General features: G+C 35.6%; 2 protein-coding genes, 1 long non-coding RNA gene, 1 other non-coding gene and 2 pseudogenes across 8 annotated transcripts in view; 2 read left to right on the forward strand and 4 right to left on the reverse strand.

The window, feature by feature from the left end:
• Nucleotides 1–21,404: 21,404 nt before the first annotated feature.
• LOC116589346 lies at nucleotides 21,405–23,186 on the reverse strand (annotated as a pseudogene).
• Nucleotides 23,187–72,718: 49,532 nt separating this feature from the next.
• GJA1 (gap junction protein alpha 1) lies at nucleotides 72,719–86,170 on the reverse strand. Its single transcript, XM_032339667.1, has 2 exons — nucleotides 85,968–86,170; nucleotides 72,719–75,636 (listed from the first exon to the last, which is right to left on the reverse strand). The coding sequence occupies exon 2, from the start codon at nucleotides 75,618–75,620 to the stop codon at nucleotides 74,472–74,474; it is 1,149 nt and encodes a 382-aa protein (XP_032195558.1). The 5' UTR covers nucleotides 75,621–75,636; nucleotides 85,968–86,170; the 3' UTR covers nucleotides 72,719–74,471.
• Nucleotides 86,171–154,481: 68,311 nt separating this feature from the next.
• On the forward strand, nucleotides 154,482–391,829 carry TBC1D32 (TBC1 domain family member 32). 5 transcript variants are annotated; one of them, XM_032339668.1, is made up of 34 exons: nucleotides 154,482–154,590; nucleotides 154,772–154,929; nucleotides 163,845–164,006; nucleotides 167,630–167,807; nucleotides 178,618–178,686; nucleotides 181,133–181,258; nucleotides 183,772–183,850; nucleotides 183,956–184,059; nucleotides 184,151–184,212; nucleotides 184,796–184,940; nucleotides 187,442–187,501; nucleotides 190,412–190,502; nucleotides 193,955–194,095; nucleotides 196,752–196,844; nucleotides 199,211–199,353; nucleotides 202,930–203,057; nucleotides 218,738–218,939; nucleotides 219,505–219,587; nucleotides 231,907–232,045; nucleotides 235,447–235,534; nucleotides 237,459–237,577; nucleotides 246,568–246,684; nucleotides 256,905–256,993; nucleotides 310,239–310,361; nucleotides 311,420–311,528; nucleotides 312,198–312,291; nucleotides 330,210–330,335; nucleotides 336,255–336,338; nucleotides 350,461–350,530; nucleotides 352,208–352,323; nucleotides 353,465–353,619; nucleotides 366,447–366,587; nucleotides 377,133–377,321; nucleotides 390,851–391,829. In XM_032339668.1, the coding sequence occupies exons 2-34, from the start codon at nucleotides 154,775–154,777 to the stop codon at nucleotides 390,968–390,970; spliced, it is 3,900 nt and encodes a 1,299-aa protein (XP_032195559.1). In that variant the 5' UTR covers nucleotides 154,482–154,590; nucleotides 154,772–154,774; the 3' UTR covers nucleotides 390,971–391,829. The 5 variants fall into 5 exon arrangements, with proteins under 5 accessions (XP_032195559.1, XP_032195561.1, XP_032195563.1 ...); XM_032339669.1 differs by having other exon boundaries at nucleotides 154,511–154,595; XM_032339670.1 differs by lacking the exons at nucleotides 218,738–218,939; nucleotides 219,505–219,587.
• Nucleotides 391,830–442,680: 50,851 nt separating this feature from the next.
• Nucleotides 442,681–442,787, reverse strand: LOC116589586. The gene has a single exon (XR_004285354.1). It is a non-coding gene; the product is annotated as a U6 spliceosomal RNA (small nuclear RNA).
• Nucleotides 442,788–458,424: 15,637 nt separating this feature from the next.
• LOC116589347 lies at nucleotides 458,425–464,139 on the reverse strand (annotated as a pseudogene).
• A 92,939-nt stretch (nucleotides 464,140–557,078) lies between these two features.
• Nucleotides 557,079–576,716, forward strand: part of LOC116587792 — a 21,857-nt gene continuing 2,219 nt past the window's right edge. The window contains exons 1-2 of the long non-coding RNA XR_004284644.1: nucleotides 557,079–557,153; nucleotides 567,139–567,145. This is a non-coding gene — a long non-coding RNA (uncharacterized LOC116587792). The remainder of the gene's footprint in view (nucleotides 557,154–567,138; nucleotides 567,146–576,716) is intronic.

The raw sequence follows: 576,716 nt of genomic DNA on the forward strand, positions 1-576,716 counted from the left end.
TGATCTCAAGGTATTGGGATCAAGTCCTACCTCAGGCTCCTTGGGCTGCAAGGAGCCTGCTTCTCCCTCTGCCTGCCACTCCCCCTGCTTGTGCTCTCTTTCTCTGACAGATAAATAAATAAAATCTTTAAGAAAAGAAAAGAAAGAAAGAAAATTAGAACTCAAGCTATGTTCGGGCCAGTAAGACGAGTTGGAAAGAACTGGGCAACAGTTCTATAGAGAGCATTTCTTCAGTAAAAAATGAATCTCCTTGTCTGCAATGCCAGCACCTATTTTCATATGTGGTTAGACAACATTTCCCAGACTTTTTCATTATACACTACTGGCTATTATGCTGGTTATGTTTCATCCAAAGAAAACTGCATCAAAGACTGTCTGTCTTATTTGGCAGTTACACATGTCTTCTAGCTAATTATCATTTTTTAATCTTGAAATTCAAATGAATTCTGTGTGCAAGTTCATTATTCAGTGCATTTATGTGCCAGACTTAAATTTAACGAAATTTTAGCATGTGTTCCCCTTAATATAATCTCAGTCTTCTCCCCCCAAATTTAAGTAGTTCAATACCCCAATTCAATTATTTACTAAGTACAAAGACAAAGGTTTTAGATGATTGTAAAGTTATCGTAATAATAAAAAGTACCACATTTTTAGGCAAAAGAAAAATTGAAGGCAAAAGAAAAATTGATAAAGATTTGGCACATTGAAGGCAAAAGAAAAATTGATAAAGATTTGCCACTCATATTTTTATTTTTATTCTCTCCAGGAATGAAAAGTTGTCCTCGGCAAATTATAGATTTCTGGTTATTGCAATCAGTTCTCTCTGTTTTCAAGGGCTATATGAATAACTTAAAATTGTCCAACGATGCTGCTTCCATATGTACTCAAGTCGTGGCTACTGAAACTTCTGAGAAAAGGTTTTTACACGCCAAAAGTATGATATTGCTGGCAACTCATAGTGATGTACAAACTCCGTTCTGTTCCAGAGGAATACCCATTACTACCAGGCAGGCTGTCTTCATCCATTCAGACTGCTACAATAGTAGACTATAGACTGGGTAGCTTATAAACAACAGAAAGTTATTTCCCAGAATTCTGGAGGCTGGAAGACCAGGGTCAAGGCACCAACAGATTCAGTGTCTGGTGAGGAGTCACTTACTGGTTCATAGACAGCTGTCTTTTTGCTCTGCCCTCAGATGACCAAATTGGGGGGCGGGGGGTTCTCTGAAGTCTCTTTTATAAGGACGCTAATATCATTTGGGAGGGCTCCAGCCTCATGACCTAATCACCTTCCAGTCCCCACCTCCTAAGACCATCACACTGGGGGTTAGGCTTCAACGTGTGAGGTTGGGGGGCAGGGTGACACAAAGTAACCTGTGCCCTACAAGATTTTCCTGCTCTACAGGAAGGAGAGGAAGACGAAAAAGACTAAGAAGAAGAAGGGGGAGGAGAAGGTGAAGAAAGAGAAGGAGGGAGAGAGGACCAAGAAGGGGACAGAGAGGAGAAGGGAGAGGGGGAGGAGAGGGCAGGGGGGAAGAAGAGAGCACAGTTAGAGCTACATTGTGGCTGAGGCCCAGGAAAGAGAAAGGAAAGTGTACTATCACGGTCATCTACTTACCTCTTGTTTTTCCCAAATAAGAGTCATGATCACATTGAGTCCAGCTTTCCAATAACACACTCCCCCTAGGTATATAAACACTATGTGAGTTTATTCCTAAGAAATAGTCACAGGAAAACACTTCTCTATCTCCCACACAATTACTTTTTGATTGTTTGTGTGTAGTTTTTTCCAAACCAGGAGCTCCCACATGTTCCCCGTAAGACCGCTCTGTTCAACAAGTCCTTAGAAATTATAGACTCTCTAAATGAAGTCTTCAATAAGTTGCTTCTGTCTGTGTTCAATGTTCATGTGTCATTATTATAACTGTATAGCAAAGTACAGTTTGTAAGTTACTTGTATGTACATTATCTTGTTTGGTATATTCAATGATCTTTTAGGGTTATCAGAGACATTTATTAATTTTTCCTATTTCTAAATGCCAAAACAAGCCAGCTACTGCTAAAGTCACAATTAAAGCATAGCCAGACCTAATTCCTGCTCCAGTGTTCTTTCTGCTACTGTGCTGGTCTTTCTCTTTCTCTTTTTCTCTCTCTCTCTCTTTGTTTTAATCTACTTGTTAGCAGAGAGAGAGAGAGCACAACAGGGGGAGTGGCAGGCAGAGGGAGAAGCAGGCTCCCTGCATCAAGGAGCCCGATATGTGGCTTGATCCCAAGACTCTGGGATCGTGACTTGAGGCGAAGACAGATGCTTAACCGACTGAGCCACCCAGTCATCACACCATGTTGGCTTAACAGAGGGATGCTCTTAAACTATCTTCCATAAATGACAAACTGGAGGTTTCATGGGCACAAAACAGAGACTGACCACGGTGTGGATCTGCTGCACTGGGAAATTTTCACCACCTGTTCAAACTTACAACCTCCAAGCATTTGACAAATAATAAATTTCTATCCTATGGAAACAAAGTAAACCAAAGCTTAACATAGTAAGTTCCAGGAAATCATAAAGTAAAGAAATAAATCCAATCATTCTTCTTCATCTGGGACTGTCATTCGATTAGGGTTAAGCGAGATGCTGTGTGTGAGCCACCTGTGTCAGGTTCACCCAGGGTATGTGTGAGAAGTACCATTTCCTGGGTCCCCACACAGATGTACTGAATTAGCATAGAGGGCCCTGGAATCCGCATTTTGACACATTCCTCAGGCAATTCTTATGAACACTACTGTTTGAGAATCACTGCACTGACCAAGTTTTACTCCCATGAGACAAAAAAGAAGCTACTGAAGAGATACCAAAAGCATTAAAGATTCAAAAATCTGTCCAGAAACACATAAACTATTAGGATATTGTTTATATCTTATAGGATGTAGAACCACAAACACCTACGAAGAGGTCAGTTAAAAACAAAGTAGTTTATGTCACTGAAGTAGTTGTGTTCAGATGATGCCCTTTGATTTAGTAGTATCTTGTTCAACTCATCTAAAAAATGCAAATAATATTGAATATTCTTGAAATGCAAGGATTACCTCAGTGACAGTAATAAATGTGTTGACAGATGCAACTAGATGATAATATAAGAAAGGATTATAGGGGAAAGCTCATGAATATCATTTCCCATCCCTGAGAATGTTGTTGCCTGTGTTTCAATTAACAGCATTTATTCAAACAGAGAAATAATAGCACTGACTCTCAAAACTGGCAATAGTTAGAATAACTCAGCATATTTAATGATAAATAGGTCACATTGTCTACAAAACTCTTGACTTTGATTTGGAACTCTGCAACAGGAGCGGTCTCAACCTGCCTGGTTCTGTAAATCTTTGTCCCAGCTATTAGATAATTAGCGAGAACATTGCAACTGTGTGAGAACCACAGTTTCACTAGCTGATCTTAGCAGAGGAAAACGTGTATTACTACCTTTCTCTTAATAGTAGCTGTGATTAACCATAATAAAATATATGCCTAGTAATTTCAACAGTACATGAATCCCTAAAATTATTTCTTGCGAGGACTAAAAGGATCGTAGATTAAGAGCTCTCAATTCAAGCTTGTAATTTGGGTTTAAACTATTCATTATAAAAATCAAGTCAAAGCTGAAAGAAATTATCCAGGGTCTAGGGAAAACAGATCCCTCTTTCATGATCAAACCCTTTTTTTCCCTCAAGTGAAAAACCACGTGAGTCCCTACACTTTCCCTTTTTGCTTTCTACTTCTAGATCTATGAAAACAAACACCTCTGTCTTGCCCCTGACAGTAATTTTGAAAAGCAGCTGTGTTTTGTGAGATCCATATTGAACAGTCAGAAAGGACTTTTTGAAGTTGAAAAATTCCTTTTGAAGAGAGCAAAGTAATTTTCTTTCTTTTTTTTTTTTTTGGTATGCCATTACACTAAATTTTGAGGAGTCAAATTACTCTTCTAATGTATTTATGTTATCTGAATTCTATATAGTTTTTTTTTTTTTCTCCATACTAAGAATCTAAGCTAGTAAACACTTTCCCTTAGAACAAGTCCTCCGGTTTGCTGTCTTCTCTAGAAGTCCAGATATTGCCCAGAAAGGAGGAGACATTGACTTCAGTTTTTGAGTTCTACTAATCTGATTAATTAGCCTGCTGCCCAAGGAATATACATCCGTTATTCTTTCAGTTTATGTGAGGAGAAACTGCCATTTGCTCTTAGACTCTTCAGTAACAAAAGCACTGGGAAGATCAAGTCACTCCATATATCCATTCTCTTCCAGAAGCGAGAGACTCTATGAGGATACCAACACCTGTCTTTGGGGAAGAGATCACAGATCTCAGCCTGTCTTCTTCTACAGTGTTACTTTGTGGAATATACAGTCAGAGATGTATTTAGTGTAAACCAGCCTTATGTTGTTATTTTTATCATATTTTATAGTAACATAAAAACTTCGTGAAAAAAACTTGCGATGAGTTTATCTGGAAACTGGCATAGATTCAGGTTTTTACAAAAGCATGTGAACTACCTGGATGATCTGATGAATCAAGAAAACCCTGTTTGTTGGGTACTTCAAACAAGGGCTTTAACAAAAAGAGCACTGATATGCAGCTGCTTTTCGACAAGAGCCATGAATCACTGATAGAGAAGCATGAGAACAGTCGGCAGACTTAATTATATATCATTACCCAAAATAATGGCAACGTTTTAGGTATGAATTAAACCTTTAGTGGTGGAGACTTGCATCATTTGGGAATGTTAGTGAATCCAGTGATTTTAAAAATCCATAGACAAAACACTCAAGGTTCATTGTCCATGTAGGAGGAGTTGCAAAGTTTCTTTGTATTCAGTTTTTGAGGCTTTGTGGGGGAGGTAAGTAATTCTTTTTTGAAGCCAGAAGAGAAGGTTTTTTAAGGGTAGGAGAGAATACTTAAAATGACAGAAAGTAAGACCCACCATCAGAAACAGCTCAGAACTGTGCAATCATAGCTTGCAATGGAATCCAGAAAGCCACAAACCCAACCTCCTGAAGGCAGTCAGGACTTTGTCCACGGATTTTTCTAAGGTAGAACCAAATTTACTCCCTGTTGTTATGACCCCAGCTGCTTACCCTCCCCATAGAATTTATCTTCTGGCCCCCGAAAATCAGCTCAGCTCTAAGGAAGCTGGTATCAAACTTCTCTTCCCCTTCTCCTCCAACAGAATTCAATCGTGAAAGGGATAAAAGCTAGTGCTGATGACTTGTCAAGATTCAGAAGGCTTTGGAAGAGTCACAGGCTGTGGAAATGTATCTGGCTGCAAATCCCTATGAGGGGTCATGTACTCAATCCTCCCACTTCAAAACAGAAATGAGTCTAAACCAGAAATCACAAATGGGTACCCCCACGAACCAGACTTGGCCCCAGCAAACATTTTTATTGTGGCCCACATTGTGTTTTTATTTTAACTTGAAATTTTTTCAAGTCCGCTTTCAAATAGAAATTCAGACCTTCAGGTTTCAGATTTACTCTCCTGCTCAGCCATGGCCAGGCCTCCGTGGTCTGTCCCATCCTTTGGGGGTCTGCTATAAACAAAGGAACCATGTGGACAGGACCACAATTTCATTGTGTCTCTGGAAACACATTGAATCTCTCACTAAACCTCAAATGAGACTGCTCTCCTCACCCTCCACTCCCACATTTCTGTCCTTGGGAAAACTCTGGAACCCGGAATCCTTAAGTCAGTCCGTCTAAATGGATACATCTGCACTCAGGCTAGAACGATTTCATTGTCACTTATATCGTGACAGCCTTGTCACTGGTGGGGAGGAGGGGCCCAATGAGCTGTCCTCTGGTGTGTAGGCTTGAGAACCAAAGTGTAGCTTTGGCACCTGCAGCTGAAACAGTGTTGTTATTTCAGCCTTTTCTCTCAGAACTTTCTCCACTTAAATTTCTCTTGTGCTTCTCCGGTCACCCTTATCTCTCACTCTCAGAACACTCGCCCTAAGGAAGAACACCCATGTCTTCTGCACCCACCTAAAAGAGTTTCTTCTCTGCTCTGATTATATTACAGAGAACGAATTCTTTACTACAAGTTTTCATGTATTTTTAAATTACAGGTATCCGTTGCCCTCATCCTCTATCTAATACAAATAATTTCAATATATATAAGCATTTCTGACCACATAGACTTTCTCATATTTGGATGTACCTATATTTGTTTTTTCTTTATGTCTCATTCAAAATCTTCTAAATCTCCCTTAAGTTGTTAAGCCCAAAACTGGGCTGTCATAAATGCATAATAAAGAACCTCCTACATTGAACATGATGAAGAGTTTATCTCATGAAACAATCACCCCATGGTTTCTTCTAATTGTCCTATTTCCATTTATATTCTGATTCTTTTTTTATCATTATGGCATATTAGCATTTCATGCTTGATTTGTAACACACTATGGCTTTTGGATTTTTGTTCATTGTAAAGTTTCCCTCCTTGCATCTTGATAATGTAATCTTGAGGATAATGTTGTGCACTGGTTGTGCACATGTGTAAGTTGTCACTTTGCCATATGTACCCAATAACTGCCTTCATTAATGTTTGCATGTGTGTGTGTGATTTCTCTCTTGCAGTGCCTTTGTCCCTACCCCTACTCCCCTCCACTTAGATTGAGCTCCACAAGTGTGAAGTCCATGTCATACTGATTTGTTATCTCCAATCACAAGTACTTGCTTGGGAAGAGAAAACGCGATATAGGGAATGAAATACTGATGCTTGTCAACTGAGTAAATGGCAAACTAACTGCATCTTCTTGGGCTAGGAACCTAGAATTTAACAGAACTGCATCTGACAAGATTGTGCTAAAAAAAAAACTTATAAAGCAATTTTTAAAAAATAACAAATATATATATAATGATATAAACAGGGTAAATTTTGCCAGGCCCCAAAAATCAAACAGAAACCTAGATTTTGTTCCATCTATCATTAGGTTAGTCTAGCTCATCATGAGTTCCTGAGAATTGTTTTTATTCTAAGAGACTACCTATGTCTCACATTTATTTATCTCACATTTTTTATCTACAAGAAAAACACAAACATAATCAGAAGGAAAAGTGAGAGTAAAATTGAGAGTGAAAAATGGACAATGAACAAAAGAGGAAATCATGGAGATAATGAGATTTACAATTCCACGAAGTGTTGGAAAACATCTTCAAGAGATACTACCATGAGAGACGTGTTTATAATTTTATGTAGAAAAACAGTGGTGCAAACAAAAGCTACTAGTATATCAAGTTTAGTCTTAGTAGACTAAAGCAATCTTTTGAATGAGGTTATGCTTACACCACTTAAAATATTTATTTGGCTTCATCAGCTTGTTGATAACTGTGCCTTGAAGACTCAATTGCAAATGGTAACCAGTCTTTTTTCTATTTTGTTCATTAAGGAAAACAATTAATTTGTCCTGGTAAGTTGTGTTGTTACAAACTCACATCATTTATTGTTTACTGCTTTGTTTTCAAGTAATTACAAATTAATAAAACTGTGTACTACAAGCTTATCTTCCTTCGCTAAAGTATAATCTTACAAAACAGGTATTTCAAAAGATGATTTTTTACCAGAGTATTGACACCTTTTTTCCTCCAAATAGGAAGCTCTTTGGAAATATTTAAGTTGTGATTTCAGTTTTAAACTGGAAGATTTATTGGGAAGTTTTCAGGAACATCTATATGTATAGTAAAGTCAGCTTTTTTCATCTCTTTATCACAGATGAAAGGGCTTCATGATTTCTAATAAATTCTAAAAGATTGATCTTTATTTTAAGACTAGCTTGCAGAAAGCACCACAAAATTGATAAGACTTTTAAAACTTACGTATTTTAATATACCATAGTTCCTTTAAATGGAAATATTTATTTTTCTACACTGGAACTAAGAAGCAATCTTAAATTACTTTTTTTTTTTTTTAAGATGTTTAATCAGATGGAGACAATCTAAGTCTGATGTATGTTAAGGTATATAATATGGTAGGTGGCACTGGAAATAGACCACAGAAGTTGTTCATAAAATGATTCTTAAACACCCATGGACATTAAATTAGCTCTAGAACAAAGACATGTAAAGTGATCACTCTTTTGTGTTGAGATTCTGTTTTATTAATTTCCGGATTTATGTAGTGCCTATTAGGTATAAATGTCCAACGAAGCTAGCAATAAAATAATAATGATTGAATAAAGAACTAATTCTGAGTAGATACTTGGTACTTCGCTACATCTCCCCAAACATACCTTTATGAAATCTTCCATTCATAAGCATCAGGGTGTTAACTACAAGCCATTAAAAACGGTATTATGGGATTCAGTTTGGCCAGTGGAGAGAGGACTTTCTTAAGATTAGGAGCTGTTTGCTAAAGACGAAATAAACTTAAATATTCTTCAGGCTGGTTAGGCTTCAAGGAGGAACTAAATGTACTTTGATTTTTTTTTTTTTTTTTGAACTTAGGAAATTACAGTGTGGTCATAGTACCCTAACCTAAAGAGTTTACTTTTCATCTAAATCTGATGAATATGACCAGTGAGGGGTGAAGGGGGAGGCATTAAATCACCTTAGCATGGACAACAATTTAAAGGTACTTTAGACATACTCCAGAAAGTGTATTTGAGATCTTTCCCACTACAAGCCTTGCTTTATAAAATATTTCTCCATATCTGCCAAACCTTAGACTAACCCCTGTAAAAGCCATAAATATGGTGCAGATAAACAGTGGCAGTCTTACATAATGAGGCATCTTTGCCAAATGCGAGTAGAAGACAAGAAGCCTGCCTCCCACTAAGCAACACGTTCCAGGCCTCACAAGCCTGAAACACCATCATTCATAGAGTGGCTGGCTCCCAGTAGACGTGAAGGTGCACACAGGGCTACTGTAGGAGAGAGCCCTGTAGGCCTTCCCAGCAAAAGGGCATCAATCTACCTTGCTTCCCTGTGCTAATATCTTCTATTAATATGTGCTAGTAGTATGCACATGGCTCCTGTTATAAATTCCATACTTATCACTGTGCATTTCATCTAATGGGTACTTGATAAATGTTTGTTGATTTGAATTACCTTTTAGTCTCCAGATGAATCTGTTAAGAAGCAGGATGGACACTGCATAGTGCAAGTTACAAGAAATAGCCTTCTCCTAGGAAGTGTCAGTCTGACTCAGTTGATATTTATCAACAAAAGACAAAGAACAAAGCAGTTGGACCAAGAGTAAGTATTTATAACAAATGCATTTGTGTGGGCTAGAAAAGGGCAAGTGTTTAAGTGGAGAGACAACATGATGAGTTAGAGAAACCATCAGCTTCTGTTTAGCACACTTCTTGAACGAAATAAATCTTCATAGGACAAAGCACAGTAACTAAGGATGCCTTGTCTTCCAGCTCCCTTTCTCATGAGATATATAACTTTGGATAAGTTATGTAATCCCTCTATGTTTCAATTTCTTCTCAAATTGAGATAATGATATTATCTATCTTATAGGGTTGTTGTTGATATAAAGTTAATTTTTTCAAATGCTTAGAACAGTGCATGGCACTCTTATGAACAATGCAGTGTTTGTTAAATAACTAAATAAAGCCCTAAGCCCGGGAATGAAATAGCAGCATATGATACCAGAAAAGAGTGGGGAATGGAGATGGACCCACAAAAATAAAAGATATCCACTTTGACCTTTATAAAGTTATTTGTTATTTTTCTTAAAAATTTAAGCTCTTTGCATTGGAACTAACAATATTTAAGTATTATTTTAAAATTCATATTCAGCCTGTATATTATGTTATCTTTTTGCACCTACTTTTTTTTAAGGTTTTATTTATTCATTTGAGACAGAGAGATACAGAGAGAGAGAGAGAGCATAAACAGGGAGGGGCAGAGGAAAAGGGAAAAGTAGACTCCCCACTGAGCCAGGAGCCTAACGTGGGGCTTGATCCCAAGAGCCCGAGATCATGACCTGAGCCAAAGGCAGACACTTAACCATCTGAGTCACCCAGGTGCCCTATGCATCTACTTTTCAAAAGAATTATTAAGGAAGCCAGTAAAGGTTTTCCAGAAAACAAAATTAGAAAAAAAAATAAGGAAATAAAAGCTGTCCATGAACCTTGCCCCTTAAGACCATCTTTTCTTCCAACTTAATTTGACACAAATTTGCTAGGAACTCTCTGTGCCTCAGTCATTTAACCTGGTTGTAGCCTACAGCTTCTCTGAAGAGTCAAAGGTAAGTGGCACTTGTACAGTTTTTGATTCTAATATTGTGTGTGTTTTGAACACCATTTATCAATGAGATACTCCACACATAGCCTAGCTGCTACTTAAACATTTTATATACTGTTAGACCCCAGATAGTTAAGGGTGCTCAGGCAAAGCCCAATTCTTGGGCTTTTGTATACACTATTGAGAAGGACTTTAGGATCCTGTTTCTGATATACATTTGATCCTTTTTTCAATAGCCTTCTTTGAAACATTTATTTTTCCCTTTTATGTTTTAGTTTGTTTAGCTAAACATGAGAAGAACAAAGTTTATTTTTTATTGTAGAGATATAATGAAACCAGACGAGATATACAAGTTAGGTATTAGAGAAGACAGACTGTATAAAACCAAGCAATTGTGATTTTTGAAACATTTTAGATGATTTAGTGCTAAGTGACTTGATAAAATTCAGTATATGAATTCAATTGGAAACTATTTATTAGCAACTCTTGGGTGCACAACGAGAACAGAGAGAAAGAGAGTAAGGAGTAAGGTAAGTCCTTCGGCCTCAAAGAGTTTATCGCCTATTAGGGAAAATCACATACAAACATCGGACTACAAAACAAGTTGAAGAAATGCTATCCCAGAGGGTCAGCGGAAGGCCAAGAAGCACAGAGAAGGGAGTTACTGAAGCAAGGTGAGAAGGTAGTGGACAGCGTGAAGAAAGGACGATCACTGGATCTGGCCTTGAAATAAAAGAGTAAAATTCCTATTTGTTTTACAGCTGACCCTTAAGCAATGCAGGGATTAGAGGTGCCAACGACCCTGTAGTCAAATATCCACATAAAACTTTTGACCCGCCCCAAAACATAACTACTAAGAGCCTACTGTTGAGCTAAAGCCTTACTGATACCATAAGCTCTTGATTAACACACATTTTGTATGTTGTATGAATCTATACTGTATTTGTACAATAAAGTAGGCTAGAGAAAAGAAAATGTTATGGGAAAATCATAAGGAAGAGGAAATACATTGGCAGCATCGTATTCTATTAAAAAAAAAAAATCATGTATAAGTGGATCCACACCATTCAAACCTGTGTACTTGGTTTTAAAACAGATCAGCACGTTCCTTCCTACCAGCAGGTGCTGTTAAAAGCCATCTGTATCCATCATCTCTCTCACAGCTGGTATTTAGATCTATTGCGTTGATCGTTTTGATGGAAATCTCCATCAGAACATTTTTCAGAGCTCTTCTGTTTCTAGGTTGTAAAATATGGCCTAAAATATTAGCCTCCATCTTTCACAATTAATGAAAACATGAAGAATTATACCCTCTTTTGGTGCAGTGTTTCCTTTTTTTTTTTTTTTTTTTTTTTATTTTTCCCCAGTGCTATGCTTCTTGTACGAATGGTTCAGGCTTTCATTTAACTGATCAAAGCCTGGTCTAGAAAACGGATAGACAGATCAATCCCTTGTAATCCACTGAAAGCTTGCCAGCTCTGTTGCATCTGGATATAACTGATCCTGGGCAAAATCATCAGTGGTGTGTCCCCACTGTTCCACCACATCCTCCCACTCGTCTCTTCATACTGGGAGAGCATTGTTTTGTTTCTTTCGTACAGACTCATTTCAAGTTCATTCCAACTCCTCCTAAGTGTGCTCTTCTTCTACTCCCCAGAACCTTACATATTTTAGTTTGTGACCAGCAGACACCAACCAAAATGCCTTCAAGATCACTTCTCTGATTTGGGGTTAGTATGGAAAATATTCATCAGCAAGTACTTGCTGGCATCCTTCAATGAACACCGGCTGACATTCCATGGGACTATCTAACAGTGGAAGCCAGAGTTCTATTCCTGTAGGTTTGTTTCCTTCCCTTTCTTTCTTGGATCTTTGCTGTTTACCTTCATACACCATTAACACAATGTGATTTGTGCCCACAAAGGGGCATGGCCTGTGTCCAAGGCAATAGCAGCTTGTTCTAGAATCTATCTACAATGCGTTCAATGCTTGCCACTGCAAAGAAAATTAGCCTTCCTCACCACGGCTTCCTCCTCCTGGCAACACTCTTAACTCTGACTTCAGTGGGCATCTCTCAACGGAAAGACAGGGACACTAAGCCTCAAAGCCAAATATTTGCTAACAAAGAGAAATTGTGGGAATAACTGTTAAATATTCTCCCACCTTTCTTTATTTACTTCTCTAAATAATAACTATAAGGGGAGCTTAAGAAACCCCTTGGGAGAGAGCATGCCGACACTGGGTGTGTAGCTTGGGAGGGAAAATCATGATGCGACAAGTCCCTTCCTTAAATTTCATAAGCCTGTACCAGTACCATGCTGGCTCAGACCTGCTTACTCCTGACATCTTTTTGGTTGTTAATTTAGGAAAATATTACAGATCACAAGGGAACACTCCCTCATCTTCTACAGTAACCTCAGCCATCTTTCTTCTGAGACCAGCAATTTCTTTTTTAAATCATTGCTGGATATTGTAGCAAGGGAAATGTTAACAGTGCCTGTGATTTACTTAATGGATAATTTTACTCTCTGCAGTCTGGGTAAATGACATTTATGTGAGATCTGGTCTATGTTGCTTAGAAAATGCCTTATTCAGAAAGAAGCCAAGCTAAATGTTCAACTTTTTCAGGCTCTGAAATTTTTACTTTGTTTCGAACTGAAAGGTAATTCATTTCATGTATGGGTTGAGGGCTGCTGAGGAAGTGAAGCCAAGAGGTGTCTTTGGCTCAGACCACGTGGCCCCGTGTCCTTTTTATGTCTATGGTGGCAGAAATTTTCACAGTCACAGAAACATCTCTGTGGCCAAACATCTACAAACTGTCCAGTCTACTGAAGAAAAACCTGCGACGTTATAAAACAAAATTTTTCTTAAACTAAAATGTGTATGGAGTTCCCAAACCATTTTATTTCCACGTTGCAAATTAATAGCAAAATGTCTGAAGGAAAAATCAATGATTCCAACAGATCTAGTCAGAAAGCTGTCTCAGAACGTAGTCTTCCTAAAACTGGGTGTATTTTTCAGAACTGATAGCTCTCCTCAGGGAGGAGATTTGGGCACCAAAAGCCTGTAATTCCTGAACAGCGCTCCAAACAGATCAAATTTCCTTTTATTACTTTGTTTTGAATTATCCTGGGGTGGCACTGCCAATGCTGTGACCATCTCTTTGTTCCTGTCAGGGTTTTATTCTGTGTTCACTTGAGACAGTGCTGCTGAATTTCGGCTGCCCTGCGCTTTACCCAAACCGAAGCAACAACCCCAGGCACTCTCAGAGATCCCATGCTCGCTTGTTTCCATGTGGCAACCAGATCTCCAGCTCTCCGGATGATTCATCTGTACGGGTTTGCAGACAAGTGCCCTGGTGAAGACAGGGCAGGGAGCTCTTTCTTTAATCCTGGTTTTGTCAAAGCTCAGCTGCGGCCTTAGAAGGGCCATTAGAGTTTCTCATCTGTTTCTTCATCAGCAAAATAGGAATCACCCTAGTATTATGGTACTTAATTTTGTTTTCTTTTATGAAGTGCTTTGAAGATGAGAAGAGTTGCATTTATTTTGCTTAGCAATTTAAATTAATGGGGTCAGAAATGTGACACATCCTGTGTTTGGTGACACTTCTTTGATTTTCTTGCTCTGCCTACTCCTTTGCCTACACATTCACATCCATCCCACCTTGTCACTGATGACTATCTCCAGTTGAACTTACTTTTGGCATTTTAACTCAAAATTTTATTATTGAAATAAACAGAATAGTCTTTAAGAAGTTTTTTTCTAGTCATCTACCCCTATGTAGATTGTTGTTTCAGTCATTCAGGAAAGCTGATTACATACCTAATAAATCCATCCAACAATCAGAAATCAAATAAGAAAGCTTAATAAACAGGTAATTTTAAAAACCAGAGAATCAAAATAGCAAAGCCAACTCTTTAGATAATATGACCCCTTCTAGGGTCATTACAATTCAGTGAACTCCAAGGTGTCTCATCTTTAATCAAGGATTGAGACAGTGCTGCTGAATTTCGGCAATTTACCAATGAAGTAAAGCATGAAAGTGCTTACTCTTCTTCCCAATGGTCGCATGAATTCTGTTTTAGGTGCAATCAAATATATATATATCTATATATCTATATATATATATATAGATATATAGATAGATACATGTGCTATATTTAGCTCAAAATGTTTAGTTTGAGTGTGATGAACATAGGAAATATGCAAAATGAAAATTGTATGTTTTATCTTTGCATATTTTTATTCCTTTTTAAGAGTCAGAATAGGGGCACCTGGGTGGCTCAGTGGGTTAAAGCCTCTGCCTTCGGCTCAGGTCATGGTCCCAGGATCCTGGGATCAAGCCCCGAATCGGGCTCTGCTCAGCAGGGAACGGGCTTCCTCCTCTCTCTTTGCCTGCCTCTCTGCCTACTTGTGATCTCTGTCTGTCAAATAAATAAATAAAATCTTTTTTAAAAAAAATAGTCTGAATAAAGAATTTTAGCCATAAAGTGCACCAAAGGGGCATGTGGGTGGCACAGTTAGTTAAGCACCTGACTCTAGGTTTCAGCTCAGGTCATGATCTCAGGGTCGTGAGATTGAACCCCATGTCTGGCTACATGCTCAATATGCAGTCTGCTGGAGTTTCTCTCTCCCTCTTCCTTTGCCCCTCTCTCCTGACCCTCTCTCTCTCTCTTTCTCTCAAATAAATAAGTAAATCTTTTTTTTAAAAAATGCACTAGAAAAAATTATACAAATGACATCAAAGAAAAGTCTAAGAAATTATCCAAAAATGGAATTCAAAGGAGTGGGATAATAGAGTTCATGTTAATTTGCTGGCCTGAGTCCTGCAATTGTCTCAAAACATTGGCTAACATCGTATGCGTTTTTGATGGACTTAAAAATCATTCACAATTATGGCTTTTTTCATTTGTTTATAAAATATACTTTATTCATTAAATTTCAGAACCTAAATGTTCTTTCAATTATTGTAAGCCAATATCCCACCATGATGGTTAATTTTATGTGTCATCTTATATAGGCTATGTTTGATGTTTGATCAAACACCAGTCTAGATGTTGAAATGAAGGTACTTTTTAGTTGTGATTAACATTTAAATCAGTAGGTTTTGAAGACAGCACATTGTCTTCCATAATATGTGGGGCATCATCCAATCAGTTGATAACATTAAGAAAAAAAGACCAAGGTCCCCCAAGAAAGAAGGAAATGTTTCCTGACAACCTCTGGACTCTTAATTGCCATATCAACTCTTTTTGGGTCCCCAACCTGCCAGCTTGTCCTGAATATTTCTAAATTTCCAGCCCACACAATGGTGTGGATCAATTTCTTAAACTCTCTCTCTCTTTCTTTAGATATACATTATAGGTAAGTAGATGAGAGAGAGATATGTATGTTATGCATATTAATTCTGGAAAACCCTGACTAATATACCCACTTTACTATTTCCTTTCCTTTTCTTTCTTTCTTTTTTTTTTTTTAGCTTGAGTTTTTCCTTGGCCTTTACTTCATGAATCCCTCCACACACCTCCTTGGGTGATGCTGACTGAGCCCATCAGTAGTCAAGGAATGCAGACACAGGACAATGAGGGAATAGCAAAACAAAGAGTTGAGGAAATGAAGTAGAACTGTGCTCATGCCCTGGCTGTGTTTATACAAGGGCATTCCATGCATTGCCATCCAAAAAGGAAAGGAAAAAGTGAACTTGACATACTCAGGCAGTGAGGTCTGTGCAATTAAAAACAAAGTTGACTTGAACGCTGGGAAGAAACCGTAGACACTCCTGGAATCATGTTTTTTTAATTTTGTTAGTCATAAACTTAATGTAAGTTACGATGTGATCCTGAATCACAGACGTCACTTATTTCCTGATTAGGCAATGCCAGCTGAGCTTTGGGCCTCCTTACAAGTAGGCTTATATACCAGCAGTCTCCCTCCAGCTGACAGTGTAGCTGTGTCAGCTTGACATAAGCCAATTCCCGTTGTACTGACAATGCTTCAGTCTGGATAACTGATACAAAAACTGTCACACTGAGAAGTCCAAAGTATTAGAAGGCCAGAGACTCAATGCTAACCTTGGTGAAAAACTGTTCAAGAAAACTGTTCCTACCGCATAAACATTTATTTGTGGTTACTCGGGACAGCCACTCTGAGAGACTTAATTTTACAAAAAGCAACACAGCACCATGGATGAACTAGAGGCTGGAGATAAAAAAAAAAAAAATCTAAAAATGTACTGTCTCTATAAGCCTCAGAATAGTGCAGAGAATATTGAATGAGCATCGTGTCTTGACATCGCAAAAATTCCCTCCATTACACAGTTGATATGAACCTTTTACAGCAGGTCAACTAAGGGCCAGCCAATGCCGTCCAAACTGAGGACCAATGTTTGCCTAAGAGAACACCTTTACATCTGTATACACATTTGTGTAAACTTTAACACTAAACTCAACCCTGCTTCTTGGCATATGAGAACAGTGGTATTTAGCTTAGGTTGGATGGGGAATGTTAGTGAAAGAGTCAACAAGCCTGCTCCTAACCATCCTCAATGTTCATTTTGAAAACATACTTTAAATATGTGGGAAAAGGTCTTTAATTCTTGCTATCAAAGTCTTAGTCCTATTTGCCATATGTGAGTTTCCAGGAATGTCTAAATGAAGGATTTGGCCCTTTGGAGAAACCAAAATGGAAACAAAATAAAGCCTACATCATTATAAGAGAAAAGGAAGAGATAGCAACTAGCATATTTGAGTCTATATTACACATTTTTGTCAATTTTTATTATTATCTGTCTATTCTCACAACTTTTTGTTGAATTGATATTGTCTGCATTTTAAGGTGACCAGTCTGAAACCCAAGAGTTTTAATAATTTGCCTGTTCTACACAGTACACAAGTTGACAGAGGCAAGGAGCTGCTTCTTATAAATCCAAAAAAAGAAAAGAAGATAAAATCATTTTTTTGCATCCTGGACTTTTTGATAAATAATTTATGTATCATTTATATATCACATTATGTAGCTCACAATAAGCAAAATATGTTGACTTCCATTCAGTATGTTTTTTATTCCAGCAAAAAATAGAATATTTTCTTACATTATTGTGAATAAAATTGAAATGAGCATGAGACTATTTGGTTTGGATAAAATATAACATATTTTTAAAAGAGCGCACATTTGTTCCAAATGTTTTCTGAGAAGCGTTGCACTGTTAACTGCTTCACATGATGACAGGAGCACCATTTGGAGGAAATGATTTATTAGCACACTGTAGTCATATGTATGTATGAACATTTCATCCATCAGATTCTGACCCACTGTCAGCAGCATGAGTGCTCTGGGCTGTTTCTTCAGAAATGGAGATGAGCTGCCTTGAATCAGCTAAATTTCCATTTAGTTCTGTGATCAATAGAAAATATTTCAAATATGCTTGGGGAGGATTAATTTTCTCTAACCAACACTAACAAGTTACTATGGGGATTATTTGTTGTCTCATATCATAAACAATATTTATAACAATAATAATGATGATGATGATGAACAGTAATAACTACTTAGCAAGGATCGTGCAGCTGGTTAAGTAGTAGAAAATGTATTTTAACCCAGGCTATCATGCCAGAACCTAGGCTCATGACTGCCAGGATACCCCTCTCAGATTTATACTAATTTTTTTTTAGATTTATAATTTTTAAATTGAATATACACTTTACAGAATTAAGAACCATGCTCCTTTCACAACAGGTAAGTCTAAAATGATACATATGTAAATTAAATGAGGGAGACAATATAATTTTTCATATCCCGTCAGTTAAAATAAGATGCACCTTTTTTCAGATGTTAATGTGTCAAATCAGGAAGCATCTTAGCTTCGTGTCCTACTTTAATTGACAATGTTTTTTTCTCTTATACAGGTAACAAATAATGTTGTGACTTAAAACTTAAGGCATCTCAGATTTCATTAAATAGAATTTATTAGATCCCAATTATGTTTATTTCACAGACTTATAATAAGGCTAATATGTTTAACATATTTTATCACTCTTAAAATTTTGGATAATACATATAATATATATTCTCAGGTACATTAATCCATATTATCAGCTATATTTTCATGTCTATCTATCTAGCCAACTATCCTGGTAAAAAAATATCCTGTGCCAGGGCACCTGGGTGGCTCAGAGGGTTAAAGCCTCTGTCTTTGGCTCAGGTCATGACTGGGATTGAGCCCCACATCAGGCTCTCTGCTCAGTGGGGAGCTGCTTCCTCCTCTCTCTCTCTCTGTCGGCCTCTCTGCCCACTTGGGATCTTTGTCTTTCAAAAAAAATAAATAAAAATCTTTAAAAAAAAAAAATCCTGTGCCTTAAACAATACGGGTATTATCATGACCCCTATTTCACAAATGCAAAACTGAGGCTCAGAGTCTCAGTAGTCAGCCCAAGGTTTTACATTTACTAATTATGGTTGCTTCCAAGCTCAGTGTGGTGCTTTTCACAAGTAATCCATAATGGATTCATAATCGATTAGATAATTTTGACCTTACACATTTATAAAAAGCTTTTAAAGAAATTGATAGAATCTACATATTAAGCTCAAAGCCTCACCATGCCATTGTTACACTCTTACAGAGAAGTACAACAGTGGCCTTGGCCCAGTGAGGAGCTATGCTGGTAGCTGTAATCAGAAAGCAGAGAGGTTTATGATTTTTTTTTTAGGTGTTATTTATTTATTTATTTATTTATTTGATAGAGTGAGAGAGAGAGAGGAGGGAGGGTGGGAGTAGAGGGAGAAGAACTAGACTCTGTGCTGAGTTCAGAGCCTGACTTTGGGCTTGATCCCATGACCCTGAGATCATGAACTGAGCTGAAATCAAAAGTTGGACACTTAACCAACTAAGCTACCCAGGCGCCCCTGTGATTTTTGAAATACAAACCAAAGAAAATAATCTTGAGTAAACAAAATATTTAAGAAGTTTTCTTTTCATCCTTCAGGATCAGTGACACTGGTCACCAATAGACTTGATTCTTTCTTAAATTTGGCTGGCTGCTTTGATTAGAAAACTAGGAAAAAAAAGTTGTAGAAGCTGATCATGGGAGGCCTGGTTTCTTACCTTGAGTCTCTGGCCAACTTAGTTTTGAACTTAAGAATCAAAATTCTTATATTTATAAACATGAAAAATTATATTTACCTGGTTCCTCCAAACCAAATAATTTTTAAAGGAAAATGAGATGATATGTATCAAGTGCTTTTATCTACTTAGGGTGTCACAATAAATCCTTTCTCCAATTCTCTCCACCTTTTCTAGAAAAAAAAGCTAGTAATATTTTCCAAAGCCCACTCGTTGTAAATCAAACATTATTCCTTATCTGCTCTGGGAATCCACACCTGAAATTGTCTGTGGTCTTATTGCACCAAGTTTCACCCTGTGGGTTATTATTACCCATCCACTGGAGCTTGCCTTTTTATTTTCTCAAAACCGAATTCTGCCAAATAATTCTCCAAGTTCTGCCAAGACTTGACATTGTGTTTGAGGCTTGTTATAGCTTGAGAGCTAAAGCCCAATAAAATTATTTTACTTTAATTAAAAAAAAAAAAAAAAAAAGAGCCACACTTACATCAGAGTAAAAGAGGAGACAGAGCCCAGCCACCATTCTGGCACTTCTACATAAACTTACCCAGGAAGTTGCATCAGGAGCACAAATAATGTGCTGGATCTCCTAGCTAAATAAATACATCTAAGAACCAGAGATAAATTTTCATCTCTTCCATGAACTCTAAAATATAATGATACTCAACAGAAATAAAAATCTTGGATTTAGAAATTTGACAGTGTGGGCACCCTTAACTAAGTGCCCACTCTAGGTAACAGGAGAGCACTCTACACACATCATCCCATGTGGTCATTACAATGGCCCATTGTACAGATAAAGAAGTTAAGGCTCAGGAGGGCTATACAGCTCACAAACAGACAACAGACAAATCAGTACCCATATTCAGGACACCACCTACACGTTCTCCCGTCCCGAGTCATACCATTCTATCTCTGCTTGACTAGCCATTCTTTTGACATGAGAGATGACTCCTTTTTTTTCTTCTTTCTTTTTAAATACAGCTCAGTCACAAAAGCACAACTTTCCTCTTCCAATGACATTATACCTGAAGGACAAATTGGGCCATGCAGTTCAGCTTACCTCGTTGAGGAAAGGTAAACTCTATCAAGGCAGAGTTTATAATCCACTTGTTTCTCTGATGTATCCTCATATGTTCAAAAGGATACTTTCGAGTACCCTTAGAGGGTACTTTATGTTGCTTAATGTCTTTTATTGCCTTTGCTTTCTCATCAAAATCAAGATCTTCTGAGGACACAGGCTTTTCAGAGATGCCTACAAGTTTGATATATATCCCCAAATAGCATGGTGTAAGCAGTCACCTAAGTGTCTTTCTGAACATTTTTTTCATCTGCATACAAATAAAAAGGTAATAAAGTTACCTTTTAAATTAAACAGTATTTTTCCCTTAAAAAACAGTACACACATAAGTACCTCAATTCTGAAGAAGTGCTGGTGAAGGAGAAACTAAAAGGTCCTGGTTTTCCCTACTTAAAAATTAAGAAATGTTGAATAGAATGGAAGTTCTATATGAGTTAATCACAAAATTAAGTTTGTACCATAGATTATATTTCTACTTAATCTTCTTTTCATTCTTTTATATTTCTACTTAATCTTTCTGTGACTTTTTTATATATTTATAAATAGTCCATATCTCATATATGATGAAGCTGTATATTTGTAATTTTGTTAGATTGAAAACCTCTGAGAGAAAATTTGGAGGTATACTTGTGATTTATATAAAATAATTCTGTATGTGACCCTATTCCACTGAAGCAAAAGCATTCCTCATATCGTCCCCTTGTTTGTTTTTATTTTATTTGTTGGTGTTCTTGAGTTTTTATTTTTATTTGAGTTCTTGAGTTTTTATTTTTATTTCATACTCGTAAACTTAACTTTGCAATCCAACTAAACTTGGAGAGGAGCAAGGAAAATATGGAACCCATAGAACTGCACTGAGAGCACAAAGATTATAGGATATTTGGAGCAGATGGCAGTGAAGGGCTGCTCTCCTGAGCTACAGAAGGGATGGTCTGGTAGTTAAGGTAAAACACAAGTCAAGTTTATTAGATTTGTCCACAGTCAACAATGGCAATCTTCTTTCTGGTCTTGCCATTCCTGGACCCAAGGCACTCTATGGCTTCCAGGGTACCCATGCCCTCTTTCACCTTGCCTAAGACCATAAGCTTGCCACGCAACTACTCAGTCTTGGGAGTACAGATGAAAAACTGGAAACCATTTCTGTTGGGTCCAGCATTTGCACTGGCCAACGTACCACCCTCCCCCTATCCCAGGCTTCAGGATAAAATTCTCATCAAACTTCTCCCCATCAGTGGACTTGCCACCTACACCATTATGTCATTTGAAGTCACCACCCTGGCACAGAAATCCTGGAATAAGGTTGTGAAAGCAGGACGCTGTATAACCAAATCCTTCCTGCCCAGTGTTCAGAGCATAAAAGTTCTCTGCTGTCTTGGGAACTTTGTCTGCAAACAGTTCAAAGGAGATGGGGTCTGAGGGCTAGCAGTCCACTGCCACGCCCAAGAACCTGGGGCTTGGTGGGGGTGGGGCATTGTTGCCTGTGGTTGGGCAGTGTGGGCAACTCCAGGGCAGTAGTGTTTGCAAGGCCACAGTCCCTTGTTTAATTTTAATTATTTTTTTTTTACCAGACCTTTATTAGGCACAAGTTACTTAGGGAGCCAGTGTTTAATCAGTCTGGCGTTTACTAGTTTTGAGCATTCTGGAGATTTTTTTGTTGTTGTTAATTATTAGATATAGCCTCAATGTTCTTAAAACAGTATAATTATTATTTTGGGACAAGACTTATATACATGCAAGGCAACTTAACGCAAAATGTAAACTGTAACATACACTGCTGTTAATATTTCTGTGGTCCATCTCCACAGCAAATTAGGTCTTTCACTGTTCCCAAGTGAGTTTTGATTTGTTTGTGGTTGGTGAGAGTAAGCAATCACACTTTTAGACACAGCCTTGATCTGACATGACACCCTCCAGTATAAGGTTTTCCTAAATCCTTTAATTCAGCTTGTCTTAATTCAGTCATTTTGCAATCTGACCATGGAGGACTGAATCTCATTAGTTAGTCAGACTGAATCTCATTAGTAGCTCCTTATTTTATTCATTTTCTGTGTAATTAATTGACTTCATTTTTAAAGTACCATTTTAGATTAACAGAAAAATGTGGCAGATATTATGAAGAGTTAAATATACCCACCTTCTACCTTCACACTCCAGGCACAGAGCTTTCTCTATTGTCAGTATCTGGCATTAGTGTGGTACATTTGTTACATTAGTGAATGAATATTGACACATATTTAACTAAAATCTACAGTTTTGTTGCTGTTGTTGTTGTTATTCTAACAAATTTTATCACTTGAGTTCAATTCGCTGAACCTATATATTTTTTTTTTCCTTTTTGCAGCCTCTCTTATTGTGCACCAGCCATAATGGTAGATGCTGAGAATAAAATGGTGATAAAACTGCTCTCTCTGTCCTTTAGAGTCTAGCAGGACAGATAGACATTCCTAGATAAACACAAGGGTAGCTAGTATTTCTTAAGATCCAGGCCCAGTTCTGAACACTGAATGCTAACTCATTTAATCCTCAGACTAACCCTGCTTTATAGGTGCTTTTGTTATTGTTGTTTTTTTATTAGGAAACTGAGGCACAGAGAGGTTAAGCACCTTGAGCAGAATCCTGGAACTGGAAAGGGCCTGAGCTTCGCCTGGAGAACACACGCTGTCAATCACTTCCCAGTGCTGCCTTATGGAGTCACAAGACTGCAGATGAGAAACACCAGCTTGGATGAGAATACGACCTACAGCCATTGTGTTTTCTATTTAGCTCCTATTTTATGACTTTATTTGTAGCAACATAAGGAATCACTTTTATAGCAGTGTACTTCATACCCTCAAAAAACATCTAAATGCACAGCATCATTTTTGGAAAACTGGTATTTGAATCGGTCAGTGTTTATTTCTGTTTTTTATCGTCACTTGAAGCTGTCTCTTTTAACCTCCAACTAAAGGAGTCAATATTCAGAGATAAGCCAACTCTGGGTATATACTCATTATTCAAGATTCAGTGAGAGACTCAGAGATTTGAGTGTGATATGGTTCAGAACGTTTCCACGGGTCACATTCTATGTAAGCACAGGTAACGGAGGATGCCTAAAACCATGCCTGCTGCCTAAAGGTCATTTTCCTTCTGTGCTGCTATGGTTCCTCTATTCAGTGTGTAGCTGAAGTAGCCATTTCACTCAGTGTGACCTAAGTCACAAACAATCCTTCTTTATCAAAGTCACTATGCAAAAGTTAAGTACAGTGGGTGCTTTTATCTATCATATCTCCAAAGCAATTTCTCTATTTTATAAGCTTTTACACTATCCTATCATTTTCTTCCCAAGAGAAGTAGTTAAAGCCCCTCTAATTAAACCATTAAAATCTTGATAGACAAAACAATTTAAATCACATCATGAGGAATGAGCAAGATGTTTTGACCATTCCTGTCTCTTTCAATAAACTGCTAAGCTAAGAAAATCCTTTGGAGAAACCAATGGAACAATATTCACCCTGACCCATTCTAGAATAAGGGTGTGGTATATTCTTAGACCCATCAGCCCACAAAAGGACTTTCCTACGTTAGTTAAGTTGATGTACATTTTGTTCCCTCACCACAGCAGTAACTCTAAAGAAAACTTATGAACATCTAAAACTCACAGAATTGCACTGCCTTAGTAACTGTATTACACTCCCTTATATTTGAAAGAAAACAACTTTACCTCTTTTCTTCCTCTTCTTTACAGATGCCTCTTGTTATTGAGCAATTTTCAGAAATTTTTAACTCAGAATAAATGGATATTTCATTGATCACTGAGTTGGTGCCAGGTACCAAGTAGATCCTTTATCTTCAATATCACAGAGGGGGGAAAAAAACAAAAAAAAACAAAAAACAAACTTACATTTCAGAAAAAAAAAAAGCTGATGCTTAGAAAAGCAAAATACCTTATCCAATAAATGATATAAATGGGAATTTGAACACAGATTTAACATCTCACATTCTTCTAACATTTCTATTCTTCCTCAGGTGCTTTGGTTTATATTGTATTACTTTATCTAAGATAGATATTGTAGAAATAAAAATAATAGAAAACAATAGAGGGCACCTGGGTGGCATAGTCGGTTGAGTGTCTGACTTCCATTCAGATCATGATCCTGAGGTTCTGGGATTGAGCATGAGTAGGGCTCCCCACCCAGCCAGGAGCTTGCTTCCCCTCTCCCTCTGCCCCACCCCTACTCATGCTCTTTCTCTCCCTCTCAAATAAACAATATCGTGTAAAAAAAAAAAAATAGAACAGATATAGAAGTAATAGAAAATCATAGACTGAAAATAAAAAAGACTGTCTACAGAAATCAGAGAACTCAACTTAGAAACATCTTAGTCCCAGGATCACTCCTTAGTCCAGGCCAGGAACACGTAGCCTCACTTCTTCTTTTCAGATGCTCTGACTGTCAACTGCAAGGCCCTTCAGGGTTTCCTTCTCAGATGCCAACTGTGGTAGGAAACTATGCTGTTTACCACCACCACCTCAGGTCCAGGTAGGGATAGTTGCCTTGGAAGACAAACACAAAGGCCCTTTTTATTTAGAAGTACATTGTTAATCACTGTAGGAAAACTGAAACAAGTTTTGAACATTGGTTAGTTAGAAACTCTATAAACTTCTAATGGGAATGGTCCAGGCTTTCACAGACTCACTTCAGATAGGAATTAGTTTTGTTTAAGGTGGAACTTCCTTATCACTTCGTTGCCTTCAAGAACACCCTGTAGCTATTTTCCCTGTGAAGAATGAACAAATCTGGATTGGAAATTTCATCAAGGCAAATCTGTAGGCAACTTCTTTCTCCAGGTAGACAGTTTATACCTTTAAGAACCTTCAACTGCATTATGTTTGAAAGGCCTATGCCCTACCCAGCAATGATCTGCTCTGGCCATTCCCTCACAATTCAGTAAAGAAGAAAAAAGTTGAACAAATGATCAAAAGCAAATTTAATATTCAACAGATAAGAAATATTCTTTGCATGTAGAGAAATTAATTTTCTTTTCACCCATTTAAAAAGTTCTTTAATTCTCCCTTGGGAAGCTGACTCTCATTGAGCATTAATAGGTTCACTTCTGAACACAAATAAAAAGCAAAAGCAATACTCCAGAATAAAATATCGGAACCTTTTTTGCCTGAAACAATAAAGTCAAGTTGAGTTGGTTTAAGTTTACAAATTATGACTACTTTAACTAGCAAAAAATTCAAGACCACATTGTTTTAACTATCATTATCTTCATAAAAGGTCAACCACAGATTATATCCTGACTTTTACTGGTAGTGATTTTGGGCCACTTCATGGTGAGATACCCAGTAAATCTTGAGAATGAACTCTGTGCAGCAATAAATAACCAGAGTTCCTTTTGATGGCTTAGCCCTCAGAGGTCTCCCACATTGCTCATTTAATTATACTGTTGCCCTTCATCTTTATCAAGTTTCAAAGTCCTTTAGCATATAAGTATATAATAAAAGGAAATGCTAAGGAGAGTGTAGAAATGTGTAGTAAGTAGAGTATGTGGCTATGGAAAGCTGTGTGATACATTCCTCAAAAATTAAAGTATATAACACTTGACACAGTAGATTTAGAAGACATTTTCAGGGTACAAACTACTTTGCAGTTTTGTCAAAAAAATAAAGGCTTGGACCAGATGATCAATGATGTTCTATGGGCTATAATCTTTGTGTTTCGTAGTGATTAGCTTCAATTCTTGGATTTGGAGCTGGGCGTGAATAAAACTGCTGCTTTACTAGATAAGATTTCATTTTCTTCAGGCACAGTGTTGATGCAGTCATGATATTTTGGCTCTGAAAGGAAAAAAAAAAGTTAGTAATTTGAGCTATCCAAGTTGGTTCTCTTTATTGATCGCCTTGTTCTCCTGTTGCTCATGTATTCATAGGCTTTACAGCCCAGCGCTACTACCAGTTATATCATTAGATTACCTATTAGATTATAATTAAATTATCCATTAGTTCCTTTCCAATACACTGTTTTCAATCTACTAATAAATCACTAAGAACTTTTGCTTTGTTGATGTCATTATTAACACAACATAACCTCAGCAATGATGATAAAAATAAAGTTAATGTCTCTATTACTTATCACAAATACACACACACACACACACACACACACACACACACACACACCCTTAAAGATTAGCTTGGTTAACATGTTGTGTGTCTATTGCTTTGTGTTATAGAGATTTTTTTTTTAATCAATAACTACCATTAAAACAGTCAATTTAAATATAAGGCCAAATGATATGAAATAGGGAATAACAACCATTTCGGCTTTGTTTTCCACTCTAATGTTTTTTCTTTTAACTCTAGGAAAAGCAAATAACTACATGTAGTCCACTTACTTGTGCTAGGCTTTGCACTTACTTCTTTCAGTCTCTTTTCATTAAATGCAATTAAACTTTCCCAATTGTGATAAAAACAATTCACCATTATCTTTAGAGGAATCAATGATCATCTTTTTGGTCTCTTTAAGCCACTTTATTTCCATAAATCTGATTGATTTTGGTAGAGGTAGAAATAAGAGGGAGAAGGAATAAAAGAAGCCAGGAAGGGCCTTCTCAGGTGTTAGAGCTCACAGAGTCACCGGGTGAGAAAAGTAGGGATGATGTGCCTCCACGTCTTAGGGCTGGCGGCCTATGGCCAGGAAGAGGAAGGCCACAGAAAGAAACCCTGGGGCAGGGCACAGAGTCCATGGGGAGTAACAAATCATTAAGCCACTCTCTGTAAAGATCTCCAGAACCAGTCACCCATGTGCCAACTAATGCTTGCATCTTTGCCTCAGCACTGAGGCTCTGAGCAATTAATGTGACTCAGAACTTTCCAGATCTCTTCCAGAAAGTTTTACCTGCTTTTTGGATGTAGCTGCAGGATATGTTACCTCCCCTGGAAAGCCTGCCTCTCTTCAAGTCCTCTGAAATTAAACTAGAACCCACTGCTGTGATACTTTCAAAAAGAATCACTTTTATGTACAAAGTTAACTGCTATATTTGCCCTTTCAGACTTGTTTATGAGGTCAGTTTTCTCTTTACACAATGTTTGCTTCAATTCCTCCCTTGTTTTTCTTGTTCATCTATAAAAAATCCACTTCACAAAGGAGAAGACAAGAATCTTTAAAACTCTTTGTAGGGGTGCCTGGGTGGCTCAGTGGGTTAAAACCTCTGCCTATGGCTCAGGTCATGATCTCAAGGTCCTGGGATCGAGCCCCATATCGGGCTCTCTGCTCAGCGGTGAGCCTGCTTCCCTCTCTCTCTCTCTGTCTACCTGTAATCTCTGTCTGTCAAATAAATAAATAAAATTTTTAAAAAACAAACAAAAAAACAACAAAAAAAAAACCTCTTTGTAAACCACTGGTCTTAATTTTTAGGATTTCTTTCAAAATACTATTTTACATCTTATATTCATTTCCTCTTATGATGTCCGTTCTTTTGCTACCAATACAGGTTTACCTTAAGGGTCAGTTAGCTTGGGTAGATATTCCCATCATACAAATTTCTTATCCTTGTATTCTTCACTAACACACATTAAACCAGGAGGAGTTAGCTACTGGTATTAAACAACATATATGATTGTATCACTTTTCAGTATCCTTAACTCTCAATTTGCATACTGAAGAATTAGTAATTTATACTTCTGGTCCAGTCAAGTGTTTTATCTATGTCTCTGTGACCCAGTGTCTTCTGTCTGGACTTGAATAAATGTGAAGTTGCTCACCATCTACCATCCTAGAGCTGGGCCACAAAGTTACTCTAACTACCTTCTTTTCTTTCTTTATCATTTGCTCTTCTGATTTTAAGTCTTTTATCTCAAGAGGTCAAAAGGCTGAATGTTTAAGAGCAAGTCTTTGTAAGTTTCCTCCACCTTTTTTATTTCTGTCAACATGGTAATAATGATGTGCCATTTCGGAAACAATCATTTTTTTGCTCAAATGATTGGTTTTTTTGTTTTTATTTTTGTTTTCCCCCTAGAGTGGAAGTGTGCACAGTGGGCAGGGCCAACTTTATTATCACTGGTTCCAAGAGGATGCTTTGAGGTCAAGTCACAGAAGAACAGCTGCCCTTGGAATGAAGGAGTCTGTACCTGAGACTATAAGGCCAAAATCAGTCCAATTTTGCCAACTACCACAACATTTAAAAGATAATTGTTTTGGGGGGGGTGGTCTCTGAGTGGCACAGTTGATTAAGTGTCCAGTTCTTAATTTGGGCTGATCATGATCTCAGGGTTATGAGATTGAGCCCCCATCAGGCTCCAAGCTCAGCATGGAGCCTGCTTGAGATTCTCTCTCTCTCTCTCTCTCTCTCTCAAATAAATAAATAAATCTTTTTTAAAAAGATAATTGTTTAGGTCTTTCTAGCCCTTTAGTCACTGAAATGAAGGTGGTTAGATAGTTTAATCAAAAAAAAAAGGAGGGGGAGACATTTATATAATTGACTACTCAGAAACAATCGAACTGGCATTTATCAAGACTTGAATGATATGGGAACATGTTTATGATATAATGAACAAAAAATAAGAGACATATTGAGTACGATCTTAACTAGCTAAAGAAAAAATTCATACAAAAAATGATCAGATATGAATTTGTCAAATTTTTAGCCTCTTTGTATAGGGAATACTTTGTTTTTCTGGTTTTTCAGACTTCTATGTATTTGATGAGCCTTCTATGATAAGCATGTATTCCTTCGGTTGTATGGGGAATAATTTTTATAAAAAGAAAATTAACAATGAGAATTAATGATCATCATCATAATTCATATTTCAAATACTTTTGTGTCATTCAATTTACCTGTATAATCATGAATCTTTATAACAAATATTGTAAGGGAAGCTTCATCTCCACAGTACAGAAGGTAACACAGATTTAGAAGGATCAAACAACTTTCCAAGGCAACACAGGAGGAAATCAGCAAAACTCAGAATCAAATACAAGTTAGTCCTTTTTCAAAGACTGTTCTCTTTCCATTATACTATTAAGGGCAAGAATAATCCATGTAGTTCTCACTTTCATGATACATTTTGAAGAAATACAGAGGAAGAAAAATAGGAACCAGGCAGTTTAAGGATGAAAAGGGATAGCATTTATATAGTTTGGAATGGATCCAAAGTCTCATGGGACCAATATGAATAAGAAACTTGATTCTGGGGGGAAAAAAAATTATAGGATTTGCCTTAGGCAAACCATCATGATTTATTATTAAATTACTTTTTTTTTAACTGTAGGGGAACAAAAATGAACCTTATTTTTAAAAACCCATTATTCAGCATGAACAGATTTAACATATTACTACAGATAGTTATATTTATTTTAAAAAAAAATTTCCTCTGACAGTCCCAAAATTGGTCATTTCTGGAAAAAGTCAAGTCTGTTCCTTCAACTGAAAAAAAAAAAGAAAAAAAAAAAAACTTTGTCAGGGACTGAGTGGAGAAACTTATTTGTCATTGATTAGTGATGTACTGAGTAAATTTCATCTTCAAGTTATTATTCTTTCTAAAGTAGTCTGGTCTTTATCAGTGGTTTGAAACTTTCCAGATAGAGGGCATAACTAGTTTTGTAAGAAACTGCACTTCTTTCTACCCTGTTATTTTAGTATTACTAAGGCAGTGTGTGCATAGTTTTTTTTAGTATCAATTTAAAGCTCTTTGTGTATTGATGAGGGTTTTTCAGGATTTAACCTTGATGTATCCAAAGCAATAGAACGTGGTGACTGAAAAAGAGAGAACTGCCAAAATTAGTCAGCTTGTACATGAACAAGAATGAAATGAAACATAGTACAGAATTTAATCTATTTTCTTTTTTTTAATTTTTTAAATTTTTATTTATTTATTTTTAATCTATTTTCTTACAGCTGACCAGATTTCAGTATTCTGGAACTTTAGGGAGAATGTAGGATTAAAAATAGGAAAATTTGAAATTGATTATTGGAGAAACAATTGGTGTTATAGACCTAAACGCACCTGTATTTCTTTTTTATTTTTTTATTTTTTAATATTTTATTTATTTGACAGACAGACAGAGATCACAAGTAGGCAGAGAGGCAGGCAGAGAGAGAGGAGGAAGCAGGCTCCCTGGTGAGCAGGGAGCCCAATGGGGGTTCGATACCTGGACCCTGGGATCATGACCTGAGCCGAAGGCGGAAGCTTTAACCCACTGAGCCACCCAGGCACCCCTGTATTTCTTAAAGATTTTATTTATTTATTTATTTATTTATTTATTTATTTATTTGACAGATCAAAGTAGGCAGAGAGACAGGCAGAGAGAGAAAGAGAGAGAGAGAGGAAGGGAAGCAGGCTCCCTAATGAACAGAGAGCCTGATGCGGGGCTCGATCCCAGGACCACGGGATCATGACCCGAGCTGAAGGCAGAGGCTTCAACCCACTGAGCCACCCAGGCACCCCTGCATTTCTTTTTTAATGTTCAGAATAAAAGATTTATTCATTTCAAATCCTTGTTCATGAAGTCACTCAGTCAACATGTTCCGCACGCCTGAATGTCCCGGTGGAGGCAGCTTCAGGTGTGTGCCCTTTACCGCCTTGCTTCACGGTCAGGAGGGTCCAGCGCTTGTTTTAATGTTTTACTAGTGTCATCTTGAATTCTTAGAAATATTTGAGCGAGGGATCCCACATTTAAATTTTTCCCTGGGTCCCACAAGTTTTGTGCTAGGTACTAGGTATGTATGAAAAAACAGTGACATAGTTCCTTTCCTCACATCATTTCTAGAAATAATAAAAGCATTATACAATGAACTGACAAGATGTTATTAGTTATTTGATAAGGAAAGTACAGAGTGAATGTTGTGAACTTGGACAGTTCAGAAGATCTATTATGCTCTTTAGAAAAAAAAAAGTGAAACACAAAATCTATTATCAAAATGATAACGGACATATACCTCTACATCTCCCCATTTCTTCAATCTTACCATGATGAGAGTTGAAATCAGTGACTATGTGGTTCTTCACTTTAATTCTGCTGACCTTTATCTTTCAATAGTTAGTATACTTAAGGGAAATCTAGGACATCACAAGTCAGAACCATGTCTGTGGCTTCTTCTGTCCTTGACTCTGCAATTCTTATTCACAGTGCTTGATCTTGTGGTAAAATAAGGTTGTAATCTGGGGTTGCAGTTTTAGTAATGTTCAAAAGATGAGTCAAAAAAAAGCACTATCATTAGTCCTTGTCATGTGAAGTCAAAAAATACCTTGTTCTTCATAGCTCAGAGGAAAGTCTGAGCATATCTGCATTTAGTGCTTAAGCTGTTGGATTTTTAATACTGTGTTGGGTCCTTTCAGGTTGTTAAGGGAAAAAAGATATTCTCAACATGATGGAAGCCATGACTATTTGCTGCAGGAATAAACAAGAAAGCAAGCCCAGAAATCTTTCCAAAAACCTTGGCTTCCTGGTGCCCTGAAAACAACACTAAAGATAGGATCCCGTTTAGAGAATGTTGGTGTCAGGATTCAACTCTGCGTCTGTTGCTTAAGTTCCTTCGCTGCATTTATGCTTCCAACCTATTGCTCTTTCCTGATGACAATCTTCATCTTTGAGTACCACATTGCTCTCTCTGAGGATTTTTGCATATTTTATATTCATAAAATCCACCAGAAGATAACAAATCTGATTAGAAAAGACTCACCAGGAAAGAAAAATCTCCTTTGATTATTTCCTCACTCTATCTGGCATGAACACAGGTTTCTAGAGAAAAATCCCACATTGGATCATCTCACAGGCTGCTGGCCATCACACAGAAAGCTGCCCTCGACTCAAATTCTAATCTCTAGTTCAAGCTAGGTTTCCAGGATCAGCTGGTCATAATGTGACAATCTCTACCCTTTGTTCAAAAGAGTCTCAGGGGTAATCATCCTCAGAATATCATTGATGCCTTAAAAAAAAAAAAATACACACACACACATACACATACATATATCTCCTAATTATTCTATGTGAGTTTTGGGGAGGGCAAAAACACTTGCATGTTTTTAAATTTCCATAGTAGAGCAAAAGGCCATCTCTTACTACTGCTCAATGTGTGGATGTACTTGTACATATGTGAGTATATATTTGGGTTGCAGGGAGTTGGAGGAAGGGGCTAAGGGCATGAATGCCAGGGGAAGGAAAAATCAAAATACTATTTGATTGGAAACAATTGGAAATTGTTTTTGGAAATTGGAAATTCCAATTTAATGTCCAGAAAGAGAATCAGTAAATGTCTCATATTCCTTAGAGACACTAGAAAGAGTAAGTAAAGCAAATACTGAAGATTGGACTTCTGAACTCCACAAGGCTATCTGCTAAGACATGACCTAAACCACTGTATTTGCATGTATTTAGCAATCTAATACCCTCAGGTTGTGGAGGTAAGATTTTTCACCAGAGGAAAGACAGAAAGGTAAAGTGTTTTGTCCCCATAGGTTTCATAAAATCTGAAGATATAAATAAAGGAAGACTATTTTTAAGTCTATGGAATTCAATGGATGAAAAATGAACTTTCACTTACATACTTGTATGCAAGAAGTTAAGAATATATTATCTAAGTGGATCTGAACATAGGAAGGTTAAGAGCTGAAGCAATATTTGAGTCATTCAGGTTATGATGTTTTTCTCCAAGCACATAGCTTATAAAAAAAGATCTTGCTATTTTTTAACTGTCCGGATCTTCATTCTCTCCCAGCCTCAGTTGGTGTTTGTAACCTGCAACTCTCAGAGCTCGTCTTATTTCTTCCAAACAAGCTCATCATCAAAGTATAGAAGACAAACTTTCTGGAAAACACACTAAACCTTTAACCACACAGGCAGCATTTCCACCCCAACCATAACTTTATCAGTTAAACTAAAACGTGGTGACAATTCTATTTAAATAAAAGCTCCAGAGTTTCATCTCAAGTGTCAACAATTCTAACATCAAGGTAAAGCTATATCCTGTGTCGTCATATTTTGTCTTTGTTAGATAAACTATGACTCTTAAGCGTGTTCATGGGACAACTGATATAAACAGACAGTTGACCCAGATGAAATACAGCAAAAGTGGAATAACACATTTTTCATTCACCCTGATCTCCTAGGCTTTAGAGAAAACCATGTACTGTACTACCCATCCATTTTCTCTACTGCCAACTCATTCTCCCACTACCAGACTCACTCTCATGTTACTAAATCCCATGGTTCTCTCTAAAGTATGCATGTAATCCTAATATGGGGGTAGAGAATTGTGCAAGTATAGAAAATCGATCTCTTGTCTGAATATAGGAGCAGGTAAAATGCCTGACACACCCAGAGACAGCTGAAATTTTGGATATCCTTAGTTGACAATTTTCAGGGTAGAAAAGAATACGTTTAACAACCATTGTTAGCTCTTGGCGAGGGAGGCAAATTTTCCACTTGAGCTGGGTTTAATTTTAACAGGAGTCAAATTCTAGAAATGATTTGGAATATGAAGGAGTATTGTCTATGTTTATAGTTACACAAATTTCACTGTTTTACATTAATCAAGTCCTAAAGACAATCAGGTAAACATCTCTAAAGTCAAACATGGAGGCCAAGAGGCCCTTTCTCAGAGTTTGAGGAAATGACAAAGTCAAGATTATTAGTGCTTCCATAACCTAGTATCCTAAGGTCTGTGTTTTAAATGACAATTTGTATGTTAAATTCTAAGTGTACACCAAAGGTTTACATTTAGTAAAATTCACTTTATTTTTAATATCCGTATATGATTTTTTTAAAGATTTTATTTATTTATTTTACAGAGAGAGATCACAAGTAGACAGAGAGGCAGGCAGAGAGAGAGAGAAGGAAGCAGGCTCCTCACTGAGCAGAGAGCCTGATGCGGGGCTGGATCCCAGGACCCTGGGATCATGACCTGAGCCAAAGGCAAAGGCTTAACCCATTGAGCCATCCAGGTGCCATCTTTTGCCTTTTAAAATAGTGTCCACATTTCAGACTAGTTTTACATTCTCTAAACAGATGAGATTTCTTACAAAAGATTTTATTAAGATACACAGTGTTTAATTTAATTATGCACCCAACTACCTCAAGAGAATTTGGCATTAAGATTTTCCACTAAGTAGTTGAAGAGAGTCTCAAGAAATGGTATTTTCTCTGTCATATTATGGCTTTTACTTTAATCATAAATGTGAAAAATTAAGTTAAGAAATTCATAAAGTCTACATGATTAATTTCTATAATCTTAGATTCTATGGTATTAAAAATATGTTTTTAAATTTTCCCTCCCTAATTTTCTTTCTTCTACTAAATAATAATGTTTCCTTTCCATTGACACAGTATGTTTTCTTTATTTGCTGGAAATATTGCATATAATTATCTAATTTCTCTCAAACTGTCAAGAATTACTTTTCTCTATTTCTGAGTATTTTTTAGCCTTAAGTTATAATAAACCTAGAGGATGCCCATGAACTTTTTGGACATGAAATAAAGTCATTACTCCATGAGTTAGTTGAAAGAAGGGGATCTAAGTGGATCCTTCCACCACTGCTGAAAACCGAAGGGCACTTTCAATATTTCTGACAATGAAGTTGTAAATCTGTGGGAAGAAAGTATGGGAGGGTGTGAATGGTGAGTATGGGCAAAGGGCAGCTGGAAGACTGAGGCCAATAACAAGGAATGAATTAAAGCATTGGGGTGGTTTTCTTCACTCATTCATGGTATGTTTGTGGTAGTTAATTTCTGTGGTACAATCAGTACTACGGTAAAGTTAAACTTGATGAAAGTTACCAAGAGCGTTTAACATTGCCATTTGCCATTCTTGTACTTCAGTTCCACAAGAAACTGTCAGTGTGCTTCGTTAATAAACTGACTGGTAAAGTTCGTGACATTATAAGGAAATACTTGTTGAGTGCCTGCTATGGTTGTAGATGCTAGACAAACATCATAGAATAAAAGAGATTTCCTGCCCTCAAGAAGTTGACATTTTTGTGGGACCAGGAGATAATAAACACAAAAACAAAAAGTAAAGAATTTAAAAGAAATAGAGACAAACTTAAAGATAGGTCTTTTTTTTTTTTAAAGATTTTATTTATTTATTTGAGAGAGAGACAGTGAGAGAGAGAGAGCATGAGTGAGGAGAAGGTCAGAGAGAGAAGCAGACTCCCCGTGGAGCTGGGAGCCCGATGCGGGACTCGATTCCGGGACTCCGGGATCATGACCTGAGCCGAAGGCAGTCGTCCAACGAACTGAGCCACCCAGGCGTCCCAAAGATAGGTCTTATAGTTAACATACTCTTGTGTTCTTACGGTTCATTGAACTTATTTTCAAAACAACCTAAATATCCCAAATGAGTTCATTAGTTATGATATGAGTAAAATAAATTACTCAGTTGGAAATAGGGTATAAAGTACAGTCTACTTAGTTTCTGATCCTTTGTAGCATGTTAACAATTTGCTAGAGTTCTAGCCTAACATGTATCTCTAAAAATGTAATAAAAAATGTATGTGAAAATGTTTGATAAGCACCCTTCTTTGGTCAAGAAGTAGATTGGAGTGCCTGGGTGGCTCAATCAGTTAAGTGCCTGCCTTCAGCTCAGGTCATGAACCCCAGATCCTGGAATTGAGCCCCACTGCTTGGTTCTCTGCTCTGCAGGAAGCCTGCTTCTCCCTCTCCCTCTGCCCCTCCTTCTAGCTCCTGCTTCTGTCTCTACTGCCTTCTCTCTCTCTCTCTTAAATAAAAATAAAAAAATTAAACAAAAAGCAATGGATTAAATGATGTGGCAAAAATATGCTTTTACTAACTTGAACAATGGTTCAAATTAGACTAAAAAGGGGAAAAGAAATATAAAATAGAAACTTCAAAAAGTACAAAAATAAAATTTAAATAATTATGAAATGAGAACAGAAAAGGGGAAAAGGCTTAGAAAAACTTTCAAGGGCATGAATTTGGCAATGCTTTAATTGTAAAATATGATTAATGAATATGACAGAATTTGGAGAACTTAAAAGTACAAATTGTTTACAGTCCTAGTCCAGGCATAACTGCTGGCTAAATCTGTAACTGTTGAAGATTTCTCCACTGTTTTCTTACTTAATCTTCAGCCAAGTATCCATTTCCTTTTGCTCTTAAGGCCAGATTAATGACATTTTAATTTTTACATTATCTCTTTTCTCTCCTACCTACAGTTTTAGGAGCAACTTTATCTAGCCACAAATTAGAATTGAAAGTAGTCAATGGGAAAAGAGCGATAAACCAAGGAAGATAATTGCCAATATTACTGCAGATACCCATACTATGTTAAGTATCTGAAGTACTGTCTCTTATCAATATGTGTGCTTATTTCTTCCTTTTCTACCTCACTAGAATGTAAGTTCCATGAGATCCACATCCTCCTCTATTTTGTTCAACACCTTATCCCCCAGGACTGTTCAGAGTGCAGAGCTACACAGTAAATGTTCAAGAAATATTTGTTCAACAAACAAATCCAAAACTGAAACACTGTTTAAAAAATACACTTAAATTCTAACTTAAATTCCTTCTGTGCTACAGCTTAAAATTTTTTCTCTGGTTAGCCTCTACTGGAGAGAGAAACATTAGTTTATCATAATAAAATAAATGATTCCTTAATATTTTGTTAATGGACTTAAAGCCCACATTGAAGATATGTATGGGTCAGTACGTGTATGTTTGTCTGTTAATGTCAACATTATCTCAACCTAGAGATTTTTGATAACCATATCTTTTTTGAGGATATTGTAATGGTCACAGAAGACTGGGGTCCTTGTTTGGTGTATGGTATTTTTTACTTGTTTCCATCTCCACATGTTTTGAAAAGATTTCAGGCAAGTTCATGGATCTAATGGTATGTTTGTTCTTCCTATTATTAAATTCTCAAATTACCTCACCTGTTGCTAGGCCCATCAAAGATCCTGAATACATGGGTGAGATTAGACTGTTACCTCAGAAAAATTTCTCACCTGCTTAATGACAGTCATGGAAAATGATGAGAAAAACTTCTAGGGTTTGGCTGTGGTGCTTCTATTGACTTTATACCTTCTAAAGTCTCTCACATACACTTGTCACTCCTCAATCATCATTAATGGTCTTATGGGGTCCTGTCGTACCTACTGCTTAATTCTGGCTAACATCAGACACTGTGGGAGAAAAAATTGTCCTTCTAAAATATTGCATCATTTCTAAAGCTCCAAAAGAAACATAATAACATTTCATCAAGCATAAAATGTCCAACTAGGGAATGACTTGGTCATTTTAAGCTCACCAAGTATCTCATATGTAGGATTTAAGGTTACATTGTTTGCAAAAAACGTACCTTAACTTCAGAAGCTTTCATGAACATCCCATTGTCAATATTGCAATTTTGCCTGCTTCTGTTATGCTCAGCAACTTACAAGCAAATATATGCATAATGATGGTACGTGGAAATCAACATGACTTTCAGCCAGCTTAGCCAAACCAGTCTCTAGATTAAAATCTGTAGAAATCATAATAATTTGAGACATTATAGAGAATAATAGTTCTAAAATAGAACAGTTATGTGGCAGTTGTGAAAAAGAACTAGGAATTTTTCATTCTAGAGTCTGTATTTTAAAGATGTCGACAGCCAGGATATCAAAACAAACCATTTGTGTTATGTCTCCTGTGTCTATTCAAAATGAAAAGTTCAAGGAAATTTGCCAGGTATTTTAAATAAACACTGCTGGTTAATGTCCTTATACCAGAACAAGCAAAAGCTCAAGACTATTTCTGGTAGGTAGAAAATGCTTTTCATATCCAAAAAGGTAAATTCACATACATAAATTACAACTTTTCTCATTAAAATACTTGAATTAAAAAATCCTCAAGAACAATACATGAGTGGCTATCTGAGAACAAAAGAAACTATTTTTTTTCCTTTGTGTTAAGACACCACTAGCATTATATAATGTTCCAAAAGTAAATCAAGATCTTAAAAATATCAAGCTGCAGTGCACCATGCCCTGTATCTCTGCTATAGAATGAACAGGAAGGGTGTGTGATAAATATATCATGTCCTGACTGAACTCCAAGCACCAATATGTGAAGAGTTATGTGAATATTATTTTATTCCAACAGTATCACAGCCACCTCAGGATCATTCCCACTTTATAGATCTAGACACTGAGGCTTGAGGGACTCCTGGGTGGCTCAGTTGGTTAAGCATCTGCCTTCAGCTCAGGTCATGATCCCAGAGTCCTGGGATTGAGTCCTGCATTGGGCTCCTTGCTCAGTGGGGAGCCTGCTTCCTCCCTCTGCCTGCTGCTTCCCTTGCTTGTGTTCTCTCTCTCTCTCTCTCTGGCAAATAAAAGAATGAAAGAGAGAGGGAGAGAAAGAGAGACAGAAAGGAAGGAAGGAAGGGAGAAAGGAAGAAAGAAAGAAAGAGGAAAAGGAAGGAAGGAAGGAAGAAAGGAAGAACGAAAGAAAGGAAGAAAGAACGAACCTGAAGCTTAAAGAAATCAACCATGCAGCAGTAAGAGGTAATATTTAAGATTTGAGTCTACCGCTGTCTGACGCTGAAGGAGGCTCTTGTCCTCTCTACTTCCTGCCCCTTTCCAAAGTTGTGTGTGGTTAATTATTGGGTTAACAGTTTTCTTATTGAACTCTTTGCTGCTTTGTGGTTCATCATTGTTCACCTCTTAATCTCCTCTTCCAAAATCTGAATTTCCTCAGAGCAAGTTCTGTATCTTATTTATTTCCACAGTCCCGGTACGATTCTTGGTCTCGTCCATCTTGAAAGCAGGTACTCATTGGCAGCTGACATGAACTGAAAGAATCTATTGATCTCAGAGCCTATAACAGTTTTCTGAATTCAAAAGCAGATCAAGTTAATACTTTGTTAAATAACTTTTTATAACTTCCACATGATAGTCTTCAAAATTAGGCAACAAAATTAACCTTTCAAAAGCAGCAAAATAATGAAAGAAGGACAAGTGGGGATTCGATACACACACACATGCATACACATGAGAGGAATCTTTTCCTTTTGATAACAAAGGAATATCTTTAAGCTGGTTGCAAATTTGATAGCATTATTTTCACTAAAAGGTACATTTAAAGCTCCTTGAAGAATAATAGAATATTTTGATAGCTATGCAGCCAAGTGTACAAAGCTGTACTTCATTTCTAGTAAGCTGTTGCTCTCAAGTACAAAACATGAGAGAAACTGGCCATTATTCAGCAATTAATTTTGCCACTCCTGCTGCTTAAGCCAGATGTCTTTTCTGAAGCAGTAATTTTCCTTTAAGAGAGCATTCTCTGAAATTTAATTCAGTATTTCGTAAGCGTGGCCCTTGTCATTACTTGGCTTGCTTGTTAAATGGGACGATTCTTGGGCTCCTCCTCTGGCCTGGTGAATCAGAATCTTAAGCCATACTCAGAAATCTCTTTGACAAGTTGCCTCCGTGATCTTGAGGCCAGGACATTTGAAAATCACTCTGGTCTAACATGATAAAATCTCCTCCTTCCAGGGTTTTCCTGTGTTCTGGGGTCTGCACTCCCCCATCTGCTGCAGAAGGGCTCAACTTTAACAACCTGAATGTAGTCTCAAATTACAACCTAAGGGTGGGCTTTCAAATTACTGCAGGCTGCTGTTGTTTCCATTGGAATGTTTGAAACCATGGAGCAAGTTAATTCCATCTCCAGATACTTGGGTGAAAATTTTACAGAATAATATTCCACTGGCACTGTCTCTGGGATATATATATATATATATCTTACCAACTGCTACCGTATCAAAGCCCTAATACAACCTAGATATTCAGCCTGTTTTAGCCCCAAACTGAAGCTGCTGGACCCCACCATTCTTCTTTTGTCTGTTTTTCTGGGTCACCAAATGATCCTGACATCATGATGTCACTTCTTATCCACTAACTTCACTGCTAATACCCGTTCTGCTAATGTTTTCTCCATAGATCCCTCTGGCCACTTTCCTGCCTTCACTGAAATGCTTCTCCCCTGATGACCTGTCTTCTACCACAGACTACCTAGAGCAGAGGCAGCTCATTCAACCACATTCAGACTCTACAGATCATGTCAACCTTCCCCTCCCTTCTCTATCCTTGGAGGTTCATGTTATCTGGCTCAGGAATATTTTTCTCCTCAAATGCCTCTTATAAGGCATTTGAGTGTTTGTACTCATTCGTACTCATTCATATGAATCATTCATTCATTCATTCATTCAGTAATGTTTATTGAGTGTTTAATGTGTCAGGTGCAGAGGAAAAAAGATAAATAATGGACTGATAAAGGAGATAAATTTTAAAGAAATACTTATATTGTGTTTAAGTGTCATTATAATAATACAGACTATATGAAGAAATACAGAATTCCAAATCTTACCCCTAGTTCAGACGTCTCTTTCAACTTTCTGAAAGCAACTGAAACATCTAAAACCAAAATTGTCAATACTTTCCCCTAAGCTTCTTCCCCTGGATTCCATATCCCTCATCATCACAAGTCATGCAGATCCCTGAATTAGAAAATGCAGTGCAAGGATAGAAAACTCAAATTGTTACAGGAGAGTAGTGGAATCCATAAGTGCATGAAGTGTGGAAATGGTAGAAACCAGAAAACTGAAAGTCACAGCTGCATTTTTAGGAGACAATCACTGCTCCCTTTTCTAACAATTACTGCAACTTAAGAATAAAGGCTCAATGTTGCTACCTCTTCTGAGTTTTAATAAGAACCTGGGAATCCAGATTATTGTGAGCAATGTCTTATGTTTTCTAACATTGTGCAGCCAACGTATGCTAAAAGCTCTGGGTGAAAGGTTGTTAGGAAGCAGTACAGACATAACATGTTAAAGTTACCCACCCCAGGGACCACTTATTAATTATAAAAGGGAAAAGGCAGCTTCACAATGGAGAAGTCTGACGTAGATCACCTTGAGCAAGGGATCAAACTTAACATCACCAACAGTAAGAGGACAAACTGGAACTATGTGCCCCTGTTACAATTCAGTGGGAAGTATACTACAGGTTTAACCTGAGGAAAGCGGGTTTAACCTGAGGAAACAACCCAACAAATTAAGATTGAGGGACAAAATGTAAAACACTTGACTGGAACTCATCGTGAATACCACATGTCACAAAAGACCAAGTTGAGACAACGTTTCACATTAAGAGAGACAAAAGAGTCATGACAACTAAATGCAACTGGCGATCATTACACACATCTTGGATTTAAAACACACACACGACATTGCTGGGCAATTGGGAAGTTCAAATACGGAGAGTGGAGAAGCCAATGTTATGGTATCATATTAAATTTCTTGAGTTGGATAATAATTTGGAGATTTTTCCTGGGAGAACATCCTTTTTCTTAGAACATTTTTGGTGGAGTATTTAGGAGTAAGGTGACCTCATGTTTAAAACTGAGTTCAATTGACTCAGGGGGAAAAAAAAAGAAAGTGAAAATTAAATGTAGCAAAACTAACAGTTGATGAATAGCGGATACATATGGGTCCTTGAACAATTATGTCTTTGAACAATTTTTTTTTCAAATTAAAAAGTACCTAAAATCAAAACAAACAAACAAACAAAATCACTCTTCTGGACCACTCTCCCCGACCCTGAAAAATCTCCAGATTTGTGAGCCTGCTGAGAGGCAGTTAGCCTACAGAGCAACACTAGTCTGCATTTGGTTTAAAAGACATCCCCTCTGCTTTCTCATTCCCAGTCTCATTCTCATACTGAAATTTCTCCATCACCTGCTCACCACTCCCAGTCTTGTAATCCCCACTTTTCAACCCTCTTCTCTGTGCTGATAATTTCTAATTTGCTCTACCACAGCTCTCCATCTCCTGCCGATCCATATTCTGTACCCATGTCTTTTTCTAAAACACAATCTACCTAATCATCTCTTGCTCTCCAGTAACTGGAAGTCTAAGCTTACTAGCATTCAAATAAAAGGACCATCACAGTGTCTCTAGGCTGCACACCTTCTCCCCTCTTTTCCCTAATATTCTCCACTCATGACCCCAAACTGCTTACAAGTCTCAAATACACCACACAATCATACTCCCTTGCTCAAATTACTCCCTTCACTACAGTGATTTGCCTTCCTTTATTAGTCTAGCGAAATCCAATTCAGCTTTCAAGGCCCCAGTTAAAAATCAACTTCCCTGAGTATCACCTGTCTCCTCTGAAAGAATGAAGAGGTTCTTCCTGTGTTCCCATCTATGTGCTACTGTACTGTGGTCCCTAATATGTCTCTGTCTTCCCCCCTCAAACTGTATGTTTCTTGAGAACACACCCAGGCCTAGAATAATGCCCAGTGGTTGGGAAACTGCAAACATTGATGAACTTGATTGACTTCTTAAAATTGCTGTATTCAGCTTGTTTTGATTTCAGGACGTTCTCTGAAAAGGTCGAAGCTGGGTACCCTGTCAGAAGTAACTAAGCATTAGAAGGAAGGTAATCGAAAACCAATTGACAAAGTGTTACATGGAGAATTACTTGCTTCAAAAGCAAAATTAAGTTTCTGGGCCTAGTTTAGATGAGGAGCAGTTAAATTCCAGCACTGAGGCCTTCAAAACACGACAGAAGAGTTCCACTGCCGTGAGGTGTTAAAGGCTTATCTTCCCAGCTTCCAAATGTCTGTGCTCTTGAGAACTCTAAACGTATTACCATAGCCTTTTCAATGTAAGGATCTGTTTCCTGTAACTCTGTGCCTCCTTTCAATTAAGATCAAACGGAATTTAACATTAAGCGGAGCCAACACTCTTTCTCAAGCTAATGTTAATTATAACTTTGGTGGATGCCTCGAAGCTTATTCTCAGCCTATCTGATTTTATGAACAGACAGGGGCAAAGCTTCAAGGAGCCCGAGTATTCTGCCTCTATTATTATCGTGTTTGCCTTTAATAATGCATCGAAATTTTTTCTTCCCAGGAAGCCTTCCTGTGTTTCTGATATTGAAAACATTAATCCATTCTTGAAGCTAGGAATAAGATTCCCTTTATTCACTTCTATTATGTTCTTTGAGGAATTAAAAAAAAAAAAAACCTCGGATATTTTATTTTTACATATCTAATGTGAAATTTGCTACCTTAAAGATAGAATATTGAAAGACTTTACTACTTTGTAAAAGGAGAATAACCATCTCTGGACTGGCCTTCAGAATAAGATGTGATGCCCTAAGTGAAGGTCATTGACACACCTCAAAGGTGGAAACACACAAGAGTCAACATACCTATTATTTCCTTACACTAGAGTTTGCAAAGAGGTGGGTGACTGATGTTAGGTTTGCCTGATAAAGTATAGATAAACGGACATACAAATTCAAATGTAACTAGAGGTCCGGTATTTTTATTTGCTAGACCTGGCAACTGTAACTATAGGCTGGTTTTATGTAGTAAATATACGGTTTTTTAAAAAATCCAGATATCAATTTAAAAATAAAAATAAAAAGAGCAACAGCAGGCTCACATTCCTGTATTATATCAGCTGGAGCTGAGTATGTGTTGCCCCTTTTACAGATGATCATTTAAATTGCTCTCTGGTTCAATGCAGTCACCACCTGCCCCATTGCTGGATCCTGCAGGCATGAGTTTTCAATCCCGGTCTAGTCCACTCTTTATGGTTACAAACTATGTATTTGCATATATTCACCAACAGTGACCCCTGCACAGGGTGGGCAACAGACCATGTCCAAATTCCGATTGAGGAGGAAATTTTATTAGGAGGGTATGTATTTGTACTGACTATACACTGTGGCATCCCACCACTTAAACCTTAAAAATACAAGTTGTTTTTCACATACTCTATAGTTCTTGCTTTTTTTCCAGAACCTCCAATCAGTTCAGTCTCAGCTCTAAGCATTTAAGGTAAGCTAGCATGCCACAGTGGAAAATGTAGTGGATTTTAATGAGAATGGTGAGCCTTTTTGCCCCTGCTCAATACCTGTAACAATCATGTGATTTTGGAAGGTTATTTCATGTCTCAACATCTCAGTTTTTCCATCTGAAAAATACAGATGTTGGACAAAAAAACTACAATGGCTTACAGTCTATATTACTGTTAATAATAGGTAAGTCTATGAAGTTAGTTTACAGGCAAATCTCTCTAAAACCCTAAAATCAGGACATCACCTCCTGAGGTAAATAGTTAAGCAACTTTCCCGTATTACTGTGAAGTTTTATGATATTGGAAAACATTCATCTATTGTCAGACTTGCATAGCATCACTGCAGATTGCTAGGAGACAGTAAATGTTTTTACAAGCAAAAAGCCTTCACTTTTTCCTTCACCAGTAATTTTCCTACTGCTATCTCCTGCAAAAAAAAAAAAAAAAAGTTTTTGCACAGCTACTGGTCCATATTTCTTTTACTGATTCAGAGCAATAGATATACCTTTTAAAGATCTAAGTTGAAGAAAAGGATAAAACTGTTTATAATCATTTAATTCCTTTAGCAGAAGGGAAAGGGACTCTGTAGACAAAGCTCGAAATAAAATAGTGCCGTTGAAGAGTTATCCCTAGCAGAGGTCTGGTTGACCTGGACCTACCTAAAACAGCGGGTTTTCAAAAAGGAGGAAGGTGAAACTGTCCTCCAGACTATAGAGACAAGACCACACCTGAATACACCCACTCTCTCTGAAAGGATTAAACACTTACCTCATTATAAAAACTTCCCTTTATGCAAACTAACCAAATTGCCTCAACCTTAGAGCAACACAATTAACACTTTCTCAATAGATGCACTTATCTCTGCTTACTGCTTCTTTCTCGGTTCCTATAACCATAAATCTTTTCTTCTCAAAAAAGACAATGTTAATCTTATCCTCATTCCCACAATTAACTTCCACATTTAAATTATTCTGCCGTAAAAACTAAAGGGTGAGCTAGACAAGTGGCACCCTGGAGAGAGAATTGTTAGCCATGGGACCAGGAAAACACTTCTAGTTTACTAAATTGCTGTCTTTATATACATAAAAAAAAAAAAGATAGTAATCCACTGTTATACTGGTAATTATACAGAATTAAAAGGCACCAAAGTAATTAAGGTGAAATGGGAGAGCACAATAGAAGATGTGATCAAAATTTACAAAAAAATTCAAGACTTTGCAATGACTTTATTCTGCCTATTATTTAGTTTAAAAAAAAATAGCAGAAAATATAAACTATTCCAACTATTTGGTTCTTAAGGTAGATTATGTGCGCAATATTACTTATTATTTAGCTCTTTAAAAAGTTGCATAGATAAAAATTTAGTTATGATATTATTTTAAACTAATAAAGGGAATAGTGCGATTATGCCTTGCAAATATATAAAATTATTCAGAAACAATGGAGCATTCTAAACTCAACCTCAATCTACCTCACCTCTTTTAATACATGTTTGACCACTTTTCAATGAAATATAATAAGCAAATTAAAAAAATCTATCATCTCAATAGCATAAAGACACCAGGTCAATGCACTGTCATTCCATCATCAGTGTATAAACAAGTCAGTAAATATTAACTTTATATTGTATTTGCATATCTGGTAGTCAACCAAGAAATGCCTTGCAAAAATAACAAAAATTCTAATTAACAAAGGTTAGAAAAAAAAGTGTTTGATTACATTAGAGCAACTCAATTAAGAGAAAAATTTAACAAAGATGCTAGAAGTTCTATTTACCATATATGTTATGGTGGTATAGATCCTCAAAAGGCAATACTAAAGAAAATGACTTTATATAATGTTTTACGAAGACCCTTTCTAACCCATTCTTTTACAGAAAAAAAAAAAAAGAAAAAGAAGAATTTTTTGTATTGTGTAAGAAAGAATTGTGACTGCTTTGAGATAACATATAAGCAATTATACACACACATACACACTCTAAGAACACCGTTTGTCACAGAACAAAAAAATTTTAGGGGTCCCTAGCTGGCTCAGTCAATAGGCATGCAACTCTTGATCTTAGAGTCATGGGACCATGAGTTGGAGTCCCAGGTTGGGTGTGGAGATTACTTAAAAAAATTTTTTTTTAGTGCCACCAGTAATTATTTCAATTTTGGTTTGTACAAAGACATGGCAGGAGGAAAAAGGCAGATGAGAAAATACTTTTTCCATAAAAATCTCTCTCATGAAAGCACAAATAAATGTTCCACGTTATATTGAAACATATTGTCTTTTGGATAATCTAAACAGCAATCCAAATTCTGACCTTTTTAAATTTGATAAAGAAATGTACAAACACCACAAGAATTTAAAATGGCAAAATTGTCAGCTTTTCAAGAGATTTTATAGGCTTTATCTTCATAAGACTATACCACAACATATTATTTTTTGTTAATTGTGAGTAGGAAATTAAAAAAAATAGATATACTTAGTTGTGGGACTCATTCTCATACAATTGTCCAGTTTTAACACCTTTCAAGTCACATAATTATACATTTCAAATACATCTAGAAAGTAAAACATATAGCTTTGTCAATTTTTTATTATTATATTCTTATGAGAAAATGAAGGGGTTTATCCATGACTGAAAATATTTGCCATTGGTTTCCACTTTTTTTTTTTTTTTTTTTAAGATTGTAAGGGCCTATTCAACCAGAGCGTCCCCACCCTGGTTGAACTGCCATTTTGCTATAAAGCTTAAATTGACTTTGCCCCCCTCCCCCCTAGGGGAACTTATTTAAAAGCAAGTCCGGGAAACCAGTCCCAGGTAACAAAAGTCCAAGTACAAGGGTGGGTCAGGCCAGGTGGAGGTATTCCATCAGTGGGGGTGCATACTGTCTCCTAGCTACCAAGGAGTATGGGCCCCCACCCTTTGGGAGCCTTTTGGTGCCAATCCTAACCAAGGTGTGATAGGTTGGTTCAAATGTCTACTAGGGTAAATTGTAATTCAATTGGTCGCCTAGCATCACTGTGGAGTTTCCTGTGTGTGTGTTACAATCTCATTGGCCACCTGTGTGTGGCCAGGCCCAACCACATGGCCTTTATTCTATAAAAGTTAGTCTGGAAAGCAGGGAGGGGTAGTCTTCTCTGTAAGGGTGGCCCCGTCTGGTCTGTTTGAGCTCAGTCTGATTCCTGATGCTTGGCACAAAATAAAGCTTTGCTTGACCTTCGCTTTGTATCAGTCTCACTCCTTTAATCACGAACCCATTACTGGGGTATGCAATTTTGGGGGGACCCAACAAGATTTTATTTATTTATTTTGCAGACAGAGATCACAAGTAGGCAGAGAGGCAGGCAGAGAGGAAGGGAAGCAGGCTCCCTGCTGAGCAGAGAGCTCATGAGGGCTCCCCTCCGCTGTGTTTTAGTGTGTGAAGCACTGAAAATTCGGATACAAGCAGAGTACTTGCCCTCAATTTGATCCTTAATTTACAGAGAAAAAAACTGCCTCTATGAGTCCAAGAGTAATATAGAAATTTCATCTTCAGCAACCAGGATAACATTCATGCTGAATACTGGAGATAACTTGGAAGAGAAGGCAAAACGAAAATTATTTAGAAAAAAAAAATAAAACTACAGAGAAAAAAAGGAGAGGACAAAAAGAGAATCCATGCTGATAGGAATGTTGAGAGCTACTGTTGTAAGAAAAGAAGAATGGTTTTGCTAATGATGCTTTATTAAGGTTAATATGTTTAGAAAGAAAAGGTCAAAATCTTGGTTTTCTAACTATGGAAAAGCAATGAAGATAAATACAAGATGAGATGTCCAGGAAAGTCAAAAGATTAGAATCAGACCAAAGGATGTGTTGTGTTGTAGCAGGTTTAGGCTTCCTTCTCACCCTATAATTCATGTTGAATAGTGAGTGCAGTGAGATCATCTTGGTAATTCACGATGGTGGGGCAAGAAGAATTGGCACAGTTCCCATATGAGTAATGAATGCTAAGTGTGTGAATATAGTTACCAGTCTGTGATACAGTGAGAAAATTTTTAAATTTAAAATTACACATGAAAGAACTATTCTTACAGAAATGGCAAAGAAAAAGTCAATTAACATATAATAGTATATATTTGTTTCTACGGTTTCACCAGCAAAATTCTGGTAAAAATTTTTATCAATTACACAAGCATATAAAAATTTCTCAAATAAGAGTGGTCTCCCTGAAAGTTAGTTGGGGCAGGGGCAATTACTTTAATTAGGCTTCCATATTCTAAAATGTGATCCTAGAAATAAATCCTTAATGAATCTGAAATTGAGGAGCCACAGATGATTGGGTTAGCTGACTCTAAAGAGACTGAGGTATAACCTTGGGGACAATGGATTTGTGTATGTATTTATATTTTGGAACCAGTAAATTCATGTATCATAGCTATAGTATTTTCATGTAGGCTGGTCTCCATGGAAATTCAGTCTATGATTGGATCATTGAACATGAAAAGGGAATCAGTTTTGTGATTGAAATATTTAATGGCACTGAGTCCTGGGTCCTACATGTAGTGAGTCCTTCATTTGTACCAAAGGGATGAGATATTTGACTCAAGACTTTCACCATATTTGCCATGTCAATATCAGACTTACTGAAATTTTGTTTTCTGTTTTCTTGCTAAAAATCTCTTTTCTGCTTGAGCTTTCCATACATTTTACCTTTGATTGGGTTTGAGTTTCCTAAACACTGCAGTGAGAATGTTTACATCAGAATGCTTTGTTGGGGCTCTGGGTTCTTCCAATGTTTTTAGTTAGAAATTTAAACCATCTTTTGGTTCCTCCCACAGATAACTAATCTTATTGAATAATTGTAGATTTTACTAGTTTAACTCTTCCAAGTCACCTTCTTTCCCTAATTTCCAAGGACCTGGAATAGCACAGCTGCTTTCCAGGTTCCACTTACAAACTTTATTTTTGGTCACACAGCAACTTTGCAAGTGTGATTTGATTGGGAAAAAAAAAGTGTACACTTCATATCATTTAATTAACAAAAATATGTAACTTTTTGCACTATGCTACAAAAATATCTGTGTAACTCCTAAACCAATGTATCTATATAATGCAAAGTAATGAAAATGTAAATATTAATAACTAAAAGTATATCAATCCATAAAGCAAATAGTGGTACCATTTTTGACCGGTGGAACTCAAGCTGAGAAGCAGATTTTGGGGAAATATGATTAATTTGATAATTGATCAATTGATAATAATATGAGCATTACTCTGTTTTGCATTCCTGTGAAATATCCAAGTATTTTCCAGAGACAGTTATGAATTCAAAGAAGGGAGTTAATTGATAGTGGCATATACATCTCAAGGATCAAGCAAGAATAGAAAAATGTTTCTTGAGTATAACAGTTTATATCACTGATGACTACATGAGAATGGTTTCTCTTGGACAAGCTGTGGAAACAAGATTTCAGTGGGTAAAAGAGTGAAGTAGGACATGTTTAAACAGATACAGAGGAGATAGTTTCAAGAAGTTTGTCTGTGAAGGGGAGAAAAGAGAGGACCAGGTTGTTGCTAGACAGAAGCTGAGGTAACAGAGGTTTCTTTTTGTGTTGTTTATTTTGTGTTTTTATGGGAGAAACTTGGGCATGTTTAAGTGATGAATGAAAGCCTAAAAAAAAGAAGAGGTGGATATTATAGGCAGTATCTTACAAATATTTACACAGATTAAACACATTGATGTCATTTTATTCATTACCCAAATTTAAAAATTGTGATATTTGCTGAGGATTAGTTTAAAAAGAAAAAAAAAAGTCAGCCGTGAGTGTGATAAACTCAGGAGAGTCACACACAGGGGCTCAAGAGTTATACCTGGTGTTGTTTTATTGTGCCAGCAGCAGATCACTGTGTCATCTGTAGGTGCGACTGTGGGCTTCTCTCAACTTGTGGAGCTTGGTGAGTGCCCAGGGTCAGGAGGAGCTCTGTACTGGCTGTAGAAGCATTCTTTCCTCTCAGTTTGTTCTGTGTGCTAAGATGATTTCCATCCACCTTGGAAAGTTATCCATAAAAGCCTTTGACTTCGTGCCTTTGTTTCTCTAAACAGCTACCCATACTTAAAGCTCCAAACCCAAATATATGAAATGGCTCAAAGGAAACAGAATTCAAGAACAACTAACTCCAAGTCAGATTACAACTTTGGAAGAAGAAGTCATGCAAAAACTTTGAAAAGAAAGTGTTAAAAGAGAGAAAGAGGGAAAGTTAATAATGTGGTAAAACTGCAAAGCCTGTGCTCAGTTCATAACATTTTTGTATTTGAAAGCTTCTGAAAAGCTAAGAATGGTTCATCATAGGTGAAGCTGTGACTGTAAGTGAAAACTGAAAAAAATTCTGTCTAGTTTCAAAAATAAGTATATATTCAACGTGTTAAAGATAATAAAATTTGTTTTAATAAAATGAAATCTTAGGAGGAACAATTGAAGGGGCATGAGTTAAAAAAAGATATCATAGGTCCAAAATGGAGTCACCTGTGCTAGGTCCCATGCCAGCAAACCAAGACTTAATGGTTAACCTAATTGTAGTTTCAGCCTCTCCCGAGTACAGGTTTGATATAAGTGATATCTTTGTGCAGGGTTGCCACAAAACCTCAAAAAAAAAAACAAAAAAAAAAAACAGTTCCTGCAGAGTGCAAAAAAATGAAGCACAATGAAGCAATGAATGGCTTTATGAAAACCATAGTGTTCTATGATTGTATACTTTTTTAAAAACAGCAAGAACTCACCTAGGAAAATTCATTACTTTCTACATGCAAGTCATATTGCTATTCAGAGTTGATGGTTACACATGTAAATGATTCCTAGTTTCAGCTGCAACATTTTATAAAAGGAACTGAGAGATTCATAAATGTTTTTCTCATTGTCTTTTCTTTTTCTAAAGTGAAATTTAAAAGTAATATAGAAATTGTAATCTTTGCTTTAAACAAAAAGAAATAAATCTGGGCACAGTTCTAATATGCCCTTAATTCATTCCTCGTTTAGTTTAGTGAAACAAATTGATAGAGAATATACCTAATACATTTTAAATAAACAACTTACACATAACATCTTGGATCCTATAGGGTACTTTTTGCTTATTGACTATGATTGATTTCACAAATCAGAGATGATGCATGTTCCTTACATAGATCAGATGTGTTTCTAAGATAAGATTATCTATTAAGGAGAAGAAATGTTTAAAGAACAATTGAAAATTTCCAAATAGTTTAGGGGATCCTCCCCCTCTCAAGTTAGATAGTAAAAATGTTAAAATATAGTAAAAATATTAAAAATACTTTAAAGCATAAAAATTATTTCATAAAATTACCTTGCTGATCTTATAAAATTATCTATTTCTAGCCAATTGCAGGTTGATTCATTAACACTATAACCATCAGAAACCAATATTAATATTCATCCCAGGGCGCCTGGGTGGCTCAGTGGGTTAAAGCCTCTGCCTTCGGCTCAGGTCATGATCCCAGCGTCCTGGGATCGAGCCCCACATCGGGCTCTCTGCTCTGCGGGGAGCCTGCTTCCTCCTCTCTCTCTGCCTGCCTCTCTGCCTAATTGTGATCTCTGTCTGTCAAATAAATAAAATCTTTAAAAAATATATATATATATCCATCCCAAATTTCACCTTATTCAAATTGCCTGAGAAGTCAGAGTCACCAGATATGTGTACAAGTTTTTGTATTAGGTTTCATATCTAAGTTCTAAAGGCAGAAAAAAAAAAACTGTATTTCAATGATTACTGTAATTTCATATTACAAGGTAGGTTTGAAATTTCATCATATTTCCACAAGAATCTAATCATATCAGTTATTAAACAGAAAATTTTAAATATTTACTCCATAATGAGATGCTAGAGTTATCATATTAAAATGTGTCTTTGGTTTTCAAATTGACAATGGAAAAGTTTACCTCAGACAATAGTTACAGAATTTTACCGTGTTTTCAAGATTAGCCTAACCGATTGCCTGGTTCAAATATCTATGAAATAAAAAGTGAGAAAACATTTTCCCCCCTTTTTCCAAATTTTCTATTTGTCATTAGCAAATAGTATATCTATCTTGGGAGAAATTTATTGATGAAGCTATTTGAACCTGATGTAAGGTATCATAATTATCTGGAAAACCCCCAATTATAAAATTAGAATATATCTTTGGGATAACATTCCTTCCCTAAGTTAAAATTTTCAGTAGTCTTAAAGTATCACATTTTATGATTTAGTGTATAAAATTCCCTGAATTATAGATGTTCCAAAATTTTCTTTCTAAGTAAGTTTTTTTTAATTAAATGCATTTTTCCATACAATGCTGTAATAACTTATTTTTTTAAGGAAGTTAAAAAATGTAAATAACAATACTGTTTCAGAACCATCAATAAAAAGACAAAAGGGTTGGAAAGAAAATTAATAATTCATTCTGAATAGTAGTTCTGGAAAAATAAAATGTCTCACTCAAAAATGAAAAAGAAGGAACATTTGTGAAGGAGATGGTGTTACATTCCCAAGCAGCTAATTCCTTTAGTTCTCCCTTTATTAACTATTTAATTAACTATTACACACACACACACACACACATACACACACATACACACACACAAAGCCTACGTATATTTATAGGCATATTTCATCAAGTGGTATGTCATTGTGGTTCTGATTTACATTTCTCTGATGATGAGTGATGTTGAGCAAGTTTCCATGTGTCTGTTTGCTATCTGCATGTCTTCTTTGGAAAAGTATCTGTTTTGATCTTCTCCCCATTTTTTAACCAAATTGTTTTTTGGTGTTGAGTTGTGTAAGTTCTTTATATATTGTTCTGGAGTGTCATGAAATGCATCCCTAGAAGATAGAAAACTTAATCAATAAATGTTGTGTGTGTTCTGCCTGCTCCGCCAACCAACCATTCCCCCATGCCTGCCTCTCTTTGGGCCTCCCTATTCCCTGAGATGCAACAATATTAAAATGAGGCCATTTAATAACCCTGTGATGGCCTTTAAGTGTTTAAGTGAAAGGAAGAGTCACACATCTCTCACTCTAAATCAAATGCTAGAAATGACTAAGATTAGTGAGGAAGGCATGACAAAAACCAAAAGAGGCAAAGGGGCACCTGGGTGGCTCAGTCGATTAAGCATCAGACTCTTAGTTTCTGCTCAGATCATGATCTCTGGGTTGTGAAATCAGCCCTGTGTTGGGCTCTCTCCCTCTCCCTCTCCCTCTCTCCCTCTCCTTTCCCCTCACTCCCTCCCTTAAGGAAAAAAAAAAAAAAAAAAAAAGGCCAAGAGAGGCCCAAAGCTAGGTCTCTTATATCCCAAGTAGCCATATTGTTAATGCAAAGGCAAAGTTCTCAAAGGAAATGAAAAAGCGTACTTCAGTGAACATACACTGCAGAGAAAGCAAAACAGTCTTAATACTGATAAGTTTTAGGGGTCTGGAAAGAAGATCAAACCAGCCACAACATTCCCTTAAACCAAAGCTTAGTCCAGATCAAGGCCCTGAATCTTTTCAATTCTATGAATGCTGAGAAGCTGTAGAAAAAACGTTTGAAGCTAGCAGAGGGTGGTTCATGAGGTTTAAGGAATGAAGCCATCTCCAAAACATGAAAGTACAAGGTGAAGCAAGTGCTAATGTAGAAGCTGTGGCAACTTATTCAGAATATCTCGCTACATCAGTAATAAAGGTGGCTACACTGCACAACAGATTTTCAATGAAAACAAAATAGCCTTATATTAGAAGACGGCATCTAGAACTTTCAGAGCTAGAAAGAAGTTAGTGCCTGGCTTCAAGGCTTCAAAGGACAGGCTGACTCTTCTGAGGGGCTAATGTAGCTAGTGAGTTTAAGCTAATGCCAATGCCCATGCCAATGGCCATGCCAATGCCAATGCCCATGCCTTGGCCATGCCAATGCCAAGGTACCAAAATCCTAGGACCCCTAAGAATGATGCTAAATTTACTTTGTTTCTGCTCTATAAACAGAGCAACAAAGCCTGAATGACAGCACATCTATTTACAACATGTTTTACCATATATTTCAGGCCTACTGTTGAGACCTACTGCTCAGAAGAAAAAGGTTCCTTTCAAAATATTATTGTTCATGGACAATGCATCTGGTTATCCAAGGGCTCTGATGGAGATGTGCAAGAAGATTAATGTTGTTTTCATGCCTGCTGACACAGTATCCATTCTGTAGCCCATGGATCGAGGAATAGTTTCACCTTTCACATATTTCATGGGGCTATAGCTGCCATACATAGTGATTCCTCTGATCTGGTAAAAGTAAATCGAAAACCTTCTGGAAAGAATTCACCATTCTAAATGCCGTTGAGAACATTAGTGATACATTGGAAGAGGTCAAAATATCAGTGTTAACAGGAATCTGGAAGAAGTTGATTCTAACCTTCAAGAATGGCTTTGAGGGGTCCAGGACCTCAGGGATAAAATAACCACAGACGTGGTAGAAATAGCAGAAGTAGAATTAGATGTGGAGCCTGATGATGAGACTGAACTGTTGCAATCTTATGATGAAACTTGGAACAGATGAAGAGGTGCTTCCTATGGATGAGCAAAGAAAGTGACTTCTTGAGAGAGGAACCTCTCTTTGGGAAGATGCTATGAAAACTGCTGAAATGACAACAAAGGACTTGGAATATTACATAAATTTAGTTGATAAAGCAGCGTCAGGATATGAGAGGATTGGCTCCAATTTTGTTTTGTTTTGTTTTTTAATCAATTAATTTAAGTAATCTCTACCCCTAACATGGGGCCCAAACCCACAACCCCAAGATCAAGAGTCACACATTCCACTGACTCAGCTACACAGGGGTTCCATCTCAAATTTTGAAAGAAGTTTTACTGTGGGTGAAAAACTATCAAACAACATCACATGCTACAGAAAAATCAGTCATGAAAGGATGAGTCAAGCAATGTGGAAAACTTCCTTGTTGTCTTATTTTAAGAAATTGTTACAAGCACCTCAACCTTCAGCAACCACTACCCTGGTCAGCAGCCATCAACACTGAGGCAAGGCCTTCCACCAGCAAAAGATTAATAATGACTCTGAAAGTTCAGATGATGATTAGCATTTTTAGCAATAAAGTACTTTTAATTAAGGTATGTGTATTAATTTTTTTTGGACACAATGCTATTGCACACTTAATGGATTCCAGTATAGTATAAACAACTTTTATATGCACCAGGAAAATGAAAAATTCATTTGATTTGCTCTACTGCAATATTTGCTTTATTGCAGTGGTCTGGAACTGAACTTGCAGAATCTTTAAGGTACACCTGTATAGATGCACTTATCTTTCCTAAATCTGTCCCTTAAAAGAGACTAAAGCAGTGATACCTCCAGAAAACTTGAAGAAATAACTCATTCTGCAGCTGGGGTAGGCAGAGTTAAATGTGAGTCTTGAACATCTTGTGGTGTCAGAGAATAAAGAATTGCTCAGAAAATAATAGAAATATATAAGGAGGACTCAGCTCTGAAGGGGCATTACAGGCCAAATTTGGGACAGTTTGATTATCAAAATTCACTATGACAAACAAATCTAACTGTATTGCAAATGTAGGATGTAACTATTCTCAAGTAGATGCAAAAAGAGTTGCTGACCTAAGTAACTTTGGAAAACAGTATTTTGATTGGAGATCATCGGGCTAAAATCAAAGGAACTGTGCATATATACTGTACTCTAGTTTGTAAACTTGTTCTTCACTAGAGTATGGTTTAATAATTTTGAAAGTATGTTACTTTTGTCCTAGGGTTGAACAAGTAAGCAAATTAATGTTAGATTAAGGGAGCCAGGTTTCTCACTGCAAAAGAAAGAAATTACAATCAAGTGGAGAAGTCTAGAATGAACCAAATGGTACTAAGTTAGAGTTGAGACGTTAGTATGAACACATATTTAGTTTTATAGACACATGGGTAATAAATAGATATATAGATGATAGATGATGATAGATATTTTATTTATTTATTTGACAAACAGAGATCACAAGTGGGCAGAGAGGCAGGCAGAGAGAGGAATGGAAGCAGGCCCGCCGCTGAGCAGAGAGCCTGATGTGAGGCTTGATCCCAGGACCCTGGGATCATAACCTGAGCCGAAGGCAGAGGCATTAACCCACTGAGCCACCCAGGCACTCCGATAGATGCTAATTTTAGATACATGCATATACATTGATTAATATGCATTCATGTATCCCTCAGTGCTATTCATGAGAAGCAATGATACCCCAATAGCAATGGGGAAATCTGCACCTAGATCTTGGTTTTTAATGCCATTCTCAATTGAAGGAGAAATAGTTTGTCTAGGACTGGGGCATAAAAAATAGAAGATGAGCCTAGAACATCTGAAATACAAGAAAGTAAATCTCAAAAAACATAAAAGAATACAGGCATGTCAAAGATACATGGGAGCCAATGTGAAAGATCTCCCACTGGCAAAAGCTGAACAATTTGACCAACACAATAAATATAATATATTTATGATATATTGTGGATATATTTTTTGGATTATAATCCAAAGTATAAAATAAATATACAGGAGTTCATAATGATAGAAATAAATAATGGAAGGAAGGAAGGAAGGAAGGAAGGAAGGAAGGAAGGAAGGAAGAAAAGAGGAAGGGAAGAAGGAAGAGAGGAAGGAAGGAGGGAGGGAGGGGGAGGGAGGGGGAGGGACGGGGAGGGAGGGGGGAAGGGAGAGAGGAAGGACTAAGGAAGGAAGGAAGGAGGGAAGGGGAGAAGGAGGGAGGAAGAAAGGAAGGAAGGAAAGAGAAGAGAAGAAAGGAAGGAAGGAAGGAAAAAAGAAAGAAAAAGAGAGAGAGAGAAAGAAATAAAGAAAGAAAGGGCAAGCAAATAAAGGAAAAAGAGGAGGAAATAGATAAATAGATAAATAGATAAATTCTCCTTATAGAAGAATTACAAACAATATATGTAGACATTTCCCTCCTGGAAAAGCAGGGTAATTCCCTCTCTCCTTCGGTGTTGGCTGGATTTAATGATACCTCCAAAGAGCATGGAAAGAGGAAACTGGTAACTTTGCACTGGAAAGAACTGATAAAGACTCTATTAATGAGGTGATCAGAGCTAACAGCATGAATGATAAATTCTGCTGATATCATACACTCCCTGATTTAATGTGATATTGTTGCTATGTGAGAAATATTCTTTTTCTTAGGGAATGCACACTGATAATTCAGTGGTAAAGGGGCATGATATTAACTTACATTACATGGTTCAGAAAAAATGTGTACACAATACATAATATGTATATGTGTGCATATATACACACATGGAGAAAATGACAAAGAAAACATGGCAAATATTAACAATTGGTAAACTAGGTTGACAGGTCTATTGAAATTCATTGTAATATTCTTGCAACTTTTCTGAAATTTTAATGTTTTCAAATGAAAAGTTAACATTTAAAAGTGATAATTTTTCTTATTTTCTTTCAACTTTTGTTATTTCTTAATACAGGATCAATATATGGTCATCGTGAAGTACTTTTTAAGAAACAAAACCCAAAATTTTAAAATCAATAGTAAGATGGATTATGAAGGAAATTGGGAACACATCTGCACTATCCATGAAGAATTATAGTGTTACTTGAAGATGGACTTAATTTGCTATAAATGTGTATTGTAAAATCTAGGGGAACCACTAAAAAAGTTTTATGAAGTATTATTGGTATGTTAAGAGAACAGAGAAATGGAATTTTGTTAAATGAATGGAAGACAGAAAAAAGAAAACGAATAAGAAAGCAGTTACAAATATGGTCGCTATTTTTCTCCCATCCTCTGCTGTGGGGGCTTGGCAACAATTGCCTTCTCTTCTGTTTGGATCACTTTGGTCCCCAGCTGCCAAGGATTCTGATACTTAGAATCTGTCTCTGCTCTGCTGCCCTAGTGATCAGAAGAGTAGAAAGAATGTATTATATTGACGTATGTGCCTCTTAAAGCCGAGTTGCTGTGAGCTAGCATCTTGTAGGAGATTTGGTGCAACACTCTTGTCAGTTTTTATGCCCTAACCCTGGGAAAAAGGCAAGGATTCATGGAAACAGGACCAAATGATTGTCTGAATGGCAGAGGTATTATTTTACTCAGAACTACCGTCGCTTCTTTTGCTTTCTGAGATAATGTCCTTAAGCCAAGCTCTATTTATTTATTATGGAAAGTTATTATATGGTGGAAGGCACTGGTGGCCAAGATGAATGTAATCCAGTTCCTGATCTCAATTACTTGTCTTTTCTAGGAGAGAGGCTGGAGAACTGAAATAGACAGGATTACATTATGCTATAATAAATGCTATGACAGACAGGAACATACATTAGAAGCACAGGGTAGAAGTGACCTAGCCTGGAGGGGTTATCTAGACAAGATAAGATGATCAAGATAAGCTCTGAAAGGTGGGAAAGGGTAAGTTAGGTGAAAAAATATGTAGTAGACAACGTAAGCAGCATTGGAAGGAACTTGAAATTGGAAGAGAGACTGACATTTTCAGGGCTGTGCTAGGATTCTTAGGATAAATTCTTCCCAAAAGGTTCTTTGATTCCTTTTACAATGTGACTAGCCTCTGGCCTGCACCTCGATTTACCAGACATCTAGGGACTTTTCTTAAAGCAAGGGTTATTAGTTAAAGTATGAATCATGGCTGAGGAAAAAAAATCGTTGTTAAATCATAGCTAAAAAGAGAATACAGGAAGCAAAGCAGGAGGAAGAAGAGCGACAATACCACACTCCTCTCCTCACCAAATGTCAGGAGTTACCTACCATATTTGAGGTGTTTGGTTCTGAGTCAAGAAGTAGCCTTGGGGGCGCCTGGGTGGCTCAGTGGGTTGGGCCGCTGCCTTCGGCTCGGGTCATGATCTCGGGGTCCTGGGATGGAGTCCCGCGTCGGGCTCTCTGCTCAGCGGGGAGCCTGCTTCCTCTCTCTCTCTCTGCCTGCCTCTCCGCCTACTTGTGATCTCTCTCTGTCAAATAAATAAATAAAATTAAAAAAATAAAAAAAGAAGTAGCCTTGGGAGGCGGTATATAATCAGTCATGCCATGCAGAAGATATTTGTGCTAGGTTATTTATAATCTAAGAGATGACAATACTTGGCAACTGAAAATATGAGAAAATATAAGACTGTCAGCAACTGTTGAAAATGACAGGTGCTAGCTTTTCTAATGTGACCCTAACCCGTGAGTTCTCATCCTTTGCTATGAAAACAACTCCAGAATTTATCTAATGATATGACATCCTGTGTTAGTTAGCCTTGGTCTTTCGGCTGACATAACATGTAGGATGTTTGGCAGTAAGAAGATGGTTAGTTGTGTTTTTAAGGCCCATAATTTGTGATCTTACATTCACAGAAAATATGGCTAATTTTCCTTTAATTTTCTTTTCACCTTAATACATAGTGTCCTACCTTGAGTTGAGAAATCAGCCAGCTATCCTTAAACAGCTTTAGATGTCAAAATAGATCATACATCATCTTTCAAACAAGTTAAACAAGTTGCAAAACCTTGAAATGTCATTTTCACAATATATACCTATGGTAATAAGTTGCAAACTTAGCGTGTCAAGGAGAACACACCAGGGCAGAGCATAGTAAAATTGCCCATCTAAAGTTCTCTCTACAATGGGCCTGGATCTCATAGAACAGGATCTTTTAAAGCATAAATGAAAATGCATGCACTTAACTCCTTGCCTTTCCTTTCTACTCTGCTCATTCTTGATAAAGATTACTAAATCAATAAAGTGGTTTTAAACTTTTACCTTGATTTCATGAACATTATCTCTAGCTTCCCATCTTCTCACTTTTCCCCTGGATTCAATTCAAAAGTCAGCACAGTGTCTTCATCAGCTGCTTAATCCATAGCAATTCCCCTTTATGGCAATTCTTTTCTTTTGCGTTATGTCCTGGCAATTTGGTACAAAATAATTTATTTCCTCACATTAACTTTTGAACTAAATGAAGGTATTGAGTAGATTTGGTTTCAAAATATGTTTTCAGGAAGTTGGAGAAAAAGTGAAAATAATACATTCATCCAGAAATTATTGGTTTGTATAAATCTTTTATGTCTGGTAAGAACCTGTGACCCAAGCCTTTGGATTTAGATATGCCTGCTTTATTTTTAAAGTTAAAAGGATCCAAGGTAGCATCTGGAAAAATAAATAGGTAAGAGTATTTAATAAAAATAGATTTCAAAATCATAGACTGAGCTCTAAAATGCCCTTCTAGATAATGAAATCTACTCTGAAATTAGCATAACTTTTATGAGGCCATTATAACATAATACTAGACACAGTTCAATAAAACAGATTTGATGGGCCAGAACTGACTATTACATATAAATTATAATATGATAAAAGAAACATCACAAATCAATGAGAAACAGTTGGACAATGCAAAAAATTACATTGTCCCCCAAATTCAATATCATAGGAAGGGTGGAAAGAGACAAAGACCTAAGAGACACAACAAAATGCAACATATGGATGTGGGTCTCAGATGCAAGGAAATCAATTATAAATAGACACCTCTGGAGTCTCAGGTAAACCTGGATATGAACTGAGTATTAGTTGATATTAAGGAATTATTATTAATTTTGTTATAGGCACAGCAATTTTGTAAAAACACAACAATTATATATTTTAAAAGGAGATATCTTTCTCAATTAGAGAAACATACTAGATTATTAACAGTGAAATGATCAGGTCGCTGGGATATTTTTTAAAATATTCAAGGTTAAAAAAAAAGTGGGAGGAAAGAGAGCAATGAGATAAGGAATACAAAATGATCATTGGTGAAGAATGGGAATTTGTTACATTATTCTTGCTACCTTCCTGGACTTTTGAAAATTTCTATAACACAAAGTTACTTTATCTTTTTTTTTTTTTTTTTTAAGATTTATTTATTTATTTATTTATTTGACAGACAGAGATCACAAGTAGGCAGAGAGAGAGGGGAAGCAGGCTCCCCCAAGAGCAGAGAGCCCGATGCGGTGCTGGATCCCAGGACCCTGAGATCATGACCTGAGCCGAAAGCAGAGGCTTAACCCACCGAGCCACACAGGTGCCCCCACAAAGTTACTTTAAAAAACACTAGAATCAGTTCTTCAAATAAAACCTCGTATCTTATTAGGGAAAAGGAAAAGAAAAAAAAAAAAAAGCAAAGTATTTTTCTGGAAGAAGAGAGAAGAGAGGGTCACAAACTCCCAGTTCTTCAACCTTTCCCATGAAAGTCCCTGAAATGTCTCCATGGAACATGGTTTAAATACTGCTGCATCTGATCCAACTCCCTAAGCTAACAGCAGAGGATCTCTCCAAGCAGCATAGTTTCAGAGTTGACTAACCATCCCACAGCTAACCTGTTTATAGGAATACACGCTGTACTCACCTCCAGGTAAGCCTACCTCCACCCACCTCCCCAGGTAGTGATCTTCCTGTGTTCACACTGACTTCACAGCTTGCCTTGTTCTTGATGCCTAAGAACTTGGTAAATATGTTCCTCATCTTTTCATTTGGTGGCCTTCCGTGGAATATTTCACCAAAACACTAACCATAATTTTCATATTAATAAAGGACTATTAAATTAGAAAGAAAATACTGTTGAGAAACTATTCAAGAAACTATTCAGAAAAAAATTAGTATATGCCTTAACATGTATTCACTAAAATTTCAAGACAAGTAGTCAAATGTAAAATAAAAATAAAAGCATCAAATGAAGAACTAAGATAAAATTGTAGTTGAATATCAGATCTCTTCATGAGACATAGGATTTTGTAATCTTGGAAGTCAAGATTAAAATTTTTTACTATACAAAGTCTAAGAAATTTCATACATAGCAATGTTTTAAAGTTTAAAATGACATAATAGGGGCGCCTGGGTGGCTCAGTGGGTTAAGCTGCTGCCTTTGGCTCAGGTCATGATCTCAGGGTCCTGGGATCGAGTCCCGCATCGGGCTCTCTGCTCAGCAGGGAGCCTGCTTCCCTCTCTCTCTCTCTGCCTGCCTCTCCAACTACTTGTGATTTCTCTCTGTCAAATAAATAAATAAAATCTTTAAAAATAAATAAATAAATAAAATAAAATGACATAATAAACTAAAAAAAAAAGAGTCACAAAAAAAGAGAGAAGTGGTTGAAATTTTTATTATAAAAAGAGCTCTTAAAAACACTAAGACCTCAAGAGAGCAAATGGCAAATGTCATAAACAGTCATTTCATATAAGAAAAATACCATAAGCATATCCATGGAAACATAGATAGATAGTATTAATGTCTCTATTAATCTAAAAATCTCTCTCTCTCTCTCTCTCTATCTATCTATATATATATTTTTAAGGATTTGTTTACTTATTTTAGAGAGAAAGCACACAAGCTGCTGGAGGAGTAGAGGAGGAGAGAGAAGAGAATCTCAAGCAGAGTCCACATTGAGCATGGAGTCCCCGACACAGGGCTCGATATCACAACTCTAAGATAATTGACCTGAGCCAAAATCAAGAGTTGGTCGCTCAACTGACTGGGCCATCCAGGCGCCCCAAAACCTTTGACTCTAACCCTTAAAATTTATCCTAAAGAAACAAATCTTAAATTTTAAAAAATGAGCAAAGTTGCTCATTAAATGTTACTTGTAATAGCAAAAAAATGAGAAAAATACTACTGTTCAACAGCAGAAGATTAAATAAATAATAGAGCAAATGCTCAATGACATCTAAAAAGATTCTGTTATGAAAAGACAATCTACTGATTGGGAGAAGATATTTGCAAATGATATATTTGATAAGAGGTTACTATCCAAATATATGAAGAAATTACACAGACAAAACCCAAATAATCCAATCAAAGCATGGGCAGAATAGGCATTTTTCCAAAGAAGACAGAAGATAGCAAACAGACAAGTGGACGATGCTAGACATCACTAATCATCATGGGACTGCAAATCCAAATCACCATGAAACATCACCTCACACTTGCTACCAATAAGGATATGGAGTAAAAGGAAGACTCACATACTCTAGAGAGAGAGATCACAAGTAGGCAGAGAGACTGGCAGGGTGGGGGGTGGGCAGCAGGCTCCCCGCTGAGCAGAGAGCTGCACCTAGGGCTAGATCCCAGGACCCTGAGAAGACCTGAGCCAAAGGCAGAGGCTAGCCTCACGTACTTTTGATGGAAATGTCAATTGATACAGCCACTGTGGAAATAATATGGAATTTAACTGTAAATAATTAAGAATAGAAATGCTATTTGATCCAGTAACTCCACTACTGGTACTACTGGTACTTACCCAAAGAAAATGAAAACACTAATTCGATGTTTTTGCAACATTATTTTCAATAGCCAAGATACAGAAGCAACCCAAGCACCCATTGTTAGATGAATGGATAAAGAAGTTATATATATACATATATATATATATATATAACTTATTTCATATATATATGAGTAATACTTCATATATATATGAGTAATATTTCATATATATATATATGAAATGTTACTCAGCCATGAAGTAGAATGATATCTTGTTATTTGTGACAGTGAGATGGACGTAGAGGGTATTATATTAAGTAAAATAAATCAGACAGAAAAGGCAAAAACGAAATAATTTCACTTAAATGAGGAATCTAAAAAAAACAAAGCAAAAGAGTAAACAAATTAGCAGAAACAGACTTGTAAATACAGAAAATAAACTGATGGTTGCCAGACGGCATAAGGGTGGTGGAGGGATGAGCAAAAATGGGTGAAGGAAGTGGGAAATACAGGCTTCCACTTATGGCATGAGTAAGTCACAGGCATGAAAGATATAGATAGGAATATAGTCAATGATAGCGTAATAGTGTTGAATGCTGAGGATGGTAGCTAGAGCTGTAGTGAGCATAACATAATGAATAGACTTGCTGAATCACTATGCGATATACTGAAACAAATGTAGCACCATGTATCAACTATATTTCAATAATAAAAAAACTTAAAAAATTAAGAGATTCTGTTAATGCAAAAATGGTTACATTTTATGATTAAGTAAACAAAACAAAACAAAACAAAACAAAACTGGGGGCATCTGGGTGGTTCAGTCAGTTAAGCATCTGCTTTTGGCTCAGGTCATGTCTCAGGGTCCTGGGATGGAGTCCCGCCTCTGGCTCCCTGCTCAGTGGGTAGTTCACTTCTCCCACTCCCTCTGCTCCTCAATCTCTCTCTCTCTCTCTCTCTCTCAGTCTCTGTCTCAAATAAATAAATAAAATCTTTTAAAAAATTGAAGGATGTAGGTTTCCATATAAAAACTATCACTAATATTTTCAAAATAAAGGTAAACCTATTTATAGATTAAAAATATTAAAATAAAATCTCTATATTTATTCATTGTTCCCTTAGGATATTGAGATTAAATGAGTTTTTTTTTATTATTTTCTGTTAACTTTTAAATTTCTTCTAAATTTTCTTTAATAAATTTTCCTCGCTTTTGTAATTTTGTTGAATATTTTTTGGAAAAGACATAGGCTGTACTTACAGTACAAACAACTAGTGGTCATGAGGAAAGAATGACAAAGAAGTTGGGCAATCTGAAGGTTCCTTGATCTTCATAGTGATAGAGTATGCTGTAATGAAGCTTATCTTGTCCTTTAATTATAGATCTTTGTATCAAGCTGCTAGCTAGGCAGAAAGTGAAAAGGACTTTCTGAGTTCACATGAAATAGAGGTCTCTGGCAGCTTGAATGTCCATTTACTAAGAGCTGATCTATTTGTGAAAGATAAGCCTAAAATTTTCCCCAAATATGAAGCAGTCACAAGAAGTGGGAAACCGCTTCATACGTTTATAATTAGAAAGAGATGGAAACATTGGACCAGAGCCTTGTATTATCGAGCCTAGTCCCCCTCTACAAGGCCATTCGGGACAGCAGAATAGTTAACAGTATGCAGATGTGGTTTCAGATCTTGACTAGGCCACTTACTACTATTGACTCTGGTCAAGTTACATAACCTCAGTTTACTCATTTGTGAAGGGAAGATACTAATAATGATCTCTCAGTTTTGTTGTGCAAAAGAAGGGAATATTAATATGCTGAGGAGGTAATTGGATGAGTATAGAAAAAGAAGGAAGAAGTTTGATATGAATGGTTAACTTCAACTAATGCATGTTTCCCTAGCAGAGATATACGTCTGGTGTAGAATTAGAGAGTCGTGTGTGCTATGATTGTGCTCAGGGATTAGCGGTCAGTAACTTGGAGGAGTTGTGTTTATTACAATGTCAGACAAACATGAGGCGCTGATGGTAACAGCAGAGAAAAAGACAGAAGAGGCTCCTGTTTTCATGAGTACAGTATATGTAGGAAGTCAAACACTGAATCATTCAGTCTATGTTGTGATAAGAGAGCAAGGTGCCATAGGAGTATAAAATGAGTATAAAAAGAGAAAGTTTCCAGGAGGAAGCAAGATTTCAGCTGAGAACTGAAGGATGAGTAGGAGTTAGTTGTGTGAAAGAGGAAGAGGAGTGTGAATTGGGAAGAAGGAACCCCATCTGTGCAAGGACCGCTGCTGGGAAGAAACCGAGAGCTTCGGAGGTGCTGGGAAAAGTCTAGAACAGCTATGGCTCAGAGAGCTATGCAGAGCGATGAGACAAGAGCCCAGGTCCAGCTGATGTAATGTCTGAGAGGCAACCGAAGGACTGCAGTCATTATTTCCATAAAGACAAAGGGAGCCAGTAAAGATTGCTTAACTGGAAATCTATCTTTCCTTCCCTCTCTTCTTCTTCTTCTTCTTCTTTTTTTTTAATGTTAATAATGCTCTAGACATTTAGCAATTCTGTGGTGGGGACACATTCTGACTCAACCTCACAAGTTTATATCATCAAATTCTCGGAGTTCTGAAGGTTACTTACAGTGTGTACCCACCTAGCTACTCCAGGAACTGAATTTATTTGAAGGGCTTCTTACCTTGTTTTCTTTTCATATTTATACTGTTCTTATTTTCAAGTCCTCATCTACATTGTTGAAGTTTGTATAAGACACTAAGACTTGTTTTCTCATGGCCTAGTGATATACAAATTGACATATCACTGTTCCACTTATTACAATTTTTATGGAAGTGGAAAACATGCATACACAAAAGAAAAAGAAAACACAAAGGTAGTGTTTTGACACTCTGAATTTGACTGTACTGGATCTTTTCTTTCCAGCATTCATTTCCCTCGAAAGAAATTGTCATCATTAGTTACTGCTTTCCATTTATCGAGGACTTACTGCATGTCCTATGTTCTTTTTTTCATATCTCATTTAATCATCACAACAACCTTGCAGAAATGAATTTTTATTTTTGTTTATAGTTGGAAGACTGGCGCTTAGCAGTTATACAGATCTTGTTCAAGGTCACACGTGGATAAATGACAAATACTAATCCAAATAGTCTTTTCAGTTAACCTGTGCTGCTGTCAGCTTCAAAAATTCCAAGAGCCATAAATTTAAATTTTTTTAAAAAAGTATTTCTGGATAGACTCTCAAAAAATTCATGTTTGAAATTATGGGCATTTTAAAGTGTGAAAGGAAAAGTATTCTACTCCTCAGACCTCTAGCCCACAAGCAAAATATGCAAAATCTGATCATTGATGAAAAATACATGTTACTTGCTAAAAATGGAAATCAATGGTAAAAATAAAAGTACACCATGTCCAAACCATCAATATAGCTTAACCCTGACATATGGTTCTATTTATGGTTTGGGGAGATACTAAAAATAACAAGAAAGGGTATAAGACTTGTTTAAAGCACCATCTTATAAAAATGTGTAGTATATAAGGATGAATACAAGAACAAATCTTATTTAATGCAGCAAGAATTTTTTTAGACAACCTTTTCTTGAAATTTCCTGTCTAATTCCACTTAAGTCATTTTTGCTTAACATATCATTTCACCACAGAGCACACTTGTATTGATTATCTGAGGTTTGTGAACACTTTTCAAGATGCAACAGAGTTTATGTTCTACAAATATTGGAAATTCCCCAGAAGTCCTGGGATTTTTGGAAAATCTTAAGACATTCATGCTTCTAATTCTTGAAACCATTCGCAGCCTTAATGCAATGTGGCTTTTAAAAACAGCGCTGGCATTTTAAACGTCATCTTGTATTTAGCCACAAATTTAGAAGATTGTTAAAAATACTTTCTAAATGAAAAACAAAATGCAGTCTAAAACCTGAACCAATCATCGGGCTATCTTTGTCACCACAAACTGCAGATTTTCCTTGACTTATGAAGGGGTTAACTCCCAATAAAACCATCTGCAGTTGTAAAGATCATTAAATCGAAAATGCATTAGTCCATCAAACTTATGGAACATTGTAGCTTAGACTAGCCTACCCTAAATGAGCTCCGAACACTTACATTAGCCTACAGTTAGGCAAAATCATCTAACACAACGCCTGTCTTATAATAAAGCATCAACTATCTCATGTAATTTATTGAATACTGTACTGACAGTGAAAAACAGAATCACTGTTATGGGTACAGAATGGCTGAGGGTTTACCTTCCTGATCGCGTGGGTGACTAGGAGTTGCAGCTCTGCCCTGTATCACAAGAGAGCTATCTGAAGTACAGTTTCTACCGAATATTATCACTTTTGCACCATCATAAAGTCAAAAAGTCCTAAGTCGAACCATCATAAACTAGGAACCATCTGTATGGGCTTTGCACATCGAAAGAGTGAAGGTTTTTTTTTTGTCTTAATGATTCATTTCCCAAGCTAAGGTGCTACTGTACACCTGCAAAAGCTGTAAATTCCTGTTAACTAACCACACTTTTTTCTTTCAGAGCGACTCTTTTTTCTTACAGTATTAGTGTATTTTATATGAATAGATTCCCACACCAAAATTTTTCTCTAATTCGGCATCACGTGGAATACATTATAGCTTCTTTATCTCTTTTATCACTCACACATAAAAGCTAATTATCGTGGAGAATCATCAGTTCAGAGCCCAAGCTTGGCTATAATGCTAACTAAAATTGGTCAAATGCCAAGGCACCCTGGTTCCCACATTTGCCACGTTTGGAGTTTTAGATAACCATCACCTACAGCTCTTACACTCTTTAATTATACGTGCTGCAAGTGCTCCAGACAAGTGAGGACCAGAATGAAGATGAAAATCAAACGAGTATTTTGATAGTTTTAAATGATAGTCTTTAATTACAAATGTTAAACACCTGCTAGATTATTCCAGAGTTACTACTGAAATGTTTAACTTGGCACTTGTTTGTTAAAAAGTAAGTATTTGTGGGAGCAAGGAAAAGGTATATAGGATGAAAGGAAGTATTTGGTGCCGTAAATTAACAAACACCTAATTAACAATCTAGCAACAAAACTCTTCTACATATGCATAAGAAATAGAACAGAAGGAGTCTGATGGGAGCTTTGGTCATTTCATCCATTTTATCCTCAATTGCAGATTCAGTATGGAAAAATGACAAAACTGAAACTTCAGCTATGAACAAAACCGGAGTGTGTGTGTGTGTGTACAGCTGTGACAAACCAGAAAACTCTGACAAGAGGTTAGAATGAAGAAATGAAGAATGTGAAAATGGAGAAGAAATATGACTTAAAGTTCTACACTGAAATTCCCACACTCATATCCAATTTATTGTATCTGCTGTCATTTTTCATTTTTAAAATTATGAATTATAAAATTATAAATTATGATATATTTTAAGTATACAGAAAGTAATGTAACAGGCAATTCTCTGTTACAGTTTTAACATTGAATTATAGATGGCAGGATGTTGGATTTAGTTACATTTAATTTCCAAATTACTTTGGTCTCACTGAAATTTGAAACTCATGAATGTAAAGTGGCTCCCCTCCCTGGGGTATTTTTGAATTACCTGCCTCAAAAAGGCAGTCATTGACAAGCTTGGCCAAAATACGGAAAGTTGTCTCAGGACAAACACTGTCTTTAACTAGTTCTCCTGTTGTTCTATCTTTGAATAAACCCTTATACAGTGAGTAGCTTGGACGACTAGAAATTAATATGGTAGAGCACTATGAAGGCCAATGTAATTCCAGTTGCTCTGAGTTGAGGAAAATTTGAACTCGAGCCACAATCACATCCAAGTCTTCAAGGGCAATGACCCATTCAACTTTGGGACTCTGGCTGGAGTTGAGGCTTCAAGTCCTGTGCTAATGAATCGCAACATTTCCCCCTTCATTCCCTGGAGTTCTTTGAGTTAACCTCAACTGTAGTCATTTTCATAGAGTTTAGACTTAAGGTTAGTTTGCATTTTATTTGAGGAAGGTTTTCTAAATTAATTGATTAGAATAAATAAATATGCCTGGATATATGAAATACGTTAACTCTGACCCAAGTTTTTCAAAGCAGAAGAAAGTCTTACACTTTTCTTCACTTATTTTTAAAATAGACTTAAGAGTTTCTGATACTATAGCAACTAAAAACTATTTTAATGTCTATACTAATTCTGATTAAATTTTGTGAAGAGTAACTGACAAGACATTCCAGCATGAATGCCCAAGTAGGCTCTAATTCCATGCTGCAGGAAGGCCGATGGCTCACTGCATTAAATAAAGACTCTGACCCAGGCTTTGCTTTCCAAGTGGGTGCCTTTTCAGTTTTGGTATTCAACAGGAAAGTGTGTAGGCATTGAAATTACTCTATCGTCATAGCCCAAATAAGCATTTGGTTGTTTGGAAGAAACATCCGGACACCAGAAGAAATGATGACTTAAAATTTCGACACTTCTGAAGACCAGGAAACAAATGCAAAATCTTTCCTCCAAATTAGCTTTCTTCTTTACACGATACTCTTTATTCTTGTTGAAGCAATGTTTCTATGGTGTTTGTTCCGTTGTCTGCTCTTGAGTTCTGAAAATTGCCAGCTGCGAATGCTGACATGCCAAGGGCTCAGCTATATTTGCCCAACCAAGAAAAGGTAAAAACAGAATCTCAGAGCCAGTAAAAATTATAAACATGTTTCTACACTGTTGGTGTGCTGTTTATAAAAAGAACTCACTTTAAGACTTTAATAAGCCCCCAAACTTCATTATTTTGTTCTCCCTCCAAGTACAAAGCACAGATGTTTTGGCATGTTGGAATCTGAAGTTTGGAATTTTTAGGAGAGGCGGTGTGTGGGCAGAAAATGAGCATCCTGGGCAGGCTGAGGGTCAGCAATTTTCTCAAAATAAGGTAAAAGAACAGCCCATGGCCTGGAAACTTAATAGAGACTCACAAGGGTGAAGACATTAATGCACTGAACCAAATAAGGACACCGGACTTCTTCCCAATTATCTGAAGACACTGGACAATCATACCACTTTTAAAAACAAGCAGCATAAACTTGCATATAAAATTCTGAAATAAACCAAAGGTAACATAAAATATATGATTATCTAACAAGAGTGGAGAATTTCACATAAAAGTAGAGGCTTTGTTTAAAAATAAGAGTTTCCTAATGTCTATGGTATATGAAATACTGCTATTAAGACTATGAAAAGTAACGGGCTGTTTCAGTTCCCTATTTCCTATTCTAACATGACCATCCACTCCCCATTTCCATTCAATATTAAACTTTTCTCCCCAGCAAACTCTACAACTACCCTACCCAATATGATACTAACCACATGTGGCTCTTTAATTAAAATTTAAATTCATTGGGGCGTCTGGGTGTCTCAGTGGGTTGAAGCCTCTGCCTTCGGCTCAGGTCATGATCCCAGAGTCCTGGGATGGAGCCCCACATCGGGCTCTCTGCTCAGCAGGGAGCCTGCTTCCTCCTCTCTCTCTCTGCCTGCCTCTCTGCCTGCTTGTGATCTGTCAAATAAATAAATAAAATCTTTAAAAAAATTTAAATTCATTCATTTCTTTAGATTCACTAGCCGCCTTTCAAGTGCTCAATAGATGACGTGGCTAGTGACTACCGTAGTGAACAGAATAAAACATTTCCATCACCATATCAAGTTCTACTACTTCTGGAAGATTAAAAATGTTCATTTTTTTAAAGATGGAATTTTATGCAAAAAAGTAAGTAGTATTTACGGAATGAAACCACATAGCTTTCCCGTAATTTTTAAGCACAACTCAAGTTTTAGTTAAGGAAAGCAGACAGCCAATTAAGAGTGGAACATTTTTTTTTTTTAAATTTCAGAAAGGGTTCACTATGTTCAACTTCCTTGGGCGGGAACTGTGGGGGTCATTCTTAAAGTTGCCACTCCTTAACAATGTACCTGATACACAGTTAGTAGTGATTTCTTTTGGGAATGAGAACTTCTCGGATGTATCTATACATTTACCAAACTGTGTATATTTATAATATGCCTATTTTTAATAAATTATGAAAGCTTTTAAGTTTGGAAGTATTTAGAATGAACTGTTTCCAAGAAGTGTAATTTGCCCTTCCTCCCTCCTCCACACAGCTCTCTCAGAAACCTATGTCCTACCTGTGCCCTGCATCTTCAACATTCAGTGGTTTTGTCCATCCATATCCTGTGACCCCAGCATGTGCAGGACATAGAAACATTACACTGAAATAAGTCATTCGTTTCTCTATTCCCTATAGTAACTGCAAACACATACATGCAGAGAAAACCTGCCTCTTCCATTGGTTCCTCAGCCAGCCAAATGGTAATACCTGAAGAAATGCTGACATTACCAATTATAATAATTGACTGGGAAATGGGTTATTAGATAATCCTTTGATTTTAGGTAGAACTTGCAGCTTTTGCTCATTAAAAAACAACTAGCAACTGAACTGGACTTGATTATTTCTAAATTAGTAATTATCTTATACTCTAATAATCATTTGCTTTGTGATAATGGATATGCAGATTTTTAAAAATTAAAGAACTCTCTTGAAATGTGACTTAGGACTATTACAAATACTATTTAAAACTACAGAAATACTACACATTGCCCCAAACTGTTCTACTCCCCCTGAATGTTTCAATTGGAGGGGGGAGGGCACAGGTGTGAGTGGTAATAAGAGTGTTAGGAATTTCTAAAATCTATCTTCTCTATTTTCACAATGTCTTGGAATAACAGACTCACAGATCTACTTCCTTCTTTTGCTGCAGAGCATAACCATACTTATACTGACTTGTTCTTATTCTTTTATCTTCAGGAGGCTCCACAGCTTTAAAATATCAAGCTTATCTTTTTATGCTTACTTCTGTCATGTAAGATCTGCATAAATAATTAACATTACCTTCTTTTAAATTTTATCCCACATCTCATTCATCTTACATTCCAAATTCAACACTTGGTTACTTTATCTTCTTCTCAGCTGAACAAATACCCAAAATGTTAACATCAATGTTGCACTGAACCTACTATTTTTTTGAAGACTCCTGAAACTTGTGAATCTTATATGCCTAAATCACCATCGTCAATGGAAATGTCTTTCGTAATCATGAATAGATGTATCACAAGATTTAAAAATCACACAGGGTATAGAGGCTATCCTTATACTAAATTAAAACTTTATTGAATAAAGAACACTCTCCAGAACACATGATCTGATGGACTAGGTCTACGTTACATGCAATGAAGCTGAAGATGACAGTAGTTTAACATGGAATGTCAAACAAACGAATTAGTGTTTTTCATTGTACAAAATTGTTTATGTAGCTGACATGCAAGGAAAGTATGATCCTCTGCATTTTCACTAATCATCTCTGATGAGTTTTAAAAAGGCATTTGAAGACACTGGTGGATTTCTTTAGGGTATATTTCAAATAAATTAGTTACATGTGTACTACTGAAACTCTTTCAACCTCTCTTGCATTCCAAATAAAATCTTAGTGCAAACATCAAAGTTGCTGGTCACTCCAAAAGACTGTCTAACTCATAACAGAATACAAGTTCTTAAAGTGTATTAAGTAGGACAAAACCAAGAATACCAGTTACTGCAGAATTCATTTAGGCACACTTAAAAGCCCACTCTAAGCATTTCTTCTAAGTGTCTCACATTAATTACTAAAGCCTCTTTACAGTACTAAAATTCTATCATTCAAGCATCCATGATTACATTTCAGAAGAAAATCATCCATTTCAGCAATAGCATTACTGCTATATTCTAAAAAAGAGGAAAAAAAAAGGAAAAATGATAATTAACAAAACCAGTATCCACAATAGGATTCATAGGGGAAAAAACACTTAGGGGAAAAAAAAGAAGTATGCTTTACTCGCACAGCAGGAATTATATAATGTAAACACCATATTGGCCCACACCACAAAAATCCATGAGAAAGGCTCAAATTTGAACACTGTGTGTGCATTATTTTCAAATCTGTGTTTGTTGAGTTTATACTGCTCTGCTTGTACCAATACATGACAAATAAAACACACTCTTCCACACACATACACATACAAGTGATTGTTAAATATTGAGCATGGCTTGCTTCCCTGACTCTAATTCAAAAAATGTTAAGTGATATCCCAACTGTTTTAAAAATGTTTACAGAAACCATTAAATGAATGTGAACAGTAGTTGAGGAATGATGAAAAAGTGATGGCATTAACAGGATGCAAGTAGATGTAAAAGAAAAAAATAGTAATAATGTACATATGACTGGCTGAGATTTGAAAATGCATGGAAAGTCTTCTTCTGTGGGCCTTGTCTGAACCTTTGACTGATACCAAGACTAGAAAATAGTATGACAAGTCCACGGACACCTGGAGGGTCAGGCCTAAAATGCTTACCTTCAAAGTGCAAATTTTAACAATGGAATGTTTTAGCAGGGATATTAAGGACAATCTTCCAACTTTTTCTTGGTAAAATGAAACAAGATGTCCAAGAAGTATTTTTTTTCCTGGCCAAAGTTATTTCAGTTTCATGGTAAAACGTATTTAACCAAAAATATCACCCACTCTTTCACATACACAGAACTATTTGGGGGGGGGGTGTACGGGAGAAAAAGCCCTTACCTATGTATCACCTAATGCAATTTATATTTAGAACTTAAGTTCTTTCAATCAACTACATTAAATACCAACTTGTACCTCCCTTATCCCCTCCCTCTCCACCCACCTATCCCAAACACCCCCAACGAACCCAGGTATTCTAATGTCTTTGTGTTTTCTAAGCCTCATGATGAAGGCTGTTGAGTACCACCTCCACTGGGACAAAATGAACACCTAAGGTGCACTTTCTACAGCACCTTTTCTCTTCTCCACAACTGAGCGGAATTTCAATGCTCTCAAGCCTGGCTCTAGATCTCCAGGTCATCAGGCCGAGGTCGGCTGCTGGCACGGCTGCTGGCTCTGCTGGAAGGCCGCTGGTCCACAATGGCTAGTGGCTGCAGTTCGTGACCAGGAGCTAGTTTTTTAGAATTCTGGTTGTCATCAGTGAAATCAAAAGGCTGTGCATGGGAGTTGGAGATGGTGCTTCCCGCCTGCCCCATTCGATTTTGTTCTGCACTGTAATTAGCCCAGTTCTGCTCACTTGCTTGTTTGTTGTAATTGCGGCAGGAAGAATTGTTTCTGTCTCCAGTAACCAGCTTGTACCCAGGAGGAGACATGGGTGAGAGGGGAGCCGTGGGTGAGGAGCAGCCATTGAAATATGCGTATTTCGGAGAGCCACAGTCTTTGGAGGGGCTCAGTGGGCCAGTGGTAGCATGGTAAGGATCGCTCTTCCCCTTCACACGATCCTTAACACCCTTGAAGAAGACATAGAAGAGCTCGATGATGTTCAAGGCAAGAGACACCAAAGACACTACCAGCATGAAGATGATGAAGATGGTTTTCTCTGTGGGGCGAGAGAGGAAGCAGTCTACCTGATGAGGGCAGGGATCTCTTTTGCAAGTGTAAACGGCACTCAGGCTGAATCCATAGATGTACCACTGGATCAGCAAGAAGGCCACCTCGAAGACAGACTTGAAGAGGATACTGATGATGTAGGTTCGCAGCAGGCCCCCTCGCATTTTCACCTTGCCGTGCTCTTCAATACCATACTTGAACTTCTTTATTTCAATCTGCTTCAAGTGCATCTCCACATTGACACCATCCGTCTGGGCAACTTTGAGTTCCTCCTCTTTCTTGTTCAGTTTCTCTTCCTTACGCATCACGTAGAACACGTGAGCCAGGTACAAGAGGGTGGGAACAGACACAAATATGATCTGTAAGACCCAGAAGCGTACGTGAGAGATCGGGAAGGATTTGTCATAGCAGACGTTTTCACAACCAGGCTGTTGAGTGTTACAACGAAAGGCAGACTGCTCATCACCCCAGGCTGACTCAACCGCGGTCCCCAGTAGCAGAATTCGGAAAATGAAAAGGACAGACAGCCACACCTTCCCTCCAGCAGTGGAGTAGGCTTGAACCTTGTCAAGGAGTTTGCCTAAGGCACTCCAGTCACCCATGTTGCCTGGGTACCACCTGAAAAGAAACAAAAAGACAACATGATCACGGACTACAAATTATCAGTTAAAATGTATAGCTGTTTCCAGTCAATAGTCAAAATATTACAAAAGATCCCATATCTTTCTAACACTTTACAAAAAAAAAAAAAAAAAATTCTAACTCTTCCTGTCCCATTTTCCCCTGCAAATAAGTCTCACGATTTTCCTGAGATACGGTAAGGCTTAGAAGCAGAGCTGACATGCCCAGTAAGCTGCAATCTCAACTTGCAAAGATATGTTACTTGCTCAACCACTGCCCCACCATGTGACTTGAGAAACTGTCTATGCTAAGTACCTCTGCTTATTTTATCCGTCTGATAAATTAGGACAATTCTTGCCAGGTAGGCTTGTGTCTGGATGCATGCCTAAGCAAAATGCTGAAGGATGGTATTCAAAAAGTACAGGTGTTTAAGAACTGGGATAATAACACCCATGAAAACACATACACACACACAACCTGTTTCCAAACCTCAATCTTTTTTTTTTTTTTTTAAAGATTTTATTTATTTATTTGACAGAGAGAGATCACAAGTAGGCAGAGAGGCAGGTAGAGCTCTCTGCTGAGCAGAGAGCCCGATGCGGGACTCGATCCCAGGACCCTGAGATCGTGACCTGAGCCGAAGGCAGTAGCTTAACCCACTGAGCCACCCAGACGCCCCCAAACCTCAATCTTATTTATACAGCATTTTATTCCTAATTGTACTCTAAACTGTTTCCCCTTGCTATTTCAGTTGTATTCTGTGCATATTCTAGATTATGATCATTTATACTTGTTTCTTCTTAAGCAGTGACTTATGTAGTTCAAAAGTCTGTCTTCTGCCCAGAGAAGAAGTATGTTGTACTAAAATACACCATTTTGACATAATGTGTCATTATGTGCAGGAAACTACTTTCAAAAAATTGAAGATTACATGCACATCACTTTTTTTTTAAAAGATCTGTTTATTTTAGAGAGAATGCATACGCATTCGAGTTGGAGGAAGGGCAGAGGGAAACAATTTTGAAGCAGACTCCCATGGAGTGTGGAGCTCCACATGGGGCTCAACTTCCTGACCCATGAGATCCAGACCATAGCTGAAACCAAGAAACAGAGGCCTAACCCACTGGGCCCAGGAACCCCGGCACAACACATTTCAAGTAAAAGTTCAATCTGTCTCAATACTAGTTATAGCCTAAGGGGGGTGGGCATTTTAAAGTGTTATCTCTAGCAAAAATGACTGGCCTTTCATCTTTTGACTGCTATACGCTTTCAATTTCCCTAAGGGGCTTTGGAACCTCACTCTATACATGAGATTTCACTTTGTCAATACCTAAGCCTAGGATTTCCCCATTGCTGGGGATAAGAAATGGACCCATGTCTGTGGAGACCACAGGGATCTCAAAAGTTATTTAGCTAATTCAATTTATGCTAATTGCCAATAGTTCATTTAACTGAAGAAAGTTGAACTCTTCAAGGTATAGGAAATACTCAGCCATCAACAGAGCCACAAGACCTATGACACCAAGGCTAAGGATTTCCAATGCACCACACTGGTTTTAAAATTATAGTAAAGCTGGATTAAGGCTAGAAATGTTTTCATGCTTTGATACAATCTTAGCAAGGGTGGAGAGCTGGGAAAAAATGTGTGACATTACATGTGGCAGCCACAGAGACTATAGTTTAATTTTCAGCAGAGTATTAAGTGGAGAGTAAAAAAAAGGATGAAGTGGTCAAAGATTATTTAATAATCAAAAACAAGCAAAGACTTTCCAGGAGCTCAGTAATAAAATTTTAAGTAGTGCAACTGAAAGTAGGATTACACAGGCTTCTTGGAAATACATTCATTATATGAATACGAAAGTTTCTCATCTGGTACTGAATTATGAGCCACCTTCTCCTTGGAGGAAGTAAATGAAATCCAAGGGAGTCTTCCCCCTCTCCCCCATGCAACATTACTTTGCCATTTAATACCTGCACCTCTGGGTTGCAGAGGCCAGAAAAAGTAGAATGGAAATCTGGCCTGGGATTTCCTGGATGGAACAAAGAAATGGCTGATCCATAAAGCAGAACTACGTACCAGCTATCTAAATTAGCAGCTGATGGGTGTCTCTGATGGCAACCCAAAGACTGGTGCCAAAGAATGCTAAGGGAAGAGTGGGAGGTGGGTGAGCAGGTCACAGAAATACTTTTCCAATGGTCATAAAAAAGGGAGCTTCCCTTCTACTTTTGGGAAGGGCCATTTTATATTCTGAAGTGACATGTTACTGAAACTGATATAAAAAGAGAAGTCAAAAAATCAAAAAAGAACTAAGGGAAAAAAGAACAAAGGCGTATAAGGTTGACAAAGAGAGTCAAGGGAAGGCTCGAAGTGATAGGGAGTAATTGAGCTTTGATGGACAGTTTGATGGTGAGAGGACGTGAAAGAAAAAACCTACAATTTAGTAGAAAATACTACCCTGGGAATGAAGTAGTACAGTCCATGAGGGTCAAACAAACACAACAGAATTTTTGGAGCTTTATCAATAGATAGTTTCTATGTGATGATGTGTAAATTGGCCTTAATTCTGTTTGCAGAGAATTAGAGTATTTTGCCAGTGTCATCTGCTTTTGCTCAGTACTCCAACTGCTGGGAGGGAAGGGGGACCGCAAAAACAATCAACTCTAAAATGATAAACTGTCTGCATACATCTCATCAAATTCACTCAATGATCGAGCTCATGTATTACTGGGCATACTGAGAGGTCATTTTGGTGTTTCATCTTGATTCAAGGTTCAAAGTTAAAATAAGATTATGTAGATACTCATGGCAATTAATTACTAAGCTTCAGTATATTCTATGGAAAATAAAACCTGACTTTCATGTAATTCTGAGATTCCAAAAAATACCCCACAGTGCCACAGTATGTGATTTGGGTCACTGAGCAGTTAGTTCACTAGGTAGTAGTTCTTTCTTAGTATACCAGCAACTTGACTGCAAAGTTGTATTTTCTTTAAGCACCCACACAACTGCCATTTGCATTAGTAAGTTCTACTCTTTCAACTGGATGAGATGAATTATCCAATTAGACATCTAGTATGCTGTAACCAGTCATTACCACTATCACAGAGACCATCAGATAATGTTTAATGTGATGGTTAAATGCTTGTGATTTTCAAGGAGAGGTAACAAAAATAGTTAGTTACCTTTTCTGGTAGGTGTTCCCTTTGTTGTGAGTCAAAAGTTCTATCAACTAGCTGATCTCCCCAACCCCATTCGTATTTTCATTTTTCCAGGTCTTAGTCAATTAATGTCTTTTTATAAATACTAGGCATAATTTTATGTTCACAGAATCCCTGGCATTGATTTACAGACTATATCCTGCATTCATATTCACCAGTGTAACACAGGTGTATTTTTTACATGATACATGAGAAGCGCACAGAAGTGGAGTCAGCTGAATGTTCCCAGGTTGCAACTTTGTAGGTAGAGTCAAGTCTTAGTTAAGTTCTCATTAGAAGCAAGTGCTGAAGCATCCTCCTTCTGTCCTCTGTGCACCGTATTAGGTCACATTTTTCTTTGTTCTTCATAGCCTTCTAAACTAGATGTCAAAAGCCACAGATATGTGAGCACGACCTGTCTGGAGATTCCTGAACCGCATCACAATCACTTGGTAACATTTGTTAACAAACTGGCACTCGCCAGCTTGATGGAATCCGATTTTGCTGAGCGAGAAGTGCTGGGAAATTAGTTCATCTCTTTTCTCTTTTGTAAACAAATGCACCAGGTTATTTCTGAAGTTTCAGGCCAGGAGGCAAGCCAAGGGTTCCTTGACATTTTCGGTGCTTTCTTGTTCAAAATATTTAGGATTGGGGAAATGTCAGAAGAGTAGAAAGAGACAGAGTATCTAAAAAGGGCAAAGGGGTGGCCCCAGATCAGGCGCAGAGGCTGTCTGGGCACCTGGGAATGAAGCTCACCCTTCACCCCTCCACTTCCATCTGATGCTCCCCAAGAGCAGAGGACTCAAACACCATATTTAAAATGAAAATAAAGCTTCAATTTCAAATTACTTTTGACTAAGCACTTCAAGAAGATAAAGAGAAAAAATCTTGAGGGCTAAATGTTTAAGAAAAGGACTATGTAAGTTCCTCATAAAAATCATTATATATGAGCGCCTGGGTGGCTCAGTGGGTTAAGCCTCCGCCTTCAGCTTGGGTCATGATCTCAGGGTCCTGGGATAGAGCCCCACATCAGGCTCTCTGCTCAGCGGGGAGCCTGCTTCCCCATTCTCTCTGCCTGTTCTGCCTACTTGTGATCTTTGTCAAATGAATAAATTAAATCTTTAAAAAAAATCATTAAATAGAGCTATTTGGGGAAAAGGGTAATGCTGTGTGTGTGTTTAATACACTAAAACCAAAAAATTTTAAGCCCCTAAAGTAAAATGTAAACCTCCTAATGTTTTTCTATTAACTTTAACCCCTGTCCCTTGACTGAGGGGGCTCAGTCCTGACCATTCCTCTACAATTACAACAGCCAGATGTTCCTTGGTAATACTTACATCCACACATAATTAACATAACCCATATTCATTCTGTCAGCAAATACTACAGGCTTTATCCTCACCCCAAAACCCAGTCTGACGGAATCTCACCACCACCCCTGCTCCTAGCCTGATCTTGGCCATCATCACCTCCTCAGGTTTCAGGTCACTAGCCTAGTCACCCCTGCTTGCCAAACCATTCTCCTCCAATGGCCAACCTCGAGAACAAACAAGCTGCTCTGTCCTGCTCAGCTCTGTTCGGTCTTTGTGGTTCACCTCCTCACTTCTGTAGGTCTCCACTTTGGTCTCACTTCATCAGCCAGCCCTCCAGTCTGGGCGCTTCCTATTCCCTTTGTCCTGTTTTTTTGTTTTGTTTTGTTTTTTGTTGTAGGTTTTTTTTGGGGGGGGGGTTTATTTGTAATGATCTTTAGCTCTATTTGACATATTATAGATACCTGTTTGTTGTTTATCTCCTCCATGACAAGGACTTAGTACTATCTTGTTTCTCTCAACTGGAATGTGAGCCCCACTAGGGTGTTCCTTTGTCCACTGCTGTCTCCAAAGTACTTAAGAGTCAGAGACTCTAAATATGTACCTATTAATTGAATTCAAGGTGGCCTGTACCAAAAAAAGGGGCGGGGCACCAAATTCCATTCACCAGTGTTGTTTACTAACTCTTTGGGATTTTCTTACATAAATCCAGAATTTCTAAGTTTCAATTTAATTAAATATGAGAATTTCATAGTAAAAGCAAAAGTACTGTCAGCATCTCACGTTATACAGACATTAAATTCCTTTTTTTTTTTTTTTTAAAAAGATTTTGTTTATTTGACAGAGACTACAAGTAGACAGACAAGCAGGCAGAGAGAAAAGGGAAGTAGGCTCCCTGCTGAGCAGAGAGCCTGATGTCGGGCTGGATCCTAAGACCCTGGGGTCCTGACCTGAGCTGAAGGCAGAGGCTTTAACCCACTGAGCCACCCAGGCGCCCCCAGACATTAAATTTCCAAGTGATAATTGCTAAAACTGAAAACTGTCTGTTGAAACAACATGCTTCAGATGATTCCTGAACAGGCAATAAGGACTGATATAAGGAAAAAAGGTTCTTAAACGAAGAGCCTCTTGAATTATGTGACATCACAGTAATTTGGGATTCCTGCTACACTGCGTCAGGTATCACAGATATTTACTCAATCTATTATGTCGTTACAGCTTCAGACTGTAAAACCACCACAACCAGCACCTTGTGCCGCCATCCCCCCATTCTGCCGTATTCTCACTCTGACTGCACTACATGATATAATCATTACCAAGAATAACACCACAATGCCTTGCAACAGAAGAACGGGCCTATTTAAACTTGTTTTTATTTCTAGAACGACAGATCTTGAGGTAGGCCTGGGGCTCTGAAGGGGGAGAGTAACAGCTGAGAGCAACCCTGGGTGACAGGGCATCTCAGTGTAGCCGTCTATGCAGGCAATTAAATTGGGTACCATGCCAAGTATTCCCTATTCATCAAATAATACACAAACTTTGCTTCCTTATACCTGGGCAGTTAGCCTAACTCTGTGCTGTTATCAAAACTACTCCATTCAAACATCTATTCTATTTACAATTCTGCTTCATGGGTCTCTGATTATCCATAGATTCCTCTGTAAAGAATGATACCATTTTATTTCCTCAGGCATGATGCAGGGCACAGAACTGCATGGGGTTTTTTTGGGGGGTGGGGGGAGACAACCTGTCTTTCCTTGGTTCTTACCCCTGTTTATCACATAGTCAATTAACACCAACGTCCACAAACAGTGAGATGACATGGATGTTGGGGGGTGAGGAACTCTAAAGACAGAATGATGCCTACCAAAGAGAGTCAACACCCTGCCCCAATTCAGCAGCTACCACTCAACTACCCACCAAGAGAAGTGCCTCATGGTCACTTCAGAGGTGCTAAAGAAAAACCCTAAGCCAGAAGCCACAGGCAAAAGCTATGTTCTTCTACTGTGATCTGATGGGCTTCAAAGATGTAATTTCTCTCAGTTCTTGGTGTTCCCCTCCACTCACCTCCGAACTATTTCTACTGAACAGCCTGGTTATTTTGTAATCACGTAAACACACCATTAGGGTACTCACAAGTGTACTGATTTATTTTCTTCAGTGAGCACTGAATAAGATAACTCACGCACTTAAGAGCTCTAAGAGCTCAATAAAGTTTAGTTATTATTCTTTAAAAGATCTTTGGATATAGATACAGCTCATTTATTTTCTTTTTTTTTTTTTGCTCATTTATTTTCTTATCTTGAAATATTTTCTTTAGCAAAACAGCAACTAGGAAATTATTAACATTTTCCTAATGGTGATCAAAATCGGTTTTCAAGATGCTCTTTTAATGAGTACAACACTGCAACCTTAGCAATCCCATATAGATCTGTGGGAAGGAAGAATTTACCCTTTATCTGCTGATAAGGAGGGGAAAAAAAACAAAGAATATCTGCCTGTCTTCATTTCTACTTGAAGGCATCTTCCCCAAATCATGGAAAGCGCCCTATCCTTTAGAATGGATCTGGCTCACAGAAATTGCTAAAAACAGACACACACACAATAAAACCCCAAAACACCCCATTCTCTATTACTGTGAATTTTAAGCATTCCATAAACCGTTTTTTTTCTAGAAATTACTTAGAAAACTAGGGAAATTTGGATATAAAATGTACAGAAAAATTTAAGGCTAAAGCCAGTGATACACATTTCTATGATTTGTTTTTTCATTTTCGCAAAAGATAATATGTACACACATAGCCAAATGGCGAATTTAGACAGGCAAAGTGAAGACTTTAGAGAGTTAGCCCAAGGATCAAAATATATATATTCAATTAACCTCCCATGAAGGGGAAACCCTGGGGATTTTTTTTTTTAACTTGATTTACCTATTTTGAGTATTGGCCTTAATGATAAACACTAGATAACTATGCTTCCCTCCAGAGCTGAACTGCTGTCTGTGGATAAGCTTCAACAATCTATTTCAACAACCAAGAGTCTTGGAGAGAAGTCAGAACAACAGGAAAGGTGGAGTAGAAGGTATTAATCACTGGTGACTTTCCTATCATTCCCTTCCCTCCGGTATCATATATAAAAGGCTTCATACCAAGCTACACCTCGGGATATTATAAAAGAAAGGAAGGAATGCACTGTATCATGAGTTTCCATTCTTCTCTATGCAGGAATTGGAAACATCTAAGTAAGAAAACAACTCTCAATATCTGCAAACACACCCTTTCAGATGCTTGCTACAGAGTATCTTTGAAACCTTGTTTCCCAGAGCAGGTCAGCAATGTAGGAATCAATTACATATTAAAGGGTGAAAAACTGAGTGGATGGGACAGCTGTGGTGATAAACTCTGAAAGGCATTAGAAATGTGTGGAACCTGTGAAAGAAGTAGGAGCACAACCCTGCCACTGCCATTTTCCACACAAAGGACAGGTGACAGCTATACTCTGACTTTAGGAAGTACAAAGCATCACACATACACACTGCCATGACAGAAACTACTCCTGCCATTGGTATAATTTTCAGTCAATTTGGCCTACTTAGAAAAATCAATTACACTTCCCGGGAGGTATTTTCTACCTAACCAATTTTTTTTTTCATTATTTGAGATGAAATTAATTTAATGAAATCTTTGCATTAGGACAGGCTTTTATTTTCAACAATCCTCGTACAAAAGTAAAAATTAGGCTTCTTTAAGAAATATCAATCCATTGTTCAAATTCCAACAGGGGACTTGGTGATCAAGTGTGTCTAATTTTCAGAGGGTGAGAGGAAGCATCTTTTTATTACTAACTTGGTTGGTGAAACAGAAATTAAACCCACCTCCAAATAAACCCACATCCACCCTCTTTCCCACCCCCACTTTGCACTTCTAAAGAGAAGCACAGGCACGCCTCAGGGTGAGGATGAGTACCAGGTGGGTCCGGGGAGATTATGATAAACTATCAGAGACGCTCAGCAAACGTTGGGATACTTAAGAAGTTAGTGTGAGCAATCCGCTGCTCGGAACTCAAGATTTGGGTTTCCGAATTCTCTACCGATCTGCCTATGGACACGTCATTAGCTCTTTCCTCATTTCATTACAGGCAGGCACCCCACCCCCCCGGGCTCCCCACCCCCATTCTTGGGAAGTTTCGAGAACTTCTAAGAGAGTTACAAGTGCAATATAAATAAGCACGGTAATTCCCAAAGGACTCAGATTGCCTTACCGAAGTTTACACAGTAGGATACAGCAAGTTTAAGAGAAAAAAAGAGGGGGGAACAGAAGGTAAATTAGATGGACACGTTTAATTTAATTAATCGTTTGCTCTTCTTTAACCATTTGGCACGCAGTCCATCCGCCCCTGCTTCTCTCCCCCTCCCCTTCCTTTCCAGTGGCTCCCGCGGACCTGAGCCCGATTTGGCTGGTAAGGATTTCAGGGAAACGTAGCAAAACCTCAACAAACCCCGGGGCTCGGGCAGCGCAGGAGTCCCCGGCGAGCCCGACAGATGCTAAGATGGCAGAGGCGCCCCGAGCCCCCCCCCCCCCCCGCCTCCGCCTAAGCTTTCATTTTTATTTGCTTTTCAGCATTCGCCGGTGCAAATACTTCAAACCTCAGGCTCGCACCAAGAATTTAAACTAATTACTTTGGCCTGTGAAGTGTGAACAGATACAATCCTTAACGGGCACGAAAATGCACGGTTGCATTTCTGGCTAACAGAATGAGTGTTACCAACAGGAGCATTTAAGAAACTGAACACTTTAAAATAAAAAATCAACGTAATCACTGCCTACAAGCAGCACCCAAGCAACTCCAACCCAAAGTTGCCCTACAGTTCTGAAGTCTGTTACAGGTTCGGACAGGCGTTAGGAGGGGTCGCGGGGCGGATGGGGGCGGGGGGCTAGCTCCCTCTAAGGCTCCGCTTAAGAAATTTTGTTCCATATTCTTTCTAAGAGTTTCAGTCTTAGGAGGCGGTTTTGGAAACGCACCCTGGCATTCACTTTTGTTCTAAACGTCTCTTCTTCCCTTCTAATGCTTTTAAGTAACCGCCACCCATTCAAGGGATTCATCTGCTGGATCGCCAACGTGGTCGAGTAAAAAAGGTGGCTCTCCTGAGGGTCTCGTGTTTCCATAGTGGTTGCTAACAAAATAACTACTTACTGTTGCTTTAAAAACCTCAGTATTACAACTCTGATTTTTTATCTTTTTGTTTACTGGGGGAAAATTCTAGGAAGGAACCACGTGGAAGTCAAGTAACCGCAAGGTCTTAACAAAGCACTTTGTTAAGAAGTTTGCTTGGCCGGGCCATAGAACATCAATCAGGATTTACATATGAAAAAGCAAGAAGTGTAGAATTCTATAGCAAGCAAGCTAAGCAAAATTGCACTTTGATTTTTGTGATGCTGTCCGTCAAATCCCCAACCCAGGCCCCAACCGTACCCCCACCCCAGTCACCAAAACACCTAGGCTGTTATTCATTACCAGAAAAAGTAAAATTATACTCTAAAATGAAGAACCAAATATCCAGTAAACTGGTGCTTTATTCTAATCGGAAAGGTCTGGATCTTATTTTACCTGTTGCATTACTGTTAGAAACTTCTCAACAGTTAAGAAAATACTGAACGTTCAATTTGAAATTTAAAACTAGAGACACATTTTTAAGTACATCATTCTACTTACAGTATCATATCAAAGCTACAGTTAAAACATTTTAAAACTTTAGAAAACTCTTACGTGTAGAAAAAGAAACGGATAGGTAAAGTTTGTTTTGTTCTTTTTTTAACTTACTCTTTCTCTTAAAAGAAGGAGGCACGCCAAGTGATTGAACTCCTTGGAGGATGAAGTAAAATGAAAAAGCAAGTTCAGGCACTCAGACCTGTCTATTTAAAGTTTAAAAGTCTGCTGCTGTTTGGTACTTTCTTCACTCCTTCCCCCTAATGAAAGAAAAGTGCTGATACCTCGTAAAAGCTTTTTTCTAATTGGAGCACAGAGCTTTTAAAAGTTTCAAGCCACTGACTCAACGAGGAGGAGGGGCTGGGGAAGGGGAGGGGCAGAGGAAAGGCGGGGAGGAGAGTGGTGAGGAGGCCGGTGAACGTGGAAAAGTGGGGGAGAAAGGCCACAGAGGAATGGCCAGGCTGAGATCAAGTTGTAGTCGAAATTTGCTGACCAGAAAAGTGGAATAGCATTAGAGACGTGAATGCCATTACTTGTATTTACTCTTTGTAGATAGTAATTACTGGTTTTAGTTAGTGATTGTTTCGCCAAAAGTCCAGGGATAATAAAAAGTTCTGTATTTTATAATATTATAATCTTTTCCTAAATTATATATATTGCATATTTCATGTTGCAGTAAATAAAAATGGTGGAACAGAGTTTAGCCAGTGCAAACTTGTTTCATATTGGCCAACGTGTGTGAAGCTAAAGGTAGGTGTGAGTTATTTGATGATCTAATTCCTTTCCTCTTGATTTAAGTAGGGACAATTAACAAAGGAACCAGTGGGATGGGAGAAAGACATTGCAAAAATGAACTTATGTGATGGTATGCCCATCCCAAACCTACCGTCCAACCCCACTGACTGCTTTGAATTTTTACTCTTTCCTTCAGTTTAGCAAAAACTAGATTTACATTACAAATGTATTATATATAAAAGTTTTGACTTGGAGATCATGGTATCTGACCTCTACCAAATCTTTGAGGACCTAAAAATTTATAGTATCTGTTTCATTCATGGGAATGCATTAAAAAATAATACGTTTGCAGTGAAATATCAGGGTTTCTTTTTGTTTGTTTTTTGTTTTTAATGAAATACCCACATGTATGTTTGCGTTAAGTGGGTCCCAAAAACTATTGACCCTCCTGGTGACTATCTCCATCTCCAAAACCAACTGCAGAGTTTTCTGACCAGTGACAGAACCGTGCATATAAATTTTATTTATGTAATTTTCCTCCACGTCTCTCTTTAGCACTTTGCATTAGGGTTTATAATGGCTTGAGTCATGTTGCCTCCTTCTTAGAGTGGGTAGCTTCTTTGAGGACTCCCTAGATGCCATGCCAGAGGGCTGTGGTCGGGCAATTCCCCATAAAGAGGCTTCAGTGATGCTCCTGACGTTGGGCAGGGAAATGTCTTGGCCCTTATTTTCTGGAAACAAAGCAAGCTCATCTAGCTTGAATATTCCTCACTCTTTTCACACTAATACAAGTACCAAGAAAAAGGAGATGGCAAATATTTCCTGACAGATGGCTTTCCCTAAATATACTTTCATTAAAATGATTATGAAACACCTTTTGAAATGTTGTTATTTTAAGACCAATTTTGCTCTCCGTTGCTCGGCTGTACTATTTCCAAGGGTACATTTCTCTTTAAAGTCAAAGAAGGTGAATAAAGAAATAGAAATTATAATCTGACTTTCATATCTCCAAGCTCAGCAACCCGTGAATATTGTTTTGGTTTTGTATATATATCATCCTATCCTTCACATGAGTCTGTTGTGTTGTCCTACCTAAAAAATATTGTTTTCAGTTTAGAAAACATTCATGAAAATGTGATTTATTCTCTTTATTATAAGAAAATCTGTTTCCCTCCTTTTAAAAAAGAAGTCTGTGCTTCATTTATTTTACATTACTCTGTTTCACTTTAGTAAAATTTATCTAGTACAATTATTATTTAATTTATCCATTTTATTTAAACATTTTCCTAAAATGCTAATTCAGAATTACTTGCATGATGAAAAAGTTGTGATTATTTTATAACAAGCTTTTTTTTTTTTTAAGATTTTATTTATTTATTTATTTGACGGAGAGAGACACAGGAAGAGAAGGAACACAAGCAGGGGGAGAGTGGGAGAGGGAGAAGCAGACTTCCAGTGGAACAGGGAGCCTGATGCTGGGCTCAATCCCAGGACCCTAGATTCATGACCTGAGCTTGATGCTGGGCTCAATCCCAGGACCCTAGATTCATGACCTGAGCTTAAGGCAGATGCTTAAGGACTGAGCCACTCAGGTGCACCAACAGGTTTTTTTAAACAACAAATTGTGTTTGTTTTCAGTTGTGTTTTGTTAGGTGTACAAAAGGATATTAATATTTAAATATTCTGCTACCTTTTCTTTTTAATCTATGCCTACATGACCAACCTGAAATAAAACTAAAGGATATCCTTATACCAAATTAAGTTATTCATGGCTATCACTTGAACCATTTCCTAAGTCAAAGGGATTAGTCAAAGCATGCACCAGTAATTAAATACTCTCTTAACATATAGAATATACTATATCTTTCATTTCTAAAATGATTTTCACACTCTATGTGATTTTCTCTTCTTTTGGAATAATTCTACCAAAATATGATCCTATAAGTAATAATGCTCGAGGGGAGTTGGGTTACTGTGAATGGCTTCCCTGTTAGAACGCTGACAACCAGTTTTCTCTCGTGAATACTTACCAGCTTCTCCAAATGCCTGGTAGAAACTTTTATTTTACTTCTTACTCTAGGCTGATGGGTTACATTTTGACCAGTAATGCACTTTTATTTTATAGTTTAAAAAGATTTTATTCACTTTTGAAAGAGTGAGTGAGAGAGAAAGCACAAAGATGGGTAGAGGCAGAGGAAGAGGGAAAAGCAGACTTCCCGCTGAGTAGTAGGAGTCCAACATGGGGCTCAGGGCTCCATCCCAGGATGCTGGGATCATGGCCCCAGGATCAATACCTGAGCTGAAGGCAGAGGCTTAACTGACAGCCACCCAGGCACCCCAGTCATGTACTTTTATAAAGAATCTCATTTACCTGACCTTAGAAGCTCTTCTCCATTGAAATATTTTGTAAAAATTGTGGGACAGATTCTTTAAAATGTTTTCCTCATATTCTCAGAACACTAATGTCATTTCATCAATGTAAAAACTGACTTCCCAGAACTGTATCTTCTCTGATTGCTAGATCTTGTCTGTGTAGAAGAAATGGATGCAGTCTGATTTGCTAGTCAGGCAATACTGCTCCTGAGGGATGAGGGGACAGTCACTTTGAGTTACCATCATCTGCACAGCTTCTTCAGGCACCACTATGGGCCAGGCTTAGAGTCTGCCATATCTTTGTTGGTATGTGGGTTGAAAAATGCACACTTTTGGCACAGTGGACAGTGGACAGTATACTCTTTTTCAGAACTGTGAGGATTTCTTAATATGAGAACAAACTGCATATTTGGATTTTTACCTTTATTCCAAAATACCAATTTCTGGAATTTTTAAAGAGATCAATGGATGGATTCATTTTTAAGGAATTTAAATGCTTATCTCACATAAACTGTGATAGATAACTCTCGTTTCTTCAAAAATAATTGGTGGCCGTAGTTTGGAGATGAGTAAGGAGAACACTGTACTGGTACAGGAATGAGTTATAGGAACTTGAACTGGGGTACTCGGAGTAAAGGAAAGGAAAATAGAATTATCAGAATTTGATGACAGATTGAATGAGGAGGACAAGGGAGAGAAGGTGTGGAAACAGAGTTTGGAGTGTTGATTGGGAAAATGTTACACAAAAAAGGAAGTCTGGATTACTAACAGATTTGCTGAAAGAGATGTAACAATTTTGATTTGCAGTAGTTTAGTATGAAGAAGTGAAACATCTAGGTAAAGATCTCTCACTGGAAATTTAAAATATTGACTGTGGAATTCAGGTTAAAATTGTTGTAAGATTTGGGATTATACACATAGAACTGATGTTTGAAAACAACAGGTAAAGATGAGATTACTAAGAGATAAGATGATTTAGGCTATATGCCAAAAAGCCACACACACAGCCCGAGTGGATTTCCTCATTTAATGTAAGCAAATAAAAAAGAATGAAAAAAAGAGGCAAGGTAGAATCTCACAAAGAGAAGGGTATTTAAAATGACCACAAGGGCTTATTTCTAAGGAAGTATCACCCAAGTACTGGGAGAGTTTCAACTTTGAAAAATGGAGTTATTCCTTTAAAACAAGAGTGAATGCAGAGCATAAAGAAAAAAAAAATGTTTTGAGGTGAAGAGTATGAACATTAGGAAGCTAGAGTTTGAAGATAACTTCTCAAAGTGGTGAGGTTACCCGCTTACTACAAATGAAGAGTGAGTTGAGTAGAGCTGAAGTTTGCAATACCTCTGGGGGATTCAGAAGACACACATAGATGAATAAAAGGATTATCTAAATCCTCTAGGATGATTGTGTACTGGAGTAAAATAGCATTGTTTTATAGATTTCCTTTCATTAGCATCAGAATAAACCTTTGTTTCCATTTCTTTGTTTCCATACTAAGTGTACATTTTTATCTAATAATTAGTGAATAGTAAGGAAGCAGAAGTTAATTTGGACCTCAATAGTATGCGAGTTCAAAAATACTCTACTTAAATTGGTAAAACCAGCCATAAAATGTGTTCTTAATGTGACTGTTGATCAATCATAACTTCCTTTAGAGTAGTGAAGATTTCCCAACATATTACTGACTTGTGCTAGAATCCTTTTTCAATAGATGTATTTTGGGGTTTGACAATTTGCTTCATAACTCCAGAGAATTCACTTAACTGAGACCAGCTTCCCATTTATTTAGCATTCTACCAAACCTGAGAGAGATTTAAGGATCAAAGGTTGTCTTAACCTGAACTTATTCTGATAGATGGCCCACCTCTATCTGTGAGACTACATACAAAAAATAAAAAAATTTTAAAAAAAGTCAAGGGAAGAACTGTTTTGTTTTGTTTTGTTTTGTTCTGTTTTGTTTTGTTGAAAGGGAGAGTCCCAGCCAGTGGATAAATATGTCTTTGGCTCCACCTTCTGTACAAAGTGAAAATGAACATCATTGGAAGTAACTGGTTAATCATTTAATATTTTCACTTAAAAAAAATTTTCACCTTTTATTTATTTATTTATTTATTTTCAGCATAACAGTATTCATTAAAATTTCACCTTTTAAAAACTAAGCTTGGTTCATTTTTATGATCATTTTTGAATGTCTATATTGCTTCATGAAGGAGTATTTCCTATGTCTGAGGAACTATGTGAAGTGAGGATATTTTAGTTATGTAGTGAAAACAAAAACAGTATGAGGTTGAAATTCATTCAGCTTTAGAGTTTTCTTTAACTGAATTTTGAATAAGCAACCAAATAATTATTGGAAAAATAATCGTTTTTTTTTCTTAAAGGAATATGTGTTGTTTTTTTTTCTACAGTTCTACGGGGGTTGCTATTTTTAAGCATCCTATTAACTGTGTGCCCTCTTAAGAAATTACGAGAAGCAAAACTAGAAGTTTTGGATCTGAAATGATTGATTTTGTGCATATATTAATTTATATTAAGGAGACACAATAAGGCATTTAGACAGACTTGACAGTTGGCTATTTCCTCTTACAATTTAAGTCAGCTAAAGCTCATCTAACAAATAAGAAAATATTGTAATATTTTAGGCAAAGAAAACGAACATTATTTACTTAATTAAAATCATTCAGCAAAGTAGTTGTCTCATCAATGTAATCATTCACTATCATTTTATATTTGGCATTATACTGAATGCAGTACAAATTTGGAGAACAGAGAGAATATTTTATAAGTGCAGGTGATTCCTTAATATGAAAAATGTTTGCAGTCAATCAATGTGAGCAAACATAGTTATAATAACACATGCATGAACAAAATTATTCACATATGAGTTAACGCCAAAGAAAAGGAAAAGCCAACATTGCTTCAGAAGTCAGCCAGATAAAAATTCCCAAATGAAATATTTATATACTTGGTTATAGCACCACTTACTAAAGTCGTTAAAATGCCCTTCTGTTGTATGTCTAAGTCTGCTTTGGTGTACAGGGAAAGGTATCAATGGGCAGCTTTATATTGTACATGTCCTTGGTGGAACATGTCCTTTATGGACATTACCAAATGTAATAGAGTTTTCATTTAGGATAGCATGAAACAACACAATTATTTTTAAGAAATGATGTTTCATTAACACTGACCTCTACCTCTGAAACTAATAATACATTATATGTTAATTATTAATTACATTTAAATTTAAAAATCCCAAAAGAAGAAATTATGTTCCGTAGTAACTATATATTCTGTATGTAGTAAAAATATTACAACCCACACAACTCTAAGAATGACAAAATTAACAAACTTTGTAAGACCTTGAGAGAGCCTCCAGTTTCTTATTAATTAATTATTTGCTGCTAGATATGAGTGGTACTTTAGTGTCAGGTGGTTAGTGATACAAAAACAAGGTCCAAAACTGTTGCAGCAAATTTAATATGTTTGGAAGGAAAATTTAATATGTTTAATATGTTTGGAAGGTGACTTTCTAAACTCTTGAAGATTCATATAGTCACCTACAACAAAACACTAGAGGTCAGAGGCAGACAATATAAAGTCAGGATATTACCACTGGGTAAACTAGAGCTTAAGGATGTTAAAATCTCCTTCAGACTGAAATCATCTCCCCTAGCCATTCACTATGGAGGGTAGATTTTCCACCATTAAAGTTCTACCTGTGGATTAAGACACTGGAATCCTTAAGGAAGTGACAAGGTACCTATGGGCATTTAACAGAAATTAGTTTATCATTGTACTTACAAAGAAAGCTTTAAAAATCTGGGGATATAAATTTGTATAGGAATAAGCAATCAAGGGATCTACAAACTGCACAACTTTTATGTTCTTTTTGGCATATAACTAGTGACCATCACAAAAGACTGAGGTTTATTAAGGCTATTCCCCATGACATTAGTGCCAGATTAAAATACAAGCTTAGACCAAGGTCAGCATCACATTTAGACACTTGCTTGAATCACTTAGTAGTAAGCAGGCACTGAACATTTTGTATAACTTGCTTTGTATTCTCTATGAAGTCCCAGCTTTGTTCTTTGTAGGTGCTGAGACCACCACTTCACATGAAAAGAAGTGACGATATTCCAGAAGCAGTATGCATACTGTAATACAAAGACTTGGCCACTCGGTATTGTCCAAACCAATGACTGCAGAACCAAGGGTCCAGTAACGAGTGTCTCACATCCTTTTCATGTGAAATTATAGTCAATGTACATTTGTTGAATATCACCAAGTTCACCAAGGAGAGCCTATTTCTAACGTTCATTTTGCTGATTAACAAGGCACTAATTTCACCAGTGAAAATCTGTATCTGACATTTGGGATGCTAATTAACAAATGTCTGGTGTGTTTCAAGGACATGGATACAGAAGCACTTGTAGTTCTCCCTGAGGGGCCCTTTCTGATGTGTATTTGCCACCCACCCCTAGACTATGAATTCTTGATCATTATCCAGATTCTACATGTAACTTCAACCAACTAATACACACATTTATAGCACTGTATCTTTGCTGAAATTATAAAAAGTGAATCATAAAACAGGAAAAGTATGCATTCCTTGTAGAGTACAATTTAGTATACTAGAAAATGGATGTAGTTTTTAGATTCCTGATAGTAAAAGGGTAAGAGAAAGCCAGGAATTGAAAGGAGATGCCAGAAGAATTGGAGGATATTATGAACATATAGGGATATTTTAATAATTTTACATTTGAATGGCCCCAGTTATGTATTTACTCCTAAAAAAGGCATGGATATTTTAAATGCTTTTAGTTTAAAGTTAATATGTATTCTTACTACTTCATGATAATTCATATTTACTTTCATAAGTAGTTTGAATCCTACATCATGTAAAGTCCAGATTTACTCATATTCAGTGGGTTTTCCTTCATGTTTCACACTGACCATCTCCACCCCACACCCCTGATATTTTCCCAACCCCAGATCATTTATGTTGAAATACTAGTAGGCAGGTTGTTATCATCTGACTTCTGATCTTACAAGCAGCAGAAACAGCTGGTATTTTGATATTCTCCTGACAATCTTGTTTATAAAATTCCTAGTCAAAATAGCAGACTTGATATGTTTGAAAAGGTCAGGTGACTTTTTAGTCTATTAGAAATTCGTGCAGTATTGGTTGTAATTCATTCTAATAATCAATTTCCCTTCTGTAATTTAAGTAGTTCTTTTATTTTCATTCTTGAATAAAACACTAATGGTTTTTAAATATTGAAATTTAAAATACTAACGTGTGGAAAGTAAAAGAAGTCAAGTTATTATTATAATAGGCAATAGAATATTTTTAAATTCTGAAGCATTAATAGAGACAATAGATATACTCCAGTGATGTAATTCTTGTTTCATGGATTTGTATATAAAAATTTTCAGTAACTTACTTGGCTTCTTTGAAATAGCTTAGCCAAAAATTAACAAGTCAGGAAATGACAGATGCTGGCAAGGATGCGGAGAAAGGGGAACCCTCCTACACTGTTGGTGGGAATGCAAGCTGGTGCAGCCACTCTGGAAAATGACATGGAGATTCCTCAAAAAGCTGAAAATAGAGCTACCCTATGACCCAACAATTGTACTACTGGGTATTTACCCTAAAAATACAAACGTAGTGATCCGAAGGAGCATGTGCACTTGAATGCTTATAGCAGCAATGTCCACAATAGCCGAACTATGGAAAGAACCTAGATGTCCATGAATAGATGAATGGATAAAGAATATGTGGTATATATATACAATGGAATACTATGCAGCCATCAAAAGAAATGAAATCTTGCCATTTGTAACGATGTGGATGGAACTAGAGGGTATTACGCTTAGTGAAGTAAGTCAATCAGAGAAAGACAGCTATCATATGATCTCCCAGATATGAGGAAATGAAGATGCAACGTAGGGGGGGTTGGGGGGCAGAAAAAGAATAAATGAAACAAAATGGGATAGGGAGGGGGACAAACCATAAGAGACTTTTAATCTCACAAAACCTGAGGGTTGCTGGGGGGAGAGGGCTCAGGAGTGGGTGGTCGGGTTATGGACATTGGGAAGGGTATGTGCTATGGTGAGTGCTGTGAAATGTGTAAACCTGGCGATTCACAGACCTGTACCCCTGGGGATAAAAATACATTATATGTTAATAAAAAATTAAAAATTAAAAAAAAATAGCTTAGCCAGTGGGAAAAAGACTACAGTTGTGAATCAGACCTTTAGATTATGCCCATCCATGAAAAGATAGCATATTGTTTGTTTAAATTCTAAAGTATAGCCAACTTTAACAGATATTTTTAATGAATCGACTGCCAAACCAGATAGGACATAAAATAAGCCTTTATTTTAGACCTGAATTAGGCAATGAAAACTGAAGTTTTGGATTCAGATTCAAGAAACAGTTATAGAGGGGCACCTGGGCGGCTCAGTGGGTTAAGCCTCTCCCTTAGGCTCAGGTCATGATCCCAGGGTCCTGGGATGGAGCCCCGCATCAGGCTCTAGGCTCAGCAGGGAGCCTGCTTGCCCCTCTCTCCCTGCCTGCTGCTCTGCCTACTTGTGATCTCTTTGTCAAATAAATAAATAAAATCTTAAAAGAAAAAAAAGAAACAGTTATAGAAAGACCGTTATGTCTTTAGTATTTCTGTGCTTTTATCTAAAGTCAATCCTGGTAAGTCAGATTCATTTGGAAGGGCTTCCAAGGTCCTTAAACATGAAGACATGCTAAAGCCAAATTATAAAATCCTTGGTACACTTTAATATTTAAATTAACTAGTTAATAATTTTAATATAAAACCCCATAAAGCTATATAATTTTACTATTCATATCACAAATTATAAGATATATTTAAAACAATATAAAATTACCTAATAGTTCATCATAAGCCAAGGTGAGCCCATAATATTAAAAGGCTTTTGATTACATTCTTCTTTTCAAATGTCAGTTTATCTAATCATATGTGTAACCTTATTTGGAAATGATATCGAAACTCCACAGTTGAGGTCTTCCCAGGTGAGAAAGCCAGACCAAATGGCCCTTCTGATAACGCTTTCTCTGTTTAGCTCCTCCTCTGTGCCCTGGCCTCTTAGTTAGAGGATCTGGATTCCAGGCCAGAAATTGGAGCTTCTCCTTTGCCATTGACTTGCTAGTTACTTTTGCTTTGGATTATTCCTTGACTTTTTTTTCTACCAACTTTTTGATGTGTAATACATATCCTAAATGTGTAATTTGAAGGATTTTTGCAAATCAGATACATCTATTTAACCAGAAATCCTATCATGAACTGGAAAATTGCGTCAGCATCATCCCCATAGCTTTCCTTGAAGCCCCTTTCTTTCATTAGTTCCCCCATACTGATTACCATAAGGGTAATCACTATCCAGTCTTTCTTATTTTTCCCTCCTCTCTTTAATTAAGTAGTTTTAAAAAATGTGCTTTTTTGTTTGGCTTCTTTCAGTTTCATCTATATCACTATAGACAGTTACAGGTTATTCATAATTATTGATCAGTAATATACTCTTGGATGAAATACCACAGTTTATTTTTTCTACCTTTAATGGACTTTTGGGTAATTTCCAATTTTTGGATTTTACAAATAAAAATCCTCTGAATATTCTAGTACACGTCTTTGGAGTTTTATGTCATTTTTTACTGATTTGTAAGATCTTTTATTTATTTACTGGGTCCTTTGTCAGTCAGTATATTATGAAAATCTTTGCTTCCTCTGTTTGTCTTTTTACTCTCTTAATGGTTTCTCTTGATGAAGAGAAATTTCTAAATTGTCAATTTTTGCTTTCAGTTAGGACCTTTTGTGATTTTTTAAAGAAATCCTTGCCATTCCAACTAAAATCAAGATACTCTCCAATGTTTCCTTCTAAAAGTTTTATTGTTCTATCTTTCACCTTTAGATCTGCAATACCTGTGAAATTGACTTTGTGCATGGCGTAAAGTAGGGGTCAAATTACATTTTTGTCAATATAGAAATTTAGTTTATGCAACATCATTTATTAAAAAGACCATCCTTGGGGCACCTCGGTGGCTTAGTTGGTATTAAATGTCTCCCTTTGGTTCAGGTCATAATACTAGGGTCCTGAGACTGAGCCCCATGTTCGGCTCTCTGCTCAGTGAGAAGGATGCTTCTTTCTTCCCTCTGCCCTTCCCCTTGCTCTCTCTCTTTCCCTCTCAAATAAATAAATAAAATCTTAAAAAAAATAAAAAGACCATTCTTTTTCCAATGTACTTCAGTGTTCTCTCAGTTGTCAATCAGCTGACTCTATATGTCTGGGTCTATTTCTCTAGTCTAGGTCTATTTTTCTTTTCTAGTCATATATTTCTATATGACTGTCTATTCCATTGGTCAGTTTGTCTATCTTTGTACAGGTAACACATTCTCTTAGTTACTAATCTTTTATGAAAGTTCTTGGTATATGACAGTATAAGTCCTGCAGCTTTGTTCTACTTTTTCGGATCATTGTCAGCTGTACTTGGCCCTGCATCTTCATATTACTTTTAAAAAATCATCTTAATTTTCACATACATGCAAAATAAATGATGAATTAAAAAAAAAAAAAAAACCTGCTAGGATTCTTATTGGGATGGGCTTACGATGATTCTGTAGATTTTTCATTCTTTATTTTGCCTTCATTTTCAAGGGTATTTTCACTGAATATAGAATTCGGGGTTGATAATTTTTTTTGTTAAGCACTTGCATGCATAATGCCTCACATCCTAGCCTCATAGTATCTGAGAAGTGAGCTATTAATTGGATTATTATTCTTATATATGTAAAGTGTTATTTTTTTTTTCTTGTTGATCATAAGATTTGCTCTTTGTCTTTGGTTCTCAATTATACAGCTGTTGTAACTGAAAATGTCTGTCTTTCATCAGATTTGGGAACTGGAGACCATTACATCTTCAATTTTAAAAAGTGGGTTTTGGTTTTTTTTGCTTTTTTGGGTTTTTGTTTTGTTTTGTTTTTTTGCTATGCTCTCATTCTCATGTCAGTTTTGGACTATGATATATATAGAACTATATATTATCATCTAACTGGTCCCAGAGGCTTTGTTCAATTTTTTTTCTCCCTATTTTCATATTGAATAATTTCTTTTGATCTATCTTTAAGTTCATTTGCTTTTTCTTTTGTCATGTCCATTCTGTTGAGGTCCACCCATTGATTATGTTTTTTAACATATTATATATTTTTTTGGTTCTAAAATTTTCTTGTCTTTTCCTTTATAATTTTTATTACTCTGCTGAGATTTCATAGTCTTTTATTCAGTTGTGAACATATTTTGTTTTACTTCATTGATGTTAGTTAATAGCCACTTTTAAACTATTAACTTTTAGTACTAACACAGGACATCTTAGGGCTACTGTTAATTTATTTTCTTTTCTATTTTAGTGTGTTCCATTTATCTGGTTTTTCTTATCAGGCAATTTAAAAGTATATCCTAGAAATGGTAAGTGTTAAGTTTTTGAGATTCTGGATTCTGTTATTTTTCTCTGCTATGTGTTATTTCTTTTGTTCTAGCCTGCAATTATCTTATTGGAATTTTTTGTAGGATAAGATTATTTTAGAGCTGAACTAGGACAGCTCTGTGTTTGTCTTAGGGACATCTGAAAATCTGTCACCTAAGCTTGACTAAGAAAAGATCAGTGAGCTAACTGATAATTTATAATATGCTGTTGTAAATTCAAAAGTCCCCTGCAGGTGCCCAGGATTGACTTGTTTGTGGATGAATTATACCTGGCATGACCAGTTAAACTTTTGGCCTTGGCTTTTATACCTAAAAGAACATTAGAGGGCCCACTGAAAATTTCTGGGCAGGCCTCCTGAAACCAAGAGAAATCTTAGCAATTCATTCCCAAGATGAAATACATACTCATTTTGTAAGAATGGCAGAGCCTGGGGAGCTGTGTCTGGAGGTTTCACATACCCTTAGTGTTGTTTTTTGTATTGTTTTGGTTTTTTTGCTTTCCTAACCCCTCTGACCCTTCTCTTAAACCATATATCCTTTGCCTTCCATAAATGTCTTACATGAGTGTGCTCTGTGGAGTCTTGTAAATCCTTTCAATTAATTATCTAACCTGATAACTGCTAAAATTGAACTCTTAACTCTTTTTCTTGGGTGGCAGCATTCAATTACTATTGGCCAGGATCCTTCTAACTGTTCCATACATGTGTGATTAAGGTGTCAGTCAAAGAAAGATATGGGCAGGATAAATTTGAGCAACCCCTTTCTGAGAATTTTTTCCTTCCAAAATGTAGCTACTTTCTTCAATGGTCAAAATTTTCTGAGCTTCAGTCTTTTGATTCACCGGGCTGTTTTCCATCACAGCCTCAGTGCTTCTAGCCTCTGCACTTGGTCTCCAGCTGAAAGTTGCAAAAAATGAGTACTCACTTGATGGAACTCCATTTTTCTAGACAAGTACATAGTACATCTCATTCTGTTTACTCACCAATGCTGTAAGTAGCTCCTATTTGTATTAGGTCTAGATTTTATGGTTTTTTCTGTGGAGAATTCAGGCTGATTTGGTCTTACTCTATCATTATTGGAAGTGGAACTGCTCTCATGAGATTTTTAAACTACCGTCCTTTAAAAAAAAAAAGTTGTTTTAAAATGAAAAAATAGTGCTATATTTTAATTTGTTTGATACACAAGATTTATTCTGGAATGAGCTAATGGAATGTTTGGAATCAGAGAATTTAAAGGAGAGGCTGTCCTATCCTAAGAATAATTATGAATCCATTCGGTCAGAAAAAATATTTTACCAAAAAGTTAAGCTTCCTCAGTTGTCTGCTAATTCTAGCTAAGTGGTCTAATGATGTATTTGACTCACTACAGTCCAAGCATTATTGCATAATGACAAATAGATGCCAGTTACATCTATGGAGGAAAAAGAAGCTTGCTATATGTAATACATGAATATAATCCTTTCTTCCTTTTCACTATGTTATTATACCTTCTCAATTAATCCAATGAAGTAGGTATTGTATATCTGTTTAACAGATGATCGAACATATTCTGGGAAGTTAAGTAACCTTCTCAAAGTCACAGTACTACAATAAAGCCTGATCTATTAGATTTCTAAGTCTGAGCTCTTAGTTATATAATAGATGATTAACTACTGTGAGTTAATTTGTATTTATAAGGATGTGTATGTGTGCACATGTGTGTGTATGTGTGTGTGTGTGTGTGTGTGTGTGTGTATGCTTTTAGTATATTTTTAGTGAATTCCTGGCAGAGGGAAAAAGAGTACTATTGAAGGATAGTACCCTGGAAAATGCTAACAACTTTATAAATTTCTTGTGCATAATGGTATTAAATTTATCAGCAAATGAATATGGTTTTTATGAGGCATATAAACAAGTTTATATTAAACCATAATTGTTCAGTTTTCTTTAGTATTTTTAAAATAACTTTGCCCTATAGTTAATACCTCTGGAAGCACAATTATATTTTGTAGTATTGTAGGAAGACCTGTAAGGCAGACTGGAAAACTATGACCCACAGGCCAAATCCTGCCCACCATTTATTTTTGTAAGTAAAATTTTATGTGGTTATTTTATTGGAATGCAATCATGATTATTTTTGTACTTATTGTCTATGGCTGCTTTTGAGCTATAATGGCAGAAGTAAGTAGTTGTAGCCAATACACAATGACCATCAAACCTAAAATAGTCACACTCTGACTCTTAGCAGAGACAATCTGTCAATGCCTACTCTTAAAGTATCCTTGAGAGTCTCAAATTTTTATTAGTTTCCCATCCTCTGCCTTCCTTTTTTTTTTTTTTAAAGGATTTTATTTATTTAGTCATGAGAGAGACAGAGAGGGGCAGAGGGAGAAGCAGGCTCTCCACAGAGCAGGAAGCCTGATGGGAGACTAGAACCCAGCAGAAGGCAGATGTTCAACCGACTGAGTCACCCAGGTGTCCTAAAACTTTGCATTTTATTAATAAGGTATTTAAGATCCAAAGTGGCCTAGAAAACAAATGAATTATATATCTAGGACTAGAACTTTGAATAATTGTCTTTCTTTTTCTTTTCATTTCTTTCTTCTTCTTCTTTTTTTTTTTTTTCTTTTAGTCTCATGTTTATAGGAAGACATGGTTCTCTGATCTCTGTGTGAATTTTATTCCGGTCTTTCTCTAAATCATTTCCCACATGATGAATTATGTTTATAAGCTGGGGAAGTATTTCCTTCAGGTTCACAAACACAGAATCAAATCACAGAACAATCTGTTTTAAAAGGCTACATTTTTACACAAACAGTACATGATTTGGCAAGCTAATATTTAGAAGACCAATGTCAGTGGGTAGAAATAATTTGTTCACTTTATACCTGCTTTTCTCAAGTTACCTAACCTTCATATTTGGGGAAATTTTCAGTGTGTAATTGACCTATCTAAAGGTGGTTGCTGGTTATCATGCTGATTTCCAAAGCTTTCAGACTGATAGTAAAACATTTCAGAGAGCTAGTAATGATGTATTTAAGAAGAAAAATACTGCTATAAAAGGTGTCCTTATAATGTAGTATGTGCCTGAATTTGCCTTTTATGCTTCCAAACCGTAAGCTCTTATCTTAACATTGATTCCTTATAAAAAAAAACAAATGAAGGGGTGCCTGCGTGGCTTAGTGGGTTAAAGCCTCTGCCTTCAGCTCAGGTCATGATCCCAGGATCAAGCCCTGCATCAGGCTCTCTGCTCAATAAGTAAAATCTTAAAAAAAAAAAAAAAAATGAAGATTTGGATAGAAGACTTCAAGCCTTCTTTTTTTGTGAATATATGCTAAAACTCTATCTTTAGGCACATATCATGATAATGGGACATCAGATGCTGCTGCACAATGAAAAGCATTTTCATCATTAAAATATTATCTGAACATTATTCACAAAGGCTTTTACTTATATTGTTGGAATCCCTCTAACTTTAAATAGGCTCTAGAATTGGGTGCCACATTTGCAGAATATGACATTTTTAATTGGTGAACTTTATTAAATGCAGACGTTTGGGATCTGTGGCAGCAACTGCATGTATCTTAAAGATTTAAGGGTCAAAATTGTTCAGGAGGATAATGATGAGGCAGCAGAAGGCTCTCTGAAGACAAAGAATAAGCGGACACCCTGCAACCCCCCTCCCACCACTCCTGGGTGGGACATGTGTGACATTCTTCCAGGAATCTCCCAACTATCTTAATGTTAATCCCTTGCTAGAGGGGAAAACAACCGTAACTTGACAATGGCACAGCTTCTGGTATCTTGTAGGTCTTCTTTAATCCTTTTAAAACATCACTTTTCCATACTTCCCCCAACCCACAGCAGCTCTTTCTGCCTGTGGATCCTGTCTCCATGATTTAATAAAACCAACATTCTGCACCAAAAAATAAAATAAAATAAAATAAAATAAAATAAATAAATCTGATTGTGAGTCTGAAGCACAGCAAAGTCCCTTAAAGTATTGAAGAAACAGTTTTCATCTGACAATCTAGAAAATTGAGTTCCAATCTTGGCTATCCTGTTAAGGTATAATGTGTCCTTGGATAAGTCACTTCAGTAGCAAACAGGGTAGAAGCCTGCTTTTGAAAGCTCTTGCCTTTCTCCAGAGTTGTCCAATTTCTTGAGTTTTCTAATCTGTGAGACAGGGATGATAATATTGTCCACCTTGGAATTCTTGTGAGAATTAAGATCATGTAGATAAAGTGTTTAATACAGTACGTGGCACATAGTAAGAACTCAGTAAAAGTTAATTTATTAGACTTATTACGATCATTATTAGTACTGCTACCAAAATGACTTAGAACTATAATTCAGGATAATAGACATACAATTTTACCCCTACAAAACCAAGAAAGAGCTGGCCTTTTTCATTTGTTCATTTAATCTTCCATTTATTTTAACAAATTATCATAGTTAGCTGCCAGGATCCAGGCACTGAACTACCCTTGCACTGAGGATACAATGTTGAATATTATGGAGTCTCCCACCTCAGGAGACTTATATCCCACTGGAAGATAAAGACCAAAAAACAAACTCCATATGCCTATAGTTTTCCCTTTGAAGTACAATCACTTCACTAAGAAAATAAACTGACAATACTATGGGACAACTCTAGAATCCTGTTCTTCCATAATGAAACACGAAGTATTGCTCGGGCTCAAGCACTCAACGAGGGAGAGAAATAATGGCTCTTTTCAACAATTTGCTGTATCATTTTGGCATTATCATAGAATTTATATCTACCTTGTGGAAAGAATAGTAATCAAGCAAGCTGCTGCTTTTATTTAAAAAAAAAAAAAAAAGCTTAAACACTTGGTAAAAAGACATTTCACCCACCTCCACAAAGACAATAATAATTTCCATTAGATAGTTTTATCCCTTTTCTTGAGTAGTGTGGTACATACATATTAAACAAGTTTGTACTTTTGGAGAACTTGTTGCTGTGAGAGTAGTTTAGATAAAATGAGCTAGGAGTGTTTAGTTAAACTCCCCTCGGTCTGGTGGCACTCATTGTCTTTGACATCTAGAAGAGGTTTTATAATCCTGTTGCTATAATTTTAAAGACTTAATAAAATTGTTGTTAATAGCTTTTTCATCATTTAAACTGCCTTCCCTTGAGAATTCCATTACTACTTCTGAAAATTCCTTATAACAGTATGGGGAATTGGGAAGGAGGATAAGAAATGTTTAGATGATCATGAACATACACAATATGAAAGCTTATTTTATTACAGATAACACAAAGAATATTGAGAAAGAGCCAGTTAAGAGATGACATGCTTATTGTTCTATACACTAAAACTTATTTTTTCTACAAGGTAAGTTAAATGAAAATTTAGAGTGAACATGCTTGCTTTTCCTATCAGCTCTTTCTTCTTCAAGTTTCAATTAGAGAGATTTCCCTAGGGGGAATATATAGTTCCTACATACACAAAGTGAAGCAATAGATTAATATATATATATATATATATATATATATATATATATATATATATATATATATATTTGTAACATAGAAAATAAAAGTTAGAAAAACCTAGCAAAAGATTAATTTGGATTACATAGAACTGCATCATTAACAGTAATAGATAAATAGGCAAAGTATAGTAACTAAGAAATCAAAATGATTAACACATTTAAAAAATTACCACCACTAGTAGTTTAAGAAATGTAGATTAAAATAAAATAGCATTTTCTCTATAGAATTAGTAGAGATTATAAATAGCATGAAACACTAATAATAGGGTGCGATGACACCACTATTCAGTGCTTCTGTGTGTAAAACTTAGGTTTTGTTTTTTTTTTTAAGATTTTATTTATTTATGACAGAGAAAGATCACAAGTAGACAGAGAGTCAGGCAGAGAGAGAGAGGGAAGCAGGCTCCCCGCTGAGCAGAGAGCCCAATGCGGGACTCGATCCCAGGACCCTGAGACCATGACCTGAGCCGAAGGCAGAGGCTTTAACCCACTGAACCACCCAGGCGCCCCAGGTTTTTTTTTATAGTAACTTATAAGGGACATCTGGGTGGCTCAGTTGTTGAGTGACTGACTCTTGATTTTGGTTCAAAACGATCTCAGGAACCTGAGCTCTGCATTGAACTCCAGAGCTCAGCATAGAGTCTAAGCTCAGCAGGGAGTCCACTTGATAGTCTTTCCCTCTGCCCCTCCCCCAACTCACTCAAGCGCGCGCGCGCGCGCACGCTCTCTCTCTCTCTCTCTCACTCTCTCTCTCAAGTAAAGCTTTAACAAAAAGTAATTTAGAATAAAACATCAATCTTAAACATTTTACATTTTTGTATTAGTGTGGTCTAGGACGGTTGCAAGAAAACCATACTGAAACCATACTATACCTGCTTAGGTCAAAAGGCAAATCATCCTAATTTCAGGATGGAATCTGCTACTAAAATTATGTTCTTAGGAATCTCTAATCTCTTAAAACTAACTTCTGGGTTTTCTCTATCCTTTGTGTTACCTTCATACTAAGGCAAGCTCTCTCCAGTGGTGACTAGAAAATTGGGCTTATCACACCTGGTTAGCAAAATCCCTAATGAAAGGGAGTAACTTTTCCACACTAGTTCCTGGAAGAACCCAAGAGTGAGTCTTCTTGTCTGAGTTGGGCCTGACATTCAGTCTTGAACCAGTCACTGTAGCCAGGGAAGTAGATGCCCTAATTCCCAGCCTGGAGTCCTGTACGCACCTTGGAACTAGGAATGGACTTGGCTTTAACCTAAACATCTTGGGATAGACGGTGATTCTCCAAAGGGAGGTACTGTCACTAAAAGGAGGGGAAATTAAAGCCATTTAGGAAAAACTAAATAGTTATTCTAGGGATGCCTGGGTGGCTCTGTTGGTTTAGCATCTGCTTTCAGCTTGGGTCATAATCCAGGGATCCTGGAATAGAGCCCCATGTCTGGCTCGCCGGCTCAGTGGGGAATCTGCTTCTTCCTCTCCTTCTGCCCTTCCCTCTGCTTGTGCTCTCTTTCTTTCTCTTGCTTTCAATAAATAAAATCTTAAAAAAAAAAAAAGAAAAAAGTTACTCTAGTACAGTTTAGCCCTTTAATAACACTGTGACTCAATGCTATGAAATAATAGATGAAGATTTACCCTTCTTTTTAAATTTTCTTTTAAAGATTTTCTCCATTCATTTGTGGTGGGCAGGAGAGAGCCAGCAACCATAAGCAGCGGGAACAGCAGGCCATAGGAGAAGCAGGCCCCCCGCTGAGCAAGGAGCCTGATGCCCTACTTGATCCCACTGGGATCACAACCTGAGCTGAACGCAGATGCTTAACCTACTGAGCCACTCAGGCATTCCCAGATTTACATTTATTACAGCTTAAGTTCTAAAGCTTTAGCAAAAAAGCAGAGAACAACAACAAAAAAACCTTTGAGCAATCATATTGCCCAACAATAGGGAAATTGTAAGTTAAGAAATATAAAATTTTTGGGGGAGTCATTAAAATGATATTTTCAAATGGTTTTTAGTGCTTATGGGGAAAGGACATTTTTCAATATAAAGCCCTAAAAGCAGAATAGAAGATGATATATACAGTACGATCCCATTTGTAAAAAGTGCACAGGAAAAAAACTTGGGAAAATCTATTAAAATAATAATTAGCCCCCCAAAACCGCTGGAATTCATGTATTCATAAAACAAATTTTTTTTTTAAAGATTTTATTTATTTATTTGACAGAGAGAGAGAGATCACAAGTAGGCAGAGAGGCAGGGGAAAGCAGGCTCCCTGCTGAGCAGAAAGCCTGATGTGGGGCTTGATCCCAGGACCCTGAGACCATGACCCGAGCCGAAGGCAGTGGCTTAACCCACTGAACCACCCAGGTGCCCCAAACAAATATTTTTGAGATGTCTATTTGATGGCATGAATTTTTATTCTGAATACTATCATCTCCATAATTTTCATATTTTTACATATGTTACAACAAGCAACTGAAAGGTATACTGCATTTAAGTTGAAATTCTAATAACCCCACTTAAATCCTTACGATGTTCCAAAAGTCATTGCACAGCACTTTCAGGTACACGGTCTTATTCAATGTGGCTCTCAGGAAATCAGTTGTCAGTTCTAGCTGCTCCATGTGAGTATTGTTCTTCTGCCGAAGCCATAAATAAAATTTGTTGATTGACAGAGTGATTCCTTTGTTCATTCATCCGACCACTTATGAATTGCTAGTGGGATTACAAAATAACCCCTAAAGGAATTTCCTAAAATTGGGTAGGTAAAAAAGCTTATAAATTTTCATGGGTCAGTGAACAGGTTTTTTCAATGATTACAATATATTAATTATACTTTGCTTTAAGTAAATGAAGAACTAAATGAATGTCAGCCTTTCTGTCAGAGCCATTGTGTGTGAAGTGGTTATGCTTGTATACAGTAGCATTCGACTGCAATCATAAAAATCATTTATGTGAACCATCTTTCTGCATAATTTTGGAATTACTGAATCTTATTATGAATGTTTAAATATATTATTGGTGTTAAATATACTATAGATACATTACATATATTCAGAGTTCATTTATTTTCTGCACATTCATTTATGAATGATTTTTATTCATTCTTCTGGCTCAGGTGGAATAAAGGGTTACAAAGTTTTCAGGCCAAAGGATTTTCTGGCAAGAATTCGTGGCTGCCATCCCCTGAAACTTCAGCTCATGAGAGAACACTATGGGGGGAGGTAATGCCTTCAAGGCTCAGAGGGGATTGCTGTGGCCAGCTTTCATGAGGAAAAAAAAAATACGCAGAGGTTTCCAGAGCAAATTCTGCTGGAAGAGAATGCAGAATGGCCTTGAAGGACAGCTGGAGGCAGTAATCTTGATTGTGTAAGGCTGACAGGATTAGTATGTAAGGGTGCTGCTGGGTGATGGTGAAGAGATTCAACAGATGACAAGAGAAACTTTCTCTCAGTTTTACTGTAACCCTTTTTATTAGTACTTATTATTTAATTTATTATTAACTTGGGATGTTGATTTTCCATGTATTGGAATAATTATTTTGGAGTTAGATACATGTTTTTATCATATATCACTTCTAGGCATGTACTCAAAGGAAATATAAGCAAAATATGCTGATTAAAATATTATTAAAACCTCCTCACACTCAGTGTCCAATTCTTTTGAGAGATTCAGAGTCACTGATACCCAGTTTTTCCTTAAAATATCACTCTTTATGCTGTTAAGGTATTTGTGATTTAGCATATTTAACTCTTTAATTGTGAAATATAACATATATAGAAAAGAATATATAACATTTATCAGTACAGTTCAGCAAATAATTAGAAAATGACCCCCTATGTCAAAAGAATGTAATGTGTACCCCGGAAACCTAGCATGTGTTCTGTCCTACTCCTACTCCTTAGAGTAACTACAGTCTGTTTTAATGATAATCATTTCCTTGCTTTTCTTGCATTTTTACCAACTGTATTTGCATCTGCAGCTCCCAAACCCCTACCCACCCCATCCTGCTCCCACCCTTTCTGTATTACAATGGTTTCTGAGTTAGATTTCAAGTACCTGGGTGTCCCCTGGAGTGATAAAGGGGGAGGAAGGACAGTAATTGGTAGATGGTGTTGAATATGGTCCCTGGGAAGTCAAATCCATCCAGAGCTGCAGGGGGATTTAAGGTCACTTTTATATAAATAGGCTCTTCCTAGACTTGAGATCAAGAGCTAGTTAGTCCATTCAGTCTCTTGGTTAAGAGTCTGAACTAAAGGGGTGCCTGGGTGGCTCAGTGGGTTAAAGCCTCTGCCTTCCACTCAGGTCATGATCCCAGGGTCCTGGATGGAGCCCCGCATCAAGCTCTCTGCTCAGCAGGGAGCCTGCTTCCTCCTCTCTCTCTGCCTGCCTCTCTGCCTATTTGTAATCTCTGTCTGTCAAATAAATAAATAAAAAATATTAAAAAAAAAAAAAAGAGTTTGCATTACATAGTCGAGTATGCCACTGGCCTCTGATTTGATTGTCTGTGATAACCGTGGAAGACTGTCTATAAAGGGTCACAAAACAGGCAGATTTGTGCTGCAAAGACCTGGAGTAGTTTTTGATCAGGCCAGAGGGGAGGTACTGCATGCTTCTTACTTTGGCTACGAATGCAAAACAAGAAGGTGACGATGGCTCCCTGTCTAAACCCAGAGCTTAGTGTGTCCAGATAACTTAAGAGTCATTATATCTGCCATTTACTGATGTCAAACACCATTCTTAGTGATTTACATACAATAGATCACTTTGTACTAAACCCTATAGGATAGGTACTATTAAATAGATGAACAGACTTTTTTTTTTTCTTTAACAAATGAAGGAGCTAAGGCTTTGAAAATTTATTTGTACAAGATCTCACAGCTAGTAAATGTCAGTTAGTAAATGTCTGAGCTCAAATTCATGCTTAAACTTTCAGGGATGGTTCCTAAAATGCTGAAGGAACACAGATGAATTACACTTGATAGTGGTAGGTTTTCATTTCCATCTTCATGAAATGTGACCTCATGTGTTTTCTTAAAGTTTGATTATGTTTCCAAAATATGTTTAGTTTTGGCAGTTGAGAGGATGGGGCATAGATAATATGTTCAGTACCGTACTCAAATTCCCATTACCACCCTGCTACTGAAGAATGGGGAACTTTGTCCCTGCAGCTGCATTTACAATATTTACCACGAGAGGGAGGAATCAGACCATGGAGAGTGGCAGCAAGTCCACTAAAGACCACCTTGGCCACTTCTTGCTCTTCATTGGCAGCTGAAGTAGAATGAGTGTGAAATTGGAGAGGGATTTGTTAATAAAAACAGAAGTCTTCTTATTATCTGGAAGAGATGATTTCACAACCCCTGTAAAGAGAAGAGTCAGCTCCTGGAACCTCAAAGTGAGAACGGTTAACATGCTTAGTATCCTAAATTTGAGGATCCCTAGTAGTACTCTAGAAACCAGTAGCTCTCTTCCCCCCCAAAACTGTGATGATCAAAATGTCTCCAGAAATTGCCAAATGTTCCCTGGGGCAAAATTGCTTCTGATTGAGAACCACTATTTTAGGGATCCAAAATGTCCTGAAGACTCCAGGTCTCAAAGATAATAAAAGATCCTCCCTTCCTGGTGAATGGGGAATATGGGTCTCTTGGGTTTCACAATTCAAAGCTATGAATAGAAAGGATAAGGCTAGCCCCAGTTCATAAAAGAAGTAGAGACAAAGGATAACAGCACAATGCCAGGCAAAGTGGTTAAGGAAGCAAGAAACAGCTTGAAACTTTACAATTATTGGGGGAAAAGAGTAAGAAATCAAGCAAAGCAATGAACTAGAGATGATGTTAGCCAAGAAGGAGTTATCACACTCAAGAAACAAAGCATTCCACAAGAGCAGACCTCTTACGAGATAACTGCATGGATGGGGGAAGAGCTATTAAATTCTTAGAGCCAGTTAAAATTCTTCTTTCCAAACCTCCTCTTTGAGTATTTTCTTTCTCACTTACTCATACTCGCATCCTTTGTTCAATCATGCCAGAAACCTTGGAGTTATTCTTTAATTTAAATATTAATTTTTCTATCTGTTAGAGATATCCGGGACCCATGAGACCTTGGTTACATTGAGGGTTGTAGGGAACACGGCAGTAGTCTGGCAACAACTTCTTTACTTGAAAATATGGTGACCACAAACAACTCAAAAGAAATTTAATCAAGAGGAAAGAACCAAACTCATAATATACAACTTACAGAGTACATGAATTTGAAGTGCTATGTGTTCTATAACGCCATAGAGGGGCTCTTATACTTTCAAGAGCTCTGTTTTTGACAAAAGTAATATCATGTCTCCTGGGTCTTGACACGAACCGGTCACTGTTTGGTGGTTCTGGTAGGTTAAGGTCTACTCTCTGGTACAAGTAGCTCTGTCTAAGCTATTCATTCACTTCTTCAGAGGTCTTTTGCTGAAAGGATGATATATAGATCCATCCCGCCTAGTGACGAACTCTTTCTGTTGAAAGTTATGGTTTCCTATACTGAGCCAATAAAAACCATTAGAGGGCATTATTATTATTATTATTTATTATATGCGATTAATATTATAATAATACACACATTATTATTACGTATTATGTTACATTCAAGGGCATCTGACTCAAACACCTTCCAATTGTTTGCTGGAGTGGGTCATAGAAAGCAGGATTTGAGAAATGTTTATTAATTGAATGTATGAAGCTATGAATGAATGCTTACTAATGCATACTATTAGTATGCATGAAAGCCATGCATACTAATATTGCATAATAATGAATGTATTATTATTATTAGTTGAAGCATCCAATCTACAAGGACTCTAAGTATTAACTACTAACAACTCAAAGCTTCCCCTTTCTTTTTCCAGAGAATTGCTTTAGATCAAGTGGTAGCCAGGACCACACCACCTATTTTGGAGACTATATCCTCCCAACCTTGGCCAATGACAAAGAAATCCAAAAGTCAGCCCTCTTATGTCAGGGTGAGTGAAATATGTGGTGTAGCTCATGTTCCAGAGCTTCTCCATGGGATCAGACTGAAACTGTTGCTCAACATCCTTGATAAGCTTCATTTTTCCCCCTGCCTTATTCTTCTGCCTTCACTTTGCTTCTCCAGAGAAGACTCCCCCAATAAAGTGGGAATTTCCAACTCCAGCTCCTCTTCTATGGACCCGAAGTTGTTTTGAAGTCACTACTCTCATCTCACTTTAAACTTTCTTTTAAGCTCAAAGTTAGCCGTGTAACTTTTTGGGTGACAGTAATGTAATGGTCAGATCTCAGGATTGGTATTGGTAGAATGGTAGAATATTACAGCTGAGAAAGAAATTAGCTAGCTTACGTTCTTATTTTATAAATGAGTTCATTGTAGCCCAAAGGCAAGATTTTCTGAAGGTGATACAGTTAATGACTAGCAAAGCTGGAACAGAATCAGATTTCCAGTCTCCCATTTTAGAGCTTTCTCCAAACATCTCTTCCTATTAGTCACTGTGCTCACATGAGGGAATCTTAAGTTGGGTGCTATCCAAGCAAGTTGGAAGAAATGCCTTAAACTCTCAACATCCTTGAAATATTATTTTATATATATGTTAAGAACAATGTGACTGTAGGATGATTACTACCTAGATATTTATAGTTTTTTAACCCTCTATAAAATTTTACTAAATTTTCTCACTAGGGCTAAATAAGTTAATAAGACAAGATTACATCTTCAAGAAGTTTTGTAGGGGAGGCTGTCAAAAAAATAAGGGGGCTACGTTAGTGTTACAGGAAATCTGTGGAGCCAGAAAGGCAATAATTAATCTCATTTGGCAGAGGAGGGGGAAACCTCCAGAGGAGATAACATTTGAGATGGTTTGTGGAGATTAGAATTTTGATACATAGAGAAGAGAAAAGGGCGTTGTAGAAAAATGCAGTGGAATGTGCAACAGCACAGGTAGGAAAGTTTGGGCTGTGGAAAGCCTTTCTGTGTGGCTGAAGTAGGTACTTCTTGAGAAGAGAGGCTAAGAGTTTGTGTGAATGGAATTACTGTGAAGAGTGTGGGATGCCATACCCAATGCTTTGTCTCTTAATTATAATGCCTCTCCATTCCTTCCCCGATTTTCACCTCCATAAATTGTTTATATTTTTCTTTAGTTCTCATGGGAGTATGGCACCATGATGAATGCTTCTGGTATGCGCTTATATTAAATTAGAGAAGGCAGAGAGGAGAAGAAGCCTGCTACTTTCATCTCCATCTCTTTTCTTGGGCATTAATGAAAAGAAATAAGATATACAATTGGGAGATAAAACGGTAGCTTCAACAAAAAGATTAAACTGTCAATCCCTTAGCTAATCAAGAAAAGAAACTAACATATTGAGCATCTAGGATGACTACTAAATTTGTTAAGCACTTTAGAATTGCCTAATTTAATTCCCACAAATTACTACATGAGATCTATAGCTGTAATTACCTCGAATATAAAGATAAGAAACCTCAGGCACCGGCATTCGGTCACATGGCCAAGGTCACAGACTTGATGTGGAATGCTCTGTCATCGTTTCGTCTGTGCCACAGGCTTCCCAGGAAACACTAATGGTGCACACCGAGTGGCTGGAAGTATAGCCTCCGAGAGTTAGCCACTGAAATCCTGGGGGTTCCTTTTATAAAAGAAATAATTGAGAAGTTAAAAGAATTAAAAGACGAAAAGGGGGAGAAAAGACAGGAAGAGTAATAGAGATAGGAAAGGGAGAAAGAAAAAGGGACAATAAAGATATGTTTTAAAAACATTGAGTTGATTATAAATATTCTTTCTACCAAGGTATTAAATATATAAATGCATCACACCTTTCAATATATAATGGGGGAAAAAATCCCCAAAAAACATTTGATAGTTTAAAATATAGATGTACATATATGCATATACCTATTTTGATGTTTGTTTTACATAGACTTAAATTATGAAGTAAAGTTCAACAAAAAGAAGACCTTGAATGGAATAGTCACAACCTTTGGTAATAATGTAAATGCCTTTTAAAAATTCACCAACTAAAATGCTTTAAGACTATTCCCAACAAAATATCATTTACATTTCAAATCCATTAAAATCCTTTATTTTTCTTAAAAGAATATATTGAATCATTTTGAAATGCTCTCATCCATATGTATAATAATGATAAATAATTTATTTCTTAAAACATTAGCTTTTTCCCTGTGGATTAGCATTGCTAAGTTAGACTTGGCTCTGGAATGCAACAGGAAATATTAGATTTCAGACGTTCAGAGGAAATTTTCTGCCCATGCATGGTGGATAAACACACATTATACTATTTACATATATTGTATTTCTTCTCTCTCCCACTAGGGAAAACAAAGCCTATAAATTGTATTTATACTGTTAGCAATGGAGTCTTTGTGTAGTGAACCTTACAGAGCATCAGGTGTTTTTCTCCTTGGGTCCTTAAACTGAAACTTAATTGTCCCATGTCACATCTGTTCACATCAATCACATTACATTATTTTCCTTACAATGTGTTCTTCGAGGTGATATGATTGATGTGACTAAATGTGATGGATCAAAAAGGTCTGTTAGGCACTTCAGAAAATTTCAAAATCTCAAGCCTGCAAGCCAAGGAATCTCTGTCGATGCATAATTCGGTATAAAGTTAAATTTGGAAGGGCAACACAGTTCATCAGATTAAGAATTTTTGACAGTGATTCTTGACAAACTACTTTTTGATGATAAAGAAAAGTATGAATAATTTGCTAGGGCAGAGTCAAGGTTAGGGAGTCATTACCTTGTTGTAAATCACATAAATTCAGGGATGAATCCATGTGGAAAAGTATTTGCAGTTGGAAGACTCTGTTTTGAATCCCAGCTCCTCATGTTCCAGTTACATGACCTTGGAGATATCTCTTTAATTCTATGAACCACAGTTTCTCATCTGTATCATCTATCAAGGGAGAGTATCATGAGAATAACAGGAAAGAATGTACCTAACATAACGCTATAAATTACTAGGTATCATCTCAAGACTCCACAGTTTTGTTAAAGTCTGCACTGAGTAGGAATCAAATTATTTTAAAACACAGAAAGAGTAACAGTTAAAGTAATTAGGTCTTTGATGCCCAGGAGCACCTCTAAGGTAAAAGGAAGTCATGGAGGGGGAGGGGAATGCCTCATGTTCAGAATCCTCATATGTCTAATAACTACTTATCTGTTTGACCACCCATACATTGAAGCAGTTGTCCAAAGTCTGAGGGATCATTCTTGGTGAATATGTTCTCTTGTCAGCTGATGTATTCTCCACTTAAATTTTTACCAGAATTATATGGTCTTTATAAACTTGAAACTGGAAAAGTTGTATCACTATTAATAGAGACTTCCAAGTAGGATTGTGGCTTGGAATTTTCTCTTTCCTACATTCCATTCTTGCCAAAGACATCTGATCAGATTCTGTCAGTGACTTTGGGTTCCTCCTTGACTTATTTTCATACGTAGCCCGTTATAAAATAAACTTTTAGCTATAATTTAGCTGTAACATTTTAGCTGTCTGTAATTTTTTATTATTTTTTAAAAAGATCGTTTATTTATTTATTTGAGAGAGAGAGAGAAAGCATAAGTGGAGGATCAGGGTGAACAGGGACAGAGGGGGAGGGAGAAAAAGACTCCTTGCTCAGGGGGCCCCGATTCTGGTCACAGTCTCAGGAACCCAGGCCTCTGACCTGAGCTGAAGGCAGATGCTTAACAGGCTGAGCCACTCAGGCACCCTGTGTAACTGTAATTTTTTAAAGCAAATTGTATCTGTAATAAACATCAGACACATGGGCCTAGGCCGACTAAGGAGCTGTATACTAACTAGAAGTTGGAGCTGAAGGAGGAAAGGTACTGTCTGGACAGTGAAATGTAGGGATAAGAGTCCTTGCTGAGGAATCAAGACACTTGTATTTGGCAAAGAAGGCCAGCTCTCTGCTAAGGTCAAGTGTGGTTAAAATTGCCCTTCTTTTTTGCAGCTTTAGCTTTGGCAAAGACACTTACCTTGTCTGAGCTTCAGTCCTTCCATGTACGACATCTTCTGCAACGTAACTTCTGTCTTGTGAGGTAGCAAATGGACTCCACTACAACTAGAGTGTGTAGAGTAAGAGCTTTAAGTCTCCTAGATAGGGAGAAAAAAAACCCCAAACACAAAAAAGCCTCTATAAACCAATTTTAACCCACTTCAACTTGAAGCAATAGGGTCCTATAATTTAATTTTTCTCTTTCGGTAAAAACCCAGTTTATCTTGCATTATTCATAATCTTTCAGGATTCTGCTTCATTTTTGGGTTCCTTCCAAGTGATATGTTTCTGGGGAAAGGGGTTACTGGACCTTAGGACATGCAAAGAATTGAGGGAAACAGGATCTCCTCGGCTTCAGCTTGGTCCTTAGGAATGCACTGGCAGTTTATTTCATTTCTGGGCTGTACCCACTTTTGAAATTCAGTGCTGACAATTATGACAATGAGTTCATTCTCTCTTGGTCTTCAACTCAGTGAGGACCTGATGTTCTCTCTATATTGACTTGGTCTCAGCTTGACACTCCTTAGGGCTATCTAAACTTATAAACTCCAGTCAGAGTGCTATGTTCTTCAATCTCTAGCTTTGAGAACACTCATCCTTACACAGTAGCTGCTTTTGACAAGCTCCCAGCTAGAATTCAGAGTTGCCGCCAAGTTTACTTGGCATGGTATGTCTCTGGTTCTGAAAGGTGGGTCTCCTTTCAGAGTTCCAAAGAGAATTAACAGGACTCTTGCATTTGAAATTTACCCTAACTTGCCTTCTCTGGGAAGGAGATTAGAGAAGGTAGATCAGGAGCTACATGTTTTAGTTCCAAGACTTCCTTTCTCTCTCTTCTGTCTCAAAAACCACCCCCCACCACCATACCCAAGGGGAAGGGCTTTCCTTTTACTTCCTCTATATCATATTTTCCTTCTACAGTAGGACTGCAAGACATCCTAGTTATTATAAGTAGAAGAATATTTTTTTTTCTACTCTGTGGGAGAAATCCTATGATCTGGTCTATCAGATTGGATGGATTGGGTTATTAAATGTCCAAATAATATTTGTTAGATTACTATTTGTTATTTGCATTGTTTAGACCATTTAAATAAAAATGAGCTGAGCCAAAAGTGAAATATAAACACCTTATCTTTCCACAGAAATGTTCTTTATGTGCTATTATTTTGCTTTATTGTTTTTCTTAGAGTTCTAGGTACTTCTTTTTAATTCAACCATGTGTCCATCTGAGTTTCATCAGGAAAAGAAGAAATCATTTTCAGTATTCACAATAAAGGGAATTTTATGTATAGAATTGGAATGCAGGCAGAAGCTGAGAAGCTAAAAGAGTGTAGTGCAGTGGAGTAACTAAAAAAAATAGCAAAAAGTCACTGGCACCTCTAGGCTAAAGCGAAAAAAGAAAGTGGTATTGCTGTATACCAGGTTCTGAAGCCACGGCTTCCATGTCCAAATAGAGCTGAAACCAATAAAGAGACACTAATATTTGCTAATGAAGCTCCCCAAGATAGAGAAAGAAGAAAATAAACCACCTGATTTTTCTCCCTTTCCTCTCCTTTAAATGGTCACCAGTGGCTTCAGTCATAAGCTTATTGCAATGGTCTGAGTGTTTGTGTCCCTGTACTACCCTTATGTTAAAATCCTAGTGATCTCTGATAGCACGGGGGAGAGAGCAGCCTTTGGGAGGTGATTGAGTCATGGGGTGAAGCCCTCAAGAATGTAATTAATGCTCTTATAAAAGAAGTCTAAGAGAGTGCCCTTGTCCCTTCGACCATGTAAGGACAGAAAAAGAAATCTGTGACGGCAAAGAGGGCCCTCATGCAACTATGCTGATACTCTGGTCTTGAAGTTCTAGCCTTCAGAACTGTAAGAAATAAATATCTGGTCTTTATAAGCCACCCAGTCTGTTTTCTTGCTATAGCAGCCTGAATAGACAAAGGCACACAGTAACATAGAGGCCTCTAAGAGTCAGTCTTCAGGGGCCATCCCTCTTAAAATACAGAGTAGAGCCGGGGAATGGCAAAGAATGCATCCGATAGCAAGCAGGACCAGGAATGGCACAAACCACTTTTCTAAAATTCCTTTCAGCATTTTCTGATGCACTAGGGGCTGTAGTCATTTCATCTTTGGGAAGTAGTCTCTCCTGGGGGTTTCTGAAGTCTCTTACCAGCTCTAACTGGATTGGACATCTATGAGGCTTGGTTGGCAGTGGTCATCCTGGGATCACCCTGCACCTGAGGATTCCCTTTGTCTTTCTCCTGAGCTGGGTTTTCTATTTTCCTTAACCCCATCTTTGTCCTTCTAGGTTTATCTGTTCAGTTGTTCAAGTATATTTTCTAGTAGCTTTCTGAGAAGTGGTAACCAGAAAGCATGTTTTGAGGAGTTTTATGCTATAAAATATCTAAATATTTTTATTCTTTTCTCATTCTTGATTGATGGTTTGACTACATATAGAATTCTCGGTAATAATTCCATACATACCACAATATGTGCCAACTTTCCATGAGAATTTTGAATGTGTTATTCTGTTGCCTTTTATTTTCCACTGGCTATTGGAAAGGCATTCTTTTTTGGGGGGTGCATGTGATTTTGATTGCTGAAATGGGTAATACATGCATGGTCCAAAGTTCAGAGGCAACAAAACGCTAACTGAGAAAATGAAAGATGACATCAGCTGCCTCCATTTCGACCTTAGTCTGTACTTTCTAATTGATTAAATTCCTTCTTTCCAGCTTATCTTAAGTCAGACAAAAGACCCAGTAGGCAAAGCATCCCCTGATGCAACCAGACCTAGACTTTCAAGCAATGAGGACTTCCCCAAACTATCAAGACCCTGAAGGACTGGGATGACTGGGTGGCTCAGTTAAGTGTTTGCCTTCAGCTCAGGTCATGATCCCAGTGTCCTGGGATCTAGTCCTGTATGGGGCTCCTTGCTCAGTGGGGAGTCTGCTTCTCCCTCTGCCTGCCATTCCCTCTCCTTGTGTGCACATACTTGCTCTCTGACAAAGAAATAAATAGTGACCTTTAGCTTATATTTTCCTTTATAAATCTAAAAGTACTTCCAGCACTTTGGAGACAGTTTTTGAGACATTAGTCTACTATCTTCCTGATGTTGGCTTCACTGAAATAAATCCCTTTCTTGTTTCACTACCACTTGTCTCTCTGCCTTTGGATTTTGTCAGAGGCAAGTGGCTGAAACTTGCCTGTTTGGGAACCCCAGAGCCAGGTGTTTCTGCATTCCTGTGCCCCAATTTCAAAAAAGTAAGTCTTTCTCACATTCCTTTCCCCAAGTCAACTGGTTTCCTATCCTCAGAGTTTCAAGCTCTGTTACCAGCTTCTAATAATCTCCGACTACTGAAGGTATTCTATGTACATGTATATTTACATATCAGTTTATCAACACAAATCTTCTCATTTGTATGTGAGTATGTGTTTTAGGTATCGCACTCTGCAGGAATCAGACATCTTTTGCTAAGATACTGGTTAAAAGTGAGGTGCTTTAATATAATGATTCGTGTTAACCTAGGTCATTTATTCATTGACATATCATTCAGTCTCTGTCATAGATTGTAAGTATTTATAGATTTCTCAACAAAAACAATGGTTCCATTAATTTCAAAATGTTATCTGTTCACTCTGGAGAGAAGAGTTGATACATAGACCTTCATATATTCTTGGTTTCATTTTTTTGAATCTACTGAATGCCTTCTTTCTGGTACATCTTTACTCCCTTCAATATAACCTAGGAATTCTCTTCACTTTTCTTATTTGTTTTGTCCCATGTATTCTTACTGGTTTAACTTCTCTTATGATTTGAACTATATTTTTGATATTCTTCTGTTTCTAGCACAGAGCTTCTAAAACCCTAGGAATTTCCTGGATAGAAAGCCATCAAGGTGTCTTTTTTTATGTCAATGAGCTGACTTTTGGAAAGCTGCTGAGTATGGCCCTGGTTGCCAATGGAGTCAATCACGTGATTAGAGGGTTGGAACTTTCAGTGCCCCTCTCCCCACTAACCCTCCACAAGGGGAGAGGATCTGAAGGTTGAATCAATTATCAGTGTCCAATGATTTGCAGTCAAATGCTCTGCCCCTGAGCTATACTCCTGTGGCCAGTGGTTTGATCAATCATGCCTAGATAGTGAAGCCTCCATAAAGCCCGAAGGACAGAGTTCAGAGAGCTTCCAGGTTGGTGAAGACATGAAGACATGTAAATGCAAGGAGAGCGGCATGCCCAGAGAGATCATGGAAGATTTGCACCCTTTTCCCATACCTTGTACTATACATCTCTTCCATCTAGCTATTCCTGAATTATATTGTTTTTAGATAAAACTGGTAATCTAGTAAGAACAAATGTTTTTTTGAGTTCTCTGAACTGCTCTAGCAAATTAATCAAACCCAAGAAGGGGGTCTTTGGAACCTTCATTCTATAGCCCAGATCCTTGGTCAGAAGCACAGGAGATAACCAGGACTTGTGATTGACATCTGAAGTAGGGGTGGGTGTGCCTGAGGGAGGGTGAGGGCTGAGCCCTTAACTTGGATCTGATGTTATTTCCAAGCAGATAGTGTTAGAACTGAGTTGAACTGTAGAAACCCCTGCTGTTGTTAGAGAATCATTGGTGATCTGGGGGAAAAACCCACATGTTGGAATTGTGAAAACTTTTATTTGACCATTTTTCTAGTAACTTCCTGAAAGGGTGAGTGAGTTAAATTCTTTCTTGGCCATGTATAAAAGTTTATCTTCCTACTCAAATAAGTATAATATGAGAAAAGATTTTCCTTCAAAATTTAAAGACATTGCTCCATTCTTGATGTTTAGAAGTCTAAACCCATTCTTACTTTTTGTGCTTTGTATGTGAACATGTTTTATTTATTTATTTATTTTTAAGATTTTATTTATTTTTGTGACAGAGAGAGAGATCACAAGTAGGCAGAGAGGCAGTCAGAGGGGCAGGAGAAAGCAGGCTCTCTGCTAAGCAGAGAGCCTGATGCAGAGCTCCATCCCAGGACCCTGCGATCACAACCTGAGCCAATGGCAGAGGCTTAACTCACTGAGCCACCCAGGTGCCCCAGAACACGTTTTATTCTTAAGACGCTCTTAGGATCTTCTCTTTTTTTCCAGTGTTGGAAAGGGATGTACCTTGACGTAGTGCCTTCATTTATTTGCTTGGCCAGTGTATGAGCACTTTTAATCTAGAACTCTTCAGTTCTGGGGTTTTTTTCCCTTGAATTATTTAATTTTGATTTTTTTCCCCTTTCTGGTTCTTTTCGCACTTTTTCGAATTTCTTGTTTTCAAATATTGGATTCTCTGGATTAGACTTCTACTTTATTTTTTTAAATATTTCTTCATCAATTAATTTTTTGTTTTATCTTCTAAACATGGATTCAATTTTAATTTTAACCTGTACCCCTGGGGATAAAAATATATGTTTATAAAAAATAAAAAATTAATTAAAAAAACAAACAAACAAACAAAAAAACCACAAAAAACCAAAAAGCCAAAAAAAAAAATTAAAAAACAATATTTTTAAATTTACTGTCATATTTTTAATTCCCAGAGCTCTTTTTGCTGTCTGAATATTTGCCTATAATAGAATCCTGTTTTGTTTTGTATCTGCAATATTATCTCTTTTCTCTCAAATGAGATTTGTGCTAGTATCTGGGGGGATGAATTTTCTCCATTTGCTAAAACTAGTTTTTTGTTTGTTTGGCTTTTTTTTTTTTTGGTTTTTTGTTTTGTTTTGTTTTCTATTTGTTTTAGGTCTTTCCTATTAGGAAACTCCTATTAGAGGCCTTTCCCAAATCCTTGGTTGGGCAAATAAGTGTAGGGGATTAGAAAGCTGACTGGGAACTGGGCACATGGCTGGGCCTATGACCTCTATAAGTCTATAAATGTTGAGAGATTTGTTGTAGGGGTTAGACCTAAATAAGTGCGAGAGGAGCTATAGAAATAGCCTGTAAGGAGGTCCTGGAGGTGAAGGACTGGCTGATCAGTGAAGTCCCTAGCAAGTTCTTCTTCAGGCACTAAGAAACACAGACAAGTTGGAATTTGTAAGGGAACCTAGGAAACCAAGTATGTCCAGGCATCAGAATGGGACTACAAACAGGAGCTCAAGAAGAAGTCTGTGGGAAGCTATTATCTCTGGACTGTTTCTGTAGGTTTGTTGCCTGGTGTCTGGTAGTAAGCCTGGGAATGCTCTTTGTTACCAGGGCCTACAGTTGAGAGAAAGTGCTAGACATGAATTTAAGGAGAGGGGGAGACAAGCTGGAACCTGTAGGCTGCTTTGAGCAATGGAAACTTGAGCAGGGCAAAAGGGCCCCCAAGGATCACCAAGCTGAATGCAAAGAAGCTCACTAAGCAGCCCACTTGGAAATAGCCATAGGCCCCAACTGACCAATTACAACCAGGCACAGGTAATCTTGGGAACTACCAAAAAAAAGGAAATTCCGTATGTCCCCCATTCTCCTTCATTCTGTCTTATAACTGTGGCTCCTCACCACTGCTTCCTGGCAGAGTCTCCACTTTGCTGTCCTGTCTGCTGCTCCTTTGTGATAAATTCAGTAAACTTCAACCTCTTCTCTTCTGCTTTGGGTGAATTCTTTCACCATGCATGCTGCCAGCCCCCACCCAATTGGGATGTCCCACATTTGATGGCACCCCCATCTGGTCAGAGCATCCCACAGATCCTATTAGGAACTTTTCACTCCTGGCACGATATTTAGCTCTGATTATTTAGAGAGTAATGACTAGCTTAACTTTTGTCCTTAAATTTCATGCAAATTTTCTCCTGGCCAGTTCTAACTGAGAATCATACAGAGAAGGGGAAATATAACTCCCAGCTTAGACAAGCTGACAATAGAACAACATAGCATAAGGACTGTGAATTTAATTATAGGATCTGTCTGAAAAGTTTGATCTCTCTTTCGGGGTTGGTCCAGTTCCTAGAGAAGATTCTATTCATTTCTGGCAGAACGGGTGACTTCATAGGTGTCTGTGTCTGATTTCTAAGGGAGAAGGAAATGAAAGGAATGGCCTTATCCTTGAGTGTGCAAGTATTCATGTAACATCTCTGTTTTGAGTATGTTTTTCCTGCCACAACATTGGTTTCCAAGTCTAGAGTCCTCTGTTTGTTTCTTCAGAGAATATATCCCCAAGTCATAGCTGGGATCATCTCCATTTTTAGTGGCCTCTTGATTGCTAATTCATGAACTTTGGGGCAATTCTGTGACTTAAACCAGGTTCTCCTCTTGGCTCTTAGTTTCCTCTTCTGCTAGCTTAAGATTAATTTTTCTCAGGTCTGCTGAGTCATTTCCTGCTTAAATATTTGCCTTCTAACTTATAAAATTATATAGCTGTTAATTTTGCATCTATTCTCCCTTTTGTGAGTTTATACTCTTAAAAATTCTTTATTATCATTTTAGTATGATTTAAAAAAAGGAACAGAAATAGAATCACATGTTCAGTGTGTCATCTTTGACTAGGAGTACACACAAATTTATTTTATCTATTTGGAAGTAAAAGTGATCAGATTAAAAAATTCATGTGGCCCATGGTGGGAGTATTCAGATAGAAAGTGAAAGCTTCAGCACATATTCTGGATTTTTTTTTTCCCCCTCACAACTTACTCTACCTATGGAGTAATAAAATAACCAGATCTGTGAGTTGACCAAGTCAAGAAAATATATCTGAGGCCACTGTTTGTACCAGAATCTCATTTATTTATTCAACATGGATATTTTAAGCAAGTATAATATTTCAGACACTGTTTTGATGATGAAGATACAGCAATAACAATCAGGAAAAATCTTGCTCTTATATAGTTTATATTCTAGTAAACAGAGACAGATAATGTGAAAAATAAGGTGATTGCTACAAAGAAAAATAAAGCAGGTTAAGAGAACAAGGGAATGGGTTTTTGCTATTTTTACATAGAATGAATAGGGCCAACCCTTCTGGGAGGTCACCTTTGAGCAGAAAGCTGAAAAAAGTAGAAGCAGGGAAAGAGATTTCTAGGCCGATGGATCAGGGCTGTAGGACACAAGGATGTTAGATGGATCCAAAGAATTTTACATTGGTAAGGTTGGGACTGTTGGTAGGTTTGAGGGGCGAGGTTTCTTAATAGGATCACTTGTTTGTTCCTTCTTCAGTCACACCTATGCCCTCATATGTGCAGGAATGCCCAGAGCACGAGGATTTTGGAAAAAAATTCATTTTTCTTAGTGCCAGACAAAAGCTGAGTAAAGAAGCAATGGTAGAAGAGATGGCCCATATGTCTCTTCAAGGCTTAGTGTGAAATCCAGTATTTCAAGCAAATTTGTGAGTTCTCTTGAGGAAGGCTATGTTTCCAATGGCCTGTATATAGAAGGAAACAAGCTGAACCCAGCAATCCCAGAAACAAACCACTGAACTGATTAGTTCACTGTCTGTGTGGTAAAACATCTGTAAAAACTGACACTCAACAGAACTACATAGTCTCATATTATATTGGCAATATTTGTAAAAATTGATCATATACTTCATCGAAAAAGGAAACAATGTATTTTTAACAGAAATTTTTATAGACCACATTTTCTAATTATGATTGTAAAATGGTTAGCTATTTTTAAATCAATAAAAACTCTCCAAAACATCCATTTGATAAAAAGAAAAAGGAAATCTTATTGATTCTTTCAAGAAACCAGCTTCTAGTTCCATTGATACGTTCTACTGTATCTCTGGTTTCTACCTCATCGATCTCAGCTCTAATCTTGATTATTTCCCTTCTTATGTGTGGACTTGGTTTGATTTGTTGTTGATTCTCCAGTTCTTTAAGGTGTAGAGACAGCTGCTGTGTTCTGGATTTTTCAATTTTTTTGAGGGAGGCTTGGATGGCTATGTATTTCCCCCTTAGGACCGCCTTTGCTGTATCCCATAGGTTTTGGATCGAAGTGTCTTCATTGTCATTGGTTTCCATGAATTGTTTCAGTTCTTCCTTGATCTCCTGGTTGATCCAAGCATTCTTAAGCAAGGTGGTCTTTAGCTTCCAGGTGTTTGAGTTCCTTCGGAACTTTTCCTTGTGATTGAGCTCCAGTTTCAAAGCATTGTGATCTGGGAATGTGCAGGGAATAATCTCAGTCTTTTGGTATTGGTTGAGTCCTGATTTGTGACCCAGTATGTGGTCTATTCTGGAGAAAGTTCCATGTGCACTTGAGAAGAATGAGTATTCTGTTGTTTTAGGGTGGAATGTTCTGTATATATCTATGAGGTCCATCTGGTCCAATGTGTCATTCAATGCTCTTGTTCCTTTTTGATTTTCTGCTTCGATGATCTGTCTATTTCTGAGAGAGAGGTGTTAAGATCTCCAATGATTAGTATATTCATATCAATATGACCCTTTATCTTGATTAACAGTTTTCTTATGTAATTGGCTGCTCCCATATTGGGGGCATAGATATTTACAATTGTTAGATCATCTTGGTGGATAGTCCCTTTAAGAATTATGTAGTGTAGTCTATTCTTATTTAAAAAAAGAGCACTACTCTTTTTTTTTTTCTGCACTACTGGCTATATACCCCAAAGATACAGATATAGTAAAAAGAAGGGCCATCTGTACCCCAATGTTTATAGCAGCAATGGCCACGGTCAAAGACACTTCAGTTCAAAACCTATGGGATACAGAAAAAGCCATCCTAAGGGGGGAAATACATAGCCATCCAAGCCTCTCTCAAAAAAATTGAAAAATCCAGAACACAGCAGCTGTCTCTACACCTTGAAGAACTGGAGAATCAACAACAAATCAAACCAACACCACACATAAGAAGGGAAATAATCAAGATTAGAGCTGACATCAAACTGTGGAAAGAACCAAGATGCCCTTCAATGGACGAATGGATAAGGAAGATGTGGTCCATATACACTATGGAGTATTATGCCTCCATCAGAAAGGACAAATACCCAACTTTGGTAGCAACATGGACAGGACTGGAAGAGATTATGCTGAGTGAAATAAGTCAAGCAGAGAAAGTCAATTATCATATGGTTTCACTTATTTGTGGAGCATAACAAAAAGTATGGAGGACATGGGGAGTTAGAGAGAAGGGGGTTGGGGTAAATTGGAAGGGGAGGTGAACCATGAGAGACTATGGACTCTGAAAAGCAATCTAAGGGGTTTGAAGTGGCGGCGGGGTGGGAGGTCGGGGTACCAGGTGGTGGGTATTATAGAGGGCACGGATTGCATGGAGCACTGGGTGTGGTGAAAAAATAATGATATTGTTATGCTGAAAATAAATAAATTTAAAAAAATTATATAAAAAAATAAATAAAAATGCAAAAAAAGAGAAGATGACTGTGAGAATAGTGGCACAATTCTGTGAATATATTAAAAATAATTGATTTGTATACTTGATAATAAAAAGAAAAAGGAAATCACATTATCAATCACTGATTACATAGAAGTTATTGAAAGAGATTATACTGTGGGGATCAGCTAGAACTGCTTTCATGAGATGAAGTCATGAAATATTTCTATTCTTATTTAAAAAAAGAGAAAAGTGTCGTAATTTGTGTTCATCCAAAAGCAGAGCTTCAGGCAAGGTGTTGGGGGCAAAGAGTTTATTTGGCAGGAAGTAGGAGTGTGGTAGCGTGGAAAGCAAGAGGAGGAAAGAGGAATAGAAGATAGATATAAATAAGGTATGTGATTATAGTTGCTGCTGTCAGCAATGAGGCTCACCATGGCCTCCTGAAAGACATTTACCCTTCCCTCCCCTGCAGTTCTCAACATACGCAGTTTAATTTAAAAGTCAAGCAGTAGAATAAATAACGAGGAGCAAATAATAAAAATATGAAAAAGAACAATGATGGAGAAATTGCTCCACTAGATATTAAGTTTGGCTATAAAGCCACTGTAACCAAATCAGTAAGGTATTGGTATGAGAAGAAATAACTAGTAAGTGTAACAGAATAAAGCATTCAGAAATAGAGATAAGTATATACAGAAAATTAATATAATAATGATATATCAATTAATGAATAAAGGATTATTTAGTTAATAAGTGGTGTTAATGGGTTATCCACCTGAAAGCAAACAAACAACAGAATAAGACCTCTTTTTCATCCCACATGTAAAACTAAATCAAATATTGATTAAGGTCTAAATGTTAAAACAAAGATAAATGTTAGAAATATTAGATGAAATTACAGAAGAAAATTTATATATAAAGTTGCATTTATATATAAAGTTGCTCAGAGGCTCTAAGTAAGACACAAAGTAAAAGTGGACATGTTTGTCTACTCAAAATTAAAAACACATTTTATAGCAAATAGTACGCCAAGTAAGTTCCAAAAGATAAAATTAAGGAAAATATTAGTAGTAATAATTATAATAGCAACTAACATTTAATTAGCACTCTCCATGGACCAGGCACTGTTCTAATACTTTACATATATTAAATCATTTAATTCTCACAATTACTCTTTGCAATAGGCATGACATTTAATGCCATACTATATGATTTAGAGAAATTATCTTCTTAACACATAAAGATCTCTAAATCTGTTAAGAAAAAATAGACTATCCAATAAGAAAAAAAAATGGGCACCAATTTCGAATAGGAAAACAACCAAGAGGAAATCCAAATGATCAATATATACATGAAAGGATGCTGAATCTCACTATTAGTCAAGGAAATGGAAATTAAAGCAAGAAGGCCATAGCATTTTTCCATTTATCAAACTGGAAAACTCTAAAAGAGAGACATCTAGCTTGGTGAGGATATAAGGAAAGAGTTACTCTCCTACATGCAATCATTTAGTTATTGTCATACATTCAATCATTAGTAAGAATGCTAATTTCCTACTCTTTGGAAAGTAAACCTGGAAACTCTATTTAAATTAGAAACATCCATATACCACAGGGAAGCTACTATATAGAAATAAAGGCACGAGTATAGCAGGCTACCTGTAAGAGATACTTAGTATAGAGAGGGTAAAAACTGGAAAACAACCCAAGTAAGTTCCATAGAGTTTTGATTGAATAAACTCTATTGTTTTCATAATATGGAATTTTGTGACATTATAGGAAGAGCTGACACTGTATATTTATCTGGAAGGATGTTCGTGTGTAATGTGCAATGACGTGATAAATTAAAATTCTAGAGTGATATTGTAATATGATTTATTAAAAAATCCTAAATATGTGTATATATGTTTTTATAACATGAAGAATAGTAGGAAGAATACACACCTTACTGTTAGTAATAGTTACCTGTGGGACAGAGGAGCAGTGTGATAATTAATGCTATCTTTGTTTATGTCTTTATTTATTTATTTATCTTTAAAGATTTTATTTATTTGTTTATTTATTTGTCAGTGGGAGAGAGAGAGAGAGCGCGCGCGCACAAGCAGGCAGAGTGGCAGGCAGAGGCGGAGAGAGAAGCAGGCTCCTTTCCGAGCAAGAAGCCTGATGCAGGACTTGATCCCAGGACCCTGCGATCATGACCTGAGCCGAAGGCAGTGGCTTAACCAACTGAGCCACTCAGGCGTCCCTGTTTATGTCTTTATTAGTTTACCAATCACAACAGGCATGCAGTTCTTCTGTCATTAACTGTTCACATGTTATAATAAAAATTGTTCACAATTTTAAATTATTATTTTGGTAAAAACATTTAAAAATATGTTAAATCAGAGAAGGCTGCCAGTGCTTGCAAAATAAATTCAACTAGACACGCACAGTGAGATGTGTACTTTTTTCCTAACAAATTTCATTTTTCAAGGAGAGTTTAGATTTACGGAAAAATCCCAAAGTTAGTTTAGAGACTTACCATACTTTCATCCAGTTTCCCCTATTATCAACAACTTAAATTAGCATGCTACATTTATTACAATTAATAAACCAATATTGATGCATTACTATTAACCAAAATCTATACAAATATACAAAGTCTTCATTCAGATTTTCTTAGTTTTTACCAAACGTCCTTTAACAGTTGCAAGGTCTCATTCAGAATACCACATTTAGCTGTGACAGTTTTGAAGTGTATTGGTTAGGTATTTTGTAGGATGTCTCTCAGTTGTCGTTTTTCTGATATTTTTCTTACTATTTAAACTGGCATTATGGATTTTGAGAGGAAGACTACAGAGGTGAAGTGATGTTTTCATTGTTTCATATCAAGGGTACATACTGTCAACATGACTTAAACTATTGAGGTTAACCTTGATTGCCTGGCTGAGGTATTTTCGTCAGGTTTCTTAACTGTAAAGTTAGTTTTTTTCTTCTCTCTTTCCGTACTGTAATTTGTGAAAGGAAGTCACTATCTATGCACAGCCCACACTTAACGTAGTAGGCGTTAGACTCTGTCTCCTTGAAGGCAGAGTACAACATAAATTATTTGTAATTCCTTCATACAACAGATTGAGAGATTTGTGTCTTCTCTCCCATTTATTTACTCAATTATTAGTTTATATTAGTATGGATTCTTGGGCATTTATTTTATACTTGGTTTTAATCCAATGCTACTTTGTTTTTTTGTTTCAAATGTCCCAGTTTTGTTGATTGGGAGCTCTTTTGGCTCTTCCATGTCTTCTTGACATATCCCCATCACTGTGAGTTGTTTTATTTGGAGCACTTCCTTACTTTTTGACACTGCAAGATGATCCAGTTCATGTTTTGCCTGCACCAGTCCTAGAATCAGCTATTTATCCAAGGATCCTTTTGTTTTTAACTGGAGAATGACCTTAGAAACCAGATCTATGTGCTAGATATGCTCTTTGCTTTTTAAGTGTCATTGCTTCTTTCCTTGCAACTGATAGAACAAGGAAATATATATGTGTATAGTATATACATAGACTATATGTATATAGTTACAACCAGTGTATACACACATATCTATAAATATTTTTATATTTAGCCATCTATATCCATATTAGACCACATGTGAGTTCATACTGATTCTCCAACTTTAATCCTTGACCAAATGATCCTTCTAGCCTCCTCTACTTGTTTATTTGTAAACCACACTCCAAAAGTGAGACACTTGGCTCCCACTATCTTCTATGTTATTTTTCCAAGTCCGGCATATATGGAAAGCAGTATTAGAATTGTTAACTTACACTTCTGTGGAGAAAAAAAAATTATCAACTAGAGTATTGTGCTTATGTACAGTTTCTTTTGCCTTTAGTCCGATACACTCCAGATAGTTCTAGAGTTATTAGTTATTAGTTCTAGGTCAGCACCTCACCTCTACCTCTACACTTGTTTTTCAATTTGTTAACTTTTGTCTATTTGTTTGTTTATCATATTACTTTTGATCTACACTTGCATGGGGTCAACGTTTGGAGAATTTCAGCCACAATTCATTAGTTTCTGTACAGTTCTAGGACTTTTTAAAAATAGAGATAGTTTCCATTTGGGGGTTGGTCTGCTTATTGAAACTGTTATATCACAAAGAGAAAAATAATAGTAAGTCTTCAAAATACAGGCATCAGCCAAAAAGTCTCATTGTTCCTTTATTCTATCTCAAACATAGTGAAAGCAGTATTGAGATATGACCTGCCCTGTTCCTACCCTCTGCTGGAAGGTAGGATTATTTAATTTTCCATGGTTTGGAGTTCCAGAGAATGGGAGTGAATGACAAAAGGCTTACTGAATCCCTATCACAGAGTCTCTACCAGCAGGACTGGGTTAATGTCAGAAGGGATAAAGGTGTCCCACACTCTTTTACTGCCTCCCCCAGGGAGGAAGGCATAGGCCCATGGTGAGACCTACTCATAATCCTCATTTGGGACATTTAAAGCCAAGCTTCTCCTTATCCTTCAAGAAAAAGAAACAAAACAAAACAAAACTGGACTGACGCCTAAAGAAAGGTGCATTGAGCTGAGGACTTAAACATTGCAAGAAACTCTTCCCCAGCTGAGTTACTACCTTATTTTCTAGGAAGGAGCCGTGAATTTTGACAATTCTTTGAGTAAGAACAACAGATAAAAATCATAGTCCATTAATCTCACCTACTTCTCATATGGAGGGAAAAAAAGCATTACATGGTGGTGGCAGATATTTTGAGTTCCCCAAATTAGATTTTTCTGGTCTCCCATAATGCATTCAATGCTCCACACTAAAAAGACCATTCACTGAAAAATCCCACAAAATATTGTCAGAGCCATAAACAGCTTTGTGGATGAACTCATCCACATGTTGAAAAGCTCCTGGGTTTTAAATTCAACATTTAGGGAGTCCTGTGGAACTGCACAATAGGATGGTTCGGAAATCAGTCTAGCCTATGTAGGTGATTCTGGGAACACTCTCTTAGAAAGGTTACTAATGCTCTCATCAGTCCCAAAATAGTCCTATAAGTACCATACTTTGAAGTGACTTAGATTATTCCATGAGAAAGTCATTTTCTACGCAACTCCCTATGGAAGTGGTCATTTTATTTCAACACCCACAGAGATAATCCTGGTAAAGCCTCAGTGTAAGTCATCCATAGGAGAATTATCTCTTCGGATGATGAGGGAAAGATTTCTCCGTGTGTGGCCCATCAGGGTTGTTACCATGGTGATCATGGATATATTTGTCTACAGACTGACCCTATTAGTGACCTACTGGGACCATTTCTACATTTCCATGACATGCATTTCTCTTTAAGATGACCATGAATTTTAACTGATAATCTGTACTCTAGGGCTTACATCCTTCACCCTATTATGCCTCTAGAGCAACAATGAAGAAGTCTGAAATAACTTTCTCAGAAAGCAACCCAAATTACAGCAATAGGATTTGTATTTATCAGTTTTGTCAAATATATACACTATGTGTTAAAGAAATTACAATATATAATACATAATTTATCTACCATCTCTCTTTGCAGACAGATTTCATCCTTTTGTACTATACATGGGCAGACGCTAGGTTCTCCTAGAAGCTCTTAGCCAAATTTTCCCTTTATAAATCTGAAGCAACCTGACACACTATTTTTTTCCTTCACTTAAGAAAAATATGCAGAAAAAAGTGACTTGCTTTTTTTAATTCTTTAGTAAGTCACACCAAGATTCATGTGTGTATTAGCCAGTAGTGGAAACTGACAGCTCTAGCCAGAAAGCCAGATAAGTACATGGCTTAGGGTAGAACATGAGCAAAATACAGTACAAAACATATTGTTTTTATTATTGAGATTAAGATTGTTTTGAAATTCAGAGTGTGAAAATTGATTTCCGTATATATATTTGTTCTTAATTATCAAATGCTTTCTCATTCCATTTTTTTCCTATGTGGATGATTACCACATAGGTAATATGTTTTAAGGTTTATAGATTAAATATACAAACCTTGATTAAAGAGATAATATAATACAGAGGTTAAGAAGGCAGGTTCTGGAACCATACTGGTTTCGAATCCAGCCCTACTACCCACCAGCTCGTGTTGTGTGACTTTGAGCGTGTTATTTATCTTATTTCTGCTTCAGTTTCCTCTTTGGAAAAGTAGGGGGAAACCAAGTTCTATGTCATTGAATTGTATTATTAATTCATATATGTCAGCTGCTTAGCACAAAGCATGGCACAGAGGAAGCATTTAATAAATGTTAGTTATACATTATTGTGGATCTATCATGTCACAATTTGTTTTAACTTGTGTGGTTTTACACATTTACTTCTACAGTATTTGGTACTTGTAACCACATAGGAGCTACAGAATATATCTCAGCATCCTAATCATCTAGTTTAACGTGTTACAGCTCATAACAAAACTTGGGAGAAATTGAAAAATGACTAATTTTCTTTGAAATTACAGATTAACTATCCACCACTAGTGGAGCAATAATGCATAATCTATATCATAATTCATATAAAGTTGGACCTGATTGCTCTCACTCTGAAATTAACCTGAACATGGTATATAATTAGAAAACAAACACTGAGGGTATTATGCTAAGCAAAATATGACAATCAGAGAAAGACAATTATCATATGATCTCACTGATATGAGGAATTTGAGAAACAAGACAGAGGATCATAGGGGAAGGGAGGGAAAATGAAACACGATGAAACCAGAGAGGGAGACAAACTCTTAAGAGACTCTTAATCTTGGGAAACAAACTGAGGGTTGCTGGAGGGGACGGGGGTTGGAGGGATTGGGGGGTGGATGATGGATATTGGGGACAGTATGTGCTATGGTGAGAAAATAAATAATAATAATAAAAGAAAACACACAGACACAAAATAATGTAACATCCCTAAAAACTTGGAAAGCAATTTTTCTCCCCACAAAATACCAAGTTTCAGCAATAATAGACAACAGAATTTCTTTAAATCCTTTTCCCCACTTATCTTCTTAGAGTCCCGCATCACATGGTAGAGCAGATCACCCTAAACTGTGATCTTCAGAATTCCTCCAAATATCCCCTAAAGCCAGATGGATTGATTTTTAACTTTCTTGTCCTCCTTCTCTTTATTTTTTTATTCCTTGCTGTATTTTTCTTCTTTAAGCAACTCTGTCATTTCTAATTTAAAGCCAGCTAACTAGCTCAAACTCTGTTCAATTCTGGTACTCTGATCTATACTACAAAACCCAGGAATTTAAGAGGCAAAAAAGCATTATTCATAGTGGGCAAGGAAAGAAAGAGGATCTGAAAATATTTTAACCTTTTTTTCCTGCAACAAAAGGAGTTGTAAAAAAGGAAAATTATTAGAATATGTGATAATACAGCCATATGCTTACATAAATTTTTAGAATTTATTTTCCAACCTTTGCTTATGTTTAGTATCTACCTGGCAAAATAAGTATGAAAAAATCGCCGTAAGTACAAATCATGCTTCTTTAGACATATGGGAAGCTTTGTAAGACTTCGGTCTATTTCTAGAAAAAATGAAGATGAATTGATTTTAGTTAAAAAGTAATAATTCATTACACCTTAAAGTAGTTATATGTTAGTGGTGTTGTAATTAAGCATGTGCTTTGGATAGTGTCCTTTGTTTCCAAAGTTAACAAAATAATAATAAAATTCTGTTTCATCAGGATATTTAGTTGAGTTACCCTTTTTGAATCTTTGAATCACTTCTTGAATCTCTGATCATTTTTATATCTCACTTTTTTAAAACAAAAATAAGAGAATGAGGAACTTAAAATGCCTTATCAAATGGGTTTTTAAATTCAGTAAGGAAGAATTTCTGCTAATTCAAAACACGTTATTGGAACCTGGAAGAGAAAAGAGGGTCAGAATAGCAACACTGGATAGTGCTCAGTTTAGTAAATCTTATTTTCCAGTTTCTCTGATATAGCTTATTGCTGTTATGTCCTTTTATTATGACAAAGTAGAATCAGAAGTGGATAATTGGGCACAACATTAAGTTATTACCAAGTGATAAAATATTTTATTGCTTTATACTACTTACTGCCTAAATACACCCTTAAATCAGTTTTTATTTTCATTTTTTTTAATTTTTAAGATTCTATTTATTTATTTGAGAGGCAGAGAGAGCATAAGCAGGGGGAGGAGGAGGGAGAGGGACAAGCAGACTCCCTGCTGAGCAGGAAGCCTAATGTAGGGCTTGATCCCAGGACCCTGAGATCATAACCTGAACTGACGTCAGATGCCTAACTGACTGAGCCACCCAGGCACCCCCCACCCAAATCAGTTTTTAGATTAGGAATAATTTTTGAAATACTATGTTACAGATGGTGTAATCATTGAAAAATGCTTGAAGTTCAGGTGCCTGGGTGGCTCAGTGGGTTAAGCCTCTGCCTTCTGCTCAGGTCATGATCTCAGGGTTCTGGGATCAAGACCCTTATCAGGCCCTCTTCTCAGCAGGGAGCCTGCTTCCCCTCTCTCTCTGCCTGTGTCTCTGCCTACTTGTGATCTCTCTCTCTGTCAAATAAATAAATAAATAAAATCTTAAAAAAAAAAGAAAAATGCTTGAAGTTCAAATGAAGATAAATCAATAGTTGAAAAATGCTTCATGTAAAAAATCTAAAGATTTCATCCTAGGGATGAAACTGATGCTTCTTCGGTTCACATTTACAAAGAATTTATTAAAGAATTAAGTACAGGTCTCTCTGAGCATTCATTTGGATATTTAGAAGAAATTTATGAGCTGTGTTGTTATGTTCTACCACAGGGAGCCTTTTCCTAAATTACATTGATCTTCTGAAATAAAACAGTACACAATCACCAACAGACACATGAAAAGATGCTCATCATCACTGTGAGGGAAATGCAAATAAAAACTATGATGAGATATGACTTCACACCTGTCAGAATGGTTAAAATCAACAACACAAGAAACAACAGGGTTTGATGAGGATGTAGAGAAAGGGGAACCCTTTTTCCCTGTTGGTAGGAAAGCAAACTGTTGAAAAGAGTATGCAGGTTCCTCAAGAAGTTAAAAATAGAACTACCCTATGATCCAGCAATCATACTACTGGGCATCTACCCAAAGAATACAAGAGTACTAATTCAGAGGGATGCACACACTCCTATATTTAGCAGCATTATTTACAATAGCCAAGATATGGAAGCAGCCCAAGTATTCATCAATTGATGAATGGCTAAAGAAGATAGAAATGAATGGCTAAAGAGAATATATCTATACCTATATCTATCTATCTCTCTCACTCTATATATGGAATATTAGCCATTGAAAAGAATGAAATTTTGCCATTTGCAATTACATAGCCAGAGCTAGAGAGTATAATGCTAAGTGAAATAAGTCAGAAAAACACAAATACCATAAGATTTCACTCATACGTGGAATTTAAGAAACAAAACAAAGTGGAAAGAATTAATAGAGAAACTCTTAATTCTAGAGAATAAACTGATGGTTACCAGAGGGGAGGGGAGTGGGATGATAGGTTAAATAGATGATGGGGATTAAGGAGTGCACTTACGATGAGCACCAGGTGATGTACACTAGTGTTGCATCACCATCTTTACACCTGAAATTAACGCTGTATGTCCAACTGGAATTAAAGTAAAAACTTAAAAAAACAATAAGGCATTATACAATCAATAGCAAGAGCTTTTGAACCTGAGCCTCATATTTGACTTTTTGCTGCAGATTATCATACTTTATTCAGAGTGTGATTACACTTAACATTTAGGCATCAAAAAGAATTATAAGTCTACACTTTTATTTTTTAAGATTAATTTATTTAGGGGGCATGAGTGTGAGGGGCAGAGGAAGAGAGACTCTTAAGCAGAGTCCACGCTGAGGGTGTAACCGCATGGGGTCTCAATCTCAGGACCCTGAGGCCACAATCTGAGCTGAAACCAAGAGCCAGATGTTTAACTAGCTGCACCACCCAGGTGCCCTTTGTTCTGGCTTTTTGCTGTAGAAAACAGTTTAAAGTAGACAAAAGGATTAGACATTTGGGAATATAGTAATCATTTAATTATTCACTGCATAACTTACTGTTTCCATAAAAACTGCATATTAGCTTGGCTTTGTGTGTGTGTGTTTTCTGTTTGTTTTGTTTTTAGAGAGGAAGAGGGTGGGGAAGGGACAGAGGGAGAGGGAGAAAGAGAGAGAATCCTAAGCAGACTCCATGTCCAGTGCAGAGCTCAGTGTGGGGCTTGACCCCACAACCCGGAGAGCATGACCTGAGCTGGAATCAAGTGTCAGTCACTTAACTCACTGAGCCACCCAGCTGCCCCTATTAACAATTTTTCATAGTGACTATAAGTAGTGTTTTATGTTTAACTGTGAGGAGTTGGCCCAGAAAAAAAATTAATGTTGTTGAGCGAGAAGATAAGTTCTCATTTAAGCACTTTTAAAATCTAAGTGATTAAGAGAAAATTCTCTTACACTTAGTCTAGTTGTAAGTTAATATTAAGATGCATTCTGCAGGGCTATCCTTAATTCTTGTTAGTGACATTTAGCAACTTCTGAAGACATGCAGCATATAAATTGTTCCATATTATGGTCCTCACCACAAAAATATACGTAGGATACAAGTAAAAACTCTTCTCTTGGTTGTTTTTTTTGCAAAAATGTACGTAGGATACAAGTAAAAACTCTTCTCTTGGTTGTTTTTTGCAAAAATGTACGTAGGATACAAGTAAAAACTCTTCTCTTGGTTGTTTTTTGCAAAAATGTACGTAGGATACAAGTAAAAACTCTTCTCTTGGTTGTTCTTTGCACCCATGTGTATTTATGCTTCGGTAACATTTCAGGCAAAGGGAAATGAAGAGTTCAACATAACGTGGAAGGAAGCAAATTCTCCACTGCCGAGATTAATTATGTGTTTTGTTTCTGTAGAAAAGTAAAGAGCAAGATATGATGCAAGAGCCGGCAGGATCCTGGTTGCCATTTATTGTTTACCCACAACCCCCTGCAATTGTCTGCCCTGTTTTGAACTAGGTATATAGTGAAGTAGCTGATCTGCACACTCTCTTCTTCACTGAGATTCTAATCCTTCCTTTGGGTCTCTCTAATGTTGCTGAAGGAGAAATCACTAGCCTTAAAAAACTTACCCTGAATAAGTACTACCTTGATATCAAAGAAGGACTACAGTTTTGGTAGGCATAGACTAACAGAGGCTAAGCAACAGAAGAACATATAAAATGTGTTTGTTTCATTGGTTTGCTAACTTGGGAAGTGGAATATTTCTAGATGACTGGCTATTGGACAAGGTAGAGAATTTTAAAGGCTTTATCAAAGATATTATGAGTTACTATTATTATTCTTATTTTTGAGATTTTATTTATTCTCAGAAAGAGAGAGAGAGCACAAGCAGGGAGACCAGCAGGTAGAGGGAGAAGCAGGCTCCCCTGTGAGCAGGGAGCCAGATGTAGGACTCAATGCCAGGACCATTGGATCATGACCTGAGCTGAAGGCAGATACTTAACTGACTGAGCCATCCAGGCATCCTGAGGATATTATGAATTGTTAACATTCTTCCCCTACCTCTCTAGCTAAGAAAAACCAATGAAGAACAATAACATAATATTAGGTAGGAGAATTTGAGAGAACAAATTTTATTTTACTTTTTGTTCTTTTTTTTTTAAGCTATTTAAAACTAGTGAGCTCAGCTATTTTTTTTTTTTTAAAGTGCTTTTGTGGGGGTCTTGATTTTTCACTTAGTAAGTGGATAACATCTTGTTTCTTAAAAACCCTTTCTTTCTATTCACATGCCATGCCTTGTAGCTTTTTTTTTAATTCAGGCACTTACAATACCATGCTATCATTCTTTCTCTAGGTCCACTACAGTCAATCAAAGTTATGGTGAGAATCAATGAACATCACTGTTGTATTCTATGTCTTTTTTTGACATTTGAAGTCTAAACATGATTGTGAGAAAACTACATACGAAGCCTGTATGACATCCCTGACCTATTAAAGGTACTGAGATTTTGGATTCTATAAGTATCTTTGTGGTCTGTAAAATCTAAAAGTGCTAGGTTTATCATAATTTTCCTCAAAATACTTCCATGCTCTCCTGGTTGAGGAAAAAAATATGGTTGAGGAAAAAAGACTCAGTAACATTTCACATTTTACTGCTAATTAAAACATTCAGGGTTTATATAGTTTTCTTTGCACAAGTAAAAATATTACTGTAGGCTTTTTATTAAAGATATTTTGTTTGGATAAGCAAATCCATAAATATTATTGACTCGGAATGTTAGTTAAAGTTGGCTGACTGCCAAGAAACCTCATAAGACAGCACTACCTTAAACAATTTACTGCAGTCTGACTTCAGGGTCTGACACAGTGTTTCAGGCTTTTAAAATTTTTAATATTTTTGTCAATGTGCCACAGTTGAAAAACCAGAATTGACTCAATGTGGATCAGCCCTGCGGGTTATAGGGGAATCTCATGGAAAGAATTTTATGATGAGGAACCAAACCTCAAGAATGGAAAGTCAAGGAATTTTCTAGTTCTCTTTCTTTGTCCATACTTCCTATTGAGTATTTTGAAAAATTTTCCTCTTTGAAGACATAGTCTGTATATCTTCTCTCCTTTTGTTTATATTGTTGAAGTTAACTTATTAATTTACAAAGAGGAAAAATAAGTCCCAAAGTCCAGTGCTTTGGTTTCTCCAGTAGGCAAAATTCAGGTAAATCAAATTATTTAGTTTGGTAAGCATGGAATAAGATTGGGTGAATATGTATGTCCATATAACTTTCCAATAGCAGCCCCTTCTTTGAAATTTTATCCCTTTCAGAGCTCTTGTTGAGGTGATGGGCCTGGGTGGACATGTTTGTATCATGTGATACCATGAATGGGTAGACAGTCTATACATAGACGTAATCATTTAGTCTTAGTGTTTAAAGTTTGAACCAAGGGACACAGACACAAACACTGTTTTGGAAAATGTGCTCCTGGATTCTTGTGAAGTCAGTGCCAGAACTGGCTCCTGGAGAGCCTGAACAGCTAGCAAGCAGAAGTTGTAAGGGAAGAAGAGATGTTAAGATTAATCTGCAAGGAGAAAAATGAAGCAAATATATAAATCTATGTAGAGACTAGGATCTTTGTGGTCCTACAGAGAAAACGATTTACAGAGTGATGGCCAGACTTTGAAACCTGGTCTTGGATTCTAAATTTGTTTGCTTCAAATTTTCTTGTTGCCTCTGTGTAGTGTTTTCATTTGATCTACTTTGGGTGAATTTCTGTACTTGTAGTGAATATGGCACACACACACACACACACAGACACACACATCCACCCACACATACCCCTCAGTATTTTTTTATGTTTCAAAGTGAAACATGTACATAATTTAAAAGCCAAATAGTAATACAGGGCTTCTAATGAAAAGTAGCAAGTTGTCTGCAGCTTCATTTCCTCCTCCCTCCCAAATAACTTATCTCCTGAACAAATCATTTTCAGCTCTTAGTTTACTTTAGAATTTACTTCTATATTTCCAAAACTTTTGTTCAAATTTCTATTTCTCACTCTGTAAATTTTAGCATTATAAATTGATTTCCTATTATGAAAGCAGAGGATTTAACTGCCTTTTACCAATTGCCATCCATTTACCTAATATAACATCATCATAATTTTTGGTGAAATCAGCTTTTAATCTTTACATTATTATGACTATAGTCATGTGTTATTACTGTGTACATATTGCTCACTGCTGAGATATGAATTGTACAATAGTTACATTTCCTTTTAGAGTTAGTAACTACCTCGTTTTGGGGAGGTTTAGATTTTTATGTAACTATCATTAGTTTTTCCCCAAACTCTATAACAGAAATCCTAAAAAAACCCTAAAGTTTTGACATAGTTTAAAAATCAGGAAATCTGTCAGCTTCCTTTAGATCTTAGAAAAATTGCTCTAATTTTTTCCAACACCATTTTTGAAGAGACTATTTTTCCCATTGAGTATTCTTGACTCCACTGCCAAATATTAGTTGACTGTATTGTAAGGGCTTATTTACAGGTTCTTGATTCTGTTTCTTTGGTCTATGTTGTCTATTTTTATGCCAATACCATATTGTTTTGATTACTGTATCTTTGTAATATAATTTGAAATCAGGAAGTATTATGCCTTCAGCTTTGTTCTTCTTTTATGAATGCTTTGGCTATTCTTCTGATCCATGATCATAGAATAACTTTCCACTTGCTTGTGCCTTCTTCAGTTTTTTTCATCAAAGTCTAATAGTTTTCAGTGTACAAATCTTTTACCTCTTTGATAAAAATTTATCCCTATTTAATTGTTTTTGATGATATTATGAGTGGGATTTTTTTTTATTTCTTTTTCAGGTGTTTTATTTTAAGTATATGGAAACACAGCTGATTTCTACATAATGATTTTGTAGCTTGCAACTTCACTAAATTTCCTCATTAATTCTAACAGTTGTGTGTGTGAGTGTAGTCTTTAGTATTTTCTATATATAAAAGATCATATCATCAGCAAAAAAGATAATTTTTCTTCTTTCTTTCCAACCTGAATGCCTATTTTTTGGGTGGTATGGTTGCTTCAGCTAGAATTTCCAGTAGTATGTTGAACAGGAGTGGTGAGAATAGGCACTGAAGCACAGTGGTGCAGGCCAGTGACAGAAGACAGGGCCGGGCCGGATCAGGGCCCACAAGCACATGTGGGGACCCTGGCTGTTAGAGTGCTGTCCCATGTCCATACAATCTCCTCCAGGCATGTGCATTACAGTGTATGCTAATGACAGGTGTCAGGCTGGCGATGTGCAAGTGCATGGCTGGATGCGCTAGCCCCAAAAGTGCTCCCAAAAGTAGGAGTCAGCTGCAGGGGTGTAGGCTGTCATTTTGTAGCAGGGCAGCTGTTGAGGCCTGGGCTGGCTGTCGCTGTGGTTTCCAGGCTCTAGTAGGGGGGTGGCATCAGGGAATACAAATGCCTGGAGGACAAAAGCTAATGAAAACTGCAGAGGGTTCTCCATGGCAGCAGTGCTGGCTATTAGTTTCTTCAGTAGTAAAATCTGCTGTGTTAGTCTGCAGAACAGGTCACTATAAACCACGGTCTCTCCAACTGTCTGGCTGCTATTGGTAACCCCTGCTTTTCTTCCTTGTCCCTAGCTGTATCTGTAGTTTCTGTACGTCTTAGTTTTCTGGGTCTGGAAGAGGTGAAACCTAAACAGGACTTTGGTGCTCCCAGAGTCTGGGGAAGCTAGATGCTTACCCTGCTTCTCCTTTCCTGGTAAGGGGGAGCTCTTACTAGCTGGAAAATTGCCTCTTAGCACTGAGCAATACTAGCTTGGGGAATGAGATGGTGCTTGCAAAATGAGACTGTCTTATTTCTCTTTTAGTGCAGTTATTCTCATTTTTTTTTCATTCCTCTATGTTGCTAAAGTGGGTGTCAGAGCTCTCTCACAGCTGTTTTTGTTTGTGGATATCTAATTGGTAATCTCTTAAAGGATGGAGGCTGGGGTCTCAATCCAGTCTATCAATTCTGCCATTCTGATACGTCTCTTTCCCATTATCCATATTACTCCCTCACCTCTCTTATCTGTTCATTCATTCATTCATCCATTGAATAAATATCCTAGAAAGCTATGTGCCAGGCAGTATTAGGGATACGGTAGTTCTTTCGATGAAAAGGAGATAATGTCTCTGACGCTATAGAGCTAAAGTTCTAATGAAAGAATGTAACATAAAAAAATGTAGTAGGATATGAAACTGGAAATTGCTACTGAGACAACTATTTAAAATAGATAAGATATTCCAAAGTGAAGTAAAAAAAAATCATTATTAAAGTTTTTAGAGAGTTGAAAGTTTTTTTTTAAATTTAATTAATTTGTTTATTTGAAAGAGAGAATGCACAAGAGAGAGTAGGAGCAGGGGTGGGGGGAAGGGAAGAGGAAGAGGGAGAAGCAGGCTCCTGCCCGAGCAAGGAGTCCCACGTGGGACTCGATTTGATCCCACGACCCCGCCACCATGACCTGAGCCAAAGGCAGATGTTCAACCAACTGAACTATGCAGGCATTCCAAGGGTTGAAAGTTTTTGCATGATCCCTCACTGCTCAGGAAGTAATCAGACTTTGTAAAGACTGGAAAGAACTTTGCGAAAAATTATTATGAAATGATATTAAGTTTATTTTTTTTAAATATAAGGTAGTCAGTAAAAGATCTCTTTTTGTTTTCCTGATATTTGGGCAGAGAGCTGAAGTGAAAGAATCAGCTACAAGTCTATGTGCAAGCAAGACTATTCAAGCGGGAGGAGCCAAAGCACAAGGGCCTGAAGAGAAGAGAATGCTTACTGTGTTTTAAGAATAGCAAGGAAGACTGTAAGTATGGGAGTGACTAGGGGAGGGTGGAGGAAGACTAGATGGAGATGAAATTGGAGAGGGAATTGATGGTGTCCTGACCTGGAGTGGTGTCACTGGATGTGCTAAGAACTGGAGAAATTCTGGACATGACTGATAGTGGAGCACAGAATTTCCTGATAGCCTGAGTGTGCATTAAGAAAGGAATCAAAGATGATTTCAAAATTTTAGGCTAAGCAATTGGAAACGAGGGTGGGTCCTTTACTTAGATGGGAGAGAGAAGCAGAGTATTTTCAAAAAGTTGGCTTTGGGGGCCCCTGGGTGGCTCAGTGGGTTACGCCTCTGCCTTCGGCTCAGATCATGATCCCAGGGTCGGTCTTGAGATCAAGCCCCACATTGGGCTCTCTGCTCAGCAGGGACCCTGCTTCCACCTTTCGCTCTCTCTCTGCCTGCCTCTCTGACTACTTGTAATCTCTACCTGTCAAATATATAAATAAAATCTTAATAAAAAAGTTGGCTTTGAAAATACTTTAAGGTATTTTCAAAAGTTGCCTTTGGAAATGTTAAACTGTGAGAGTCTTATCATCTATATGAATGGAAATGTTCAACAGGCAGTTTTATATAAGAATCTGCGGTACAAGTGGTATGTTAGGGCTGGTGATAAAAGCTAGAGCGTCATCATAGTATACTTGGTATTTAAAATCATGAATCATTAAGTCTTTGTAGGGTGTAGCTGCTTGAGTTTGGTGAGCTCTATCTTCTGACTCATTTCACCTTCTAAAACAAATAGAGTTTCTCTGTCTCAAGTTAGCTTGCCCTTGACATTTCAGTAAACTCATGTCTATATTCCTTGCACACCAGACTTTCCCTCTGAATTTATCACCTTATGTCTGATGAGGACTGATTTCAGGATGAATCCCCACTTACATTCAGAGGACACAAAAACATTCTTCCTGTCTCTTGCTGCATAAGGAAGACTGACTTATCAAAAATCCATTATTAGTAAAAGTAAACTCACTCAGAACACAAATAAGGCCTCCACCCAACTCTTGTCCTCTTTTATATATAGCTTGACTTCTCGATAATTCTTATCCACATGAGTCATAGTATTCTTAATATATGCTTCCTTGCATAGGATAAGGTGAGATTTCAAGCCAAATCTGTACCCATGCTGGTAACGATTCTTCTCAGAATGGTAGGCTGTCAGAGTAGGTAAACCCTCTCTACAGTCTCCACATTTGAACAGAGCAAATTCTCTGTTATTTCTTCTCAACATTCTCTTTGTTATTGTGAATTTATGGCTCTTACGGCTCTTGTATTTCCTCATCATCATTTTAGTAGGATTTCTGGATAGAGTAGAAATAAATGCATGTGTTCAAGTTGCCATATTTAACAGGCCAAATAATTTTACATAATAAAAATTCATGGGGACACCTGGGTGGCTTCGTGGGTTAAGCCTCTGCCTTTGGCTCAGGTTGTGATCCCGGGGTCCTGGAGTCAAGTCCCGAATCAGCTCTCTGCTCAGCAGGGAGCCTGCTTCCTCTGCTCTCTCTCTGCCTGCCTCTCTGCCTATTTATGATCTCTGTCTTTTAAATAAATAAATAAAATCTTTAAAAAAATTCATAAAATTTTTTCCATAAAATGTTTCTGTATTATAGGATGTTTCTAGTACATGTACAAATGTACATCGTCCAGGTTACCTTGCTTAATAGCAAAATAAGTTTCTTGAAATGATGAAAAAAAAAGGCTTTAAAAATTACTTAGTGCTTAGTGTTGGTAGTCTAACAGCACCTTGGCATTTTACTATAGCTTTGTAATTCACTAGAATATAGTGAGTATTATTGGGTTATATTAACAAATGTTTATATCTATATTAGAAATAAGATTATTAAATTTTCAGAAAATCTCGAGTCATCAAATTCTGTTAAATCGATTACCTCTTGGGACACCTGGGTGGCTCAGTTGGTTAAGTGTCTGCCTTTAGATCAGGTCATGATCTGGGGTCCTGGAATCAAGCCCTGAGTCAGATTCTCCCTCACCCTCTGTCCCTCCACCCTGCTTGTGCTCTCTCTCAGGCTCTCTGTCTCTCTCTCTCAAGTAAATAAATAAAATCTTTAAAAAAATATAGATTATCTCTTTCAATTCAAATTTTATTTAGGATCTTGATATCTTTAAAACACATTTTTCTAATGCTTATATTCCATATCAACAGGAAAATACCTGGGAAATGAAAGAATCTGATCAATTTTATTGTTGAGAGACATATCAATAAATTTGAAAACTGCTACTAAAATATTAAATATTACCGAACACAGAGGCTATTGAAATCTATGTACAAAGAAACTGGCCTAGAAAACAGATTTCAAAAGTAATAAAGGGATTAAAAATAGTAATAAAGGGATAAATACAGGCATGTGAAGAATTTAGACTATTACAGTTTTACTTACATAATGCAAATATTATATGCCAAGATTAAAAGAACATCAACAAAACTGCTATCTTTCTGTGGATAAATAATTGAGGAACTGAAAGATATCCCCAAACACATATTTTTAAAAACTCTTATTTATTTATTTGAGAGAGAGAGAGAGAGAGTGAGAGAGTGAGACAGAGCAGGAGTGGGGTGAGGGGCAGAGGGAGAAGCAGACTCCTGCTGAGCAGGGAGCCTGATGTAGGGCTCCATCTCAGGATTTGATCCCAGAACTTGATCCTGGGACTCCAGGATCATGACCTGAGCCAAAGGCAGACACTTAACCAACTGAGCCACCCAGGCACCCCAAACACAGATTCTTAGAACTGTATGGAATCATTCAAGGTGGTATGTAGCATCTTGTCTAATTATTTGCATACATGTCTCCCTTACATGTTACATGTCTTTCTCACTGATTTTGAGCCGAATATAGTAGTCTTGTCTTACCAATTTTATTGTTTACTGGTCTTAGCATAGCATGTAGCAAAGTACCTCGCACATGGCAGATATATATATATGTTTGATTAGTAGATGGCTGGTGAGTAATTTTATGGAAATGATCAGTGACTCTGAAAGAAGAAACCAAGTGCATTTGCTCAACTACCTTCTTTTTGATTTTTAGTCTTAGCCTATGTGTGGGATGTATGCGCTTTTCTCTCTGGTTTCTTCTGTGGGTGTGGCCTGTTATCTTATAGCTATACAAGTGACTGGGCAGGTAAAGGCAAATTTATGATGTAATATTAGCAAGCCTGTTATGACATATATATGTTACATCTTCAGTTAACATTTTTTTTCCTTAAAGATTTTATTTTTAAGGACTCTTTACACCCAACATGGATTTGAACTCACAACCCAGAGATGCTCCACCAACTGAACTAGCCAGGCGCTCCTTTCAATTAACCTTCTAATGAAGTGGATGTTTATCCCTAGCTATCTGACTCCTATGTTTACCTCTCAGTTCTGATCTTGGGTGGGAAAGCGGGGAGCTATTTATTGGGCCCTGTGTACTATCAACATTTAAAAAGGCATCCTATTTATAAAATGAAACACTTAAGAAATGTTTCCTGGGGATCCCAGGTGGCTCAGCTGGTTAAGCATTTGACTCTTTTTGGCTCAGGTCATCATCTCAGGGTTGAGACTGAGCCCCACATTGGGTCCTGCACTGGGCATGGAGGCTGCTAAAGCTTCTCTCTTTCCCTCTCCTTCTGCCCCTTCTCCCCCACCTCTGCTCACTCTCAGGTGCTCTGTCTCTAAAAACAAATTGGAAAAATAAATAAATAAACTGAAAGTATATACATTAATAAAAATCAAATAGTATAGTACGGCTTATAACAAAAAGCAAGCCCTTCTGCCTCATTGCTGCCCCAACTCCATTGCACTTCAACTTCTTAGAGGCAACCATACTCAAATGTTTGCTTTTAATTATCTTGATAGCTTTCTCATTAGTTCAATATAATACCGCTATGTCATTTTTTTAGTAACTTATCAACTTTAGAAACAGTCCATTGGCTTCTTTCTTCTATGGTGCCTGAGGATTTAATATACTTATACTTCCTGTACTAAGATCTTGTTAGGTCTAGCATTATATATACTAATATCACAATTGTGGTAGAAGAAATTTTCACATGTAATTGTGAAATGTACATGTGTATGTATTGACAAGTACGTAATCATGCCTTTAAGATTATAGACAATAAATACTGAGTGAATATATACATTTTAGGTTAAAAATTTTCCACTTAAAATGTGAATATTTCTAAGTATTGAACACTCACAGGAAGCATTGTTTTTTATTTTTTAAAGATTTTATTTATTTATTTATTTATTTGAGAGAGAGCAGGGGGAGAAGAGAAGTGACAAGCAGACTCCACACTGAGTGTAGAACCTGACACAGGGCCCCACCCTCAACCTGATCCCATGATCTGATCCCACCACCCTGAGATCACCACATAAGCTGGAAACCAAGAGTTGGTTGCTCACCTGACTGAGCCATCCAGGTGCCCCACGAAACATTTTCAAAATGGTTGACATTAATAACATATGGCTGCATCATAATTTTTCCAATTTCTTAAAAATACAAATAACCTGTCTGTAAACATCCTTATAATAAATCCATTTTTGGAGTAGATTCCTAGAAATGGAGTTACTGAATCAAAAGTTCTTGATACATATTGCCAGTTTCCTTTCCAAGAGTTTGCCTATTTGTACAACTAATAACAGAGATTACTATAAAGGAATACTATAGAAGAGTATTCATTTTGTTGCATATTATTCAATGCTAAATATGTACATGCTCTAAAACTATGCTAATTTTATAAATTTAAAATGGTTACCTTGTTTTAGTTTGCATCTTTTTAAAAAAAATATTGCCATTGTGGCTGAAGATTACTTCTTGTGTCCTATTATTAATTATTACATAACATTTTCACTTCTTAATTTTAATATTTCACTAGATCACTAATTTGAATTTTCTAATATTCAGAGAAGTACTTTATAAATTACTTCCTGGTTTTAATATTATTGGCTATTCTTTACACTCTAAAAAATATCCCATGGGAAAGCAATGTTAAGTATTAACAATCTTATTAAAAGTTTACAGTGATATAACATTTAGCTGCATGGCTAGTTATATTTATTTTGCATTTCATTATATACAGTGGGTCATGGAATTTCAGTAAAACTTTTTGTTATTGAGATTTGTGTAATAGTCATTGCATATTACTGCCATCTTTAGGTAAGACGGTTTTTATACGTTAGAAAGCCACTGACAACGTTTATTATGCTTAATGTATTTGATGCTTTATGAGCATTGTTTTAATCTTGCTCTTTCCCATGGTTTTTCCATTTACTTTTTTTCATTTGAGTGGGATGGTGTGGTGTGTGATGTGTGTATTTTGTGTAATTTGAAAAGGAATCCCTGTAGTAAACTTAGGAGAGGTAAGCAGAGGAGACAGCAATCCTTTCCACTGTATTACCAACAAAATTCACATGGTAGCAACTGATAAACTCAGGCTGTGTCAATTGCCTATGTCTGTCTGGGGTTGAGAAAGGGAGCATCTTCCTTACGTGATTCAGAAATGAGAGACACATAAAACAAATAGAGTGTTATATGTCAATTATACATCAATTTTAAAAAGAGGAAAAAATTTTAAAAAATGAGAGGCTATTCCCCCCAAATTTGTGACAAGGTAGAGAGTCCTATAGTAAAGAAAAAAAATAGCAATTACCTTATTTTTTGTTAAAAAATTTTTAGTGGAAAAAAAAATTTTTAGTGGAGCCATTGTCTGCAGGATAAAGTTTTATTCTTGTGATATACTATATAATCTTGGTTTCTAATATTCTAAATGACTATATGTTTTTGAGAATTAACTACCCAAAGATTCTTCAAACTTGTTTCCCTACTGAGTTCTAGTATACTTGGGCTAATCAGTGCATGAGCCTTGAAATTAATTACTAGTTCAAGTCAATTAGTATTTTTTCCTGGTGGGTTGGAGGGAATCCTGGACAAATTAATATCACTTTATAGGCATTCTGATTTAGGTTTTCAGTACACTATATAAACACACCAATTAAACATTACTTGAATTATTCAGAATAGTGTTTGATAAAACAAAAAGCACCTTAGAAATATGTAATAGCTCATTGTTATTCATTATTTTATAACCATAAATAGTACTACGTAGTAATGTTACATTTCACTTGGTTTTGAATATCACTCTTTCTTTTAGGATTATGTATTTGTTTGCAAGAAATGTTTCTATTGACAGAATAGTATCAATCACCACTGGCTGACCTTATTTTCATTCCATTGGCTTAGTATTTCTTGGTTTTGAACATGTCTAGGAATATGAAATTATATGCTGAGCACTAAAGCCAATAAAGGCAAAGGAATGTTAAGAATAACCTATGAATGATATAATTCAATATTAGTTTAGCATACTCTAATTTTTAAAAATTCGTAGTTACATGTATGTCAGAAGATGAGAGATCATGTCAAAGGTGAAAGTTTACAACCAATTGGTGGAATTTGACTAGTTGAATAAGTAAAAAAATATTTAGTCAGTCAGTCATTTGTGGGAGTTTAAATTGTGTTCTTGTAGGGCAGTATTCATGGATGATCAATTTCTTTCCCAGAATATATGGTGCTGCTTGCCACAGTGGTGGGTTTTTGACTTGCTCATCTTCAAATCCACATTCCTACTATGCCTTTCTATTCTATAAAAGTTGTTATATTATCAATGATGTTTTTAGACTCCTTTGCAGCTTGTTCTTGTTGTGCATTAGTTTCTGTAAATTAAGTGCACTTGAATAATTTGGAAGGTAACCCAAATGTTTTATGTCTTTTCTTGGTTGTGTGTATGTTGGTAAACATGGTCATGGAAATGTAACTTTTTCTGTAGTAGCATTTCACAATCTTATCTCCAGTTTCCTATGGTGTTTGAAACAATTTCAGTGGAGATGGTGGCTGTATTTCAGTGCTCAGCAAATGGCTCTGTGGGATTTAATGGGCATTTGTGCTGATCATAATGGCTTCCAGACTTGGGTCTCCTATCCTTGAATTTGGCTGTTGCTCTGTGTTCACAAATGAATAGTTCCATGGTAGCTCAGAAGTAGTATTTTTACTGCAGGATCAGTTCTGTAGTGCTCTAAGAATAATTTCTGGAGTCTCAGTAATTACTGAGTAATAACTCAGTAATTAACTGTCTAATAACTCAGTAATTACTGCCTTCCTAGTAATTTTGTAAATTCCTAAATACCTGTACTTCTTAAAATACCTAGAGTTGTTTCCTGACCTGAATTGTGCCTGATTTAGCCCTTTACTAAAAATGTGTACAACTTGGGAAGTCAGGATAGTATTACCACAGGGATGTGTGGCAGATACTGCTAGCTATCCACCAATATCCATTCTTTCTTCTCTTAGTAATTGAAGCCCTTAGTTTTTCTTAGTGAGTCAAAGACTTCACTTCTTATCTCTGCTGCAGCCACCAGTGTTCATATAACTGCATCTTAGCTAATGAGATGTAAACAGAAGTGATATATGTCACTTTCTGGTGATGCTTTTGCCCATTTCTTTTCTCTATTGGCTGAGAAACAGAGGTAGTCATGGAAGGTGGAAAAGCCATCTTGGACCCAAAGATGAAAAATTCTTGATGATAACAAAGCTGCCCTACCAATCTGGGATTTACTACATTTGGATGGCAATATAAGAGATCAATAAGCTCCTTTCTTGCTTCAACAACTTTATTTTTGCTCCTCCCCCCTTTCTTTTACAGTGGCTTATATTGTAACCTAAACTAATATGGGATGGGGGCGCCTGGGTGGCTCAGTGGGTTAAGCCGCTGCCTTCGGCTCAGGTCATGATCTCAGGGTCCGGGGCTCGAGTCCCGCATCGGACTCTCTGCTCAGCAGGGAGCCTGCTTCCCTCTCTCTCTCTCTCTGCCTGCTTCTCCATCTACTTGTGATTTCTCTCTGTCAAATAAATAAATAAAATCTTTAAAAAAAATAAACTAATATGGGATGTATATGGACTCTGAAATCTGAAGTCAAGTCTGAAAATGACCATATGTTACTCTATTAACAGGTATTATTCCTATGAACATATGCCATTGATTTATAGGAATGACTTAGAGTAGCTCATCTATAATTCTTATGTAAGAAAACTTTGGCTGTGGGCTGGTAATATGCTTTCAAAACACAGAGTTGGGTAGAGTATTTAAAAACTGTGTTAAATCAAATCTTCAAAAGCAAATGTTCAGTTATACTTGAGAGTGAATGTATTATAACCCTGCCCTCAAAGAGAGCTTCTTGTCTTGCTCACATACTGTTAAAAGAATTGGTAGAATTGGACCAGAGCTCAGAGACAAAATCAGAATATTTTTTAGGCCAAATTAGGTCAGATCAGTACATGAACCCTGTATATAAGGAAAAATAGATAACCATACTAATTCAAATTATTTATCCAGATATTAGAGCATACCTTCAATGTTAAACACTTATATTTTGGGTAAATGGCCAAAGGCCACATGAGACTTCTGGAAGAATTTTTCATCAGGAAGACTTGGGTTTTCAAATCACATGACAATATCCCTCTGGGGAAAAAGCAAAGTTCACTTTGAAATGGGAAATCCCAGATATAAAGAAGGCTTTAATAGCAATGTTAGAGATTTATATCATTTCTTTCTGATTATTGTCTAGGAAAAAAGAGCCAATTTCAAAACTTTAAACATTTGAAATGATTTAGTCTTTTATTAGATTATGTAAGATGGACCTGACCAAGTTCTATGAAAACATCCAATTCAAAGCTGTAGAAATGGGCAACAATACTTTCCCCAAATTTAAGGCCTTTGTTAGACTTTTACATTTGTTATCTTATTGCAAGTCCATGAGTCCCAAGCACCTTTTACACTCACAGTATAGTTTTTGTTTTTAGTCAAAGCAAACGTAAAAACCACGTTTTAGGTAATTGACCTTGCTCCTGTGGCCATGCATGTTTGGAACAAAACTCAGTGCCTTGTCAAAAGTCCATGGACATAAGGAAGACCAGCAGTTTATGCCATCATCAGAAACTCATCCTATTAGGAACAGTATGCATTGGAGAATGGCATAGTATCTAATTGATCCAGTCAATTAGATTCTGTAGCTGATAGCATTCCTCTGGAAACAGACTCCAGGAATCTGACCTTTGCATGCAGATATATTAGTGTGTGTTCTTGGAGACAATATCTGGTAGAACTCTGAGAAGTAAAATTAGGAATAAGAAGTTCAACTGTCATGCCCTTGCAACAAAGGCTTCAGGAATCACATGAGGAGTTCTGAAACTGGTATGCTTCGGAGTTGTTCCAATTGAGGCAAAAAGGATGGCTGATTAGGTAACACATTGACCAGTCATCAGACACGAGCCTTCCTCAGGGAGGAAGCATGACTTTGAGTGTGACCGCTTCCTAATTCCGTGGCAATTCCTCAAGAGGGATTCAGTTGTAAAATATCTGCAGCCAACACTCGAGGGATATGCAAGAACAAGTGCTTTGTCCTGAAGGGATATGGCTGTGCATCCAGGCATCCTGTATAGTGTCTTAGGGAGTTATTTATTTATTTATTTATTTATTTTAAATTCAAGTTAGTTAACATACAGTGCATCACTGGTTTCAGGAGCAGAATCCAGTAATTCATCACCCACATATAATTCCCAGTGCTCATTCCAACAAGTGCCCTCCTTAATGACCATCACCCATTTAGTCCATTCCCCCCTCTACCTCCCCTCCTTCAACCCTCAGTTTGTTCTCTGTAATTAAGGGCCTTTTATGGCTTGTGTTAGGGAGTTTTAAATGAAGGTGGCATCCAGAAAAGATGACAAAGAAAGAGACAAATTGAATTATGAAAATGATAGGGTTATTATAATATGGACAACAAGGTAATTAGGTTGCTGTAATAGTTTTGGGCTATCTTGAGGGGTTTTTGTATCTTTAACAATGATAAATGATATTTCAGTTCTTCATAAACACTAACTTTGGTGAGGCATTTTTTTCTGTTTCTTATAATCTGAAAAAGCAAACCTAGAAAGTAGATCTTAGGTATTCAACTTTGAAGTGCATCTTACAGAGAGATTAAGAATTTTGCTTAAAGTTAAAAATTTTATCTTCCTGTTGAATTAAGTAGTATTCTAAAAATTATGAAGTGGCATGCTATGTCCCTAACATATTTTTTTCTTAAGTTTTACTTTTGTTGACACAAATACAACCTTAACAGCTTTCTTTTGGACAATATTCATCTGGTTTATCATCCGCCACCTTTTTGGTCCTAATTTATTTTGATAAATAGCATATAGCTGGTTATCTTATTTATTATTATCTTATTTATTATTTATTTGAGAGAGAGAAAGTGTAAGTGGAGGAAGGGGCAGAGGGAGAGAAACAAAAGCAGACTCCCCGCTGAGCAGGGAGCCTACTGTTCAATCCAACAACAAAGAGCTGGACACTTGACAGAGCCACCCAGGTTCCCCTATAGTTTGTTATTTTAATATCCAGTCTGACCATTCCTTTAAGAGAAGGGCTGAGTTTATTTAAATTTACCAGTATTTTGGATTTTTTCTATCAGGTATCTTTGTATATTTTAATATTTTCCCTTTTTTTATGCTTTTCTTTCTTAACTTTTTTTTCTTTTAGTTGATTGGGACTTTTTACTTTTCTTTCCTTATTTCATTTTTCCTTCCATTTTTTAAATTTAAATTCTTTATTTTTAATTTTGTAATGGTTACATTTTAAATAAAAGAATTACAGAATACTTCAACCTACCATGACTTCCTATTTTACATGATTGTTTATAGTATTTTAGTGCTATGTGTTTTACCTTCACAAATTAGAATATTATAGGTTATTATTATTTTATACAAACAATATTTGTTGAGATTTACTTAATGTATTACCACCTTCACTTGCTATTTGGCCACCTTCTTTTCTTGCATCGCAGGTATTCTATTAAGGTTGTTTTTCTTTTTCCTAAGTTTTATCCTTTAGAACGGTGGTTCTCAATCTCTGTTGTTCAAATCACCCCTGCTTCCCAAGAAGGCATTTTATAAATACATGGGGACATGTTTGTTATCACAATGATTAGATGGCAGTTACTGTCATTTGTAGTGTGAGCTAGAGATGTTGAACATCTTGAATTACACACAGGACAATCTCCCACAGAAAAGAATTGTTCTGCTTCCTATATGACCTTCAGTGATCCTGCAGGACATTCAAGTAAATGAAAAAGCTCTTAGAAAGTATTTGGGTATAGGCAGGAATTCAATTTTATATAAAAATATTCAGTAGGAGAGCCTGGGTGGCTCAGTTGGTTGGGCAGCTGCCTTCGGCTCAGGTCATGATCTCAGGGTCCTGGGGTTGAACCCTGCATCAGGCTCCGTGCTCAGCAGAGAGCCTGGGCTTCTCCCTCTCCCTCTGCCTGCTGCTCTGCCTACTCATGCTCTCTCTCTCTCTGTCAAATAATAAATAAAATCTTTAAAAAAATTTGGCAGTTTTAACATACTGAATTTTCCAGGAATGCAAAAGCTATGTGAATTAAGGAAGGAGTATTATTTTATTTTTTTCTGAATTTTAACAAATAGCTTACTGTTTCAGAAAAATCTCATCATCAACGGCTATGTTAATCTTGATGTTTGAGGTGCCAATACAACTCATCTGTATTAATCTCTCTATATAGCTGTCACATTGCTGGTGATTCGGTGCATGTGCACACACATGCATACACATATATTGGACTTTTTTTAGGTTCACCCACAAATAAGGTTACAAGTGTGCCTACTCTGGTAGTATTTTTTTTTTTTTTAATGTATTAGTGAGACAATCAAGATAAAGCATACTTTTTACCAAGAAACACGCTGCCACAGTTGGCAAGGACATATTATACTTTTACTCTTGGAAATAACAGCATGGACATCAAGGGAATCACTGATTTTGGCTATCATAGAACTGACTCAGATGTTATTGGACCAGAAGTGCAAAATTTAAGATGGGTAAGGGAGAATTCATTGACATTAAACCACTCATCAGTGACTTGGAACTAATCCATAGACACCAGTTAGGTTGGCTCCTTACTTGGATGTGACCATGGTCTGAGGATTTATCTAGACTGGAAACTAGATGATGGTCTATGATTATCCACTGCTGCTTCCTGCACAGGTTCCTCATATACAATATCTCATGGTGTCACCATGGAATCCAATTGCGTCCTGCTACTTTTAAGATTAATCTCTAACCCAGAAATGTGCCAAATATGACCCTTTCAGTTGTGGACTACTTGCTTCTCAGGCTCCTTACCTCCTCCTTCTAACCCTACTAACTCCAGTACTGAGGTATGTTACACCTCTCTTCGCTTCTTTCCTGACTCTTCTTCCGTGAGGTTCAAAGAGGATTCTGGATTTCCACAACACCTGCTTGGTGGACTTCTCTAACACCTAATTGCACTGCTGTGTAAACGCGGATTTCTTTTTGTGTCTGATTATGAGGGCCGTCTTCTTCACAGTTCCTTGCAAGGTGCTTGGTCAGGGGAAGCAATCAATAGATGCCCGCTGTTAAAGAGAAACAGCATTGTAACATTTCAATACCATTCACGTAATTGAAACGTTTCAATCTATTTTCAGTTTCACTTTTATTCAACTCTTTGTCTTCGTACTCCGTTCCCGCCCATCTGCAAGTCCAAGGCTAAGTAAGCACAGCGAGCACCCTGAACCTTCCTCTAGGAGCCCGGCGGGTCCCCAAGCGGCACTCTTTCTCACCTAGGAAGCCCCGTCAAACGTGCTGACGTCACGCGCATCGCTGACGTCCCGCCGTCAGGCCCACCCATCAAAACCTTCCGGGATCTCTCTCTTTTGCGGTTAGCGGGGACAGCCTGAACAGTATTCGCACAGAAGCCGGCAACGACTAGGACCAAAGGCGGGTCCTTGCGCACCCCCGCTTCCCCAAAGTAAGGTGACTGGTGTTCCGGAAAGACGCGCGGGCAGCGGAGGAGCCACGCCCAGGCGCTAGCCGTGGTCTCCCGGGGAACGGCGTAGTGCGCCGGCCTGGGCTGGGTGGGGGCGCGCGTGCGCAGTGCGCGGCGTTTGCGCCGGCCTGGAGTAATGGGCGTCGGCGTTTGATTCTTGCAGAGGATGGCCCATTTCTCAGGCGAGGACGAGGTGATGCTGCAGGCGATGCTGAGGCAGCTGTTCCAGAGCGTGAAGGAGAAGATCACGGGTGCCCCCTCTCTGGAGTGCGCCGAGGAAATCCTCTTACATCTGGAGGAAACTGATGAAAATTTCCACAAGTAAAATAGCTTTTGATGTCTTAAGCAAACAAGCCACCTTTTCCAGAAAAGGTCCAAGTGTGGCTAGAGAAAGAATGTTCGTTTGATTATTGTTAAAAGTAGCACCCAAGTTGGAGGTTCATTTCGTTGGGTTTATTTACACAAGTACCGAATTTTTGTATTATTTATTTTTTACTTTTAAAGCTTCTGCTTCCTCTGTGTTTCTCTTGCCACACCAACATATTCTAATTCTTCATTTTTTTTTTTCCCTTATGGGCAGCACAGTAACAATAATTGTAAGTTGTTCACGTTTTTCTTAGAGTGATTCTGTTCTATCAAGGGATTCCTGTCACAGTGCCTGAAAGCAGGGAGTTCCCAAGATTTCTGTTCCTTTGCTATGTGGTATTTCAGCGGCTGCACCAGTTGCTCATTCTGAGCACTGCAGAAATACTGACGTGAGATTATTAACGTCCTATGGAATAGCTTAAGTTCTTAGAAAAGGATAAGCCACATACTCCGATGCCCGTGATAGATGGCAGAATTTTAAGTGCTACAGAAAGGCTAGAGACTGTGGGCTTGGGAGCCGTAGACATAGTTTTTAACGAGAGAGGTACCATTTGAGACTATTCTGGAAGATTATGTTTCTTGGGGGATTTTTTTTTTTTCTTTGTTCTGGCTCATTTAATCCTCTCCATTGTAAAGGTGTCTTACAGGTATCTCATTTAATTATTATTGGGAGCAGTGTTTTAAATTCAGTGTGTGTATTTCATTTTGATCTCACAGAGATGGTACTGAAAATTTTATCTTCAGTTACCTTTAAACTGATTTGTGGGTGCCTGGAAGTTGTATTTACCATTTCTTAGATGGTCATAAAGGGATCCTTGAGCCCTTTAATGTAAAAGTTTGTTTTTACTTGCAGTTTTATAGGAGTAGTTACAGTTTTCACCAGATTCTCAAGGGAGTTTTCAAAAGTGTGGAATTCTTGTTCTTGTGGAACTCTTGTTAATATGGTTACTAATTTCGTTAATATATCTGGTTATACATATATTTATTTGTATTTCCATGATTTTCTTGTTTATTCATTAAATCCACTGCTAATAGCTGTATACTGTAGAATAATCGCAACTTTCTCAAATTAATATTTAATTAATAGTGTTTGTAAACTCATGTAATACAAATTTATCTCACACAGACACTCTTAAACATTAAGTTTGGGGTTTTATTTCACATGCAAGCGTTGTTTAAGTAATTTGTAAATTACTGTCAGTTTTTGCTAGGATCATATTCTGGGCATTTGTCCATTTCATCTAGATTTTCAAATTTATTGCTATATAGTTTTTCATTAATATACTGTTAACCTTTTTTTTTTCTCAAAGATTTTATTTATTTGACACATCACAAGTAGGCAGAGAAGCAGGCAGAGAGAGAGGAGGAGGCAGGCTCCCTCTGAGCAGAGAGCCTGATGCAGGGTTCTATCCTAGGACTCTGGGATCATGACCTGAGCCGAAGGCAGAGGCCCTAACACACTGAGCCACCCAGGCGACCCTCCTGTTAACTTTTTAATTATTTTTAATATCTGTAGTTATATGCCCCCCTTTTTATTTTTTTATTTTATTTTATTTTTGGGTGCCTTCCCTCTTCTGCTAGAAGCTTATTTTGTTAGTCTTTTAAAAGAATCCGCTATTGGGTTAGTTTTTCCTTTCTATACATGTATACTTTATGCTTTTTACATTCTGTTCCTTATGTTTTCTTTGGAAAATTTTTAAAACTTTTGTGATCAGTGGTTAGCTCATTAATTCTCAGCTTTTCTTCTTTTTAGTGTAAATGTTTAAGGCTACATATTTTCTTGTATTGTTTCAGCTGCTCCAATTTTAAAGTACTTTTCAAATTAAAGTTAGATCATTGTTGTTCTTCTCAGCAATTTAATGACTATTGTAATAAAGTAATTTACTCTTCAGCAGTGCATTGGATTAAATGCCTGCTGATTAACATTTATGGTTAATGTTCACTGTTGACTGAGGAGATTTACTTTTGGCCTACCTAAAAAAAATCCAGACACTCTAAAATTATAACTGATTTGTAGTTTTTAAGACTTATAATCCTGAAAGTATTTTGAGTAGTTTGTAGTCTTAAAAGCATAAATGGCAAAATTTATGTGTTGGTTCACTAACTGGAGATCTGAGTCTTAAGAGGAAGGAACTCTGTATGGGAAAGGAAAAGAGGAGGATATGCTTGTCTTTGGTGTTGCCATAGAATCTTACAGTTCAGAATTGAATGTGATATTAAAGATCAATTAGTCTGGTTGCTCATATTTTAATCTTTGTTTTCACTGACCTAACTCTTCTTGAACATTGTATGTTCTTTCTTTCTTTTTTATTTTTTAAAGATTTTTTTTTATTTACTTGACAGAGGGAGAGAGATCATAAGTAGGCAGAGCAGCAGGCAGAGAGAGGAGGGAAAGCAGTCTCCCCTCTGAGCAGAGAGCCCGATGCGGGGGATCGATCCGAGGACCCTGGGATCATGACCTGAGCTGAAAGCCGAGGCTTGACGCACTGAGCCACCTAGGGGCCCCGCATTCTATGTTATTGAGTCACTTAGATACATTTTGCTTCCCAAAATGTTTCCTACTTCAGAATTATCTATCTTCCCATGTCCACAATCAGAACATTGGTTTCTTAAATCCACCCAACGTTGTCCTAGTATTGGCCAGAACAATTTTATTTTTATTTTATTTATTTTACTTATTTATTTTTGAAGATTTTATTTATTTATTTGACAGAGAGAGAGAGAGAGAGATCACAAGTAGGCAGAGAAGCAGGCAGAGAGAGAGGGGGAAGCAGGCTCCCTGCCAAGCAGAGTGCCTGATGCGGGGCCGATCCCGATCCCAGGACCCTGAGATCATGACCTGAGCTGAAGGCAGAGGCTTAACCCACTGAGCCATCCAGGCGCCGCTACCAGAACAATTTTATTAAACAGACTTGCAGGGGAAACTGGTATCTTTAGACTATTTTTGTAGGAAGATGGTTAGGACAATGAGTCCATACATGATGGAATTTCAGATAGTATAATCAAGTAAAGTGGGGGAAAATACAGTCATTTGGGGAAGAAACCATAGTGTAGGCAGTAGAGCCCTTTCTGGGGTTTGCCCCAATGAGCAGTTTTCCTAAACTATCTCTGCTTTCCAGAACTTCTATTTTTCTGCCTTAAACTGTATATATTTTCTAAATGATCCAAGAGTCGCCTTTGTCTCTGAAAGCGGCAGCAAGGATTTGAGGCCTGTGGGAGGGGAGAAAGGAGGGATGAGGCCATTGCTTTCATTATGTGTTTGTGTTTGTGTAGGTTTTGACACTTAAACTGGCCCCCAGGAAACAGATTAGCCCTGGTTTTTAGTCTTGGCTACACCAGAATCAGTTGGGCCCCATGTCAAAAAAAAAAATATTGATGCTTGGGCCTCTTCATAAATGAATCAAAATTTTGGGATAGGGGGCTTGGCAGAGGTTTACTTTTTGTTTCACAGGAGAATCTACCAGTGAACTCTAGGGTGTTTAAGTGGTAACTTCAAGAAAGCCTCCATTGTGTAAAGTGATATCCATGTATAGTAAAATTACTAAGAATTATATGTGTGCTTTCATAATTAATGCATTTCTAGTAATTGTTTACTAAACATGACTCAGAAACGTATTCTTTGATCTAAAAGGTTGTAGGTGATGTAAAATACTCATTCTTTCTATTATATAACATTTTATATACTAATATTATATATAAAGTTAGGTGGGTCATATAATAAATCTTTTTATTCTGAAATAAGAATTCCAAATACCAGCATTATAATTCATAACTTATTCTAATAAAGTCTCTTTTTAAAGCATATCATTACTATAATTTTTTCTATATATGATTGAAAGTTTTTTGCTTATTTAAATAGCTAAGAGAATGCATTCTTGAAATAAACTTGTATCAGATTTTTTAATGTTTTTCTGTTGTATTAGTACTCTATGTATCAGTGCATACTTTGGTGTATTTTGAACACGTCAGAATTTCATCATGAAAAAATAATTGATTTTCTTGGAAAAATCGAGGTAATAAAACTGGAAAAATTGAAAACAATGACTGTTCTTTTAGCCAACTTTGTAAAGTTTTCCTGTGTAAATGTGAAAAATTTCATATTCATCAGTAGTAAAGCAAAATGATGAAGCATATTGCTGTGTATTTCAATTGAGCCGCTTTTGAAATGTGGTGAGGTGAACACATTTTTCCTTAGCAGCAAACAACTGTACTTTTAGGTTTTAATGTCCCTCTTTGAGGGATATTTGGGAAAAAATATTTTGTATTCATTTGGTAATAGTATCTTTGAAATCAGATTTTAATTTTTTCTCATTAAATTACTTTTAAGGTAACAAATGGTTAGTCAAATATACGTATAGTATATTTGGTTCAAAAAGTGTCAAAGTGTAGATATATGTAATAAATAACAGTTTTTGCATTAGAATTGCTATTACAGTTACATAGCAGGAACCTGAAATTTAGCAAGGTCAGGTGTTTTGTCTAAGGTTACAAGATTGAGCAGTATAAAATTTAGAACTTAAACCCAAAGCAAAGGGATTCATAGATTTCTAAAGGTATAATATTTATTCACTGTATAGATCATGTTCTTTAAAAAAAATAAGAAACTGTTATTAGAAAATTTTAAGATGAACAAGAAGGAAATATTAATAGACTTAAAAATAAATGGAAGTTGTATTTATTGTAGTCCATGGCAAAGCTGTATGATTCCTTATATTTCCAGTGCAATTAGGGTATGTTAATCTGAAAATGTTAACACAGAGGAGTCTGCTAAAAATAAATCTGAAAGGAAAGGACATAAATTGTAGCAGAATTGACTTAAATTAAGCTTCATAAGTATCATCTAAAATAAGTTATTAAAAATGTACATTTTTTTCAAGGAGATTTTACATTTCTTAAATAAAAATTTTAAACACAGAGGTGATTCACCAGTATCTTTAGTGGTAAGGGTTTTATAATTCTTGGAGTGAGTGGACGTTAATGGTCAAACTGAATTCTGAAGGCCATATTTGGTCTGTGGATGTATTTCTTTGGCTTTTTTTTTTTTTTTTAAAGGTTAACATTTAAAAATTGAGAGATGGCATATAAAATAGTTTTCTGGCTTTTCTTAAAACTTGGAAAAATCAACATTATGCTAATATTGCTAAATGGCAAAAAGTGGCTAAAGCCATGTAGAAGGTCTTCCTTTTAGCTGAGACATGTCCTTTTATTTCACCCCTGCCTCTTTTCTCTCTTACACATGGCTGACTTGACTTTACCTGTCTACCCCTGGTAAGATCTTAGTTTGCTATTCCTGGAATAAGTATGGGAACTTTTGAAAGTTTCTTTTGTGCATCCAAGCTTTGCTTTTTTACAAAATAAGAATATTGCTACACCTCCTCGATAACTTCTAAAAATGATGTAAATGGGTTGATTTAAAGAGCTTATCATCAATCTTTTGGATTAGTTGTAGACTTAAGAGCTGCTCAATGGCACCAATACAATGAGGATTACAATGAAGGCAACATAGTACTTAATTATATAGAAGTGTTTCTCCCAGCCCATAGTAACAATAACTTTCTATCATGGGCACCACTATAGAAAACAGCATTCCTTGTAGGATTTTATGGGATATTGCCATGAATTCATATGGTAAAAAAAAAAAAAAAAAACCAACACAAAATGAATTGTCAGAAGAGAATTTGAAGCCTTGGATTTTTTTTTTACCCAAAGAGGAGAAGGAAGGGTCCACTTGCAGAAATTACTGTTTACTAATGCGAATCTTCCAATGATCAGGGAGTCAGTAGAGTATCCAAAGGGCCATAGGCAGCCTGGTAGTCCTCACATGACAGAGGGCCTTATCCTACCTGGAGATCGTTTTTTCTTAAAAGAGCAGTAACCCATTAGGCAAGATTCAATTTTGGGGTTCTTGGGTTCATTTAATTTGGAAGATGAACCAAAACCTTGAAGTATTTTGAATGGTGTCTTCTGGGAACTAATACTACAGTCATAGATAAAAATGATATCATTGGGAAAAAGTATGTGGTTTGTCAGGTTCCCAAAGAGGAGGTTTTAACTTTTTCTCAGCATATTTGTTATTTGCTATTTATAGATGATGCTAAATAGTGGGGAGGTGTTTTTCTTTTTCTTCTTCCTTTTTTTTAATCTGTCTTTTATTTTAGAATGGTATTCTTTTAACTTTTTCTTTTAAAGATTTTTCTTTACTTATTAGAGGGAGAAAGCACAAACGGGGGTAAGGGCAGAGGCAGAGGGAGAAGCAGATTTCTTGCTAGCAGGTAGCCCAACTTGCAGCTCCATCCCAGGACCCTGAAATCATGACCTGAGCTGAGGGCAGTGCTTAACTGACTGAGCCACTCAGGTGCCTCTATTCTCAACTTTTTGAATACATTTTGTTAATGGACTTCTTTCATATGTCCTCACTGCCTTAGTTATAAAAAATATCATTTCTGTTGCTTATAGTTTGGGCTTTAAACAACATGAACACAGGAGTTCTGTTTCTCAGTTAAATATTCATTTCTCATAATTGCTCAAGATTTGTGGCACAGAAATGGGGCTGATCAAACTAAGGAATAATTTGCCTTTTCATAGTAGATGTTGATGATGAGATGTAGAATTAATCTTCAGAGTGGCCCTTCCTTTAGTTTCAGAGAACTAACTCAGGCTTTCCCATGTTTTGTTTTTCACTGAGTATTTCAGAGATGTGAAGGAAAACTGTCTTGTTTGACTAGCCTAGGGCAGGATTGTGAGGAGGATCAAGATTGTTTTTAGGGTCCTTTCATTTTTTTGTACTTCCTTCCAGTTACACTTTTCCTTTACCCAGTGGTGTCATACTGATTGGACTGAAATGATTATCTATTACTAGATCCTTTTTCATTTACAAGGACATTTTTAAAGAAACAATAATACATTTATGGTATTGGAATTTCAGATAATATGATTCTTTATAGGTTTTCTGGTTGTGGTGGGATGGATGTGGCAAACATATTTTTTGGGCTCTTCAGATCTCATCACACACATCTGCCAACTCTAATTTCAGAGCCACTTGTCCCTCTGTGGAGGCAAAACATAGGGTCTGTCAAATATGAAACAATTAGTGTCTTTAAAAGATTCTCTTGAAATCTTAATCTTTGAATTTTTCTTGCTTGTATAAGTTTTTGCCATTTTGTATAGAATATTCAAAGATTTGGTTTATAATTACAAATACACAAATAAAAAAATAAGTTAACATTTAAAATGGGTGGGAAGTTTTGCTTATATAAGGGAAGGTCTTCAAGTAATATAAGGCAATGATGAATCACCAGAAGAAGCAAAAACTACAGAACTGCTTAAATGATGATTAGAGACTGTTTTCTATAATACGTGATTCAGTAAGTTTTTCTTCTAGCATTTCTGAAAATTAGTGTTTGTCATTTTGATCTAATATTGTAGGTCATTAAGTTTACAAAATAATGTTTTCTTCTTCTGCCACTAATAGATCCCGATTTTCTTAAAGCTTAGAAATTACTACTTAAACATTGAATATAAATATTAAATATCTAAAAGTAAATTCAATGAATAACTTAAATTTTTAAGTAAATTACACTTTTAAATTTAATGTGAATTATAATTTTGAGAAAATGAAATATGATAAATTTCCCTCCCTAAAGGCAAGAAATTTAAATAATACAGTTGGTAAAAACATGAATGTTACATTTATTTCCATTTCCAATCTCCATTGATTACTACAGAACATCTTATTTCTTAATATTTTTGAAATTTTTCCATTTTTGAGTGAGTGTTGGATTGTGGGATTGACAAGAGTTTTGGATTAAGGTGGACTTGAATTAATAGCTTGTGAATTTTTTTTAAAGGTTTATTTATTTGAGAGAGAGAGAGTGCGCAGGAGCTGGGGGAGGGGCAGAGGGAGAGAGAAAATCCTTCAACAGATTCCAGCTGAGCATGGAGCCTGATACTTGGCTTCCTGCCAGGACCCAGAAATCATGACCTGAGCAGAAATTCAGAGTGGGCCGCTTAATCAGCTGAGCCACAGGCGCCCTGCAGCTTGTGAATCTGACAAGGCTTTTTAGCTTTTTGTTTGCATCCTCATCTATTTTACCTATTTCATGTGGTAAATAAGACAATATTGATAAAATACTTAGAGCAGTGTCTAATTCATGATAATCACTTAAAAGTCCCTCCTTGTTTATATGCAAATCAAAATCGTGGTTTCTGGAGAAAATTGACTGTGGCTTCATGTAAGTGGAGATACAGTAATTAAGGGGCTTGATTGATTAGGCATTTAAATGCCAAGCCAAGGAAGTTGTATTTGAAGGATAATAGACAGCGAATAATTAGTTTTAAATACAACAACTATTTATTCAGATGTTATGTATGTGATGGGGTATGAGGTATTGGTATGAATAAAGTGGCTCTAACTCAGAAATAATGAAGGCTGTGATTTTTGAGGACCAAGATAACTACAGTATTCAGGATAAGTATGAGAGGGAAGGGGGCAGTGGAAGAAGATGAGCAAGAAGGCCGCAGTAGTAATCTCTGTGTGAGGTGATGTGGTTTTGCACTGACCAACAGAAGTGGAAAAAAAGGAGAGGAGATGAACCCAAAGGTTGTGTAGGCAGTGTTATCAAGTGTTGATGACTGGGTGGACTGATGGAGTGAGTTGGCATGGAATATATGCAGAAATTGCCAATGTCCCAGAAAGAAAGCAATAAAATTCTAGTTAAGCTTGATGATTTGGGATGAAAAGTTTAAGCCTAGTTTAAAGGAAGAAATCTGAGGATTTTTAAAATATTTCTGTGCTAACATTTTTTCCTGGGTATGATTCCTAAGCGAGTTCATGATAGTTACTGCATTTATTTTTTAAATACTTGTTTTAGCTATGAATTTGTGAAATATCTTCGGCAGCATATATGTAACAGTTTGGGGTCTATGATTGAAGAAGAAATGGAAAAATGGACATCTGATCAGAATCAGGATGAGGAATCCGGCTATGACACAGTTGTACAGCATGTTACTAAAAGGATTCAGGAATCTAAAGAGTGAGTATGCCACAATGACATTTCCTTTCTTCCTTTCTTTCTAAGATTTTATTTATTTGTCAGAGAGAGAGAGTGGGAGCACTAAAGTGAGCGCACAAGCAGGGGGAAACGCAGGCGGAGAGAGAAGCAGATTACCCACTAACTGGGGAGCCTAATGTGGGACTCCATCCCAGGACTCTGGGATCATGACCTGAGCTGAGGGCAGATGCTTAATAGACTGAGCCACCCAGGCACCCCAAGATTTCTTATTTTTTGATTTGAAGAAAAATCACAAACTTGAGTCATGTTCATCTTTGGATAATATAATTTCCAGTAATGTATTTCTGGCAGTGCTATTAAATTTATTCTAAAAGGAGTATTAAAATATTTTATTAGTCAGAGAATAAAAGCATTTTCATACTAAGAGAGAGCAAAGTTTTATATGGGAATATTAGGAATTTTTAAAAATCTCTGAATAAGCCATTTAATTTTCTTGTGTTTTAGTTTATCCATGTATAAAATTAAAACAATTATAATTACCTCACAAAGATGTTCTGTGTCTTAATGAGTTTATGTCTTCTGCTTTGTCAGTTGTAGATGAAAGATTTTTAGTTGTGCAGAGTATTATTTTTTTCTTGATATGTGAGATTCAGAAATTATTTAGGATTAATGATGAGGCAGTGGTATCTCTATTAACAGCATTTTTACTGTAATAATTAGAAATTATTTTCTTAATTAAACATTTTGATATTTTTTGAATAGAAGTTTACAGATAGAAGAATTCATTTGTAGGGTCTATCATTTATTCCTCATATGTGTAAGTGCAACTATTCACCATGTAGATTTTCATTATTAACTGATGTGGATTTTATTCACTACCTGTTAGAACTTATTCTTATTTTGACTTTTTGGAGTATTGAATGAGTCTTAATGGTGTTTATAGTCCATACTATATTTGTTTTTCTTTGGCTTTTTCAAAACTGCAGTGGCTACTGTTGAAGACTAGTTCATTTGAGTCTTGATATTAAGAGTCTGGCCTCTAGCTTTTTTTTTTTTTAAACATTTAAAAAAATTTATTATTCTTGGGGTGTCTGGCTGACTAGTCAGAGGAGCATGCAACTCTCAATCTTGGGATTCTGAGTTCAAGTCTCTCATTGGATGGAGAGATTACTTAAAATCTTTAAAAAAGATAAAAATAAAAATTATTATTCTTATCTCTGTGGACAGCTTGCTGGTATTTCTTGCAGATGAATTCATGTTAGTGTTTTCAAAAAGGCCTGGAGGAAACATGTCTAAGATGAAACTTACAGATTTTCTGTGGATTTTAATGACCCTTAGTCCTACCTTACATACATCATTTAGATTCTTACCTTTATATTCATGTATTAAATTACTGTATTATAAATTATAAAGGGAAAAGGCTTTATGTTGTTTACATGGCTATGCCTAACTGCAAAGGAGTCTGGGACTGTAGTTTAGATCTGTGCCCAGCTATAATACAAATACTGTGGAGGGAGAGAGCAGCTTTTGATGGATTGCTCTTGATTGCTACCAAGGCATTGTTAGGCTTCCCTGTTTCTTGCTACTGAGCATGTGTAGAGGAAAGCTGGACCCTTTCATTTCAGTTATCCTAGAGATACTTTGCCAGTTAGTCTGATGAGTGTCCTAGGATTCCTTCTTGCTCTTTATATCCCCTTACCTTAAACTTGGATCTGGACTTTTCCTTACCTCTGTAACAGTTCTCTTCTGTATGTGTTTTCCTCCTGCATTGTTCCTATTCTCATCTTCTATTAATATTTCTGTGTTTTCTCGTAACTTCTGATGCTTTAAAAACACATACATGAATAAACTATGTATTAAATTTGATTCTAGTTATATATTATGTAAATTATCTATTGCTGAACCATAGTAAATATATGAGAATGTATTTTAAGTTATGTATAGAATTATATATAGTTACTAATATGTGATGTATATCATATAATTTAAAATGTATTTTAAAATTCCTTTAAGCTTTAAAATCTTAGCCTCCTATTTATATCAAAAACCCCAGCATGGTTTTATTATTTTTATGAGTAACTTAACCTATCCTTCTTCAGGTTTATGGAATTATAATAACCCATTTACCAGAAGTATAAAGAAAGAGGCATTTCTGTGCTTATTTTCCTAATGTATTTTTATTACAAAATTATAATAAATACACGTTGCATGCTTTATATTTACAAAGAACTTTCAGATACATACTATTATGTCTTGCTGCAGTTATGTGAAATAGGTCAGCTAGATTGTATTCTTTTCATTTCATTTTATCATTGAGGAAAATGAAACTGATTTATGATGACAAAACTGATAGGTAAAGTAGTCAGAATTATAATCCAGGGTTTCTAATTCCAAAATAGTACTTTATTCACTATTGTTTATTTAAATCTTTATGTTTTGTTTTAAGTGTAGCTTTTTCAGTGGTCCAGGTCACATATTCCTCATTTGTAAAATAAAAGGCTAGATAAAAGTTTTAAAAATAGTTTAATCTAGCTCTAAAATTTTATTTCTAGGCTTTTTGGGACCTCAGTCTTTTTTTTTTTTTTTTTTTTAAGATTTTTATTTATTTATGAGAGACAGAAGGAGAAGCAGGCTCCCTGTGGAGCTGGGAGCCCAATGCGGGAGTCTATTGCATGACTCTGGGATCTTGACCTGAGCTGAAGGCAGACATCTTAACTGACTGAGACACACAGGCGCCCTGGGATTTCTATCTAATATTAATATGGGTGCTTGAGAGTTGGCACATAGTAAGTGGAGAACTATATAAGTTCTTTTTGAGGCCTTTATTTATTTATTTATTTAGATTGTATTTATTTTAGAGAGAGAGAGAGAGCATGGGCATGAATTGGGAGGGGCTGAGGGAGAGGGAGAGAGAGAATCTTAAGCAGGTTTGTGGGGCTCGATCTCACGACTCTGAGATTATGACCTGAACTGAAATCAAGAGTTGGCTATAGAAACAACTGAGCTACCAGGCATCCCTCTTTCTAAGACTGGAGCTGAAAGGGATTTAGAAGCTGTCTGGTTCAAACTCTTACCAGTTTCAGGAATCCCTTTCTTAACGTCCCTGACAGTAGGTTCTTTAGCCTCTGTCCTTCAAAGGACCTACTGATAGCTTAGCTCTTATTTAGGTCTTAATGCTCACTATAAGTACCTATAAAGATAGGCAGGGAAGAAGGGAAGGAAAGAAAGTAGAGAAGGGAGGAGGATAGAGAAAGAGATAGAAATAAACAAGGAATAAAAGGAATATGTAAGATAGACTGTTCTGGTAGTATGGTATTAGCAGTTGACTATTGTGGAGTACTTGGTATCCATGCTATTGGAATATCTTGCCTTAGACTGTGTTAGTTTTACTACCTTGGTCTGTGTAATCAGATGAAGAAACTTGGGAAATAACATATGTTTTGGAATTCTTATTAATTTTTATACCTGTTGTGTGAATTCCATTGTGCCACTTGTTCTTTAAAAAAAGCTGACATATTTTTTTCCGTTTTAGAACTGTGCCCGTAGAGGGACTTTACAGAAAAAAATAAGATAGTTTAATTTAGCTGAGTGTTTTAATTTGTGCTAATAGTCTTTCTCTTACCAAGACTATTTTAAATTTAAAGATACAAAGAAATGATGCATTCCCTGAAGAATATCATGATGGTAGTGGTGGAATCTATGATTAACAAGTTTGAAGCAGATGAGATGCGAAGTCAAGAGAGGCAGAAAAAAATCCAGAAAGAGAAGAGCAACAGTTACTGCACAGATAATTGCTCTGATAGTGATTCATCATTCAATCAGGTTTGTTGTTTCCTTTTGCATTTATGTCTTGAAATGATATTTAATAATCAATAACTTCGGTACATTCTTTGTTAGCCAGATTTTTTTTCTGCTTTCCAGTTTTAAGATTCAGAAGAAAAATAATAAAATTACCTAATCTTAAAGATTGAGTACTTGAAATAACATCTTCTAGAATCATAAGTTCAGTGAATGATTGCATTATATCTGACATATCTTAATGAGATATGGAAATAAACTAATTGATTTTGGATTTAAAAAAAAATACCTGAAACAAATCTGCTTAAGCTTTAGTTAAACAAAAACATCTTATTCCTAATTGATTTTTATTAATCAAAGTTTAACTGCATTATAAATGAGATATGGAGATAAAACATTTCCCTTATCTTCTAAGATGAAGGTCACTGTGATTTGTTTTAAAACATGATGAACACTGGGTGTTATATGCAACTGATGAGTCATTGAACACTGCATCAGAAACTGATGATGTACTTGCTGCTTCCTGATGGCACACGGGAGAAGAATAAGGCACAAACAAGTCAGCTGCAAGAGAATGCGAGCAGGGGACAACAGTAGAAAAGTTGTTGCCCCGAACAACTACTCAGTGCTGTTTTTATTAGATATAGACAGTAATCAACAAAGGAGCTGAAGAAGACTACACATTAATCAGATGCCTTATAGATAAATAAGAAGGAAGGCAAAGTATATCTGGTCAAGCAGTATAAAGTTTATAGTTGAGCAAGCACATTCAAAAGGGATTACCTAATTAGCCACAGGAGCTCTCCGGGAAAGGGGAGATAATGGAAAAATGAAGCAGGCAGTGTTCTGCCCTGAGCGGGCTAGGAGTTCCCAGCTGCTTGGCTTCAAGGACGTATATATTGTCCTCTCCCCCAGAGGCCTGTTGCCAGTACGTGTTTTTCTTAAGGATATATCTGAACATGCTTGATGGCTAGTTCAATTCTTTTAAGTTGTATTTTAAGTAATACATTGTTCTGAGGGACAATTAAAGTACTGTATGCTGGCTAATTGAATTTAAATTAAAGGAACCCAAAAAACAAAACAAAAAACCAATAAAATCAGTAAGCCTCTTCTTTTTGACATCAAGAGATTTGAGGTTTTACATTGTCTCTTTCCACATTATTGGAATCTTTGTCATTTGGCTAGGGCAGAGCTAACAGAATGGCCACAGGTTAGGTTAGTTCTAATAGGAGACTAGTTAGACTAGAGCCTTATATATGCATGCACCATCAACTTCCCCACAGAAATTTCCAGGCCAGTTGGAGTCTGTCTGATCTTTGTGTGAATCCTACCTGTTATTTCTTTTCTTTTCTTTCTTTTTTTTAAAAAAGATTTTATTTATTTATTTGTCAGAGAGATAGAGAGAGTACAGGCAGGAAGAGTGGCAGGCAGAGGCAGAGGGAGAAGCAGGCTCCCTGTGGAGCAAGGAGCCCAATGTGGGACTCAATCCCAGGACCCTGGGATCATGACCTGAGCTGAAAGCAGCCGCTTAACTGACTGAGCCACCCAGGCATCCCCCTACCTGTTATTTTTAATGAAACATTTTCACCTATTTAGTGCTGATTTGGGGACATAAGCCATAACAGATCTTAACCATATACCAAAGAGGAATTTGGGGAATTTTGGTGAAATGTGAAAAAGTCACACATACTGGTCACAGTTGAGACTGCATTTATGAAGGAAAAATGTTTAGAAGTCATTAAAGCAGAACTTGAAAGTTGCTCTGCTCAGGAGAAATTGTGCTCAGGTTTATTTTCTGATGTGATGGAGGAAAGGGCAAAGACTGAATTTTCTTCAGCTTGTAGCCCTTAATATGTCTTTATTGATGGACTCTTTGGAAGGAGCTGGGCTATGGAGATTTTAGTTTAGTTTTATTCAGTAGGTTTATCAAACTGCTTCTTCAGATCAAGGAAGGCATAGAAAAACCCAACTTTAGGACTCTGGGTGCTCACAAGATTATACTTTGTTATTTGATGAGCCATCTGTTCACATTGAAATTGAACAATAAGAAGAAAAAAAAATGAAGCATTGTTATTTAAGAAGTCCAGGTATTCAGGCCACATAAGGTTGACCGAATAGCTAGCAGTGAAGAGGTGTTCATGTGAAATGCTAAAGTATTTCCAGTTTTAGAATAATAGGTTTTTTCAGAAATTCAAAGCATTTGTAGAAATGCGGTCATAGTTTCAGAAAATGGTCTTGGTTTTTAAAATTTTTATTATCATTATTATTATTTTATTTTGTTTTGGTTTTATTCTTGAGAAGGAATCAGACTTTAAATTTATATGACTTCTTTTGGGATGCCAAAAGGGTATATCTGCATTTTCAGGTATCTGTCCTATGGGTATGACTTTGTTTCAGAATGCTCTAATTGAGTTGCAAGTGAACTGTGTCCACCAACAAGGCATGGGATCCTTGGACTTTGGGAAAAAAGCATATGAATGCCAGAAGTACTCCCAAAACTCTTCGAGTGTGATCAAACTCCAGCAGATGTCTGGGTGCCTTTGCTTAGTGAAAAGGGACTCTTTTACATGACCAAAGAGCCTGAATTACTATGCTCAAAAGTTGAAAGGGTCTGTGAAGATATGTGTCATTCATTGCATTAAATACTGATGTTGTTGATAATGCTTGCAACATTGTTATTGGGCTTAGAAAAATCTGTCTGAATTGTTGTATGAATAACATTGAATTAACAGTTCTGATGCTGCTGTTTTGATATTGGTAGAAAGCTTGCATTTTGTGAATAAAATAGGCTTCATTTCATTGTTATTATTATTATTTTTTTAAGATTTTTATTTATCTATTTGACAGACAGAGATCACAAGTAGGCTGAGAGGCAGGCAGAGAGAGAGAGAGGAGGAAGCAGGCTCCCTGTTGAGCAGAGAGTCCGATGTGGGGCTCGATCCCAGTACCCTAGGATCATGACCTGAGCCGAAGGCAGAGGCTTTAACCCACTGAGCCACCCAGGCGCCCCCATTGTTATTATTTTAACAATTACAGCCTGATTATATATGGATTTCTGACCCATTATTGAAAAACTTTGCACATGGTTGGCCAATAGTCACTATTGGTGTATGTTTGAGGATATTAAAGAATAAAGAAGACAGATTGGTTTTTACTATAATTGTGAGGAGAGCACTGAAAGGATTTGGTATTGTGATTAAACCTTAAAAAAAAGCAAAATAATGCTGGAAAGGGTCACCTGTGTGGCTTGGTGGGTTAAGCTCTGCCTTTGGCTTAGGTCATGATCTCAGGATTCTGAGATTGTGCCCTGCATTGGGCTCTCTGCTCAGTAGGGAGCCTGCTTCCTCCTCTCTCTCTGCCTGCCTCCCTGCCTACTTGTGATCTCTCTCTCTAACAAATAAATAAATAAAATCTTTAAAAAAAATAATGCTGGAAAGATAGAAATAATAATATTAGCTGTCTGTAATTGAGATTTCTGCCGTATATTTATACTTACAGACTGTACTTGACTTTATATTCACTCTAGATGTTACTGGCCCACTTTACAGAAGAAAAGTGAGCCTTACAATAGTAGTTAAGTAATTTTCCCAAACTTGTATTGCTAATGAATTTAAGCCTGGTTTCTCTCCTTCCAAAGTTTTTGTTCCATACTACATTACCTGAGACTGCTTGGGTTCAGATCTCAGTTCTATCACTTACTAGCCATGTGACCCTGGACAGTGTCTTAACTTCCCTGTGCTGTGCTATTTCTCATTTGTAAAATGGGAATGAAACCATCACTTACCTCATAGAGTTTCTGAGAATATTAACTGGGTTAATGTATATCAAGTCTTTAGAACTGTTGCTGCTGCTTTATACGTGTTACCTTTCATCTCTTAAAGGACGTGCTGGAATGGGTGCCATTCCGGGACAGGCCAAAATAGGAAACTTCTCAGCTGTGGTCCTGTGTGGTTTTTAACTCAGCTTCTCCGGGTTGTTTTCTACAGCTGGGAAGTAAGAGGATTACCCTAATAGACTTCAAGCTTTAAAATTCATAAGCTTTCCTATTGCAGTTTTTCTGTCTTCCTCTTCCTTGACAGTATTTGGTACAGCACAAGCATTAGGCTGTTTTATAGTGTGCAAACTATTTCATTATGTTCCGAAGGAATGCCAAGGTGCACAGTTTATATGGAGGAGATGAGTTTAGGATAGCAGTAACCTGTTACTCTTGCATAATGTTAATTTATTTAAAGCATTTACTGTTTCTTTGCTTTCAAAACAGCCTCTCTTTGAAACCCATCTTTTGGTATCTATAGTCAGCAGAATAATGGACCCCTTGAAGATATCCATGTCTAAATCCTGAAAACCTGTGAACCTGTTAGCATACATGGTGCTAGTGTCTTTGATTTGGTGAGGAATTTTGCTTTTGAGGATATTACACTATAGCTGATAGGTTGTAAGACTCTCCTCTTTTTTAGCAATATCAGCCAGAGAATGGTAGGATAGCCACAGCCCCAACCCCACTTCAGAAGTTCTTCCATCTCTAGCTACCCTCAATTCATCAGATTTTGATTATTCATGTTTTATAGCAGAAAAAACTAGGAGCCTAAAGTCTTAAATGTAGTAATGAGAGGAGAAGGTAGCTGAGACTAGAGAAAATGAAGATCGTGTCATTAATAATTCAGCTTTCTTGTGTGCGACTGGAGGCAGGTGGATTGCTGGGGAGAGTTGGGTAGGTGCAGGTGTGAGCTTTTTTGCTTGCTTGCTTAATAGTTCTCTTTTGAGATAATTTAACACCAGAAAAACTAATTTCTTTGATTAACAGTGATAAATTTCTTCTTAATGAAACCTAAAGTTTCTTTATACTTTAAAATATTAATAGATTTTTGTTATTACCTCTCAATGGTAGCACTTTTAAAGTGAAAGCTGTTTTTGTTGAAACATAATTAAAACATAGGCAATTAAGAAACAATCCATCTTTTGAAAATGTTTTTAAAAGATTGTTTTTATTTTGGATTAGTAACTTTGTTCTATATTTAAGGCATTATGAAAGGCTGGTGCACAATTTAAAAGGTTGTAGATGCACTAAAATTTGAAAAAGCTACTCTATAGGAAGCTAATTCATTCTGAATCTTAGAAACAAACCAGTCTGAAATAAAGTCTGGTTCTGCCATTGATGAGTTGTGGACCTTGGATTTTTTCTCTCAATGCTTCAGTTTTCTTATCTGTTATAGTGGAGATAATAATAGAACCTACCTTAATAGGGTTGTTTTGTGGACTTAGTGACTTAATGTATTTAGAGCATTTTGAACACTACCTGGGACATAGTAAGCACTAAGTGTTTGTTTTTGTCCTGTTCCTCATCAGTGGGTGCTGTTTCTTTCCTCTCTCTCTCTTTTTTTAAGAATAGGAAAGAACTTATGCATTTAGACATTAAAGCCTGAAGTATCATTAGGTTCAATATTTATATATTTCTTATTTTCCATAGCTATGTTTTTTAAGCAACAATAATAGTTGTCTGTCTTTGGTTGTATTTGAATGGTTTATACAGTTTACAAACCAAACATTTGGAGATTTCTAGGGTAAATTAAATCTGAGGGTAGTTTGATTTTGTTTAAGTGTAGTCATTGAATAATGTAAATATTCTTTAGTATATGTTGTGATAAAGTAATTGAGTGTGATATCTGTTATCAAAAAACTACAGGATGTTTTGTTTGCAATCCTTAGTAAACTGCATTTGACAGAAATATATCCCAATCTTATTTTAGCATAAAAATGTCTTTAAATAGGATCTATATAATCCATAGAGGACCAGATACATTTTAGATTATCATTCAGTTCTTGTTCTTGCTCTTTCCTTAGAATGTGTTCAGAAATTATTTGCTTAGCATATGCTTTAACATATGTAAATATGTTTTAAAAAACTCCCTTTTGGAAGTATCTACCTATATTGATATCACCAACAGATCTGTCTTGCATTGCTTTACAAATCAGGTTGGCAGATACTACTTCCCTCAGGAATTTTCAGTTTAAGAAATACCTAAAACTGTTGAAAAATCTTAACAAATCTGTATTACATGGGACACACTGTCTACGTGCTGTAGTTAAAGAACTTATTAGTTGGTTGCTATGGGATTTTATGTCAGTCCACTAATACACTGTAACACACAGACCTTAAAAATAGGTAACCTTTAAGGCAGTCTAGGCACTTTAAGTGCACTTTAAGGCACTACACTGATGTCTTGTATAACAAAAATTTTCATTGATTAAATACCATTTTTAAAGAATAGAATATAGTATATTTAAGGAGATTAAAAGAATTAATAATTAAATGATAAATAATTAAAGGGAAGTAGATAAATTAATGAAGCTGCTCCAATCAGATAACTATTAGAGGCTATGCTTTTTTTTTTTAAGATTTATTTATTTTAGAAAGATTGTACGTACACAATCATGAGTGGGAGGGGCAGAGGAAGAGGGAGAGAGAATTTCAGGCAGACTCCATGCAGAACACAGAACCCAACGTGGGGCACCATCTCCTGACCCTAAAAGCATGACTTGAGCTGAAACCAAGATTTGGACATCCCCAGACTATGCTTTTCTAATATATATTTTAATCTGGGAGAAAAGGCAGATATGGTAGAATTGGAGGATTTGAACTCAATGGTTGTCTGTTCCCCAACATATACTATGTGCAGTATTTTGTGATAGGCACTGCCAAACTGAAAAGATGAATCAAGTATATGTTATTTCTTCAAGGAGCTTACCTGGGATTGTGAGGAGATTATTTACATAAATAACAGAGTCATAAAGTAGAAATAGTGCATCCTGGAAAATCTAAAGGGTCTTTGTAACTAAGACTATCAAAGAAGTATGGAGGAAAGTATTTCAAATAAGGGAATGGACAAAAGCTCTAAATCAACAAAGAATGTGGCCTATTGGGGACCATGAGTAGTTTGTTTATGTGAAGTGTTAGAACAAAGAGTTTGTGGGGAGTAAACTGGAAGGGTAGATGAGGGCCAAATTATGGAGCAGGGTTTAGATATTAATTATTTTTCTTGGCTATGGAATTCTAGTGCCTGATATGTTACGTAATTGGTGTCCGAAACATAGTAGATGTCTAATAAATATATGAGGAATAAATGAATGCATGCAAAAGCTAAATTGGATTATTTTGTACGTAAAGGAAAATCATTTTAGATTGCTGAACAGAAAAGTGTGTTGGTGAGATTTACCCGATAATTGTGTGCAGAAAAGCATGAGCAGGTGAGAAAGATGTAGGGAGAGAAGTTAGAAGGCTATCATGATAGTTGAAGTAAGAAGAAGGCCTGAACTGAGGAGGCTTTTTAGAAGTAAATAGGGACTGATGTGAGAATTATTACAGAGGCATGATCATTAAACTTGATTATTGCAGTGTTTTGGGGAGAGTAGTGCAGAATGGGAAGAGAGTCAAAGTCATTATTGAAGTGTTTGCGGGGGGACTAGTACAGAGTGGGGAAAAGAGTCAAAAGTCTAGTTGTGGTTTCAGGCTGAGGTGGTGAGAAGACCATGGTGTCATAAACCATGCCTGGGATTAGGGAGGAAGGTTACATGTGGAGAAGAATATAGTGATTCTTTTTTTTTTCCCCCGAAGATTCTAAATGTCAAATACCAGTAAGGTAGTCCAGTGGTATAGCAAGTGGTTGAAAATGCAGGATTCACTTTGTAGAAAGGTTGGGTCTACCTAACAGGTGAGACCTTAGGAAACACATTTTCAGAGGGCCAGGAGAGACTAAAGGATGGGTCAGAAAAGAAGGTACCAAACCACAGTTCACTGGGTAGGAACTTAAGGGGCAGTGAATTTCAAGGCGGAAGCCAGTTAATTTCAAGGTTAACTAGCTGTAATGAAGGCTAGAGAGAACATCAATGCTGAGTACTAAGAAAAGCTATATGAATCTCGTTAGGAGTTCACCACAGAATAATACTGGGGGGAAGAGGAGGTAAAGTTGAAGGATCATCATGTTGATTAGCCTTGATCATTTTTGTGAAATGAAAGGCAAAACCATTTTCGGAGAGTAAAGGTTGCTTGCCTAAAGTATTGCACATAAGATTAGAAAGCAAAGCTTTTGTCAAGGGGAACGTTTAAGGAAATGAATTTTGTTAAGATTTATGTATTACATTTTTTGACTGCTTCTTTGATATAATATTAGTTGCTTCACCAAGTATGAACTGGCTATAGTTGAGAATGTTCGAACAATGTCTGGCTCCCCATTTATCAGGGATGTTATAGAATATGCCTCTATATTGGGGGAGGGGCTGGATTAGAATGGGAATCTATGGAAATCAATGAATTATATCTTTAGATTGCTTGATCTTGAATAGGTAGATGGTAGGTAGAGTCAGTTATTTTATATTTTCTCATAGAGAATTTCCTGAGAAACAGGAAATTTACGTCAAAGTTGAAAATTTTATAACAATAAAGCAAAAAAACCTCACAGTTTTCCTAATGTGAAAACTGAGGATGGGGTTCGAGACTTCAGGGTCATGTAAGTAGCTGAAGATTGAGCCGGGTTTTGAAACTTCATCTATCCGATTAAAATTCATGTTCTTGACGTCATACTTATTTTTCAGTAAGTTGGATAGCAAGACATTTCAGACCTAGATAATGGTCTTGTAAAAGTCATGATGGAAGTGTAAGGATCAGAAGAAATCAAGTTTACAAGAGGGGCAAAGAGCCGGCTAACGGGGGAGAAGAAGTTGTCTAGCAATAGTACAGAATGACTAAGTATATAAATATATATTTTACGTGTATTTCGATACACATATGCATGTGTATATATACTTCAGTATGTAAATATATGCATTATGTCTGTATCACAAATCCACATAAGTACATATGCTTATATATACTATTTAAGATATTCTGTATTATGGTTTTTTTTCCCTTTGGCAAGACTGCTGCATTCATATTACTTATATTTATTATTATCATTCATAAATTTTTATATTTTAACTGTAATATAAAAATTCAAAATTAAAGGTCTATTTAATATATGGTACTTTAAATTATGAAAAGTAGCATGTACAGAGTCTTTAGCAGTTCAACTATATACTTTTAGAAAGGAATAAAACTCAATAAAACTTAAGGTTCTTTAAGAAATAGAATATCAGGCTGTTCTGGTTTCTTTATAGAGTGATTATATGTACCCTTTGTTGCTAGGGACAATGTAACATTGTGTAAAGACTCACTTTGTAATTATTTATGTATTAAAGTAATATATATTGAATGAGTACTCTGTATGAGGCACTAATTGAGGTTTTGGGATACTATAGTGAAAAAGACCAAATTCTAAGCGATAATAGGGCAGCTATGCAAAACTCTGGAGGAAGAGCATTGCCAGGCAGGAGGAATGGCAATTGCAAAGGTTCTTAGGTTAGTATGAGCATAGTGTCATCCAGGGATGGGGAAAAAAGTCCAGTGTGGTGGAAGTCTGGATGGCAGAGGCAAGAATTGTAGGAGAATGTGTTAGAAAAGCAAGCACCCAGATCATGTAAGTAAATCTAATTCTGAGTAATGTGGGAAGTCTCTTTCTGGGATTGAAGTAAGGCAGATGAAGAGATTGGATTTTTAAGTTTGAGAAGCTCCATCTGACTGTTGCTGGACAATAAATGGGGGGTAGGGGTGAGTAGGATAGGATTTAAGAGTAGAAGCAAGGAGACCAGTTAGTATGAATTGAAGGACTCTAGGCTAGAGTTGATGGTGCCTTGGTTTAAGCTTTTAGCAAGGAAGTATGGGGTAGTTGGAGTGAAGATGTGTGGAACTTGGAGATTGTCTTAATGGGACTTAATGATATTAGGTATAGAAATTAAGAGAAAGTGAAGAGCCAGAATTGGCACCTATTTTTAATCTCAGTAAAAAATCTGGATGGGTCGTAGTGTCATTTAGGAGGATGGAGAAGTTTGAGGGAGGAACAGGTTTGGAATAAAATCAAGTGTTCTGTCTTGGGCATGTTAAGTTTGAGATGCCTATTAGACATCCAAATGGAAATGTTGAAAGGATAATTATATATAGCTTTGGAAGTTTGAGTCATCACAATGCACCTAAAGAACTGGATGAGAACACCTGAGGGAAGAGTATAGATAGTAAAAATATGGGTGGGAATCTGAGTTATGATAGCTGGGTGACTTAGAGAAGTTATTTAACCTTAATTTTCATATTTCTCATATTTCAGTCATTGTGAATTGGGATCATATAGGGCTTGTTGCATAAAAGGTAATACATGACAACTATTATTTTAATGGCAGTTTAATTTTTAGATGGTTATTTTAGGTTTTAGTCATACTGAAACTGCCTTCAGCAAGAAAAAGACCCTTTCATTTTCCAAAATAACTTATGGTCTACTATTAAACTTTTCTCTAGATAGAAGCTTTTATATTGGGAATTTTTCACCAAAGAGGAGGCATGGAGGGCTAAGGAAAATATAGGAAAGATAAAGGGACAAAAATATTCAAGCAGCATCATAGTTGTGCCTAGGATACCATTAATGGCTTCTTGTTTTATCTTTCTGTTATATTCATCTCCTTTTTCTGTGTACAAAATATCTTGGCTTTGTATCTTTTGAATCTTGTAATGTACTACTTTTTGCAGTTGCTCAACAAAAATAATTTTCATGTACATGAGGTACACTGTTCTCCTGAGACTTGCAGTTCCCATTTAAATGCCTTGGAAAACAAATTCTAAGTTTTCTGCCAGATGAGAATAGATCACTATCTCTTCTTGTTCAGAATGCATTTTGTGCTTGGAGTTATATTAAAAATAATTTATAGCAGTATTTGTAAAAAGTCTACTAAATGAATGTTCTGTCAATTGTTACAGAGTTACAAATTTTGTCAAGGAAAATTGCAATTGATTTTAGACCAGTTGGATCCAGGGCAACCTAAAGAGGTAAGTTTAAAGGATAGCTGTCAAATTCAGTCAGATATATAATATATTTATAATATATTAGATTGTGATCAGTAAGCAGCTGAACTGTTTCTCTTGAAAATAGGCCTTTATTATCATGGTGCTCCTAGACTAATGTCCCTGCTAGACTTTCCAGTCTTGAAATGAAAGGTCACAGAGCAGGGGAGGCTGCCAGAGAATTGTCATGGTTTGTAGGAAGAAATTTTTATGTCTAGTTTCAGTTTTGAAGGGATAAAGTAATAAGCAGTTGTCTTCTAAACTGTTCTTTCATTGTTGCTTTGTATGTGATATTTTAGTGATTTCCTTAAAGAAAAATGATCTTCATTTAATGTTCTTTCTACATCTGGAAAATGTGAGCAACTTCGACACTTTCGTTAATAGAAAAAGGATTTTAAAGAAGCAGTTCTATTGAATTGTACCTGTTTATATTTTAAGGTTTCATAAATTACTGTTTATTAAGTCTTGTTTCATTAAGTCAGTCTGAAATAGAAAATAGTATTTGTATATCTTGCCAGTTGGTTTCAGTTTTTGAAACGTTTTTCAAGTTTTCATTTTATTTTTTAAAGATTTATTTATTTGAGATAGAGCGTGTGCAAGCACCAGCCGGTGGGAGGGGGGAGGGGTCAGAGGGAGAGGCAGAAGCAGGATCTCCACTGAGCAGGGAGCCCAACTTGGGGATCATGACTAGAGCCGAAGGCAGATGGTTAACTGTGCACCCAGGCAAGCCACAAATTTTCATATTAAACTAAATGAACAGTTATGATTTACTCCCACTGATTTTTTTTTTTAATCACAATAATTGTTAGCATTTCACATTCTGATTTATTTTCTAGGTTCTTTTTTTTTTTTAAGATTTTATTTATTTATTTGACAGAGATGACAAGTAGGCAGAGAGGCTGGGAGAGAGAGGAGGAAGCAGGCTCCCTGCTGAGCAGAGAGCCCGATTTGGGGCTCGATTCCAGGACCCTGAGATCATGACCTGAGCCAGAGGCAGAGGCTTTAATCCACTGAGCCACCCAGGCGCCCCTATTTTCTAGGTTCTTAGTAAATGTTTCAAAAGGTATTAGAAATGGAACTTGATTTTATATAATAACAATCTCTCTTTTTTTAAACATTTTATTTATTTATTTGAGAGAGAGGGTAAGCATGAAAAAGAGCATAAGACAGAGTGAAAACACAAGTTGCAGGGAGGGGTAGAGGGAGAAGTGGACTCCCTGCCAAGCAGGGAGCCTGATGTAGGACTCAATTCTAGAACCTTGGGATCATGAACTGAGCCTAAGGCAGATGCTGAACCCACTGAGCCATCTAGGCACCCTATATGATAAGAGTCTTATTGTCTTCCTTTTTAGTGGATTACTTGGAAATCTATACTTAGAAATCTATACTTATTCGGAAACTTTTATAGTACTTCTGCAAGTAGTAAGTTCTCAATGGGATTTTGTCCTAAAAATTAACTGAAAGGGAGAAAATACTTAATGTTTCTAAAATCCCTCCAAAGTCCCCAGTCCTATCACAAATACAGTTGTGTTTAGGAGTTTTTCTTTTATATGAATATATAGACACTTTTAAGTGCATGTGTATTTTTTTCACCTAAAACTTGATACCCCGATTTAGAGGGTTTGGTTTTATAAGGTCTTAGCTTCTCCTGCACCCCAGCTTCTTGCCCCTTTTAAACCACTGTGTTTCAGTTATTTTAGCTGGGGAAACAACCACATTTTGAGAAACAGGTTAGAATCAGTGTGTTATTACTCACTGGTTGGAGAGTGGTGGGGGAGAAGTCTTGCTCCATTCATGACTGGAGTAGAGCTATTTTTTACTGCTTTCCTTTGGGTCATACTGTTTTGGGTGAATTCTGATTTGATTTTGCAAAGAATGATTAAAAAGTAAGTTTTCCCTGAAAATGTAGACAATCAGTTTTATATCACACTGTTGACTTTTCCTACCTCAGTGTCTAGAATGTCAGAAAATATGGTATAGCATCGAAAACTAGTCCAAATTAATTATTTTGTGAAAATTGTTCCTATATTCTGGAATGGGGATGTTTCACCAGGGGCATATTATGCTAATGTTAAAATTAAGGCTCAAACTATAGGACCACCGAGGGGTGCCTACTTAAGTAGGAAAACCTTGCTCTGGTGATTCAGATTTGGCCACTGTCCTTCTTCCTCTTTCACTTAGATATATGACCTAGAATCTCCAAAAGTTAGTTTATAATTTTTGCTTTATGTAAAGTGACAACCTATTTTTTTTCTGTTTAACACTTAGTTTAAAAGAAATGAGTTATCAAAAATTGTTTTATAAAAAGACCTCTGATTTTCATCATTTGGCTCTTTAAAACAATCATCTAGACTGCTTTTCAGTGTTTAATATCTGAAGTATTGGTGGTATCCTAGAGGCTGGGTATTAATAAAAATCTTTTAAATTATAGGTGAGATATGAAGCCTTGCAAACGTTATGTTCAGCTCCACCATCTGATGTTTTGAACTGTGAAAATTGGACGACTCTTTGTGAAAAACTGACAGTGTGTCTTTCAGATCCTGATCCTGTGTTTAGTGTAAGGAGATGCTGATAGAAATATTTTTTTAAAAAATTTGTTTTCCCATCATTCTATAAGCAACTGGAATTATTTTCTTTAATAGTGGCTTTACTATTCATGGAATTTCAATTCCAGCTTTTGAGTTATAAAGACTTTCTTTAAAGACATTAACTTACTATTTCATGATTAGACTCCCAGTGTGATTAATATCACACTTCACTGCCAAATAATAGTAGACTGTAACCTTGCGCATTGTTTTATCTTGTAAAGGGATATCCAAATATTCGTGTTTTGTTTTGAATTAAGAAAAGTACTTAAAAGTCTACTTAAAGCATTTTTGAAAGAATTCATGACCTATGAAACTTTGAACTTAAAATGATTAGAATTTATTCTAACTGAATCATAAGCATTTTCCTTATGCATTTAAATGTTTTTTAGAGATTGCTTAATTGCTTAAAAAGAGGAAGAAAACTAAAGCTAAGTTTAGAAGATAATTGAGATGAATCATAAATATATAAAATTCTAAAAATTATGAAGTCAGTAGAGAAATTATTGAATATAAAAAATGATACTTTTATACCTTCTCAGGAATACTATCATGTGAGTAAAACTATATTAAAAAGTATAGTTGTTGTATTGGTTATATCAGTGATGTAAATTTAAAAAAAAATCCTACCATATCCCATATTCACATTTAAATGCAAATTTAGATTTAGTGGGTCTTTTTCTTAACTGATATGTCAGGAAAGAAAAAGTTGGCTTTAAAATTGTTTTGGTGCTTTCTACAGAATTTAAGATGTTAGCACAAGAGTTAAATTTTGTTAGCTCTTCAGCGAATATGTGTTGATTACCAAAAATGTGCAGCATTCTAGTTTAGATGCTGAAAACACACTGAGCAAGACAGAAGTCTTTGCCTTCATAGAACTTACATTCTAGTAGAGGAGTCAGACAGTAAGCAATTATTAAAGAAAAAAGAATCTCAATACATTTATCTGTTGAAAATCACATTCTTCCATCAATGAAGATAAAATTATACTGGTAAACTGAAGTGGTTTGGAAACAAGTGGTTTGCTGTTTTTATAAGGGGGGAAAATGTGTTCAATTACCTAATACCTGGACACAGTTCAACTTTACTGTCACCAGGTGATGATGCAGACTTCTGTAAAAACTCAGTGATCCAAGAACTTGAAAAAGGAAAAAGATATTTCAGGGTCACTTTTTACATTTCAAGGAAATACAGTTGTAAATTTCTCTGTATTTTTTTTTTAATTTTTTATTTTTTATAAACATATATTTTTATCCCCAGGGGTACTTTCTCCCTGTATTTTTTTTCTTAACAAAGAATAGTGGTCAGATAGTTTTCCTTTTATTATTTAAAAAATTATGTAACAACTTTATAAACAGTAAATATCCTAATGGGTCAATATAAGTGGCTTTGTTTAGCCATTATAGATTATTCAGCAAAAGTGTTATCAGTGTTTAATAAAATTGGAAAAAGTTGTTATGGAGGGGAAAGGTAACAGAACCCATCATATTGGAGTAGAAAAACAAGGCATGGCATTCTTTTGATTTTGAATTTATGCTTGATCCAGATTCTTGATTGATTCTGTTTTTTTCATTTCCTCTTTTAGAGGACTCTTGCTTGTAACTGAATGAAGCCTGTCATGTTTGAAGAATGTGGCAGATACTTATCAATTGCTGCAACTATAAAAATAAGCTTTCTAAAATATTTAATATCCTCTATTCAGTAGGAATTCCTTTGGGTTACTAGAAATTTTTGATCATTTGTGTAACCATTTTTTTTCTGATTTTGCTAACATTTGATATAGGCAAAGTTCCCCCCCCCCCATCCCCCATCCCAGAGTAGAGCACTTGAGGAGATCATATATATTTCCTTAATGGAATATTGAATTTCACAATTAGGGTTAATTTCATCATAATATTAAAGTTGGCAAAATTAAAATGGTAGCTATCATTTGTAAGTATGGACTAGTGCCAAGTACTTTTCTAGCTACATCTATGAACATTTAATTCATTTGTGTTGTGATAGTTTCTACTTTTAGATTTTTTTTTTTCTACTTTGGGTTTTAATAATATAAATTTGGAAAGTGTGTAAAATAATACTTTTCTTGGGAATAGGCAAAATATTAGAGTCTTAAGTGTCAATTTACTGAAACTACCCATGTAAACAATATAAAAAAACAACAAATGTTGAATTTGGAAAGGAGTGGAGTATTTTTTGTTTGTTTGCCTTTTTAACCAGTCAGTACACCTACTTTTCCCTTGATACCCTCTCATTATACCTTACTCTAGCTCTTAAACCTGACTCTCTCTCCCCCCATGTAGTTTTGGTCAATTTTACTTTTTACTGGCCAACATAATTGTGCTCTTGTTTATAAGTACATTTCTACTCAAGTTTCTGAATAGTTATTCTGTTTATTTTCTAAGTTTTTCACTATGTGAAAAATGGTTTTTTCATCTCTATTCTATTTGTGTAAGAATCTCTGATGCAAATCTTTTCACTTCCACAGGACCGGATTTTAAAATTCTATGCACAGACATTTACTCTTTCTCCATTACATATGACCAAGGAGATTTATACAAGCCTAGGTATGTTTATTAAAATTTTTTGTGCTTAAGAAAATGGATAGGAAACAATTTTTCAGATAACACTATAAATGAGTGATAATCATAGTTTTAAATTTTTCTTTTCAGCTAAGTATTTGAAGTTACACTTTCTTTCTAGAGAAAATCATATTCCTACTCTCTCAACTGGTATAGATACAAGTAATCCTAATGTGATCTGCTTACTTAAAAAGGTATTCACTTGCTATATGCTTTTTTAAAAATTTAAGCAGTTCTATATTTAAGATTTCTAATTTTTGAGAACTGTTATGCACTGCTTTTCAGGTTCGTCTTCTAAATGAGTATCAGAAAGAGGCTCCATCTTTCTGGATTCGTCACCCAGAAAAGTAAGTCCTCCAATTTATGCCAATATAAAATATAGGGGTGTTACTGTCCTGCGTACATTACAAGGAGAAAGAATAGAGACAGTCTTAATTGACTTACGTTTTTGGGAAGGGATTCATAAGTTTACTTAGCTTTTCATGTTTTGTGCTTTCCTACATGAATGGCTCTGTGCAGATATCATTTTATACCATTTATTTATCACAAGAAAGCAAAATGAGGTTGTTATAACCTCCAGTTCTTTTACTGTTGGTCTTTGCTACTTTGGACAAGTTCCTTAAGTGTTTTTTAAACTTTTTCCATTCAGTTCTAAAATTTTTTTATAAGGTTGTAAGAGCAACTGTATGTCTAAAGAGGAAAGTTATGTTTGGAGAGCCAATGTTGGAGTAGAAAGAACATATGTTTTATAAAAAGCAGGAGGAAATTGGGTGTGAATCCCACCTCTACCATTAGCTGAAACAAAAAAAAGTTGTTTATAAAAATTTTCACTTTGTTATTCCATAAATATAATATATATCACTGGTACTATGTGTATATGTGTTATAGCATTTGTTGTTTTCTAAAACTGTCTCATTCCCAAACTTCAAGGTATATGGAAGAAATTGTGGAAAATACTTTGTCCTTATTATCAGTTAAACATGATCAGAGCCATCTTGTAACACAAAAGATTTTGGATCCAGTTTACTTTTTTGCATTGGTTGATACCAAGGCTGTGTGGTTCAAAAAGTGGATGGTAAGAAAAAAATGGAATGTTTTTATACTTTTCAGTGCATTGCTGTATTGTTACAAAGAATAGCTAACATTCCAGTTTTTACAGTGTGCTGAGAGTTCTAATCACTTTTGCAAAGGTAACTCATTTAAATCTTACAAAAATCTATGAGATAAATGGTATTATTACCCCATTTTACTGATGTGGCAGCTGAGGCATGGAGAAGTAACTTACTCAAGATTGTTCACCTAGTAAGTGACAGAGCCACAATAGAATTTTAAATGATAATTTATTTGAGTCTAGTAAGCTGAATGATCTATCCAAAATCTAGTCTTTTTTAGTTTAAAAGCTTCAGATTTTTAAAGCGGATATGGTATAACATGAACTCAGTGTTCATTTTTCTCTGACTTAGGATGTATGTCTGAAAATACCCTTTCATTTGCTTCCTCCTGAGCATATAGTTTGGAAAATGTTTAATGTCCGAATGCCAGTGATTTCCAGGGGAGCTCATTACTGTTCTGGAACTCAAACTAATTTAAAAGTAAAAGAGATCCTTATGCTGTTACCTCCCTCATCTGCTGTGGAGTAAGAGTGGTCTGTGTCATAGTAGCTGCAGTGTTGGCTTATTATTCTCCTATGTTTGTCCCTCAAAAACTGGTCTGCTAGGCATTATCTATTTGTTGCTGTGGGGTGGAAAGGGGGGGCGTGACTTGCCATGCAGAGCGGCAACATGTTTATTTACTGCTTGGCACAGTTTGGTCATTACCTGGTTAATGGCTTATTTTTATTTTTATTTTGCCTTTTGTTATCTAAACTGTATAGTAATGCCTAATTAACCAAAACCTAGTTTTGTTCAGGGTTTAGCCCTTACCTGGGCTGTTTATGTTTATGGTTGGTAAGTGTTTGCTCAATTTAATTAACTTGAACCCTTCGTTACATCTGACATTTTGTTTTTAATTTTTAAGTATCAAATCATAATATTTGTAGAAAACATGTGAAATAAGTAAAAGTGCAAATTAAATTTCTACAACACAGATATAACTATTTTGGTTATGTAGTTATATTATATGCACTTACAAATTTACTGGTTTAGATCTTTAATAAATCCTATTAGGTTGGAACACGTGGGTGGCTTAGTTATTTAAGTGTCTGCCTTCAGCTCAGAGTTTTGGGATTGAGCCCCATTTTGGGCTCCTTGCTCAGTGGGGAGCCTACTTCTCCCTCTGCCTGCCACTCCCCCTGCTTGTGTGCTCTCTCTCTGACAAATAAATAAAGTCTTTAAAAGAAAAACAAATCCTATTCTGTTTATAATTTTTTTACTTAATCCTTTTTATTGTTAGTACGTGATTTTCAAGAGTATGCAACAGATCACGTAACCAACAGAAAATTCCTTAAAAAAAAGTTAGCTCCTTAGTGTATTCTAGTATTAATGAAAATTCCTCACATTATCCTATACTCATATAAGTGAGAGGCTGGCTGACTTTCTAAAGGGCCATACAGTAAATTTTTGGTTTTGTGGGCTCTACTGTCTCTGCACCCTCTCAATTCTGTTGTAAGCCCAAAGCATCCATAGATAATATATAAATGATTGGATATGACTGTTGGGTAAAATTTCACGTACCAAGTCAGTTGGCAGCTGAAGTTGGCTTGAGGGATATAGTATAGTGACTGGTCTAACAGTATGCCCTATGAGGATTTCCTTTCAGAACATGGTCAAAAGTTGGATTGTTGGTTAACATTTCTCTTTTAAAGCTGAAAAAAGGATTAATCATTTTTAAAAACATTTTAAGCCACTAGGGTTAAAACACACGGTTTCTGTTAAATCTCAATTAACCACTCCCCATTTAGTTAAACTCTATTTCCCAGAATTCTGATAGTTTTTGTCAACTATAATACTGTTTGATAGTTTTTACTAGGTAAAATGAAGAAGCTGCATTGAAAACACATGATATCTAATATATTCAGTAATATTTATGTATAGTCTCCCCTTTATGCAATGCATAAAAAGCAATTTTTAATTCTATTATGTTTAGCCTTAAGGAGAAAACTATTTTTCGGTACTTTGAATTACTTAAAAATATATGATTGTCAGAAAATGATTAAGATACTGTACTTCAGAGCATTTCATGCTTATATGTAGATATAGCATGAGTTCTACATATGTAGATAGTAGAGTATCCTTTTTATTTGGAGGGATGTGATCTTCCCCACCCCAGCTTTTCTATCTTTCCTTCAGATTTGGGTGTTGATAATGGTTTTAAAATAACTTAGCATAGAAACTGGTTGCAGTTGAGGGATAGAGTATTTTTTCTGCTGGTCTGTCAATAAATGATCCATAGTTTTTTCTTATCATTTGCATTCTTGTGATTACTCTGCTCATAATCTACTGTACATAGAAAAATCTGCTTTGTACTGATTACAGTAATTTAAAACTGTTGTTGGTAATTTATGTTACTAGAAATGATGCAGGAAAAATAGACTGGTATAACTTGAATATTAAATTTATCATTTTCTCCTAATTTTAGCATGCATCTTATAGCAGAACTACAGTACTGAGACTTCTTGAAAAGAAATATAAATCCCTGGTAAGTCTGTTTCTGTCCTCATGTTGAGAAATAATATCACACAAAGATATACGATGTAATAAGTTAAATGTGCAAAGTTGAGTGATAATTAATCTTGGTTGATGAGGCAATCCCCCTTTTATGTGGTTTTTTAAAACTAGCATTCTGTGAAACATAAAAGAATAAAAGTAGAGACTTAAATTATAGTCAGGATAACAATTAGGAAATCCATAGTTACATAGTAAATTGGATGTAATAAGCTAGTTTGAGATGAGCCTTATTTTTAAGTATAGTAACTTAATTCAGGTCAGTTATTTGTAGGGGAGTTAGTTCTATAAAATATACCCATGATTTTGACTGAAAGTTGTATGAAAAACTCAGAATGATAAGTGCTTTTGCATTTACAAAAATTAATTCAAGTTATATTAAATATAAACTAATAGAGTAAAATATATTAGCAAAATTTTCTATGTTTATTGCTATTTGTAGAATAGTGTGTAAAGGCATTGAAAGGAATCAAAAAGCAATCAAATATGATAATAATTGACAAATATAAAATGTGAAATTTATTAAAGTATTTTTCCAACCAATGTGACTTTGAAATAATAAGTATGATTTTTGCAGCTAGAATCTTCAGTTTATATCACTTCTGGGTGAGTGTAGCATATAATGAAAGAACAATTTTTTGTGTTTGTTTGAGAATCAAGAGCATTGAATTTCAGAAAGGAGAAGAGAGGAATGCTGAAGAATAGGGTGGGGATTTATAGCAGAAGTGGTACCTGTTTGGGGGCGCCTGGGTGGCTCAGTCAGTACAGCGAATGACTCTTGGGCTCAGGTCATGCTCTGTAACAGAGGGAAGCTCCAAACTCAGCAAGGAGTCTGTTGGAGATTCTTTCTCTCTCCCCCTCTCCCTTCCCCCTACCTATACAGATGCTCTTTTTCTGTCTCTCAGATAAATCCTAAAAAAGTAGTGTTTAAAAATGTTTAGTGAATTGAAATAAATTCCTTCTACATCCCATTTCCCCCTCCCATTCCTATTTTAAATGAAGATTTTTGCCATATGAATATAGACTGATCTTGTCAAAATAGAGGAAAGGAAGAGAAACATCAATGGTTCACCCTCTCCATGGTTTGTCCTACAACTATTTCACTGTTGCTATTGCAGGGGCCCAGGTGGAAGTATTGCAAAGGTTTCTGATAGATTATTTTTTAAAATAACAGATTTTTAAGAATTAATTATACAATAATCAATCTGAAAATAGTTATTTTATTATAAAGAACTTTATATCAAATATTTCCTGTACGTAATGGGTCAAACTTGCTTGAGATTTCAACTTAAACCTCATTTTCTCTTAAAAAGCTTTCCTAAACTTAAAAAATATGAGTAAGTTCATATCAATAGAGGAGGGATGGCAACTCAGGTACTCTTAATTGCTAACTCCTAAGATGGAGGGAGGGCAGAAGAGGGAAGTTAAAAAAAAAAAAAAAACGGGTATGTGCAAAACCAAGAGGAAAGTTAAATTCTAGTTGTCAGTATTTTTTTAAATGACTTTGAGAGGGCAAGAAAAAGGAAATACACTACATAAAGCCATTTCAGAAGCCATTCCCTTAAGGGTAGATAGGACAAAGAATGAAGTTGTTAGAATAATAATTTAAATATGCTGATAGACAAAATGCTTTTCAGCTACCTCATGACTTTACAATGCTATGAAAATAAAGCTCTCAGCTTTCGCAGCTCTTAAGTTGACCATGCAGGGGGCATGTGGGTGGCTCAGTCAGTTAAGCCTCTGCCTTCAACTCAGGTCATGATCTCAGGGTCCTGGGAATGGAGACCCACATTGGGCTACCTGCTCAGCAGGGAGTCTGCTTCTCCCTCTGCTCCTCCACTCTATGCTTGTGCACAGGCTCTCTCTCAAATACGTTAAGTAAGTAAGTGAGTAAATAAATAAATAAATAAATAAATAAAATCTTAAAAAAAATTGACAGCACATACATACATTGTTTCCCTAATGCTATCCTACTTGAAATTTTGTAAATGTATTATTACATAAACGTAATAGATTGCAGAGTAGCCACTAACCATGTATTAATTTTAAATGACAATGAAAGAAAGTTCAAAAATGCCCACTTCCCACAATTTCCCTAATTACAAGGTTTTAGTAGCCACATAGAGCTAGTAGTCATTCTACAGGACAGTGCAGACATTCAACAGTTGCAGAAAATGCTGAAGGTATGAGGGAGATGATAGAAGAAATGATTTAGCAGATCATTGTGCCAAATATACTGCTGTCATTAAAGTTCTTGTGAGGAACTCTTATAAAGCAAAAGACAGATGCTTGGAATGGTCATAAAATTTCCACTCTACATGCACAGAATCTGATCTTCACTTATGAAAAGTAGGGATAGAGTTTGTATTCATTTTTCCCAATGTTTCTTTTCAAAAGTTGGGCCATGTATACTTTAAAATTTATACACTCACACAGACACAAATCTTTTGATACTTGCCTCTACTGAATATATAAAGGAATGCTCCATAGGGAACAGAAGGCTTGATCTAGTTCATATTCTGTTGGCTAGATAGGAAGAAAAGACTCTAAGGCACGTGAACTGGGGATATTGGCAAGAGTTCCTAAAGTCATGGTCACAGAATTTTTTGCATCTTTCATTATAAAGTAGAAGTATGAATCCATCGACACTGACAATATAGCAATATTGTTGGTCCACATGTTTTTGTGGTGTTTCCCAGAATTATGCCATAATTAAAATATAACTGGGATCCTGAGCTTCAGTGGCCTGGAAAGGTATTATTTTAAATATTTTTGTTAAATATTTTTTCCAGCATATTTTTAGAACCTTAACTTTTTTTTTTTTTTAACTGCTTGACCTTGGGGGCTGTAAATTTCTAGAATTAATAAGTTATTATTTTATTAGATAACTACAGCAGTTCAGCAGTGTGTTCAGTACTTTGAGTTGTGTGAAGCCATGAAAGCTGGTGAGATTTTGGGTCAGTCAAAGCATTGTGGTAAGTATTGTTTTCTCCGTTACGTACTTTTAAAGATGATACCTTTGACTAATAGCTTAGTAACTCACTTTTTAATGTTCAGTAGCATGGTAATTTAGATCACTTCTGCTAATGTAAAATATTTTCACAAATTTTAAAAGACACAGCATGACTTTAATAACAGGTGTACATTTGAAATTAATGCATTAGCATATAGATTCTTACATATGCATCTCTTCAGTTTATACTAGAGTATCTGTCCTAGTCTGTTATATTGCAATACTAAGCTTCTTATTCTTTCCTCTGGTATATTAGTCATTTAATTGTCCTTTTTATGCATTTTAGGAGGAGGAACATTTCTGTAAAATATTGTTTTATTACTGGATACCCCACCCTGTGATTCCTGGCTGCCTGTCCTCTTTCTGAGCTAAAATACCCTAGATGTTTCATAATCTGGCCTTAATCACTTTATTAAATCCTAGGAATAATTAGAGTAGATCTTCTGTTGTAGTCAGATTCTGCTACATCCAAGTGTTTTATACACTTTTGTTAATCTTTTTGAATTCTCTTTTGTAAGTTCTCTGAGAATATGAAGGTCTTATTTTTTTTTATCCTTGGGTAAATTCTTTAACTCAGCAAGAAAAATGGTGAAAGACCAATAATAAGTGAGTTTCAAAAACGAGTGTTGTATAGTAAAGGGCGAAGTACAGAAGCCAGAATTTATTCAAGAGAAGGAGAAGGATAAGTTTACATAAACTATCTCCTTTATAAATTTATGGGTTTTTAAAATTTCTTGATATTAAAATGTTATATATAGTTCTTTTTTTTTTCTGACCACCATTCTACTAGGACATCATGGCTTTGCTCTCTTCCCTATCTAGTGAAGACGTGGCATGCTTCATGCTTTTTATTTATTTTTTCTTCCTTTTTGCTATTTCTTTCAGAATCCTTGCTCTTTCTCTTTCATTTCAGAATTTCCTGTCTGCAGTTTCTTGTCTTTAGATCAGTTCAGTCTTCCATTCTCCCTGGTCTTCAGGAAATTGAGCAGAGAGCATTTGTTATATACTTAATGGGGATATTTACTTTAAAAAAAAAAAGATTTTATTTATTTGAGGGAGAAAGCACAGAGGGAGAGCGAGAGGGAGAGGGAGAAGCAGACTCCCCACTGAGCAGGGAGCCTGAGGTGGGGCTCAGTCCCAGGACCCTGAGATCATGACCTGAGCGGAAGGCAGATGTTTAATCAACTGAGACACCCAGGCATCTAGTGGGCATACATAGTTTTCTAACTATAGCAACTGTGTCCTCTTAGATACTCTTTCTTAGATATTATTTTTTTTCTTTTTTTAAAAGATTTTATTTATTTATTTGACAGACAGAGATCACAGGTAGGCAGAGAGGCAAGCAGAGAGAAAGAGATGAGGAAGCAGGCTCCCTGCTGAGCAGAGAGCCTGACGCGGGGCTCGATCCCAGGATCCTGGGATCATGACCTGAGCCGAAGGCAGAGGTTTTAACCCACTGAGCCACCCAGGCGCCCCTCTTTCTTAGATATTCTTAGATATTCTTTCTTCAGTTTCCACAATAGCTATTAGAAGCTTTCACCAGTCTTATTAAGGGCTCTGCTTTGCCCTGGCCCATTTTTCTCTCAGCGGGAGACTTTGCATCCTACTGTACTAAAAAAAGGGGAACTTGGCAGATACGAATTCCCCCTGCTTCTGAGCATACAAGTGCATGTTTGTATGCCCTTACCAATGTCCCTTTTCTTTGGATTGCACTGAAGAGGTATTACTTTCTAGATTGATAATTTTGTTCTTGTTTCTGTTCCTATATGGCATTCTTTGGGTTTTGTTTCTGTTTTAGAACTAGGATACTGCTTCAGTTGTTACTGTGTCTCCCTTTCTGTTGGTACTTCCCTTGCATCATCTGACCCTCCTTATTATGTACCTTTTAAATAAAGACCTGAGCCAGTTCACATGTATTTTACCTTTTTGCTTCCCTGCAGTGAAAACTCTTCTAAGTATCCTAAATACACCCAGGCCCCATTCCTTAACTTGCTATTTACTTTTCAGCAGTGGAAATGAGGCAATTCCTAGTGCTCCATGAATTTCCTGTTATCAGTTTCCCTCTTTCTTGTCCTAATTTTACAGCCTTTGTCTCTGTTTACTCTTTCTCTCTTCTTCATGGTACCATTCTCTTTTGGATTTCCTCATTCTTGTGAGGAATCCTCATTACACTGGAAAGGCTCTTTTCTTTGTAGTATGTACTCAACAAGGGTTTTGCCCTTTTCTTCTCATCTTAGTCTATCTGTTCTCTCTTGTGGCCGCCCGTTTACTTTCATGGTTTCAAATACTGTCTGGTGACTCTGAAATATTTAAGTCTGCCACTTTAGTGAATTCCAGATCCATATACCCATATCATACTTACTGGGTGCTCCATGGTACTTTAATATTGAAATATCAAGGATTGAAATTACTTTATTCTATATCTAGACTGGTTTCTTCCTCCCTTCTCCTTTAAAATTACTTAAATAGAATAAACATTCACTATGTATCCAGATGCTGAGGTACGAACTTGAGAATTTTCTTATTTTCTCACAGTCCCCATGTAGTCCTGTCTAAGGCCTGTTGACTTAATTTTCTTAAATATTTATCTGTCTGCCCTTTTCTGTTCTTGTTGCTGATGCTTTCGCTCGTGATTTTTTTATTCTCATTTCAGACCTTTACCTTCTCCCATCTACTTTTTATGCTACTCGCAGGGTTTTTCACATGCATATTTGATTACTTTCATGCTTACAATCCTTTAATATCTTTTCAGTCGCCTCTATAATAAAATTCGTTTTCCTTCTGCAGCTTAGTCCTCTGTGATCTGCCCGTTACCCTCTAGCCTCTTGTCTCTTCCACTGGCCTCCTCAAGTTCTGGTCATACACGACTGCCATACTCTGAATTAGAAGCCCAATTTCATGCTGCTTCCTGGTTTTTGACACCAGCAAGTAGTTCAAGGTCTTTAATCAAATAGGTACTCAGTAGATCTTGAGTGTATGGATGAATGATATATATTAGGTGTATGTATTTTACATATTCTAATTTCATTTGCTAACATGGTTATAAATACAGTTTTTATAGCATAAACTTCTAATTGATAGAATTAAACAGTGATATTTTCTATTGACTTCCTCCCTTAACTTGAAGTTTCTCTTGTTAACATGATAATTCTGACAATCTTATGCCATTTTAGAATGAATACTGTATGCATCTTACACTTTATTGAGTCTAAATTTTGTGGTAAATGCTTTTCCCCAGAGATTTAGGTATTATAGGATCTTAAGGAAGCTAATTAACTTTTTTTTCTTTTTAACACCAGCAGAGTCTTCATTATAGACTTCAACCTTGTTTAATGTTCAGAAGGGAATGAAGATAGGTATTATCTAAAATATAATAGCATTAAAATAAATGTATTTGTTTACTTTTCTTTTAAGGGAATAAACAGAAAACCTTCTACTACTCAGGACAAGAATTACAATATATTTATTTCATTCACTCACTATGCCTTTTAGGAAGGTTATTGATCTATACACAAGGCAGACGGCTATTTCCCATAAAGCTGAAGAATAGAAAAGGTAAGTACAATTAGGAAAAACAAATATGTTTATCGTGGTAAGGTTTATGTGCTATGAATTACTAAATTTTGAAGATTTTGCCTGGTTCCTTTTAGGATACATAGTGACAAACCTATTAGTTTACTGATGGCTTATATGCCTTGAAGTATTACATTTGCTTTTATCAGTATGTGCTTTCCCCCCTATATTGCAGTTTTTTTTATTCATCCAGCCTTTAATGCTTTTCTTATTTCTCCCTGTTTTTCAAAATCCTGGACATACTGAATGACCCAGCTCTGGATTCAGAACTAGAAGACCTTGTTTAAATTCTAGTTCCCTTATAAACTGGCTGTGACTTTTGGGCAACTTACTTAACCATTGCTGGCTTTTTTTTTTTGTTGAAATCTACAAAAATAGAATAATATTGGTGATACTGAGATCTCACAGTTTTGTAATGATCAAAGATGAAGTTTCAGAATACTGTTATAAACTGCAAAGCCCTGTACCACTTAATATATTGCTATGTTACCCTAACTCTTATTTTTTTTTTTTAAGATTTTATTTATTTATTTGACACAGAGAGACACAGTGAGAGAGTGAACACAAGTAGGGGGAGTGGGGGAGGGAGAAGCAGGCTTCCTGCTGAGTAGGGAGCCCAATGCCGGCCTTGATCCCAGGACTCTGGAGTCATGCCCAAGAGCAGAAGGCAGAGGCTCAATGACTGAGCCACCCAGGTGCCCCTAACTCTTATTTTTAAAGTTTTCTCCATCCAACTTGAGCACACACTGTTACTTTTTTGCCTCCCTTAAAACTGTAAGGCTATACCAGGAATAGCTGGTCTAGCAGCCAGCAAACTTTTTCTTTAATGTGTCAATAGTATTTTTGGTTTTGTGGGCCACATACTGTCTCTGTTACGTATCCTGTGTTTTTGTGTATTCATGTGCTCATGTGTGTAAAAGAGTTACCACAGCAGGTCTGAGACTGCTATCCTTAGGAAGGCCTGCTTGCAAGGTTTCACTAGCTGGCATCTGGAAACTTGGGTTTCTCTCTCTTCCCAGAACTTATAAGAGTGATTCACTGTGTCTACCTAAATGTTTTATACACGTAGTGTAGTTTATACTGAATACTTGCTTTTCTCCTGGGAGTCTGGAATCCTGGTATGTGCTAGGCAGATGGTGCTTATGTCATCAGCCTCCAGTAAAAAGCTTGAGTACTGAGTCTCTAAGAAGCTTCTTGGTAACCAACATTTTAGATATGTTGGCACAGGTTGTTGCTGGAAGAATTAAGTGTATTTTGTATTTTGTGTGACTCCGCTGGGAGAGGACCCTTGGATGCTTGCAACTGGATCTTATCTCATATGCTTTTGCTTTGTATCTTTTGTTGTGATATATCATAGCTGTGAGTACAACTCTAGGTTGAATCCTCCTAGTGAATCACTGAATTTGGGTATGGTTTGGGGGACCCTTGACACATTTTACACACCTTTAAAAGTGTAAAACAAAACATTTTTAGCTTGTGAGCCTTAGGTAATTAGGCCATAATTGCTGTAGTTTGCCAATCCTGTTATGGAGTATCTTCATTTTGAACACTTTTGTACTGTGTTCTAGTTGTTTTACTTAAGGTTTTCTCCTCATTAATGCTGGTTGTGAGCTAAAAAAAAAAAAAAGAAAGAAAAAGAAAAAAAAAAAAGAACCTTTTTATGTACTTATATATCCTCTGGTGATGTAATTCTAGTCATAATGAGCACTTAGAGAATGGACTTTCCAGAAAAGAGCTTCCATTTTATAGATATTGTTGAACTTTTCAGAAATAGATTAATAAATACTTGTGATGTTATTGCAAGTATTGAACTGAAGTTTACATGTCTATCATCTGTATTTTAGCAGTTTATGTTGACTTTTAGTATCAACCTTTTGGCCTGACAAATGTTACAGATCATCTCAAAACTCTGTTTTGAGAGCTTTGTTCTACTGTATTAGCGGAAGTCAACATTTACCTCTAAGCTTCACCTGTATTTTCACTGGAATCGTAGTGAAAAGATTCTTCAGGAGGGATTGGTAAATTACAACCCAGGGGCAAAATCTGGTACTGTTTTTTATGGCTAGTGAGCTCATTATTGAAAAAAATTACAAGACTGTTTTGTCACATGTGGAATAAAATTAAAATTTGGTGTGTGTAAAGTCTTATTGGAAGACTGCGGTACTTGTTCATTTGCAAGTGAACTGTGGCTCCTTCAGAGCATTATAATTGAGTATTTGTAGCAGAAACAGTTTGGGTATTGAGCCTAAAATATTTCCTAGGGAAAGTTTGATTCCTGTTCTATAGTTCTATATAGATAAGCTGGCTGGAACAGCATATGAAGCTGAATTTTATCGTTTCTAAAAAACTCATGGTCCTGATGAGATTCCTAGATCTTCCTGTCATAGGTTTATATGAAGTGATGGGTCCACCATAGGTGGTGAAGCTGCACGTGTATGTAGCACCTACTGCATTATTGTTCCTGCCACCCTTGAACTCCCCATGTCTAATTTGTTTTCCTGGAGTCTTCTGTCTTGGGTTCCAGCTCCCTTCTCCCTAATTTTACCACAGTCTCCGAAAACTCAGGAGGATGGGAAGCTCAGTTCTAAGTTGTAAATATGTACTAGAAAATAATCTTTTTCTTTTTTCTTTTTCAAAGATTTAGTATCCCTTACAGATCTTCTGGTTCTGTTCACCCAACTTATCTATTACTCACCAAGTTGTCCAAAGATGACATCAGCTGCACATTTAGGTAATTCTGCTTCTATTTTATTTTTTATTTATTTTATTTATTTATTTGACAGACAGAAATCACAAGTAGGCAGAGAGGCAGATCGAGAGAGAGGGAAGCAGGCTCCCTACTGAGCAGAAAGCCTGATGCGTGCCTCGATCCCAGGACCCTGAGATCATGACCTGAGCCGAAGGCAGAGGCTTTAAACCACTGAGCCACCCAGGCGCCCTCTGCTTCTATTTTAAATAGTGTAATAGAAAACATCTAAAAATACTTAATAGTCCATTGTCTAGACATTTTGGGTGACTGACCTATTTGGGTAAAGAGGTTTCCTAAGATGCAGTACTACTCATAACAAATTACATTGGTCCTGGAAGTAATCCATGAAATTTAATTTTGTTCATTGATGTTTTAAGTTGTTCCTAATTTACTACCTTTTTATGTAGAATCAGTTTTGCTGAGAATTTTAATGTTGCTCTTAAGGTCAAGATGTTCTTAAGAAATGCTGTTAAGATAGGTTTGATTGATAGGTACTACTGTGTTCTTTCTTGTGTTTGCTTTATACTTGCCTGATGTTTTGATCAGTCTGCTTGTTTTAGCTCACATCTAAAACTTCAGATCTTCTCTTATTACAGAATAAAGCAAAAACAGAAACAAATCATAATCAGTGTAATAACTTTTAGTCTTTAACTGTTGACTGGATAAAGAGGTTTAAAATATTAACATTTAAAAGATAACTTATACTTTTTCCTTTGAGTATCAGTGAAAGTTTACAAAGTAAAACAATTTAATAACAAAATGCTCCCATAATCTATAAACTCATAGTGTTCTAAACCTGCGTGTTACCATAGGAAAGCTGGAAAAATTCTGAGAAGAATTCAAGTGAGTCAAAGAAAAAAATTAGTTTGGGCCATATATATTAATGCTATATGCATCTATCAACCGGTATGCTTTTTTATGCAGTTATAACAGCTTATTAATCTTAACAATGGCCCTCAAACTTCTTTCTGCCTTTACAGCATTTCCATGTATAAACCTGTAGCTTAGGTCCTCCTGAGATATGCTCCTATAACATACTGTGCTTCCTTTGTTAAAAATGTTCCTCTGTGTAATTATTTGTCAGTGGACTGTTTTTTAATTTTTTTGGTGTGTTAGTTAATTCTGTTTATAGTGCTTAGCACAGTGTCTGTCACATACTAGGCACTCAGTAGTAGATAAAAGAATGAATGAATGAACGAGTGAATGGCCATATGCTCAGCAGTAGTATCTCTCATTGTAAACAGGGTCTGGAACTGGTTGGAAAAACATCACTTAACATTTCTTCTCCATTTTCTTTTTGTCAAGTATTGACTTGAAGTATTAGTGTGCATGGACTATAGAATATTATAACCTAAATTATGAATTTTAATGTTACTTTTACTATTATAGCTTACAACCTTGAGCTGCTAACTTTTGGTTCCTTACTGACTTGTAAAGTACTATTTTGTGTGTAGATTGGGTTAAATAACCTGAAAATATATTGGTTTGTAAAACCAAAAATATTACTTATTTTAGTGACTATTCCCTGTGTTACATGTATTTGTATTTGTGTTTTCCTGTATATATCTTAAAAGAAAGTCTTTACAATGCTCATTCATTTCACCAGTTTTATGGTGATAACCAATAGTGGTGTATTAGAAAAGGAGGTTTCACCTCTTCTGCCTTTTTAGCCATCCTTTTGGTTTGCTTTGATTTTCTACTAGGCTGGACACTTGAATACATATATTTTTTTAAAGATTTATGTATTTATTTGAGAAAGAGTACATTTGTGGGGGAGGGCAGAAGGAGAGAGAGAAAATCTCAAGCAGACTCCCCACTGAGCATGGAGCCTGACACGAGGTCTGTCTCACAACCCTGAGATCATGACCTGAGCAGAAATCAAGAGTCAGATGCCTATTGACTAAGCCCCCTAGGTGCCCCAAATATTTATTCTAAGAAAAAGAAAAAGCAAATACAAGTAAGTGTTTGCTGGGAGTACAAAAGTTGTAAATTTGCTTCAAATCACATCTTCACTGTTAATCAGTGACTTAATGTGAAACAGTGAATGATCTGTTGTTTCTCAGCATTCAGATTTTGTCGTTTACTTTTTAAAAATTAACTTGAGGATATATTGAGCTTAATTGATCTTCCCTTAGGTTTCAAGTAATAATTTGACAATACCTCATCCTTTGGGCATTGAGTTGTGTGATTTTTTTTTTTTTTAAGCTATTTAACCTTGTTGCTCTTTTTATTTGTTTATTTATTTTTTGTTGTTGGATCTTTTTAGAACGGCAATGGCTACTCATAAATAAGATGTATTAAGTTCTTAATGTTTAAAATTTTTATTTCTAAAAATACTTGTTTATCAGATAATTACTCTCCTGCAAGTATGGTGACTGAAGTTCTTCGGATACTGTGTGATCAAAAAGAATGTGCAATCGAATGCTTATATAATAACACTGTGATTGAGGCACTTCTTCAGCCTATTCATAATTTAATGAAAGGAACTAAGGTTGGTATTTACGAAAGAGAGTCTCTTAATTGGGTATTAGGGAATATTCAAAGGGACTTTATTTCTGAATTCAATGTATTTGAAATATTTATTATAACATCTTTCCATGTATGAATGTATTTTATGCTGACATAGATTTTTATTTACTGTTAAATATTAGTTTATGTAGTTAGTTGATTTATTTGTTATTGGCAATGTGGGGGGAAATACATATACCATAATTTTTTTTTCTAGTCAGGCTTAGATATGATTATAAGGATTGGAGAAGTTATTAAGGTAGTTGTCTTGCAAATCTAATAAATCTTGTGAGTTTTATTCTTTGTTTAATAGCAATTTTATAGCCTTTACATTATTTTTCTGAATTCAGCTCTGTTTTATGTGAAGAACTAGTTTTTTAGAAAAAAGAATACATATGTTCAGAATAGGATTTTTTATTTTTTAATTTTTTTAAATTTTTTATTAACATATAATATATTATTAGCTCCAGGGGTACAGGTCTGTGAATTGCCAGGTTTACATACTTCACAGCACTCACCATAGCACATACCTTCCCCAAAGTCCATAACCCAACCACCCTCCCCCGACCCCAGCAACCCTCAGTTTGTTTTGTGAGATTAAGAGTCTTTTATGGTTTGTCTCCCTCCCGATCCCATCTTGTTTCATTTATTCCTTTCCTACCCCCTAAACCCCCCACCAGAATAGGATGTTTATGGTCTGCTCTTTTATCTGTCTATTTATTTATTTGATTTTTTAAAATTAATTTTTTACATTGGCCTGTTCCTTTAATTATATAATGTAATCCTTACAATTGATGCTGAAAGAAGTGGATTGATCAAGGTCAGATATTTAACAGGAGGCAGAGTTGATACCACTAGTAGCATGGCTATTTGTCCATTTCTATGACTTAAGCTTCAGGGGGAATGACTTAAGTCTTAATAGGCTAAAGATTTTGCCTTTCCATGTCTGTGTTTTGTAGTGTTTTTACTGTTTTCATCCCCTAGGCCTGCCCGTCTATGGGCTGGGCAACTGTTCACCCCATCATGTAGTCATTATTCTTTGTTCATTCAGAAAACATTAAGCATTTATGTGAATGTGCTACAAAGTGTGGAATTCTAGGAAATTAAGGGTCTGTAATTTTGATTTTATGGTTAGCCTTGGAAAGATAAGTAGCGAAGAACCAACAGAATTCCTAATACAGTTTAATATAATAGAATGCCATAATGTCAATAGTAACATGAAATATGAACCTTATGCCAGAGTTGAGAAATGTGCTCTTGGATTTTGTTTCCGTGCCATTGTTTGTCTTTGCTTGCATCTTTTATCTTCTTGTAGCTTCTTTCCTTTATCTGTAAATATGCCTGAATCTGTCTCATAGGATGAGAGAAGCTCTTGATCATCCGACGCACATCTCTGGCTACCACCTAATATCCGATCGTTTTAATGATAAGCTTTTAATAATGGAAGACTGCCGTTGTTGTCCTGGTTCCCTCTATTCTGTCATGTTTCAAAACACTGCATTTTGATATTACCTCCAGCACAGTATTTATGCTGCTTTGATTGCTGTTGCTTGTAACTTCCTACACCTATAACTAGTGACCACTTTTCAGACTATTATCTACCTGATTATTAACAAAATAGACAACTTCTAAAATTGTTTATATGGCTTTCCTAAATTCCTATGTATTTTTCACCCTCGTTTTCTAACCATTCTTTCTCTGTCACCTATGAGGGCTCCCTCTTCCAGGTCCATGCTGTCTTCAGTGAGTCACGACCTAGTTCACTCTTTTCTTTCAGAAGGGAGTTTTTCCTAGATGATTTCCTCCAGTTCCGAAGATTAGATGTATAGTTAACTTCTAAATTTAGATCTCTTCAGCTCCAGATTTGTTTTTAGATGCCTGCTAAACACTTTTTGAATTACTCCCTGAGAAAATCAAACTCAGTTTTCAAAACAATAGTTTTTGGTTTGTCAGGTTTTTCTTTTTCTTTTCATTTTCTTTCTTTTCTTTCCTTTTTTTTTTTCCCTCTTCTCCACTTCTTCAAGCTCTCAAATCTAGACTTCTTCCTCGTTTTCTTCATTCCATTTATAATTAAGCCCTGTAGACTTATTCTCCTATGTAGCTCTAAAATCCATGTATGTCTTTTAATCCCTACTGCTGCTTATTTTGTTTAAACTCTGATAATCCCTTGCTTTGAATATTGAAATTATTTTCTTATTTTTTCCAGTATTTTACCTCTCTGGCCTGTCCTCTGCATTGTCATTAAAGCCATCACAATGCTTTCTTGCTTGTTGCTTGCTAGATAAATGTATAGTTAAAAAGTCTGAAATTTATTAACTTTTATATTGTATCTTACCTATTTTTCACATGTATTTCAGTTATAACAGATCATTTGCATTTCTTGATAAGATTATAATATTTTCTTACTTTTACATACTTTGCCCTCACCCTGGGAAGTCTTGGTCTACGTGAAAAATTCAGAGTATAATTTTTTTTTTTCTCCAAAAATTTGTCCTGGTTCTTCCTTGGCAAGTTAGGCATTTATTTCTCTATATTCCCATGAAATAAAGAAGAGATTAAGACTTATACTTTTCTCTGAAAGAACCAATTCTAATAGGAAAGGCAGACTATTAAAATACTAGATGAGGAATAGAAAGGTTTTTAAAAAAGTGAATATATGAGAGAAGGAAAGTATTCCAGGCAAAAGGTTTTTTTTTTTTTTTTTTTTTTTTTAAGAAAGGTATTTAATGTGAAAATAATAGACTATATAATAATGCCTAATATAATAAGGAAATGTTCAGGTGAACAAGCCTGACTCATTAGTTATATTACCCACTGAATTGATTAGGCTGTATTGGTTGCAAAGTATAAGTACTCGGATTTCTTATAGAGAATATGTGTATTAATTGGCCCCAGAAAGAACAGGAACTTTTAGTTGACTTAGGCTTCTAGATGGGCTCCAGCCATCTGTGGATGACTCTAGTTTTTATTATTTGCCTTATACTAATTTGCTATATACTGGCAAAGATATTTTTATATTTTCACTTAAAATAAAGAAATATGATTGGTTTATCCCCCATTAGATGACATCATTGGTTATGGGCCAGCCCATGGAATTGGATGTCCTTCCTCAGACCTATAACTCGTAACCCAACCAATTGTATGAAGGAATGGTGTTCCCTAGAAATGATGACATTGTGTTAGAAACCATGTATAATAAAATTAAGGTAGATATTCAGGAGCCAGTGAGTGGGAAGTAAAGGGCAAAGTGGATTTAGAGGTGCTACTGCATTTGTCAAACAGAATTATATATAAAACTGTTATGAGAACAGCAGTTCTCTCAACTGTCTCAATAAATAATAACTGGTTTGGATAAAAAGTCTATATGTAGTTGTGTCATCAGCTGTCCTGGTAAGTGAATATGACACATTTAATCAGACATACTTCATAGCCAATCATTAATTTTCTTTTTGTTGTGGTAATGTAACTTCATTAGACTACACTACCACACTTAAATTTTAGTCTGTGGATTGTTAGCGCGCCATAACATTATATGATTTGTTATCTTTTTAATGTATAGGCTGCTCCAAATTGCTCTGAAACAGCTTTAATTCATATAGCTGATATTTTGGCAAGAATTGCATCTGTAGAAGAAGGACTTACCTTACTACTTTATGGAGAAAATATGAATTCCTCTGAAGAAAAAAGGTATATGTCTATGTTTTAAGTTTTTGGAATTTTTAGCATATTTTCTCGATCTGATTCAAAGTTTCCAAAATGTCATATAGTATGTTAATAATGAAAATCAGGATAACTATTCTAGATACTATCTAGGTTCCTGATCAGCCACTAACAGTGTATTATATGATCACAGATTGAAGTAGTAACCAGGATTATGGAATATGCAGGCAGAATAGGTCTTGATGTGAGCAACTTCAAAGTAAGAATAGGAGGGTTCACTCTAGATGGGAAGTTTTTGCTGCTTGAACTCTTTCAGACCTCTAAAGCCACCCATGACTGATTCAAGTCAAACCTCACAAAGGTACACAAAGGAAAGGCTAACTTCTCCATCTTCCTTCTCTACCCTCGCTTAGTTCTATCTCCTGGTTAGTCACCAATGGTAACATTTTGGTTATGGTTTTAGACTTTCTCTGAACTTACAATGATCTATCAAACATATATTCATAATCACAGAATTTTTGTTTCCTTTTCATAAAAATAACATCATATACAGTATTCAGTTTTCTTATGTGTAACCATAAGCATCTTCCCAGATGAGTAAAAAATGAAACACTGTTTTTATTAGTTCCATAGTACTTTGATATGGCCTTACCATAATATTTTCAAACTTTTACCTTATTAATATCAGATTATATCTAGGATTTTGCCTCCATAAATAATGCCACAAAAAGTGTTTTTTTTTAAGTCTTGATTGTGATGGATTATATTAATCTTTGAATAATGAACTCAGCATTGCATACCTAAAATAAATCCCATTTTGTTGTGGTATAAAATTCTCTTTATATATTGTTAGATTTGATTTGCTAATCTTTGTTGAGGATTTTTGTGTCTATGCTCATGAGAGATATCAAACTTTATTTTTTCTAATATTATTGTTTGTTCTTGATCTATTCTAATGCTACCCTCATAATGAGTCAGAAACAGAAAGAATGCTTTCTGTTTTCTGGAAGAGATTGTGGAGAATTGGTATAATTTATTCCTTAAATGTCTTATAGACTTCACTAGTGAACCTATTTGGGCCTGGTGTTTTCTGTTTTGAAAGATTATTAATTGATTCAATTTTTATGTTAGATATGTGCTTATTCAGATTGTTATTTCTTATGTGAGTTTTGGCAGATTGCATCTTTCAAAGAATTGATCCACTTTTCTTGTTCATTAAATTTGTGGATATAGATTTTTTATAATATTCCTTTATTACCCTTTTAATGTCCATGTGATCAATATTGGTGGCCCCTCTTTCTCTTCTGATATTAGTAATTTGTTTTATTTTTAACTTAGCCAGAGGCTTATCAATTTTATTGATATTTTAAAAAGACCAACTTTTTTTCATCTGTTGATTTTGGTTTTGTTTTGAACTTCATTGATTTCTGTCTTAATTTTTATTTTTTTCTTCCTTGGGTTTTAGTTCTTTTCCTAATTTCCTGTGGTGGAAGACTTGTTAGATCTATCTTAACATGTACAATTAGTGCTATAAATTTTCCTCTAAGCACTGCTTTTGCTTCATTTTACAGTTTTTGATAAGTTGTATTTTCATTTTCACTTCAAAATATTTTTAAAGTTCTCTAAAGACTTCTTTGAATTATATATTTATGAGTCTGAGAGAGCATTCTTTTTAATTTAAGGTGTCTTATGGCTCTGAATGTGGTCATTCTTGGTGAATGTTTTGTGTGAACTTGAGAAAAATGTATATTCTGCTGTTGTTGGATGAAGTATTCTATAGATGTCAGTCATATTTAGTTGGTTAGTGGTGTTCAGTTCAGCTTTCTCATGCTGAATCTGTCAATTAGTTACATTGTGTTGATCTTCAAATATATAAGTGGATTTATCTATTTCTCCTTGCAGTTCTCTCAGTTTTTGGTTTGTGTATTTTGATCCTGTTGGTTGGATTGTCTATTTGGAAAAATTATCCCTTTATTATATAAAGCCCTGCTCTGATAGTTTTCCATCCTGTGAAATGTGTGTGAAGTTAATATAGCTACTCCAGCTTTCTTTTGTCAGTGTGATGTATCTTTTTCCATTCATTTTAATCTTTGTTCTTATGTTTAAGGTAGGCTTCTGTAAGTAACATAATTAGGTCCTGTTTTTTAATCTACTCTGATAATCTTTTAATTGATGTAATTAGATTGTTGATAGTGATTATTGATAAGGTTGGATTAATATCTACTATGTGTGTGATTGCTTTTTATTTGTTGCCCTTGCTCTTTCCTTTCTTTATGCCACTCTTTATCTGCCTTTTGTCTCCTCCCCCAACCCCATCATATGTGTGTTTTAGTCTGTTTACATCTGGTACATTTTGTCTTAAAATAATCACACAGGACTAAAGTCTTTACATGGGTCACCATTTAATCCTCCCAGTAGCTACGGAGTGGGGGGGCGGGCTTTGTTTTAATTTTAATTTAGTATAATGGGAGTGATTGTTTATTGTATTTACTGTAGACTTAATTCACTTAAAAATTATCTTTCTGCCTGCAAAAGTAACATGTACTGGCAGTGAATTTGGGAAGGAAGAAGGCAGTAATAGTAATTAGGTTGAGAGAGAGCATGGAATGAGGGTTAGGCTCATGAGTCCTGGTTCTAAACCTCATGGGTTCACATCCCAGCTTTATTACTCAGTCACCACACTTCTCTGTGACTGAGGTTTTTTTCATCTGTGAATTAGAGAAAATCACCACCTGCCTCATAGGGATGTTGAAATTTTAAACAAATTACCATATGTGAGGCAATAAGGGTTAGCTTTTAGTGTGTACACATGAAGGGAGTTTGTGCTATGCATGTTTTCTTCAAATACCTGACAAGTATTATAGAAGGTAAGCTTTTTGAATTCCTACCTGTCTTAGATAGGAGAAATCTATTTTTCTACTTGGTTGGTAACTTGACTGGGTAGAGACTGCCTTTTTTGCCTCTAAAAGTTTCTAGAACCTGATGTTTCCTGAGAGTGTAATTTATTCTAGGAACTTTTACTTAGGAATTAGCTAGACAGTTTTTTTATTTTTAAATTTTTTATTTCTTTTCAGTGTAACAGTATTCATTGTTTATGAACCACAACCAGTGCTCCATGCAATCCATGCCCTCTCTAATACCCACCACCTGGTTCCCCCAACCTCCCACCCCCTGCCCCTTCAAAACCCTCAGGTTGTTTTTCAGAGTCCATAGTCTCTCATGGTTCATCTCCCCTTCCAATTTGTCGCAACTCCCTTCTTCTCTCCATCTCCCCTTGTCCTCCATACTATTTGTTATGCTCCACAAATAAGTGAAACCATATGATAATTGACTCTCTCTGCTTGACTGATTTCACTCAGCATAATCTCTTCCAGTGCCGTCCATGTTGCTACAAAAGTTGGGTATTCATCCTTTCTGATGGAGGCATAATACTCCATAGTGTATATGGACCACATCTTCCTTATCCATTCGCCTGTTGAAGGGCATCTTGGTTCTTTCCACAGTTTGGTGACTGTGGCCATTGCCGCTATAAACTTTGGGGTACAGATGGCCCTTCTTTTCACTACATCTGTATCTTTGGGGTAAATACCCAGTAGTGCAATTGCAGGGTCATAGGGAAGCTCTATTTTTAATTTCTTGAGGAATCTCCACACTGTTCTCCAAAGTGGCTGCACCAACTTGCATTCCCACCAAGAGTGTAGGAGGGTTCCCCTTTCTCCACATCCTCTCTAACACATGTTGTTTCCTGTCTTGCTAATTTTGGCCATTCTAACTGGTGTAAGGTGGTATATCAATCCATCAGAATCCTAGAGGAGAACATAGGCAGTAACCTCTTCGATATCAGCCACAACAACTTCTTTCAAGATATGTCTCCAAAGGCAAAGGAAACAAAAGCAAAAATGAACTTTTGGGATTTCATCAAGATCAAAAGCTTCTGCATAGCAAAGGAAACAGTCAACAAAACAAAGAGGCAACCCACAGAATGGGAGAAGATATTTCCAAATGACAGTACAGACAAAAGGTTGATATCCAGGATCTATAAAGAACTCTTCAAACTCAACACACACAAAACAGACAATCATATAAAAAAATGGGCAGAAGATATGAACAGACACTTCTCCAATGAAGACATACAAATGGCTATCAGACACATGAAAAAATGTTCATCATCACTAGCCATCAGGGAGATTCAAATTAAAACCACATTGAGATAGCTAGACAGTTTTATGCTGAAGACTTGCATCCTTTGGCACAGGGTTTTTTTTCTTCTGTTATGTGTTTGATCATTTTTCTGCTTCTGCTTTCTCTTTCTGGTGCATCTGTGAAGGGGATGTTGAATTTCCAAGAGTGACCATCCCTTAGCTTTTCCCGTTTAATCTTTGTTTTGTGCAAAGAAGCTGTTCTTGAATTTATCTTGACAACCACTTTTAATTTCTGAGGATTCTTGGCCTTGCTTTGGTACTTTCTTCCAAACTTGTCAAATGGACAGGGTTTTCCTGCCTAGGGAGTAAGGGCCTGATAGCTAGAGCCTATGGCCCAGTGAGGGAGGGGCCTTTCTGGTCCAGAGTGCTGACTTCAGCCCCTTTGACTACCTGTCTGGATGGATACCACATGGGTGTTCTTAGCCACATCTGACCTGACTCTAGTTGAGTTTGAGCATCTCATTTGTGTTATGGAGATATGGTTTTGGCTGCTTTCATTTTATGATAGCAAGGTTTCTTTCCATACCATTTCTCTGTTTGTTTTATTTTTTTCATTGACCTGAAGTGTTTTATGCACACAGTAAACATATAAGGCTTAGTATCAAAAACAGTAGTTCCCTCTTTGTTCTCCAATGCAACTACTTTTGGCTGCTTTAGATGATCATTAGATAATATCCTTCTAATACTTTTAATCTAATACTAGAAGTTCCTTCTAATACTTTTATCCCTTTTAATTTAAGGGATAATCCATTGTTTTCTTTCTCCCTATTCCTCCCAACCACCTACAGAAACACAGCTGGGTCCCTCCCCCCAACTCCTTGCTGCCCAACAGTAATGGAATACAGTTGAACAGTAACCTTCATTAGGGTCATACTGTATCTATCTGTAATCTTCACAGCCCAGCTGTGTGATTACTTCTTTTTTCCCACAACTTCTTATTTTCTCTGGAATTAATAATTTTCTTTAGCATATTTTTTAAAAATTTACTTCTATTTCTTTGTCAAATCATCTATATGGTCTTTCCTATTAAATCCTTTGTATATTCAAGTACTGGACAAATTCTATTAATTTTAATTTTATTAAAAAATGTTTTTAAAGCTTTCTGACTTTATTTAAGACTGGTGCTGGGAGTGCCTGGATGGCTCAGTCATTATGTGTCTGATTTTTAAAGCTTTCTGACTTTATTTAAGACTGGTGCTGGGAGTGCCTGGATGGCTCAGTCATTATGTGTCTGATTTTGGCTCAGGTCATGATCTCAGGATCCTGGGATCCAGCCCTGCATCAGGCTCAGTGCTCAGCAGGGAGTCTGCTTGTCCCTCTCCTTCTGTCCTGTGCCCTGCTTGTGTGTACTCTCTCTCTCTCTCAAATAAATAAAATCTTACCAAAAAACAAACAAACAAAAACTGGTGCTGTCTTGGTCTGATGAATAGCTTTTATCCTGGTAACAACCTTTATATATTGCTATGTGTTCTATGGAAATTATTTGTTTCCAAACTATTTGCTATTTGTTCTATGGAATCTATTTGTTCTGTGGAAAAATGCCACTGGAATTTTGATAGGAGTTGCCTTGACTCTTTACTGTATGTCATATTAACTTTTTAATAATTTTCCAGTTTATGAGCACAGAATATCTTGCCATTTATTTGTATCTTCAGTATGTTTTATCAGTTTTTGTAGTTTTCAGTATACATGTCTTTACTCTGGGGTTAAATTTATTTCTAGGGTTTTTTTTTTTTAATGTGACTTATTACCTTTTTGATTTTTCTTGTTCATTATTAGTGTTTAGAGGTACACAGTATTTTTGCATATTCTCTATTCTGTAGATTTAATGCATTTATTTATTCTAACAGTTTTTTGGTGGTCTTTAGAGTTTTTAGTATGTAGTGTCATGGTGCCTGTGGATAGTGATAGTTTTAATACTTTTATGATTTGGATATCTTTTATTTCTATTTCTTGTCTAATTGCTGTGGCTGAGACTTCCAATATTATGTTGAATATAAATGATGAGAGTGGACATCCTACTCAGCTTTCTCTGTTGAGTATGATATTTGCTGTGGGTTTGTCGTATATGGCCTTTATTATGTTGAGGTATGGTATCTTTCACCTGCTTAATTGATAGTTTTTATAACATGATGTTGAATTTTATCAGGTGCTTTTACTGCATCTATTGAGATAATCATATGATTCTTATCCTTGATTTTTTTAATATAGTATATCATGTTGATTTGTGGATGTTCAACCATCCTTGCATTCTTGGAATGAATCTCACTTGATCATGATGTATAATACTTGTATTGTTGAATTTGATTTGCTGATACTGAGAGTTTTTGCATCTATGTTCATTAGGGATATTGGCCTGTAATTAATTAATTTATTTTCTTTCTTCCTTCCTTCCTTCCTTCCTTCCTTCCTTCCTTCCTTTCTTTCTTTCTTCCTTTCTTTCTTTCTATCTTTTAAGGTTTTATTTATTTATTTGACAGAGAGAGAGATCACAAGTAGGCAGAGTGGCAGGCAGAGAGAGAGAGGGAAGCAGGCTCCCCACTGAGCAGACAGCCAATGCAGGGCTCGATCCCAGGACCCTGAGCTGAAGGCAGATGCTTTAACCCACTGAGCCACCCAGGCGCCCCTGGCCTGTAATTTTCTTTTTGTGGTGTCTTTGTCTGGTTTTGGTGTCAGGGTAGTGCTGGTTCGTAAAGTGAATTTGGAAGCTTTCCTTTCTCTGCATCTTTTTGGAGGACTTTAGAAAGAATATGTATTAAATCTTTGAATGTTTGGTAGAATTCACCACTGAAAAGCCTTCTGGTCTTGGAAGTTTGTTTGGGAGGTTTTTGATACTAGTTCAGTTTTAGCAATCAGTCTGTTCATTTTTTCTATTTCATGATTCAGACTTGGGAGATTGTTTCTAGGAGTTTTTCCATTTTTTTTTCCTACATTGTCCAATATGTTGGTTTATAATTGTTTGTAGTAGTCACTTATGATCCCATTGTATTACTTTATTTCTGACTATTTGAGCTCTCTTTCTCTTGTTGAGTTTATTTAATAGCTTTTCAATTTTATTTATCTTTTCAAAGAATCAACTCTTAACTTCGTTCATATTTTCTATCACTTTTTTAGTCTTGATTTATTTTTGATCTGATCTTTATTACTTTCTTCTAACTTAGGCCTTCCTTTTTTTCTCCCCTAGTTCCTTTAGGTATAAAGTGAAATTGTTTGGTAGTTCCTATTTCTTGAGAGAGTCGAGTATTGCTATGAATTTCTTCTTAGAACTACATTTATAGTATCCCAGATTTTGGTGTGTTATATTTCTGTTTTCATTTGTCTCTAGGTATTTTTCCACCTTTGATTTCTTCTGTGACATAGTAGTTTGGTGACATGCTAATCTCCACATAATTATAGTTTTTCCAATTCCCTTTTGTAATTGATTTCTAGTTTCATACCTTTAGGGTTGGAAAAGATGCTTGATATTATTTAACTCTTATTCATTGACACTTGCTTTGTGGCCTAACGTGTTATCTGTCTTGGAGGATGCTCCATGTACACTTGAGAAGAAGGTGTATTCTGAATTTTGGATAGAATGTTGTATGTGTGTGCACGTGTGTGTTTATATACATATATATGTATACATATACACATGTATAGAGCTGTTAAGCCCATCTGGTTAAATGTATTATTTAATCCAATTATTTCTTTACTGCTTTTCTGTCTAGATGATCTGTAATAACTGTGATGTTAAAATCCCCTACTATTGTATTACTATTAGTTTCTCTTCTTCGGTCTCTTAATATTTGCTTTATATGCTTTGGTGCTTTTATGTTGGGTTCATATATTTATGTTATATCTTTGTGCTAGACTGACCCCTTTATCATTATGTAGTACCCCCCTGTCATTTATTGCAGACTTTGTGGTTATTGTAAGGTTCACATGTATCATTCTATGTATATAGTTATCTATTTTAAATTGATAGAAACTTCAATTTGAACATATTCCAAAACTCTATATTTTTACTTCTCTACCATATTTTATGTTTTTGATGTCAACTTTTTTTTAAAGCACATATCCTTCTATTTTTCCTTTCTTTCTTTCTTTCTTTTCTTTTTTTTTTTTTTTTGAGTAGGTTCCACGTCCAGCATGGAGCCCAGTGTGGCACTTGAACTCACGACCCTGAGATCAAGACCTAAACTGAAATCAAGAGCCTTATGCTTAACTGAGCCACCCATGCACCCCTTGATTCAACTTTTTACAACTTGTTATTTTATGTATCCTGTAACTAATTATTGTAATTGTAATTAATTTCACTACTTTTGTGTTTTGCCTTTTTAGTAGCTTTAGAAGTAACAATTCTAACTTTATCTATACCTTTCCTAGTGAGATTTTTACTTTCATATATTTTGCAATTAGTGCCATTTTTTTCCCCCCAGCTTTAAAAAGTCCCTTTAAGGTTTCTTGCAAGGCTAGTTTAGTAGTGATGAGCTCCTTTAGTTTTGCCTGTTTGGAAATCCTTTATCTTCAATTCTGAATGATACCTTGCCCAGTAGAGTATTCTTGTTTGGAAGTTTTTTCCTTTCAGGAATTTGGGTATGCTATGTCACTTATAGCATGCCAAGTTTCTGTTGAGAAATCTACGATATCCTTATAGGGTTCCCCTTGTTCATTTATAAAACAAATAACAATTTGTTTTATTCTTGCTGCTTTTAAGATTCTCTCTTTAACTTTGAAACTTTTAACATTTTAATTATGTGTATTGGTCTATCTCTCTTTGGGTTCATCTTGTTTGGAACTCTGGGTTTCCTAGACCTTGATGCCTATTTTCTTTCCTAGGTTGGGGATGTTTTCAGTCATTATTTCTACCAATAAGTTTTCTGCACCTTTTTCTCTTTTCCTTCTAGGACCCTTATAATGTGAATTTGAATTTTATTCTATTTGATGTTGTCCCATGATTCTTTAGGTTATCTTTATTTAATTTTTTTTTCTTACTATATCCTGGTATATTTCATTGCTTTGTCTTTCAGCTTTCTGATCTATTTTCTGTTCTGTCCAGTGTTCTGTTCAACACCTCTAGTATATTTTTCAGTCCAGTTTTTGTGTTTTTTGGGTCTTTGACTTTTGCTTGGTACTTTGTTATGTGTTCTTTCTCTTTATTGAGGTTCTGTGTTTATCCATTCTTCTGATTTCAGTGATCATCTCTATGACCATTAATTTGAATTTTTTTAAATCAGGTACTTATCTCCATATCATTTTCTGAGGTTTTGGTTTTTTGTTTGTTTGTTTGTTTGTTTCTTCTGTTTCCTAATTTGGCTTGTCTCTGTTTTTTTCTATGTATTAGGTGAAGTGCAGGCACTTTTCTCAGTCTTCAAACAGTAGCCTTGAATAGGTGATGGATCACTTGTTCAACCTTGTCCTGGATCTTGGTTGTCTTTCAGACCTTTGTGATTATCTCAGTTGTCTGGTTTATTATAAATATGCCCCCTTTTTGAGGGCTTTCCAAGGCCTATCCATGATCGAAGGGGGTCATAGCACCCAGTTTCAGTCTGATTAAAAGCCAGACCCTCAGGCCAGCTTTGAAAGTGTGCAAATATATTTAGTCCTCTGAGGTCACATTTGTAATCATTGCTGGCCTCCAGGTCAGATATGGAGATTTTCCCTGAGTGTGAGTCACAAAAATCTGAGTTCCAGGTGAATGTATATGATCTTCTCTGGGAAGTCTTATTCAGCTGTAGTGAGGCCAAAGGGGTGTGTGAGGATGGTGTTTCCCTGCTTTTGTTCCCTTGGAGTGCCTCCGTAGCCTCTTGATTGTGGGAAACCTGAAGTCTGTTCCTGAGGCTAGAGCTATAGGCTGAGTAAATGGGCCTTTTTTACAGAAGACTGGGATTGTTTCAGTTTGCTGTTTGTGCAGGGCCCTGGGATTGATGGCCTGCCAAGAAAAGTCTTTCCAGTTGTTATAATCTGGTGGAGCTCTGGAGAGTCAGCCCTCAAGGAGTGTGGATTGTGTCCATCTGCTGGCTTGAGCAAGACAGTTAGAAGGTGTAGAGAACAGGGCACACTTAGCTGCTTTAGAAAGACAACAGGAAAATAGGAATGTATGTTTCCATGGGCTTCTGTAATGGAACAGGAGAGTGCCTTGTCTGTATTCTGGCTTTAGGATGGGAATAGGAGACTGGCCTGACAGTTCATGCTCATGTTCCAGCTGGGAAGTTGGGGAGTACTACAACTCTCCACCTGGACTCAGCAAGTACCACAAAAGCTTATGCCTGCTGTACCAACAAGGTGGTGGTAGCCCTGCTAGTAGGCCACGTGGAGAGTGCATCTGTGGCATCTACCATCCTCATTTGTCTCTGTCTCCTGCCCCTCTGGCCAGTGCCCCCACATTAGCAAATGAATCTCTTTTACATACAGTCTAGGGGCCTTTCCAGACTACTGTTTCTTTACTAGGTCTTGGAGGAGACCACAATCCCTCTAAGAGGGGAGTCTGTTTCTTTATAGCACTTGTAGACTCTCTGGTGTTAGTTTTTTTGTTTTTTTCAAGCCAGGTGTTCTGTGGGTTTATTTCTCTGGTGTACATCCTAAGAGTGGGGTCCCCAATGTGGGGGACCAACCTTTTTCTCCTCTGGGAGATGCATCTGTGTGGTGAGATCCCTTCTTGTTGTGTGTTGCCATGTCATGAATGGGTGTTTTTTGGGAGACTGTCTCTACTTCTCCTGTTTTGATATGATCCTTTTATCCTTTGTTGTGAGAATCAGTTCATTTAGTTTTTAGATCTCTCTGCACAGGTAAATGATCTTAGGTAGCTGTAGATTGGGTGTGTTGATGGGAGGAGGACTTTTCCTACTACTACCTTGGATCACCCCTCGGGAGCTTGCTTTTTAAGTTTCTTACCATCTAAGAAATTTCCTCAGCTTTATTTTCTAGCCCTTAGATTCAGATTGAGATTTGCATTTCTTAAGTTATATTTTTTCTATAAGAGAACATTCTTATTCTACTATCTTATTCTTTCTTGCTTCATGAGTTTAAATTCTTTTACAAGCATGAAGATACAAATTTCTCATTTTTCATTTTCTTTTTTCCTTGCACATTGATTTTTCTATTTGTTTTCTTAACTTCAGATTTTAGATGAGAGATTTCTTCAGATACTTAAAAGTTGGTAAATAGCTGTTTGAAAACTGTGTAGGAACCTCATTACTGTGGGAAAACTGGGGGACCTCATTACTTGTGGCCTTTGCGGTCAGGGAATTTTGTCATGGATTTGTTTGGGGAACCTCTCATATCAGCCTCTGTAGTCTTTGTTCTTGTCATATTCCATAGAGAAGGCTCCTATAGCTGGCTGTCTACAGAGAGTAAAAGCCTAACAGAAAAAGATGACTGAGTGGAGAAAATGGTTTTCAAGTTTTACTGTATAAGTTTTGATTTAACCCTGTGGTATTCTAAACTGTTCGTGATCTTTGCCTACTTTCCAAAAGATACAATGGGGTGGCTACATGGAATGTGGAAGGGAGGCTTGTCAGACTTCTTTTTAAGTTGACTTTTAGGTGTCAGCTCTTCTATTTTCAGTCCCACGTCTACCCCTAATTCCAGAGATAGTTGCTACCACCAATTGGACTTTTTTGAGAGGTTCTGTGAAATAAATTGTGTTGTGTTTTCTATATTGTGGCTGATCATTCAGTTTTTCCAGGTTCTGAGTTACTTCTTTCTTTCTACTTTCTAGATTCCAAAACATTGTTACTGTCACATCCTTTCTTTTTTCCTTGACAACTGTAAAAGCCTTCTAAAAATTCCCTTCACTTTTGCATTTTAGTATGTCAAGAGGGTGTAGATGTGAACATATGTCAATCTACCATATTCAAACTGAAAGTCTTTTTCTATATAGATAACAATTCTTTTGTAAATGAAGAAGACTAACTTTGTGTTTTGAGTTTTAAGGTTTCTTTTTATTGTTTATCACTTCCCTATTTCAGTGGGTTTTTTTTTTTTTTGCTATATAGATATGCAGTTATGAAGTGAATTTTTCCCCAATTATTAGTATTTCTGTTTTTAATTTTTAAAAATTTAAAAAATTTTTTTATTATGTTCAGTTAGCCAACTTATAGTACATTATTAGTTTTTGATGTGTTCAATGATTCATTAGTTTCCCTTACCTTGAGCAGATTGGACAGATTACATTAAACAGATAAGACATTAACTATCAGTTTTTTTGGAATCACCATTGTGCTATGGTTGTTTCTGATAAATTATTTATATTGGTAAAAGACAGGAATCATCAAAAATTTCCAATAATGAGAGGCTGATTGATTAAATTGTGTTTGCACAAAGGAGCACTTAGCAGCTGTGCAATGGGAACATGGAATTTTTATATGTATTGCTGCGGAGTTATCTTCAGGATATCCAAGTGAACAAATGAAACACTAAAGGATGTTTTAGAATGCTACCTTTTATATAATGGAAGGGAATATGAATAAATAAAATACTGATATTTTTCAAAAGGAGTGGTAAAGGGTAAACTGAAAAGGAAGTTTTAGAGGAAGAGAGAAGAACATGTGGATAGGGAAGTAGAGATGGAAGATATATGGGTTATACTTCCATCGTACCTAAATTTGACTTCAGAATCATGTAGCTGTTTTACATGCTAAATGTAATAGTTAAATAAAAAAGAAAAATTTGCATTTCAAAGGAATTCAGACAAATAGGAATAATTGAATTTAACCACCAAACAAGTTAGTGACCTACCCATGCAGTGGAAAGAATTACCTTAAGTGACCTGATTTGAACATTTCTAGTGGAATACATCATAAGGTTGAAAGAAAAAATTCTTAAAGTAATCTTAAACTGCTATCAGTATGTTTTGAAACTATTATGAACATACTCTAAAATAAAGCAAATAAATAATGAGCATCATAAGGAATTAGAATAGAGAATTAAAGAAGTTAAACTTGAATTTTAAATTCATAATGGAAATATAAGTATTAATTTATTTTTCTTATGCTTTTCTCAGAAGTACCAGTGAAGAGACCTACAAATAATGACAACCCCTTAGCAATGAGTTGGCACCGAGGTTGTGGTCTCTAAATATCTAAATTTTTGTTATTGTTGTTTTATCTTGCAAGAGGAGGAAGGGATCCTTGAAGATAGTTGTTTCTGGATTGGGCTGGGAAATATGCAAGGTGATCCCGAGATATCTTACCATTCTAGAAAGTAAGGAAATTATCTAAGACTAAAGACATATGGTCAAAAGTACCCCCAGGCTACCAGAAGGGGCCTCCTACTGGTTTAAGGTGGATAATTTGAGGATTAAAAAAGTGACTTTAGAGCGCCTGGGTGGCTCAGAGGGTTAAGCCTCTGCCTTTGGCTCAGGTCATGATCTCAGGGTCCTGGGATTGAGCCCCACATTGGGCTCTCTGCTCAGCAGGGAGCCTGCTTCCCTCTCTCTCTGCCTGCCTCTCTGCCTACTTGTGATCTCTGTCTGTCAAATAAATCAATAAAATCTTTAAAAATAAATGACTTTAGGGGCACCTGGGTGGCTCAGTCTTTGGCTCAGATCATGATTCCAGAGTCCTAAGATTGAGCCCTGCATCGTGCTCCCCGCTTGGCAGGAAGTCTGCTTCTTCCTCTTGCACTCCCGCTTCCTGTGTTCTCTCTTTTGCTGTGTCTCTCTGTCAAATAAATAAGTAAATCTTAAAGGAAAAAAAAAAAAAAGACTTTAATGTTGACATACATAAAGCATACAAAAATAATTTAAAAAATACACTAAAATTAAAAAAAAAAAACATTGTCAGTTATCCATTAAGGTTGTGAAGACACTGACTCATGATTTTCCAAATTGATTAGAAATGTTCAGATTCTTTTTTTCAATTTCCTGTCAAACTCTATTTTTTTTTTAAAGTTTTTTTGTTGATTACAGTGAGTGTGCAACATGAGTATGAGTGGGAGGAGCAAAGAGAGTGAGAGAGAATCTCAGGCTGAGTCTGTGCTGAGCTTGGAGCACAATGCAGGGCTCCATCTCCTGACCTGAGCTAAAACCAAGAGTTGGACACAACTGACTATGCCACGCAGGTGCCCCTGTACAAACTGTATTTAATATAACTCTTAAGTTACTGAGGATAAAGTTCTTTATAGAAAAAATTAAAAATCATCATTTGGTAACTCCTAATGAAATAGTTGATTTAGGAAGTTATCATGAATTGGTGCTAAAACCATTAGGTGAAAGGCTTGATGTGGGGAGAACTTCCCACTGGAGAGTTCAGGCTCATACCATCTGACTAGTTGATTTTTTAGTACTATTAAAAATGGGACAACCAAAAAAAAAAAAAATGGGACAACCAGATCTGTATCTAATGAAGTGATGCAGTAGGAGGTACACAGTAGCAACCAGTTATGAAGTTGTTCGGCCAAGAAAAAAGAAATTGAACTTTAAACCTCTAGATATAATTATCAATTATGGAAATATGGAAAAGTAGAGGAACACATTAAGTGACAGCATGGTGAAGCAATTATGCAAATAAAGAATGGATAGGAAAAATACGTCACTTCTCCAAATTAATGGCATGGTTATGAAAGAAAATAGGGGGCCTAAATGGTCACAGTAACTTAATGTACTCTGTGAAACTTGTTTGAATTTTGATTTATACAAATCTGTTATAAGGAGTACCTAATCAGGAGAATCTTGATATAGGTGAATTATTAGATAATATTAAAAATTATAGTTTTGTTAGTTGGGGTATTAGCGTATAACATAGAAACCTTAATCACTGTTTGACATTTAACCTATAATATTCCAGTAGAGGTGGGTAGAGGCAAAGGTCAGGGAATAGATAAAACAAGATTGGTAAAATGTAGGAACTATGGAAGATGGGTGGAGGTACATGGAGAGTCAGAATCCTGTCCTATCCGCAGCTGACTGTAACGTGTGCTGCTCTGGAGCTAGATACGCTGGGTTTGAGTCCAGGCTCCACTTCTTATTAGCTATATGATATTTTTAAAGTTATTGAACTCCTGTAAGCTTTAACTATATTACCTGTTTAAAAAATGAAGAATATATTTACTTCATAGGGTTAGTGTAAGCATTAAATGAGTTAATACATTTAAAATACTTAGAACAATGCCTGGAATATTAAGTATTTACTATGATTTTCTTATTATTACTGTTAAAGTGTCCCAGCCTCTGAAATAAAGGAGCTATGTCCTATTAATGACATGGGAGCTCAGAATTATGTTTTTACTACAATCAAGTGAAGTTACATATGGCCCTGGGCCCATGATGTCTGTAGCTTTTTAAGTGTATAATTTTGCTTTTTTCAATCTGTGTATTCCTTCCTCTTGTCTCCTGAAACGCTCTCCTTATTAGACAGTTATCTGTACATGTGTGGGAACGGTAATGTTGACATGTTAGAGAACAGCTAGAGAACTAAAGAGGAGCCAAGCAAATGCAAAGTTTGTGATATGGCTAGACTTTTTGGTAGCACTTTAAGAGGTTATGATTTATAACCTTGGAATCACTTTTAGTCTGTTGTGTTTTAGCCCTACAGGTGCTCATATAATTGCCCAATTTTCGAAAAAACTTCTTGATGAAGATATTTCTATTTTTTCTGGATCGGAAATGTTGCCTGTGGTTAAAGGAGCTTTTATTTCTGTGTGTCGTCAAATATATGGTACATGTGAAGGCTTACAGGTGTTAATTCCTTATTGTTTGCATGAGTCTATAGCAAAGGCATGGAAGAAGGTAAGAAATTTCAATCTTTTTGTCCTCTCTGCAAATCTTTATTTCAAATATAGTCACTATTGTAATGCAGTTTTAATCTTTTACTGGAGCAAATATAATTTTCTTAGCATCACAGTACTCTAGGGAACATAATGCTTTTTAATTTGGTACAGGATGACTTCTCCTCATTTCCTGTGAGGGCAAAGTTCTAGGACCAAACTGGGCACTTCAAAGTCTTTTCTCCTGGTAGGAGAAACGTTAGATAATTATCTTTGTATAAACTGACATTCTTTTTCGGAAGCTATTTCTGAGCGATTTTTATGTACAGCTGGGGCTTTGTTATGGACACTGGAGATTATAATGTAGCAAGAGTCAAATGTAGTATGTTTCAGTACTAAGTCTTTTTTCCCACATTTATATACTTCATTTAAAAATAATTTTAGATGATATATAATTAAAAACCAAATAACTTAAAATTTGAAGGTAATTTAATTTTAATTATATTAAGGATCAACTGTCCAGATGTATCATGAGATCATATGAATAATGCTGTCAATAAAAAATAATGTAATCTGTTGTATTTTAGACAAGTTTGCTATCAGAAAGAATTCCTACTCCAGTAAAGGGTTTGGATTCTGTTTCTTCGGTAAACCAGGAATCCCAAAACATGTAAGCACAATTGACTAAACTTACCTGTTTTTCTACATTTGCTGAAATAATTTAAATGAGAGTGTAATTAAATAGTGTAGCAAAAATGCACCTGAAACTAATATCACACTGTATGTTAATTAATTGGATTGAAATAAAAACTAAAAAAAAAAAATACAGGAAGGAAAATGTATATGTATAGGATTAAGGAAAATTACATGTGGGGAACTTTAAAGATCATGTCATACTTGTACCTTCCATCTAGCATTACTTAATACTTGCTTTAAGGGATATTCTTAAGAAAAATTAAAAAATAGCATTTCAGGTAGATATAGTTTAAAGAAGTCAAACAAAAAGTCTTTTTCATTTCCTTAACAGTATAATGGTTTAACAAATAGTTAATTCTTCTGTAAAAATCAGCTAAAATTTTACTGATAGTTGTCACAAAATTAAAACCATTGCCATTTCGTATGTGTGTGGGAGAGAGGAGAGGAGAACATTTCTGCAATTTTTGAGGTAATTGTTAGATGTTTTCTTTTCTTTTCTTTTTTTGAAAAGATTTTATTTATGTATTTAAGAGAGAGATAGAACAGAGGAATGGGGATGGGTGGTGGGAGTGGCAGAGGGAGAAGCAGACTCCCCACTAAGCAGGGAGCCTGACGTGGGCTCCGTGACAAGACCTGAAACCATGATCTGAGGCTAAGGCCCCTGCTTAACTGACTAAGCCACCTGGGCACCCCAGATCTGCTTTCTTTGAAATCTTCTGTGATTTGTCATTTTTCATTTCATTTATGCATTCATTTTCTAATTCATTCCACTATATATTGGACCAAGTGCTTTCATTTCTTGGGAATACCTGTATGCCTTAAGAGCTTACTGTGTCCTGTAGAATAAATAAATACAACATGGCAATATAGTATGCTAAATTTATATTGTGGGGCCATGTGGGATCCATTGGGAGGCACCTTGTGGGGGAATCTTTCCATAAGAAGTTGTGGGGAAATCTTTCCATAAGAACTCACTTTCCATAGAAGTTAAAGAGAATAGATGTTAATTGACTAAATACTGAACATTATTTCAGATGGAAGAAATAGTATGGTCAATAGACTAGAAGAGGGAACATGATTAATGTAGTTAATACATTTTACTCTCAGTGATATTTTTAGATTCTGAAGTTAAAATGTGAAGGAGCTAATAAATTATATGTCACTCCTTCCCTCCTAAGTTGTGCACTGAGTAATAATGATAAAGAAGTCAAACAAATCAAAACACTGAATAACAGAGGGTTCCTAAAATCTGAAGAATTAGATTACCCTTCTGTCACATTGGCCGTGGACAGCTGTAGGCTTCCCTCTAAAGCAGAGCTTACAAAGATCAAACTTAACTACATAGTAGAACAGAGCAGAATGTGTGTTTCCTCCAGGTAGCTGGATCACAAACAAGTAGACTGAGAGAGAGTCATTGCTTAGCTAGGCATTCTGATGTTATTCCACAAATCTCCTGAGTCCCTTCTAGAGGAGGAGTTAATGATTAGGAGGGTCAAGCAGTGTTAAACTGGGGAATGTGCTTCGTGTAGAAACTTGATTCTGGGGGAAAGGGAGGATCTCTCAAAATATGATATTAAAGTCTTAGAAATAAAAGATTTTATAGAGTTTTTGATACTATATAGAGTCAGAACTATTAATTTCATTTTCATCATCAGAGTTCAGTTAGCTCATAGAGTTGAATGTCTCCTGTTCTTTTGTGTTAATTGAGAAGTCAGTATGACATAGACATTATTTGTTCCTTCATAATTTGGTTAAACTTGAGTGTAAAACCATCTGTGTTAGTTAACTAGAGTATCCTAATGCCAGTACATAGCAGATTCCTAATATGTTTCTTTTCCTTTGAAAAAAAAAATTCCAGTTTAATTAACATATAGTGAGTGTTATATTAGCTTAAGGTATTCAGTATAGTGATTTACCAGTTCTATACATTACTCAGTACTCATCATGGTAAGTGTACTCTTAAATCCCTTCAGCTATTTCACCCATCACCCCACCCACCTCCCCTCTGGTAACCATCTGTTTGTTCTCTAGAGTTAAGAGTCTGCTTTTTGGTTTGTCCTTTTTCATTTGTTTTGTTTCTTAAATTCCACATATGAGCAAAATTACATGGTATTTGTCTTTTTCCAGCTGTCATATTTCACTTAGCATTGTACTTTGTAGCTCCATCCATGTTATTGAAAATAGCATGATTTCATTCTCTTTTATGGCTAAGTACTATTCCATTATGTGTGTGTGTGTGCACACATATATATATACACACACACCACACACATGCACACTTATATACAAACCATTCTTCTTTCGTCTAATGATAGACACTTTAACTGCTTCTGTGTTTAGCTATTGTAAATAATGCTGCTATAAACATAGGGTATATATCTTTTTAAATTAGTTTTTTTGTATTTTTTTGGGTAAATACCTAGTAGTGGAATTAAGAGAATCTTTTTTTGTTTGTTTCCTTCCCTACTTTTCTCCTCTTCCTTTACTGTTTCTCCCTACTTAAGTTTTTCTGTTCATTTCTTCCTGTCCAGTTTAATTTTTTTTTTCTTTTTATGGTCATATTTTAAATAAATATTGTGTTGGAATTTTGAGACTCCTGTCAGTGATGATGTAAATATCACAGATAGAACTAAAGAACTAAAAAATAAATTGATCATGTGTTCATTTCTAGAAATGAGGCTGTGTCTGTGACTTCCTTTTGCCCTAGGCTTATGGCTTGCCAAAGCCCCACTTTTAGAGCCTGTGTTATACATACAGAAGTATTTCATTATATGTAATACTATTTTATTTTATTTTAATTAACATATACTACTTGTTTCAAGGATATAGGTCTGTGATTCATCAATTTTACATAATTCACAGTGCTCACCATAGCACGTACCCTCCTCAGTGTCCATCACCATAGCACACACCCTCCCCAGTGTCCATCACCCGCCACCCCATCCCTCCTGCCCTCCTCCACTCCAGAAACCCTCAGTTTGTTTCTGGAGATTAAGGGTCTCTAATGGTTTGTCTCCCTCTCTGGTTTCATCTTGTTTCATTTTCCCCTCCCTTTCCCTGTGATCTTCTTTTTTCTCAAATTCCTCATATCAGTGAGATCATCTGATAACTGTCTTTCTCAGATTGACTTACTTCACTTAGCATAATACCCTCTTGTTCCATCCATATCGTCGCAAATGGCAAGATTTCAGTTTTTGATGGCTACATAATATTCCACTGTATGTATATGTGTGTGTGTGTGTGTATATATATATATATATATATATACACATATATATGTGATATATATATATCACATCTTCTTTATCCATTCATCTTTTGATGGACATCTAGGCTCTTTCCATAGATTGGCTATTGTAGACATTGCTGCTATAAACATTGGGGTGCATGTGCCACTTCATATCACTACCTTTGTATCTTTGGGGTAAATGCCCAATAGTGCAATTACTGGGTTATAGGGTAGTTCTATTTTCAACTTTTTGAGAAACCTCCATATTGTTTTCCAGAGTGGGCACACTAGCTTGCATTCCCACCAACAGTGTAGGAGGGTTCCCTTTCTCTTCCCCTTTCTCTGCATCCTTATCACACCTGTCGTTTCCTGACTTGTTAATTTTAGCCATTCTGACTGGTGGTATCTCATTGAGGTCTTGATTTGTATTTCCTTGATGCCAAGAGATGTTGAGCACTTTTTCATGTGTCATTTGGTCATTTGGATGTCTTCTTTGCAGAAATGTCTGTTCATGTCCTCTTCCCATTTCTTGATTGGATTATTTGTTCTTTGGCTGTTGAGTTTGATAAGTTCCTTATAGATTTGGATACTTTGGATACTATTCCATTATCTGATATGTCATTTGCTAATGTCTTCTCCCATTCTGTCAGTTGTCTTTTGGTTTTGTTGATTGTTTCCTTTTCTGTGCAAAAGCTTTTTATCTTGATGAAGTCCCAGTTGTTCATTTTTGCCCTTGCTTACCTTGTCTTTAGCAATGTGTCTAGGAAAAAGTTGTTGGAGCTGAGGTCAAAGAGGTTGTTGCCTGTGTTCTCCTCAAGGATTTTGATGAATCCCTGTCTCATGTTCAGGTCTTTCATTCACTTTGAGTCTGTTTTTTGTATGGTATAAGGAAGTGGTCCAGTTTCATTCTTCTGCGTGTGGCTGTCCCAATTTCTGCAACATCATTTGTTGAAGAGACTGTCTTTTTTCCATTGGACATTCTTTACTGCTTTGTTGAAGTTTGGTTTACCATAGATTTGACGGTCCATTTCTGGGCTCTCTAGTCTGTTCCATTGATCTGTGTGTCTGTTTTTGTGCCAGTACCATACTGTTTTGATGGTGACAGCTTTGTAATAGAACTTGAAGTCTAGAATTGTGATGCTGCCAGCTTTGGTTTTCTTTTTCAACATTCTTCTGGATATTTGGGGTCTTTTCTGGTTCTATTTAAATTTTAAGATTATTTGTTCCATTTCCTTGAAAAAAGTTGATGGTATTTTGGTAGGGATTGCATTAAACATGTAGATTGCTCTAGGTAGCATGGACATTGTCACAATATTTATTCTTCCAATCCATGAACATGGAACATTTTCCTGTTTCTTTGTGTCTTCCTCAATTATTCTATAGTTTTCTGACTACAGATTCTTTGCCTCTTTGGTTAGATTTATTCCTAGGTATATTACAGTTTTGGGTGCAGTTGTAAATGAAATCGACTTCTTAATTTCTCTTTTTTCTGTTTTGTTGTTGTATAGAAATACAACTGATTTCTTTGCATTGATTTTATATTTACATAATTTTATATAATACTTTACTGAATTCCTGAATTCCTGTATGAGTTCTAGTGTTTTGGAGTGGAGTCTTTTGGATTTTCCATGTAAAGTATCATATCATCTACAAAGAGTGAGAGTTTGACTTCTTCTTTGCTGATTTGGATGCCTTTTGTTTCTTTTTGCTGTGTGATTGCTGAGGCTAGGATTTCTAGTACTATGTTGAATAGCAGTGGTGAAAGTGGACATTCCCACCGTGTTCCTGACCTTAGGGGAAAATCTCTGTTTTTCCCCATTGAGAGTGATATTTGCTTAGGTTTTTCATAGATGACTTTTGTGATATTAAGGTACGTACCCACTATCCCTACACTCTTTCATCAAGAAAGAGTGCTATAATTCGTCAAATGTTTTCTCAGCATCTATTGAGGGTATCATGTGGTTCTTGTCCTTTCTTTTATTAGTATATTGTATAACATTGATTGATTTGTGGATGTTGAACCATCCTTGCAGCCCAGGAATAAATCCCATTTGGTTGTGGTGAGTAATCCTTTTAATGTACTGTTGGATCCTATTAGCTAGTATTTTGGTGAGAATTTTTGCATCTGTGTTCATCAGGGATATTGATCTGTAATTCTCCTTTTTGATGGGGTCTTTGTCTGGTTTTGGGATCAAAGTCATGTAGGCCTCATAAAATGAGTTTGGAAGTTTTCCTTACATTTCTGTTTTTTTTTTGGAACAGTTTCAAGATAAAATAGGTATTAATTCTTCTTTAAATGTTCGTTAGAATTTCCCTGGGAAGCCATCTGGCCCTGAGCTCTTGTTTCTTGGGAGATTTTTAAAGACTGCTTCGATTTCCTTACTGGTTTTGGGTTTGTTCAGGTTTTCTATTTCTTCCTGATTCAGTTTTGGTAGTTTGTATGTCTTTAGGAATGCATCCATTTCTTCCATATTGTCGAATACGCTGGCATATACTTGCTCATAATATGTTTTTATTATTGTTTGTATTTCTTTAGTGTTGGTTGTGATCTTTCCTCTTTCATTCATGATTTTGACAATTTGGGTCCTTTTCTTTTTGATAAGTCTGGCCATGGGTTTATCAGTCTTATTAATTCTCTCAAAGAACCAGTTCCTACTTTCGTTGATCTGTTCTACTGTTCTTTTGGTTTCCATTTCATTGGTATCTGCTGCAATCTTTATTACTTCTCTTGTCCTGCTGGGGTTAGGCTTTATTTGTTGTTCTTTCTCCAGCTTCTTTAGGTGCAGACTTAGGTTGTGTAATTGAGACCTTTCTTGTTTCTTGAGAAAGGCTTGTATTGCTGTATATTTTCCTCTTAGGATTGCCTTTGCTGCATCCCAAAGATTTTGGACAGTTGTGTTTGCATTTTCATTTGTTTCCGTGAATTTTTAAAAATTCTTCTTTAATTTCCTGGTTGACCCATTCATTCTTTAGTAGGATGCTCTTTGTCCTCCATTTATTTGAATTCTTTCCAATTTTCCTCTTGTGTTTATGTTCTAGTTTGAAAGCATTGTGGTCCAAAAATATTCAGGGAATGATCCCAATGTTTTGGTACCAGTTGAGACCTGATTTGTGACCTAGGATGTGATCTATTCTGGAGAATTTTCCATGTACACTAGTGAAGGATGTGTATTCTGTAGCTTTGAGATGGAATGTTCTGAATATATCTGTGACTTCCATTTGGTCCAATGTGTCATTTAAAGTCTTATTTCCTTGTTGATCTTTTGCTTAGATGATCTGTCTCTATTTCATTGAGGGGGTGTTAAATTCCCCTAGTATTATTTTATTATTGTTGATGTGTTTCTTTGATTGTGTTATTAACGGGCTTATTTAATTGGCTACTCCCATGTTAGGGGCATAGATATTTAAAATTGTAAGATCTTGTTGGATAGACTCCTTAAATATGATAATAGTGTTCTTCCTCATCTCTTACTATAGTTTTGGTTTAAAATCTAATGTGTCTGATATAAGGATTGCTACCCCATCTTTCTTTTGATGTCTATTAGTGTGGTAAATGGTTTATGACCCCCTCACTTTCAATCCTGAGGTGTCTTTGGATCTAAAATGAGTCTCTTGCAGATAGTGTATTGATGGGTCTTGTTTTTTAATCCAATCTGATACCCTGTGTCTTTTGATTGGGACATTTATCCCATTTACATTCAGGGTAACTATTGAAATATATGAATTTAGTGCTCTTGCATTCCCTGTAAGGTGACTGTTAGTGTTAGTGTATATTATCTCTGTTCCTTTATGATCTGTGTTACTTTTGGTCTCTCTCTTTGTTTAGAGGACCCCTTTCAGTATTTCCTATAGGGCTGTATAAGGCTGACTTGGTGTTCGCAAATCTTTTAGGTGGTTTTTTTTTTTTTTTTTTTTTTTGGTTTTGGAAGATTTTTTTCTCTCCCCATTTTTGTTCTCCTTTTCTCTCCCCATTTTTGTTCTCTTTTTTTCTCTCCATTTTTGTTCTCTTTTTTTCTCTCCTACTATAATCAGCCTAGCTGGATATAGTATTCTTGGATGCATATTTTTCTCATTTAGTGCCCTGAATATATCATGCCGGTTCATTCTGGCCTACCAGGTGTCTGTGGACTGCTGTGAATCTAATGTTTCTACCATTGTAGGTTGCAGACTTCTTGTCCTGAGGGGCTTTAGGATTTTCTCTTTGTCTCTGAGACTTTTAAGTTTTACTATTATATGACGGGGTGTTGATCTATTTTTATTGATTTTGAGAGGGGTTCTCTGTACCTTTTGGGTTTTGATGTCTGCTTCCTTCCCCAAATTAGGGAAGTTTTCCGCTATAATTTGCTCTAGTATTCCTTCTGCCCCCTCTCTCTTTTTCTTCTTCTTGGATCCCAAATATTCTAATACTGTTTTGTCTTATGGTGTCACTTATCTCTTGAATCTCCCCTCATGATCCACTTCTCTTTTATCTCAGCTTCTATTCTCCATCATTTGTTGTTCTGTATCCCTAATTCTCTCTTCTGCCTCATTTATCCTAGCAGTTAGTGCCTCCATTTTTTATTGCATGTTGTTAATAGCCTTTTTAATTTCAACTTGGTTAGATTTTAGTTCTTTTATATCTTCAGAAGGGGATTCTTTAGTATCTTTTATGCTTTTTTCAAGCCCAACTATTATCTTTATAATTGTCATTATGAACTCTAGTTCCTACATCTTATTAATATCCATATTGATCAGGTCCCTGCCAGTTGGTCCTGCCTCTTATTCTATTTTTTTTTGAGGTGAACTTTTTCATTTTGTCACTTTGTCCAAAGAAGAATAGATAAATGAGAGAATAAAATGCTAAAAGGGTAACAACAGCCCCATAAAAATACACACTAAACAAGAGACCCAAAATCGGGGCAAAAAGAAAGGAAAAGAAAAAAAAAAGAATATGATCATACTGGGGAATAGAATGGAGCCACATACTAGATTTTGGGCATATGTTACTCTGTTAGAAAAAAGTGCCTCCCAAAAGTTTAAAGAAAGAAAAACATCTATATATACAAAAAATAAGGGGAGATATGATGAAGGGATGGAGTATTGCTATAAAGATGGAAATTAAAAAAGATTTTAGAAAAGGAATTGATAAAATATGTTGGTTGAAAAAGGAACAAAAAAAATATAAAAATAATAGAGAATGTGATCAGCTGGGAAACTTGAACAAATCCATACACTAGATTTAAGGTATATTTTGGTCTGTTAGAGGAAACTGTATCCCAGATCCTTAAAGCAAGAAAAACTTATGTATATACAAAAAATAAGGTTAAATACAGTAAAGAAATAAAATATGACTGTAACAATGAAAAATTAAAAAGATTCAAAAAAAGGAATTGGTAAGATGTTGGTTGAAAAAGGAAAGAAGAAAAATGAAACCAAGAAAAAGATAAAATATGGACCCTCAACTCTATGGGCAAATAATCTTCGACAAAACAGGAAAAAAATACAGTGGAAAAAAGACAGTCTCTTCAATAAATGGTGCTGGGAAAACTGGGCAGCTATATGTAGAAGAATGAAACTCGACCATTCTCTTACACCATACACAAAGATAAACTCAAAATGGATAAAAGACCTCAATGTGAGACAGGACTCCATCAGAATCCTAGAGGAGAGCATAGGCAGTAATCTCTTCGATATCAGCCACAGCAATTTCTTTCAAGATATGTCTCCAAAGGTAAAGGAAACAAAGGCAGAGATGAACTTTTGGGACTTCATCAAAATCAAAAGCTTCTGCACAGCAAAGGAAACAGTCAACAAAACAAAGAGGCAACCCACGGAATGGGAGAAGATATTTGCAAATGACAGTACAGACAAAAGGTTGATATCCAGGCTCTATAAAGAACTCCTCAAACTCAACACACACAAAACAGACAATCATATCAAAAAATGGGCAGAAGATATGGACAGACACTTCTCCAATAAAGACATACAGATGGCTATCAGACACATGAAAACATGTTCATCATCACTAGCCCTGAAGGAGATTCAAATTAAAACTACATTGAGATATCACCTTACACCAGTTAGAATGGCCAAAATTAGCAAGACAGGAAACAACACGTGTTGGAGGGGATGTGGAGAAAGGGGAACCCTCTTACACTGTTGGTGGGAATGCAAGTTGGTGCAGCCTCTTTGGAGAACAGTGTGGAGATTCCTCAAGAAATTAAAAATAGAACTTCCCTATGACCCTGCAATTGCACTCCTGGGTATTTATCCCAAAGATACAGATGTAGTGAAAAGAAGGGTCATCTGTACCCCAATGTTTATAGCAGCAATGGCCACAGTCGCCAAACTGTGGAAAGAACCAAGATGCCCTTCAACGGATAAATGGATAAGGAAGATGTAGTCCATATACCCTATGGAGTATTATGCCTCCATCAGAAAGGACGAATACCCAACTTTTGTAGCAACATGGACGGGACTGGAAGAGATTATGCTGAGTGAAATCAGTCAAGCAGAGAGAGTCAATTATCATATGGTTTCATTTATTTGTGGAGCATAGCAAAAAGCATGGAGGACATAGGGAGTTAGAGGAAGGAGGTTGGGGTAAATTGGAAGTGGAGGTGAACCATGAGAGACTATGGACTCTGAAAAACAATCTGAGGGTTTTGAAGGGGCGGGGGGTGGGAGGTTGGGGTACCGGGTGGTGGGTATTATAGAGGGCACAGATTGCATGAAGCACTGGGTGTGGTGAAAAAAATAATGATACTGTTATGCTGAAAATAAATAAATGAAAAAAAAAATAAAAGTCTGCATTTTTTGCTTTAAAAAAAAATTTAAAAAATTAACTTCAAAAGACTAAAGGATCATAGGAAAAAAGCCATGAAATCTATATTCTGTATTCCCCTAGTGCTGAAGTTTTGCAGTTGTCATTGATGGGTAAACTTGGTCTTGGCTGCATTTTCTTGCTGATTTTCTGGGGAGGGGCCTGTTGCATTGATTCTAAATGTCTGCCCGAGGTGAAATTGCACTGCCCTTGGTTGGGGCCAGGTTGAGTAATCTGCTTGGGGTTGCTCTTGGTAGCTTCTGTTTCCAGGAAGCTTTCCGTATAGCTTTGGTGGATGAGAATGAAAATAGCGGCCTCCCTATCTCTGGCCCAGCTGTCAATCTAATGTTTTTACCATTTTAGGTTGCACACTTCTTGTCCTGAGGGGCTTTCAGGATTTTCACTTTGTCTCTGAGACTTGTAAGTTTTACTATTATCTCTGGCCCTGGAGGAGACAAGAACTTGGACCCCACTCCTTGCTGAACCCTTTGAGAGAAGCAGTCAGTCATTCCTGTCTCCTTGATCTCTTGCCTCACTGTGTGCTCACCTGGCCTGTGACCAAGCGTTTCTGTCTCTGGCACATGCCACAGTTTGGAGTTTCCAAATCAAGCAGATTCTGTAGTGTGCTCCTATGCTGATCCTCCCCAGGGAGGAAAGGGACTCTCCCCAGATCTGCTGCTTGTTGTGTCCCTGCTCGAATAGTAGTGGCCCAGCTGTTGTGCCGATCACAGTTTAAGGCATCCCCAAGCTGAGAGCCCATTACTTGGCTCTGTCTTTGCAGCCGGCTTCCCCACTCTGATACTTGAGAACTCTACCACACTTAGGCACCCATGGTCTTTCTGTGACCTTTAGGATCCTGAGACCACAGTGTCCCAGCAACGGTTCCACTCCCTGCTTAGCTCCTGCCTCCCCCTGTGGTCTGTCTTCCCATATATCACCTTGGATTTACTTCTCTGCAAGTCCTACCCTCCAGAAAGTGGTTACTTTTCTGTTCATGGAATTGCTGCTATTCTTTTCTTACGGTCTCCTGTTGAGTTTATAGGTGTTCAGAATGGTTTGATAACTATCTAGCTGAATTCCTGGGACCAGATGAAATTTAGGTCTCTTACTTCTCTGCCATCTTGCTCCTCCCTTCTTTCACATTTTCTCTGTATGTAGTATTTTTTAAGTATATAAATTTTATTTTAATACAGTTAAATATATATTATTTTTATTAGTCTTATCCAGTCTTAGGTCTTAAGCAGTGAGTCTAGCACTAGTCTTGTGTCTCAGAGGTAATTCCGTTAGTCCTTTATATCCTACTGGAACAATAAATTTGGTTTCTGTTGCCTGCATTTACCTTAAAAGTAGAGTTCTATTTCTTTGTATTTATGTTCTCTGTCCATGGTGGAATTTGTTATTTAAACATGGTTATATCTTTGGCCATTGCTTTGTGTTACTGGTATAGAGGGATAGATATCAAAACATGAACTAATCATTCAATTTTAAATTTCAAATTTCTTTACAATCCTTTTCAAAAAAGATTTCTGATACTTCCTTAGGGGAAAATGGCACTCATCTCCATACTCAAAATTTCACTATACATGTAGATATTGTTTTTTTGCCTATTTTTGTATGCAAAGTTTCTTTCCAGACGACTAGGACTATTGAGTAGGTAGTCCATTTTCTCCTTCCAAATGAAGTGCTCATATCCCCTCCTACATTTCCGTATTTCTTGCTCTGACTCTCCTATTAACTGTGTCTTCTGAATGTTTCAGAATTTTTCTCTGGACAATGTTACTGTCCTTCCTTTTAAAAGAGTTTGAGGAAAAAAAACATCATTCTCTAAAAGTAAAATTAAAAACCTATGAAAATAAAGGTACTGTTCCTGATATGCCTTATAAAGTTGAAAGACAGATACTCTGTAATGAAAAGAAAATATGGAAATAATGTAGAGTTGGGACTTGGGGATTCAGGCCCAGCAGAATTATGGTAGGAGAAGAGAATGAAATTAAAGTGAAGATGAGAGAAAGTAGATGTAATAAAAATGCTGACACCTGTAGTTAACATTTGATTAAAGTGGAAGAAAATTATTGGCATAGAAAATATAATAATAACTCACTCTCATGGAAACCATACTTTTTATTTATCTTACTTTTTAAACTGCATACTTAGCCATCAGTACGTACTCTGTAAGTTTATTAGCAGTATTAAACTGAAATTATTTTCTTTTCAGTTTTGAGTGTAATAATGAAATGCATACCTTTCTTTTACCTGTTTCAGTATGGCGTGGGAAGAGAATTTGTTAGATGATTTACTAAATTTTGCTGCCACTCCCAAAGGACTACTCTTTCTTCAAAGAACAGGTGCCATCAATGAATGTGTGACATTTATGTTCAACCGATATGCAAAAAAATTACAGGTATGAATTACCATCTGCCGCAGGCAAAAAGAATTTTTGTTGTTGTAAAAGCCATTAAGAACATCATTCTGTCTTCTCTGCAGAAGAGGTTATTAAACCCCAATTAAAAAGCCATATAGCATTGTAATTTTTAACTTGATATTTTTTCAGGAAAGCATTTGAGTTGATGTTGCTATCTATGGATGTGTTTACAGGATGGGAAGCAACCAGATGGAATTGAAAAATACATCTAACCATCCAGATGTGTTATAAATATAATAAATTTTGGTTACAGTAAAACTGGATGGACTTTCAAGAAGGGGATAAACCTCATTGGGCTTAAATGCACATGTTAATAAGAATTTAGTTCTCACATTAAAAAAAAATATTTGTAGAGGTATTTTACTGATACTGTTAAAATGTCGAGCATAATTTAGCCCTTTCTCAGAAGTTCATTGAGGTGTATTCAGCTTCTTGCTGTGATAGCATAAACATCCCTGAACTTGGCTTTTTGGATCATATGTATGCTTTTAAATTGTGTCTTGTTTCTGGCAGCTGTTGTATATTGATGTTACTAGGTTACCAGGTTGTAAATAGCATTTTATTTGTTCTTCAGTTCTAATTTCCTGCTTTTGCTTAAACTTATAAAAACACAAATAACTCAGAGTTTTTGCCTGGAAGAGTAGATGGTTTATGAGGGAGGGCCCTGAGCATCCCTTCACAAATAAAACATGAAAATTTGTTCATGGGTTTATGATATTAGGTTTGTATGTGCAGATGTGTTTTTATTTCTTATTTAGTTGGACCTCAAGTATAGAGAACTTAGTTATTTATATACCTCAGTTTATGGCATCTCTTCTCATCTGCGCATGTAAGGTATCTGTTTTGATTAATTTGATTCCTCTGTCATTTCTGAGTCACACTTCCATTTCACCTGGCATGTATTCCTTTATCCCTGGGTTCCATGCTAATGTGTTTAATATGTATAGTATCTTGGGGTGTGGATACTTCTTGTCAAATGTTGTCTTAGTCCATTTAGGCTGTTAAAATACCATTGATTGTGTGGTTTATAAACAGCACACATTTATTGCTTACAATTCTGGAGGCTGGAAGTCCACGATCAGGATGCCAGTGTGGTCAGGTGAGGGCCCTCTTCTGATCATAGATGTGTCATTGTATCCTCACATGGATAAGGGCTAGGGAGCTCTCCGGGATCTTTTTTGAAAGAGTACTAATCCTATTCTTGGGGACTCAACCACCTCATGATCTAATCAAGGTCCCATTCACTACATCACCTTTGGGGTTTAGGATTTCAACACATGAATTTTATAGGGACACAAATATTCAGACTATGGTAAATATTTAAGTTTCTTGGGAGTTTTAAGTTTACATAAATGAATTTGTCATTTTAATATGAATTTCTCTGCTGGTGAGTTTGAATCTCCTTGTGTACTTAGTTAACAATTTGGGTGGGTTTTTTTGTTTGTTTTTTTGTGTTTTGTGTGTGTGTGTGTGTGTGTGTGTTTTACATTTTTGAAAATACTAAAGCAATTCAAAGACATTTTTCTTTCTCAGATGCTTGAGACTATGCATACATAACTTTTGCTACTGTGATCATATATCTAAGACTAGATGTCATTGTTTTAACATTTATGAATATTAAAAGAATTTAACCTTCCTTTGTACCACACTGGTGGCTATAATAGAGGATACTGTTCCCTAAATCTCAGTAATGCACAACCTTATAATATGATTCAATATTTTAATGATGCTTTATGCTATTCAGGACGTTTTTTGAAAATTTAGAGTCTCTGGTATCTTGTACGAAAACTACTAGTTCATTTCCTTAATTTTGCTGAAGAGAAAGTAGAGACCCACATTTTGTAAAATGATCTGTGAATGCTCACACCTAGTTACTGAAGGCAGTAAGACTAGAACTTGTCTTTAACAGTGTTCCTGAAAGTTAAGTCATACTTTAGTCAAGCATGTCTAACTTTTCTGAAGTTTTGCTTTGCCTCTTCCTTTTCAGTACTTAATATGAATTTGGGAGGCTCCTGTGGCTATTAGTATCAAAATCAGCAGAGTCAGTGGGGATGACTGATGTGTAAGGTATTTTTTGAGTTATTATGGAGGAGGGCAAGCAGGAAAAAAAAATTCATATTTCTGTACCTCTGTGTTATCTAATTACAGAACTAATGTATGGTAAATTAAGGAAAGTGGAAAATATAAGTAATAAAATTAGAAAAGGAAAGCAAACTTATAAAACATGAATAGCAGAAAATTGAAGAAATCTAATTCTTTCCCATGATCTTTTAGTTCCTTCCTACTTTTCTTTTTGCCCTCAAATCTGAACGTACAGTTTATATTTTTAAAATTTGATTAAAACAGATCCTTTTAATGGAATGTTGAAAAAATAAAAATTATAAATGGTTAGTTAACTTTGTTTAGAATTCAGCCATTTTATTAGCCAGCCTGGTCATAACTAAGATCTGAGAAGGAATTTTTTTAATGTTTATTATTTTCATATTCTGTTTTTTGCCAAGCGTGATATTTTTGTGCTTTACTATGAATATATGTATAGTACTCTCTTTGGGACATAACAGATTATCCAAGGTTTTCCACAACACTGTTTAGAAACCTGTGTGTTACTGATGAGAATTCTTTGTGTGTTTGTGATATATATATATAAAACAAGGAGAAAAAAAATCAGATTTCCTCTAAAAATAATTACCATTAAGAAGATATTTTTTATTTTTTATTTTTTATTTTTTTTTTAATTTTTTTTTTTTAAAGATTTTATTTATTTATTTGAAAGGCAGAGATTACAAGTAGGCAGAGAGGCAGGCAGAGAGAGAAAGGAGGAAGCAGGCTCCCTGCTGAGCAGAGAGCCCGAGGCGGGGCTCGATCCCAGGACTCTGAGACCATGACCTGAGCCGAAGGCAGAGGCTTTAACCCACTGAGCCACCCAGGCGCCCCAAGAAGATATTTTTTAAAGTTTCTCGGTTATTTATAAGTATAGTTCAACTGATAATACAGATTTATTAATGAGGAAATTTATTATTGAAGAACTAAACTAAGGAATAAAATAATACAATTTGAAGTCAGAAGGCATGTTAATCTTCATCTGGTCAAAGTTGCGTATTTTATGTATGAAGAGACTGAGATCTAGAGAAGTGACTCATTCAAGGCAAAAATCTACTTAATTTGAAGGCTGGGGCTAGGACCTATATCTGAAATAGGATTGTGAAAAATATTAACTCATTGATAGGGTGTCTGATTTGTGTTTGCTGCTAATTATCTTTACCTGAAAGAATGTGTAGTACTGTAATAAGGAGAATCAGTTACTCTGCATATAACGTATGAATAAAGTATTAGCATTTTATGTTTTCCTGCTTTTCATTGTTCCTTACTTATGTTGTTAGATCAGCAGGCATAAAAAGTTTGGCTATGGAGTTTTGGTGACACAAGTGGCATCCACAGCAGCAGGTGCAATAGCACTACAAAGTTCGGGTAAGTTTTCCTTTTAATTAGAATTCTGATTATTTTAAATAAAATGAGCAGGCCGACGGAGAATTTAACTGGCATGATCAGCTCTCAGGATGTTTACTCTAAAGTTCTTTTCCCTGTTACTTTCTCATAGGTAAGGGAAAGTTACAGGGTGTCCTTTATTTTTTCACTTCCATGAAATTGCAATGGGATTTTTTTTTCTCTTGAAAGATATATGTACACACAGCCTTGTTCTCTTTTTTGAGAATTGGGAACATAATGAATTAAACTGAGAAGTACTTGATGCTTTAGAAAATTGTCTTTATGTTATAAATCAAAAGGATGTTGTCCTCTCAGTACAGCTGAATCTTACAGGATTTCTTTTTTTCTTTTTTCCTTTTTTGAATGTTATAGGATTTCTTAATGCTCAGTTTTAGTGGCCTGTATATGCTTCAGAATTTACAACCACAATAGTTAGCATACATACATACATCCCATTTCCTTATTTCCCTTCTTCCTCTTTTGCTTCTTGAAAGCTTTCCTCTTACCACTTAGTTTTCACCACTGTCTTTGCAGTCAGCATGTATTATCTACTATGGATTGGATTTTTAAGAAGTTTAAACATTGCTAACTTAAGATATCTAAGGTTATCTGAACCCTGAACCAGAGACAAGACATACCTCTAATAGAGATTCTATGGTTATATTTTTGAAAGCTTAGGGTTGATGAATTATAACATCACTGACCACAACTGATTCTCTCCTTAAATGAAAATATTTTACTATAATATATCTTAAAAGCTTTTTGACAAGCTAATTTGGAATATTATGAAACATGTTTCTTGGTAGAAGTTGTCATAAACTGAACAACTTATTTCTTCTTCTATTTGGTATATAATCTAATATATTTCCATAGTAGATAGAGGCACATTAATGGAAGCATTTGGAGACTAGATTTAACCTCAGATTTCCCTGTTGGCCAAGTCATTAAGCTTCTAAGCCTCATGATATCAGTTATTTTACAGGGCAATGGAGAGAAGACTAACACTGATTGATTTCCTATGATGTCTTAGGGTAGTATATTAGTAACTCTACATATATCATCCCATTTATACTTCATGTCAGCCCTCAAATATAGCACTATTTCAATTTTCAAAAGGGGGAACTGATGCTCTAAGAAGTCAAGGGATTTGTATAAGGACATACGACTATTAAGCTGGCAGGTTTATAATTTCAACCCTGATATTTTTTATTTCAGATTCCATATTTTTTCTTTTATATCACAGGAGCCTTTCTGCTCTGATGTTATTATGAACTTACTGATTTTATTAGATATTCTGTCTTACACTTTTTTATGTAATTTGATTCTTCAGAAAAATTTAATAATCAACCTTAATAATCACTTTCATTTAGTCATATAGTATCTTACTCATGAGAATTTAAACTCTGTTGAGCCAAAAGTTGTGTGAAATTCAATTGTTTCAAGCATAAGCATTTAAAAAAAAGTTACAGTAGTATATATATTGGGATAAGGAACACACACTGTTTGCCTACCCTGCCTCCTGATAGCTCCTACACACATGCACACACACACACACATACCACCTTTCATTGTTGGCCCATTTGCAGAGTAAAGTATAAATCTTATTTTTCAGGAAAACATGCTCAGATGTTATTGGCTAAGGGATAAATTGTAAGACTCAAAATTCAGTTCTCCAGGGAGATAGTGTCTCAGAATTTAGTCATTATGCAGTTTTATGACAATGAGGTATCATGAAGATATAGTGAACAGTAGGAGATACAATTTTTACCAAGGTTAGAAGTTATTTTTTACTCAAGATGTAAGTATGTGTCTGTTGTCACTGTGGACCAGTCTTGTCAGAGGGATAATTATGTATTTCTCTATAATCCCAAGAAATAGTAAAATAATGTAAAATAATTATTCTTAGGATTTATTAATGCACTTATAACTGAATTATGGGCCAATCTGGAATGTGGAAGAGATGATGTTAGAGTAACCCATCCCAGATCTACTCCAGTGGATCCTATTGACCGGAGCTGTCAAAAGGTAGGGAATGATCTGGGTATCTCTCTCAGAAATTACTTCATCCTGACTTTATATATATTCGGTTACAATCAGCAGCTTCTCCTAACTTTCTTTTATCTCCTTTGTTTCAGTTCTAATTTTTTTTTTGTTTTCAAAATAAGTGGTTAGAACTACTAGTGTTTAATGGGAATTGCATTTCGTAAGAATGTTTTCCTTTCACATTGTTTTTACTGTAATTTTTTTCTAATGAAGAGTAAGACACAGCAGACATTATGAAAAACAACCTCACTCACCCTACCAAAACCCTAAAACAAAAACCAATCAACCAAAGGAAAAAAAAAAAGAGGAAGCTTTTGCCCTTTGTTTAAATCTAATAGAAAATTGTCATTTAGAGTAATGTGCCAAAAAAAGAGAAATTCTAAAGTACCTATACAATGTTCTATTATAATTCAATGGCTTTTAGGTATTTGACATATTTCCCAAATTTCACCAAAGCTAAATGACTTGAGAATTCCTAACTTTGACTTTATGGCGGCCTGGGAAAGTTTAAAAGAAAATGTCATAAAATTATTTTAAAAAATGAAATTTTGTTTTCTGTAATGCTAGGCTACTTCCCTCCAGTAGTAAACACAAACTCTGGAAAAGTGACTTAAAAAAGCAACAGAATGGCTAAAAAGAGACTCCCCCCAACCCCCAAAAAAGGAGGGGAGTCAGTGTGCAGATGAATAGATTGGACTGCTTGAGATTCTGGATTTAACAGACTTTTGCCTGAGGGCAAGAATCCACAGAGATATCCATATTCTAACAAGTTTGAAAAATCAAAAGAGAAGAGTTTTAGGGCTACACAGCAGCTGGCACATGGAAGGAAGTCTCTGGGAAGGAGAGAAGTACGTAGGGGGCACTTAAATTTTGTTTGTATACCATCCAAATATAAGACTCTCCCCTGAACTTGGACTCAAGAGATATCAGATGTTCTTACCACAGAGGTCAGAGTTTAGAGCTTGAATTTGCCCTGTTACACTGTTAAGTTAAAATCAGCATTGTGGAATATATCTTTCATAATATATTGGATGTAGTCCATAATTACTAGACATATGGAGAATAAGAGAAATGTGATTCAAACCCAGAAAAAGACAAGTAATAGAGATTGAGTTGGAATTATCTGTAAGAATTTTGAAGTTGTTGTTATAAGTAGCATGCAAAGGAAAATATGCTTGTAATGAGTAAAGAAACTGGAAATTGTAGTAGAGAAATAGAAACCATTTAAAAGAACCAGATAGAAATTCTAGAACTAAACATCTTATCTGAAATAATTTTCTAGATGAGCTTAATAGAATATTTAAATATGACAGAAGAACTAGTCCATGAACTTGGGATAGATCAATAGAAATTATATAATCTGAAGAGCAGAGAGAAAAACTAAGGAATGCTTCTGTGATTTGTGAGACCTGTATCAAGAGGTTTAATACATTTGATTGGTATATTGAAGAGAAAGAGAATGGGACAGAAAGATATTAAACAAAAACTGAATTTCCAAATATCTTGAAAAATGTAAACTTACAGATCAAGAATCTTAGTGAATCCCAAGGAAGAGTATACAAAGAATGAAAATGCAAAGGAAACCACAATAAGGCTCATTATAGACATACAATCTGCTGAAAAGTAAAGATAAAAAGAAAATCTGGAAAGAAGCTATAGAAAATCGCATACACAGAGGAATAGCAGTAAAGTGTGCTGTTAGAAACTGCAGTATGTCTGATTAGAAACTGCAGAGTCCAGGAGATAATAGCATATCTTTAATGTACTGAAAGGGGGGAAGCCCAGTCCACCTAGAATTCTGTATCCAGCAAAAATACTCAAGGATAAAAATAAAATAAACTTCAAAGGCTAAGAAAAAACTTTCCAGCAAACCTGCATTTTATTTAACACTAAAAGAATTTCTTCAGGTTGAAGGACAATGATACCTGATGGATATTTGGATTTTCAGACTGAAAAGAAATTGCAGGTAGGTGAGTTGAATATAAAAAAGCCTATTGGGGCAGTTAGGCGGCTCAGTCCATTAAGCATTTGCCTTGGTTTTGGCTTAGGGGTGTGAAATCTGAGCCTTCTGTCAAGCCCCCCCTCAGTGTGGTGTCTGCTTGAAATTTTTCTCTTCCTTTCTTCCTCTCCCTTCCTCTCTCTTCTACTCCCTTTGCCTCTCCCTTTACCCCTTGCTCACCTGTGTTCGTGTGTGCACTCTTTCTCTCTCAAATAAATAAATAAAATCTTAAAAAATAAACAAACCTGTTTTTCTCTTAATTCATAAGACTGTTTTTAAGAAAACTATCACAATAATGGGATTTATTTTATACTTAGAGTTAATATATATGACAGGTCTACCACACAGGATAAGCAAGTGGTATTAATGGTATACAAATCTATGTGGTTTCACGATTCTTAAATTTTACATGAAGTGGAACAACATTAATTTTAATCCCTAAAAAATATATTTTTTCTCTTATAAGGTTGGGATTTTATTTAACTAATTTGACTTTGCATTAGAAATGTCAGTATAATCTAATGTTAATTTCTGTTAAAAAAAAAAATGCATGCTCCTCTAAGCTACTGACTGAATTATCTAGAAACAACTCATAGCAAACATTCTTAGTACCCAGCTTATAATTCTAAATATTATTCCCTAGAAAATTGGGGTTTAATTTTACTTTCTGGATTTAATTTTGCTATATTTTAAATTATAGAAAGTAATAATGTGGCCTCAGTATATGAGGTACACTAAATTTATTTCCAGTTCACCCTCCTCTTACTTCTCTGTTAGCTGTGCTTTAGAATATAATAGACAATAGTACCATATGGCTATATAAACCTACTTAAAATCGAAGTTAAAGATGCAGTCCCTCAAGTACATTTAATCATATCTTAAGTGTTCAGTAGCCACATGGAACTAGTGACTGTTGCATAGTTCAATTAATATAACATTTCCGACACCACAGAGAGGTCTGTTGGATAGCTGACCTGGAAAAACCACTAAGTAAATGCAAAAGATACAGCTAAAATAAAGTTCTAAAAATAATCCCAAAACTCAGAAAGGGGATGGGAAAAAAGAAAACAAATGGGAAATTGTAGCCCTAATCAATAATTGTATTACATGTCAGAGACTAAAGATTTTCTGAATAAGACCCAATAATACACTGTCTCTGAAGAAATTCACTTTAAAGAAAAAGACACTGGTAAGTTGAAAGTCAATGAATATAAAAAAGAAAGGAAAAGTATGCATTAGAAGACTTGCAGTAGCAGTATTTAATGTCAGAGACATAGAAAATGAAGTAATGTTGGATTAAGAAACATTTGAACATAATCTGGTCAATATATCAGGAAGATATAACAACCATAAGTTAGTTATGGTCCTAGAAATGAGATTCAAAATATATGAAGTATTAAAATAGCTTAAGGAAGAAATAGGCAACTGGATAGTAACAGTTGAAGATACTAACATTCCTCTTTTAGCAATTGATGTAACATCTTTCAGTCTGTTCTCAGGTACATGATATGAATATCACTAGTCATCATTTGATCTAATTGCTCTTTATAGGATACTATATTCAGTGACTGCAGAACACATATTCTTTTCAAGAGCACTCAGCATGCTTACCAAGAGACTTGCTGGGCTAGAGTGTTAAGTCTGCATAAATTTAAAATGATTGGAATAATACAAAGTGTGTTCTGAGACCACAGTGAATTTAAGTATCACAAGCTAGAAACTGCAAAATCTGAAATATTTGAAAATACACTTCTAAATTACACACAGCTCAAAGAAGTCATAAGGGAAACGAGGAAATATTTTAAAGCAGAAAATAAAAATAGAAAACTTGCAAATGTATCTGAAGGAGTTCTAAGAGGAATTTAATTGTAATATTTATATTAGAAATATCTAAAATTAAGAGTCAGGTTCTCACTCTAGAAGAAACTAGAAAAAGGACAGGTTATATCCAAAGAACATGGAGGAAGGGAAATAATAAAGCAGAAATCAGTGAAACAGAAAAAAGACAAACAAGAAAAATAACAAAACCAAAATTTGGTACTTACAAATGATTATTAAAAATAATAAACTCCTGGCTAGAGACATCAAGAAAATGAGGGACCCCAAATTAATCAAGAATGAAAGAAGAGTTTCACCGAAGATCCCATAGTTACTAGGGAATAATGAAGGAATATTACAATCAGCTTTATGCTATAAACAATTAAGATAAAAATGACAAACTTCTTAAATATGCTTACCAAACTGACCCAGTATAAAACAGAAATTCTTAGTGGCTATATTTCTGTTAAAGAAATCAAATTATTAAAAAACTTACCATAGAGAGCCACATGATTTCACTGGTGAATTCTATGAAACTGTTAAAGGAGAAAGAACACCAATCTCACAAAAAGTTTTTCACAAAACAGAGGTTGAAGAATCAATTTCTAACTTATGTGAGGAGGCCAGCAAAATATTGATGTGGATTAGAAAAAACTGTTACCAAAAAAAAAAAAAGACAAATAGGAGTGTAGACTTAAATATTACCAAAATATTATCAAATTGCTTATAGTAATATATAAAATGATATATTATTTTTTATGATCAAGTGGGGTTTATCCCAGGCAACAGAAAGTTGGTTTCTTATTCTAAAATGGGACAATAATTCACTATATTAATAGAATAAAGGAGACTCATATGATGATATCAGTAGACATGGACACATCATTTGACAAAGTTAAATGCCCATATTTGATAAAAACCCAGCAGATTTCTTTCAATCTGATACATACAATCTATCAAAAACGTGAATCTCGTATTTAATGGTGAAATATTGGACCTAAAATCTGCTTACTCTTACCAATTTAGCATTATATTAGATCTTAGTGTGATAAGACGGGGGAAAAAAAAAGGCATACAGACTAGAAAGGTGTAAAACTATTTTAAATGGTTTGATTCTCTTATCTCAAATTTGCCTTTTTAAATCACTTTCTGATTTCTGTATTAGACACTTGAAAATACAGTTTTGGTGTAATAAGTGTAGTTGATATCTCATTCTTAGAACTCTGAATCTTAATTTCTTTTTTCCCAGTATTGTCTACCCTCACAACTGTTTTCCTTCATAGCTTTCTATCTATAAGATAACGTGAAATTTTCATTACTTTTCTGGAAAACCTTTTTTTTTTTTTTCTAAAGGATAAAATTAGTGCTCGTTAACATAGTACATCTGCCTACCTGCCTGCTACTTTGCAGTCACAGTTCTTATCACCTCTTGCTTTGCTGTATAATGTGATCCTCCCAATGTCCTTCCATCCCTCTCCATAGTATGGTACTATCAGATAATTTAGAGAACCATTTTATTTATTTTTAATTTTAAAAGATTTTTATTTATTTATTTATTTGACAGAGCATAAGTAAGCAGAGTAGCAGGCAGAGGGAGAGGGAGAAGCAGGCTCCCTGCTCAGCAGGGAGCCTCATGTGGGGCTGGATCCCAGGACCCTGGGATCATGACCAGAGCCAAAGGCAGATGCTTAACCAACTGAGCCACCCAGGCACCCCTGGAGAACCATTTTAAATGCTCTAATAGTGTATTTGTCCTCTGTTACTGTGTGAGTCCTTGAGGGCAGGGACCATTCCTTTATTCATTCATATTTTTACTTTTATCATCTGGCATAATTGCCAATAAACAGCTGGTGTTAAAATATTTTGAATTAATAAGTGAATGGGTGATCATTTTCAACCTGAAGGAGTTTTATTTCATAAAAAAGTGTTTGATCTTGGGTAATTTTAAAATGGTTTAGTCTCAAAATATATCAAATATTTAACCTTTAATTAGTTTCCTTACTACTTACAAAGCCTTATTTTCTTCAAGACATGGAAGTAAAATGTTTTGTGCTAATATAAATTTTAGGATAATTAATGTTTGATATTAGCAACATCTTATGTTTTTATGGTAACTCATGATTATGTTATAAATATTTTCTTAAATTCTACAAGTGTTTATTAAGACATCAATTTTGCAGTATGCTAATGTTTTTAAAAAATGCTCATTGTATGAAAAATGCTTTTTTTCTTCTAGAAACAAGCTGCTGAAATTTTCCCATGTTTCTTTAAAATTGTTTAGTTTGTTCAAATATAAATACAAAATTATTTTTACCTTATGTTCTATATAATCAGTTTGGAGTACCATATCAGAAGTAATCATGATTCTATGTGGTCTGAATGGTTTTATTTCTTAGATGAAAGGAGGAAGTTTCATGTTCACCTATGGAATGCCTCATGTGCAAATAATACAAAAACTCTCAGTATAGTATTGATATGTGATTTGTAAAGACCATATACCTTTTTTTTTTTAAAGATTTTATTTATTTATTTGATAGACAAAGATCATAAGTAGGCAGAGAGGCAGGCAGAGAGGGAGGGGAAAGCAGGTTCCCTGCTGAGCAGAGAGCCTGATGTGAGCTGGATCCCAGGACCCTGGGGTCACAACCCAAGCCAAAGGCAGAGGCTTTAACCCTCTGAGCCACCCAGGCGCCGCTAAAGACCATATATCTTGATGGACAGTGTCAGATGTTAAGATGAACATTTATTAAGTTTCCTGTAATCCGTCATGGCTACAGTCAATGGGAAGGATATTTTAAATAAGACATTTATAACTCTAAATATTGGGCTAATATTAACATTTTAAAATATTTCCATGTTTAAAGTATTTTCTGTTTTTTTAACTTATTTTTTCATAAACTAGATGAATAATACAAATATGGAATCTATCTTAGTCATTTTTGTGGTAAACACCTTGATGATTAGTGAATTTTTCCTAGGTGGTTTTGTAGGTGGCCATGAACTTTGTAGTTTCCCTGCAGTTCATTTTATGTATAATTAATTGACACATTCCTTAAACATCCTTTTCTTGCTACCACTTTTTGTTTTTTCTCTATAGTGAACAGTTTTTGCATAGTGTTCTTTAGATAAGCATTCAGTAAGTGGTAACTAGGTTATTAAATTTAGTTATTCTACTTTATGATAACTTTATTGCTATGCAAATGATACTAGGTTTTAATCAGTAGTATATAGATTATTTCCTTAGAAATACTTTGAAATTCCATCTTCATTTTGTGGAATATTCATGGGAAGAAAAGGAAGCTTTTAAAGAGTTCATTTTTCTACAGCAATGTTTGTTAAGACCCACTGTGTTAAATATATTCACTATAACCACTGTTATTTGTTAAGGAATATTTCATTTGGCATAATAGGGGTGGAGGTGGGGGCAAGATGAACTGAATCTTCCAAGTCCTCAAACAAAGACTGTGTAGCATAGGTGCCTTGTTAAATAGCATTTGATTATGCTGGGATCTGGAATGAGTAACCTAGCCTGAAAGTAAGAAAATATTGATTAGTTCTGCTACCAGCTATCTGATTGCGTGTTTTTGGCCAAGTCGCTTAACTTCTCTGGTCCTTAAGTTTTTTCATCTATTATGTGAGAGATCGAATTAACTTCTTTTAAATTTTCTCATGTTCTGATTATAGTGAAAATTCTTAATTTGATTCTCAAATTTTCTGAATCCAGTGAAGAACTTTTAAAATGGCAGGCAGAAAACTTAATACTATAGTTACAAACAAATACAGTTAATACAATACAAATGAAACATACAAGTATTGGCAGGATACAGGGTTTCTAGAGGTGAATAGAGCTCATTAGAAAGCCTTCTAGAAAAAATGTGGCAAACTTATGAAGTGGGATAATGAGTAAGTGGGAGGGCTTGAGGAATATATTGTTAGGATAAAAAGGTTTGCATATGTGGAAGTCATTTATTTGAAGGAGACCGCAGGCATTCAATTGACTGAAGTAGTGACTTCCTGCTGAGGAATAATGGAAAATAAGGCTTTTGACACGGTGAAGCTGAGAAAGGTGTCAATTAGTAAAGTGCCTGAAAGTCATGCTAAGTTAAGCTTCTTGTGATGGGCAACCACTGCATGCTTTTGTGTAGGGGATCCAAAGAATGAACTGTGCCTGAGAAAAATATTCAGGTTGCTTTTAGTAAAGTGAAATGAGAGTAAGAGCTTAAAACTTCATGGAGAGATTAACTTGTTAAGATTACACCAGAAAATGAGCTGGTTTTGATAGGAAAAGCCAGGGCTTTTAAAAATTAACTATAGTTGGTTAAGAGGCTGCCTTTGGCATGGGTCATGGTCCCAAGGCCCTAGAATCGAGTCCATCATTCAGCTCCCTGTTCTGTGGAGAGCCTGCTTCTCCTCCCTCCCCCTTCTTCTGCCTGCTGTTCTGCCTACTTGTGTTCTCTCTCTGTCAAATAAATAAATAAAATCTTTATTTAAAAAAATGAACTATAGGGGTGCCTGAGTGGCTCATTCATTAAGCGGCTCCTAGAATCCTGCGATCCAACCCCAAGCCCCACATCGGGCTCCTTGCTCTATAGGAACCCTGGCTCTCCCTCTCCCACTCCTCCTGCTTGTGTTCCCTCTCTCGCTGTGTCTCTTTCTGTCAAATAAATAAAATCTTTAAAAAATTTAAATTAACTATAATGTTTAGGTTAGTTGGATTTCCAGTGAATGTAGTTAAAGGATAAAGAAAGCCTTGTGGCCTGAGTGTAAGAATATTTAGAATTTATTATCTTGCTCCAGAGCCCCACAGTGTTACTCTCTTGTATTTCTTATGCATCAGTTATAATAATGCAAACAATACAAGGATGGGCCATTTCATTTTTTCCCCCTCAAAACCAAACTTTTCAGGAGATACAAGATATTTTAAAACATTTTCCAACTCCTATATATTCTGCTACAATTGTTAATGCATTGTGAGCACATATTGCTGATGTTAGCTATTTGGTACTTAGCAGGTATATATTTCACATTTATGTGGATTAATTAGGCTTATTTAAAAAATTAGCCCTCATAGTCGTACTCCTATAAAACTATACTATGGATGTGGTTGAAAAAATGCACCATTTAAATGACAGTGTTTTCTTTCTTCCCTGCCTAGTCTTTTTTAGGATTGGTGAACTTATTACCTTATCCTGCTGTTTATGAGCTGGTAGGCAATCAGGATCTTCCTAATAAAGCAGAATATTCTCTTCGTGAAGTCCCAACATGTGTTATTGTAAGTCATTTTTTTAATATCTTTACCTTTTACTTTACTTTACCTTTACTTTACTTTACCTTTACTTGAGATTTATAGTACAGTGCAGTTTGACAGAAAAAAGGAACATTATTTAATGGTGTTTAAAAGCTGATTTGATTTATTTACCCATGGAATATCAGCTCCGAATTATCTGTGCATGGAATTTTTGATCTAGGTCACCTTAAAGTTACAACACCTCTTGGAATACTAAGTTAATGCTTCCCAATCAGGAAAGAAACCTGGCATAAGCAGAAATATGTACATGAATGATTTTTAGATGGTTTATGTTATTAGTCACACCAGTGTTGCTTCTTCATTGGCTAGGATAATTAGGATTAAACTATATCCAAGGAGTCCAATGTATTTTCTGCTTGTATTTTAATGAACTACATATTACTGCCCCATGAGGGCAGTATATACATATTTATTTGAGACTTTTTTCATATTCATACTCCTAAATGGGTAACTTGTTTTAATCATTTAGAGGTATTTAGTTCCTCATCTTTGGTAAGTTTATGAATTAAATACACAAAATAGGTGTTTATGCATTCATAAAGAATTATTTAATTCTGAATAAAACTCACAAGATAATGTATATTTATGCATTCATAAAGAATTATTTAATTAACACTGAAATTCTATTAACCATTCTTATTTTCTGGTCACTTTGTCTTGTATGTAATTGTTTTTTCTATAGTTTTGCTCATTTGAATACTTTTAATTCTTGTTAATCTTAAACATTTTAATTTTTTTTTAAACTTTTTCTACTTTGTAAATTTTTTGATAATTTTATGAATGAGATATAAAGATAGGTACTTCTAATGTTGAATTTTTAATTTATATTCTCTTTTCTTTGAAGTGTTTCAATTTTACCTTGTGCTTACTTGCATCTTGGCATTTGTGGACTTCTCTTCCTCTGCCACCTATCATCCAGATTGATCTCTTCCAATAGTGCAATTTTAGTTGTATACTGACAGTTCTGACCTATATTGCTCACCTGACTGTTGAATCTGTACTCAGATTTATACCAGATAATTGACATCTGGAATACTTATGAGCATCTCAGTCTTACCACTTCTACAACTGAATATAATTTTTTTTTCTACAGTTCCATCATCCACACAGTTGAGTGAGCTAGAAACCTGGAAGTCATTGTTGACTTCTCTTTCTATATATGCAATTAATCACCATGTATAGATTTTTGCCTCCCTAATAACCACATGTTGTTTACATTTTAAATTTCTATTAAAAACATCTTAGCTCGGACTGTCATTTGTTGTCCAGATTACATCAGTGAGATCCTAACTGCTTTTTTTCCCAGTTCAACCTATAATTTATCCTAATGATGATTAATTTTCAGAGTGGTCCTTTAGAAATGAAAACCAGATGCAGTAATTCTATTTAAAATATTTGCTGATCTCTCTTTGCCTCCACGCGTAGCCACGTTCCTTTGCATGAGGACAGACAGCTTCTCCTTGTTTCTCAAAGCCTTTTTTTTTTTTTTTTTGGTCTCTTTTTACCTTCTACTCTCTGACTTCCAGGGTAATCAGACAAGTTTCTTCCTTTCTCTGGTGTCTGGAAGCTATCTAACCTTGCCTTTTGGCTAGATAGTAGTATCTCCTCATTTTTCATGCTTTACTCTTTCTGTGAAGTCATCTCATAGGTCACATTATTGTATAATTACTTTTGCATTTCTCTCTCCTAATGAACTGTAAAATCCATGAGGAGAGGAACTATATTTTATCTTTGGCCAAAAATGTCTCACTAGTTGTTTTGTCTTTCTTTTGAGCTTGGTAGGTTCTCAGTAACTTCATTGTTTTATTAATCATTTGATAGGCCCTAAATGATTTTGGCCCTTCTTAGGCTTTATTCAAAAGAATATAAATTCAGTATCTTTCTGTTTTCTTTGGGAGTCCTGTGGCAGGAACCCTAGGAAGTTAAACTGAGGAACTGTGTGTGTGCATGTGCATGTGTTTGTACATGTATTTACACAAATTCATGGCTGGGCTTTCTTTTGTGGATACTTTCAAACTTTCATTTAAAATGGTCTAATGAACTCCCATATACCCAACACTAAACTTTAGCTTTTATCAAAATTCTGTCCATATTCTTCCCTCTATTCCACTCCTCTTATACAGTTTCCTCCCCTTTACTCCTGCATTTTTTTTTTTTCCTGGAGAATTATTAAAGCATATTTTAGGCATAATGTCAATTTATCTGAATAATTTAGTGTATAAATTTAGTATGCATCTCTAACTAATAAGGACTCCTGGGTCTTGTTTTTGCTTTTGTTTGAATTACCTCATTGTGAATATCTGTGGCTTTAATCCTTTCTGAAATATTAGCTATAATCCCTTAAAATTATCTAATATGTGGTCTATATAGAAGTTTCCTTTTTCTTAAGATGTCTTTTTTTTTTTTTAATAGTTGGTCGAGTCATGATCCAAAGAAGGTCCATATGTTTCATTCAGTCATTATGTCTTTTATGTCTTTTTTCTAAAACAGTTCTTTCTTTGTTTCCATGCCATTGATTTATTGGAAAAACTGGGTTATTTGTCCTGGGTTGCATTTATTCAGTGTTTCACTAGGAGATGCGAAATGGTGATTCTAGTTCTGGCATTCTTTTTGTCCTTGACTGGAATTACTTAATAATGGAAATCCTGAAAAACTTTTTTTCAGAAATGGCAGAATAAATACTTGACTATTTATAAATCCTCAGAGTAGTGAATTGGTCTAATAATCTCCAAAAGTGATGTTTTGTTATTATTATCATTATGAGCTTCTAATTTGTATATGTATATGTTTCAATCCAGTGTGATTAATCATTATTGCTTCTCATAATCAAGATATTCCTTGGCTATGGAGTCCTTTTCACATGTAATTATTTCTGTTTGATATATTTCTTTCTCATGTAAGGTGTTCCAGGCTCATTGTATACATTTTCTGGCTCGGTCTTGGAATCGGCCATCTTCAAAGAATTGTTTCTTTTACTAGGAATTGTTATTTAGAAATTATAACCGAGATGCTAGAAATGTTCCTTGTTTAGGGTTGTCATCATTTCTAGTCATTTCAGTAGACAGCTAAGGAGAGCATTTTTTTTTTAAGAGAAATTCATCATGAGCCTCTATTGTATTTTTTCTTGTATTTTTCTCTTTCACAGAAAAGCTTGGTTACTAATGACATGAACAAAGCTACTCACTTGCTTTTATTGTACAATGTACATATAATAGTTTCAGAATAAAATAAGATTAATGTGTGCATATTGATATTTCATTTCAGTTAGTTTTGTTCTTAGGATGTATGCCACTAGTGATTTACAGTCAAAATGCTGTGTTTTAAAAAGTTACTTGAAGTAAGTAAATCTCGTTCTGCCTGGTTATGCCACTAACTTGATAGATTTATTTTAGAATGTTCTAAATTGAGAGGTTGTTTTACCTTTTGTATTAATTTTGTCTTTTCAATTATTACATGATTAATGTTCTTTTAAAATGTGTGACTCCAGGGGTGCCTGGATGGCTCAGTGGGTTAAGCCTCTGCCTTCGGCTCAGGTCCTGATTTCAGAGTCCTGGAATTGAGCCCCGCATTGGGCTCTCTGCTCAGCAGGAAGCCTGCTTCCCCACTCTCTCTCTGCCTGCCTCTCTGTCTACTTGTGATCTCTCTCTGTCAGAGAAATAAATAAAAATCTTAAAAAAAAAAAAGTGACTCCAGTATGTCACAAAGTATATTCACAGAATGTGCTTGCATATTAATCTCCCTTTGTCCTTTCTCTGTGTATGTATGTTTTGATCTTCAATATAATATCTGCTAGCTCCATGTAGTTATTTAAATTTAAATCATTGACAACAAAATAAAATTCAAAATTTCTATCCTTTAAGTACTATCCACATTTCAAGTTTTCAAGTGCCCATTAACCATAGGTGGGCAATGGCTACTATGTTGAATAACACAGATGGATAGTATTTCCGTCATTGCAGAAAGTTCTTTTTTATAACATTCCCTTATAGCTAACACTTTTTGTTAGTTTTTGGTTTATCCTTCAAATATTACTTTACAACTTTCACTTTAAAAAAGTATATATATTTTTTCCCTCCAGACTTAAGCAAAAGATAGTATGCTTTAAACACTGTCCTGTCTCTGCATTTTCTCTTATTTTTAAAAAATATTTTATTTGTTTGAGAGAGAGAGAGGGCATGAGGTGGGCAGCATCTCAGGGCTCAGGGATCAGGACCTGAGCTGAAGGCATACTGACTGAGCCACCCAGGCACCCCTGCATTTTTCTTTTAATTCTGTGCCTTGAGATTACCGCACACCAGTATATAGAGCTCTGCCCTTAACTCTTTTTTACAAATGGATGGTATACTGTTGTGTGGATGTGTTGTGTTTTTATTCACCAATCTGTTGGTAGACACTGGATTCTTTAAGGTTTTTGGTATTATAAGTTATGCCAAATTAATAGTTTGGTTTATATTTATTGTACTTACCAGTTTGTCTATATATTTTTTCTACTGTTGTATAACAACTTGCTACAAATTTAGCAAATTAAAACCACCCATTTATGAGCTCACAGTTTTGTATGTCAGAAGTCTGGCACTGTGTACCTGGGTTTTCTGCTCAGAGTATTATAAGCCGAAATCAAGATGTTGGGTAGGCTAAGTTTATCAGGAGGCCCTGGGGAAAACTGCATTTCCAAATTAATTCTGGGCAGGATTCAGTTTCTTAGGTTGTAGGACTAAAGTGCCTGGCTTTTGGGGGGCTGTCAGCCAAGAGTTGCTCCTGGGGCTTTGTCCTATGGCCCCCTCCATTTCAACTGTGAACAACCTTTCTCCTATCAAATCCCTTTCATGCTTTGAATCTCCTCTTCTGTGAACAGCCCCCCAAAATTCTTTTCTTTTAAATGGCTCTTGCAGTGATATCAGAGCCACTCAGATAATCTCCTATTTTAAAATCAATTAAGGACTTTCCGCAAAAATCTCTTCATAGCAATACATACACTAGTGTTTAAGGCCTGAGAATCTTGAGGCCTCTTACATCCTGCCTACTATAGATAGTATATTTGAGCTAGATTTCTAGAAGTGGGATTGCTGGGTTGAAAGGTAAATTCATATGTAATTTTAGTATATATCGCTAGATTTTTATCCACAGGGAGTAATCGTTCTGCTTTCCCATCAATGAGGTATAATAGTTACTGTTTTCTAACAGTCTCATTAAGTTGTTTATGTGATCAGAGGTGTAGATATCTGACCCGAGGAAAGTGTTAATGTATGTTTTTCTTGTGAATAGCACATTTTTTTCTTATGCTTTAATGGCCATTGATGACTTCTCAATGGTGTTTCAATTTATTTTTAATAATTTTCTATTTGTTTTCTTTTTCTTAGTTTTGAGGAATTCTTTATATTTTAGGGATGTTAGACCTTAACTTCTCATGATTTCGTATCCGGTATCTACCAAAACTCTAGGTCCTGCAAACAACTCTCAAGTTGTACTTTAGTAAGTTAAAGGTCAATAAAAAAAATATTCTGTTTTCTAATATTTCTGATATGTCTTTTAAACATGCAATCTTTGATTGTTCTCCAGCCCCTTTCACTTAATTTGCAGCTATATAAGTGATGTATTAGGTAGGACCTCTTTAGTTATTGGAGAAACTCAGTTTGAATTAGTTTCAGCAGAAGAGGATATTTATTGACCTGCATAAGAAAATATATTGGCTCTAATAAACATCTGCAGCTTGTGTAGAGTCATGATGTGGGAGGTAACTGGGAAATTTGGATCCCAGTACTGGTGACAAGAGTATTCCATGTTCTTTGCATAACCAAGGAGTGTAAACAGTGAATTAACCTAAGGGAGAACTTGCTAATTGTCAGAGCTGACTAAAAGCGAGATAGGCTACCTTGGGATTCTGTGAGTTCCTTATCTTGGTTCTTCTTGGTGGAGATACTGCAGATCAGATCCAAAAACGTATTGGATGGTTGTAGCACATAATCTTTAAGCTCTTTTTCAACCCTGAGAATATGTTTGCAGTATTTAGCATAATGCCCGGCACACAGTAGGTGTGCAGTATATGCTAAATTAAATATTTGTGGACTTCATTGTGCCACAAGAGCAAAGAACAAAACAAAAAACGAGGACAAGTAGAAATAGAACTTCGAAGGTAGATTCACATTTGTCTGTCTGTCTGTGTCATCTTGTCCTGTTACTGCCTATCTTGGCTTTATTGAAAGCTATGTATAGTGTAGTGGTTAAGAGTTTGTATTCTGAAGCCAGACTGCCTGGATTAGATTCCCAGTTCTGCCTTTTAGAAACTGTGTGACTTCAGACAAGATGAACTTTAATTTTCTGTTAAAAGAGACCAGTGATGTTCCTTTCCCAGGGTTGTTGTAAGAATTAAATGAAATATAAAAGTTCAAGTCACTGCTTGGCAGATAATAAATGCTATAGAATTGCCTGGTATAATTATCATTAGTGTTTTCTTCTCCAGATGGTGTTCTCCATAGGAGAGTACACAGGACTACCTGTTACTTTATACTGACATCTTCACCATTTCCCCTTTGTTGTTGTTTTCTAGGGCTGTCATAACAAATGACCACAAACTGGGTAGATGACAACAACAGAAATTTATTCTCTTACAGTTCTGGAGGCCAGATGTCTAAAATCAAGGTTTTAATAGGGACACATTCCCTCTAAAGGCTCCAGGGGAGAATTCTTCAGCTTCTGGTTGTTCCAGGCATTTCATGTCTTTTTGCTAACATAACTCCAGTTTCTGCCCTCCATCTTCACAAGATTTTCTCCCTCATCTGTCTTAAATCTCCCTTTGTCTTTCCCTTCTAAGGATACCTGTCACAGTCTCAGCGCCCACTTGGGTTAATCCAGAATGATCTTATCTCAGAATTCTTAATTACCTAGTTCAAACACTCTTGCCAAATAGGGTAACAATCATAGGTTTCGGAGATTAGGATGTGGACATATCTTTTGTTGGGGTCACGGTGTAATTCACTAGGTTACCAAACAGGAGAGTGGCCTTTTCCTTTCCTTCCCTCCTATAGACTGAATGTGTACCCCCAGAATACATATGCTGAAACCTAATCCCCAATGTGATATTGGGGGTGGGCCTTCAGGAAGTGATTAGTACCTTTAAAACATTATAGACTCCAGTTTTCCACAGTGGCAATATCGTAGCCAATGAGGTTTATCCGAGGTGTGGTTATGGATAATTGAAAAAAAAAAATGGACTCTAGAGAAATCTCTTACCCCTTCTGCCATGTGAGGGCACAGTGAAAAGATGACTATCTAAAAACTAGACACAAAATCTGTTGCCAGACACAAAATCTGTTGCCTTGATTTTGGACCTCTCAGCATCCAGAACTGTAAGAAATAAAATTTCTGGGGCACCTGGGTGGCTCAGTGGATTCAGCCTTTGCCTTCAGCTTGGGTCATGATCTCAGGGTCCTGGGATCGAGTCCCGCATCGGGCTCTCTGCTCGGCAGGGAGCCTGCTTCCTCTGCTCTCTCTCTGCTTGCCTCTCTGCCTACTTGCGATCTCTCCCTGTCAAATAAATAAATAAAAATCTCTAAAGAAAAAATTAAAAAAAAAGAAAAATAAAATTTCTGTTGTTTATAAGCCACCCAGTCTATCATACTCTGTTACAGCAGCCAGAATAGATTAAGAGCCCTCTCACTTGAAAAATCTCAAGGAAGAACCTTAAAGGTTGAGTTTTGTTTGAGGATGTTTATGAGCTAACCAGTCACAAGCCACTCCTAGTGGTGCAGGTGAAGGAGTATTGGCATTATAACTGATCTGTCCCTTACCTTGCACTTATCCCTTTCTGAAGTGAAAAGAGGTAACACACACATGACCATTGGGACACTTGTAAACAGCAGGCACTCAGGCATGTATGTATTTGTGTGAATGGATATTCCTTTGTTTTCCTAGTTTTGGTTTCATTCTGGCCTACTAGATCGCAGTGTATTTTCTAGTTGGTCAGTATCGTTTAAAAAGAATTTCAGACTTGTTTTTGTTTTTTTGAGTCCCAGGCCTTACTGGCCACTTCTTCGTTGTTAGGAAGATGCTGCTTGATTTAAAAAACTGATTGCCTTATTGACACATGTTGCAGTGCTTAGAAACTGAAGTTCTCCATAAGGCAGGCTTCCCAGGAGTTTCATTTTCTTCCCTAAGTGGTGATCCATCAATGTAATCCTCTTTAAAGAACAAATTATTTACCGTAACATTTGTTCTCTGAAAATGCATTATCATTGATAGATCACTGCAATCTACTCTTCTATTAGCTTGCTGGTAATATATTTTCTACCTCTTTTATTTTTAAAATATCTAGTACTCAGCATTTGGAACTAGAACTTTATAGAGTTCCAAAGTGTCACTCTCTGTCGGAGTCTGAGCTTAGTATCCAGATTGTTGGACAAATTTCAGTCACCTATACTAGTAGTATCCTACTAATGAAGAGAAGCCCAGAGTAATCCAAAAGCTACGATCATAGAACTGATGGGCAGATTCTCTTCTCTCAGATAAGAGAAGGCCAGTGATACATAATTCTAGATTAATCTGTGAAGATGATGATAAAACAGTGATAATTTCTTAAATTATTTTTAGCAGTAAAAATATCTACCTGTTTGAAGAAACACCTGGCAAACAAGTTTCTCCATATATATGGGGATTACTTAATAGTAATCAGGTACCTAGACAAGTCAAGGAGAGCTCCATGGCTCTGTCACTGTGCCTAATCAGGACTGTCAAAGGAGAGATTAGGAGAAGGAAGAGAGTGGATATATTATTGAGAATCTGAATGTGAAGCTGAGAATCTGAATGTGAAGCTGGGAATATGAATGAATTACTTAGTTCATGTTCTGTCATAAAGTTTGAGAGAGGAGTGTCCAGCTAGAAGCAAACAAAATGACAGATTTTCAGATGGCAATCTTTTTATCCTTCATGTTAGGCAGTTTATATAATGTTTGCTGATTATAAACTTTTGTGCTAGTATTTACACCTTTTTACAGGCTATCCGTATAACAATAATAAATGCATGCATTTCTAAGTGTTAGGTATAAACTTTTATTATACAAGTTGGCACAAAATCTAGTTTTTACTGTTGGCACAAAATCTAGTTTTTACTGTGTTTTGATTTGTGTTTTTTGAAATCTTATTTCCTCAGCCTTGCAAAGTCATTTCCATGCTTCTTATTTATTTGATGATATGACATTTGTACTATCATCCATGTAGACCTCTGTAGATATTTACTCCCTGTCAAAACCTGCCTTTTTACCTATTGTTTACAGAAATGTCTTCATTAGAAGTCCTGGGGTGTAGCAAGTTTCTTGGTCAAGAAAATGAACAATGAGAGAGACAAGTATACATCTATGAATAAATTTCTTAGGCCTAAACCCAAAGATCTACACAAAATGGGGCATTCTAAAAAGAAAGACTTTTAGAGAGTGCTCAGAATTGCATAGTAGGGTTACATTATCAGGGTTTCGGATGGCTGGTGGCACCTGGGTCCTCAGGTTCTCCCTGCACTTGCATCGTGATTTTTAAGCCTGGCTACACATTGTAACAACTTGGGAATCTTTTAAAGGTTATTAATGTCAAAATCACACCCCCAAGGATATTGACTAAATTGGTCTGGGGTAGAGAGAGCTTGGGCATTAGTCATGTGTATATGTAAATATAATTTTCTTTTTGAAGTTCTCTAGGTGATTCCAGTGTTCAACCAGGGTTGGAAACCACTGATTTACATGAGCAGAGACTGTCAACAAAGTTTCAGCTACTAGATAAAACTATTCAAATCCACTGTTCATGCTTCACATTTGTAGATTTCATATTTGTTTTTCAAAGTAGTTTACATTTTTTTTTAACAGTTTGGTCAGTATTTAGCTGGTTGTATAAGTTGCTCACACAGTACCAGAATGAGGTAGAAATTAGTGATTCTCCACTTTGGCTAAACATGAGATGACTTGTTTCACAAACTTTAACAAATCTTGATGCTCAGACACACCAAGACCAATTAATTCAGAATCTCTAATGGTGAGACTTGGGCATTGGTAATTTTTTTTTTAACTTCTCCTTAAGTGATCAAATATGAAGCCAAGTTTGAGAACCATAGATCTTAATCTTTCTTGAGTTTTTTTTTTTTTTTTTTTTTTTTTAAATGGTTTCGGTCAACCACAGTCTCACTCTAAGTCTTTCCTTTTCAGGATATTATAGATAGACTTATAATTTTGAATTCAGAAGCTAAGATTCGTTCTTTATTCAACTATGAACAATCACACATCTTTGGTCTAAGGTAAGGCACTAAATTTTATTTGAGGTACATTTTCTATCTTGCAGAAACGGTTAAGCATATGTTCTATATACTTTCAAAAAGTATTTAAAATGAGCTAATTTTTAAAGCATGTTTAAAGGTAAATGATAACTTTATAGACAAAATAAATATAGGTATTAGGTTTTTATATAATCGCTTTGTCTACCTTTAGGTTCTATATTAGTACCATGTCTTCCACATTTGTTTGATTTATATTACAAATGCCTCTTTAAAAACAGGCATTTTTTTCAGACTCTTCAGTTTACTCAGGAGTCAACTGGGGCGTCCCTGTGTTGGTATTTGATGGGACTCCTTCTGTAATAGAGACTCGAGAGAGGCCTGAAAGTGCATGATCAGTCTGGAGGCTCAAATTATGCTCCTTGATGTTAACCATTACTCCTTAACCTCAGTTTTTCCAATCTTTAAAACTTTTTGGCCATATATAGACCTATAATTTGTTTTCCTACCTATAAATTACCACTTTTAAAACTAGCTGAATTAAAGCCATTTTCCATTTTCATAGGTTTGTGATTTTTTTTCTTTCCACTAGCAGAATAACCTTTTCAGCCAACGGGGGGGGGGGGGGGGGTGTCAGTGAGAATGCTCTACCTAAGAGATAAAGCAGTCACTTCTCTAAAATTAGAATCTCTGGTGATGGTAGTATATATTATAGATCTTAAACTTTAAAAAAAATTTTTTTTTTTACCATTAATAGCTGAGTTTCATTTTTGGACTTTTTTATTCAAAGAAGGTAGAAAAACTATAGCTTGTCCTCTATTTCAAATGTATTTTCACATTAAACTTTTCATATATAGCATCAGATACATCATATAGGAAGCAATGATGAAAAATACTAGGAAAAATCTACTCAGTAGAACTTCTGCATAGCAAGTATATTTCTGAGTTTTGTAGTTATAAAATATTGATTCTGGCTTCTTTTTAACTGATATAGTGAGTGATTTTTTTTTTTTTTTAATAAAGAGCAGTGTTTTTTCCCTAGTATTTTTGTTAAAAAAATAATCATGGGATTTTAAGTCATGTAAAAAGCCATCCAAGAAGTAAAATACCTCTGGGAATAAAATATATTAATTTACATAGCATGTGCTTTTTTCAAATGTAGTGCAGTATCCAAATGGAGTCATTCTGTTCTACAGGAGAAAATTTGCCATGGCATTGTCTGTATGTGTAATAGTGTTGTGTAGTATGGTGGTTAGATTAGCAACATGGATTCTAGAGTCAAGACTTGCTTGCTCTCTATTAGTTGTGTGAGTTGGGATCTCAGTTATCATCTGTAAAATGGAAGAAAATTGTATTATTTTCCTCATAGAACTATTATAAGAATTGTGTAAGAAAAACTAGAAGGACTTATTGACAGTGTCTGGCATGTAGCAAGCACTATAAAAATGCTCATAATAGATGTAGTAGCAGTATTACTTCACGTGTTTCTTTATATCTTCTTGCTTTTTATGATTTTTGTGTTTAACTAGGAAGTAAATTTTGTCTTCATTCTTTCAGTACCCCAGTAGTCTTCAGTATGCCACCAAGTAATTTGCTATGTTTACAGTATCAGCAATAAGAGAGAGAAAAAGGCCAAACTTTTCTGAAGAAAAGTTTGTATTTTATTTTTTGTGGGTTTTTAGCAAGTTTTTCTTTGATATATGTTTGTTTCATTGTATTTCAAAATTCATACTCATAATATTCAGTTATATTTTTAAATCATACTTTTGAGGTTAGATAATTTACTGTCTTCTACTAATTTTAGTCTAGTGTTGGTCATTGGGGCCCAATAGTGATAATTTATATCATGCCTTTGTATTCTATAAATCTTATGATTCTCTGTGTTTTGAATTCTTACCTGTATCATTTTCTTTAGTTTCTACAATGGTTTTGTTTCTAATTGTACCTTTATTATACTGTTCCCTTCAATAGTTCATCTCATGAATGTTTTTGCCTTGTATACTTATCACTGCTTGTTCCATTCACTTTTTTCCCCTCTGAATAACAGTAAGTTTAGTAGAGTTTCTGTAGGTTTGCCACAGCACTTAGATGAGGCTAATGCAGGGCTCAGTGAAATGTAGATTTTCACTTTTTAATAGTATCACATTCTCTGTAAATTTCAAATTTTTATTTGTTCAGATCCTAAAAATCTTGTATCATAAATGACTAATATATAAGAAGGTTGCTCCTCTGGTTAGCCCTCCTATCCTCTTTGTTTCTGCTTCTAGCCTGTCCTTTTCTAATTTTGGTATCTGGGTGCAGACGTGTCTTCACATGTTTCATCTTACAGTGAAGCACACTCAAAAAGAAATTTCTCTTGACCTCCCATCTCTGAAGTCACTGTCCTGTTTCTCGTCCTCTCACCATACCAAGGAATCTGTATAAACTGTCCCCACTTGCTCACATCTCTTTACTTCTCAATCCACTTAGATTTGACATAGACTTCATAACTTGGTCAGAATTATACATCCTACTCAAGTTGCCTGTAGCCTCTATCCTGATGAATGTAATAGATTCTTCTCTTTTTAATTCTCCTCTGACTGTAACTATCAGCATTTGACATAGTAGATCATTTCTTTCTGTGTTAAGAGTTCTCTTTGCTTCTATAGCTGCTATTTTTTCTCTTTTGCATTCTCTTAGCAATCTCTGCAATATGGAATAATTGGGACTTTGTCCAAGTTGCACTTTTTTTCTCTTTGTTCTGCTCCAAGTTCATCCACTTACATCTTTGCCTTTAAGTATCCTTTATGGCAGTAGGTGCCCCATAGTTTATATCCCTAACCTTAATCATTATTTGGAGCTGCCAGGTTCAGATATGCAACTCTCTCTTGATGTCTCAATTCATACATTTCTCAGACATCTTAACATGTCTAAAACTGAACTTTTGGGTCTCATCCCACAAAACAAACAAAACAAAATAAATCTGTTTCCATCTCATTAAGTGGCCCAACCAGTTATTCAGTAGCTCAGTCTTGAAAGTCATCTTAACTTTTTTGGTTTGCTTTTCAAGCAGTGATTTATCTTTATTATAAAGAAATTAACCAACACAGGAAACTAAATTATAACACATTAAGTGACATTCTTCCTAACTCTGAAAGTAACATTATTTTTAAAAGTTTTAATTCCAGTGTAGTTAACATACAGCATTATGTATTAGTTTCAGGTGTACGATACAGTGATTCAGCAGTTCTGTACTTAGTGATCATCAAGTAAGTGTATTCTTAATTCCCTGCACGTATCTGAAAGTAACGTTATTAACATTGAGGAAAAATATTCTGGACATCTTTCTGTGCATATACAGACAGAAGAATAGATATGTGGAGATTGTTTTATAAAAATGGAATCGTAATAGAGTTTCCATTTTAAATTCTAACTGGATTTTATAGGAAAGAAAAACTAGTGAGACCGAAGAAATTGCTGAATTTCAAGTAATTTTTTTTTTTTTTTCCCCACTCCAGGGGTAATTATTTCCCCAGAGACTCCTCTAGGTTTAAGAAAAAAAGATTATGTAAAACATTTCAAGTGGTTTGAACATTATATTTCACTTTTATACAGTATTGATTGACTCTCTTCTGTGAGAGATGAGGACATTAATGCTCTCATTGGCCTCCCATCTTCCCTGTGTCCACCTGTGTTGAAGGATGGTCTTCTATCGTTTCCTAACCTGCCTTCTTAAGTCCTCGATCTTTCTTACCTCTCTACCCATGAGGGAGATTAAACTAATGTAGGTTGCTTAGTGTAGTGACATAAGATACGTAGCACTTCTTTAATATGGCTGCAGATTAATATTTATAATTTGTTAGTTTACTCTTCTCTACTTCATTTACTCTGCCAATATTTATTGAACGCTTGTTATGCTCTGTGTTAGATGTAGGGGATGTAATGATGAGTAAATAAGTTGTGCTCATTCTCTTTAACCTTACTACCTAATGAGGAATCAGATGTTAAGGTAATAAAAAAGTGAGGTAATTAATGCAGAAAAGAAACACATCCTTATAAAACTCCCCACCTTCCCATTTTAAATAACTGGGAGTTCCATACTTCCTTTTGTGGCTTTTAGGGAGTTCCATAATATATCTACACCTTTCCTATGTTCATTATTTTCCACCTTTCCTCATCCTGAACTAATGCTTAATAGGTTAGACTTCTTATCTCCTCAATCACAGTGTTTATTATTGCCTATATACCTATATTTTTGTCTTAAATATTGCATTAACTTTTGTTATCTTATAAAAACTTGACTCATCCTTCAAGGCAAAGGTTGCTTTATGAATTACTTCCTCCATGACTTATGATAGCATACTTTTATCTTGTCTTTTTCCTCTGTGTCCTTTGCTTTTATAGTCATTTCCACAGATTTGGTATTTATTTCTCATCCTGATAAAACTTAAATTTACTAAGGGAATATCATTTTCTTTGACTTTCCTGACTACCACATTGCTAGGTACTTTCTGGTTATTTGGTTAACATTTATTTGCTAAATCTGTTGGTTTTTTAATTTGTTTAAGAAAGCTGTACATTTATTGAAAATTTTGGGTGCAAATTATTTTCTTGAACATTGTCTTTTACAGACAAAAATTAAGGCATCTTCAGGTTCTGATCCTCTATAATATCTTCTTTTCCAAAGTTGAAGCTTAATAGAGATATATAATTGATATATATCAGTTTCAGGTTACAGCATGATTCAGTTTTTGTGTATATATTGTGAAATGGTCACCACATAAGTCTAGTTAATATCTGTCACCATACATAGTTAAGAACTATTTTTCTTGTAATGAGAACTTTTAAGATATACTCTCTTAGCAACTTGCAAATATGCAATGCAGTATTAACTACAGTCATCATGCTATACATTACATCTCCATGACTGATTTATTTTTTAACTGGAAGTTTGTTTTTGACTCTCTTCACAGATTTCCCCCACCACCCACTCCCCTCTCTGGCAATTACCAGTATATTCTCTGTATTTATGAGTTTGGTTGTTTTGGAATTCCACATGTTAAATCATATAATACTTCTTTCTCTACCTTATTTCACTTAGTATAATGCCCTCAAGGTCTATCCATGTTGTTGCTAATGGCAAGACCTCAATTTCTAATGGCTAAATAGTATTCCATAATATATATACTACATTTTCTTTAGCCATTCATCCATTGGTGGACATTTAGGTTGTTTGCATATGTTAGCTATTGTACATAATGCTTTAGTGAACATGGATGCATAAATATTTTCCAAATTCATATTTTTGTTTTCAGATCAATACCCAGAAGTGAAGTTGCTGGATCATGTGGTAGTTCTATTTTAATTTTTTTGATGAACCACCATAGTGTTTTCCCCAGTGACTGCACCAGTTTACATTCCCACCAACAGTACTGCCATTCTGATAGGTGTGAGGTGATGCTATTGTGGTTTTGATTTGCATTTCCCTGATAGCATCTATTCATGTAGCTATTGGCCATCTATATGTCATCTTTGGAAAAATGTCTATTCATATCCTTTGCCCACTTTTTGAATTGGATTTTAAAAATTTTTTTTTGGTGTTATGTAAACTCTTTAAATATTTTGAATATTATAAACTCTTTATGAGATACGATTTGCAAATATTTTCTCTCATTTAGTAGGTGGATTTTTCATTTTGTTGATGATTTCTTTTGCTCTGCAAGTTTTTGAGTTTGATATACTTCCATCTGTTTATTTGCTTTTGTTGCCTTTGCTTTTAATGTCACATACCCTGGAAAATTTTGATCCTGCTCTCATGGCTTACTAACTTAAGCTCTTCTTCTTTTTTTTTTTTTACAGTCTTCCAAATGATTATTTTAATGGCAGTATGATACTTCATTATTTTATCAGCCCGCTTTCTTCTTTGACACATAGACTATTTTCAGTTTTTTCTTTGCTATTATAAATAATGCAGACATAAACATCCTCATGCATTTCCCTTTGTTTTGTTTTTATATTATTCTTTATGTTACAAATCTAGGAGTAGAATTTATGGGGTAGAGATATGGCCCTTTTTTGGGCTCCTTCTACGTGGTACCATATTGCATTCCCAAAAGGTTGCATCTATTTAAAATGCCACCTGAAATGAATGCATTGAACAGTCCCTTTCTTAAAAAAAAAAAAAAAAAATCAGAAGCATTAGGTAGTTTTCAACTTTCATGTTTTTTTTTTTAATTTTTTATTTTTTATAAACATATATTTTTATCCCCAGGGGTACAGGTCTGTGAATCACCAGGTTTACACACTTCACAGCACTCACCAAAGCACATACCCTCCCCAATGTCCATAATCCCACCCCCTTCTCCCAAACCCCCTCCCCCCAGCAACCCTCAGTTTGTTTTGTGAGATTAAGAGTCACTTATGGTTTGTCTCCCTCCCAATCCCATCTTGCTTCATTTATTCTTCCCTGATATGAGGAAGTGGTGATGCAACATGGGGGCTTAAGTGGGTAGGAGGAGAGCTTAAGCTCTTCTTAACCGTCTTTAGGTTAGAAGACTCATGCCTTCATTTTTGCAGTATAAAAACTGTATTTCATGGAGAAAGATTTATATCATTTAGTATTAATGTTTTATATGAAACTACAAATTAGGTTTTAATTAGAGACTCTAGAATTGCTCATTTCTAGCAACTTAAATCTTATGTAGTAATTCTTCATTAAATATACACATTAAAATTTAATATGGTTAAAGAAATGTTAATATAGTTCTCCTATAACTTATTCATTCTTTATTTGAAACTCTAATGTGGCATGTTGTTAGTTTTCTTAAAAAACAAAAAACAAAAAGCTCTGAAATCTTTATTTATAGAACACCTTTTAAAATGTATCACTTGCTATTTCAGTTATTTTATATTTACGCACGACAGTAAATTATATACACAATATAACAGGGTTTTTTGTTTGTTTTTGATTTTTAGATTATTTATTAATTTGAGAGAGAGAGAGAAAGCAGGGCAAGGGAGAACAGGAATCGGGAGTGAGGGGCAGAGAGAGAGGGAGAAGCAGGCTCCCTGCTGAGCAAGAAGCTCAATGTGGGACTTGATCCCAGGACCGTGGGATCATGACCTGAGCTGAAGGCAGACGCCTCACTAATTGAGTCACCAGGTGCCCCCCCACTATAACAGTTTTATGTACGATTACCTTCTTTGTAAAAAAATCTGACCTATAAGATGACTTTAAGATGAAAAGTAAAAAGTAATTTTCAGTTTAGAACCAGTGTGGTTATTTTAGCAAACATAGATACGTGTTAATATTCCGTCACAGCAAATCACAAAATTATTTATTCCCAGTGACCCTGATGCTAACTAGACTTAAATTTGATTAACATCGGTAATACACAGTTTTAAAATTATCTCTTGTAGTCTTTTATAGTATCAGAAATTAGATACAATCTGACTATAAAACCATGCACATTTTGGATTTTATATACACATGTATTTGTACACATAAATACATACATAATATTTAATTTAATTTGAAGAAAACAGATGATCTATTACTAATTAACATCAGTAATAGATTGAAAATTCTTATTTAATCAAAGAATTCCTATTTTTATAGAATAATTAGAAAATAATGGAAACAGAACAATAGTTGTTAGTCTTTTCCTTAGAAATAATTACCGTTATCCTCTTCATGCTAAAATTTTTAATTTTTTTTTTTGCTGGATGTATTTTTTTTAAGTAGGAGTTTTATTGTTTTAACACTCCTTTTTAATTTAATTTTAAATCATCCTGTCATACCTATAAATGTTCATGTATAGCATAATTTTAAAGGCTTGAATAATATTCTAGTATATGGATGCATCTTAATTTTCTGTGTTTAAACATGTAGGTTATTTTTAAAAATTATTGTACATTTTTTATAAATATAAAATATAAAAATTATTGTACATTTTTTATAAATATCTCCATGCCCATATTATCTTTACAGTAAATCTTTAGAATTGGACTTGCTATGTTAAAAACTTAGGCACATTTTCAAAACTCTTTTCATGACTCCTTTTACTTTACCTCTCTGTACCATTTTATATTCCACTCACTATTGACTCCTTTTCCTTTTATTAACTTGTTCATTCAAAAAATATTTATTGAGTTCCAGTTAAGTGCTGTAGTGCTGTCTGCTGTCTTTTTTTTTTCCCTTAAGGTTTTATTTATTTATTTTAGAGAGAGGGAACGTCCATGAACAGGGAGGATTGAGGGGGAGGGAGAGGGAGAGAGAGACAATCTCCAGCAAACTCCATGCTGAATGCAGAGCATGACAACAGGGCTTGATCCTAGCACCCTGACATCATGACACGAGCCAAAATTGAGTTGGATGCTTAATGGACTGAGCTACCCAGGAGCCCCTATCTACTGTTTTCTTGGGGATTCTGTGACTTTGTTCTCTTTTTATTTTTGGACTCTCTTTTCTCCTTTGTTTTTGCTGATTCTTTGTCCTCTTCCTCTATTTATCCTTTCAGTTAAATTCTCTTCTGGTATATGTCTTCAGTACATTGACCTTTTTCCCTCTGCAGTGGCTTCAGTTATCCCTTCTTTACTAACTAAAATCCTGTATCTATGTATCACTCCTTAAGCTTTCCCTTGATCATATGTCCAGATTTATTGAATGTTAGGTGTGCATAACATGCAAGGTCAGCCTATCCAAAAATTATATTCTATACTTGCAGAAGTCCAAACTAACTTCTAGTTTCAGGAGATCCCATAGCACTTTCTGAAATAGAGATGAATTTGGTACCTAGAGCAAGTGATTAGGCTCTTTACAGCCTCTGCCCATATAAGTTTATCGGCAAACTGATATTCCCCTTTATTCCTCTCCAGATATGGTTGTATATGCATCAGAAACTTTAATCTCCAGACTTGAAGGTATAGTTATTGTGTGTGTAATCCATGTCTTATTCCTGGTTTTGGTCAACAAGTAGGGAATTACGCATTGCATTTCTGCTAGCTAATTTGTATGTGGTGATCAGAAGCAAATATTTTGTGTTGGATTTTTTATTGTTTGTGTGTATCTTAGCCAATGCATTTCATTTCAGAGTTAATGAGTAACTTATGGAATTTATCATAATGCATACATTATGTTAGTAGAAATGAAATGTGTTGATTCCAAGGAAGAAATCCTAGGAAAAAGTGGTAGGATAGAGAGAAAGGGCTTGTGACTTCAGGCATGAGGTAAACAGAGTACATGGTTCAAATTTCTTCAAGTGAAGATGATAGCTAAGACTAAACTTCATAGAACCATTCTAGGTACCTTGGACAGTGCCCACTTGGTCATATTAATGATGTAATATTTGAAAGTGACATACTACAAAGTATGTATTAATTAAGAACACAGAATTATTCATGTGGTGAGACTTGGTTTGGATTATTAGCAAATTCTGGAGGAATCTGTCATGTTCAAGATACATTCGAAAACAAGCAAATGGATTAGTCTTACCACCATGAGATCATGACCTGAGATGAAATCAAGAGTCAGATGCTTAAGTGACTGAGCCACCCAGGGCCCCCACAGTACATTGCTATCTATTAAGAATGGTGACCAATTTGATTCTTAATGTTTAGCACAAAATCTTAGAAGTCTTAGAAGTCAGGTGACTTGATTAACAGTCTTTGCCTTGACGTTCTGAGTATACTTTGATTTTTTTCTCCCTCCCCAATAAGAATAGCTCCATTTTTGTAGGTAAGTAAATGTAGGTTTCCTGTTGTTAAGCCTAAATCCTTCGCCCAGGAGGAATTTTGTTTCAGGTTTCTTATATAAGCAAGATAAGATCATTTGGGATGCCAAATTGGCATTTAAATCTTTTTTTTTTTAACCCAAAACATTTTTCTGTATGACAAAAATCAAATCATACTGAATTTCATTACATTAGAGATAAAATTTAATAAGGTAAAAGAAGTTAAAAAAACAATTTAGAGCTTAGAAAACAAATATATTTGTTTTTGTTTTATCTGTTTGAGCAAAAGTGAAGGACTAAGGGTCCAGATTCTGTGTGACTTAAATTTACTTTGCACTTGCAGCACAGAATCTATATTTATCTTTCTTGGCAGAGCAGCTTGAAAAGATACTAGTTTATGGTCTCTGTCACATCTACCAAACACTATTTTTTATTTATTTTTATTACAGTAATAAAGGTATAGGGCGCCTGGTTGGCTCAGTCAGTTAAATTTCTGCCTTCAGCTCAGGTCATGATCTTTGGGTCCTGGGATTGAGTCTCCCATCAGGCTCTCTCTTCCTCCCCCTTGCTCGATCCCTCTCTCTAGTAGATGAATAGAATCTTTAAATAAAATGAAGTAGTAAAAGTATACAGTTTAAAAAGCCAAATAATATGGGGAAAGCATTTAAGAATGAAGAGTAATACTCTCCCCATCCATCTCTACTCCCAAGTCCAGTCCTCAGAGGTTGTCACTTTTGTCTCCTTGAATTGGTTTTTCCTGTCATTTATCTCCAGATTTTTGAGTCACATGTTTATACTGTGTTTTGACTTTTAAAGATTTTATTTATTTATTTGTCAGAGAGCACAAGCAGGCAGAGTGGCAGGCAGAGGCAGAGAGAGAAGCAGGCTTGCTGCTCAGCGAGGAGCCAGCTGTAGGACTCGATCCCAGGGTCCTGGGATCATGACCTGGGACAAAGTCAGCGGCTTAACCGACTGAACCATCAAGGCATCTCTTTGTTTTGATTTTTAAACTTTAGATTTTATTTTATCTTTAGAGATTTAGAAGCTTAGGATTTAGATGTCCTCTGCTCTCCCTCTCTCCCTGCTCTATAGTTTTATCACAAACCTGATTAAGTCACTATTAAAAGCTTACATTTTTATGTCGGTGTAAATATTATTTCTTTATAGGCCAAATAGTATACTATGACTATATTTCATTTTTACTAGTAGTTTATTTTTCCTGAAGTTAATAATTACATGATTTTACACTTGCTTCATTTTTTTATATATCTACTAATGTATGCCTAGACTATCATTAAAAAATATACTCCTGCCTCTATCATAACACAGCCTAGTACTTACGTAGTTCTCATTATGTCCTCGGTACTATACTGGTTTCACATTTAAACACTTAATTTCAGAACGGCCCTGTGAAATAGGTACTCTTATCTCCCATTTTTATAAATGACTCAACTGAGCTATAGAAAAGTTAAGCCATTTGCTTAAGGTGACACAGCAAGTAATTAGTGAAACTGGTATTGAACCCAGATAGTCTGGTTCCAGAGAATGTAATACCTGACCCATACATAGTAGTGCTTTATAATATAAATGTCAAGATGCCTTACAGTCATTATTTTCCAGTTATGCTTTTATAGTCCCAAAGTTTTCACATTCTTGAGGGCAGGGACCATGTCCTGTTCATGTTTGTGGAAACATATAATAAGCTAAAGGACATCAGGTAACAACATATCAGCTTTTTTCCTTGTATCACATCCCTTTGCTTCATTTTGTACCGGAGGATCTTTTAGCCCTATGTGTCAGCCCTCTGAAATTTCCCTTCATCATTCAAGGACCACTTTTAATTTCTCTTCTGAGCTGGATCCTCTTTTACATAGGATCCAATTTCCTGTTTCTTAGTTTACTCCTTGTTTTGATGGAGGCATTTTCTTAGTAAGAAAGGATGGTGTGGAAGTTTTTCAAGACTGGTAAGGGATGGAAACTTCCATAATATAACTGGAAGAGTTATAAAACAAATGGGGAGTTGTAAATGATTGAGTGAGCTGGAAAAACTAAAACCCAAGGTGACAAGGGGAGGCCCATAAGCAACTTTTTGTGTCACAACATTTTAGAAGTATTAGGAATCAGAGGAACCAAAGTCGATATAGATGGAAGTAGAGCAATAGGTGAAAGTCCAAGACTTTCAATAGTCGTATTGAAATTAAAAGATCCAGATATGCCCTCACATTCCTTCTGCTCCTACCCCATTCTTTCCTTCTTTTAGTGGAACACTGGAGGTTTACCTTCTGGAAATCATGAGTCAGAGGCAGTTAGTGTGGCTGAGAGAAAAGGGTATTGGCACTGAAAAGGGTTAACTGTTACTCTCTGCCAGTTCAAGAGCTATTATTCTACTATTCCTGTCTTATTCCAGTTATCTCTATTCTATTATTCCTCTGCTCCCCAAATTTGTTTCTTAACATTAATAAGACATCTTTCTTCCATTTTCCTACTTTTCCCTGTGTCTAGTAGTAATATATCTCAAGATGTTTCTGTAAAATATAACAATGTCAAGTATTTACAGCATTGCTTACTGTGTGTCAGGTATGATTCTAAGCACTTTAAATATTTCATCATTTAAACCTCAGAGCGTTAAAGCTCCAAACAATAGTGATAGCAGTAAATGCTCTTTACTTGTGCAAAATAATTTCCCTCCCACAAACAAAAATGCCCTCACCATCTTCCCTGACAGGGAGATCTAGAGTCTTTTTAATGTTAGCATAAATCTCTAGGTGATTTTCATTCTTTGTTAATTCAATTACAGTAACTTATTCATATCCTTTTGCCTGTAGACTAAATGACAAGTCAACATCCTTTGTAAAATAGGAGGTAAACAAAATCAAGAACAGGAAATTGGTTAATACCTAAGTGTTTGCTTAAACCAGAGCAAGGTTGAAAATATGGTTAGCTACTATAATCCTCATCTCTACAAGTGGATATAAGGCTCTGGTTGATATTTATAACTTCTTTACCCAATTACTTCATTCTGTTTCCCCTTGATACCCAACCGGCCCCAGCTGCTTAGGATTTTTAATATAGTAGGACATTCCAGAGCTTGCTTGTGGTTCTTGAACCCTTAATGGTATTATCTGTATGGAGCTGCATAGTCTAACTTAACTTTTATTACTAGGTATGGCGATTAGGTAGTACAGAGTATTCACTGGCCACTACACTTGACTTTCCTGTGTCTTTATTAGACAGTAGTGGGGTTTGTTTGTTTATTTTTATGATCATGGTCAATCCCTCTAGGCTACAAAGGTACTTTCTTTTGCTTATTGGCCCAGGGTTTTGAGGAGCCTCAGAAGGTTAGAGGAATGTTGTGGCAGAAGTATAGAAGTATTCTTTTTTGGAATAATATCTGAAAACTACAGTGCTCCACCCCCATGCTGCATCCTGCAGAATTGAGGGGTGAGAAAACCATAGAAAATGATCATTTCTATGTCTACCCCTTAGCTCCTAGACCCATATTATAGTTATGAGAGAAACAGCACCATATATTGGTTGGTAGTTCAGAGTATCTTGTAGGACAGCACTTCAGTATTATAGGGTATTATGTCCTAGTTGAGGCCATACTGAGTTTTCAGTGTGCCATTCCACCACTATCCAAGATGAGCTACTTCAGGGAGGGAAGGGTACATTATAAAACTAGAGAATATTGCGGATGTTTACTCAATGCTTCTTTTGTTGTTAAATTGGTTTCTTGGTCAGAAGTCATGTTTATGAATACCATGACTTTCAGTAAGGCATCAGTAAGTTGGTGAGATCATATTTGGTAGAGAACCATGGTAGTGATGGATGTCAAATTTCATATAAGGTGGAAGAAGACATTTAATGTATTTAACCTGCCACAAGGTAGCTGGTTGATCTCTCCAAATTGTGTGCTACATTTTGGGTCCAGTGTTGGTCTCTCTCTACTGCAATTTGGGCACTCAGTGAAACCTAGCTAGATCGTCTGTGATGAGACAATTCATGTCATTCAAATCATGGATGATTCCCTATGAAGGTTTAGCTGTTGTTCTAAATTAAGTCATGACATTTATAAAACAATACTTTTGACCAAGAAACAACAAAAGAAGCACTGAGCAAACATCCACAATATTCACTAGTTTTATAATGTACCCTTCCCTCCCTGAAGTAGCTAATCCTAAATAGTGGTGGAATGGCATGTTGAAAACTCAGTATGGCATCGTGTGGGAGGGACATGGTACCTTGCAATACTGAGGTGCTGTCTTACAGGGTACTCTGAACCAACAGCAAATATATGGTGTTTTTTTTAGGCATTGGGCATTATATTATTTTCTAAAACAATGTTTTATATGTGTATAACTCCTCCACCAAGTGCAAGTCATATTTATAAGAAGATTAAACTGGCCCTGAGAACATAAGTGTTGTATGAATATGTGGCGCACACATTCATGACACTACCTATGAGTCCTGGGAAGCTTTCTCTAACTAGATGACCAGGGAGGATGAAAGAACTAAATCAGTACTGCATATGTTACTACCTGCTAGAATTGGCCTACTATAGTTTAATAGCTTTTCAGAGGAGAAATTTTGAAGTAGCAGATCTGCTTATTTATTTTGTCTAGGAGATTTGACTTTAGATATTGATTTATAAACTTATGAAACATGCCTAATGGCTGTTCTGGATTGTCAGGGACTCAGGGTAAAAAAAAAAAAAAAGAAAAGAAAAGATTGGAAGATTCATTTAAGAAGACTGAAGTTGTAGAAATAGAAGTTGTATGTAGATGGTCTTCTGAGAATATATCCAGACTAAGGTATTTTTGACTCATGTCAATGCCCTTGAAGGGGATCTCTCCTATAAACGAGGTGAAATAATTCCTTTTGTTGATGGGTCAGCCTCTTATAACTACGCTAGTGCTTACTTAAATGGGTTATGAACCAAGTAGCCATGATGGATGAGGCTGGAGATTATCTTCATCAAACAAGAATATTTATTTAAAAAAGAGAACATAAATTTACTTTGAAATCATGGGAGACCTTGTGTAAATCTTGTATTGCCTGTTGCCAGAAGCTTTATGTAGTATCTTATCAACCATTGAGACTTTGACCAACACTGAATGCTAGATTAAATGCTCAAGTGATAGATTTTCCTGACTTGAAGGCTGCCTGAGTTTTAGATCTTAGTTTAGCCGTTGGGTCATGTAAAGTTTATAGGTAAGGGTTACTTGATAAGTAGTTCAGAACAGCACACTCAAATGTCGTAGATCTTGCTTCCAAAATTCAGAGGCTAAAATCATGCATTATGTTACTTTCTTAGTGGTAAATAATATAAAATATAATAATACACTATGCACATTGTGTGTGATCTAGGCCATTAGAACTCAAACTTCATGGAGTTGGCACACCTCTCAATGTGTTTTATATTTTTAATGGCTTTTTATTTTCCTAATGTTTTATTTAAATTACGTTTAGCTAACATACAGTACAATGCTGATTTCAGGAGTAGAATTCAGTGATTCATCTCTTACATACAATACCCAGTGCTCATGATATCAAGTGCCCTCTTTAACACCCATCACCCATCCAGCCCATCCCCCACCCAACTTTCTCTATCACCTCTTAGTTTGTTTTCCTTCTTTAAGAGTTTCTTATGCTTGGGGTGCCTGGGTAGTTCAGTGGTTAAGCATCTGACTCTTAGTTTCAGTTCAGGTCATGATTTCAGGGTGGTAGGGTTAGGCCCTGGTCGGGCCCTGGATGGTACCCTGGATGGAGTTCCAAGCCCACGTTCATCATGGAGTCTGCTCGAGATTCCCTTTTTCTCCCCCACTCCCTCTGCACCTTAATCCACTCATGCATGCTCCACCACCCCAAATAAATGAATGAATGAATGAATGAATGGATGATTGAATAAAATGAAATCTTAAAAAAAGAAAGAATCTCTTATAGTTTGTTTTCTCCCCTTTCTCTCTCTTTCCCTCTCTCTTTTTTATCCCCTCCCACATGTTCATCTGTTTTGCAAACCTCTCAATTTGTATGGATCTTTATTCTCTAGTGCACCGTTTGTTTTTTTTTTTAATTTCTTTTCAGAGTAACAGAATTCATTGTTTTTTGCACCACACCCAGTGCTCCATGCAATATGTGCCCTCCTTAATACCCACCACCTGGTTCCCCCAACCTCCCACCCCCCCACCCCTTCAAAACCCTCAGATTGTTTTTCAGAGTCCATAGTCTCTCATGGTTCACCTCCCCTTCCAATTTTCCTCAACTCCCTTCTCCTCTCCATCTCCCTATGTCCTCCTTGTTATTTATTATGCTCCACAAATAAGTGAAACCATATGATAATTGACGCTCTCTGCTTGACTCTTCTAGTCCTGTCCATGTTGCTACAAAAGTTGGGTATTCATCCTTTCTGATGGAGGCATAATACTCCATAGTGTATATGGACCACATCTTCCTTATCCATTCATCTGTTGAAGGGCATCTTGGTTCTTTCCACAGTTTGGCGAATGTGGCCATTGCTGCTATTGGGGTACAGATGGCCCTTCTTTTCACTACATCTGTATCTTTGGGGTAAATACCCAGTAGTGCAATTACAGGGTCATAGGGAAGCTCTATTTTTAATTTCTTGAGGAATCTCCACACTGTTCTCCAAAGTGGCTCCACCAACTTGCATTCCCACCAAGAGTGTAAGAGGGTTCCCCTTTCTCCACCTCCTCTCCAACACATGTTGTTCCTGTCTTGCTAATTTTGGCCATTCTAACTGGTGTAGGTGGTATCTCAATGTGGTTTTAATTTGAATCTCCATGATAGCTTGTCAGGATGAACATGTTTTCATGTGTTTGATAGCCATTTGCATGTCTTCATTGGAGAAGTGTCTGTTCATATCTTCTGCCCATTTTTTGATATGATTATCTGTTTTGTGTGTGTTGAGTTTGAGAAGTTCTTTATGGATCCTGGATATCAACCTTTTGTCTGTACCTTCATTTACAAATATTTTCTCCCATTCCGTGGGTTGCCTCTTTGTTTTGTTGACTGTTTCCTTTGCTGTGCAGAAACTGTTGATCTTGATGAAGTCCCAAAAGTCCATTTTCCCTTTTGTTTCCTTTGCCTTTGGAGACATATCTTGGAAGAAGTTGCTGTAGCTGATATCGAAGAGGTTACTGCCTATGTTCTCCTCTAGAATTCTCATGGATTCTTGTCTCACATTGAGGTCCTTTATCCATTTTGAGTTTATCTTTGTGTACGGTGTAAGAGAATGGTCGAGTTCCATTCTTCTACATATAGCTGTCCAATTTTCCCAGCACCATTTTTTGAAGAGACTGTCTTTTTTCCCACTGTATATTTTTTCCTGCTTTGTCAAAGATGATTTGAACTTAGAGTTGAGGGTCCATATTTGGTCTCTCTACTCTGTTCCACTGGTCTATGTGTCTGTTTTTATGCCAGTACCATGCTGTCTTGGTGATCACAGCTTTGAAGTAAAGCTTGAAATCAGGTTAACATGATGCTGCCAGTTTTATTTTTGGTTTTTCAACATGTCCTTAGCAATTTGAGGTCCCTTCTGATTCCAAACAAATTTTAGGATTATTTGCTCCAGCTCTTTGAAAAATACGAGTGGAGTTTTGATCGGAATGGCATCAAAAGTATAGATTGCTCTAGGCAGTATAGACATTTTAACAATGCTTATTCTTCTGATCCAAGAGCGTGGAATGGTCTTCCATCTTTTTGTGTCTTCTTCGGTTTCTTTCATGAGTGTTCTGTAGTTCCTCGAGTAGAGATCCTTTACCTCTTTGATTAGGTTTATTCCCAGGTATTTTATGGTTCTTGGTGCTACAGTAAATGGAATCAGTTCTCTAATTTCCCTTTCTGTATTTTTATTGTTAGTGTATAAGAAAGCCACTGACTTCTATACATTGACTTTGTATCCTGCCACATTACTGAATTGCTGTTTGAGTTCTGGTAGTTTAGGGGTGGAGTCTTTTGGGTTTTCCATATAAAGTATCATGTCATCTGTGAAGAGAGAGAGTTTGACTTCTTCATTGCCAATTAAATACCTTTTATTTCTCTTTGTTTTCTAATTGCTGTTGCTAGGACTTCTAATACTATGTTTAACAAGAGTGATGAGAGTGGGCATCCTTGTCGTGTTCTTGATCTCAATGGGAAGTCTGCAAGCTTTTCCCCATTGAGTATGATATTTGCTGTGGGTCTTTCACAGAAAGATTTTATGAATGTTTCCTCTATCCCTATACTTTGAAGCATTTTAATCAGGAACAGATGTTGGATTTTGTCAAATGCTTTTTCTGCATCAATTGAGAGTACCATGTGGTTCTTCTTTCTTCTCTTACTGATTTGTTCTATCACATTAATTGACTTGCGAATGTTGAACCATCCTTGTAACCCAGGGATGAATCCCACCTGGTCATGGTGGATAATCTTTTTAATGTGCTCTTGGAACCTGTTTGCTAGGATTTTGTTGAGAATCTTAGCATGCATATTCATCAGGGATATTGGTCTGAAATTCTCCTTTTTGGTGGGGTCTTTGCCTGGTTTGGGGATCAGGGTAATGCTGGCTTCATAGAAAGAGTCTGGAAGTTTTCCTTCTGCTTCAATTTTTTGAAACAGCTTCAGGAGAATAGGTGTTATTTCTTCTTTGAAAGTTTGGTAGAGTTCCCCAGGGAATCCGTCAGGTCCTGGGCTCTTGTTTTTTGGAAGGTTTTTGATCACTGCTTCAATCTCGTTACTAGATATTGGTCTATTCAGGTTGTCAATTTCTTCCTGGTTCAAGTTTGGGAGTTTATAGTTTTCCAGGAATGCATCCATTTCATCTGGGTTGCTTAACTTATTGGCATGTAATTATTGATAGTAACGTCTTATGATTGTTTATACTTCCTTGGTGTTAGTTGTGATCTCTCCCTTTTCATTCATAATTTTATGTATTTGAGCTTTCTCTCTTTTCTTTTGGATTAGTGTGGCCAATGGTTTATCGATCTTATTGATTCTTTCAAAAAAACCAGCTTCTCGTTTCATTGATACGTTCTACTGTATCTCTAATTTCTACCTCATTGATCTCTGCTCTAATCTTGATTATTTCCCTTCTTATGTGTGGAGTTGGTTTAATTTGTTGATGATTCTCCAGTTCTTTAAGGTGTAGAGACAGCTGGTGTATTCTGGATTTTTGAATTTTTTTGAGGGAGACTTGGATGGCTATGTATTTCCCCTTAAGACCCCCTTTGCTGTATCTCATAGGTTTTGGACGGAAGTGTTTTCATTCTCATTGGTTTCCATGAATTGTTTCAGTTCTTCTTTGATCTCCTGGGTGATCCAAGCATTCTTAAGCAAGGTGGTCTTTAGCTTCCAGGTGTTTGAGTTCCTTTGAAACTTTTCCTTGTGATTGAGCTCCAGTTTCAAAGCACTGTGATCTGAGAATATGCAGGGAATAATCTCAGTCTTTTGGTATCGGTTGAGTCCTGATTTGTGTGACCCAGTACGTGGTTTATTCTGGAGAAGGTTCCATGTGCACTTGAGAAGAATGAGTGTTCTGTTGTTTTATGGTGGAATGTTCTGTATTTGTCTATGAGGTCCATCTGGTCCAATGTGTCATTCAATGCTCTTATTTCTTTATTGATTTTCTGCTTGGATGATCTGTCTTTTACTGAGAGAGGTGTGTTAAGATTTCCTACTATTAATGTATTCATATCAATATGACTCTTTATCTTGATTAATAGTTTTCTTATGTAATTGGCTGCTCCCATACTGGGGGCATAGATATTTACAATTGTTAGATCATCTTGGTGGATAATCCCTTTAAGAATTATGTAATGTCCTTCTGTATCTCTGACTACAGTCTTTAGTTTAAAATCTAATTTATCTGATATGAGAATTGCTACCCCCGCCTTCTTTTGAGGCCCATTGGCATGAAAGATGCTTCTCCATCCCTTCACTTTCAGTCTGGGTGTATCCTTTGGTTTGAAATGGGTCTTTTGTAGACAACATATGGATGGGTCCTGTCATTTTATCCAATCTACAACCCTATGTCGTTTTATGGGCACATTTAGGCCATTTACATTGAGAGTGATTATTAATAGATACGTTTTTATTGACATCGTGTTACCTTTGAAGTCTTTCTTTCTGTAGATTGTCTCTATATTTCTGTTCAATGATATTCTTGGGATTTATCCTCTTTTATAGAACCTCCCTTAATATTTTCTGCAGTGTTGGCTTGGTGGTTGTGTACTCTTTTAAGCCTTGCTGGTCTTGGAAACTCTTTATCTCTCCATCCATTTTGAATGTCAGTCTTGTTGGATGAAATATTCTTGGCTGCATGTTCTTCTCATTTAGTGCTCTGAATATATCTTGCCAGCCCTTTCTGGCTTGCCAGGTTTCTGTAGACAGGTCTGACGTTATTCTGATGGGCTTTCCTCTGTACGTAAGAAGCTTCTTTGTCCTAGCTGACTTCAAGAGGGTCTGTCTACAATTATAATTCCTCATTCTTAGTATCAGGTGTCTCAAGGACTTTCGAGAATCTATAATCTTGGGGGGAAACTGTTCTGCCTCTAGTACATGAATGCTGGTTCCATTTGTGAGTTGGGAAAATTTTCATAGAAAACTTGTTCCACTATATCTTCTAGACTTCTTTCTTTCTCCTCTCTTTCAGGGATTCCAATAATTCTGACGTTGAGTTGTTTCATGGCATCATTTATATCCCTGATTCTGTTTTTGTGGTTTCTAAGCTGTTTGTTCCAGGCTTCCTCCTGATCCTTTCTCTCTATCTGTTTGTCCTCTAGATTACTAATTCTATCTTCTGTCTCTTTTAGAGAATTTAGATTATATTGGAACTCATTGAGAGCATTGTGAACATCATCCCTGGTGGCTTTCAGTTCTGCCCTAACATTTTGAACATCATCCCTGGTGGCTTTCAGTTCTGCCCTAATCAATTCCATTTGGTCATCCATGGCTTTCTCCAACCTAGCTATTGCCTTGATAATTGTTAGCCTGAATTCCCTTTCCGACATATTGTCTAGCCATTAGCTCTGTTGTAGAAGGCCCATCCTCTGATTTTTCTTCTGTTGGGCATTCCTCCGCCTCATCATTTTGGTGAAAGATGACTGAATGGATGTAGCTGGATGTATCGACCGTGGTGCAGTCAAGGTGTGCCCTGGAATGCTTCTGAGCAATTAGGAGTCCCCACCCAAACGAGAGAAAAAAGGAAAAAAAAATAGAGAGAGACAGGAAAAAAGGGAAGATAAAAGAGAAGGCTCAGCCCAAATGGGCCCCGAGGTAAGATTTATAAAGTATACAAACAAAAAAGACAAACAAAAAGACTGATAAAATATATAACAAGAGAATATATATATATATATATATATATAGAGAGAGAGAGAGAGAGAGAGTATATATATATATATATATAGAAGCAAAACAAAAATGAACCTCGTCAAAAAGACCCAAAGTATAAGATTTATATACTATCAGGACAAACACAAATACACAGAAACACTGGCAGAAGAAAAAGATGGGAGAGTGGTTATAAATTCTCAGTGTGGGCGAGGAAGGTTATTTTGATTCTTCCTGGATATATCTTGATATCTTTGTGAAAGGACTCAACTTACCTAAGATAAAGGGGGATTAAAAATTGGTTTACCTATAGGGGTAGCCTTGATTTGGGAAAGGGGATTACCTTGAAGTTTAACTCTATATGAATATTTAAAAATAAAAATTAAAAAGAAACTAAACTAAACTAAAATTTTAAAAAATTAAAAACTAGAAAAACAAAAGAAAAACACAGGTATATGTATCAAAAAGTTTAGGTTAAAAGGTTATTATCGAATTTGATGTACTGGACATCTCACTGCGATGGTAAATAGGTTAAAAAATTATCTATATAAAAAATTTTTAAAAATGAACCAGAATAGTGGGACCGAATTAAAAATAAAAGTTGTATCTATTAATTAGTGGTGGTGGTTCTCTTGTCCGCTCCCCCCACCCCCATAGGCTTTCTGGGGAAGGGGCCTACCAGGTGGGTTTTCAGGCAGTCTGCCCCCATCAAGGGGGTGGGCTCTGAGGAAACCGGTTTTTCAGGCTTTTGTTCTCTGCAGGTTTTTAATGTTTGTTCTTTTGTTTTCTCTCTCCTTGACAGCTTTTGATGGTTTGGGGAGGTTTAGAGGAAAGCAAACTGTACCCAGACCTGCCTCTCAGAGAGAAGCCTTAGTCTGTTCCCCTCTGGGTGCTCCAAAGCACATAAGTTCGCCCTTGGCCGCTGGCGGAGCATGTTTCGAGTTGTGGTCCCTGGGGACACAGGAACTCCTGCTTGTACCCAAAACCACGACAGCAGTGGCTGTCTGGGCAGCTCCTGACCGCCAGAGAGGTTCCAGGCAGTGATTGCACACTGAGATTTTCCTGCTGGCCTGGGCTGGGAGTGCATGGACTTTCCGGGTCTGAGAGTGCTGGGGTGGCACCTGCATGTGCCTCTCTCAGGGGGACGTGTTGGGTGCGACTCATGCTCTGTTAGCACGGCACAGTGCACACATGGGGAGTGCAAAAAGGCTGTGTTTCTGCCAGCTGGCGAGCCTCCCAGCCCCTCATGGGGGCTGCACCCCACATGCTCTCAGACGCGCTCGCAGCTCAGGGACCAAGACCTTTGCTGCACTCTCTTTGGCTCAGCGCCAGGGGTGGCTGTCCTGGGTCTGGGGACTTAAGCCCCTGTCCCTAACTGCCCCGATTTCCACAATCCCCCCCGCCCCCTCCGTGATCCTTTGCTCTTTTTGAGTGCTTTCAACCAGACTCCAAGTTAATGCTGGTCCCCAGTCACAGGGCATTCTCCTATTGGGGTATTTCTTTCCAATGGGTCGCCTCAGGTGGCTCCTTCCCCCTTTGGTTAATTTTTGGATATCAGTCCGACGTTCCCACTCCACTTTACCTGCCCACTGGCGTCTTCTGCCCCCGTAGAGATCCAGATGTGTATAATTCTGATCTCAGGCTGATTTCATGGGTGATCGGAGTTCTTTGGTAGGTAATCAGCTCACTTTAGGGTACAGGTTGAAACGGTGCCTCCTTCTACTTCCCCTCCATCTTGTCTCCCCTCTAGCACACCTATGTTTTAATAAAACGTCTAGAGTACCATCTACTTCCTTCCCACTGAGAGAGGTCCAGTTAACATTATATCAGTGGTTTTTCTGATGACCTGATGGATGGTAGGACAATCAAGGACATCTTGGACTAAATTTTTATAAAATGATACAGTTGTATTATTGCTGTCCTTGTCGGTGAAAGCAGATTGCTTCTGGTGTTCACATTGGACAAATCAGCATTGTCTTATCATTTGTAGAAGGTTTTTTAATTCATTCTTGTAAAGAAACTTTATCTTGGTGTCTTTTGTTACATATAATGAACACACACTAAGGGTTAGGGAAACACAAGAACATTGGGCAGATTGAACAATGCTTCCAATTTCTGATGTGTATGGAAAGTTTCACTTTCACTGAGGCTCATAGTCAATATTTAGTATTTCAGAGTATTTTGATCTCAGCAATAAAAACATGGTTGGCTTTCCATGGTTATGAGAAGATTGGGAAAATCCTGAGACTCTCTATCAATATTTTATATAGATTTTTTTTTTCCAAATGCAGTTTGTAAATTGTAGCCATTTTATTTGAGTAATGTATTTTAGTGATGTCTGTATTTCTTAACAGAAAATTTAATTCAGTTATTATATCTTCTCTTCCCTGTGGCAGTAAGATTTCAATGGATTATTTATCTAGAGATAATGCTTATGTGCAGCATTAAACGTCTAGTAGAGATAGGGATTTAGCCATCAGTGCCTGAGATGAGGTGAGGAAGCTGGATTATTGGATGTCAGGTTATTAGATGTCATCAATAAACTTGACTCAAATGAGGTAATAGAGTTGCCTAAATATTGCTACAGGTATCCAGATGCTTTCACAAGGTTACTAAAAGCGCCTGAAGCCCTTACCACCTTAGTCATTTGTCATGCCTCCAAAAGCTTGGCTATGGATGAATTCTTTTATATCTTCACCACCTTCAAACTGCAACCTCATAGCCCCTTCGGTGCTAGACTGTGTGGGCTCATGGGAGCCATAAGACTATAATAGCATGGGTAATATTGCTTAGTATTACATGAAATTGGGAATAAAGGAACATTTAAGGTCTTTGACTGTTGTCTTCTTTTGATGTACAGAAACTTATTTCAATAAAAGTAACCTAATGGTGCCTAACTTAAGGTTTGTGTCTGGGGTAGGAAAACTTGATCCACTTATAACTGTATCCTGCGAGAGACAGACATGTATATAAATATATATACTGTTCTGAAATTTGCCCATGGTACTTACTGTTTTTATATCAGTTATTTATTTTATTTTGTTTTATTTTATTTTTAAAGATTTTATTTATTTATTTGACAGACAGAGATCACAAGTAGGCAGAGAGGCAGACAGAGAGAGGAGGGGAAGCAGGCTCCCTGCTGAGCAGAGAGCCTGATGCGGGGCCCGATCCCAGGACCCTGGGATCATGACCTGAGACGAAGGCAGAGGCTTTAACCCACTGAGCCACCCAGGTGCCCCTTTATATAAGTTATTACTTTAAATTATTTTCAGTTCTTTTTCTCTGTTCATAAAAAAACTGGAAATATTCCACTAAAAATTTATCCAGTTTACCTATGAATTTGGATTTACCTTGACTAATTGCTGACTTTATTTGGAATGCTTCTGGATATAACCAGCTTGTTTTATATGTGAAATAAAGAGATTTTTTTCATAGCTTCTGGAAATTGGGATTGAGACCAACAAAAATTAAACTTGACAGTTTGTTTATACCTGTACATATTTACAGTTTGAGACATGTTTTCCTGATCATTCTTCTAGGTTAGTGGATGTAAAATAATCAATATACTATTCACTTTGTAAACTTAGCTTTAATATCATTAGGCTAAAAAAATTTGTTAAATTCATGTCTATACTTTTTTTTTTTTTTTTTTTTTAAGATTTCATTTATTTATTTGACAGATCACATGTAGGTAGAGAGGCAGGCAGAGAGAGGGGGGAAGCAGGCTCCCTGTTGAGCAGAGAGCCTGATGCAGGGCTCAATTCCAGGACCCTGAGATTATGACCTGAGCCGAAGGCAGAGGCTTAGCCCACTGAGCCACCCAGGTGTCCCCATGTTTATACTTCTTATGGTTCTAATGATTTACTTTTTCCATTACCCACCTAGAATAATATTTAAGATTTTTTCTGAAATATTAAAAATATAAATATCACATAAAATATAAACCTATAACTTAACAAATTGTTGTGAAATAAATGCCACATAATTCCCATTGAGTAAACATGTTCAAGAGAATTTATTAGCACTATGGATTTTGTTTGATCATAAGTCCCTTCATTCCCCCAACGGTACGCACTATTCTGACTTTCATGGCTAAATTTACTTCTTTGGTTTACTTTATATTTTTTCAGCATAGGCAAGTATTCCTAAACAATATATTTTAATTTTGCTGTGTTTGGAGCTTTGTATTAATGATAGTGTAGACTACATATTCTATCATGTCTGACCTTTTCTGTGTAGCATTTTTTTCTAAGATTAATGTTGCATTTATTTCAGTTAATTTATTTTCATTGCTGCATAATCCATTGTATGAATCTATTATGTTTTTTTAATATATCATCTTGTTGGTAGGTATTTGGGTTATTTTCAGCTTTCAACTTTGGGTTATTATAAGCAACTCTGTTACATTTGAAATGTCAGCTACATATTTATTTGTATACATACGTGCATAATTTTTCATTGTGTTATGAAACAGGTATCTGTTTCTGAATTTCCTATTGTCAATCGGATTGGTTTCATTCTTGTATAAATAGCACATTATTTTAATTAGTATAGCTTCATAATAAATTACAATAACAGAGGAATTCTTTCCACTTTATTCTTTTCAAAAAAGTCTTGGCTACTTTTCCTTTTTTTAAATTCCATATAATTTTTAAAAATGATTTTATTTATTAATTTTAGAGAGAGAGCACAAGAGCAAGCAGGGGGAGGGGTAGAAGGGGAGGGAAAGAATATCAAGCAGACTCTGTGCTGAGCTCAGAGCCCAGTAGTGCAGGGCTTGATCTTACAACACTGAGATCATGACCTGAGCCAAAATCAAGAGTTGGATGCTTAACTGACTGAGCTACCTAGGTGCCCCACCATATAAATTTTATAATCAGTCTGTCACACAAACCAGCCCACTGAGATTTTAATTATCATTGGAGTGAATTCTAGAGATCGGTAATGAGTTAATTGACATCTTTATAATACTGAGTTCTCTAATATGTAAACATGGTATATATCTATTTAGTTTAAGTGTTCTTTAGTTACTCTCATTAAAATGTTCTTTTTTTCCAAGAGGTTTTCTATTTCTTTTGTGAATTTAATATTTATAGCCTAATATTATATTCCTCAGTATGTACTACAGTTTGTGGCAGTTACTACAGTCTGTGGTTAAGAACGTGGACTCTGGAACCACATTACCAGATTAATCTTAGATAAAATTTGTAACCTTTCTATGATTTTATTTCATCATATGAAAATGGATAGGGTGACAAACTTCCCAACAGAGTTGTGAGACTAAATATGTCATGTCTCTCCTAAATGTAGAACATGGTAAACAACTGCTAAAGAGTCTGAGATTTAATGTATATACAAATCATTCATCATCCTCTTTTAAAAAATTTTCTTTTAGATTATTAGTGGAGGCATTTTATTTAGGCATAATATTTAATATTCTAATCCAGGTAGGTGCTATGTCTAGTGAAATTTTTTACATTATTTAGTGATAGATTTTAGCTCTCTACATACAGGACCTATGCATTTCTTATTGGTATCTTCTGTGTTATTATTTTTGCTATTATTAACACAGTTTATTTTTCCACAGTAATGTTTTAATTGGTTATTACTGGAGTGTTATATACAAATTATTTTTTGTATTTTATTACTGGTTACCCTCATAATTTTCATATTCATATATCTCATACACACACACACACACACACACACACACACACACACTTTTTTCCTCTTGTTTCTAATTATTTTCTCCATATCAATCAAATGGGACATCATACTTTTAGTTGCTTAGATATGAATCTTGGAGTTTTCTCCTATTTGTCTATAATGTTTTACCGGAAACTTTGTGGCTTGAAACAATACACATTTATTATCCCAGTTTCTGTTGAGGTACACCTTAGCTGGGTTCTCTACAGTTTCATAAAGCTACAATCAAGGTGTCAATGGGCTGTGGTCTCATGTGAAGCTCCATTAGGGAAGGTTCTGTTTTCAAACTGACACAGATTGTTGGTGGGATTTAGTTCCTCATGGTTTTAGGACTGAGAGTTTTGGTATTTTGCTGCCTAGATGCTAGAGGCCTCTGCAGGTTGTCTGTTGAAGGCTGCTCTCAATCCAAGAAACCAACAGCAGTTCCTTGCTATGTATTTTTCGCCAAAATGGCTGCTTGCTTCTTCAGAGCCATCAGAGGAGAGAGACTCCAGCAAGAAGGATGCAGACTCTTATGTAATATAATCATATAATCATATCTGTTCTCTCCCCTTTAACATTCTCTGATTAAAGGCAAGTCATAGGTCCTGCCTACAATCAAGGGAATCATGAGTACAGGAGGGTAGGGACAACCCCGAGTGGTCACCATAGAGCTATTATTCTGAATAATAGATTCTTTACTAACTAAACCCTATTTTAGGCCACTATATTATTGCTATAAGCTTATTGCTATAGCTTTTTAAAATTGCTGTAGCTCTTTTGGTCCCTGCCTGATTTCAGCCCATTTTGTATACAGCAGCCAGAGTGATCCCATTTAAAAGACAAATCAGATCATTTCAATTCTGTACTCACAAGGTTTCTCTTATCAGGATAAAACCATACTCCAGTGGTTTCTCATGTTGTCAAAGAAAAATATGGAGTTATTAGAGTGGCATTAGGGAGTCCCGTGTGATCTGGACCCCTAATATTATTTGACATCATCTCCTAATACTTATCCCTTGTTTATTCCTCTTCAGCTATACTGGGCACCTCACTTCTCAAACATGCCCAACTTGCTCTCACCTTAGGTCCTTTGTTCAGGCTGTTTGTTCTACCAACAGAACATTTCCCTCCTCTGGCAGCTCCATGACTTGCTTCCTCATTTCTTCCAGGTCTTTAAAGTGTGTCACCTTCTTGGCAAGGTCTTTTCTAACCACATTATTTAAAATTACAGTTACCCATCCCTATCACCCCCTTGTTAAAACTTTTTATTCACTTTCCTGCTGTAGTTGTAACCATGCTGTGTTTTGTTTAACCCTTTGTATTGTCTTCTCCTCCTCTGGTATTCTGCATTCTATAAGGACTGGGGTTTTGGACATTTATGTTCAATGATGTATCCTGGGTGCTTTCAGTAGTGGTTGGTATTTAGTAGGTATTTAACTAATATTTCTTAGAATGAAGTAAATTGAATTTTATGTCATGGAGGAGTGGTTTCCAAATAAACAGTTTTATTGTCTTCTAATAGTGAACATTATTGTCTCCTTCCAGATTATTTTTTTTTCCTTCTGTTGTTTTATTTGGCATAAACTTCTAGAAAATGTTAGTAATAGGCAATTTTGCCTTCCTCGTGACCTTAACGGGAATGCATTTCCTGTTTATGCTTTCAGCTGTTGCTCTGAGATAAATTTGTTTTTAAATCAAATTAAAGAAGTAACCTTTCTTAAATTTACTTAGAATTTCTTGGAGGGTAGGGAATAGAGAGTATATATTGAATCTTCAGTAGCTTTTAAGCATCTGGTCGGATGATTATATGGTTCTTTTCTATTACATATTGATGTTATGAATTACATCAAGATATGTTTTAATATTAAACTGTTCTTTTCTTCCTGGAATGAACTGTACATGGTCACAGTCTGCTATTCTTTTAATTCATTGCTGGACCAAATTGTTAAGCTTTACATGATTCCTGGTACTTGTAAGATCTTAAAAGTTCTGTATCATTTGTGAAGTTTTTATTTACTCATTCTCTAATGAGGAGAATTTGGTCTCATGTGTATTTGCTTTCAGAGTTGCTCCAGATCACCTTGGACCATCTGATGGTGCATCTAGATCTTATAGGCCCTTTCTTTGGGACATAAATCAGAGGACGTTGAGGGTCAGTTTCATTTCCTTTGACTGATTAGAGCCTAGAGAAAGCAGAAAGGCCACTAGGTCTCCCGATACCTTCATAACTTAAAGCCTTATTACTTAGTTGATCCTTCTATTTTTCTAACAAAATATCTATCCTCCTTTTTCTTGGAGCACCTTTGTATGTATCTCATGGTATTTATTTTTGGAGAGATGACAATTTTTTCATTATCAGCTGTTTGTAGAAGGGTCATGTTGAAGAAAAAACAGGGTCATATTTCCAGTTAGCTAGAATTTTTCTATAGGCCTAAGCTTTGGGTGTGTGTATGTGTCCCTTTTTTGTGCTGTCCCCACACATCTTACTATGGAGGTAGTCACTTTTGTTATTAATAATTATCTCTATAACCAATAGTTAATGATTGATTTTTATGACTCCTTCTTTCATCTTCCTCCTTCCACTAAGAAACATAGTAGGACCAGGGATACTCCTCCTGCCGTCTTATGTATTCCTTTTTCACTGTTAGAAGCAGAGGATAAGGTTTTCCATAAATGTTATAGGCCTTGATTTTGAGGAATTTGTTGTTTTTACCCAGGAATTTATTCTTGGCAGGGTGGCAGGGGTAGGGGAGTTATTTTGCTGTGTTTTTCCTGTCATGGGCAGCCGTGACTTTTTTTTTTCTTAATTTCTATCTCTTCCTTAGACGTAGTTCTATTCTTGCTGCACAACAGCCTTCAACTCATTTTGTGGTGAAAAATTTTTACATTTTGCTATTTTCTTCTCCTCTTAATCCTTGAAGTTATTTCTAGAATGACAAAGGGGAAATCCCAAATTAATTCTATAATGTTCAAAGTAGAACTCTGAGTCTTTTGGTTTCATTGCATTTTATCTAGCAAGAACTGTTTTTACTCTTATAAACTAAGTATGGACAGTTTCCCTAAATTGATGACAGATTTTCACTTAGTTTTGTATGCATTTGGTTATTTTGCCAGATTCCTGGGGAGTTACATTGAATTGCAATTTTTGACTCTTTTTTAAATCAAATTTTTATTTAAAATCTAGTTAGTTAACATATAGTGTAGTATTGGTTTTAGGAGTAGAATTTAGTGGTTCATCACTTACACATAATACTCAGTGCTCAACACCACCAGTGTGCTCCTTAATACCCATCACCCATTTGGCTCATCCCCTGCCCACCTCCCCTCCATCAACCCTGTTTGTTTTCTGTAGTTAAGAGTCTATGATTTGGTTCCTCTTTTTAACCCCTTACTCTATGTTCATCTATTTTATTTCTTAAATTATACATATGAGTGAGATCACATAGTGTTTGTCTTTCTCTGATGAATATATTTTGCTTAGCTCTATTTTACACTCTAGCTCCATCTACATTTCTGCAAATGGCAGGAAATCATTCTTTCTGAGGGCTGAGTAATATCCATTATGTATATATATCACATCTTCTTTATCTATTCATCAGCTGATGGACATTTGGGTTCTTTCCATAATTTAGCTATTATTGGTGATATTGCTATAAACATCAGGGTGCGTTTGCCCCTTCAAATCAGATTTTTGTATCCTTTGGGTAAATACCAAGTAGTGCCATTGCTGGGTTGTAGATTAGTTCTGTTTTTAACTTTTTGAGGAACCTCCATACTGTTTTCCAGAGTGGCGGCACCAGTTTGCATTCCCACCAACAATGTGAGAGGGTTCTCCTTTCTCCACATTTTCACCAACTGTTGTTTTCTGTGTTGCCAATTTTAGTCATTCTGACAGGTGTGAGTTGCTATCTCATGGTCGTTTTGATTTGTATTTCTCTGATGCTGAGTGGCATTGAGCATCTTTTTATGTTGGCATCTGTATGTCTTCTTTGGAAAAAATGTATGTTTATGTCTTCTGCTCATTTCTAAATTGGATTTTTTTGGGGGGGTGTTGAGTTTAATAAGTTCTTTATATATTTTGAATACTAACCCTTTATCAGATATGCCATTTACAAATATCTTGTCCCATTCTGTAGGTTGCTTTTTAGTTTTGCTGATTGATTCCTTTTCAGTGCAGAAGCTTTTTATCTTGATGAAGTCTGAATAGTTTTTTTTTGTGCTTTTGTTTCCCTTACCTCCAGAGACATGTCTAACAAGAAGTTGGTATGGCCGAGGCCAAAGGGATTGCTGCCTTTGTTTTCTAGGATTTTGATGGTTTCCTGTTTCACAGTTAGGTCTTCAATCCATTTTGAATTTATTTTTGTCCATGGTGCAAGAAAGTGGTTCAGTTTCATTCTTTTGGATGTGGCTATTCGATTTTCCCAACATCATTGTTGAAGACACTGTTTTCCATTAGACATTCTTTCCTGCTTTTTTAAAGATTAGTTGATTGTATACTTGTGGGTTCGTTTCTGGGTTCTGTATTCTGTTCCTTTGAACTTTATGTTTGATTTTGTGTCAGTAACATACTGTATTGATGATTACAGTTTTGTAATATATAGCTTGAAGTCTGGAATTGTGATACCTCTGCTTTGTTTTTCTTTTTCAGGATGACTTTGGCCATTTGGGATCTTGTAGTTCATATAAATTTTAGGGTTGTTTGTTCTAGCTCTGAAAAATGCTGTTTGTATTTTTTCAGGGATTACATTAAAGGTGTAGATTGCTAGTGGTAGTATAGACATTTTAACAATCTTTGTTCTTCCAATCCATGAGCATGGAATGCTTTTCCATTTTTTTGCGCCTTCTTCAATTTCTTTCATAAGTGTTCTATAGTTCTCAATGTATGGATCTTTTCTCTTTTTGGTTAGGTATATTCCTAGGTATCTTATGGTTTTTGGTGCAGTTGTAAATGGGATCAGTTCCTTGATTTCTCGTTCTGCTTCATTGGTGGTGGATAGAAATGCAATAGATTTCTGTGTGTTGATTTTTATATCCTACAACTTTGCTGAATTTGTGTATCTGTTTAGCAATTTTTTTGGTAGTCTTTTGGATTTTCTACGTAGAGTATCATGTTGTTTGTGAATAGTGAAAGTTTGACTTCTTCCTTGCTGCTCTGGATGCCTTTTATTTCTTTTTGTTGTCTTATTGCTGAGGCTAGGATTTCTGGTACTATGATAAATAACAATGGTAAAAGTGGACATCCCTGTCTTGTTCCTGACCATAGAAGAAAAGCTCTCCGTTTTTTTCCCATTGAGGATGATGTTAGCTGTGGGTCTTTTGTACATTGCCTTCATGATGTTGAGGTGTGTTCCCTCTAAAACTACTTTGTTGAGGGCTTTTATCAAGAATGGATTATATATTCTGTCAAATGCTTTTTCTGCCTCTATTGAGATGATCATATGGCTCTTTTATTAATGTGGTGTATCACGTTGATTGATTTGCAAATATTGAATCACCCCTGCAGCCCAGGAATAGATCCTACTTGATCGTGGTGAATAAACCTTTTATTGTACTGTTAGATTTGATTTGCTAGTATCTTTTTGAGAATTTTTACATCTGTGTTCATCAGGAATATTGGCCTACAATTCTTTTTAGTGGGGTTTTTGTCTGATTTTGGAATCAAGGTAATGTTCTCATTGAATGAGTTTGGAAGTTTTCCTTCCTTTCTACTTTCTGGAACAGTTTGAGAAGAATAGACATTAGCTCTTTTTTTTTTTTTTTTTTGGAGATTTATTTTATTTTATTTATTTTTTAAATTAAATTAAATTTAAATTAATTTTTTCAGTGTTCCAAGATTCATTGTTTATGCACCACACCCAATGCTCCATGCAATACGTGCCCTCCTTAATACCAGCCACCAGGCTCACCCAACCCCACACTGCCATCCCCTTCAAAACCCTCAGTTTGTTTCTCAAAGTCCACAATCTCTCATGATTCGTCTTCCCCTCTGATTTCCCTCAACTCACTTCTCCTCTCCAACTACCAGTGTCCTCCGTGTTATTTCTAATGTTCCACAAGTAAGTGAAATCATATAATAAATACTCTCTCTGCTTGACTTATTTCACTTAGCATAATCTCTTCTAGTCCCATCCATGTTGATACAAAAATTGAGTATTCATTTTTTCTGATGGAGGCATAATATTCCATTGTATATATGGACCATATCTTCTTTATCCGTTCGTCTTTTGAAGGGCATCTTGGCTCTTTCCACAGTTTGGTGACTGTGGTCATTACTGCTATGAACATTGGGGTACAGATGGCCCTTCTTCTCACCACATCTGTATCTTTGGGGTAAATACCAGTAGTGCAATTGCAGGGTAGCTTTTTTAAAAATTTCTTAAGGAATCTCTACACTGTTTTCCAAAGTGGCTGTACCAGCTTGCATTCCCACCAACAGTGTAGGAGGGTTCCCCTTTCTCCACATCCTCTCCAACACAGGTTGTTACTGTTTTGTTGATTTTGGCTGTTCTAACTGGTGTAAGGTGGTTTCTCCATGTGGTTTTCATTTAACTCTCCTTGATGGCTAATGATGATGAATATTTTTCATGTGCCTGTTAGCCATTTGTGTGTGTTCTTTGGAGACGTGTCTGTTCATGTCTTCTGCCCATATTTTGACATGATTATCTGATTTTTGGGTTTTGAGTTTGAGGAGTTCTTTATAGATCTTGGATATCAGCCCTTTGTCTGTAGTGTCACTTGCAAATATCTTCTCCCATTCCATGGGTTGCCTCTTTGTTTTGTTGACTGTTTCCTTTGCTGTGCAGAAGGTTTTGATCTTGATAAAGTCCCCAAAGTTCATTTTTGCTTGTTTCCTTTGCCTTTGGAGACATGTCTTGAAAGAAGTTGCTGTGTCCAGTGTTGAAGAGATTACTGCCTATGTTCTTCTCTAGGACTTTGAGAGATTCCTGTCTCACGTTGAAGTCTTTTATCCATTTTGAGTTTATCTTTATGTATGGTGTAAGAGAATGGCCAAGTTTCATTCTTCTATACATAGCTATCCAATTTTCCCAGCACCATTTATTGAAGAGACTTTTTTCCACTGTATATTTTTTCCCGTTTTGTCGAAGATTAGTTGACCATAGAGTTGCGGGTCCATACATTGATTCTGTACTCTGTTCCACTGGTCTATGTGTCTGTTTTTGTGCCAGTACCATGCTGTTTTGGTGAACACAGCTTTGTAGTAAAGCTTGAAATCAGGCAATGTGATGCCCCAGTTTTATTTTTGTTTTTCAACATTTCCTTAGCAATTCAGGTTTTCTTCCAGTTCCATACAAATTTTAGGATTGTTTTTCCAGATCTTTGAAAAATGCTGGTGGAATTTTGATCGGGATGCCATGGAAAGTATAGATTGCTCTAGGCAATATAGACATTTTAACAATGTTTATTCTTCCAATCCTTGAGCATGGAGTGCTTTTCCATCTTTTTGTGTCTTCTTCGATTTCTTTCATGAATGTTCTGTAGTTCCTCAAGTACAGATCTTTACCTCTTTGGTTATGTTTATTCCAAGGTATCTGATGGTTCTCGGTGCTATAGTAAATGGAATCGATTCTCTAATTTCCCTTTCTATATTTTCATTGTTAGTGTATAAGAAAGGAACTGATTTCTGTACATTGATTTTGTATCCTGCCACATTACTGAATTGCTATGAGTTCTAGTAGTTTGGGAGTGGAGTCTTTTGGGTCTTTCATATAAAGTATCATGTCATCTGTGAAGACAGAGAGTTTGACTTCTTCTTTGCCAATTTGAATATCTTCTATTTCTTTTTGTTGTCGGATTGCTGTTGCTAGGACTTCTAGCACTATGTTGGATAGTAGTGGCTAGAGCAGGCATCCCTGCAGTTTTCCTGATCTTAAGGGAAAGGCTGCCAGCTTTTACCCATTGGGAATGATATTCACTGAGGGTTTTTAATAGATTTTATGATGTTGGAATGTTTCCTCTATCCCTATACTTTGAAGCATTTTAATCAGGAACAGATGCTGTATCTTGTCAAATGCTTTTTCTGCATCAATTGAGAGGACCATGTGGTTCTTCTCTCTTCTTGTTGATTTTTTTCTATCACATTGATTGATTTGCAATGCTTTTTAAAAATTTTATTTATTTTTATTTATTTATTTGACAGAGATCACAAGTAGGCAGAGAGGCAGGGGGGGAGCAGGAAGCAGGCTCCCTGCTGAGCAGAGAGCCCTATGCGGGGCTTGATCCCAGAACCCTGGGATCATGACCTGAGCCAAAGGCAGAGGCTTTAACCCACTCAGCCACGCAGGCACCCCTGATTTGCAATGTTGAACCACCCTTGCATCCCAGGGATTAATCCCACCTGGTCATCATGGATAATATTTTTAATGTAGTGTTGGATCCTATTAGCTAGGATCTTGTTGAGAATCTTAGCATCCATATTCATCAGGGACATTGGTCTGAAATTCTCCTTTTGGGTGGGGTCTTTGCCTGGTTTGGGGATCAGGATAATGTTGATTTCATAGAAAGAGTCTGGAAGTTTTCCCTCTGTCTCTATTTTTTGAAACAGCTTCAGGAGAATAGGTATTATTTCTTCTTTGAATGTCTGGTAGAATTCTCCAGGGAATCTGTCATGTCCTGGGCTCTTGTTTTTTGGGAGGATTTTGATGACTGCTTCAATCTTGTTACTAGATATTGGTCAATTCAGGTTGTCAATTTCTTCCTGATTCAGTTTTAGAAGTTTATACGTTTCCAGGAATGCATCCATTTCATCTAGTTTGCTCAACTTGTTGGCATATAGCTGTTGATAATAATTTCTGATAATTCTTTCTATTTCCTTGGTGTTAGTCGTGATCTCTCCCCTTTCATTCATAATTTTATTAATTTGGGTCCTCTCTCTTTCTTTTGGATTAGTTTGGCCAGTGGTTTATAAATCTTACTGATTCTTTAAAAAAAAAAAACAGTTTCTAGTTTTGTTGATGTGTTCTACTATATCTTTAGTTTCTATCTCATTGATCTTTGCTCTAATCTTGACTTTTCCCTTCTTGTGCATGGGGTTGGCTTAATTTGTTGTTGATTTTCCAGTTCTTTAAAGTGTAAAGAGAGCTAGTATATTCTGAATTTTTAAAATTTTTTGAGTGAGGCTTGGATGACTATATATTTCCCCCTCAGGACAGCCTTTGCTGTATCCCATTGGTTTTGGACTGATGTGTCTTCATTCTCATTGATTTCCACAAATTGTTTATGTTCTTCTTTGATTTCCTGGTTGATCCAAACATTCTTAAGCAGGATGGTCTTTAGCTTCCAAGTGTTTGAATTCCTTCCAAACTTTTTGTTGTGGTTGAGTTCCAGTTTCAAAGCATTGTGGTCTGAGAATATGCAGGGAATAACCTCAGTCTTTTGGTATCATTTGGGCCCTGATTTTTGACCCAGTCTGTGGTGTGTTCTGGGAAAAGTTCCATGTGTGCTTGAGAAGAATGGATTATTCTATTGTTTTAGGGTGGAATATTCTTTATATATCTATGAGGTCCATCTGGTCCAGTGTGTAATTCAAAGCTCTTGTTTCTTTATTGATTTTCTGCTTGGATGATCTATTACTGAGAGTAGTGTGTTACGATCCCCTACTATTATTGTATTCATAGCAATATGACTCTTAATCTTGATTAACAGTTGTCTTATATAGTTGGCTGCTTCCATATTGGGGGAATAAATATTTACAGTTGTTAGATCTTCTTGGTGGATAGACATTTAATAATGATTTAGTGTCCTTCTTTATCTCTGACTACAGTCTTTAGTTTAAAATCTAATTTATTTGATAAGAGAATCACTACCCCAGCTTTCTTTTGAGGCTGTTGGCAGGAAAAAATGCTTCTCCATCCCTTCACTTCTAGTCTGGATGCATCAGTAGGTTCCAAATGGTCTCTTATAGACAGCATATGGACGAGTACTGTCGTTTTATCCATTATGCAACCCTGTGTCATTTTATGGGAGTGTTTAAGCTGTTCACGTTCAGAGTAATTATTGAAAGATATGTTTTTATTGACACATGTTGCCTGTGAAGTCCTTGTTTCTATCTGTCGTCTCCGTAAATTTCTGTTCTGTGTCGATCTTGGGTTCTTTCTTCTTTTATAGAATCCCCCTTAATATTTCTTATACTGCTGGCTTGGTGGTCACATACTCTTTTAAACCTGGTTGGTCTTGGAAGCTCTTTATCTGTCCATCCATTTTGAATGTCAACCTTGCTGAATAAAGTATTCTTGGCTGCATGTTCTTCTCATTTAGTTTCCTGAATATGTCTTGCCAACCCTTTCTGGCTTGCCAGGTTTCTGTGGACAGGTATGATGTTATTCTGATAGATTTTCCTCTGTATATACGGATTCTCTTCCCCCTAGCTTCCCTCAGAAGCTCTTGTCTAAAATTATGATTCGTCAGTTTCACAATTAAGTGTCTTGAGGTCTCTCTAGATTCATTGATCTTGGGGGCTGTTCTTTCTGCCTCTGGGACACAAACGCTTGTTCTAGTCCCCAGACTGGGAAAATTTTCATCCAGAATTTGTTCAACTATATCTTCTAGTCTTCTCTCTTTCTCCATCCCCTCAAGGTTCCCAATAATTCTGATGTTGAAACGTTTCATGGCGTCTTTTATTTCCCTAATTCTCTTTTTATTTGTCTAAGCTGTTTCTTCCATTCCTCTTCCTGATTTTTTTCTCTATCAGTTTGTCTTCTGGATCACTAATTGTATCTTCTGTCTTGGTTACCCTAGCTGTTAGAGTATTTAGATTAGATTGGATCTCATTGATAGCATTTTTAACTTTTGCCTGGGTGGCTTTAACTTCTGCCCTTAGAGACTCTATGTTGTCACTAATGGTTTTCTCCAACCTAGCCATTGCCTTGATAACTGTTACCCTGAATTCCCTTTCCAACATACTGTTGATGTCCGTATCCAATAGTTTTGTTGGAGAGGGCACAGTCTTTGAATTTTTCCTCTGTTGGGCGTTCCTCCTCCTGGTCATTTTGGTGAGAGGTCCTTGAGGGAATGTATAGCTGAATATATCAACCACAGTTCAGGCAAGGTGCAGGCTTTGGAGCAACTGGAAGTCACCATCAAAAAGAATGAAAAAAGAAAAAAAGAGAGATAAAGAGAGAAAATGAAAAAAGGAGAGAAGGGGGAAAAAAAAAAAGAAACAACCGAGAAAACCCAGCCAGAATTATCCCCAAAGGTAAGATTTAAAAGGTATATAAACAAAAATGGACAAACAAAAAGACTAACAAAAGTAAATGACAGGGAAAAAAAAAAAAAAACAGCCAAATGAACCCCAAGAACAAGATTTATGTAATAACAGGACAAAAACAAATACACAGAAACACTGACAGAAGAAAGATATGGGAGTGTGGTTATAAATTCTCAATGTCAGTTAGAAAGGTTATTTTGGTTCTTCCTGGGTGTATCTTGATATCTTTGTTAAACAACTTAACTTTCTAGAGATAAAGGGAGATTAAAACTGGTTTAGAGAGTTAGTATTGAATAGTGAAAAAGAATTACCTTGAAGCTTATATCTATATGTATTAAAAAAAAAAAGCAAAAAGAAAGAAGAAAAACACAGTTACATGTATGAAAAAAGTTCAAATTAAAAGGTTATTATGGAATATGTTGTATTAAACCTCTAGTTTTAATGGTAAGTAGGTTAAAGAAATTAAAAGAACAAGAACTTTACACCAGTTAGAATGGCCAAAATTAACAAGACAGGAAACAATATGTGTTGGAGGGGATGTGGAGAAAGGGGAACCCTCTTACACTGTTGGTGGGAATGCAAGTTGGTGCAGCCTCTTTGGAGAACAGTGTGGAGATTCCTCAAGAAATTAAAAATAGAACTTCCTATGACCCTGCAATTGCACTTCTGGGTATTTACGCCAAAGATACAGATGTAGTGAAAAGAAGGGCCATCTGTACCCCAGTGTTTATAGCAGGAATGGCCACGGTCGCCAAACTGTGGAAAGAACCAAGATGCCCTTCAACGAATGAATGGATAAGGAAAATGTGGTCCATATATACTATGGAGTATTATGCCTCCATCAGAAAGGATGAATACCCAATTTTTGTAGCAACATGGACGGCACTGGAAGAGATTATGCTGAGTGAAATCAGTCAAGCAGAGAGAGTCAATTATCATATGGTTTCACTTATTTGTGGAGCATAACAAATAACATGGAGGACATGGGGAGATGGAGAGGAGAAGGGAGTTGAGGGAAATTGGAAGTGGAGGTGAACCATGAGAGACTGTGGACTCTGAAAAACAATCTGAGGGGTTTGAAGTGGCGGGGGGGGGGTGGGTGGTTGGGGTACCAGGTGGTGGGTATTATAGAGGGCAGATTGCATGGAGCACTGGGTGTGGTGAAAAAATAATGAATACTGTTATGCTGAAAATAATTAATTAAAAAAAAAAGAATTGTGAGAATGAATTAAAAAAAACGTATTTATGAAATATACAGGTTTTAGTGCAATATCAGGAGCTTAATATATTGTTTTCCCCTGATGTTGTGGTTTTACAGTTTTATGGGAACCCTCTGGTGGTTGTCCTCTCATTCTTTTGGCTTGCCTTCTGGGGGAGGGGCCTGCCTCGTTGTTTTTCAGTCAGTCTTGTTTAGGTTGAGTAGTCCTGCCCCCTATCTAGGGTCTGGGTTCTGTGGAAACTGGTTTCTCAGGCTTTTGTTCTCTGGAGGCTTTTGTTTTTTTGGTGGCTTTTTGTGGCTTTTTGGAGGTTTAGTGGAAAGCAAACTGCACCCAGCCTCTGTCTCAGAGAAGCCTTAATCTGCTCCCCTCTGGGTGGTCCAGAACACACAGACTTCCCCTCTGCAAACTCCACTGAGCTGTGCAACCTCCCAGAGGTGGTGTGTGTCCACAGCCACTGTCTCAGGGGTCACCCTAAGTGCCCACTTGTCTCTGCACATTCATGCCGCTAAAACTGCAAGAGATAGTGGTCCACGGAGCTCGCTTCCAGTGGCTGCCTTTGCCAGGACTGCTGTCTGGGGACCAGGCCTATGCTGCTGGGTGTGCTCAGTCACCCAGGTAACAGAAGGCTGCCGTCCCTGAGGGATGCCGACTAGAGATTGTGCCAAGTTCCTTCAGGCAGAGACTGGGAGTGTCCAGACCCTCAGCCAGTCCTAGAGATCATCAGCTAGTGCCTGCACAGAGCTCTCTCAGGAACAGGCAGGGAGTGGGTCAGACCCGGGTTGCACAGAGCGTAAAAGAGTGTGGTTCTAGAGAGTGCCCACCAGACTGCCTTACACGTGGGAGCGAATGCACCCAGCCGAGCAGTGGTGCAAGCAGTTCACAGCCAGGGGCTTAGGGACCAGGATCTGGAGGCTCCGCTGCACTCTCTCTGGCATGGGTGGTAATGTGCAGTGGCCATCCTGGGTCTGTGGGCTTAGGCCTATGCCTGTGACCACCCGATTCCACCATTTTCTGCTTAAGATCTTTTATCTTTTTGAGTCTTTCAACCTTTCAGTCTTTTTAAGTCTTTCTGAGTGCTTTCAACCAAACTCCACGTTAATACTAGTCCCCAACCACATGGCACTTTCCTGTTTGGGTATTACTTTCCAATGGGTCACTTCTGGTGGCTCCCTCCCCCTTATTCTTATCCTCCAGTATCAGTCCAAGCATTCCCACTCTGCTTTACCTCTCCACTGGTTTTTTCTGCCCTGTAGAGATCCAGAAGTATATAATCCTACATCTCAGGCTGATTTCATGGGTGTTCAGAGTGTTCCGGTAGATATTTAGCTCACTGTAGGGGACTGGTTGAAACTGGGTCTCCTACTTCTCTGCCATCTTGCCCCTTCTCAAGATTTATTTATTTTAGAGAGAGTGTGCACATGTACTGGGGAGAGGCAATGGGAGAGGGAGAGAAAACCTCAAGCAGACTCCCTGCTGAGAGTGAAGCTCAGCATGGGGGTTGATCTCATGACTCCAAGATCATGATCTGAGCTGAAACCAAGATTCTGACATTCATCTGACTGAGCCACCCAGTCATTTCATTGTTAACTCTTATTTAAATGTCTGGAAAAATTTCCCTGGGGAGCTATCTGGTCATGGACTTTTTTTGTCGGCAGATTTTTTATTACTGACTCAGTTTCTTTGCTGGTTATGGGTCTGTTCAAATTTTCTATTTCTGTTTCAGTTTTGGTAATTTGTATGTTTCTAGGAATTTGTCCATTTCTTCCAGATTGCCCAATTTTCTAGGCATTTAATTTTTCATAATATTCTCTTTTAAAATTGTTATTATTTTTTATATTTTTAAAAATTTTAAAAGATTTTTATTTATTTATTTGACAGAGAGAGAGATCACAACTAGACAGAGCAGCAGGCAGAGAAAGGGGGAGTAGGCTCACTGCTGAACAGAGAGACCGATGCTGGGCTCTATCCCAGTACCCTGAGATCATGACCTGATCTGAAGGTGGAGGCTTAACCCACTGAGCCACCCAGGTGTCCCTATAATATTCTCTTAATAATTGTTTTCTGTGGTATTGGTTATGAGTTCTCCTTTGTGATTTTATTTATTTGGGTTTTTTTCTCTTTTCTTTTACATAAGTTCGCTCTGAAAAATGAGTTTTTTCATTCCATCATCAGAGGTTCATCAATTTTATTATTTCTTTTGAAGAACAACCTCTTAGTTTCATTGATCTTTTCTACTGTTTTTGTTTGTTTGTTTCTATTTTGTTTATTCCTGTTCTAATCATTATTTCCCTTCTTGTGCTGGCTTTAGGCTTTATTTGCTATTTCTTTTCTAGCTCCTTTAGGTACAATGTTAGGTTGTGTATTTGAGACTTTCCTTACTTTTTGAAGTAGACTTATATTGTTATATACTTCCCCGTTAGGTCTGTCTTTGCTGTATCCCAAGGTTCTGGATTGTCATGTTTTCATCTGTATTTTTTAATTTCTTTTATAATTTCCTGGTTAAAACATTCATTCTTTAATGGAATGTTCCTTAACCTCCATGTCTTTGTGGTTTTTCCAAATTTTTTCTTGTGGTCAACTTCATATTTTATAGCATTGTGGCTAGAAAGGATTCATATCAATCTTTTTTTTCTTGCTAAGGCCTGATTTGTGACTCTGTATGTGGTTTATTTTGGAGAATGTTCCATGTGTACTGGAAAAGAATGTATTCTGTTGCTTTAGATTGAAATGTTTTGAATATGTATGTTAAGTCCATCTGGTCCAGTGTGTCATTTGAAGCCATTATTTCCTTGTTGATTTTCTGCTTAGATGATCTATTCATTGCTGAAGTGGGGTATTAAAGTCTCCTACTATTACTGTTTCTTTATGTTTGTCATTAATTGATTTATATATTTGGGTACTCCCAGTTTGGGGACATAAATTTTTACGGTTATTAGATCTTTTGGCTTGATAGACCCCTTTATTATGATATAGTGCCCTTCTTCATCTGTTGTTACAGTCTTTGGTTTAAAAATCTAGTTTGTCTTATATAATTATAGCTACTCTGACTTTCTTTTGATGTCCATTAGTGTGATAGATATTTCTTCATCCCCTCACTTTCAGTCTAGAGGTATCTTTAGCTCTAAAATGAATGTCTTATTAGGCAACATGCAGATGGATCTTGTTTTGTTTTTGTTTGTTTGTTTGTTTGTTTTGTGTTTTTTTTTTATCCATTCTGATATGCTGTGTCTTCTGATGGGAGCCTTTGTTACATTTACATTGATTATTGATAGATATACATTTAGTGCCATTGTAATACTTATAAATTTGTTGTTTCTGTATATTTTCTTTTATTTCAGGCCTTTTTGCTTTTTGTTTTTCTTTCCCTCTCAAAGAATCCCCTTTAATATTTCTTGGGAGGCTGATTTAGTGTTCATGAGTTCTTTTAGTTTTTGTTTATCTGGGAAACTCTACCTCTCCTTTGATTCTGAGTGACAGCCTTGCTAGATAAAATATTCTTTGCTGCAGATTTTCCCCATTCAGCACACTGAATATATCATGCCACTTTCTTCTGACTTGTCAGATTTCTGTGGAGTGGTCCACTTGAACCTGATTTGTCTTTGTAGATTAGTGATTTCTATTCCTTTGCTGCCTTCAGGATTCTTACCTTATCTGTGTATGTTGCAAATTTTACTACATATATCTTGATGTTGGCAGGCTTTTGTTGATTCTGATTGGAGTTCTCTGTGCCTCCTTGATTTGGGTGTCTGTTTCTTTCCCCAGATTTAGGGTAGTTTTCAGCTATAATTTGCTCAAATAAACCTGCCTCCTTTTCCTTTTTTCCTCTCTTACTCTTCTGGGACTCCTATGATATGTTTGTTATTATGCTTTATGTAACCACTGAATTCCCTAAGGCTACATTTATGATCCAATATTATTCTTTACCACTTCTCTTCAGGTTCATTATTTTCCATAATCCTGTCTTCTATATCACTTAATCATTCTTCTGCTTCTTCCATAATTGTGTTCATTACATCCACTTTGTTTAATCTTGCTTATTGCACTTTTTATTTCAGCTTGACTCATTTTTAGGTCTTTTATATTTGTAGTAAGGGTCTCTCTTTTTTTTTTTTTTTTTTTTTCTGTGGGTTCCCCAAGCCCAGCTGGTATCCTTATGACTGTTGTTTTAAATTCTGGTTCAGGCATATTATTTATACCTATTTTGATTAGCTCCCTGCCCATGACCTCTTCTTTTTCTTTGTTTTGGGATGAATTCCTCCATCTTGGTATTTTGACCTCCATCTGTCATTTGCATGTTAGAAAAGCTGTGCCTGGTCTTATTTCCACTAGATCTAAAGGTTTGTTTCACTCTATTATTAGTGGACTTGGTACATGCAGGGGCCTGTTGTTGCTCTGGCTCTCAATTATACTTGCTCTATTGAAAAGGCACTTGCAGGGCCCAGCGGGCAGGGTGTGGTGTAAGCTGCTCAAACCTCAACTGTGTATACTGTGCCCCTTGCTGAAGTCCTTCTATACTGATGGGAGGGGTGAAAAATGGTATCAGCCTGCTCTTGTTTCTAGACGGGGGAGTTCATGCACCACTGTTCGGGAAGCCCTCACAGGAGAGCAGACAATCTCCTCTTTGTCTACCTGTATCCAAGCCAGCAGCGGCTCCTGTGTTTTATCTCAGGCTTGCAGCTGGGTTTTCAAAGCTCCAAATTTTAGGAACCTGGCACTGATCAACTGGGGAGAGGAGCTGTGGCTAGTACTGGTTTTTCCCAGAAAAGCAGTTGCACAACAGTGTAGGGGTTTGGAGGTTATGGTAAGGTGTAGCAAAAAGCCCACATCCAGATTAGCTGGGCTTTAGCGGCATCTCTGCTCATATGCTAATGAACAGGGCAGCTAAATGGCACTTAAGGCTGTGCTCTTTTGTCCCCTGAGATAGTGTCACCTCTCCCAAATGTATTTCAAGAAGGGGAACTCTCTCCCAACATGACTCAGGGGATCCTCAGAGCATGCCATCAACTCCAGGGCCTCTAACATGCTTCTCTACAGGAGCACTGCTGTGCCCTCCAGGTTTATCTTGGCAGTGGTATGGACTTCTAAAACTTCAGATTTTTGGCTTCACTGTTTATAAAAACTTGGGAGAATCAGCCCCTCTTAGTTTCCCACTCAGTATTTTTGGGAAGGTGTTTTTGTGCAGTCCCCTGTGTGCTGCTTTCTCTCTGTCTCGCTCTGTCCTCTCTTTCATCTCTCCATGATCACGGCTCTCTCCTCTCTGCAGCACCCACAATTATTTTCTTCCCCAAATCACATCACCACACCTCCTACCTTCCACAATGTGGCCTCTTTTCTCCCTCTAGTTGTGCAGTCTATTCTCTCAGTCCCCAGATTGATTTCCTTGGTGTTCGAATGACTTGATAATTATCTAGCTGTGTTTGAGGGATGAAGGAAGCCTAAGGTCTTCCTACTATTCCATGATTTTAACTCTTTTGCCATTGTTGACTCTTAAAGGCATCTACCAAACATTTTTTTTCCCCCTATGGATGCTATTGAATAGGTAAAACATGAAATTGTGTCAAAATTCAAAAACAGTAAAAGATATTTACTGAGAAATATGTACCTCTCCAGTTACTCAGATCTCCTTCCCTTCCTGAAAGCTAACAATTCTTTTTTTTTTTTTTTTAAACTAACAATTCTTAACAATTATTTTGTCCTTGGAGAGTCTATGTAAAAACATATATGTATTTAGGGACACCTGGGTGACTCAGTCAGTTAAGCATCTGACTCTTAATTTTGTCTCAGGTCATGATCTTAGAGTCATAGGATGCAGCCACACATTGGCTCAAAGCTTAATATTCTTTCTCCCTCTCCCTCTGCCCAAACACCTGCTATTGTACACATACTCTCTCTCTCTCTTAAAATAAATAAAATCTTAAAAAAAAAACCCTCCAAATACATATTTGTGTATATTCAGATGTGTATATTTCACTTTTGTTCAAATGCTACAGCTATATACAATGTTTTGTGCCTCTCTTCACTCAACATACTTTGAAGATAATTCTTTTTTTAAACATATATAGTTGCTTTGTTCTAATATCTGCATAGTATAACACTATAAAATCTACTCCAGACATTTGAACTTCGTGCTATGAATGGATGCTTAAAATTTTTTATTTGCTCTTATGACCACTCTTATAAGTATGACTTTATGCTCATGTTTGAATATAACTCTAAGATAAATAAGGAAATGCAAGATTACAAAGTTGGTTTCTTCTTGGACCTCCTGGCATTTCCTCAAATGCCACCTTCCAGAGAAATTTTCCCTAACCACTTAATCTATCATAACCACCTCGTGTTGCCTTCACATCATTTTTTTAATATACTTTTTTATCACAGAATTTTTAAATATATAAAAGGTAGAAAGAGCGATGATATAATGAAAGTTTTATGTATCTTACTTATTTTTATCAATTATCAGTATTTTCCAATCTTGTTTTATCTCTCTTCTGCTCCCATATACACATTTTTTTCATAAGTATTTTAAAGCAAATTCCAGATATGTCATTTTACCTGTGAAAATTCAGTATGGGGAAGAGAAAAGATGACAGAGGAATAGGTTACCTTATTTCAACCAGTCCCCTGAATTGAGCTGGATATATATCAGACCACCCACAAAATCTGCCTTACATGTAAGAAGATATATCAGGATCTCTACAAACAGAATATCTCCAGTGGTTGGTCTTGAGGTATGAAGCAGGGAACCGTGATTCTGTGGGCGGATATCAGAAGATAAATGGAAGGGGAAGGAAGCCTCCATGATCTTGCACCAGGAAGGCAAAAGCCTCTGACACTGTGGACCAGGCACAGACTGTCAGACTGGTAGTAGTGGGGAAAGGACTTTAGGGCACTCTCTAGACTGAAAACCTGGAGCACGCATGTAAACTGCAGGCAGCTTGTGATTTTAGAACCACAAAGAAAAGAGTGCCAGGCCCTGGGAGTGAGGGCTGGGAGTGCTGCTCCCAGGACACACAACCCAGGGTGCTGCAGTTTGTAGCAGCACAGACAGAAACAAAGGCAGTGTGGCCTTGAGGGCTCTCTGGAAAACAGAATGGGATCTCTCTGTTTTGAGACAGAAGTTTGGATATGGTCGCTTCTGCTCTGACTCTTGGAAGAGATGGGCAAAGCTGCCAGGGAAGGCCACCAGAGGGAAAGAGCCCCCCAAAACTGGTTTTCACTGAGCTCATCCCCCTTCACGGGGGAAGGGCAGCTAACACCCAAACAGGGTTGCCTGGGTAACAAGCATGACAGGCCCCTCCCACAGAAGACAGACTGGAAGAACAAGAGGCTGACAACCTTAAGGTCCCTATAAAACCGATGCTTCTTGATTGGGTTGTGGTCAGTAATTTGGACTCTGTACATTCCCTCAACCACCCCTCAACAGAATGACTAAGTGGAGGAATCCCCAACAGTGGAAAGATTCAGAGACTGTGGCTTCTGCCACAGACCTAATGGATACAGACATAACCAAGATGTCAGAAATAGACTTCAGACTAACAATTATCAACATGATATCTAGGCTTGAGAAAAATATTAATGACAATATAGGATCTCTAAGAGCAGAAATGAGATCTAATCAGGCTGAAGTTAAAAATGCTATGAATGAAATGCAGTCTAAACTGGATACTCTGACTGCCAGGGTAAGTGAGGCAGAAGAATGAATTAGTGAGCTAGAGGATAAGATGGTAGAAGAGAGGGAAACTGAAGCAGCATGGGAGAAACAAATTAAAACCCGAGAGGGATTAGTGACTCAATTAAATGTTCCAATATCAGAATTATTGGGACCCCTGAGGGGGTGGAGAGAGAGAAAGGTCTAGAAGACATATTTGAGCAAATCATAGCTGAGAACTTTTCTAATCTGGGGAAGGAAACAAGCATTTGTGTTCAAGAGGCAGGGAGGACCCTCCCAAGATCAATGAGATGAGACTGACGCCATGGCATATAATAGTACAGTGTGCAAATCTTAGATCCAAAGACACAATCTTGAAAGTGGGGAGAGGGAGGAGATTTCTCTTTTCTTTTCTTTACTTTTCTTTTCTTTCCTTTTCTTTTCTCTCTTTTCTTTTAAGTAATTTATTTGAGATAGAGCAAGAGTGAGAGAGAGAGAACACAAGAAGGGGGAGTAGCAGAGGGAGAGGGAGAAGCAAGCTCTCCACTGAGGAGGGAGACTGACATGGTGCTTGGTTCTAGGACTACAGGATCTTAACCTGAGCTGAAGGCAGATGCTTAACTGACTGAGCCACTTAGGCACCCCAGGAGATTTCTTATGCACAGAGGGAGGAGTATCAGAATAACATCAGACTTGTCCACAGAGACCTAGCAAGCCAGAAAAGGCTAGTAAGACATATTCAGGATACTAGGTGAGAAAAACATGCAGCTAACGATACTTTATCCAGCAAGGCTGTCATTCAGAATGGGTGGAGAGAAAAGGAGCTTCCAAGACCAGCAGAAACTTAAAGAATATGTGACCACCAAGCTGTCCCTGCAAGAAATGTTAAGGGGTGGGTTCTATAAAAGGAGAAAGATCCCAAGAGTGATATAGAATAGAAATTTACAGAGACAATCTGTAGAAACAAGAATTTCACAGGCAACAGGATGACAGTAAAATTGTATCTTTCAATAATCACTCTTAACATGAATGGCCTAAATGCTCCCATGAAACAGCACAGGGTTGCAGATTGGATAAAAAGATATGACCCATCTATATGCTGTCTATAAGAGATTCATTTTAAATTTAAAGATACGTCCTGACTGAAAGTGAAGGGATGAAGAACCATTTCTCATGCCAGTAGACCTCAAAAGAAAGCTGGGGTAGCAATTCTCATATCAGACAAATTAGATTTTAAGCTAAAGACTGTAGTTAGAGCCACAGAAGGATACTTTATCATTGTTAAAGGGTCTATCCAACAAGAGAATCTAACAATTGTAAGTATCTATGCCCCCAACATGGGAGCAGCCAACTACATAAACCAACTTTTATCCAAAATAAAGAGACCTATTGATAATAATACATTAATAGTAGGAAACCTCAAGACTCCACTCTCAACAACAGATAGATTATCTAAGCAGAAAATCAACAAAGAAACAAGAGCTTTGTTTGAATGACACATTGGACCAGATGGACCTCATAGACATATACAGAACATTCCACCCTAAAAAAACAGAATGGTCATTCTTCAGGAGTGCACATAAAACTTTCTCCAGAATAGACCACCTGCATGGTCACAAATCAGGTCTCAAACAATACCAAGAGATTGAGATTATTCCCTGCATATTCACAGACCACAATTCTTTGAAACTGAAACTCAATTACAAGAAAAAGTTTGGAGCGAATTCAAACACTTGGAAGCTAAAGACCATCCTGCTTAAGAATGTTGAAATCGGAGAACTTAAACAATTCATGGAAGCAATTCATGGAAACCAATGAAAATGAAACATTGGTCCAAAACCTGTGGGATACTGCAAAGGCAGTCCTTAAGGGGAAATACATAGTCATCCAAGCCTCACTTAAAAAAACAGAAAAATCCAGAATACACAAATTAACTTTACACTTTAAAGAACTAGAGTAATGGGATGCCTGGGTGGCTCAGCTGGTTAAGCTACTGCCTTCAGCTCAGGTCATGATCCCAGGGTCCTGGGATTGAGTCCCACATCGGGCTCCTTGCTCAGTGGGGGGCCTGCCTCTCTATTTGCCTCTGCCTGCTTGTGCGCATGCTTGCTTGCTCTCTCTCTCTTTCTCTCTCTGACAAATAAAATCTTCAACAAAAACAAACAAACAAACAAAAAAAACCCTAGAGTAAGAACAACAAATAAAGCCTAAGCCATGCAGGAGAAGGGAAATAAGATTAGAACAGGGATCATTGAATTAGAAACCAGAAATACAGTAGAACAAATGAAACTAGAAGCTAGTTCTTTGAAAGAATTAATAAGTCAATAAACCACTGATCAGACTTATCCAAAAGAAAAGAGAAGGACCCAAATTAATAGAATTATGAATGAAGGGGGAGAGATCACGACTAACACCAAGGAAATAAAAACAGTTATCGGAAATTATTTTCAACAGCTATATGCCAATAAGTTAAGCAAACAAAGAAATGGATATGTTCCTGGAAACCTATAAACTGCCAAGACTGAAACAGGAAGAAATTGACAACCTGAATAGACCAATAACCAGTAACAAGATTGAAAAACTTTCCAAAAAACAAAAGTCCAAGACCTGATGATTTCCCTGGGGAATTCTACCAAACATTCAAAGAGGAAGTAATACTTCTTCTCCTGAAGGTATTTCAAAAAATAGAAGGAAAACCTCCATACTCTTTCTATGAGGCCAGCATTACCTTGATCCCCAAACCAGGCAAAGACCCCATCAAAAAGGAGAATTTCAGATCAATATCCCTGATGAATATGGATGTCAAGATTCTCAACAAGATCCTAGCTAATATGGTCCAACAGTACATTAATAGGATTATCCACCATGACCAGGTGGAATTGAATCTTGGGATGCAAGGGTGGTTCAAAATTGCAAATCAATCAATGTGATAGGACAAATCAATAAGAGAAGAGAGAAGTACCACATGGTCCTCTCAATTGATGCAGAAAAAGCCTTTGATGAAATACAGCATCATTTCCTGATTAAAACTCTTCAGAGTATAGGGATAGAGGGAGCATTCTTCAATTTCATAAAATCCATCTATGAACAACCCTCAATGAATATCATTCTCAATGGGTAAAAGCTGACAGCCTTTTCCTCAAGATCAGGAACACAGCAAGAATGCCCACTCTAGCCATTACTGTTCAACATAATGCTAGAAGTCCTAGCAATAGCAATCAGACAACAATAAGAAATTAAAAGTATCAAATTGGCAAAGAAGAAATCAAACTCTCTCTCTTTGAAGATGACATGATTCCCTATGTGGAAAATCCAAAAGACTTAACCCCCAATTCACTAGAACTCCTACAACAATAATGTGGCAGGAAACAAAATCAATGCACAGAAGTCAGTTGCACAGAAATCAGTTGCACAAACCTTATGTAACTGTAGAAAGAGAAATTAAAGAATTGATTCCATTTACAGTAGCTCCAAAAACCATAAGATACCTGGGAATAAACCTATCCAAAGAGCTAATGGAGCTATACCTTAAGAACTACAGAACACTCCTGAAAGGAATCAAAGAAGACAAAAAAGATGGGAAAATGTTCAGTGTTCATGGATCAGAGGAATAAATATTGTTAAAATGTCTGTGCTGCCCAAAGCAGTTTATACTTTCAACACCATCCCCATCAAAATACCAAAGGCATTTTTCAAGGTGTAGGAACAAACAGTCCTAAAATTTGTATGGAACTAGAAAAGACCCTGAACTGCCAAGGAATATTGAAAAAGAAAAACAAAGCTGGGGGCATCCTGTTGCCTGATTTGAAGCTATATTACAAAGCTGTGATCACCAAGACAGCATGGTACTGACAGAAAAACAGACATGTGGACTAATGGAACAGAGAGACCAGATATGGACTCTCAACTCTTTGACAAAACAGGGGAAAATATCCAAGGAAAAAAGATAGTCTGTCCCATAAATGGTGGTGGGAACATTGGTCGGCTGTATACAGAAAAATGAAATGCAATCATTCTCTTAAACCATACACAAAGATAAAACTCAAAATGGATGAAAGACCTTGGTGTGAGACAGGCATCCATCAGAATCCTAGAGAAGAACATAGGCAATAAACTCTTCGACATTGGCCACAGCAACTTCTTTGAAGACACATCTCCAAAGACAAGTGAAACAAAAGTGGAAATGAACTTTTTGGGCTTCTTCAAGATAAAAAGCCTCTGCACAGCAAAGGAAACAGTCAACAAAACTAAAGAGGCAACCCATGGAATGGGAGAAGATATTTGCAAGTGACACTACAGAAGAGTGCTGGTATCCAATATCTATAAGGAACTTCTCAAATTGCACACCTAAGAAAACCCAAATAATCTGCTCAAAAAATGGACAGAAGACATGAACAGACGCTTCTCCAGAGAAGACTTGTAAATGGTTAACAGACACATGCAAAGATGTTCATCATCATTAGCCATCAGGGAAATGCAAATCAAAACCACATTGAGATACCACCTTGCACCAGTAAGAATGGCAAAAATTGACAAGGCAAGAAACAACAAATGTTGGAGAGGTTCTGGAGAAAGGGGAACCCTCTTACACTATAGGTTCAAATGCAAGTTGGTACAGCCCCTTTGGAAAACAGTGTGAAGTTTCCTCAAAAAATTAAAAATAGAGCTACCCTATGACCCAGCAATTGCACTACTGGGTATTTACCCCAAAGAATCAGACATAGTACAAAGAAAGGGCACATGCACCCCAATGTTCATAGCAGCGATGTCTGCAATAGCCAAACTGTGGAAGGAGCCAAGATACTTCAGTGGATGAATGGATAAAGAATATGTGATACATATATACAATGGAATATTACTCAGCCATCAGGAAGGATGGATACCCAACATTTGCATCAACATGGATGGAACTAGAGGAGATTATGCTGAGTGAAATAAGTCAAAGAGAGAAAGATAATTATTATATGGTAAGGAATAGCATGGAGGACATTAGGAGAAAGAAGGGAAAACTGAGGGGAGGGGGATCAGAGAGAAGACCCATGGAAGACTATGGACTTCATGAAACAAACTGAGGATTTTAGAGGGGAGGGTGGCGGCACGATAGGTTAGCCCATTGATGGATATTAAGGAGGGCCCATATTGCGTGGAGCACTGGGTGGTATATGCAAGCAATGAATCATGGAACACTACAGCAAAAACTAATGATGTACTGTATGGTGACTAACTTAATAATTTTAAAAAGAAAATTCAGTGTGTATCTCTAACATATAAGACATGTTTATAAAAAACAAAAAAAATTTACCATTTTGTCATTGTTATTGCTAACTTAACACCATATTCCTGATCTCCTCTAGTACCTATCCCATATTTTCCTGTGCGACTCAAAAATGCACTTTACAGTTTTTGCTTGAATCACAGTCAGAACCAAATCTTCACATTTGCTTAATATTTTGCTATTAGGGGTGCCTGGGTGGCTCAGTGGTTGAAGCCTCTGCCTTCGGCTCAGGTCGTGATCTCAGGGTCCTGGGATCAAGGCCTGCATTGCTCTGCTCAGCCCGGAGCCTGCTTCCCCCACTCTCTCTGCCTGGCTTCTTGTGGTCTCTCTCTCTCTCTCTCTCTCTCTTTCTCTGTCAAATAAATAAAATCTTTTAAAAATATATTTTGCTTTTAACTTATAAGTTACCTTACCTGTTTTTCACAATTTTTTCCCCTAAAGAAATGTTATATGAGATGTGATTTTTCAAATTCTGGATTTGGTTAACTGTTTCCTCCTTGAGATCATCTTTTAAAATATTTCTGTGATTTTTGTATTTCTTGTAAACTGATAGTGTAATGTGTAGTAATTGGTTAACTTCAGGTTCAGTTTTTTTGGCAAGAATATTTCACAGATTGTTCAGTATATGTCCTCTTTCATCACAATAGGAGCCACATGATTTCCACCTGTCTCTCTTACCACTGTTGAGAGACAGGTAGAAATCATGCATGTTTAGGGAGAGATCAGTGTGTTTTGGTGTTCTCAGCTTTATCGGACAATTATAAAGTTAGCCATTGATGTTTCACCTGGTGAACATTTCCTGGTTTGGTAGCAAATGCTTCTGTTATTTCTTATGTAATTAATTGCTGATAAAAAATGGTGACAATTTGCAGTTTTTATGGATTTGCTAATGTTCAATTTTCAAATTAGCTGTTGAGAATGTGCTATTCCTGGATTTAGATACTTTTTAAAGAAAAACCGGACTAGAAGTTACCCACAATCTTTAAATAATATTCCGATGAGAAAAACTTTTGAAGTATGTTAATAATCTAACTGATTACAAATCTATTTGAAGTAATTGTGATCTTTGTCATAAAGTTTGTGTTCTCATGTGTAGGTATTATTTTGAGACACCAAGAAAGCTTTTAGAATATATTTTATAAAATCTGTTTTTTATTGTTCTTTTTTATATAGGTTATTAAGTGTGGTATGCTGTGATCTAGACACTCTTCTTCTACTAGAGGCTCAGTATCAAGTATCTGAAGTGTTACTAAATGCTCAAGAAGAAAATATCTTAGAGACCTCTGAAAGTCACAGGTAAAAACAAAAAAGAAAACCAAAAAAACTGTTAAGACAATATTATTAACAATAGTTTTCTTTATAGATTCTCTGTTAAGGCAGTGATTTTGTATATGTAGTTTCATGTTTTTCCCCTATCTGAATTCAATAGATTTAAAAAACTGAGTAAAAAGCAATGAAAATACAAATGTCACCATTCGGAAGATTATGATAGGTGTTTGTTTGGAGGATTGAACAGTACTGCTTTCTGAGTTTTTGTTTCGTTTAGCATTTTTTTTAAAGACCTGATTTTATTGATGGTTCCATGAAGTTCTATCACCTTTAAATTAAGGCTGGAGTGTAAGTTGACTCACTAAACAAAATGTTTGATTTATTGTCCATTACAGAGTTACTCTTTACCCCATTCTCTTAATTATGTTAGTTCACATTCATAATTTCTGATTATTGCAAAATGAGGTTATGGTAATATCTTGATTTTTTTTTTCTATTTTACTTGTCATTACCTCAGTTTGGCTGACATTTATTGAATACACATTCAATATCTGGTACTGTTTTCATGTCTGTATTTAAAAAAAAAATGTTCTTCCATTATAGCTCAATTTTAGAAGAATATAGAAGCCCAGGAACATTACTGGATTCTCTAGATTTGATACAGAAGGGTGATATTAACAGCTGCAGGAAGTGTGGAATGTGCTCAAAAGCAACATTTAGATTTTGAATTTAAGGCACTGGGTCTAGAACCCAACGAAACCTTTCCTAAAAAAGTGAAAAAGTCATTGTGGAAATAATGTAGGTCTTAATTCCATTTCTTTAAATGCAGTAACATTTGACAAGAAAATATTATTTTATAGTATCATTTATCTCATTTTAGTAGTTATATCTCCATCAGTTTTTTGCTTTCTGACAAAGAAAGCTGTAAGATAAGGAGAATTTAGCCCTTTCTAAGTGTTACATTGTTAATCATTTTCTAAACTTTTCTATAGAAAATTTTATTTTTTCTTTACATTCCACTGATTTGATTTTGGAATTAAATCATATTCAATTAAGATAATAAAATTGATATGTTTATTTTTCAGGAATTTCATAATTGATGGCTTATCAGTAGAGAGAAATCATGTTCTTGTTAGAATAAATTTTATTGGTGGACCCATGGAACGAATTTTGCCTCCAAGGGTATTAGAGAAGGTGAGTAGGGTAAAGAGGAATCTTTGTTAGTAGAGAAGCTGTAGGATACAAGTAAACACTTTGAAATGAAGTAGTATTCTTTGTGATGCAGGATAGGCTATTATTTCATTAAAAAGTTGTCATTTTTCTGTGTGATGTTTACTTTTGATGTCTTTGTTATTCATGATACCTAATTTTTATTAGATGAATATATTTTTTGTATTTAATTAGCAATATTGAGTACTTCTCCTTCCATCAATATTCATAGACATTGGCTTTCTCTTGAAGGGGCTTTTTTTTTTTTTAAATTAAGTGCATTTTTGCTCTGTTAGCCTGGGAAATATGAGATAGAAATAATTGACAATATGAGATAAACAGTTTGGTTTTTTGAATTTGCTTCCTATTTCAATATAGGAAATACAGGTTTCTTTTGAAGACTTTAATTTCTCTTTCATGGAAAAAAAAATTAGGCTGTCATTATCAGTCCTAGTTGCTAAAACAAGTTACCATGTATTACATTTCATTTTAGTTATTATCCTTTGGAGAATTGAATTATAATTGTCACATAGCTTTTGGTTAGTTAGGCTACAATTCTCATGTCTATGAAACAATAACCACTTTAGTGTTTCGGAAAGCCTTAAAATTCAGTATTTAATAATATTTCCTGAAGTCATTTGTTTTCTTTTTTAGGGTGATGATCCATATCCTTGGCCCATGTTTTCTTCATATCCTTTACCAGACTGCTATCTCTCAGAAGTTACAAGAAATGCTGATCTAAAACAAGGTGAGATATTTACCATCAACTGCCATGTTATTTTAGTGCTTTTATGGTTATAATTTAAAAAAAGAAAAAGTATCGTTATGGGAGATTAATACTATTTCTCATACAGCTTGTGTATATGGATACATTTATACTTATTTCTATGTAAATTTCTTACTAAATTATTTGTATGCTACTGAATAATTCTTATCAGAACCTTTTTTGGTTTAAACAAAGGAATTATGATTATTGATGAGTTCTGGATACATAGGACTTTATTCAGCAGAGTAATATTTTTTGGTATCTGCGTGCCATACATTAGTTCTGTGTCCTCAAGACTGGTCTATTTATATAAATTATATAAATATAATAAAAGTTCAGGTGTCTGCCTTAGAGGAGTTCATGAACTTTTGGAGAATACATACAATAAATAATTGTATGATAGTGCAGTATGATAGAAACTAAATAGTTATATGTGTAGCCTGCTAGGACACCTTCCAAAGAAATCAGTGTTTAATGCAAGGCATGAAATATGTGTTTTTTGGGTAATATAAGAGCATTTTTGACTGAGAAAAACAGCAGAGAGGATTGAAAGGAGCAAATTATATTCAGAGAACTGTGAGTAGTTCAGGATGTTTGAGATTTGGTGTCAGGGCAAGAGAAACCAGAGGTAAGACAGCTGGTAATCCAAGTTCAACCGTAAGGCCAGCGTAGCTGAAGACTATTGTGAGAGCAATGAAAATTCCAGCCATTTTTAGATTAGAGAATTCCAAGATGAAATATGAAGATATATGATCAAACTACTCTTTAATTTGAGAAGTTTAATCTTATGTCAATGTGATCTTCAATATTCTTGAAGTTGTGCTAGAAAAAAAGATTCATTTAACATAGGTTGATATTTTATGGAGTGATTGTTGGAAAAAATGGTTTTCATGTGTCTTCCACTTTTCCCTAAATTTACTTGCTTTCAAATAATTAAGAGAAGCCATTCATTGATATGTATTGTTTTTATTTCTATCCAGTGTTCGAGATATATATTACCTTTTTCAAAGATGCATAGAAACAAAAATTGTGTTTTGTTGCTTTGTTTTTTCATTTCTGTCTACTTAGAGTTTAGGAAAAGAGAAAGAAAGAACATAAGGGAGCTTTTTGACTTTTTTTTTTTTTTAAGATTTTATTTATTTGAGAGAGAGAGCATGAGAACATGAGCAGGGGAAGAGGCAGAGGGAGAGAGAGAAGCAGACCCCTTGCTGAGCAGGGATTACCAACATCGTTCTCTCATCCCAGGACCCCAGGATCATGACCTAAGCTGAAGACAGACGTTTAACTGGCTGAGCCAGCCAGTTTTTAATATTTGTCTTTATAATGCACTAAACATTTTTTCTTTGTTTTCTTCTTGTGCAACCTAACCTATTGATTTCGGAGATGTGTGAGTGGTAGGAAGTATTTTTCAATAAGAAACTCTTGAGAGAATACCACTTTGAACACTTTTCCCCACTGACTCCCATCTTTCAGTGAACCCAAGCCTTTATCAGTCACTCCCATGCTTTCCTATCCTACTTTCAGTCTTCTTAATGCCTTAATATTTTGTTGTTGTTGCAAATTTCATCATTTATTTGCCCTTTCCTAATTGCCAGGTGCTTCACTAGGTATTGGAGATAAAATGTGCATTAAGACATGGCCCATTCTTGGTACCCCAGCTCTTTTCCTTATTTCAATGAAGCATTGTTATCTTTGCTAAATTTCACTTGGTAACAAATACTAATTTTTTGAACAAGTTCATTTTCAATTTCATTATGTGACTGTTGTATTTGATAATTTGGTTTTTCAGAATAGTTCAATTTAAAAAAATGTCCCTTATATTTTTAAACAGAACAAGGAAGACAAAGATAAGAAAAATAAGGTTAAATGGACACTTCCCTGAAAGAAGATGTATCATCAATTCCTAGGAAGTGGTGCTCTAAGGAATAAAATTTTACTCCTTGCTCTACTCTTGTGAGTGATTTAGAAAAGGGAGTAATGATAATATCTCTGACTAGCCCAAAAGATAACTGCAGAATGTTCATTAACTGCAAGCGGGCCCGTTGTACTGCCGGGCAGTCATACACAGTGTCCCTGGGTCCACATTCTCCCACTCTCCTAGGTGACCATTTTAAAATCTCATCAAACCTTCACTTTATCCCTGTCCATCCTATCCAATGATAATTTTGTTTTCTAGATTACGGAAGAAATAGCAAAGAAAAAATCTTCCATGTGCTCCTGATAAACACCAACTCAGCTGAATCTGTTGCAATTTGGGGTTTTCGTTACTATGAATAAACTGCCAATGTTAACTTACAAAGGCTAGCTTCTCCATCCATGTACTACATTCCATCTTCTCAAGGATACTGCTTCAAGCAGTTCTCCATTTTCCTTATTGATCTTTTTTTGTTGGGGGAGTGGTGGGGATGGGTCTCCATTGTGGCTCTTTGTGAACCACAAACCTGCTATTAATTCCTCCATATTTAAAATATCTTCTTTTGAATCTACTCTTAAATCTGTCATTTTTTTTTCTTTTATGCAAAATTCTTTGAAGGAATTTGTGTAATCTTGGTATTCCAGTAACTCCTTTTGCTCTCTTGAATCCACAGAGCTAACTAGGCTTTCACCCCTATCATCACACTGTGATTAAATGTACTGTATAGATCAGTCCTCATCCTGCTAGACTTAACATTATTATTCAACATCCCTCCCTTTCTTTTGTAACACTTTCTTCACTTGGGTTCTAGAAAATGCATGATGGGATTTTCCTCTGGTGTTTCTGGCAAATTCTTTTGTCTTCTTTGTTTGATTTCTTTTTCTTTTTTTTTTAATTTATTTTTTAATTTATTTTCAGCATAACAGTATTCATTATTTTTGTACCACACCCAGTGCTCCATGCAATCCTTGCCCTCTGTAATACCCACCACCTGGTACCCCAACCTCCCACCCTCCGCCCCTTCAAAACCTTCAGATTGTTTATCAGAGTCCATAGTCTCTCATGGTTCACCTCCCCATCCAATTTCCCCCAACTCCCTTCTCCTCTCTAACTCCCCTTGTCCTCCATGCTATTTGTTATGCTCCACAAATAAGTGAAACCATATGATAATTGACTCTCTCTGCTTGACTTACTTCACTCAGCATAATCTCTTCCAGTCCCATCCATGTTGCTACAAAAGTTGGGTATTCATCCTTTCTGATGGAGGCATAATACTCCATAGTGTATATGGACCACATCTTCCTTATCCATTCGTCCATTGAAGGGCATCTTGGTTTTTTCCACAGTTTGGCGACCATGGCCATTGCTGCTATAAACATTGGGGTACAGGTTGCACCAAGTTGCATTCCCACCAACAGTGTAAGAGGGTTCCCCTTTCTCCACATCCCCTCCAACACATGTTGTTTTCTGTCTTGCTAATTTTGGCCATTCTAACTGGTGTAAGTTGATATCTCAATGTAGTTTTAATTTGAATCTCCCTCAGGGCTAGTGATGATGAACATTTTTTCATGTGTCTGATAGCCATTTGTATGTCTTCATTGGAGAAGTGTCTTTTCATATCTTCTGCCCATTTTTTGATATGATTGTCTGTTTTGTGTGTGTTGAGTTTGAGGAGTTCTTTATAGATCCTGGATATCAACCTTTTGTCTGTACTGTCATTTGCAAATATCTTCTCCCATTCCGTGGGTTGCCTCTTTGTTTTGTTGACTGTTTCCTTTGCTGTGCAGAAGCTTTTGATTTTGATGAAGTCCCAAAAGTTTATTTTTGCTTTTGTTTCCTTTGCCTTTGGAGACATATCTTGAAAGAAGTTGCTGTGGCTGATATCGAAGAGATTACTGCCTATGTTCTCCTCTAGGATTCTGATGGATTCCTGTCTCACATTGAGGTCTTTTATCCATTTTGAGTTTATCTTTGTGTATGGTGTAAGAGAATGGTCGAGTTTCATTCTTCTACATATATAGCTGTCCAGTTTTCCCAGCACCATTTATTGAAGAGACTGTCTTTTTTCCACTGTATATTTTTTCCTGTTTTGTCAATAATCTTTGACAAAAGGTATATATTTGCCCATTGAGTTGAGGGTCCACATCTGGGCTTTCTACTCTGTTCCATTGGTCTATGTGTCTGTTTTTATGCCAGTGTAGTCTTGGTGATCACAGCTTTTTAGTAAAGCTTGAAATCAGAAGGAAAACTTCCAGACTCTTTCTATGAAGCCAGAATTACCCTGATCCCCAAACCAGGCAAAGACCTTACCAAAAAGGAGAATTTCAGACCAATATCACTGATGAATATGGATGCTAAGATTCTCAACAAGATCCTAGCAAACAGGATCCAACAGCACATTAAAAAGATTATCGACCATGACCAGGTGGGATTCATCCCTGGGCTACAAGGATGGTTCAACATTCGCAAATCAATATGATAGAACAAATTAATATGAGAAGAGAGAAGAACCACATGGTCCTCTCAATTGATGCAGAAAAAGCATTTGACAAAATCCAGCATCCGTTCCTGATTAAAACACTTCAGAGTATAGGGATAGAGGAAACATTCCTGAACTTCATCAAATCTATCTATGAAAAACCCACAGCAAATATCTCCTCAATGGGAAGAAGCTTACAGCCTTCCCGTTGAGATCAGGAACACGACAAGGATGCCCACTCTCACCACTCTTGTTCAACATAGTATTAGAAGTCCTAGCAACAGCAATCAGACAACAAAGAGAAATAAAAGGTATCCAAATTGACAATGAAGAAGTCAAACTCTCTCTCTTCGCAGATGACATGATTCTTTATATGGAAAACCCAAAAGGCTCCACCCCCAAACTACTAGAACTCATACAGCAATTCAGCAACATGGCAGGATACAAAGTCAATGTACAGAAATCAGTGGCTTTCTTATACACTAACAATGAAAATACAGAAAGGGAAATTAGAGAATCTTTGTTTGATCTTTAACTTCCCTCTAACCTCTAAACTTTGAAGTGCCCCAGGACTCAGTTCTTAGTTGCCTGTCTTTCTAGCACTACTTACTCTTGGAGAACATCTCATCTCATGATTAAAATACTGTCCAGTATGCTGAGGGCTGTCTGATTTATATATCTAACCCCTATTCCTCCCCTGAAGTCTGCATTCATATCTAACTGCGTACTTGACACCTCTGCTAGGAAGGTTAATAAGCACATCAAACCTAACACATCAGAGATAAACTTCTCATACTCCCTCAAAATCTGTTCTTTTGATTATTTTTACTCATTTCAGAAATGGCAACTTTTGCTTCCAGTTCTTTATGCAATAAACCTAAAGGCATTCTTTGACTTCTCTTTGTCTTCATACACACATCTAATCTGTCAGCAAATGCTCTTGACTCTGCCTATCTGAAATCACTTTCTCTCATGCAAAACCCTCATCTCTCACTTGTATTATTGCAGTAATCTGCCAAGTAATCAATGTGTTCTCAGTACAGCAACCAGAGTAATGCTGTTGAAATGTGGATTGCGTCACATTACTCCTTAATTGAAACCCTCCAATGGCTTCACAGTTAACAAGGCCCAGTATGTTTGTGGCTTCATTCCTGTCAAAGCTCTGTTTTACTTCAGTACCATTTCAGACCTCTTTAATGCCACATTTCCCTACCATATTGGACAAAACTTCTGTTCTTTCTGCTTATCCCTAAAATATAATTATCTGACTAAGACATTATTCTCAATTTAATAGTAGTACCTAATACTTCCTCCTAATAATAATGGTCCTGGTTTTTGTTGAGCAGGAGAGAATGATCTAGGCACCAGTGGCTAATCCAGGTTGTACATCACAGAGATATCTTGGTGAACTCAGTGAGAAAAATGGAGCCAAATGAATTTCTAACAGTTCTAAAGCTAAATTGAAAGTTTGTTTCTGATTAAACACAGCTCAATAAATTAAATATTATACAATTTTAATATGCTGTATTTAAGCTTATAACACTTTAAAACATAGCTGTTTGGAAGACAGGAGTTCTTATACTTTTCATTTTTTTTTTTTTTAAAATTTGAAACTAATGATTCATTGATTCTGATAGGTGTTATTTTAGTTGCCATTTGCACTGCAAACTTTTGGGATATCATTTCATTGTTATGGGGGAAAAAAATCAGCTTCGGTTGTATGCACGTGGTGACATCCTCTCATTTGTCTCCCAGCTTCTACATTTATCCTCCTTGCTACAGTTAGCATCTCCTCATCTGTTAAATTGCCTCTTGTTAGCTCATTGGCATTAGTGTTAGCTATTAGATAATTTATCTTCATCTGTAAATAAGAATCTCTAGACATCATCTGGTTCAGTTATTTTTCTTTGTGTACTATTTTAGGGTCACCATTCTAAAATGTAAAAGCCTTTTAAAAGCTAGTGATTAATATTATCTGTTTGTGTATGTATATATGAACATTATGGGTATACATATATAAGCCTGTACAGGTATATATGTACCCATGTGCACATGTGTATATATGTGTGATACATATGTGTGATATATAAATAATGTGTGTATGATATAAATAATCTTATACTCATGAAAATATTACCTTTCATGTGGTAGATATAACTTGGAATATTATATTTCTGTTACGCTAGAGTTTAGATAAATTGGAAGAATACAGTGAGTGCAGTAACTTACTATTACCTGTGCAGCAGATAAAAGGGAAAGGAGAGTGGGAGAAAGGAGAGTTGTAGTGTGGTGAAAAGCCGGTATAGGTTAGTGTGTTCAGGAGCTGTTAAAGTGTACTACTGGAAATTGACTCATAATGTCTTTTCTGTATGAAACAGAACATGAGATAAAATAAAACAGATTGCTTTGTTTCCCTAAGCTAAACTTAGATCTCCCAGGAGTTATTGTTATACCCCTAATTGGCTAGTCTGTTCAACTCCATTCCATTTTGATGTGTTCAGGATGGGACTTCTTTCTCTAAAGAGGAACAGAAATTTGGTACTTTCATACTGAGAAATAAAAATGACTTGAGGGATTAAATAGCGTGCTCTGGTTATTAAATAGCATGCCTTAGCGAGACAACCGCAAGTAAGAAATTTGCTTTTCCTTTCTAACATCCTATATTCATTTTGTTTTTTTTGTTTTTTTTTTCTTTTATAATGTTTATTCAGGCTGAATTATAAAATAATCAGCGATCTAGATTACATCTGTAATCTATACTCTAGATTATAGATCTGTACTCTATATACCTTACTATTGTGAAATGCCTGTCTCTATCAGGAAATCATTTGAATCTATATTCACTCAGCTGGGGCTGGTACCTTCAAAGTAGAGTGTGAGTTTTTGTGTCATGGGTTGTATCTAGTAGTCCTGACAGGGCCAACGGAGCAGTAGAAGCACAGCATTGACTCGCAGGGCCACTGGCATTGTTCTTTGATCTAGAAATTCAGATGGCTACTCATTGAAAGCCTCAAATACATTAGTTACTCGTAATGCAAGTAAGCTTCTGCATGTTCCTTGCAAGTTTTCCATAGTCACTCTTTACCCATATATCCTTCCAAAGGCTCTTCCTTAGAAAACAAACAAAACAAAACAAGAAAAACATTTACCTCCTTTGGGCTTTCTAAGAAGTAAACACTAACAGCTAATGTGAGCCAGCTGTGTAAATAAATGTGTCAGTTTCTCATTCTTTTCTCTCCCTTACCCTTGACTTCATCTCGTGGCTTTTGTCTCTATAATAATTGACCTATATATTCTATATAACTCTGTGGGTCTTGTTTTATTTTGTTAAAAACAGCTTTATTGAAAGGTAATTAACATACTATACAATTCACCCATTTAAAGCATGCAGTTCAGTGATTTTTTTAGTATATTAATAGCCATTACCACAAAAAACTTTAGAACATTTTCACCACCTCAAAAAGAAACCCAGTACTCCCTCTTTCTTTCTTTTTTTTTTTTTTAAATTAAAGATTTTATTTATTTATTTGACAGAGAGAGATCACAAGCAGGCAGAGAGGCAGGCAGAGAGAGAGGAGGAAGCAGGCTCCCTGCTGAGCAGAGAGCCCGATGCGGGACTCGATCCCAGGACCCTGAGATCATGACCTGAGCCGAAGGCAGCGGCTTAACCCACTGAGCCACCCAGGCGCCCCCACCTCTTTCTTTCACCCAGCCCGAAGCAACCACTGAAATCTGTTTATCTATAGAGATTTTTCTAGTTTGGACTTTTCATATGAATGAAATAGTGTAGTATGTGGTATTTCATGACTGACTTTTTTCTTAGCATAATGTTTTCAAGGTTCATCTCTAAGGTTCATTCATGTTGTAGTATGGATAAATACTTCATTCCTTTTATGATTAAATCATATTCCATTAATTAAAAAAAGAAAAAAATAATATTCCATTATGTGCATATACCATAATTTATTTGTTTATATATTTGTATCTGCTGATGGACACTTGGGTTGTTTCCACCTTTTGACTTTAAATAATGCTGCTATAAACATTTTTGTACAAATTTCTGCCTGAACATGTTTTTATTTCCTCTAGAATATATACCTAGAAGTAGAATTGCTGAGTTAAATGGTAATTCCCTGTTTAATAGTTTGAGGAACTGGCTCACTTTTCTAAAGCAGCTGTGCCATTTTACCTTTTCACCAACAGTTTTATGAGATTCTTATTTCTCCTCCTCCTCATCATCATTTGTTGTGATCTTGCCATCCTAGTAGGTATGAAGCACTATTTCTTTGTGGTTTTGATTTGCATTCCCCTGATGACTAATAATGTTGAGTATCTCTTCATGTTATATATGTTCCTTGGCAAAATACCTATTCATACCTTTGCCTATTTTTTAATGCTTTGTCTTTTTATTATTGAGTTGTAAGAGTTTTTTTTTTATATATTCTGAATATAAATTCCTTATGGGATATATGATTGGGGAACTTCTTTCATATCTCAGAATATATTAAGTTTATACTTCTGGGCCTTTGCTCTTAATGTTCTCTTTTCCTAGAGTACTACCTCTCCTCTTTACACAGGTAATTCCTTCTTAAGCTTTTATGCTGAGTCTGAATGTTACTTCTTCAGAGATGTGTTATCTCCACCTTATCTAAAATATACCTCTTCCCTTACTTCTATCTGTCTTGCTTCTTGTGGATTCCTCTAATAGCACTGTTCCTTACTATGAGTTTATGTTTTTGTTCACTCTCTGTTGCCCTGCAGTGTAACTTCCATTAGACAAAAATGCTGTCTGCTGTAGGTATTAGACAATAATAGATGTCTGTTGAATTTCTTCTCTATTTTTCCCATCATCAAACTCTATTTTCCAAATCTTTGTGAGTGGACGTTGGGAATTCCTTTCAGGCTACTATGTAAATTTAGAAGTTTTGACTCAAACCTAAAATAATCTCTGGTCTCACTCATTTTTCTAAAATATCAATAGCTTTGTAGTTATAAAGCCCCTTGAGCTAGACTTCTGTATATATCATTCATGAAGAAGACATCTTTTTATAGTTATTTTATCATTTACAAAGTGGTACTTTATGTTTTTATAGCACATGAAAGGTATACATTGTCAGCATTACATCTCATTTTTTTCCACAACTGAAAAAATAACCAAAAAATATATGGCCTTTATTCTGTAATTACTCCAAATTTAATCTTTTTAGTTTTACTGCTTCCTCTCTGCATTTTTACTTATCTGATAGGAAACTGAATTTCTGCCTGGCAAAACATTCTCTTTAAAATACTATATAAAGGAGTAAGTTCCATGGTGATAATCATTCCCTTTGATGGAGTGCACCACATAATGTTAAATCTTTATAGTCTGATTGTTCAGATATTTTTAGTTGGATATTTTTAGATGATATTATTCCTATAGGAGAAAACAGATCATTTTAAAGTTCATTATCTATGAGATATAACTATCTCACTATACTATCTTTCCCCTATAGCATGAAGTAGTTTTTCTTCCTTCAAATTAATAGGACAAGGAAGGAGGATATTATACAAAACTGAAGTGAATTCTAGTTAAAACTTAATTTTCAGTTTGTACATTTTCAGCTCTGGATGAATTTGGTATAAAATATATGTTGAATCATTAAGCTCCAGGTACTGATCAAATGTCCATGAGGACCATATTTTCTTCTCAGGTGAGAAACTTGAGTCTTAAGTTACTATTTTAAATCTATATTATTTGCATAGATTTGGTTCTTCATTAAGAAAAAAAAATGCAAACTATTGGCAATGTTTAATAATATGTTTGGGGCTAGAAAAGGCTTTCTGATAGGCATTATATATAAATTCACTTTGAACATTTTGTAGTTGCAGACTACTGTTTATAAGATAATCATTGCACTGTATTTTGTTCAGTAGAAAGAAACAAGTATTAATAGAGAAACTTTCTAAATTAGAGATGGAACTGAAGAACAAGAGTATCATGTTCTCTGTCTCTGGAGTTAGGCATCGTGCAGTGAATGAGCAGTTAAGTTTATGGGTTTTGTACTTACATTCTTACTGTACCAACATATTTTATCCTAGCTCTCAAAACTTGCTGGTATTTTAAATAATTTGCATGAAATGATATTGAAATTTAGCTTTTTCTACTACAAATTCTGTAATTTTGTCATGGGGACAATGTTCTTGTTTTAACAAGACATGTTCTCATGAATCTATATTGATTTTGTTTAATAAATGTTTGTGTCCTTACTGGGTTTAATCCTTTATTCAGTGATACTACTTCTTGCTGACACTTTGATAATTTCTGTCTTTTAAGAAATTAAGTCCATGCCCATGTCCTTGATGAATTATTTCCCTGTCTTTTTAAATTTACAAATGGGATAACAATCCATTATGTAATCCTAATAGTATAGATCAAATTGGAATCCTACCTACGTAGAAGTAAACTTTTTAAGAGGAAAAAAAGGAGAACAGATGAACCATAATAGCAACTACATTTTAATAAAAGAGTGAAAGGTATCCAGTTAACAAGTTGAGTGGATTATTTCATTGCTATTCTGATAAATTATGTAAGATTTAGGATTACCGTTTATTCTCCAGTCAACTGAGAACAGAATGCATAGGGAAAACTGTAAGAGTACTTTGAAAATAGTATGGCATTACATAAAATACAGTGTAACATAATGATGGATATCATGTGTTCTGATTTTAAAAAGCTTTTTGAATTGTGTCTTGCTCCTATAGTCAGTCTATAAATATTTTTTTAGTGATGAATTCTGTCTTTTATCAACTGCTTATTTAGGCCTTTATGTAAGTCAGACATCTTCTTAATCTTCTTTCTTATTGTTTCTATCCTTTTAATTGAGATTTATTTTCTGCAGATAAAGGTAAATGACTTTTATTGACATCATTCTGTTAACGGAGGGGACTAAGAGTATGAGATTATGGTTTCTTTTCAGTGTAGTAAATCTTGAGCTGCATCTGTTGAGATACTTAGCTTACAAATCAGAATAAGTATTTACTTTTGAATAATAAAACTTATTTTCATGTACGTATTACTTCATGTTTGCAACATATATATCTGTGGCAACCAGGGAAACAGATCACCTGCTAGTTTAAGTGCAGGTGATAGGGGAAAGTGAATGTTTTATAGTAAATCTTTTATAGTAAATGATTATTACATATTTTTAAAAAGAAAAAGTGATATAACTTTCAGTGAGGGATAACGTGTAAAATACAGATGCCATGTATTAAGAGCTCCTGTAGTTCAAATAAATTGAAAATGTGTAATGAATTTAGAAACTCCCAAATTTAGAGATGGACAGAGAACTAATATATAGAGAATTTGGGCATCTTTTTAGTTGCTTCTCAGAGACCACTCCAAAGTCTTCCCTTGTATATTATAATAAGAGTACACTGAAATGACTATGTTAAAGTACATGAAAGAAGGTAAGCAGAAATACAAATGGAAAGCAAATATTACACAAATAAGGTTCAGGATAAGACATAGGTGATTATCTGAATTAAACCTGGGGATCCATTTCTAGTTAATGAAATCTTCCATTTATTTTGTTTCTTTTGTAGAATTTGTTGTGATATTCTGTGTAAAGTAGGCATTCACAATTGCATTTAGCAAAGAAGTACTAAAAGTTTTTGGTGTAAATAGTTTTTCTCTGCATTTATATTGAGCTTATATTTTACTCCCTTTGAAATTGAGATTCCCTTTATATTGTTTATAATAATCTTATAATCAATATGACATTTCTTTGTAATGATCTTTTGAGAAAAAACTATACAGTATCCTCAAGTATGAAAACAGTATAGTGCTCACCAAAACAAAGAATTTGAGAGTTTAAATATGAAATATTGGGAGGCCTGGGTGGCTCAGTTGGTTGGACGACTGCCTTCGGCTCAGGTCATGAACCTGGAGTCCCGGGATCGAGTCCCGCATCGGGCTCCCAGCTCCTTGGGGAGTCTGCTTCTCTCTCTGACCTTCTCCTCATTCATGCTCTCTCTCACTGTCTCTCTCTCAAGTAAATAAATAAAATCTTTAATAAATAAATAAATAAATAAATAAACAAATAAATAAATATGAAATATTGTTAGCTGTGATTGGTGAACATGAAACTTGATGTTCTCTTCCCCCTTCTTTTCCCATTTTTCTTAATGGTTTTAAGGAATGAGTTTAAGATAGATTTTTTACTTTCTCTTCCAACTTTGCATTGTTTGTAAATCATAGTGGTCTGAAGGAGCAAAGAGAAGAAGTACATATACTCACTAGACACACCAAACCACTTTTGGGAAAACAAAACAGTACTTGACCATGGTAACTTCATAACTAGATGTATAATTAATACACTGAACCTAAATTATGATATGGTACTTTCTCTAAAAATGATATTGTAGGGTAGTAATTATATAAAAACAGCTGATATAAGAAATGTAAGTTAAAGAAATTGTGTTCAGTGTTTAGAATATAAAACTGGATTCTTCTTGGTGAAATAGATCAACTATTTTCTCATTTAACGCTAAGAAGTGAGTATTCATTTCATTACAGGAGACTGGATTGAACCCAGAAAGGAGCTAGAACCTCATAAGAAGATAAAACAATGAGGATTTTAAAAATTTATACTTTAAAACACTTTACTATTAAATTGTGACAAGTGTTCTTAAAATGAATCATTTTATACATGTCTATACTTTTAATTAAAGTTTATTGAGTTCTTATACAGACTTTATACCAAATTAGGAACTATAATTGTTCTTATTTTAGTGACAGTAATATGCTTAGAAGCTTTAATCACTGTCACTTTCAATTATACCCTACATTTACATACACATATGTATATATAATCAATTTTTATATCAACAGAATACATCTATTTTAAAAATAGTTTGAATGTTGACATGTCTGTGTACACATCAGCATCACCATAATCAAATATATAACACATTCATGATTCTACAAAACTTCTTTTTTTCCTTTGCAGTCATCTGTTCTCTATTCCCAGCCTCAGGTGATTACTGATTTTTTTTTCTCCACTGCTATAGATTAGGATTTCTCAACTTCAACACTATTAATATTTTGGGCTAGGTAATTGCTTGTTGCCAGAGGGTGTTGTTCTGTGCCTTGTAGGATTTTTAGTAGCATCCCTGGTCTCCACCCTCTAGATGCTAGTAGAATTCTCTCTGTACTCCCCACTCCTAGGTATGACAATCAGAAATGTCTGTAAAGACTGCCGAACTAACTCCTGGAGAGCAAAACATAGTCCCCTTGAGAACAGCTACCAAAGATTAGTTTTTCTTATACTTACAGTTCATACAAATAGAATCATATAGGAAACTTTGTGCCTGGTTTCTTTCAGGATAATGGTTTTGAGATGCATCCAAGTTGGCACATGTACCATTTGCTATCTCTTTTTACCAAATGTGGTTCCAGTATCAATAAAGTGCAATTTGGTTAAATTGTACCAAAACATTTGGTTCTGTTCATTTTTTTTTTTTTAATACTTAAAGACTTTAAAAAAGCTTCTTTAACATACTTGCTAATCATATCACTCTAGTCCTTTCCAGATCTATTAGCTGATTTATCTACTGGTTGTGAGCCATATTTTTCCCTTCTCATGTTAGTGATTTTTTTATTGAATATCAGATGTTATTCATTTTACATTGTTGAATGGGGGATTTTGTTTTTCTTTAGTAATGGACATGTTTTTGGAGTGCTGTCAAGTTATTCATGGCTCAGCTTGATCCTTCAGGGCTTTCATTTTTTGGTTATGGTGGTGTAGAGTTGCCTCTATTGTTAATTTAACTCTACTACTAAGGTGTTAGTTTTCTGGTACCTTTATGGACTACCTGGTAGTTAAAGGACTCTTCACTCTGGAACTTGGGCATCAGCTAGCACTAAGTGTATTCTGGGAATTGTTCATTTACAAGCTCCGAACTGTTTTTTGCCCAGCCTTGTGGATTTTCATTCTTTATTTGCTTAGCTGATTATTTTGCAATCAGCTTGACAAGGACCTACATAGATTTCTGTAGTTCTTTGCTCTGCTCTTCCTTTTCAGTATTATGATCCCCAAATTTTAGCCTCCTCCATCTCTGAAAATTGACTCTGTCTCTTCAACTCTGCAAGACCTCCATAGCATCATCCTCCTTCCTGCATAGTGATCTTGAAATTGCCTTCAAGAAAAAGGCCAGTTGTAAAGTTCACCACATTAGTTTTCCTTTTCTCAGGAAAAGTAGTCCTGTGTACTGCCTGATGCCTAATGTTTGGAAACAGTTGTTATATTTTACTCAGTTTTCAGGTTGTTTACAGCAGGACAGCAAGGCTTCCTAGTACCTGCATTGTAGTCAGAAGCAAAACTCTGGGTTTTAATTCTTTTGTGTTATTATAAACATAGAAATTTTGGGAAAACATCAGATTCATATTTGCTTTACTCACACAGTTACTGCTTTATTGTATTCCTATAGTACCATTCCTGTGATTCCATTTCCTCTTGCTTCATTCTCTTTGTCCAAGGACCTTTGCTGGTCCAGCACAATTGGCCTCTCTCTGAACTTGCCCACTTATTCTTCACAAAGGTAGGAAGAATGTTTGGTGAGGTAGCTTGGGAGAAGGTTGGAAAATCTTGGATTAACCTACTTGTGTAGGCTGTACTTTCACGTTAGCCTATCTTTAGGTTATATTGGTGCCTTTTATTTAGCAGAGACCTTTAGTTGTCTATCATTGTCTGTGATTAAATAGGTTAGTTCTGTTTAGGGGAGACATTTGGAAGTCAGTGTGGCAGTGGATCCAAGTAATGGTGTCTACTTTAGCTGTTTCAGTACTAACAATTCTTGGACTCCATTCATCTTCTCCTGTCTACTACTCGGTCCCAGATTTGGAGGGGGAGATAAAGGAATCATTGTTCCCCTCAAACCTAAATATCCCAGATATACATATTTTTAAATTAGTATTATATCAGATCACTAAATATTTTTAAGTGTGAGGAATGCAAATTGAAAAGCTCACACCCTCATTGACTGGGGAATGTAACCATATATATATATATATATATATATAAAGGCTACCAAATTGTCTCTAGGAGTCTTTGTAGTCACTCTGTCTCTGGCTCAGCCTAAATTCTAATTTTGAGGTGAATTGGACTCTTGAGCTCCTCCACCAGCTGGTAGATTCACATGCATATCACATCTGCTGCTTTAGTACTATTATTTACAATTGTGGAGCCTTGTGCTCTTTTTCTTAGGATGAGATGATGAAAAAGCAAAACAGAATAGCAAATGTGGAAGGAATAGGAGGGCAAGAGGAGGGGGTAGGGCAGGAGGGAATAGGGAATGGATAATACAGGATTTCTTCAATAGCAGGTAATTTACAAAAGAACTACATGGGCATCTTCTCCTTGAAGGAGGTAGTAGTAGTTATAAAAGGTTATACATGGATAGAAAAGATGATATAGAGGAGGAAGCAGATGAAAAATGCATTTGTCTTTGCAATCATATGCCACTAGTGATTCTTATTAAGCTGTAGGTAGTTTGTTCTTAGAAAATAAGTAATGTAGATATTCTAAATAGAAACTATAAAAAATTACTTTAATGCTGTTGAATTAAGTTTTTTACTTAATTCATATTAAGGTGCATTTAACATTATAACTTTGTTATTAATAACATAATTTTCAACAAAATTATCAGCTTTGGTATTTCTTGGGTTTAGGTTAAAAGTTTTGAGAGTTTTTATTAAAAAGAAGAATTTTCTCCTTTGACTTAATAACGTTAATTTTTCTCTAGTTATTGCTTCTGATTGAAGCTATTTATGAAATGTTACAGGATCACTTGATCTTAATATTCAAAGAGAATAGATTAGAACTGAATATCTGAATTACACATTCTTTCAATAACACAATTCGTTCTGGGTCATATGTATACTTGTGTGAGTATGCATATGTTTGAATATATTTATTTGTATACTTGTGTTTGTATAAAAGACTATGTAGCTTTCATGAGAGGTGGCTATTTTTCTTTCTGACCTACATGTCAAATAGGGACATATTTAAATAAATTATGATTTATATACTTAAACATATTATTTTAGATATCATAACCATGAGGACTGTGTGATTGAAACTCTCTCCTAATATTACATTGACCACTCTTATCTTCCTGGTAGGATTCATCAGCTGAAAGAGAGGTTTGGCAGATACATTCTGTAGTGTTAGTGTTCCCAGACATATCACTGGGCAGGGGCATAAGGACTTTGATTCTTTATTTTATTTTAATTAATTAATTTTTTTAAAAGATTATTTATTTATTTATTTATTTGTCAGAGAGAGTGAGTACAGGCAGACAGAGTGGCAGGCAGAGGCAGAGGGAGAAGCAGGCTTCCCACTGAGCAAGGAGCGCTATGTGGGACTCCATGCTAAGACGCTGGGATCATGACCTGAGCCAAAGGCAGCCGCTTAACCAACCAAACCACCCAGATGTCCCCGACCCTTTATTTTAAAAAGGCTCTTTTTCCTTTTTGATTCTAAAATCTCTTTCAAGGAAAGTGTTTAAAGGTATGAGTTTATGTGACTACCTATACCTGTATGCTTCTATATCCCTTTTTAAAGGACACCTGCATCCTTTTTAATATATTATTTATAGATATTTTCTAATATAAAATTTCATGGGAATGATATTAAAATGGAAGATGGAAAAATCTCATGGGAATAAAATTAAAGTTAAAGTGGAAAAATAAAATTAGATGGAAGTTGCTGTGTATTCTCTAAATTGCTTAGAAAGAAGTTATATTTTATTTTATTTTTTAATTATTTTTTTTAAGTTTTATTTATTTATTTGACAGACAGAGATGCCAAGTAGGCTGAGAGGCAGGCAGAGAGAGAGAGAGAGGAGGAAGCAGGCTCCCTGCTGAGCAGAGAACCCAATGTGGGGCTTGATCCCAGGACCCCGGGATCATGACCTGAGCCGAAGGCAGAGGCTTTAACCCACTGAGCCACCCAGGCGCCCCAAGAAGTTACATTTTAGCCATAGATACTCTTTCAGCACCACTCATTTTTGGTATAATTTTTGCAAGAAGTGGAATTAAATAATTGACTAGAAATTTTCTGTACTTATATTTTCTTTTTGGTTTAAAGAAGTGAATAAAATTGTGTCTGAATGTGCATGAGTATAATTCATGTCAGTCTATATAGTGAAATGTTACATTTATCACATCTGTTATTTGATGTCTGTTACTTCAGATATCAGTAATGAATCATGTTCATATGAGAAGAGCATTCAAGAATTATAGTTATAAGTCAATTCATTTTGTGAACTTTTAATGAATTCATTTTATAGGCTTTTTATAAGTATAATTGATGGCATAAGATGTAATTATAGAAAAATGTATTTTCTTTTGAAAGCCAAATACTATTTCTAGAATTTGTAATTGTTTACATATTTAACATTAATACTTATTTTTCAGTGTTTCTAGCATCTCATTATAATAATATAACATGCCATGTTTCTTATTAGACAATGATCTTGGCAAACTTCTGTTATGCTTCAAAATGTCTGATAAACAAACTGAGTGGATAGAAAACTGCCGAAGACAGTTTTGCAAAATGATGAAGGCCAAACCTGATATAGTCAGTGGAAGTAGTAAGTATGTTGTTTAATTTTGGGGGTATTTTTGTTATGAAAATTGTATTAATGAAAGCTGTATTTCCTAAAGATCAGTGTTGACATGTCTGGAGTACATAATACTGATCCCAGAAGTCCATTGACTTCTGAGAAACTTATGATCCTAGAAAACAAAAATTCCAATCTAAGATGCAGGGAAGCTGGGGGCCAGAGAGAAGGCAAAAAAGAGGCCCACTGACTTTCACCCCTTAATGACAATAAGATTTTAGGCAGCATAAAAACTGCCAAAAAAAAATACTGAAATCTGAGAAACTACTAACCTTTTTTTTTAAATCAGTTGGAAGACTGATCTGCCTTAACTAGGTATTTGCTCGGTTTCACCAGCTTTCACTTGAATATACCATACTGCTATATTTTTGGAAACTTTATAGACTTTTTAATTGACACATATTTTGAAACTCTGCCACATCTAGCCGAGTAAATTTAGTCACTCCTAAGGAAACTGAAATTTTATTTTGGGGGAATAGCTTTGTTTCCTAAACTAGCAAATAAATTATTTTATATTCAAGTATTTACATGTGCATTTGTTTTCTAAAAATTATCATTTACAAATTAGCATTATTTTGAATAAAGATCAAAGAAAAAGGTTCTAATGGAAATATAAGGTAGATTTTTTGGAAAACTAAAATTGTCAACTTCATTAGCCATGCTTTATAGTTTTCATATTTATATCATTTGTTATAAAATTAAAAGTCGGAAATAAAAATGTTTATATTTTGTTGTTGGAGAAATTCTATTTTCTGAGACTAGTGATATAATCTATGGGCAGCTCAGAGATGAATTCCCTAGATTTTCTTTTTGCCTCCTATATCCTAGAATGAGTGATTAAGAATGCCATTAGATGCAGGATAAAAAGGTGGGGGTCAATAAATGCCTACTCTCTCTAGCAAAAGGACCAGGAAAGGGGTAGCTATCAAGACACATTTTTGTAGGAAGTGACCACTTTAATCTAGCCAGACACCACAGAAAATCCTGCTAGCAAGACTTGGGCATAGCCTGGACTTCCCTCCTTACTTGTCAGTAATGGGACACCCTTGCTGCTCCTTGCTAGGATTATAGCAGAGGAGACTTAGAAAGTTACGGAGTTTCATTATCACTCAGTGTTAACAGGCCCAAACTTCTACCTTTCCCTCCACCCATGTATTAGTCTCACACCTGCAACAAATTTAAAATTAGAAAGTAATCAGCAAAGAAATAAAATCCAAAAGGAAATTTTAGAAGTGAAAATACTATCACCAAAATAAAAAGCTAAATGGATTGGTCCAACAATAAAATGGATAGAGGGAAGAATTGGTGACTTGAAGGTATCAGCAGAGAGGAAATAGACTGAAAAACAAAACAAAACAAAAAATTAATAGAGCTGCAGAGACCTGTGGAACCATAACAAAAGGTCTAACATTTGTGTCATTGGAGACCTGGAAAGAGGTTAGGACTATAAATGTCTTTGAAGAAACATAGCTTAAAATTTTCGAAATTTATCAAGAAACCTAAATCTAAATCTGTGGATTCAAGAACCACAAACAGGGTAAGCCCAAAGAAATCCACACCAAGATGAAATATAGTCAAACTTCTAAAAACTAAAGACAAAAAAATCTTGAAAGCAGAGGAGAAACAACATACCTACAGGGGAAAATCAGTATCATTGGCCATGGACTTCTCACCAGAAAAGACGGAGGACAGAGGAAGTGGCATGACATTCATACGCTGAAAGAAAGAACTGTTGTTAACTTGAATTCTCTATGCATTGAAGATAGTCTTCAGGAACAGAAAATCAAGATATTCTCAGATGAATAGTCAACTGCAGACCTATCCTAAATGAAGGGATACAGGAAGTTCTCTATCTCTGTACTATCCTCACAACTTCATGAGATTCTGTAATTATACAAAAGAAGTCTTCTTAAAAAATGTAGAGGAAAGTGAATGTAAACTACTTGAGATCATTGAGAAAAATAATCTGAATATGCTCATAATAATTTGTATAAAAAGTGGATATGGTTGGGTGCAGTAAAATTGTAAACTGCCTGAAACCTATGAGCATAGTGTTAACTTCATGGGGTAAGGAGATGACGGCCATGATTTACTTCTTGAATAAGCAAGTGTTCAAGGAACAACCTCTGGTGGTTACATGCAAGATGGATTGATTGGGAAAAAAATTGGGTCTCTAGTGTAATTATCTTATGATCTGATGATATGCTAAAATGATCAAAGATAAAGAATTAAGAAGGAATGAATCCAGGAGAAATTTTGCATGTTTACAAACACTGTGCTGTCTTAGTTTTGGAACCAGCTTTGTTGTGATAGCAGTGCCAAGGGAGAAAGCAGTTATACCCAAGTATCCCTGAATAATCTGTCCTCAGTTTTTCCTCATTAGATAAACCCATGCACCTTTGTAGTGAGTATGTGTGTACACACACACACACACACACACGTCTTACACATTTTGTTTTTATAGTCTGTGTTGTAGCCCCATGGAATAAGTATGTTTAAAAGAGGTGGCTTATAATCTAAAAGCCTTTCTAGAAATTCCAGGTCTATCATTTGAAATAAAAAGATCCACTGAAGATTTTAACAAAAAATATTAAGAAAAAAGTATTTTATAGTTTACTTTCTGGACAATAATATTAAAAAATAATTTGTGTTTAAAGTTAAATTTTTCATGATATGAACTAATTTCCTTGAATTATAGATGATGAAATTTTCAGTGAATTGACAAGTGGTTAGTCATACTGAGATAAATAGCCACTCCAGGAATTATGCAAGTTCGGCTACACTTATGTGTGATTAATTAGATGTGCCAATGAGATTTTAGCCACAGGTTCAACTACCATATATAGATCAGTTTTTGTTATTATTCTATAATTATAGCCTATCCCTCAAAATATTTGGAAGTTCATAGGGTTCTTGGGCAAAATGAATCTATTGGAATCAGTAGAAATCCAGGACCTTCTCCAGATAGTTTGGTGATATAATTTTTGCCTAGGACAGTGTGGAAGTAGTTTGTCCAAAAGCCTCCAGTGTATGTATCGAATAGCATAATTTGGCATTTCAAGGTCAGTACTTGCCAGAAAACAGTGTGCTTTGCAAAGTCTGTGATTAGTCTGTTAACTCTTAAGTTTCAAATCATATTGTGTTTAGGTCCACAGATGTGATAGTTTTCCAAATTCACTGAAGTATGTTTAGGTATCTGTCTGATGGCTAGACCTGATTCTGGGCATAGGATTCAAAGAATTGCTTAGCAGTATGCTGTGACCTTTCCCATTAACTTAGGTACTTTATTTCAGTGCATAGCATGTAGCAACCATATGGTTGTGCTAAAATGAGAATAATTATAATGTTAAATGGATATTTCCATTTAAAGTAAACTTTTTATATAACCTTTGTTACTAATGTTTATCTCACATTTTAGTCATATTTAATTCAGAATGATTTTCTAAAACTCATTGAGATGTTCTTAAATTGTGATCTCAAAAGACTATATATTTTTTATTTAAATTCACTTAATTAACATATACTGTATTATTTCAAGGGTACAGGTCTGTAATTCACGAGTCTTATATAATACCCAGTGCTCATCGTAACATATACCCTCCCCAGTGTCCATCATCCCGTTATTCTATCCCCTCATTCCTGCCCCCCTGCCAGCAACCCACAAGTTTGTTTCCTAAAATTAACTCTCTTATGTTCTGTCTCCCTCTCCGGTTTCATCTTGTTTCATTTCTTTCTCTTAAATGACTTATAAACAAACCCATGGAGGTTGAAAGCTCTCACCTAAGAGCTATTTATGTATAGATTTGTGGATTAAAAACTTTGAAAGATTTTTCTGTGAGTGAGAGAATTTACCCCTATGTATGTGAAGATAGAAGAGTTAAACAACTCTAAGTTTAAATAATTGACAATACTGGTGCCCTATCTGACCCTCAACTACTATATTCTTATTCCTTTTAATACTTATTTTAATTTGAAGTCAGAATATGAATAGAGTTCAGTAATTAATTAATTTTTTTTTTTTTTAGTCTTAAGCCATTAAAATACTGTGGTATGGGACACCTGGGTGGCTCAGTTGTTTAAGCGGATGCCTTCGGCTCGGATCGTGATCCCAGCATCTTGGGATCGAGTCCCACATCGGGCTCCTTGCTCGGCGGGGAGCCTGCTTCTCCCTCTGCCTCTGCTGCCACTCTGCCTGCCTGTGCTCGCTCTCTCTCTCTCTCTCTGGCGAATAAATAAAATCTTTGAAAAAAAAAATACTGTGGTATGTAGCTTGTCAGAGCTACAATTGTTGGAAAGCACATGTTATTCCTGTTTGATTTTACATTTTTTACATGTTCAACACTAATTTTCTTTATGACTTATGTGCTTAAAATGCACTTGGATATGAAAAAAGGGTCCATTTATTTAATATAGTTATTGTAGTTTATATTATATTATATATTATATATATTATATATATAATTTATGTATATTACATTATATAGATTATATGTATATTATATATAATACATGTTATGCATAACATGTATTATGCATAATATGTATTATATATTATATATAATATATAGTTAATATAGATCAGTCAATAAAATATATAAAATATATATATTCTGAATATGCATATCATTTACTTCATAGATACATTTCTTTACTGGATACTACATATATACTATATAATATAGTATATAGTACTATATACTATATTAAGTATAATTCAACTTATATACATTTTGAGAGTAATACAACTGATTATATACATTTTGAGAGTAATATATGCAAATATATTTATATATATTTGATATATATATATACACACACACACATTTGAGAGTAATATATGCAAATATATACAACTGATTATGTACATTTTGAGAGTAATATATGCAGTCATAGTGGCATCATCTGTATGGCATCAGTCCAGTCCAGGAAAGAATCATTTGTCCCTTCTAAACCAGATAGAGAAAATCTTACTTTTTTTTTTTTTTTTGACACAGTTCTTTATTGTTTCACTGATAGATAGGCATCTTTTCCAGCTTTTTTTTAAAGTGATGAACTCTATTTTTTAGAGCAATTTCAGATTTTGCATAGTTGAGCAGAAAGTACACAGAGTTCCCATATATGTTCTATGCCTTACACATGAACAACCTCCCCCACTATAAACATCTCACATTAGGTGATACACTTGTTACAATCAATAAACCTACATTGACACATCATTTTCATCCAAAGTCCATAGTTTACATTAGGGTTCACTCTTGGTGTTTGCACATTCTATCAGTTTTGACAAAATTATAATGGAGAAATTTATCCACCATTGTTGTGTCATAGAAAAGAGTGTCACTGCCCTAAAAATCCTGTGTTCTGCCTTTGCATCTTTCCCTCCACCCAACTACTGACAAGTTTACTTACAATCCAGTTGCCTCAAACAGATACAAAGTTGCAAAGTGTATAAAACCTATCATACTGCCCTGGTCTTGAAAGGGAAGGGAGTTGTTATGCCTTGATTGTGGTCTTGGAGTTAAGAAAAATTTTTTCTGTATGTGTGAATAATGATGATAAGATATTATAGCCTAATTAATGATGATTTTCTTTCTGTATCAAAATCATTTAGCAAATTCTGAAGTAATCCTTAGAGAATCTAAAGATAACAGATGATTCTTTTCCAGTTTTACATTGAATAGGTTCTCAGTGAAGCAATTAAAATTTAATTTACATGAGAAACATTGTTATGAATATTAAAGTGGTATGTGTTTTGAATTGGACCCCCTTAAGAGTGTAACTGTGAAGAAGTTCAGATGACTTTTACCTACTAGTCTGTGACTTTAGAGATACATTATCATGTATTATTCTTGACCTTTAATATCCTAATTTTTCTCTTGTTTACTACAGCTTTACTGGAATTGCTTGAAAAATTTGTGCTTCATCTCTCCGAAAACCTCTCTGAATGCTACTTCCCCTCAGTGGAATATACAGGTATGTTTTGAGCATCTTGAATTTTGAAAAACAATTATCTAAAAAATAATATTTCATAGAGCTGTCTAATTAGGTTAAAAATATCCACAAGGTTTCTCATCTTAAAAATTTCTCACTTTGTGCTTTGTACAGTGTGAATATCTTTCAATACCTTTTGTGCAAATAGTTGGGTTTTCTTGTAACCTGCTAACTCCTTTTGACCTCTTTTTTTCCTGTCTACCCATCAAAAGTTGTTTTTCATTAAGGCAGTGTCTTCCTCTCTTTTGATTCTATCCATTATCCTCTAGGATCTTGTTTGTTTGTACTATTTTACCTACATCATATATTGATAACTTCAAAATTCACATCTTCTATTCAGAGATCTACTATAAGCTTCACTGCTTAATAGGTAAACATCACCTGGATGTGCTACAGAAACCCTCAAACTGGAAATGTCCAGCAGGGCCCTCACCTCATCATACCTTATTAACATATAACCTTTTTCTACATTATCTGTTTTGGTGGGCAATACAGTCATCTACTGTCCATCTAAACTGGAAACTGAAAAATGATCTAAGTCCATATTTTCTTCTCAATTACCAAACTATGTTAATTCTGTGTTCTTAATAGATCTCAAATTTATCTACTTAATTGATCTCTTCTTTGTTCAGGCCACCATTCCTTCTTTTTTTTTAAAGATTTTATTTATTTATTTGGCAGAGAGAGATCACAACTAATCAGAGAGGCAGGCAGAGAGAGAGAGGGGGAAGCGGGATCCCTACTGAGCAGAGAGCCCAATGTGGGGCTCGATCCCAGGACCCTGGGATCATGACCTGAGCTGAAGGCAGAGGCTTTAACCCACTGAGCCACCCAGGCACCCCCCACCATTACTTCTTGCCTAGAGTATTACAACAGCCTCTTTTCCGGGTGTCGCTGATTAGAATCTGATTTCTTTTCAAAGGTATTCTTTATGCTGATCTCAAAGTGATCTTTGAAGTACAAGTGACCTACTCATTCCTCTACCCCTTGGAAGATCCACATGGACCACTGCATAAAATCTAAACTTCTTTCCATGATACCCAAAGCCTTATATTTTTTCCCCTTTTCTTTCTCTCTGGCATAGTGTCTTTCTCTCCATGCCTTCTGTTTATTTTTCGGGAACACTAAACTATTAGCAGGACTGCCAGCTTTTCCCTTCCCCCACCCAAAGACACATTCATTTATGAAATGCATATAGAATTTTTATAAGCATTTAGGCACAGCAATAAACAAAAGAGGGAAAAGATCTTGCCTTCTTGTGGGAAGACAATCTCTAGTAGATCAAACAGTATGGTGTCGAATGAGAAATGCCAAGCAGGAAAGAGGGCTAGGGAGTGCTAGCTTGGGATGGGGGTTACATTATTAAATCATGTTCAGACTAGCAGAGTTGGGAGAAAGATATGTAGATGTTTTCAGGAGAGGAAATTCCAGCTGTTGACCAGGAAAGAGACAAGTATGGCTGAACATGAGTATGCGAGAAGCATTGTCGGTATTGAAGTCAGAGAGGGAAGGATGATAGAGGGTTTTTGAAAGTCACTGCAGGGTCTTGAACATAGCCACACTGGCTCTGATTTGCATTTTTACAAGAAGATTGCTGTGGCAGCTATGTTGAGCAAAGATTGAAGGGAGGAAGAAGGCTAAGGCAGGGAGATGAAGTAGGAAGCTATTAAGATCCACATGAAAAGTGGTAATGGTTTGGATGTGGATGTCAGTGGGAGATAGTATTTGGATTCTGGGTATATTCTGATGATCGAGCCAACAGAATTGAGTGACAGATTGACAATGGCATGTGAGAAAAAGAGGGAATCAAAGAAGACTCCAAGTTATTGATCCAAGCCACTGGAAAGATTAAATTATCATACACTGAGATGAAGAAGAATGGGGGAAAAAATAAGTTGGAGAGAAGAAGTGAAGAGCTTGCTTTTATGTTATGTTTTAGATACTTGTTATATATTTAGGGGCACCTAGGTGGCTCAGTGGGTTGAGCCTCTGCCTTCGGCTCGGGTCGTGATCTCAGGGTCCTGGGATCGAGCCCCATATTGGGCTCTCTGCTCAGCGGGGAGCCTGCTTTCCTCGCTCTCTCTCTGCCTGCCTCTCTGCTTACTTGTGATCTCTGTCAAATAAATAAATAAAATCTTAAAAAAAAATTCATAGATACTTGTTATATATTTAAATAAATGTATTTTTTATACATTGGATATTTGAATCTGAAATTTAGGGGAAAGGTGTTGGCTGGAAATATACATTGCTAAATCATCAGCTTAGTATATAAAGCCAATATGCATCTCTGTCATGTCTTTCTCATGTTCTGACTTAATGTCTAATTCTTCATGTGACAGTAAACTCTTGTAGCATAGTTTTTATGTCTTATTTGTCACATCCTCTGCAACTAGAATGACAGTGTTAAGAAATATTTGACAAAAGAAAGAAGACCTAAAAGAATGAAGGAGGGAGGACTTTATAAACAGTGCCAATCAGTTTGTCTTAATTCTAACAGGCAATAGATTAAACCCTCTGAGATTTCTGAGCAGAAGCTTTACTTGACTCATCTGTACTTTAGGAAGATTATTTTAGTGACTGTGTAAAGGATGAACTAGAGTGCAGAACTGAAATCTGCCAGAGGTGAATCTCCAGGCATGAGGGTCAGTAAAGTAGAGAAGTAGCAGAGACTTATGAAAATAATCAAGGGATATTGTTCCTCTTATAAGGGTAATATGACTTCTCTGTTTGCTGAAGAAATCCTCATTTAAATACTTATTCAAGTTAGACACTCTACATCATATTTCCTTAAAAAGAAAATATATGCTTCCAGTCTGGCCCAGCCTATCCTTCTGGTCCTGTTACTCACCACTAATCAAAGGCCCCCTTTGCATTCATGCCACTGAAACTTTCTCCTCCTGTTCCTTGTAGATGAGCTTTTCTTCCCCCATATGATAATGTAAAGTTGCAGCTAAAATGATCACTTCCCTCTTACTCCGAAGTAGATGTTCCTCTTCTCTGCTCATTATATTCACTTTAAACTAGCATTTTGATATTTATTATATTGTATGTGGCTAGTTCAAATTATTCCATTATGTCTCAAACTCCTTTGTACCTTCAGTATAGTATTTGATATATCTTTATTGAATTAAATATATAAACTGTAACATCAGCATCTGTATTCACACCAATACATTTGTGTAATAATTCTAAATATATTGATATTTACAAATATACATATGAACATATACCTAATTATTTAACAGCCCCTTTAATGCAAATTTGGCAAAGGGATAAAAGAGAACTTAAGAAAATTAGAACAAAGAAATGAGAAGAAAATGTAAGGTAGCATTAAATAGGGATTAAGGTAGGTGAAGGCAATTGATACCTATTGAGTACCTCTTGTGAGTTAAATAGTGTGCCGAAGTACATAATGTGTATTATATTATTCAACCCTATAACTGCTCTTTGCAGTAGGCATAATCATCACTTTTAAAATCAAGAGACTGATGTGCAGAGGAAAGAAAACAGAGATTGTGAGGAGAGTTTTGAAGAAAAACATTTGTGAAGAAAATTATAACTTTATGAATAAACCTGAAAATGTATATGAAGAGATACAGGGATTAATGGTCAAGTCTATGAGTATGAAAGGAAATAAGAAATGATAATTACGGAGATTTGCATGGCCAGAGGGGTATCTCCCTAGTCTTCACTATTATTTCCAATTTCTATAGCTCCCCTTGGCACATTGTTATGTTGTATCATATTTTCTGTAGATAATCTGGAATTAACATTACGTAGTATACATAATCTAAATACTCAACAAGACTAATTGCTCAGTGTGTTTATATTCAGTGCCCTTTGTAGAATTTCTAAATTATGATGTGGGAGATCTCAGATGTTGGCTCTTTTGAATGTATTATCTAGGCAGATAAGCCCCAAATGTGAATTTAAATTCTTTAAAGTTTCTAACTGAATAGCTCTCCACTGGAATTTTAGAGTACAGCCAAAAATAAAGTCACTTCCTGTTTGATTGTATAATATATGTTATTATGATATGGTAAACTTGTTGTTAATATCATTTTCTTCCCATGGCTTTAGATATCCTCACCCTTCACCCCTTTTTGGGGGGGGGCTGGTGAAACAATGATTTCCTATTGTAAAATTTCCCTGTATTTACTTTAAATAAATAAAAATCATGTTTTGATATAAAAAAGAAAATGCTGGATGGATATATTCAATATTTTTTCATGTTTCTTGAAATGAGAAATTGATTGTCTTTTTAAAAGTGACAGCTTGCTTAAACCCTAAGGTAGCTGAAATTAGAATAACACAATCATCCATCTGTTGTTAGTTCCCTCAGGATTCCAATCTATTATAAAATTTGCAGATCTGGAAAAATCAAATTAGTTTAGCTGTTTATCCCCTTAAAGAAAGAGGAATGAACAAAGTTCTGCACATTTGCAGTTTGTAAATCTAAGTTTGTAAATCTATACAAGTATCTTTCCAAGTCTTAACCAATATTAATTTTTTGTTGGTTCACTTCCCTGGAATGAATTGGGGATTTTTTTATCCTAACGTAATTGCTTCTTTAAATGATAAACTAAGTACTCCTTTAAAGGTAGGAAATATTTTTAATGTTTTATCTTTATGTTGCTAATCAAGCAGTTGGAAAGAAATCAGAAAATTTTGTATTGTTTCACCTTTTGATTATTAAAATACTTTTCGAACTTAATATATAGTGTCAAAAATCTTTTATACTTTTTTTGGATATTCAGCAAATATGCTCTTTGCCACCTTACATTTACATACATGTTTGTGAATATGCTTAATAATAGCAAGGAAGTATATAATATGAATTAATTACGATATCCTCAAGTAGGGGAAATACTGCATCCACCTAAAATGATGAATTAAATAAATTGCAACAACTAGTAAAATAAAATAAAGAAAACTGACATTTTTCAGCTGGCTTTTTTATTTTCAGGCAGTGTGCCTTTAAGTATAGTATTTGTACTGGGTTGTTGTCAAATGAGGGGTTTTATTTCAAGTGTCATAGGTGTTTAGTGGAAAGAGCAACCAGTGTTGACTAGTACCATTGTGAAGGACAAGAGGAAGAAGCAATACTGGAGCAAGAGGAGTGGTGCTAGTATGGCTAAAACAAAAAGTAGGAGAGGAGGAGTCTTGCAGGAAAGGGTAATAACAAAGACATGGAAAGAAATCCTTTTTTCTAAATAACGCTGACTATACCAATTAGGGGCTGACACTCTTACAGTAACTTGGCCACAAGAAATTGAATTTTATGTCCATTTAAGTTCAATAAAATGGATAGCTATATCCCTGTGTTTAAAGAGAAGCAACAGAATCTGCCAACCAACTCTGGGAAAGGAAGGAGGTAGGAGAGAGTGTACTGACTGGTTGACTTCTTTGGGTGGTGAGAGTTCTTTGACTTTAGAACAGTTACAGCAGGACTTCAGAAGAATCAGTAAACAGCCAAGCAGTAACTGCTTTTCTAACCATGGAAATGTATTCCAGTGGGGAAATTCTTTGCTCTTCTGAAAATTAATTTTTTTCCACACCATTAGCCAAGTGCCAGGCAGAAGATATTTCATTTCTTCTACTGCTCTATGTGCTAGCTTTGTGAACCAAAAATAGAACAGAATGCATTACTAGAGTGAGCAATTTCAGTCAATATTAAGTCAATTTTTCCAACTCATTTTCTTCTGAGACCATTATATTTACAATTACATGGATTGGTTATTTCAAATAGTTAATGCTTTGATTAAATTAGACATTAAGTAGGGTAAGTATGATGGTACAGGCATCATTGTTTGTTTGACTTTTTATCAGCAACTTGTTATACTTTTCATAGGGACTCCAGGGAGTAGGAGTTGTATCGTCCATTTATTACTTAATTTGAATGTACAAAATATATTTTTAAGTCCCTATCTATTTCCATCTCCAACTTGCTCCATTTGATATGCAGTGCAACTTCTTGTTCATTCATTTGTGCATTTATGTATTCATTCATTCAGTGTTTGTTAAGCACCTATTATGTATCTTACACATAGATGTGCACATTTCAGTGGTTACCAGTGAAGACATCCATTTTTATCACTGTATTTTATTTATTTTATCCCATCAGTTTTGTTTCTGAAGATTTTAATTACTGCTTCACAAGTTGTATTTAGTCTAGATTGTATATAACAAAAGGTTATTTCACTGAACTTTTGTAGTCAAAGATCTGTTTCCGTTTGTCAAGTTGTCATGTATCAAACACAAATTTAAAATTGAAGTGTCTCTTTTAATAAAATATATAGTGAATAGAAAACTATTTTCTGATTTCTTCATTCCTGCTTGGAAAACTTTATTTTTTTCAAATGGGTTTTATTCATACTACTGTCCCTGTATCTATCTAATATTAGGGGTTTTTTGAGTGGGTATTTGATGTTTGTTCTGGTATGCTTAATACCCCCATATATTCTCACTAAAAAGTGATTTAACCACTTTTTGAAGATTTTTGAAGACTTAACCATTACATATTTTTTAAGATTTTATTTATTTATTTGACAGACAGAAATCACAAATAGGCAGAGAGGCAGGCAGAGAGAGAGGAGGAAGCAGGCTCCCTGCTGAACAGTGAGCCAGATGAGGGGCTCCATCCCAGGACCCTGAGATCATGACCCGAGCCGAAGGCAGAGGCTCAACCCACTGAGCCACCCAGGCGCCCTATAACCACTACATTCTTTAAAGTGAAATTTGTGAAATGGAATATTACTGTCTGATTTCAACTATTTCTAAACTTTTATTCCTTTAAATGTGGATCTCAAGTTCAGTGCAGAAGAAATAAGCTGTAGAGGTCTTTAAAAATACAAATGACTGGATATTCACACTCAGCAATCTCATCAGCGGTATGGAGTGAAGTGTGTTTGTCTTTACTTTTAAAAAAAAACTCAAGAGAATTTTAGAGTACAGCTGTAATTGGAAACATTATCTGTTGAAATGTGCAGATTTAAGTTTCTACTCTTAATATACAGAAACATAAGCTTTTAGAGAGAGAATAGATCTGGGAAATTATTTGTACAATCCTAGGAAAGTTCAAAGGGCTCCTCAGACGACAGCTAGACCACTCTGGAATGACTCTTTCCTTCCATAGGAAAGAAGTAAGAACCTGAATCATACAGCATTTGAGTGGCATAATCCTTTTGGGCAACTACTCTCACCTTGATCCTTAACTATTCCATTCTTCATTGATAGAGAGGTCCGTATCTTCTCCTAGAAGCCACCGTGATGTATGGGATACAATGGCATCAGGGACACTCATTATTAGCACCATTAACCGACTGCACATTCCTCCTACTGTAAAGATACTTAGCTGTGTCATACTTTGCAGAAGAGGAACATTAGTATTACAAGTGCCAGATCAATGTATTAATGAAGATAAATATTTCTCATGTTTAATAATCCAGTTTTATATGTACTAGAATTCAAAGTGTTATCATCTAATTGAAGTTAAAACTGTTCTGGTAATAGTTTATAAAAATCAATCTTTGATATAAGTACAGAGAAGTGGAATTCATGGATCAGAGAATAGAAGTATGTTTAATTTTACAGAAAATGCCAAACCATTTTCCAAAATAGTTGTCCATTTTACACTCTTTGCAGCATCATGTAACAGTTCCAGTTCCTCCTTATTCTTACTGACACTCAGTATTTTCCATCTTAAATTTTAGCCATTTCAGTGGGTGTGCAGTAGTATCTCCATGTTGTTTTAATTTTCATTTTCCTGATGATGAATGATGCTGAACACTTCTTTTGAGATGTCTGTGCAAGTATTTTGTTTCTCACTCACCCTCATCATTTCTATATGGGTTTCATGACTTTTTAATGTTTGAATTATGGGTAGTAGTTATATAATGATTATGGATTCAATCTCTTGTCCAATTTATACTGCATATATTTTCTTCCATTATGTGGCTTGTCTAGTTATTTTCTGAATGTCTCTTGATGAAATATTGATGAAATCCAGTTTGTCAACTTTTCTTTTTTTCTATGGTCTGTACTTTCAGGGTTTTATTCAGAAAAATCTTTACCTACATCAAGACCATAAAGATAGTTTTTTATACTTAATACTTCGCCTTTTACCTACAGGTCTATAATCGATTTTGAATATTTTTTTGTGTATGTGTGAGGTAAGGGTTTACATCTTTTCCCCCAGATATCTACTTGCTCCAGAACAATTGTTTGAAAAGCTTTCTTACCTCATTGAATTGCTTTTATATTTTGTCAAAACTTAATTGAGTATATAAGTAAGAATATGCAACTTGTTCTTATTCTTAGGAGAAAAGTTCTACATTGATTTTTGAATGTCAAATCAACTTTGCATTTCACAGATGAATTCCTCTTGATCATGATACTTCATCCTTTTAATATGTTACTGAATTTGAAAGGCTAATATTTAAAAAAAATTATTCTATTTATATTCATGTGCAATATTGGTCATTAGTTTTCTTTTAATGTCTTTGAATGTGTTGGGGAATCATGGTTATGTTGTGCTTATAAGTGTGCAAGATTGTTATTATTTTACTTATTTGATTGAATTCACTAGTGGACACCATTTGGATGTGAGTTTTCTTCATGGTCTGCTTTTTAAATATTAATTCAGTTTCATTAATAAATGTAAGACTTCAGATTTTCTATTTCTTCTTGGGTCTGTAGGATCTATGGTGATATTTTCTCTTTTATCTTGATACTGATAATTTGTGTTTTCTCTTTCTCCTTTTTCTTTATAGCCAGGTAGAGATTTGTCAATATTATTGATCTTTTCAAAGAAGCAGCATTTGGTTTTATTGATATCTTCTGTACTTATTTTTTCTATTTTATTGGTTTCTATTGTGTTTTATTTCATTTTTTTGCTGACTTCAGGTTTAATTTCCTCTTCTTTTTCTAGCCTCTGTGATGGAAGCTTAGATCATTGACTTTAAACCTTTATTTGCAATGCTTTAGTTGCCTCCCAACGCATGTTTAGAATTGTCTTAATTACCATTTCATTAAAAATATTTTCTAATTTAGCTTGTTAGCTTGCTTTGGCCTTGATTAATTTGCAGTGTGTTTCTTAAGTTTCAAGAATTTGGAGATTTTCCAGGTATCTTTTTGTTACCGATTTCTAATTTAATTCTATTTGTGTTTATAGATTATACTCTGCATAATTTAATTTCTTTCAAATTTTTTGAAACTTTTTATGGTGAGTCAATGTTCTGTCTCAGTAAATGTTCCATTGACAAGTGAAAGGATATTATTTTAGAGTTGATAGTTGTAATGTTCTGTAAATAACCAATAAGGGCAATTTAGTTGCTCATGCTATTCAGATTTTCTAAATAGTTTCTAAATTTTTGTCTGCTTTTGGTACAAACACAGATATAGTAGTGTTGAGCTTTCCCTTTATTGTTTTATGCTTACCTACTTGTCCCTTTAATTCTTTAGTTTTTGCTTCATGTGTTGTAAGGTTTTCCAATTTGATAAATATATATTTAGTATTGCTTTTTCTTCTTGATTAATTGACCATGCTGTTATTTTTAAAAAGTCTTTTTATCTCTAATACTCCTTCCCCTGGAGTGTATTTTGTCTGATAATAGTACATACAGATGCTCAGCTTTCTTATAACTGGTGTCAGTATAATATGTCTTCCTATCTTTAATATATCATGTCTTTTAGTTTAAAAGGCATCTAAAGATATATAGTGTGTGGTTGCATCTTGCTTCCTGCTTTTAATTCAGTCTCAGAATTTCTGCCATTTTTTTGGTGTTTTTAGCCCATTCACATGATTATTGATATTTTAAAATTTTATCTATGATTTTGATGTTTTTGTCTACTATGAATTAATACCATGTCTTTCACATAAGAACCTTACAAAAGTTTATTTCTATTTGTCCTTCCTGTATACTATTTTTTCTATGCATTTTACTTTAATATGTTATTATTCCTTGAATCAATTATTTTTAAGTAAATTAAGAAACAATAACGAAGTTATTTATATTTGCACATACATTTACAATTTCTTACACTCTTGTATGTGTGTTAATGTGTGTTGTATGTGTATGTATCCGTGTATTCATCTGGTACCATTTCTCTTCAGCGTGAAGAACTGTAGTGTTTTTTTGTTTTCGAGTATAGTTGACATGCATATAGTTACACTAATTTCAGGTATACAACATAGTGATTCATTAAATTTATACATTATTCTGTGTTCACTACAAGTGTAGCTGCCCTCTGTGCCCATACGTTGCTATTACAGTATCAAGTGACTGTATTCCTTTATACTGTGGCTTTTATCCCCATGATTTATGCATTCCATAACTGAAACCCCTTCACCCATTTTGCCTAATCTTCCACCCCACTCTCCTTTGGCAACCATTAGTTTGTTCTCTGTATTTGTAGGTCTGATTCTGCTCTTTATTCTTTTTTTCCCACATATGAGTGGAATGATATGGTATTTGTCTTTCTCAGTCTGACTTATGCTCTCTATGTCCATCCATGTTATTACAAATAGCATGAGCTTATCCTTTTTTGGCTGTGTAATACCTGTGTGTGTGTCTGTGTGTGTGCATGTATGTATGCACATACATGCATCTTCCACATCTTCCTTATCCATTCATCTATCGATGGGCACTTAGGTTGCTTCCATATGTTGGCTACTGTAAATGATGCTGCAGTAAACATAGGGGTGCATGTATCTTTTTGAATGTCTTCATTTTCTTTGAGTAATACCCAGTAGTGGGATTAGGGGATCATATGGTATTTCTATTTCTATTTTTTTTTTTTTTTTTAGGAACCTGCATACTGTTTTCCATAGTAGATGTACCAGTTTATATTCCCATCAATAGTTTACAAGGGTCCTGTTTCTCCATATTTTTGCTAACACTTGTTATCTCTTATCTTTTTTATTTTAGCCGTTCTGACAGGTGTAAGGTGATGGCTCACCTTTGATATTTGGCCAAGAATGTTCAGACTTCTTTATTCATGAATGTCAAAATCTGAGAAAAAAAACACAAATGTCACAAAAAAATAAACTTCAAGATATACATTGAATAAACAAAGTTCAACATATCTACATAATGGAATACTACTTGCAATAAAAAAAATACTATTGATACATGTTACAATATGGAATGCATCACAAAACATTGTGTTAAGAGAAATAAAAAACACAAAATAGTACATATTATGTGATTCCATTTATATGATGTTCTAGGTAAAGATAAGCCAACAGTGAAAGAGATCAGAACAGTGGCTAGTTTAGGGAAGAAGGATGTGCAAGAATTGGCTAGAAGAGAGCATGAGGGAACATCTACATGATGAAAATATTCCGTATCTTAGAAGCATGTGGGTTATACAACTTATATGCATTTGTCAAAATTAATAAAATCTTTATATTTCTTTGAACACAAGGTATACCTCAATAGAATATATCTTCCCAGTTAAAAAGCAATCTTATAATACCCTATTATGGTAGTTGATAGGAGGTAGGTCTATTTCACAGCTATAAAAATATATAAAGGCAACATATTTTATTGAAACTACTTAAATTTTGCAAAGCCAGCCAGTGTCACCAACACTGCAGCACCAAAGTCTTAACATTATTTAAACTTGGGAAACTAAAATACAATTAATAATAAAATATAGGATCACCAGGAGTGTATTCAGGTTCTGACATAGAAGGAACTTCCTGGTCACTACGCAAATGAATTTTATCTGATTGTGTTGTAATGGGCATTGGTACAGCTATTTAAATTATGGCTGACTTTTTAAAAATGCTCTTGAGAAGACTAAGAACTTGAAATTATAGGGAACATACGAATGATTAATAGTTTAAAGATTGGCCATTTTATGAGAGTGAGAATAATTTGTGACATGTATGTTTTTGGTATAAAGTAATAGAAACTCAAATTTTTTTTTTTTTTTGTATAGGAAAAAGATACTGGCTCTTATAAATGGGGCAAAACTGTCCTTAGCAATCTGTACATCTAAAATTTACATCTATTTAACTCTAGTTAGAGTTCTAAATAGGGAGGAATTCGAAGATATATAAAAAATAGCTTAACTACTCATTATAGGCCAATTGTGAAATACTATTAAGTTTGTGTTCTGAACCGAATAAGTAAAACTCAGATGTAGCTTGTCAGGAAATTAACTGAGCTCTTAAGTTTATTTTATTTTATTTATTTTATTTATTTAAAGATTTTATTTATTTATTTGACAGAGAGAGAGAGAGAGAGATATCACAAGTAGGCAGAGAGGCAGGCAGAGAGAGGGGGAAGCAAGCTCCCTGCTGAGCAAAGAGCCTGAGGCAGGGCTCAATCCGAGGACCCTGAGATCATGACCTGCGCTGAAGGCAGAGGCTTTAAACCCACTGAGCCACCTAGGTGCCCCAATTTTATTTTATTTTAATTAATTTATTTATTTTTAAAGAAAATGACCACTGTAGGTGGGTAAAAGACCAGCCTGGTTTGGCTGGGCTTATGAGGACTTCCTGGGGCATGAGACTTTCAGAGCTAAAACCATGGAGGGCCTAGGCAAACTAGGAGAAACAGGGTACCTTACCTCCAAGAGTGCTAAAAGATGAATTATTGCTGGTCCAATGAGTAGATGTTTGATAACAGTGATGTTTAATTTGTTGTTCTTCCTAATCTCTGTAGATCTCAAGTCTAGCCATATTTTACAGTTCAGTTTAAGTGCCACTTCTATGTAATCTCTCTCTCTTTCTGAATTTACTTAACACTCTATCTGTACCATTCTTGTTCCACTTAGTCCTTTAAAACATCTTTATCAGAGTTATCTATATACGAATTTTATCTCTGGCACTACATGGAAAGTTCTTTTAGGGCATGATGTATGATTTCTTTTTTTATCCCCTATAGCTTCTAGCATCATGCTTCACACTTTATCAGAAAGGGTGTATTAAAAGGAATGAATGAATCCACAAGTTAAGTAGATTATACTAATAGGATGAGATGCACTGGTGTGTAATAGGAGGGGAAAAAAAGGTGGCGGTTGGGGGGGACGCTTGGATGGCTCAGTGGGTTAAAACCTCTGCCTTCAGCTCAGGCCATGATCTCGGGGTCCTGGAATCAAGCCCTGCATTGGGCTCTCTGCTCAGTGTGGAGCCTACTTCCTCCTCTCTCTCTCTGCCTGCCTCTCCGACTACTTGTGATCTCTGTCTGTCAATTAAATAAAAATAAATAAATAAAAAATAAAAAAATCTTAAAAAAAATAAGCTGTAGTTTAATATTAGCTTTGTTAAAAAACAAAACAAAACAAAAAACAAAAACCCCACTGACATGAGTATGAGAAACCCAGCCTTTAGTCCTCTTTACCACTAAATAACAAGTTCCTTAGTATTTTACATGTGTATGTGTGTGTATGCACATGCACGCTACAGTTTCTTTAGCCAAAAATTGAAAGTTACAACTAGGACTCTCAGTGCTTCTAATGATGCTACTGAGCATTCACTGTTAGCTTCGTTATCCATGTTCTCCAGAACCAATCTAAATTTTCAACCTCTCCTATTGTCCCCTGTCCCATATAGCCCCTTCACATTTCATAGATCACAAACTCCTACTCCTCAAAGAAGATGCACCTGCTGGAAGAACTTTGTTCACCCCAACCTCATATATTGTTATACATTATAAGCAGTATACTGATTATTCCTTCTTGACACTCATGTTTAAATCTTTAAGAAGTGAACAGCCATACTTATACATATTTGTAAATCAAAATCTTATAAATGCATTGGTTGATGAACATACAATGTTCTACATCATTTTGGGGTTAAGAGCTTTTGTGTTCTGAGAGCTGAGTAAAAATAGGTTGCTTGAAAACTACAATTAGTCATTTTGTACTTAATATGCTTTTAAATGGCTTTTATAGGAGAAAAGTTATTTGTAAAAAGTTTCCTATTAATTCTTTGAAAATGTAACTGATAGCTCTTAAAAGAATGAATTCATCAATGTTTTCAAAATTCATATTAAAATATGTAAAAATATTACTTTAATCAATTTTCAATTAAAATGTGATTATTATGCAGACTTTTATACATTTTTATAACCCAGTTTGCTTTTGTTTTTAGCTACTGATGCAAATGTGAAGAACGAAAGTCTTTCATCTGTGCAGCAGCTTGGCATTAAAATGACTGTCAGGTATATTATAGGGAAATATCTCCCTTGCGCATTGCTAGAATTTGTTTTATCTACCTGATATGTGTTTAATAGTATTTAACAACCAACTATTTTGTGTACTTTAAATGCAGAGTTTATCATTCAGAAAATAATAACTTTGTTTTGGAGATATTGGCACATGATTAAATTACCTCTGCTGGTAAATCAGTTATGGTTCATTATCATTTCAGAGGCTAATTACAGTGTATTTAAGTCTCTATGACTACAGGTTTTTTAAAAAAATGAATTGTAAAAATCAGCACATTGGTAGCACAATCATGCCATTTTAAAAAATATGATAGATTTTAATTGTCAAGCTACGGTAATGAGTACAAAAGAACCTGGAGGATAGATGCCGAAGTTAAAAATGAATAAACTAATTATAGTAGTTTGAATTTTTAGTGCCCAAATCGTAATTTTCAAAAGAAACTTAACAGCAGACTGTGAATTAAGGAGTGAGTCTCCTCTCTTGCTTACTAACTGGGGATTTAACAGTTCTATCCTACTTCAGTGAGTAATCTTTACAATCTATGGACGCTTTTAAAATGACTATTTTTAATAAATTCATAGCATTATAATGAAAAGTGTGGTAGTAATTCTGGCTAATCCGTCTGTATCACATGAAGCATGTAACTCATTGTTTTGTGACCCTATATCTGCTTTTTATTTTGTAATGTCCAATTTCTATTCTGAGATGGAATCCATAGATAACATGAGCAGGCTAGTCACATATTTTTTAAATTCAGTATAATGTCTTATTGGTAAGATGTGAATGGAAGGTGATTTGTACCCAGCTACAGTATATGACAGAGTTGTCAACCATATAGAATCACTGTGACTTTGGCAGCTGCATATAGACCACTGATGTTTTGGTGCTTCAAATACTGCTCAAGTTTTGCCACTGGCAAAGTGACTTTCCAAAATGGAGAACAAGTCTTAGGCTTCAAACAACGAAAGTACTATATTTTCCTGATTTACACATTTAGTTGCATTCAATGTATAATAAAAAATATAGAAAAAATATTTTATGATCTTATATAAAGCAGAATTGGTTTCAGATAATTATAAATAGCTTCTTCATCCATGCAAATAATGGGCAGGCCATTTGTAAGTAGTTGTTTAGGACTGCCCCACATCTAACCTGCATTACGCACCAACTACTATTTGTGTCCCCAGTCACCGTGCAATCAAAAATGCCCCCATGAATTTCTCAGGTGGCCGCAAGAAGGGATGTACTCCCTCTTAGAACCTTTGGATTACATGGATTAGATGAAATCTAAAATTGCTTCTAGACTTAACATTTGGTCAGTCTCACCTGTCAGCATTACATGTTTTAGATTAAGTTCAGGAAAAAATGCTTGTATTCTTCTCATCTACAGTATCTGCATTTTGTTCTGTCATTATTGTTTTATTCTCCTTAAAAGTTATCAGTATTTACCAGATAATTACTGCTAATCCAAATATAATTATCAGGAACATGTACTTAGTGTAAAGCTCTCCCTACTAAGTGTTCTGTATAGCATAGTTATGGTGGAAGTAGAAGAAAACTTAAAACCTTGAGATCTCAAGAGGACTACACTTGATGGATTTTAAAAAGTGAATTTATAATGCAGGGACTGAAGTTTTTCATTTTGCATGTTTTGTGGGCTTTTAATATAGATATGGCAAGTTCCTCAACCTGTTAAAAGACAGCGCAGAAAATGATCTTACCTTGATTTTAAAGCACTGCGAGAGATTCCTAAAACAGCAGCAAGCGCCCGTAAAATCTTCTCTTCATATCCTTTTTGAGTGGATTCACAGCAGTTGAACATTATGTGTTTTTCATAGTTCTTTGATAGGGTACCTTAACACATTTATAGTAAAATACTTTTGTAGCAACATGGACGGGACTGGAAGAGAGTATGCTGAGTGAAATAAGTCAAGCAGAGAGAGTCAATTATCATATGGTTTCACTTATTTGTGGAGCATAACAAATAGCATGGAGGACAGGGGCTGTTAGGAGAAGGGAGTTGGGGTAAATTGGAAGGGGAGGTGAACCATGAGAGACTATGGACTCTGAAAAACAATCTGAGGGGTTTGAAGTGGTGGTGGGGGGGAGGAGGGAGGTCAGGATACCAGGTGGTGGGTATTATAGAGGGCAGGGATTGCATGGAGCACTGGGTGTGGTGCATAAATTATGAATACTGTTATGCTGAAAATAAATTAATTAATTAAAAAATAAAATAAAATAAGCAAAAAAAAAGAAAAAATAATAATACTTTAATCTATATTGCTGATTTGTTGATGTACCTTTATAGTATTCTATATTTTAAATATGAATTTTATTAAATTGGGTAGTAATTACTAAATTCAATCTTACTTATTTAATCTTAAACTGAGTAATTAAAGTTATTTGGCTGTATTTTCAGATACATAAAAGACATTTTTAAAAAATAGATTTAGTATATCTAGAATAAGAATATTCTAGAGTTAGTAAATTTAGAATAACAATAGAACATATATTTATTTTACTTGAATTGGTTATTTTTCAGAAATAGATTTGACTTGAAGAGAAAAAAGTATGCAAACCATTTGCCTTACTGAATTCTAAAAATATATGGATTTTAAAATATTTGATTATGTTAGTAATTTAGCAGATAACCTAAACCAGAGAAAGAGAAGGTACTATGATTTTAATGACTTGAATAAGTGTTGCCTCGAAACAGATATTTTTTTCTGCATTTGCTAGTGCCATTGCCCTCCTCTACTTATGTAAATAATCAACACATTGGCTTCTAAATTGATTGAAGGTAAAATGAGGACTGAAGTATCAGAATCTTTTTCCTGATAGGGATCCTGGAAATGAATATTAATAGAGTTCTTATATTTCATCTTGTAAGACAAAATATGCAAAAGTTCCTTAACTGTGCTTTTCAGTCTGCCTGCAGGGGACTTACGCTGGCCATGACTGGTTTGTATCCTCTTTGTTCATGATAATGCTGGGGGACAAAGAAAAAACACTAAGATTTCTTCAGCAGTTCTCCAGGCTTCTGACCTCTGCTTTCCTTTGGTTGCCAAGACTTCATATTTCTGTAAGACTTTTTAACTCTGTCTTTAAATGAGTGTGTTAAATTTTAAGGCAGATCCTATTTAAATTCATTGGGATCTTATTTGTAGAGAGTTCTGTAATAATTTATGTTCATTTTCTACCTGAATGCTTTTTGACTGATTCTCTTTGAAGATACAGATTTGACATTTTCCCAAATGCTTGGTGTCTTACTTAAAGGTAACTGAATGAAAGATTAGTGATAATAGATGGATTATTAAATTTTAAACATGTCATCTAGTAAATTATAAAAAAAAAATGTAAAAAGAGCTATTGAATGTTTTTTTAATTGTTGCTTTGTTAGAAAAAGTCAGTTAACTTACAACATAAGAAAATAAGTCAATATAAACGTATTCTATACAGAATATGGAAATCTATGATGAGTTTGGAAATCTATGATGATTTTTGATTATAGTGTTAAGGTGTATTTTAAAGGGTTTTACTAGCTTCATGAGATCTTAGAGTTTAGACGTAAGAGCATCCCTCAGTTTACTAACATTTCTGTATTTTGTTTTACTTACTGCCATTAAAATCTCCAACCTGGGGATACTGTCTACTATACCAGATAGGCTCATACTTCCCAAACCTCTCCTACGACATACTGCACATGGACAGTGCAATCACATCGCTCCCAAAGATAAATAAGTTAAGGGATTGAGAGAATATGTGGCTTTCAATGAAAGCATGTATTACATGTTTTCACAGTATATGTTTGTGATAAGGAATATAAAGCCAAAGAATCAAGGAGGAATATATTATAAATACTGAAATTTTATCATTTTTTGCTTAAAACAGCTGTACATAATTCCTGAATAAGAATTTCTAGCTCTTATACTTCAGCAAGTGTAAAATTTGTTCACAAGAAGAGGCAGAAGCAAATGGCAAAAGAACGTGTGCCAGTTTTTCTTTAATTAGTGGAACTATTTTCCTTCTGTTAACCAGAATTTGAATAATTCTTTAAATTGTACGTGAAGATTTTAAAAATTGTAGATATTCCCTTCTTCCATTTACAAATATAATGTTCAAAAATCTTTTGATAATGAATATAGATTTTGAATCCAATCATACATTTTCATGTCAAGTATTGTGAAAATGATACCTGCATTCCACTAGTCTTAACTCTTCTAGCTTAGTGTTCAGATTGTGACACTGTCAGATATCACCAGTCAACTTTTTTTTTTTTATTTTTAAGATTTCATTTATTTATCTGACAGACAGAGATCCCAAGTAGGCAGAGCGGCAGGCAGAGAGAGAGGCGGAAGCAGGCTCCCCACAGAGCAGAGAGCCCGATGCGGGACTCGATGCGGGGCTCTATCCGAGGACCCTGGGATCATGACCTGAGCTGAAGGCAGAGGCTTTAACCCACTGAGCCACTCAGGTGCCCACCAGTCAACTTTTTTTAACCATAATTTTGTAAGGTTGCATTTTTGCTTTGAATCTATAAACTTTTCATAAGACATCATTTTATTTTTTAACATAACAGTGACGTTGTGCTCTAATAGGGTTTCTTCCCATCAGGAAGGACTTTATCAGGCAGCTTGGATTTTTTTTAGATTTATTTTGATATCATCATTGAATATGGAATATAGACCTGTGCACGGAATGGAACGACATTTTACTCAGGTGTTTAGATGAACTCATGATGTAAAGCCTTGACACCTTTCTGTTGGTGCACCTGTACCATCAGTGAACACCTAGGCAGTGCCTTACATAGTATCATTTTTTCTTTTCAACTTTTCTTATACCAAGTTGAATTATTTCATTACCAGGAGTTTGTTTTAGTGCTTCTTTATAAAATAACATTCTGCTAATATTCCTCTTCAGGGATTTTATCTTAGAGCTGTTAGCTAAATGTAGTTATTAATGTTTCTGTAGTCACAACTCCATGATTTAAATGTTTTTGATTTAATCATTTTATGGATTAGTGGTTTTTCTATGCCACTTGTTAATACATTCAGTAATAATACATTATTTAAAAAGTAATCCCTTTTCTATTTTGTTTGTTCCATTGGTCTCAAACATTGCAGTGACACTAACTATGCAGGTTGATAAAATAAGTTAATCTGCAGTTGTGGTGAGACACTTTGACTTTAGTCTACCTTTCTTAGCTCAATCTCATTATTATAATCAACCTCAAAAAAGCTTCAGCCTGTGCCGCAGTTCCACATTCTTCAACCTGATTATCCTGTTTCTTTTACAATAGCCTATGTCAGTTCCTAATTTGCTGCTTAATTTCTGTGTTTACTTATTTAAACACTTAAATATAAAAGTTCTAGGAGGGCAGTGGTTTCTGTTTTGTTTACCAATATGTCCCAAACTAATTCCAGTAGTAATTAATTCAACAAATGGGTGTTGAGTGTATGAATTAATATTTAAATACAAATATGCAAAGGACAGCAAGCTTTTATTACTTTAAAAAATTTATTTATTTATTTTAAAAATGTATTTAAAAAATAGTTGATCCTTTGCATTCTTAAGAATGTTGTTAAGCAGATTGCATCAAAAGGTAGAAAAATTTGCCTTGGATGAGCAGTATAGGACATAATGAAATAATTACTTTGAAATTTTAAAAATTTTATAAACTATCTACTCATTTGAGATAAATAATTTGAAATTTTTTTTTGAAGCTGCTGAGATCATTCTGATCTCAGATCCTTTAATGTATTGACTGTATTGAATTATCTTTCATTATTATTTGTTCTTAAAAGAAAACAACAACTTCCTAAATGATAACGTACTAATTCTTTATGGAATTTTATCAAGATTCAGAGTTTGGCTTTTAATAAAATGCTTTTATTAAAAGCTTTTTATAAAATGACAGATTATGAAAGATGAAAAAATCAGTTATTTCCTTATAAGAATACCTAATCTCAAGTAATAATTATAATAAAAGTAACAACCACATATGTCTTCTGTTAGTAAAAACATACGCAAAAGGAGAACAAATTAAATTCAAATATGAACTATTTCACATTTACATACAGATAAAGCTCCATTGATTATAAATCAAGCTAGAGTAATAGTCAAATGAACTAGTGTAGTTCAAAAGGAAGAGCATCAGAGAGTTATGTATATTTTATATATATAAAAATGTGTGTGGATCTATACATTTATTCCTCTCTTACTCCTCATAAAATAAAAAACAGTTAACACAGGAAGTTTAGAGTTAACAATTCTAATACCATTCAAATGTACATTTAGATTTAAATTTTACAACCATCAGCATGTCCTGGCACACTTGTAACTATTTGCACAGGATTAGCAATAGCAAATCATGTGACCAGTCACTTGTAGGACAGAAACCTAGTGTCAGAACCCCATTATTTTATATATAACTTTAAATCTTAGAGCCGCATTTAAAGATTCCATTTTCCCATGTGCTTTCCCCGCACCACCCACCCCCCCGGCCCCCTGGAGAGGAGAAAGATTTGTTTTCTAGAATAATAGAATCAGAGTTAAGAAAAAATGTTTTCTATTCCCCTGTTGCATGACCCACGCGCTGCCCAGATTGACTGCAGCATTGCGCCGTAAGCATGGCCCACTCTCTGCACACCAGTCCCCAGACTGAAGGACGGGACTGGACCCCTTGGGGCCATTTAAACTGGTTTGGAGAGTTTGTCTTTCTCATAAGGTCTTTCTGTTTAATTCCCATAGCAACTTGGAACTAGATTTTTCTTAGTGTCAGGATTGGAGTGACTCATCAGAACTACCTAGAGTGGAAAGGAAAAACCAAAAGACTGCTTACACAGTCCGTTTTTGAAGGCACATATCTTTCATTTTTAATCACTAAAGTAAAATAGTCTAAAGAATGTTATTTTATAAAGTTCTAGCTTCATTTTATGATGCTTACTAGTATATCTCAACCCAAAAGTTTTACTGATACTCTTTTTCACAGTTTTAGCATAGTTTGTTTGTTATGTCACTTACATGATGTTTTAAATACTGTTTTCCTACATGTGTTGTGCTTAATCCTATATTCTGAATTTTATTAGAGTTACCTTTATTAAAAGTTGCCATCTTTTCAGAAAGTTGTGACTAAGCGAAATACATCAAAAAACTAAAAGTATAACAAACAGACTTTATAATTTGATGATTCAGAAGACTGTGTTGTATTTAGGTATTTAGAGTTATTATCGATCTGGTTTTCTGAACACAATTTACTATAAATTAGAGTTATGTAATGGCAATTAATAGACCAATTAATAAAACTTTTATTATAAGTGAGTGTACTATGATTACAATGTATAATCATTAACATCTTTTCTTGTAATTCAGTCAATAATTTGTTGCGTATCTACTCTATGCAAGGCTTGCTGCTGGGAGCTATGTTGGTTACAAAAAAGTATGGCATAATTTCTTCCAACAGAGGATAATCTACAAGAATAGAAGAACTCTTGCCTGAGCTTTGGGACTCCATTTCATAATAGCTTGTTTTTTCCCGAGAGTGTAATTAGTCTCATCTTCACTCTAAATATACCTACTCCAAATATATTGTTTTCAGTACAGCATAAAAAAGATACTGTACAAGAATTGTTTCTTGGAGTCAAAATGGCGGAGAAGTAGCAGGCTGAGACTACTTCAGTTAGCCAGAGATCAGCTAGATAGCTTATCTAAAGATTGCAAACACCTGAAAATCCATCGGCAGATCGAAGAGAAGAAGAACAGCAATTCTGGAAACAGAAAAACAACCACTTTCTGAAAGGTAGGACCGGCAGAGAAGTGAATCCAAAGCGACGGGAAGATAGACCCCGGGGGGAGGGGCCGGCTTCCAGCAAGCGGAGGAGCAACAGCGCACAAAATCAGGACTTTTAAAAGTCTGTTCCGCTGAGGGACATCACTCCAGAGGCTAAACCAGGGCGAAGCCCACGTGGGGTCAGCGTGGCCTCAGGTCCCGCAGGGTCACAGAAGGATCGGGGGTGTCTGAGTGTCGCAGAGCTTGTGGGTATTGGAACGGGAAAGCCGGCTACAGAGACAGAGCCGACAGTAAGCTCACAGCTTGATGTTACCTTGAACCGGTCGCAGGCTCGGTGAGCTCGGAGCGCGGCCGGAGGTCAGGCAGATGGGAGTAACTGGGCGCTGTTCTCTGAGGGCGCACTGAGGAATGGGGCCCTGGGCTCTCAGCTCCTCCGGGCTGGAGACCAGGAGGCCGCCATTTGTATTCCCGTCCTCCGGAGCTCTACGGAAAGCGCTCAGGGAACAAAAGCTCCTGAAAGCAAACCCGAGCGGATTACTCACCCCGGCCCCTGATAAGGGCGGTGCAATTCCACCTGGGGCAAAGACACTTGAGAATCACTACAACAGGCCCCTCCCCCAGAAGATCATCAAGAAATCCAGCTGAGACCAAGTTCACCTACCAAGGAGTGCGGTTTCAATACCAAGGAGAGCAGCAGAATTCCAGAGGAGGAGAAAGCAAAGCACGGAACTCATGGCTTTTTCCCTGTGATTTTTTTTTAGTCTTGCAGTTAATTTAATTTTTTTTCTTTTTCATTTTTTGTTTTTTTTCTCGCCTTCTGGTAAATTTTTTTTTTAACTTTTACCTTTTTCTTTTTTAACGTTTTTTAACCAGTTTATCTAATATATATATTTTTTCTTTTTTGTATTTTTCTTATTATTTTTTTTTAATTTTTTCCTTTTTTTTTTCTTTTTTCTTTTTTTTTTCTTTCTTCCTTTTTGAACCTCTTTTTATCCCCTTTCTCCCCCCTCACGATTTGGGATCTCTTCTAATTTGGTTAAAGCATATTTTTCTGGGGTTGTTGCCACCCTTTTAGTATTTTACTTGCTCCTTCATATATTCTTATCTAGACAAAATGACAAGAAGGAAAAATTCAACACAAAAAAAAGAACAAGAGGCAGTACCGAAGGCTAGGGACCTAATCAATACAAACATTGGTAATATGTCAGATCTAGAGTTCAGAATGACAATTCTCAAGGTTCTAGCCGGGCTCGAAAAAGGCATGGAAGATATTAGAGAAACCCTCTCGAGAGATATAAAAGCCCTTTCTGGAGAAATAAAAGAGCTAAAATCTAACCAAGTTGAAATCAAAAAAACTATTAATGAGGTGCAGTCAAAAATGGAGGCTCTCAATGCTAGGATAAATGAGGCAGAAGAAAGAATTAGTGATATAGAAGACCAAATGACAGAGAATAAAGAAGCTGAGCAAAAGAGGGACAAACAGCTACTGGACCACGAGGGGAGAATTTGAGAGATAAGTGACACCATAAGATGAAACAACATTAGAATAATTGGGATTCCAGAAGAAGAAGAAAGAGAGAGGGGAGCAGAAGGTATACTGGAGAGAATTATTGGGGAGAATTTCCCCAATATGGCAAAGGGAACGAGCATCAAAATTCAGGAGGTGCAGAGAACACCCCTCAAAATCAATAAGAATAGGCCCACACCCCGTCACCTAATAGTAAAATAGTAAAATTTACAAGTCTCAGTGACAAAGAGAAAATCCTGAAAGCAGCCCGGGAAAAGAAGTCTGTAACATACAATGGTAAAAATATTAGATTGGCAGCTGACTTATCCACAGAGACCTGGCAGGCCAGAAAGAGCTGGCATGATATTTTCAGAGCACTAACCGAGAAAAACATGTAGCCAAGAATACTATATCCAGCCAGGCTATCATTGAAAATAGAAGGAGAGATTAAAAGCTTCCAGGACAAACAAAAACTGAAAGAATTTGCAAACACCAAACCAGCTCTACAGGAAATAATTGAAAGGTGTCCTCTAAGCAAAGAGAGAGCCTACAAGGAACAGAGACCATATACAGTAGCAGTCACCTTACAGGCAATACAATGGCACTAAATTCATATCTCTCAATAGTTACCCTGAATGTGAATGGGCTAAATGCCCCTGTCAAAAGACACAGGGTATCAGAATGGATAAAAAAACAAAACCCATCTATATGTTGCCTCCAAGAAACTCATTTTAAGCCCGAAGACACCTCCAGATTTAAAGTGAGGGGGTGGAAAAGAATTTACCATGCTAATGGACATCAGAAGAAAGCAGGAGTGGCAATCCTTATATCAGATCAATTAGATTTTAAGCCAAAGACTATAATAAGAGATGAGGAAGGACACTATGTCATACTCAAAGGGTCTGTCCAACAAGAAGATCTAACAATTTTAAATATCTATGCCCCCAACGTGGGAGCAGCCAACTATATAAACCAATTAATAACAAAATCAAAGAAACACATAAACAATAATACAATAATAGTAGGGGACTTTAACACTCCCCTCACTGAAATGGACAGGTCATCCAAGCAAAAGATCAGCAAGGAAATAAAGGCCTTAAACAACACACTGGACCAGATGGACATCACAGATATATTCAGAACATTTCATCCCAAAGCAACAGAATACACATTCTTCTCTAGTGCACATGGAACATTCTCCAGAATAGATCACATCCTTGGTCCTAAATCAGGAATCAACCGGTATCAAAAGATTGGGATCATTCCCTGCATATTTTCAGACCACAATGCTCTAAAGCTAGAATTCAACCACAAAAGGAAGTTTGAAAAGAACCCAAATACCTGGAGACTAAACATCCTTCTAAAGAATGAATGGGTCAACCGGGAAATTAAAGAAGAATTGAAAAAAATCATGGAAACAAATGGTAATGAAAATACAACGGTTCAAAATCTGTGGGACACAACAAAGGCAGTCCTGAGAGGAAAATATATAGCGGTTCAAGCCTTTCTCAAAAAACAAGAAAGGTCTCAGGTACACAACCTAACCCTACACCTAAAGGAGCTGGAGAAAGAACAAGAAAGAAACCCTAAGCCCAGCAGGAGAAGAGAAATTATAAAGATCAGAGCAGAAATCAATGAAATAGAAACCAAAAAAACAATAGAACAAATCAACGAAACTAGGAGCTGGTTCTTTGAAAGAATTAATAAAATTGATAAACCCCTGGCCCGACTTATCAAAAAGAAAAGAGAAAGGACCCAAATAAATAAAATCATGAATGAAAGAGGAGAGATCACAACTAACACCAAAGAAATACAAACTATTATAAGAACATACTATGAGCAACTCTACTCCAGTAAATTTGACAATCTGGAAGAAATCGATGCATTCCTAGAAACATATAAACTACCACAACTGAACCAGGAAGAAATAGAAAGCCTGAACAGACCCATAACCGTAAGGAGATTGAAACAGTCATTAAAAATCTCCAAACAAACAAAAGCCCAGGGCCAGACGGCTTCCTGGGGGAATTCTACCAAACATTTAAAGAAGAACTAATTCCTATTCTCCTGAAACTGTTCCAAAAAATAGAAATGGAAGGAAAACTTCCAAACTCATTTTATGAGGCCAGCATCACCTTGATCCCAAAACCAGACAAGGATCCCATCAAAAAAGAGAGCTATAGACCAATATCCTTGATGAACACAGATGCGAAAATACTCAACAAAATCCTAGCCAATAGGATTCAACAGTACATTAAAAGGATTATTCACCACGACCAAGTGGGATTTATTCCAGGGCTGCAAGGTTGGTTCAACATTCGCAAATCAGTCAATGTGATACAACACATCAATAAAAGAAAGAACAAGAGCCATATGATACTCTCAATAGATGCTGAAAAAGCATTTGAGAAAGTACAGCATCCCTTCCTGATCAAAACTCTTCAAAGTGTAGGGATTAGAGGGCACATACCTCAATATCATCAAAGCCATCTATGAAAAACCCACTGCAAATATCATTCTCAATGGAGAAAAACTGAAAGCTTTTCCGCTAAGGTCAGGAACACGACAGGGATGTCCATTATCACCACTGCTATTCAACATAGTACTAGAGGTCCTAGCCTCAGCAATCAGACAACAAAAGGAAATTAAAGGCATCCAAATCGGCAAAGAAGTCAAATTATCACTCTTCGCAGATGATATGATACTATATGTGGAAAACCCAAAAGACTCCACTCCAAAACTGCTAGAACTTATACAGGAATTCAGTAAAGTGTCAGGATATAAAATCAATGCACAGAAATCAGTTGCATTTCTCTACACCAACAGCAAGACAGAAGAAAGAGAAATTAAGGAGTCAATCCCATTTACAATTGCACCCAATACCATAAGATACCTAGGAATAAACCTAACCAAAGAGGCACAGAATCTATACTCAGAAAACTATAAAGTACTCATGAAAGAAATTGAGGAAGACACAAAGAAATGGAAAAATGTTCGATGCTCCTGGATTTGAAGAATAAATATTGTGAAAATGTCTATGCTACCTAAAGCAATCTACACATTTAATGCAATTCCTATCAACGTACCATCCATCTTTTTCAAAGAAATGGAACAAATAATTCTAAAATTTATATGGAACCAGAAAAGACCTCGAATAGCCAAAGGGATATTGAAAAAGCAAGCCAACGTTGGTGGCATCACAATTCCGGACTTCAAGCTCTATTACAAAGCTGTCATCATCAAGACAGCATGGTACTGGCACAAAAACAGACACATAGATTAATGGAACAGAATAGAGAGCCCAGAAATAGACCCTCAACTCTACAGTCAACTAATCTTCGACAAAGCAGGAAAGAATGTCCAATGGAAAAAAGACAGCCTCTTCAATAAATGGTGCTGGGAAAATTGGACAGCCACATGCAGAAAAATGAAATTGGACCATTTCCTTACACCACACACAAAAATAGACTCAAAATGGATGAAGGACCTCAATGTGCGAAAGGAATCCATCAAAATCCTTGAGGATAACACAGGCAGCAACCTCTTCGACCTCAGCCGCAGCAACATCTTCCTAGGAACAATGCCAAAGGCAAGGGAAGCAAGGGCAAAAATGAACTATTGGGATTTCATCAAGATCAAAAGCTTTTGCACAGCAAAGGAAACAGTTAACAAAATCAAAAGACAACTGACAGAATGGGAGAAGATATTTGCAAACGACATATCAGATAAAGGACTAGTGTCCAGAATCTATAAAGAACTTAGCAAACTCAACACCCAAAGAACAAATAATCCAATCAAGAAATGGGCAGAGGACATGAACAGACATTTCTGCAAAGAAGACATCCAGATGGCCAACAGACACATGAAAAAGTGCTCCATATCACTCGGCATCAGGGAAATACAAATCAAAACCTCAATGAGATATCACCTCACACCAGTCAGAATGGCTAAAATCAACAAGTCAGGAAATGACAGATGCTGGCGAGGATGTGGAGAAAGGGGAACCCTCCTACACTGTTGGTGGGAATGCAAGCTGGTGCAACCACTCTGGAAAACAGCATGGAGGTTCCTCAAAATGTTGAAAATAGAACTGCCCTATGACCCAGCAATTGCACTATTGGGTATTTACCCTAAAGATACAAACGTAGTGATCCAAAGGGGCACATGCACCCGAATGTTTATAGCAGCAATGTCTACAATAGCCAAACTATGGAAAGAACCTAGATGTCCATTAACAGATGAATGGATCAAGAAGATGTGATATATATACACAATGGAATACTATGCAGCCATCAAAAGAAATGAAATCTTGCCATTTGCAACAACATGGATGGAACTAGAGCGTATCATGCTTAGCGAAATAAGTCAAGCAGAGAAAGACAACTATCATATGATCTCCCTGATATGAGGAAGTGGTGATGCAACATGGGGGCTTAAGTGGGTAGGAGAAGAATCAATGAAACAAGATGGGATTGGGAGGGAGACAAACCATAAGTGACTCTTAATCTCACAAAACAAACTGAGGGTTGCTGGGGGGAGGGGGTTTGGGAGAAGGGGGTGGGATTATGGACATTGGGGAGGGTATGTGCTTTGGTGAGTGCTGTGAAGTGTGTAAACCTGGTGATTCACAGACCTGTACCCCTGGGGATAAAAACAAATGTTTATAAAAAATAAAAAATTTAAAAAAAAAAGAATTGTTTCTTATACATACATTTTTTACATCACTAATATGCATATATTCAGAAAATTATTACCTAAGCTTGCATTGAAAATTAATATATAAGGTGATTTTTTGCATCTATTAAACTCATTAGTTCTATTGGACAAGTAGTCATTAGTGAAGTGTGTGTTTCATAAAAGAAGATAAACGATACAGATTCTCAGTTTATATGTATTCGTATACATTAATATATGCATATTAAAATATATGTGTATAAATACATACTTGTGTATATATATTTTTTAAAGATTTATTTACTTGAGAGAGAGAATGCATGTGTGCATGTGTGTGGGGATGGTGGGAGGGAGATGTTTATTTGGGCAGAGGGAGAAATAGAGGGAGGAAGAGAATCTCAAGCAAACTGCAGAGTGCTGAGCTTGATCCTAGGCTCAATCTCATGACCTCGAGATCATGACCTGAACTGAAATCGAGAGTTGGATAGTTAACTGACCAAGCCACCCCAGTGCCCCTTAGTTTATATTATTTTTAACTACTCAAAAGAAAGTTTATTTTTTGTCTTAGACATTCATCTGAGGTTGGCTGTAAGATGTCCACGTAATATGCTATAGTATGTCTCCAGTCATCAGTATATAAAATTATTTTGTGTGTGTGTTCTCCGAGGTATCTCTGAGAACCTGTCATAAAATATATACTTCTACATATATATTCCTATGATATATTCCTATGAAATGATAAATTGTCCTTTATGATGATGAATGATAAAAGAGTAAAACCACTGATAAATCATATCACTGGTTTCAGAAATTTTAGTATATAACTTAAACCTAAATCCTTAAAAGCACTTTAGCAATAAAGTTTGAAAGAAATCCTCATTTTAACTCATATGTAATTGTTATATATAAGTTTGATTTGTTTTACTTTAAAAGCATTAATTTTCTTTTATTACAGTTATCCAGTAAAGAACATAAATGCCTTTCTGAAAGTTTCTTAATTATGTATTGTTCAGAGCTAATTTGAATATAAATTTTAGTGTAAGTCTATTGGGTATAGTTGCTAGTCTGTCAGTTTTTCTTGACACAAAATGATACCTGCCAAGTTTATTATTTGTTTTAAAATATTGTGGTTAGATATTGTATTTATAGTAACATTCATTGAAGAATTATAAAGCAATCATGATGACATAAATTGTACCTAAGAGCCAAACTGAAAATATAACAAACTCTATGAAGAAGTTCCTGAAAAATGCAAGTTTATAAGATATGTGTATATATATCCACACATATATAAATGGACATATAAATAAATATAAAATATATAAATTATATAAGATTAATTTATAACTATTATAGAAATATATACAAAATAGCTGGTCTGAGAACTTTGTTGGGAATGCATTATGCATTTTTCCCAGTTTAAATTTTTTAGAGTTCCTAATTTGTTATTAGTAACTCAAGTTCAAGTTCAGATATAGGTTAATGATATCTTAGAGAAAGGGGACTATGCAAATATCCCAAAGATCTGACAAACTAAAACTTTTTAATGTGATAGAATCATTGGCCAAAGCCAAAGATAGCAAGCATACAGAAGTACACTCAAGTATTAACATGTACAGTTTTATGATTTGTGTACTTGTACATTTATTCTTCCATGCAACAGCCATCACCTTCATTCCACAGGCATTGAATTACAGTATTAAGTTTATTTCTTTGTTTTGGAAGGTATAAATATTGCCTTAATTAAGATTTATTTTTTCTCTGGTCTTTGTAACATTCTGACTTTTTAACTTACATAATTACAATGTTTGCAGTAACTTGTCAGGCCACCACATTAATTCTGAAGTAGCAATTCAAAGCAAAATATTTAGGTAAGTTGATTTGATTATTTTACATTAGTTGCATGTTCATTAATTCTCAATTTTTCCTTTTTATACAGAGGTATCTAGCTACTGACACTATAGAATCTGGCATCCATCCAGTATATTTTTGCAGCACTCACTACATTGAAATGCTCCTGAAGGTGGAGGTGCCACTTGTGTTTTCAGCTTTTCACATGTCTGGTTTCGCACCATCCCAGGTAATCCAGAAGATATAGCGTTTCTTCAACTCCCAGATCTCCATGTCTTCAAAGAAAATTAAATTCTTGGGGTGCCTGGGTGGCTCAGTGGGGTAAGCCTCTGCCTTTGGCTCAGGTCATGATCTCAGGGTCCTGGGATGGAGCCCTGCATCAGGCTCTCTGCTCAGCGGGGAGCCTGCTTCCCTCCACCCACCTCTCTGCCTGCCTCTCTGCCTACTTGTGATCTCTGTCAAATAAATAAATAAAATCTTAAAAAAAATTTTAATTCTCTTCAAATATAAGAAATATACTTAAATTAATAAGATCCTTTTTGTAAGTATTCATATTTTTCTATTTAAATTTCTAAATTGCATTTTTTCCTGTAGGTCTGTTACAATATACAGATTTCTTTAGAGTAGATCCTTAGCATTCACATTTCAAGTTCAACTTCAGCTGTTCAAGGACATAAACATTCTGGAAGTCTGTGACATGTAGGCTTTTTAATGGAGATAATATCTGCTTCATATGGCTAATGTAAGGATTAAGTGAGGTAACTGTGAGTAAGAGTTCTTAACACTGAACATCTGGTATTTGACATACTGCGTCTTAACCTAACAAAAAAAGCCCAGCTCTCTATTTCTGCTCTTGGGATCTGGAAAGGAGTAATGATTTTTCTAGGGCCTGGAGTTACGCTTGTCACATGCAGGAGTGCCTCCAGTACATAGGCAGTCCTTCATTGGTGGAGGGGTGAATTGTTTCCTACTGGTATAAACAGGCTACAACTTAAATTTTTAGAGCTTAAGCTTTTTTATAATTTAGAATTAAATCTTTTTTTTTTTTTTAAAGAACCTTTTTAAAAAATATTTCATTATTTATTTGGCAGAGAGAGAGACAGCGAGAGAGGAAACACAAGCAGGGGGAGTGTGAGAGGGAGCCTAGCAGATGGAGTGGGAGACAGGGAGAAGCAGGCTCCCCGCCCCATGCAGGGGCTGATGATGACCCAAGGCTGAAGGCAGACGCTTAACAACTGAGCCATCCAGATACCCCTAGAATTAAACCTTTAAGTCAGAGTTCCAGAAAGTAGATATACTTAACCAGAAGATATGAACACTTTTAAGACTCTTGACGCATGTCGTCAATTTGCTTTGATCTTACTCTTCTAACAGAAATGGAGAAAATATCTGTTCTTCAGGTCTGGGTATTAGGCTTTTTCAAAACTCATAGATAGATTAATAGGTAGCAATTTCTCTTCTAAAATTTTGTGAATTTTTAAACATTAGTAAGGTTGACTATAATTTCATAGCCTAGTTAATAGTTGAATCTTAATTGCCTGTCTTAGCGTATTTCTTACTGATTTGTATGTTCTTTAAAAGTAGCCCACTATCCAGATATCTTTAATTCCTGTTATATATTTTATTTACTACTGTAATTTATTATTTACTTATTTACTGTTAGTGTTTTTATGTATTTACTATTGTATTTATTACATTTTTCTTCTTACATTCTTATTTCTTAATGCTGATAAGAATCAATCTATCATACACTTCCCCCTGAAAAAGCTAATTTAGCTATTTCTATTGATTTCTTTATGTGCCCTCTAAAGTGATTTTTCCCGGTTTAAGTTGGGCATTTAGATTTGGATAAAATTTAAATTGCTGTTATATTCACTTTTCTCAAAGTAGTTTATAGTTTATGTCTTTACCATACTCAGCCTTCCTATCTAGAAATGTAGTAAGTTTTTCCATTTATTTTCTTTGTACTATATTTTACTGAAGTTGTATATTTTTTCCCATATAGGTGTAGTATCTTTCTTATTACAGATAGTTCTAATTAATGCAGCTTGAAATATTTTTTTCAATTATATTTCCTTTGTGGTTACTGTTGATAATTAGTAAATTATTATATAATCATTAGGTTGTACATTTTTTCTAGATTTGTGTTTTTACAAATTTGTAATATGTTTTCTCTTTCATTTTTAATTAAATTCTGTTATTTTTCTCAGAATAATTCTAAATAGTGGCTTGCTTATTTTAGACTTGAACAGTTATTAAGTAATCATCTAGTATTTCACCATTAAGAGACTTATTCCTTGTCATGGTATGGAAGAATCCTTCTACTTTATGTAAAAATTGAATTTTGTTTCTTTCTTTTAATCAAATAATAATGTTGAATTTTGACAAGTTCCTTTAGGGTTAAGATTATCTTAATCTTGGGGTTTGTTTGACCAGTTTAGGTGACCGTTGATAGATTTCTTAATAGTAAACAATGGTTGCATTTCTTTGGATTTGTCCTCCTGGAATCTTTTCCTCTTTACTACACAATATAGTTCTTGGTAATTTGCCTTTATACGTATTTTGAAGAACCCTTATGTCATGTAATTACATTTACTTGCATCTGATTACTGTGCTTGTTGAGTTTTAAACTTACTGAAATTAATAAGTCTAAATATAACAAGGAATTGTGTGTAATGAAAAAGAATATTATTTCTTGGCCATTTGTAGCTCTTACTTGGCATGTACCTAAAATACTTTGGGGAATTTTCAATCATAAAATGTTTAATTCTGGTTGGAAATAGATACTTAAATGTTTAAGCTCAACAATCTATTCTTTTTACTCTTCTAAAAATCCAATCTAGGTAATAAAATGTTCCTGAGAGCTCTTTTTGCCATTCTAGTCTTGAGTAATATAATGTATATTGTCTAACACCTACAGTCATTTATTAGTTTCTAACATATATCCTTTAACTTTAAAATGGACTACCACAAACTGTGGACAAAACTTGCAGTACCTCTGGCCTCACCATATCAATTTGATACCTTTTTATCATTTTGGCATTTATCAATTTGAAATTGCATATATGTAGCAGATTTATCTAATAAAACCCACTGCATTATTTCTAAGCAGTAATGTTGTTATGTTTCATAACTTAGCTAATGTAAAAATGCCTTTTTAATGGCTCCCGATGTGAGCTAATCATTTTGTGCCTTAAGTATATATCATTGCTTTGTTGATATTATATGCAATTTTACTGCTAATTATAAAATGAGAAACAAATTTTAAGTAACGAATAGGTATAGGTGCTTAAGTAATAATTTGGATACAGATTTTGTATTTCAAAGCTTATTCGTTTTGATCTAATTAGGAGCAGTGCTTTTTGAAGTTGTGAATTTATAGACACTAAGGGATTGGTTGATTAATGAAGGATTTGTGAGTAGGTTGCTAAATAAAAAACACATATCTCTAGAGTAAAAATATATGTTTAACTAGAATACAAAAAAATTAAAACAGAAATATGTGTTGATTAGAGTTTAAGAGTAACAGAGTAGAAAATAAAAATTCACATATATAGTCCTCCTTTTTAAATGAACAGAAAAATCACATGTTCTAATTAACATTTTGATGAATTTTATCCTTTGGTAAAACACTTCCCTTATTGTACTTTATTTAACTTTCCTAGCTTAAGAAGTACCACATATCTTTAATGATTTATAATTCCTTGGGGGTCATTAGTCTGCATATCATTATGGTACTATACTGTGTCAGCAAATGAGCTAACATGGATAATCCTCTGAATATACTTTTAGAAAAACCTCATCATTTTTTCTCATTTGCTGTTTTTTTCTCCTCCTATCATGAAGACTGGATTTAGAAAAAAAAAAACAACTATCCTTACATTTTGTATTTTGTGACATTGTATTTTTTGAAAATGCAGAATTATGTAAATGCAAAGCAGAATGTTTCTTGTTCATGCTCCTATTCATAAATGCATATATATATATCTATATGTATATATGTAAATGTAGATATATATCTATCTCCCTGGGCTTTCCTTCTCATGTTGCTGATGTTGCCATTTGAAATAGTACCTTCTTTCTCCCTTTGCCACATCTTTGTGTCAACTACTTACTCTTTATGTTTGTCCAAATGGAGATTTTTAAAATTTTCTTTAAAGTTTTATTTATTTATTTGACAGAGAGGCAGGGAGAGAGGGAAAACAAGCAGGGAGAGTGGGAGAGGGAGAAGCAGGCTTCCTGCTGAGCAGGGAGCCTGATGTGGAGCTTGATCCCAGGGGTTCTGGGATCATGAATTGAGCCGAGGGCAGCTGCTTAACGACTGAGCCATCCAGGCACCTGGGAGATTTTTTTTTTAAATGAACTACAAGTAGATTTGAATTTGTGTACTGTTTCTGTACTTCTGGTAGAAGTCTGTATCCTGCCCTGGGGAATAGTTATTTTGTCCTTTACCTCTTTAATAGTTGAAAGTTCCTTAAAGGTATGTGTGCTTGATTTATCTACAGGTTCTTTGGATGTGTGATACACAGTATCTTGCCTAGAAGTACAACAGAAATACTCTTATGTGTAACAACCCTGTGCAGTATAAAGATGTATTTCTAGAGCTTATCTCATTTTAAGTTCTGACTACGTCATGTGACAGAAGTAGAAATTCAGAATCCATGAAGTCAGTGAACTGACTTATTGACGTTACCTTGACAGCAAGGACTTCACTTGAAGCCACATCTTTTGATTTTGAAATCAGTTTTCTTTCTTTCTTTGCTAATATTCTTCATTTGGTGAGAGCAAATAAAATAAGGGCCAGAAGAGTTGTTAAAAACATTGTCTTTGAATCATAAAACTTGGTCATTTAGTTCATACTTATTCTGACTTAATCAAGTATCCATTAAAAAATTGTTTTAACCAGACTTTTTTTTACCTAATTCTTATGGCATTTTTTGGAGATTGTTTTTTAAATCTAGATACAAGTGAGAATAGTTTCCTCAGATAAAATAATTATTTTTATCTCAATGTTGCATCTTAATGTCCTTTAGAAGCTTAAGTATGATTGAAGAGCAAAATTGCCTAGGAAGGGTGTGGTACATTTTGATGTATATTATACAAAGATTTTCTTTCCTTGTAAGCCTAAAACACCATTTAAATGTTTTTAAAAGTAATTGGTTTAAGGAACATTGGTTTACTGTAAAAACAATTGTAATTAGTTTGTTTCATTTTCTTTGTAAACTGTTTCATAACTAATATATTTCCATGAATATAAGAACTCAACTTCTTATTTTTGAAAATGCAGTACATTTTTTGGACTTATAAGGGGGAATTTGGCAGTGTCTAGCAAAATCTTACATGCATTTATCCTTTAACCCAGCAGTCTCATTTATGGAAACCTATTGAATTGTCATATCAATTACCAAATTAATCATGTAATTATAAAATTAAATTTATTATTTTAATCTGTCAAATTATCTGACAAAAATTTGAAAATACATACAGTTGTTTGTTATAGCACTGGTTTTAGTATCACAAGACTAAAAACTGCAAATGTCTATCGATAGGGACCTGGTTGAAAAATTATGGTTTATCCTTGGTGGAATACCATGCAGTTGTAAAAATGAAAAATACCTCTGTATATTGTGTTGGAGTGATATGCAGGATCCTTTGTTAAGTGTTAAAAAGGTGAAGAAAAAAAGTGTTTAGTGTGTTACCATTTATATAAGAAAGAGTGAAGATAACAAATGCATGTACAAATGTGTTTTATTAAAAACATGAAAGAATATATCACATTTTTTTAAATGATTGCTTATAAGGATAAGGAAGGAATGAGCTGAAGAGTCAAGGAATATACCTTACTTTTGTATTTTTACTTTGGAATCATTTAAATATTTCATATGGTGATATAGATACATGTAACCAACAAAATAAACAAATTCTGTCCCTAAGAATATAAAATCAAACTGAAGCAAATGAACCCAACAGTACATATTTGATAATATAACCTATCACTTTAAATCACAGTAATTTGACTGTATGAGTCAAGTGATATGTTGCATAAAGACAAAGAACAGCAAAAATACTGTTTTAAGTAATTATATTGCTTGTGGTAGTGCTGATATTCTAAGATTATTTTTGTCTTGTGTGATAGATCAAAAGAAAAACTGATGCCACTGATAACGGATTTTCTGTATGTTTTAAAGCAAACGCATATAATTCATCACAACTTATGATCTATTTCTTTTAAAAAGTTTAATAAGTAAGGGGATCCTGTTGTGGGGGGGGGGGCGTAGATGTGCTGAAGAACCTTCCCAATCAAAATTTCAAATCTGTGATGGGCCTGGTTCATGAACTGCTTTTATATATATATATATATATGTATATATATATATACATATATATATATGAAAAATTCCATAATAAAAAAGTGTTTTATGAGTTTATCATTCTGCTTAGACACATGCTATTTCCTTTATACTTTTAGAATTCTAGATTGTTAGCTGATTTGCAAACCTTTGCATTCTATAGAGAAGTTATTTACTTAAGGATTAAATGCTGTGACTCATTGCTCACTCTTCTAGGGGAACACGATTTTAGAATTCTATTACGGTTTAATAATTCTGGACCATCTTGCACACAGAATATCTGATATAATTTCTGCCAAATGAAGAGGGACATATATTTAAAAAGTGCACATCTCCCCTTTGAGTGTCAACTCTATGAGAGCAAAGACTACATGTCTTTTGTTTACTTAAAAATTATAATGCTTGTTTGTATATTAGGTACTTGATAAATAGTAAATGAATAATAAACATCTGTATTTTCTTATAGAGTAATATTATACAGTGCTTTGTGTACTTTCAGAGTGTTTTCAGTTATAATCATTTTCCTTTCCTAAATTTCCCATACATAGAAAAAGGCATTATTTCTGTTTAATGGAAGAAAAATAGACAATGTAATAAAACAATGCTTGAATGTATGTAAACACCAGAAAACTGCATTAATAACTATGTATAAGAAAGAACTAATTGCAGATTATGGGGTGACTTTCTTTTAACCAAAAAAGGTAAGTATTTCCCTACATATGTTTTAAGTTCAGATATCTTTGTTTGAACCGTATAAAGTTGTGAGGCTTCAAGATCAAAATAGTTGCGGATCAGCAGTTTCACACCGTCCAACCTGTAGTGCAGTAAGGCTGCTAAAAAAGAAGACAGTCAAAAGCTGTGACCCTCTCATCGCTGTCTACATGTCACTCATCCCTACCTAAAACTGACAGCTGAATGGGAACTGCTTTTTCTGGCACTGGTTTTTCTGGTTGTGGGATCATTTGTACTAATTTCTACTCTTCTTTTGTTTCTCCTTAATTCATTCAGAGACTCATTTTTATTAACCTAGCATGGAATAAGTTGCTTGGCCTTACTAGCTATAGCAAAGAACAGAGACAGAACTCTGGCAGCAGTACATTAAGGGAATTAAAAGTATTACTTCTCAAAAAATGTCTGCTTCAACCTATCTAGCAAAGTAAGAATAGTGAAGATATTTTCTCCCCAGTGCAGTAGAGCCATATTATGTGGGCAATAGAAGATTGGTAATGAACTCTGCATGCCAAGCAGACCCTTGACCCTTCAGGTCAAGATCTGAGAGAAGAATCCTATTAGTGCTAAGACTAAAGTTGGGAGAAAAGGAAATTAAATACACTGTGCCTGTTGATAGCATTGGACATTCATAGATAAAATTTCAATACTGAGTTAACTTGTAGGCTCTATGACTAGATTTTGAGCATTATAGAATGGGGTCATAATATTTATAAAGCAAAAATTTTTCCCTAGGAATGGAATTACAGTAAAAAAATAAGAAAATATAAGTGATATGTAGTTGGCATTATCAATAATAGGAAATACAAGTGGAAAATGAGATGAAAAGATATGTCTCTAATAGCGGCAAATAATGTTACTGGTTGACATAAGTAATAACACATGGAAAAACAATTCATTAATACCATCTGGTAGGGGCTGAATTGTGTCACCCCACCCCCAAAATTCATATGTTGAAACCTTCATCACCACTACCCTGGAGAATGACTATATTTGAAGGGGTAATTAAGTTAAAGTGAGATTACATTAGGGTAGGCCCTAATCCAGTTTGTCTGCTGTCCTTAAAAGAAGAAATTTGGACACAGATATCTAGAGGAAGACCAGGCGAAAACATAGAAGACTGCCATCTACAAGCCAAGGAGAGGGAGGGGTCCAACCCTGCCAACCCTGTGTTCTGCAGAACTGTGAGAAGATAAATTTCTGTTTTTAAGTCACCCAGTCTGTGCTACAAACACCATGTTCAAGCTACTTAAAGGTAGAATCAATATTCCCCAAAATTGAATCAGATCTATACAAAATGAGTTTTAGAAAGTATTCCAGAACACCCAAAGAACAAATAATCCAATCAAGAAATGGGCAGAGGATATGAACAGTCATTTCTGCAAAGAAGACATCCAGATGACCAATAGACCCATGAAAAAGTGCTCCATAACACTCGGCATCAGGGAAATACAAATCAAAACCACAATGAGATATCACCTCACACCAGTCAGAATGGCTAAAATCAACAAGTCAGGAAATGACAGATGCTGGCGAGAATGTGGAGAAAGGGGAACCCTCCTACACTGTTGGTGGGAATGCAAGCTGGTGCAGCCACTCTGGAAAACAGCATGGAGGTTCCTCAAAATGTTGAAAATAGAACTGCCCTATGACCCAACAATTGCACTATTGGGTATTTACCCTAAAGATACAAACGTAGTGTTCCAAAGGGGCACATGCACCCAAATGTTTATAGCAGCAATGTCCACAATAACCAAACTATGGAAAGAACCTAGATGTCCATCAACAGATGAATGGATAAAGAAGTGGCATATATACACAATGGAATACTATGCAGCCATCAAAAGAAATGAAATCTTGCCATTTGCGACGATGTAGATGGAACTAGAGGGTATCATGCTTAGCGAAATAAGTCAAGTGGAGAAAGACAGCTATCATATGATCTCCCTGATATGATGAGGTGGTGTGCAACATGGGGGGTTAAGGGGGTAGGAGAAGAATAAATGAAACAAGATGTGATTGGGGGGGATACAAACCATAAGTGACTCTTAATCTCACAAAACAAACTGAGGGTTGCTAGGGGGAGGGGTGTTGGGAGAGGGGGGCGTGGTTATGAGTATTGGGGAGGGTATGTGCTATGGTGAGTGCTGTGAAGTGTGTAAACCTGGCGATTCACAGACCTGTACCCCTGGGGATAGAAATATATGTTTATAAAAAATTAAAAATTTAAAGAATAAATAAATAAATAAAGTATTCAAGAATATTTCTTTTAAAGGATAAATAATAGAACAAAAAAAGGAATATTTTCTGCATCTGTTTTTTTAGATCTGTGACAAATTGAGATAAGCCATTATATCGGTTCCTATTTTCTGCTCCCCACCCCAAAAACAGAAGTATAAGAGCGATTCAACAAAGGAATTATTTCTTCACCAGTAATTTGTAAATCATAAATGAAAGTTAGAATACTGGAAAGTAATTATCTTAGTCTCCTAGGACTACAGTATCAAAATAGTATGAAATGGGTAGCTTTAAACAACAGAAATTTATTGACTCCCAGTTTTGGAGTAGTCCAGAATGAAAGTTTTAACGACTGTGTTCCCTCTGAAGGTGCTAGGGAAAGAACTCTCTGATGCCTCTCTCCTAGGTTCTAATAGCCTTAGATGGTTTGGCTTGTAAATGCCATTTTCCAGTCCTCTGTCTTCACATGACATTCCCAATGTGTGCCTTTTCATCGTCTTTCTGTATGTATGTGTTTCTCTGTTCACATTTTCCCTATCTGATACCAGTCATATTAGGATAGGACTAACCTATCCTAAAGTGATCTCATCTTATCTTGATTACCTCTGTAAAAACCCTGTTTCCAAATATTGTTACAAGCACAAGTACTGTGGGTTGGTTAGAACTTGGACTACTTTTTGGGAGAGAGACACAATTCCACCCATAACATTAATGTACCCAAATGTTAGCAGTGTTAATCACTGTTGCCATTGTTACTATGTTTTTTTTTTAACCTTTTCTGTTTTTTTCCTTCAATAAGCATGTATTCCTTTTATAAGCTAAACAATCTGAATGTTACTCAAAAAGTAAGATAAATGATTTTTGTAAAAATCTCACTTTTAAATTGTTTTCTACATTAGCTCCCAGTTTTTATATTAAACAGTCCTGTTTGGTTTAAATTATTTTCTGATTCAGCAAGAGTCCATTTGCATTAATACAACATTTAGCAATCTGTCATCTGCATAATTATACTTCTGTGATTAAAGGTAGGGTAGAAAAAACTCCCATCTCTGAATTAAAATGGTCTGTTAGCATTTGTTATCTGTAGAGAGGAGACTGCTGTTGTGGGTAAGAGGAGGATTGTATGAATAAAGAAGGCATTAAGCAATAGGTAAATGAGCAGTGGGCACATCATCAGTTTACCTCTAAGTCTCGAGTCCCTGAGCCATGAAAGTTTTCTCATGCATCAGGCAAGTAGATGAAGCATCCTAGTATGTAGGTTGTCTTTCTATTTGGATCATATGTCAAACTCTTCATTGGTTTTGTGTGAATCACTGATTTTTAAAATATGGTTTTTAAAAATATGGTATTTTTATTTAAATTTTTTATTTAAATTTTTTATTTAAATATTTAAAAATACTGCTTTTTAAAAATATGGTTTTATAAGCTTTCTAATGAAGTGACTTCTTTTTTCCTAGATTTGCCTACAATGGATAACTCAGTGTTTCTGGAATTATTTGGATTGGATAGAAATCTGCCATTATATTGCTACTTGTGTTTTCCTTGGTCCTGATTATCAAGTGTATATCTGTATAGCTATATTCAAGCATCTGCAGCAAGACATTCTGCAGCACACTCAGACTCAAGATCTACAAGTTTTCCTGAAAGTAAGTAATTTTAGAGGGAAAATGGTGGTTAAGAGTTCATAGTTAATAAATAAATAAAATCTTAAAAAAATAAAAACGAGTTCATAGCTAACTTTGATGGGATGCGTATATGTCAGACACTTTTCTCGACAGTCATCTGAAAATAACCTTAAAAAGTAGGTACTAGGGGCACCTGGGTGGCTTAGTAGGTTAAAGCCTCTGCCTTCAGCTCGGGTCATGATCCCAGGGTCCTGGGATCGAGCCCTACGTTTGGCTCTCTGCTCAGCAGGGAGTCTGCCTCTCCCTCTGCTCCTCCCCCTGCTTGTGATCTCTCTCTCTTTCAAATAAATAAAATCTTTAAAAAAAAAAAAGTAGGTACTATTATTCTCATTTTAGAGATGAAGAAATGAGGCATCAACTCAAGTTGCTCAAGATGACACACTCGGGAGTGGTGGGACTGTAGTGTGAAGGAGCTAAGCTGTTAGCCAGTGTGCTGTCCCACAAGATGTATTTTATATCTATATCTATCTCCATATATTCCTTATATCTTATCTAGTTACTAAAAGTTCAAGCTACTATGTTAAGATAGAGGTTTGAAATATTTTAAAAACACTTAATGTAAATTCCTATGCCTTCATATTCTGCATTTTTTAAACTTTCACCTATGTTTATAAAACATTTCCATGAAAGATTATTCTATCATAACGTTTTTTTAAAAAGTCACTACATTATGTAAGTTCATATTTTAAAACAAGATATAACTTGTTTTCTATCTCACAGTAATATGAGTTTTGAAGCTCTGGACTTTAAGAAATATGGTTATATAAATACATCCCTGTGTGTAATTTCTGATGAAACCCCAACCCTAAGTTAAAATCTCTCCTTGAATCTGAGAGATTCTCTCAAATGTTTCCCTCCCCCTGCTCCCCTCACCATCCCACACATACACATACACATGCATACACCAAAGCCAGCATTTGTCCTTTGCTAGATTTTCTCTAGCTCAACAAGTAATTTCTGTTAATTAATTTTATCATTTTTTTGCTTTTTTTAAATGAACATATAATGTATTATTTACCCCAGCGGTATGGGTCTGTGTTCATCAGTCTTATATGATACATAGCACTCCCCATAGTACATCACCCAGCCACCTTATCCCTCCTGTTCCCCTCCACTCCAGCAACCCTCAGTTTGTTTCCTGAGATTAAGAGTCTCTTAGGGTTAGTCTCTCTCTCTGGTTTTGTCTTGTTTCATTTTTCCCTCCCTTCCCCTATGATCCTCTGCTTTGTTTCTCAAATTCCACATTTCAGTAAAATCATATGATAATTGCCTTTCTCTGATTGACTTATTTTGCTTAGCATAATACCCTCTAGTTCCATCCATGTTATTGCAAATGGCAAGATTTCACTTTCTGATGGCTGCATAATATTCCATTGTGTATCTATACCACATCTTTTTTATCCATTCATCTGTTGATGGACATCTGGGCTCTTTTCATAGTTTGGGTATTGTGGACATTGCTGCTGTAAACATTGGGGTGCAGGTGTCCCTTTGGATCACTACATTTGTATATTGAGGATAAATACCCAGTAGTGTGATTGCAGGGTCATGGGGTAGCTCTATTTTCAACTTTCTGGGGAACCTCCATGCTGTTTTCCAGATTGGCTGCACCAGCTTACATTCTCATCAACAGTGTAGGAAGGTTTTCCTCCGCATCCTCACCAACATCTGTTATTTCCTGACTTGTTAATTTTAACCATTCTGACTGGCGTGAGGTGGTGTCTCATTGTGGTTTTAATTTTATCATTATTCTTTACCACTTAGAGCTCTTTTCCCTTTAATCATGATTTTCTATAAATAAATGCCACTGATTATTCAAGATTGCCAAACTATCAAGAATTTTTTTTATTTTATAAATACTGAATTCAAAAGGTCTCAAACTTTTTTTTTTTAAGATTTTATTTATTTATTTGACAGAGAGAGATCACAAGTAGGCAGAGAGGCAGGCAGAGAGAGAGAGGAGGAAGCAGGCTCCGTGCTGAGCAGAGAGCCCGATGCAGGACTCGATCCCAGGACCCTGAGATCATGACCTGAGCCGAAGGCAGTGGCTTAACCCACTGAGCCACCCAGGTGCCCCAGGTCTCAAACTTTTTACATATATCCCTAGAATGTTAGCTCAGGAACTTTTTTTTTTTTTTTTTTTTTTAAGAGAGAGAGAGAGAGAGAGTGAGCATGAGCAAGGTAGGAGTGAAGGGCCAGGGGAGAGAGAGAAGAGAGAATCTTAAGCATGCTCCATGCCCAGCAGGTAGCCTGACATGGGTCTCCATCTCAAAAGATCATGACCTGCGCCAAAATCCAGAGTTGGATGCTCAACCGACTGAGTCATGCAGGCCTTCCTTAGGAACATTTTTAATGAAAATATATACCAAGACAATGATTGTCTGTGTAAAAGGAAAACTTATGTAGAAAAATAAAATAATTATCTGAAAGAGGTAATTTGGAGAACAGGGATGGTTAAACAAATGGGGATTATGTTGAGGACAAAATGTGGGTTCCTTTTTAGTAAGTGACACTTTCGTTACTACCGTGGTCAATTATAGGAATTTCAGAGTCTGAAATTTTCCCAAGCACTTATAATGTCCTTTAACCTGTAATTCTCTAACCTTTTATCCCACTTCAGTTTCTCTTACAGTGTTTGTCATAGCCAAAATTTTTTAATATATATTTTTGTTAGTCTTCCTCAGTATAATGTGTATGTTGCACTAGGACAGTGATTTTTGTCTATCTCATTTACTAATATGTTTTTAATGCCTTTAGCAGGACCTGGAATATAATAGGTGCCTAATAAATATTTGTTGATAGAATAAACAAATAACATACGAGAGAAAGATGAACTTATTTTTGTTCACATTTAAAAACAAACATTACTAAATTCTTCAAATCTAACTAATGTTGGTGTTATTGTAGTTTCTTCTCTTTGTTGACTACTTCTTGATAAATTCTAAAGATCTTTTAAATGAGGGGGAAAAGGTCATTATTCAAGTCCTATTTAAATTACTAAAATTTTAATTGAATTGGTTTAAATCCAAACTAAGAACATGTTGGCAAAGAACTAATTAATTTTAGTACTTATCCTGAAACTAACCTTCTTACTCCTTCTGTTTGTATTCATCTGAGGGATTAGGAAAAATATCTTTATGATATTGGACTTCATTTTATTTTTTGTTCTGTTTCCAACAGGTAGGCCTCAAGTTCACTGACCTCTTTTGGTGGGCAGTTATTTTTCTTGTGAGATAAATTCGAGTATGGTTTATTTAAGTATTATTACATGCACTTTTACTCTATTAAGCCCTGTTATGACCTGTTGTTTCCCATGTTTATAAACATATATACTCTTTCCCATTTACTCACATTTTAACCAATCATGAAACTTTGGTTAATAAAGTGATGTTCACTTTTCCTTCCCTTGAAGACAAGTCAGAAATAGTTATATAATTTAAAAATTTCTCCTTCAACTATAATTTAAGTATTAAACCTGGGGAATTATGTTTTATGCTTCTAATCCAGAAATCTCAGACTTGTACAAAGGGTGAAAAAAAAGTAGTAATTATCCATATAACTATAAACCACAGCCATAATACTATTCTTATATAGGTTACATGTTATCTCTTGACTGTACATATTTAAATATGATTGTTTCTGTAGAGGTGGAGTAGAATAGAGGACTTTTGCTTTTTAGCATATTTGTTGTTGTTGTTGTTTTTATTTATGAAGAATGGGTCCATACTTCTTTCATAATAAAACTTTTTAAAAGGGGGGTATTGAATCATTATATAAAAATAGATAAAACAAGCATCTAACTGTTATAAATATATTCAAATAATCAGGCCCAATTGAAAGTTTCCAGAACACTGAAAACCACAAGCATGTTTTCAACTATTATCAGTTATCCTGAGAAACTTCAGGTAATGGGATGGTTCCAGAAGATTGAAAATATGCAGTTAAAATTTTCTGGTTTAAGTTTCATTTATTGACCGAGAGTGACATGATAGAACCATTGCTTTAGGAATGATAATAATCTGTCTGAAGCATATAGTATAGAAACAATATTAACCCATTTGTATTCATTTGGGTTTAGGCTCAGGATTTTAAATTAGGCAATTAGGAGTCTAGATGCATTGCCTACGTTTCTGATAGCCCACTGAGTAATTCTTCATGATCAGTGTATTAAAAAGATGATTTGGAATTTCTTAGGCCAGGTGGTGAACATGAATAGTCAGGCCAAGTTTACTTGAACAACAAAATCCCGCCCCCAAAACCCCAAACACTTTATTTTTCCCCTTTTGACTAAATCACTAAATGATTACATGAACAGCGTGGGTGTAAGATGGTATCAGCAAGGTGTTTTCTGAGTTTTTCACATTTTCTTTGTAGACACAATAAATAAGTGGGTTTGATAATAGAGCAGCATTATATATTATGTACAATGAGTGTATTACTCCCACACGTGGTGATTGATAGATCAGTCCTGAGCTAAGACAACTTTTGAAGGTTTGTTGAAGGGCTTACTTAGTCCTTGGATTCAGGGTCCTGGATTTTTTTTTAATCAGTGATAGATGATGGTTCAGAAAATCTGTGAGCATTACACTTACCAGAAAGAAAAACATGCTCTAGAAAAATAAGCACAGTACTCTTAAATATACCAGTGAACTTAAAAGTCTAAAGTTTGTTGGTTTTCCTTTTTATTTTATTTTATTTTATTTTATTTTATTTATTTGACAGAGAGAGAGATCACAAGTAGGCAGAGAGGCAGGCAGAGGGATAGGGAGAAGCAGGCTCTCCACTGAGCAGGGAGCCCAATGTGGGGCTCGATCCCAGGACCCTGGGATCATGACCTGAGCTGAAGGCAGAGGCTAACCCACTGAGCCACCCAGATGCCCCCCCCCCTTTCTTAAGTGGAGTGTGTCTGTCACTTTCTCTCTCTTTCTCCCTCCCTCTCTCCCTCTCGCTCTCTCTTTCCCAGTCACTCACTCTTACTCACTCATGCAAGCAAGCCACTTTAGAAAGAGTGTAATAGTACTTTAGAAGACCCACTGTTTTAGCCAACTGGCTATATTGCATTTCTCTCTAGCATGATAACAGGTTGGCAGTGATCTTGGTTTTAGTTTGTGAATTCAATTGATTTCAACTTGGAAAAAACGTCACTGAAATGCCAGGCTAGGAAAAGATTGCCTTCCAGTGAAAATCAGGCTGTGAATGCTCAAGATACTTAATTAAAATGCTTCAACTAAATCCTGCATGTTATGGCAAAATCAATTTATAATTATGAAAAAATCAAATTAATTTCAATCCAATCAGTAAATTGTCAAGAGGAATTTTGTTGTTGTTGTTCCTGCAGCTGTTACCAGAACATGTTGACAGGGTAAGGAATGGAGATCAGTCTGAGAAACAGCACATGAATTGCTAAGCTTTTAAAAGACAAAAGTATACATGGTACAAAAAATAATTCATCATCTGAGGGAATAGATAAAACACATTTGGTTTTATGTTAACTGTAGTTTGCAAATAAGTGTTTTTCACTGTTCTTGTATCACTGGGTTTGCTTGCATTCAAATTTTGGCTCTGTCACTCTGTAAGCTTGGACACCTTGCTTAACCTCTCTGTGCCTCAGTTTTCTCATCTGTATAATTGGGTGTAAATAATACCTATTCCATGGAATTGTTGAGGAATTAAATGATACGTTTTCGTAAAATACTTCTAGAATACTGTCTGGCACATAGCAAGTGCATTAAAAAAAAAACAGCAGTTATTTGAATATCTACATCCCTGTCCCATCCTTCTTGTTATTAACTGAAGAAAAAGATTGTATACAAGCATAGCAAAGGATGTAGGCCTTTTTTCTGAGTCCATAACTAGACCATATACTTTGCTTCCATTTTTTTCTTCTCTAGCCCTGTAGATATTTTAGGAAATCATAGTAATACCTGACATACACTTCAGATCCAGGTCAGGATCGTTCTCTTACATTGTATCTGATAAAGGCCTGTTCCCTCATTTACCCCGCCAGGATTAGATCATCTCCCTAGTCATCACACAATGCCCACGTATCCCGTAGCTAAGTTAAAGTTAATTAATTATTTATTATTTTTAAATTTTGTATTTAAGTTAAGTTTAGTTAACATATACTGGATTATTACTTTCAGGGTTAAATTTAGTGATTCATCAGTTGCATATAACACTCGTACTCATTACGTCAAGTGCCCTCCTTATTAACCATCACCCAGTTACCCCATCTCTCTACCCCACCCCCTGCAGTTTTCAGTTTGTTTCCTATAGTTAAGAGTCTTATGGTTTGCCTCCCTCTCTGTTTTCATTTTATTTTTTCTTCCTTTCCCCTATATTCATCTCTTTTGTTTCTTAAATTCTACATATGAATGAAATCATACAGTATTTATCTTTCTCTGCCTGGCTTACTTCGATTGGCATAATACCGTCTAGTTCCATCCATGTCATTGGAAATGGCAAGATTTCATTTTTTTTTTTTGATGGCTGAGTAATACTACATTGTATATGTGTGTGTGTGTTACATCTTCTTTATCCGTTCATCTGTTGATGGCCCTCTAGTCTCTTTCCATATTTTGGCTGTTGTGGACATTGCTGTTATAAACATTGGAGTGCATGTACCCTTTCGAATCATTATGTTTGTGTTCTTTGTATAAATACCCAGTAATGTAATTGCTGGTTCATGGGATAGTTCTATTTTTACCTCTTTGAGGAAGCTCCATACAATTTTCCAGAGTAGCGGTGCGAGTTTGCATTCCTACCAATGGTGTGAGAAGGTTCCCTCTTTGCATCCTTGCCAACATCTCTTGTTTCCTGAGTTGTTAATTCTAGCCATTCTGATCAGTGTGAGGTTATATGAGTTAAAATCTTTTAAGAATCACATACTCTTTCCTAAATACTTACGAACCTCATACTCTGTCCAGAGCTACGCACACTCCATAAACTTCCCTAATCCTGAGGATCCTTAGTGTGCTTATTAAAACTGACATATCTGGGGTGCCTGGGTTGCTCAGTGGGTTAAGCCGCTGCCTTCGGCTCAGGTCATGATCTCAGGGTCCTGGGATCGAGTCCCGCATCGGGCTCTCTGCTCAGCAGGGAGCCTGCTTCCCTCTCTCTCTCTCTCTGCCTGCCTCTCCATCTACTTGTGATTTCTCTCTGTCAAATAAATAAATAAAATCTTTAAAAAAAAAAAAAAAACCTGACATATCTGGACTCCTCCCCAGATCTACCCAAACAATTTTTGTGACAGGCCTGAGTTGCCAGGTTTTAGTATAAAATCTCAAATCGCTTGAAACCTTTGACTATGTAAAAATGTTACTTTTGAAACTTGAATCCAGAATGCCAACACCAGGGATTTAATAGTTTTGGGGCTGTTGAGCTCTGGGATTTCTGATTATACCAAGCACCCCAGGAGAAACATACTAGAAAAAACATTACTTACAGTTTGGTTGTTTTTCTACCATTTTGACCAAGAAAGAAGGTCCTACACAAAAAATCAAAAAATCATCTCTAGCAAAGGTAAAGAGCAGAGCCAATTTCACAAAACTCCTTCTTTCATGTGACTCTTACTATATAATTTGATGCTTCTTATGTGAGATTTGATATCCATGTGAATCCTTTAAGTTACCTTGGTATATTAAGTTCTACACCTTTTGTCCTAAACTTTTATATATTTCCAGGTGATTATTAATAAGTGTCAACTCATTGTTCCCATTTAGCCCATTCAAAGTGACTTTTCTTGACACTTTATAAAGAACTATTATGTCTTTTTTTGAAATCATCTTTCAAATGCATTAATAATTAAATTTGGGAAATAATATAGCAAACATGCTTAAACTTGATCCTGAAGTCATAAAACTAAGGCATGTAATGTTAGCACACCCAGTCTTTTTGTACTTTCTATAATTTGCCACCCCAAAAGGCATTATCTTTGATTCATATTCCAGATTTACAAGACTTGCAGTAGCTCTAAAAAACTTTTTTTTTTTTTTTTTTTCTGTTTTAGAGGCTCAGTGGCTCTAACATGTTTGGCTCAGTGGGTTAAGCCTCTGCCTTTGGCTCAGGTCATGATCTCAGGGTCCTGGGATCGAGTCCCTCATTAAACTCTCTGCTCAGCAGGGAGCCTGCTTCCCTCTCTCTCTCTGTCTGCCTCTTCCTACTTGTGATCTCTCTTTCTCTCTGCCAAATAAATAAATAAAATATTTAGAAAAAAAATTAAAAACATTTTTGCTAGAAATTGTTTTTGGAAACTTTAGCTGATATAAGTAATGTTTGAAAGCATACGTATAGTTTGATTTCTGTAAGGGGCACGTTCCTGAGACATTGCAAGAAAAGACAGTAATATAATATTTTAAGTGAAATGTTCCCTTATGTTTTTGGCAAGGAGTTGAAAAACAGATGAGTCAGTAATCTTCGATGTTGAACATTATAGATTTGTAGCGTGATCAAGAAAATCTAACTTAGCCATTTTAGAGACCATCAATAAATGAAGATGTTCTTCCTATGAAACCATTAACATCTTGAGTGCTTATTGAATGCCAGGCACTGGACAAAGGGATTGATGGGTATTAATAATTCACTCATTGACTTAATCGACTATTGTACCACAGCTGTGTCCCAGGCACAGCTGTATTATAAGACAGGCCATGTCCCTACCCACACTGGCCTTCATTCTAGTGGTAGACAAGTATTTGAATAAATACATAATGCTTCAGGGGTGCCTGGGTGGCTCAGTGGGTTAAAGCCTCTGCCTTCCACTCAGGTCATGATCCCAGGGTCCTGGGATCGAGCCCTTCATTGGGCTCTCTGCCCAGTGGGAAGCCTGCTTCCTCCTCTCTCTCTCTCTCTCTCTCCCTCTCTCTGCCTGCCTCTTCACCTACTTGAGATCTTTGTCTTTCAAATAAATAAATAAAATCTTAAAAAAAAAACCGTAATGCTTCAGGTGTTGATAGATCTTATCATAAGGAAATCAGACATCTTAAGAGAGTCATACTAAGTCAGAGATGCTGTATAGAGTACAGCAAAGGCTACTCTGAGAGAGTAAGCAGAGATCTGAATGAAGCAAAGGAAAAAGCAAAGCAAGGACTTCTGGGCAAAATTCTTCTAAATAGAAAGAAAGGCAAATGCAGAATCTTAGAGGTAAGAATGAGGTTGACCCACTTAGAAAGTGTTGAGATGACCACTGTGGCAGAACAAGGTGAGATAGAACAGTAAGAGAGGAGTCAGGGCCAGATCATGTAAGGCTTTATAGTCCAGGAAAAGAAGTCTAGGCAGTACAACTTTATGCCATTATTGTCTGCATTTGCATAGGAGAAATTGAGACTTAGAGTGTCAGTAAACTTCCTCAGGCTCAGGTTCATACATCTAGTAACTAGTACAGGGGGGTTTGGACCCTTTTTGGTATGAATCCAAATCTTGTACTCCTTCTAGTATATCAGGTTGACTCTCACTAACTAGTCTGGTTACCTTTTTAAAAACCTTAAATTCAGTGGACCTTCTAGTTAAATGTTCTCAATAGTAAAAGAAAAATCAGTGGATACATATTTGAAACTGGGTTGTATATACAAAGGAGAGAGACAAGCTGTGTATATGCCACATCATGTAATATTGAATGCACATGAAATATTGTGGTTTAGAATAGTAATTTTTATTTTTTATTTTATTATTTTTTTTGAATTTTATTTTATTTTTTGCAGTGTTCCAAAATTCATTGTTTATGTACCACACCCAGTGCTCCATGTAATACATGCCCTCCATAATACCCACCAGGCTCACCATTTTTTAAAAGATTTTATTTATTTGAGAGAGCAAGCAAGTGAAAGAGAGCACAAGCAGAGGGAGGGGCAGAGGGAAAGGAAGAAGCAGACTCCCCACTGATCAGGGAGCCTGATACAGGACTCAAACCCAGGACCCTGGGATCATGATCTGAGCCAAAGGCATATGCTTAACCAACTGAGCCACACAGACACCCTAGAATAGTAATTTTTTAATGCTTTTTGATGATTCAACATTTGAAACCTAGCATTAATGAAGAGAGCCAATCACTGGTTGAAAAGCTATTGAGATACAAAAAAGAAAATGCAGTATGCTCAAAATGAACTTCTAACCAAGGTGTAAACCACTTCAGAAGTAACATATTAGAAAAAATAGTCCATTGTTTATATAAAAAGGGATAGTATTGCTTATATAATTACATATGTTTGCCTACTTAAAGAATAAGGGAATTCAGGTGTGCCTGGCTAGCTCAGGACAGCATGCAACTCTTAAGGTTGGGGTCATAAAATCAAGCCCCACATTAGGGGTAGAGATTACTGAAAAAAAAAAAAAACAACAAATTAATTCATATTTTTATACAGAGTCCAGTACACTGAGATCTATAACCAAATGATAAAGCAGTATTCTGAAGAAATTATCTGCTATAAATTGAATGATAAGCTGGCAGCCTAAATGGTTATAATTACAAAGTAAAGTTATCCACTAAAGACATTAAAGAATACTTAGGCTAAAATGAAGAATATACCACTCTGAAGATAAAAAGTAGAATTAGAGATTCTGAAGATTTTATTCAAAGTTATAAATTGTAAAATTTAAATAATGAGCTGCATCATTTAAAAACATTCTTTTAAAAATGAATATTTTTCTCTTATGAAATAATGATCTTTATAGACTTATGTGGCCATTTTTATTTGTTTGAAGTTTCTATTTAAATTCCAGTTAGATAACATATTGTATATTAGTTTCAGGAGTAGAATTCAGTGATTCATTACTAAGATACAATACCCAGTGCTTATCAAAAGGCCCTCCATAATCCCCATCACCCATTTAATCTATCCCCCATCCTCCTCCTCTCCAGCAACACTCAGTTTGTTCTCTATAATTAAGCATCTACTTTATGCTTTGCCTTCCTTTATTCCCCCTTTGTTCATCTGTTTTACTTCTTAAATTCCACATATGAATGAAATCATATGGTATCTATCTTTGACTTATTTTGCTTGACATAATACTCTCTAGCTCCACCCATATCATTGTAAATGGCAAGATTTTATTCTTTTTGATGGCTGAGTAATATTCCAGCATGTGTGTGTGTGTGTGTGTGTGTGTGTGTGTGTGTGTGTGTGTGCATGCATATACCATATCTTCTTTATCCATTTATCAGTTGATATACCTTTGGGCTTTTTCCATTATTTGGCTATTGTTGATAATGCTACTGTAAACATTGGGATTCATGTGTCCATTCAAATCAGTATTTTTGTGTCCTTTGGGGAATTACCTAGTAGTGCAGTTGCTGTATTGTAGGGTAGTTCTATTTCTACCTTTCTGAGGAAACTGCATACTGTTTCCAGAGTGGCTGCACCAGTTTGCATTATGGGTGTCTCTTCAGAATAGTTATCAGGGTATTTTCTCTTTATTTTGAAATTAATGTCCAAAAATTAAAGCCATAACTCAAAAAATATTTTAAGGAAAAAATATATGTAAAACAAGTGATAACAATGGTTCTCCATAAGTGGAACAGTAATTAAAAGATGTTCAATAGATTTTGCATATTTTTGCCAAGAAAATAATTATTAGAGCTATTATTCAAATGGTCTCATCTTCTATTGTGATTCAGTTAATGAACAATAAGTATTCTTTTAAAAATCATGTATATGCACTAAAGCAATTTTTCTGACATTGGGTTTTTATCTGGTTAGAATAACACATTACTATAATTTCTCTCCACAGACATACAAACTTCCTCATAAAAGTTTTAATGAGTTGATCAGTGCCAAATCACACATAATTTGAATGAAAAGAATGGTTAAATTCATAAATAGTTCCATGACCTACAACAGTAACTATTTAAAGTGAATTCTTGAACTGTAAGAATTGTCTTACTTCAATCCTGTTTTCCCCAAAAGCAAAGCGAACTATTTTTTGATAAGAGAGAAATTTACAAAGACCCAGTATTTCTGCTACTTATAGGATGAACATCTTCCCTTTGATTGAGTTGCTTATACATAAAACAGAGACACAATATGTGTCTCAGCTGTTAATGTTTTAGGACAGGGACCTACCAAATTAACCTTTGTGTCTTCAGTTTATAATCAAGAATGAATGAGTTAATGAAGAGATAAAAGAATAGATAACAATTATTTTTAAATTAAGGGTAAAGTCCAATTTTTTTTTTAAAGATTTTATTTATCTATTTGACAGAGAGAGATCCCAAGTAGGCAGAGAGGCAGGCAGAGAGAGTGGGAGGGAAGCAGGCTCCCTGCCGAGCAGAGAGTCTGAGTCGGGAATTGATCCCAGAACCCTGAGATCATGCCCGGAGCCGAAGGCAGCGGCTCAACCCACTGAGCCACCCAGGCGCCCAAAGTTCAAATTTTTATGTTGGGAGGAGTTAACTCTAGCCAGTGTTATAATGTTACACATACAACTTAACATCATTTAGTTTTTTCAGCTATAACATCAGACTTGTAGATCAGTAATAATTTTTTTTTGATGTACCAACTGTTCCTCCAGGTTATCCATATTTCAGGTGATACATGGCAAAATAAGTATAAATTCTTCCAAGTCATTTGCAAGCTGAGAACTATTACTTAAGTGAGCAGTAACATTTGAGGAAGGCTTTTACAAACATTCATCCTTACTGAGAATTGCGTGTAGTGTTTTCCTAGTCATTATACATTCATGTATCTCATCTATAAACTGATCACCTCAAACACAATATCTGGTAGGATACTATATTATCTTTTGTTCTTTTTGAATTGCTTTTGGGTTTTGTTAGTATTTTTATCTCTAAACTGTAATCTCTAGAAAGGTATGAATTGTCCAATTTTTAAAATAACCTCCAAAACTCTGACCATAATACTACATTGGATTAGATATGATTTTTCTATAGAATTTTTGGAGGGTAGGTACTTCATTGCTTGTATTTAGAAATTTTAAAAGAAGTAACTGTACAATTCCCGTAAAGTCTCCAAGATTTTAAGTGAATCTTCCTACTGTTTTAATTTATTTTTGAATGCCTCATTTGGGACATACCATTAAATTCAGAATTAGCATAGACATACACAGTACCAACATTATGAGTTATAGACTATTGAAGGTTTTATGAACCTTCAGAGCTGTAGAACAGATATTTCTTTTAACATTATAGTATCCTTTGATAAGCTTAAAGGTCTTTATTCATTAAAAATGTGAACAATCATTCTACAATTGAAACTTTATCCAAAATAGTAGGAAGATTTCATTAAGTAAGAATTTGTCTTATTTTTTGTTAGCTGTAAAATGTATTTAGTTTTACAAACAGACAAGCTTGTTTCATAGGTACATGATTTCTTGCTATTACATACATACATAGCCTACTACATAAAAAGCAATTACACATTTACTAGCAACATAAAGCCCCATCTATAGCTGAAAAAAGTCAACTATTTAAAATTTATCAACTTAGAATTGTGTTTCTTTACGCAAGCAAATTACTTTCTCTTTGTATTTTTTGACAGGAAGAAGCACTGCATGGTTTTCGAGTGAGTGATTACTTTGAATACATGGAGATTTTGGAACAAAACTACCGAACAGTAGTGCTGAGAGACATGCGGAACATTAGAGTGCAGAGCACATAGATGGTGGAGCGCGTGGTTTAATGTCGTGTTTTATTTATTTGTAAAGAAAACAGGGGGACTTGATTGTCTTCTGTGTTTAAAACAATATATGCTTTGTGAATACACATATTGTGAATCAATACTGGGACTCTTTCAATATAATAATATAAATTCGATTAGGAGTTAGCTCAATTTGTGACATGAAGTAAATTTATTTTTGTTAAGTTCATTGTTTTCTGAGGATGTTTTAGAATCAGATCTAATTTACTTATAGTTCTTTATGTTTAAGAGCTGGTCCCATCTGACATCTCTTTCTTTACCAGAAGATTAAAATATTTTTTTCTAAATGAGTTTTGAAAGAAGCATCAACATTATAAATAATTGTTTGACTAGCCAGAGAGAGAGTCCATATGAACAAGGAAGACATTTATTTTCTTCATGTTTTGTCTGCACCTATAAAGGAAAATAGACAAAGCCACAATTACTAATTTTACATGTGGTGGAAATAAATGATATTTATCATAGCAAATGCTAAGAAAACTATTGTTCTCAGACATAATTGTTTTTCTAGGAATTGTTTTTGATACCTATATCAACTTACAATTTTTCATGTTAAGTGTAGGCTCTACATGGTTCATTTAGAAGATAGATTAGTTATTTCATACTGATAAGCATTTGACTTTGCGTTTGTTATACATTATTCTTAGTGATAAATTTTATTTGTACTGAACTTAAAAACATTAAGGAGAATAACTTCTAAATTATTTTAAATGAGTAACACAATGTTTTATTTAAACAGAAGGCTTTGCTCCAGTGAGATTAATACAATTTGCTAAAGTCTGTTTTCTTATAACTGTCACATTTAATATGTGAAAAATAATACACAAAATATTTTTCAGTTAGCAATTTTAACAAATTTTTTTAACTTATGGGTGGTAGTCATTTTGTATGCATTACTTATATTTAAATATAAATCAACCAATAAAACCATTTTGAAGACTTTTTTTCTAAAACCAAAAATAGCTCATCCACAAACTCATTTTTCCTTTCAGTATCATGAAACAACTGGCACCATAGAGTTTTCAGCTGTGTGATATTTAGGCTATTGTAATATCAACCTTCCAAAATTGGGTTTTATGCTGTTAATGCTAACAGTAGCTGCTCAGTAATGGTGTTTGTAAAGGGCATTGAAACAGTTGAGAAAAGAAAATTGAGCAAGTTAATTTGACATATTGCTCCCTTTAGCTCTGGTTGATAGGAGTTAAGCAAGAGAGTCCTAGGTTACTCAAAATACCAAGCTTTTGTCTACTTTCAAACTTAATTTTGGAAAGCTGTAATACATGTTTATGGTTTCATTTCCTCCCATTCTGTTCCTGAGTTACTGTTATTGATACTAAGAAATTGCAGCTTTATTTCCTTTTTAAAAGCTCTTACATGGTAATTGGAAATATAGATGGAGAAGGAACTGTCTTAGTTTTATAATATTCATTGGTGATTTTGATTGGAAACTGAAGTAAGATCTTGATAATAACAGTTACATTTTGGAAAAGTGAATTCAGCTGAAGCCAGAAGGCATTTGTGTTCATTTGTTAAATAAATGTCTTATGAACAATGACCTAGCAATTTGGTGAAATAAAATGTAAAATATTGTTGTTTATGTAGCTAACATTGTAAATTATTTTTGTACCTATTATTCTAAGAATACTATTTAGAATAGAAATAAACACAACCCTGCCTTGACTTTCAGTTTTGTTTTTAATTATTTAAAGTATAAGTCCTTAGGACAGACTTTATTTCTGTTTTGTGAACGGATACCTCATACATTTTACAGGATTCATTATGAGAAACTATATTTTATGATAACAGTGCAAACAAATGTGAAAACAGTATAAACAAAAGGGAAAATGTAAGCATTCGTATATAAATCTTTGAATACCTGTTTTCAGAATTTCATCTCTGTAGTTTTGCCTCCTCAGAATTTCATCTCTGTAGTTATGCCTCCTCATAATGCATAGGCATCTAAGGATTCTGTGAAGGTAAAGTAAATCTCAGAATTAATCTAACTTCAATAGAATTCTAACTAAATCTATGATTATTAAATTATGGCATGTTCTAGTTTGATTTTCCAATTCAAGATGTTAAAGAAATTTCTTTGGTTGTTCATTAAACAGACATGTTTTGAGGGTTGCACATATAATATTTTTAATATCCAGGATAGGAAAAATAACAGCACTTAATAGCACTACTACTCACAGAGTCCACAGTCCTCATGGGGAGATGAATAATTTTAAACTGTGAAAACGTAGTCTTAAAGATGACAAGAATTTATCTCTGGATTTGGTGGCTTTGATGAGAACAGTTTTGATGGAGTAGTGAAGTTTGTTTGGAGCAGGGTTAATTGATGCTGAGAGGAAAGATTGGAGACCCATCCTTCTAGGAGCATTGCTGAACAGGGAAAGAGAATATGGGTGGTAACTAGAGGAGGCGTGGGGTCAAAAGATTTTTTAAGATGGAGAATGGAAACATGTTTGTATGTGAGTGGAAATGATGCAGTAAGGAAAGGAAAACCTGCTGAAGAGAAAAATGGTGGAGTGAATGTCATGAGACTCATCACCGTAGGAGTGAAAACTGCAACAGCCATTTTGGAAGTTTGGGTTTTGTTTTGTTTCTTCTTTTTCAAATTAAGTTAAACGCACACTTCACTGTGTGACTCAGCAATATTCTTTGTAAGCATTTCCCCTAAAGAAATGAAAGATATCTCCATACAGAGGCAGGCATGAATAATACAGCTTTATTCATCATAGTCCCAAAATGGAAACAACCCAACTGGTGAATAGATAAACAAATGTAGTTCATTCCATAAAATGGAATACATCTCAGCATTAAAAATTACCACCTACTGATGCACACAAAAGTGTACATAGGATTTCATTTACATGATGTTCTAAAAAAAGTTATATCTATGTGACAGAAGGTTACTGATTTCCAGGGCCTAGGCTAGGGTTGGGTGTGAAGAAAAGGGATTTACTACATAGAGGCAGAGGGGACATCTATGTCATAATTATAATTATGGCTACATGACTATATTTTTAAAAGTACTTTTAATTGTGTGCTTAAAATGAGTGTATTTTAAGTTTCACCTCAATAAAACTGATTATCAAAAGATAAATACTGCAAAGAAAAATTGATAAATCTGTTGTAATGGAAGTGTCTCAAAATCAGCAGTTATGTTAACTGTAGGTTACTTGTGGATGCCTTAAACAAGTTGAGGAAAATCCTTTCTATTTCTATTTTGGTGAGAGTTTCAGGAATAGAATTTGGAAATGATTTTATCGAATACTTTATGTGAAAGTAATCTTTGCATGAGTTTCATTTTTATTTGGTCTGTTGATATGGTAACTTCCCAAATATTCCTAATACCAAACAAATCATGCATTCCTAAGATTAATTCTAATTGGTCATTTTTACATATTGTCAGACTTGATTTGTTAAAATTTTATTAGGGATTTTTATGTTCATAAGGGATATTGGTCTGTATTCTTTTTCTGATTTTTGTATCATGATAATGCTGGCTTCATAAAATGAGAAGTGTTCATCTGTTTTCTAGAAGTTTATATGAAATGGTATTATAGTCTAGAAGTTTGTATATAAGGTATTATATATTTTCCTTCAATGTTTGATAGAATTTCCCAGTGAAGCCTGGAATTTTCTTTGTGATAAGATTAAAAAAATTTTTTTTAAATTTCTTTTCAGTGTTCCAGAATCAACTGTTAATGTACCACATCCAGTGTTCCATGCAGTATGTGCCCTCCATAATACCCACCACCAGGCTCACCCAACCCCCTACTACCCTCCCCTCCAAAACCCTCAGTTTGTTTCTCAGAGTCCACAGACTCTCGTGGTTTGTCTCCCCTTCCAATTTCCCCCAACTTACTTCTCCTCTCCATCTCCCCATGTCCTCCGTGTTATTCTTTATGCTCCACAGGTAAGTGAAACCATATAATAATTGACTCTCTCTGCTTGACTTATTTCACTCAGCATGATCTCTTCCAGTCCCATCCATGTTGATACAAAAGTTGGGTATTCATCCTTTCTGATGGAGGCATAATACTCCATAGTATATATGAACCATAGCTTCTTTATCCATTCGTCCATTGAAGGGCATCTTGGTTCTTTCCATCATTTGGTGACTGTGGCCATTGCTGCTATGAACAATGGGGTACAGATGGCCCTTCTTTTCACTACATCTGTATCTTTGGAATAAATACCCAGTAGTGCAATTGCAGGGTCATAGGGAAGCTCTATTTTTAATTTCTTAAGGAATCTTCACACTGTTTTCCAAAGTGGTTGCACCAACTTACATTTTGATAAGATTTTTTACAAAAGAAAATTAATTTCTCTCATAGATACATGGCTATTCAAAATATTTATACTTAAGTGAACTTTGGTAATTTATTTTAAGGAATTTCTCCATTTTATCAAACTGTCAAATTTATGGGCGCTGAGTTGTTCATAATATTTGTTACATTTTTAATATGTGTAGAATTTGTGATGATGTCACTGCTCTCAGTTTTGGTAATGTTCATTTGCATCTTACTTTTTTTCATGATCTTTCTGGCTAGAAGTTTATAAATGTTCTCAAAGAACTAGCTTTTACTTTCAACAATTTCTCTTTTTCTGTTTTCCGTTCCATTGATTTCCACTCAGAACTTTATTATCCTTCTATTTTCTTTCAGTTTCATTTGCTCATATTTATCTAGTTTCTTAAAGTCATTTATTTGAGATCCTTCTTTTCTAGTATGGCTGGTTAGTGCTTTGAAATTCCCAGTAAGTACTGCCTTAGTTGCATCCACAAATTTTGATTTGTTGCTTACACATTTTCTATAGTTGGAAATACTTTATATTTTACCTTTTTGTTTTGTTTGATACATGGGTTATTTAGAGACGTGTAATTTAGTTTCCATGTATTTTGGGATTTTTCCAGGTATACAGTTGAACAACACAGATTTAAACTGTGTAGGTTCATTTATAGTTTGGTTTTGTTTTTACAGTGCAGTCTTGTAGATGTATTTTCTCTTCCTTATGACTTAATATTTTTACATCTAGCTTAGTTTAAGAATATATAGTACATAAAATATACAAAATATATGTATTAATTGACTATTATCAGTAAGGTTTCCAGTAAACAGAAGGCTATTTGTAGTCACATTTTTGAGCAAATCAAAAGTTATATGTGAATCTTCCACTATGGGGAGTGGGAGTGTCCCTAAACACTCTTGTTCAACGGTCAACTCTATTTCTGCTACTGATTTCTAGTTTAATTTCATTGTGGCTAGAACATTCTTTATGTTAATCTTTTAAAATTTATTAAAATGTATTTTATGTTCCAGATTATCTGCCCATAAATGCTTTTCATGTAACTTAAAAGAAATGTATATTTTGCTGTTTTTGTGTGGAGTGGTCTGTGAATCTCAGATCAAATTATTTGGTATTGTTTGTCTTGTGTATCTTTACTGACCTTTCTGGCTACTTGTTTTAGCTATTGTGAGAATAATGTTGAAATTAACTATAATTGTGGATTTTCTGTTCCTCCTTTCAGTTCAGTTTTTTCCTTCATGTATTTTGAAGGTCCATTATTAGGTGTATAAATTTTTGACTGTTATATACTTTTGATGAATTAACTGTTTTATCCTTGTGAAATAACTGTGTTTATCCCAATAATACTTTTTTCCTCTGAAGCCTGAATTTAGTATCTAATATTTAATAGTCTTCTGAATTTAATATTCATATGCCTATTCCGAGGTTTTGTTTTGTTGTTTAGGATTTGGGTGATCTTTCTCCATTTTTTACTTTACCCTTATGTATTTTTATATTTAAAGTGATTTTATTGTAGGCAGCATAGTGGGTCTAACTCCCTTTCCCCAATCTTAGCAAATCATGCCTTCTTGTTTAGGCCATCGTTTACCTTGTAAACCTTGTACACCTTTACAGTGTAGCCCTTGTTTAGACCATTTACATTTCATGTAATTATTGATACGTTTGGGTTTACATTTTATATTTGCATTTATCATCTTGTTTGTTTTCTATTTGTTTCAACTGTTTTTATTCCCCCCTTTTTTTCCTGTCTTCTTTTGGATTAATTGATTGTTTTAGTTGATTTCCATATTATGCCCTTCACTGGTTTATTGGATGTATTTCTTTCTTTAAATTAGTGAATCTAAATTATTAAAAAAATAAAATAAAATAAATTAGTGAATCTTTCAGGTTTATGTTACACATCTTTAATTATACAAAGTCTGCCTTCAAATAGTATTTTTATTATTTAATAGTCTTCTTTTTTTTATTTATTTTTATTTCCAGCATAACAGTATTCATTATTTTTGCACCACACCCCGTGCTCCATGCAATCCGTGCCCTCTATAATACCCACCACCTGGTACCCCAACCTCCCACCCCCCGTCCCTTCAAAACCCTCAGATTGTTTTTCAGAGTCCATAGTCTCTCATGGTCTTCTGAATTTAATATTCATATGCCTATTCCAAGGCATTCTTTAGTATAAGAACCTTATAACCAATAAACTCCAAAACTTTACTGGGTCACTCTAATCCAAAGCATTCTCTCATTTCTCTTAAATTATAAAAGGTTCCTTAACTATCCTCTTGTAAATAATTATATAGCCTTACATGCTATTTCTTATATTATTATTTTGAATTTTTTTCACTCTCATTATTTAATGCCGGCATTATTATTCAACAAATGGATCAGTAGCAAATACTTTTCTTTTTTTTTTTTTTTTTTTTTTAAAGATTTTATTTATTTATTTGACAGACAGAGATCACGAGTAGGCAGAGAGGCAGGCAGAGAGAGAGAGAGGAGGAAGCAGGCTCCCTGCTGAGCAGAGAGCCCGATGCGGGACTCGATCCCAGGACCCTGAGATCATGACCTGAGCCGAAGGCAGCGGCTTAACCCACTGAGCCACCCAGGCGCCCAGTAGCAAATACTTTTCTTTGGGAATGTCATCTCCCCAAAATTAAGTATATATTTCAAAAGGACACAGGCAAAGGTTATTCTCATTTCCCAGAAATTCTAGCCCAGTGCCAGGCATAGAGCAGAATATCAGATTATTTGCTGAACAAAATATCAAAAGTTGTTTTGAATTATTACAATAATACGGAAGGAACACAGTTTGAAACCTTAGACCTCGTTTTCCTCTCCACTCCTTTAATAGGTAAATCAGGGAGGAAACAACTTGTGTTCTTGTTACAAGTAATGTTGTCTGCTTGTTGTTTATTGTGGAATGTATTTTTAATAAAAATAATAGTTTTTTAAATTCTCTTTAGCAACAATTATACCAAAAATATATGTGTGTTTTCCTTCTGTGTGTGTGTACGCATGTGTGAGTGGTTTATGGCGTATGGGTATTATTTTGGCTATAACACACATCTGATAGGCTTGTGTGACCTAACTCAGCAATCTAACATTTTTTGGAAATACATTTTTAAAATATACTATGTGTGCTTATCTCTTATTTAAAAAAAAAGACAGATACATTTGGTGTTTGAATCTGTATAACCAGGTAGAGAGTCAAGTATCCTAAATGATGTAGTGAAGGCAGAAGACTTGAACATCGCATGTGTCAAGATCTCTCTTAACACAATGATGCTAAATATTTCTAAATTTGTTCTTGCTAAACCTGTCCTTAACGATTCCTATTTTATATATGATGGTTTAGACATAGCCAACAAACTACGGCCTCTTTCTGTTTTACTGAACACTGTTTGTTTATGTATTATCTGTTGCTCTTTTATAATGGCAGCATTGAAGAGTTGTGACAGTATGTGTGGCCTGTAAAACTAAAATATTTACTATCTAGTCTTTTAGTTTTTTTCCAGCTCTGGTTTAGAGTACTGATTACATGTAAAAATCCAAATCCACTCTGGGATAAACTTTTTAGAAATACAGAAGATGCTAGAAGACATGTAATCCAAAAATCTTTATTTCACCAATGAAGCTATGACCCAGAAAGTAAAGAAGGGGATACCAAGATTATATAGAGGAGAAATATAATGCAGTAGATAAAATTGGGAGCTCAGGAGACAGACTGCCTGAATTTAGATCCTGGCTCTGTCATTAAGTTATTTAATTCCTCTGTACCTCAGTTTACTTGTTGGTAAAATGGGCATAATAGTAGTACTTACCTCATAGGATTATAATTGCAATGCATAAGTTTTTTTCAGAAAACTGTGGCTATTATTAGTATTTTTTGTCATAAGGCTAGTTGGTGATTGCATAGCCTGGAACCTAGTTCTTTTGACTTTAAGTTCAAACCTCTTTCAACTATATTATTTATTCATTTTTATTAAATTCCTACTGTGGGTCAGATGCTCTTAGGTATAATTATAATCTTTTCTGTCATTCAGCTTTTTCCAGGAGTAACATATTTTCCTATTTTATGTTTTTCTTACGTTATAAAATGACAGAAAAGTCCTACACAATCCAAGGTTAGACATATCTTTGTACTTTCCCCATGTTTCCTTCCTATTTTGAAAGGTTAATTTATTCATACCTTAGATTTTGTGATACAGATCAATGTATAATGGATTTGCAATGTATTTTTGAATTGTTTTATATTCTCCAGTAATAAATAAAATGTTTTATGTGACAACATTTACTAACATGTTCTCTGTAGCAAAATTGACCTACCTCCATTTTTTTCCCAGCAGAATATTAAGAATTATTACTTAAGTAAATACATTGGCACCTACTTATCTGATGAATTTAAACAGGGTCAGGGCAGTTAGCCTCACATAAAACCTGAATTTTCACCACTAGCAATATTTTAGTTTTTAAAATCAGTTAACTTCCTTGGCATGTTTCCCACTCCATATTCTACTGTTGGCAGTAGGCCACCATGAAATGCTAAGCACCATGGAAATAATTGGACTGTCATGTTTGCTAATAGAGTGCATTTGAGATACATTGGGGAAGACAGTTATTAAAATGTTGGCTGTTAAAATTTGATCATCTAATCCAGGATTTAGGCTTTGATCTGCTATCAGAATAAGTGTCAGTTCTTTATTGAATAACATGTTTATATTTATTCTTTAACTAAAATGCAAAATTTCATCTTTTTTAGAGCAGCTCTAAAATCCTTTCTGTTACATCAAATATAATTAACTACAGTTACATTGGAAATCATTAGATAATGGAAACCAAAATGCTTCTATTAGTCAAATGATCCCCATATTATATCAACATAACTGCCTCCATTTTAATTTTCCTTAGAGCAGATTTCTCACATTAGTATTTTTCTTACTATCATAAAATTATTTGGGCTTAAAAAAAGTATTTATTAGAATGGATGATAGGTACAGGAGAGACTGGATAATGTTCCACAGATTCTTCTTTCTGGACTAAGTATATTGCAGGGCATTTAATCAGCTTTACTGATGTTAAGTAAGCTAGCCAAGGCATAAAGAGCAGGTGTACCTTCTCTGCGTGCTTTCTCTTCTCTTTCCTGGTGCTTCTGGAGCCTGGATACTTGAATCTGTGGAAAACAAAACCTCCCTACCAACTCAGGTTGGACTGTGACCCGAGGAAGAAATCAATCTTGCATTAAATAATTATTAATTAAGAAAATTAAGATAATCTCCACCCTCAAGGAGTTTATGATTGAGAGTGATAAAACTTGTACAAGAAAAGATGAGAACACAAGAGCATATTTTGTAAGCTCTGAAGAGTATTGAGAGCAATTGTGATAGGGAGACTCAGAGGAAGCAAGTATTACTGAAGCAGGTATTACCTCAAGCTAAGTGACCATGGAGGTAGCAGGATTTTCATCCAGAACAACAGGAATAGAGCAAAACATTAGGAACAATACAGGGCATATTGAGAATAGCCTGAAAAGAGTGAGACAACAAGAAGCAATGAAAGAGTTTGTGTAAAACCCTCTAGCTAGTGTGGAGGTTTTGTTTAAGGGAAAATACTGGAAGATAAACTTGACTGGCCAAATAATTCAGACTTTTCTCCTGCAGGTTGTGAGTATTGCTGAAGATTTTTCAACAGAAGAGGAACAAGATGTAGTAATTAATCTTGAAACTTAAACATCTTTAAATATTCTGGTAACTACAAATCTAATTTGCTTTATTTCAAATTCTCTTTAAAGACCTCTCTGAAGAATTTCTAGCTTAGCAATCACTTTTTACTCAACAAATTTTATGAAATAAATATATTAATCTATTACAACTGAAATGCTATCTTGAAAACATTTAAAATCAAATTTTCTATTCTTTATTCTTTATCATATACCATATACCTCTTAGTTATTTCCCAGTAGTGCATATCTCTAGAACTTCTTAAGCTGTGATTTATGCTAATAAGGAGTATCCTTCAAATTGACTTAAAGGAGGATTTTAAAATTTCTCCTTAAACGGAATTTGAAATGCAATTCTATAAGACACATGAAGGTGAAGAGGTTTGCATTCAGAATAAAAGGACAAATAAAACCTTCAGCAATTCTAGAACAAGAATCTATTCAAATGAACACTGCTAAATTTTTCTAATAAAGTAATTATTTCAAGTTGTGTTTCTTAAGGAATATTAAGTAATTAATATTAAGTAATTAATATTAAGTAATTAAATGAGTCCTTAATGAGAATAAAGCTAAAACAAAGCACTGTATAGAATCCTCGTGACTGTTAAAACACAGCCGTAGAGAGCAGATGAAAGGATATTACCTTAAAAGGCCACCATTCCTACTGTGTTTTTTTGTTTTGTTTTTTTGTTTTTTTTTTTACTTTAAGTTTTTATTTCAATTGCACTGTTTTCACTTTGTGCGGGAATCTTGACAATAGGTTTAATGCTGTTTTTAAATGCTGTATGGACAAAGCTGTATGGACAAAGCCCTGGACAAATCTGTTGGTTAGGAAATGTACCTCTTCTTCATCATTTACCCACAGTTCCTTAGGGAATCAACTGCTTTGATCCTTTCTGATCTCCTTCCAAGGTACCCATGTTCTATATTCCAGTCTAGAGCTTTACCTAACTTTAATCTCCTTTCAAATTTAATCGTATTACATAGTGCAGTGAAGAACACTGGAACAGAATTGTTAATAGTGTGTATTTTAGTCTTGGTACCATGAACAATGAAACATGTCATCTTAGCACCTGAATGTTTATGGGCCTCATTTCTTCTAACATAAAATAAAGGTACTAAACAGTTTACTTCTTGGGATCATCCTAGTCTAACCTTTAGTTCTAATATTTTGTACCACATTACTGAAGCCTAATTCAGGTGAACTTGTACCCATATCCCACTGGCATTTTCAAAATAAACTTATTAAATGTGATTCTTAAACCAGTGGCCATATGAGGCATTACACTATGAACTGCTTTTGTGTTTCTCATTAAAAGGACTCTTTTTTTTTTTTTTTTAAAGATTTCATTCATTTATATAACAGAGAAAAATAGAGCACAAGCAGGGGGAGTGGCAGGCAGAGGGAGAGGGAGAAGCAGGCTCCTCACTGAGAAGGGATCCGACATGGGACTCAATCCCAGATGCTGGGGTCATGACCTGAGCTGAAGGCAGACACTTAACTGACTGAGCCACCCAGGCACCTCAGTTAAAAGGACTCCTGATGAGAATTATAAGTAATGTGGAATACTGAGGGAGATGATATACTTACTGTGTAGTCCATGGAAACAAATATTATATAAATACAATACTTTTCAGCTTAAATAAGAAAACACTATTTTAAGATAATTTGTGAGACTACAATAGTCTTGACCTACTTTTTCCCTACAGATATATCACTGAAAAAGTCTGAACTCTTTTTGAATCTGGTTTATAATCATAATGAGCCAGTATTTAATAGGTATTTGACACTTCAAAAATGATAACCAGGTATTGAGAAAGACGGTCTTAAAACAGTTTGCCTTTGAACATGATCAGTGAACGACTGCTGCCTATTGGAATTCCTTATATTGAGAATCCATTATGACGGATATGTTACTATGTAGTGTCATCTCACTTCCATTCTCTTTCAGTTTAAACAAAATCCCTAATCAACAGTAAAACTATTTTTAGCACAGAGAGGGAGGAGAGCTAATTCTTTACTTGAATGCTACAAGGGCAAAATTTGAAACAATTACAGTAACCTTGGCAGTAAACTGCATTCTAAGGATATTAAGTGCCTAGGAAAATAGTAAGAAAGGCCATCTGTTTAGGTTTCTTTGTTGTCATTTTTAATTTGATGGCAATATTGCTAGTGCAGATGAGGTTGGGAAATTAGGAGAAACTATAGTGCTTGGATTCATAAAATTTGTATTAAAAGTTTAATAAAAAGTACTAACTATAAGCAATAATTCATCCTTTTAAAGTATTCAATGTCTGAAATTTATTAGGATAGAAATTTAAAATTTTGTATTTTAATATATGTAAAACCTCTAAAGCAGTACTTTTATGTATACTTGGCAGAGAAACAAAGTGTTTGCAAGCAATCTGGCAAGATCTATTAAAATTAGAAGTCCATATATCTTTAGAACCAGTCATCCTTCTCCTTGGAGGTGATTCTCACAGAAATAAAGGCACCCATATAAAAGACACTGGTTTGAAGATATTTATGGTAGTGTTGTTTCTAATGATGAAAACCCAGAAACAATGTGAATGCTGCTTAATAAGAAAAGGGTGATCAAAGCTCGGTATGTCCTCACGCTGTGCCATTAAAGCGCATAATTTAGAGCTTTCTCAGCTAAACTGAAAGGTTTTCTTGAAGTATTTTTTTAATAATTTTTTTAAAAGATTTTATTTATTTATTTGACAGAGAGAGAGAGAGAGAGAGAACAAGCGAGCAAGCATAGGCAGAGGGGCAGGTAGAGGCAGAGGGAGAAGCAGGATTCCTGCCGAGCAAGGAACCCAATGTGGGACTTGATCCCAGGACACTGGGATGGTGACCTGAGCCGAAGGCAGCTGCTTAACCAACTGAGCTACCCCGGCGTCCCTGAAGTATTTTTGAATGTAAAAATCAAGATACACAAAAACATACGTCTGAGACTGTTTTTTGTGTTAAACAAAACGTGTGTGTATGTGTGTGTGTGTAAATTTTTACATGAGCCCCAAGAAAAATATAGTGAAATAGTAACTAGATTGTAAGTATGAATGTTGAGGGTGCAGGGATATTGATGTATGGAAAAGAAAAGATGTGGGGGAAGAAAAAAAAAAAACAAAACCAAGACTTTAGCAGTGGCACTAAAAAATGTCAAAAAACAAAATTCACAGCATCACCTCTAATTTGTGGTTCAAATTTATCACAGAAACTCTTGCAACTTTTTAAACCATAAAAATTCCTGTTTTGAGTGACCAATGTTAAACCACTGCGAACTATCAGGAGATCAATTTGGCTCAACAAATCTTAACCTCTGGAACATGATGAAAAAATTAAGATACATGAGGCAGAGCAGGGAAATGAGCGAATTGAAATCAGAATAATACGGTATGACTAAAAAGAAAGGGAATTGATCTCTTCATGTGACTAAGCCAGTCTAATAATACTATATTCATAATATTGTTCATGGTTGCTTTCCAAGGTTTAAAACAACAACAACAACTACTTGTGGTCCTAAAAAGTTCTAGGGACTAATAAATAGTGGAGTTGCCATGCTACTCAATTGGAAAAATTCTAAACACCCTGAGTAGACAATGGTAATGATGACTATTTAGCTTACTCTAGAGGACCATTCATTTCAGGAAATCTGGGTCATCTTAGCAGGCCAGTGAAGTATTTTGTGCAAAAGATTCCCTAAGCAGTTTGGAAAGACCAAAACTAGGATCATGTGTGCAAATACAGGTTTCCCTTGTTATCTATAAGTAGAGTGTTCCTATGAAAATGTTGAAAGCCCAAACGGTATAGATCAAAGAAGCAAGTACCATTAATTTACATGGAAAAATTTTTGAGCATTCCCAGACCCCAAAAATAACCTCTTGGGCTTTTCTAACACCTTAGGACACATCTTGTTAACAGATGGATGCACACACACAAAACAAACCCTGAGATAAGGCACAGATACTCACACAGTCAAAACTGGTGACTGGATGCTGAGATGCTGAGTGTAGGTCTTGGAGAAGGAGGTTGGAGGTTCCACTCTCACTCCTTGGGGTGCACTGTCTGTGTAACTGCTTGCTGCAAAACAAATGCTGAGTACTATTTTCACTCTTCACCTTTTTTGTATAAATAAAATCCTGTTCATATTTTCTTCTATTAATGAAAATAGGTACTAATGTAGGTCTTTGGTAAAAGAGTAGTGGCATAATGCAAACTTTTGAAAAGTAGGGGATACTAGTATCAGGATTAAGGGTCTTGAGTAATAGAATTTGGCCAAAAGCAGGGTAGCTCTGCATGGCTCAAGTTTCAGTAGACTCCCAAAGATCTGTGGCCTCTGAGGACACAAGGTAAATTTTTATTGAGTGAGTCTAAACATGGGAGGAAGGGGTATGTCACACAAATACCCCCTCAGCCTGATCCTTGAGGAATGTGACATAACTTACTAAAAGAATATAGCTGCTTTTGGTGGAACAAAATTTAATCACTGGGAAATCAGTTATCTAAGGTGACTGAAGTCAGTGTTAGCATAGGCAGAAATTTCTCTGTTGAGGTGGAAGAAGCTATGGCTCCCAGCAGATGAGCTAGAGGATGGTAACACCTAAAACACTGAACAACCAGGTGCAACTGGAGAGGAGTCACAAACTACAGTAATGGCTGAGGCTGCAAGTAGAAGGTCAGGAACACTAGTAACTTGGTTTTGAGGGTTGGGATAGTGTGAACACTTGAATAAGATTATGGTTTAGGATTTTCTCTGATCCAGTTTCATTTGAGGAGTGGGTGAAGTTGAAATTTCTGTAACTCTGGTTTGGAGTTAACTGCTTCCAGGATTACAATTCAGTCATGGCTGGTAAATAATAAGAGTAATCTTTCTGCATTCATTTATTAATTTGTTCAACAAACACGTTTTAAATTCACCCATTGGAAGATTCTACTTTGTGCATTTATGAACCAAACAGGCAGATTGACTATGCCTCTACCTCCCCATCCCCAATCCTGGAGTCCCACCCCTTCCTCCATATAATGTTCCGTGTTTTCAGAAAGTACTTAGCTTTGATTTCTGTCCCAATTCCTTCACCCTCCATAACTGAGGACTATCCTAGGAATAGCTTTTGCCTTGGATTCATTTCTCTTTGTGTCCTATTCAAGAATTGCCTCCAGGGGGGATTGGGTGGCTCAGTGGGTTAAAGCCTCTGCCTTCGGCTCAGGTCATGACCTGGTCCTGGGATTGAGCCTGCATCGGGCTCTCTGCTCAGCAAGTAGCCTGCCTCTCACTCTCTCTCTCTGCCTGCCTCTCTGCCTACTTTTGATCTCTGTCAAATAAGTAAATAAAATCTTAAAAAAAAAAAAAAAAGAATTGCCACCAACCCTGGCTTACCTTTCAATATAGTTCCTTCTTTCCATCTTGCAGAAATTACTTTTTTGATATTCTCTATTTCACTCCTCAAAGCTGATATGGATTAGATATCTCTTTACCCATTTTCTATTATTTTGATGGGATTTTGGAAGGCGGGATAATAATGTGGCAGGAAGATGTCTTATACAGAAAATAGACAAGTGGTAATCAAGTGAGTAGGGGCAGAATAAGTGTAGGTGAAATGAGATTAGGCTACTTTGATAGTCCAAGACAAAAGATTTTGCTTTTGTTTTTTTATTTTAAATAAGAAGTTTTCCTTTTAGTATCTCAAGGGAAAATTAGAATTGGAAGAAGTAAAACAGTTACAAAGAGTAATTTAACAGTTTACCAAAACCTTAACAGTGAGTCTTTTTTTCCAAATTTTTAGCAATGGATTTTTTTTTAATTTATTTTTTATTTTCAGCATGACAGTATTCATTACTTTTTGCACCATACCCAGTGCTCCATGCAATCCGTGCCCTCTATAATACCCACCACCTGGTACCCTGACCTTCCACCCCCACCCCTTCAAAACCCTCAAATTGTTTTTCAGAGTCCATAGTCTTTCATGGTTCACTTTCCCTTCCAATTTCCCCCAACTCCCTTCTCCTCTCTATCTCCCCATGTCCTCCATGCTATTTGTTATACTCCACAAACAAGTGAAACCATATGATAATTGACTCTCTCTGCTTGACTGATTTCACTCAGCATAATCTCTTCCAGTCCCATCCATGTTGCTACAAAAGTTGGGTATTCGTCCTTTCTGATGGAGGCATAATACTCCATAGTGTATATGGACCACATCTTCCTTATCCATTCATCCACTGAAGGACATCTAGGTTCTTTCCACAGTTTGGTGACCGTGGCCATTGCTGCTATAAACATTGGGGTACAGATGGCCCTTCTTTTCACTACATCTGTATCTTTGGGGTAAATACCCAGGAGTGCAATTGCAGGGTCATACAGAAGTTCTGTTTTTAATTTCTTGAGGAATTTCCACACTGTTCTCCAAAGAGGCTGCACCAACTTGCATTCCCACCAACAGTGTAAAAGGGTTCCCCATGGATTTAATTTTTTTTTTCATAGCATCACTGGTCCTCTTTAGTTGACATGTTACTGGTGGTGCTATACTTTCAATAGCATATTAAATATTTTGAAAATATTTTTAATACCTGAGTTTATATAATTATTTCAGACTTCTACTTTGACAGATTTTTTTTGGCAGTTGCACAAATGCCTGAAACCATACCAGATAGACTCATATTTATACAATTGACAGAAAGAAATAGCATTTTTTTAAAATAAAGATGCACCCACTAACAAAATCTTAAAGAAAAGCAAAATGTAAGCTGCAAATTTCAGAAGTTGGGCCTGAAAACATGGAAATTCAGTTAAAGCTCAGCTGGAAACACAGTCACCAGGCTTCATATTTGATCAGAACCTAAACCCTACCTCTACCTGCAAAAAATGTGTCCTTCTTTCTTTTGGGTATTTAGTTCAAATTTCATTATACTCACCACAGGTGTTTGAAGGAAGAATAGAAAAGCCCAAACTAATGAGTTTTTGTAGAGTCGTAAATCTGTACAATGGCCAAAAGCTATTGCTATGTTGTTTTCTGTAGTGGCATGGACCACTTTTCCTCTGGGCAATCACTGCTTGAAATAATTACTGACATTAATGATGCAAGATCCTGAATTTAATAGATCTAGGTTTATGTTGTCATCCATCACTGTGCAAACATCTTCTATCTTCTCTGCTATTACTAAAAGTTTCCTTAAATGCTTTAAGATACTTTAGTGACCTGGTGATGCATTTTAATTACAAGAAACCACCAGGCAAAAATTCCACCTCTCTGAGTTTTATGTACGTTATGGTAGTTATATTAGTACTTTTTTTTTTTTTTTTTGGCCAGAACTTGAACACAATTGATACATATGAGGTCCACTTGATACAAATGAGGTCCACACTACCCATCATCTGTCTCTCATATATGATCCCGTAACATAGTAAATTGTCACCACTTAATAAAGGTAATGATTTTTCTAGTCTTCATAAAAGGGAGAGTTTATATAACCTTATTACATAACTGTTGAGATTTGACTACTCTCTTTTCTGTTGCTGAAGCATATTTAAGATATAACGAAGATAGGTTTTCCTGAACTCTTACTAGGTGAGTGTGAGCCAGGAGATACTGCTAGCTTCAGCTCTAGGGCTCCCTTTTCTAAGGTTATTGTGTTGTGTACAAAAATATGACCTTTCTATGTCCCTTCTACTCTCCTTCCTCATTTTTATCCATACCATCTGTCTTGTTTCTTAGCCAGTGTGTTCCTGTCTGACTTAACTTGGATTCTCTGAGTAAATTCTCCCCTTTTAGGGCTTTATCTTAGAAGAGAGCTTGTGTTCAGCTGTTTCAAAAGTTCCTATGGCCTATGTCACACCAGCTTCACCTGAATTTTGTGTTTTCCCTCACTCTTACCTAGGAGTTCTGTCATAAATTTGCCTACTCTTCTGAGATTGGCCTACTGAGCTCTCTATGTTGAGGAGGGACTCTGTTTTAGAGGTGAATACCTGCTGACATTTCAGATTCTGGAATTCTTACAGGTCTTTTTGCTTTACCTTCACTTCTTGTTGGGCACTTACATACCACACATAGCCTATTGCTCTTGCTGTTTGTCCATTCTCAATTCTGGAGTCTGTGGAGACCACTTGTCTTTTAGTTTATTGAAGATTTTGTCTGTGGATTTTTTTCTTTGTTATCTTAATTATTTTCATTTTGTAGGGACTTGGGGAATTTACCCAAGTAGGCTGTCTACTGTAGCTGCAGTCTTCCTCCAATTTCCCTTTTTATTTCTTCTTGAATCTATTGTGCTAACTTATATTTTTCTAGTAAGTATTCCATTTCATTTTAAGTTTTATTTCATTGAAAAATATAACATATATACAGAAAGGTACACAAAATAAAATGTATAGCTTGTGAATTTTCAAAAAGTGAAACTCTGTGTAACCATTACTCAGCTCAAGAAATACAATTAGTATTTTCTAGTTTCCTTTTGACTTCCTCTTTGACCCTTGAGTTAATTAGAAGTATGTTATTTAATTTCCAGATATCTGGAGATTTTCTGAATATATTATGGTTATTAATTTCTAGTTTAAATCTATATGATCAGAGAATACCTTTTATATGATATTAATCATTTAAAATATGTTAAGCCCTAAAGGCCAAATATATGGACTATACTTCATTATTGTATACTTTATGACTGTATATTCTGATGTTGCTAGTATAGTATACTATAAAATTAATTAAGTTGGTTCATAGTCCTGTTTAGGTCAAACTAATTTTACTAATGTACTGATTTTCTGTCTGTCTACTTTTCCTATAAATTACTGAGATAGAGTGATAAAATCTACAACTATACTTGTAGATTGCTTACTTCTGCTTCTAATTCTATTAAGTTTTTCTTCATCCATCTTGAAGCTCTTTTGTTAGATGCATATATATTTAGGACTTATATGTCTCCTGGACAAATTAGCCCAATAATGTGTATGTAATATCCCAGCTTTATCCCTGGTAACATTCTTTGTTCTGAAATCTACCTTGCCTTTTATTAGTAGAGACATACCAGTTGATACCTGTTTGCATGGTATATCTTATTCTATCCTTTCAACCTATCTATGTCTTTGTATTTAAAGTGGGTTGCTTGTAGATAGCAGGTAGTCAAGTCTTGCTTTTTATTAAATCTTTCCTTCAGTTGGTGTTTAAATTTTTATGTTTAATGTAATTATTGGTATTATTAGATGGAAACCTATCATCTTTCTAATTTTTTCTATTTCTTACTTCTGTTGTTTAACTTACCTGTTTTTCTGCTTATTTTTGATTAACTGAGTATTTTCCAGGCTTCACTTTATCTCTACTATTGCAATATTATTATATCAATTTATCTGTATCTATATATATACATAGTTATATATGCACATGTGACTATGTAACAATAGTTACATGTAACTATATGTAACATGACAATAGTTCTATGTATATACAATATAATACCTTTTATCTTTAATCACAACCTACCTTCCAATTATATCACACTGGTTCAGATATGTATAAAAAGTTTACAGTGTAAGTTTACAACTGTTTATTTCCAATTCCTCCCATCCTCTTTGCAATATTGTCATACATTTTACTATACTGTTACTACTTTTGCTATAGGTGGTCAAATACTGGTTTGGGTCCTTTCACTAGGAGTCTGGGGTTTAATTACCCCTCTGCTGCATAATTTCACACTTGTGCTCATAAATAGGGCCAAATGACACAAAGAGAGAGAAAGCAATAAGGGTTGGCCTCACCTTCTTAAAACCCTAGCTTCACCAACTGGAAGAGAATTTTCCCAATATCAAAATTTGTTTCCTGCAGGTTCTCCTTACCAGTCATTGCCACCACCACTACTATCACCATGGAGGTGCTGAGGGGGCTAGGATAACAGACAATGGACAGATAAAGAGAAAAAAACAAAAACAAACAAACAACTCTGATACTAACAAAATCCTTGTCTCTCCGTGACCATTACAAGTTCCCTTTGCAGGGACACCTGGATGGTTCAGTCAGTTAAGTGTCTGCCTTCAGTTAAGTTCATGATACCATGGTCCTGGTATTGAGCCCTGCATCAGGCTCCCAGCTCAATGGGAGCCTGCTTCTCCCTCTCCTTCTCCCACTCCTCATTCTTGTGCTCTCTCTCTAAAAAATTAAAATCTTAAAAAAAAAAAGAAAAGTAGTTCCCTCTCCAGCTCCTAGAGCCAGAACTAGAGAGATTCTCTGACCTTGGGACATTTTTTGTGTCACTGGTGCTTTGAGTTCAAGTCAGGAAATACTGAAAGAACAAAATGTCCAACTCACTGACAAATCCATGGCACTTTTAATTTTGGTCTTCTGCAATCCTCCTCTGATATTTAATTGTCTGTCTTCTAATGGCTGTTGCATGCATTCTGATAAGGTTTTATAGCTGTATTCACTTAGGGAGATAGGGTGGAATGTGAGTATTTCATTTTATCCCCAAACTGGAATGGTATATTGTGGTTTTAGTTTGTATTTCTCTGATTACTATTAAGATGGGAAAAATTTTCATAGATTTACTGGCTGTTTGGATATTCTCCTTTGTAAGTCTCTTGTCCTTTTTGTTTACAGTTGGGTTGCTTATCTTATTATTGAAATATAGAAATTATTGTGCTCTAGTGTGACATTTTTGTCAATTATCAAGTGCTTTGTCTGTTTGAGTTCTGTTTCTGGGATCCCTATTTGATACATCTTATATATTTGTTCATTCTTATACCAATATCACATGGAGGTAATTATTACATTTTAATGAGCTTGATATATAGAAAATAATTTTAGCTCACTTTGTTCAAGATTTTCTGGACTATTTTTAGTTCTTTGCATTTAAGTACAAATTCTAGGATCAGTTTATTAATTCTTCTGCCAGGCCTAAAATGAAAATAGATAAAGCTCTGTTTGGGATGCATTGAATGGTTAGATTAATTTGGAAAGAATGGACATCTCATAATATTGACTCTTCCAATCAGTCCATTTCTTTAAGATTTATTTTTTAAGAAAGCCACTGATTTCTGTACATTGACTTTGTATCCTGCCATGTTGCTGAATTGTTGTATGAGTTCTAGTAGTTTTGGGGTGGAGTCTTTTGGGTTTTCCATATAAAGAATCATGTCATCTGCAAAAAGAGAGAGTTTGACTTCTTCATTACCAATTTGGATACCTTTTATTTCTCTTTGTTGTCTGATTGCTGTTGCTAGGACTTCTAATACTATGTTGAACAAGAGTGGTGAGAGTGGGCATCCTTGTCGTATTCCTGATCTCAACGGGAAGGATGCAAGCTTTTTCCCATTGAGGATGATATTTGCTGTGGGTCTTTCATAGATAGATTTTATGAAGTTCAGGAATGTTCCCTCTATCCCTATACTTTGAAGCGTTTTAATCAGGAACAGATGCTGGATTTTGTCAAATGCTTTTTCTGCATCAATTGAGAGGACCATGTGGTTCTTCTCTCTTCTCTTATTAATTTGTTCTATCACATTGATTGATTTGCGAATGTTGAACCATCCTTGTAGCCCAGAGATGAATCCCACCTGGTCATGGTGGATAATCTTTTTAATGTGCTATTGGATCCTGTTTGCTAGGATCTTGTTGAGAATCTTAGCATCCATATTCATCAGTGATATTGGTCTGAAATTCTCCTTTTTGGTAGGGTCTTTGCCTGGTTTGGGGGTCAGGATAATGCTGGCTTCATAGAAAGAGTCTGGAAGTTTTCCTTCTGCTACAATTTTTTGAAACAGCTTCAGGAGAATAGGTGTTATTTCTTCTTTGAAAGTTTGGTAGAATTCCCCAGGGAATCCATCAGGTCCTGGGCTCTTGTTTTTTGGGAGGTTTTTGATCACTGCTTCAATCTTGTAGTAATCAGTGGCTTTCTTTAACACTAATAATGAAAATACAGAAAGGGAAATTAGAGAATCGATTCCATTTACTATAGCACCAAGAACCATAAGATACCTGGGAATAAACCTAACCAAAGAGGTAAAGGATCTGTACTTGAGGAACTACAGAACACTCATGAAAGAAATTGAAGAAGACACAAAAAGATGGAAGACCATTCCATGCTCTTGGATCGGAAGAATAAACATTGTTAAAATGTCTATACTGCCTATTGCAATCTATACTTTTAATGCTATTCCAATAAAAATTCCACCGGTATTCTTCAAAGAGCTGGAGCAAATAATCCAAAAATTTGTTTGGAATCAGAAGAGACCCCAAATCGCTAAGGAAATGTTGAAAAACAAAAATAAAACAAGGGGCATCATGTTACCTGATTTTAAGCTTTACTACAAAGCTGTTATCACCAAGACTGCATGGTACTGGCATAAAAACAGACACATAGACCAGTGGAAAGAGTAGAGAGCCCAGATATGGACCCTCAACTCTATGGTCAAATAATCTTCGACAAAATAGGAAAAAATATACAGTGGAAAAAAGACAGTCTTTTCAATAAATGGTGCTGGGAAAATTGGGCAGCTATATATAGAAGAATGAAACTCGACCATTCTCTTACACCATACACAAAGATAAACTCAAAATGGATAAAAGACCTCAATGTGAGACAGGAATCCATCAGACTCCTGGGGGAGAACATAGGCAGTAATCTCTTCGATATCAGCCACAGCAACTGCTTTCAAGATATGTCTCCAAAGGCAAAGGAAACAAAAGCGAAAATAAACTTTTGGGACTTCATCAAAATCAAAAGCTTCTGCACAACAAAGGAAACAGTCAAGAAAACAAAGAGGCAACCCATGGTATGGGAGAAGATATTTGCAAATGACAGTACAGGCAAAAGGTTGATATCCAGTATCTATAATGAACTCCTCCAACTCAACACACACAAAACAGACAATCATATCAAAAAATGGGCAGAAGATATGGACAGACACTTCTCCAATGAAGACATACAAATGGCTATCAGATACATGAAAAAATGTTCATCATCACTAGCCCTCAGGGAGATTCAAATTAAAACTACATTGAGATATCATCTTACACCAGTTAGAATGGCCAAAATTAGCAAGACAGGTAACAACATGTGTTGGAGGGGATGTGGAGAAAGGGGAACCCTCTTACACTGTTGGTGGGAATGCAAGTTGGTGCAGCCTCTTTGGAGAACAGTGTGGAAATTCCTCAAGAAATTAAAAATAGAACTTCCCTATGACCCTGCCTTTGCACTACTCAGTATTTACCCCAAAGATACAGATGTCGTGAAAAGAAGGGCCATCTGTACCCCAATTTTTTTAGCAGCAATGGCCATGGTTGCCAAACTGTGGAAAGAACCTAGATGCCCTTCAATGGACGAATGGATAAGGAAGATGTGGTCCATATACACTATGGAGTATTATACCTCCATCAGAAAGGACGAATACCCAACTTTTGTAGCAACATGGATGGGACTGGAAGAGATTATGCTGAGAGAAATAAGTCAAGCGGAGTCAATTATCATATGGTTTCACTTATTTGTGGAGCATAACAAATAGCATGGAGGACATGGGGAGATAGAGAGGAGAAGGGAGTTGGGGGAAATTGGAAGGGGAGGTGAACCATGAAAGACTATGGACTCTGAAAAACAATCTGAGGGTTTTGAAGGGGTAGGGGTGGAAGGTCGGGGTACCAGGTGGTGGGTATTATAGAGAGCATGGATTGCATGGAGCACTGGGTGTGGTGCAAAAAGTAATGAATACTGTTATGCTGAAAATAGAAAAATATATTTAAAAAAATAAAAATAAAAAAAATAAAATGAAAAAAAAGTATTTTATTCTTAAAAATCTCTGTCCTTACAATTTTGAAAATGAAGTATTACTGTTATCCTATGAATGACTATTGTCATTCATCCCATGGCCAGGCCATGATCAACTTGGGAACAGACTTGTTTCTTCAATAAGCCTTCTAGAACTTAAGGTTCATGATATTTCCCCCTCTTTATTTACTTTATAACACAAGGCTATGGTTTACTTTTACACAAACAATATTAAATAAACTGAAACATATGAACTTTGTGTACAAGAAATAGCTTAATAGTGTGAGTTAAATTGAATTGCTTTTATTGAATAGAATGTTATATTATTGTTGAATTAAAAAGTGTTCTCATACCTTACTATCATACATATTCACAATGTGTGTTAAGTTGCTTAACATAATAAAATATGATTAAAATTTTTAAAAAAAGATTTATTTTTTAAAATAAATCTGTTTTTGTTTTCCGTATCTAGGTTTCACACAACTTTTAACATATTTGTAGGTATTTAGTATTTTAATGCTACCTGAAATTTTTTGGATTTAATGTTCTGTGTGTTGCTGATATGTAGAAATGCAAATTATTTGTACAAAGTGATCATCTATCCAGCAGTCTGTTCTAATAATTTATTTGTGTATTCTTTTGGATTTCCTTTATATACAATCAACTTTGATATGATTAGAACTGAAATTTTACTTTTAACCTTCCAATCTTCACACTTTTTATTTATTCTTACTGTCTAAGCCATTTAGGAAAATTTGGTAAAGCATCTAGTACAATGTTGAATAAAGCATACAACAGTGAAGGTCCTTGTCTTGTTTCAAATTGTAAAGGGAAATCTTTTAACCTCACACTATTTAGTAAAATATTTATAATGCTATGGAACCTGGACTGGATCCTGGCTGAAGAATCAAGTGACACTTGGGAACGTTGGAAGATTGGAGGTTTATGTAACACCTGCAGGCTCAGATGAGTTGGTTCTCCAAGGGTCTGAGCCCCAAGCACAAGCAGGGAGGGTAATTTATACCCTTCTACTTCCACATAGTTAGTACTTTTGGCTCGTGTGGGAAATGGGGTAAGGAAAGAAGAACCCGGAAGGGCTTTGAAACAGGTATTAGAATTCCCTTGAGAGGGGAGTCAAGATGGCGGAGAAGTAGCAGGCTGAGACTACTTCTGCTAGCAGGATATCAGCTAGATAGCTTATCTAAAGATTGCAAACACCTACAAATCCACTGGCAGATCGAAGAGAAGGAGAATAGCAATTCTACAAACAGAAAATCAACCACTTTCTGAAAAGTAGGACTGGCGGAGAAGTGAATCCAAAGCGACAGGAAGATAGACCGCGGGGGGAGGGGCCGGCTCCTGGCAAGCGGCAAAGCAATGGAGCACAAAATCAGGACTTTTAAAAGTCTGTTCTGCTGAGGGACATCGCTCCAGAGGCTATACCGGGGTGAAGCCCACGCGGGGTCAGCATGACCTCCGGTCCCGCAGGGTCACAGAAGGATTGGGGGTGTCTGAGTGTCACAGAGCTTACAGGTATTAGAATGGGGAAGCCGGCTACAGAGACAGAACCGACAGTGAGCTCACAGCTCGGGGTTACCTTGAACCGGTCGCAGGCTCGGTGAGCTCGGAGCGCGGCTGGAGGTCAGGCAGATGGGAGTTACTGGGCGCTGTTCTCTGAGGGCGCACTGAGGAGTGGGGCCCCGGGCTCTCGGCTCCTCCAGGCCGGAGACCAGGAGGCCGCCATTTGTATTCCCATCTTCCAGAACTCTACAGAAAGCGCTCAGGGAACAAAAGCTCCTGAAAGCAAACCCGAGCGGATTACTCAGCCAAGCCCCTGGTAAGGGCGGTGCAATTCTGACTGGGGCAAAGACACTTGAGAATCAATACAACAGGCCCCTCCCCCAGAAGATCAACAAGAAATCCAGCCAAGACCAAGTCCACCTACCAAGGAGTGCAGTTTCAATACCAAAGAGAGCAGCAGAATTCCAGAGGAGAAGAAAGCAAAGCCCGGAACTCATGGCATTCTCCCCATGATTCTTTAGTCTTGCAGTTAATTTAAATTTTTTTTTCTTCTTCAATTTTATTTTCTCCTGCAAAATTTTTTTGACTTTTACCCTTTTCATTTTTTAACATTTTTTAACTAGTTTATCTAATATATATATTTTTTCCTTTTTTATACTTTTTCTTTACTCGTTTTGTTTTTTTAAATTTCTGAACCTCTTTTTATCTTGTTTCTCCCCCCTCATGACTTGGGATCTCTTCTGATTTGGTTAAAGCATATATTCCTGGGGTTGTTGCCACCCTTTTAGTATTTTACTTGCTCCTTCATATATACTCTTATCTGGACAAAATGAAAAGGCGGAAAAATTCACCACGAAAAAAAGAACAAGAGGCAGTACCGAAGGCTAGGGACCTAATCAATACAGACATTGGTAATATGTCAGATCTAGAGTTCAGAATGACAATTCTCAAGGTTCTAGCCGGGCTCGAAAAAGGCATGGAAGATATTAGAGAAACGCCCTTGGGAGATATAAAAGCCCTTTCTGGAGAAATAAAAGAGCTAAAATCTAGCCAAGTTGAAACAAAAAAAGCTATTAATGAGGTGCAATAAAAATGGAGGCTCTCGCTGCTAGGATAAATGAGGCAGAAGAAAGAATTAGCGATATAGAAGAACAAATGACAGAGAATAAAGAAGCTGAGCAAAAGCGGGACAAACAGCTACTGGACCATGAGGGGAGAATTCAAGAAATAAGTGACATCATAAGACGAAACAACATTAGAATAATTTGGATTCCAGAAGAAGAAGAAAGAGAGAGGGGAGCAGAAGGAATATTGGAGAGAATTATTGGAGAGAATTTCCCCAATATGGCAAAGGGAACAAGCATCAAAATTCAGGAGGTGCAGAGAATGCCCCTCAAAATCAATAAGAATAGGTCCACACCCCATCACCTAATAGTAAAATTTAGAAGTTTTAGTGACAAAGAGAAAATCCTGAAAGAAGCCCAGGAAAAGAAGTCTGTAACAGACAATGGTAAAAATATTAGATTGGCAGCAGAATTATCCACAGAGACCTGGCAGGCCAGAAAGAGCTGGCATGATATTTTCAGAGCACTAAATGAGAAAAACATGCAGCCAAGAATACTATATCCAGCTAGGCTATCATTGAAAATAGAGGGAGATTAAAAGCTTCCAGGACAAACAAAAACTGAAAGAATTTACAAACACCAAACCAGCTCTACAGGAAATCTTGAAAGGGGTCCTCTAAGCAAAGAGAGAGCCTACAAGTGGTAGATTAGAAAGGAACAGAGACAATATAGAGTAACAGTCACCTTACAGGCAATACAATGGCACTAAATTCATATTTCTCAATAGTTACCCTGAATGTTAATGGGATAAATGTCCCAATCAAAAGACACAGGGTATCAGAATGGATAAAAAAACAAAACCCATCTATATGTTGCCTCCAAGAAACTCATTTTAAGCCCGAAGACACCTCCAGATTTAAAGTGAGGGGGTGGAAAAGAATTTACCATGCTAATGGACATCAGAAGAAAGCAGGAGTGGCAATCCTTATATCAGATCAGTTAGATTTCAAGCCAAAGACTCTAGTAAGAGATGAGGAAGGACACTATATCACACTCAAAGGGTCTGTCCAACAAGAAGATCTAACAATTTTAAATATCTATGCCCCCAACATGGGAGCAATCAACTATATAAACCAATTAATAACAAAATCAAAGAAACACATCAACAATAATACAACAATAGTAGGGGACTTTAACACTCCCCTCACTGAAATGGAAAGATCATCCAAGCAAAAGATAAACAAGGAAATTAAGGCCTTAAATGACACACTGGACCAGATGGACATCACAGATATATTCAGAACATTTCATCCCAAAGCAACAGAATACACATTCTTTTCTAGAGCACATGGAACATTCTCCAGAATAGATCACATCCTCGGTCCTAAATCAGGACTCAACAGGTATCAAAAGATTGGGATCATTCCCTGCATATTTTCAGACCACAATGCTCTGAAGCTAGAACTCAACCACAAGAGGAAGTTTCGAAAGAACCCAAATACATGGAGACTAAACAGCATCCTTCTAAAGAATGAATGGGTCAACCAGGAAATTAAAGAAGAATTGAAAAAAATCATGGAAACAAATGATAATGAAAACACAATGGTTCAAAATCTGTAGGACACAACAAAGGCAGTCCTGAGAGGAAAATATATAGCAGTACAAGACTTTCTCAAGAAACAAGATAGGTCTCAGGTATGCAACCTAACCCTACACCTAATGAAGCTGGAGAAAGAACAAGAAAGAAACCCTAAACCCAGCAGGAGAAGAGAAATCATAAAGATCAGTGCAGAAATCAATGAAATAGAAACCAAAAACACAATAGAACAAATCAACAAAACTAGGAGCTGGTTCTTTGAAAGAATTAATAAAATTGATAAACCCCTGGCCAGACTTATCAAAAAGAAAAGAGAAAGGACCCAAATAAATAAAATCATGAATGAAAGAGGAGAGATCACAACTAACACCAAAGAAATACAAACAATTATAAGAACATACTATGAGCAACTCTACACCAACAAATTTGACAATCTGGAAGAAATGGATGCATTCCTAGAAACATATAAACTACCACAACTGAACCAAGAAGAAATAGAAAGCCTGAACAGACCCATAACCAGTAAGGAGATTGAAATAGTCATCAAAAATCTCCAAACAAACAAAAGCCCAGGGCCAGAAAGCTTCCCAGGGGAATTCTACCAAACATTTAAAAAGAAGAACTAATTCCTATTCCCCTGAAACTGTTCCAAATAGTAGAATTGGAAGGAAAACTTCCAAATTCATTTTATGAGGCCAGCATCACCTTGATCCCAAAACCAGACAAGGATCCCATCATAAAAGAGAGCTATAGACCAATATCCTTGATGAACACAGATGCGAAAATTCTCACCAAAATACTAGCCAATACGATTCAAAAATACATTAAAAGGATTATTCACCACGACCAAGAAGGTTTTATTCCACGGATGCAAGGGTGGTTCAACATCCACAAATAAATCGATGTGATACAACACATCAATAAAAGAAAGAACAAGAACCATATGATACTTTCAATAGATGCTGAAAAAGCATTTGACAAAGTACAGCATCCCTTCCTAATTAAAACTCTTCAAAGTGTAGGGATTGAGTGCACATACCTCAATATTATCAAAGCCATCTATGAAAAACCCACCGCAAATATCGTTCTCAATGGAGAAAAACTGAAAGCTTTTCTGCTAAGATCAGGAACACAGCAGGGATGCCCATTATCACTACTGCTATTCAACATAGTACTAGAAGTCCTAGCCTCAGCAATCAGACAACAAAAGGAAATTAAAGGCATCCAAATTGGCAAAGAAGAAGTCAAGCTATCACTCTTTGCAGATGATATGATACTATATGTGGAAAATCCAAAAGACTCCACTCCAAAACTGCTAGAACTTGTACAGGAATTCAGTAAAGTGTCAGGATATAAAATCAATGCACAGAAATCAGTTGCATTTCTCTACAACAACAACAAGACAGAAGAAAGAGAAATTAAGGAGTCAATCCCATTTACAATTGCACCCAAAACCATAAGATACCTAGGAATAAACCTAACCAAAGAGGCACAGAATCTATACTCAGAAAACTATAAAGTACTCATGAAAGAAACTGAGGAAGACACAGAGAAATGGAAAAATGTTCCATGCTCCTGGATTGGAAGAATAAATATTGTGAAAATGTCTATGCTACCTAAAGCAATCTACACATTTAATGCAATTCCTATCACAGTACCATCCATCCTTTTCAAAGAAATGGAACAAATAATCCTGAAATTTATTTGGAACCAGTAAAGACCTCGAATAGCCAAAGGAATATTGAAAAAGAAAGCCAAAGTTGGTGGCATCACAATTCCGGACTTCAAGCTCTATTACAAAGCTGTCATCCTCAAGACAGCATGGTACTGGCACAAAAACAGACACATAGATCAATGGAACAGAATAGAAAGCCCAGAAATAGACCCTCAATTCTATGGTCAACTAATCTTCGACAAAGCAGGAAAGAATGTCCAATGGAAAAAAGACAGCCTCTTCAATAAATGGTGTTGGGAAAATTGGACAGACACATGCAGAAAAATGAAATTGGACCATTTCCTTACACCACACACGAAAATAGACTCAAAATGGATGAAGGACCTCAATGTGAGAAAGGAATCCATCAAAACCCTTGAGGAGAACACAGGCAGCAACCTCTTCGACCTCAGCCGCAGCAACATCTTCCTAAGAACAATGCCAAAGGCAAGGGAAGCAAGGGCAAAAATGAACTATTGGGATTTCATCAAGATCAAAAGCTTTTGCACAGCAAAGGAAACAGTTAACAAAACCAAAAGACAACTGACAGAATGAGAGAAGATATTTTCAAATGACATATCAGATAAAGGACTAGTGTCCAAAATCTATAAAGAACTTAGCAAACTCAACACCCAAAGAACAAATAATCCAATCAAGAAATGGGCAGAAGACATGAACAGAGATTTCTGCAAAGAAGACATCCAGATGGCCAACAGACACATGAAAAAGTGCTCCATATCACTCGGCATCAGGGAAATACAAATCAAAACCTCAATGAGATATCGCCTCACACCAGTCAGAATGGCTAAAATCAACAAGTCCGGAAATGACAGATGCTGGCGAGGATGCGGAGAAAAGGGGAAACCTCCTACACTGTTGGGAATGCAAGCTGGTGCAACCACTCTGGAAAACAGCATGGAGGTTCCTCAAAATGTTGAAAATAGAACATCCCTATCACCCAGCAATTGCACTACTGGGTATTTACCCTAAAGATAAAAACGTAGTGATCCAAAGAGGCACGTGCACCCAAATGTTTATAGTAGCAATGTCCACAATAGCCAAACTATGGAAAGAACCTAGATGTCCATCAACAGATGAATGGATAAAGAAGAAGTGGTATATATACACAATGGAATACTATGCAGCCATCAAAAGAAATGAAATCTTGCCATTTGTGACAACGTGGATGGAACTAGAGTGTATCATGCTTAGCGAAATATGTCAAGAGGAGAAAGACAACTATCATATGATCGCCCTGATATGAGGAAGTGGTGATGCAACTTGGGGGCTTAAGTGGGTAGGAGAAGAATAAATGAAACAAGATGGGATTGGGAGGGATACAAACCGTAAGTGACTCTTAATCTCACAAAACAAACTGAGGGTTGCTGGGGGGAGGAAGGATGGAAGAAGGGGGTTGGGGTTATGGACATGGGGGAGGGTATGTGCTATGGTGAGTGCTGTGAAGTGTGTAAACCTGGCGATTCACAGACCTGTACCCCAGGGGATAAAAATATATGTTTATAAAAAAATAAAAAATTAAAAAAAAAAGAAAAAAAGAATTTCCTTGATTTGGTCAACCATCTTAGAGCACAGTTTTTCCCCTATCAATAGAATTTTTTAGCTACATTTTTTTCATATTGAAGTCATTTTTCCCTTAGTTTGTAATTTTTTTTAAATCAAAAATGTATTTTTAATTTTATCATGTTCTTCACCGACTGATAAGATTCTGTAATTTTTTTTCCTCCCTAATTCTGTAAATTTAGTGAATTATATTTACTTTTGAATATTAAACCATTCCTGAATTCCTAGAATAAATTCTACTTGGACATACATATTACTCTTTCAATAAATATCTAAACTTGGTTCACCAATATATTATTTGTGATTTTGCATTATGCTTATGTGACAGATTGGCTGACATTTTTTCTTTCTTATAATGTGCTTTCTCAGTTTTGCATTGAGATTATTCTGGATTAGTTAAGTGAAACAGTGCCTCTCTCTCTCTCTCTCTCTCTCTCTATATATATATATATATATTTAAGTGTACAAAATTGAAATGGTTTTTCCCTGAAAAGTTGGTGGAATTTCCTCTAAAACTCAAGTATATTCTTTGTGGGAAAATTTTTAATGATTGCCTTTAACTAAAAAACCTGTTTATAGAACTACTGTTGGTTTCTATTATTTCTTTTTTAAGTTTGTAAGTAACATTTTAAAGAAATACATCCATTTAAAATTCTTTAACTGTATTATTTAACTGTTTCAGTTACTTTTGTCTTTAAAAAATCTATTTCTATAGCTGTGTCACATTTTACATTAAAATGCTATTCGACTCTGCCTTCTCTCTCTTCTGTTTCTTTTTATGATATTTTACTAGATGTTTGGCTAGTGCATTCCCCTTCTCAAAGAACCAACTTTTGATTTTGTGGATCATCCCTATTGTGTTTTTTATTGTTTTTTTAAAAATATGGTCTTAACTATATCCTTTCCTTCTGTTTTATTTGGATTTATTCTATCTTTATCTTATTAAATTCTAAGTGAGGGATTTTATTTATTAATTTTCAGAATTTCATATTTAAAATATACAGTTAGGGCTAAAAGTTTTCCTTGCAGGGCATCTGTCACTGTATCTTTAAAGATTTGGTATGTTAGTATTTCATTTACGTCTATGGATTTTAAAGTTTACATTATGATAGTCTGATTACTGAGTTCTTTGAAAGTTTTTATAATCTTTCAAATATATATATTTTTAAAAACTCATATTTTTGTTATTATCTTCTACTTCAATTTTCATTCAAGAGTGTGATCTGCACTTCTGTGTGTATAAAATTATACTTTCTAGTAGCTTACAAATGTATTTTTAATTTCCTTATGTGTCATTTTATATCATAGTGATTTAGAGCTTTGTTAAAATCACCTGCCATGATGGTGGATTTGTTAATTTTTTCCTACAATTCAATTTTTGCTTTATATATTTGGAGGGTATTTTATTTTATCCTGCATAAGTAGAACAGTTTTGTGGCTTCTTGGTGAATTAAATCTTCTAAAAAGTATTATTTAGAGACTTTTATAAAGTTTTAGCTTAAAGCTGTTTTGTGTAATGTCAGTAGAGCAACATAATTTGGTTCCTTTGTTCCAGATACTTTTTAATTCAACTTTCAACTTTTGTATCCTTTGTGGAGGGCATGTAGCCAGATTTTTAAAAATTCCAGACTGTCAGCCTGACCTTTTTAACTTTAAATCTAAACGTAAATTGGCAATGATTATATATTTGCATATTTTTAATATTTAAAAAATTCTTCCCATTCTTCCTATGTTCTTCTACTTTCTTGCCTATTAGGATGTCAATATTTATATTTCTTTTATATAAGAACTTTAACATTTTCTCAGTATGTCTATTTTTCCATATTCTCTCCTGAATGTTCATGACTATATTAAGTAGGTTTTTTTTGTTAGGGCTCTATTTCAGCCTTGGCATTTTTTGGCATTCCTGTTATTCAGAATGTTATTTATGTTATTTAGAATTCACTTTGCTTCCTATTAGGAATCCTTTGTTACCCTAATCCCCTATAATTAACAATTCTTTATTTTACCCTATTCAAATTACTATGTGGTTGAACTCTGAAAAATAATTTAATCCATAACAGGATGGAGTAAACTTAATGTGAGATGCAAATGAATCTGAAAGGTACAAGAGGTAGATTTAAGTTGCTGATATTAGTGCTCCACTCAGATCCCCTAGTATTTGGTGGGTTTTCTTTTCCAACAGCCAACACCAGCAGCTCTTTTATAGAGAATGGTTATTAAATACTGAAGCCCATGACCTATGGAGATCTGGGAAACTGGCAAATTGCCTCTTCCCTCTCTCTTAGTCCCCATAAACATGAGTATGTAATTCCTGCTACTCAGGCACTTAGGTGGTGCAATCAGTTAAGCATCAAACTCTTGGTTTTGGCTCAGGTTGCGATTTCAGGGTCCTGATCTTGAGGTATGGAGATGGAGCCCCACCTCAGGCTTAGTGTGGAGTCTGTTTGTGACTCACTTCCTCTCCTTCTGTCCCTCTGCCCACACACTCTCTCTAAAATAAGTAAGTCTTAGAGTCCCTGCTACTTTGGCTTGAGTCAGGAGAATGCCTAGTGTGGGAACTTTTAAAGGATCAGACTGAAGCTACAATACCAACTGTACTTTGCCCTTGTTACTGATACTATGCCCTTGTTACTTCCCCAGCTGTTCACAAGAACCTTCATCTCCGGTTCTCCATCTCAGGTTCTCCTTCTGAGGAAGTTGATTTAAGACACTTAGTCCATCTGTTCTACTAGTTAGTACAATTTTGGCCTGTGTACTTCTATCTACCTGGAGATACTGGCTTCTGAATATGATGAACTGTCTTGGGGAATTACAAGGGCCAGACTCTAGCGTGTCCCCCCCCACCCCCCCACCCCCCGGGTGAAATCAAGGACAAAAGAGGTTAGGAGCCTTAGGACAGAAGCACGTCTTTCTCCAAAGCAGTGGGTAATCTTTGCCATTTATCTTTCCATTAAGCATCTCATCAGGTGAGGGTTCTTTGGAATAAATCACATTTGGGGGAGGTTATCCTTCTAGTTTGTAATCTAAGAGCCCCAGGAGTTTACAGATGGAGGGGCAGAGGATTTAGTGCCCAGTCTGTCACTTCCAATCGTTATTACAGACAACATTTTAAGCAAGTAGAAATTTTGCATGGCCATCGTATTATTCTTACAGACAACTTCATTAATATATGATAATTTCCCCTGCTTTCTGTAGTGAGAATGTAGGCATGATTCCAAATTCATAGCAGGGAAAGACAAAACTAAAGTTTAAAAGAAGTTTCCTAATCTATTTTTTTTTCTTTTTGAGATTTCATTTATTTATTTGACAGACAGAGAGCACAAGTAGGGGAGCTGGAAGCAGGAGAAGCAGGCTCCTTGCTGCGCAAGGAGCCCTATGGGACTTGATCCTAGAATCCTCCGATCATGACCTGAGCCCAGTCCGGACACGTACGAGTCTCCCAGGCACCCCTCCAAACTATTTTCTTACCGCGCCACAAGCCAAACTACTTCGAGCTGCTCTGACATTTAGTATAGCCGAATTCGCTTTCTTTCTAAAGAAGTCTTCATGGATTCCACACTTCACTCCCCCTATTTCTAGATACCTTGTTTTCCTCTATGATTGATTTTTCTAAAGGATCGAGCATTCCGTGCTCATTTTTAAAATTCTGGCTGGTACCGAAAGCCTTGCTTTGGCACACATTTCATAATTTCACCAGAACATCCGTAAGTAAAAATACTGCCACTCTGGAGAAAGGAAAGATAAATCCTCTATATGCCTCAAACCTCCAGTTCAACTTGGAAGTTGAACCTTTTGGAAGAGTTTGCTTTTTCTCCCAACATACCTTACAGTTCTGGTTAAAGAGGGAGGGAAGAGAGAGGACGGCGCAGTGAGTCACAGAGCCAGGGAGGACGCAAGGGGATCTACCCGGGTGTTTGATGAGCGCTTTCTCTGCCTTGCTTGTTTGTGTTCCAGAAGAAATGAAAATGACAGCGACAAACCAAGACCAGGTGCTTCCTCTCCGGAACTGGTGAGCAGTTCTCGGAAAGTCGCATCGCGAGACGTGGAACCGTAGCGCGGCCAGCGTCTGACGTTGGGCGCAAAGGCTGCAGGGTACCACGCAGGCGTCCTGGAGTTCCTCACTGGCGCGACGGGGGCTTGAGGTAAAGGCGGTGGGAAAGCCCCGCGTGGGGGACTCCTCTTCCTCGCTTCCACTTTGTGGTTCCTGCGGAGCAAGAATGGGACTGTAATTTGGCCAACAGTTGTTGCTGCCGGTGAAATGCCACACACCCCTCAAAATAAGCAAAAGGACGAAGAGAAGACTGTCCGACGATGCCTGGATTCCTTGTTACCTCAAGATTCTATTCTAACAGCTGTCTGATGTTGATTACAGCGGATGCTTTTTTTTTTTTTTTTAAGATTTACTTATTTATTTGTCAGAGAGAGAGGGAGAGAGCGAGCACAGGCAGCCAGAGAGGCAGGCAGAGGCAGAGGGAGAAGCAGACTCCCTGCCGAGCAAGGAGCCCGATGTGGGACTCGATCCCAGGACCCTGAGATCATGACCTGAGCCGAAGGCAGCCGCTTAACCAACTGAGCCACCCAGACGCCCCCAGCCCATGTATTTTTTAATTGTTGAAATTCTCTTAGAGCAAGTTGAAAGTGTAATTCGCTTTCTAGCCAACCAGATTTATGCATCTGAGTCAAACATACTTAAAGTGTTACTGTGGCTTCAAAGAAGCTATTGATTTCTGAAGTGGTGTGTATTGAATGATTCTTGTGTATTTATTTTAACTGTTTGGATTTAAGTTACGCTGCAGAGGCCTTAGTAAGAAACATTTGATTTTGTACAGTCTTTATTTCCACTAAAGGCCGTATCCTGACAGCCTTCCCCCACCTCCAAAACTAAGAAAAAAAAAAAACACAAGATCTCACCAACATGTTGGACACCAGTGAAGACTCAGTGAATCTTATAAGCAAAACAATTGGTTTTTGGACTTGTCTTCAGCTCTTGGAGTAACTTCCAGCCTCCGTCTGACTGGCATTCCCTATATTCATATCGAATACTGAGCTAGCTGTGGGAAAGTCAGGGCCTGTTCTCCTCATGACCCTCATGACCCTCAGTGGAGCACTCACTTCCTCCTGTTGGCAGGTGGACCCTATACTGCTCCTGGTAGAGCCTCTAGAAAAGACCAAATGTCGAGGAAACTAAAATTGGCAATATTTTGCAGAGATAACTGGCAGACACATAGTTAAGAGAAAGTCAAGAGGGCCATGATCAATTCCCCAAGAAGAAATTTTTATTTTTCTCTTCTAAATACAGAAGGAACCTATCCAGCAGGTAGGAACACCTCCACCCCCCTCCCCCGCCCGCCGCTGATTTTTTTTTTTTCTTTTTAAGGTTAAGAGTTGTGCAAATATAAATAATCCAGAAGGAATTGAGCAGTAATACATGGTGGTCAATAGCTTTGAGACTAATGAGGGTAAGAAGTAGCAGCAATCTTAAATTAGCTGGTCAGCCCTATGCTATTTTATGAGTATGTAGTTCTTTCTGGTGTATTTAGTGGCCCACATTTTTATAGAAAACAGAAACCAAAAAATACAGTAAACTTTCATTGTATGTATTTGCTTTAGATATGCCATGAATATTTAAACAAACTCAAATTTTAATTGGAGCAGCAAGAAAAATCTGATACAGTTTTGCCCCGAGAACGATGTGTGTGCTTCATTTGATTTTCTATTCAGAATGAATACAGCCTCTTTTCATCTGGTATTCCACCCATTAGTAATAATAGTAGCAATAAAAGGTTAATCAATTCCTACTGAGAATGGCAATTATATGTGAGAAAAAAGCTGCATAGTTAATAGTAATCCTTTAAAGAACAAAGACCAAGATACCTTCTTTAATTTACTAATTCTTTTCTCCATATCTACTGCATTTTTCATATTCTTTTACTTGAGCACCGCTGGGGTATTTGTTTTTAAGAAACAGTATTTGATATCTTGGTGTAATATCCACTCTTTCACAGTGTACCCAGTGTCTGAACACATTGTACAGTTTTAATAAATATTAAATAAATATTTAAGAGAATGTTTAGCTTTCCATGTTCTATAATACTTAGACTTTAATATGAAGAGTAAAACCTTTATCTAGGCTTGATATTACACTTTGCCAAATAATAATAATAGTAAAATTGAAACTTGCACTTGAATTTTTTAAATATCACAGAATTATAGCAAGTGAATGTATGGTATTGATTGACTTTTATTTTGAACAAGACAGCCGTAAAACACTTTCTTATAATAGTTGGATAAATTTGAGGACTAGTTGCTAGATAATATCAGGGGCTTATGGTTAATGGAGTTGAGATAAAACTTATTTTACATAAGAAAATATCCTTATATTTTAGAAGTACATAATGAAATGTTTATGGGTAAAATGTCATGATGTATGTAATTTACTTCTAAGTTTTTAGCAAAAATACATGAACATAGCACAGTGTAAACAATTGTTAAATCTAAATTATATGTACCTCTCTGCTTTTCTCTATGTTTGGAATTTTTCATAGCAGAAATTACAAAGATAAGAAAAGACCAAAGAAAAAAGAGGAGGGAAGGAAGAACACTACCAGTGTGTAATAGAAAAAACAAAACAATGTATATAGAATCAGGACACCAATATTGCGATCATAGCTAACACGATATATGTAATTATAGATAAACCATGTAATTGCTCTGAATTTAGTTTTCTTATTTTTAAAATGAGGATAATCTGCAATGAAATACTACTACATATCCACCTGATGGTTAAAATTGAAAAGACTGATAGTATGAAGTGCTGGCAACATATGGAGCAAATGGAACATATGTTGCTGGTGGCAATATAAAGTTGTATAATTACTTTGGAAAATTGTTCAGCATCTTCTCCATATATATATATATATATATATATATATATATATATGTAACCTAAGTCCAAACAATTTCACTCCCAGTTACATACAAAGACAAATGAGTGCATGTTAATGAAAGTATTATGCAAAATGTTCACAGTTTTATTAATAATAGCAAAAATATCAGCAGGAGAATGGATAAATAAATATTGGTATATTTGTACAATGAAATGCTATGCAGCAATAAAAAATAATCAACTGTGATATATGATACAATATGGATGAAATGTATAGATATTATATTGACAGAAAGTAGTCGGGCACAAACACATTTATTCTGTGGTTCTATCTGTATGCAGTATGAGAAGAGACAAAACTAATCAGAGATAATAATAGTGGAAAATTATGGGATTCTGGAAATGTTTTATATCTTGAGTTGGGTGTGATTACTCAGGCCCAAGTATATGTAAAAAAATGTGCTATACACTCAGGGTGAGCGGTCTTTATATACTTTCCTATATCTTTACTATCCTCCAAATAAATAGAATAAATAAAATACAATATTAATATCCAAATCCCAGGAGGGAAGAGTAAATATGATAATGTATAATTGATTACTAAATTATAAAACACTAATTAAATTTTATATATTTTCATTTTCTAAGTTAAACTCTAAAATTTTTGCTAAAAGTAAGTTTAAGTTTTGACCATTATTATTTGTACTGTTTGCCCATAACTTTTCAAAATCCAATTCATTTTAGACTAGGGCTTGCCACAACCTTATTCTTTTTTTTTTTTTTTTTTAAAGATTTTATTTATTTACTTGAGAGAGAGACAGTGAGAGAGAGCATGAATGAGGAGAAGGTGAGAGAGAGAAGCAGACTCCCCATGGAGCTGGGAGCCCGATGCGGGACTCGATCCCGGGACTCCAGGATCATGACCTGAGCCGAAGGCAGTCGTCCAACCAACTGAGCCACCCAGGCGTCCCCACAACCTTATTCTTAAATGATCATTTTCACTGTTCCATTGTTAGTAGAAAAATTTATTTGAGAGAGAGAGCATGGGGGGGTGGGTGGAAGGAGAAGGAGAAGGAGACTCCCTACTGAGCAGGGAGCCTGATGGGAGGAGCTCAATTTGGGGGTCAATGTGGGGACTCAATGCAGGGGGTGGGGCTCTATCTTAGAGCCCTGGAATGATTACCTGAGTCAAAGGCAGTTGTTTTCCAGCTGAGCCACCTAGGCACCCCTGTGCCTTTAATATTATCAAAGAGACCTACTAGCTGCTTTGGTAAGGTTTAAAGCCGGCTTTTAAATAGGAGATTTTAGTGCTCAGACCTTTAGATTTTACTCATCAAGAACTAGAGGGTATTATGCTAAGCGAAATAAGTCAGTCATAGAAAGACAATTATCATATGATCTCTCTGATATGAGGAATTTGAGAAGCAGGGTGGGAGGGGAGTTCCTGGGGAGCTGGGAAGGGAAAAAAATGAAACAAGATGGGACCAGGAGGGAGACAAACCATAAGAGACTCTTAATCTCAGGGAACAAACTGAGGGTTGCTGGGAGTGATGTGGGGAGGGTTAGAGTGGCTGGGTTACAGGCATTGGGGAGGGTATGTGCTATGGTGAGTGCTGTGAATTGTTAAGACTGATGATTCACAGACCTGTACCCCTGAAGAAAATAATATGTTATATGTTAATTTAAAAAAAGTACATAAATAAAAGTACTCACCTCCCATGATTCCTGTCTTTGAAAACGTCAAGTACAATTTGGTCTTTAAGAAGTGTGCAAATGACACGTAATATGCTGAGCACCATGTGATCATTTGAACAGAAGATTTGAAAATAATTAAATCACTCTGAAACCTCTGGAGACCTTTTTATTTCTTTTTAATTAATTTATTTATTTTCAGCATAACAGTATTCATTATTTTTTCACCACACCCAGTGCTCCATGCAATCCGTGCCCTCTATAATACCCACCACCTGGTACCCCAACCTCCCACCCCCTGCCACTTTAAACCCCTCACATTGTTTTTCAGAGTCCATAGTCTCTCATAATTCACCTCCCCTTCTTATAATTCAGGCACAGAGAGCCCCCAATCTGAAAGGTAATATATCTTTTTTAAACACCCAGTTTCTGTTCTCATCTTCCAAGGTTTCATTTCATTAAAAAAAAAAAAAAAAGTTAGTTGACATTATAAACAGATGCTGGAAAGCACTCATCCAACTCATGAAAAATTCAGTGTAAGTTTTAAGCAAACATAGCAAAATCACTTATAAGGAAAAAATGCATAGTCTGATAGATGACCATGATTATCAGGTAAATTATTCATTTTTCTTCACAAAGCAATCACCCAGTGAAGACTCACTCATTATTCACAGGTTGTCAGGGAATACAGGGTGAGAAGTGAGGATGTAGTATGAGTTAGCTTGCCATGTAAGTTGCAGAGAAATGCTGGGATGCCTCAAAGCTGCCTGAGGACAGCAAGAAGTCCAAATGAAGCCAGGGTAAACATGAAGTCTTGGGATCACAAACTTACTAAGGATCCATTGTCAAATTAGCATGACAGTGCTACAGAGATCGACTAAACCCACACAGAGTCAACAGAGCCCAGAATTTTTTTTTTCTAGAAGCTAAAATCTAGCTACATTAGGAATGTAAACACAAATTCATGACAGTCCTATTTTCAAAATTCTTAAAAACGGTTCAAGAGAAATTATTTTCTTTGTGAGCGAGTTGCACAACCTTCCATTCAGACCAATCAGTTAAAATTTATGGCCTTTGTTGACAGTTGTATTTAAAGTTGGTTTTGAGGATAAGTTGTAGTCAGAGTAGTTCTGCTCTCCCAAGTCTGCAAATAGTCATGGAGGATATAAGATAGATGTCACCTATTTTAACCCAAAATTCAAGAGTTGCCTTCTAGCCGGAAAGCAATGTTTTCACAGCTCAGCATACATAATTCAATCCTGTTTTCTTTCAGTGTTTATCTGTATCACAGAGTTGTTATGTGGCTTATCCTTGGGACACTGAAAAAATTCTAGTATTTTTTTTTTTTTTTTTTTTTTTTTTGCAATATAGGGCTTAACTCCTACCACATATTTGGAACTGGGTCATATTCAGAAATAATTATATATCCTTTATACATAATCCATAATCCAATTGGTATTGGTACCACATAGATCCAAGAAGAGATCCAGTAGGAAATATGTACCTATATTATAACTAAATTTGGAAACTTCTTTTAGGGGAAACTGTAGAGTAATGAGAGATCAAGTTATACCTAAGATTAAATAGCAAGTCACTACAAAGTAATATTCAGTGTAAAGGAAGCTGAAATTTTAGTTCAATTTGTTCCCTCCAATGAAATCCTATAGGCCATCTGGCCCAGAGTTATGGAATCAAAGGAGCCGAAGGCAGGGGTATTAGGAGTTGGCCTGGTCTGTCTACCCACCTTGATATTTGATTACAGTAAAAAAGCCAGCTGAAAATTTGGTCTAGAGTAAGTTCACTAAAAAATCTACTTCTTATAAATGAGTGCTTATAATCACAAAGACAAAAATATTATGCTGAGAGATCGTGGACTGGAATTTCTCTTTCTACTTTTCTTTCATTTCCTGCTTTGCACTCACTTTTGAATTTTAAGTACATATAAATGTCCATTTTCTTCTTAATGATTATTTTGCACATAGGTGGCCTTTTAAAAGTTTTAGCCTCTTTTAAACTGATTTGTGTGAGGCACACATTTATTTGCACTCTTCGCATTTAAAAGCTTCCAAAACTAGATGTGTATTAACATTTAAGAATTGAACAATGAGTTCAGGGATGTCTATGGAGTAACACTGAAAATTCAGCAGAGGAAAGAGCTGCTGGAGGTTAGAAAGCGAGGTGGGGATTAGCAGGGGGCCATGCATTGCAGACTGATCATAACAGGTAATTCTACCAGCACTGAATAATTATTAGGGAATAATGAGTAGGAAGAAAATTTTGAGAATGAATGGGCTAGAGCACAGGCGAAAAACCAAACCAGCCTTTTGCGTACTGCTGACACTGTTTAGCCCAATGATTCATGGATGTTTTCTCCATTCCACTAATTGATAATGTTCCACTCATTCTTACTGGAAGGTTTCTTTGTCTGGGTTATTTTAGATATTCTACAGATGGTATTAGGTCCTGTATCACTGAAAGATTTTGGTTTCCTAACTCTTCTTTCCTCCCTTTCTCCATTCTTTCAGCAGTTACTATCGCTCAGATAGAGGAGCAATCTAGGTGCTGGGATATACCTAATAGAATAGAACTCCCGCCTTGCTTGTAGATTAATGTGTGGAGCAGACAAATGATATACATATTTTAATTTTTTTCCACATTTACTAAGGGTTTTATATTCTAACTGAGTCCTAAAAAAAAGTGTGAATTCACCTGTACTAGTAAGCTCAGTCTACCATAACAAAATGCTATAGACTGGGTGGCTTAGAACAAAAGAAATTTATTTTCTCACAGTTCTGGAAATAGGTTTATATCAGGGTGACAGGTTCCGTGAGGGCCCTTTTCCTGGCTTACAGATGATAGAACTATGGTGTTTCTTCCTCTTGTTATAAGGCCACCAGTTTTATTACATCAGGATTCCATTCTTAGGACCTCATTTAACCTAGTCACCTCCTTCATGGCCCCATCTCAAAGATAGCCACATGGTGGCTGGGGCTTCAACATATGAAATTTGGGGGATATAGTTAAATTCATAGTATACCACAGTAATAACCACTTCAGTGATACCTCCCTTCTCCCAGTTTGAATCCACCTAAGCTGTCTTCATCCTAGGTCTACCTCTGATTAATTATTTACTATTTAAAATTTTCTAATTCTAGGGACATCTGGGTGGTACAGTCAGTTGTGTTTCTGACTCTTGGTTTCGGCTCAGGTTGTGATCCTGTTGGATGAGATTGCCCCAGCTGGGATCCTTGCTCAGTGCATTCTGCTTAAGATTCCATCTTCTCCTTCCCACTGGCGCTCTTTCTCTCTCTCTCTCTCTCAAAATAAACAAATAAACAAACAAACAAAAATTTCCAGTTCAAAAAACTTTCTTCCCTCTTTACTTACTTTCTAGCTCAAATAATTTGATATATAACTAATACAGCATTTTGATATTTAATTATGTATTTTATCTTGCCTATAAGTGCCTCAAGGGCAGTGTCTCAATTACCTATTTCTATGTAACAAATCACACCAGAACTTAGTGACTTAAAATGAGGATCATCATTTTATGACCTTTCATGGTTTTCGTGGGTCAGGAATTTGGGGAGGGTTTGACTGTATGGCTCAGAGTCTTTATATTAGTATGCTTAGACTGCCATTACCAGAAGTTCAAGATCAAGGTGCCAGCAGAGTGGGTTTCTTATGAGGTCTCTCTTCCTGGCTTGCAGTCATTTGATTCTCACTATGTTCTCACATGCCCTTTCCTTTGTGCAGGTATGAAAAGAAAGATTTCTGGTATCTATGTATCGGTTCTGTTGGGCCAGTTCTATTATGACCTCATTTAACCTTACTTACTTTTTTTTTTTTAAAGAAGATTTTACTTATTTTTTTTATTTAGAGAGTGAGCTTGAGCATGAGCAGGGAGAAGGGCAGAGGAAGAGGAAGAGAGAGAATCTCAACCCGACTCCAAGCTGAGAGATTAATTTGTGGCAGGGCTTGATCCCATGACCCTCGATCATGACCTGATCCAAAATTGAGGGTTAGATAGATGCTCAGTGGACTGAGTTACCCAGGTGCCCCTAAACCGTAATTACTTTCTTAAGGACCCTATCTCCATACACAGTCACTCTGGGGGTTAGGGCTTCGACATGTGAATTTTGTGTGGGTTATGATTCAGTCCATAATAGTTGACTATTTCACATGGATGAAATTGAGACACATGGGACTGGAGGAGCTCAAGCTATTTGAGTCTCTTTTTCTTTCTTCACATATTCTTAGGATCTCTCTATGTGGTCTGTTCATAAGAATTAGTTTTTCTGTTTTGTTTTGCTTTTTATTTTAATTCCAGTTAAGCATACAATGTTGAATTATTTTCAGGTGTACAATATAGTGATTCAATTCCATACATCACCTGGCAGTCACCAGAGTAAATGTCCTTCTTAATCCCCATCACCTATTTCACTCACCCCCCCCCCCCCACTTCCTTCCTTCTGGTAACCATCACTTTGTTCTCTATGGTTAAGAGCCTGTTTCTTGACTGCCTCACTCTCTTTTTTCTTCCTTTTTGTTTGTTTTGTTCCTTAAATTTCACATATGCGTGAAATTGTATAGTATATTTGTCTTTGACCAACTTATACTCTCTGGCTCCATCCATGTTGCTGCAAATGGCAAGATTTCATTCTTTCTTATGATTGAATAATATTCCATTGTATATGTATATACCACCTCTTCTTTATTCATCAATTGATGAACACTTGGGCTGCTTCTGCATGTTGGTTCTTATAAATAATGCTGCTATAAACATCAGGGTGCATGTATCCCTTTTTTTTTTTTTTTTTTTTTAAAGATTTTATTTATTTATTTGACAGAGAGCACAAGTAGGCAGAGAGGCAGGCAGAGAGAGAGGAGGAAGCAGGCTCCCGGCTGAGCAGAGAGCCCGATGTGGGACTCGATCCCAGGACCCTGAGATCATGACCTGAGCCGAAGGCAGCGGCTTAACCCACTGAGCCACCCAGGCGCCCGCATGTATCCCTTTGAATTAATGTTTTTTGCTTTCTTTGCACAAATACCCAGGAATATGATTTTTGGATAGTAGGGTAGTTTTATTTTTAACTTTAGGAGGAACCTGCATACTGTTTTCCAGAGTGTCTGCACCAGTTTGCGTTTCCACCAGTAGTGGAAAAGGGTTGCCCTTTTTCCATGTCTTCTCCAACCCCTTTTGTTGATTTTAGCCATTCTGGCAGGTGTGAGGTAATAGCTCATTGTAGTTTTGATTTGTATTTCCCTGATGATGAGTGATTTTGAGCATCTTTTCATGTTTTTGTTGGCCATCTGGACGTCTTCTTTGAAAATATATCCATTCATGTCTTGTGCCCATTTTTTAATTGGATTATTCATTTTTTTGGTGCTGAATTGTGTAAGTTCTTTATATATTTTCAATACTAACCCTTTATTAAATATGTCATTTGCAAATATGTTCTCCCATTCTGTAGGATGTCTTTTAGTTTTGCTGATTATACCCTTTGCTGTGCAGAAGGCTTTTATTTTGATGTAATCCCAATTGTTCATTTTTTGTTTTGTTTCCCTTGCCTCAAGGAGCGTATCTAGAAAAAAATTTGTTATGACTGATGTCAGAGAAGTTTGTGCTCTCTTCTAGGATTTTTATGGTTTCAAGCCTCATTTAATTTAATATAATTAAATTATATTTAATATAATTGTATTTAATTAATTGTATTTAATATAATTTGAGTTTATTTTTGTGTAATAGTGTGAAAAGTGGACCAGTTTCATTCTTTTGCATGTTGCTGTCCAGGTTTTCCCATACCATTTGTTGAAGAGACTATCTTTTTTCTCATTGGATCATCTTTCCTGCTTTGTGGAAGATTAATTAACCATACAGTTGTGAGTTATTTCTGGACTTTCTATTCTGTTCTGTTGATCTGTGTGTCTATTTTTGTGCCAGTACCGTTCAATTTTTGTCACTATAGCTTTGTAATATAAGTTGAAGTCTGAAATTGTGATGCCTCCAGCTTTGCTTTTCTTTTTCAAGATTGTCTTGGCTATTTGGGGTCTTTTATGGTTCCATATAAATTTTAGGGTGTTTGTTCTAGCTCTGAGAAAAGCTGTTGGTATTTTGATAGGGCTTGTGTTAAATAGGTAAATTGCTCTGGGCAGGGTAGATATTTTAAGAATATTTGTCCTTTCAATCCATGAGCATGGAATATCCTTTCAATTTCTTTTTGTCATCTTCAGTTTCTTTCATCAGTGTTTTATAGTTTTCAAGTGTATAGGTCTTTCACTTCTTTGGTTAGGTTTATTCTTAGGTATCTTACAGTTTTTAGTGCAATTATAAATGGGATTATTTTCTAAACTTCCCTTTCTGCTTCTTCATTATTAGTGTACAGAAATGCAGCAGACTTCTGCTCGTTGATTTTGTATCCTGTGACTTTATTGAGTTCACTTATCAGTTCTGGCAGTTTTTTGGTGGGGTCTTTTGGGTTTTATGTACATAGTATCATGTCATGGGCAAATAATGAAAATTTTACTTCTTTACCAATTTGTATGCTTTTAATTTGGTTTTGCTGTCTGATTGCTGTAGCTAGGTCTTCCAATACTATGTTGACTAAAACTGGTGAGAACGGACATCATTTTTTTGTTCCTGACTTTAGTAGGAGAAAAACTCTCAGTTTTTCCCATTGAGGATGATGTTAGCTGTGGGTTTTTCATCTATGACCTTTATTATGTTGAGGTATTGTTCCTCTAAACCTACTTTGTTGAGGGATTTTGTTTTGTTATTGTTGTTGTTGAAGGTTTTTTTTTTTTTAATCATGAATGGATATTGTACTTTGTTATATGCTTTTTCTACATCTAGTGAAATGATCATATAATTCTTATCCTTTCTCTTATTGATGTAATGTATCATTTTGATTGATTTGTGAATATTGAACCCACCCTTTCAACCCAGAGGTATATCCCACTTTGATCATGATGAATTGTTTTTTAATGCATTGTTGGAATTGGTATGCTAGCATTTTGTTGAGGATTTTTGCATCTATATTCAATCAGAGATATTGGCCTGTAGTTCTCTTTCTTTGTGGTGTCTTTATCTGGTTTTGGTATTAGGGTAATGCTGGTCTCCAGAATGATTTGGAAGTTTTCCTTCTTCTATTTTTTGAAGTAGTTTGAACAAAATAAGTACTAATTCTTCTTTAAATGTTCGATAGAATTTGCCTGTGAAACCATCTGGTCCTGAACTTTCTTTGTTGGGAATTTTTTGATTACTGATTCAATTTCTTTGCTAATAATCATTCTGTTTAAATTTTCTATTTTATCCTGTTTCAGTTCTGGTAGATTATATGTTTTTAGAAATTTATCCATTTCTTCTAGATTTTCAAGTTGTTGGCATAGAGTTTTTCATAATCTTTTCTTATAATTGTTTGTATTTCTGTGGGCCTGTTATTGCTTCTTTCTTGTTTGTGATTTTGTTTATTTAGGTCACTTCTCTCTCTTTTTTTTTTCTTGATAAATCTAGCTAGAGATTTATCAATTTTATTGATTTTTTTTCAATTATCCAGCTTCTGGTTTCATTGGCCTGTTCTGTTATTGTTTTGTTGTTGTTGTTGTTGTTTGTTTGTTTTGTGTTTTAGTTCTGTATCATTTATTTCTGCTCTAATCTTATAATTTCCTTCCTTCTGCTGGTTTTAGACTTCATTTGTTGTTCTTTTTCTAACTCCTTTAGTTTTAAGGTTAGATTTTTTTTATTTGAGATTTTTCTTGCTTCCAGTGGTAGGCCTGTATCACTATAAACTTCCCTTTTAGAACTGCTTTTGCTATATCACAACAGTTTTGAAACTTTGTGTTTTCATTTTCATTTGTTTCCACATAATTTTTAAATTTCTTCTTTGATTTCCTGGATGACCCGTTCATTGATTATTAGTGTGTTATTTAACTTCCATGTATTGTGGTCTTCCCAGACTTTTTTCCTTGTGGCTGACTTTTAGTTTCATATCTTTATAGACAGAGAATATGCGTGGTCTGATTTTGATCTTTTTGAATATGCTGAAGTTTGTTTCGTGGCCCAATGTGATCTATTCTGAAAAATGTTCCATATACACTTGAAAAGAATGTGTATTCTGTTGTTTGGGGATGGAACATTCTGAATATATCTGTTAAGTCCATCTGGTTCAGTGTGTCATTCAAGCTATTGTTTCCTTGTTGATTTTTTTGTTTAGATGATCTGTCTATTGATGTATTTGGATTTAAAGTCCCCTACTATCATTGTATTATTATCAAGTAGTTTATATTTAAACTATATTTCAACTTATGTGTTCTGGTGCTCCTGTATTGCATAAATATTTGCAATTATGTCTTCTTGTTGGATTGTCCCTTTATTATTATATAATGTCCTTCTTTGTCTCTTGTTACAGTCTTTGTTCAAAGTCTAGTTTATCTGATATAAATATTGCCCCCTTTCTTTGACATCCATTTGCATGATAAATATTTTTTATTCCCTCACTTTCAATCTGCAGGTGTTTTTAGGTCTAAAATGAGTCTCTTGTAAGCAGCATACAAATGAGCCCTGGTGGTTTTTTGTTTTTGTTTTTGTTTTTGTTTTTTTGGCCCCATTTTCATCCTATGTCTTTTAATTGGAATATTTAGTCCATTTACATTCAAAGTAATTATTGATACATGTTTTTGCTATTTTATTACCTGTTTTGTGGTTCTTTCTGAAGATTTTGTCTGATCCTTTTTGTCTTTCTTTCATGGTTTGCTGGTTTTCTTTACTGATACATTTAGATTTCTTTCTTTTTATTCTTTGCACGTTTATTAAGGGATTTGACTTGTGGTTACCATTATGATTGTGTATAACATCTGATATAGCAGTCTATATTAAGTTGATAGTCATTTAATTTTGAACCCATTCTTGTCTACTTTTAGGTATATGCCATCTTTTACATACTTTTATTTTGTGATTTCCTTTACTGGTATTTAAAAAAAATCATTTTTTACTGCTTTTGTTTTTCTTGCCTTTATATTGTCACTTTTTATTTTTCCTTTCCATTTAAAGAGTCCCCTTTAGTTTTTCTTGCAGAACCATTTAGTGGTCTCATGACCTCTCCTTTAAATTTTGTTTGTCTGGGATTCTCCTTATCTCTCCTTCTGTTCTGAATAATAGCCCTGCTGGCTAGAGTTTTTTTGGCTACAGATTTTTTCTATTCAACACTTTCAGTATATCATGCTACTCTCTCTGGCTTGGAAAGTTTCTGCTGAAAATCCCTTGATGCCCTCACGGTATTCCCCTTGTATGTAACTGTCTCTTCCCTTCCTTCCTTCCTTTCTCTCTGTTTCTGCCTTGCCACTTTTAATATTTTTCTTTATTACTATTTTTTGCCATTTTAATTATCATATGTCTTGGTGTAGATCTGCTTTTGTTGATTTTTTTTGGAGGATGGGGTTCTTTGTGCCTTCCAGATGTGGATATCTGTTTCCTTTCCCAGAACAGGGAAGTTTTCAGCTCTTACATCGTCCAATAAATTTTCTGCCCCCCCCTTCATTCTCTTATTTTGGGACTTCTATAATGTGAATATTATTATGTTTGATGGAGTCACTGAGTTCCATAAGTCTATTATCATTTTACTTATATAACTCCCCCCCTTTTGTTCATTTTTTTAAAAAGATTTTATTTATTTATATGACAGACAGAGATCACAAGTAGGCAAAGAGGCAGGCAGAGAGAGAGGGGGAAGCAGGTTCCCTGCTGAGTAGAGAGCCGGATGCAGGGCTCGATCCCAGGACCTTGCGATCATGACCTGAGCTGAAGGCAGAATCTTTAACCCACTGAGCCACCCAGGTGCCCCATCTTTTGTTCGTCTTGATTACTTTCCATTACTATGTCTTCTAGGTCACCAGTTTGTTCCTCTGCTTCTTCCAGCCTACTGTTCATCCCATCAAGTGTGTTTCTCATTTCATTGATTGAGCCCTTTATCTCTAATATGGTATGCCTTATCTCTGTATTAATGGTCTCACTGATGTTTTACATTCTTTTCTCAAATCCAGTGAGTATCTTTATGATCATTACTTTGGGGTGCCTGGTGGCTCAGTTGGTGAGTGATTTTGGCTTAGGTCATGATCTTGGAGTCCTGGGATTGACCCCTGCAGTAGGCTCCACACTCATTGGGGAGTCTGCTTGAGAATTCTCTTCTTCTCCCTCTATCCTCCCTCCCACTCATGCTCTTCTTCTCTCTCTAAAATGAATAAATAAATCTTTAGAAAAAGTAAATTCTCTATCAGGTATGTTATATCTGTTATACTTAGATCTCTGTCTGTGGCCTTGTTCTGTTCTTTCATTTGGGACAAATTTCTTTGTCTTCTCATTTTGTCTTAAGTCTCTGTGCCAACTTCTGTGTTAGGATAGTCAGCTATATCTCCTTTTCTTGAGGGTAATGTCCTTATGGAGAAGAGGCCTTGTAGTTCCTTGCAATTCAGTGTCCCCTGCTTCCCAGGGCCTGGTGCTTTAGGTCTCCAGTTGTGCTGTGTATGCTCTGCTGTTTTGGTCTGGCTATTTTATCCTTCACACCAGTCATCTAGAGAGGTTTTCTGTCTGTTGTGGGTAGTGTTTGGTCCCTGGCCTAAATGTGGGGAGTTTTAACTAAATACGCTCTTGTGTGTTTGTGAAATAAGAACTGTTACCACTGCCACTGCAGCTGAGGCCCTGAATAACTCCTGGGTTGGGAGACACTTATGGGCAGTGGTTTAGACTGATCTTCTGGGAGAGGGGCCCACCACACTGAGACTGAGACAAGCATTGCTGGAAAGGGTGATTCCATTGGATCTCAGTGAAGGCAGGGCTTGTCTTAAGCAAGTGAATAGTGCTATCCTGGTTCCCGCATGTGGCCCTGTGCTTATGCTAAGGTAGGTAAATTGCACCTGCCAGTTCCTTTGTTCTTGGAGAAGTCTCTGTGAATGCTGCCTCCCTGGGACACACTCTGAGATGAGCAAATAACCTCTCCACCATGTACCCCAGATGTTCTTTACATCTTTACAGTTGTCACACTGTAGGTTTGCAGGCTGGTTGCCCTATCTTTTCTCCAAGAACAGCCCCCAAACCTCTGGGGCTTCCCTGAGCCAAGCCCACTGACCTTAGAACTCAAGGCTGTAAGCTCCACAGGTTGCAAGAATTCATGAAATTTGGCCACTGTCACTTTCTAAGTCACTTGCTCTGGGGATTCATTTTCCGTATATCCTTCTCTGCAGCTCTGGTCCCTCCCCACTGTGGTGACCATAATCCATTTCTCTCCCAAACCAGGTCTCCACATTCCCTCCCTTCCTCAGAATGACCTCTTTTCTATCTTTAGTTGTGAAATTTGTTGAGCCAGACTTAAGCTCAATTTCTGGGATTTTTAGGATGCTTTGATGATTATCTAGTTGTATTCATGGAACAAAATGAGTTTAGGGTCCTCCTACTCTGCTGCCATCTTCCTTTCCATATGAAGTAGTTTGGGCTCAGCATAGAAGTCTTAGGGTTGTTGGACTGCTTACATGGCATCTGGCTTCCCCCAAAGTAAGTGTCTCAAGAGAGTAAGGCAGAAGAACATAGCATTGTTATATTCTTTTGTTGAAAATCACATCATTATTACTTCTTACATACTATGTTTGTTGAGGTAAAAGGTCATTCAGATTCAAGAGAAGGAGACAGATTCTGCATCTCAATAGGAGGAATATAAAAATTATATAGTAAAAGAGCATGAGGGTTAAGATATATTGTTACTGCTATTTTTGGAAAATCTGACTTACCATAGATAGGAACTGTGCTTCTACAAGTTTTACGTTACTCATGCTTAACACAGTGCCCAATATAAGATGTCCAATAAGTAATTTTTATGTCATCCTTGTGCAGGGGCCATAGTATTCTTCTCTCTATTGTCCCAGTTTTGTGTATATGTGCTGCTGAGTGAGCACCCAGTAAGTAATTTTCAAAAAAAGGCTTATTGTTCTCAGTTCATGTGCATATGTTTTTCTGTTTGAGCTTTCTGGGGTCAGCCTTTTTAAAGTTTAACTCATTGTTTATAATTGTAATTGAAAAGATGAGATGAATTTAGATACAATGAACAGTAGCAGGACTCATAAAGAACATCTAAACATATTTCTATGACAAGTGTATTAATTCCAAAATGAACTTAGGATGCCATTTTACTTGACATTGACTAATTGGTAATCATGTGTTTCTTCACATTTGATCTTTATTAGGACTTATTTATTTAAAAATTCACACACGCACACATACATGCACACACAATTAGAGAAAGAGAGAGAGAGAGACATGATAAGGATTTGGTTCACATGATTATGGAGGCTGGCAAGTCCAAAATTCACAAGGTTGGATAGTAGGCTAGAGACTCACAGAAGCATTGATGCTGAAACTGAATCTAAAAACAGTTCAATGTTATAATTCTCTTTACTTCAGGGTAGGTCATTTCTTTTCTTAAAACATTCAGCTAATTGGATGGGACCCATCCACAATATGGAGGGTAATTTGCTTTACTCAAAGTTTACTGATTTAAATATTAATCTCATCTTAAAAATACCTACATAGCAACATCCAGATGTGTTTGACCAAATATCTTGGCTCTGTGGCCTAGCCACATAAAATTAACCATTATAGACACTAATGATAAGGTTGTACATTATTTTCACTAAGAACATTAAAAACCTTTAAACCCACATCAGACAGAGATTGTACTTGTGAAATTATCTAAATAGCTGAAGTCTGTTTTCCAAATTTTCTTTTCGTTGAATTCACTCTATATGTTTGTGTGGAATTCTGGAGGAGATACGGTGTGAAAAGTTTAGGCTAACTGCAATACTAAACAGACCCAACATTTTAGTTGCTTAACACAATGACAGTTTATTTTTTTTTAATTTTTATCTGTCTTATCTGAGAAATTATTACTGAGAAAAATCACTGTGTTAAAAAGGAGTAAAATTTAAACATTTACTGATACCTATTATATGTCATGTGCTGGTATGGTATTGAATTCTGTAATTGAGTATTATTTATCAAAAATTGCATATAGTAGAATGTTGTATGAAGCTGATTTTTTTGTATTTTAAAGTTTTAAAAATAACTTTATTGAAAAATAATTGATATTCCAAACCTTACATATTTTATTTGGCAACCTGTAAATATAGAGAACAAACCGATGGCTACTGAGCTTAACATCCATGAGGCATACTGAGCATCCAGACTGTTTATAGTTGTATCTCTGCCCTCCTTTACATTCTCAGCACAATCTCTACTCAGTTTGTAAATGGGAAAAGGAGAGTAAGAAGAAGCTCTCCCTAGGTGGAAGGGAGCTGAGAAATGCAGGCTGACAGTGTTTCAAGGAATCAGAGGAAGTCAGATCCTGTTGAGCAATCTAAGTCTCAATTATAGGCCATCATCTGGGGGCATGAGAACTTAGGAATAGCAACAGAACAGGAACCCTAACTAGAGATATCCACATTCTTTTTAGAGTATCGTGTTTCTTGATTGGGATGTGACATAAGGTTTTTTACTTTCCATTCTATGAATATACTTATAGTATCTCTATTTTAACTATGTATTTTAGTTTAAATCTTTAGGAAGAGAGAAGATTCTGTAAAATTTCTCTTTGCTGGAAAACAAGAGATTAAAAACAAGACTCAAGGCTTTAGATCAATCACTGTTTCCATCTGGTGAATGTTCTCTTTGATGGCCTCATTTAGAACTTCAAGAGGTTTTGCTCAAATTTAAAATTCTCATTACAGTCCCTGCCAAAGGATCTTAAATGCAAAGCAATGTTAATCTTAAAAAATTTAGAAGTTGCTAAAGGAGATGTACCATTTAGAGTCAGTAACTGAAAACAGTGAAATAAAATGGGTCAGAGAAAAAAATGCTAGCACATTCTATAAGACTGCTGTTCTCTGAAAATAAAAGTAAACAAGATCATCATTATGGTTTAAAGGTTCTTTTTTCATAGGGTGATATTCTTTTTTAATTTTTTAATTTTTTTGTAGCCTGTATGTTCCATCCCAATTTATAGGAAGATGTGAGTTATAGCTGATAGAGAGTTCTAACATTTGCCACTTTTCCCAAAACCTTTGGAATGAATCCCAAATGGACTTGGTTTTATGTTACATGTTTCTTCTGTTCTTCAGGTAATATTGATCCCCTTCAAATTCATTTCTTTTTCTTCTAGAAAAGAAGCCATTTTTAGTGGACCATGACCACCACCACCACCAACAAAAACAAAACCCTACATACATTCCCCCTCTTCCCACTAAAGCACAACATTTTATCATTTAATTAACCTTGGCCTTACCATAGAGCTCCTCAGTGGCTACCAATTTTAAGCTTTCTCCATTCCAACACCTCATTCTTACTGCATTTTAGAGATACCTTGGTAACTTAACTATTTTTTCGATGAAAGTCTTTTCCTCATTTTATATGGACACCCACAACACATGTATTTTCAAATTTTAGTGTCCACTAAATTCTCTGAGATTTCTCTGAGATTTAGAGAAATCTCTAGAGATTTCTCTAAATCTCTAAATTCTCATAATTTCCCTTGCACATTTTCCTACTTGGATTTTTAATATTATTACCTTCTCTATAGTAAAAAAAAAAAAAAAGTAAAATTTTTTTAAAATAAAATAGGAAAAAATAAGCAGCAAGTATGCAGAGCCATCATAATGATAGACTGGCAATTTCTTTATAGTTATTTTTATCATAACTCTTACACTGATAATACACAACGACTTCAATAAAAGATATTTGTATTTAAGTTTTCTTGGGAATATCAAACACAATATGCTGGAGGTGCAAGGGATATTACCACATATTCATATATTCAGATTGTAAACAACCTGATTTAAAGATTGTTTTTCAAAATTAATGCTTTTTGTGCTATATAAATGAAGGGTAAAATAGGCAAAGAGAAAATAATCCCAATTTGCCATGGAAATGGAAGAAAAGAAGAAGACCAATATTTAGTGAGTACCCTCTTTAGGTCAGGCTCTTTCATACAAATTATTTCATTGATTCTCACAATATCCTAATTGTATGTGTATGTAATTGTTGCTACCATATCTACGACAAAATGAAGATTTATTTTAAGAAATAAACAGAAGGTTACAACTGCTAATAAAAAAAACATGGGGTTTAAAAAAATTCTGTGGAGCACTAACTCTGGGTAGTTTTGGCACTATGACTGTGGGACCTGGAGAAGACAAAGAAATGTAGGAAATCCTTAGATTTGCTTTGAGAACATGAATAAATCATTTGTAAAAACAATATTCAGCCATCTTCAAATGTCCCTATTCCAGCATTTGATAAAATGTGAGAAATTTTTTTTAATTGATTATATGTGGATCATGTGCAAAGTGATGGTAAAGACTGTGAATTTGAACTTCACCAGACAATTTTTTTTAATGATTTCATGGATGACTAAATTAAAATAGTTGCAGGATCATTAAACACACAGGATTGATTACTAAAGCAGCTAGCTGAATTGTTTTCTTTGGCTGTCTTTGAGAATGAAGGAAAATGAATGATCATCTTTTCCAAGCTAAGTAGATGAGAGGGAGAATTCATTTTCCACAGGTGCTTCAACACAGGGCTCCTCTGAGAAATCTACCTTAATGAATTACCTTAACAACTGAATCTTCTATCTTGTGCTTCCTCAAACACTTAATGTACCATAATGCTTTGTATAGTCATTTATATCTGGTCACTGTAAGTTCGGTAAATGTGTTTAGCGTGTTGTGCATAGTATTGCTCAGTGAACTGATTAATAAACTTCAGGAGAGTCATCAACTCTTTAAAGTTTTTGTATTGAGGTGCATGCAAGGGAGGAATAATGAGAGATAAGGGCAAGGAAACCAAAGTTTTAGTTTAAAAAAATAGAACAGTAGATAAGACTGAGAAGTAGGAGACTTAAGAAATAAGAGGAAAGCCAATAAGAATAGTAACATGAGTTAGAGAAGTTGACTCTAGAATAAGAAAAGAATGAAAACCAAAGAGAGGTTGAGCATGATGGATTTGATAAGTGGCTGCTTGTTCTCAGGTAAGTGATTAATGGCAATTTTAATGATTATTGAGAGAACAAGGTAGATTGTAGAAGATTGATTAATGAATTGGAGATGAGAAAGTGGGGGCAGATAGGGCATGCATCTTATTTTTCTAAGGAGCATGGTCATAAAAGAATAGAAGAAACTAGAGTGGTTTGAAGAGAAATCAAGACTGAAGAAAGGAAGTTTTAAGATAGAAATACTTGAGCATGGGGACACCTGGGTGGCTCAGTTGGTTGCGTGTCTGCCTTCCGCTTGATTCATGATCCCGGAGTACTGGGATTGAGTGCCATGTTGGGCTCAGGGAGCCTGCTTGTCCCTCTCCTCCCTGCTAGTTCTCTCTTGCTATCTCTTTTGCTCTCTCTGTCTCTCTCTTTCTCAAATAAATAAATAAAGTCTAAAAAAAATAAATACTTGAGCATATTTAGAGATCAAGAGGAACATGATGGGAATAGATTGAGGTTTAACAAGAAAGAAGGAAGTATTGGTCAAGTCTAATCTTGGATGTCTGACACTAGACCACTAGGGTTTGTAAACTTGTATTTATCTTTTATTGGCTGTGTGAACTTGGGCAAACTTCAGTTTTGTCACTTATTAAATTGGAATAATTAAGCACTATGGTGAAGATTAAATGATGCAGTTGAGGGGCGCCTGGGTGGCTCAGTTGGTTGGGCGACTGCCTTCGGCTCAGGTCACGATCCTGGAGTTCAGGGATCGAGTCCCACATCAGGCTCCCAGCTCCATGGGGAGTCTGCTTCTCCCTCAGACCTCTTCCCCTCTCATGCTCCCTCTCACTCTCTCTCAAAATAAAAATAAATAAAATATTAAAAAAAATGTTTCAGTTGATTTAATGGGTGTATCCTAGTTACTGGTGCAGGTGACCGAACATTCAATATATGACAGCTGTTATTGTTGCTGTGAGAAAGTTCCTAAATATAAGTCATAGATGAAGATATTGGTGTGCAAAAGAACAGAAATACTGTTTTTTTTTTTCTCACTGAGGAAGATTAGGACTGATGATGTTATAGATTACATGTAGAGGTAAGCTGAAGCTGAAGGAGAAAATCTCCTTGGGCTTGTTTTGTTTTTGCTTTTGCTTTTTTACAAAGAAAAGAGTTTATTGAGAATGAAGGATTGATTATATTAGATTTGGTTTGAAATCTAATTTGGTTTGATCATATCATATTAGACTGGGTTAGAAACAACTTTATTCCATTGACAAATAGAACTATGAGAAATTGGTGAATACAGTGGTGAGTAGAAAACATTGAGTACATTTTGAAGATGAAATTCACAAATTTTATGATAGCTGATTTCTACTGTTACATGAATGTTCTGCAGCAATGTGCAATAATCCAAAGGAAAGAAATAAGAAAAATATTCTGTTTTTTTCAGGGCTGGTAAGAGAAGTTGTCATGGTAAAAGTTGGGAAGGCCATAGAATTTGTGAATACTTGTAAGAAAAGAGTTGAAATGGGTTTAGACTGAATAGAGAAGGGAATGAAACCAGAATAGAGAACAGAATCAACATTAAATGATGTTGAAGTTAGAGCAGGATCAGTAGATCAAGCTGTAGGATGAGAAAGTTGAATCTGAGAAGAGAATTTCAATAGTTTAAAATTTTAGGGGTGTAGATGTTAAAGGTAATGATGATTTACAGGTTTATTGCTCACACTTAGTAAAGGTAAATTGTATGCTCTATAGGAGTAGATGCATCTTCTGCAGATGAAGCACAGAACATGCTGAGAATCAGGCCTCAGACTTAGTTATAAAGAAGATAGAAAAAGTCTTGCAGGCAAGGCTCTGCAAGTCTCTATGTCAAGGTCAAGGCTCTAATTGGAAAGGCATGGAATCCTGAGATTTGGGATAGGGACATTTGTGTCAACACACTTGAAAAACTTGAAGCCTCACATTCCTTTAACTCTCTGAACCTACAAAAGTGGTCCTCTCTTCCTTTTTGAAGACAGGCACTATAATTCTTCTTGAAGATAACATAGACAACAAATGTTCTCCTCCATCTCTCTTTTTGTCAAGCAATAACATAACCCAACCAGGGAATGGTTGGCTCAGTATGTAAGAGAAGAGACCTAGCCAACATAAACCAGCAAGGGTCTAAAGAATATTTGTAGAACTGAATTCTAGGGATAACTGAATAAAGAGAGAATAGGTCATTAAGTTGGATAAAGGAATACTCTGCTGATATGGGAGTACTCTCTCTGATACAGAATTTAACTGTTAAAGGTACCAATAAATGGTACTAAAATGGAATTTAGTTGGCTCTTAGAAGCTTGGCCCATACTAAATGACGTAGAAACGACAGAGTTGTCATGACAAACAATAGAAGAAAAAATCAAAAGACACAGAGAAGTGAGCATGCTAGAGAGATGTACTTTGTGAATACACAGGACACCCCCATTTTCCAAAGTAATAATAAATGTTCTGATGAAAGGAACCAGCATTAATGAGTTTCTCAATGCTGGCTGGCCTCTGTAGATCACAAGTGATGAGAAGAGATGGTGATACAGAGTTGCGCTCCCTAATAACAATGGAAATGATAGGATTCTGAAGTAATAGAAACCAGGTAATAGCACTTAGCCATCTGAAACCATCTGAAGTAAGGTAATGAGTGGCAATATCAGAGGGGTGTGTGTGGTTGTGTGTGTGTGTGTGTGTGTGTGTGTGTGTGTATGTGTGTGCTGATTCACTGAGAATTGACTCAGAAATTTATGGAAATGGTTAAAGGATATGACATCTTTAGAGATGGAACTTAAATCCTACAAAAATTTATTGGTTCTTTATGTCAATGAAATTTTTATATAGACAGTAGTCTGGGGCCTGCTGGGCCATCCCCTCCAAAGTATAGGACAAATTATTTTATCTCATTATTCTTAAAACTTGGGCCTTGTTCTCTGACCCACACACAAGTGACTATAAGGTTTTAGTTTTTTTTTTTTAATTTTTTATTTTTTTTAAACATATATTTTTATCCCCAACAGATGAATGGATCAAGAAGTTTTTAGTTTTGAATGAGGCTCAGAGCAGGTCCAGGATGGAATGAACAACTATTCTGAGTATATATTTTCTTTTGCTACCACTGAGCCTCAGCCAACATCACTGTTCATGGGCTGATAGAATGTATGATCTACTGACACAATATTCCATATAACATCATATGGGACTAAGTGACTCACTTTACAACAAAGAAACTTCTATCTTAGAAGCCTGCTGGCACTATAGAACAATGGGATAGCATATTAAAGCTGCCACTGAGGCACCTGATGGACACTATGCACTCCAAAGCAACTGTCATTATAGGAATGTAGAATTCCAAGAACCAAGATGTGAAAATAGGCATGACCCAGTTTATCATTATTCCAAGTAACCCAGCTGGGGAATTTGTGCTTTTAACCCATATTTAGGGTTCTTAGAAACTAGAATTCTTGTGTCCCAGAAAGAAGATGCATCTACCAGAGACACAGCATGAATTCTATTCAATTTTAAGCTATAGATGTTCTCTGGTCACTTCAAGTACCTTGTGGCAAGAAAAGAGCAAGCAAAGAAAGCAGTTACTGTGTTGGCAGTATGAACTGATATATTTTAAGTGAACTTATATAATGCTTAAAATGTACTTTAAGAATGAAATAAGATTCACATAATATTGATAATTGTCAAAACTGGATAAGGGGTATTATGCTGCTTTCTGTACTTTGGTATATGTACGAAATTCCCAGTTCTGAAGTTTTGACAAATGTATATATTTATGTAACCACAACCATAATCAGCATACATAATGCATCTATTATCTCAAAAAGTTCACTCATGCCCCTTTGCAGTCAATACCTCTCTCTTCCCCAGTCCCAGGGAAACATAATAAATTTTCCAAATTTTGGTTTTGCTTTTTATTTTCTTTTCTTTTTGAGAATGTCATCTAGAGTGCCTGAGTGAGTCATCTGAGCATCCGACTCTTGATTTTGGCTCAGGTCATGATCAGGAGCCTGGGATCCAGCCCTGCACTGGGCTCTGTTCTCAGTGGGGAGTCTCTCTGCTTGAGGATTCTCTCTCTCCCTCTCCCCTTCCTCTACTTATGTTCTCTTTCTCTCTAAAATAAATAAAATCTTTAAGGAAAAGAATATGTCATCTAAAAGATATTGTACATCATGCAGTCTTTCAAGTCTGGCTTCTTTCACTTACCATAATGATTCTGATATTTATCCATGTTGTATGTATCTGTTGTTTAGACTTTATGTTGATGATGAGTATTCTGCTGTATTTATGTAACACAGTTTAAGCTTTTAGAAATTAATTAACATTTGATTATTTCCAGGATGGATATAATGAATAGATCTGTGAACACTTAGGCAGAGGTATTTGTGTGGATATATGTTTTATTTCTCTTAGGTAAGTAACAAGGAGGGGGATACTGGGTTAAGATAACTGTATGTTTAAATTTTTATGAAAACATTAAACTGTTTTTCAAAGTGGCTGTACCATTTTGGTTTATTATCAGTGATACCTAAGTTCCAGTCATTCTGCATTAGTGCCAGTGTTTAATAATTTAGCTCTTTTCAACTTTAGCATTTGTTATAGATGTGCAGTGAAATATTGTGATTTTTTTAAAGGATTTATTTGAGGGAGAGAGGGGGGGTGAGAGAGAGAGCGCACATGCATGAGTGGGAGGAGCAAATGGAGAGGGAGAGAGAGAATCTCAAGCAGGCTGCACATCCAATGTGGAGTCCAACACAGGCTCTATCTCATGACCCTGATATCATGTACTGAGCCAAAATCAAGAGTTGGACTCAATTGAATGAGCCACCCAGGTGCCCCCTCACACACACACTTTTTTTCTTAAAGTAGGCTCCATGCCCAGATGGAGCCCAATACCCGGCTTGAACTCACATCCCTGAGATGACAACGTGAGCTGAAACCAGAAGTCAGACACTTAACTGACTGAGCCATCCCAGTGCTCCAAAATATTATGGTTTTTATTTTCATTTTCCTGATGACTAGTGATATTATGAATTTTTCCATATGCTTATTTTCTTTCCTCTCATATATATTCTTTAGTGAAGTGTCTGCATAGATATTTCACACATTTTGTGTTAGGTTATTTTATTATTAAGTTGTAAGAATTTTTTTTTTTAAATTTTGGATACAAGTTCTTTATCACATGTGAGTTTTTTAAATACTTTCTCCATCTATGGCTTGTTTTTCCCTTTTTAATGGGCCTTCTGAAGAAGGAAAATTTGATGAAGTCAAGTTTCTCTTTTATGGTTTGTACTTTGGTGTCCTAAGAAATATTTAACTTTAAATCACAAAGGTTTTATATTATATTGTCTTCTAGAAGTTTTATAGTTAGAGCTATCACATATAGATCTGGTATCCATTTAGGGTTAATTTTTATATTGTTAAAAAGTGTGATTGAAGTTTATCTTTGCATATAGATGTCCAGTTGTTCCAGGACCATTTATTGCATTTATTGAAAAGACTATCCTTTTCCCATTGAATTATTTAGACAACTTTATTGGAAATCAACTGATCATGTACACGGGTTTGTTTATGAACTCTATCCTCCTTCACTGGTCTCTGTTAGTCTATCCTTACACCAAAACAACAACCTTAGTTACTGTAACTTTTTATGAATCTTGAGACAGGTAGTTCTAGGCCTCCAGTTTTGCTATTCTTCAAAATTGTTTTGGATATTTTACATAGATACTATGCATTTTGGTAAAACTTTTAGAATTAGTGGGTTAATTTATACAAAAGAGCTTCCTGGCATTTTGACTGGGATTATATTTAATTGATTGATTGATGTGTGGGGCGATGGGTACTTAACAAAGTGAATCTTCTAATGTGCAGGTGTATTTCTCCATTTATTCATGGCTTTAAAACCTCTCAGCAATGTTTTAGTTTCCAAAGTGTAGGCATTATACATGTGAGATATTATACATGTGAGATTTATCTCAATTTCTTGTTTTCTGATGCAAATGTAAATGATATTGTTTTTAAAATTACATTTTCCAATTGTTTGTTGTCAGTATATGAAAATGCAGTTTTTTTTCTTTATATTATTTACGTATTTGACAGACAAGAGATAACAAGTACGCAGAGAGGCAGGCAGAGAGAGAGGAAGGGAAGCAGGCTCCCTGCTGAGCAGAGAGCCAGATGGGGGCTCCATCCCAGGACTCTGGGATCATGACCTGAGCCTAAGTCAGAGGTTTTAACCCACTGAACGACCCAGGCCCCCCAAATGCAATTGTTTTTAAAATGCTTAATTTGCCTCTTATAGCCTTGCTTAAATTTTGTTAGTTCTAGTAGTTTTGTTATAGATTCCCTGGAATTTACTATGTAAATAATCATATTGTCTAGGAAGATAGTTTTATTTCTTCCTTTCTAATCTGTATGCTTTTTTTTTTTTTTTTTTTAACAAACTGAGGATTTTGAAGGGGACAGGGGTTGGAGGATGGGTTAACCTGGTGGTGAGTATTAAGGAGGGCACGTATTGCATGGAGCACTGGGTGTGGTGCATAAACAATCTTGGAACACTGAAAAAAATAAAATTAAATTAAAATAATTTCTTATTGCAATTCAGTTTTGACTAGAAGTGATAAAAACAGATAACATTGCCATGCTTCTCATCTTAGGGAAAAGAATTCTGTCTTTGACTATTGTACATATGTTTGTAGTTATTTTATAGATGCCATTTGTAAAGCTGAGGAAATTTGTTTCTGTTTCTATTTTGTTTAGGATTTAATTATGAATAGATGTTGGAGTTTGTTAAATATTTTTTCTGTACCTGTAGAGATGGTCATATATATTCTTAGTATGTTAATACGATAAATTATATTGATTGATTTTTTTCAATGTTAAATCAACTCTGCTTTCATAGGATAAACCTAAGTTCCTTATGACCTATTACTCTTTTTATGTTGTTGGATTTGATTGCTAATACTTTTAAAAGGTATTTTTGCATTTGTATTCATGAAATAAATTTGCTTGTAGTTTTTTCTTTTCTTATAGTGTCTTTTTCTGATTTTAGTAATAAGGTTACACTGACCTAATAAAATGAGTTGGCAGATATTCCACACTCACCTACTTTATGAAAGACTATTACTTTAAATTAGTATTAATTCTTTTATCCTGTTGAGCTATTTCAGCCTGGAATTTTCTTTGGGAGAAGTTTCAGTTTCTTTAATGGATAGAGGGTTTTTGGAATTATCTATTCCTTCTAAAAGTTTGTTCATTTCATCTATCCTTTAACTATTAATCATATTCATTTTAAAATCTCTGATGGTGCCAACATCTGGAGCATCTCTGGGTCTGTTTCTTTTTATTGCTTGATTTCCTGACAATAGATCTATTATTCTTGCTGATATTTCTGTCTCATAATTTTTTTTATTGCTGATATTATGTGTGGAAAATCAGTAAGAATTAAGGTAAATAGTGTTTATGCCTTGAAATGGTGAGACGTCTTTTCCTATCAGGCCATTAGTAGTATGGGAAATTGGACTAATTTCAGCAGTTTCACTGATTTTTGTTATTCACCACAGTCTTAAAGTGGAAAACTGCTGCCATTTTTTTCCTTAGAGCTGGTCTGGATTTTACATGGTGGACGTGGAAGTGTTGGTGGTTCTGAATGTTTCCCCTTTATTTCAGAACCATTTGTAGTTTTTTTAGGCCTTCCATGCCGGCATCACAGATAGGCTTCTTTCAGCTCTTACTTTCTCCAGTAGTAGAGTGCTATTGTTTCTCACTTGCTTCAAGACTACTAGTAGTGGCAGGGAAGGAGACCTCTGTTTTTCTTCTCCACTCATAGCTTTAGTAAGGTTTTGAGTTACTAGACTGAGGAGTGAGCTTTCTTAATATACCTCACCTTCCCCTCTATGCCAGCATGATGTTTTTGAGGGGTCTTGGGCACAACAAATTATTTGCTTTTCCCTTAGTACAGTAGACCTCTGCTTTAGTTCTTGAGTATGAGTGCATTTTCTATCCTTACCCCAATGACTGATGGTTTTATTAAGGTTCAATGCAGGGTGGGGAGTGTGGGTTTTCTACCTGTCCTCTAGCAACTGAAATCATTTTCATGGGATTTGCAGGTAGGAGTGCTTTCTGACCTTTTCCTAACGCCACATAGGATTTATCTCTTACACTTTCCCAGTACCCACCAACATTTTTCTGGGGTGGGGAAGGAGAAGACAGGGTGGAGATTTTACTTTGTATGATGAGAAAAGTCTAGAACTCTCCTAGGTTTCTGCTAGTTACCCATACTACAACAGATTGCATACCCTGTGCCTATCCCCAAGAAAGCAGTTCTCCCAGTTCTCCTGTACTACCCCCAATCTTTCTTGTGAGTAACTGGCAGGGAGTCTTAAATTGCTAGTAAGTGTTTATAGCCTCTTTTTTATGTCTTTGGCTTCTAGGGATTTTAAATTTTGATGGCAACCTATAGTAAGCCTTTAAAATTTGTTAAAATTTTATTTTCTTACTTTTGCAGTTGCCATTTCTTCCTCCCATGCTCTGCCAGGATCAAAATAATTTGTGATTCTCAGTTTTCCTTCGACGAGCCTGTCACACTTTGGAATTCTGAATTTTTGTTTAAAAACCTTGGTGCTCTGATAGGCTCAAATAAAGATAATATTATATAAATTGCCCAGCTTTTCTTCATAGTTAGGTTGGGAGTAATCTATTTATTTATATCCCAAGTGGAAGAACTGCTTTTTCTCTTTTGTATTCTGATTTAGGACTCTCATTATAGGGACCATCTACAAATATCAAAGGATCTTTAAAAAAGGTACTTCATCCGCAAGTGTTTCTAGAAACACCATGTAATTTTGGTCTTGGTGAGAATTCCATTTTAGAAATATTCATTTGGTTGGCGTGCCTGGATGGCCCAGTTGGGTAAGTGACGGACTCTTGATTTTAGCTCAGATCACAACCTCAGGGTTTGAGATTGAGCATTGAGTTGGCCTGTGCACTGGGAATGGAGCCTACTATGAGTCTCTTTCCCTCTGTTCCTCCCCTCCCTGCCCCCACTTGGGCATGCTCTGTCTCTAAATGTGTGTGTGTGTGTGTGTGTGTGTGTGTGTGTGTGTGTGTGTATTCATTCATTTGGTTCAAATTCCAGTTACCTCAATCAAGACCCCAGAACACAATATAAAATATTCCTGGTAGCCACCTGGAACTCTTGCAAGGCCTCAGGTTTGGATGCTATCAACTTCTTTTCCCTTTCAGCACTATCACATCCAGCTCCTCTGGCTTGATCTCTCCTTCCCACTTTTGCTTCTTGTTGTGCAAATTCTTATATCATCCTTAGCTCACAGTTTAAATTCCACTGTTTCAAAAATGCCTTCCCTAATTTCTAATCTAAGTGAGGCCCCCTCCTCTCCATTATAGTCTTACATAGTACCTTATAAATTTCCTTCTCAATATTTAACCACAGTTTTCAATTTATAGACACATTTAACTATTTACTTAATGAATTTATTCCTCAACATTAACTCCATTGGGTTAGAGACCCTGTCTGTATTTTTCACAGTTGTTCACTATGCTGTTGATACAGTTTAACTAGTACTTCACACTTTGCTGAATGTTAACAGCTGCTCAAAATTTGTTGAATGAATGAAATTCTTATGAGGTAGATAGTCAGAAGGGAGAGATGCAGTAACAGCTAGAGGGATAGAAATGCAGGACAGACTTCTAAGTAAATTTGGGCATAGAAAGCACTGAAGGCCACTGCTCAGAAATGGAATCAAAAGCCAAGGCCAAGTAGGTTCTATTTAAATCTGTCCTTTAAATAAACAGACCAATCTCTATGGGTGAGAAGGAAGGCGAGATGAATATTTGCTTTGAGTTTATTCTTCTATGTGAGCTTAACGAAATAAATGCCCACGTAAATTTCAGACGAGGTGATTAAACATGAAAGCTTTGGCTGCATACCTGACTCAAAGAGCTCTGTGATCTGCTTAGAGAGAAAATATACAGAATTGAACACTATAATAATCTTTATATAGCAGGCATTTAGGATTTGGCCATAGAAATTATCTCACCCCAGATTATTAAGAAAAGAACAGATTGCTTAGTAAATAATGTTTGAAGAATTTGTCTTGCTGTATGGAAAATTAAAATTTCTACTTAATACTACAAAGTTGAATTTCAGGCATATTAACCCTGCAAAATTGATAGATTCTAATATAGGAGACTATTTTTATCACATAAGTAGGGGAAAGACCTGAGAAAACCTTAGAAGCACAAATCATGAGGTTAAAAAATGGATTAATTTGATGATTTTGAAGATTTCTTTTTAATTATGGACATTATGAAAAAATCTATAGAGAAAAGAACAGGAAAGTTATTTGCAATATCTAAAACTGCCAAGACAAATATCTATAACACAAGGAACTTAACCATGATGAAATAGAGGCAAAAGTAAGGATAGAGTACTCACAAAAAAAGTACCACAAAAGTTATCAGGCATTTAAAGAGATGTTCAGTCTCATTGGTATTTGGAGAAATGCCTTGAAGCAGCAGTGAAGCATCACTTTATAAGCATCAGTTAGGTGGTGAATAATGCAAATTTAGGAAGGCAAGGGTGAATGAATCCTTCTGTATTACTAGTGGGACTGTAAAATCTGGGTCAGGCAGTATTCTGAGTCCCTCCTGAGAATATTTACTCAGACTAAATGCATATGTGACTATAATCTAGCTATCCTGCTCCTAGGTGTATACCACAGAAATATTTATTTTAAAGATTTTATTTATTTATTTGAGATGGAGAGCAAGAGAGAGCACAAGCATGAGTATGGAGGGGAGAAGAGGGGGAGGGAGATGCAGACTTTCCACTGGGGCAGGGAACCCAAGTCAGAGCTTGATCTTAGGACCGTGGGATCATGAAGGCAGACTCTTAACCAACTCAACCACCCAGGCACCCCCATCAGAAATATTTCTACAAAGGCCCTTGGGGGGGGTATATGAGGGACATGGTTTATGATGGTGGGGAGTTGGAAGCAGTTTAGCTGGAAGAATGGAGAAATGAATATGGTGGACACAAAGTATGAGCTGGGATACAGTAGCTAGAAGTAATAGCTCAGTTGTACATAGCAACAGATTTTATGAAACAATATCATATAAAATAGCAATCATCTTAATAATAATAGGTAGCACTTATGTAATATTTACAACCTGCCAATTATTATTCTGAGATCATAACAATCCTGTGATGTATCATTATCCACAATTTGAAGGTGAAATTAAAGTACATAATGTCACACAGTAACTGAATGTGCTGAGATTTGAACTTCAGCAATCTGGCTGCAGAATTCTTCCTTTCAAGCAGTCATTTTATGCCCAAGAATTACAATGAGAGCTATAGAACAATACTACTAATGGAGATAAAAAAAAATTCATACACACCCAACTACAATAATATTTTTATAGACTATATTAATACTAAAGCATTTCAAATCACATGAGAATGGAAATAAAATGAAATAATTAAATAAGTACATCAAGAGAGGTTTTTTTTTTTTTTTTTTTTCAGCTCAAAGGCCTCACGTTTATTACCAAACCAACCCACTGGTGCAGAGCTATAGTAAGAGAAAAATCTTTCGCTGATAAATGGTATCTATTGGCCAGGCAGAAAGGTGTTTACAGGGTGATGGAATAGAACACATAATCCTCAAGTAGCTTAATTAAATACGTGGTGCCAATTAGGTGTGTCATCGCGTGATGTGGAACGCCTTAGAGACCCAGCTTGGTTCTCCTCCAGTGCCTCCTCTTGGAGCTGTCTGATTTTATTACCAGTTTTCATTGGAATCCACTGGGGAATGGGACGATTCTGCTTTTGTTTCTTGGCCAGGAATCGCTTGATCCTGAAAGTCTTGTGAAAGGCATGGTCAATTAACACCGCGCAGGAACACAGCAGGATGGCGACGAAAAAGAGAAACCAAGAGAGGGTTCTTATCTTATACAATCTGGTTGTGAAACTGTGCTCTAGATGGAGGAGTAGGATTGTTTTAACCCTTTGGACAAGTTAAGTTTGTTAACTTGTAAAGATTTTTTAGATAAGCATGATTTTCCAAGCATTTATATAAAGAGAGACCAAGAAATAGCTGTAGCAAGAACCCTGAAAAGCAGCTATGATGGACAGATGCTAGTGAATAAGGACAACACAAGACTCAAAGAGAAAATCAGAAAGTAGAAGCAGCAATAAGATATTAACAAAAAATGTTTTCTTAGCTCCTTTGGTGAGAAGGAATAGGACTATTTATTGGTCTTGTCTTGTTTAATATACAATAACAAGAAACTCACAGTTGAGGATTTAAAAAATTTTATCTTAGTTAGAAGTCAGTCTTATAATTTGGTATTTAAGGAGCACCAAGAGAAAGATTTCTTATCTTTTCTGTACCTAATTTTAACCTTTTTACACAAGTCCTGTCCTCATTCAACAACCATAAATTTAATTCAAATAAAGAATTGTTCTGTGTCTAAATTCTTGTCATAAGTGCGATAAAAACATGGGTTTTGATATGAACAACAACAAAAACAACGACAAAAAATCACAATGACCAGATAACAAGAAACCTAAAACATGACTCACAGAAAAAACATGAAGTAAATTGTTAGGTAATTTCTCATTCCACATTTTTGTGTCACGAATGCACAGCTACTGGAGATTATGCAGTGGGAATGATCTGTGTCAGAATTGGAGCAGTAAAATGCAAAGGTGAATGGCAGTGCTGAAAAGAGATCTTGATCTGGTTCTTGCCTGAAGGCACAAGTGGTTGTTGTGACTCTTAGAAGCAGAGGTAGGTTATTAGACTGTACTCACAGAGCATCAAGAAACCAACTTATAAGGAAGACAAATGTCTCCAACTTTTTTCTTATTAGTCACTTTAATCACTATTTGCTTTTTTCAAGAAGAACGAAGGATCTCCCTCTTGGAAACTGCTTTGTTCCATTTTAAAAATTTTGGTTTGGTAAAATTAAAAAATTAAAAAAATTAAAAAAAAATCCTCACCCAACAGATAATATAAAAGAATAAAGGAACCCTAATTTCCCCCCTTTATAAAACTCTCTTATTATTTCAGTCTGGGTGCGGCATGGTAGATGGCCTAAGGAGGGTATGTGATCTACAGTGGAATGAATAATGAGATATATTGCCTCTCACACACTGTAGTTCTCAGTGTAATTGTTCAATTGTTGTTTGTAGAATACAATCAATATGCTTCTGCTCGAGAGCCTCTATCACAATTTCCTCCTCCTATAGCTCTTCCGATCTCTACCTTTCAACATTCATCCATTCCTTTGAAGCTGATTCCAGATCCCACCACCTCTATTAAACATTTCTAAATCACTCAGCCCGAATTAAGCCTTACTGTCTGTGTGAGTTTCCATAGTACTGTGTTTTAATTCTGCTCTGTCACCTATCTGTTCTACCTAGGACTCTACTGATTTGTGTGTATGTTTTTGCTTTCCTGTCTTGTTCACCTTTGCTTTTCTCATAGTGTATGTTTACATATTATATATTCTCAAGTAAATATTGAATTGAATTAGAGGTTTTGAAACTCAGTGAATACATTTTTTTTTAAAGATTTTATTTATTTATTTGAGAGAGAGACAGCGAGAGAGAGCATGAGCGAGGAGAAGGTCAGAGAGCGAAGCAGACTCCCCATGGAGCTGGGAGCCCGATGTGGGACTCGATCCCGGGACTCTAGGACCATGACCTGAGCCGAAGGCAGTCGTCCAACCAACTGAGCCACCCAGGCGTCCCAGGAATACATTTTTTTAGCAAGATAAATCTGGTAGTCCTACATAGGATGGATTGGGGACTAGGATATTAAGTAGTTAGGAAAAAATGTTCATAGTGAATTGTGATATTCAGTCATGGGACAATGACAGTCTAGAAATGCAGTAGCTGTGTATAGATCAGAAAGTAGTGATTTACATACAGATTCTGGAAAGAAAATAATAGATTGTTATGAATAATGATGATGATGATCATGATGATGATGATGATATTAGCAATGGGGATGATAGTTTGTTTATATTTGTATAGCAGTTTACAGTTTATGTAGATTATTCCAGAGTAATGTATGCAGATCTCATGAGAATCAAGTGAAGTGATGTGGTAAATAATCATGTGTTAAAGTGGTGAAATGCATGGAATTCTTGTGGGTTTTTTTTTTTTTTTTAAGGTGTTAGCTTCAAAGTTGGAAAAGCTATATAACACAAAACATGTTGGCAAATTACAAATCAGCTTGATCATGGCAATTTATAAATTACTGCATTTCTCCTGCTCATCAGAAGATTAATCCAAGAAATAGTCTGAGAAATCTGTTACAGCAAGTATCTAATAATGAATTCCAGTGTTATTTTTAGCAAACATTTATTTAATGCCTATGGATTTATTGGGGGCTGAATTATTCCTCCAAGGTGATGGAGACAGAACATTAAGTATACCTTCTGAGGGCAAAGACCACAGGAAATTTTTAAAAGTTGCCACTAGATCACTTGTATTTATACCGTACATAAATATATATACATACATTCCATATACCATAGGAACCCAAAACTATGAAAGAGCTGACTGCAAAAACCTCAGGGACCAGAGTACTTTCTTCATTTCTGTAAGGTTATGTATATCTTGGAGTGTGTTGATGAATGTCTTACCATCTTTTTAAGCAAATTGATTGGAATACAAAGTCCCATGTGCTTAACTGGTATCTACATAAGTATCTTCCATTATTAGCTAAAATAAAGAGATTTAATGTGTACACACATTGGACTGGACCAGTTCCACTTTTGTTTTTTGTTTCCCTCAATTTTTGCTTGTAGAAAGGGCTTGAACTTTGTCCTGTTATAGGATAGAGAAGAATTCTGTTATTTTGAGACATAAATTAGTTCTATCCCCACAATTCTACTTTCCTCTTGATGACCATCAGGGATAATGGAATAAAATAAATGGTTATAAAATCAAGTCTTGAGTTGGTTCCTGATAAAGTTTCCACATCCTGTTTCACATTGGAATGGAAGATGACCATTTGGTCTAGGCAGGAAAGAGGACCATAAGGTTCCAGACCAGTTTGAGGAGAGTGGCAGAGGGGCAGAACTCTATATGTAGTGATGATTCTTTTAGAAGTCCTGGGCTACTACCTTGGTTCTAGTGAGGTTGACTGGGTAGAAGCAGGATCACAAGTGTAAACTTGATGTGAATAAGCTGAGGTAGTTTCATTGATCAAGTCAAATCAGGAGGGGAAAGAAACAAAGATTCTATTTATGCAGATTTCTATCACATGGTGTGAATGATCCTACTGATACGTATAGATGGGATTGGCTTTGGATAGACAGTATATTCAATGGCAAAAAATGGGAAAGAATTAATTTAACAATAAGATAAATAAATTGTAGCTAGTTAAAAAGGAAGAAAAGATTTTTGTTCAGGTTAGTTCATACTGCAGTTGATAGGAGGATGATAATCTGATTGGAAGTGTGCTATCCTTTGAGGTAATATTTCAGAATGTCTGTGAGAGGAGCAGCCTCCTTTATGTTATAATGGATGTCATAGAAAGGGACCTGTTGAAATAGTCACTCAGATATGAAATATTTCTTCTATTTTTAGAAAGTTTAGCTTCTTTTTCTAATGGTTAAGATAGTAAATTTTACTTAATTATTTATTCCCAGCTTTATTAGCTTCTTATTGATATATAACATGTATAAGTTTAAGCTGTACAACTTGATGATTTAATACAAGTATAGTTGCAAAATGATTACCACAATAAGGTTAATTAACACTGCCATTTTCTCATTTAGATAACATTTGTGTGTGTGTTTGTGTGTGTGTGTGTGTGTGTGTGTTTGTAGTTACAACATTTAAGATCTACTTTCTTGGGGCACCTGGTTGATTACCCAATTCTTGATTTCAGTGTTGTGAGATCAACTGGAGTATGGAGTATGCTGCTCCATACTCAGCAGGGAGTCTGCTTGGGATTCCCTCTCTCCCTCTTTCTCTGCCCTCCACTCCACACTTTCTCTCTCTTCAAAATAAACAAACAAACAAACAAATAAATAAATCTATCTTTTAATAAAGGTATCTATTTTCTTAACAGCTTTCAAATACGTAATCTAAAACTCTTAATTATAGTCACGATGCTGTTTATTAGAGTCCCAGAACTTATTCATCTTATAGATGGAAGTTTGTACCCTTTAACCAACATGCCCCCATTTCCCTCATGCCTTAACCTATGGTAACCACCACTTTTCTGTTTCTATGAATTTGGCTTTTTAAAGATTATACATAAAAGTAATATCATATACTGCTTGTCTTTCTGTACCTGACTTATTTTGCTTAGCATAATGCCTTGAAGGTCTATCCATGTTGTTGCAAATGGTAGAATTTCCTTTTTTTTAATGGTTGAGTAATATTTCAGTGTTTATGTATAGTTCATTCTTTAATCCATTTTTTATTGATGGATCCTCGAGTAGTTTCCATGTCTTGGCTGTTGTGAATGGGGTGTGTACACCTTTTCGAGATGGTGATTTCATTTCCTTTGGATATATATCGAAAAGTAAGATTTCTGGATTATCATAGTTCTATTTTTAATTTTTGGAGGAACCTCCATACTGGCTTCCGTAGTGGTTATACCAATTTACATCCACCTTCAGTGCATAAGTGTTCCTTTTTCTTCATAACCTGGTCAACACTTGTTAGTTCTTATCTTTTTGATAGTAATCATTCTAACCTGTATGAGGTAAAATCTCATTATGGTTTTGATATGCATTTTCTGATGATTAGTGATGTAGGGCATTTTTTTCATGTACATATTGGCCATTTGTATATCTTCTTTGGAAAAATGTCTGCTCAAGCCTTTTGCCCATTTTAATCAGATTATTTTTGCTGTCAAGTTTCTTGGATATTTTAGGTAAATGATTTTCAAGTATTTTTTTCCCGTTCCATAGGTTGCTTTTTCATTTTGTTGCTTATTTCTTTTGCTATGTAGAAACATCTTAGTTTGATATAGTTCTACCTACTCTCATGGTACAAAACATAAAAGGCAAATTCTTTAAAATACTAGAATTTTGTGGATCTGGATTAGTTCTATGTACTGTTCTTGCAAGTTTTCTGTGCCTAGAAAGAGTTCTAAAAAACCATAAAGGGGTGGTCCAAGATGATGACATATGAAGATCCTGAACTCACCTTCTACAGCAGATACAACAGATCTACAACTACACATGGAACAGATTGGAAAAGACCTGAAAACTAACTGGAAGCTTCTCCACAAGAAAGAATAAAAGGGCTACACTGAGATGGGTAGGAGAAGCAGAGCCACAGTTTTAGTGAAACCCTACTCCCAGCATAGGATGTCACAAATATGGAGTTTCTCCCTGAGAAGTGATGAGTTCATTTAATATCCATCTTCCTCAAACTCTTCCAAAAAATTGAAAAGGAGGAAACACTTATAAACTCATTTCCCGAGGCCAGCATTGCCTTTATACCAAAACCAGAAAAAGATACCACAGAGAGAACTACCCCCCCAACATTCCAAATTAACATAGATGTAAAAGTCCTCAACAAAATATTAGCAAATGAACTCAATATTATATTAAAAGAACTTTACACCATGATCAGGTGGGATTTATTCCAGAGACGCAAGGATAGTTCAATATCCACAAATCAAACAATGCAATACACCACTTTAACACAGTGAAGAATAAAGTCATATGATCATTTCAATAGGATGCAGAAAAAGATTTTGACAAAATTCAACAACCTTTTATGTTAAAAACTCAATAAAGTGAGTATAAAGGAAATGTACTTCAACGTAGTAAAGGGCATATATGATAAGTCCACAGCTAACACTATATTCAGTAGTGAAAAACTAAAAAAGTTTTTCTGTAACAATAGGAATAAGACAGGTATGCCCACTCTTGCCACTCTAATTCAACATACTATTGGTAATACTAGCCAGAACAATTAGGCAAGAAGAAGAAATAAAAGGCATTCAAATTGGAAAGGAAGATGTAAAACCATCACTATTTGTGGATATGAGCATATATATACAAAAGCCCAAGGACTCCATCAAAAAACTGTTAGAACTAATAAGCAAAATTTGTAAAGTTGCAGGGTATAAAATCAGTATACAAAAATCGGTTGTTTCTATGTACTAACCATGAACTATTAGAGAAACTAAGAAAACAATCCCATTTACAATTTCATCAGAAAGAATAAAATGCCTAGGAATAAATTTAACCAAGGAAGTGAAGGGTTTGCACACTGAAAATTATAAGACATTGATGACAGAAATTGAGGTAGACACAAATAAATGGAAAGATATTCTGTGTTCTTATATTAGAAAAATTAATGTTGTTTAAATATCTATATTCCCCAAAGCAATCAACAGATTCAGTGCTATCCTCAATAAAATTCCAGTGACATTTTTCATAGATAGAATAAAGAATCCTAAAATTTGTATGTAAGTGCAAAAGACCCTCACTAGCCAAGCAGTCTTAAAAAAGAACAAAGCTGGAGGCATCATACTCCCTGATTCCAAACTCCATTACTTAGTAATCAGAACACTTCGGTATTGGCATAAAAACAGACACATGGGAACTGAATACAGAACCCAGAATTAAAACAATATGTCTGTGGTCAATTATTTTACAACATAGGAGGCAAAAATATGCAATGGGAAAGGGCAATCTCTTCAATAAATGGTACTGGAAAAACTGGACACTATACGCAAAAGAAAAGAGCTTTCAGAGGAACAATAGTAAGTTTCTTGGCATCAGTCTTGGCAGTGGTTTTTGGATCTGATTCCAAAAACAAAGGTAATAAAAGCAAAAATTAACAAGTGGTACTATGTCAAACTCAAAATCTCCTGCACAGTGAAGGAAATCATCAATAAAATGAAAAGGCAACCTGTGGAATGGGGGAAAATATTTGCAAATAATAATAATAAATAAGGGTTTAATATCTAAAGTGCATAAAGAATTCCTACAACTCAATAGTGAAGAACTAAACCATCTATTAAAAAGGACTTGAATATATATGTTTATAAAAAATAAAAAATTAATTAAAAAAAAAAGGACTTGAATAGACATTTTTCTGAAGAAGACATATAACTTGCTTATAGGCACATGAAAAGATGCCCAACATCACTAATCATCAGGGAAATGCAAATCAAAACCACAATGAGGTATTACTTCACACTGGTTAGATTAGTTAATATCAAAAAGATAAGAAGTAACAAGGATGATAAAAATGGGATGAAAAGGGATACCTTATATACTGTTGGTGGGAATATATTTTGGTGTAGTCAATATGCTAAACAACATGAAGGTTCCTCAGAAAAACTACTAGATCTACCATATGATCCAGCAATTCCATTTCTGGGAGGGTGTTGAATATAGCTTTGCATTCTCCTTGGAAAAGCCTATCCAGGACTATGCCACCCAGCAGATTTATATGAAGAAGCCACAGAAGCTACTTGTTTGAAACCTAAACCTGAGAAAACACAAAAAGTAAATTAGACCAATTTCTCTCATGATTATAGATGTAAAGATACTAATAAAATAATGCAGTTGAAAAGGTGATGCATATTAAATGTCTATCAGGCTATGACCAAGATTTTATGTGAGGGTTAAGCAGATGGTCAGTATTAGAAACACATAACTTACTTTATCAATAAATCAAAGAAAGATTAAATGTAATTATCTTAATATAGTACCAAGTATATTTGATAAAATTTAATATTAAATCCTGATGTAAACATCTTTGTCTAAAGATATATTTCCTTAACATGAAAAAGCCCATACTCAAAAATTAAAAGCCCAAGGCATTTCCATCAGAATCAGAATTCTTCCATTCAATAGTGGATAAAATAATGTTACATTTCAGAGTTGCTGTGAGAAAAAAGAAATACTGAAAATAACTAATAAGTATAAATGAAATAAGATGGAAGTAATGGAATCAAATATATGTCATTACACTAAATGTGATTGTAGGGATTTTTCCCATTACACACACACACACACACACACACACACACAAATACTCACACTTGAATTATTGGCAATTTGCTTGTATGAAACACGGGATCTTTAACCTTGAGTATCAAACACTACTTGATCCAGTGGTACTCAATGAACATCATAAAGACTCCATAAATGTTATATCATGCATGCTTCTTTCATTAAAGGCATATAATCATAAGAGCTTTAAAATATGTATGAATTTATTGACTACTTTATCATTGATTATTATTAAGATTATTAGTTACTTAAATAGAGACATAAGCTTAGTACATTCCAAGAAAATATTGACATGTTTCATGTAGATGAGTTATGAATGATGTAGCATGTAATGACCAGGTAGAGACTAATTTTTACTGATCAGAAAATAATTCCTGAAACACATATTCTTGTTTGTAGTGAAAAAATTCCTTAGAAAGTTATTTACAAAGTTAATAATTTATATCATGTTCCTGCTTGATAAAATGCTTGGGAAGTCTTGGGTCAAGATGTTAAGATTTTGAGAAAAAATTTTAAAACGATAAAAATGAAACTCTGACATAATAAAAGACCAATAAGAGATAAAAGAACTGCTAAACTGAGTGAGTTTCTCCAACAAAATATTTACAAAGCAGAGTATATGCTTATGAAATACAAAATTCAGATATTCTTTAAAAATATTCAATAACATAAAATTATTTATATGGCTGATTAGTTCATTTCTGATGCAGGCTATGTCTACTCACATTCTCTTAACTATTCCCTTTCATAGGTGTTTCCTTTCCTTTTTAACACTTCCCACAATTGTAGATTAAGTTTTTATGAGGTTTTTTCAATGTGTTCTTCTTTTACTAGAGTCTGAACTTAAAAAGAACATGTTGGTTTGTGCATAATTGTTATCTAGAAGTTAACAGAGGGCTTGGCATAGAGTAGTATTCTATCCACATTTACTGATGGATGAACCAATAAATGTACAAACTGGTCAAGTCAGTAAATTGAATTGTTAATATATTTAAATAATTAGATTGCTCCCCAGATAGCTTTCACCCTACCCTTCTTCTTTGGTGGTAGGACTGATTAAACTAAAGAGATTGTTTTTATGATTCATTAGGAACACACAAAATTTCTGGACCAAGAAAGAATAATTTTTTATTAAGGCAGCGTGGATGAAAGAAGTGACTACTTGGTGTGTTTAGGCTGGGCAGTAGTATGACGACCATAAATATGAGTTGGGTCTGACAGTTGGCTTAAGTGTCTATTTTTGAAAAGATCATGAAAAATTCATTATAACTACAGAATACAGAATACAGTGGCTATATCCATTCTGTGGAAGAACTATGTAGAATAGCTATAATTCATATTTAATGTGGTTCTGATATTTTTTTCCAAACCTTCTCCATTAGAATAATGGACCTGTGGTATAAGCAAGCATTTCTTCAAATCTTAGGAGGGAAACTTCCCCCTTCTATCATAATTTTACTTTGATATTCTCCAGTGTTCTACTTTTGAGTTCTGCATTATCTATTGTCTAACTGCAGCAGAGTTTTTGTACAAACTATAGGCAATTTTCTGTCTACTTTTGTAAATGCTCAAATTTATCCACATTTAGTTCTAGGTACATAGTTTTTATTAACTATATTTCTGTAACTCTAGATTTCACCAATCTCAACTAATATATATATCCCCAATGCTCTTTCAAAGATCCTTGCAACTGGCAGGCTGGTTACCTAGGAATGAATGGTTCTTGTAAATTTTGCTGTGATTTCTTGGCCTGTCTTCATCTGTTCCTTGTTGCAAAGAGCTGTAGTGGTAGAATGAAAAAGGGTTTATTTTTTCCCCATTCCTTGGCATTTTGGTGAGAAAGAAGAAAGCATCTTTAGGACTGACTATAATCTGAATATTACTTTGATTTAAAATGTGCCTGGAATTTTGTTTTTAATTCAGGTCTGGAAAGGCCAACAGATCAGGAGATGATGGCTTATTACTGAGAATTACCAAGAGGAGGGAGAATGTCATGCAGAGCTGATGAAGAAGCAACAATGTTGATCAGGACGCAGAAGGAATGATGGGAGATCATTGGTCAGAATCTTTTTTGTGGTTTCCATGGGCAGGAATATGTGAGGCAGGGTAAGCTGTTTAGCAGGCTTGAAAAGGACTGGATAGTTTGAATAATTTTGGCAGTCTTTGGGCTGTCCGAGTATTACCTAATTTTTCCATTTCTGGCTTTGAGGTAATTTAGGGCAGGGGTAATATTGGCTTGGTATATGGGAGTTAAATAAAGAAGGTGATCAGAGGTAAGGGCCCTGGATGGGTTGTTTTGAAAAATCAAAGATGTAGCCTTGTTAAGTTGTTTGCTGTCTCTAAGAATTGGAGTCTTGTGAGGGTTAGTCTCTCCCCAGTCAGCAAGACCCCAGATGCCAGAAAATATAGAAAATAAGAAAATATAGTAATTATATGCTCCTTCACTACATACAGTAATTGCAAGGTATTCCTGAATCACCAATCTCATCCCTGTCACACATATCACTACCCACTGTAGCAGATTTATTATCTCTTAACTCTTTCATGTCTGTTATTCATTTGTTTCATGCCCATGATTCAGATTTAAGAAATAAAATATTATAATGCAATCAACCTTGCTATATACTTTATATATATTGATAAAAAGTTATTTTAAAAAATTGAATCTTGGGCGCCTGGGTGGCTCAGTGGGTTAAAGCCTCTGCCTTCGGCTCAGGTCAGGATCCCAGGGTTCTGGGATCGAGCCCCGCATTGGGCTCTCTGCTCGGTAGACAGCCTGCTTCCTCCACTCTCTCTCTCTCTGCCTGCTTCTCTGCTTGCTTGTGATCTCTGTCTTTCAAATAAATAAATAAATAAATAAATAAATAAATAAATAAATAAAATAAAAATTGAATCTTAAAAAGAAACAAAAAGCATTTAAATTATTGCTTCTGTCAGTATGTAAAATCATCAGTCATTTTAGTTCTTCGTGCTGTAAGAGCTCTGACCTATGGATCTAAAGAACAAATTCTTCCTTACTGCCCTATGATGAACTCAAATTGGGATGAATTTAGACCACTTAGCATAGAGCCAGGCTCACATTAGATGCTCAGTAAATGTTAGTTCCTTTCCCTCTTTCAGCCCAACTTTTTAACATCAACAACCCAAACAACATAAGTATCTGGCATCCACTTGACAGTTAGTACTCTTTAAAAGATCAGATATTCTGAAAAACATTAACAACAAAAGGTACAGTTTCCTTGAATCTTTTTTCCTTGATTATTTTATATATTAGCCATTGTAAGCTTTTTAAGAAGATAAAAGTTTCTGCTACTCCAATAATAGAGAAATTAAACATTTATATAGTTAAGTTATTTAATACTCTTCAATTTAGATTTGTCTATGTGTTTATTTACTTACATATAAACAACTCTTAATTTCCTTTCATATCAATGACTGACTTAATGAATAGATTATTTATTATCTCCCATGATGCAGCCTCTCAATGTTTTCTTATAAATCACTGAATATTCTAACACTGCATGACTGGGTCTCTTTAGTATCTTAATGTATCTGGAAGTCTGGGAAAAGAAAAAGATATTAAACAATGCCCTCCATTCCTTTTAATAGCATGGCCACAAATTCTCATTTTGCTGTAACGTCAAAATGATGAATAACTGTTGTACTTAGTCATATATTTGCAGTGGCAAATTAGGAGTCTTTGGATGTGATAAACCACATTAAACTTCCTTCAAACAAGCTTCCTTAGTCTTTAATTCTAATTGTAATGGAACAACTAATGTTAGCAATAGGAAGTCACTCAAAATGATGGTATAAGAACGCTACTCTTTTGTTTATGATGGGACCTAAGATTAATGGAGTTCTTTAAATTCCCAAACCTCATAACCAAATACTATTCAAAAGCCAGTTCTCTAAAAGGAATACATAACAAGGAACACATTCTACCTAATACAGGAAGTTATGATTGTCTATATTTTAGTTTAATATTTTAGGAAAATTAGGATAAAATACTAAAATGCTTCATATTTGATATATCATCTGTAATAAATATTCAATTACAAATGAATAGTCTATACCCAATAATTTTTATAAATTATTTTATATGTAGTAATCCAATTACAAAAATCTTTTTACATATTGGTTTTTTGTTTGGTGTCCTTATAGGCTAGACTTTGAAGATATTTAATTTCTAAAAATTGTGAGATGACATATAAAAAAAGTGCTGCCTCTCTTTCCTCTGTCTCTGTCACTCTGTTTCTCTCCTTCTCTGCCTTGACTATACAGTAAGTTAAACTAGAAACTCTAGTTTGATTTTTCCAATGAAAATCAAGTTTGTTTCATTCTTATTTTCATTCCTAATGTTGCTTGGCCAGTGATCTTTCAAATGACAGAAGATGGACTGGCTAAATGAGTTTGGTTGGGAAAATCTACAGGAATTTGAGCTGCAGGAATCTTTATAATCATTTTGTCTAAGCTCTAATTTTAGAGTTGTGAGAGAAAGTGAAATCAAGAGATGTCATTTATTTAAGAGTGTTGAGCTATTTAATGGTGAAACAGTCCTCATGATTTCAAGTCCGGTACTCTATCTGCTAAACCCATCTGTTGATATCATCACTGCTTATTCTAAGTGCTGAAGAAAGAATGTTGCTCTGTGGCAGTGAGTATAACTGCAAGGGTAGGCAAATGAGGAATTAACATTTCCACATCAGACCCCTATTAAAAAAAAAAAAATCTGTGGTTCTATTAGCCTGTAGCTGCTTCAAACTCTATGTTGTTCACTATCTGAAACAAATAAGTTCAATTATTTGATCAACATGGCTAGCCAAATCAGTCCAAAAACATTAAAGTAGAACAAATCCTTAATTTGACTTATTTTAAAACTTAACTGTCTTTGGATTTATTTGAATTCATAAAAAATAGCATAAACTTAGAGATAGTTGGTAGAATCTATGAAATTATTTCTGTAGTTTCCTAAATAAATATTTTATTTTAATTTTAACTTATGAAATTGAAGAGTGACCAGTTGAGATTACTATGTTAATAATTAGAACATTAGAAAAGGACATTTTTGTTTCTGCTAGAGAAAAAAATTCCACACTTTTCCTGTCTCCAAAATTCTAAAAAGATCCTAATTTTTTAATGACAAGGTTAAATTAAAGCAAAACAAAACACTGGAATTCCAAAAAGAGAGATGCTGCTACACTTTTTTAGTATTAGATACAAAAATAGAAAATTTTCAACCATTTAGGTAAAGATCAGTTAGCACCAATGGAATCCTGATCTAGAAACCACATTTTCATTTAATTTCATTGTGGAGAATGCTATATAATTGTTAGCATATGTTACCTTCATACTGTCAATAAATTATGATATCATTTGGCCATCCCTAAAGATTAACTCAATTATTTTCAATGTGATTTGTATCACAAATGTAGTACTCTTGGTCTCAACTCCCAAAGAATCAATAAAAGGAAAAAAATAGTTTCCTCTTTTCAAAACATCTAGTGCTGTTACCATTCAGAAACACATTGTTTTTCTGAATGGTAATAGCACTACTGCCTTGTATTTCTTCCTGCTGTACAATGGAAAAGAGAGACATTTATGATAAACGCAATCAAATGATTTATTCATTGAATTACTCCCCGTCTGTTTATGCTTGCACTTTTTGGAAATGAATAGAATAATTATTCTTTAGGGAATCCTAATTTATTTTCAAAATTTAAAAAATGTATTTTAGAAAATAATTATAACTATCACTTGGGCATATACAAAGTTCAGCCACAGAGAGAATCCTGAAAGCAATCAGCTTTTATTTATAAATGTTAAGGTAAATTTTTATTTACAATACATATTTTATTCTGTAAGCATAAATTAATAAAACAAATAATCCACTTTCCTAAAAAAGAAAAAAAAATCTGAATATATGTTGTGCTTTTTTAAGCCTTTAATATTTACTTATTTCTAGCTATTATTGTGCCAAAAAGAACAACTCTTTCATTATAAATGTTAAATATTAAGGTGTCCTTGAAAGAGTTTAAATCTTCAGGAAATTATTTCTTAAGTGAGCTCTTTCCATGTTAGTAATGTTGGACATGGGGAAAAGAGCAGAAAAGCGATTAGGATTTAGATAAAATTTTTATTATGAACAAAAATCCAAGTATCTCTTGATAGCAAACTTTGTAGTTGCTATGCAGTCAGGCCAAGAAATTCAATATAAAACTTCAGACTCAATAATCCTCGCACAGTTCATGCTAAATTCCCCTAATTGCCAATGAACAGTACACTCCCGCAAAGAAAACCAGAAAGGTCATGCTAAATTACACAGGCTCATGCTGTTCTGCAAATCCATTGTACCTTGCATCTCTGTCTTGTTGTGTCTGCCGTGCAATTTTCTGAACTTTACTCAACTTTACCACCTACTGGTTATTCAATTCTAATCAATAGAAGCAAATATTCACATAGCCTGACCTTCAGTAAACGGTAAGAAGGCTGGAAGGGCAAGAGAATTCAGAGAGGATATAAAATAGTGACCATGTCTTAATAAGTCACAGGAATAATTTAATTTTTTGTCTTGTTTTAACTGGGATGGGGAGTAAGAATGATAAAAAGAAATTGGCTTTTACGTTTGAGTAGTTTATAGTAGAGCCCTGGAAAATGTCCATTAATTCAGTTTTTTTAATTAATTTATTTATTTTCAGAAAAACAGTATTCATTCTTTTTTCACCACACCCAGTGCTCCATGCAATCTGTGCTCTCTATAATACCCACCACCTGGTACCCCAACCTCCCACCCCCCCGCCACTTCAAACCCTGCAGATTGTTTTTCAGAGTCCATAGTCTCTCATGATTCACCTCCCCTTCCAATTTACCCCAACTCTCTTCTCCTCTCTTACACCCCTTGTCCTCCATGCTATTTGTTATGCTCCACAAATAAGTGAAACCATATGATAATTGACTCTCTCTGCTTGACTTATTTCACTCAGCATGATCTCTTCCAGTCCCGTCCATGTTGCTACAAAAGTTGGGTATTCATCCTTTCTGATGGAGGCATAATACTCCATAGTGTATATGGACCACATCTTCCTTATCCATTCGTCCGTTGAAGGGCATCTTGGTTCTTTCCATAGTTTGGCGACCATGGCCATTGCTGCTATAAACATTGGGGTACAGATGGCCCTTCTTTTCATTACATCTGTATCTTTGGGGTAAATACCCAGGAGTGCAATGGCAGGGTCATAGGGAAGTTCTATTTTTAATTTCTTGAGGAATTTCCACACTGTTCTCCAAAGAGGCTGCACCAACTTGCATTCCTACCAACAGTGGAAGAGGGTTCCCCTTTCTCCACATCCTCTCCAACACATGTTGTTTCCTGTTTTGTTAATTTTGGCCATTCTAACTGGTGTAAGGTGATATCTCAATGTGGATTTAATTTGAATCTCCCTGAGGGCTAGTGATGATGAACATTTTTTCATGTGTCTGATAGCCATTTGTATGTCTTCATTGGAGAAGTCTCTGTTCATATCTTCTTCCCATTTTTTGATATGTTTGCCTGTTTCGTGTGTGTTGAGTTGGAGGAGTTCATTATAGATCCTGGATATCAACCTTTTGTCTGTACTGTCATTTGCAAATATCTTCTTCCATTCCGTGGGTTGCCTCTTTGTTTTTTTGACTGTTTCCTTTGCTGTGCAGAAGTTTTTGATTTTGATGAAGTCCCAAAAGTTTATTTTCGCTTTTGTTTCCTTTGCCTTTGGAGACATATCTTGAAAGAAGTTGCTGTGGCTTATATCGAAGAGATTACTGCCTATGTTCTCCCCCAGGAGTCTGATGGATTCCTGTCTCACATTGAGATCTTTGATCCATTTTGAGTTGATCTTTGTGTATGGTGTAAGAGAATGGTCGAGTTTCATTCTTCTACATATAGCTGTCCAGTTTTCCCAGCACCATTTATTGAAGGGACTGTCTTTTTTCCACTGCATATTTTTTCCTGTTTTGTTGAAGATTAATTGACCATAGAGTTGAGGGTCCATATCTGGGCTCTCTACTCTGTTCCACTGGTCTATGTGTCTGTTTTTATGCCAGTACCATGCTGTCTTGGTGATCACAGCTTTGTAATAAAGCTTGAAATCAGGTAACATGATGCCCCCAGCTTTATTTTTGTTTTTCAACATTTCCTTAGCGATTTGGGGTCTCTTCTGATTCCATACAAAATAACTTCTATGCAGTTAGAAGATGTAAACATTTTACAATAGTAACAAGGCTTCTTTACAAAGAAAAAAAGCAGGCAAGGATCACTTTCTGTAATTTGAGGGCTAAGAGAAAACCATAAAGAAAATTGCAGTGGTTCTTCTTTCAATCTTTTAAATCCTTCCCCAGACCAACTCTTTTATCTAGAACACCTAAAAAGAGTGCATTGAGAAGTGTCTAGGTTGGTGTCTCTTGACCTTCACAGTCCTGAAAATGTGCACACAGCTGTCACCCTCACACGAAATGAAGTGTTTGAGAAATAAGACAGAGGGAAAGATAGGAGAATGGAAAGGCAAAAAATGAAGTTTTGTTGGTAAAAGACAAAGTTTGCTCTTCGTTAATTCATTTTTCTTCAGCTCCTCATCTTGTTTCCTTTCTTACACCATAGCACTCTTTAATCTCTCCTCCTCCTATCTCTGTCAAAACTGGTTACCACAGAAGCTTTGGAGTCAGCCTTTTCAACTTTATGAGAAATTGAAGTTAGATTGCTGAGATTTGTTTTGTTAAAGGATTTTTTTTAGGCACCAATAGTCAAGTAGAAGAAGGTTTAGTATTTGGAATTTGTGCAGGAGCATAAAATTATATACTTCAGAAATAAAACTTACTGAACTCTACGTTGATTTACCTTAAACTTTCCTGAAAGCATATAAAAGTAATGTTGTGACCTGTAATATCAATTAAGGATTTTAAAGATTAGTAATAAGTTAAAACAAAATAAAATGAAATAAAATTCCAGGGTGTAAAAACTGCTGTTTGAATATGGTATTTTAGCATCTCTGAAGTCTTATGCTTGTGTATTGAAAAATATTGTTCACATTCTTTTGGTAAGAGAGAGATAAGGAATGAGAATATTGATTTTCCTGATTTTTCTGCACAGTGCCACTGACCCAGAGACTTTCATGTACAATTTTTTTTTTACTCTAATAATTACTTCTTTAAGAAAATATCACAATTATTTTTAAGGATTTTGGAAATTAAAGTTTTAAAAATATTCTTTTTGGTTATCTGAAATTTTAAAGTGAAAGTTTTAAAGACTGTATAAAGTTAGTAGGCTTTTAAAGGCATTGCATTTTTGCCCCTACATCATTGGATCTTCCAGTAGAGAAAAGTATGTATTATGGATTGTTTTTTAAGAACCTATGTGTTATTTGCAAACTTTTCTTATTATTTTATTATTTTTAATTTGTAAAAGAGTAGATTTTTTAAACGTGTAATATGTTGGGAGGAAAACTGTATTCTTTTTTCCCCAAATATTTGTGATTTCATTAGTACTATAGATGTGTGGGTCCTGGAATAGTATTCCACTTGCCCCGCTTATGGAATTTGGTGTTGATTTAAGTAACCCCAGAGAGTGAATTTATACAAAAGAACAAAGGTTCTTTTTTTTTTTTTATTTCCAGTATAACAGTATTCATTATTTTTGCACCACACCCCGTGCTCCATGCAATCCGTGCCCTTTATAATACCCACCATCTGGTACCCCAACCTCCCACCCCCTGTCCCTTCAAAACCCTCAGATTGTTTTTCAGAGTCCATAGTCTAGCAACATGGACGGAACTGGAAGAACAAAGGTTCTTAACCATAGACTAAAAGCAGGCAATGGGTCCTAAAAACTCCAGGTAAACACCAATTTGTTTACAATTACACTCAGCAATTGTAGGGGGAGATGCATGATGTCAGGTGGTTGTCATACCCTGGGAAAGTAAACCACTATCTTGTTTTACATTATGTTTTGCAGTGGGTGATAAAAAGAATTAGTAGTGCTAATTTAACAAGATGTTTTGACTCCATGGTCTCACAGTGAAGTGGTTGATAACCTACTTGTAACTGGCAAGAATATGCAACTGGCTTAAATATGTTTATTATAAAGTGATAGGCACTTCAAATTCTCATAAGCTTTCACCCTTTTCCCATAGAATGGATTTGTCATATTTATTCTCATTGACTGTGAAGTCTGATTAACATCCAGACTTTTTCAAAACTTTGGCAAGATAGTCTCTTGAAAATAAATCCTTCATTAACTTTAAGGATGACAGCTGTGTTCATAATTCTTTAAGCATATCAGAAATGTTTTTGCAAAGCAATAAAAGGTCAAAGACCGAAAACTCACTTTTAATAGACCATTTCTTTAACCACGACCGTTTCTTTAACCATGTTTTTCTCAAAAGTTTATATTAAAATGCAGTTTACCTATTCCTTCTACTTCAGGTATTAATTATTTTGACAAGCAATGGGGAAGTCTCAGGAATATGTGAACTGATGAAAACAAAAGCAATGATGTTTCCAAGGATGCACCTGACAGCTCTTAGGGGATCTAGAGAAATGAGAGCAAAATTACAATGATTTCAAGTGTTTTAGTTATACACTAAGGCAATTTAAAATTGTAAAAATTCATCAGATTTATACTGAACTTAGATCTTTTATGAATGCATAGTAACTTTCTTTTGTAATTTTAATGCTATAAATTTCTATTATAGTGATTTGACTTTCTATTATGAAAAAGTGTACTTAGTATGGATTTATACATTGAAATGTAGTTTTATATGTAGTAATAACTGTCTTGATCTATAATATACTTGTCTCGATTACTAAATCTTAAATTTGTAGAGTTCTGTTAACAGTTTTCTTTGTAACTAGGTTACATTTTATAATAGATCTTTATTATTTGGTATATTTTTCTATCTTGGATTTTTGTACTTTCTTTTTTTTTTAAATTTAGTATTATTTTTTTAGTATTCCAAGATTCACTGTTTACACACCATACCCAATGTTCCATGCAATACGTGCCCTCCTTAATACCCACCACCACGCCCTCCCAACCCCCCACTCCCCTACCCCCCTCTTCTCCAAAACCATGTTTGTTTCTGAGAGTCCACAGTCTCTCATGGTTCATCTCCCCTTCCAATTTCCCTTAACTCCTCCTCTCTGACTCCCAATGTCCTCCGTGTTATTTCTTATGCTCCACAAGTAAGTGAAACCATATGATAATTGACCCTCTCTGCTTGACTTATTTCACTCAGCCTAATTTCCTCCAGTCCTGTCCATGTTGATACAAAAGTGTGGTATTCATCCTTTCTGATAGAGGCATAATACTCCATTGTATATATGGACCATATCTTTTTTATCCTTTCATCTGTTGAAGGGCATCTTGGCTCTTTCCACAGTTTGGGGACTGTGACCATTGCTGCTATGAACATTGGGCTACATATGGTTCTTCTGTTCACTACATCTGTATTTTGGGGGTAAATACCCAGTAGTGCAATTGCAGGGTCGTAGGGTAGCTCTATTTTTAATTTCTTAAGGAATCTCATCTTCACACTGTTTCCCGAAGTGGCTGCACTAACTTGCATTCCCACCAAGAGTGGAAGAGTCCCCCTTTCCCCATATCCTCTCCAACACTTGTTGTTTACTGTCTTGTTAATTTTGGCCATTCTAACTGGTTTAAGGTGGTATCTCAATGTGGTTTTCATTTGACTCTCCCTGATGGCTAATGATGATGAGCGTTTTTTCATGTGTCTGTTAGCCATTTGTATGTCTTCTTTGAAGAAGTGTCTGTTCATGTCTTCTGCATTTTTTGACATGATTATCTGTGCTTCAAAGGCAAAGGAAACAAAAGAGAAAATGAACTTTTGGGACTTCATCAAGATCAAAAGCTTCTGCCCAGCAAAGGACACAGTCAACAAAACAAAGAGGCAACCCATGGAATGGGAGAAGATACTCACAAATGACACTACAGACTAAGGGCTGATATCCAAGATCTATAAAGAACTCTTCAAACTCAACACACACAAATTAGATAATTACCTCAAAAAATGAGCAGAAGACATGTACTTTCTTTTAATACCAAAGTACATGTATAGGGGAAACTATAGTTTCCCTATAGAAAGCTAGAAAGGTAGATGCACAAAGCTAAATTATTTGATTAATCAAAATAAATAATCAAAATAATAAAAGCTAAATATTTTGATTACTCAAAATAAATAAATTATTTAATTAATCAAAATAAATAAATCGACAATATTAAGAAGCTTGAAAAGGTCATGGGCATTTCTGTGATCCTTTCATTTTCAAATTAGAGTGGGATTTTTCCATTATCCCGAGATTGAAGCAGTTTTATAAATTTCACTATTATTATCATTATTATGGTTGTTGTGACTTCTGACTTGAGATATTAAAAACATTCTGTTTTAATGCTACCAAACCATCTATATATTCTAGATGGATAGAGCACATTCTATACTGAGGCTTTAGAAAAGGAAAAAAAAAGGCAAATTTATTAGCATACCAGACAAACAGTGAAGTGTCATTAACAATCTGCACATCCTGTTTTCCATGGCAGGGATTCTCAGATAACAGGAACTCTTGCCCTAGAGATGAACTGCAAAAGAGATTGGCTCTAGAGGAAAAGGTTTGAGCCTACAGAGATACCCACAGAAGACAGGTGGTATTAACCAGTAGCAACAATTCTGCTTCTTATCAGAATCCCTCTATAGTATTCTTTCATTCCTGTCAGGGCAAGATCAGCTTCCCACTGCTCCATCTCCCCAAGTGTGCTATATCAAAAGCTAAGGCTTACTTCTCATTTTCTCTGAAGATCTTTTAAAGAAGTGTGGGTCTATTTATGAATCAAATCACTTTATTACTTAGGGATACAAAATTAATTAGCTAATCAGTTAATTAATTAATTAAAAATTTAAATTCCAGTGTAGTTAACATACAGTGTTATATTAGTTTTAGGCATACAAGATAGTGATTCAACAATTCAGTACATCACCCAGTGCTCATCTAAAATGCCCTCCTTTTTTTTTTAAATTTATTTTTTATTTTCAGCATAACAGTATTCATTATTTTTGCACTACACCCAGTGCTCCATGCAATCTGTGCCCTCTATAATACCCACCACCTGGTATCCCAACCTCCCACCCCCCACCCCTTCAAAACCCTCAGATTGTTTTTCAGAGTTCATAGTCTCTCATGGTTCACCTCCCCTTCCAATTTCCCCCAACTCCCTTCTCTCTAACTCCCCATGTCCTCCATGCTATTTGTTATGCTCCACAAATAAGTGAAACCATATGATAATTGACTCTCTCTGCTTGACTTATTTCACTCAGCATAATCCCCAGCACCTATTTAACCTATTCCCCCACTACCCTCACCTCTGGTAACTATCACTTTGTTCTCTGTAGTTAAGGGTCTGTTTCTTGGTTTATCTCTCTCTCTCTCTCTCTTTTTTTCCTTTGCTTATTTTGTTTCTTAAATTTCACATGTGAGTGAAATCATATGGTATTTGTCTTTTTCTGGCTGACTTATTTCATTTACCATTATACTCTGTAGCTCTATCCATGTTGTTGAAAATTTCATCCTTTATTATGGCTGAATAATATTACACTCTAAATATATGCCACCTCTTCTTTATCCATTTTTCTGTTGATGGTATTTAAACTGCTTCCATAACTTGGCTACTGTAGATAATGGTATACATGCATCCCTTTGAATTACATAGGGGTGCATGTATCTCTTTGAATTGTTTTTGTATTTTTGTGTAAATACCTGGTAGTGTGATTACTGGATCATAGTGTAATTCTATTTTTAACTTTGTGAAAAACATCTATACTATTTTCTGCAGTGGCTGCACAAATTTGCATCCCCACCAGCAGTGCATGAGGGTTTTTTTTCCTCCATATCCTCTCCAGCTCTTCTTCCTTGTGTTGTTGATTTTAGCCATTCTGACAGGTAGTGAGGTGACATCTCACTGTAGTTTTGATTTGCATTTCTCTGGTAAGAGATGTTGAGCATCTTTTCATGTGTCTGTTGGCCATATGTGTATTTTCTTTGTAGAAATGTCTGTTCATATCTTCTGTCCATTTTCAGATTGGATTATTTGCTTTGGGGTGTTGAGTTGTATAAGATGGTACTAACCCTTTATCAGATAAGTCATTTGCAAATATCTTCTCCCATTCTGTAGTTTGCCTTTTAGTTTTATTGATGTTAAGGATATTACTATCTGTACTCTTTTCTTGGATTTTTAGATTTCAGGTCTTTAATACATGTTGAATTTATTTTTGTACATAGTCTAAGAAAGTGATCCAGTTTCATTCTTTTGTATGTTGCTGACCAGAGTTTCCAACGTTTGTTAAAGAGAACATCTTCTTTCCATTCCATCTTCCTGCTTTGTTGAAGATTAATTGGCCACATAATTGTGGGTTTATTTCTGGGTTTTCTATGTTGTTCTATTAAGCTGTGTGTCTATTAGGGATATAAAATTTAGGGGCACTTGGGTGGCTCAGTTGTTAAACGGCTGCTTTTGGCTCAGGTCATGATCCCAGGGTCCTGGGATTGAGCCCCCCACCCTCAAGTCTTGTTCCTTGCTCAGCGGGAAGCCTGCTTCTCCCTCTTGAACTCCCCCATGCTTGTGTTCCCTCTCTTGCTATCTCTCTCTCTGTCAAGTAAATAAATAAAATACTTTAAAAAACAGATACAAAATTTAAATAATATTGGGAACCTTAGCATTTTAAAATTCCTATCACATGTGCCAGAAAAAGATTATCTTTAATTTTCCAAGAGAAGTAAATTTCAAATCAAAATCTATTCAGCGTGACTTTCAGTTTTCCTTTTCTCAAAATGAGATAAAATTCCTTTTTAATCATTAAGCACTTACTAGATATGACTTTTTCTCTGTGCAAATAACCCCAACTGGAAAAACAAAAACACTCCATTTGTAACTTTTAGACAAGAAAACTAATACACAATTCATTTATAGATAGGAGTTAAAGATTCTTCAAACTTGCTGTCATCATCTTTATTAGAAAGAATGAAATGTGATTAACAATAACAGAAAATCATTCATGTCTTCCAGAAAATTGATCATGAAAAATTTGTTCATATACAGACAATTATCTTCTACATAAAAATATTCATATATATCTCCACTGGAAGAAGGAAGAACAAATCTTCCTGGATATCTTGTTTACCAGTGAGAAAACTCCAATAGCTCTCCTATGCTTTCTTTTAAAGAAAGAGAAGAGAGAGGGTAAATTTGGGGTAGCCAAACAATGATATCTTCTGTTATATGTAAGGTCAAGTGAAGCAATAATCAAGAATCAGACTCAAATTATGTGTTGGGGTTAAGGAATTTATAGATGAACAATGAGGAAGTGTAGTCAAGAAGACAGTAGGTGTTCATAAAACGGCTAAGCTAAGATTGTCCAGGGAAAATAAAGATAATCATTCAGAGGCTAGGAAAAGAAGTAGTGGTGTTTTCAGAAACAGAACACCAAAATTTAGTATCTACCAATGCCCAAGGATGAGTTCTACCCATCCACCGACCCAGCCCTGACAAAAAGTGAAAACTTTTTTTTTGAAAACCTTTGTCTTCTTTTCCGGTTCATAATAGTTCATAAAATAATAGTTTGAATTATCACAAATATGGTTTAGTTTTACCCATTTTGCTTTCCTAGTTGACCTTTCATTCTTTCATTGTAGGGACTCTTTGTCAGAGGAGAACTCTAATCTGTATTATTTTACTTATGGTCATTAATTTACGCATTCCACAAACGTTTATTAAGGGTACATTTTGTGCCATGGTTCATGGTGCTAGGTCCTGAGATTCCAAAGGTGTTTGGTGTTAGAAGAGGCAAATAAGGGTGCCTGGGTGGCTCAGTGGGTTGGGCCTCTGCCTTTGGTTTGGGTCATGATCTCTGGGTCCTGGGATTGTGCCCCATGTTGGGCTCATGCTCAGTAAGGGATGTGCTTCCCCCTCTCTCTCTGCCTGCCTCTCTGCCACTTGTGATCTCTCTCTCTCTGTTAGATAAATAGATAAAATCTTAAAAAAAAAAGAAGAGGCAAATAAGTAAATTTATAATTGTGGTAGAAAATAATATGTTTTATATTTGTAGAACTTCATGGTGTCAGAGCATTTTCTGGAGAGGTCAAGAGTGGCTTCATAGAAAAGGTGTCTAATTTGAATTCTGGTAATTAAGTTTGACTGGTGGAGAAGTTGGGTAGGCTATTTCTGGCAGAGGGAAAGACTTATAAATATATAGAAATCTAAAGTAACATGTCTTATTCAGAGAACTTTATGATGTGATGGCATCATAGGTATAAGATAAATAGATATCTGGAGAGGCAAATTTTGATCAAAACAGGACACATATGATGCTACAAAGTGTAGCAAATGAAAAGCCATCTTTAGGTTTCACATATGGGTTGTATTGAAATTGTGGAAAAATCACTTTAGTGGCAGTATGAAAAGTGATAAAAAAGAGATAAAAAGAAATGAAAGAGAGAAGACCAGTTAGGAGGCAAATACTGTAATACCAAAGAAAGATGAAGAGAGTTTAAATTTGAAGTAGCAATAAGACAGGATAAGGGAAAATGTTAGCTAGATAAGACTTGCGGACTAATTGTATTTGGAGAATAAAGGAAAGAGAAAGTCAGAATGAGTTCCATGTGCCTTCTTTGGGAAATTGTGAGGTAGGTGCCATTATCCAGCTAGAACAGAGTGTGGATACATTTTAGAAGGAGAGTGGCGAGTTCAATTTGCACATACTGAGTCTGAGATACCTGTGAAACATCTAGGTGGTTATACCCATTACACAGGTGGTTATGTGAACCTTGTGCTTTGGAGAACAGTAAAGGCTAGTTACAGATTTCATAGTTATCAACATAGAGAAGTTAGCAAATACTTGCATTTATACCCTTCAAGGGGATATAGTGAGGTGAAAACAAGAATAAGATTTGTGAGGATAAGGATTATATTTGCCTTCCTCATTGTTGTATTTGTAGCTCAGCACCAGATACATGGTAACCTTTCAGTATATGCTTGTTTAAGGAACAAATAGTGAAGAGAATCCAGAAAAGGAAGTAATGGGGAAGATTAAGAGACAACGAAGGTTAATTAGGAGGAAAAGCTTGGTGTCATGTACACTCAAGAAGGAGATTCAATAAAGGATTTGTCAACAGTGTTTAATTCTGCAAAGAGGTTACACAAAATAGAAATTGTAAAATTAGAATGTGTGCTTCTTTCCTTTTATACAGAAACCCAAATACACGTATTTTATTTTTATTTACATTCAATAAAATCTTAGTAGTGGAATGTATGTCAGACCAGGTTTTTGGTAGATGAATTTCTTTTTATTCAACTTCAGATTTCCTTTATAATTGTCTGAAGTACATTTTTATCAGAACCAACAAATGTGTATTAAATGAGACTGTCAGGAAGCAAAATGATGTTTTGTCAAATGTAGGTTAAATTATATAATCAATGATATATAGACACAAATATTTGGAGGCCTTAAGAGTGAAAACAAGTATTTTATTTTATTTTTTTAGCATGTTATATTCTTGTGAATTCTCATATTAACACAGAAAAGCAGCTAAGTACTCCTAAGGTATAGAAGAAAACTGAAAAAAAAAAAAAAAAAAAAGCTTTGTAAATGTTAACTCAGTGTAAACTCACCTAAGGTGTTTTAAAGTTAAATAAGGAAATTAATTCTGCAGAATAGGTTTCATTCAAGGCACCTGGGTGACTGAGTTGGTTAGGTGTCTGACTCTTGATCTCAGCTCAGTCTTGATCTTAAGGTCAAGTCCCACATTGGGCTCCACAGGGTACAGCCTACTTAAAAAAAAAAAAATAGTTGTTCATTCATTCATTCAACAAATATTGACTGAGTACCTACTATGTGCCAAACACTGTTCTGGGTCATAGGGCTATAGAAGTGAATGAAGCAAACCTAATTCATATCCTCTAAGACCACACAGTTATAGGTGATATGAAAAGTATATGATTAAGAAAAGTTAGGTAGTATAGAGTATATAACAAGATTTAGTATGTGCCTTTATAGTATCAAAATATAGTATCAAAAGTCTTACAGGAATGTTATTTTTTAACTACCTTGAGGAAGTGCAGTTTATTTTGAGAATTCAAAAGTGAGTAGTTAGTTTGACATATTGAGAGTGGAGAGGTTTGAAGAGATCATCCTGAATGGAAAGGATAGCATATGCTCCCTTGGGTAGAAAGAAGCCAGCATATTGGGAGAACTGGAAGCAGAAGGCTTTATCTGGAGCACCAGAAGAGGAAAGAAGTGTGCCCCTTGGAGAGACTGGAGAGAAGGGACATAGAGCCTCAGAACTATGTTAAGAGCATGATTTTCATCCTTACATGAAAACTGGTAAATGATTGTAAATGAGTGACATGAACAGATGGGAATTCTTTGAAAACTCTTTGTTCAGAGTATTAGAAAAACACTAGGAAATGAAACAATATGCAAAGAAAGCAACTATCATTTTTAGGGTATTATCTTCTATGACTAGGAATTTATTCATATAAAAATTAGAAATGAGGACACCAGGTGGCTCAGTTGGTTAAGCCTCTAACTCCTGGTTTTGGCTTAGGTCATGATCTTAGGATTCCGGAATCAAGCCTGGCATAGGTGTAGGGTTCCTCACTCAGCAGAGAGTCTGCTTCTATGCCTCACTCTCCCTCTGCACCCCTGCCACTCTCTCTAAAAATAAATAAATATTCCTTTTTTTTTAAAGAAAAAATTAGAAATGATAACATTCTTTTAGGATTCTTGGGAGGATTAAATATGTGAAGTGCTTCACATGGTTTCCAATACATTATAGGAAATGTTATTTTCCTTCTTAGTCTCTAGATAAAGTAAAATCAAGTTAAATTGACTGTTTACCACTTTGTTTAAAAGTAATTTAATGCTAAGTGACTGACATTGTTAGGGGAAAAAGTAGAAGGTTTTCAAGAATATGACTTTCCATTCCGGGAATATCCTTCATCTATGTATTAAGGAAGGAAGCCTGATATTGTCAGAATGACATCCTTGATGGGCATTGGCCTTTAGAGGTACCAAGATCAGAAAGGCCTAAATAAAAAAAAAAAAAAAAAAAAAAACCACCACCACCACCAACAAAAAAAACCAAAAAACCCCAAAGGCCTACACCTGGGAGACCACCATAATACAGGATTGCCTTGGGATATTTGCATTCAGTTTGAGGTTAATTATAATTACCTCTAAGTCCCTCAGGAAGTCACATCATATTAAAATCTTCTAAGCACCCTGAATATCCTGCTTCACTAGGGAAAACAACTTGAAGCCACACCAGGCCTCATAATGGAAATTTTCATCATATTTATGTCCTGAAAGCCTTGGTTTCCTAAAAATGGTGTTGATAAAGCAGTTTGTAGCAATTTATAGATTTGAAATTTTGAGTGAATTTTAAAAGAAAATTCTCCAGTACAGGTGCACAACACATCTTGAATTTTAGGGTTTCTCTTTCAGATTGAAAATGTACTTAAAAGGGGAATATTATTTAATATACTTGGCAGTAATAGTGCTTGGGAGTGACTGAGAGCCTTCTAAGACTCTCTTAGCTTTCAAATGAGTGTGGGAGCTATGGCACACAGTATCCACTGGCTTCTGAGGAAGTCTTTTGGCAGAATGTCTAAATACCAAACTCCAATAGATGTGCTTTTCTAGAAAAATAAAATAACAAGAAGCAGAGGCCATGACTGTTAATTATTACATTATTTCAAAGCACAGAATTGTTTTTTAAGCAGGCAGTGGTAGGAAAATATTCCAGCCTGGATCACCATTTATTTTGAAAATTAATCAAAACATGATCATTAGAGCTCATATGTAGATGGTAAGCATTTCGGGAAAAGTGCCCTTTCCATAATTCTTCAGGCTTGTGATGATGTGAGCTGTTGATATTTTTGTTTCACTTATTAAATTGTTCTAATATAGACAAATAATGCAGCCCTTAGTACTGACCTCAAAATTTGAGTTAGTTGAAATTGAACTGAGTGGAAATTGCAAAGTTTTCACATACTATGAGGTTTTATACTTCACTCAAAATCTTGAAATTGGTTAAAAGAAACAGAGACTAGTAAAGAAAAAGTACCATGTTCCTTAGAAAGATAACTAAGAAAGGTAATCAACTAAAGGGACATATATTTTTTGAGCATGATAAATAGAACTGTTTAGATCAAGAAGATTTGTAGTTTAGCTCTTGAAACTAGGGTCCATTAAAAAGAGAAGACAGAGTTTATTTTATAGATACTACCTGTCAATTGCATTAACACTTTACATTGTTGGAATAATGGAGCACACAAGCAACCATGCTAGAAGATAGAAAGTGAAAATACATTGATTCCTGATTCATTGGCTGCCTAGAATCATAAAAATTCAGACATCATTTGACAACAACAACTAGTCTTTTCAAATGTTTTGGAGACTTAGAGAAATATCAAAGGAATTATCATTAGTAGTAGTAGTGGTATCATTTTTCATCCTGGCTGCTCAATATGCATATATGTATAGCAACGGAATGCTTACACTGGCACAAGAAAACATACGGCAGTATTTACAGGCAAGATGAATAACCAAGCCTATATCTGATTCTTAAGATGTATTCAGGTTTTTCTACTGACAAAAAATATAATTTGAAGTTAATCAATTTTGGTACTGTTGACATTAATTTAGAAAAGGTATAACAAATAATAAAAACACAAAATAGTAGTGGTTATGTGGGGTTTTTTTTTTTTTTTGTGTGTGTGTGTGTGTGTGTGTGTGTGTGTGTGATATATGCTGAGTTTAAAGAAATGAGTATGACTTCTGCCCTGGAGGACCTTACAGTTTAAGTGGAGGAGGAAGAAAAGAAGTAATGACAATGGCATATGAGGAAGGTATATAAACAGTAAAGTGTTTATTCCTTGTGAAATATTTGGAAAGTAATATTTAGTCTGTATCTAAAAGCCCTGTGAAAGTTACTTGAGAAGAGTAAAAGGTGGTAGTGCATCCCAGACAGAGGGAATGGCATGGTCAAGGACTCAGAGGCATACAATTGAATGGGCCTATGCCTACCTCTCAACTACATGCTTTTCTTCCTATCATCCTTATGTAAACTAGTCTTATCACCCAAGTTTTTTAAACCTAGAGACCTAGGTTTAAAAAACCTAGAGGGCTGCTACTCCTACAAATCCTTCTTTACTCCTTTATTTTTTACTCACATATGTACCTCTGAATCTTTCCTAGTTTTTCTCCTGCTTTTCCAAAAAGAATTTTCTGCCCCATCTTAATTGGTATCATTAAAATAAAATTTGATTCCAGAGCTATTAGAATAGCTTCTAAAAGGGTATTTTACTAGAAACTAGTTTTACTCTAGTACATCCTTTGCCTTCCAGTCACTCCATACACTCTCTTATCTGGTTCTGAACAATTGCCATCTTTCATGCTTTGCTTGCACGCCTGCTCTTTCTTTTCACTGAAATGCCCTTTCCATCCTCCTGCACATGACCTGACTCAGTTTTCAAGGCTTAAACGAACAGTCACCTATTGAGAGGAATCTTACCCACTCTTCCTTCCAGCTTATCAGTTCTTTCTCTGTGTTCCCATATGGCTCAGCACTTAAACTAATTTAGTCACATCTTACTTTAATTACTTGGTTACCTGATTTATTCCCTTTACATATTAAACACTCTTCTGAAAAAGAATCATGATTGTATTTTACATTTACTATAGATTTTAGCATAATACCACATCTGCCACATGTAAGAATAAAACAAGTGCTTTATGAGTAATTGAGTATCTAAATGCTCATGAATCAATATACTGTTAACATTCAAAATGATTAATAGTGATTCATTAAGTTTACAATCTGATATAAAATATCAATAAAATGTTACTGATTATATATAAATCTGATGTTAAAATAAAATTATAAATAATAGGGGCAAAAATTTTTTTTTTATTGGAAGGTGCTATCAAAGGCAGAAAGGTTTTGAATGGACATTACCTGCTTTGTTCTAAATGAACTAAAATATCTGTAAGACAATCATAATTGAAGACCTTGTCTTAACCAGAATACTCAACAAATACAGGCATAAAATATGGCATAAAATAGGCAACAAATATGGTATAAAATGCAAGGATATATGTTTTCCAGGCTCTAGTATGTAATCCAGAAACTGAGAATATTGACTGTTGAGATAAGGTGTCAAAATGTCTATTAAAGTGGTGAATTCTCAGGGTTTGCAGTTGAATGTTGAGGATCATAAAATCAACAACTCACATGGACCGTATAGGATCTGAGACCTCCCATGACAAAACGGCACATCCATGCATTGTTTCTTTTGCTGACCTTAGCGGAAAAGCTTTCAGTTTTTCTCCATTGAGAATGATATTTGTGGTGGGTTTCTCATAGATGGCTTTGATAATATTGAGGCATGTGCCCTCTATCCCTACATTTTGAAGAGTTTTGATCAGGAAGGGATGCTGTACTTTGTCAAATGCTTTTTCAGCATCTATTGAGAGTATCATATGGTTCTTGTTCTTTCTTTTATTGATGTGTTGTATCACATTGACTGATTTGTGGATGTTGAACCAACCTTGCAGCCCTGGAATAAATCCCACTTGGTCGTGGTGAATAATCCTTTTAATGTACTGTTGAATCCTATTGGCTAGTATTTTGTTGAGTATTTTCGCATCTGTGTTCATCAAGGATATTGGTCTGTAGTTCTCTTTTTTGATGGGATCCTTGTCTGGCTTTGGGATCAAGGTGATGCTGGCCTCATAAAATGAGTTTGGAAGTTTTCCTTCCATTTCTATTTTTTGGAGCAGTTTCAGGAGAATAGGAATTAGTTCTTTTTTAAACGTTTGGTAGAATTCCCCTGGGAAGCCGTCTGGCCCTGGGCTTTTGTTTGTTTGGAGATTTTTGATGACTGTTTCAATCTCCTTACTGGTTATGGGTCTGTTCAGGTTTTCTATTTCTTCCTGGTTCAGTTTTGGTAGTTTATATGTTTCTAGGAATGCATCCATTTCTTCCAGATTGTCAAATTTGCTGAGACCACACAACAGAGCTGATTTTATATCAGACTCATGAGAGTCAGAGATTTTACCTTGTATCAGCTTTACTAACAACTGCAAGGATATAAGTAATCTCAATGAACAGTGAAGTATGGAGAAGTAGGTGATTTGCTGTATCTTTCACTTTTTAGCTATGACACAGCAAATGTCATTCCCTAGGTCCTTTTTTGTTACATGCTCTGACCAAGATTTAATATGTGACCTCCCAGAGTAATGTATGTGGCAAAATCACATACACAAAAGGGACTGTTTCGGTCATGAATACATCTCCATTTTATAAATAATTATAATTACATAGCTTACATGTTATTTCTCTTGATTCACAGATTCCAGGGTTTTGTTGTTGTTATTTGTTTATTTGTATTTTTCCATAGCCAATCCTAGAATGAGCAGATACATTTTTCTAGAATCATTCTATCCTTTGTCTTTCTGGGAAATACAACTGTGCCTGAAAGCTTCTCATTAGCATGCTTAGAAAGGAATCTGACAAGATTACCTCCCTTCTTTTCTGGTCATGCTTCCTTACTCCCATGGAAGGAAAGAATGGAGTGCAAGCTGATGAATCCTTTCATTCCCACCTGATGTTGTGTGCTTTGCTTTTCTTCTGCTTGTCAGTGGATATGTGTATTTATGGAGCAATGCTGAGACTGGGGGAAGATGTAGCTGGTTCAAGAAAACTTGGTTCCTTATTGTAATTTGGAAATACATAAAATCTTTTAGAAGCTTCTCACTTTTGGGGTCAGATTTGACAATACAAACTCTGAAATCTCTTACATTTATGCTGGCCAATTGTTTTGGTCTTAATTTATTTTATCCAGAAAATAATATCAGTGAAATGGGGGAAGCATACATAATAGAAACCACCTGCTTTTTAACATTAATTTGATCTTGGGGAAAAGAAAGTAAAGTTCGACACCATATAGATCCATACACTGTTTACATGAAACCTGAACAAACTAGAGGGAAACTGTGAGGGTTTAAAGAATTAAAAGTAATCGTTGGTTATCACAAGAAACATGTGAGTAGGTGATTTGCTGTATCTTTCACTTTTTAGCTATGTTGAATTGGGTAATTTAAAGTGGGAAAGTTTTATGTAACAAAAGGGAAAATAATATAAAAGTTCTTCCTATATCTCCTTCAAAAAGGAAAATGGAAAAGGAAAAGGAACAACAAATATCACACTTGTCAGTTGTTCCTGAGTAGAAATACCATCTGTTGGTCTTCATTTACGAATAGTGATAATACAGAATCTACATTTAAAATAAGAGACTCTTTCAAAGTCCAACATGAGTATTTTAGTTTCTGATTTACATAGGTTATTTTTCATTTTAAGTATTTTCAATGTTAAAATCATATCAAGAATTTTTTTTAAGAGGGGCCCATGGGTGGCTCAGTCTGTTAAGTGTCTGCCTTCGGCTCCGGTCATGATCCTGGGATCCTGGGATCAAGTCCTGCACTGGTCTCCTTGCTCAGCGGAGAGCCTGCTTCTCCCTCTGCCTGCTGCTCCTCCGGCTTGTGCTCTCTCTTTCTCTCTGACAAATAAATAAACAAATAATATTTTTTTAAAAAAGAATATTTTTAAACATAAAAATTTATCTGTGTAGAAACTATATTATAAAATGGAAATGGATACAGTTTTATTTCTGAAAGTTGGTGAATAGTTCTAGTTATCAGTGAAAATAAGTATGATGCTTAATGTTTCCTGAGATAAGTTAATGGACAAAGACACAAGAATAAAGCATAATAAGAAAATACTCTGTCTCCTCTTCACTTTCTTAAATCCACTTGCAAATCCATCATTCAACTTTGAAAGGCAATAATGCAATGTAAAACCAGTGGATCAACTTTGCCCAAAGGACCTTAAGCAGCTCTCAGCTTCCCTGGACCAGCCTTCTCAATAAAGCAGAGCAGCTGCATGACATAGCCCCAGCTAACCTCACAATCTTTCTACATCTGAGAAGACTAAGACAAATCAGATGAGAAATTGAGATGCTGACCCCAAACTCCGGATGACAATGCCTGCTTTCAAATTCACAGTCTTTCTTTAATACAATTCACCCTTGCTCTCCTAATTTTAATGAAATCTTGAAAGAAATATATATTCTCCCTGAAAATAAGATTTCTGGTTACATCTGACATTTTATACCATCAAGGTTTCTGAAAATTACTAAATATATTACTCATCATTTGCTTTATGATCTTTTAGGAGAGATGAGACAAATCTTAAGGCAGTCCTATAGGATTTCTTTTAAACCATAACCAATCATAGATTTTTCTTTTTCTTCTTTTAAATAAAACTGTAGTAGCCTCTCTTGAATTGAACACCTAATTTAACGTGGATTCACTAGATAACAATGACTTTTTAACAAGGCATGGTATCCTGAAATTTTACTGACATTCAATTTTCAACGAGCTTCTTTGATTTGTACAGAGGCTTTTAAGGAACTTGTATTACTAGGCTATCATATGACTCACCTTTTATTTTTAATATATCGTTATTTTTTAACCAAATAATAAGCAAATAGATGGAACAAAAGTAGTTCACTGGTTTGAGAAACAACCTAGCGTGTGATACTATATTATGTTTCATGACTCTGTAATTGGCTTACACTGTGATGCTTCTAAGAAGAAGGACTCACACCTATTTCCTTTGAAAGAAAATTAAAAAGCTGGAGGAACAAACGGAAAAACAGGCTTGTGTGAGATTTCATTATCTCCTAGTTCTGTGAAGAAAAAAAAAAGCCATATTGTGTTAAGGGACAATTTCTAGGTGGGGGACATCAAATCTCACAGAAGATGAATCTTCCAAAGAAAGGTGGGTTCATGTCTATAGAGAGATACTCCTTTTTCTTGGGAAAAGAAATTTTCCTCGGGAAAATCATTTCCAAAAAAAAAAAAAACCAGGGAGATACAACAAAAATTAATTCTCCCTTGGGGAGGAATGTGATAGTGACAAGTAGAGTCTAAGCACTTAGAAACATGGAGAAAGTTATAGAGAAGTCTTCAGACAGTTCTGAATTTAGAGCATGAGAGTTAACTAAGGTCAGGGGAACATATTGTCAACAAAATTGCAACTGAAGTGGGAGGACATCCTGGACACTAGCGATTGCCAAAGAACCATCCAGGAAATTTATAGGAGGAGAAACACAAGGGTGCATTAAGAGCCAGCTTTTAGTGTCAGTGTTTCACTTTAATGTTTTGAACAATGTGGAATACATACTAACCATTTTTTCAAGAGCCTGGTATTATTTTAAAAGTTTAGTTAAAAAAATATATAAGCATTTAGAAAATGCAGAATCAGGGGGCACCTGGGTGGCTCAGTGGGTTAAACCTCTGCCTTCGGCTCAGGTCATGATGTCAGTGTCCTGGAATCGAGCCCCTCATTGGGATCTCTGCTCAGTGTGGAGACTGCTTTCCCCTCTCTCTCTGCCTGCCTCTTTGCCTACTTGTAATCTCTCTCTCTGTCAAATAAATAATTAAAGTCTTTAAAAAAAAAAAAGAAAATGCAGAATTGATAAGTTAAGAATCTATACTCCCAGAAACAATGACTGTTACTATTTTGTTTTATTTCCTTTCATCTTTTTCTATATTTTTTATCTTAAAGAGTTGTGATTATATATATCCATATATGTGCACAGATATACATATATGTGTGATTTTCTACTTGCCTTTCTCACTTAATAATTATACACAAACTTATCTTCATGTTAATATAATAAAAGAGCCTTAATTCTTTTCCAGTTAGGAGAAAACAATCTGACAAGAATCTTATCCTGGGACTATAAATACATTTTAAAGAAAAACCCCACAAATTTATGAAGTTCTAATGGCGTAGAATTGGTTTTGAGTTATGGGGTTTTCTTGGTATTCCTCCATGCATTCAGTTTAGAAAATTTCTTCATCCACTTGCATTCACATTCCACAACACACTGTAGGTATTATTAATGCATCATAGTAATGACAGAAAATTTTTACTTGACTGGAAATTGAGCACTGAGTTGACTTTCATCCTATTCCTAGTAATTCTTGAATCCAAGGATCTGGTGCTCCTTAAATGCAAGCTATATACATTTAGGGAGGTTTAACTATATGATAAAATAAGTGATAGATTCTTTTTTTCCTAGTTTTGGTGTTCTGATTTCCACATAAAGATTAACATAGTTTTCTACTTCTGTCATCTGGTAACCCTCCAACTATAGTTGTGAAGAAGAAATCTTAATTTGACTGCTGATAGAGCACTATGTTGCAAAGAGGTTTCTAATCCAGACTACTGCCTACACTGCTGAGCTAGAGATTTATGAGCAAGGTCAGGCTTGGTAGTCCAAGTATGCCAGTGTAATTAAAAGGCCACTGGATTTGTCATCTAAGTGTAAAATACCCTTTGGCACAGAGTGAAGCCCTCATTTTCTAAGTAAATTAACTGTAATAACTATCAAACTACAGCTGGTAAGCAAGCCAGCCATCTGTGAAAAGGAAATCCATTGAGAACAAAAGCCTTGTTAGACAGTTCTTCAAGATATGGAAAATTTGAACAAACTGAGCTGTTTTTGAGCCCACGAAAGGCAAAAGACAACGTAAAGTATCACCTTATTACTTCGTCTTTGCAAAGAAAAACAGATGGGAGATGAAAGGACAAGTTGGATTGTTAAGATGTTCATCCTGAAATTGGCACAAGCAGATGAAACAAGCATAGTGAGATCACTGCATTTATAAGCTAGTAATGATTATGTGACAGATACCTTCTGTAACTCTCTGCTATCCCAGTGTGTCTGGATTCTGCAAAGTTTTCTGGGGTCCCTTAATTATTTGTAAACTCTTATTAGTGGGCCATGGAACTGAATTTGTGAATTTTGTTCAACTTTACTTTGGGCAAGGAAACACAATGGAATAATCATTCTGTTTCTTCACCTGGAACCTCCATAAAACAGCACCCGTATTTAAAGCTTTTCAGTCCTATGGCTAATGGAAACTGGAGTTCTAATAATATCTCTTCAGAGTCTCTTTATTATAGGAGATCCAAAGAAGGTATGTCATACTTTTTTTTAATGCTTAAAGGAATTCCTAATTCCTCTACTGAACTAATGAATCTCACCCAAAACCCTTTTGAGGAAAGAGAATGGATACAGAATCAGAAAAATCTGTGATTGAATCTCAGCTGAATCACATTCTGACACTGGGCCAAACACTTTAACCTCTTTGATTCTTATTTCTGCCAATTTTTAATTTCTAAAACAAAAACAGTATGTCATTTACAACATCTTTTAAGCCGGAAATGATATCATATTTCTGGAATACCTCTGCTTAGTGACTGTACCATAGAGGATGCTATGTCTATGTTCATGTCTACTTTTGAAGCTAAGTCAAAGAAACACAGTATTTTTCATTTTTCCCTATACTCACGGGCATTCTCTTAATTGCCTTATTTATTTCCTTAAAGGAAATCGTGACAGTGTGGGGTGAAATTACAACCAGTCACAAAAAGATACTGACAGGAAGATAGTTTTTGATAGGGCAGCTAGAATGAAGAGACAAAAATAGAACATATATAAAACTCAGACTGGAAAGCTACTATCAAAGCTAAGCTATCTGTACATACTACCAAGTGGGGAGCTGCCAGTCCTGGAAGAATTTATAAGATTCTGTATTAAGGTACAACTAATATATTTTCACATGTGGTAAGTCAGTCCTATCATAACAACCCTCCTTTTTTTTTTTTTTTGCCTCTGCTACATGATGTACTATAGATCAATTACTGAAAAATGCCTTGAGGAGTAATAATACTAAATACATAATTATTATTTATGGCTATTTATTTCACTTGAGTAAAAACTTGTTGACAGCCTCATTATGTCAAGCCTATAGCAAGCTGATAACTTATTCTGTGGTCTTTGAAATTATTTGTTGGATTGTGCTGTGTATGAGCAAATGAGTGATGACTGAAAACTGTTAAATGGAACAAGCAGGGGGTTGGCAGGCATAAGGAGAAGCAGGCTTCCTGCTGAAGAAGGAGCCCGATGCACGACTCGATCTCAGGACCCTGGGATCATGAACCTAGTCAAAGGCAGATGCCCAACTGACTGAGGCACACACATGCCCCAAAATAAATTAAATATTCAAAAAATATACCTAGCAAAGTTTCTCCATTGTGTAGGAGGATTAAATAGATAACATTTTTATTTCTGACCCTAAAATTCGTTTTTCAGATTTTCAAATATTCTGATAATAAATTTCAGTAGTTGAAGTCAGTTGAGTTTGTAATTTTTAAAATCTAAATCATAGTTTAGATGAGATCTTAACTTTCATATATTGCAACCAAATTTAACTTTTCTTAAGTTTTTCTTAGGAGGAACATAAGTACTTTGAAAAATGATCAGCCATTTATAATTAAAAGCACATAGATACTTAGGCAAATAAAATGAGTAACTGTATGGTTTGATTTGTGTTTTCCCTTGATAACTTAAAAAGAAGACACAAATATAAGCCATTTCTACTCTCCACTCTCTGTCTCTAAGTTCACATGTTCAGTTACATATCAGAGAAACAGAATCCCAAGCATGACCAAGTGAATGGATAGCGCGCACACACACACACACACACACACACACACACACACACACACACACACACCCCTAACACAGGAATTCTGTTTTAGAAGAAACAAAGTTTGGTGTTTTTAGAATAATGTAATGCCATGGCAGTTCTATTTTATATATATTTTTGGAGATTTCCACTTGCAGAATATAAATGATAATGTTTCCTTCTGTACCAGTGGGGATTGTTTTAGGAGTTTTCTTCTTTTATTTTCCTTTCTTCCTTTCCTTCTCTTCTCTTCTCTTCCCTTCTCCTTTCTTTCTTTCTTTCTTTCTCTTTCTTTCTTTCAATTAACTCTTTCTTCAGAAGAACTAAAAATATAGAAATAGAGATGTTTGTTTCTGTGGAACAGGACTATTGCTGGGGAGATCTGAAGGAAGAAACTGCTGTTATTATATGCTTTGCTGTTTCAGTTTTTACCATATGTAAGCCTAACTTGAATATGAACATTTAAAAGGTACATAAGGTAAATCAAGTGCTATCAGGTCGGCCTGGGAGACCCACAAGATGTCCGGGTATCAAGGGGATAAAGAAACACTGAATGAAGGCTTGGGAAGGGCTGATGGGAAGTAGTGACATCTATTAACACCCAAATGTGGATTCTGTCTATTTCCTGTTAATATGATAACCACTACTAAATGGTGTGTAACTATTGGCAAGCTCAAATCAATGCTATGCAGTTACCTGGAAAGCATGGAATCATATCATATATTGAATTATCCTATACTGAACTGTTAAATTCTCTTGTAATCTCTCTCTCACTTTTTTGTTCTCATTAATCTATTATTTATTCTCATCAAGTTCTCAAGTCCCTATTGACCTTTTATTACTTTGTAAAATTAATTCTTCACTCTTTTCATTTGCTTTTTACCCAGCCAGTATATCATGGTCAGACATTGCAAATATTCTCAAGCCAGAGGCCTGAAATTCCTGGTTACTTTGATTTTTTATAATACTTGTGTGTCAATAGTATTCTTAGATATAAAAAACAGAAATCAATTCAAGATGACTTACACTATTGAGTCATGCATTTATAGCATATTAAGTAGCTCTTCAAACTAGAAGGCTAGCAAACCAGACTCAAAAAATGGAAAAGAACCAAGATAGGGAGCATAACCAAGACTACATCCAAAGTCATATTTCAGAAATGGCTTAAGAAATGACATTACCACTACTTCTATACACTTGCTATTGGGGCACGTGGTTCTGCAGTATTTAGAAATAGAGCGTTGCTGGTGCTACACCTGAAAGAAATTGTCCATTCTCTACTTGTCTTGTTGGGTCCGTTATCAAAGGAATGAGACTGAGACAAAGTTACGCAAAGCCTTATTCTATGCCAAGCATTAGAAGTTAAGCTGACCGGCCAGGGAAATGAGGCTGAGACAAAGTGAAAGTTATGTAAAGCTTTATTCTATGCTAAGCATTAGAAGTCAGACTGACCGGCCAGGGCCGCCTCCGAAGAGAGTGACGACCCTTGGTCTTATAGGCTAGTTTTTATAGGGCACAATCGCAGACATCTGCATATGTGGCTTTGGCTGATTGGATGTCTCCTACCTGTGTGTTTTAGTAACGGTTACCAATGGCCTTGTTTTAGATATGTGTTTTAGTAATAGTTACCTGGAACTGGCCTTGTTTTAGGTGTGTGTTTTAGTAACAGTTACCTGGAACCGAGAGCAGTAACTTTTCTAGACAACAAAATGTCTACCTAGGCAACATGGAGTCACTATGGCTAAGTAGGCCCAGGCAGGCCCTAGGGGGTTAACATGTTTTAACGTGGAATCGACCCCAACAGTCTGTGTGGCTTACTTCAGAATCAAACTTGTAGGCAGAAGCATGTGCATGAACAAGCCCCACTCCTGTGTTCTTGTCCTAGCTGTTAGGAGTAGGCTTAAGGAGGGATTTTATAGCTTTTAATGTTACCTACCAAAATTTATAGGGTGACATCCCATAAACGTAAGATAAGGTTTACATGCTAGGCTGCCAAAAGTGGTTAACATAAAATAAAATAAATAACAATATAACAAATATTTATAACAGTATAATTTACCATTTAATAACTCTTGGTAAACCTACTTTTCACTTTTCCATAAATATATACTCTATATCTACAGTTTTTCATTGATGCCTACTTGTGATCTCTGTCAAATAAATAGATAAAAATCTTAAAAAAAAAAAAAAAGAAAGTCTAACGAATTACCAAGAAAAGTCAGTTCTACCTCTGAAGTTCCCCATCTCCTCCTTTCTGTTAATGTTGTCACTGACTGGACCTATTCCTTCATTTCCTATATTCTGTAAAACTGTAATAGCTTTTTTTTTTTTTTTAAAGATTTTAGTTATTTATTTGACAGACAGAGATCATAAGTAGGCAGAGAGGCAGGCAGAGAGAGAGGAAGGGAAGCAGGCTTCCCGCTGAGCAGAGAGCCCCATGCGGGGTTTAATCCCAGGACCCTGGGATCATGACCTGAGCTGAAGGCAGAGGCCTTAACCCACTGAGCCACCCAGGCTCCCCCAGGTGCCACCTGTAATAGCTTCTTAATTTTTTTCCCCCGCCTCTGGCATTCAGCCCCTCCAAATCAACTTTGGTTACTGCCATGAGAGAAAGGTTCTCAAATCACATATCATCGTAACACTCTTTGATTCCATAACCTTCTATGACTTTTACTTGTGTTCCTTCTTGGATTTTAGGTTCCCCATCATCTGATCCTAAGTGGTCATTTTACTCCTATTACTCCTTCCACCGCACCCGATGCCATATGTAGCATCTGCCTTTCTCAGAGCCTATATTAATCTTCCCTGACACTTTGTCCTTGTTCTTGATGCCCCTTCCATTAATAGTGTCTGTCCTCCCATTTCTGCCTACAAATATCTATTTATTTATTATTTATAAATATCTATTTATTAGCATAATGTCTACCTTCAATTTTTCCCTTGTGTGAATTTTAATAGCATTTCATTTTCTTTTATGTTCATACCAGTTTGCATTGTATTTGTAGTTATTCTGTACATATTTGATTCTTTTTAGTAGATCTTAAATTTTATGAGAACAAGTAGCTTCTCTTCTTTCCAGTACCTAGTTCAGAGTTTTAAAGATCATAGGCACTCAGAAAAGGCTTATGGTATTGGATTGAACCCAGAAATGCAATTAAAAATCCTCAACCTATTCAGAGGCAAAATAAAGAAAACAGAAATGACAGATACAGTTCTTTGCACTATTACAATTTGAAAGGTTTGTTATGCAAACTCCCCATCATTTGAGTCATAATCATAGAACTAATTAACAGTAGATAGTATTTTCATTAAGCACACTAAAATTTGTGTTTGACATTTAGATATATTAGAATATTTAGCCAATATTTAATTTGACCTTAAGGTGAATTCAACATTTTGAATTTCAAAATGTCTACAATTTTCATATAGTTGCTACGTTTTGGGAGCCTAGAAAAATTACACAAACAGGTGATCAGCAAATTAGCTTGAGAATGTAAAGATATATCTATTTGAGGACTAACCATTTGTGTTAACTCACACTCAATACCTCATCTACTATTTTTCTCTTTTGGCTTTTTTTTTTTACACACATGAAAAATAGAAATACATTATGTTTTAAATATCATTCTACATATTGGTCCAATGAATTAATCTAGATTATGCTCTATTTGCTAATGTTAAATTACTAGGAAAGGGTGTGACCAGCTGGATATGGGATAACAATCATATAATTTATAACCGTATAATATAAGAAGCTGCATAAGGAACAAGGAAGTCTGTCTTTGAACAGTTGCACCTTAAGAGATGCAGTTTAGAGGTTTGAGCATGGATTTTGGAGCACACTGCTCATGTTATAATTGCAGCTCTAACCCTCCGTAGCTCTGTGACTTTGGGCTTAATCTGCCTCACTTCAGTTCCCTTATCTGTAAAATGGGAATAGAAGTATCTGCAATGTAGGGGTATATAAGAATTAACTGAGCATTTAGGGTTATGAAGTGTTTGCATGTATGTTTTTTACTGCAAATATCTATTGTTATCTTAAATATTAAATGCATTTATTATTTTTATTAGCTCTGTGGCATTTATTTCTCTTTTTGATCTGAGTTTGTTTTCTTGCTCTCAAGCTTTGTAAGAAACACAGGAATCAATAGGGATTATTTCAACTGAATTTAGAGCTTATCTAAGAGAACTTCAAGGGTTAGGAGACCAAAGGAAACAAGAAAAGAGGATTTAAAAGAAGAAATTAGATTAAAAGTTTAAGAGATTAAATGGGTGGATAAAGAAACCCAGCATGTATTTTAGATAAAAGCTGAAAAAGCAGTAGTGCTGCTCTGCTTAGTCAATGGCTCCTGACCCCATTAGCAATAAATGCTTAATCTTGCTCTTATTGTTCTTATTAGTAATGAAAAATGGCCAGTTTTTTTTTTCTTTCCTATGAAGAAATGTATTAAGCATGATCTGTGATTTCCTCTCAGGAGTATTAATAACTAGAAAAGTAAAGGAATGATGATAATATGAGAAAAACAGAAAACAATTTGTTGAAGTCCTACTAGATGTCAAATGTAAGTAATATTTGCCATGGAAATCAATGTTGGTATCAGATAAGAGGAATTAAATTTCAACTCTTATCTTTCAGTTGTACCATATAAAATCTAGGAACTTTTTTTTTTTAAGATTTTATTTATTTATTTGACAAAAAGAGATCACAAGTAGGCAGAGAAGGCAGGCAGAGAGTGAGGAGGAAGCAGGCCCCCCAGCGAGCAGAGAGCCAGATTTGGGGCTCGATATCAGGACTCTGGGATCATGACCTGAGCCAGAGGCAGAGGCTTTAACCCACTGAGCCACCCAGGCGCCCCAAAATCTAGGAACTTTTAAGAGAGAACTATAGAGAAACCTGAAGTATATCAAATGAGAGATTATGGTTCAAATATGTTCATTTACTCTTTATAAAATTATAGTTGACATACAATATTATATTAGTTTCAGGTGTACAATATAGTGACTCAACATTTATATACTTTACAAAACGACCACCAAAATAAGTCTAGATACCTTTGTTCATTCCCTTTTGATCATTATTGATTTTCTAAGATTAAAGATTTTAAAAATCTGATTTTCTATAGTTAAATAGTTTAAGCCTAGAGGCACAATTATAATCCACTTATAGTAACTGTAAGAGTTTATTATATCTACAATCTATGTCTATATCTATATTCATATATCTACCATTATCTATATCACCTATGTCTATATATTTCATCCTATTTCATGTTATTTTCCAATCTTTATTTTTCCTTGCCTTTATTTTCTCATCCACTTTTTTATCTTGTTACACTATAATTGTGAAAGCATCCTCAATCATTTAAAAAATTACGTAGAATATCAAAAAGACACATAAACACAAAGAGGTAAATAAGGCCTCAGTAATCATTTGTCTTACTGCTTTTTACTGCTTTGGACATGAGCAACCAGGTTGGGTCTAATAATTACAATTGGATTTATGGCAGAGCTTTTAGTTTCTAGTATTAATGGGAAATCATTGGAAAGTAAACTAATATTTCCTTTTTTACTTGTTTTTCCCTGACAAGGGGGTTTTCATTTTCTGGAATTCTATTTCATTCCTTCTTAAGACCTATAAGACCTTACTCACCAATAGTGATTAAAATTCTAGTCTACTTTTGTTTATTTTAAACCACCTGATATTTTATTGTTGGTATTTATCACATGGTTCCTTAATTTATTTTTTACTTAATCCTGAGGGATGGAGAAGCCCATTAGGTAGTAACTAATGATCAAGGACTTTTTCCTTTTCATGTAAATCAAAGTAAATTTTATTCTTGATTTCAGTATCTTGAGTTTTCATTAACTTCCACACATTAACATACTCCAGTTAGGTTCTCAGATTTTATTTTTAATGTCATGCCATAAAGAGAGATGAAATATGCCAAACTCTTGATTATCTTGGCAGGTTTGCTAAATCAATACTTTTAATTTTTTCCTGTAGGATATACGTTCTTTTGTTACTAAAAGTCATGGTAGCTTTTTAGTTTTTTGAACATAGATATTCTTCTAGCACCTGCAGAGTAATTCTGTGTGGTCAGAATAACCTATAGACCATATTCAGTCCTTTATTTCTATATAAATTCTTGATTTGAGCTTTTTTTCCCTAATTCTATTAGAATACTCTAAGATGTTAATTAAAAAAATAGATTCAGAATTATATTCAGAAATTAAACCACTACAGACTATAGGTATCTATCAAGATTTTGTGAGCTCAAATGAACTCTTTCATCTTTTAGACTGCCACTATATCTCTGAGGACTGAGTAGCAGTCATTTTAACATACTTATTGTATGTCAACATTTCAAAAAAAAAGTACTGCATATTTTTGAAAAATCTTAGTATTTATGTGTTCATGAAAGGTACATTAATGTGTAAAATTTATAGATGAAAATGATGTCAGCATTCTGAATAAAAATGCTTTAGAGTTCATTTTGTCTAAAATTTAAATGTACAATGAAATGGTGTTTCTAATAGATTGCAAGAATGGGAGCACTGGGAAGGAAGTGGCTTAAGCTAGGATTTTTTTAAAGCAATAATGGAAATAAATGTTATCTTTTGAGTAGGTTTAGTTATAGATTGCTATCTCTGGTGTACTATGCTCATTTTAGGAGTAGTCTTCTCAGTTGTCTGCTTATTAAGAACTGTAGATAAAGGGAAAAGATAAACCTTGTATGTACCTGTGTTTCATTTTCTCAATAAAGCTATACTTTACAGGAATCAGAAACACTAACTACTTTCCAGTCAGCAGTATACACTGTAGTCTTATTTTTCTGTCCATAGTCCCTTTAATCTTTTAAAAAAATTTTCTCAAAATATTTTCACATTCATTCTTTTGTTTATTTTTCACCAAAGGCTGTAAGATAGGTAAGGTGGTATTATTACCCCCATTTTACAGATAACCAAACAACAACAACAACAACAATAACAAATAAAATAAAACAAAACAAAACCACACACAAAAATCCCAAAATCTGAGATGTTGAAATATGTCTAAGTCTCACTGGAAGTCCACAAATTAACTTCTAGCAGAGAACCTGGGTGTCCTGAATCATGACCTAATTTCATTTCAGAAAACATGAAAGTTCTTGATCTTGGAAAGGAGTTTTCCTCCATTGGCTTTCCCATTTACTTTATTTTAATAGGGTCTCCCTTGCCTTTAAATTGTCCTCCTTTGCCTCAGACCCCTGGTAAACACACATTGCTCTAAATCCCTTCTCTTCTAGGAAGCACTGTGAATCGGCTAGGAATTGCCTTCTGCTAGCAATAGAGCACTGACTAACAGCTTAAACTGCTGAGATTTCTTACCATGAATTCTGCCCATAGGAGTCAGAGCAGCTTCCCAGAAAGTTATGTTTAAGTTAGGACTAGATTGATAACAAAGAAATTTTTCTTGCTGACAAAGGGATCAGAGGAAGTCATCCCCATGTGTTCTGAATTGTGATGGAATCATATTAAGGAAAAAAAAAAAAAACCAAAACCCAAATTGGAAATGGTTCAGACACGTAGAGAGGCTCTGTAAAGGCAATGGAGATCCAGGTGCCTTCCATCTTTCTGACTCAGAGTTGTTAGTACATAACTTCTGCTACGGTCTGAATTTTGTCCCCTCAAATCAATATGTTGAAGCCTTAACTCATAGTCCTTCAGCATATGACTGTATTTGGAGATAGGCACTTTAAAGAGGTTATTTTAATTAAAATGAGCCCATTAAGGTGGACCTTAATACAATCTGGTGTATTTATAATTTTATAATAAGAGGAAATTTGCACACAAAAAGGGACACCAGGGATGTGTTTGCACAGAGGAAAGGCCATATGAGGTCACAGCAAGAAGGCAGTCATTTTCAAGACAAGAGAGAGGCCCCAGAATAAACCAATTTGCCAACACCTTGATCTTGGACTTTTAGCCTACAGAACTGTAAAAAATTGACTTCTGTTGTTTAAGTTAGTAAGTTGTTTAAGTTAGTAAGTCTGTAGTATTTTGTCATGGCAATCCAAGCAGACTAATACAACTTCTATAATTAAGGCTGCCTCTTAGTCCAATATGACTGCTGAAACTCTAGCCATCAGTTTATTGTTTGTCAAAGAAGGTTGGAGGAATGGGGAAAATTGCCAGCTATCTAACCCCTTCAGGAAGGTTTTCCAATAACATAAAATTGCCAGCTATCTAACCCCTTTAGGAACGGTTTCCAATAACAGGAATGGGGAAAATTGCCAGCTATCTAACCCCTTTAGGAACGTTTTCCAGTAACAGTCATTGCCATTTGCCTCTCATTGGCCAGAACTTAGTCACATGGAAGTCATATGTCTGCAAGGAAGGTTGGAAAATATGGTTATTAGTTAGGTGCATTGCCACCTTGACTATCTTGGGATTCTGTTTATTATTATTTTTTAATTGAGGTAAAATTGGTATATAACATTATATAAGCTTCAGATGTACAACATTATAATTCACCACAAAGTGATCATTAAACTGGCATCCTCTGGGTCAGTTCAGATGAAAAATGAACACTAGAGGTTAAATCACTCCCAGGCACAGCTGGACTGGCTAAGGAACATGTAGTCATAGGCTCAAGAGATAGACATTTTTGCTTATCATTCAAAGGAACTTGTAGGAATGCAACCCTACTAGTTTACAAGTAGTTAATCAGCACTACCCTAAAGATATAATTACTAGATGTAGCTAATGTAATCTGCAACAAGCAGAATAAAGATATTTTTCAGATTTTAAGTGTCTTGAGATGGAACAGACTTCTGTGGCACCAGACCAAGGGGCATCGAAATTTATTAAGTAACATTTTCTAACATGACCTCATGGGCCTCTAGTCAGCAGGTTCCACTTTCTCAGGAAACTCCTGTCCCGCATTTTGCTTTTAAAAATCCTCACTTGTAAGCCACTGGGGAGTTGAGCTCCCTGTAATGCTGGGTGGCACTACACCAATGAATAGCCCATCTTTCTTCTCTGAATAAGCTCTGTGTCAGTTTTTATCAACTTACTGCACATTGGGCAGAAAAACTTTAGTTTGGTTACAATCACCTGTAAAATTTGAGTTGTCATTTATCACTATACAATTGACCCCTTTACCCATTTGCCTACCACTTTACTCCCTTTTTCTCTGATAATGACCAATTTGTCTCTGTATCTGTGCTTTTTTTCTTTTTTTTTTTTTTAAGATTCCACATATGAGTAAAATCCTACAGTATTTATCTGTCTGACTTATTTTTATTTAGCATAATACCACCAAGTTCCATCTGTGTTGCAGCAAATGGCAAAATTTCATTCTTCTTTATGGCTGAATAATATTCATATATATATATACACACACACATATATATATATATATATCACATTCTCTTTATCCATTCATCCATCAATGGACAGTTGTTTTCATGTTTTGGCTATTATACTTAATGTTGCAATGAATATAGGATTGCATATATTTTCTTTATTTTAAACATCTTTATTGAGATATAATTCACCTACATACTATTCATCCTTTTAAATTACTGTTCAGTGACTGTTAGAATATTCACAGATATGTGCGACCAGCATCATAATCAATTTTAGAACATTTTTGTCATCCCCAAAAAAACCCCATAGACATTAGCAGTCACTCCACATTTCTCCCCAAATCCCTTCGCTACGGCTCTATGGGTGTGTATCTTCCCAAATCAGCATTTTTGTGTTCTTTGATGAATAACCAGACATGGAATAACTGTATTATTTGGTAGTTTATTTTTAATTTTTTTGAGGAACCTTCATACTGTTTTCCATAGTAGACACATCAACTTACCTTCCCACTAGCAGTGCACAAGAGTTCCCTTTTCACCACATCCTCAACACCACTTGTTATTTCTTGTCTTTTCTATGGTGGACCATGGTGGTTTTGATTTGTATTTCCCTGATGATAAATGATGTTGAGCATCTTTTCATGTGCCTGTTGGTCATCTTCACTGGAGAAAATCTTCACTGAAGAAAAGTCTATTCAGATCCTCCACACATTTTTAAATCAGGGTTTTTCTTCTGTTGACTTGTATGAGTTATTTATATATTTTGGATACTAATCTCTTGTTAGATGTGTGATTTGCAAAATATTCTCCTATTTAAGTAGGTTGCCTTTTCTTTTTCATGGTGATTTCTTTCACTGTACAGAAGCTTTTTAGTTTGATGTATTCCTGTTTGGTTATTTTTGCCTTTGTTTCCCTTCCCTTTGGAGTCAGATCCACAAAAATATCAGTAAGATTGATGTTGCAGAGCTTAATAAACTGTTTTCTTCTAGAAATTACCTGGTTCAGATTTTAGGCTTGAATCCATTTTAGTGGATTTTTGGTGGTCTAGTTTCATTGTTTTGCATGTGGCTATCTTGTTTATCCAACACATTAATTGAAAAGGTTGTCTTTACTTCATTGTATATACTTGGTTTCTTTGCCATAAATTAATTGTCCATTTATATGTTGGTTTAATTCTGAGCTCTCAGTTCTGTTACACTGATCTTTGTGCTTATTTTTTAGACGAGTACCATATTCTTGATTGCTATAGTTTTTTTTTTGTGTAGTTTGAAATCAGGGAGTGTGACACTTCACTTTGTTCTTTTTTCTCAAGATCCCTTTTTCTATTCAGGACCTTTTGTGGTTCTATACAAATTTTAGAATTCTTCTAGTTTTGTAAAAAATGCCATTGGAATTTTATTAGAGATTGCATTGAATCTGTACATTGCTTTGCATAACATGGACATTTTAACAATATTCTTATTTTAACAAAATTCTTATAATCCAAGATATTTGAATATCTTTTCATTTATTTGACCATCTTCAATTTCTTTCATAAATGTCTTATAGTTTTCAATCTAAAGGACTTTAACTTTCTTGGTTAAATATATTTCTAGGTATTAAATTCTTTTTGATGAAATGGTAAATAAGATTGTTTTTTGGATTTATTTTTCTGGATAGTTTATTATTGTATAGAAATGCCACAGATCTCTACATTGATTTTGTATCTCATTACTTTACCAAATTCATTTATTAGCTCTAAACATTTTTTTGAGACATCTTGAAGGTTTTCTCCATGGGAAATCAAGTCATCTGCAAATACAGCTTCACTTCTTCCTTTCCAATCTGGAAATTTTTTATTTTTTTAATTTATTTTTATTTTTTCTTGCCTAATTGTTGTGGCTAGGGCTTCTAATATAATGTTGAATAAAAGTGAGACTGGGGCTTCTTGTCTTGTTCCTGATCTTAGAGGAAAAGTTTTCAGCTTTACAAGATTGAGTATGATGTTAGCTCTGAGTTTGTCATATACGGCCTTTACTGGTTCAGCTACACTCTCTCCGTATCCACACTGGTGAGTTTTTATAATAAATGGATGTTGAATTTTGCTTTTTCTGCATTTTTTTAAAGTAGGCTCCATGCCCTATGTAGAGCCCAACACATGGGCTTGAACTCACAACCCTGAGAGCAAGATCTGAGCTGAGACCGAGTCAGATGCTTAACCAACTGAGCCACTCAGGTACCCATTTTTCTTCATCCTTTGAGATGATCATATGATTTTACCCTTCATTTTGTTATTTTTATGTATCATGTTGCTTGATTTGTGGATGTTGAACCATCCTTGCATCCCTGCAATAAATTCTACTTGATCATGGTGTATGATCTTTTTAATGTATTCTTGAATTTGTTTTGCTAATATTTCATTGAGGTTTTTTAGTATCAGTGTTCATCAATGATGCTGCCTATAATTATTATCTTCTTTTTTAAAAAGATTTTATTTATTTATTTATTTGAGAGAAAGAAAGAGTTTGAGAGGGAGATCATAAGCAGAGAGGGGGACAGAGGAAGAGGCAGACTACCCACTGAGTAGGGAACCTGAAGTAGTACTTGATCCCAGGACCCTGGGATCATGGCCTGAGCCAAAAGCAGAAGCTTAACCAACTGATCCACCCAGATGCCCTTTAATTATCTTTTTCTGTGTAATCTTTCTCTGGTTTTGGTATCAGGTTCATACTGGACCATAAAATGAGTTTGAAAGTATTCCCTCCTCTCCAATTTTTTGTAAGATCTTGAGAAGAATATATATTAAATCTTCTTTGAATGTTTGGTAGAATTCACCAGTGAAGCCATCTGGTTCTGGACTTTTATTTGATGAGTAGGGAGCCCAACATGGGGCTTGATCTCATGACCCTGAGATCATGACCTGAGCTGAAATCAAGAGTCAGATGCTTAACTGACTGAACCACCTAGGTGTTCCTCTTGGGAGGTTTTTGAGTAGTGACTCAATCACCTTACTAATAATTGCTCTATTCAGGTTTCCTTTTTCTTCTTGATTCGGTCTCAGAAGATTATACATTTCTAGGAATTTATCCATTTCTCCTAGGTTTTCCATTTTGTTGATTTATAATTGTTCATAGTAGTCACTATCCTTTTTATTTCTGTGGCATCAGTTGTAAGTTCTCTTTCATATATGATTTTATTTATTAGAGCCCTCTTTTTTTCTTGATTACATTAAAGTTTATCAATTTTGCTTATCCTCTCAAAGAACCAGTTCTTAGTTTCAATGACCTTTCCAGTTTTTTTAAAGTATCTATTTTATTTGTTTCTGTCCTGATTTTTATTATTCATTCTTTCTATGGACTTTCAGTTTTATTCTTCATTTTGCAGATCCTTTAGGTTTAAGGTTAGATTTTTTTTATTTGAGGATTTTCTTATTTCTTGAGGCAGACCTGTATTGCTATGATTTTTCCCTCTTAGAACCACTTTTGCAGCATCCCAAAGATTTTGGTATGCCACATTTCTGTTTTCACTTTTCTCTAGGTATTTTTAAAATTTCTTATTTGATGACTTATTGGTTGTTCAGTAGCATTTTATTTAGTCTTCATATTTTTGTAGTTTTTTTCTTCTAATTAATTTCTAGTTTTATATCACTGTGGTCAGAGAAAATATAGTATGATCTCAATCTTTTTTTTAAGTTTATTGAGACTCTTTTGTGGCCTAGTGTGATCTATACTGTAAAATATTCCATGTACACTTAAGAAGAATGTGTGTTCTCGTATTTATTGTTGAAATGTTCTGTGATCTATTAGGTCTGTCTAGTCTAATGTGTCACTTAAGATCAAGTTTTCCTTATTAATTTTATGTTTTGATGATCTAGTCATTGATGTAAATGGGTGTTAAAATCCCCCACTATCATTGTATTGCTGTTAATTTCTCCCTTTAGTTCCATTAATATTTGCTTTATATACCTTGGTACTCCTATGTTGGGTGTACCCATATTTATAAATGTTATATCTTCTTGTTAGATTTACCCTTTTGCCGTTATGTAATGCCCTTTTTTGCCTGTTATTACAACCTTAGTTTCAATTTGAACACTATAAGTATAGCTACACCAGCTTTCTCTTTATTTCCATTTACATGGAGTATCTTTCTCTATCCCTTTACTTTCAGTCTGTATGTGTGCTTACTTCTGAAGTGAGTCTCTTGTAGGCAGCAAATAGATGGGTCCTTTTTTTTTTTTTAATCCATTCGGCTACTTTGTCTTTTGACTAGATATTTTAGTCCATGTGCATTTAAATTAATTATTGATAGATATATACTTTTCGCCATTTGTTAACTGTTTTGTGAATGTTTTCATGGTTCCTCTTGTTCCATAGTTTTTCTCTTTCTCTGTTCTTAGTGGCTTGATGGCTTACTTAAGAATTGTATTTAAGTTCCTTTCTCATTTTCTGTGTGTGTGTGTGAGTGTGTGTGTGTGTGTGTGTGTGTGTGTGTGTATTTGCCGTAAGTCTTTGCTCTGTTACCTATGAGGCTCACATATAGCTTTCTATGTATATAATGCCTGTTCTGAGAACATAAATTTGAGCAAATTCCAAAGTTTTACATTCCTCTTGACATTCTATATTTTTGATGTCACATTTTATGACTTTTTATTTTATATTTTCCTTAACCAATTAGAGTAGTTTTAGTTAATTTTACTATTCTTGTTTTTTAAACATCATACTTTATAACAGATCGATTTTCTACTTTTACTACATATTTATGTTTTTGGGTTTTTTGGTTTTTGTTTTTGTTTTAGAGAAAGAAAAGGAGAGAGAGCAAGTGAGCACAGGTTGTGGGAAGGCGGGAAGCAGAGGGAGAGGGAGAGAGAGAATATTAAGCAGCCTCTAAAACCAGCAGATGCAGGGCTTGATCTCATGACCTGAGAACTTGACCTGAATTAAAATCAAGAGTTGGATGCTTAACCAACTGAAACACCCAGGCACCCCTATATTTATATTTCATATGTTTATATGCTTTCTTGTTACTAGTGTCATTTCTTTTCTATTTAGAGAAGGCCCTTTAACACTTTTTGTAAGGCTGGCTGGTTTAGTGATGAACTCCTTTAGCTTTTTCTTATCTGGAAAACTCTTAATTTCTCCTTTAATTCTGAGTTACCAGGTGGGTAATTCTTGATTGGATTTTTTTTTTTCGTTTCAATACATTGAGTATATTGTGCCACTTTCTTCTGGTTCCCAAAGTTTCTGCTGAAAATATACTGATAGCCTTATGAGGTTTCCATTGAGTTGTTTTTCTTTTGCTGCTTTTAAGATCTATCTTTAACTTTTACCATTTTCCTTATAATCTGTATAAGTGTGGATTTCTTTGGGTTCATCTTTTTTTGGAATTATGGAGTTCCTGGACCTATATGTCTGTTTCCTTTCCCAGGTTAGTGAGGTTTTCAGTCATTATTTCTTCGAATAAATTTTCTTGTCCTCTCTGTCTCTTCTCCAGCTGGGATTCCTATAATGTGAATGTTTTCATTTGATGTTATCCCAAATGTCTCTTAAGTTATCTTCATTATTATTATTATTTTCTTTTTTCTCTGCTTGGTTGAATTCCATTGCTTTCTCTTTTAACTTGATTCAGTGTGGAGGGTGGAGGGCTGGTACATGGCCCAGCTGTGACACATCACTGCACTAAGGCATGGGGTTGGGCACATAACTCCATTAATCTTGAAGAGTGTGAAGAGAAAATATGGTAGTTAAAAATTATTAGGTTTAATTCAGAGGACATATTTTATAGCAAAATGTCAGTATAAAGTACAGGCTATGAAGAGAAGCTAAGGATTTTTCTCTTTATGTTGGCGATTAGATTTTAAGAGATTCAGCTACATATTTGGTAAATCAAAAATAACACCACTGAATTAGGTTCTCTGAAATACTGTTGCTTTGATTTTGATATACTTCTCTGACACTCTAAAACTTTTGTTCATTTTATCCTGGATTTCCCTTTATAGAAGTAACAGAATAGGGAGTCATATGCATAAGTCTACGGATTTTAGCTGCTGACACATAATCTAAGATATTATAATATTATTAGATACAAGTTTTATAGCCATATTGTTCTGAAACTGTTTTGTTTTGGTGATGTTGGTTGAAAGGTGGTATGAATTCCACACTCAGCAAAAAAAAATTCTAACATTAACCAGTCAAAAAAAATGAATACTGTCTCCTTTCTCTAAGCATGGGGGAAAGAGTGGGAGTTTTTTTGTTTTGTTTGTTTTTTAGTTTCTTTCTGGAGTTTATCTTTCAGTAAATATACATGATATTTTAAACCAGTGGTTTTCAAAGCGTGGTTTCTGTATTAACCTCACCTGGTGAATTGATAAGAATGCAAATGACCAAGCCTCACCCCAGATTCAAAAACTGGGAATAGGAAGTTCAGTCATCTACATTTTATCCAGCCATTCAGGTGTTTTTTTAATGAATGATAAAATTTGAAAGCACCAGTTTAGACTACAGATTTGGCTAGCAAATGTGGCCTTAAAGGCTTTAATCAAGTCTAACTTTGCATTTTTTCTTGCACTTAATAATTTTATTTGCTTTTATAAATCAGCAGTAACAATTTGAAAAGTAGTGTTTTTAGAACTGAAGCTTTTGATTTGGTACAAATTTGATTTTAATTTGCTCAAAATAATGCACTAACATACAACTCTAGAAGAAAATCATATTTGTTTTCCTATTAAAGCTTATATTCATTTTAAGATGAGTGATGTGAATTAAACTCTGATTAAAACCTTAGGGAAATGAATAGAATTTAGATGTTATAATCATATCAGGCCTATTATGTTTTTCTTCTAAACTTAATGCAATATCTTTATTAAGCATATTTTAATATCTCATTTAATTATTATTTACAGAGTAGAAAGTTTTGTCTGTGTGGCTGTCAGGTCAACAAGAAAAATTAAAGGATGCCAAAGGAATGGAATTGACCATATGGATGATTGATGCTTTGAGAAATTAATGTATCCTGTTTTGAAAAATACTTGCCTCTGACATACCACATAGGATAGTCTTTCATATATCAAATCTATTTCATATATATATATATGTATATATAATATCTACTAAAGATATGTGATGGAATGGGATATAATATTTAATGTGGAAGGACTTACCAAGAAAGGATTTTTGAATAAATATCTGAAGGAGTTGATAGAAATGAGACCTGTGAATATCTGGGAGAGGAATAATCTGGACAGAGAGAACAGCAAAGAGTAAGGTCACTGAGTAGGAGTATACTTCTCCATTTCTAAGTCATCAAGGAAGCTAATGTGGCTAGAGCAAAGTGAGCAAGGGATATAGTAGCAGAAAACAAAGAAACCATATTGATTACTTTTACACAGGTTTAGGCCAGAGATAATTATACCTTCATGGCAGAAGTGAAGATCATGAGAAATATACAGATTAAGGGTATATTTTAAAGGTAGATGTAGTAGCATTAGCTAATAGGTTGACTTAGGCTGTGAAAGAAAAATAAATAAATAAATGAGTCTGGGTTTCTGTCCTGATCAACTGGATGATTGGAGTTGCTACCACTGGGAGGTAGAAGATTGTTAGGAGATGCAGATTTTTGGGAGAACACTGGGAGTTTGATTTTGGACACAAAGCATTTGAAATGCATAGTAGATATGCAAGTGGATATGTCAAGTAGATATTTGGAGCTACAGGTCTAAGGTGCAAGATATCAGATGGGACTATAATTTCGGAAATAACTTATTGGTGGAATTTTAAAATACAATGCTACCTAAGATCACATAGGGACTGAGTATAGACACTTGAATTCCTATGTCATCCCTTTTGTCTCACTCCAGCACACACTAGAGAGATTGGCTGTAGATAGGACAAATGGTTCATCTAATAAGATAGAGGTGAGTGTAAACAGAGAGATACAGCTCTTGGATTGACATGAAGTGGTTAATAGTTAGAAGGAATTTTCTTGTTGCTTGTGTGTTTCAGTAAAATTGGAAGCAGGCCATTGGGATGAGAATGAAGAAAAGCATGTGGGAAGTTTGAGAAGAGAAGCTATGAAATACTGGTAGATTCATTACTGCAGTTGGGGCCACCTAAAGTTTATGTTCATAAATTTAAGGGTGACCTAGCTGTATGGTACAAGCATGGATGGAGTAGACAATCAGCTGGATTTAACCAGAATTGAGGTTTTGTTTGGCACAGTAAAACCTTTTGAAGTATGTGCATGGGATTTTAATAAAGAAATGTGGAAACTTATCTGGATAATGAGTGAAATAGGGAAATAAGAACGATAGAAGCTTGTATAATCAATTTATTGTAGGCCACAGAGGGGATTTAAAAAAAGTGACTAGAATTATAATACTAAAGGGACCTGGAAACAGACAGAAAGTGGGGTACTTGAACCCAAGATTAAGGAAGAGGTACAGATATTATTAATGGCAATGTGTAGACTCTAACTTGGAAGTAGAACAGACTGTGGTATTTATATTTGCTTACTTTCTTGATGTTATTTATTTATATCACAAATCATAATTTTGTACTCCAGATTTTACCTTAAAAGTTATTATTATTTTTTATCAAGAAGAAAAATACTAATTTTGAGTAACACAACAGACTGAAACATTTGCTTTTGTCCTAGAGCCATTTTGAGAATCAGTCCAATAACTCATTTTCAAATAATCTTGTACTTCTATTGTTTCACCAGCTGTTTGTACTCAGAAAGTAAATGAAATGCCAAAGATGTTTACATAATGAAACCTGAATTACTGAGTTCTACTTCCCAAGAGTTAAGTGGTGTTAATTCTAAATGAGACGAATTTTTTTCTGGAATCATATCCAAGGCTGGGCCCTTTCTTTACTAATATGCATTATCCTTTCAAGTTGAAGTAGTTATTTATTTCTAGAAATTATACCTAAATTATTGTCTTTTGATGTTTTGCTACTCAACATTCTATCACACTAAGATTAAAGCCAATATTAAAAAGTATTTGTTTTGGGGCACTTGGGTGACTTAGTTTGTTAAACCTTGTACTCTTGATTTCAGCTCAGGTCATGATCTCAGGGTCGTGAGGTTGAGTTCCAAGTTGGGTTCCATGCTCAGTACAGAGGCTACCTCTCTCTCTATTCCTCTCCCTTATCACCTCACCCTGCTTGCACTCTCTCTCTCTCACTCTCTAAAATAAATAAATAAATCTAAAAAATTGTTTTTACAAAAATGTAATTAAGTACAACTGGAAATATTGCAAAGTTTCATTTAATAGTTACTCATATAATCTTGTATAATCCTTGTTTTCTAGATGACAAATTAAATTAGTTAAAATACTTAGAAGCCAGAGTTCAGAGGACATTAAGTTCTCCTGAGTCTTGATTTAGTGATATGATATTAAACATAGCGTCTGCCCACTGATTTCCTCAAATGTCAAAGAGACATTTTGAATGGATTTAGGCTACAAAAGCATTTGGACTAACCTGTAAATTAGATTTCATGCTTGTATTTCTTTCAAACCGGTAAAATAAGATGATCTTAGAAATTAATCTCAATAATAATTCACCAATAAGACAATTACTCAACTAAGTATATAATTAGTATCCTGGGTGATTTAATTTTACTAGGCCAAGAATGTCAAACCTGAAAATAAAGAACTATATTCTGCCAATTCCTTCTCTGTCCCTAGCAGAGAGAATTTATCTGTCTCATTACTCTTTGGTGAATCTAACCTTGGCATTAGAGTCAGTCTCAGGACAGCATTATAGACAGCCAATACCAGTAGATAAACATTGACATACTAGAAGAACATTATTTAATGTTCAGGCTCTAAATTGAACATTTGAAAGAATTAATACTTCCAAATATTTCTTTTATAACCAGAGAATAGTGTGAGTACTAAAAAATTCTTGGCTGAATAAACATAAATCTATGTTTAAATTAGATATGAAGTATTGCCAGGTATTAGGCATGAACTGTAAGAAAAGTTTAGGATATACAGTGTTAAATAAATATAGTTCACCATCAAAAATGTGAATTTGAACTGTGTAGTTCTACTTATACATGGATTTTTTTTATAAATACAGTGTAGTACTATAAATGTATTTTCTCTTATGATATTCTTGATGACATTTTCTTTTCTATTGTTTGATCTTTTTAAAGATTTTATTTATTTGAGAGAGTGAGTGAGAGAGAGCACATAAGTGACGGGGAGGGGCAGAGGGAGTACAAAAAGAGAACTCCATGATGAGCAGGAAGCTTGACATAGGGCTCTATCCCAGGACCCTGGAATCATGATCTGAGCCAAAGGCACTTAACCAACTGAGCTACCCAGGCACCCCTCTCTTGCTTGATTTATTATAAGAATATACTGTACACTACATATAACATACAAAACGTGTATTAGTTGACTATGTGATTGGTAAGGCTTCTGGTCAACACTAGGCTATTCGTGGTTAAAGTTTTGGGGGTCAAAGTTATGTGTGGATTTTTGACTGCATGAGGTGGTCAGTGCTCCTAACTCCTGCATTGTTCAAAATTCAACTCTATGGCATCTTTTCTCAGGTGACCCACAGTTTTTAGAGCATGGTTAGGGTTTTGGACAGACGTGAAATATGATATCATGATTACAACTTCTGGTCATTTCTATGAAGAAGTGTCGCATGACATGAGGGCAAAACAGAGAAACTCAATTTATGTGGGTAAAGTACAAGGTCTCAATGTAGAAATGACATTAAAACAAAACTTTAGGGACACCTGAGTGGCTCGGTTGGTTAAGCATCCTCCTTTGGCTCAGTTCATGATCCCAGGATCCTGGGATTGAGTCCCACACTAGGCTCCTTACTCAGTGGGGGGCCTTCTTCCCCCTCTGCCTGTTGCTTTGAATGGTATGAGGTGAGCAAGTCAAGGTGGCATACAGAAACAGCGAATGCTTCTGAAAATCTTTTCTTTGCAGGCGACTACCTAGATATCCTCATGATGAGGACAAGAAACACTTTAATTTTAATTTTCTTAAAGTTTTTAACTAAATTCCAGTCAGTTAAAGTGTAATATTGGTTTCAGGTGTACAAAATAGGGATTCCATAATTCCAAACAATACTTGGTACTCATCATAACACATGCACTCCTTAATTCCCATCACCTATTTCACCCATCTCCTCACCTATATCCTCTCTGATAGCCATCAATTTATTCTCTAGTTCAGAGTCTCTTTCTTGATTTTTCACTTTTCTTTCATTTTTCCTCTTTTGTTCACTTGTTTTATTTCTTAAATTTCACATAAGAGTGAAATCATATGGCATTTGTCTTTCTCTGACTGACTTATTTTGCTTAGTATTATCCTCTCCAACTCCATCTGTGTCATTGCAAATGGCAAGATTTTATTCGTTTTTATGGCTAAATTATATTCCATTGCATATACATAGAAAAACTTCATTTTTGTGTGTGAGTACTTTAGTCATTTATTTTTTTAAGTTTTATTTATTTTTTTAAAAGATTATTTATTTATTTATTTGACTGAGAGTGAGATCATAAGTAGGCAGAGAGGCAGGCAGAGAGAGAGAGGAGGAAGCAGGCTCCCTGCCAAGCAGAGAGCTCGATGCAGGGCTCAATCCCAGGACCCTGAGATCATGACCTGAGCCAAAGGCAGAGGCTTAACCCACTGAGCCACCCAGGCACCCCTTTAAGTTTTATTTTACTTTTTCAGTGTTCCAAGATTCATTGCTTATACACCACTCCCTGTGCTCCATGCAATATGTGCCCTCCCTAATACCCACCACCAGGCTTACCCATCCCCCAAACCCCCTCCCTTCCAAAACCCTCAGATTGTTTCTCAGAGTCCACAGTCTCTCATGGTTCATCTCCCCCTCTGATTTACCTCAATTCAGTTTTCCTTTCCTTCTCCTAATGTCCTCCATGTTATTCCTTATGCTCCACTAGTAAGTAAAACCATATGATAACTTTCTCTGCTTGACCTATTTCACTCAGCAAAATCTCCTTCAGTCCCATTCATGTTGTCACAAAAGTTGGGTATTCATCCTTTCTTATGGAGGCATAATACTCCATTGTATATATGTACCATATATTCTCTATCCATTCATCTGTTGAAGGGCACCTTGGCTCTTTCCACAGTTTGGCAATTGTGGCCATTGCTGCTATGAACATTGGGGTACACATGGTCCTTTTTTTCATTACATCTGTATCTTTGGAGTAAATACCCAATAGTGCAATTGCAGAGTCATAGGGTAGCTCTATTTTTAATTTTTTGAAGAATCTCCACACTGTTTTCCAAAGTGGGTGCACCAGCTTGCATTCCTACCAACAGTGTAAGAGAGTTCCCCTTTCTCCACATCCTTTCCAACACTTGTTGTTTACTGTCTTGTTAATTTTGGCCATTCTAATTGGTATAAGGTGGTATCTCAATGTAGTTTTAATTTGAATTTCCCTGATGGCTAATGATGACAATTTTTCATGTGTATGATAGCCATTTGTATGTCTTCTTTGGAGAAGAGTCTGTTCATGTCTTCTGCCCATTTTTTGACATGATTATCTGATTTTGGGGTGTTGAGTTTGAGTTCTTTATAGATCTTGAATATCAGCCCTTTGTCTGTAGTGTCATTTGTGAATATCTTCTTCCATTCTGTGGCTTGCCTCTTTATTTTGTTACTGATTTCTTTGCTGTGCAGAGGTTTTTATCTTGATGAAGTCCTGAAAGTTCATTTTTGCTTGTTTCCTTTGCCTTTGGAGACATGTCTTGAAAGAAGTGACTGATGTCAAAGAGGTTACTGTCTATGTTCTCCTCTAGAATTTTGATAGTTTTCTGCCTCATGTCGAGGTCTTTTATCCATTTTGAGTTTATCTTTGTGTATGGTGTAAGAGAATGGTTGTTTCATTATTTTTTACATAACTGTCCTATTTTTCCCAGTGCCATTTATTAAAGAGACTGTCTTTTTTCCACTGTATATTTTTTCCTGCTTTGTCAAAGATTTTTTGACCATAGAGTTGAGGGTCCATATCTGGACTCTCTATCTACTGTGTTCCATTAGTTTACATGTCTGTTTTTGTGCCAATACCATGTGGTCTTGGTGATCACAGCTTTGTAGTAAAGCTTGAAATCAGTCAACGTGATACCCCAATTTTTTCTTTTTCAACATTTCTTTAGCAATTTGGGGTCTTTTCTGGTTCTATACAAATTTTAGGATTGCTTGTTCCAGCACTTTGAAAAATGCCAGTGGGATTTTGAACAGGATGGCATTCAAAGTATAGATTTCTCTGGGCAGTATAGATATTTTAACAATGTTTATTCTTTCTATCCATGAGCATGTAATGCTTTTCCATCTTTTTGTGTCTTCTTTGATTTCTTTCATGAGAATTCTGTAGTTCCTCGAGTACAGATCCTTTACCTCTTTGGTTAGGTTTCTTCCCAGCTATCTTATGGTTCTTGGTGCTATAGTAAATGGAATCAATTCTTTAATTTCCCTATTTTTTCATTACTATTGTACAAGAAACCAACTGATTTCTGTGCATTGATTTTGTATCCTGCCACATTTCTGAATTGCTGTATGAGTTCTAGTAGTTTGGGGGTGGAGTCTTTTGGATTTTCCATATAAAGTATCATGTCATCTGTGAAGAAAGAGAGTTTGACCTCTTCTTTGTCAATCTGAATACCTTTTATTTCTCTTTCTTGTCTGATTGCTGTTGCTAGGACTTCTAGTACTATGTTGAACAACAATGGCAAGCATGGGCATTCTTGTCTTGCTTCTGATCTGAATGGGAAAGCTGTCAGTTTTTCCCCATTGAGAATGATATTTGCTGTGGGTTTTTCATAGATAGATTTTATGAAGTTCAGGAATGTTCCCTCTATCCCTATACTTTGAAGAGTTTTAATCAGGAACAGATGCTGTATCTTGTCAATTTTTTTTCCTGCATTAATTTAGAGGACCATGTTGTGTTTCTCTCCTCTTATTGATTTGTTCTATCCCATTGGTTGATTTGAAATGTTGAACCACCCTTGCATCTCAGGAAAAAAATTCCACCTGGTCATGGTGGATAATTTTTTTAATGTAGTGTGGGATCCTATTAGCTAGGATCTTGTTGAGAATCTTGGCATCCATATTCATCAGGGATATTGGTCTGAAATTCTCCTTTTTAATTTGGTCCTTGCCTGGTTGAGGATCAGGGTAATGTTGACTTCATAGAAAGAGTCTGGAAGTTTTTCCTTTGTTTCTATTTTTATTTTTTTATTTTTTTAAATAGCTTCAGGAGAATAGGTATTATTTCTTCTTTGAATGTTTGGTAGAATTCCCCAGGGAATCTGTCAGGTCCTGGAATCTTGGTTTTGGGAGGTTTTTGATCACTGCTTCAATCTCATTACTCGATATTGATCTATTCAAGTTGTCAATTTCTTCCTGTTTCAGTCTTGGAAGTTTATAGGCTTCCAGAAATGCATCCATTTCTTTTGGTTGCTTAACATATTGGCATATAACTGTTGATAATAATTTCTGATAATTGTTTCTATTTTCTTGGTGTTAGTTGTGATCTCTCCCTTTTCATTAATAATTTTATTAATTTGGGTTCTCTCTCTTTTCTTTTGGATTAGTTTGGCCAGTGGTTTATCAATCTTATTGATTCTTTAAAAACAGTTTCTAGGGGCACGTGGGTGGCTCAGTGGATTAAGCCACTGCCTTCAGCTCAGGTCATGATCCCAGGGTCCTGGGATCAAGTCCCGCATCAGGCTCTCTGCTCAGTGGGGAGCCTTCTTCCTCCTCTCTCTCTCTGCCTGCTTCTCTGCCTACTTGTGATCGCTCTCTGTCAAATAAATAAATAAATTCTTTAAAAAAAAGTTTCTAGTTTTGTTGATGTGTTCTACTATATCTCTAGTTTCTATCTCATTGATCTTTGCTCTAATCTTGATTTTTCCTTTCTGTGCATGGGGTTGGCTTAATTTTTTGTTGATTTTTCCATTTCTTTAAGGTGTAAAGAGAACTGGTGTATTCTGGATTTTTCAATTTTTTTGAGTGAGGCTTGGATGGCTATGTATTTTCCCCTCAGGACCACCTTTGCCATATTCCATAGGTCTTAGACTGAGGTGTCTTCATTCTCATTAATTTCCATGAATTGTTTAAGTTCTTCTTTGATTTCCTGGTTTATCCAAACATTCTTGAGCAGGATTGTCTTTAGCTTCCAAGTGTTTGAATTCCTTCCAAACTTTTTATTGTGGTTGGGTTCCAGTTTCAAAGCATTGTGGTCTGAGAATATGCAGGAAATAATCTCAGTCTTTTGGTATTGGTTGAACCCTGATTTGTGACACAGTATGTGATCTATTCTGGAGAAAATTCCATGTGTGCCTGAGAAGAATGAATATTCTGTTGTTTTAGGGTGGAATGTTCTATATATGTCTATGAGGTCCATCTGGTCCAATGTGTCATTCAAAGCTCTTTTTTCTTTTTTTATTTTCTGCTTGGATGATCTATCTGTTACTGAGAGTGGCATATTAAGATCCCCTACAATTAATGTATTCATACCAATAGGACTATTTTTGATTAACAGTTAGCTTATGTAGTTGTCTGCTCCCATATTGGGCATATAAATATTTACAATTGTTAGATCTTCTTGGTGGATAGACACTTTAAGAATGATGTAGTGTCCTTCTGTATCCCTGACCATAGTCTTTAGCTTAAAATCTAATCTATCTGATATGAGAATCACTACCCCAGCTTTCCCTTGAGGCCCATTGGCACGAAAGATGGTTCTCCATCCCTTCACTTTCAGTCTGGTTGTATCTTTAGGTTCTAAATCTCTCTCTTGTAGACAGCATATGGATGGCTCCTGTCATTTTATCCAGTCTGCAACCCTGTGCTCTTTTATGGGAGCATTTTTGCCTTTCACATTGAGAGTGATTATTGAAAGATAAATTTTTATTAATATCATGTTGCCTGTGAAGCCCTTATTTCTATAGAGTGTCTCTGTAAATTTCTGTTCTATGTCACTCTTGGGTTCATTCTTCTTTTATAGAACCCCTCTTAATATTTCTTGTAGTTCTGGCTTGGTGGTCACATAATCTTTTAAATTTTGTCAGTCTTGGAAAATCTTTATCTCTCCATCCATTTTGAATGTCAGCCTTGCTGGATAAAGTATTCTTGGCTACATGTTCTTCTCATTTAGTTCCCTGAATATGTCTTGCCAATCCATTATGGCTTGCCAGTTTTCTGTGGATAGGTCTGTCATTATTCTGATTGTCCTTCCTCTGTACATAAGGGATCTTTTCCCCCTAGCTTCCCTTAAGACCTCCTGTCTGAAATTATGATTTGTGAATTTCACAAATGTGTCTGGAGGTCTTTCTAGGCTCATTGATCTTGAGGGAGGGGATGTTCTTTCTGCCTATTGGACAAAAACAATTGTTACATTCCCTAAATTAGGGAAATTTTCATCCAGGATTTGTTCAACTATATCTTCTAATCTTCTTTCCTCCGGGATCCCAATAATTCTGACATTGGAACATTTCATGGCATCCTTTATTTCCCTAATTCTGTTTTCATGGCTTCGAAGTGGTTTGTTCCAGGCATCCTCCTGATCCTTCTTTTCTATAAGTTTGTCTTCTAGATCACTTATTCAATCTTCTGCCTTGGTTACCCTAGCTGTTAGAGTAGTTGGGTTAGATTGAATCTCATTGATAGCATTTTTAGTACTTCCAGATCAGCCCTCACTTCCACCCATGGAGATTCTATGTTGCTACTAATGGTCTTCTCCAACCTAGCCATTGCCTGGATAATTGTTGCCCTGAATTACCTTTCTGACATATGTCCATATCCAATAGTTCTATGACAGAGATCACAGTCTCTGAATTTTTCCTCTGTTGGGTGTTACTCCTCCTAGTCATTTTGGTGAGAGGTGGTTGAAGGGATGTAGAGCTGAATATATTAATCACAATTCAGGTAAGATGCTCCCTCTCCACTGATGATCTCCTATCCCCATAGAGATCCAGAAGTGTATAATCTTACATCTCAGGCTGATTTCATGGGTGTTCAGAGTGTTCTGGTAGATATTTAGCCCACTTCAGGGGACTGGTTGAAACAAGGTCTCCTACTTCTTTGCCATCTTGCTCCTCCATATCACAACATAACTCTATTCATTTATCACTCTATGGAACTTGGGCTGTATCTAAAATTTGACTATTGTAGAGAATGTTACTATAAACATCAAAGTACCTATATCCCTTTGAATTAGTATTTTTGTGTTCTTTCAATACACATATCCCTTTGAGTACATATATCCCTTTGAATTAGTATTTTTGTGTTCTTACAATTACAAGGATATTGATGGATTACAGGGTAGTTCTATTTTTAACTTTTTGAAGAGACTCCATAGTATTTTTCAGAGTGGCTGTACCAGTTTGCATTCCCACCAATAGTGTGAGAAGGTTCCCCCGTCTCCACATCTTTTCCAGCACCTGTTGCTTCTTGTGTTGTTGATTTTAGTCATTCTGACAGTTGTGAGAGCCCTCTCATTATTATTTTGATTTGCATTTTCTTGATGATGAGTGATGTTGAGCATCTTTTCATATGTCTGTTGGATAACTATATGTCTTCTTTGGAGAAAATAATTGTTTGTGTCTTCTGCCTATTTTAAAGTTGGATTATTTACAATTTGTGTGTTGGGTTTTATCAGTTCTCAATATATTTTCTATACTAACCCTTTATCAGATATGTCATTTGCAAATATAGTCTCCCATTCTATAGGTTGCATTATTGTTTTGTTGATTGTTTCCTTTGCTGTTCAGAAGCTTTTTATTTCAATGAAATCCCAGCAATTTATTTTTGCTCTTGTTTTTGTTGCCTCAGGAGAAATATCTAGAAAGAAGTTGTACAGCTGATGTCAAAGAGGTTACTGCCTGAATTCTAGAATTTTGATGGTTTCAGGTCTCTCATTTAGGCCTTTCATCCACTTTGAATTTATTTGTGAGTACAGTCTAAGAAAATGGTTCAGTTTCATTCTTTGCATGCTGCTGTCCAGTTTTCCCAACACCATTTGTTGAAGAGACTGTCGTTTTCCCACTGGGTATTCTTTTCTGCTTTGTCGAAGATTAATTGATCATATAGATGTGGGGTCTTTGCTTTGCTTGTTTTTGTTTTGTTTTGTTTTGTTTTGTTTCTGTTTTTAAATAGGCTTCACACCAAGCCTACAGTGCAATGCAGGGCTTGAATTCATGACCCTGAGATCAAGACCTGAGCTGAAATAAAAAAGTTGAATGCTTAACCAACTGAGACACTAAGGCACCCCTGAGTGCTTTCTTTGTTTCATTCCTCTATGTGTTGATTTTTGTGCCAGTACCATACTATTTTGATCACTGCAAATTTGTAATATAACCAGAAGCCTGGAATTGTGATGCCTCCAGCTTTGCTTTTCTTTTTCAAGGTTTCTTTGGCTATTCAGGGTCTTTTGTGCTTCCATACAAATTTTAGGATTCTTTGTCCTTGTTCTGTGAAAAATGCTGGTGGTAATCTGATAGGGACTGCATTAAATGTGTAGATTGCTTTGGGCAATGTAGACATTTTAAGAATATTTTTCTTTCAATCCATGAGCATGGAATGTCTTTTCATTTATTTGTATCACCTTCAATTTCTTTCATTAGTGTTTTATAGTTTTCAGGGTATGGGTCTTTCAACTCCTTAGTTAAGTTTATTCCTAGGTATCTTGTGGTTTTTGGTGCAATTGTATATGGAACTGATTCCTTCATTTCTCTTTCTGCTGCTTCATTATTGATGTATAGATATACAATAGATTTGTGTTCATTGATTTTGTATCCTGTGACTTTATTGAATTCAGGTATCAGTTTTAGTGTTTTTTTTTTTTTTTTCAGCAGGTTGTCTATATAAAGTATCATGTCATCTGAAATGAGTGAACGTTTTACTTTCTTACTGGTGTCTTTACCTGGTTTAGGTATCAGGAAAAAACCTGTCACATAGAATGGATTTGGAAATTTTCCTTTTTTTTCCCATTTTTTTAAATAGTTTGAGAAGAATAGGTATTAAGTATTCTTTAAATGTTTGATAGAATTCTCTTGTGAAGCTATCTGACCCTGAACTTTTGTTTGTGGGGAGTTTTTTAAATTATTGATTCAATCTTTTCTGGTTATCATTCTGTTCAAATTGTCCATTTCTGCCTGTTTCAGTTTTGGTAGATTATATGTTTGTAGGAATATATCCATTTTTTTCAGGTTGTCTAACTTGTTAGCATATAGTTTTTCACAATATTCTCTTATAATTGTTTGCATATCTGTGGAGTTGGTTGTTACTTTTCCTTTATCATTTGCAATTTTATTTATTTGGGTCCTTTTTCTTTTCTTTCTGATACATCTGACTAGACATTTATCAATTTTATTAGTTTTTTCAAAGAATCAGCTCCTATTTTCCTTTATCTATTCTATTCTATTTTACTTTATTATTATTATTGTTTTTTTGTTTCTATATCCCTTATTTCTGTTCTAATCTTTATTATTTCCTTCCTCCTGCTGGCCTTAGTCTTCATTTGTTGTTTTTTTCTAGCTCCTTTCTGTACAAAGTTAGGTTATTTATTTGATATTTTTCTTGTTTCTTGAGTGAAGTAGACCTCAATTGCTACACACTTTCCTCTTGGGATCAATCTTGCTGCATCTCAAAGATTTTGGATCATTGTGTTTTCATTTTCATATACCTTTTTTTTTTTTTAATTCATCTTTAATTTCCTGGTTGGCCCATTCATTGTTTAATAGCATGTTGTTTAACCTCTTTGTATTTGTCTTTCCAAATTTTATATTATGATAAACTTCTAATTTTATAGCATGTGGTCAACAACAGTGCATGGTATGATTTCAATCTTTTTGTATTTGCTGAGTTCTGAATTTTGACCTAATTTGTGATCTTTCTGGAGAATGTCCCATGTACACTTGAAAAGAATGTGCATTCTGAGCACCATTTATTGAAGAGGCTGTCTTTTTTCCATTGGACATTCTTTCCTGCTTTGTCGAAGATTAGTTGACCATAGAGTTGAGGGTCTATTTCTGGGCTCTCTATTCTGTTCCATTGATCTATGTGTCTGTTTTTGTGCCAGTACCATGCTGTCTTGATGACGACAGCTTTGTAATAGAGCTTGAAGTCCGGAATTGTGATGCCACCAACGTTGGTCTTGTTAGGGTTGAATATTCTGAATGTATCTGTTAAGTCCATCTGTTCTAGTATGTCATTCAAAGTCACTATTTTCTTGTTTATTTTCTGTTTAGATCATCTGTTCATTGCTATAAGTGGAGTGTTAAAGTCCCTACTGTTTTGCACTATTATTAGTTCCTTTATCGTTGTTATCAATTTTTTCATATATCTGGGTGCTCCCATGTTAGGTGTATAAATATTTGCAATTACATCTTCTTGTTGGAGTGTCCCTTTATTGTGATATAGCGCCCTTCTTTGTCTCTCTTTTTTTCTTTTTTTAAAAATTCATTTATTTATTTTTTATTTTCAGCATAACAGTATTCATTTTTTTTGCACCACACCCAGTGCTCCATGCAATTCGTGCCCTCTATAATACCCACCACCTGGTACCCCGACCTCCCACCCCCCGCCCCTTCAAAACCCTCAGATTGTTTTTCAGAGTCCATAGTTTCTCATGGTTCACCTTCCCTTCCGATTTCCCCCAACTCCCTTCTCCTCTTTTTCTCTCCTTCTTTGTCTCTTGTTATAGTTTTTATTTAAAAGACTATGTAGTTTGTATGTAGTTTGTCTAAGTATTGCTTCTCTGGCTTTTTTTTTAATTGACAGCCATTTGCATGATAAATGTTTCTTTCTCTCCTCACTTCCAATCTGCAGGTGTCTTTAAGTCTAAAATGAATCTCTTGTAGGGAGCATATAGACGGGTCTTATTTATTAATCCATTGTGACACCCTGTGTTTTTTGACCTGAGCATTTAGTCCATTTACGATCAAAGTAATTATTGATAGATACGTATTTGGTCATTTTGTTACTTGTTTTGTCATTGTTTGTGGAGATTTCTCTGATCCTTTCTTGTCTTTGTCACTTTTGGTCTCTCTTTTGCACTCAAAGAGTTCCCTTTAATATTACTTGCAAGTCTAGTTTACTGGTCACAAGCTCCTTTAGTTTTTGTTTTTCTGGGAAATTCTTTATCTCTCCTTCTATTCTGAATGATAATCTTGCTGAATAGAGTATTACTGGCTGCAGATTTTTCCCATTCAGCACTTTGAATATTTCACTCTCTTCTGGCTTGCCAAATTTCTGTTGAAAAATCTCCAGCTAGTTTTATGGATTTTCCTTTGTAAGTTAAGGACTTATTTTTTGTTGCTTTTAAAACTTTTTCTTTCTCACTGTGTTTTGCAAATTTAATTGCAATATATCTTGGTGTTGGCCTGCTCTTGTTGATTTTGTTGGGAGTTCTATGTTCTGCCTGGATCTGGATGTCTGTTTCCTTCCCCAAATAATGGAAGTTTTCAGCTATTATTTCTTCAAATAAATTGTCTGTCCCCTTTTTCTTTTCCTTCTTCTGGGACTCCTATATTAATGTTATTACATCTGATGGAGTCACTGAATTCCTTGTCTATTTTCGTGTTGCACAATTCTTCTTTGTCTCTTTTGTTCAGCTTCATTATTTTCCATTATTTTGTCTTCTAAGTCACTAATTCATTCCTCTGCTTCTTCCAGCCTGCTGTTCATTGCCTCAAGACTGTTTCCAATCTTGCTTATTGTATCATTCATCTCTGATTCTTTTTTTAACTTTTTAGCTCTGTGGTAAGGGTTTCACTGGTGTCTTATGTTCTTTTCTCAAGCTCAGCAAGTATCCTTATGATTCTTGCTTTAAATTCTCCATCAGGCATATTTCTTATATCTGTTTAGCTTAGATCTCTGGCTGTGGTCTTATCTTGTTCTTTCATTTGGGATAAATTCCTGTCTTCACATTTTGTCTAAGTCTTTGCCTTCTCTGTAGAAAAGCTGGTTATGTCTCCTATTCCTGAAAGTAGTGACCTTGTTAAGAAGAGGTCATCAAATGCCCAAGGCCTGGCACTTCTGGGAATGTCTCTGGTGTGTGCCACATGCATTCTCCTGTTGTGTATTGGCTACTCTATCCTTCAGGCCAGTCATCTTCAGAGCCTGTCCTTGTCAGCTGTGGGCAGTGTTTTGTCCCTGGTCTGAATTTTGAGAGTTGTAACTAGGTATGCTCTGGTCTGCTTGTGAAATGAGACCTGACACCACTTCTACCAAAATGGAGGCCCTACAGAAGACCAAAATGGAGGCCCTCATCTCTGGTTGAGAGATGTGGTGTGAGCAGGGCTTTGTGCTGGTGTTTTGGGGGAGGGTCCTACCACTCTTGGACTGAGGCAAGATTGACTAAGAAGGGCAGTTTTGCCAGATCTCAGTGGGGTGGGGCTTGGTGTAAGCAAGTTAGGCAGCCAGTGTCAGCACTGTATTATTTCCCACAAGTGTCTGCTCTATGTTTATTCTGAGGTACAGAGGTTGAAAATGGCACTGGCCAGTTCCTTTGTTTCCAGAGAATTGTGTTTGAATACTGCCTCTCAGGGATGCACTCTGAGAAAAGTGAATAATCTCCCCTCTGTGTGCCTTAGCTATTCCTCAGATTGCTGCCTCTGGGTTGTTTGCCTGCCTTCTTCCCAGTGCAGTGCAGTGCCCTTGGGGCTCTATCTTAGCCAAGCCTGCTGACCTCTAAAACTCCAGTCTTTAAGCCATGCTGGTTACAAGAACTCATGAAATTCAACACCTCTTATTTCCTAAACTAATGCTCCTAGTGTTAACCATGTGTTCCTTTCCCTCTTACCCTCTTCCCTTTGAAGCACCCCTGATCTATTTCTCTCCAAAACAAATCTCTGCAATTTCTATCTTCTTCGATGTAAGCTAGCTTCTTCTCTCCCTTTAGTTGTGGGGTCTTCAGATCAATTTCTGGGGTATTTAGGATTATTTGAAAGTTATCTAGTTGTGCTTGTGGGATGAAATGAGCCTATGATTCTCCTACTTTGCTACCATCTTCCAAACTCCCAAGAAACATTTTTACAGTTTTTAAATTTAAATTCAATTAATTAACATATAGTGTATTATTATTGTCAGAGGTAGAGTTTAGTGATTTATCAGTTGCACATAATACCCAGTGCTCATTATATAAGTGCCTTTCTTAATGCCCCTCACCTACTTACTACATCTCCCTACCTCCACCCCTCCTGCAACCCTCAGTTTGTTTCCTATTGTTGAGTCTCTTATGGTTTGTCTCTCTCTCTCTCTGATTTTAATTTTATTTTCCCTCCATTTCCCCACGATCCTCTGTTTTCCAAGAAACATTTTTTTTAAAGGAGGATTTATAGGGGAATTTTATGATCTCCAAAGGCTGGGGTTCATAGCAGGAATAGACTGGAATCAAGGATTGAATTTCTGTGTATATTCCACAGATCACTCTGTATCTTTCTTATGCCTCTATCTTAAGTCTTCAAGCTATCCCTGCTGTGTTTTCTTTTTCCTAATGAAGAGACCTCATCTCAACCCAGAAAATATATTTTGCATTTTGTATGTAAAGTCACACATTTTTAAATGACATAATTATGTAAGAGTAAAATTTACATTAAAATGTTCATAAGGAACTAAAATAGTGAAAGTATATTTATTCAAAGCAGCAACTTAAAATTCAGAAATTCAAAAGCTTATCAGTAATAACCATTTGGTTGATATTTAAATATGTTCAAATGTGGAAGCACAAGTTAAAATACTTGTTGAAATCACAAACTTAAGAGTTTTCATTGTCAAAATGATAATTTTATTAAGTTGAATGTTTTGCATATCTCTTTCTTTATGAAAGACATCTAGTTCTCAACATATATAATAATTAGAATGAGAAGGTTAATATTAGCTATGACCAGTCTAATCTCTCAACATCCTCAGTATGTATCTGCACTTGATCTTAGCCAAAAGGCCAAGAAGTGATCTCAGTATGTATCTGTAGTAAGCTAATTTGATCTTCATCATGATTGTTCCAAATTTATCAACTGTTTTCTAGATTCTTACCAAGTATTTCCTGAACTTATAAGTAAAATGAGAAGTCTTTAGATGGATATGCATCTTATTTTCCCAACCAAACTCAAACCTGCCTACAAGAAGAAAACAGTGAGAGGAATCTGTATTTGAAGGGCAAATAGAACATGGGGGGAAAAAAAAAACATGGAGAAACTAGAACATGTTTAATATTCTAGTTCAGAACCAGTAGAACTAGTAAAAAATGAAAGAGAGGATAATTCAGAAGAGAAAGGAATAATTGATAAGAGTGTAGTCCTGGAGAAGGTAGGAGAGAATGATATCTATTGGCATATGTGAGATTGGTCTGCAGGGGAATGGACGTTATCTCCTTTGTATCAGGGGAAGAAAGGTAATGAGGATCAAGATGTTACATAACCAATATTTTTGTTTCTCAGAAGTAGAGATGATGTTTGTTAGCTTTTTTAAATTAAAAATTATCATTCAATTTATCTTATTCATATTAACAGCATAGAACATTGATATTTTAACTGGCAGCATTAACAAATCTAATTAAATTGCAGGGAAAAAATAGAAGTTCTGTCAAAAGCAGTTCCTATAGTTATCTCTGTGTTGCCCTCTATACCTAGAAAAGGATTCAAATGGACAAAACTTTATACAATGAAAATTTACCTTTTATAATAGAACTTTACTAGAGGTGTTCATATGCTTGTTATCTGACACATTTTCTTTCAAACAATACATAGAATACTTGTACCTTGTGTTCTTGGTAGATTCCCATTGAGGATATTTTTACCATTTACTTTTTAAAGCTTATTTTATTAAACTTTGTACTAAATGAGGTATTAACTTAATCTTGAATTAAAGCAGGATTTGAGATTGCTCATATCTAAACCTCTCTACTTACTTTGTGCTACTTATTTCTCTACTTATTTCAGCCCTACTCCATGGAATTGCCTTATTAGAATTTTCTAATATGTTTAGTGAAACTGATATACAACATAATACTTCTCTTTTCCTTTTCACCTTTGTAAATTCAGTGAACCTATGCAAACTATTTTTTTACTTTTATAATAAGAATTAGGACTCTTCTCCCCTCACTGTTACTGATGTCACTTAGTGGTTGATTTTTTCATTTTTCCTAGTACGAGTTTCAGAATTTAGTTTTGAACATAATTCTTAAAGATTTTCTAAAAGTCACTCCTTCAAGTTTTAATTTTTTAGTTTTCTATTGCCTTGTGTTGTTTCCAGTTTTATTTTACCTAGGCCATCACAGATGCTTTTAGGAAGGGGATAGGTTATCAATAAACTAATTAATTTAAACAATAGCTTATGATTAGCTTATAGTTCTATTTTATTAAACTGATGTCTTATTATTACTGATATTAGATTCAAATTAAACATTATCAATAATATGTTGAATAGTAATACCATTTTAGCAAATTGTGATTGTGAGTTTCTTTAAAATATTACTTCAAAGTCTAAGGTGTGTTTTGAAAAACTAATGAATTGCTATAATAGTTTCAAAATATTCTCCTGTAGTAATGTGATCAAAGAAGCTTTTGTACTTGTGCAATAATTTATGTCACCTTTTATCATCTGGAGAGAGAACACTGAAACCTTGTTCATTTTAGTAAATTGTTTTTCAACCTGACAAGCAGAGGTGTGTTTAATATTTTGTTATAATACAAACAGGATAAGCTTACTTAGTTGGTATATTTTCAGTTTAGAACCTCCTTTTGATTCAGTACTAAGGGATTATTCTGAATATGGATTAGACTGTAGGAAACTTCGTTTTAGTTTATCTCTTGTCTTATGTCTAATGGCTACTCATTCTAATACTTAGCAAAGTGCCAGAATCTCACTAATTCTCTACCATCTATTGATCCCTCATTGACTCATGTTGATGGAAGTGTATCATGAAGAGTTCATACAAAAGTGGCTATAGTTGTGTGTAACTGTCATGACTTTAGTTTCCAACAGAGTGTACTAAAAAGTGTAGCAAAGACTTTATTTAACAAAATAAAACCTTATACCACATTCACTGCTTTGATTTATTGTCATTATTTTTGACTTGGAATATCCCTCCCTTGACATGCTATTTTATGCCTTGTGATTCAGAGTGCCCTTTTATAGCATGTTGCAGTACTTCAGAAAAGAGACAGCCTCAATTCGTAACATTGCTGTAAATCAGGGAGACTGTAGCTGTGGCAATACTTGCAAGGTTACCCAATCCTAGAAGTCTCAGATTTCTTTTGCTGTTATCACTGAAGATGGATGCTGTTACATTTCTGTTCTTGAGGGATTGGTATAACAGTGGCTTGTAAGTCATTTTCTTAAGTGAAGGAGAAATTTTGCCTGTTTGGACTATTTGCACTTTACTCTTAGATATAATCAGTTCCCTCATCTATTGTTTCAGATCTACTCTCCCTCCCCCACACACATAACTTCCCACACCAAAAATTCTCCCTCCTCTTCTGAGACACCTATTCTGTTTCCTTTACATTGTCTTCCCCTAAACTAGCACTGATTATGTTTTCTTACATGTAGGCTAATAATAACTTATGATGTGTTTACTTCCATGGCCTTTTAATAAAGAACATAAATACAAAAATTCTAATGGTGACATTTCAGCATCCTGGCAGAAAACAAGTAGTAGTTTTGTAGTTTTTGTAGTTTTGCCATGAGCTTCTCATTGCCCTCATACCACACGAGATCAAAGATTGTGTAAATCTTTGTCTGTCTTTCTATGGTCTATCTCAAGAGAAGGCTATTGTAGTGTTTCAGGTATTCTTGTTAATTTTCTCATTCTTCAATATTACGTGCATTTTTGTTGTCTACATTTCTTTTTTTAAATACTTGTATTGAACATGCTTTGTTAACATTTACCTCTATTCATTCTTTTTTTTTAGTAATTAGACTTTTTCATTGCTGTATGTAATTTCTCCATTGTTTCTCCTATGAGAAGAGTGTGAGTGATACACTACACTGATGCTTGAATACTATAGCAGAGTGATCCTCACTTTGTATACAGGAAAGTAGAGCTTGTGTCAAGAAAAACATAAATATAAAGAAGTATCACAAAATTCTGATGCTGGTAATAATTGAAGAAAAAAATATTCTTATTAAATAACAGATACTGTCCAGAATATCAGTAAGCAGTAAAATTTAAAAAATAGTGAAACTATTCTATATGAAACTATAATGGTGGATACATACCATTATAAAATGTACAATACCAAGAGTGAACCCTAATATAAACTGTGGTCTTTGGGTGATGACTATGTATTAGTATAGGTTGATCAGTTAGGAAAAAATGTACATTCAGGTAGAGGATGTTGATAATGGGGGTGGGGGGGACTGTGCATGTATAGGCATCCAAGTATATGGGAAACCTCTGTACCTTCTTCTCAATTTTGCTTATGACTTGAAAAGTGCTCTAAAATTTAGTCTACTAAAAAATAAAATAACTACAAATTTAAAAAGCATGTACTGATGAATTGCATTAGCCCATTTTAAGAACAAAGAAAATTAAAAGAAAAAAAAGAATATATGAAGAAAATGTAAAGAACTGTAACTCTATTTTTTTTATAATTTTTTATTTTTTATAAACATATATTTTTATCCCCGGGGGTACGAACTGTAACTCTATTTATTGCATGTTCATTTTATTGTAGATATTATGCTAAGGAGCTTGAATGGATTGTCTACTTAAAAACTCTCAATAACTTTGTAAGAAGTTATCATTATGATTCTGTCTCACAGAAGAAGAAACCAAGGTTAGGGATGTTTAACAATGCACACACCCAAGGAAGAAGGCCCAGGATTTAGATCCAAGACTGCTTGACTGCAGTATCTAATCATTTACACATTGAGCCATGTATTCATGCTGTATATAGTTTATTTTTATATTGGATCTTGGGGAAATGCCTGTTTACAGTAGTAAAGAATTGGAAGTAGATGGAGGTAGGAGAATAGCTTCACATTTTGGTATAACTTGAATATAACTTGAATATTTTATAAATAGGATGGATCATATATTTGTTTTTGTTGTTGAGTAGGGGGTTGAACTACTTTTATATTATTTTTAAATTATTTTTTAAAATAATTTTTTTATTTTTTTTATAAACATACAATATATTTTTATCCCCAGGGATACAGGTTTGTGAATCTCCAGGTTTACACGCTTCACAGCACTCACCATAGCACATACCCTCCCCAGTGTCCATAACCCCACCCCCCTTCTCCCAACCCTCCTCCCCACAGCAACCCTCAGTCTGTTTTGTGAGATTAAGAATCACTTATGGTTTGTCTCCCTCCCAATCCCATCTTGTTTCATTTATTCTTCTCCTACCCCCTTAACCCCACAGGGTCATATATTTTTAATATAATTTAAGAAAGCAAGCAACAGTGAATACATAGAAAAAATATATTTCAAGGATAAGAAGTTTTCCCCTAATTTTATTAAGTCATAGTCCATTAATTATTTATTTATGATCAAGACAAAAACAGAACTAATTTATCAAGGAGGGTTATGATGCAGTTTTCTCTTAAATTGAGGTTAAACTAAATCCTAGAGTTTTTGTTTCTTTCCTCTCCTCCCCTCCCCTCTGCTCCCCTCCTGTTCCTTTTTCTTTCTGTTCCCCTTCCTTCCTTCCCTCCTTCCTTTCTTTCTTTCTTTTCCAATCCTTCAGAAGTCTGTGTCTTCAGTAAATGACCAGGAAAAGAAAAAAAAGGCTGAAGGAAAATAATAAGGTATGGACAACTTGAACACCAGCTTTAGAAAGGATGATTCATTATGTACCTATAATCTCATTAACAAAAGGATCAAGATAACTTATAAATGTATTGGTCCTATTATTCATTCCAGATTTTGATAGAGACTAGACAAAATGCTAGATGCATAACTAAAATATATTTTTTGCTAGGTTTTACAAACCTCCAAATCGTTTTGTAGTACTTCATATTGTTATATTTAGGTGGCTTTTATAATATGTGCATTGATTAAAGGACAGATATGTTTTTTCATGCAAATATCCATTCATTTAGTAGACATATTCATAGTTATTTTGAAGACTACTTTAGGATTTATGATATATCATCACTTAGCATTTCAAAACCCCTGAATAATTGGTGTTAAAATCTTATTTTATGGTTAAGGATGAGACAAATAGCTAGTTAAGGTAACCTAAGTCTACAGAGCCAGGATTCAGATCTAAATTGGTGTCTCCACAGCCCATTTCTTCCCACTATAATATCCTGCTTCCTGATGTTCAGAAATATCCAGCTTTTTTATCATTTTTTGACCCACTAAATGTCTTTTAAAATCTCAGACTTTCCCTTGGGTGGGGAAGGAGATTGTAGTTCTGGTGTATATTGTGCTATGCCATGTTGCATTCTGTTGACCTATAAATAAGTTAATAAATCTGGTGGTGATTAAATACAACCCAGAGAACAATAGAAACAATCTAGGACCTATAGTTAGTTTCATTTCATTCTTCTATGGGGAGAAGAACTCAGATCAAGTGTGATGTAGTTTCTGTCAGAATGAAAATAACCTGAGCATTCTGGAGTGCTGGTAATAGAAGGGAACGTTGAATGACCTGTCAGCTTCTTTTAGTGAAACAGTAGCAATAACGAAGCAGTGCATAGAGGCTTTACACTTTTCAGCAAAGATAAACAGATCCATACACTGTTCTTGAAAATGTGAATGGAAAGACCAATATAGTACAGGCTCTACATCTCTTTCCTACTTAAAGACAGTAAAACTTTTTTCAGTAAAACTATTCAAGACTAATGTCACCCACTATTACAGTTATTCAAGTTGATTTGACATACAATAGTTACAACTCTCTGGTTGAACATGCTCTTCTTACATTAAGAGTGATTTAGGAAAAACGGGATCATACCATAAACAATTAAGGATACTTTAAAGCATTACAGTTCTTTAAATGAAGTCTATATTATAAATGAGCATAAATTAAACAGATCCTGAGCATTATATAATTCAGTCATATAAGCTACAGATTTTTTTTTTATCCATAGGTGGGATGGGATGGTGGAAGAGAAGCCTTTGCCAGTTAGTTTTATTTTTTAACCTAATTCTCTTTTTGGTACAATGGTTTAGAATCCAATATACCTATCAAATTTGAATTGCTTTCCAAATTTTATTTCTTCAGATCTACTGAATTAGAATATATATGGGTGTTTTGAGAAAGCTCTTAGTTGATATTCATTTGTGATTTGATCTAAAAAGGAAAATTATTAATTTCCTTACACATAGTATGAATATACACACATACAGTGTATCTATATATATTACTGTGCATCTATATCATCTGTCTGTATGCTCTCTAGAATATAAATATTGTAAAGGAGAACAATTCTATGCCTAGAACCCTGTGCCTAGTTCCTAATGATCCGTTCAGAACACATTTGTCAGATGACTAATAATTCTCAAAGAGGATTGGGAGGGGTAATGGTAATTCAGCAATAAGACTGTCCATAGGTAAGGAAACAGGTCCTAAGCACAACCTTTTTTTTTTTTTTAAGTTTTTATTTATTTATTTGACGGAAAGATAGAGTGAGAGAGCACGAGTGGAGTAAATGGCAGAGGGTGAGGGTTAGGGTTAGGGTTAGGGTTGTTGATGAGATGGTGGTGGAAGCAGGTGACAGAATTAGTAAGAGGTTGAGGTTTAATAGTCTATCAGTGGTTCTTTTTTTTCTAAAGCTAGTTTTATCCATCCTTCCTTGTAGGTCCTGCTAATTCACCTGATCAGCTTTTTTTTTTCCCTCCTTAATTTTGCAAAACAATTGAGTCCTGAACTCGTGCTGCAAACTTAGTATATTTAAGATTCTCCAGAATATAAAGAATTGTTTTGGTCATATATGACATTATATATGAAAATAAATTGTTACTATCTATTATGTTTATTAATGTATTTATATATTTTTTATTTTTCTTTTTTACTAATGTATATTTTAAGCATTTAAAGGAGTGCCTGATTAAAAAATAGAGACTCAATAAATATTTCTTTTAAGGATTAAAAGTATACATCACATATATTTATGGAGATTTTAATCAGAGGTTGATTCTTCAATTTATGTTTTATAGACTATTTTGTAGTCTTCTAAGGTCTCATTGGGCTCTACTAACAATTGCAGGTAGATAATGCAATTACTATCCTATTTTACAGAAGAGGAAACCAAGGCCTAGAAAGATCAAATTTCTCTGTTTTATTTCACAAATTTATATAAGTTTTGGATTGTGAAGACTTTAAATATCAGCTGGTTTCAATTTTCTGTATTCCAAACAAACCGCTTATAGTTAGTTCTTTCAGTCATGAAGAACCTCCTTCCCCTTAGAGCACTTCCATCCATCCTCTTATAACTCTTCTCAGCTTCCTGCTTTACTGTCTTTTGAGTCATCTTCTACATGATCGGATTTCAGCATTTGGAAAAAATTGCAGTAGGTTTTCTGAGGATACTCTTGTCCTATGTAAATGTTCTGGTTCCTTTAGCCATTCCTCATGAGACATGGTTTTGAGACAGTCTAACCACCTATTCACTTGTTTCCACATATGCTTCAGTTAATTTAGCCCCTTCAATAATTGTACTCATCATGGCTTAGCACAGTTTCTATTTATGAATCCCAATTAAGTTCCACACAATTTGTCTATACTATTTCATTTAATTTTTGCAATAATTCAGTTAAATTGTTTTAGTGAACACTTGGTTGTAGGAATAAAAATCCATCTAAATTAGCTTAAGGAAATTAAAAGGAAAAAATGGTTTTTCATGGCATAGATTTTCTGAAATTCCACAGGAACTTCTGAAAAGTGCTAAATTCTCTGGGTGTAGCATTGCATGATGATTTCTGACAAGGGGAAAGGAGCAAAAGTAACCTAAGCAGGAAATGTTGATAAAAGGGACTGGTAGAATTTATACACAAATAGCTGTTACATTTGTCTCATAAACTCTCAAGGTTTTCTGGAGAATTGGAATTGTTTAATTTGGTGGTATAACTAGGTGACCTACTCACTGATATAATGCTCTAACTGACCTTTTTACTAACTGGCTGCTAACTGGTTTATCCTGAAAATACACAAATGAGATTTAGTGTTCCCTTATTGCCTGCCTTCTTTTTCACTCCTTCTTTACTCTTTCAACATGCCCCATATCACTAGATTCTGAACAACTTCACTGAAGTAGAAGGTCCCTGAAATTTAGTTGGATTTATTTCCTATCCTCTGACATCCAGATGTCTTACCAATAAGTGTAGAGTAGTTACTATTTCTTGCTCACTAGGGCTAAACAACTTAATTGCAGTGATGGATCCTGAAGCAGAGCAATCACCCCTGGATTCCAGACCTATGAAAATTATGAAATAATATGTGTTTTAAGCCACTAAGTTTTGGGGTAATTTCCTATGAAGCACAGATAATTTATACAATTTATATACTCTTTTTTTCTTTTTGTTTTTATTTTACAGTTAGTTAATATATAGTGTTATACTAGTTTCAGGTGTACAGTATAGTAATTCAACTGTTCCATACACCACTCCGTGCTCATCATGTTAAATGCACTCCTTAATCCTCCTCATCTATTTAGCTAATTCCCCTACCCCTTTCCCCTCTTCTACCATTAGATTATTCTCTATAATGAATCTGTTGCTTGCTGTCTCTCTCTCTCATTTTTCCCCTTTGCTTGGTTTTTTTTTTTTCATTTCTCAAATTTCACATGAGTGAAATCATATGATGTTTGTCTTTCTCTGACTGACTGACTTTGCTTAGCATTATACTGTCTGGCTCCATCCATGTTGCTACAAATGACAAGATTTCATTCTTTTTTATGACTGAATAATATTCCATCCCTCATCTTCTTTATCCATTCATCAATTGGTGGACACTTTGGCTGCTTCCATATCTTAGCTATTATAATTAGTGCTGCCATAAACATAGGGGTGCATGTATCCCTTTGAATTGGTGATCTTGTATTCTTTAGGTAAATACCTGGTAGTGTGATTGCTGGATGGTAAAGTAGTTCTGTTTTTAACTTTTTGAGAAAACTCTATACTGTTTTGCATAGTGGCTACACCAGTTTGCATTCCCACCAACAATACATGAGTGTTCTTTTTTTCCTACATCCTTGACAACACCTTTTGTTTCCTGTGATGTTAATATTAACCATTCTGACAAGTGGTTAATATCATTGTAGTTTTGATTTGTATTTACCTGATGGTAAGTGACGATGAGCATCTTTTCATATGTCTATTGGCCATCTATACTGTTATTTATTTATTTGTGTATTTACTTATTTGTGTATTTATTTATTTATAAGTGGGCTTGGAGCCCAACAGAGGGCTTGAACTCATTACCCGGAGATCAAGGCCTGAGCTGAGATCAAGAGTGGGTAGCTCAGTCACTGAGCTCAGTCACTGAGCTACCCTGAGCCACCTAGGTGCCCCTCTATCTCTTAGATAAAATTATATAAGGAATCTGATTGTCCCAATTCATGCTATGGACCACATTATTACCTCAGAACAATAAGTTGTAAATGGTGAGTGTAAATGGTATGTGGGAAAGATGACTGCTTAGTTAATATTCCAAACTGGGGCACTTAAAAGCTAGCATGCTTACTAATTAAGCATAAACAGAACTCTTCTTGAGCAGATGGAGAGGACCACCCTATTTATAGCACAACCACTCTCTGTGCCTATAGAAAGGGCTGGCTAAGCCAGATGAGAAAGTGAACATGGCAGGTAAATTGGTTTACCTGTTTGATTAATAGGCACAATTTTCCCTGTTATATAACTGGAAAACCGAGGCTCACTCAAGTTGTCTTCTAAGTGGCAATCAATCATGTTAAAAATGGTGAATCTGGAATTTGAATCCAGATCTCTCATTCTAAAGTTTGTGTGAACTTTTCACTTTGCTGTTTCATCTCTGTAGTACCCGGTGTATTACAGTAATGTGGTCAGGAAGTCAGGGTTTAATTTCATTACTTTTTTTCTAGATTATTCTAGAACCATTGTTATTCAGTAGTTGTCAACTTTGGGTACACATTAGAATCAGCTGTGGAACTTTGAAAATATCAATGTCTACTCCTCAAAGCCATCAAATCAGAATCTTTTGTGGTTGGGTTAGTCATCAGTATTTTTAATTCTTATCATTCCACTGTGTGGCCGGTCTTGAGATGAGAGAGCCTTATATGGGCTGGCAGATGGGGAACTGACATGAAGATTTGGGACTGGGAAGGATGATAGAGGGTTTGTAAAGTCAGATTTTTTAATACAACAACTTCTCTGATTGCCAAAAGAGGGGTCTGGAAATCTGTATTTTAAGCAAGGGCCTCAGTTTATTCTTACCAGGCAAGTTTTGTATCTGCTAACCTAATTCATCATCGAAAAAGGCCTTTCATATGTAGTTTTAATAATAATGCCTCATTCCTTTATTAAAATGCCTATTATCACTTAAGTCTGACATAAACATTTCTGATGTCCAGGATGAAAAAAAGAGGCTTTCTGAAAAATCATTTATGAAACTATAAACAAATGTAGCTGACCAGTGATTTTACTAGTGTGGAGAAATGTTTGAAATTGGGAATAAAACAAGGAAATCTAATGTTTTCTCAGATGTTGCAACAATATCAGATGTTAATAAGTTTACTGCCTTGCTGATTTTTTGTGTGTGCTAGAAGACTCAGGCATAGTCCTGTTTTATCATCTATCTTTTCACTGAATAGGGTAGAAGGAACTCATTTTAATCTTACTCAGCTCTTTTTTATCCAGCAAGAAAATAAAACACTTTTTAAAAAAGTATACTGCTTTTTCTATGAAAATAGCTATATCCACGGTCTCTTGAATTTTAGCTCAGAGTAGATATATTTCTGAAGCAGTTGAAAATAGGCATAGGCATCTGATTTAAGATAGGAAGTAAAAAATAAATTGTTCAATTAAAACTACAGTAGGAATTTTTTGGAGAAAGTAATTACCTGAGCTGGAACTTAGCCAGGACAACAATTAATTCTCCTACCCATATAAAGAAGGAAAATAGGAAATAAGTACTTCTCCACTTTATCCCCACCCCCACCTCTTGTGTCAGAATGTATTACATTTATGTTCTTATTGCTGTATGCAACTCAGATGAGAGAGAAATTTATTACCAGATTTATAGAAAAAGACATGTGGGTAGTTTGTACCTCATAATTCAAAAGGCATAGAAGCTGACAGAAATCCCCAAACAGAAATTTCTCCCCTATTCCACAGTGTTTAAATGGTGTACAATATGTGAACCAATAGTCATCAGTCAGGCATCATGTGTTGGGACATCGGCATGCACAAAAGATTTTGTATACAGGATTCATAGGAAACAGAATATGTGGTCTTATTTCACTATCAAAGAAGTACATATGAGAAATATAAAATCATTATAGTAAACATAATCATTATGTGATCACCAAAGTATTTTTCTCTTTTTCTTCTTCCTTCCTAGCAATTTCTGTCACTTGTCTTACAAGTATTTATTTTAATTTTTAAGTTATTATACAGTAAAATGGATGTTATTTTTTGGTTCTATGAATTTTAACACATGTATAGAACTGTGTAATCACCACCACTGCTATCACAGTATGGAATAGTATTACTACCCCAAAACACCTCCCTTGTTTATCTTTTTGTGACATGTGCTTCCACCACCTCAGAACCCTAACAACCACTAATCTGTTTTCCATCATTACAGTCTTTTTTTTTTCAAGAGTGTAATATAAATGGAATTTTAAGATAAATAACCCACTTTGAGACTGGGTTATTTCAAGGTTTTGGAAATTATGACTATAGTGCTATAAACATTATGTACCCAGGATGGCATTACTGGGTCATCTGGTTAAGTATATGTTTACTTTTATAAGAAACTGTGAAACATTTTCAGTGGTTGTACAACTTTGCATTCCCATGAGCAAGGTAAGAGAACTCCAATTTCTCTACATCTTTGCTGGAGGTTGGAATTACTAGTGTTTTTTTAAATTTTTTTTTATTTTTATTTTAGCTATTCTAATAGCATGTGGTGTTATCTCATCATGGCTTTAATATTCATTCCCTAATAGCTACTGATATTGACATCTTTTTCATGTATTTGTATAATATCCTTGTATTCTTTCTGGTGAAGGGTCTGTTCAAATTTTTAACCATTTTTTAAAATCGGTTTTCTTTTGAGTTTGAGAATTCTATTTAAATATATAATTCTTTGTTCATTTTGTGATTTACAAGTATTTTCCCCACTCTATAACTTGTCTTTTAATTTTCTTAATAATTCCCACCAATTTCCATACAGTCTGATTCATCTTTTTATGCAGTATGTCTAAAAACTCATTGCCCAATCTTAGGTCATGAAGGTTTTCTCCCATGTTTTCCTTTAAAAGTTTTTCCTTTTATATTTAGAACTATAAGGTTTTTTTTTTCTTTTTTCCTGAAGATTTATTTATTTATTAGAGAGAGAGAAAGTGAGCAGGAGGAGGTATAGAGGGAGAGAGGAGAGGGAGAGAGAGAATCTCAAGCATACTCCCCACAGAGTGCAGAATCCAACATGGGGCTTGATCTCATGACCCAGAAATCATGACCTGAGTGAAATCAAGAGTCAGACATTAATCAACTGAGTAACCCAGGCACCTCTAGTTATGAATTGTTTTGTGTTAATTTTTGTGTGATAATTTTTGTGAATTTTAAGTCAGTGCTTAGTCTTTTTTGTTTGTTTGTTTGATTTTTGCATATGGTTATCCAGTTGTTCCCTCATCATTTGTTGAAAAATCTATCCTTTATACATATAGTTACTTTTTCATATTTGTGAAAATTTATTTGCCATATTTGTGTGAAATATCTGGTGGGCTGTGTTTATATCCTTTTGCCAGCACCAGTATCCTGATTATTGTAACCTAATAGTAAGTCTTAAAAGTGAGTTGTATGATTTCTCCAACTTTAATTTTCTTTTGAAAAATTGTTTTAGTTATTCTATTTCCTTATATTTTCCAAATTTAAAATCAGATTGTCCATCTCTACCAATGAATTCTATGAGATTTTGTTTGAAACTGCATTAAATCAGTTAGATTCATTTGAGATTTAATATCTTTACTATGAATTTTCCAATTCATAAAAAATTTTATGTATCTTCACTTATTTATATCTCTTTTAATGTCTTTCTTTAGCATTTTGTATTTTTTATTACAGGGATCTTGTGCATAGTTTGACTTATACATAAGCACTTCATTTTTTGAGCTATTGTAAATATAACCTTTTTCAAAATTTTGGTCTCCAATTGTATATTGAAAAAATTGACTTTATGTTTGTTGGCCTATATCCTGCAAAATTGCTTAACTCACTTATTATTCTAGTAGTTTTTTGTAGATTATTTTGTATATTATGTAGATAGATAATCATGTCATAAATAAATAGGTAAATAAATAGGTTCATTTCTTCATTTCTTATCTATATGTCATTTTAATTTATTTTTCTTGATTTATTGTATGACCAGAACTTCCTATACCATGCTGGACAACAGTGGGAAAAATGGACATTCTTGTCCTATACAAATCATGGAAAAACATGCAGTCTTTCACCATTAAGTACGACATTTATTATAGTTTTTTGTAGGTACTTTAAAAAAAAAAGGTTTTATTTATTTATTTGACAGACAGAGATCACAAGTAGGCAGAGAGGCAGGCAGAAAGAGAGAGGGGAGAAGCAGGCTCCCTGCTGAGCAGAGAGCCCGATTTGGGGCTCGATGTGGGGCTTGATCCCAGGACTCTGGGATCATGACCTGAGTGGAAGGCAGAGGCTTTAACCCACTGAGCCACCCAGGTGCCTTTGTAGGTGCTTTTTATAAGGTTGAAGAAGTTCCTTCTATTCCTAGTTTGCTCAGAGGTATTCTTTTAAGTCATAAATGAATATTAAATTTTTCAGGTAATCCTACTCCATAAATAGATATGACCATGTAGTTTTTCATCCTGCATTACCAGGAAAAGACATACTGGGTCATAGTTTCATATATATACACATATACACATACATACACTTTTTAAAATATATAAATATTTGCAAGTTGAATAAAAACATATACATTTGGACAATAGCTATCCTTTAGTTGGTGTCTTTAGACATTTTCATTTAATGTAATTTAATGTAATTTTGATGTTTTGCTTTAGGTCCATCATTTTCTTTTATTTATTTATTTATTTTTTTATTTTATATTTTTCCAGTGTTCCAAAATTCATTGTTTATGCACCACACCCAGTGCTCCATGCAATAGGTGCGCTCCTTAATACCCACTACCAGGCTTCACCATTTTGCCCCTGTTTTTTGTTGCTGTTTGTTTGTTTTGGTTTTGGTGGCACTGTTTGTTTCTTTGGTTCTCCTCCCTGTTTTCTGTGGATTGTTTTAGCATTTTTTAGTTCTCCAGTGTATTTTTGTCTAGATAACCATGTATTTTTTTAATGGCTGATATAGGAATTATAGCACACATATTAGCATTTAAGAAGTCTACTAAAAATCAATTATTTACCACTGAAAGTCAAATGTAGATTTTACTACTGTGTAGGTCTCTTTAACTACCTCCCTCTCTCTTTATGTATTAGTTGTTTCATAAATTATAATACATAAATTGAAATCTCCTCAGAATCATTCTCCTCCTCCTCATAATTTTTACTTTGAAGTGTCAAATGTACTTTAAAGAGCTTACTAGGAGAATAATCTATTATATTTACTTAGATATTTACTATTTCTGTTGCTTATCTTTATTCCTGATATTTCAAGTTTACTTCTGGTAATATTTCTCTCTGACTGAAAAACTTTATTTAGCAATTCTTCTAGAATAGGTATGTTGGTTATAAATTCTCCTAGCTTAACTTTATCTGAGAATGACTTTCTTTCAGCTTCATTCCCCAAAGATATTTTCACTGGCTATAGAATAATAGGTTGACAATTCTTTTTTCTTTTTTTTTAGATATTTTATTTATTTATTTATTTGACAGACAGAGATCACAAGTTGGCAGAGAGGCAGGCAGAGAAAGAGGAGGAAGCAGGCTCCCTGCCGTGCAGAGAGCCCGATGTGGGGCTTGATCCCAGGACCCTGGGATCATGACCTGAGCTGAAGGCAGAGGCTTTAACCCACTGAGCCACCCAGGCGCCCAGCAATTCTTTTTTCTAAGCACATTAAAAGCCTTCTTCTTTCTGGTTTTTATGTTTTCTGGTGAGAAATCTGAAGTTATTTGAATTGTTCTTACCCAGATAGGTGGTGCATCGTTTTCTTTGGCTGCTACAAATATTTTTCTTTCTGTTTTTAATTTTCAGATATTTAGCTATCATATTATTGTGAATGAATTTCTTTGAGTAAATACTATTTCAGTTTTGATTAGATTCTTAAATCTCTGTGCTAATGTCTTTCACCTAACTTGAGACATTTTCAATCATTATTTCTTCAAATATCTTGGCACTATCGCATTTTTCCTCCTCTTCTAGGACTTGGAAGACATGCATTATTAGACCTTTTGTTATTTTCCCACAGGTCCTTAAGGCTGAATTTATTTACTTTTAATCTATTTTCTTGTTTGTGTTCAGATTGACACTTGTATGGATTTTTCTTCAAGGTCATTGGACTCTTTTTTCTGTAGTCTCCATTTTAATTTTAAGCCTATCCAGTGAGGTTTTCTTTTTTTTTTTTTCCCAATTCTGTTATGTATATTCATTTATAAAATTTCTATTTGTTCTTCTTAACTATTTCTTTAGTGTTTCTTTATATTTTCTATTCCCTTCAAGAATGTTTACATTTGTGTGTTGAAGTCTTTTTATAATAGTTACGTCAGAATCTTTGTTACATAAATACAATGTTTTTTCATCTCTGCCTTGGTATAAGTTAATTGTATTTTTCTATATGAGTTGAGATTTTGGATTACTATTTGGACATTTTAAATATTATGTTATAAAATTCTAAATCTTGTAAATTCTATAAGGCATGTTGAAAATTTTGTTTTAGCAGACAATTAACCTAATTAGATTCAGAGCACAAGTTCCAGCATACCTTTAGTGTGCTGTGGTTCTAATGTCAGTTTAATTTTCAAAGCCTGTTCAATGCTAATCAAAATATGCCAGGTGTGCATTACTCAGTGTTCAGGGACCAGGGTGGCAGTCTCTAAGTTAATTCATTCACATTCTTTGAAAGGGTGATCAAATCTATAGTTGTGCAGCTTGAGGGTGAGCCCATGGAATTCACAAACAAATTTAAGGTCTTATTTTCCTGAGCTTCTCTCTTTCTTTGCAGTCTCTCCAGTACATATCACTTTTCTAGGGTTCTTTTCTTCAGTCATCTAGCTATAGTAGTGTGGTACTTTCCTACCGTGCTTTGTCAAATGCTTCCAGGCCTGCACCCACATCTGTAGAACAGAGAAACACAATGGATAATGTGACCTATCTCATGGGATTAAAGCTCCCCCAATCAGAAAGAAAGTTTCTTAGAAGTTTGGTTCCTATAGGGGTCCCTTTCCCACTATCTCACCATAGGATCGTTTGTTGCCTAAGATTGGAGACACTAGAGAAAAAAGACAAAAAGCCATTTCTACACTCTGTTCTTTAGGTACGTTAGGAGTTCCCTTCTCCACTTCCTGAATTAGAAGTAGATAGTTTCTTCTTGAGGCCTCTCTCCCTGCACCCCAGTGCTTAGATGTTTTGGACTGCATTGAGATGAGATTGGAGATTACTGTAGGGGAAAAGTCACTTATTTGGTGATGCTTCAAATTATGGTATTCTTTTCTTATTTATATGCTACTGTTTGTTTTTCAGAGACATCTCCATACATTCTGTCCAGGATTTATAGTTGCATTTATAGAATGTACTTATTTTGCACTAGAACTTCGTTCCTCAAATCTAATTTTATTTTAAAATTCTTTGTCAAAAGTAAATTACTGCCTTAATTCTTGCCTTATAATTGTATGGAAATTTCTCAACCTAGCTCTAGATCTTTTTATATATACATACATACAATAAAAAATATAAAGAGTCTGTTCCTACTTACTTGTTTAAAAAAAGCATTAAAAACGGTTTTGAAGTAGATTAACCCATCAATGGATAGTTCGTTCACATGTAGTTCAGTCTTACTTTTTAGTAATTTATTATTATGCAGTGAAGAGAATAGAAATGATTATCAACTCATTTCAACAAAACATTTATGGAGAATTTTGTGCTCAGAAATGTGCACAATGATATCAAGGAAAAAAAGACATATTTATAATATATTTTATACTTAAGAACTATGCCCATTGTGCTTGAAATGCTTAAAATATGTTGACAAAAATGTATAAATACATAAAATAGTTCTGCAATACTCTTTATATTACAGTTGACTTCTGCTTTCACATGTTTATGAAATGGGTGGTACAAACATATACACTGTGAATTTTGAAGTAATAGAGCCTTCTAAAACTGGTAGGAGATGGACATTTCCTGAGAAATGACAATATGAGCCTCTGGGATAGAAGAATGTGGGTAAGAGAAAAAGAACTCATTCTTTACTACCACAGACAAGTGAAGACCCAGGAAACATTCCATACATGCTTCGATTACCAAAGTCCAGCCTCTGTCTTGGACTCCTCTGTCAGTGTATGTTCCAGAACCAATGTGTTAAGAACATTCATTTTATTATCAAACATATCTAAAATATATATTTTTATCTCATACATATGATATATATCATATATAATATATAATTTTTATCATTATATATTTTAGAAATCATATATCTAAAATATATAGTTTTTATGATCTGTGTTTATCCCAATATGAGGGAAAAGTCAATAAATCCAAACATTTGTACCTCAGTAACAACTGTTTTGTTATAATTCTAGGCTCAGTGAATTTCATTAAAGTACCAGTGAATTTTGAAACCTCTACTGAAAAGTAGTTTTCATGGGTAATTAGTGACTTTAATACCATATTTGTAGGAGAGAGCATTATTATGCTAATTAGATGGAAGAAAGTTACTAATAGTAATCAAATTTGCTTATGCACCACATAAAGTTTCAATATTCATTGAAGATAGTAACAATAATAACACTGTATTCAGAGTATTCTGTCAAAATCAACCACATGTCTTGTTTACTTAAATATGTAATATTGGCGCACCTGGGCAGTTCAGTTGTTGTCAGACTTGATCTTAGCTCAGGTCTTGATCTCATGATTGTAACTTCTAGCCCTGCACTGGGCTCCATGCTAGACATGGAGCCTACTTAAAATAAATAAGAATGCCTGGATGGCTCACTCAGTTAAGCATCTGGCTCTTGATTTCAGCTTGGGTCTTGATCTCAGGGTAGTGAGATACAGCCCTGTTTCAGGTATGGAGGCTGCTCGAGATTCTCCTTCTCCCTCTCCCTCTGCTCCTCACCCTGCTATCTCTCTGTCTAAATAAATAAATAAAATATTTAAAAATAAATAAATAAATAGATAAATAAATAAATAAGCAATACTAAGTGATTTCATAATTGTTAAAAAAATATGTGACACTCTCAAGTTATAATCTTTCTTCTCTCACTAGATTTCTTAAAGTCAAAGGTCCACTGCTGAAATCAAAGAATAGGTGCCATTTCAATGTTAAGCATATTTTAAATGCTTATCTAATTTTTATATTTTAAATATTTATTAGCCTGGGCATAGTTTTGGTTGCATAGCTAAATATGAGTGTCTTGGACAATGTAAGAACTTTTTTTTTCTTTCCTACAAAATTACCTGGGCTAGTGTGGTACACTGCTTCATGAAGACACTGAAGGAGTAGGTTTTTTTTTTTTCATGCTGCTCCCCTAAATGATGTTAACAAGACATGTTTTTCAGCTGTTCTTTGCGTAGTGCTTATCCTGTCCTCACGGTAAGGATGACTATAGTAGAATCTCTGACCTTCATACTTCACAACAAAAATCCAGTAGAAAAAGAAAACTGCTCTCTCATGAGAGCCCCAGAAAATTTTTTTACTTACTTTGTTTATGTCTATTCCTGATATACTGATTTTATTCAGAGGATGAGATGAATTGACCTACTTATACCAACTGACCCCCAAGGGTATGGTCAACTCTGGTTAAACCACATTGACTGAGAGCTGGAGATGAGTAATTCTTTAATAGAAAATCACAGCATTTTTGCTGGAAGGAAGGAGAAATTGGTACTGGAGAGATAGAAAACAATCCCATTAAAAATTATTATTGTGAAGGATATCTATGCCAAAACTGCAATAGATAACATTTTTGTAATATCTCAACCTCTATCAGAGGTTAACTGAGTATTTGCCCCCTCTTAGTAAAAGAAATGTCAGCTACTTCATCACGAAGTCCAAGATGGAAACATCACCTTGAAATTACTAGCATAGTCTTTTAAAGAGTGAAGAATAGAGTCTAAAAAAGTAGAGATTACATCTTGGAATCATTTGGGGGAAATCACAGGGCTGACTACAAGCTGATTAGCCCTAATTATCTAGAGTTAGGGGAGCTTTAAGAAAACTTCTGTATTTCAAAGATTTAAAAGAAAAAAATTATTCCAGGAGATAAAGAGGAAATCAATATGATTTTTCTGGGACCATATGTAGACAGATACTATAACCATTCTTGATTCAATTTTCCTAGGAAGTCTCTGAAAAGGAGCTGGGAACTGAAAGAGCTGATTACAAAGAGCTGGACTTTGGGATCCCAACTGTGTAACAGTTTCAGGTGATCTTGGTGGCAAAGGAGTAGGTTTAATCATTTCCCCAAGAATTCCTAAATCTCGAGCCATTGATAATAAGGTTTATTCTACAAAAACATAATTGTCTATCTGCTTATATAGGATCAGACTTGAAAAGTAATACTCTGTTTTATTTAACAATAAAATTCACTGGATTCTGTTCTCTCTGCTTGTTGTAAAGGAACTATACCAGCTTTTCAAAAGGTACCAGTTAGGGGCAATAGAGCAGACATCTTTGGTTGTTCCCTTACTCAGGAGATACTTCAGCAGCAATAAACTTCTGTAGCTGCTTAGCAAAGAAGAGGATGAAATGAAACATGCCAGAATTGTGATTGTAAGAAAAGGAACATACTTACCTTTGTTTAAATTTACCTGGTACAATCTTAGAACACCTTTCCAATACATTTAATTTATCAACAGTAAGAGCCAGAACTAAGTATGCCCACTATTAGCAGGTAAGACTCCCTGTTCACCTTTGATAAATTCACTGTTCTGGGTGCTAACAGATCCAGTTGTATATCTTGCATTCTCTCACTCACTCAGTAGACTGTGAAAATCTACTTTATTTCTTCTCCCTTCTCTTCAATTTGTTCTTTTTTATAAAAACAAAGCAAAGCTAAGCCAAACACAAAACTCTAAAATACTTATTATGTGTTCATCTCTCAATTGCTGGGGATTGACCAGTGGTAAGGTATAAAGACACCTGAGAAAATAACAGTGCCAGTGAACTTCTCTAGGTTTCATTTCTGTTTGAATACAAAATCTGGAAGGGAAAGTTCCTCAGTGATTATTAAGGGCAGGGGAAGGGAACATGGAAATTGCACATGTGCTCTTAGGGTTCTACACAATTATGTCACACATTACTGCTGCTTATATGTTATTAGCTAAAGAAACTCACATGGTGCAGTGCAAGAGTAGGGAGGTGTAACTCTACCATGGTCTTAGAAGAAGAACCATACTGTAATATCTATGAAGAGTCCTGATTCCTTCCATAGAAACTAAAAGAACTTATGAACTAAGTAGTGTGATTTTTTGAATTTAAAAATTAAAAACGGGCACCTGGGTGACTCAGTCAGTTAAATGTCTGCCTTCAGCTCAGATCATTATCCCAGGGTTCTAGGGTCGAGCCTCCCACCCTGGGCTCCCTGCTTAGCAGGGAGCCTGCTTCTCCCTCTCCCTGTGGCTGTTCTTCTGACTACTTGTGCTCTCTCTATCAAATAAATAAATAAATAAAATCTTTTTTAAAAAGTCCACAATTTTTTTCTGAAACATAATGTATTCACTGGTGAACCGATTTGTTGTTAGGAAAACCCAGTAGAAGTATCAGTAGAAGTATCTCACCATGTATAGTTGAAAATGATTAATGAAAATATGAGACAACTGGAAGACAGATTTAGGATAATAATTTGGAAACAAGAGTTTCTTAAGTAGAAACAGATATAGAACTTATAATCACACAAGTAATGGAGCTAGCTTCTTTTTTTTTTTTCTTTAATTTACATTTTGTTAGCATACAGGGCAATATTGGTTTCTGGAGTAGAATTCAGTGACTCATCACTTGCATACAACACCCAGTGCTCATCACAAGTGATGAGTGATCTTTAATACCCATCCTCCATCTAGCCCATCCCCCACCCATCTCCCTCCATCAACCTTCAGTTTGTTTTCTATTGTTAAGAGTCTCTTATGGGGGCGCCTGGGTGGCTCAGTGGGTTAAGCCGCTGCCTTCCGCTCAGGTCATGATCTCGGGGTCCTGGGATCAAGTCCCACATTGGGCTCTCTGCTCAGCAGGGAGCCTGCTTCCCTCTCTCTCTCTTTCTGCCTGCCTCTCTGCCTGCTTGTGATCTCTCTCTGTCAAATAAATAAATAAAATCTTAAAAAAAAAAAAGAAGAGTCTCTTATGGTTTGTTATCCTCTCTCCTCCACCCTTTCCTATTTGCTCATCTGTTTTCTTCCTTAAATTCCACAGAGGAGTGAATCATATGGTATTTGTCTTTCTCTGATTGACTTCTTTCACTGAGCATAGTATACTCTAGCTCCATCCACTCATTGCAAATGGCAAGATTATATTGTTTTTAATGGCTGAGTAATATTCCATGTATATATACATATATATAAATAAAGAAGATATATATATATATATCATATATATGAGATATATATCATTTATCAGTTGGTGGAAATTTGAGTTATTTCCATAATTTGGCTAGAGTTGATAATGTTGCTTTAATATTGGGGTACATATACCCTTCAAATCTGTATTTTTGTAACATTTAGGTAAATACCTAGTAGTGCAATTGTTGCATCATAGGTTAGTTCTATTTTTAACTTTTTGAGGAATCTCCATACTGTTTTCCAGACTGGCTGCTTCAGTTTGCATTCCCACCAACAGTGTGAGAGGGCTCCCATTTCTTCACATCCTTGCTGACATCTGTTTCCTGTATTATTAATTTTAGCCATTCTGACAGGTATAAGGTGATATCTCGTTGTGGTTTTGATTTGTATTTCCCAGATGAGGAGTGATGTTGAGCATCTTTTCATATGTCTGTTAGCCATCTGGATGTCTTCTTTGGAAAAAATCTATTCATGTCTTCTGCCCATTTCTTAATCGGATTGTTTGTTTTGGGGGTGTCGAGTTTGATAAGTTCTTTATAGATTCTGGATACAATATCTTTATCAAATATGTCATTTGCAGATATCTTCTACCATTCCATAGGCTGCTTTTTAGTTTTGTACAGAAGCTTTTTATTTTGATGAAGTGCCAATAGTTCATTTTTGCTTTTATCTCAGGTGACATGTCTAGTAAGAAGTTGCTACAGCAGATGTCAAAAGAGATTACTGCCTTTGTTCTCCTCTAGAATTTTGATGGTTTCTTGTTTCACATTTAGGTACTTCATCCATTTTGGATTTATTTTTGGTTGTGGTAAAAGAAAGTGGTCCAGTTTCATTCTTCTGCATGTTGCTTTCCAGGTTTCCCAACATCATTTGTGGAAGGGACTGTTTTTTTCCACTGGATATTCTTTCTTGCTTTATTGATGATTAGTTGACCATATAGTTGTGGGTCTATTTATGGATTCTCTATTCTGTTCCATTGATCAATATGTCCATTTTTGTGACAGTACCACACTGTCTTGATGACTACAGCTTTGTAGTGTAGCTTAAAATCCAGAATTTTGATGCCTCCTGCTTTTTTTCTTTTTCAGGATTTCTTTGGCTATTCAGGGTCTTTTGTGCTTCCATACAAATTTTAGGATTGTTTTTTCTGACTCTGTGGAAAATGCTGGTGGCATTTTGATAAGGATTGCATTAAATGTGTACATTGTTTTAAGTAGTACAGTTTACTATAGTATATTTTAACAATGCTTGTTCTCTTCCATGATCATAGAATGTTTTTCCATTTCTTTGCATCATCTTCAATTTCTTTCATTAGTGTTCTATAGGTTTCAGAGTACAGATCCTTTACTTCTTTGGTTAGGTGTATTCCTCGGTATCTTGTGTTTTTTTGGTGCAGTTGTAAATAGAATCAATTCCTTGATTTCTCTTTCTGCTTCTTCATTATTGGTGGATAGAAATGCAACAGATTTCTGCACATTGATTTTATATCCTGTGACTTCACTGAACTTGTGTATTAGTTATAGCTATTTTTTGGTATCATGTTGTCTGTGAATAGTGAGAGTTTAAAATTGGTATGAAGAGTTAAGAAAAGTTAAAGCAAGAGGCAGAGAAAACTCATTAAAGGTTAACACTTAATATAAAACCGTTGTAAGGAGAGAGAATTGTGTTGGCATAGCAACAGAACAAAGATCAGGGGAATAGAATAAAGTCCAAGGGAAAAAACCTAGCATATATAAGGTCTTAAATTGACATTTTAATTTATAAGGAAAAGAAAAATTGTGATAGATGGCTAATAGTGCCCTAATATTTTTTTTTCCCATTTCATATTAATAGAGTTTTATCTGGGCGGGTATATGACCCACTAGCTAAAGATTACATTTTTCGGACTCCTTCGTGTCTAGGCATGATTATGTGACTAAGTACTGGTGAAAGAGATAAAAAAAAAATGGTGGTGAGGTGCTTGTATGTGCCATTTTTGGATCTTGTCCTTTTAATGACTGTGTGTATGTGCTTATGTTGCCTTTCCCTTCCTGGTATCTGGAGACCACTGACTAAGACATGGATGCTATTTGAAGAGGGTGGTAGACCTGCTCCCTCATATCTAAATTAAATTGAATCTTAGCCTGTCCTTAAACTAGTACAATATTAGCTTGTCCTTGAGTTAGTTACCTACAACTAGTACAATGATGTGAGTGTTTTTTATCTGGAGGATAATTGAGATACATACTTCATAATATGTTAGATTAATTTTGGTTATATTTAAAATGCAATGTTTAATTAAGTATCTGTGTACTATGGCTTAGCCAACTTGACACTTGACCTAGGATTAACCATCACAATGACCTAGGATTTAATACTCTCTAATTTACTTTCTAAATATTTTACTGTTTTCAAAATAAATATGATAATGGTTATTTCCCTTTGTGATAAAAAAAAATCATGTAAACATCTTTCAAAATTCAGGACTTTGGGTGCTGGGCACTTTTCCCAAGCTCCAAATGCCCTGTTAACAATTTCTATAGCTCTTCTCACCTCCTGCTTTCTGTCCTTGTTGTCTTTGTCCAACATGTGTCTTCCTCTGCTCATTGTTAAACTCTTGGAGGTCAGCAACCAAGTTTTACTAACTTTTGGACTTTCCTTCAATCATAGGAAACTCTTTCTCAACAAGTAACTCTTTTCATATTAAATTAAATTAAGAACTTTGCTTATTACCTCTTGTAGGTGATAGTATTCAAAGGAGTTTTAGGTACTGGGATTTTAGTTAATGACAGAAGGATGATATGGAGGCAGTAAGAACCTGCATTCATTTTAGCCCCAGGAAATATGCTGATTCCTAAGGAGTACCCTGCAGAGAGGCTTCATTGTGGGTGAGTGCAGGTAGCTAGTATTCCAGTTTTTTTGCAAAATCAACTTAAGATTTTCTCACTTCTGTTGAAATTGTTTAATAATTATATCAGCACTTTGACTTTCTCTAATGCTTTCTGCAATTCCCTTGAGTTTAAATTTATTGTTCATGCTTTAATTTCTCTTTTACTTCTTGCTAACTGTAATGTTGGTATGTCAATTTAGTTTATTTCTGATACGTTATCATAAATGAATGGAATTTCTATAAAATAAATCCATCTTGCTTTCATTTTCAATACAAGTTTGGAAATAATTTTCCAAAGGTGAAAAATACTGCTCTCAAGACACAATTAAAATTTTACTTTAAAATGATGTCAACTCCATGATAAGTAAATAAAGGAAAGTATGTGATGGCAGTGACTGTAATACTATGTTGTGATAAGGAACTTAAGCTCTACCAAATGTAAAAGAAACTGATTTTTGGAATACCTAAAAAACAAAGATGGCCCAAGTGTTAATCTGGCCCCTGAAATTTGGTTGGTGTTTCTGTGCCGAAGAGGTTCTCTCCTGGGGTATCTTAGATACTTGAAATTCCAAGGAACTGTATGTATGTATGTATGTATTTATTTATTTATTTATGTTTTGGATGGACTTTTTACTTTGAAGTAATTTTAGCTTTACAGAGAAGTTGCAGAGATGGTGCAGAGGGCTCTGGAATTCCTCACTCAGTTTCTCCTGATGCTAGTCTCTCAGGTTTCTATGGTGCTTTTTTCCAAACCATGGAAGCAGCATTTATCCTTTGATGCAAGGCTCTTTCCACCAGACCTGGCCCAGCCATCCCCCACTTCCACTCAGTAGTTCTTTTGAGCCTACTCTTGGCTGTGAAACTTTCTCAATGGGCCTCATTCAGGGCATGTCTAATATAATGCAAGGTTCTGGGCTTTCAGGCAGAAGACCACAGAGATGACTGCACTCTGGTCACATCATAGCAGGAGCATGCAACCTTCTTTCACTGGGATGCTGGCCCATGGCTCCTGCAGCCACAGTGGCATTCATTTGTTCTCCAAAAAGGTGTGGGAGATTCTAAGGAACTTTAGAAGTTACTCCAAACTCCCACTGAAAGCAAGAATTTTTCCATTATGTTCTATGTAGTGGTTTTTTAGTCTTTGACCAAACACCACTGGTGACAGAAGGTGAGATTAGTAAACAAAACTCCCCTCACTCCCTATGTCCCAGGTATTTTTCAAACTGTTGCTTCTGTATTGTATCTCAGTGGGGCTGAATTTCTGATTAGACTAATGCAAATATGGCCTATAGTGGTACTGATATAAGGTTACTAGCAGGTATTATAGGCAGACAAACTTCAGAAATCTTCCACAGCTGAACTCTTAAGGTTTCTGGAAGAATCTATGAATAACTGAAATGGTTTTTCCAGATGACTCAGTGAGCTCACACAATTAGCTGATCTCAGTTTATCTAAAGAAAAGAAAAACTAAACTCACTGTTTCCCAACTGTCTATTTTCTCTCTCTCCCCTCTCCTTTCCCTCTTTTAAATCCTATTTTAATCTTTTTATGTTAGCCATAAGAGTGACCTGGGTATTTACTACATGCACTACTTTTTCTTCTGTTGCTATGCAATTTTTCCTTTATTTCCTAACTTAAATTTTTTTTTTTAATTTGACAGAGAGAGAGATAGATCACAAGTAGGCTGAGAGGCAGGCAGATAGGGTGAAGCAGGCTCCCTGCTGTGCAGAGAGCCTGATGCGGGGCTCGATCCCAGGACCCTGAGATCATGACCTGAGATGAAGGCAGAGGCTTAACCCACTGAGCCACCCAGGCGCCCCTCCTTTATTTCCTAACTTTTAAACTTTGCTTCTTCATCTTCCTCATTCCAAAACAGGGCCCTTCCAGCCTCTTGCTTAATCATCATCAATCATTATCATCATTACATATTGATTACCACCACGAGCAGCAACAGCACCACCATCATTACGATCATCATCACTACCATTTAGTGCTAATGAGAGCAAAAAATACATCTATTTCTTATATATCATCAAGAAAGTATTGTGATTCCCCTTTGAGGAAATGAGGTCAAATAACTTGTTCAGAGTTACACATTTAGTAACTTAAAAAAACAAAAACAAAAACAAAACAAAAAAACCCACAAGATTTAAACCTGGGCTTGATTGATTCCAAAGCCCAAACTGTTAGCTACTGTGCCATATTGTTTTCAAGATTCTTTTTTAACAATCAATAAAACTAAAAGCCAAACTATGGAATGGGAAGGAATATTTGCAAAAGAATATCTGATGAAGTGTTAGTATCCAAAATATAAAGAGAACTTACACAACTTAACACCCAAAAAACAAATAATTCAATTAAAAAATGGACAGAAGACATGTAATTATTTCTCTAAAGAAGACATACAGATGGCCAACAAACACATGAAATGATATTCATAATCACTTACCATTAGGGAGGTAAAAATCAAAACAATGAGATATCACCTAATATATGTCAGAATGTCTAAAACCAAAACACAAGAAAAACGGGTATTGGTGAGAATGTGGAGAAAAAGGAACACTTGCGCACTCTTGGTGGAATGCGAAATTCTTTTATTTATTTATTTATTTATTTATTTTTTATAAACATGCACTATATTTTTATCCCCAGGGGTACAGGTCTATGAATCGCCAGGTTTACACACTTCACAGTACTCACCAAAGCACATACCCTCCCCAATGTCCATAACCCCACCCCCTTCTCCCATCCACCCTCCCCCCAGCAACCCTCAGTTTGTGTTGTGAGATTAAGAGTCACTTATGGTTTGTCTCCCTCCCAATCCCATCTTGTTTCATTCATTCTTCTCCTACCCCCTTAAGCCCCCATGTTGCATCACCACTTCCTCATATCAGGGAGATCATATGATAATTGTCTTTCTCCGCTTGACTTATTTCACTAAGCATGGTACGCTATAGTTCCATCCACGTTGTCGCAAATAGCAAGATTTGATTTCTTTTGATGGCTGCATTGTATTCCATTGTGTATATATACCACATCTTCTTGATCCATTCATCTGTTGATGGACATCTAGGTTCTTTCCATACTTTGGCTATTGTGGACATTGCTGCTATAAACATTCGGGTGCACGTGCCCCTTCGAATCACTATGTTTGTATCTTTAGGGTAAATACCCAGTAGTGCAATTACTGGGTCATAGGGCAGTTCTATTTTCAACATTTTGAGGAACCTCATGCTGTTTTCCAGAGTCGTTGCACCGGCTTACATTCCGACCAACAGTGTAGGAGGGTTCCCCTTTCTCCACATCCTTGCCAGCATCTGTCCTTTCCTGACTTGTTAATTTTAGCCATTCTGACTGGTGTGAGGTGATATCTCATTGTGGTTTTGATTTGTATTTCCCTGATGCCGAGTGATATGGAGCACTTTTTCATGTGTCTGTTGGTCATCTGGATGTCTTCTTTGCAGAAATGTAGGTTCATGTCCTCTGCCCATTTCTTGATTGGATTATTTGCTCTTTGGGTGTTGAGTTTGCTAAGTTCTTTATAGATTTTGGACACTAGTCCTTTATCTGATATGTCATTTGCAAATATCTTCTCCCATTCTGTCAGTTGTCTTTTGGTTTTGTTAACTGTTTCCTTTGCTGTGCAAAAGCTTTTGATCTTGATAAAATCCAAATAGTTCATTTTTCCCCTTGCTTCCCTTGCCTTTGGCGATGTTCCTAGGAAGATGTTGCTGTGGCTGAGGTCGAAGAGGTTGCTGCCTGTGTTCTCCTCAAGGATTTTGATGGATTCCTTTCTCACATTGAGGAACTTCATCCATTTTGAGTCTATTTTCGTGTGTGGTGTAAGGAAATGGTCCAATTTCATTTTCTGCATGTGACTGTCCAATTTTCCCAATACCATTTATTGAAGAGGCTGTCTTTTTTCCATTGGACATTCTTTCCTGCTTTGTCAAAGATTAAGTTGACCATAGAGTAGAGGGTCTATTTCTGGGCTTTCTATTCTGTTCCATTGATCTATGTGTCTGTTTTTGTACCAGTATACAATGCTGTCTTGATGATGACAGCTTTGTAATAGAGCCTGAAGTCCGGATTGTGATGCCACCAACTTTGGTTTTCTTTTTCAATATTCCTTTGGCTATTCGAGGTCTTTTATGGTTCCGTATAAATTTTAGGATTATTTGTTCCATTTCTTTGAAAAAGATGGATGGTACTTTGATAAGAATTGCATTAAATGTGTAGATTGCTTTAGGTAGCATAGACATTTTCACAATATTTATTCTTCCAATCCAGGAGCATGGAACATTTTCCATTTCTTCGTGTCTTCCTCAATTTCTTTCATGAGTACTTTATAGTTTTCTGAGTATAGATTCTGTGCCTCTTTGGTTAGGTTTATTCCTAGATATCTTATGGTTTTGGGTGCAGTTGTAAATGGGATTGACTCCTTAATTTCTCTTTCTTCTTTCTTGTTGTTGTTGTAGAGAAATGCAACTGATATCTGTGCATTGATTTTATATCCTGACGCTTTACTGAATTCCTGTATAAGTTCTAGCAGTTTTGGAGTGGAGTCTTTTGGGTTTTCCACTTATAGTATCATATCATCTGCGAAGAGTGATAGTTTGACTTCTTCTTTGCCGATTTGGATGTCTTTAATTTCCTTTTGTTGTCTGATTGCTGAGGCTAGGACTTCTAGTATTATGTTGAAGAGCAGTGGTGATAATGGACATCCCTGCTGTGTTCCTGACTTTAGCGGAAAAGCTTTCAGTTTTTCTCCATTGAGAATGATATTTGCAGTGGGTTTTGCATAGATGGCTTTGATAATATTGAGGTATGTGCCCTCTGTCCCTACACTTCTTGAGTTTTGATTAGGAAGGGATGCTGTACTTTGTCAAATGCTTTTTGAGCATCTATTGAGAGTATCATATGGTTCTTGTTCTTTCTTTTATTGATGTGTTGTATCACATTGATTGATTTGCAGATGTTGAACCAACCTTGCAGCCCTCCTGGTCATGGTGAATAATCCTTTTAATGTACTGTTGAGTCCTATTGTCTAGTATTTTGGTGAGAATTTTCGCATCTGTGTTCATCAAGGATATTGGTCTGTAGTTCTCTTTTTTGATGGGATCCTTGTCTGGTTTTGGGATCAAGGTGATGCTGGTCTCATAAAATGAGTTTGGAAGTTTTCCTTCCATTTCTACTTTCTGGAACAGTTTCAGGAGAATAGGAATTAGATCTTCTTTAAATGTTTGGTAGAATTCCCCCGGGAAGCCATCTGACCCTGGGCTTTTGTTTGTTTGGAGATTTTTAATGACTGTTTCAATCTCCTTACTGGTTATGGGTCTGTTCAGGCTTTCTATTTCTTTCTGGTTCAGTTGTGGTAGTTTATATATTTCTAGGAATGCATCCATTTCTTCCAGATTGTCAAATTTGTTGGTGTAGAGTTGCTCATAGTATGTTCTTATAATTGTTTGTATTTCTTTGGTGTTAGTTGTGATCTCTCCTCTTTCATTCATGATTTTATTTATTTGGGTCCTTTCTCTTTTCTTTTTGATAAGTCTGGCCAGGGGATTATCAATTTTATTAATTCTTTCAAAGAACCATATCCTAGTTTCGTTGATTTGTTCTATTGTTTTTTTGGTTTCTATTTCATTGATTTCTGCTCTGATCTTTATGATTTCTCTTCTCCTGCTGGGCTTAGGGTTTCTTTCTTGTTCTTTCTCCAGCTCCTTTAGGAGTAGGGTTAGGTTGTGTACCTGAGACCTTTCTTGTTTCTTGCGAAAGCCTTGCACAGCTATATATTTTCCTCTTAGGACTGCCTTTGTTGTGTCCCACACATTTTGAACCATTGTGTTTTCATTATCATTTGTTTCCATGGTTTTTTTCAATTCTTCTTTAATTTCCTGGTTGACCCATTCATTCTTTAGAAGGATGCTGTTTAGTCTCCATGTATTTGGGTTCTTTCCAAACTTCCTCTTGTGGTTGAGTTCTAGCTTCAGAGCATTGTGGTCTGAAAATAGGCAGGGAATGATCCCAATCTTTTGATACTGGTTGAGTACTGATAGGACCGAGGATGTGATCTATTCTGGAGAATGTTCCATGTGCACTAGAGAAGATTGTGTATTCTGTTGCTTTGGGATGAAATGTTCTGAATATATCTGTGATGCTCATCTGGTCCAGTGTGTCATTTAAGGCCTTTATTTCCTTGTTGATCTTTTGCTTGGATGATCTGTCCATTTCAGTGAGGGAAGTGTTAAAGTCCCCTACTATTATTGTATTATTGTTGATGTGTTTCTTTGATTTTTTTATTAATTGGTTTATATAGTTGACTGCTCCCATGTTGGGGGCATAGATATTTAAAATTGTTAGATCTTCTTGTTGGACAGACCCTTTGAGTATGATATAGTGTCCTTCCTCATCTCTTATTAGAGTCTTTGGCTTAAAATCTAACTGATTTGATATAAGGATTGCCACTCCTGCTTTCTTCTGATGTCCATTAGCATGGTAAATTCTTTTCCACCCCCTCACTTTGAATCTGGAGGTGTCTTCGGGCTTAAAATGAGTGTCTTGTAGGCAACATATAGATGGCTTTTGTTTTTTTACCCATTCTGATACCCTGTGTCTTTGGAGCATTTAGTCCATTAACATTCAGGGTAACTATTGAGAGATATGAATTTAGTGCCATTGTATTGCCTGTAAGGTGACTGTTACTGTATATGGTCTCTGTTCCTTTCTGATCTACCACTTGTAGGCTCTGTCTTTGCTTAGAGGACCCCTTTCAATATTTCCTGTAAAGCTGGTTTGGTGTTTGCAAATTCTTTCAGTTTTTATTTATCCTGGAAGCTTTTAATCTCTCCCTCTATTTTCAATGATAGCCTAGCTGGATATAGTATTCTTGGCTGCATGTTTTTCTCGTTTAGTGCTCTGAAAATATCATGCCAGCTCTTTCTGGCCTGCCAGGTCTCTGTGGATAAGTCAGCTGCCAATCTAATATTTTTACCATTGTATGTTACAGACTTCTTTTCCCGGGCTGCTTTCAGGATTTTCTCTTTTTCACTAAAACTTCTAAATTTTACTATTAGGTGACGGGGTGTGGGCCTATTCTTATTGATTTTGAGGGGTGTTCTCTGCACCTCCTGAATTTTGATGCTTGTTCCCTTTGTCATATTGGGGAAATTCTCCCCAATAATTCTCTCCAGTACACCTTCAGCTCCCCTCACTCTTTGTTCTTCTTCTGGAATCCCAATTATTCTAATGTTGTTTCGTCTTATGGTGTCACTTATCTCTCGAATTCTCCCCTCATGGTCCAGTAGCTGTTTGTCCCTCTTTTGCTCAGCTTCTTTATTCTCTGTCATTTGGTCTTCTATATCACTAATTCTTTCTTCTGCCTCATTTATCCTAGCAGTGAGAGCCTCCATTTTTGATTGCACCTCATTAATAGCTTTTTTGATTTCAACTTGGTTAGATTTTAGTTCTTTTATTTCTCCAGAAAGGGCTTTTATATTTCCCAAGAGTGTTTCTCTAGTATATTCCATGCCTTTTTCAAGCCCAGCTAGAACCTTGAGAATTGTCATTCTGAACTCTAGATCTGACATATTACCCATGTCTGTATTGATTAGGTCCCTAGCCTTTGGTACTGCCTCTTGTTCTTTTTTTTTGTGGTGAATTTTTCTGCCTTGTAATTTTTCCCAGATAAGAGTATATGAAGGAGCAAGTAAAATACTAAAAGGGTGGCAAAAACCCCAGGAAAATATGCTTTAACCAAATCAGAAGAGATATTTCCCCAATAGATACCCTGCTCAGGTATCTAGACAGAAGTCTTGACTGCAAGCTTAGTTATATGGTTTCCTCTAGAATTTTTCATTTTCCTGCATTAGTGCAGTAATCAGGGTAGTAGCAAGGAGTTGGGATTTCTGTAATGGCAGCTAACGACAAGGGAGAAGACAGGAAACATCACCTGGGAAAGTGCCACACTGGGAGGTCATTTGGCGAAGGGACAGGCTCAGTCCTACAGGCCTTAAAGCATCACTGAACTGCAGCCTACTCCAGCAATAGAAGTCCATCCAAGTTCCTTTATGTCACTAAGAATGGTGTAATGAGGCTCCATGTACTTTGTTTATTATGACAAGGTGGTGTGTAAAGTTTTAGAAGTACTCCTATTCAAGATATTTTAAAGCCAATCGTGAGGGGGGAGAAAGGGGATAAAAAGAGGTTCAGAAAGAAAGAAAGAAAAAAGAAAGAAAGAAAGAGAGAAAAGATTTCAAAAAAGAAAATGAATAAAGAAATTATAAAAAAGAAATAAATATATATAGTAGATAAACTAGTTTAAAAATGTTAAAAAAGAAAAGGGTAAAATTAAAAAAAAATATTAGCCAAAGAAGAGAAAAAAAATGAAAAAGAAAAAAAATTAAATTAACTGCAAGACTAAAGAATCATAAGGAGAAAGCCATGAGTTCCGTGCTTTGAGTTCTCCTCCTCTGGAATTCTGCTGCTCTCCTTGGTATTGAAACTGCACTCCTTGGGAGGTGAACTTTGTCCTGTTTGGATTTCTTGTTTATCTGGTTGAGGGGCCTGTTGTAGTGATTCTCACGTGTCTTTGCCCCAGGCGGAATTGCACCGCCCTTACCAGGGGCTGGGCTGAGTAATCCGCTTGGGTTTGCTTTCAGGAGCTTTTGATCCCTGAGCGCTTTCTGTAGAGTTCCAGAGGATGGGAATACAAATGGCGGCCTCCTGGTCTCCAGCCCGGAGGAGCTGAGTGCCCAGGGCCCAATCCTCAGTGCGCCCTCAGAGAACAGCGCCCAGTAATTCCCATCTGCCTGACCTCCGGCCGCGCTCCGAGCTCACCGAGCCTGCGACTGGTTCAAGGTAACCCCAAGGTGTGAGCTCACTGTCAGCTCTGTCTCTATAGCCGGCTTTCCTGTTCTAATACCTGTAAGCTCTGCAACACGTAGACACCCCCAATCCTTCTGTGACCCTGTGGGACCTGAGGCCACGCTGACCCTGTGTGGTCTTCACCCCATTTTAGCCTCTGGAGCGATGTCCCTCAGTGGAACAGACTTTTAAAAGTCCTGATTTTGTGCTCCATTGTTACGCTGCTTGCCGGAAGCCGGCCCCTCCCCCCAGGGTCTATCTTCCTGTCACTTTGGATTCACTTCTCCGCCAGTCCTACCTTTCAGAAAGTGGTTGTTTTTCTGTTTCTAGAATTGCTGTTTTTCTTCTCTTCAATCTGCCGATGGATTTGTAGGTGTTTGCAATCCTTAGATAAGCTATCTAGCTGATCTCGTTCTAGCTGAAGTAGTCTCAGCCTGCTACTTTTCTGCCATCTTGACTCCTCCGGAATGTGAAATTCTTGATTCACATTTTCTATTCCTTGAGTATCTTAAATATGTTGATTCATCTTTCTGTTGTATAGTTTTGTTTTCAAAATCTGGTGTCCTTTGATTGTCTTTCCCATATATATGGGCCTTATTGTCTGGAAACTTATAGTACTTTTTCTATTTACCTTTAAATTACCTTTAAAGTTCAGTAATTTTACTAGACTATGTCCTGATAATGACCATTCTATGTAAATTTTTCCAGGTAAACAGTGTATGTTTTAGGTATTTAGTTCCAAATATTTTATTTCAGAAGTCATGCCAACAAACTGGACAACCTAGAAAAAATGGATACAGTCCTAGAAACATATAACCCCTAAAAACTGAAAGAAGAAGAAATATAAAATTTGAACAGATTACCAGTGATGAAATTGAATCAGTAATTAAAAAAAAAAATTCCAACAAACAAAAGTCCAGGACCAGACAGCTTTGTGGTTGAATTCTACCAAACACTTAAAGAGTTAAAATCCATTCTTCTCAAACTATTCCAAAAATAGAAGAGGAAGGAAAGTTTCCAGATTCATTCAATGCATTACCCTGATAATGATAATGATAATCAGATAATCACACATACACACACACACACACACAAAAACAAAACAAAACAAAACAAAACAAAACAAAACCCACTATAAGCCAGTATCTATCTCTAATTAACATGGATACAAAAATCTTCAACAAAATATTAGCAAACCAAATCCAACAATATATTAAACAAAATCATTCAGCACTATCAAGTGAGATTTGTTCTTAGGACACAAAGATGGCTCAATAGTCCAAATCAACCTTGTGATACATCATATCAGTATCAATTATATCAATAAGAAAAATGATAAAACTATATGATTATTTCAAAGCTGAGTGAAATAAGTCAAGCAGAGAGAGTCAATTATCATACAGCATGCATTCTTGACAAAAACCTTCAATAAAGTAGGTTTAGAGGAAACATACCTCAACATAATGGAGGCCATATGCCAAAAACTGACAACTAACATCATGCTAAGTAGTGAATAACTGAGAGCTTTCCCCCTATTCTCAGGAAGAAGACAACAATGTCCATTCTCACCACTGTTATTTAACTTAATACTGGAAGTCCTAGACACAGCAATCAGACAGGAAAGTGTTAAGATGCCTATACTACCCAAAACAATCTATACATTTAATGCAATCTATATCAAAATACTTTTGGCATTTTTCATAGAATTTGCAGCCAATCCTAAAATTTGCATGGAACCACAGAAGACCCAGATTTCCAAAGTAATCTTTGTAAGCAGGAACAGAACTAGAGATTATCACAACAATCCAAGATATCAAGATTGTACCCCCAAGCTGTAGTAACCAAAAAAGCATCATACTGGCACTATAGACACATAGATCAATGGAACCAGATAGAGAGCTCAAAAATAAACCCACAACTATATGGTCAATGACTCTTCAGCAAAGGATATGCAATGGGAAAAAGGCAGTCTCTTCAATAAATGGTGTTCAGAAAAGTGGACAGCAACATGCAAAAGAATGAAACTGGAAGACAACCTACTGAATGGGAGAATATTTTTGCCAATAACATAAATGATTATAAAGGATACTAATCCTTTGTATTAGTATCCAAAATATGTAAAGAACTTAAACAACTCAACACCAAAGCAAATAATCCAATTTAAAATGGACAGAAGACTTGAACAGACATTTCTCCAAAGAAGACATACAGATGACCGAAAAACACATAAAAGTAGCTCAGCAACACTCATCATCAGGAAAATGCTGATCAAAATTACAATGAGATAATACCTTATACCTGTCAGAATGGCTAAAATAAAAAACACAAGAAAAGCAACTGTTGGCCAGGATATGGAGAAAGAGGAAAACTCTTTTGCTGTTGATGGGAATGCAAACTGGTGCAGGCACTTTGGAAAACAGTATGGATGTTCTTTAAAACATTAAAAATAGAATTACCATATGATCCAGAAATTCCACTACTGAGTCTTTACCCAAATAATACAATAATACTAATGCAAAAAGATATGCACCCCTATGTTTATTGCAGCATTATTTATAATAACCAAGATATGGAAGCAGCCCAAGTGTCTATCAATAGATGAATGGATAAAGAAGAGGATCTATCGACCGATCTATCTATCTATCTATCTATCATCTATCATCCATCTCTCTACCTATCTATCAGCTATAATGGAGTATTACTCAGCCATAAAAAAAGAACGAAATCCTGCCATTTGCAACAACAAGGATGGATATAGTCAGTATAATCCTAGGTGAAGTAAGTTAGTCAAAGACAAATATCATATAATTCCGTTAATATGTGAAATTTAAGAAATAAAACAAATGAACAAAGAGAAAAAGAGACAAACCAAAAAACTGACTGTTAGAGAACCAATTGATAGTTACAATGGTTACCAGAAGGGAGGTGGGTGGGGGAATAGGTGAAAGGGATGAAAGGGATTAAGAGCACAATTATCCTGATGAGCACTAATAATGCATAGAATTGTGGAATCACTGAAACTAATTTTTATACCTGAAACTAATATAACACTCTATGCTAACTATATTGGAATTAAAAAAAAACTATTAAGTAAATATGGGTGTTAAATAAAAGACATTTTAAACATTAAAATTATCAAAAAACTTATTACATTTAACAAAAGAGATTTCACAGGGTTCAAGAAGAAACAACTCTATTCCTTCTTCAGTGTCTTTGTAACTCTGCCTTGTGGCTTAGTTGTTTTTTTTAAATCACAGATAAAATCTCTGGTAGTCTCCTAAAATTTTCAACTTACTCTCATTTAAAAGTTTTATGATGACTGTCAGTTGCAAGAGTGGTTGATTTTTAGTAATTAATATGATCTGTTTAATATAATACTAAAAATTATGAACTTAAAGTTTTTCCCTTCCAACAATTTTGTACTGCTTGAGGCTGGAAGGGAGTGTATTTGTTTGACATATGATCAGATTCTCTATAGTATAATCTTTTGAGTCCTTTCTTTCTTTTCTCTCGGTTTACTAGTCATGGATTCTGACTTCTATAGTTGAAAAGTGGTGGCTGAGGGAGAAAAACAAAGAGATGAAAAGTCTTGTTTTTTGTTGTAGGTCCAGATGGCTTTTTCTGATGTGTCATCTTGGTTAGGCTGCAGTCCTGTTATTCAAGTGAACACTAACCAAGGTGTCTTATTGTGATGGGGTTTTGCAGATATAAGTCAAGTCCCAAATCAGTTGACTTTAAGTGATATTGACTTGAAGTAAGGGAGGTGATAGTTTGGAAGACCTAGACTTAATCAACTAGAAAGCATTAAATCAAGGCTAGAGCAACAGAGACAGAGAAAGAGAGAGATAGGGAGGAATAGGGTAGAAGGAAGAGGAGAGGAGAAGGAGGAGGAAGGAGGAGGAGGGGGGGGAAGGAAGGTGAGAAGGAGGTAAATTCTGTTTGTAGTTTGCTTCTTTTTGAGTCTACTTTATGATTTGTATCCTTTCTCCCCCAAATTATCAATTTCACTTAGATTTTTAAAATTTGATAATGTTTCTAGAATACGTGTATGTTTTTCTCTCTTTCTACATTTTTTTCCTGGTATTAAGTGACTTTTCAGAACTTTCTTTAGCTTGGAAATCTTTTTTTTTTCTTTTTACATCTTTAATGGTTGCTTCTTCTTAATCTAATCAGACTATCTTAGTGCTGTCAATAGCTAATCCATCTAGTTTATCATATGCTTTTTTATAAACATTTTGAAAACATTCAAATTTACCAGTTGTGTTAATGCTTTACAGAGTCTATCTTCTTAACCTCAGTTTCCATGGTTATCTTTTAGTCATTGCCTACTTAGATCTTGATCTGGTTCTTCTCTGGTGCTTGATCAGTTGTCTTAAAAAGTCTGAATCCTTCCCTACCTGTTGTTACCATCTTAATATAAGATGCAGGTTTCACTTAAATGGTCCTCTTATGAAATGAGTCTCAGGATCTGCCATGCCTGTTTTCCCCACAGTTCTCATTTCTGGTACCTCCTCATGTATTGAACATCTTGGCTCATTGACTTTCAATCAACTACTTTCTCTTTTTGTGTTTTCTATTATAAGTAGAATGGGTCTACTCTCCATTTTTTAATTCCTTATTATTTTAATTTCTTTATAATTTTCTTTTGAATTTTGAGAATGTATTTGTGCTTTCCTGGACCAATTTTATTCTCCCGAGTCTCCAATATTCTTCTTATTGTCTCTGAGATAATTTTAAATTTAGCTGTCAGTTTTTTCATCTTCATACTATCTTTACTAATTTCAATTTATTCTCTCTTCATAACTGCTGGTCTAATTTTCCAGATTTAATACTATCTCAAATCTTGCTAAAAACACTAAATAAAAGAATAAATGAAACAAGATGGGATTGGGAGGGAGACAAACCATAAGTGACTCTTAATCTCACAAAACAAACCGAGGGTTGCTGGGGGAGGGAGGGTTGGGAGAAGGGGGGTGGGGTTATGGACATTGGGGAGGGTATGTGCTTTGGTGAGTGCTGTGAAGTGTGTAAACCTGGAGATTCACAGACCTGTACCCCTGGGAATAAAAATATATTATATGTTTATAAAAAATTTAAAAAAATAAAAAGGAAAAAAAAATTTAAAAAACCACTAAATAGAAAATTTCCAAATTTATCTCCCCTTCTCATTTTTTTCACCATTTGTCTATTTTGGAGGGGCAGACCTCTCACAATATGGGCTCTTGGAGCCATATTTTCTGGGTATGGAGACCTGTTTCCATTTCCATGTCATTAAAGAGAAAGATCTGAAGATTTATATATTCTCAGATTTGGCTGAAAGGAAAGTTTGAATTAAAAGCTTTCTCTCAGATTAATGTGGATCTCAGTCTTAATCTAACAGACCCAGAGGCAGAGTGGAAAATTTAGAGTTATGTTACTTGTATTATAAAACTTTAGAAACTGAGCTACTTGGGGAAACAGAGGTTATGTGGTCCAGAATTTAAGTTGGTGGCAGTTGACAGAGAGAGCCAACATACTTCTTGTTGATGTGAATTGTTTGCCAGGGTTTGAAATGATGGTGCCTTTATTGCTAATGACCAAAGTGTCTATGTCATATATAAGCAAGAAAGAAATGCTGCCATAATATATATTTTTAAATTTAATTTTATAGCTTTTGCTTTATTTTGAATTTAATTTTTCTGATATAATTCTTAATTAGAAATGGAGAATCCTATAGCAGTAAAATATCACCTATGTGAATTAACATCACAGATGTGGGAGGGACAGTTTGAGAGAAACTCTGAGTCAATTTGAATTAATGAAAAGCATAGAAATTTTTTAAAACAAAGAAATACATGTTTTCAAGTATATTAGCAATTAACTACTAATAGAGTGTTTTTTCAAGTAGAGGCCTCAGTGTCAATTTTTAATTAAAATCTTACATTTGTGTGAGAATAATTTAATTTAAGAATTGTGGCAATTTAAGTTAGTCCTAGTAACAAAGGTAAATTTGCCATATATATGATTTATCTTTGATATTTAAAGTTAATATACTTCACAGTAAATTATTATAGATTTTGAGATTATAGTTGGTTCACTAAAGTATATTCTATATTTGACATATATTTATTCTCTATATATATAATGTATTCTGTGTAGTCTATATCAAATGACTTTTATCAGTTTAATGAAGTCACATCTTTTGATCTAATTAACTTGCATTATGATTTTAGAAACTTAATCTCTAAACAGAATTTGATAACTCTTGTAGGCCAGCAGAGAACTGTCTTCTCTCCATTTATCCTAGGCATTTTATTTTATTTTTTTAGCCACTTTATTCAAGTATGCCTGACATACAAAAAACTGTACATATTTGATATATACAACTTGATGAGTTTGGAGCTAAGTAAACTTTCATGAAACCATCACCACAATCTATGCCATAAACTTATTTGTCACTTCTAAAAGTTTCCTCCTACTCCCTTTATTCATGATATCTCGATTCAAGAATATTTTATACAGTGGTCATGGGATTAATAGGTTCCCCCAAGAAGCTCACTGTCTTCTTAAGTTTCACATGCCAAATTGACAGTGTGTTCCACATATTTCTAGAAAGATATTCTTTTACAACGTGGGAGTTTTAAATCAATCCTTTCTTCAATGTGGTCTCCCGTATCCTATATCTCATCGGTATTTCTTGATATTTTTGAGGATGGAATACATTTTTTTCTAGTTTTGCTTGCTGCTATAGCTTTCTTCCCATTTCTGGGAAGGGAAAATTAGAATATCTTTTTCAAATTAATGTTCTAACCCATGCATTTCAAAATTGAATTTGAAGTTAGTTACTGAAGTTATGTGAGGTAAGACATATCTAAATAGAAATATATTTATTCTTTACTTTTCAAAGTTCAAAATTAAGCTAAGTCAACCAAAAACTGTCAGGTTATTGGTATACATATTTTTCCTTTGTCCCTGTGTAATCCAGGTCAGTACAATGATCAGTTCCTTAGAAACATTCAGGCACTTATTGCAAATGATAGTATCATTAATAAAACTGAATTTATTGTCTAAATGTTTAATGCCATTGTATACTTCTACTCAATTAATTTAGTATTTAGTATCATTAAACTACCCCTGAAAAAAAGAAAATACAAAAGCACATATCATATCATATGTAAGTATGACTCTTTTAAATTGATTCACTTTTCCCCCATATCTGAGACTGGTAAAAGCTATAAACTCATGTATATTAACAAGATTCAGATGGCATGTGCATTTCCTATTTAAGTTTCTTCATGTCGATAGGCTATAGAAAAATAAACAAAAAATGTTCTTCCTCTTCTGTAACTGATTTTCTTTTTATAATTCTTAAGTACAGTTTTCTTTCTCTTAAAGGAACTTATTCTTTGCCTAGACCCAGAGAATTTTATATCAGAAAAGACACTAGATGTCATTTTTAAAAACTATAAATGATGATACTAAGGTGATTTGAGGAGTGGAAACCATGTTTTTTTATTCATTCTTCAGAATTCTCTAAAGCATGAACATCATGCACTTCAGGTTAAAATAACTTTTGATCAAGATTTCTTCAGTGGTCCTATTAGGTCTGCAGATGGGCTTCAGGATATGAATGAACTCCTTGATATCATGGGAAAGTGTGTATGTATCTATATGTATCTATGTGTGTATTTGAGTGTATGCATTTTTCTGGAAATGGCTTTCATTAGTGTCTTAAAAGTGGTCTGTGAATCTCCCAAAGGTTAATAAATACAGATATATATTAATGAAATATCCCATTATAGATAGTACAAGTTATAACAAATTTATTACAATATGGAGAGAGAAGATTTAAATAAACAAAAAGTAAGTTCAGAAGGCTCAGTATTCTGAAGTCACATATCTTAATATGAGAAAATAAACATCATATGTACATTAAATACTGCACAGGAATTAATAAGTTTCCCTAGCAGATATTTCTAATGATTAACTTAGAATTCAATTATATACCTGAAAAATCTCCTCTTAATAAATAGGAAGTGAAGGATGCCTGGGTGGCTCTGTGGGTTAAGTGTCTGTCTTCTGCTCAGATCATGATCCCAGCTTTCTGGGATCTAGCCCCCATGTCTGGTTGCCTACTCAGTGGGGAGTCTGCTTCTCCCTTCTCCTGCTCTTGTGCTCTCTCTCTCTCCCTCTCAAATAAATAAATAAAATCTAAAAAAATATGAAGTGAACAAAATGTATTTTATTTCCCCTTTTATTTTATAAATTCTATCATCTGATTTTAATTTAATTATCTACAGTAGGGGATGGTGCTTCTTTAATCTTTTAGAAGGAGAGGGAGAAAAAGAGAGTTGGAGGAAGAGAGAAGGAGAGAGAGATTTCTTATTTCTTCATCTCATTTAAATTTTGTCCTCATGAAAACCTCATGGCTTAAAAGAAAACAGCAAACAAATGATAAAAAACAGTGTATATTAATCTTTCTGAGATAAAGTTTCATAACATATTTATTACTCATGGTACATCACACACCAACAAAAATTAAATCCTCAGTCCCAAGTAGTAAACAAGAATTTCTTACAGTCTCTTGAGTAATCTTATTCCATAAACTCATATTGTGGTACTCTATTAAAAATAATGTAAGCTAATGCACAAGCATTGGTCAGTATACACCGTCCACTGAAAATCACTTCCTATTAATATTCCTGCCAGTCAACTTGTATTCAGTCAATCCAACTGTTTTTAATACCGGTGTCCTTGTGTATATTCACTCAAAACTCCACTCTCCTACAGATCATATGTGTATATATAGTAAAAATGATCAAAGATGGCTTTGTCATTCTTCTCTGGGTGAATAGTATATTATAATTTTCTTACAAAATACTTCTTAAAAACATACTTTAATCTGTATGCTCCAGTTAAAAGACAACAACAGCTATCTGAAATATAAATACATTTCATAATAAAGAGAAGCATAAATACAGAAATTATTCAAAATGATAACATTGTCTTCTAGGCAACATGGGAAGTAATTATCCAATTGACATTTATAATGCCTTATTTCCTATTCCTCTCTTCATAGTTTACATAACTTTCTAAAGTTTCACTTTAAATTTTAGATAAATAGAAACGTTGAAAATGAATTAAAATCTTATTGTGTTTTATATGTTTAACATGCCAGTAAGAACTAATACTTCTTAAAGGATTACATTATGATTAGTGGTTTATATAAATTGTTTTCTTTGAGGTAAGTATCATTATTTGTATTTCACTTATTATTTTTAGCAGGTTGGGAAACGTGTTCAGAGGGATGGATGAAACTCTTTCCCAGCATCCCTCATTAGTAATAGGAGAGGCAGGATGCACTCTCACAGTAGAAAAAAGGTAACCTTCATGAGAAATACAAAATTGGTTCTTAGCCACATTAACATGAAGGACAGAATTGCTTATCTGTGATTAATTCATTAAATTCATTTTGTTGGTGAAATTGGTGAATAGCAATATGTCAAAAATTCCAGTAATGGGGAATTTATTTTACCTAATGCTTAATTTTTCACTTCTGTTTATCTTCTATTCCAGCAAAGATCATCAAGTGGTAAATAGGTCAAAAACATCTTTATTTGCAAAAGTCCAGAAAGCATGTTTCAGCAAATTTCACATTACTGAAATTAACAATGAATCAAAATAAGTCTTCAGCATTGATTTAATTTATTCTTAATTTTGCTTGATGTTGGTCACTATATTGACAAATGTTAGTGTCTAGTAATGTTTTGTAGAAATATGGATATCACACACTATAATCATTATTTTATGAAATAATTTTACTTTTTGATTAGTGAAATCAGCTGAACCAAGGACTATATAATATGTATGGTGCTAGTCTATGGGAAGAAGGTTTTAATCTTTAGAACTTTTTAGTTATCTCTCAAATGTAGCTTATAGGAGGCAGTCAGAAGGGTGAATGAAAAAATTTGAATTCATTACCATATTTGTGAGAAACACAGAATTCTAATTTTATAGTATATGGTTTTTATTGTGGTTTTTAGTAATGTATGGGAATTTACTATTTTTTGTTTATGGAGTTTAAAGGTAAGAACCTTTTTAAATTATTGTACATAATATGAGTTCATAAATATTATGACCATTAAGTGTTGTTATAACTAGTTTGAGCCAATGGCTAGAGTTTCAAATAAACACTAACTTGTCTCAAAGATCTTTGAATGTTCTTCTATGTCCCCTTTTCTATTTGCCTTCTGAACAAGGAACACAAAATTTAATTGATGTATTTTTATATGTGTGACTAATTAGTATGTGGCTGAAGAACAGCATTGTGCTGCTTGTAGTATATATTAGTGCCTCTCCCACTTTTCCAAACATTAATAAACATTTTAATATTTCATAAAACTGGCTCTACATTATGAAAAATAAATCTGAACACTGTTAATACCCAATGGGATACATTAAAAACAGGGGACAATATGAACTACTGTGTAGCAGAGTACTTAACTCAAAAAATCATAATTTTTTACTGATGTTGGTGACCTCAATGAAGCTTAAGAGAGGGCTTGGACTTTCTAGAGAAGAACTGGTAGGTCATGAATGAGAGCAATATTGAGAAGGATGAAAATTTATCCTCAATTCAGCTCACTAGTGTATCAAAAAGAAGCAGTTGCAGAAGCCATCTGAAAATCATAAGGTCTGACTAATTCTATGCTTTAATCCATCATATGTCAGGATTTTCTCTAAGTCTTATTACTGTATCACTCTTTCCAATCATACCTTGACAAGTAGCAGGAAGAAGGGCAACACGTGAACAGGATAACACGTCAATGTACATTTTTTTTGTAAATTACACACAAAGATCTGAATATAATGATGGTGCTTCACTCATCTTTCTGCTCCCCTTTATGTAGGAATGTTTATGCAAGGGTATGCTCAGAGCATTGTGAATATAATTCATAATCAGTGGGCTGGAACAGAATATTTAAGTGTGTACATGGGTATCCGAGTGTTAGAACTCATAAGATTGAACTCAATACAAGCATTTCACAGAAATGGATGAGAAGACTTCATTTTATCTTTTTTTAATCCAAAATGAGAATAAGAAAAAATTGATTGATCTCATACAGTTTTGCTGGATCTTAAAAAAAAAACAACTTTCGTTTTTTTTTTTTTTAATTAATTATTTTATTTTTTTTATAAACATATATTTTTATCCCCAGGGGTACAGGTCTGTGAATCACGAGGTTTACACACTTCACAGCACTCACCAAAGCACATACCCTCCCCAATGTCCATAATCCCACCCCCTTCTCCCAAACCCCCTCCCCCCAGCAACCCTCAGTTTGTTTTCTGAGATTAAGAGTCACTTATGGTTTGTCTCCCTCCCAATCCCATCTTGTTTCATTGATTCTTCTCCTACCCACTTAAGCCCCCATGTTGCATCACCACTTCCTCATATCAGGGAGATCATATGATAGTTGTCTTTCGTTGTTTAAAAAAAGCATAATATTCCCATGAATATGGTTATATATACAAATTATAGAGTGGATTTTTAAAATTTCTTTTACCTATGTCTCTCATTAGTCACATTTTTTTTTTTACCATATACTAGTTTTTCTTTTAGTGCCGTTATGTGTCCTGTTAACATTGATGTTTTATACAAAATATATTTGATTTTCTATTGTTTTTAACTCAATACATTTTTAAGTAATATTCATCAGATTTGCACATACTCCTGTCAATTGTCTGATAACTGTGATTTGTAGATAGATCATAACTGTAAGTAAACTTTCTATCAGAGGCCTTTGCACATTTTCATAAAACCTACTCGTTTTTCAGAACTAAGCTTTCTGAGAGGGTCTCTCTGACCCCACTACACTGGGAAAAGAGGAGACTGTGTGATTTACTCTGGTAGATTGCCCATGCACATGTATGACAATTGACAGCTTGCTGGAGTTCAGCCAAAGCAATGGCCCAGGGACATTGGCTTTTCTTTCCCCAGGCTGATTGAATTTCCTTATTACATCATGATAGCTGGATTCCAAGAGTGAGGGTCCAGTAGACAGGAGATGGAAGCTCATACTTTCTAAAAGCTAGGCATAGGGTCATTTCTGCCAAGTTCTCCTGAAAGATGTCTTGTGGCACTATGAATCTTTTCTTCTTAGCTCCTTTTATGATGTTATTATATAGATATTTGAGTGATTTTTAAAATCTTCTGTCTCCCCATTATATTATAAGTGGTATGAATACTATGTCTCCAGCATTTAAACCAATGGCTAGCATATAAAGATGATCAATAGTATTTTTTATGAATAAATTAAATAAATTCAATATTTTGCTCATTTACTTGGGTGAAAAGCCATGCTTGTGTAGTGTTAAACTGATATCAGAGTCTGACTTTTGATTGAAGTAATTCACTGTATGGATTAGAAGAACATAGTTTTTCCAAGTTGAACAGACCATTCATTTAAAATTTTCTATCCATCACTGAATTTCTCTTTTTAGGAGGATCTATTTTCCTTAGTCACAAAAAATGTATTTAAAAAAGTTTGTAGTCAAATTTTATATTAACTTAGGTAGAATTAATAATGGGAATGAAAATATATATTATTTTTAGTTTTTAAAACTATTTTCCTCATATTATTATAGTATATATAACCATTAAGTATTAGACTAGTGGTTCTCAACTTGCCTGCATAATGGAAAAGAATAACAACTTTAAAATGTACTAATGCATGGATATTACCCCCAGAAATTCTGATTATCTCATCTGAAATACATTCTGAAAATTTATATTTTAAAAGATTAATAAATGATTATAATGTTAAACCAAGGTTGAGAATCACTGCTTTCCCCAGTTCTTCTCAACCCTGCCTCCTTGGTATGCCTCCTTGATATTAATGGGGTTTAGTTATTTATTTTTTTAAAACCCTATGTGATTCTACTTTGGAGTCACAGCTGATTATCACAGTGTCAGACACGATTGTTTGCCTTTTATACTTATTTCACACCAATTTATATCTTTTGGATTATGTTTTTTCCCAAATAATATATGTGTGCTTTAAAAAAAATCTCTTACCTATTTCTTATTTTGTGTTGTCAAAGTTATTGATAGTTAATACTTAATATATGCTTAACATCATTGCTTATATAAAATACTAGTGAACTTATTAATTACA

Source organism: Mustela erminea, chromosome 4 (assembly GCF_009829155.1).
Source record: "Mustela erminea isolate mMusErm1 chromosome 4, mMusErm1.Pri, whole genome shotgun sequence".
Lineage (NCBI taxonomy): Eukaryota > Metazoa > Chordata > Mammalia > Carnivora > Mustelidae > Mustela > Mustela erminea.

Bases quoted from the DNA above. Each gene is read 5' to 3' on its own strand.
- GJA1 (XM_032339667.1), bottom strand. From the start codon at position 75,620: ATGGGTGACTGGAGTGCCTTAGGCAAACTCCTTGACAAGGTTCAAGCC.
- TBC1D32 (XM_032339668.1), top strand. From the start codon at position 154,775: ATGGCCCATTTCTCAGGCGAGGACGAGGTGATGCTGCAGGCGATGCTG. The intron at 187,502-190,411 runs GTAAGTCTGTTT...TTATTTTATTAG, and splicing joins AAAAGAAATATAAATCCCTG to ATAACTACAGCAGTTCAGCA. The intron at 336,339-350,460 runs GTATGTTTTGAG...TTTTGTTTTTAG, and splicing joins CCCCTCAGTGGAATATACAG to CTACTGATGCAAATGTGAAG.